Here is a 449,052-nt window from a genome sequence, read left to right on the forward strand (position 1 = left end):
CAGACAGCATAGAAGTCCCTCGTGGCTGCTTACCATTCTCTAAGTCTTACCTGGACTTCTGTCTTTCAGAGTTTAGAAAATGAAGCATCTAGAAGTTCTCAAACTTGTTGATAGGTACCACCTTTCTCAGCTTGAGTCTGAGATGTTGTGTTAAAAGACTCCATCTTGGCTGGGTGTGATGGCTCATGCCTGTAATCCCATTACTTTGGGAGGCCAAGGTGGGCAGATCACCTGACATCATGAGTTTGAAACCAGCCTGGCCAACATGGAGAAACCCCGTCTCTACTAAAAATAGAAAACTTAGCCAGGTGTGGAGGTGCATGCCTGTAATCCCAGCAGCTACTTGGGAGGCTGAGGCAGAATTGCTTGAACCTGGGAGGTGGAGGTTGCAGTGAGCCGAGATTGCACCATTGCACTCCAGCCTGGGAACAGAGCAAGACTCTGTCTCAAAAAAAAAAAAAAAAAAAAAAAAAAAAAAAAAAAAAAAAAAAAAGATTCCATCTCCATCCTGTTCATAATCCTGCTTCTCTCTTATTGGTTCCAACAGCAACAAAATATTATCTGATGGCAGCAAAATGATAAACTACTTCTAATCATTCAACAACAAATATACATTAAGCAGCTACTATATACCAGCTACTTGGTTAGGCAGCAGGTGTCTAAAGATAAGTGAGACATAGATCTTGCCTTTGGGGAGTTCAGCTTTGGGACATAGAGGGTGGAAGGCAGACGTGTGTTTTTAAAAAAAAAAGTCCCTGGAAAGCAGCTTGTTGTTACTTAGTAAAGCACAGGCCTGCAATCCAGCAATTCCGCTCATAGGCATTTGCCCCTGTGGTTTTAAATGTGACTCCACATTAGACTCACCTAAGGCTTCACTTTTTAAAATCTGCATGCGCCCCTCCAGATGAATTAAGTGAGAACCTCTGGGTACCTGGCTCAAGCATCAGTTTTTTTAAAGCTCTCAGGTCATTCCATAGCACTGTGCCTGTAGGGATTTTGATTTAATTGGTCTGGGATACAGTCTCAGCATTAACATTTTTATTTTTTCAATTAATTTTTTTGAGACGGTGTCTCACTTTGTTCCCAGGCTGGAGTGCAGTGGTGCCACCTCAACTCACTGCAACCTCTGCCTCCCAGGTTCAAGCGTTGCTTGTGCCTCAGCTTCCCAAGTAGCTAAGATTACAGGTGCAAGCCACCATGCCTGGCTAATTTTTATATTTTTAGTAGAGACAGGGTTTCACCACGTTGGCCAGGTCGGCCTCAAATGATCCTGGCTTCAAGTGATCCACCCACCTTGGCCTCCCAAAGTGCTGGGATTACAAGTGTGAGCCACCGTGCTGGGCCTAATTTTTTTTAATTTTCTTGAGACAGGGTCTCACTCTGTCACTCAGGCTGGAGTGCAGTGGCATAATCTCAGCTCACTGCAGCCTCAGCCTCCCTGGACTCAAGTGATCCTCCCACCTCAGCCTCCCTAGGCATGCACCACTGCACCTGGCTAATGTTTGTATTTTTTGTAGCGATGGGGTTTTGCTGTGTTGCCCAGGCTAGTGAATTTTTTTTTAAACTCCTCATGTGATTCTAAAGTGTAGCAAGGTTTGACAACCATTAGTCCAGAGCAGTGATTCTCAATAGCAGGAGTGGCATTAGTCCAGAGCGGTGATTCTCAATAGCAGGAGGGGTATTAGTCCAGAGCAGTGATTCTCAATAGCAGGAGGGGCATTAGTCCAGAGCAGCGATTCTCAATAGCAGGAAGACATGTTCAGTATATGTCTTCTTACCAGAAACTCCTCCTGGCTTCTAGAGAGTCAAGGTCAGAGGTGCTGCTGAGCATCCACAATGCACAGACAGCCCCCATAACAAAGAAGGATCTAACCCCAAATATCTGTCATGTCAAGGTTGAGAAACTGGTCTAGAAAGACCCTTACACATGTGCCCCAGGACCAGGAGTCATGTCTATGGATGTTCATAGTAGCATGGTAACAGCACAGGCAAACCAACCCAGATACCACGCCAATGAAAATATAAATCTACAGCAGCACATTCATAGTGCAGACAATGTCAGTGCACTGTCGGTGAGGGAAAGAGGCAGAAACAGCAGGGGTGACAGAACAGGGCCTTCCCCAGTGGGAAGGGGGTCTCCTGGAATTGCGGCTGCATTCCCAACGATCCCCGGTGAGTTTCTGAGTCTCTCTTCTTTCTAGGCTGCTTGGTTAGCTTGACATTTCATGGGAAATTTTATCCTATTTGGTCTTTTTAAGTAATGTGGGCAATTCAAGTAAAGAAAAAAACATTAGTATGCATGAAAGTATTTCCTACAGTATGAGATGTGTATATATATATATAAAATAGCAAAAAATAATTAGAAATTATGTAAATATCCAGAAATGGCAAAGTGATTACAACAATTATGGTACATACACTCAATTGAATGTTATGCAGCCATTAAAAAGGATAATTATGAAGGTGATTTAGAAACGTGGGAGGTGTTTGTGATACGATGGCAAGTGGAAAAAACCAAAATCAACAGCACAAACACAGTGATTACAACTCTAAAAAATATGTTGGCCTGTGGACAAATACTGAAAGGATTTGCCGAAATAAAAGCTGTAGTGATTAAGATGCTAGGATCATGGGCGATTATTTATTTTTTCTTTTTTCCCAGATTTTCTTTAATTTTTTTTTTTTTTTTTTTTTTTTTGAGGCAGAGTTTCACTCTTGTTGCCCAGGCTGGCGTACAATGGTGTAATCTGGGCTTACTGCAGCCTCCGTCTCCCAGATTCAAGTGATTCTCCTGCCTCAGCCTCCAGAGTAGCTGGGATTACAGGCGCCCACCACCACGCCTGTGGTGTACAAAAAATACAAATTTGTTGTATTTTTTGTAGAGATGGAGTTTCACCATATTGGCCAGGCTGGTCTCGAACTCCTGACCTCAGGTGATCCACCTGTCTCAGTCTCCCAAAGTGCTGGGATTACAGACGTGAGCCACCACACCCAGCCTGATTTTTCTTAATACTTAAAGTAGACATCTTTTGGGACAACTGCCTAGCCCACACCCCTCTTGTCCGAACACTGTGTCCCCACCCAAAAGGCTAAATCCCTAACATCTCTGAGGGCTCCGTGTTATCCTGTATCCCAGTCTAGCCCTGATCCAAAGTGAACCAATCAGATTCTCTCTACTGAGTCTTTGAAACTGGTAGAGCAATGATAATGCCTCCGAGGTAGTTTTTTTTGTTTGTTTTTCATTTTCTTTTGAGATGGAGTCTTGCTCTGTCGCCCAGGCTGGAGTGCAGTGGCCCGATCTCAGCTCACTGCAACCTCCACCCACCGGGTTCAAGTAGTTCTCTGCCTCAGCCTCCTGAGTACCTGGGATTGCAGGCACCTGCCACTACACCTGGCTAATTTTTGTATTTTTAGTAGAGACGGGGTTTCACCATCTTGGCCAGGCTGGTCTTCAACTCCTGACCTCGTGATCTACCCGCTTCGGCCTCCCAAAGTGCTGGGATCATAGGCGTGAGCCACCGCGCCCAGCCAGTTTTGTTTTTTTTTTAAGACAAAATACCCATAACATAAAATTCACTATTTTAGCCATTTTAAAGTGTGCAAAGCAGTGGTTTTTAGTATATTCAAAATGTTATGCTATCATCACCACTACCTCACTTCACACCGTTTTCATCAGCCCAACAAGAAACTTGTGCTGATAAGCAGTCTTTCCCCTCTCCCCATCCCCGACCCCACACAGCCCCTGGCAACTACAGATCAACTTTTTTTCTGTCGCTAGGGATTTGCCTGTTTTGTACATGTCATATAAATGGAATCATACAGCACATGGCCGTTTGTGACTGCCTTCTTTTTGCTCAGCACAGTGTTTTCAAGGTTCATCCATGTTGTAGCAGGGGCCAGGGGTTCATTTGTGTTTATAGCTAAATAATACTCCGTGGTATGGTGAGACCGCCTTTGGTTTACCCCATCCATCCACTGATGAACACGTGGGTTCTTTCTACTTTTTGCTATTTTAAGTTACATATTAGGAAAATGTGTGCACACGTTTTTGTGTGAATGTATGTTCACAATTCTCTTGGGTACCTAGGAGTGGAATTACTGGGCTCTATGGCAATTCTCTTTGACTTTTTGAGGCACTGCCAAACTGATTTCCACAGTGGCTGTATCATTTAGCATTCTCATCAGCGGAGTATGAGGGTTCTAATTTCTGTACATTCTCACCAGTTATTCTGTTGTTATTATTATTGCCATCCTAGTGGATGTGAAGTGGTAACTCGTGGCTTTGATTACATTTCCCTAACGACTAATGACGTTGAGCATCTTTTTATGCACTTACTGGCCATATATATTTACACATACACATACATACATATACACACACACACATATATATATACATACACATATATATATATACACACACATATATATATTTTTTGGAGAGATGTCTATTCTAATCTTCTGTCCATTTTTAATTAGGTTGTTTGTCTTTTTATTGTTTAGTGGTAGGAATTCTTTTTTTTTTTTTTTTTTTAAACAGAGTCTCGCTCTGTTGCCCAGGCTGGAGTGCAGTGGCGCGATCTGGCTCACTGCAAGCTCACCCTCCCGGGTTCACGCAATTCTCCTTCCTCAGCCTCCTGAGTAGCTGGGACTACAGGCGCCGGCCACCACCCCCGGCTAATTTTTTGTATTTTTAGTGGAGACGGGGTTTCACCGTGTTAGCCAGGATGGTCGCGATCTCCTGACTTTGTGATCCGCCTGCCTTGGCCTCCCAAAGTGCTGGGATTACAGGCGTGAGCCACCATGCCCGGCCACAATTCTTTATATAATCCACATAAAGACCCTTATCAGATATATGATTTTCAAATATTTCTCCCACTCTGTGGCTCATCTTTTTACTTTATTGATGGTGTCCTTCAATATATAAAAGTTTCTCATTTTGATGAGGTCCAAGTTATCTATTATTCTTTTGTTGTTTGCACTTGTGACGTCATATTTAAGAAATAATTGCTATTCCAAAGTCCTGAAGATTTACACCTATTTTCCCTTCTAAGGATTTTATAGTCTTAGCTCTTACATTTAGGTCTTGGATCCATTTTGGGTTAATTCTTCTATTGGCTGTGAGGTAGGTAGGGGTCCATGTTTGTTGTTTTGCTTGTAGATGTCTAGTTGTCCCCGTCCCATTTGTTGAAAAGACTCACTTTTACCCACTGAATGGTCTTAGAACCCTTGTCAAAAATGAATTGACCAGGCTGGTCACGGTGGCTCACGCCTGTAATCCCAGCACTTTGGGAGGCCAAGGTGGGCGGATCACGAGGTCAGGAGTTCGAGACCAGCCTCGCCAACTTAGTGAAACCCTGTCTCTACTAAAAATACAAAAATTAGCTGGGTGTGGTGGCACACACCTGTAGTCCCAGCTACTCAGGAGGCTGAGGCAGGAGAATTACTTGAACCTGGGAGGCAGAGGTTGCAGTGAGCCGAGACCATGCCACTGCACTCCAGCCTGAGTGACAGAGTGAGACTCTGTCTCAAAAAAAAAAAAAAAAATCAATTGACCATAGATGGGTTTATTTCTGAATGTTCAATTTTATTCTATTGATTTTTGTGTTTTATCTTTCTGCCAATACCACATTATTTTGATTACTGTGGCTTTGTAGTAAGTTTGTTCTTTTTAAAGATTGTTTTGGCCACTCAGGGCCCCTAGCATTTCTATATAAATATTAGAATATGTTTTTCTATTTCTGCAAAAAAAAAAAGGGCAGTGAAATTTTAATAGGGATTGTATTAGATCTGTAGGTTAATTTTGGGAGTATTGCCATTGTATTAGTCTATTCTCACGCTGCTATAAAGAAATACACGAGACTGGGTAATTCATAAAGAAAAGAGGTTTAATCGGATTATGGTTCCACAAGCTGTACAGAAGACGTAGTGGCTTCTGCTTCTGGAGAGGCCTCAGGAGGCTTCCATTCATGGCGGAAGGCAAAGGGGGAGTGAGGAGCTTCACATAGCCAGAGCAGGAGAGAGGGGGTGGTGATGCACACTTCTAAACAACCGGATCTCCTGAGAACTCACTGTAGGGTACCAAGCGGGGATGGTGCTAACCCATTTATGAGAACTCTGCCCCTATGATCCAATCATTTCTTACCAGGCGCCACCTCCAACACTGAGGATTACAACTAGACATGAGATTTGGTTGGACACAGATCCAAACCATATGAGCTATATTAACAATATTACATCTTCCAATCCATGAACCATGCATGGACCATTCCATTTGTTTAGGTCTTCTTTAATTTCCTTCAATACTGTTCTGTGGTTTTCCATCTACCAGTCTCACACTTCCTTGGTTAAACATGTTTCTTTTATCCCTTCAGATGTTGTTGTAAATAGAATTGTTTCTTTAATTTCATTTTTGGATTGGGGCAGTCTTTTGAAATAAGGACATGAGTGGGAAAAAGCAGAGGATGGCTGTTGACGCCTAGAGAAAAAAGTATAAACACAGAGAAAAAAAAAACAGAAGCCAGAAATTACATAAAAAGGAAGGCACCGGGAAAGATGAGAAAGAACAGGGTTGTGGGAGTACTACACTTAGCAAATGCTTAAGCAAAGTCAAGCTTTCAAGACAAGATTCCTAAAGCAAGGCAGGAGTATCCTAGGACAGACAAAAGCTCACTCGACAAGGCAAAGAGACAAACACCAGAGTTTGGACCCCACCAACTCCCTTAGCCAGCTGGCAATATGGTTTCACCACTTCTTAGAAAAGAGGAATGGAGAGGTGTCCTCAAAAGCCACCACTAGGCTTTCAGAATGTTTTGTGTGTCTGTGTCTTGGCAGAATGAGCCAAACGTACTTTCTTCGTGCCCCATAAGATGAGACACACCCAGCAAAGGCTGTCCTCATACAGAACTACCTCCAGGTGTCTTTTATACTGCAAGACCTGCACCAAAGGGTTCTACCTATAGAAATCCTAGCACCTAGACATAGTCAACCAAGTACATGGCTCCCTCACCCTCCAACCAAAGATGCCATATTTCCATCAGAGTGGAACAAAATCCCACTGTGTTCCTAATGCCTCCTGCAATTTTGCATGTGGGAGACATGGCTGGTATGTGACATTCTCTTCTACAGATTGTAATGGATTGGGGAAGGAGGGGGAACTAGAGTTCAGGCCTATCTTTCTAGAGGACAAAATAAATATGCCTTGATAACTGCAATTATCTGAAAACTATTTCAAAGAAAACTCTTTGTCTCATTCTGGCATTTGCTCAAGGGTATGGCTTTCCATCAGTCTCTCTGTCTCCATGTCTCTTTTACATACATATGTATGTGTATATGCGTGCGTATGTGTACATACATCCATACATATAGACATATTCTCTCTCTCTCCACACACACTCACACACCCCTCCAACCTCTGTGGCTCTGAGCGTCATGTGTGTAAGACACTGACGCGAATGGTGAGTGCCTAGGCAGGGGTCAAACAAAGGCTACCTACCATGCCAGAGGATTGCCACAAACACCTCTTAAGCAAGCATATTCCTTGGCTCCTCCCAGACACACTGAATCTGAATCTCTAGGATTCTGATTTCGGAGCCCAGGAATCCTCCGGTGCAGGAGTTCCCAGGTGACTCTGATGCACCGGGAGGCTGGAGGCGCTCGGATCTAGAGAGGAGGCGGCACTTGTGCAGTGCAGTCGGGAAAGAGAGGAGGGGCTGGGCCGGTGCCTTTAGGCGGTCAGGTGTTAGGACCGGAGTACAAGCCGCCAGCCGCGCGGGAGCAGGCCCCGAGGCAGCCCAGCCGCGGGGCAGTAACCTTTAGCCACACTTGGCCTCCGGCCGCCGCCAGAGCCGCTCCGCCCCCGCCGCCTCGCCCCCACCGCCCCGCCCTCCTATTGGCCGCGTCCCCAGCCGGGCTCGCGGCCTCGGCCAATGGGGCCGGCGCGCGCCGGAAGCCGGAAGCGCGGCAGCGGCGGCGGCGCTCCCCCTCGGCAGCTGTTGTGGGGCACCATGCGAGGCTTCGGGCCAGGCTTGACGGCCAGGCGTCTCCTCCCGCTGCGGTTGCCCCCGCGGCCGCCCGGGCCCCGGCTGGCGAGCGGGCAGGCGGCCGGCGCCCTGGAGCGGGCCATGGACGAGCTGCTGCGCCGCGCGGTGCCGCCGACGCCGGCCTACGAGCTGCGCGAGAAGACACCGGCGCCCGCCGAGGGTCAGTGCGCGGACTTCGTGAGCTTCTACGGTGGGCTGGCCGAGACGGCCCAGCGGGCCGAACTGCTGGGCCGCCTGGCGCGGGGCTTCGGCGTGGACCACGGCCAGGTGGCGGAGCAGAGCGCCGGCGTGCTCCATCTGCGCCAGCAGCAGCGGGAGGCGGCGGTGCTGCTGCAGGCCGAGGACCGGCTGCGCTACGCGCTGGTGCCGCGCTATCGCGGCCTCTTCCACCACATCAGCAAGCTGGACGGCGGCGTGCGCTTCCTGGTGCAGCTGCGGGCCGACCTGCTGGAGGCGCAGGCCCTCAAGCTGGTGGAGGGGCCGGACGTCCGGGTAAGGGGCCGCCGTCGATCCCCCGGCAGCGCGGACTGGCCGCCCTCCTCGAGTAGTCCTCACTTGCCCCCTCCAAGTCCCACACACCCCGCCTTCCCTGCCCGATAGCACGCTCACTTCGCCCGCAGTTACCGCCTGCCAACTGTGTCCCCTTCCCACGCTGTCTGAGTCCTGGCCTCGTCAGAGCACACCCCCGCCTTCCTCCAGTCTGTCCTTGAAGTCCTCACTTGTATAGTGTTTACTAAATACTCAGCACTTGGTGGTCTTTAAGGTAGCTGTCACCTCTCGTACCTGATTAGTGTGTGCTCTACAGTCTTTTGAAATTATTGTAGCTGAGAAGTGTTTCATCTATATGGTATACCTGAACTAGAGCATCAGGCAGCCTTCTGAGACCCTGGATGGTGTTTCAGAAGTTCACTGGGCACCCGCTATGTGTGAGACATTGTCCTGAGAAGTCCTGTGAAATGCACAAAGGTAAATAGGACTCAAGGTCACCACCACCACCCAGGAGTCTCCATGGCTTCTGGCCTTGTCTGTGCTCCATGACTTTTGGGAGGGCATTTAACTCCCTGCGTTCAGTACTTAATGTGATGATTCTGAGTTGACTTGAGGTAATCAGGCATTAGCACAGTTCATTCATGTTAAATGCAGACACATACTTTGAGATTTAAATGATTATGACCCGAAAGAAGGCCTAGAGCAACATATACTCTTCTTTTATACTGTTAGTATTAAATACGGCGAAAAACTAACCTGCCCTTTTTTTATTTTTATTTTTGTTGCCCAGACTGGAGTACAGTGGTGTTATCACGGCTCACTGCAGCCTCGACTTCCCCAGGCTCAAGCAATCTTCCCACCTCAGCCTCCTGAGTAGCTGGGACTACAGGTGCAGGCCACCATGCCCGGCTAATTTTTTTTTTTTTTTTTTTTTTTTGTAGAGAGGGCGTTTCACCATGTGGCCCAGGCTTAACCTGCCCTTTTAATGAACGAAAAATGACGTAAATGTTTCAGGAAGTTTTGGACATTCAGAAGTTTGTTATGTGCAGTTGGTGTTAAAAAAAAATTGAACACTTGAATGATTATGACTTGACCCATTTAAGAACTCTAATACTGGTTTAATAGTTTACATTCCTTCAGTCTTACGTGGGTGATAACACGTATCCCTTTTACAGTAAAGGAGAACATGCTGAGGTTGTGTTACTTGTCCTGAAATTCAGAGCGAAAAGCTCTTGCTGATCACCCACCCTAATCCAGGGTTATTTGCACTACGCTTTATATCACTGTCTTACCGTTAATCAGATGTTTATTAGAAACTTTCTTTTTTGGCTACTTAGATGCATAAAATTGGGCATAATTAAGTATGGGATTAATGTCAAGAGTGACAACAGTGGCCATGATTTGATTCCCCGTGATAGCTGGTTAATTTACAGCGCTAAGTGTTACTGAGGGCCAGGCATCTTTGGCCGTAAGATTCTCAGACAGAAAGCCCACAGTTGCTAATTGCATGACACAGAATCAGTCATGAATTCTTACTGTGTTGAATTATCATGTTCTGGGCTCAAGCCTAGTCTGAATAGCTGAGTTTTTCTGATCCACACTTGGACATAGTACTTGCAGTATATCATCCCCCCATGTAAATGATCAGCTCCTCGAAAACTGGGAAACTTGTCTTTAAATTTCTTGCATAGCAGAATGATGAATGAATCATTGCAATAGATTCCTGGGTGTCCTGGCATAAGACACACTTGACACACTAATCATTCAGCATTTGTGTGGAGGTGAGTCTGCCCCACACTCAGTCATAGATTTTTGAGCCTGAGAGAAAGCCATGAAGGACTTGAAAGGTTTCTGCCCAGCTGAGAGGGTCCTCATATCAGACATTTGGACAGCTTTGTCCCTCATTGATTTCTCACATCCGGTCCAATTCTGAATTCTCTGGTTCTGTGAGATGCTGTGGAATACATCCTTTTGTTCTTCCCCACTCAAGAAAACTCTTGGTTATCGCGTCATTGGGAAGGAACACGTTGCATGGCAACTGAAGACACTCACATCCAGACTTGACTGTTGAGAGAAAGGAGCTGGCCCCTGGGAAATACAGAGGCTGCTGAGTCCTTAGACATTCACAAGTTTCCTTGCTTTTTGACCAAGGCTATTTACAGAAGGGAAAAAAACATTGCATACTGTAATGCTAGGCCAAAAGTCCTGTGGACCAGAGGTGTTTATCAAACAGAATGAATAACGACAGTCTGATCTTTGCCTCTGCATATGGTTTGGACATAATGGCTTCAGGAGCCTTTCTGTGATTGCTTTATTGTGCCCCTTCCATTTCTTTACCTAGAAACCCCAGCCTTATATTCAGTGCATGTAACTGTTAGTAGCTGAACCTATTAATTCCCTTCCCCTTCCCTTGTTCTACGTAGTTGTTTTCTCATATATACACATATATATGTATGTGTATATGTGTGTGTGTGTGTGTGCGTGCGTATATATATATATATATATATATATATATATATATGGTTTTTTGTTTTGTTGTTTACGGTTTTTTGTTTGTGTTTATTTTTTTGTTCATGTTTATGTTTTTTCTTGTTACGTTTCCCAGGCTGGTCTTGAACTCCTGGCCTCAAGCAAGCAATCCTCCAATCCCAAGTGCTGGGATTATAGATAGGTGTGAGCCCAGATGTAATTTTTTTAAAATCCCTGTCGCTTAAATCAGTCTTAGAATAGAATTAGATTGTTCTGTACCTATAAACTATCAACTGGGATCTGATATTGTAACCTCTCACCAGAATCACTTAATGTGGTATGATCTGATCTATTTTTTTAATCTGATTTTTTTTTTTTTTTTTTTGAGACAGAGTCTTGCTCTGTTGCCCAGGCTGGAGTGCAGCAGCACAATCTCTGCTCATTGCAACCTTCGCCTCCCAGGTTCAAGCCATTCTCCCACCTCAGCCTCCTGAGTAGCTGGGAATACAGGTGCTTGCCAACACATCTGGCTAATTTTTGTATTTTTAGGAGAGATGGGGTTTTGCTATGTTGGCCAGGCTGGTCTGGAACTCCTGACCTCAGATGATCCGCCCGCCTTGGCCTTCCAAAGTGCTGGAATTACAGGTGTGAACCACTGTGCCTGGCTGTGTTCTTACTTTTTAAAATGTTCTTTTCCTCTGATCTGAGTGAGTTTGGAGGCTTGTTACTGCCTGGATTTGTGGCCTCCTGAATGTAGAGGAGTTTGGAGGTATGTGTGTCCCTGTGGTTGCATGGTAGGTGTGGGTATGAGGATGTGATGTGTCTGGGGGATGGTGGTTTATAGGCTTTTTGTTTTTCTCCAGAGGCCCAGTTGGTTGATGACTTCAGTTTCTTAGAGGTGAAATCCCAGTGAAACCGAGTCGAATCCCCAGTAGAGGGGAAGGTCTGAGCGAGGTTCAGTGATTTGTGGGCACTCGAGGAAGGTTGGCCTTTAATTCATGGAAAGGGTTCCTCATGGGCAGTTTGGACCTTGCTGTTAGGGTGGAATGAGAGGTGCTCCAACCTTAACAGAGGCACAGAAACTAGAGAAGGGACCTGGTTCCCACTGCCACAGCCACCCGGCCATGCTAGACACCTGCGTACCCTCTGCCTTTTAGTTAATTGAGTACTCCTTGTTGGTTCTAGTAAATTCTGTGCTTACCTATGCTAAATAATACTTATTTTTAGATAGGACAGTATACCCATAGCATCAAGTGTACACCTGCGGAGTGTCAGCTTACGTGAGTGGGAATTTTCCCCAAATTTCTCAGCCTCTGCAGTGCTACCCTCATCCATGACTTTATCCTCCCTTCCCCAGAGCAGGGCTTCTGGACAAGGGAAGGTAACTTTTCTTCACATACCAAAATAAGCAGATCTTGATAGAGCTTCAAAAGAGAGGGAACCAGTTTCTCTTTTAAAAGGAAAAGTGGGCTGGTCTAAACGGTGTCATACAAGTCAATGGAATTAACAATACACAATACACAGAGCCGGGTGCAGTGGCACGCACCTGTAGTCCCTGCTACTTGGGAGGTTCAGCTGAGCCCGGAAGTTCAAGTGCAGCCTAGGCAACAGAGCAAGACCTGCCTCTGAAAAAAAAAATAAGAAACACTCCAGCAGAATCCACTGAGAACTGTCGCTGCCCTTAGCATCACCAGGATATTCCCCGCAGTTGTGTTTCTCAGTCTTGTATTGGTGATAAATGGTGCCTGAATTAACGCACGTACAGTTGCAGAGGCCTCTTTCCCTGGTGGTGTTTGTATCCTGGCAACGTTGCCGCGTGCTGTGGCTCATCCCAGCCTGAACAGCTGCTGCCGGTGTTAGAACTGAGCAACGGAGACTTCTAACCTTTAGCCTGGATTCCCAGTTCTCGTGTACCAGTGTCACATTTTGTAGCTGTCAGGAGCCCAAAATAGAATGAAGAGATCTGTAGGGGAGGAGCTTTCATCAGCCAAACCATTTCTTTCATAATTAATATTAAATTGATAGTAAAACTAGGTATTTCCAGCTTTTTTCATATCACGAATGTAAGACAGATACCAGTACCTCTTACGCAGAGCTCAGCTCATCCGTTCCTAAACTGGGGTACAGAAGCCCTCCTGGCCCCTGGGATGGTCCATAGATAAGTATCAGAGGAGTCCATGTACCCCAGGAAAACGTATGCACAATTTTACTAATGTATTTGCAGTGTTTTGGGGGCAGGGCCTATGGTTTTTAGCACGTAAGAGTGTGAGAGGATCCCAGGAAGATTAAGAATTGCTATAGTCAAATGCAGAAAGTACAGTTTTACAAAGGGCCATTCTGTGTCACCTAGCAAATGATCTCTTTCATCCTGCCCTCTTGCTACTTCCTAATCACGATTCATTCCATTTTTCCATCTTTTTCATTTGATATCAATCTATTAGTGAATGCTTTGCGAACTATAAAAATGAATCAGAAGTGGATCCTGCTTTTATGGCGTTTACAACCAAGTAAAGGAGATTGAGTCATGGAATGTAGAGTTAAAAGGAATTGCAAAGATCTTCTGGTCCAGCTGTCTATCTAATGCTTAAATCCGTTTTCAAACAGCTCCGTTGAGTTCTGTCCACCTGTGCTTGATGGCTTCCAGTGCTGAGGGTCACCGTCTCCCAGGATGACCTCTGTGGACAGCTCCAGCTATTCAAAAGTTCCTCTTTACACTAAATTGAGTCCACATCTGACTGCCCATGACTTCCACCAGTCAGTCCTAGATTTCCTTCCCCGGCCCCCATGGGGTCACACAGAACAAATTTGTGGCCTCTTTCGTGCCCTAGTGCTTAAACATGTAAAAGGAGACCTCATCTCCTTCCGAAAACTTCTCTGAGCCATCACCCCAAAACCTGCAACTCTTTCTCAGGCGTCAAAGTTCTGAGTCCTTTCACCCTTTAACAGGGATTAAAATGTAAAATTGTTTTATAAAATTTGGAAGCTGAGACAGGAGAATCGCTTGAACCTAGGGAGCAGAGGTTGCAGTGAGCCAGGGTTGCACCACTGCACTCCAGCCTGGGTGACAGAGGAAGACTCCATCTCTCAAAAAAAAAAAAAAATTCTAGCTGTTGTAAAGCCATTCTTATAGGTGTTGCCCATTGTGTTCTTTATGACCCTTGTAGAGAGATTCAGAAGGTCATTCTTGTATCAGATGTCCTGAGATGTTTACTGTTATTTAATAATAATGTTCAGTGGATCTGTTACTATGTAGTTTATGAGTAACAAAGACCCAAAATAACAGTGATTTGAATATGACAGAAGTTTGTCTGTCATGTGAAAGTCTAGAGGTGGGCAGCCCAGAGCTGATTCTGCTCTTTGGTGCTCTTGGTGGATTCAGACTTGAATCTTGTTGCTCTGCCGAGAAAAACCTTCATCTCCAAAGCCACGTCGTGGCCCAGGATGGCTGCTCCAATGCCAGCCATCACACCGCCTTCCAGTCTGCAGTGGAAAGGACAAAGAAAAAGATGGGCCAAGGGCCTGCTCCTGCTGTCTTTTCAAGTTCCCCAAAGTGGCTGCAGGAGACCTCTGCTTACCCCTCATTGACCAGAACTCTGTCACATGGCTGCCCCCAGCCGCAGTGCAATCTTTGTTCTGGACAGCTGTGTCCCTAGCTGAAAAGTGAGGCTTCTGTTAATTTGAAAGAAAAGGGGTACAGCCATCGGGGAACAACAAGCTGTGGCTGTGCAGGCAGCACCGAGGCGACGCTGCTCCTGCTCAGGGCCTTGTGTTCTGCTCTTGCTGGAAAAGCTTCAGTGCAGATGTATCTTGGGTGGTCAAGTCAATTCACATCATTTTTGGAAGTAGATACAATATAAATAAGTGAGGCAAAATTAGGATAATTTCATCAACTCTGAAATGCATTGGTTGCCAGATACGCTATTATTTTATGTCCCTCTAAGGTAGGTTAAAAATGCTGCCAGTTACGGCGGGGCACAGTGGCTGACGCCTGTAATCCCAGCACTTTGAGAGGCCGAGGCAGGCAGATTGCCTGTGCTCAGGAGCTCGAGACTAGCCTGGGCAACGTGGCAAAACCCCATTTCTACAAAAAAGACAAAAAAAAATTATCCAGGCTTGGTGGCGCTCACCTGCAGTCCCAGCTACTTGGGGGGCTGAGACAGGAGGACCACATGAGCCCAGGAGGTCAAGGCTGCAGCGAGCCGTGTTCATGCTGTTGCACTCCAGCCTGGGTGACCGAGTGAGACCCCGTCTCTTAAAACAAAAATGCTGCCAATTAGTCTGTGACCCGCCATCATTCGAAAGATGCATCCTGACTTGAGAGATGTTAAAATATGAAAATGTACATCTCTGAGTTGATGAAATAGGGTTCCTGAACCAAGTACTTGTCTTTCTTAGGAAATGTAGGCGTAATGTTTTGACGTATCAAAGAAGGTTCCCGAGAGGATGAGGACAGTGCTGTTGACACCCTTGCTGTCTTAGTGTTTCCCTTACAGTGCATCTTTCATTGTTATGTTGATTTTATATGATTAGTATGCTCACTATGGTGAACGAATTGGAAGATATTATTTGATTTGGGCAACTTAGTTCAAATTGAATTGTTTCCTTCAGAGGTCTTAACAGACTGAAGTAGTTAAGTCTAAATAGAGCGTTGAACGAAAGAAAGCCTGACTTGGTTTGAGATAAGATGTCTGACAGAGGAATCTTGGGAAAAGCTGTTTGGAGAGTTGTCTTGCACAATTGTCTTATGTATCGTGCTTGAGTGTTTTCATTCCTTGTGCTGACCACAACACAGAGATGGGCTTGATCTGTCGCACATTGGAGGCCTGGGATTTATCTTCTCCTTTTCAGGAAATGAATGGGGTGCTGAAAGGAATGCTCTCAGAATGGTTTTCCTCCGGGTTCCTGAACCTAGAACGGGTTACCTGGCATTCACCGTGTGAAGTGCTTCAGAAAATCAGTGAGTAAGTATTACGGTTTTCATTTTCTTTGTACATACATTTTTCATATATATTTGTGTATGTTTTATATTGGCTAAAAGCTAATCTATCTCCATTCATATGTACAGTTTATTTCAAGTCTAATAAAATCCAAACACAGTATTTGCAAATGCTGCGGCTGTCACCACACATGATACTAAGATTATGGAGGAAGACGAAAGGGCACCAAGAGAAACTGATATGTCTGTCAGTGACCTGCGTGTGAGGTCTTATTTGTGTCCTCTTATTTAAAGCAAACACACCCATTTTCGCTCGTCCCAAGACCCCGTGATCAGAGTTGTAGAAACTCACTGGACCAAGCGTTTGCATTCGTAATCAAAACAGTATTTAGCCCACCTGGTGGTTAAGATTTCTCCCTGAGTTAAAATCTCTAAACAAACTATATCATGTGTTAGTTACATCCAGGACCCGTATGACACAGGCTAGCATGTCACGGTGCCTTCACTACCTTTGCACGTAGGCATCTTCACATTACATGTTGTCCCATGGAATCCATGGTTTGAAAAGTGTCCTATTTGAAATGTAACCAATTCAATTCAAAGGGCTGACAGTGCCTGCTGCCATTTCACATGCTGAAAACAAAATAGCGGTGGGGCGAGATTGCTGGAAGACACCAGATGAGCCCCCTGATTGCAGCACTGACGGCTTCACAGAGATCCCAAGGAAAGAAAAGACAGTGTTCAACACCAAGCGTTTGATTAGGTTTCACGTTAAAATCTGCATGAATCCTTCCCCGGAGCCTCACAAACTCCTTTTAAAACTGGGGTTAAAACTGGAGCACAATTTTGTGTGTAAAATGGTCATTCACTGTAGTTCCTCTCAGTGGGTGCTGTTTCTCATGAAAATGACTTTCTTTGAATTTTCCAGAAGAGTCCATTAAAGCTCTATTTAAAGAACTTGTTTGACTTAGACGAATAGTATGAATAGGAGTCAGCAGCCGTTGCTTGTGAATTATGCATTTGTCTTGTCTCTTTATAAATTCCGCCCCAGGGCTGAGGCTGTGCATCCTGTAAAAAACTGGATGGACATGAAGCGCCGCGTTGGGCCCTACAGAAGGTGTTACTTCTTTTCTCACTGTTCGACCCCTGGGGAGCCCCTGGTCGTTTTGCACGTGGCACTGACTGGTGACATCTCCAGCAACATCCAGGTACCTGCGATGGTCAATTCGGGACAAGATGGGCACCCCATAGAGCCCCTTGTGTTTTTTGTTTTGTTTTGTTTTTACTTGATTTTATCCTCCTTTTTTTTTTTTTTAAATAAATGGTTTTGGGCTTTTTTAAATTGGTTAAATAAAATCTCCAGATTTGTAGGTGTAGAGCGTAGAAGTGTAACAGGCAGACAGTTATGGAGCAAGGCGAGCATTCATCTGGCTGTGTTGATCTTAGGTTGAGATACAGTTAAAGTCTATCACAGAACATGTTTGTGAGGCAGAAAATAATTGTGAAGGAAGAAGGGACAGATACCTGATTCATACATAGTTTACCTTTACAGCTTTTGTTAAATGCCTGTGGGGAGTTTTGAAAGATACTTGATTAGAAAATTGAAAGAGGCACTCCATCCCTTATGCTTGATGTGGGCCGAGGACACTCCTTGGCGAGTGGAGGTTATGGGACTTGTGGTTGATAGCCCCGTCTGTGGCAAGCTGCTCTGCTCCTGGATGAGTTTGGCAAGAATGTCTGAAACACTCCTGCAGGCCCGTGGGGGCAGAAGAACCAGGGAGCACATTGCAGGGTCTGGAAATAGGAGTGCTAAAGATAGGTGGCAGGGAGCATGAGACCCCTGGGGCATTGCAGGTTTGCTCAGACCAAGAGGACATGAGTGGCTGTTAGGAAGCTAAGTGGATGATGGCCCATCACAAGATGAGTGCCCTAAGCAGGTGTCCTGCTGAGAAGTTAGAGAAGCTGAGTAGGGCAAATGAGCAGACATTCCTGATCACCAAGGAGAAACACATTCCCTTACAATGTTTGTGTGTGAAAGAGTCACACTCCGATGCCCTCTTGGTGGGACTAGGGGCCATTCTGACTTCTCTGAGGGCAATTTGGCAACATGGATGAAAATTCAGAATGTGCATTCCTTCTGGCCTAACAATTCCACTCCTAGGAACTTCTCCTGGGGAGATGCTCAGCCCTGAGAGTCAGATGGCTATTCCTGCAGCATTGCTGACAGTTCAAAAGGGTGGGGATGATAACCTAGGGCCCATCAGGAGAGAATGGGCTCCAGGAGGGCGCTGTAGACACATGGCGCGGCCTCGTGTACATCAGATATCTGTGCATGTATTTAAATATTGTTGTAGGTTTATATGGAAAACCAGCCTTGACTTACTCTTGAGTAGAAGTTCAGGTTTATAGAGTAGCATGGGTATGGTGTGGTCTTATGAATAATATTAATAATATCTGTTGAGTAGTGCTCTGTGCCTGTCAGTCTGTGAAGCACATTTTGTGTGTTATTGCCCTGAGCACCCTGTGATTTAGGTGGTGGTGTTGTGTTTTTTTTTTTTTTTTTTGAAGCGGAGTTTCGCTCTTCTTGCGCAGGCTAGAGTGCAATGGTGCTGTCTCGGCTCACTGCAACCTCCAACTCCCGGGTACAAGCAATTCTCCTGCCTCAGCCTCCCGAGTAGCTGGGGATTACAGGCATGTGCCACCATGCCCAGCTAATTTTTTTTTTTTTTTGTATTTTTAGCAGAGATGGGATTTCACCATGTTGGCCAGGCTGGTCTCGAACTCCCGACCTCAGGTGATCTGCCCGCCGCGGCTTCCCAAAGTGCTGGGACTATAAAGGCGTGAGCCACCGTGCCCGGCTGATATAGGTATTATTATGAGAAAACCGAGGCTTGAGGGAACGTCCGCAACTTACCCATGATCATCGAGCAAGTAAGGGCGGAACTGGAATTCAGACCCAGCTCGCATCCTGACTCTAAGGGCACGTGAGAATGTGCGTGGGTACGCAGTCCTGTGTGCATTTGTGTGCGTACCGAGAGCCTCTGAGACAGGCCTGGAAAGGTGTTCATCAAAAGGGCAGCAGCAACAGTCATGGAGATTAGATTTTGGAGTAATTGGTTATTTTTTTTTATGCATGGTTTTTTTTTTTTGCCTCTTTTTGTTTTATTCACTTAGTTTTATCAATTTTTTGTCTCTTTGACATTATACATACCTCACTTGTATAACCGAAGAAAGTTTTGTTTTTATTTTGAAAACTTAAAAAAAAGATTGCTGGGATTTTTGCATAAGGAATCACAAGATAATTTGCAGACTTCTTAAAAAACAAAGGAGAGCCCGACGCAGTGACTCGCGCCCAGAATCCCAACACCCCGGGAGGCTGAGGAGGCAGCCGGATCACCTGAGGTCAGGAGTTCCAGACCAGCCTGGCCAACATGGTGAAACCCCGTCTCTACTAAAAATACAAAAATTAGCCGGGTGTGGTGGTGTGCACCTGTAGCCCCAGCTACTTGGGAGGCTGAGGCACAAATGAGAATCGCTTGCCACTAGGCAGAGGTTGCAGTGAGCCGAGGTCGTGCCACTGCACTCCAGCCTGGGCGACAGAGCAAGACTCCATCTCAAAAAAAAAAAAAAAAAGAAAGGAGATAAGCCTGGGAGTGATGTGAAGTGAGCTCCGTCCTATGAACGACAGAGCTCTTCCATAGAGCACGGTGCAGGACAGCGGGCCCCTCTCGGGCCTCGGAGGATATGTCCTTCATGTCATGAGCTCTCCCCCTTTCCTCACAGCAGCATTTCTTCACTTTGTTGGAGTCACAGACCCTGTTAAGAATCTGGAGGGAAAAATGCTGAGGATGTTTTCCTCAGGGCAGATATGCATAGACTCACACATTCCATACACAATTTCTTTCTTTTTTTCTTTTTTTTGAGACGGAGTCTCGCTCTGTGCCCAGGCTGGAGTGCAGTGGCATGATCTCGGCTCCCTGCAACCTCCGCCTCCCGGGTTCACACCATTCTCCTGCCTCAGCCTCCGTAGTAGCTGGGACTACAGGCACCTGCCACCATGCCCGGCTCATTTTTTTTGTATTTTTAGTAGAGACGGGGTTTCACCGTGTTAGCCAGGGTGGTCTCGATCTCCTGACCTCGTGATCTGCCCGCCTCGGCCTCCCAAAGTGCTGGGATTACAGGCGTGAGCCACCGCGCCCGGCCTCCATACAATTTCAGAACAATTTCAGAAAGTTCATGGACTGACTACGAGACCTCATCTATGCAGTCTGAGCTAAACGCTCCTACTTCCAGAATCGAAGGTCGCTGGTAGAAGTTAAAATAGTTTAAATGGGTTCTTCAAAAGTAAGCTGGTTTCCCTGCTTCAAAGCAAATGAAAAGGTAGCCCCCTGCTGTTCCACTGTTATCCAGTGAGCTTTGGAGTGTTAAGGATTATGCTTCGGAGTATAAGGGATTAGAAAACGCTGCCGTGAGAATGAGAGGCAATAAACTCAGACTTCAGCTAAGCGACTTCCCAGTCTAGCTCGTTTCTTAGAATGCCTCGCAGGGATGTCTGCAAATGTGTTACCATTTAGGAAAAACAGAAATGGCACAAAACCCAAAAGGTACATGAAAAAGTCAAACAAAGGTATATTTCCTAAAAGAAAATTATATAGGACTGCTTATAGCCTCTTGAGAAATTTGAAAAACCTAGGGTTCAGAGAAAAGGAGGAAAAACAATTCAGTGGTGGGAAACGTCAGTCCTTTAGGAGAAGCTGAAGGAACTGGAGCTGTTTGGTCTCAAGGATCCGTGTGTTATCGCTGAGTGTTGGCCGGAGAGTTTATGGAGCAAGTTTTTGTTTGCACAAAGGCCTAAAAGAGACAGAAAGGGGCATACATTGCTCTTCAACAAAGTTTGCATGAAAATTTCAAGAAACGATGCAGTGCTGAGGACCCCCAGGCACGCGGTGGAGTCGCCTCCTCCAGAGAGTTTTCAAAACAGAGCAGCTTTTAGGCTCTGTAGCCTGAACCCCAGCTGGGGAGCCGAGGTCTCTTCCAGCTCCTTCAGTGCTCTGAGAATTGTCTTCTCGTCCCAGCAACAGGCTTGCCTCGTGGGCTGCAGAGCGGCCAGGCCACCCTTAGAACCATCGTTGGTGTTTTCCAGGCAATCGTGAAGGAACATCCTCCATCAGAAACAGAAGAGAAGAACAAAATCACTGCTGCGATCTTTTATTCCATCAGCTTGACCCAGCAGGGACTCCAAGGGGTGGAGCTGGGAACATTCCTCATAAAGCGAGTCGTCAAGGAGTTGCAGGTAAGCGACACGCAGGGAGCCCCGGTCACGCTTGGCTTCCGTGTGGTCAGGTCAGCGAACCTCGTGGGGTGTCAGGTGCCATGAGGGACACAGATGAAGACAGGAGCTAAAGGGAGGGGCAGGGGGTAGAAAAGGTGCCAGAGACCCCTTGGCAACTCCTAGGAGCCATGAGTCTCCCAGAGAGATGAGAATGATGCTGAGAGAGGCCTCCAACCCAGCTGCCCAGTTGACTGCAAGACGCAGTTGTATTCTGAGGTCATCAACTCTCTCTAGGGTGACCTCGTTCTGACCTGGTCAGGACACTCTGGATTTCACGTGTCATCCTGGTGTAAGTGTCACTCTGAAATGTCCCAGCCAGATGGCACAGCTGGTAGTCATCCTGCCACGCCTGTCCTCCCCCTGCCCCTGCCCACACTCTCAGGGCCTCTGACACCTGATGTGCTGTTAGCTTGGGCCTTCTCATGGCCTGTGAGGGAGTGCTGAGGTGAGACCAGACAGCTCGAAGGTAAATGCATCGGCTTTTAATCTAACTCTCCTCTCTTTGCTGCCCTGTGAAAAACATATTAACCATCCTACATCAGAAATGTTGATGTTCACTCCAGGCCTAGGCTTTCAAAAACCACCAGCCTCATCAGGGACTTGGATAAATTCCAATGAGTAGAATCTAATAATTAGGTGCGGTAGCTAGATGTTTGCTAATGACTGGCTCTGAGCAGGGTGTTCACTGTGTTGGGGGCTGCACATGGCTGCAGCAGAGGCCTTCCTTTGAGGACGACAGTGTGGAGTGGGGACGTTTACATGCTCCTAGTAAATTCATAATCAATTTCTAATTGAAGCCCTCAGGATTCAGCTGGGCGTGGGCTTCATTACCACGCCGCCATGTTTCCCCCGGGTAACAATGAGCCGTAGCTCATTCCCACAGTTTCCTCATTCCTCTGTCTTCACTGAGGGTGGTGATTAGCAGGGCGGGGTGGGGAAATGTATCAGGGTAAGGAAGGCAGGAAGAGGAGGAGCAGATCCCGGGATTCGGGGGAGTTGGGCCTTAGCCCAGCAGCTGTCCTGAGGGTGTCGCTTAACTGCCCCTGGGCGGCCAGCCTAGAAGTCCTCAAAGGGAGTCTGGAAGGGAACAAATGGCCCCTCTGCGTGGAGGCGCTCGTCAGGGTTTACAAAAGCAAAACACAGCTGGGCGCAGTGGCTCACGCCTGTAATCCCAGCCGAGGCAGGCAGATCACCTGGGGTCAGGAGTTCGAGACTAGCCTGGCGAACGTGGTGAAACCCCGTCTCTACTAAAAATATAAAAATTAGGCATGGTGGTGCATGCCTGTAGTCCCAGCTACTCGGGAGGCCGAGGCAGGAGAATCACTTGAACCTAGGAGGCGGAGATTGCAGTGAGCCAAGACTGCACCATTGCGCTCCAGCCTGGGAGAGACAGTCTCAAAAAAAAAAAAAAAAAAACAGTGGTTCGGGGTGGGGGAAAAACCCCGGGAGCTACCACGAATGCCCAACGAGAGGAACATGGTGAGGAAAATCATAATAGGCTGCTTTTTTTATATTACTCTGTGGTTAAAATCTTCTGTTTTTGAATTTTAAATGATAATGAGAAAATGCTCACGATATAAATTCATATTGCAAAATATAAAGTAAGTGTCTCACCCATGCAAAAATCGCATCAAGAAACACCAGGAGTTTATCTGAGCAGACTGTCGAGAGTGGTTTTCTCAATGTAGTGGAGTGTGATGGTTTTATTTTCTTCTGTCATTAATTTTTTCAAAAAATATCTATAGTGAGCATGTGTTACATTTATAATCAGAAAGTAGCAGATTGTTTGAAATGATCATGAGATCTCTATCTAGTTGGGACAATAACGATTGAACCGTGTCATGTGATATGGAGAGATACCCGCAGCGTCCCCCTCCTCGCCCTCTACCCCGTTCTGCACCCGCCGTGGTGTGGCCGGGCAGCTAGTCGCTCACTCACCAGTCCCTGGCCACTCGTGTGCCGAGCAGCAGAGCAGCTTCCGGGGCCTCACAGGTGGCCATGGGAGGAGCATGGTGTACGGGAAAGACAAGGCCTGCAGTGAGTAGCTGCAGTGCACCGAGCCCCACTCCCCACTGGCCAGCTGTCTGGTTTTAGGCAAGTCCCCCAACACTCTAGTCTCGGTTTTGCCGACATGAGAAGGGATGGTGGGGACAGAGACGCCCTGCCTTGGGGAGTCAGGATGCCTCCAGGGTCTGGCACACATCAGGTTCCTGATAAATATTTCCTGCTGGGTGTGGCGGCGCGAGCCTGTGGTCCCAGCTACTCAGCAGGCTGAGGCAGGAGGATGGCTTGGACCCAGGAGATGGAGGCTGCAGTGAGCCATGATGACACCACTGCACTCCAGCTAGGGCAATAGAGCAAGACCCTGACTCTAAGAGGAAAAAAAGAAAAGCTGCTTGAAAGAAGATAAACAACATGTATCAGATGTCACTCTGACCGCTACACAGCAGCATGTGAGCCGTAGGTTAAGAGGTGCTCCTCTGTTGGTAACGTACCTGCTGAATTTGTGTTTTCTCCGCCTTCCTTTCCACCCCAACCATGCTTTACAGAGAGAGTTTCCTCACCTTGGGGTGTTTTCAAGTCTGTCACCTATACCTGGTTTCACCAAATGGCTTCTGGGGCTTCTGAACTCGCAAACGAAGGAGCATGGGAGGAATGAACTCTTTACAGATTCGGAATGTAAGGAAATCTCGGAGATCACAGGTGGCCCCATTAACGAGACCCTCAAGCTCCTCCTCAGCAGCAGCGAGTGGGTGCAGTCGGAGAAGCTGGTGCGGGCGCTGCAGACTCCGCTGATGAGGCTGTGCGCCTGGTACCTGTATGGAGAGAAGCACCGCGGCTACGCGCTGAACCCCGTGGCCAACTTCCACCTGCAGAACGGGGCGGTGCTGTGGCGCATCAACTGGATGGCGGATGTGAGCCTCAGAGGCATCACCGGCTCCTGCGGCCTGATGGCCAACTACCGCTACTTCCTGGAGGAGACGGGCCCCAACAGCACCTCCTACCTCGGCTCCAAGATCATCAAAGCCTCTGAGCAGGTCCTCAGCCTAGTGGCCCAGTTTCAAAAGAACAGCAAGCTCTGACAGTAAACCTCTCCTAAAGCACAGGGCCCCGGCTAAGAAAACGATCATTTTCAGGAGGGGCCGGGAGTTATGTATCTGAAGCAGCTTTCCAAGCAAAGCCAAAGTTGACTGTGTTCTTGTCCCGCAGCCGGTCCACACTGTGAGGCCAGGCCTCAACTTCCCTCACCCTGGGCGTGACATGCACCCAGTGCAAGACGGTTGTGGGTGCGGGTGCACACAAATGAGTGGGTTGCTGTGCTGTCTCCGGAAGATTCTGTCGTTGCCCTTGGCCTGGCTCCCTGCCCGGGGCTGGTGCTGTGGTACCTACATCTTCAGGAAGCTGTGCAGCCTCTGCCATTGCCATCCCAGGGGGATCTGGCATCCTCCTAAGGACCGGGGCGCGTGGCCCAGATAAGAATAGGTGTTCCTTTGTGCTCATAAAACAGAATGCGGCGATGGTTGCTTTAGCCGTTTCTCACCATGCAATGCAGAGGGACAAAGGGCTGTGCTACACTTCCCAGTTACATTCTGAAGCTCATAAATGTATGAGAAGGTTTGTGATTTTGCACAAGGTGTGTGTAGTAAGTTAAATTGTTGAACACAAAAATGTTGCTGCTTGAGGCATAAGTTGGATAATAGGCTTTAAATGATCAGGGATTCAGGTTCATAATGAACTTCACAGTAAAGAACACGTTTGTTCTGTAAAGCATTGAACATCTGATTGTGTAGTGGTGGTCGTCTTTAAGATTAGAGACCTGGGAAGGCTGGAATCAGCCAGCCAGCCTACGGGGAGTTTGGGATGAAGGAGCCTGGGGTGTGTTGGATGAGAACAAAGGTGAAGGAAGGGGCAGTCATTGTGCTTGTGGGAGGAAGGCAGTTGTGTTTGTGTGTGTATGTGTGTATCAGTGCACATCTGTGTGCATGTGCACGAGCGTCTCTGTGTGGATCAGTGCACGTCTGTGCGTGTGCACGAGCGTCTGTGGATCAGTGCACGTCTGTGTGCGTGTGCACGAGCGTCTCTGTGTGTATCAGTGCATGTCTGTGTACGTGTGCACGAGCATCTCTGGATCAGTGCACGTCTGTGTGCATGTGCCCGAGCGTCTCTGTGTGGATCAGTGCACGTCTGTGTGCGTGTGCACGAGCGTCTCTGTGTGGATCAGTGCACGTCTGTGTGCGTGTGCACGAGCATCTCTGTGTGTGTCAGTGCACGTCTGTGTGCGTGTGCACGAGCGTCTCTGTGTGTATCAGTGCACGTCTGTGTGCGTGTGCCCGAGCGTCTCTGTGTGGATCAGTGCACGTCTGTGTGCATGTGCACGAGCGTTCTATGTGGATCAGTGCACGCCTGTGTGCGTGTGCACGAGCGTCTCTGTGTGTCAGTGCACGTCTGTGTGCGTGTGCCCGAGCGTCTCTGTGTGGATCAGTGCACGTCTGTGTGCGTGTGCACGAGCGTCTCTGTGTGGATCAGTGCACGTCTGTGTGCGTGTGCACGAGCGTTCTATGTGGATCAGTGCACGCCTGTGTGCGTGTGCACGAGCGTCTCTGTGTGTCAGTGCACGTCTGTGTGCGTGTGCACAAGCGTCTCTGTGTGGATCAGTGCACGTCTGTGTGCGTGTGCACGAGCGTCTCTGTGGATCAGTGCACGTCTGTGTGCGTGTGCACGAGCGTTCTATGTGGATCAGTGCACGCCTGTGTGCGTGTGCACGAGCGTCTCTGTGTGTGTCAGTGCACGTCTGTGTGTGCACGAGCGTCTCTGTGTGGATCAGTGCACGTCTGTGTGCGTGTGCCCGAGCGTCTCTGTGTGGATCAGTGCACGTCTGTGTGCGTGTGCACAAGCATCTGTGTGTGTCAGTGCACGTCTGTGTGCGTGTGCACGAGCGTCTCTGGATCAGTGCACGTCTGTGCATGTGCACACGTGCATGTGCATGTGCTTACACGTCTTTGTGTGTCTGTGTGCGTGTGTCCGCAGTTGCCCTGTCCTCGCTGTCCTCGGTTTGGCAGACAGGTCCCTCACCTTCCTTGCCTTTCATCTCCTGTGACCCTCGCCAGGCCCCTTCTCTGTCTTCTGCGTACGGCGTGTTGCTTCGTGACAGACGGTGTGATCGCGGGAGCTGTCTCATGCCTCTTGTTCTCCGGGCTGATTCTGAAAGAGTGGCTTGCAGGCCAATCAATGCAATCCTGGCAACCTGCCCGCCCTTCTTGCGGGCAGAGTTCTTTACCGTAAGCGTCCCCAGACCCTCAGGCCTGCGGAAACCTGCTGGGCCTTACCGTCTTTGCTTAGCTTTTGGCCTAGACCTTAAAGACCAGCAGTCTTCTGTGCTTTATCCTGCTGCCTCCAGAGTGCCATGGACAGATCACCCATTCTCGATCACTCCGGCAGCCTTTCGGATCCGGTGGCGCCCTTCCTGGCTGTGTCCTTCACCTGTGCTGTCTGGTTCTCTCCTGTGTGGACAGGGGATGATAGGAATTCCCGCTGCACAGGCCGCTGGGAGGACGGGCTCAGGTGACATCTGCCGAGGCTTTGGCTCACCAGAGGAGTTTGTAGATGTCAGTCATCCCCAAGTCACTAGGAACTAGCACGCCTGAGGTAGGTCTCGGAATAGTGTTCAAATCCATTTTACTATTGCGGCCAAGGAGCCCTCCCTCCAGCAAGGCGGCTCATCACATCACGTTACTCTTTAGGTCAAATGTAACCCTCCCGGTTTTATTTATCACTCAGGCAGAGTTTCTTAACCTTTTGTGAGTTACAGATCACTGAAATTCTGGTGAAAGCCAGGTAGGCCTCGCCGCAGGAGAACACATACATGGTGCACAGAACACACACAGTGCACAGAACACAGTGCACAGGAGAACACTCACAGTGCACAGGAGAACACGCACACGGTGCACAGGAGAACACGCACACATGTTGCACAGGAGAATTCACACACAGTGCACAGGAGAACACACAGTGCACAGGAGAACACATGGTGCACAGGAGAACACGCACACACGGTGCACAGGAGAACACACACAGTGCACAGGAGAACACGCACAGTGCACAGGAGAACACAGAGTGCACAGGAGAACACATGGTGCACAGGAGAACACGCACACACGGTGCACAGAACACACACAGTGCACAGGAGAACACGCACAGTGCACAGGAGAACACGGTGCACCGGAGAACATGCACACATGGTGCACAGGAGAACACAGTGCACAGGAGAATACAGACTGCACAGAACACACGCACAGTGCACAGGAGAAAACGCACACACAGTGCACAGAACACAGTGCACAGGAGAACACGCACACAGTGCACAGAGAACCACACAGTGCACAGGAGAATACGCACACACAGTGCACAGAACACAGACACAGTACACAGGAGAACACGCACACACAGTGCACAGAACACAGCCAGTGCACAGGAGAACACTGCACAGGAGAACCACACTGCACAGGAGAATATGCATAAACAGTTCACAGGAGAACACGCACACACAGTGCATAGAGCACAGACACAGTGCACAGGAGAACCACACAATGTACAGGAGAATACGCACACACAGTGCACAGGAGAACATACACGCAGTACACAGACACAGTGCACCGGAGAACACAGTGCACAGGAGAACACGCACACACAGTGCACAGAACACAGACACAGTGCACAGGAGAACACACAGTGCACAGGAGAACACAGTGCACAGGAGAATACACACGGTGCACAGGAGAATTCACACACAATGCACAGGAGAACACAGTGCACAGGAGAACACACACACACACTGCACAGGAGACCATGCACAGTGCACAGGAGAATACACATGGTGCACAGCAGAATTCACACAGTGCACAGGAGAACACACACAGTGCACAGAATTCATGCACACAGTGCACAGGAGAACACACACAGTGCACAGGAGAACACAGTGCACAGGAGAACACACACTGCACAGAACAAATGCACAGCACACAGGAGAACATGCACACACAGTGCACAGGAGAACACAGTGCACAGGAGAACACACAGTGCACAGGAGAGAACACACAGTGCACAGAACACACAGGGCACAGGAGAACACACAGTGCACAGGAGAACACTGCACAGAACACACGGTGATCAGAACACACAGTGCACAGGAGAACACACAGTGCACAGAACACACGGGGCACAGGAGAACACACGATGCACGGAACACGGTGATCAGAACACGGTTCACAGGAGAACACACAGTGCACAGAACACACGGGGCACAGGAGAACACACAGTGCACAGAACACACAGTGCACAGAACACACGGTGCACAGGAGAACACATGGTGCACAGGAGAACACACGGTGTACAGAACACACGGTGCACAGGAGAACACGCAGTGCACAGGAGAACATGCAATGCACGGGAGAACACAGTGCAGAGAACACACACGCACTGCACAGAACATGCAGTGGTGCACAGGAGAACAGTACACAACAACACATTCCATGCACAGGAGAACACACGCAATTCACAGGACACAACAGAACACACGCAGTGCACAGGACACAACAGAACACACGTGCACAGGAGAACACAGTACACACACAGCGCACTGGAGAACACGCACAGTGCACAGGAGAACAGAGTGCACAGAACACAGTCCACAGGACAGCACACGGTACACAGCAGAACACCCGCAGTGCACAGGAGAACCTAGTGCACAGAACACACACCCTGTGCACAGTTTTGTTTTGTTTTGCTTTTGCAATTCCAGGGAGCTCCCTGGCCTCCCACAGCCATTCATAGAGCCCATTCTGTTTGCGATAAAAACAGATCTCCTCCAGCTCACGTGAGGCTAGGCACGGGTTCCTCAAAACCTTTTTGGGCAGCTAGCAGCTTTGACTAGCAGCTCATCTCACCAGGCTGAGGTCGCTGCCTGTGAACAGTTGACAGACCTAAAGCCAGCCAGAATGTTCTGTGTCAGAGAGCCCTGTCCAATGGGCAGAGCTGGGAGACACGCAGGAAGACCCCCAGCCCATGCCCGTTCTCAGGCCTGAGGTTCATTCTCGTTCTCTCCCTCTTCCCTTTCCCCTTCCTCCCTCCTGCCCTCGAATCTGCAAGGTCTCTCCGGGTGGCTGTGTTCTGCCAGGGCCTCCCAGGCTCCAAGATCACTGCCTTCAGGGAGCCCAGGAAGAGCTGCACATCCGCTGCCTCTGTGTGGCAGGCGTGTCCGAGACTGCAACTCCTAGTTCCCACCTTTCACACCTCATCTCTCTAACCTCTTATGGAAAATTTCAAACATATGTAAAAGCAGGGAGAAATTGCATAACGAACCTACAGACCTATCACCCAGCTTCCACAGTCATCAGTGGTTTTCTGTTTTTATCAAACTTTATCTTTGTACTTCTTACAGTGCTTCACATTTAGCAGGTCCTCAATGAACATTAGATGGATGGATGGAAGGAAGGAAGATGGATGGATGGATGGATGGATGGATGGATGGATGGATGGATGACAGATGGATGGTGGAGGGTTAATGGAAGGAAGGAAGATGGATGGGTGGAAGGAAGATGGGTGGATGGATGGTGGAGGGTGGATAGAAGGAAGATGGGTATATGAATAGATGGCTGGGTGGGTGGAAGGAAGGAAGATGGTTGGATGGATGGAAGATGGATGGATGGATGGATGGAGGGTAGAGTTTTAATGGAAGGAAGATGGATGGACGAATAGATGGAAGGAAGATGGGTGGATGGAAGGAAGATGGATGGATGGAATGATGGATGGGTGGTAGAGGGTGGATGGAAGGAAGATGGATGAATAGATGGGTGGGTGGGTGGATGTTTGGATGGATGGTGGAGGGCAGAGTGTTAATGGAAGGAAGATGAATGGATAGATGGAGGGTAGAGTGTAGATGGAAGGAAAGGAAAGGAGGATGGATGGATGGATGGATGGATAGATGGATGGAGGAGGGTGGATGGAAGGAAGGAGGATGGATGGATGGATGGGTGGGTGGGTGGGTGGATGGATGGCGCAGGGTATATGGAAGGAAGATGGATGAATGATGGAAGATGGATGGATGGGGGACAGATGAATTGATGGCGGAGGATGTTAGGATGGGTGGATGGATGTATTAACATCCCTTCTCCATGCCTCAGTCCCCATCATAAGGAGAAAGAGCCTGTCGTCCCTCTATGATACTGCACTGAACCAATATTCCCCTCACTTCATGGGTGTTACAAACCTCTTATCATCTGTTTACGTCTCACTCTTACTGTAGAACCTCTAGAAAGGCAGGTGGCTTCCAGCTCCTCGCTTTTCCTGAGGGATGATCTGACCACCCATTCTTACACATGTCATCTTTCCCACAGTGGCAGTGCAGAGGAGACAAAAGCAGAACAAAAGCAGACAGCGGCCAGGTCTGAGGGTGATAGGCTACTCACTGGGTCCTAGTGTTCTGAACTACACCCTACAGGAAAGTGCTACTCAGTGCCCAGGTGACATCGTCACAAGGGGAACACAGTGGCTAAGAGGGCAGGGGCTCAGTCTCACAGACCTGGTTTCCATCCCACTTGCTCTCAGGAACCCTGGGCAACAACTGTGACCACAGTGTCTTCCTCTGGAAAGTGCCCAGCAGTGTTGGGCTCACCGTAGCTGCACAATAAATTGTCATGAGTGCTTTCCACTGTGTCCCAGGTTCAAGGCTGAAGTCACAACCCCACCCCTGCCACAGAGCCTGCCCCCCCGAGTGTTCCCCATCTCAGTCTGAGGCCCGACCTGTGCTTCCGGAGCCCGCGTCCCGTCCCATCTCAGGAGCTACTCTGCTCCATTCCCCCCGTATCCGAGACCTAAGTTCCGGCTCTCCTTATCTCTTGGAGCCCTGTCATCTGTGGATCAGATGCTCCCCAGCTCCCTCCATCCCACCCACAGGGTTTCACAAGAGGCCCAGCCATGCACCCTGCTGGGGTTCAGACTTGAGGGGTGCCACTGGAGTTGGGGTGCACCTGCTCTCACCTGTTCATGGGCTCCTTTTTCTTCTGAAATGCAGCGTGAGGCACCATGGAGGGAGCTGTAGACTTTGGCTCCGGCCAGTGCCCAGTTCAAATGCTGGCCCCACCACTTCCAGCTGGGTGGCCCAGGGCAAGCCACCTACCCTTGCTTTGCCTCAGTTTCCTCATCTTTAAGTGGCAGTAACCATAGTACCGACCCCACAGCCTGCTGAGAGGCTCAAAGGAGACGATGTATATAAAGCAGTTAACTGATGCCTGCCCTGGGAAGCAGAGCAGTCCCTGTCATGATGGGCGTTTCTACATCTGGACCTGGGCGCCACCATCCTGCTCACCTGAATGCGGGTTCTGGGATCTTTCAGTCCTTATTTGGATATTTGAATATTTGTTGGTTTTCTGGCTTCTCACAATTTCTAAGAGGTGACTAAGTGGATCATTCGTTCCCGGGAGAGGTGGGAATGGCTCCTGTGGACACGGCATTGCACAGGGGCTTGAGGGGACCTCCTGACCCCTGATGGCTGAGCACCCTTGTCATACTCCTCAGGGAGAGCCCAGGCCACCGGCTAGCTCCAGACTGGCTCTGCAGGGCCTCAGAATCTGAACTCCCTGTGGTCACTCTGAGGCCTCTCTGTCTCTCTGTGTCTTTCTCTTTCTACCCTCTCCATCCCTCCTTCCCTCTGAGGGCTTGACCTTCACTGACCTCCAGGGCAAGAACAACCAAGAGTTGCTCCCAAGAGGGCTTCCCTCCTCCTCGTTCTGTGTGGCCTCAGAAGTGAGGGAATCTCAGTGCTCTGTGCAGGCATGTGCTTATTCTGAGCTCTGTTTGAAATTAAACATGAGGTGTACTAAAGATTTAAATCGAGCAAACACCTCTGTGATTTCCAATTGGATTCTGAGGCGCTTACAGAAATATGAAGTCCATTTTGATCTACTCTTAGAAACAAAAGCTGCCCATGATTTCACCACAGAAAGTCTGCCTCATTTGCAGTTTAGCGGACTCACAGAGGTGACCCTAGATCTCTGTCTCGCCTTTGTTTGGTTTATTTCCACATTGCATTTGCGTTTCCCGCCTGGCTAGTTCTTGATCATTGAGGAAGGCAGAGAGAAACGAGATTCTCTGCTCTGGGCCAGGCATTCTCTGTACACGTTCCTGGTTCCAGCCTGCCTCCTTCCCTAGAGGATCACCGTGTCCAGCCCTGAAGCTGGAGCGAGTGTTCCTCACTTAGAGATGAGGCGATGAGGCGGCGAGCTGGGAGAGGGCTGAGCAGCTGGTGAGGGCAGAGTTGGGACTCAAACCCAGGCCCGACCACCACCCAGCTCTCCTTCCACCGCACTGGTCCACCTCCTGACCGTACGTGGGGAGACCCACGCAAAGGCCCAGAGAGGAGAAGGCCAGCAGTGGGCAGAACAGAGTGGGCCGCAGGTTTTGGCAAGCCTGGAGGGGAATAGGTCAGAAAGGTAGCCCGGCTGGGCTGAGAGACTGAGGACAGGGGGTGTTAGGGTGCTGACATTCTGGCAAGGGGGCGGGGGTCTGTGGAAGACAACCCCAGGCTGGGGTGGCTTCTCTCAAACCCGGGCATGCACAGTGCTGGCCGTATCGGTCCGAGCCCTCGGCTGCCAGGGAGAGAAGCTGAGCTCCCACCAAAGCATAAAATCCAGGCCAGCGAGGGGCAGCCAGACCACGGGAAGACAGGAGGAACCCGGACCTGGCTCTCGTGCAGGAAGCAGGCAGTGCACAGCTCCGCCGCCACAGAGACAGCCTCCTCTCATGACCCCAGACTCAGCCCGGGCCGTGGTGGGAACGATGGTTGGCCCGGTTTGGAGATGGGGGATCTGGCCCTGTGGTGAGTGCACCCAGAGCAGGTGTCTCTCCGGAGCAGTTGAGTAGAACAGCTGGCGTCACCTCTTCATGTTGACGAGGGGAGATGAGTGGCCCAGGCAGTTCCTAGAGCGGGGGAGATGGAGTGGGCCGTATCCCACCCAGCAGGAGCGCTTGCTTCTGAAGCTCCCGTGCGTCTGTGACAGAGGCTTGAACCCCCGGCTTGTTCTCTCACGTCTGTTGCCGTAAATCTGTCTCCATCGCCTGGCACATAGGAGAGGCTTGGCAAATATTTTTGGTTCACTGAAGAAAGGCAGCCCTCACTCCTGCTGCTCAGACAGCACCCCCTGAACGTGAGTTACTGCCTCCTTGAGCACTTTCGCAGGAGAGAAGACCAGAGAGCTGCCTTCAAAGATGCCAGAGCCATGTTTATTTAAGCGGCGCTGCTCCAGAGAGAACTGGCCATTTGCAGTCTCCACCCCAGTGTGGCTCACGATGCCACCTCTCCTTGCCAGCTCTCACCGAGGCCCCCGGTGACCTCCTAGGGGGTACATCCAGCCAGGTTCCCCCTCAGCAATGGCCAGGGGCCACCGTGGGCCACACTGCACTTCCCAAATGCTCCCGGCACTGGCACAGATGCACACCCTCTTGGCCATCCCCACCTGTGCTCCGCCACTCTTAGTCAGCCATTCCTCTCGGCTTCCGGGAGTCCCCTCCTTCTCTAAGGATCTCACCCCCATCCGTGTCTCTGCTGTCTCCTAACTACCGATAGCAAGGGCACTAGTGCCCCTGTTTGCCGGGGACAGGCCCTGTCTGGGGCCCTGGTGTGGCATCATTGTTAACAGAGCTTCTTTTCACTCTGAAGTGTTCAGTTAGGACAGTCACTTGCACAGTCCCCTCACTGGTGACACAGACACCCCATACCTGTGTGTTTCCCCTGCATAGCTCAGCAGCAGCTCAGGCTCAGCACGGCCAAGGCTGAATGCAGATGCCCTCCCTCCAAAACCTGGCCTCCTCCAGCTGTTCCTTCCTGGCGAGGCCACCTCCAACTGTGTAACACAGAAGCCTGGGTGCCATCCCTGGGGCTCCCCTCACCCCCACCTCCCACCCGTCCCCGGGCCCCTGGACAGACCACTGGCCTTGTTCTCTTCATTTCCCTGGCCCAGGTTACAAAGTCTCCTTCCTGATTATGTGCATTAACTAACCTCGCAGGTGCTCTGCCCACCTGCCTACGCCAGACTCTTCCAGATCCTTCTCCACCCCAGCAGGCAGAGTTGTCATTGTGAAATGCAAATCAGGTTCCATCTCTCCTCTCCTTTCCTACCTCCCACCATCCCCGTCACCCTCCCTGTCACACACAGCCCCCTCCGTGGCCTCTCAAGCCTGCTGTGGCCTGACCCTCCCCTCTGCTTTTCCAGGCCCTCCTGGCACTGTCCTCCCTCAGTCTGGGACTCCCTGTCCTCCCTCCTTCCTGCGTGGCACATGCTCCTCCCTCTTCTTGAAACGCTCTCCCCTCCCTGCCTCCCAGGCAATGCCCACTCTGCCTCCAAAGTTCATCCATCGTCCTCTCCTCAGGAAGATTTCCCTGGTGGCTTGACTAGGTCACAGTCCCCCTTTATTTGCCGTCTTCTCACTGGGGCCTCTCCTTCCTGGTAGCTTCTAAACAAGGCAGTTTCATGTGTGTATCTCCACTAGACTAGACGCTCTCTGAGGGCAGGGACCCTGCTTCGCTTCTGGCCCGAGGTGGCTGCAGGGTCTGCAAGATCATCAGGGCCCCCTCCAATGTGACACTTGCAGAGGGGACCCCTGGCCTGGGGCCACGCTGGTTACTTGGGTACACTCCTTGCCCAGGGTTCCACAGCCCCTTAAAGGCAGGGTCTTTCTGGCCACGCCTGGCCCTGGTCTGGCCTCCCCAAGGAGCCCTGCCGCTGGGGGTGCTGTGTGGGAACAGAGCACAGGCCCTCCCTCCCAGAGCCCACGAGATCTCACTTTCTCCAAGCCCAGCTCCCCAAGGACTCAGACCCCAGTTGCCCTGCACTGAACGCTGGCTTGCCCTAGCTCACTCGGACCCCACCCTGCACTGGGAAGGAGGGTCCCTGTCCCCGTTTGACGGGTGACGACACTGAGGCCCAGAGAGCTGAAGGGGCTGGCCGAGGGGACGGGCTTGGGCGCTTCCATTCTCACACTGCTGCCGTGACACCTAATCCATCCGGGGAAGTTCCCTTTAAACCCAAAAGGGGACGGTGAAGCCACACGCGGCCGCCCTTCTCAGGAGCCCACTTCCACCTCTCGCAGGCTAGACAGCGTTCCCCAAGTCCCCCCTTGAGCTGGGTGGGCTGCCCAGCTGTGAACACAAGGACACCTCCGATTTCGTCCTGTGAATGTTGATATTAGTGGTCCCTTCCTTCAGGGGCTGTGGGGATCTCAAAAGATAAGGCAGGTCTGGAGTCCTGCGCGGTACCTGCCGCATGGCAGGCTCTTTACGGACAGCGCAGGGACGCACTTTGATGCTGAAAATGAGTCTCTGGGACAGATGGATCCCAGTCTGGGTCCTCGCAAGCGCTGTGCACCCCGTCGCCGCGAGATGGCGGTGTTGCGCCCCTCCAGCCTCCTCTGCTCTGCGCTTGGGCGCTGAATGTTAAAATTCCTAACAGGTGAATCGCTTGAATCCGGGAGGCGGAGGTTGCAGTTGGCCGAGATGGCGCCACTCACTCCAGCCTGGCGACAGAGCGAGACTACGTCTCAAAAAAAAATAAAAATAAAAAAATAAAATCCTAACAGGTAGCATACCTGCACTCGGAACTTGCACAGCCGCTCCCCACTCTCTCACAGGGATTAGGTAACGATACTCAGAGCTAGAGCAGGCATTTGGGACTGCCCAAACCAGCTGCTCTTCCTGCTTTCTGAAGCTTCCCCGGGGGAATCTTCTGGCTCCCAGTCCGAGCCTCCTGTGGTCAGCTCCTCCTTGCCCAGTCGTCGTTTGCAGTACAGCAGGGGCGTGGTCATTTGCAAATGTCCCAGAGGGCCCCCTCCAGTCGCTTCACATCGGTCTCAAGTCGGGCTGACTGAGGGCATGACTTTCTGTCTCAGGCATGGAGCCCAGATCACAGATCGAAACTCCGCTAAATCTAGAGGCCACGGGTCCCAAACACCAGTCATTTGCTGAGCACTGTCGCAATTTTTTTATATCCCTCCCATCAATACAAGCTGGATTTTTTTATTAAGTAGAAGCTAAAAGTAAAAAGTAATATAAAAACAAAACAGCATTAAACTTCAGTTAGATACATTTGCTTTCTCTCTTCAAAAAAATCGGGGTTGGCGGGGGAGGATTAATAAATGTTAAGGTTTTTTAAACGTATATTACCAAACAGACTTTCTCTTTGAGGACTCAGAAAGTCCTCAAAAGACTCATAAAGGAGCAAGAATTGGAAAAGGATTAAATGAGATTATTGCTTCGTCCAGGAGCCACCAGATTATCACACATCTCACACCCTGGGCAATCCTTTGAAGAATTTTGCCTCTAGACATGCAAAGTGCACTTTGCCCTGGGTTTATCTAAGTCCTGCGCTGTCGCCCAGGCTGGAGTGCAATGGGGCCATCTTGGCTCACTTCAACCTCTGCCTCCCAGGTTCAAGCAATTCTCCTGCCTCCGCCTCCTGAGTAGCTGGGACTACAAGCACACACCACCATGCCTGGCTAATTTTTTGTGTGTTTGTAATAGAGCCAGGGTTTCATCATGTTGGCCAGGCTGGTCTCGAACTCCTGACCTCAAGTGATCCACCCGCCTTGGCCTCCCAAAATGCTGGGATTACAGGTGTGAGCCACCACGCCCGACTCTTAGAGATGTGTTCTGGAAACCCCAGTGATAAGCACTGGGACCAGAAGGAGAAGCTACATGCAGGTAGAAGCCAGACCTTGGCGTCCTGGGAGGAGGAACTTCCCTATGTGACCAGGAGTTGGGGCACCCCAGCAGAACCTGGCCTCTGCTTGGCACAGTGGCATTGGGGACCAGCCAAATCCTGCAGGCCTTCCAGAGCTCCAAAATACTTATTAAGCTTTCACTTAAAATCTCATTTGTAACTGCACTGGAAGTGGCCAATTCACAAGTGTGATGCATCAGAGATTAGCACGTTGGAACCACCAACATGTCACCTTGTGGTGTGAGGTCATCTCGACTTCGTAAGCCCTCAGCATACCCAGGCTTCTCCCAAAATCTGTGAGTTGCAGCAGCCACAGAGAGAACAGTCTGAAACTCTTATAATTTGCAGCTTTTTATCTGTATGAATCAGAGCTCCTGCCCATTCCTGTGCAAGCACAGACACAGGCTGGCTTAGAAACCAGCAGTGGACATAAACCTCTGCTGCCCAAGTGTTGCAATCCTCAAAGCAGCCTTGTGGTTGAAAGTGGAGATTTTTACCCACGACCTCAGGATCATGAAGGCAGCACCTATGGTAAAGCAGTCGATTGCCAAACCTCTTCTGAAAGGAATGTGGGGCTTTCACAACAATAATCGGCACTGGCCTTAGACCCAGGCAGGAGGGCACCTGCCACAGACCCCACGCTTGAGAGGCCCTTACGTGTCGCAGACCCACACGCAGGACTCCTATGTCCCTGGGATACAGCACTCAGTGTTGGCCCGGACTTAGCGTCCACTCTCGCACAACCACCCCCCAAGCCTCGAAGAAACACTGTCTGCGTCTCCCGCTTGACAACTTGGAAACAAAAGGCCACTTCATCTAAATGCTGTAAAGGCAGGTAGGTTGTGCATCACCAACAGAGACAGACATTGCACTGGAGTAGAGGCAGGGTCTGAGAGGTGGAAGAGCTGAGGTGAGACAAGAGGTGCAGTCATTGAATTGTCTGGTCCTTCCTCTCTGATAGCAGGAGTCCAAGAGCCTCTTGCCTGACAAAGTCCAGCTTGCCATGGTGCAGGTGTAATTTATGAATCTCACTCGACTGCATTCAGTTACTCATCCAGACGGTGCCAGCCCATCCATACGATGCACAGTCATCTCTGACATCTTGCTGACCCTTAGGCACATAAAAACATAGCTGTACCCAGTTTTTTTCCAACTGTATTGTTAGACAGGACAGAGGCTAGAAAATATTTTATTAGGACCCAGAGATGGGTCCTGAGCCTGGCATCGTCACTTATGAGCTGTGTGGCCATTACTAAATTTACAATAAGTAAATGTGTCCATTTTGGCTGGGCGTGGTGGCTCATGCCTTAATCCCAGCACTTTGGGAGGCCAAAGCAGGAGGATCACTTGAGCCCAGGAGCTGGAGACCAGCCTGGGCAACATAACGAGACCCCCATCTCTACGAAAAATAAAAATAATATTAGCTAGATGTGGCAGTGAGCACCTGTAGTCCCAGCTACTTGGGAGGCTGAAGTGGGAGGATTGCTTGGGTCCAGGTGGTCGAGTCGACAGTGAGCTATGATCGTGCCACTGCACTCCAGCCTGGGTGACAGAATGAGACCCTGTCTCAAAAAAATAAGTAAATGTATTCATTTTAATGTATAAAAACAATGTAAACCAGTAAAATTAATTTTTTATGTAAAATTTTTCATCTTGGCCTTCAAATGAGGTGTTTGTTGTTAAAACGCTTCTGTGGTCATTTGGTAAACAGAGTTTGAAACTTGAGCAAGACGATTAGCAGGCTCTGCCGAACTGCGCTGCTGACGCTGCAGGCTGAGCTGCCTCCTCCCTGGCCCTCATGTTCATTCTCAGGTCGGCTGTCAGTGGCTGCTTGCAGTGGTGACAATGCTGCTGGGTGCTGCTGGCTGCAGGCACCTCTTGGAATGAGCTGTGATTTTTGTGTCTCCTTTTGCAGCTCCGACTGGAAAGCCTGCATCAACACAGAAGGACACTTGCTCCTTCTGATCTGCAAAGGCCCAGGTGCCCACAGGCCTGGCCCCGGGGCTGTTCCCACAGCTGGCATGGACGACCCTCTGAACATTTCTGATGTCATCTGCCTTATCTTCCTAGGGTCTGTGCTGTCCTTAAGCAGCAGCGCTATTCACCCTGGGATCTGGGGCAAAGTGCCGGTGTCCACATGAGGAGGGGTAGGAGGTGTCCCTGGGGGTGGGGAAGCAGTGCTGGGTGGACATCGCTGCCCAGAGGAAGCGGTGGACAGACGGGTGTGCATTTCTCCTCCCTCGCAGCGGCTGCCCATGCAAGGGCAGCTCTTAGGAGAATAACCACGGGCAGACAATGAATTATGGGCAGAAATATGGTGGTGAGGGGGTCTCACCCCTCAAGGAGGGTCCCACCCAGAGCTCCCCACAAGGCCAGCAGCCTCCTGAGCCTCATTCTCCTGGTGGAAGGCTCCGAGCTGACCAAGCCCTGACCTGATTCTGAATGTGTCGAGCGGTGGAGGAGTGTCAGTCCAGCAGGGGAGTTCCACGGAGAATTTCCTCCCTTACGGGAAATGGGATGGAGGCAGGACAAGTAGAAACCTCTGTCCCCACAGCCAGCAGGGCCGCCTGGGAGGAGGCACAGGGAGGGTACCGAGGTTGGTAGAAACCTCCATCCCCAGGGCTCCCACATCCTCACAGCCAGCAGGGCCACCTGGGAGGAGGCACAGGGAGGGCACCGAGGTTGGTAGAAACCTCCATCCCCAGGGCTCCCACATCCTCACAGCCAGCAGGGCTGCCTGGGAGGAGGCACCGGGTGGGCACCGAGGTTGGTCTGGGTTTGAGCCCTGCGCCAGCACCTGCTTGCGTGTGACCGTGGGAAAGGCACATCCTTCAGCAGTTGTTTACTGAGCACCTACCGTGTGCAGGGCCCTGTGTACCCATCATCACAGCAACCCAACCTGCCCCTTGGGCACACCTTGGCAAGATGTGCCCCTTTTCCAGGTGCTATCACCGAGGCTGCAGTTGCTCCGGAGGAGCTGCAGCAGAGGACGGGAGCGGGGCCGGCTGGGCCCTCAGGCAGAGCCACCCTGAGGCTGCCCACCACTGACCGGGCACCCCAGCAAGCCCAGGGCAGGACTTTGTGATGCGACAAACGGCCCAGCCTGGCCTCTTGTCCCCCAGCTCCCCTGTTACCACGTCGGGGGGGTGTCCCCTGGGGGAGGGCCAACCCCAGTGTGTCCACTCCTCCCCGGCCAAACTGGTCACCTCTGTCACCTCTGCTGCACCCGGCCCCTTCGTTGTCAGGTAAGGAGGGCCTGGAGCAGGGAGGGGCAGGGGCTGCTCCAGGAAGGGGTGAGGTGTGCTGGGGGGCCTGGTAGGGCCAGGCAGGAGGAGGGGCTCCTGGGCGGTGGCCCTGGAGGCAGGAGGCTCAGCTTGTGGACTCTGGGGTGCAGGTGGCCTGGGTGGGAACCTGGTGCTGTTGCTTGCCCGTCGTGTGATCTTGGGACAGTGCCATAACCTGTGAGCTGCCATCTCCCTGGCAGTAAAATGGCTCCTCGGGTCTCTTCCTCGCAGGGGTCCTGGGAGGTGAAGTGAGCCCCTCCACGGGAGGCCCTGGCACTCGCCCCACGTGCAGACCGCGCTCGATACACATCGCCCATAGTCATCAGGCCCCGGAACCGACCGCCACTCATGCCTATCTCAGCCAGGCTTGGGCGCTGTCCTCTGGTCACCAGCCCCTCGTTGATTCCCCACCCACTGCCATGCTGGGGCCTGGCCCCTTCATCCTGGTGGATGGGGGAGAGCGGACAGCAGGAGCAGGTCTCCCCAGCATGCCTCTTTGCGTCTACATCCTGTCATTCTCAGCTGGCTGTGGGTGGCACTCACCTGGGGGAGGCTTGGGTCCCCGGCAGAGGCCTAGCATTAGGTTTTCTGACCCTGAGTCTCATCTGTGAACGAGCTTGCCCAGGGGACTCTGTGTGCCCCACAGTGTGTGACTCAGAGAATAAACTACAGGCCCTCCAAGGACGCCCATGGCCACCCCCAGCCTGTCCCACCACAGAACGGCAGATGCTGCAGCCTCACCGGGCTTTTGGTTCCCGTGTTCAAGACCATCCCCTTCTCTGTCCAGCGAGCTCCATTCAGGGCTGAGCAAGAATGGCCTCCAGGATCCCACAAGGAAAGGCGGGGCTGCGGTTTGAACCCAGATCTCTCCAGACTGTTCCACTACAACCCATGGCTGCCCATGAGAACCACCTGGAAAGCTTTGGACAACACCGAAACCCAGTTCCCAACCCCAGACCGCAAGTAGAGTCCCTGGTCAGGGGCCCCACCCAGCCCTGTGATCCCAGCTCCACCAGCAGAGGCAGCAGATCGGGGGTCCAGGGCCTCAGTGCACTCCCATCCCCGTCGGGGTGCTCCGGCCCTGCTCCTCCACCCCTCAGCCCTGGCTCCCAGCACTCCAGACTCACACTTGGTTTTGGAGTCTTTGCCCAGGAGTAACCCCCAAACGTGTCCTGGTCCTTCCTACGGTGGCAGGCACTGGGGAACCCTCAGCTCTGAGTGTGGGAACACGTGCTGGGACTTATCGGCGTGGTAGGTCCAGCCAGGTTTGAAGTTGGACAGGCCCACTCCCTGGAGAGACACCTGGTCCCATGCACACACAAAGGCCACGGAGCCTGTTAGGTGGAGGCTCCTGGGGCCTCAGCTGCTCCGACCTCACCTCAGGAGGCTCAGCCGCTCTGACCCCACCCCCGCCACTTCCTGGCAGGATGACCTTGGGAAGGCTGTTTTGCCTCAGTTTCCTCATCTGTAAAATGCCTAGAACGGCAGCTCCCTCATGAGGAGGCTGAGACACCCCACGGTGTAACACAGGAAAGATGCTGAGCTCTGCCGGTGTGGTGGGGAGCGATGAGTGCTCCAGAAACGGTCCCCACGCTCCACTGTGTGCCGGAGCCTCTGCACTTGGGCCACCGTTTCCTGCGCCTTCTGTAGGAGCAGCATGGCCTTGGCGCACGCTCGCCCTGCGTGAGCATGGTGTCACTCTCCTCCCGTGCCGTCTCTTTCCCATTTTAAACATCTCCAAGGTTGACAGCAAAGGCTTCTGGGGCTCCAGGGTCACAGCCAAGGGCAGATGAGATCAAGTACAGCCACACTGCCACCCTTGTTCCCTTCATTTTGTGAGACTTCGCCTCCGGCAAACACGAGGCCCAGAATGTTCCACCAGGGTAGCAGCAGGTGCCCAGCTTGGGGAGGGAAGAGGCGCCGAGCGACCCCCCCAGCCCCTGCCCTGCGCATGCCCCTTGTCTCCTCGATGCGCCTCCCCCACCTCTACAGGGCCGGCAGCTGTGCTGGAGCCCAGACCTGAAACTGGAAGGAAAGATGATCCTCCACAGACTTCTCATCAATCCTTTTGCCGGGGTTTAATCCCCCTGCAATTCCTCCTGAATGAGTTTCCTGTACCTGACATCACCAGTGACCACAAACTAAGTGGCTTAAAGCAACAGAAATGTACCCTCTCATCATCTGGAGCAGAAGTCAAAATTCAAGGCATCAGCAGGACCCCCGCCCTCTGGAGCTTCCAGGGAAGGATCTTCGTTGACTCCTCCGGCTTCAGGGGGCTCCAGGCGTCCCTTGGTTCTAACCGCTGCCTCTGTGGTCTTGTGGCCGCCTTCCCTGGGTCCTCAGATCCCCCCCTTGCATATAAGGACACTTGTCGTGGGATATGGGGCCCACCCTAAATCCAGGATGGTCTCATTCGAAGATCCCTAACTGAATGAATTCTGTAAAGACCCCTTTTCCAATCAAGGCCGCATTTACAGATTCCCGACACGTCACTGGGAAGCCACCATTTGGTCCTCAACATCCCGTCTCCTCCGCCCCCAGATGCGACGGCGTCTCAGCAGCGACTTGGAGCCATGCAGGGTTTCTGTTGTGGTTGTTCACTTGGGTAAGCTTCCTGCTCTTACCGACAGTGGATGACACACTCCCCACTCCCACGCCACTTCATGTTCCTTCGGGAGCGGAGGGGGTTGGAAGAATAAACACCCAGATCTTCAAGACGTAAAGTCCCTTGCAGAGAACCCAGACCGGCCCCCTTATTTATGGATGAGAATCCTGAAGCCCAGATTGTGGCTTTTGAACTAAGCTCACAAATCCATCTGATTGTCTGCACCCTCGCCACCACCCTAGCCTCTGGCCCAACCTTTGCAGCAACAGGCCCTTCTCCCAGCAGCCGATGGTGGCCTTTCTGCAAACCCCACGAGAGCCTGCTCCTGCCCTGCTCTTCCTCCCAGCCCCAGCCCCCCTCGGGGCGACAGCAGCCTCCATCTCTGCCCCACACACCTCAAAGCTCAGCTTTGGCGCTGAACCCCACAGAGCCCCGTCCCCTCCTGTCTCGGCCTCGGCTTCCATCCCCGCTGCGGGGCTTCTCTGGGCCCAGCTTTCCTGGCTAAGGTCTTTGGTCCTTAATCTTACTTCTGCAGAAGGTCTCTAAGCCCCCTAGACTGGCTTGGGGGGTGGCATCTCAGCCTGCCCAGCAGCGTGCGCCATGGGTGTGGCATTTGCCTCCCGCTTGCTCCCCTCCTCTGCCTGTGAACGCCGTCTGACGGGTCTTGGCATTTGCCCCCCCAGAGTTAGCCCCGTGCCGGATGAACAAGTAACAGGTGTCCCGCGCCAATTCTCTGGCCAGAAAGAAGCCAGCTCTGGCCTGCTGGCCCTCAGTCCAGGGCTCGTTGTGGCTTCTGCAAAGGGAAAGCCAGCGGCCACTCCTGGGGAGTCGGGCTTAAAGCATCCTGCAAGGGGTGACCCTTCTGATGTTGTGTCTCCAGGGACAGAAAGGCCAGTCCCAGAGGGAGGAGACCGTGGCCCTGTTCATCTCTTGCTTAAAGAATGCATGTCGGCCCAATTCAGGCAAGGGTATGTAGGGAGCACTTACTATGTGCCAGGCAGTTGAGATACACCAGGGAAGAGAGCAGAGGACACCCTGCCCTCTGGGAACCTGCATCCCAAGGTGGGGACTCAGACAAACAAATGAACAAGGAAGTGTGTAGCACCTAAAGCGCCAATGAGACTGTGTAGAAAAATGTAGCTGCGTGAGCGGGAGGGAGTTCCGGTTTCATGCAGGGAGCGCTGGCCTGGCTGAGAAGACGCTGGAGCACAGACCTGAATTCACTGAGGCAGCGTCGTGTGGGCGTCTGAGGGAACAGTGTTCCAGGCACAGGGAACAGCCAGTACAAAGGCCCTGGGGTAAGAGTCAATCAGGAGCAGGGAGGAGCCCAGGGAGATGGAGACGGGGACAAGGGACCCAGCTCAGCGGTGACTTGTCGATATCCGGCGTGGTCAGCAGAGGGCTTTGTTCTGGTGTGGGTGTCCCGGCCGCTGTGTGGAGGGTGTGTTGGGGGCACCGTTCAGCTGGGAGGCTTTGCAGCAACCCAGGGTCACAGGGAGGGGCCCAGGGGTCAGAATCCAAATCTATTTGCAGGTGGAGCTGGTGGGTTCGCGAAGGGACTGGGGTGTGAACGAAAGAGGGGGCAAGGTTGACTCAGGGTTCAGCCTGAGCCACTGAAGCAAGAGAGCGGGGCTGGAGTGGGAAGGAAGGAGGCGTGGGCAGCGCCAGCTTTGGCGCCCGGGCAGGGAGCAGTGCGAGTTCCCAGGGAGAGGAGGCGGCTGGGCACGTCCTGCCCCGGGTTCACCCTTCACCCAGAAGCCCCTTTCTTCTGCTGAGCCTGCAGGCAGGGCCTCACCCACCCACCCAGGTGGGACCCAGCCCACCCGGCCCTCCCAGAGCTGAGTGGCTCACACAGAGGGACACCGTGTCCCTAAGCGCCTGGGACACAGCCCCATTGCCCTCGCAGCCCAGCAAGACTCCCAGCCCCATCATCACTCCGCCCGCTTGCCTGCTGCTTGCCACCCAGAGCAGGAGGCAGCATGCCTGCCAGGGCACCCAGCCTGCAGGGACGGGCAGGCCCGCTGAGCCCTCCTTCCAGGACGTGGAAGTGTCAGAGACACAGCTCCCAATTAAGGGCCTGGGCAGCACCCAGAAACCCTGGACCTCTGCCAGCTGCAGACTCTTCCTAATCAGGGGAAAAGACCCCGAACCCAGGCAGGCTGACCCAGCATCCAGACCCAGCTCTGTCTCCCCAGCTCCTCCGCTGCTAATAACAGTAATAATAACAATGGCAGCGACCATTGCTGCAGAGGTTACTGTGTGCCAGGCACCATTCCCAGCGCCACCCGTCATTCTCAGTCACGGGAGATGGCTGCTGTTTTCCTCTCCATTTTGCCCTGAGGAAACTGAGACCCAGAGTGGTTAAGTCACTGGCCCAAGCCACACAGCCGGGAAGCAGCCCCTGAGGCTGGTTCCTGACTCCACTGCCTCTCGGCCCTGTGGGGTCAACCCTCTGTCCCCCTCTCCGCTATTGCCATCTTCACCCCCAGAGCTCCACACCCTCGGGTCCTACTGCTGACCTCAGACCCACAGGGCCCTGCCAGCCCCCAGGCCTCTGCCTGTGCTCTTCTTTCTGCCTGGAGTGCTCTTCCCGTGGCCGGCTCCCCACCCACTCCTCGGGCCTCAGTGGAAAAGCCCCCTCTTCACAAAGGCCAGCCCTGGTGGCCCATCTTCCCCCCGCATCAGGACCCCGTCTCGCCTTCCTGCTCACTCATTCATTGAATGCAACTGTACTGAGCATGCGCTGAGTGCCGTCTGGGCCAGGGATGAAACAGAGAATGAGGACAGCGCGGTCCCAGCTTTGGCAGACCTGACCTCCGGCACAGGGTGTGCGTTCTTGGGCACAGCTACCAGCATGGCCGGTGCTGTCATCTGACCTTCTCCTTTCCATCCTCCTTCTTAAATATTCATGAGCTCATGGGATCGTGCCTGAGATTAGCTGGTCTTCCCGTATGACCCTGGAGAATCACTGATCGTCGTCGTCACCCAAGTGAATCCTTGTTGCGCTGCCCCTAGGTCCCCCTCATCTTGGGCTCTCCCCACCCAGCATCTGCCATTTCCACCCTCAGGAAATCCCTCCTGCTCCTCAGTGGGAAGACAGAAGCACCAGAGTGGCTTCAAAGGTGAGTCCTCAACTGACAGAGCTTAGGGCCGGTGTGGCAGATGGCATGCCCTGAACTGGCTCCCATGCTTCCCAGAATGGCCGCTATCTGTGGAGTTCTGTGGAGCACAGGCCTAGTTTGAGCCCCTCAAGACCAAGTTTTGAGTCTCCTCATTTTACTGGTTTCTCTTTTCTGAACATTTTCCAACTTGGTGTTTCCATTAAGCTGTGGGGCTCAGAACGTGGTTTCATTGATCAATGACAAATCAAGCAGGACCATCACCTCCCACATTCTGTAGACTATGCCCTTATTAATGTGACCCAAGATTGCAATATAGAAAGATCATCATCCTCTTGCCTCTCCCACTGATCCTAGCTCTAAGGCAGTGGTTCTCCCCAGCCTACACAATGCAATCATTTGAGAATTTAAAAAATCCAGGATTATCATCTCTGGAGATGGTCTCAGGTGATTACGATGGGTAGCCAGAACCAAAAGATGGAGATGCTGCTGTCCCATGGCCTCCTAGTCCTCTGAGCCCCAGCCACTATCCCTAACTCCTTAAGTCCCTGGTCTCCAGGAGTTTAAGGGTGACAGTCGGCATTTATGCCAGCTGCTAACCATGGTTCCCAAAGTGTGTTCCAGGGAGCAGTAGTGCTGCAGAGTGCAAAGCTGCACATCTCTTTCCAACTCCACTGTTCAGAAGTATTACACTGGTAACGTGACATTGATCATGGTGGGAGTGTTCACGCCACAGATATTGGTGGACTGCAAAACAGGGCTTTCCACAGTGCCCCCCAAGGCTGGTGGTTGGTGGTGGTTGTTTTTTCTTGACATGGAGTCTCGCTCTGTCACCCAGGCTGGAGTGCAATGGCATGATCTCGGCTCACTGCAACCTCCACCTCTCACATTCAAGTGATTCTCCTGCCTCAGCCTCCTGAGTAGCTGGGATTACAGGTGCCTGCCACCACACCTGGCTAATTTTTGTATTTTTAGCAGAGGCAGGGTTTCACCGTGTTGACCAGGCTGGTCTCAAACTCCTGACCTCGTGATCCGCCCACCTCAGCCTCCCAGAGTGCTGGGATTACAGGCGTGAGCCACCACGCCCGGCCCCAAGACTGGTTGTTAAACATTTGTCAACACAGCACTGTCCTGACCACCCACTCCTCTCACCCTCTGGACTCTGTCACAGCCACCCATTGATCAAAAGCAACCAGAAGCCAGCTGGCCAAAGCGCGTAAGGGTGCAGAGCCTGGGGCTCAGCCTCCTGGAGCTCAGAGCAGGACAGAGGAGGTGGAAAATGGATGGGGGAAGCCAGTAGAAAATGATCAGCCTGCCCACACCTGCTCTCAGGGAGACATGACACGTGCAGTCAACATGTTCCTCTGCGTGAGGCAGACCTGCATGCCAGCACTGAGCCAGGCGACCACCTGGTAGCTGGATGATCCATCAAGGAGGCTCTGGTGCCCTGCTTATGTAATAGACCACGTCAGCCCCATGTACTAGAACCTCTTTTTAATTTTTTGGAATAGTGATAACATCTACTCAAAGAAAACGATGCTCCATTTTGATTGATTCATCTCTGACACATTCCTAGGCCAGGAGTCAGAAGCTCTCACACTTGAGCATACATCAGAACCCCTGGGTAGGGGGGAGGTTAAGAACATGATTGCAGCCGGGCACGGTGGCTCAGGCCTGTAATCCCAGCACTTTGGGAGGCCGAGGCGGGTGGATCACCTGAGGTCGGGAGTTCGAGACCAGCTTGATCAACAGGGAGAAACCCCATCTCTACTAAAAGTACAAAATTAGCTGGGCGTGGTCGTCCATGCCTGTAATCCCAGCTACTTGGGAGGCTGAGGCAGGAGAATCACTTGAACCCAGGAGGTGGAGGTTGTGGTGAGCCGAGATTGTGCCATTGCACTCCAGCCTGGGCAACAAGAGCAAAACTCCGTCTCGAAGAAAAGAAAAACGATTGCTGCGCCCCAGAGTCAGACCAGTGTTTCTGATTCTGTGAGTCGGGAGGATGAAGGGTGCCCACGAACTTGGATTTCAAAATCCCCAGGTGCTGCTGTCCTGGCACGCCACTTTCAGAATTCACTGCTGCATGTAGACTAAACTGTAATACTCCCCTCCTCTGACAAAGCCAAAGTGGCTGGCTGTGTTATCACCCCAGCAGGCATGGAGGAAGGGCCGGGCCTCCTCCTCGTGGATCTAGGTGGCGTGCGTGGACCAGGGTTTGCAGTGAATGAAAGGCCAGGTGTTTGCAAAGAGGGCACCAGATATGGGGAGCCCTGGGCGACCTGCCCAGGAATCCTCCATGAGGTGCCGGGGCAGTACTGCAGCCCATGTATTTCAAGGATATTCAAACCGAAATGTCCTGAATGTCAAGGATAACTTGCCGAGAACAAGAGGAAGAGGCCTTGTCTACTCAGAAACCAGGAACTTACAGACCAAGCCCCACCCCGGCAGAGGAAGGAAACAGGAAGTCGGAAGAGAAGTCTAGGGAGAGAAACAGTCACGTCCAGGCTAAGGAAGATGCCACATGTCAAGGCAGAGGAATTTGCCTCTCAAAGCAGGAGTGTGGCTGAATCTCAGAGACACAACATCAAAACAAACCAGACGCAAGAGAGGACACTCTGTGTGATTCCATTTATGTCAAGCTCAGAACAGGCAAAACTACTCTGTGGGGACAAAAAGCAGAAAGGGGTCAAAAAACTGAGGGTCCCAGGCCGGGCGCGGTGGCTCACACCTGTAATCCCAGCACTTTGGGAGGCTGAGGAGGGCGGATCACGAGGTCAGGAAATTGAGACCATCCTGGCTAACATGGTAAAACCCCATCTCTACTAAAAATACAAAAAATTAGCCGGGCGCTGTGGCGGGCGCCTGTAGTCCCAGCTACTTGGGAGGTGGAGGCAGGAGAATGGTGTGAACCTGGGAGGCGGAGCTTGCAGTGAGCCGAGATCGCGCCACTGCACTCCAGCCTGGGCACAGAGCCAGACTCCGTCTCAAAAAAAAAAAAAAACAAAACTGAGGGGCCCCAAGGAAGGCTTCCAGGAGGCTGGGCGTACTCCCCGTCTTGTCCTGGGTGATGTTCACAGGAACAGGCATCTGCAGAGATTCACGCTGCTGCCCCCTTCAGCGTGGAACTCATCGCTCAGCCTGTGCCTACCCACACTCAGTTCCACGGATTGACTGCATGTTTGCTGAGGCCTCCTTGTCCTGCTGGGCTCTGGGGACACAGCTGGGGAGGAAAAAGTCACCATCCCTGCCCTGACTGTACAGCATCCTCAGCGACAACACGAACCCAGTGTGCTCAGACAGCCCAAACCAAGGTGGCTTCGAGGAGGCAGGTGGAGGTGGCCAGAGGATGCCGGTCAGGAACTCGGAGGAGTTAGCAGGGTGAGAAGATGCTTTAGAGATCTTAGAAGACAAGGAGGCTCTCCCCAGGAGGGCGAGGGAGGGACTTGTGCTCCAGGCAGAAAAGACAGTTTGTGCAGAAGGACAGAAATGGCGTGTCCTCAGAGGACAGTGGGCTTTCAGTACGGCTGGAACATGAGGTCCAAGGTGGGAACGAGTCAGAGGTCCAGCTGAGGAGACCCGCAGGGCTGGGGGATAGGAGGTCTGTGGCTCAGCTGAGTCTAAACTTTTCCTCTGAAGGCCGGGCAGTCATCAAAGCGCTGTAAGCAAGGGAGGGGCGTGGCCTGCTTTGCAGGTAGAAAGCCCGCTTGGTAGCAGGGAGCAGGGGGCAGGATGCTGAAAGGCTGCTGTGGAAACCCCGGTGCAGTGGGGGCAGCCCTCTGGAAAAGTGGGTGCAGTTTCTAATACACATCACCCTCACCTTCCCTGTGGCCTAGAAGTGCCGCTTCTCAGTCTTCACCCAAATGCCCAAATGAAAACAGATGGCACACAAAGACTCCCATGGGAACGGCCCGGCAGCAAGCTGGTGACAGCGAGCCTCCATCGCCGGGAAACAGAGCTGCAGGTGTTCAGGCAGGGGACGGGTTCAGCAGTGAGAAGGGGGAACCGCTGGTCTGCACATCGGTGTGGTGACCAGCAGAGACGCAATGTCGAGCCACAGAAGCCAGGCACAAGAGAGAACGTCCTGCGCGGTTCCATCTATGCCAACATCGAGAACAGGCACAACTGATGTATGGGACGGAAGTCAGAAAAGGGGTTGACTGCTGAGCCGGGCCCGGTGGCTCACGCTTGTAATCCCAGCACGGGAGGCCAAAGCGGGATGATCACTTGAGCCCAGGAGTTTGAGACCAGCCTGGGCAACGTGACACGGGGCACACCGGCAGGAATGCCTTCTTTTTTTTTTTTTTTTTTTTTTTTTTTGAGAGGCAGTCTCACTCTGTTGCCCAGGCTGGAGTGCAATGGCACGATGTCGGCTCACTGCAGCCTCCACCTCCCAGGATCAAGCGATTCTTCTGCCCTCAGCCTCCCGAGTAGCTGGGATTACAGGCACACGCCACCATGCCCAGCTAATTTTGTATGTTTAGTAGAGATGGGTTTCACCATGTTGGTCAGGCTGGTCTCTCGAACTCCTGACGTCATGATCCATCTGCCTCAGCCTCCCAAAATGCTGGGATTACAGGCGTGAGCCACCGCACTCAGCTGGAATGCCTTTTTTTTTTTTTTTTTTCCAAGACTGGGTCTAACCCAGCCTGGAGTGCAGTGGTGTGATCTCCGCCTCCTGAGTTCAAACTATTCTCCTGCCTTAGCCTCCCAAGCAGTTGGGACCACAGCCACACACCACCATACTGGGCTAATTTTTTGTATTTTTAGTAGAGATGGGGTTTCACCATGTTGGCCAGGCTGGTCTCCCAACTCCTGATCTCAAGTGATCCACCTGCCTTAGCCTCTCAAGGTGCTGGGACTACAGGTGTGACCCACCGCGCCCGGCCTGGAATCACTTTTTGGCTCGTCTGGTCTGGTTTTCAGAGCAGGAGCCTCAGAACCTCCTAGCCAGGAGTGCACTTACAAAGTTCCTGGTACAAGCCCCACCCACAGCAAGGCCGCGGAGATGCAAGCTCCATTCCCGCCGCTTCTCTGGACAGTGGAAAACTAGAGACAAATCTAGAGAGGGTTGCCCAGACCAAGGTAAAGCAAAGAAGGGCCTCCAGGCAGAGCCGCGCAGTGCAGTTGCGGGGAGGCGGCCACGGGCGAGCCCACGCCCTGGAAGGACAGAGCAGAGAAACCGGGTGGGGAGGTCCTCCCAGGTCAGTCCATGCAGGGGCCTGTCAGTGCTGGGCCATCAGTCTGGGGTGGGCCTGGGGACAGCAGGAACTCCTGCCGGATGTTCAGTAGAGCAGGGCAGGGTCTAATTTGTAGTATATCAGATTCTGGAGGTATCAGAGCCTTGGTAGAAAAGGACAGGACTCTGGAATCCTGCTTTGCCTAGTGACAGGAGCCCAAAGGCCAGGAAACTCCCCAGAATGCCAGGAGGCCCGGCACTATGGCTTCTCTGTAGAGAAAGGTGCAGAGTGGACCAGGCATGGCAGCTAATGCCTATAATCCCAGCACTTTGGGAGGCCGAGGTGGGTGGATCACAAGGTCAGGAGTTCGAGACCAGCCTGGCCAACATGGTGAAACCCCGTGTCTACTAAAAATAAAAAAAAAATCAGCCGGGCGTGGCGCCTGCAATCCCAGCTACTTGGGAGGCTGAGGCAGGAGAATCACTTGAACCCGGGATGCAGAGGTTGCAGTGAGCCAAGATTGTGCCATTGTACTGCAGCCTGGGTGACAGAGCAAGACTCCATCTCAACAACAACAACAAAAAAGAAAGGTGCAGAGTGCTCGCAGGCTGGGCTGGCCCTGCGTCTGGAGAGGGGCATGGCTCACATGACTGTCAGTTATGTCACTGACCCTACCTATGCCAGAAGTCAAGGCCTAGAATGTTTGTGGAGTCTGATAAGAGCAGTACACAGGGTTTGTTTGGTTTGGTTTGTTTTGTTTTAAAGCAGCTGTGGGAAAAAGAAAAAAAGGAAAGTGATGGTCCTTCCCCCTCCAGAGGGACAACGACCTCTCTGTCGAGGGCAAGGGACTCGTGCTGGAATGGTCACACGCTTGTTAGGAAGGAATGGAAGCCTGGGCAAGGGACTGGAGTCTGCAGACCTCCTCATGCTGCAAAGTGACCTCCTGGTATGCAGGGGACCTGGGCACTCGCCCTTAGGGCCACTGTCACTGCTGGGTCACAGGAAACCGGCAGGGCCCTTGGGGGCAGGGACACGCAGGTGGGGCTCCAGTTTTCTGCAGAATGAGGGAGGCATGTGCAAGAACCCAGCCGTGGGGACTGACAGCCCTTCCAGGCAGAATTCTAGCACATGCTTATGGGTTAGGATCCTGTATGGAGAAGCTGTCACCCAGAGGGTCTACCCTGGATTCCCCAGGAGGGCCAGGCCACATGCCTGTCATTCTTGCTGTGCCTATGGACTGGTCCCAAGGAGGGTGTAGGCAGAGAGGCCCCTGGTGGAGTTTCTCATCCTAGCCTAGAGTAGCGGCTCTCAAACCCAAGCAAGCATCAGGACCACCCAGAAGGCGCGTGAAAGCGCAGATGGCCGGGCCCACACCCAGAACTTCTGATCTACTGGGTCTCGGGTGAGCCTGAGAATCTGCATTTCTGATGCGTTTCCAGGTGCTGCTGGTGCTCCTGCTGCTGCTGCTGCTCCAGGGACCCACACTTGGAGAATGACTGCCCTGGAGGGCAGTTGTTGGGAAATGCAGGCTGCATGGCAGGAAAGTGACTGGCTGCAGAGAGCTGGATGATTAACACCCACAGGGAAAGGCCCAGGATTTGGTGGACAGAGGTGGGGGGAACCCACCGTTTACGGAGGAGCTAGGACGTGTCAGGCAGCAAGCCACCTTGGGGAACAGGTATTACTATTCCTGTTATATAGATGAGGAGATTGAGGCTCAGAGAAGAGAAGCAACTTGCCCAAGAACACCCAGCTAGGAAGTTCCAGAGCTTAGACGCAACCCAGAGTTCCTGAGTGCATGGACAGGACCCTTTCCACCTAGCCGTCTTCCAGGAACAGAGCTGTTCCCACTGGAGACAGCATCTCTAATGGTGAACCACAGGGCTCTGTCTTCACCTTTGGCCAATTCAAAATTATTATCAAACACGTAAACATATTGACAGGCTCACTCCTGTAATCCCAGCACTTTGGGAGGCTGAGGCAAGCGAATCACTGGAGTCCAGGAGTTTGAGACCACCAGCGTGAAGAACATGGTGAAACCCCAACTCTACTAAAAATACAAAACTGAGCCGGGCATGGTGACACAAGCCTGTAATCCCAGCTCCTCAAGAGGCTAAGGCACAAGAATAGCTGGAACTCAGGAGGCAGAGGTTTCTGTGCACCACTGCACTCCAGCCTGGGTGACACAGCAAGACTGTCTCAAAAAAATAAAAAGTAAGTGTATGAAAGGCGTGTCAATCCATATGCATACAGTATAAAGCCAAGAGGAGCCACGCCTGCTGAAAAATGTTTTAAGAGTTGGCCAGGCGCAGTGGCTCACGCCTGTAATCCCAGCACTTTGGGAGGCCGAGGCGGGCAGATCACCTGAGGTCAGGAGTTCGAGACCAGCTGGCCAACATTGTGAAACCCCATCTGTACTAAAAATACAAAAATTAGCCAGGCATGGTGGGGCATGCCTGTAATCCCAGCTACTTGGGAGGTTGAGGCAGGAGAATCGCTTGAACCTGGGAGGCAGAGGTTGCAGTGAGCAGAGATTGCACCACTGCATTCCAGCCTGGGTGGCAGAGCGAGACTCCATCTCAAAAAACAAAAAAGAGTCTATCAGCAAAGTCTGAAAGCAACGGGATTCATTCCTTCCTTCAATTAATGTTTATGGAGCTACCGTTATGCCCTGGGCCCTGTGCTAGGCATCTGTGATACACCCAGTGAACTCAGCAAAACACAGAAGGTCCTTGTCCCACCGAATTGCCTTTCCTTAGGATTATTGTTCATTACACAAATATAATGGAAATTAGAATTTTAAAAACTCACATAAAATTCCTTGGCCCTAGCAATCAGTCTGGCTTCTTTCTTTCTCCCTGATCCCTTTCCAGCTCCTGACCAGCGGCCTACACATCGGACGCAGCATCAGCCCGGTCTCATCATCTGCTTGTCTTATTGCCGCTCTGCCGCCTGGTTCTCTAACTCCTTTTCTTAAGGCTGCATGATATTCCTCTCTGGGCATTTGCCTGTGTTTGCTGAATGGTTCTCATAGTTGGACACGGAAGTTGCTCCCAGTTTTTTCACTATTAATATTAGTATTAGTATTAATGCTGCAGTTGATGCCTCCTTGTCTATTGTAACCATTTCTCGATTGGGTGTTTTTCCCCTGGAACTTTTTCCTTTACGATTGTAATTTGGGTCCGGCGTGGTGGCTCACACCTGTAATCCCAAAACTTTGGGAGGCTGAGGTGGGTGGAGCACTTGAGGTCAGGAGTTCCAGACCAGCCTGGCCAACATGGTGAAACCTCGTCTCTACTAAAGAAAAAAAAAAAAAAAAAGACTGTAATTTGGGGCTCAGAGTATGGCCACGCTTAGGATGAAAGACATGAAACGGCCAAGGGGAAACGCCAAATTCAAAGTCCATTGAGTTCAAAGTCAGTGTTATGGGAACTGAGTCAGGGAAAGGGCTAATCCTGCACGCGGTGAATGAGCAAGGTGCCGACGGGGTTCTCTCTTCCAGGTGGCCGATTCAGAGGCCCTTTGGGCTTCCCGTGAGCCACCCCCACCCCAACCAGGGTCATCAGCAGGCCCCTGCCATCCTGCTGGCCTGGCTCCTCTGAAGATGAACTTTTCCTTTAGAACCTGTGGCTGTTCCGTCAACGGGGCAATGAATGTATTTTACAAAACAGATGGGCTGCCAGGTGGAGTGGGGGTGTGATGTATGTGGCACCTCCACAGGCCAGGCAATTTCTGGGTTGCATCTCGGCTCATCCTCCAACAGCCGCAGGGATAGAGGCTCTCAGCCCAGGCCATCGCCGGGGACAAAACTCCCCATGTCCAGCCACACCCCAGCCCAGGGATGTCAGACCCCTCTGGGCCGGGGCCTGGGTGTCAGTGTATTTTAAAATCTCCCCAGCGGATCACAATGTGCAGCGGAGACAGAGGCTCCGCCAGCAGACAAGTGCCGCTATCCCCGTCTCACACACAGAAATGGAAGCGCTGAGAGGTTCAGCCACAGGCCCGGAGTCACACAGCCGAAAATGACGGAGCCCAGTCCCAGCTTGTCTGACGCCAAAGTGGAGGGCTTTTACACAGCTGGGCCGGACCTCCTGACCACTCGAACTCTGCGGCAGGCACATTCCCTCTCCCGCCGAGATTCTCCCTTGGGTTTTAGAAAAAAGAGGGAGGAATCAGGGAACACAGGATGTGGCTGCCTGAAGACACGGGAGCCTCCGCAGCCTCACCCCTGTGCGGCCACCCTTTCCCACCCTCCTCCTATGGCTCCTCACCTTCCTCCCCGTTCCCTGGGCCCTGGCTCCCCAGCTGTGACACCATCTTCTCCAGGGGGCAATAGTGACCCTGCACCCCCACCCCCTGGAGCTGGGTGATGCTCTCTCCCCTGAGCAGGGCGCTGACAGCTCACACCCGTGCCCTCAGTGGCTTTGTCTCCAGACAGACTGAAGTCTGAATCCCTTTACCCCACTTCATTTCCTATGGCCTTGGGAAGGCTCCTCCGGCTTTCTTCGTCTGTAAACTAAAATCGGTATTGTAAATATCTGCTCACCTCTGTGTTCTGGGAGAATCGATGAAACAGTGTGGGTGAACAGGCTCTGTAAACCTTGTGGCACCAAACAAATATTAGTTGTTTCATGAGCTGGAATGGCCTGACCTCTTCATGCCACAGCTCCGGGCAGGACGGACTGACAGCCCCAGCTCTGCCATTGACCATGACTTGGGCCACACCTTACACTCAGGGCGTCCGTTTCCTCACCTGTAGTGTGGGGAAGATAATAGCACCGTGCCCTCCTCGCTGGACTGGTGTGCAGGTCTAAAGCACGGGCCCAAGAAATCCACCTACAGTGTGGGTGGCCGTGGACATGGGCGGGCCCTTCAGGACCTGCGGGCTGGGGCGTGGTGAACACGGCCGTGTTTCTGGACCTGTGCCTTTGCACCTGAGGCAAGAAGGAGGCTTCCTTCCTTGCTTTGCTGTATGTCTTTGCCTGGAGGTGCCCAACTCTGCAGCTGGGTTCGAGCCTCAGCTCTGTCACTCACACTGTGTGGCCTCAGGCTTGAGATCCGCCTCTCTGAGCGTCAGCTGTGCCTAAAGAGCCCTCTGTTCACAGTGCCCAATGCCTGCAGGTGCCCAGCAATGGCAGAGCTGTGGGAGCCACTGGCTGAGGAAGAGGGAGGCAAGAGACAGAGGCGGGAAGGGATGAGGAGGAGTCAAGAGAGGCCCCTTCGAATAGCTCTGGGATTTCTTAGGCAGAGAGTGATGGTGGTTTTCCAACAGGGGCCCAGGGATCCGTTTTGATACCAAGAACACCAGGGATGCAACCTGAGGCCACCCCTACCCGCTTTTCCCTGGCTTCTCAGCTCCCAGACAGCCTGCAGGGGGGCCGAGGGAGGCCGAGGGAGGCCTGGGGAGGGGGCCTGCCATCCAGCACCAGGGGCTGCTGTGTGGGAGCTCCTCCCCAGTGCCAGGCCCCTTCCTTCAGCCTGCATGGATCAGCTGCCACCACCCCAACACTCCACGTTGGCAGGAGCAGTACACAGATGGGGAAACCGAGGCTCAGAAGGAAAGCACCTCTACTGACCGCACTGCCTGCCTGGGCGCTTGCAGCACTGCAGGGTGACCAACTGTCTTGGCTTACCCAGGCCTGGGGGTTCCTGGGACAGAGTGAGGCTTTCAGTGAGAAACCCTGGAATGTCCCAGCTCCTGTTAGCAACAGTGCCGAAGTCCACACCAGCAGTGTCCAACAAAGACCCGACGAGAGCCACGTGTGTGTCCTCCAATGTCCCAGTAGCAAAGTTAAAATGAAAAGAGATGGGTGAAATTAATTTTAATAATATATTCTTTTTTTTTTTTTAAGATGGAGTCTCGCTCTGTCGCCCAGGCTGAAGTGCAGTGACTCAGTCTTAGCTCACTGCAACCTCCGCTTCCCGGGTTCAAGCAATTCTCCTCCCTCAGACTCCTGAGTAGCTGGGATTACAGGTGACCGCCACCATGCCCTGCCAATTTTTATATTTTTAGTAGAGACGGAGTTTCACCATATTGGCCAGGCCGGTCTCAAACTCCTGACCTCAGGTGATCTGCCCGCCTCAGCCTTCCACGGTGCTGGGATTACAGGCGTGAGCTACCATACCCGGCCTAATTTTAATAATATGTTCTATCTATCCCAGTATGTCAGATATTTTCCTTATTTTCATTGCAACATGTAATCCATATTAAAATTATGAATGAGATATTTTACCTTTTTGGTACTAATTCTTTGAATTCTGGCATGTATTTTACATTTACAACTGCAGTTGACAAAATACAGGCTGCCAGGGAAATTTGAATTTCAGATAAACAAGAAATAAACTTTTAGTGTAAGTATGTCCTGTGCAATATTGAAGATACACTAAAAGTTTGTTTCTTATTTATCTGAAATTCAAATTTCCCTGGAACCTCTGTTGTCTTTTGCTGCCTCTAGAAACCCTCTTGTGAGCACGCCTGAATTTGGAGGATCACGTCACAAGCTCTCAATAGCCACTTGAACTCATGGCCTTAAAGAGCACAAGGCAGGTCCAGGGGAACCAGGGCACCCACTGGCACCCAAGACAGCCAGCCCCCTCAAGTCAGCCTGCAAAGACCCATTTGGCTCCTCCCCTCTCTGCAGCCCCTCTAACCATCGCCCTTTTGCCTGCCCTTAACAGTATCGGCCTTTGTCTTAGTCAAGCTTTCGAGGAGCAACTCAGCAATTCTGTTACCGATAATCACCTAACAGGTAAACAAGATGGCAGGGAGGAAAGTCCACGTCTCGCCCCACAGTTCCCCATATCAGCAAATCTTCAAATTCTAGAACAAGGTCAGGGTCAGCAGGGGCAGGGCAGGTTTGGAGGAAGGCCAGGCCAAGCCCAGGAGAAGAGACAGGGTCCAGGGAAGCCCACCTCCTTCCTGGGTCTCCCCTCCAGACCCCCAAGACCCCCAGCCTCAGGCCTTCTCAAGCCCCAGCCTTAAGGAGTTGAGCACTCCAGGGTGGGGGGTCTCTGATCCTGGGTGCCTGTCTCTCTCTGCCTCAGTTTACACATTCAAAACCACTGGGAAGCCACAGACCAGGCACCGTGGGATGGGGAAGTGGAGACCGAGAGGCTGCTGCCGGGGAAATATGCAGTGCAGACAAGAGGTACGTCGGCGGCAGCTGCATCCCTCCCTGCCCTCATGTTCAAAAGCCCTGTCTAGGTCCTGGTGTGTTGGAGCTGCACATTCAGAGCGTCAGAGTGTTGGTCACAAGGCCACAGCTGGAACAGAAGCCCAGAGAGGGAGGCTTCCCCCCCCAGGTCACACAGCACACCTGAGGTGGGGCTAGACACTGGCCAGGAGCTGAGGCTCAGAGCAAGGGGCTTCCTGCTGCCCCTCCACCATGTGGGGCACTGCTCCTGAGGGCCCCGGGAGGAAAGGAATACGAGGGCCCATTTCCCCTGGGTAAAACTGAGACTGAGGGGCCATGCCTCGTCAAAGCCTACCCAGCCTGCCAGGGCTGAACCCACAGACAGCTCCCACCTACCCAGCCTCATGCAGGGTGCAGCCCCAGGCTGGACGCATCACGTGATTTTGGGGGCCTAGTACTAAATGGAAATTCAGGATATTCATGTCAAAATTAACAATTTTAAGGCAGTGGCAGCAGAGCATTAAACCAAACTCCGGGCTCTTCTGATCACAGGGCCCTGAGCACAGGTCACCCAGGGAAGCAGAGGAGGGGAAGGAGAGACGCAGCTCAGTCCCGGCTCCCTCCCCAGCCCTCCAGGCTCTCTGTGCACATGGCCCCAGCTGTGCCTAACCTCTTCCCTAAGCCTTTTTCACCCCAGCTTCTCATTGTGCTCCCTAAACCCTTACCCCCAGCTATCAGGCCCTCCCTTACTGCCAGCACTGGCAGATACGCACACACAGACATGCGCATACATACCAGCACACACGTACACACACATGCACACGTGAGCACATGTGCACACATGCACATACATACTGGCACACACGTACACACACATGCACACATGAGCACATGTGCACACATGCACATACACACTGGCACACACGTACACACACATGCACACATGAGCACATGTGCACACATGCACATACATACTGGCACACACGTACACACACATGCACACATGAGCACATGTGCACACATGCACATACACACTGGCACACACGTACACACACATGCACACATGAGCACATGTGCACACATGCACATACATACCGGCACACGTACACACACGCACACATGAGCACATGTGCACACATGCACACACATGCACACATGAGCACATGTGCACACATGCACATACATACTAGCACACACGTACACACACATGCACACGTGAGCACATGTGCACACATGCACATACATACTGGCACACGTACACACACATGCACACATGAGCACATGTGCACACATGCACATACATACTGGCACACGTACACACATGCACACATGAGCACATGTGCACACATGCACATACATACTGGCACACACGTACACACACATGCACACGTGAGCACATGTGCACACATGCACATACATACTGGCACACGTACACACACATGCACACGTGAGCACATGTGCACACATGCACATACATACTGGCACACACGTACACACACATGCACACGTGAGCACATGTGCACACATGCACATACATACTGGCACACGTACACACACATGCACACATGAGCACATGTGCACACATACACATGCACACACATCCTCATTCCCTCTCTCTCTCTCTCGCCCTCTGTAGGTTCCTGCTACTCTCACCTCATCAGAGTTGTTTTCTACCAGGAACCAGCCCCAGCCCCAGCCCCAGCCCCTGCTGGCAGATGCTCCGGTACCCTGGGCTGTGGCTTCCAGGATGTGCCTGACTCCAGGGCAGGGCTGTGGCCACCAGGGCCAGGACGAGGGTGAGGAGGGGGAGGCATCACCTCAGGCACAAAATTTTAGGGGCAGCAAAGCACTCCCATCACCAGAATACATACTGTGTCCATGCAGTGTTCTTACACATCAAAATTCATGAAAAAAAATCCAGAATGGAAAAAATATCAAACTTTTATTATAAACACAGACGGCATCGGAAGTCCTGGTTCTCCTCTTCCCATCAGCCCCAAGGCACTGCTCTGGAACCTGTCTGGGTTTATCCTGGCTTTTTTGCATTCATTTAGATTTTTTTTAATTGCCTCAAAATATTATTTTGTTTACTGGTTTTGGTTCCCTCTTAAAGTTTGCACTCAAAGGTGCACCCCCATCCCCCGCCCCTCGAGGGTGGCAGACAGGAGGACGAGGGCGGGCGACAACAACATCAACACTGAAAACAACAGCGAATGGACACTGAGGTCATGTGTGCACCGCGGCAGCTCCCTCCCTCCCTCCCTGCCTTCCACCCTCCTTCCCTCCCTCCCTCCTTCCCTTCCTGCCTTCCTCCCTCCTTCCATCCCTCCTTCCCTCCCTCCCTGCCTTCCTCCCTCTTTCCCTTCCTCCCTCTTTCCCTCCCTCTTCCCTTCCTCCTTCCTCCTTCTCTCCCTGCTTTCCTCCCTCCTTCCCTCCCTACTTCCCTCCCTCCCTGCCTTCCTCCCTCCTTCCCCCCCTGCTTCCCTCCCTACCTCCTTCCTTCCCTCCCTCCTTCCCTCCCTGCTTTCCTCCCTCCTTCCCTCCCTACTTCCCTCCCTCCCTGCCTTCCTCCCTCCTTCCCCCCCTGCTTCCCTCCCTCCCTGCCTCCCTTCTGTTTAACCGATGTTGAGTGCCTATGTGTCCTAAGCGCTGTTCTAGACACTGTGTAGAGCAGTCACGAATATACTTCCCTGCCCACACAGAGCTCACATTCTGGTTTGGGAAGAGAGACAATAAAATAATTCAGAAATAGGCCAGGTGTGGCATCTCACGCCTGTAATCCCAGCACTTTGGAAGGCTGAGGCGGGCGGATCATCTGAGGTCGGGAGTTCGAGACCAGCCTTGCCAACATGGTGAAACCCTATCTCTACCAAAAATACAAAATTAGCCGGGCGTGGTGGCACATGCCTGTAATCTCAGCTACTCAGGAGGCTGAGGCAGGGGAATCACTTGAGCCCGGGAGGCGTAGGTTGCAGTGAACCGAGATCGCGCCATTGCACCCCAGCCTGGGAAACAAGAGCGAAACTCCTTCTCAAAATAATAATAATTAAGAAACAGCAAGGTGTGGGGTGTGCAGTGCTACCCACATAAAACAGGAGAGAAGAGCCTGGGAGCAGGCTTCAAGTTCTAAGCATGGCAGACAAGAAGGATGTCATGTAAACCCTCACGGCCACTCTGGTAGAGACAATCTGTGACTTGGCCCCAGTTTTCAGATGAGGAAACTGAGGTGCGGGCCCTAAGGCAGCTTGCCAGAGCCCTGCAGCTGGGAAATGGCAAAGCTGGATTCGCAGCCCAGGCAGGCTGGTGCCAGAGGGCTTTTGGGGATTGGAGGGTGCAGTGAAATCCAGGTGGAATGCGGGAACTGGACGGGGTTTCGCCACTTAAAGGTACTGTTATTTTAACTGTGTGCGGGACAAAGCCATCTCCTCTTCGCTTATGGCAAAGGCCAGGCTGGCTCATTCAGAGGTCACTGGTTCCTCCTCCAGAGACTGAGCCCCAGGGATGGGGGTCTGGCTAGGGGGAGGTGGCTGGGAGGGAGCGCCACCCTAGGCCCCCTGGCAGGCCGCCCAGCAGGGGCCCTTTAAGGCTGGCCATGAGGCAGGCAGCGTGACACCCGCCCAGTGTGCAAGTTCATTCATCACGGGCCCCTGCTGACTCACGCTTATGAAAGTGATTTTCCTGGCCCCGCCCACTGCCTGCGCCGCCTCCTCCCTCCCCGTGAAATACCCTCACTTCCCTCTGGCCTCTCAGAGCCTCTTGGATCCCCACAGGGTAATGGGTGTCCCGATCTCGCGGGGGACTCTGTGATCCGTGTTCCCCTGACCCTCCTAGTGCACAACTTGGCCGGGCTCACTGGGCTCCTGCACCACTGCCTGTCAGGTGAGTGTCCGGGGCCAGGTTCCGGGGCAGGGAATCAGGCACATCCCAGGCACCCGTGGCAAGCCCAGCTGGACCGGAGGGTCTGCAGAGCCCTGGCGCCAGGCGGGGGTCCCGGGTGGTCCTGAGTGGAGGCCCTCGCCTGGGTTCTCTGGAGCCCGGCAGGATTCTCCCCTACACCAGGTTCCTCCCAGATCCTCAGCTGTGTCCCTGTCCAGGTGCCTGGTACCCTCAGCCAAGCAGCTGAAGCGGCCACAGTCCCAGCGTACCCTGGGCCATGTGACCGCCGCTCCTAGCAGGAAAGAGGGGTGTGGCCAGCCCGGGCTTACTGCCCAGCTGTTCCAAGGCCACTGGGTCGGCAGCCAGGCTGGGTGCCTTCTGGGTTTCTGCTTCTCCTGCTCAGGAGGGACAGAGCCCTTGGGTGCCCATGAACAGCCCCCATCCCTGGAGGTCCCAGCGACTTAGCTTCTCTCAGGAGGCTCAAGAGTGCGGCGGGTTGGGAGGGCGGCCCCTGGGAGGCTGGGGAGCTGCAGGAGACCCTGGGCTCCAGGTGTGCGGCACTGGGGCGAGGGCTCGTCTGTGATAAATGGCAAGTGCCGCTTGCGTGGACAGACCACCCCCTCACACTTTAGCGCCCCCAGGGCTTCGTGTCACTTTCTTGGTCTCCCTGTAATCAGCTGTTTTACTGGAGGGGACTTGGCAGAACTAAGATTTGTCACATGGCCGTGGTCTTGGACCCTCCTAGGTGACCTGGGGCAAGACGCCCACTCCTCCTGACCAGCTTTTCTTCCTCTGCACAATGGGGATAAGAACACCCACCTCCTGGGGTGTCTTCAAAGGCAAAGGAGTAAATGGCCACTAGAGGTGCCAAAGAAACGCAGACATACAGGTGTCCCAGAGTCTCAGAGCAGTTTGCAGCTTTAACAACCTCAGAAGTACAAATGCCGCACACTTGAAAGAAACGTCAGTCGAAGGTGCAACTGTTTTCATTTCTTTTATCCTGTTTGCCTTTGTGAAATTTGAAACATCAATTTTTAATGTTAACTTCTTTCCATCAACATCTGCCATCTTCAATTAAAGGGACTTAAAAAGATAACATTAAAAATTGATTCTTCCAACTCCGTAAAACTAAAAAGCACAAAAGGAATTGAAATGAAACTTTTGAACTCTCTTTTGTAAGTTGGCAGCATATTTGTCCGAGGTTATGAGTGACAGCGTCAAGCTGCTTCGGACTTTGGGGCGTCCTGTGTCACTCTGAACGGGAAGTGACTTCTCAGGTCCAGCCCCTGGGTGGTGACCTCATGTATGTGGCATCCAGAAGCTTCTGTTCAAGAGCCTGAGGACAGTCCCAGGAGGGAGCCCTGGACTTGGAGCCCCAAAGCCCTGGTGGTAAACCAGTGTCCTCTGCTGCCTGCAAAGGGTGGGAAGGGGCAGCCAGTTCTGATTCCTCATTGGCCAGCAGGGGCTCCTGCAAATGCCCTTCTTGGGGTGGTGGGAAAATCTGAAAGAACAAAGGAGGGGCAGGGCATGGCCCAGGGTGGGCGCACTGGGGCAGATGGAGCAGGTTGGCTCACTCGTTTGGTGAAGGGGCTGGGGTGCCTGGGGGTGTCAGCCCACGGGGATCAAATATCAGTTCCATCGCCCACCGGCTCTGTAGCCTCAGGGCACGGCTTCACCTCTCCTAGCCTTAGTCTCCTCATCTGCAAAGTGGGTTGCTAGGAGGATCAAAGGAGGTGATGCGGGGAAGCCCTTTACCAGGAGGTCCCATGCTCCCCAGTGGCTGCTGTTCCCGGGGACCATGATGAGGACTGAGGGGCCCAGAGCCATTCGAGGGTATCAGGAGCAAGCCAGAGAAAGCACTCTGAGACCCGTAGTCCTGTTCTCCAAGGCCTCTGGGTATACTCAGCACCCAGAGTCAATGAGAAATGATCCCTTCCCAGCCAGAACACCAGGTCCTCAGCTGTCCCTCTGCCTCCCCGCCTGCCACTAGCGCTGCGACAGAGAAGTGGGGGACCCTGGAACGGACACTGCACGTTCCACCCGGCAGAGGGGTCTCAGCAGGACCTCTCACAGCACTTGGGGCACAGAGAAGGCTCTGGAGCAGGGCGGCCTGGGCTCTGATCCAGCCCAGCCTGCAAGAGCTGGTTCAACCACCTTGCAAACTATAAAGGGCGGTGAGAAACGCTCTGGCCCTCAGAGTACTTACAACAACCCGATTAAATAAGGATTCAATTTGTTAACGTGTATTAAGTGTTGAGATCATGCCTGGCACCCAGCCCACTCCACAGAAGTATGGAAATGTCAGCCACATGCTGTCTTTGTTGTTCTTGTAACTACTACTACTATTATAATTGGTGGCAGCGTCCCCCTGAAATCTCCCCCTCAAGGCAGGCAGCCTGGGGTCTTGTAGGGAGCTGAGCATGAAGAGGCCATGTGGTCCCTGGTGACTGCAGCGTGTCACCTTCCTTCTCTCTGGAAAGGGAGGAGGAGGTCTTCGGTGCTGGGCACACGAGCTTGCCTAGACAGGACACGGAGGCTGTCCCTGGCCCCCACGCCAGTGGAGGCAAGAAAGGCTATGCTCAAGGGAGCAGAGAGCACCGACACAGGGGTCCCTGACAGACCCCTTCCCCGCTAGGCACATCCTCACCCTCGGAGCCTCCTTCTCCTCACCTGCAAGACAGAGGTGACAGGGCTCACCTCTCAAGGCTGCTGAGCGGGCTGGACGCTACTGCTTAGATGCAACCTCCTTGCAAACTGTAGAGTGCTCTGAGAAGGTCAGTTGTTGTCACTGTGGGGGCGACACATAGGTCCTCTCAGTGGCCCATCTGTGTGGCAGTTTCTCATCCCTCTCCTCGGGACCTGCCTGGAGGTGGACGAAGGTGTTTCTGTCACCCTGCACACATCAGAGGCCACACACTGGTCTCAGCTGTGTTTGGTTGGCCTTTTAAGCATCTTCCAAAACTCTGCGTTCATTCATTGCCCACTTCTTCAACTCAGATCATTCACATAGAAATCCAGATTCCCACTTTCTCTGGAAGAATTCTGGAGGCAGGTGGCCCTGGGCCCCCACCCCTGGCCACTCTGGGTGGTCCAAGCCCTGTGCCCGCCCACTTGAGTGTGACACCTGGATGGGCCCTGGATCTCGAGGGACAGGCCGAGTGGTGTGGGTGGTGGCACTGGCAGGGTCTTGGCACCAGTGAGCCCTGGGTTTCAAAGCCAGCTGTGTGACACTGAGAAGTTTGTGCGACCTCTCTGAGCCCCGTTTACACATCTGTGAAATGGGACATTAATATGGCCAGGGCTGCACAGGGTCAGCGTGAGGCGGATATGAGAAAAAGCATGTCAAATACCCGGTACACAGTAAGTGCCAAATGCTCATCATCCCTGTGCCCACAAGGGTGTTGCCTTGTGGTCCTCAGGATGGCAGCATGTGGCCCTCGGGTGAGGCTGGTGTCCGCTGCTAGCTGGTGTGGGGAAGAAGGTAGGTCTGATGCTCCTCTGGGAACCGGCAGCTCTAGGACCAGCACTTGGGTCCCTTTGAGCGATTTGGGCCTGCGGCCAGCAGAGGGCGCGGCTGCCCCAGAGATGGCAGGTTCACCAGCACGTCCCCAAACCTGGCCACTGCTTCCATTTCCCCAAGTCCATCCCAGCTCCTGGGGCAGGCCACAGCGCTGGCCCATTCCCTGTGGCAGATTCACTCCAGGCAGGTGCTTCCCGTCTGTGATCCTACTGTGTCCCTCAACCACCCTAGGAGGTAGGGACTCATTGCTTCCATTTTACAGATGAGGAAACTGAGACCCAGAGAGGCCCGGGAATGGGATAGGAAGCAACGTGCCAGGGCTGGATGACGAGTCCACCAGGCCACACTGGGACTCGAGGACTGTGGCCCACAGAAGGGTCTGGCAGGGCTGGTTCCTGGGTTGGGCAGGAATGGCCTCTCGGGAAGACAGATAATGAGTTTCGGGGACTGTTACTGCCCCAGTGAGATGGGAGAGTAGAGTGAGGCTCGGAGGGACAGTGGCTGCCTGGGGCAACCAGGCCCGAGGAGGGGAGGGCACATTCTGCATGACTGGGGAGGGGTGGGGCAAACAGCCTGTTTGGAGCAGAGGCTGTGTGAGAGCAAGAAGGGAGTCCCGTCAGATATGTCTCATGGGGACCCCGGACCAGACCCTGAGGGCCACAGGAGGCCACCCTAGCTGGGAGGTGAAGTGGCTGTGTGGACACCCAGGCCTCACCCGAATGGACTCTTCCTTCCCCTCTCCCCCACTCCAGGTCCGCTGCCAGCCCCAAGCCCCCCACCAGCCATGAGCTCCTCCAGAAAGGACCACCTCGGCGCCAGCAGCTCAGAGCCCCTCCCGGTCATCATTGTGGGTGAGTGTCAGGCCCCAGCCAGGGAGGGGCTCCGCTGAGCCTTCCGGGTACCCCCCAGGTCTGAGGGCAGGAGCTGGGCAAGTCCAGGCCTGGTGTCTTTTTTCGTTTTTGGGGTTTATTTTTTATTTATTTATTTATTTATTTATTTATTTATTTGAGACAAAGTCTCACTCTGTCGCCCAGGCTGGAGTGCAGTAGTGCAATCTTGGTTCACTGCAACCTCTCCCTCCCGGGCTCAAGCGATTCTCCTGCTTCAGCCTACCAAGTAGCTGGGATTACAGGTGCATGCCACCATGCCCAGCTAACTTTTGTATTTTTAGTAGAGATGGGGTTTCGCCATGTCGGCCAGGCTGGTCTCGAACTCCTGACCTCAAGTGATCTGCCTGCCTCAGCCTCCCAAAGTGCTGGGATTATAGGTGTGAACCACCATGCCTGGCCCAGGCCTGGCCTCTTTACAGTGGTCTTTAAATTAAGCCATTGAGCGTTTACTATGTGGCCAGTGCTAGGCTTAGCAGTTTATAAGCTATCATTCCCTTTCACACTTCCGAGAACCCAGGGGTCTAGAACACACCCATCAGCTGGAGGCGACCCGGCGTGGCGCAGGGAGGCCTGGTCCTGAGCCCACACTGATCCCATGACTACCCTGTGCCCAGCACTGTGCTAGGTGCCCACATGAGAGGACACACAGTAGCGGCTTATGATTCCTGTCCTCTGTCTGCACAAATGGGGACAGATGACCCCCCAGTATGCAGGCGTCCGATTAAGCCACGTGAGATGGTCATTTCTGTAAGGCAAAAGCAGATGGGTGCCTGTGATTTCATATGGTTCTTCCTGGTATCCTGCATATGAGTAATATTCCGAATCAGACGAGATAAGAAGAGGGGAAAGGACAGATAAAAAGAGAAGCGCTATCACAGGGCTGTGCCTGGTGAATCGCCCAGGAAGCGCCACAGATGGCAGCGCAGTTCTTCAGACGTGCAAGCAGCAGACCCAACAGGCGGCTCAGCACCCCTGAGCGCCCACAAGCACCCACCACTCAAGTTCGCCCCCAGGCCACGTAGCAATCTGTGCTACATTCACTCATCCATCTGACCTAGTTCTTAGCAATCTCAGAATCTCAGTCGCGTCGTCAGATATTCCCTCTGTCTGGGTTTTAATCCCGGCTCGTCTACCTTCCGGCCGTGTGACCACAGGCAAGTAACTTAACCTCTCTGTGCCCATTTCCTCAAGTATAAAAGGAGGAAAAGAGTGGCACTTACCTCGCTAAAGCTGTTGTGAGGCTGTTGTGAAAGCTCTCAGTACAATTCCTGGCACAGAGTAAGCTCTCAGCAGTTGTTCATTCCTTCTTTTTAAAAGTATTATTAGGCACAGTGTCTGGCACAGGCTAAGGGCTTAATAAATATTTATTTTTATGAATGAAGGATAAATGAATGAATGCGCCGCATCTAGATCAAAGCCCTCCACAGTAGTGTCCCCCACCTGAAAAGGCCACCCCCTTTAACCTCCACCCTCTCTCCCCAGGTAACGGCCCCTCTGGTATCTGCCTGTCCTACCTGCTCTCCGGCTACACACCCTACACGAAGCCAGATGCCATCCACCCACACCCCCTGCTGCAGAGGAAGCTCACCGAGGCCCCGGGGGTCTCCATCCTGGACCAGGTGGGTCAGCCTGGGGCCAGAGCTCTGGGTAGTACATACCCGCCCTTGGAAAACTACCGCCGCTTTCCCAGGGAAAAACAAAAGTGTGTGTTTGCTGGAAACAAGACTAAACAAAGAATTCGAGAGTCCACAAAGTCAGCCACGGAGATCGTGAAAGAGAAATCAGAGACCCACAAATGCCACACGATCTAGGGCTCACTATGCCCTAGGCCGGTTGTTCTCAAGGAGGGGATGATTTTTCTCCTCGGGGGGCACCTGGCAATGTCTGGAGACAATTTGGGTTGTCATGGCAGGGTGACGGTACTACCAAATCTAGCAGGGTGGAGGCCAGGGATGCTGGCAAACATCCAGCACTGCACAGGACAACGAGGGTGGTGAGACTGAAATATGTGTGGTGGAGCTTCTCAACCTTGGCCCCACTGACATTTGGATGACTTTGTTCTGGCTACAAAGAATGATCTGGCTCAAATGTCAGTGCGGCCAAGGTTGAGAAACTCCACCACAGATATTTCAGTCCCACTACCTCCTGCCCACAAGGGTTTGCAAATCCTCCCTCCGTACCCCTTGTCTTCCACTGTGCTCCTCCACGACCTCCCCTTGTCGACCTCCCTCGTCAGGCAGTGTACATCCTCCTGTTCCCTTCCCGCCCCTGAGTTGGAGATGAGGAAATAGGTCTTGACCATTTGATCTAGATCAGCATTTTTCAAAGTGCTCTCTATAGAATACTAGTTCCTCAGTATAATATAGAGAGAAAAATGTCCCCACTCCAGTAAAACAGGGACACACTGGGTTTGGCAAAATTAAACAGGTAAATGATGGCTGCAGGACTTGTCAGAGCCTTTAATATGCCCGTCTGTGTTATCTGCTGTTAAGAGGCAGCACCTCCCAAGCTGATCTGACCACACTGATATTAGGGTAGGGATGTAGGACCAGGCAATCGCTCCAGTCTCACCCAAGCTTGCGCATTTGGTCTGTACTCTGGGGCCCTTGGCCTCCTAGAAAGACCTCAAAACGAGAGCTTCAAACTACCCCCAGGGTGCGCATCTCTCTGAGACCCTCCAGTGCCAGGGAAATGGCCCGGCCCCAGTCCCCACGTTCCTGCCCAGCCTCAGGCTCTGGGAAGACGACCCCGCCCTCCTCCAGCAGCCCCTCTGACCTATGCCCCCCTCCAGGACCTGGACTACCTGTCCGAAGGCCTCGAAGGCCGATCCCAAAGCCCCGTGGCCCTGCTCTTTGATGCCCTTCTACGCCCAGACACAGACTTTGGGGGAAACATGAAGTCGGTCCTCACCTGGAAGCACCGGAAGGAGCACGCCATCCCCCACGTGGTTCTGGGCCGGAACCTCCCCGGGGGAGCCTGGCACGTGAGTGGGGCAGCGAGGGCATGGCTTGTGGGGGGCTCTCTCCCTCGTTCTCCCCACTTGGGGCTGGGACTCTGGCATCTCCCTTTCCTCATTCTCCACCCCGCAACCCTGCCTCTCCCTCCTCCCTCTACCCAGCCCCAGCAAAGGCCTCCCATGCCCTCTAGCCCCAAATGGGTTCAGGCGAGCAGAGGCCTGGACCAAAGGGTTCCTTTCCCTGCAGTCCATCGAAGGCTCCATGGTGATCCTGAGCCAAGGCCAGTGGATGGGGCTCCCGGACCTGGAGGTCAAGGACTGGATGCAGAAGAAGCGAAGGTGAGGCCGCCCCGGAACGCCTTGGGGGACACGGAAGGTTGGGCCTGTGAACCCAGAAAATCTGAGACAGGTCTCAGTTAATTTAGAAAGTTTATTTTTCCAAGGTTGAGGACGCGCCCGTGACAGCCTCAGGAAGTCCTAATGACATGTGCCCAAGGTGATCCGGCACAGCTTGGTTTTATACATTTTAGGGAGACATGAGACATCAATCAATATTTGTAAGAAGTACATTGGTTCGGTCTGGAAAGCTGGGCCAGCTTGAAGCAAAGGCAGGAAGTGGGGAGGGGGCTTCCAGGTCGCAGGTAGGTGAGAGATAAACAGTTGCATTCTTTTGAGGTTCTGATGAGCCTCTCCAAATGAGGCGATCAGATACGCATCTATCTCAGGGAGCAGAGGGGTGACTTGGAATGGAATGGGAGGCAGGGTGGCCCTCAGCAGTTCTCAGCTTGACTTTTCCCTTTAGCTTAGTGATTTGGGGGATTTCACAGGCCCCCCACAGTGAGCCCGTGAGCCAGAGGTACAGGGGCTTCAGAGTGCATCTGGTCTGTCTTCCTCTTCTTCCAGAGGGGGAAACTGAGGCTCAGATAGGGAAAGGACTTGTCCACCCCACATGAGTGGGGGTGAGCAGCAGAGCTGGGCTCACCCGAGGACCCCCTGTCCCGTGCAAGCAGCAGACCGCCCTGTCACATGGCCCCCAACTGGGCCTCCCCATAGTGCCCCAGCCTCTAAGGAGGGGGTAACACCTGGCCCCTGAGCCCCACGCCCTGCCCCGTGCCTCTGGCACAGGTCCCCCAGTCCTTGTGGTCTCCCTTCAGCCCTTTCCTCTATTCTGAGCCTGGCCTAGAACAATCTTTCTGGGTCAGCTAATAGGGTGACTTTCTTTTTTCTTTTCTTTTTTTTTTTTTTAATGCTTTTGCTACAGGTGAGTTTCATCCTTAACCATGAGCCCCCAAGTTGGGTAAATTAACTCACCTAAGGTCATGCAGGTTATTGGAAATGCAGAAGGAAAACAGCTCACCCCAAACCCACACTTCTCCACGCCCTTTCACTCCTGGGGTATTTTTTCCCCATCTGGCTTCCTGCCCCATCATGGCCACCCTAGAGAAAAGGTTTGTGAACCCTGAATATTTGAGATGGGTCTCAGTTAATTTAGGAAGTTTTGTTTGTTTATTTGTTGTTTGTTTTTAATGAAGTCTCCCTCTGTCGCCCAGGCTGGAGTGCAGTGGCGCGATCTCAGCTCACTGCAAGCTCCGCCTCCCAGGTTCAAGCCATTCTCCTGCCCCAGCCTCCCGAGTAGCTGGGACTACAGGTGCCCACCACCACACCCGGCTAATTATTTTTTGTATTTTTAGTAGAGACGGGGTTTCACCGTGTTAGCCAGGATGGTCTCGATCTCCTGATCTCGTGATCCGCCCACCTCGGCCTCCCAAAGTGCTGGGATTACAGGCGTGAGCCACCACGCCAGGCTAATTTAGGAAGTTTAATTGCCAAGGTTGAAGACGCACAACCATGACACAGCCTCAGGAGGTCCTGATAACATGTACACATGGTGGTCGGGGCACAGCCTGGCTGTATACGTTAGGGAGACTTGAGACATCAATCACTATATGTAAGATGGACATTGGTTCCGTCCAGAGGCGGGACAACTCCAGCAGGGAGGGGTGTTTCCAGGTCTCAGACAGGTGAGAGACAAACGGTTGCATTCTTTCGAGTTTCTTATAAGCCTTTCCAAAGGAGGCAATCAGGTGTGCATTTATCTCAGTGGGCAGAGGGAAGACTTTGAGTAGGACGGGAGGCAGCTTTGCCCTAGGCAGTTCCCTGCTTGACTTTTCCTTTAACTTAGTGATTTGGGGGCCCCAAGATTGATTTGCCTCTCACAGTTTCAATCACTGAATAAAGGAGTTCTAGTCCCTGCTCCTCCTGGGGTGCATCCACTCAATGAGAAGCTGCCCCAGCGCAGATACCTGGGTGCAGTCTGCCTCTCGGGAAGCCCTGCTTCCTCCGCCCCCAGGGCTGTGACCAGGCCTGTGTCCCCAACGGCAGGCACTCCAGGCGTCCCCCTCCAGGCCTCACTATCTCTTTGATGCGAAGACTCTTCTGCATGTTTGGCAGGAAGACTTCCAGGTTTGTGTAGCTACATGTTAGTAGGCAGCCAGAAACTTACATTTCGCTTGTAAGCACAGCCTTTTATAGGCTCATTTTGCATTTTCACATTGTATCCCAAGCGTTTCATGTGGTGAAGTCACAGCGTTCAAAACCATCCTTTTACATGGCCTCACAATATTCCCAAAGGCGAGTGAGCATCCCCAGTCCAGCAAATCTTCACCGAATGCTTATTATGTGCCAGGCCTTGGGCTTAGACGTCAGAGCACAAAACCACCGCAGACACACCCCCTGCCTCATGGCACTGCCAAGGTTACCCAGCCCCTGCCAGCCCTGGAGCATTCATTCTTTCCATTGTGTCATTATTATAAATAACTCTGCACAGAACATGCTCTTGGGACCGTTCTGTGTCACAATCTTTACAAAAACTGAGAAAAGAATGACTGCCCACAGAGATAAATTCCAGGGTCGCAGACGGGCTGCGCTGGGTTGACTGGCACGGCCTTGGGGGTCCATTGTCAGCTCCTGCTACATGTAGCCGGACGGCAGGTGGCACAGGATTCTCCCGTATGGGAGTTCATCTTGAACCATGAGCCCACAAGCTGGGTAGATTAACTCATCTAAGGTCACACAGTGAGATACAGGAAGGTGCTAGAATGATGCAAAGCCTGTCATTCAACCGCCACAAGAATGGGCCTGCAGTCACTGCCCCTGGAAAGAGTGACAATCCAAACAACAACAACAATAATAGAATACCTCCTGCTGCTGCGTGGGCTGGGAACGATGGTGAGTGCGTCACATGGGAGTCTTTAAATCAACTTTAAATCAACTTTTTGACTACATATAGGCTGGGTGCGGTGGCGCAAGCCTGTAATCCCAGCACTTTGGGAGGCCGAGGCTGGTGGATCACTTGAGGTCAAGAGTTCGAAACCATCCTGGCCAACATGGCAAAACCCCATCTCTAATAAAAATACAAAAATTAGCCAGGTATGGCGCTGCATGCCTGTAGTTCCAGCTGCTCAGGAGGCCGAGGTATGAGAATCACCTGAGCCCGGGAGGCAGGGGCTGCAGCGAGCTGAGATCACACCACGGCACTCCAGCCTGGGCAGCAGAGTGAGACTCTGTCTCAAAAAATTAAAATAAAATAAAATAAAATAAAATAAAATAATAAATTGGCTACATATAGAAAAGTACGTAACTCCTGTGAGTACAGGTTGATGAAATTTCTCAAGGTAAGCACAGAGAATGAAGAAGCAGGCCCCCTCCCAGAAGCCCCCATGCCCTTTCTGATCAGGATCCCATTCCCCATCCCCGGAGGTAACCCCTCTCTTGACATCCAGCTCCATAGATGAGTTCTGCCTGTTTCTGAACTCTGTAAAAATGGAATCATACCATATTTAATCATTTGAGGTGACAATCATGGTGGCCTATCCTTACATGGCACTTACTTCCAGTCAGGTTCCATCCTAAGCACTTTGTGTTTGTCAGCTCACCAAATCCTCCCCACGACCTCACGAAATAGGTCCTGCCACCAACATCTTCCTCATTTTGCAAACTGGGGAAACAGACACAGCTCCCTGATGGCAGAGTCAGGATTCGAGCCCAGGCAGCGGGGCTCTGGAGGCTGCCCTCTGAACCCCACCCTACACCACCCTAGAGCATCCTACACCACCCTACACCACCTCTCCTGAGGGAGGCACCCTTGTTAGCTCCATTTTACAGAAGAGGAGACTGAGGCTTAGAGAGGTTGAATTACCTGGCCTAGTCCTACAGCTACAGCCTAGTCCAGCTCCAGGGCCTGACACTGCCCTGGACATCTCCCGTCCCACCCAGCCCCCCAACCCCTAACAGTGTCTGACTCTGGCGTCCTGCATCCTCCCCAACAGAGGTCTTCGCAACAGCCGGGCCACTGCCGGGGACATCGCCCACTACTACAGGGACTACGTGGTCAAGAAGGGTCTGGGGCATAACTTTGTGTCCGGTGCTGTAGTCACAGCCGTGGAGTGGGGGACCCCCGATCCCAGCAGCTGTGGGGCCCAGGACTCCAGCCCCCTCTTCCAGGTGAGCGGCTTCCTGACCAGGAACCAGGCCCAGCAGCCCTTCTCGCTGTGGGCCCGCAACGTGGTCCTCGCCACAGGCACGTTCGACAGCCCGGCCCGGCTGGGCATCCCCGGGGAGGCCCTGCCCTTCATCCACCATGAGCTGTCTGCCCTGGAGGCCGCCACAAGGGTGGGTGCGGTGACCCCGGCCTCAGACCCTGTCCTCATCATTGGCGCGGGGCTGTCAGCGGCCGACGCGGTCCTCTACGCCCGCCACTACAACATCCCGGTGATCCATGCCTTCCGCCGGGCCGTGGACGACCCTGGCCTGGTGTTCAACCAGCTGCCCAAGATGCTGTACCCCGAGTACCACAAGGTGCACCAGATGATGCGGGAGCAGTCCATCCTGTCGCCCAGCCCCTATGAGGGTTACCGCAGCCTCCCCAGGCACCAGCTGCTGTGCTTCAAGGAAGACTGCCAGGCCGTGTTCCAGGACCTCGAGGGTGTCGAGAAGGTGTTTGGGGTCTCCCTGGTGCTGGTCCTCATCGGCTCCCACCCCGACCTCTCCTTCCTGCCTGGGGCAGGGGCTGACTTTGCAGTGGATCCTGACCAGCCGCTGAGCGCCAAGAGGAACCCCATTGACGTGGACCCCTTCACCTACCAGAGCACCCGCCAGGAGGGCCTGTACGCCATGGGGCCGCTGGCCGGGGACAACTTCGTGAGGTTTGTGCAGGGGGGCGCCTTGGCTGTGGCCAGCTCCCTGCTAAGGAAGGAGACCAGGAAGCCACCCTAACACTCGGCCAGACCCGCTGGCTCCCAGGCCCTGAGAGGACAGAGATGACCACATCCCTGCTGGATGCAGGACCCGTCCAAAGATGCCCCGGGGAGGGGTGTCAGCCCACGTTGCTGGCCTTTGGGGTCAAGAGGAGTAGGGATCCCAGGCTGCCCTGGACTTAGACCAGTGTCTGAGGTGGTAACAGCGGCCGCAGGCCAGGGTTGGCCTAGACCTGGGATTTGTGGGGAAAGCTGCTGGTGTGACCAGCTGAGCACCCAGCCAGGAGACCTGCAGCCCTGCGCCTTCCAGAAGCAGGTCCCAAATAAAGCCAGTGCCCACCTGCTCTCATGCGTCTGAGGACTCTGTGCTCGGAGGGAGCTGCGTTCCCGGAACCCTGCACTGGGCTGGGGGGAAGGGAGGAAAGGGGATTGTGGGAGGAGTCCTGGGGCATGTGGTCCTGGATGAGGTCCATGGCTGGGGCCTTGGGGTACAAAGGATGGTGCCCCAAGTGTGGGGGCAGTTGAGCGGGCAGCTGTACTAGAGTCTGGGGGTGGGAGTGGCGGGTGTGTGCAGGCAGTGATGTCCAGGAGGGCGCTGCAGCCCCGCCCCCTCCGCAGCCTGTCCCAGGCCTCCCTCCTCTCTGTTCTGCCATGCGGCCTCCTTTCAGTCCCTCCTGCTGGCCAGGTCTCTGCCTGCCCCAAGGCCTTTGCACAGAGAGTCCCCAGCCCAGGACAGTTTCCCGCCTTTCTTTAACTCCTTTTCCTTGGGATGTCTCAGCATAAGAATCACTTCCTCTAGGAAGCCTCTTCTGACACAAACCCCTCCACTGCCGTCACAGCAAATACTCCTTTCATGGTCTAAGGTGCTACCTTTTCATAGCAGTGCAGTTTTTTTTTCTTTTTTTTGAGACAGAGTCTCATTTTGTCACCCAGGCTGGAGTGCTGTGGCGCTTGGTTCACTACAACCTCTGCTTCTGGGTTGAAATGATTCTCCTGTCTCAGCCTCCCAAGTAGCTGGGATTACAGGTGACTGCCACCTCGCCCAGCTAGTTATTGTATTTTTAATAGAGACGGGGTTTCACCATGTTGGCCAGGCTGGTCTTGAACTCCTGACCTCAAGTGATCCGCCCTCTTTGGCTCCCCAAAGTGTTGGTATCACAGGCATGAGCCACCACACCCTTCCAGCAGTTCAGTTTTAATTGTTCATTTGTTTGTGGAATCATTTCAGTGTTTGGCTCTGCCCACTTGGATGTAAGCTCCAGGAGCTCTGGGAGACCAAGTACACCATCTGTTTTGCCCATTGCTGGAACTCCGTGGTTGGGCACCTGCCTGGCACCTAGTGGGTTCTCCTTAATTCATCTTTTAAATGGATGGGTGGATGGATGGATGGGAGGATGGGTGGGTGGGTGGACAGATGGATAGATGAGAGGATGGTTGGATGGATGGGAGGATGGTGGGTGGGTGGATGGATGGATGGATGGATGGGAGGGAGGGGGGTGGGTGGGTGGGTGGATGGATGGGAGGGAGGATGGATGGATGGATGGGAGGGAGGGAGGATAGATGGATGGATGGAAGGATGGTGGGTGGATGGATGGGAGGGTGTGTAGGTGGGTGGATGGATGGATGGATGAGAGGGTAGGGGGGTGGATAGATGGATAGATGGGAGGGTGGGTGGGTGGATGGACAGACAGATGGGCGGGCGGGCAGATGGATGGACGGATGGATGGATGGATGGATGGATGGATGGATGGATGGATGGGAGGGTGGATGGATGGATGGATGGAGGGTGGATGGATGGATGCCAGGGAGGGAGGATGAGTGGGTGGGTGAATGGATGGATGGATGGGAGGATGCTGGGTGGGTGGATGGATGGATGGATGAATGGTTGGGAGGGTGGGTGGATGGATGGACGGACAGTCGGCCGGCCGGATGGATGGATGGGAGGATGGGTGGATGGATGTATAGATGGATTGATGGACGGGTAGGCAGGTGGATGGATGGATGGATGGATGGACGGACAGGTGGGTGGGTGGATAGATGGATGGGTGGATGGAGTATGAAGGAAAGATGTTCTGGGGTGAAGACTGGTTCTGGGCGTTTTGTAACCAAGGGGGCGGCCTGAGGGGGCGTGCACGCCCGCGGGAGTTAAGGATGGGCGCCCGCGGGCGTGACGGGGCCGCGGGGCGTGGGCGCCGCTCCCCGGGGCTGGAGCCGGCAGAGGGCGCTCCGGGCTCGCTGGACACCCGCGCTTCGGCCTCTGCTGCGCGCCGCGAGTGGGAGGGGGGACTTTAGAAGCGGGGAGAGCAGGAGACTTTTGGGGAGCAGGCCCCAGGGGCGCCGCCCCGCCCCCAGGCCCCACATACCCCTCCCCTCCGGGTAGCCCCCTCTGTGGCTGCGCCCGCGCCCCTCGCCCCGGCGGGCAGTCCTCAGGCCCCGCGCCCGGCCGGCGGGGGTGGGGGCGGCGGGGAGCGGGCACGTGGCTCGGGGTCCGGCCGGCCCGCCCCCCGGCGCCGGCCAGTCCCCGCGGTGTCCGCGGCCGCGGGGGCAGCGGGAGAGAGGGCGGGGCGGCGCGGGCAGCGCGGGGAGGGGGTCGCGCGGGGGCGGGCCGCAGCTGGGCGGGGGTCGGCGGGCTTCCGGGCGGCGGCGGCGGGCGCGGCGCGATGTGCGAGCGGGCGGCGCGCCTGTGCAGGGCCGGCGCGCACAGGCTGCTCCGGGAGCCGCCGCAGCAGGGCCGGGCGCTGGGCGGGCTGCTGCGCTGGGTGGGCGCCAGGATGGGCGAGCCCCGGGAGTCGCTGGCCCCCGCCGCCCCCGCGGACCCCGGCCCAGCCTCGCCGCGCGGGGGCACCGCCGTCATCCTGGACGTGAGTACGCGCCGGCCGGGACCCCCGCCGTGGCCTCCGCTGGGACCCGGAGCCCCCTCCGCCCCTCGGGCGGACCCCGACGCCGCGACCCGCGAGGCCCTCCCTACCCGGGCAGGAGACCCCCGGCCCCTCCGCGTGCCGGAGCGGGAGCCCCCAGCCCCGCCACGTCCAGGCCGGTCTCCAGCCCAGTCCTCTCCCTGGACCGGGAGACCCCCCTCCTCCGCCCCTCCACCGGCGCTTCTCGGAGTCCCTGCCTGCCCACAGTGGGGAGCCGTGAGCCCCCGGACCCGGCCACTGTCCCCCTAGTTTTGTCCAAGCCAAACCCCCACCCTTTACCCCGCGGGACCGGAGCCCCTCGCCGCGTCCAGCCGCCTCCTCCTCTCCATCCCGGATCCTGTCCGGAGCGATACTTTTCTGAGACCCCTAACAACCCCTACCTCTAGCCCACCTCTCTTCGCCCTAGACCCTGAGCCCCCGTTCATCTCACGCTCAAAGACCCTTTGCCCCAGCTACTGCCACTTTAAAAGTGAAGCCCCCTCCCCACCTTCTGTCTTCTCGTCTCCTTTCCATTGAGCCAGAGCCATCGCCCATCAGCCCTGAGCTGGTACCCCTCTGGTCTTCCCCACCCCGCCCCCTTCCATTCCAAGTCCTCTGTTCCCTTCCCCACACCCCTCTACCCTACAGAGAGCTGGGTCCTCTTCATGGACCAGACTCACCCCTCACCCCTCCTAACTCCCCTGGGACCCAAATCACCCATCTCTGGGAAGCCCACCTCACCCTCCCACCCGCCCCACCCGGGAGGGAGGAATCTTCAGGGGGCGGCTCGGAGGAGGAGGACTTCTCCCAGCAGAGAGTGCTAGGAGGAGGTGGAGGAGGCTTCTGGGGATGTTGACTGCGTGTTTCAGCGAGGGTCCTGCTGGGGTGGGGCTGGGGGCTGCCTCTGCCTGTGTGGTGGATTTCTGGGAGAGTGGTGGGTGTGTGTGAATGTGCACACGCGTGTATCGCGGATCCCTGTGAGTCGGGGGATTCCCTCCCTTCCTCTCTCCTCTTCCCTGCTCCTGGAACCCTTGGCCGGGGTCTGGGCTGGGAGGGCCGGCCAGAGCAGGGGGAGCTCTAGAGTGCCACACTCGCAGGCACACATTCACACACTCACGCACTCGCTTACGCACGCACACACAGCCAGAGACACACCCATGCAGCCAAACCATCCCCTCCTCAGGACCCCCGCAGAGCTCCCACTGAAAGTCCTGGGCAGAGCCCTGCAGCCCCAAGCTGCCCTGCATGGAAGCCCTGCCCAGTCAGGGTGGGGGCTCTGAGGTTCCATCTCCTCACCTGCCAAAAGGAGTGATGAGCGGGGGGTGGGGCGGGAGGTGCTCATGCAGACTCCTGGAGCTGGCTGACATTACCAGGTGTCAGCCCTGCCATGTCACTCATGTGTTCAGCATTCCTGCCCAGAGCCGGCACCTACCTGGTGCCTGGCCTCAAGGGGGATCTGGGACACCCAGATAGGGACCCCAGTTTTGAGGAGCCTTGCCCAGTCAGGAACGGGGCTGCGGGGTGCCCAGGCTGGATCTTTGAGGAGGGCTTGGGGATCTGAGGTTCAGCCAGGAGGAGGGGTGATGTTTGAGAGGCCCTCCCATAGCTGTGCTTCAGTCTCACCGCCCAGGTGCCTAGAAATGACCAAGGGTGCCCCCTTTCTCGTTGCCTGGAGGGATGGGGGGCGAGGGCATCTGTCCTTTACCCCAAGGCGAGGACAGAGGGTGGAAGGGTCAGAGTGAGTATTACCTCCTCCTCCTCCATGGCTGACCTGGCCCCAGCAGCCCTCCCTGGTGTCGGGAAATGTGTACATGTTGCTGCCTCTCCCTGGGTCTCAGTACCCTCCTTGTTAAAACAAGCCACTGAGATTGGGGTGGGGGCCACCGCAGAAGCTGGGATCCTTCTCAGGCTTTAAAGTGCTGGTGGGCAGGGCGCCGTGGCTCACGCCTGTAATCCCAGCACTTTGGGAGGCCGAGGCGGGTGGATCACCTGAGGTCAGGGGTTCGAGACCAGCTTGACCAACAAGGTGAAACCTCGTCTCTACTAAAAAATACAAAAATTAGCCAGTTGTGATGGCGGGCGTCTGTAGTCCCAGCTACTCGGAAGGCTGATACAGGAGAATTGCTTGAACCCGGGAGGCAGAAGTTGCAGTGAGCCAAGATCGCGCCACTGCACTCCAGCCTGGGTGACAGAGCGAGACCCCATCTCAAAAAAAAAAAAAATAGTGCTGGTGAATCAGTCCCCGTGGGAACTGGTTACAGTGAAAGGTCTGACTCCACTACAGTGCAGAGTAGGTGGGACATCCTGCATTGCAAACAAGCTCCTGCAGGACCCAAACAGCTCCTGTGAATAGCAAGGTCTTAGCGCACAGGTGTCAACATTGGGCCTGGGAGGCTTTAAAAATGCTGAAATCAGAGTGGGCCTCACAGCAGCTGATTCAGTCACCCTGGGGTGTGGCCCGGGCTGAGGAGGTTTTGAAAGCTCTCCAGGCGATGGTGTTGGAAGGGGCGGAAAGCTGCCTTCGAGCCTCAGCCTGGCAAGCAGCACCTGCCAGCCAGACCTTGAGGAAAGGGGAGCAGCTCTGTCCCACGGATTCAGATGTCACTGGAAAGGCAGAACGAGGAGGCACCTGGTCTTGTAGGTTCAGGCCAGCCTTGGAGCTGCCCTCCACCCATCCCTGCCTAATGCAGCCGGAACTTCGTCTGCGGCTGCTTTTCTGAACTCTTGGCGTCCTGTTTCTCCTCCTGCACCCCAAAATTAACGCAGTCCTGCCCGTGGCTGGCATTGTCACCAGGCCTTGCAAACACCTCTGTCGGACTTTGCCCAACCTCCCTGGAAACACACCAGGGGTTTTGGAAGGACTGCAGTGGTAAAGGTTGTGGCGCTCCCTGGGACACTGATTCGGAGTGTGGTTGTGTGCAGCTGAGCGTTTGGCGGTGGGTGAAGCCACGTGGACTGATGACTGTGGACCTACACCTGCAGGGATGGCCGTGGGCCTGCGTGTGTGTGTCAGCGTGGCTGGGAGCAGGCTGGTGGTACTGGCAGCCGCTTCCACGTGGGTGAGGGGAGGGCCTCTGTCTGCAACATCCCTCATCAGTTCCCCCTGGATCCCAGCCCGGGGAGGGGGAGAGGGAAGGGGGGCTCAGCTTCCCAGGACCCTAAGCTGCTCCTGGGAGAAGAGAAGGATCCCAGTATCCGGTCAGAGGCTGCAGGAAGCGCTTGCCTCTCCCTGGCCCAGGGCTGACTCCGCCTCTCTTTTCTGCAGATTTTCCGCCGTGCGGACAAAAATGGTGAGTTTCCCTTCCAGGCCGACGGCCGCCCCACTCCTTCTGTCCTCGTGCTTCATGGGGAAGGGATCAGGGATAGGAGACAAGCGCAACCTTGAACCTAAAGGTTTGGAGTGCAGGGGTCTGAAGTTAGAAGGCCAAATCCTGCTGCTGCTCTGTGCCTTGACCTCCCTGTCTGTAAAACGGGAATCCTAGTAGGGCCTACTTAGTAGGGACAGCTCCACTCAAGGGCTCAGTGAGTCTTGTCTGTGATGCCAAGAACAATGACTGGCCGTGGTAAGGGCTGGGTGTACTTTAGGCCTTTTCCTAGCTGGGCTGGACCAGAGGAGCCCGGGCTGGGGCCCAGAAACCCTCCTTGAAAGGAAGCCGCCAGCCTCACGCTAGGCCCTTCACAAGCCTTGGTGCAGTTCTTCATCGTAGCAACCTGAGCAGTCAGTGCTCTTGCCTCTGTTGACACCATAGCAGCCCAGAGAGGTTAAGCAATTTGCCCCAGGGTTGCCCAGCTGCATGAAGGAAACGGAGGCTCTCCTGAAGACCGGGGCCCTTTTCCCTTTCTCTCTCAGCCTCTTTAAAAATGTGAGCAGCGCCTTGTTGTGGCCACGGAATTCATAGCGCTCCACTTCTCCCGACTCCTTGGAGGGGCTTCACTTGCAGAAGGAGCCCAGGCCTTGAGAGAATAAGCACGTTTAGGCGGCCCAGCTGAGCCTCGGCTGACAAAAAGCACCTTCTTAAAAATACCAGAATCATTATTACAGTTGCAACGCAACTCACCGTGGACTTGAACCAAGACAGATTCCCTCTCTGGGCCTTGGTTTTCCCGTGGGTAAAGTGGGGCAATAACACTTGCCCTGCCTCCTTCCCTGGGTTTTGGGGAAAAGCCAGAGAGGCGGTGTGGGTGACAAATGTTTTTAAAGAGAATCGCGTGCTCCCGGTATGTTCATTCATTGAGAAAATGCACATCAAGTACCAAGCCTGTGGCAGGGGAAGAGCACGCAACAGAGACCCTGTGACCTGCCCCAGGGCCCTTGGTCCCCAACGCCTCTGGCCCCGGTTCCTCTCCTGCACAAGCTGCAGTTGAGGGTGGCAGCTCTGGCCTGGGTCTCCAGCACCCGCCTCATCCCTGGGAGTTCCTGTTGACGGCTCCCACCCAGGGCGGTTGCAGGGTGGAGTTGGAGGCCTTGGGCATGGTGGGAGGGCAGGTGCACAGGCCTGGGCTGGAATCAGTTCCAACGAGTCTCCCACCCTGGCCTCCTGCATCCCTGGGGGGTGACAGTGACCACTCCCAGGCCTCTGGGGAAGAAGGACCATCAGCAGTGATTCCATACGGAGCAGAGGAGGAATAAGAGGGACGTAGGGAGATGAAGTGGCTCTGGAAAAACAGCCGTAGCATCATGGCCTGAAAAGCCTTGGAGATGAGGAGGGGAAATCAGGGGGCTGTCCCTGAGATGGGGTCGCCGGAGCCCTCAGCGTCATTGCCTGTGTGCTGGCCTGGCTCCTCCAGCAGGTTGAGAGGTAGGGATTTGGGTTTGTCCCTTGTCCCGGGCCTGATACCCAGCACACAGTAGGTCCTCGGTAAATGTCTGTAGACTTGGTGGACGTGTTTGTTGGTGAGAGCGTGGCTGTGCGTATCTCGGTGACTCAGCAGCGTGAGGCTGTTGGGAATGCGTGTGTCCAGCGTGGGCCTCTAGCCATGGCTGTGCATCCCGAGTGTGTGTGCAGTTAGTGTGCGTGTGTGGCTTCCTGAGTGTGCAGCTCTGCAGGAGCCACTGCAGTGTATACACTTGGGCAGGTGGTGCCTGGCCCCCTCGGGCACAGATGGGGTTCTGTCCTTGCTGCAGGCTCCCCCCATCAGAGGCCATGTGTCCACCCCCTGAGCACAGCTGTGGGACTCTCAGTTTCCTTACTGCAGCCTCCTCAAAGGCCGAGCCTGTTCCTTCTCCTTGGGGCTTACATCTTACCAGCCACCACTATGTGACCGTTAGGGGCTGTCACCAGGGTGAATGTGGGTGTGAGATGCGGGTTCCAGCAAGAGCTTCCCAGGTCCCCCAGCCTGACTGCCTAGGCTCAAGTCCTGGCTCAGCCGCGTACCGGCTCTGGCCTCAGGCAAGTCACCAAATTCTGCAGTCTCAGTTTCCTTATCTGTAAATGGGAATAATTACAGCACCCACCTCAGAGGGCTGTCTGAGGATAGATAGTTGCTCTCCTGGCTTCGCTCATTGAAGATATCAATAAGTCCCCGCTGCTCTGCCTCAAATGCCTCGGAAATGGGAGTCCGCAGGTGTGGCTTGTCCAGAGGGGTTTGATTCCTCTGTGCTCAGCAGGGAATTCGGTCTGGGGGAGGCTGCCAGCAGTCACTGAACGTCTGTTATGCACCAGGACTTGAATGTGCTTTTTCCTTTAATCTTCATTGTGATCCTCCTGAGACAAGAAGTATCAACCCCCACCCTCCTTCCAGATGACGAAAACAAGGCTCGGAGATGGCACGTGATATTCTTCACATGGTCGGGGGGCAGCGGTGCAGGCAGGTTCTGATTCAACACAGCAGCTTAAAAGCTTGTAGGAGTGGGGATGGGACTTGGTGTGGGTATAGATAGGGGAGTGGTGTGGGAATAGAATGGCTGGGGAAAGAGGAATGAGTGTAGGGGTGAGAATAGGTGTCAAGGAGGTGTGGATCCAAGAATGAGAGCAGGTGTGCAGGGAGGTGTGGGTGCAGGGATGAGAGCAGGTGTGCAGGGAGGCGTGGGTGCGGGGATGGGAACAGGTGTGCAGGGAGGTGTGGGTGCAGGGATGGGAACAGGTGTGCAGGGAGGTGTGGGTGCGGGAATGTGAACCGGTGTGCAGGGATGAGAGCAGGTGTGCAGGGAGGTGTGCAGGGATGAGAGCAGGTGTGCAGGGAGGTGTGGGTGCAGGGATGAGAACAGGTGTGCAGGGATGAGAGCAGGTGTGCAGGGAGGTGTGCAGGGATGAGAGCAGGTGTGCAGGGAGGTGTGGGTGCAGGGATGGGAACAGGTGTGCAGGGAGGTGTTGGTGCGGGGATGGGAACAGGTGTGCAGGGAGGTGTTGGTGCGGGAATGTGAACCGGTGTGCAGGGAGGCGTGGGTGCGGGGATGGGAACAGGTGTGCAGGGATGAGAGCAGGTGTGCAGGGAGGTGTGGGTGCGGGGATGGGAACAGGTGTGCAGGGATGAGAACAGGTGTGCAGGGGGTGCAGATGTGGAGGCCGATAGGCCCACAAGCACACACAGGACTGCTCAACACTGACGCTAGCCCTGCCTCACGTGTCCACAGGAAGGATGGATGGGATGCCTCAGGGGAGCGGGAGATGGGGTGCAAACTCAAAGGACCCCCCAGGCTGCCCTTAGGACTTAGAGATTACAGGAACAAAGGCTCAGGGCTGCCCTGTCAGGGTGGCTCCTGTGACAGAGACTTGTTTGGCTGAGCTGGATACCGGATGCCCAGTCCCTATGGGAAGGTTAGCATGAGGGGCCTGACTGGCAGCCTGGGACATAAACTCAGGGGGTGGCAGAGGGCTGAGTGGCAGACAGCATTTCCCTTCAGGGACATGGACGCTGACAGGCTGACAGGCTCTTGGCATTTGAAAGGTCATGGAGACAGAGAGTGAGTTTGTGCTAATTAGCAAAGACACCTGCAAACGGCCCGCTTGGGGTCTCTGGCAAAAGTGCCAGCGCGGGCCCGCTTGGCCTGTCTAATTGGACTGGGGGCCTACGTAGGGCATGTTTTTTCCTCATTAGTGAATTCATTAGGGCCGTGATCAGGCGTTCAGGATAAATGTCAGCCGAAAGCTTAGTGAGGGGGCACCTTGCTGGCCTCTGTCTGCCTGCTCTCCCTGTGTGCCGAGGGGGCACCTTGCTGGTCTCTGGCTGCCTGCTCTCCCTGTGTGCAGAGGGGGCCCAAGGTACCTGGACAGGCACGTGGGGAGATGAGCCAGCCAGAGGGAGGCTGGGATTGGGGCTCACAACCCCTGTCATGCCCATGGTGACTGCCCCTCACCCAAAGTGGGGGTGCCTGAGCCAGCACCCACCCCCTGCTGGGTAGGTGGCGATGTCGCCACAAGATCCTACCCCTGGATTAGGTTGAGAGCCTGGACTTGGGAGCCAGATGGCCTGGGTTCAAGCTTCAGCTGTAGGACCTAGGCAAGTACCCTAAGGGCTCTGTGCCTCAGTTTACCCCTCTCTAACATGGAAGTGGTAGTACTACCTGTGTCGTGAGTGTTAAGAAGACTAAAGGAGTGAGTCCGTGGAAGGTACTCCACGTGTGGTGTGACTCCACACTGGGATTCCTGGGTTTTATCTTCAGGCTTGCCGAAGACACTCGGAAGGCATCCTCTGTCACAGAACACAGAAAGCAACAACTTCGATTTCACTTATCTCGTGGCTGACTTTGCGGACTTTTAGTTGTTAGGTTTTGGGTCTTTGGTTTGTGCATGTGTGGTTGGATTGGGGTTTTTTTGGCCTTTCCTTTGAAAGACAGAAATTCTTCCCACTGTAACCTTGAAATCTGAGCTGCGATGGGGGCATCTTGGGATATTGGCCCTAGCCCCCCGTGCCCACACGTTCATATTCTTTACCGGTCTCTGATACTTTATGCTCTATGGGGTTAAAGAGAAAAGTGGTGGCATGAAACCTTGGCAAGATCTGAGGACCCCCCCTCTCCTGAGCTTATGCTCTCACCCTGTGTTGAGCTCCAGCAGAGCTGCTGGGAGCACAGACAGAAGCACTGGAGCCTTTAAAGTTTAAGAATGACTCATTCTCAACCCAAGTACGTCTGCCATGTCGGGTTAGGCAGGTTGTGCGCTGCACAAGGGCACCCACCCGAGGAAATGGAGGGTTTCAAATCCAGGCTGCAATCCGCTTTCAACACATGTGCACTGACACTGGTCTCATCCTCTCGGCAGAGAAAGGAGAGTCTTTTTCTAATCCATAGGAAGGTGCCATGTGGACTCTCAGGGCCCTTGTCCCAAGCACCCAGCTTTGAATGCAGATCCTCTGGAAGTAATGCCAGGGGTTTATGCAGAGAGGCTGGGGGCCAGGAACTGTCATGGGCTCCCTCTTGTCTCTGACCTCCATGCCACTCACATAGTTTCTCTTAAGGAGGAACAGATCCTTGAGGAGGGGGGAGGTGGCTGCAGGGCAGGTGGGGGATGAGCTTGCTGGCATTTGCTCAGCAGGTCTGTTCAGGTGGAAGGAGCTGAGGGTGGAAGCTTAGGGACCGCCTCCCAGAGTCCCTGATGTTCTTAAGCCACCTCCCCTGGTGGCCCAATCTGATCCAAACCCACAAGACCTTCCTGGTAGGGCCAAAAGTGTCCCCAGAGCAACTGCAAGTGAAGGGAAAAGGTGAGGCGATGGGTGGGACTGGTGGCATGTGTCCCACCCATCCCTCCACAGAGCCCCTCCACAGAGGAGCTGTGGAGGCCCCTCTGTGGAGCTCCACCTCAGAAGCACAGCCTCTGGCCAGAGCGTTGGCACCTCCAGGCCTGGCACCTCCTTCCTGCATGGCTTGGCATCTAGATGGCTGCATCTGTGGCCTGGGAGAGGAGGTAACTGAGAACCTCATGCCGGCCATTGGCAGCCATCTCATGCTGCCTCAGGGAAGGACCTGAAGTTTGCCACATAGATGGGGCGGAGAAGAAAGGGTTCTTCTGTACTCTAAGAACAGTGCTGAGAGAGTCAGGGCTTAGGGGCTGGGATTGGGGTTGGGAGCATGCAGAGACCACTTGGCGTTTGGAAGCTATGGAGTGGTGGCTCATCCAGCTGCTGGTTTTTGGATCCACTTCATACCGATGGTGTGACATGGGACAAGTTGCTCACAGTGGGTTATCTTAAATAGCACCTGCCTCCAGGTGGCCATGTAAATTGAGAGAAAATTCACTGGCAGGGGGCAGATACTCTATATTTGTTGAACGCATGGAAAATGTTGAGTGCATGGTGAGCCCAAGAAAGCTAGCTATTGCATTATTGTTAGTTTGAGGATTATCTGTAAACAGGCATTGGTCTGGGAATTAGCTGGATGAGGCATGATTCTCTGTGTACTGGAGTTTACTGGTTAGTGTGGGAATTAGCTGGGTGGGTAGGGATTATCTAAAATGGAATTTGTCTTTTAGTTTGGGGATTAGCTGGGAGGGTAGGGATTATCTGAGCTGCAGTTGTTCTGTCAGTCAGGCCATTGACTGGATTTGGGGGCCGTGCATGCACTAGCCCCACCAGCCTTATCTCTGCAGACACCAGCTCCTTTCTCTGCTTCCTTCCTTGCAGATGATGGGAAGCTGTCCTTGGAGGAATTCCAGCTCTTCTTTGCAGATGGCGTCCTTAATGAGAAAGAACTGGAGGATCTCTTTCACACGATTGACTCTGACAACACCAAGTGAGCTTCAGTCCTGGCTGGCAGAGTGGGGGTGTGTGTGGGCTGTGGTGGAGGCATCTTTTCATCTAGTGTCCGTTCCTAGTCCCCTGTAAGGGGCAGGAGAACTGAAAATCCCCAAATTTGCTAATCCAGAAGTCAGCTCTTCACTGCCTGGGGTGAATGGGGCGTGTGCAGATTCATATTGCATTGGCTACTATCGCAAGTGTGTCTTCTGAGTGCACATGGCCAACTAAGGAGAGACTCCTGGTTTTGCACAGTGGACATGGGATTATGAAAATGGGAAGGTGGCAATGACTTCATCCTTCTGCCATCTTCAGCCAGCAGCCAGTTCTCACCCCAACCCCAATGCCTGTGTGTCCTCCCAGTCCCAACATTAACTGTGAGGTTGAACGTCATCCTAACACTGACTCCTGTGTTAAACCAAACACGAATCCTAACTCAACACTACGTCTATCATTATAGCTTATTAAACCTTTTCTCCAACCCAGTCATAACCCTGACCTGCATCTCAGAATCAGCCAAAAACTCTGTCTCCACCCATCTCTAAATCAAGTGGAAAATGCAGATTCTACTCAGACTTACCCTTGACCCTTCCCAGCCTCACCTCCAATCTTGCCCTTTTCTTGGGATTCCCCAGACAGGATGAGGTCTGAGCCCTCTCCTCAACCCCACCTTCAGGAGGGATCAGAGCCCCACCTGGTCTCCTTTCTCAGGCCTACTCGCGTGATGAGGACCCAAGCTTCTGGAGGGCTGCTTAGGGCACATTTGGTAAGCGGAGGTTCTCTGAGACTGACTAGAGATGGTCTGGACAAGGAGCTACCACCAAACCAGTGTGCAAGGGGTAGAGTACAGTGGTGGTTTGGACCAGAGGCTGCGGCTGAGAGAGTCCTGGGGGGCACTGGCTGGGGACCGGGATATGGTAAGTGGAGCAGATACCATCCTCTGGGAAAGGCCACTTTAAAGAAATGGCTTCAGGCTCCAGACTGCAGAATGGAGAACTGTCTGGGGCCAGATGGAGATTTCTGAGCTGTTACTGCAGCTTCCTGGGGTGCTTTGAAGGGGCCAGGCAGGTGCCCATTGATTTAGACCTTCTCTTTCAGGGCCTTTTGTGTTAGGACCAGCGGGGTAGAGGAGGGGGTGGAGGCGGAGGGAGGAGGAGGCACTGGTTTGAGAGTCGAACTGTGAGAGTACGTGTGGGTGGGTGGGGGTGCAGGGAGGACTCGCGGTTATGGAAGGTCAAAGCTCTATAAAGACTTTTAGGATTAATCTCCCCAACATTACCTAAGGTGTGAGCCACGAACATTAGCCCCTTGGGATGCTAAATAGACTTTGTGCCCAAAACAGTGTACAAACCATCAAAAAGTTTTGTGAAACATGAATTAAAGCAGAATGACAGGGTCGCTTTCTGCAGGACTTGCCAGAACTCTGAATATGAGATGGAGGTTGGAGGCACCTCCTGACAGAGCATGCAGAGCCCCCGAGTGCAGATTCACTGGGCCACAGAAGCCTTCTGTCCAGATGTGCTTTGCTGAGCCTGGGCTCCACTGAGCACGATGAGGGACCTAGGCCCAGAAAGGGCCACCACCGTATTGGGTCCCTTGCACATTGACTTGGCAGTAGCTCCTTATCCAGACCATCTCTAGCCAGTCCCAGAGGGCCTCAGCTTATCAAATCTGCTCCTAAGCTGCAGAACCACCATAGTTCCCAGCACTGCACCCCTTATCTTGGGGCCGGTCTGTGCTCCTTCACTGCCATGGGGGATAGGCTCATGCTCAGCCTGCTCCCCCAAGAAAGGACAGGACCCTTCTCCAGGCTGTAGGAATGGGGATATGGGACCCAGGGGCTGCGACCAGAACAGGAAGGGCTCTGCCACAACCCCAGGAACTCCAGGACCCAGCAGGCAGGGTCGACTGGGGGTGGGTCAGTGGGTCAGATGAGAGCTTTGCTGACAGCCCGTCACAGTAATGGGTCCCCACTCTCTGTCCCTTTACCCCTTTCCTGGCCCCCAGCTTGGCCCTCCCCTTGGTGTCATTTATTCATGATGGGGTCAGCAGACTCCGAGAAAACAGAACAAGGGTGGGTGGTGTGGGGGATCAGACAGACGTGGGCCTTCAGGGGCGGGGGTGTCACCTACCTGCTGCACCCTCTTCTGTAAGGCGGAGCTTGTGGGGCCAGCACACAGGCTGCAAAGAGCAGGCAGGATGTGTGTTTCGCAGGCTGTGCAGGGTCAGGCCTGCTAACCCCCTCTCTGTCTCTGTCTGTCTCTGCCTCTGTCTGTCTCTGCAGCCATGTGGACACCAAGGAGCTGTGTGGTAGGTGCCTGGCTATGCTGGGACCAAGATGGGGATGCTGGGATGGGGCTGGATGAGAAGGGCCTGAGGCAGGGGAGGCTGGAGGTAGCGCAGGTGGGAGGTGCAGGAGTGCTGAGTGGGAGGGGCAGGACCTGTGACCCCTGACCTTTGCCTTTCCTTCCCCAGATTACTTTGTGGACCACATGGGTGACTATGAGGATGTCCTGGCCTCCCTGGAGACCTTGAATCACTCTGTCCTGAAGGCCATGGGTTATACCAAGAAGGTCAGTGGGTGTAGGTGGCCCCCGGGGTCCAGGGCTCCAGTGCTGCTTCAGTTCCACCCTTGCCTAAGGATGCCTGGATTTTTGAAGACAGGCCGCCAGGGAGGCCTATCTCAGGGGTGGGCTTTGCCTGGGCCTCTTTGAAGCAGCTGAGATGAACTGGGAAGGGAATAGAATGGTTTGGTGAATGGCTCTGGTTGGGAGCAGGAGGCATTTTCCCGGAATCAGGCCTGATCCTGGGCTGGGGCCTTAGAAAGGGTGGCCGCAATCACCCTGTGCCCTTAAGGGGTCCCCAGACAGGTGTCGTACCCTTCAGGGTGGGCTTACAAGACTGGAAGAGGGGGCGGGGTGGGGCGTGGTGGGGGGTGGTGGTTCATGCATCTGAACCCTGTCCCATATCAGGTTCTCGATGCTCAGCACCTGGTTTAATCCTCACAGCAACCCTATGGGTGGTTGCTGTCACCTCCACTATCTCACAGCTATGGAAACAGAGGCTCACAAAGGTGAACTCAACAGAGTCACAGCCAGACAGCCATAGCTGCTGGCTGGGATGAGTGGGGAAACTGAGTCAGGGACCTGGCAATAGGCATGGGAGTGTAGCATGAGACTCCAGGCACACCCAGGAGGCAACTGGAGAGTCAGTCATCCAGGAGCAGAGAGCAGCCATAGGGCACACTGGTCCAGGCCCACGGTGAGGGAACTGGGAGCATGCAAGGGTGAGGGACCCACAGGTGCTCGAGGCAGCAGCCACCAGCACCCTGAGCTTTGGGAGTCCAGAAAAGCCCAGCCTTGTCTGCCGGTTGAGGCCGGGGAACTTAGCTGATAAAGCCAGCCAGACCTGGCTGAGGGATCTGAGCTGGTTATTTCCCTTTCTGAGCCTCAGTTTTTCCATCTGTGAAATGGAGACATCCACCTTATGAATTACGAAGTCCTTCAGAGATTGAGCCAAGTAAGGCCTCTGAGCTATTGAGCATGCAGGACCAAGCTCGGAGCAAAGGCACCTGCTGGTTTGTATCAATACGCTCCTACTGTACGCTCAGCCAGATATTAAAACCCATTCTGTGCAATTTTCCCATGCTTCTCAGTTAGTGACCGCCATGTATTAGACAGTCTCTGTTTTGCCATATATCTAACAATAGTTGGGCCTCATTCTGGGCCTCCACGATTCCACATTTCCATTTCTGTCCCAGTATCATGCTGTTTTGAGTCTTGCTGTTTTAGAGTATATTTTAATACCATGTAAGACCTGCTCCCTTCAAGTATTAATCTTTGTAGAATATCGTTTGATATCCCCAAGTATCAAGGTATAGGCGGTGGATTAGAAGGTAGCATGGGAAGATCCCAGGCTTCCGAGTCACCCAGACAAGGGTGGCAATGCCAGCTCTGCTCCAAACAGGCTGTGTGAGGTCACCATGTGCTCACAGATGACCCTGGGAAATGGAAACCACCTCCTTGAGCCTCGGTTTTCTCACCTTAGAAGGGGCCCACGTCCTAGCCATGCTGTGAGGCATTCGTAACATCCATGGTTGCGTCTTGGTCTTCAGTCAGACTTTTCAGGAACATAAGAGAGTTCTCCATCAGTGTCTACTGATACAAGTTAGACCGGTTTTAGAGATCTTGCTCTTGGAAGTCATGTGCGTATGATGTCAGGGGTGGTCTTTGGTGGTTTTTTTGTGGCAGTCGTGGTGATGATAGGTTGTTGCATCCGTGATTGGCATTTCCTTTTTTTTTGTTTTCTTTTTCTTTTTCTTTTTCTTTTTTTTTGAGACAGAGTCTCACTCTTGTCCAGGCTGGAGTGCAGTGATACAATGTCGCCTCACTGCAACCTCTGCCTCCTGGGTTTGAGTGATTCTCCTGCCTCAGCCTCCCGAGTAGCTGGGACTACAGGCGCCCACCACCACTCCTGGGTAATTTTTGTAGTTTTAGTAGAGACGGGGTTTCACCATGTTGGCCAGGCTGGTCTCAAAGTCCTGACTTGAGGTGATCCGCCCACCTCGGCCTCCCAAAGTGCTGGGATTACAGGTGTGATGTGATTGGCATTTCTTTTGCTTGCGTATTTCCTAAGTGGTTTTTGTTTGTAGAAATGCAGCTTGTCGGTTGTTGTTTTGAATGCTTTTCTTGTATGTGCTGTTTGCTTTCGTCAAGCCGCAGCATCAGTTATTAAGAGTGCCGTTGTCTCTGCATTCTAACACGTGCCCCTCTTGCTTCCCTGTCTATCCTGTGGCATTTCTCTCATGTTCTAAAACGTCGTGGTGGGGCACGGCCAGGCATGCTTGTTTGGCTCCTGATTTTCGAGTGCATCTCTAGTACTTCTCTGCTGATTATCATATTAATACCAGCTCTTATTTTAGAATCCTTGTCAGCATGTTGGAGAAATATTTTTGCATTCCCTTTTTTCCATTTTGTCTTAGGAGGGTGGTGGTGAATTTTTTCAAATGCCTTTTGGTATTTTTAAATGATCATATGATTTTTTTCCCCTAAGCTATTGATGGGGTGGATGCTATTTTTAGATTGTCTCAAATTGAACAATCCTTCGCTCCCTGTGATAAACCCTAATTGGTATATTATTCTTTTATCACATTACTGAGTCCTTGTCATGAGCCAAGAATTTTATCTCTGTCTCCATTGGGAGTGGAGATCGGATGATAGCTTGGGAATGATTTTGTGAAGTGGTTTTGAATGTGTTCTGTGTATGAATCAGCTTCTCTAACATAGCATCATTTTTCTACGTAAAAATAGAATTTATCCATAACGCTTGGGTCTCAGTGTTAAACAGGGGAGGGGATGATTTTCATAGTTATTTTAAGGTCATCTCTACTTTTAGTCAACTTTTTCACTTGTCCATTGTAAAATACATATATATATATGGTGGTTTTTTTTTTTTTTTTTTTGACGGAGTCTCGCTCTGTCATCCAGGCTGGAGTGCAGTGGCACAGTCCCAGCTCACTGCCAGCTCCGCCTCCCGGGTTCACGCCATTCTCCTGCTTCAGCCTCCCGAGTAGCTGGGACTACAGGCGCCCGCTACTACGCCTGGCTAATTTTTTGTATTTTTAGTAGAGACGGGGTTTCATCGTGTTAGCCAGGATGGTCTCCATCTCCTGACCTCGTGATCTGTCCTCCTCGGCCTCCCAAAGTGCTGGGATTACAGGCGTGAGCCACCGCGCCCGGCGGAATATTTTTAAACAAAACTGCCCTGGGCATAGTCGTTTTTACAATCAGTCATGCATGGAATGTTTTATGATTATTTTTAAAAATCTAAAACATTGTTTGACACACGCAGGCACTTAATGCACATTAAGTTCAATAAAAGATCTGCTGCCGCTCACGGTGGCTCACGCCTGTAATTCCAGCACTTTGGGAGGCCGAGGCGGGAGGATCGCTTGAGCCCAGAAGTTCAAGACCACCCTGGGCAACATAGTGGGACCCCGTTTCTACCAAAAACAAAACAAAACAAAATTAGCCGAGCATGGTGGGATGTGTCTGTAGTTCCCACCTTCTTGGGAGGCTGAGGTGAGAGGATCTCTGGAGCCTGGGAAGTCGAGGCTGCAGTGAGGCACAGCATGCCGCTGCAACCCAACCTGGGTGACAAGAGAAACCCTGTCTCTCAAAAATAAAAAAATAAAATGTGCTGCTGTAGCTCACATCTTAAGTTTCTCCCATTTTTCTACATTTTAAAACCTTGTATTTGACAGTTTTGCCTGTTTTAATTAGCTGTTTCAAATAACAAGCTCCTGGCACATTTATTTAAATTTCATGACATGTTTTCTTATTTATTTATAGCTCCTATCATTATTATTTCCTCCCTCTTATAACTTTAGGTTTGTTGTTTTTGCTGTTCTTTTTCATATGTGAAATGGAATGGTTTTTTTGATAATGTTGACATTTTTAAAATTTACTTTTGATGGGGGCTGGGTGCAGTGGCTCACGCCTGTTATCCCAGTACTTTGGGAGGCCGGGGCGGGCAGATCACCTGAGGTCAGGAGTTTGAGACCAGCGTGGCCAACATGGTGAAACCCTGTCTGTACTAAAAATACAAAAATTAGCCGAGCGTGGTGGCAGGCGCCTGTAATCCCAGCTACTTGGGAGGCTGAGGCAGGAGAATCACTTGAACCCGGGAGGTGGAGGTTGCAGTGAGTAGAGACTGCGCCATTGCACTCCAGCCTGGACAACAAGAGCAAATCTCTGTCTCAAAAAAAAAAAAAAAAAAAAAAAAAAAAAAAAAGGTTACTGCTGGGTGCGGTGGCTCACACCTGTAATCCCAGCACTTTGGGAGGCCGAGGCAGATAGATCACAAGGTCAGGAATTCAAGACAAGCCTGGCCAACATGGTGAAACCCCGTCTCTACTAAAAATACAAAAATTAGCTGGGCGTGGTGGCAGTTGTGTGTAATCCCAGCTACTTGGGAGAGTGAGGCAGGAGAATGACTTGAACCCGGGAGGTGGAGGTTGCAGTGAGCCGAGACTGCCCCACTGCACTCCAGCCTGGGCAACAAGAGTGAGTCTCCATCTCAGAAAAAAAAAAAAAAATTACTGTTGGCGTTCCCATAGCAATCACAGATGTTAATGTGTAGTATTTTCAACCTATTATTTGAGCAGCCTGTTATGTTCTCATTTATTTTTCAGTTCATTGTATTAAGATAAAATTGAATGACCAGAAAGGTTTCTACTCTATTTTTTTAATGTACTGAGATTTTTCCATTACATTTGTGTTTGTTTTTGTAACTACCTCATGAATGCTTAAGACGATGTGGATTGTGCTTGCAGAATTAGCAGATCTGAAAACAGCTATCCTTTCTTCGTTATGAAATACGTGCTGCTAAGAGGTACTTTTTTAAAGGTAAAATTATGTCTCTTCTGCAGGTATTAAAATACACATCAAATATTTTTTCTTGTTTCTTTTTTTCTTTTTTGATACGGAGTTTCTCTTTCGTTGCCCAGGCCAGAGTACAATGGAGTGATCTCAGCTCAGTGCAACCTCTGCTTCCTGGGTTAAAGCGATTCTTCCACCTCAGCCTCCCGAGTAGCTGGGATTACAGGCGTGCACCACCACGCCCGGCTAATTTTTGTGTTTCTAGTAGAGACGGGTTTTCACCCTGTTGGCCAGGCTGGTCTTGAACTCCTGACGTCAGGTGTTCCACCCGCCTCAGTCTCCCAAAGTGCTGGGAGTACAGGCATGAGCCACTGCGCCCAGCCCAAAGATTTTCTCTAACTCAATATGAGAATCAGTAAGATACTGGAACTGGCTCAAAGGAGAATTGAAAGAACTTGTGCACTAATACATAGGTAAATAGCAATTCCGAAATCAGTTGGTGAATAAATGCATGAATGGTCACTATCCCAGGGCAACAACCAATTGCCCTGTGGAGAGTGCCAGACAAACTTCCTGTGCATTTCTGTATAAGAGATAAAGACGGGGTCTTGTTGTGTTGCCCAGGCTGGAGTACAGTGGCACAGTCATTACTCATTGCAGCCTCAACCTCCCAGACCCAAGTGATCTTCCCACTTTAGCCTTCCAAGTAGCTGGGAACACAGGTGGGTGCCACCACTCACGGCAAATTTTTTTTTTTTTTTTTTTTGGTAGAGACAGGGTTTCCCTATTTTGCTTAGACTAGTCTCAAACTCCTGGGCTGAAGCAATCATCTCCCCACCTTGGCTTGTCCAAGTGCTGGGATTACAGGCATAAGCCACCATGGCCAGCCAGAAGAGAACTCTTTGAATTATTATAAATGGTCTATATCCACAGAGTTTTAAAAGTTGCTCCAGGGAGGGTAGGAGTGGGGTTAGGGTTGAAACATTACCTCGTAGGTACAATGTTCAATATGTGGGTGACGGGTACACTAGAAACGCAACCCCCACCATGACATACCCATGTAACAAACAGGCATAAGTACCCTCTGAATCTGAAATAAAAATAATAAAACATAAAACCCAACTTTCTGTCCTTGGCTTCCCTCCTGTAACAAGTTCTCAAATCCATCTTTCAAATAAATAAATGTTGGAAAACAAAACAAAGTAGCTCCTGAATAAGGAAAGACTTAGATAAACTAGAAAAAATAGTAAACTTAGAAAAACAAGAAACCCAAGAGTCATTTTTGCCCATTTCAGAGACTTTGACTATTCTTTCTAACAGTGCCCTTTGCGTCCTTATTTATTATTATCTAATGTATCTGTTCTGTGAGACAGTGGTTAGCTAATTTCTCATACTAAATTGCGTTTTGTCATTAAATCTTTGTGTTTCTAATGGTTTTCCTTTCTAATTTTTAGCCATGTTGTTTGACGCATATAGACTTTTGTTACAGTACTTCTGTTATATAATGGTACGTAGTTGATATGCAAAATTTAGGGAGTAAAGTATAAAGAAAATTCAAATCGCTTCTAATTCCCACTATCCCTAACCACTGGTAACATTTTAGCCTTTTTTTATGTGTATTTCTTAAATTTATAATCTGTGTTCAAAAATCTATTTCCTGCTCTTTTACCTAATTTTTTAACATTTTCCCTATGTTACTAAAACTTTTCAAAAGCATCATTTAAAATATTTTAGTGTACTTATTTTTCCTCTTTTGTTAGGTATATTAGATTATTTCCAAGTTTTTGCTATTATGAGTATTACATAGTTAATACCTTGTGGCAAACATAGTTGTCCATATTTTGCACTATTTCTTGAGGATAATTTATCAGAGTTGGGGAATTACTGGGTTAAAGAATCTGAGCAGTTTATGGCACTTGACATAGAGCAAAATGGCTACATAAGATGGCTGTAAGCATCGAAGTCCCCATAGCTATATTCTGTGTCAGTACATGAAGATTTAATAATGGCACGTCTTTGTTATAACTTTATGCCTTTTATCATTATATTCCTACCTTTCTTGGGCAGTACTTTCTCATTTAAATTCTAACTTGATAGTGATATTGTACCTTATGCTGTTCAATCACAGTTGGTTACTGAATCTTTACACAGGCTTTTCTTCATAAGTCCTTTGTGCTGCTTTGGTTTAGGTGCGCTTCTGATGGACCTTGTTTAATCAGATCTGGGACTTTGTCTTTATACAAGGGAATTCGGGCCACCTTTTTTATTATGATTGCTTTATTCGGTCTGACTGTTGTGTTTTATTCTTCCCTTTTTTTATGCTTTCTTCATCTCTTTTACATTTTACCTTTTGGTGGTCTGCCCTGTTTATATCATGGATTATGATTTGGAATGTACAATTCCTAGTTTTCACTTCATCAGTTACTTTAAAAAATACATTATTATTAAGATTCTTAATCCTATTTTTATACTTAGCTAATTAACACTTTCTCTTCCCTTTGGGAATAAAAATAATTTTTAAGATTTTAGGCTTTTTTCCCCTATGCTTTATTGACTAAATCCAATATAGTTGAAATTAAACCATTAGTGGTTAATGTTTTTATTTCCTAACCTCTGTAACCTGAATGTTTAATTTGAGTGATCGCTGTTAGTTCTTGTCATAACTTCCCCATATGAAGAACTCTCTCTAATTCAAGCCCAAGTGACTTAGGACAAACTCTTAAGCATTGTTTGCAGAAAAGGTGCTCATCTGGTAAAATTTCAGAAATTTGCAGGTTTCTGGAGATCTCCCAGTTGTTCTACAAATGAGTAACTTGTCCACTGGATGCAAAATTTCTCCACCTGAGCCTTTCCCTGTGGAGTCTGTGGAGCTGGTCTCTTGTCTGAGGCAAGCTCAGTCCCCCCCCATTATGTAATATACCCATGTAACAAATAGGCACGTGTACCCCTGTGTCAAATCTGGGGTTGTATCTTTACATGGGGGAATGTAGGCTGCTTTTCAGTTGTGGAGGAGAAATCAGGAAAAGCTTCATTTTTTACTCCCCGGAAAATAACTTGTCTTCTTTGGAATTCAGCTAACCAGTAACACTTATTGATCGCTGACCACATCTTCAGTCACTGGTCCGGGTGCTTTTAACACACTTCAGCCCATTTTTCTGCTGATCACTTCTAGCAGCCTTTTGCTTTGTGTTTAAATATTTTACCAAGTTATGTCTTCATGTCCGTTTTTGGCCATTCGCGTGTCTGGAGTCTGTTGATCACTGGATCATGTGTGGTTTTGGTCATTGCCATTTATTCAGCTGCGGGAACCTGCCAAGCTGTAAGAACCTGACATAGTTTTGGCCATGTACTCTGTCAGGGTCTGTCCCCAGCAGACCCTGGTCTGGCTGTCGGCTTGGTGGCTTGGGTCGCCCACCTTCACCACGCCTTAGCTGTCTTCTCATGTGCCCCTCCTCCTCCTCTGTTTCTCAGTCTGTCTGTCAGCCGTGTTTCCCATTGTGCAATTATTGCTAATTAATTCCCAGTCAGAGTGATGGATGGTTTAATTTGCTTTCCTTGAGAGCCCTGTTTTTCCTTGCCTTGCCAGGGACTGGGCAGAAATCCAAGGTGCCTGGGGCAGGTGGCTTGGGAAGGCGGGGTCTTGGCAGAGGAGGCCAGGAGAGCAGGGCAGGGTTTGGGAGACCCAAGATCCCCCAACACAGCATCATTTTCATCATCCCGTCCTTGAGCGACGTGGGTAAGCAGAGCTTTCTCCCTTCTGCTGTAAAGTCTTTGCAGCCCAAAGCATCTCCACTGGATCCAAAAGCCTTGAGAAATGTCCTTGCAGAATCTCAGGACAGAGGTGGAAATTCTGTTCCACACCACAGAGCAAAACTTGGAAAAAACTTTCTTTTTCGTCTTTTCCCCAGAGTTCCGCTAAGACTCCCTCTCTGATTTCCCCCCAGGCTCCTCTCTGGCCACCTCCTTTTGATTACTAAGCCCCGGGCACTTTCCTCCCTTCAGCTGCTTTTGATTCCGTTTTGTCATTTTCCTTAGTAGCAGCCTGGAGATCCAGGAGCCCTAGGAATCCTCCTTGCAGGAGGAAGGAGGGAGGGAAGGTCGTGGATTCTTCTTGCCTGATCATTATCCTTGTCACAGCAACAACAAAACTACCAGTCACTATCACTGCCACCATCACCGTCATCTATATTGTAGCACCTACTGTTGATTGAGTCTTTGCTGTGTGGCAGGCCCTGTGCAGAGCATTGTACACGCATGTTGCTGTTTAATCTTCGCTACAACCTTGTAAGATAGATGCTTCAGTGACCCCATTATACTCTGGGAGGTCACAGAGCTAGTAAGTGGTGAAGCCAGGGTTCAAATTTGGTCTCTAAACCTCTAGCCTCTGCGTTGGAAATGCTACAGCCTCTAAGACTGGACCCCAGGAGGCCGTGGGGTCCTCCCTTCCCTTTGCAAAGCAAATTCACCAGCACCAGCTTTCCCCCAACTCCTGTGCTAGACCCCACCTCCAATTTCCCTCCCACCCCTTTCCCCTCAGTGCCTCTTCTCTTCCTTCCACAGGTATATGAGGGTGGGAGCAACGTGGACCAGTTTGTGACCCGCTTCCTCCTGAAGGAGACGGCCAATCAGATCCAGTCGCTGCTGAGCTCAGTGGAGAGTGCGGTGGAGGCCATCGAGGAACAGACCAGCCAGCTCCGGTGAGTCTCTGAGACCCTGCAGGGTCCCATGGGGGTATGCCGTGCACGCGCACGTGCCCACCTGCTGCTTGGTGGGGATGTCTGTGTACCTAAGAGCTGGGTGACCTTGGGCAAGTTGCCACAGCTCTTTGTGCCTTTGGTGCTCCATTATGTAATATAGGCACAATTATATACCTAAAATCTCAGCCATTGCAAGGATTGAATGAGATAGTAAATGCTCAGGAGAATGCCTGGTGTACATATTTATTAATACAGTGAAGACACCATTTCCCAGACTCTAATTTGTTTTGCTGCATCCACATGCTAATTGTTTATGCAGAACTATTCTGTTGTTTGGCCCACGTTTTATTTATTTATTTATTTTTTTGTTTTAGACAAAAAGTGTCGCTCTGTCGCCCAGGAGTGCAGTGGCGTGATTTTGGCTCACTACAACCTCTCCCTCCCTGGGTTCAAGCAATTCTCATGCCTCAGCCTCCTGAGTGGCTGGGACTGCAGGTGTGTAACACCATGCCTGGCTGATTTTTGTATTTTTAGTAGAGACGGGGTTTTGTCATGTTGGCCAGGCTGGTCTTGAACTCCTGGCCTCACGTGATCCACCTGCCTTAGCCTCCCAAAGTGCTGGGATGAAAGGTGTGAGCCACCACAGCTAGCCTATTTTCTCTTTCTCTCTCTCTCTTTCTTTCTCTCTTTCTCTCATTCGTTCTTTTTTCTTTTTCTATTTCCTTTTCTTTTCTTTTCTTTTTTTTTTTTTTTTGAGATCGAGTCTTGCTCTGTCACCCAGGCTGGAGTGCAGTGGCGAGATCTCAGCTCACTGCAACGTCCGCCTCCCAGGTTCAAGCGATTCTCCTGCCTCAGCCTCCCTAGTAGCTGGGATTACAGATGCCCACCAGCACACCCAGCTAATTTTTGTATTTTTAGTAGAGATGGGGTTTCACCATGTTGGCCAGGCTGGTCTTTAGGGTGATCCACCCGCCTCAGCCTCCAGGTGCTGGGATTGCAGGCTTGAGCCATGGAGCCCGGCCTTATTTTATTTATTGACACAGAATCTTGCTGTGTCCCCCAGGCTGGAGTACAGTGGCACCATTGTGGCTCACTGCAATCTCCAACTCAGGTTCAAGCAATTCTCCCACCTCAGCCTCCCAAGGAGCTGGGACTACAGGCATGTAGTCCCACCCACACCCAGCTATTTTTTTTTTTTTTTTTTTTGTAGAGACGGGGTCTCGCCATGTTGGCCAGGCTGTTCTCAAACTCCTGGTCTCAGCAATCCTGCTGTCTCAGTCTTCCAAAGGGCTGGGATTACAGGCAGGAGCCACCACACCCCAGCCCACTTTTGAAAATTAGAAAGCAGTTTAGGAAATGGCATATGGTTATAACTGCACTCTCGGCATCACATGCCGTAAGTGAAGTAACTGTAAAAATAAGCACCTGTCATTGTTTACGATCCAGCTTGAATCCTGAGGCTTGCCACCTCTCTGTTAAAAAGAGAGACTGGGGGGAAATCAGAGAGGTGTTGAAGACAGTAGTAGCAAGTTGAGAGTTTCTCAGGAGGACTGAAAGAGACGTGAAAGAGGAGTGTTTCTTTCTGGTCTTGTGTTAGGCCTTGTTTGTGTGCTTGGAACCATGGGAATGCATCTGGGGTCCCATCCTAGGTGGTGGCTGCTGTGTTAGGGGTGTGACCTGGTATTTAGAGAGGAGCGACATTCTCGTGGCTCAGCAGTCCCATCTCCCGGGGAACACGAGCACCCGTCCCCCCGCCCACCTCCATTTGCTGTTTCAAATTGAGAAAAACCCTTCTTTGCTCAGTTCTTCCCAGAACAGCTGATGTGCTTGACACAGAAGAAAAAGAGAAAATGCAAACAGATGAGGGAAACAGCCAGGTGTCGGCACCCAAGCTCGATTGAGCCCTTAATTTTCCAGGCAGAGAGGTACCTCAGGACCAGGATATTGGTTTGCTGGGGGACTGGGGTTTGATCGTGTGTTTCTTCGTAGTTGAAGAGCTGGTCCTGATCAGACATGATTGTGAAGGTAACTCTGAGACACTGTTTCCCAAATGAGTTTGATCTGAGCATTTGCGCTGAATCACCTGGGAAAATTAAAATACACATTCCTGGGCTCCTGGCCATACTCACTGGCTAGAATCCCTGGACTGGAGCCCAGAACTCTGCACATGTGGTCAGTCTTGTGATTCTTGGGTGCCCCAGAATTAGCAGCCATCGCTGTGAAAAAAGCTGACACTTAGATTTCCTGGGTTTTCCTGTTACTATCTTGATGAAAAACTTGCTGTTTTTCTCCTGCCGCAGAACAGATAGTATGGCTGCGCAGTTTTCAGGGCAGACTTCCCACACTGGGTCAGCTCCATCACGCGTCAGCAGTTACACCCACCTGCCCCCATGGTGGGGACCTTACTTGGGGATGTTGTCAGACGGGGCAGCTTGTCGTGATACCTCTGTTCCACACATGCCCCTCCCTCGAACTTCCCCAAATCTCAGCTAGTTTGGCTCTAGGCTGTGGGTCCCTGAGGACTATCCTGTTTCCCAGCCCCAGGACAGTCTCCCAGGATGTCACCTCTAGCACAGGCTACTGGCTCAGACCCCACCACCCGGGAGCCCTGAGCAACCCGTCATGGTCTGAGGGATACATTTAATTTCCTGCTGGTTTATAGAGAAGCCATGATTGACACCATAAAGACTCTGCCAGCCTCTCCCCTCCCAAGGCGGGAGTCGAGTTTGCTCCCTCCGCAAGGGGGAGAGCCTGGCGGAGTGTTCAAGGTTCACAAGAGACAAATTCCAGAATGCACCAAGACCGCGATGCACAGAGACCAAGCGGGTGTTGGGGCCGTGCACAGGGCACTCTGTGTGTCTTCTGGGGGAGTGTCTGTGTTTCTGTATGTCTGCCAGGAGCTTTTCAGCATCCTTTTGCATGGGAGGATTTGGTCATTCATTGAGCATTTTTGAGTCCCTACTATGTGCTGGACACAGTGCAAGGTGAGCTGTGTGTGTGTGTGTGTGTGTGTGTGTGTGTGTGTGTGTGTGTGTGTGTCTGCCTCTGCCTGTGGCTAGCTGTGCCTGTCAGGGCACGCAGGGGTGTGTATGCACATGAGTATGCACAGGAGAGGGGTGTCCAGGGCCGGGAGATGGGGCCAGGCCCAGGTCAGGATCACAGTTTCTGTCCTGTTACATCCCGACTGTCAGTGTCTCTTTAGGTCTCGCTTTTATGTGTATGTGTTGGAGGGGGGTCTTGAAACCAGGTCCCCCACCCCAGAGGGCACCAAACATTAAATGGGCCTATCATGAGGGAGGGAGGGGGACTTGGTCACTCCACAGCTTGGGCTCTACACGTGCCCGAAAGCTTCGAGCTGTTAGAGTGGGGGTGGGTCCCTGGCTCAGCCTCACTCTGGAACTGAATCTCTTGGGGAAAAGGCCTAGGCCGTGGGGTCCTAGAATGGAGCTGAATTCGAATCCCAGCTCTGCCCAGCTAGCTGCGTGGCCCTGGCTGAGTCACCTGCTTTAAGAACCTCATTTCCTCCTCTGTCAAAACAAAGGCCATGATGCAAGTTCTGTGCATGTGTGAGTCCACTGTCTTGCGTAATAAATGCCTGTGGAAGATGCTGGAAGTGGTAAGGGCCCTGAAGCCACCGCCATGGTCTGTGTGTGTTCCCATCCAAACTGCAGACAGAACCACATCAAACCCAGCCACAGCGCGGCACAGACCTGGTGTGGAAGCCCCACTCCCGCCTCTGCCCCCAACCACAAGCTCATGGCTATGGAACAAGGCAAGACCCTTCCATCTGGTGAGAGAAAGCGGGGGCCCTGGTGGGGGTACCAGCTGGGGGTCCCGAGGAGTTCTGAGAGTCCTCTGACAGGGACTGGGGAGATGAGCAAGTTTGATGCCCCTGGAGGGGCTGGATGTTTCCAGCTTCCCCCCGAAGCCCTCGTCCTGCCCACCACTGAAGTCTGTGTGTCTCTTTCTCTACCGCAGCCACGGAGGATGCAAAGGAAGAGGGTCTGGAAGCCCAGATCAGCCGCTTGGCAGAGCTGATTGGGAGGCTGGAGAGCAAAGTAAGCCCTGGCCTGACCACGGCGTCTACTCCTTCCAACCCCTGAGGGAGTGCAGAGTTAAGCCTGGAGTTCAGGACAAAAGTCTGGGCTGCAGAGGGGCCAGGGAACCATGAAAAAGACATCCCCCAGGTGGGGCGTGGAGCTGCCGAGGACGAAGCTAAGGATCAAACCCCGGGGGATGCTCGTGTTGTTCAGGCCCAAGGAGGGGCGCCTGGGAAGAGAGAGTGTTGGGGGGTCAGGCGGGCCTGCAGGCAGCAGGAGCAGCTCCAGGAGCAGAGGGTGGTCAGCAGGGTCCCGTGTTGCAAGGCCCTAGCTTCAAGGAGACTTTGCTCTGAAGTGGCTGGAGCAGATATTGGCCGAAAGGCAGCACCAGGATGAAAGAGAGACGTGATGATTCGAGAGAGTTTCAAAACAAGGAAGGAAGTGACCAGCAGTAGCAAATGTATTAAGTGTGATATGGGACGTCCACAGGTGATAGAAAATGGCACAGCCCTTACAGAAAACATTTTCAGATAATGTTTCGTGACTCGGGATAGAGTGCTCACAATATGACCATTTGGTGGAAAGAAAAGTTTGTCTTAGGGCCTACAGACAGATGGGCTCAGGTATCAGTCAGAATTCTGGTTGTGCCACTTCATAGCTGTGTGACCCTGGGCCAGGGACTTGTCCTCTCTGAGGCTTAGATTCCTCCTCTGATAATCAAGAAAATAACCTGGAGCATGGGACCCCTCCCTCATAGGGGTGTCGTTAGGATGAACCAAAATGATGTCTCCGGTTTAGCACAGGGCCCGGTGCTGTAGCTTGCATTTAATATTAGCAATGTTAGCAATTATTATGAGGCATTCTGTTACCCAAACCTATCCACATGCACACAGCACACCCGTATACCCACATAAGCCAAGGTAACTGAGCTCTCAGAACCCTGGGATTGAGGTGGTTTTATGTTTCTCCTACTTTTGTGTATTTTTTTTACACCCTTTGTAAAGGGTATTGCTACTTTTAGTTTGGGGGTTCTCAGGCATTCATGGGGGCAGGAACAAGGGGCTCCCCGCATGGAGGGAGACAGAGGCTGACGTGGAATGAAGTCCGAGGGAGGAAGCTCAAACTTCCCCTCCTGCAGGGATGAGGCTGAGGTGGAGTTACCCCCTTCCTGAAGCCAGCTGCGGGAGCGGCTCGGAGGGGACCCCGTGGCCCGGTTGTCATAACAACTCAGCGGGCGCCTCGGGAGGGAGACTCTGAAGCTTATTTTTAGAGCACCGTCGCCCTAACAACCAGGCTGGCTGGTAACCACGGAGTACCTGGGCGTCCTGGAGACGGGGTGGGACCAGGTCCTCCTCCCCAGCCTCTAACTGGCCCGGGCGGTCAGCAGGGGCCAATCCGGGCCTGGCTTCAGGCCCCGCCCTTCACCGGCCAACCGGAGCTGCCTCTGGGCTGGAAGGATGGAGGCTCTAGGGGCCCCTGGCTGGGAGAAGAATGGGGCAGATACAGGGGCCACAGTGCCTCTCCTCATCCTCCTATGGCTTTTCCAGCCCCAGGACCCCTCACGTATGCTTGTAAAACCATGGAAACAGACTTGTTCCTGCCAGGCACACCTTCACCACTTACCAAGGCGTGTTCATGCTGTGTGCCCCCAGAAGGCAGTACCCTTGCCAGGATCAGCTACTACAGAGCCCAGTGCAAAATGAGCGTGCAAGGTCCCTTGCTCAAACATTTAGAACGTCACGGTGGTGACTACACAGACTCATCCACCTGCTGCTGTTTTCCTTATTAGCTGGCGTGCTTTACCTGTGGCTGCCCTGTGTGACTCCCGTAGATGGTCTGTCCTCATGGAGGATGGACAGAGATAGCCACAGAGGTGGTTAGTGGGGTGCCCAAGCTGAAGGAAGCAGCAGCATGAGCCTGTGCGTCAGGTAGACACACTGGGTTCAGACCCACGCTCTGACACTTACATGGCTTTCGTGCCTTCAGAGCCGGGGTTCTCTGCCGTGACATAGTGACTGTTGATCTTCTGTGGGGGCTCAGCCCTGTGTGGGCACCAGTCGTGGGCGAACAGAGCAGATGTGGTTCCTGGAGACCGAAACTTACAGTGGGGCAGCACCTTCCCTGGGGAGTCTGGAAGATTGTGTATTTGTAAACCATCTAGCTTAGAGTCTGGGGAAGACCAGAGAGAACAGTTCACCCCATTAGATCCCTGAGGTGCTGGGGGTTATGATTTGGGGTGAATTATAAGTTACAGGGAATCTAAGGGCTGTTGCTCATCATAGTGGCAAACCCCAGCATCTTGGACTCAGGCCTCTGGAGTCCCCCTTGCTGCCTCTCCCAAGCCATCCTCACCCCAGCAACATGTTCTAGGCCCCCTGTAGGCCAGAGGGAGTCTCTGCCACTTCCTAGCGTTGGTCTCCCAGCCCTGTGCAACAGGGCCGGGTCCTTGGGAGCTCCCAACAGCCCCAGGGATCCCAGAGCTCCTGGCTCCCCGGGGCGGAGTGGGGCTCTGGGTCTAGCATCACTGTGTGCTGGATTGTTTCAGGCACTGTGGTTCGACCTGCAGCAGCGCCTGTCAGATGAAGATGGCACCAACATGGTGAGGCCCCTTCCCACCTCTCTTCTGGGACCACATCCCTACCCATGCCAGGACTGCCAAGATCCAAGTGGCTCAATGCCCCTGACCCCGCTCTCCCTGCTTGGGACCACCAGGAGGGGAGATGTCGCCCAGCGCTTGGCACCCAGACCCTGCCCTGGCACAGGAGCCACCCCACCAACTCCGGGGGTATTTCTTGAGGCTCCCTGGACCTTTTTTTTTTTTTTTTTTTTTTTTTTGAGATGGAGTCTTGCTGTATCTCCCAGGCTGGAGTGCAGTGGTGGGATGTCGGCTTACTGCAACCTCTGCCTCCTGGGTTCAAGCAATTCTCCTGCCTCAGCCTCCTGAGTAGCTGGGATTACAGGTGTGTGCCACCACGCCTGGCTAATTTTTTTGGTATTTTTAGTAGAGACGGACAGGGTTTCACCATGTTGGTCAGGCTGGTCTCAAACTCCTATCCTCATGATCTGCCCACCTTGGCCTCCTAAAGTGCTGAGATTACAGGCGTGAGCCACCACACCTGGCCCAGAGGCTCCTGGACTTTGATCCAAAAAAGGTTTGGCATAGAGCAAAGTGATCAGCCAGACAGTGATGTGAAAATGCTGAGTCCATCAACTATGAGTTTTTCTTGTCAGTGGATGTGCTGTGTCTCCAGGCCCTGGAGGCTGTGCAGGTGGTTGTGGACATGGATGGGGCCTCTGTAAACAACCTCGTCTGTTTTCCCCATTTTTGGGGGCTACTTCTGCACTGGGCTCTTGAGGTTCTAGTCCTTTCTTAGCCCATTTTTAGTCCATTCTTATCCATTCATGGGTAAGAATGAAAAGTGGGGGAGGGTTATTTTATTTTGACCGAGGAAGGGAGGTCATGGGGGCCTGATGGGGTGTTTAGGGAGAAGGCCTGACGTGGAGCCCCACACTGACTCCTGCTGTGCCCGGCAGCACCTGCAGCTGGTCCGGCAGGAGATGGCCGTGTGCCCCGAGCAACTGAGCGAGTTTCTGGACTCTCTGCGCCAGTATCTGCGGGGGACCACTGGCGTGAGGAACTGCTTCCAGTGAGTGAGCTGCCGAGGCGTGGGTGGGATGGTGGCAGGGAGCTCTGCCTGGCAGTGGAGGAACAGGGCAGGACTAGGCTTTGCCCTAAGTAGTACAAGTTGCACCCCAGGGACACACACAGCTGGATGCGTAAGAAGTGGGTTCAGGTCTCTACTGAGGTTCCTCCCAGCCAAGCAAATGTGGCAGGTGTCTTCATCTCCCTGGCATCAGCTTACTCATCTGTAAAGGGGGGACCACCCCCAGGACTCCTTGCTGGGGTGATCATGAGTGCATATACAATCAAGTGTGTGAATCTCAAGTGTGAAGGGCTCCAGCTGGGCCTGGTGTGCCCCGTGCGCTCAGTCAGCCTCAGCTGCTGCTGTCACAGGGGTTCCTGCACACTTAAGTCCAGGCCCAGAATGTAGTATTTGCTCAGTTAACCACTGAGGAAGGAGAGGAGAGTCGGTAGCTGAAGGGAAATGCCCAAGTCATGTAGTTGCCCTTCTCCCCCTGATGTGCTGAGATGTCCAGGGCGGGGCAAGCGGCCTTACCTTCAAATTCCTGTTCATCCCACCAGGCTGATGTAGCTCCTTGGTAAAGCTAAGGCATGTGGCCAGGGCCAGAGTGGAGGGGGTTGCAGAAGACAACAGCCCTTTGTTCTTGCTGGTAGTGGTCCCCCGCCCCCCGTTTCTGCAGCAAGGCTCTGCCCAACTCCCTTCCCAGGGCTTTCTTCCATCCCCAGAGCACACACTCATTCACCCCATTGCCTGGGGACATGGCTGTGAACCAGGCAGGCCAGGTCCTAGCACAGGGTCTTTGAGAGGGGTCTTCTTGGGCCCCCTGTGCACTGAGGCTTGAGTGACAACAGCCTGACCTGTAGCACGAGGGGAGGAGTAGCCTGGGCAGGAGTGCGGCCGTTCCCGAGACTCGGCGTGGCCACGAGGGGCCATTCTTGAGTAAGTAGCCAGGATGGGGGGGCAGGACCCACTCCACTCCAGGAGGACAGACTGCACAGGAGCAGGGGCCAGACTTGATCTTTTTCCATTACGTGAATAAGTGGGAGGCTCCAGGGTGAAGTAGGGCCACCCCGATGCGCTGTGGAGAGGAGGCACGGTGGACGTAGAGGCTCTGGTTTGTCGAGTTGGAGACGGCAAGCCTGGAGAGCCAGGTGAGATTCTACTTCCCAGGCATGGTGCACCTAAAGCTGCACGGAGGTGTGTCCACCCCAAGATGGAATCCAGCCCGGCCCCTTCCTCTAGGCTGAGCACTGTAGCCCCTCCTCCCCAGCTTTTGGCCCCCGCTTTATGGTCACTTGGGGCTTCCTCATTGTAGTGCACTTGCAGAGAGGATTCTGGGGCGGCATAGACTATCAGCACCTTTAAAATGACGTGAGTGCGGGCCCCTGGGTCCCATAGAGCAATGGGGGACTTGCCTGCAGCCCCTTCCTCTGTGGCCCAGCACCCCCTCCCCTCAGCCTCCTTTGGTCAGGTCAGGTACAGTGCAGTGGGGGTGTTGCAAGGATTAAATGAGAGGACAAGTAGAAGGAAGAAGAGGGAAGATGCTTTGATTTTTAAAGGTTTTTTGATTTTTAAAGGTTTTTTGAGACCAAATCTTGCTTTATTGTCCAGGCAGGAGTGAGTGTGTAGTAGTGGAAGCTCAGCTCACTGCAACCTCTCACCAGAGGGTTTAAATGAGTCTCATGCCTCAGTGTCCTGCATCGCTGGGATTACAGGGATGTGCCACCAGGCCCAGCAAGTTTTATTTTTTTTTTTTTTAAAGAGACAGTGTTTTGCCATGTTGGCTAGGCTGGTCTTGAACTCCTGACCTCACGTAATCCACCTGCCTCGACCCCTCAAGACTTCCCAAAGTTCTGCGATTACAGGCGTGAACCATCACATCCAGCCACCTGGTTTTGTTTAAATAAATGTTCACACTTTAACATGACATTTCAGCTGGGCACAGTGGCTGAAGTTTGCAATCCTGGCACTTTGGGAAGCCAAGGTGAGAAGACAGCCTGAGCCCAGGAGTTAAAGACCAGCATGGGGAACATAGCAAGACCCCATCTCTATTGGGACAGTTTTTGAATTAGGCCGAGTGGTGCACTCCTCTAGTCCCCGCTACTTGGAAGGCTGAAGTGATTGTGCCACTGCACTCCAGCCTGGGCAACAGAGTGAGACCCTATCTCAAAAGAAAAACTACACTGCATTGATTCTATTTAATAAATAGCTGTTGGCCACTATAAGAAGCCAGGCCTTATTCCCTGTGCTGGGGTCACCCTGTCGAGTCTCGATGGAGGTCAAGACAGGAAGAAACATTGAAGGCAGCCGTTGTGTATAGTGGTGGGTCTCAGGCCACCCCAGGGGAACAGCACTGAGGTGGCCTTGGTTGAGCTCCAGCCTCCTCCCCCCGACCATCTCCTGTTGCAGCATCACTGCCGTGAGGCTCTCAGATGGCTTCACCTTTGTCATCTATGAGTTCTGGGAGACAGAGGAGGCGTGGAAGAGGTGAGATGCTGGGTCCCCACAGCAGGTGAGGGAGACAGAGGGAAGTGGGGGGGCTGTCTTCCTGGAGCCAGGCATCCTTGGAGGGGAGGGTAAGGCCGAGTCCAGTCAGCAGATTCCCGAGGCATCTACCCGCTGGCATGCTTGCGTCAGTAAACCCTGGTGGAGGCAGGAGCTCTTGGTGGGTAGTGAGAGCCCCCACCACACTCAGCTGGGCTTTCCTGCTTTCCCCAGGGTTGCTTCTGTGCCCCTAGAGCACCTTGTCCTCCTGGAACAGCCCTGGGGGCCGAGGCACTGCCTTCTTTACCACCCTGTAGAGTTGAGGGCCTAACCTAGAAGGTGACTCAGTCCCCATGTGATCAATTGTTCCAGCGACTAACCTCCCCTCCAGCTGAGTGCCCGGTACGAGGGACGGAGATGGGGTAGGGTGTCAGCAGCTCTGATGGGCCTTAGGCCTTTGTCCTCTGCTCAGCACACATCTGGGAGAGGGTGGAGACTATTGCTGATGCGCCAGACCCCACAGGCAGGAAGCGGGGCCTAGGGGTAGCCCATGCCCCCATCTCCTGCTTCCCTGGTAAACACTCACGGTTTGCTGACAAACTCAGGACCCCAGTGGGAACAGGGGCGGTCATGAGAAGTGAGAGTGTCCCCTCCCTGTCCGTACTTCAGTGACTCATAAAACGAGGGACTAAAAGCCTTCGCAGCTTCTGTGTTGTCATGGGTCCCAGGCAGAGGATGGCCCCACTCCTCCTGCTAGGGTAAAGGGGGAGGTAGAGGCTCTGTGCAATGAGTGGGGGGATCCCGCTGCCCATTTATAGCTCACAGGGAAAAAGAGAAGCTCACTGCCCACCCCAGAGTCAGCCTCCCTGGGCACCCCCTCACCTTCCCACAAAGGCTCTGAGTCCAAAGACCCCCCGTGCTTATTGATAAGCTCCCCATTTTGGGCTAGAGCTAGGATTAACAGGGGAGCCACACGCGGAGCTCCACTCCTGCCACCCCTGACTCACACATGTCCCTGCGTCACAGGCACCTGCAGAGCCCCCTGTGTAAGGCGTTCCGGCACGTCAAGGTGGACACACTGAGCCAGCCTGAGGCCCTCTCCAGGATCTTGGTGCCAGGTAGGGGGCAAAGGCCTGGAACTGCAGTGGCCACCTGACTGGAGAGAAGGGCAAGAGCCTAGAGGCTGCCCCATATCTCCCGGGGACTTGCCTGCTTGCTGTGGGCCCACTGTCAGCTCCTGCCACCAATGCCAGGCTCAGAGCCAGCCCTGAGGTGGCCCCACATACAGGTATGCCTGCCAGAGCTTGCACCAGAGCACCCCCTCCACGGCCCCCTACTTCCAGCCAGACTGAATTTCCCTTCCCAGGTGTGTGGTTTGCACCTGGGTGACCAGCAAGGACCTGTGTGTCACACAAGGACTCAAAGCCATCCCCCGACCTGTCATTCAAGACGACCACCACCAGCTACGAGGCTGCCCACATTCGCACTCCTTCCCTCTAACGTGTCTCTCTCCTTTTAGCTGCTTGGTGCACGGTGGGACGGGACTGACAGCCTCCCAGAGGCCCGTGGAGGAGCCCACCAGCCCCTTCTTCTTGTGAAGGAAATCCCGTTTTTTTCTAGACAGACACTTTGGTGCAGAAGCTTCTTTTCAATCCATCCTCCACAAGAAGGTGTTTCCCTGTTGTTAAGTGAAGGAGGCCGCCCCTGCCCCCACCTGAGAAGGCAGAGCAGTGTCTGTGCTGCCAGGTCCTGGTGAAGCCCAAGGTTGAAGGGGGCGGCTTCCTGGAGCCAGCACCCCTGCCTCCTGGTCCTGGCCTCTCCCCTACCCCTCACATGGCCACGCATGACCCACACTGACCACACCCTGCCCTCTTCGGTGACATTCTTCTACCTAGTAGGAGTCATGCCCCTGTAGTGCCCAACCTAGCCAGGTAGCCACCACTGTGCCCAGGCGCCAAATAAACCCTGGTTGGGAAGAGCTGTGTGCTCTGTGTCTGTTTCCTGGTTGACAACAGCAGGGGGCCAGGGACCCTTCAAGTGCTCCCAGCCTCAGTTTTCTGAACCATGAAATGGTGGTGGTCACTCTATGCGGTATTTGGGAACTAGGCTCATGCCTATTCAGGAGCTCAGCACCACACCTACCCTCAGGTCAGTAATTCAAAGGACTGGGCACAACTGTCAAAGTCACGGTCAAGGTAGGTAGATGACAGACAGACAGACAAAATCCAGCAAAGAAAGAGGCTCCCGGAGTGGGGGGCCAGGCACGGGGCTACCAGTAAAGGCCCATAGCACTGAACCCTCCCAGCTTCAATGCTGATAGAGCATCACCAATCAGGGATGCAGTCCTGAGTCTTACTGGGGTTCGGTGACGCATACACGCTGACACCTCATGGCTCAACACCCCACCATAAATCACATGGTTGGCCCAGACCACGCAGTGTGGCTCAACACAGACACTGTCACCAGGCAGGACGCTCCAGGGACGGGTGAATGCCTCCCGGCACGTCTGTGCATTAGCCATTCAACACAGCAGGAGACCCCGCCTATCAACTGGAAATCATGTCTTAAGTCTTATTCTGGAAGCTTTGTAACTTCTTCCTATTTCTCAGTCCGGGTTAGCAGGAAAGAAGTCACTCACAGCCCAGTGCAGTGGCTCAAGCTGTCATCCCAGCACTTTGGGAGGCCGAGGCTGGTGGAACACCTGAGGTCAAGAGTTTGAATCCATCCTGGCCAACATGGTGAAACCTCGTCTCTACTAAAAATATAAAAATTAGCTGGGTATGATGGTACACGCCTGTAATCCCAGCCACTTGGGAGGCTGAGGCAGGAGAATCGCTTCAACCCAGGAGGTGGAGATTGCAGTGAGCAGAGATCACACAACTGCACCCTGGGCAACAGAGTGAGACTGTCTCAAAAAAAAAATCACAAAAGTTCAAAGGACAAAGAGAATGGTGGGTCCCTCTCCTAAAACAGGGCAGAGCCAAGACCACAGGCCAGGGCACAGGTGGGAGCCCTGAGGGGAAGGGGCAGGACCCAGAATGGGCACCTTTCTACCTCAGGCACAGAGCCTGGAGGGCTGGCCAGTGCCACATGTGGTTATTAACACTCACCACCCAGCAAGGTCCCTGCCCACACTGTCCAGCCCCCTGTGCTTGCCGGGAGCTTTGAAACCCTGCTCCCAGGGCAGGTCCCTGCCCCTTGGGTACTGCCACCTCCTTGCGGGGTGTGATGCCTGCCGCTGCAAAACCAGCAAAACACGACATGAGTTTGTAGGAAAAGAAAAGGGGTTCAAGAACCATCTGTATGTCTCCAAGCTGAATGTCCCTATACCAGCCTCTCAGGGCCTGTTTTCTCACCTGTAATGTGGGGAAAAGACCCCTCCCTTGAAGGATCAGGGGCTTCACTGCCTGGCGCACGAGAATGCCACTTACAGGCTCCTGCTGCCCCACCCACAAGACTGGTACATTCCAACCACCTCAGCTATTCTAAGAACAACATTCTCAGGGGCTAAGGCTTTCTGGGGTACAACTGAGGAACCTCCTTTAGCCGGGCCTGTTCCCCTCCCACATGTCACATCTGCCCAGGCCTCCATGGGGGGTGATATCTCTGCTGATTGCAGCCCACGTGCACTGAAAGCCTTCAGGGGCCCCCTCAGAACCTGAGTGGCCGGGGATGGGCTCTGACAAGAACATGTTTCAACCCTAAAAGCTCTAAGAGCTCCCGCTTAATTCACACTTCAGAGCCTGGCACAGTCAAGCACTTGACAGGCCCATCTCCCTCCATGCTCCCCTATGCTGTCCTGCTCTTGGCAGGTGGGGAGATGGAGACAGAGAGGGCAAGCAACTCACCAGAGGTCACACAGCAAGTAAGTGGCTCAAGTCAGATCCAAACCCAGAGTTCTGTGCCTAACCCCTGCGCCACACAGCATCAACCCGTGAGGAAGAACGGCTTCAGATTAACCCATTAAGATCAGAATCAGGTTCCTCCAAATGCTAATGGCGAAGTACCGTATCCCATAGAAGTACTGTATCCCAGCAATTCCACTTCTAGGGATATACTCTGCCTGAAATGGAAAAGGCATCCATCCACTCACTCACTCGGTGCATGTACTCATGACGGCACTATTCACAACAGCCACAAGGTAGAAACTATCCAAATACTCATCAGCCGATGAAGGCGTAAACAAATGCAGTCTCTCCAAACAGTTTATCATTCAGTCATCAACAGGAGTGAAGGACTGGGCCGTCGGTGACTCGAAAACCCCACACTGAGTGAAGGCAGGCAGACACAACAGACGGCATCTAATATTCCACTTACATGAAACGTCCAGAATAAGCAAATCCACATAGACAGAAAGCACAGAGTGGCTGCCTCGAGGATGGGGAAGAGGAAAAGGGGAGGGACAGCTCATGGGCAGGGGGCTTTCCTCGGGATGGAATGTTCTAGAACTAGAGGGAAGTGATGGTGACGTAGCATTGCAAATGTACTAAAGGCCACTGAATCCTATGCTTTAAGATGGTTAGTTTTACACTATGTGAGTTGCATTTCAATGTTTAAGAATCTCAAATCACTCTCAAAAACAGTTCACCATCTGTACTTAGCCGGTAGAGCTGCATACTCACCAGGCCCGGTTCAAAACCTGCCACTTGTCCCCGGGAGGCATCTGTGGGTGGGCAACTCCTCCTGAGGTGCTTAGGGCCAGCAGTGCCCTGGGCTGGGCCCCTGAGCCAAGGGAAAGAGGTCTCCCCTGCAGCCTACCATGCTCAGAGCAGGAGCACAAGGCATTTGCACTATGAAGCATCACCGGGCCATGCTCAAAGCTGTTACTTCTGACTCTCCACTGACACACAGCTGTCATCCTTGGCCAGGTGCTGCAACAGGACACACTCTGTGTCGAGGGCTTTGGAGGGACCTCAGCTCAGACTCTCAGCCATCCTGGGAGGGAGGGGCTGTCCACAGCTTCATTTTGGAAAAGGACAAAAAGGTCTGAACTGGGAGGCTGGAAAACATCCAGAGGAAGGGTGCTGAGGCAGAGGAGAGCACTGGCAGGGATTTCCTGCAGTCACCACCCTAGGAACAGGCTTTGCTGAGGCCACACAGCTGGTAAGTGGCAGGCAGAGTCAAGTCATCTGCCAGCCCCAGAGCCCATGTGCTGGAAGCCCTACACATTGTCACCTGGCCCCTGAGGACATCTGGCTGGAAGGTGACATCCCAGCTTCTACCACTGTGATTGCATGAGCTGCGTCCTTGCATTATGATAATTTGCAGACAGTCATAGGAGGATCACATCGACCTGTCATAGAATCGAGACAGAAGCCTTTGTCCTGATGAGTGATATTCAGTCACCCCTTAAAGAGCCCCGCTATCACCTCTTAGCATTGAGTGCCAGTGCACTTGCCTCCTGAGGTGCTTTCTTGCTTTGGGATGAGTCCTCACCTCCTCATACTTCCCATTTCCCCTTGGCTCCCAGGAAACTCAGGTACCCCTTGCCAATCACGACCTTGGTCTTCTGGGAATAAAGCTACATTGCTTGGGTCTCCACTGTGCGTGACGTATCCCATCAGCTACTCTGGATCCATCATCGTCTTTAATCCTCACAAGAGACCTGCTTTGTACAGAGTAACCCTGCTCCATTTTGCCGCTAGGGAAACTGATTCTGCAAGAAGGTTCACACACTTCCCAAGGCTTTGAGATAGCAAATGGCAGACCCAGTGTTCAAAACCAACGGTCCAACTCCAAAGCTACTTCACACACAGCCTTCTTTGATGGCATGACCCTCACCCCACCACACTTTGATATCTCAGGACTCTCCATAAATAGTACTAGCACAGCCCCAGCCTTCCTGGCCAGGGTCACAGAGCCCTTTAGGAAGCAGGCAGGTATAAATAAGAAATGAATGACTATTCAGCCTCACCTCTCACTCCAGGGTGATAAATTCTCCATTACAGCAATCTGGGCTCAGTGCAGTGGCTCATGCCTGTAATTACAACACTTTGGGAGGCCGAGGTGGGAGGACTGCTTGAGGCCAGGAGTTCGTGACCAGCCTGGGCAAACAAAGTAAGACCCTGACTCTATAAAAAAAAAAAAAATACACAAAAATTAGCTGGGCATGGTGGTGTATGCCTGTGGTCCCAGCTACTCAGGAGGCTGAGGAAGGAGGATTACTTGAGCCTGGGAGTTGGAGGCTGCAGTGAGCAGTGATAGTGCCACTGCACTGTAGCCTCAGTAACACAGTGAGACCCTCTCCCAAAAAAAAAAAAAAAAAAGAGGCCTGGCATGGTGGCTAACACCTGTAATCCCAGTAATTTGGGAGGCTGAGGCAGGTGGATCACCTGAGGTCAGGAGTTCGAGACCAGCCTGACCAACATGGCAAAACCCCGTCTCTACTAAAAATACAAAAATTAGCCAGGCGTGGTGGCAGGTGTCTGTAATCCCAGGCTGAGTCAGGAGAATTGCTTGAATCCAGGACGGGGAGGTTGCAGTGAGCTGAGATCGCGCCACTGCACTCCAGCCTGGCGACAGAGTGAGACTCCATCAAAAACAAACAACAACAAAAAAAAATAGAGCAATCTGCCCGCACGTGTCCCAATTCCCAAGGCCCTTGCCTGGGAAGATGCTGTGGCCCTTGAACATAGGGTGTGACAGGTCATGGTGGGGTTGGTCAGACATTGAAGAAGGGTCCTGGGTACCCTCCCAATACCCCCACAGGGTCAGAGTCCACACCTGCAGCCACACTTCTCCCATCCCCCAGCAGCCAGGCTACAGGAGCCCCAGGGCCAGGTACCTATTCCCACCCCTGCCCCCCAACTCTGATGTCTCCTCAGCATGGCATGTACAGTGGGAAGGAAAAGAATCTAACCCCAAATGAGTTCTGATCTGATCTCTGTACCTTGCAGGACGCTCAGCCTGGATTTTTCTAAGCCTCAGTTGCCTAACCTGTAAAATGGGCACATCTAGAAACATTATGCTAGGTCCAAGGAGGCAGAGACAAAGGCCCACGTACATGTGAGGCTGTTCAGAGGGCATGCCCGTAGCAGGCAAACCCAGAGACTGAGCGCAGCTGCATGGTTGCTGGGAGCTGAGGGAGGGAGAAATGGGGGGTAACTGCTAATGGGCACTAAGTTTCTTCTGAGCGTGACAAAAACGGACTAGAATTACTGGGGCAGCTGCACAGCTCTGTGAGCACACTAAAAACCACTGGATTGTACACTGTAAAGAAGTGAATCATTACGGTATACACCTTTTATCTCAATTTTGAAAATTCATGCATGTGGACAAGCTGAAATAAATATGGACCTGTCACCGCCAGCCTTGCACGGTCACGTGCATTGTACCATGTGACAGCAGGAAAGGCCTGGCCTACTGCCTGCCCTGAAGAAGGCATCCTCAAATGTCAGTCCCACCCTCCCCTGACTCTGGCACTGCTGGCTTCTAGGAGGATGTCCCAAGGCAGAGAAGCGTGGCCTGAACTGAATCTAGCAACCGGGGCCTCTGCAGGGTCAATGCCAGGGAGGACGCAAAGGAGCAGCTGGGTCCGTGTCTGCCTCTCCACATCCTACCCTCCTTCTTTTTTTTTTTTTTTTTTTTTTTGTTATTGTTGTTGAGATGGAATACTGCTCTGTCACCCAGGCTGGAGGGCAGTGGCACAATCTTGGCTTGCTGCAACCTCCACTTCTCAGGTTCAAACGATTCTCCTGCCTCAACCTCCCGAGTAGCTGGGATTACAAGCGCCCCCAACTATGCCCGGCTAATTTTTTTGTACTTTCAGTAGAGACGGGGTTTCACCACGTTGGCCAGGCTGGTTCTCAAGCTCCTGACCTCAAGTGATCTGCCCGCGTCAGCCTCCCAAAGTGCTGGGATTACAGGCGTGAGCCACTGTGCCCAGCTACCTCCTTTTCTTTACCCAGGCCCTAGAAGCAAACCTCGTCTCCTCTTGCTCTCTGCTGCCAGTGTGACCCCTTGTCCCAGAATTGGGGAGGCCACCAGGGAGAACTGCAGAGCCAACAGTCCACTTGGCTTCCAGGCTCTTTGAGTCCAGCTGGTGGGAGGGAAAGCACAGTTTCCTTGGAGTCATCCACCCTCCACGGGGCATGGGCCAAGTGCATGGCGGTGTGGCGTGTTCCGGGCATACACCTCCTTGGGCCTGTCACAGCCAAGGGCAGGATTCGGGCATTTCCTGCGCCCTGGCCAAAGGACCATTTGAGTCCATCACCATCGCCAGCCATGCCTCCTCCCACTCCCTTCTGGGCTTCCCATTGCTGTGCAGTATCCTTACCTGACACCCTTGATCCTGACACTCCAAAGCCAATTATCTGGGCCTCAGCCCCTAGCTCCCTTTTATGGATTGAATCTTGTCTCCCAGAAACATCAGTTGAGGTTGAACCCCCGGAACCTGTGAACATAACCTTATTTGGAAATTGCATCTTTGTGGGTCCTAATTAATACAAGATGCAGGCAACTTATGATGAGATCACACTACTTACGGAGGTGGGAGGAGCTCACTTAGTGATGGGTATCTTTTTAAGAGAGAGATTTGGACACAGAGGATACACAGGGGAGAGTCACATGAAGACAAGAGCAGACACTGGAGTGAGGCAGCCACAAGCCAAGGAGTGCCGGCCACCCCTAGAACTGGGAAGACAGGAGGGAGCCTCCCCTAGAGCCCACAGAGGGAGCATGGCCCTAATGACACGTGATTTCAGACTCCTGGCCTCCAGAACTGTGATGCAACAAGCATCTGTTGTTTTAAGCCACCAGAGTGCGGTTATGGTCATTTATCACAGCGGCCATAAGAACTTTCCTCACCTTTGTACCAGAAACCCTTCGAACCCGCATAGCCCCATGAGCAGCCCAAGGAGGCAGAAGGCATCAGTCTCTCCAGCATCTTTATGAGGAAAAGAAATGGCATCGGTCTCCTGGCTGCATACAGCAGCCACGTAGGGTCAGCCCCCGGAGGGCCCCTTCCTGCCCGGCACTAGCTGCCCATCAGAACATCTCCCAGACCGCTGCCGCCGTGCTCTGCCCAAAGATGAAGGTGCCGACCAGCACAGAGACCACTCCCCAGACCTCCAGGCAGCACCTGCCAAGTGAATAAACCCATGTCAGAGCTTTTCTGGATTTTTGCACAAATAAGCCACACACACATAAAAAATTCACTATGTAGAGCCCAGTATGGAGTCATCAATTTGGAAAAAAGAAAAATTCAGAATATTTCCAGTTACCTGTAGGGATGGGTTTCCAAGACAATGGGAAGCAAAGTACCCAGGCAATTTTTTTTTTTTTTTTTTTTTGAGGTGGAGTCTCATTCTGTTGCCTAGGCTGGAGTGCAGTGGCACGATCTCGGCTCACTGCAGCCTCCACCTCCCGGGTTCAAGCAATTCTCCTGCCTCAGCCTCCCAAGTAACTGGGACTACAGACACACACGATGACACGAGGCCAATTTTTGTATTTTTAGTAGAGATGGAGTTTCATCATGTTTGCTAGGCTGGTCTTGAACTCCTGACCTCAAGTGATTCGCCCTCCTCAGCTTCCTAAAGTACTGGGATTACAAGCGCAAGCCACCGTTGCTGGCCGCAAGCAGTTTTTAAAAGCCCTCCGATCCCACCTGTTATGTCATAAGCTCATTCCTCCCCAGTATTTTATCAAATAAAAAGACATGGGGGCCAGGCATGGTGGCACAAGCCTATAATCCCAGCACTTTGGGAGGCTGAGGCAGGCGGATTCACCTGAGGTCATGAATTCAAGACCAGCCTGGCCAACATGGTGAAACCCCATCTCTACTAAAAATAAAAATAAAAAATTAGCCAGGCACGGTGGCAGGCACCTGTATTCCCAGCTATGTGGGAGGCTGAGGCAGAATTGCTTGAACCCGGGAGGCAGAGGTCGCAGTGAGCCAAGATTGCACCACTGCACTCCAGCCTGGAGGACAGAGCAAGACTCCATCTCAAAAAGAGAAAAAGACATGGAGAGAAGGGAGACACTACTTTGAAAAGTCCCCCCACCCTCCCTTTCTGTTCCTCAGCCTCTGATGAAATCCCATGAAAATGAAGGAGAAGACGCAAGCTCTAAGTCACACACGATCTCAGAGGGGTAGGGGACGAGGACGCAGGAGGCAGAGGTGGCTGGGACTGGCAGCCACCGAGGCCACATTTGTGAGCTTCGTCATGTAACCAGAGATGGGGTAGACAAGGAGGTCAGAGCGATAACAAGATTCCCACAAAATGGCAGGGCCACCAGAGATATTTGTGGCCCCATTAACAAAGACCAGAAGGCCGGGTTGTCATGGAAGGAACATTTCTAACCGAGCAGCATCTCAGCACGGCTGTTCAGCGCCATAAACATCCATTCATCTGTGCGGGGACTGTGAGGCTAATGTGCCTGTGGGCTGTGGCACTCCTGGAGCAGCGCTGATGTATTAGAAGGACCCAAAGCAGTTTTAACGATAAAAATATCTTGAAAGCTCATCAGTAAAAACTGTTGTGAGCTCAGATCAAGGAACAAAACAAAAAGCATGAAGACTCCGAAAAGCATCCCAGGGAATGAGCGGCTTAGGGGGTTACCAGACATTGGGAGGCTGGTTCAATACCCAAGGCAGGTTTAGAAACATCCAGAAACACTGCTCTCAAATCCAGAAGAAACCGGGCCAGGCCTGCTCCTTTGCAAAAACCAAGCTTGGGCTCAATGGGGCTAGAGGGCCGGGGGTATAGGGGAACAGACCTACAGCTGGCACCCAAATTCACGATTGCTGCCATTTAACATTATCTGGGATGGGGTGAAGGGTGGCCCCCAAAATTCATGTCTACCTGGAACCTGTGCTTGCCAGCTTATCTGGAAACTGGGTTTTGCAGATGTAATTAAGGAAAAGATCTTGAGAGAAGATACAACCTAGATTTAGGGTGGACCCTAATCTGATGGTAGGTATCCTTATAAAAGAAAGGCAGCCAGGTGTGATGGTGGGCGTCTGTGGTCCCAGCTACTCAGGAGGCTGAGGCAGGAGGATTGCTTGAGCCCAGGGGGTTGAGGCTGTAGTGAGCCACAATTACGCCACTGCACTCCAGCCGGAGCAACAGAGCAAGACTCTGTCTCAAAAACTAAAATAAATAAAAGCAGAGGGATTTCTGAGACGCAGAGACACAGGGAGAAAGCTAAATAATGATAAAGGCAGAGACTGGAGTGATGTAGCCACAGGCCAAGGAGCACCTGGGGCCACCAGAAGCTGAGGCGCCTTCAGAGAGTCCAGCCCTGCCAACACCTTGATTTCACACTCCTGGCTCCAGAACTGGGGAAAAAATTCATTTCTGTTGCTTTAAGCCTCCCCACCATGCCCCAATTTATGGTAATTTGTTACAATAACCCCATAAAACTAATACATCATCTCTTTACCTGCCTCAGCCTCAGTTTCCCCATCTATGGGATGGGAGGGAGTCACCCAGAACCCCAGACTACCCAGGGGCGGCTGAGGAAGCGCACATCATTCACGTGTACATCGTCCTCTTCCGTGGGTCAGACTCAGCTGCTCAGTGGCAAAGTACAGAGGCTCAGTCGTGTCTGATCCACAGGTCCGCTCGGGGATAAATATTTGTCAAATGAAGGAAAGATCCAAATTATCTGGTCTCAACAGCATTGTATGCCAGGCAGGTGGGTTAGCATGGGGCCTGGGAGCCAGGGGCCTGGGTTGCATCCTAGCTCTGTCCTCACTAGCATCCGGGCCCGCCTCCTCAGCTGTAGGATGAAGACATGTGGGTATGGTGGGGAGGTGAACATGTAAAAGGACCTAGCTCAGTGCCTAGCAGAGGAGCCTGGGAACAGCGACCCACTGCTGTGATGATGGTGTCTGGCCGGCCATGGGGCCTTTCTAACCCAGCCTGCACCCTGATCCTGCCCTGGGTCCGAGCCAGGTAACAAAGGAGGGTACAGATGCACCACTGGGTGCTTCCAGAGGCTGGAATCTACATGAAATCCCAACCACAGACCCTCAGAGTGGAAGGGAAGGCCCTTGGAGGACCCGGTGTTACTGGCCCGGGCTCCTATCCTGGCTCAGATGCCCTCATACTGGGTAGACAGAGACTCTCTTCCTGTGGCTCGCAGGTTTCTCACCTGCAGGATGCAGAGGATGAGAAATAGGATCTGCAGGGTCCCCTGAAACATTCTTACTCTGATCCGGGGCACACCCAGGGTGCCACCTCATCTTAGGGACACTTACTTGACTCTTGGTCCTATAGGCTCGACACCCATTGCACAGATGAGGCACAAACCTGCAAAAAAGACAGGGTCACCCACAGTTCTTCGTTATCAAACCCAAAGCAACAAAAAGGTCCCGGGAGAGGTCCTCAGGGACCCAGGAGGCCAGCAAGGCCTCCGCCCATGGGTGCCCCTGGCTCAGGCCCCCTGGAGAGGCAACACAGTGGAGCTGGAAGGACGGGGCTGGAGTCCCAGCTCAACATGCCCTAATGACTTAGGCAGAGGTCTGGCAGCAACCGACTTCCCAGAGCCCCATCTTTCAGGCAACCTTGACAACATGCCCCCCCACAGCAGAGTCTATGAGGAGATGGTGAGAGTCCATGCCTGACACCCGGGAAGTGCTCGGCAACTGGCAGCTACCATTACTTTCTTTTGTTGTGTGTGTGTTTTTTTTTTTTTTTTTTTTTTTTTGAGACGGAGTCTCACTCTGCTGCCAGGCTGGAGTGCAGTGGCACCATCTCGGCTCACTGCAACCTCCACCTCCCGGGTTCAAGTCATTCTCGTGCCTCAGCCTCCCGAGTAGCTGGGACTACAGGTGCGTGCCACCACACCCCGCTCATTTTTGTATTTTTAGTAGAGACGGGATTTCACCATGTTGGTCAGGATGGTCTGGACCTCTTGACCTCGTGATCCGCCCGCCTTGGCCTCCCAAAGTGCTGGGATTACAGGCATGAGCCACTGCACCCAGCCCTTTTTTTTTTTTTTTTTAAATAGTTCTGCTAGGATTCAGGGCCATGTAGCTTGGCCTAAAGCTCCCAAAGGATCCTCTCTCAACTCAAACCTGTCCTGGGCAGTCCTTCCCACCACAGGAAATAGCCAGCGCTACAACTGGCCACCTGGTCACAGCATCAGAATTTAATCTAACAGCCCAGACCAGGGAGTGTGAGGGAGGAGCCACGTGGCCACAGCCTCACCTCTGAGAAGCTCCACCCAGAGCCTGAGTGAGGAGCCGTGTGGCCACACCCTCAGCCCTGAAAGCCCCGCCCAGAGCCTGAGGGAAGGGCTGTGTGACCACACTCTCATCTCTGAAAGGCCCGCCCAGAGCTGAGGGAGGAGATGCATGGCCACACCCCTCACCTCTAAAACCTCCTCTCAGAGCCTGAGGGAGGAGCTATGTGGCCACACCCCTCACCTCTGAAAGCCCCGCCCAGAGCCAAGGGAGGAGCTGTGTAGCCACACCCTCACCTCTGAAAGCTCCACCCTAAGCCCGAGGGAGAAGCCACAAGGCCACACCCCTCACCTCTGAAAGCCTCGCCCACAGCCTGAATAAGGAGCTGCGTGGCCACACCCTCACCTCTGAAAGCCCGGCCCAGAACTGAGGGAGGAGTCGTGTGGCCACATCCCCATCAATGAAAGCTCCGCTCAGAGCATGCAGGAGCAGCTGTGTGGCCACACCCCTCACCTCTGAAAGCCCTGCCCAGAGTCGAGGGAGGAGCTGTATAGCCACACCCTCACCTGTGAAAGCGCCACCCTAAGCCCAAGGGAGAAGCCACATGGCCACACCCCTCTCCTCTCTAAAAGTTCCACCCAGAACCTGAGGGAGGAGCCACATGGCCACTCCCCTCACCTCTGAGAGCTCTGGGCAGAGCCAGGAGCAGAGTGGGTGGCTGTTCTCCTCCCCTCCCTTCACTTCACTTCCCCAGTCTTTATCTCTTAATCCCAGTAGACCCCAATTTACGGGAGCTGGGGCAGGTACGGTTAGATTCTCAAGGGACTACATCAAAGACAACCCCTGAATCTTAATTCACCTGCTAAGAACCCACTTTTCATATTCCACACATCAGTTGGCCTCTTTGATAACCAACATTTCTCTGTGGCCCTCAATTCTTCCATCGCCCCCCCACCTCCGGGGTATTGACAAAGTTGTCACCACCCACTTACCTGGGACCCTGAACAATGTTTCGTTTCATGCCCCCATTCGAGTTTTGGAAGACCTGTAAGAGCCTCTACCTGTGCTTTCTGTTAAGTTTCACCAATGGGCATCTACTTCTTGTCTGTTTGACATAACGGCTGCATCAGGGTGTTGGGGATACCTGGCTAAGGGTCCCCAAGCTCGATGTCTGTTTGGCATGGTTCCAGTCGCGGCTGAATCACAGGGTCCACTCACGGAACACGCACTGAGGGAGTCTCGACTGTGTACTCAACACTTGCTGTGTGTGGGGCCCTGGAACACACCCCCCACTGCGGATCTGGAGTCTCTGTTCTGGGCTCCAGTGGGCCACTACAGTGTACCCTTTTCCACTGGAAGAAGCATCCCTCCAGCCCCCACCTTGCTGGCTTCCCCTTCTCAGATAATGCTTGGGCTGTTTGGGAAGGTTTCCTAAGAAACCATCCTTCGCAGAAACGGTGTTTGCCTCCAGGGCCTGGAGGCAGGAGGGAAGGGAGACATTTGCAGGGTGCCTTGAGCCACGTGACTTTCACATATACGATTTTCTTTTTTTAATAAAACAAAATCTTTTAGCAGGAGGCACCAGCGGTAGCATGGACAGAGCTGTATGATTGACCCTCAGCCCTGCTGCATACTAGCTGTGCCCCCGGCGGGGGTTCAGGGCCTCGGTCTTCGCATCTATGGAATGGGATCATAAACGTTCCTACGTCAAGAATGTCCATCAGGAGCTGTATTAGTCTGCTCTCATGCTGCTAATAAAGACCTACCAGGGACTAGGTAATGGTTTGTTTTGTTTGAGATGGAGTTTCACTCTTGTCGCCCAGGCTAGAGTGCAGTGGCGCAATCTTGGCTCCCTGCAACCTCCGCCTCCCGGGTTCAAGTGATTCTCCTGCCTAAGCCTCCTGAGTAGCTGTGATTACAGGCATACACCACCATGGATGGCTAATTTTGTATTTTTAGTAGGCTGGTCTCGACCTCCTGACCTCAGGTGATCCGCCTGCCTCGGCCTCCCAAAGTGCTGGGATTACAGGCGTGAGCCACTGTGCCCAGCCAGAGGCTAGGTAATTTATAAAGAAAAGAGGTTTAATGGACTCACAGTTCCACATGGCTGAGGAGGCCTCACAATCATGGCAAAAGGCAAATAAGGAGCAAAGTCACGTCTTACATGGTGGCAGGCAGGCAAGAGAGCTTGTGCTGGGGGGCGGGGGGGGACCCCCACTTATAAAACCATCAGATCTCATGAGACTTATTCACTACCACAAGAACAGAATGGGTGGAACCATCCCCATGATTCAACTATCTCCACCTTGCCCTGCCCTTCACAGATGGTAATTATTACAGTTCAAGGTGAGATTTGGGTGTGAACACAACCAAACCTCATCAGGAGCTAATGAGATGTTTAATGAGTGAGGGAAGGTATGTAAAGCCCAAGCCTGTGCCTGGCTCAATAAAAAGGGCACCTACATGGGGTCTTAATCCTACCCATATGTGGCTCCCACCTTCCAGAACCTTGACCTCCAACACTGGGAGTCCCCACAGAGATGAGCAGGGAAGAACAAGTGGGCAGAAAGCCTGGAAAGCAGGGGCCTCACCTGGGAAGATGAAGATGAAGAAGGAACTGATGCCTCCGATGATGCTGACGATCTCGCTGAGGTCAGGCATAAACAGCGCCATGGCGAGCGTCACGGTGACCCACAGGATGGTCAGCGGCATCCGGACCCACAGCCCTGAGGGGTCGGCCAGGGCGCTGGGCCCCCATCCCCCCAAGCAGCTCCTCCTCCAGAAGTCCTGCATCACTGACCTGGAGGCCACAGCCAACACAGACACATGGGCATCTCAGGGGCACCAGCCTCCACCCGACAGCTGCTCCCCAGTCCTCCAGGAGTCCCCTCACACCTGTCAGTGCTCCTGTTCCACACTCAGGTGTTTATTCCCCAGGAGACCTTGCCAACCCTCAGGGGTTCTGCCACCATCGGGCAGCCCATGGGGCAGGGGATGAAGCACGTGGTTCGCATTCCAGTCCTGGCTGTGGACACACACTCACGGAGTGACTTTGGGCAATCTACCTAAATCCTCTGTGCCTGTTTCCTCCTGTCTACAATTGGAGAGGATGGTAGTCCCACAGCCGCGTAGCCCACACCTGGTACATGCTCAATCACAGCACACATCAGCAGACCATGCTTCACGGTGCCCCCCACTGAGCCAGGCCTCACCTCCCCAGGAAGAGCACGATGGGGTAGACAGTTACGATGGAGACAGCAAAAAGGACCCGGGCCACAATGATGACCATATCATTGCCTGGGTAGGACATCAAGACGTCAGCAGAAACTTCTGTCCCAAAAGTCAGGAAGCCATAAACCCCTGAAGGTGGGAAAGGATGGAAGCCACAGAGTGGATTAGGAAAATGCTGCCCCCTCCCCCACCAACAGACAGACAGCGCCTGGCTTTACCACCTAAGATTTTCCTTAGGAGCTGAAAGAAGGTTCTGGAAGGGATAGCCCAAAGCTTTCCTGTCCTAAGCCTACACATGACTGTGCTCCAGGGATTCAAGACCCCTGCAGACAAATCCGCCACTTATCCTCCTTTCAAATCGCTCACAGAGCTGGTGCACGGAGCTCACCCACAGTGCGTGTGTTGACTAGAAGCACAGAGCACTTTGAAAAATACAAACACACCTCCCATGCCCTGTCCATCTCACTCCTACGACATCTAAAGAAAGCAGCTAGCTGTGCACACATTTCCAAATGGGGAAAACCAAGAGCCAGGGCATCAACCAATACCTAGAATCACACAGCTAGTTTTCGTGGACTGAGGACAAGAGCGCCATTCCCTTTGCGCCAACAGGGTGACACTGCTTCTGTCACCCCGGGTTGCCTGCCCTGTCCTGAGAGATAGGTCTCTAAGAGCCATGTTCCTTTCAGCTTCTCTGCAAGCCCTTTCTGAGAGGTCCCATGACCCTGGCAGTGGGAACATGTGGAGGTGATACTGAATCACTGAGTCACACCCTCTGACCCAGGGGCTACAGACTGATGGGACCTCCTCTGCTGGGGAAGGAGTCACCCAGCAAGTTTCCTGGATAACCACAGTATCTTAGTCCATTTTTTGTTGCTTACAACAGAATACCTGAAACTGGGCATCTCATAAAGAAAAGAAACTTACTTCCTACAGTTATGAAGGCTGAGAAGTCCAAGATTGAGTGCCCACACTGGTGAGGGCCTTCTTGCCAATGGGGACTGTCTTCAGAGGTGGCATAGGGCATTGTATAGCAAGGATGAGCTCTGACTCAGCCCTCATTCCTTTTTTTTTTTTTTTTTTTTTTTTTTTGAGACAGAGTCTCTCTCTGTCGCCCAGGCTGGAGTGCAGTGGCACGATCTCGGCTCACTGCAAGCTCCGCCTCCTGGGTTCACGCCATTCTCCTGCCCTAGCCTCCTGAGTAGCTGGGACTACAGACGCCCGCCACATTTTTGAATTTTTAGTAAAGACAGGGTTTCACCGTGTTAGCCAGGATGGTCTCGATCTCCTGACCTCGTGATCCACCCGCCCTGGCCTCCCAAAGTGCTGGGATTACAGGCATGAGCCACCGTGCCTGGCCTGGCCCATTCCCTCTTCTTATAAAGCCACTAGTGCCATGCCCATAACCCATCAGTCCATTAACCCATTAATCCATTAAGCCCCTGCCCCATGCCTGCCTCTTATGTGGGCTGTTCAGCTGGACCTAGAAACTAAAATCAACACCAGACAATCACATCAGCAGGAGAAAAGCCTACGGATCTTATTAATTTTCCTTGTCATTGGGATCTTAACACAGTGATGTCTGATGAAGCGGCCGAAATGAGATGCTTTTATACTTTTTAGACAAAGAATAAATCTGACAAGGAATGACAAGACAAAGGGGATCTGGTCGGGGCAGTGAATTTCTAGGGGAGTCACTAGGAGATATATGGGGTGGGTATAAAACTAGCAGAAGCTAAGGCTAGTTCAATAAGTGGATTTATTCAGGTCCATTGCAGCCAGAAGTCCCGCTTCCAGTGATGAGGACTATTTTCTCACCCTGGTATGGGGAGGTGGCCTCTCCCAGAGGAATTTTTATGGCTTGATGCCTGCAGAAAGAGTCAAGTCAGCTAGCTCTTACTGAAACTACAATTTCTCCAAAAAAAATTTTTTTTTTTTTTGAGATGGAGTCTGTCACCCAGGCTGGATTGCAGTGGCACAATCTCGACTCACTGCAACCTGTGCCTTCCAGGTTCAAGCGATTATCTTGCCTCAGCCTCCTGAGTAGCCTGGATTACAGGCACATGTCACCATGCTCGGCTATATTTTTCTGTTTTTAGTAGAAACGGGGTTTCACTGTGTTAGCCAGGATGCTCTCGATCTCCTGACCTCGTAATCCACCTGCCTCAGCCTACCATAATGCTGGGATTACAAGCATGAGCCACCGCACCCAGCCTCCAATATTTTTAACCCGAAATAATTAATGTACCAATTTGGCATACTGGCAGATGGTGCATCCTTCAACCCTTCACCACAAATGGATTAATCTGTTTATGAGAGCGCTGCTCTCGACAGCTTCTTAAAGGCCCCACCTCTCGATACTGCCATACTGGCAATTTAATTTCAACAAGAGTTTTGGAGGGGACAATCAATCAAACCACAGCATTCTGTCCCTGAGTCCCCAAAACTCATATCCTCCTCGCAGATAAATACCCCATGGTTATTCCAACCCCATGACCCCAAAGTCTTCATTCGCTCCAGCACCAACTCAGAGGTCCAAAGTCCAGAGTGTGGTCTGTGAGCCTGTGAAATCAAAAGCAATCTACTTCCAGGACACAATGGCAGTGCAGGCAAAAGAAACATTCTCATCCCAGAAGAGAGACTAAGGCCAAAGGAAAGGAGTAAAGGCTCTAAGCAAGCCTGAAACCCAGCAGAGCAGACACTCAAGCGTCAAGCTGGAGGATCATCTGTTTTGACACCATGTGCCACCCCCTGGACACACTGAGGCAACCCCACTCCTACGGCTTTGCCGGGTACAGCCCACGTGTCTGTTCACAGGGGTTGGCACCTGATGCCTGAAGTTCTCGCAGGCAGGTGTTGCACGTTGCTGGTAACTTCGCAGTTTGTAGTCCCAGTGGCAGTCCCACTCTCATGACTCCACTAGGCATTGCCCTGGCAGAGACTCTCTGCAGTTGGACCCCTACGCTTTCCACAACATCCGTTGTTTTTTTTTTTTTTTTTGAGACAGGGTCTTGCCCTGTCACCCAGGCTGGAGGGCGGTGGCACAATCACAGCTCATTCCAGCCTTGACCTCCAGGGCTCAAGTGATCCTCCCTCCTCCTCAGCCTCCTGAGTAGCTGGAACTACAGGCTCACACCACTATGTTCTGCTCATTTAAAAAATGTTTTTGTAGAGACAGGGTCTCACTACGTTGGCCAGGCTGGCCTCGAACTCCTGGCCTCAAGCAGTCCTTTCACCTCAGCCTCCCAAAAAATGCTGGGATTACAGGCATGAGCCACCACACCTGGCCTGAAGAACATCTTTTGAAATCTGGGTGGAGGCTGCCAAGCTTCTGTAGCTCTCGCTATCTGCCAGCCTGCAGAATTAGCAACGCACGCATCCTGCCAAGGTTTACCACTTATACCTTCTGGGGCTGCAGCACGAGCCAGATCAGGGGCCACCTGACCCAAAGCTGGTGCAGCGAGGATCTCTGTGCCAGGGTCCCGGGAGCAGAGACGTGAGGGCACGTAGGATAGCCTGTGGAGGCACCCTGGGTCTGTCCCCAAAACCATCCTGCCCTTGAGGCCTCTGAGCCTGTGATGGGAGGGGCAGCCTCTAAGATATCTGAAATGCCTTCAGGGTCTTTCTTCCATTCTCTAGATAATCCTTTCTCTCCATATTAATCTCCTTAGCAAAAGGCCACAGGGCCACAACCTTGGTTTCCTATACGCGCTGCACTCTATACGGCCAGGCTGAAAGAGTTCCAGATCTTGCTGCTTTGGTTCTCTTTTGATGATCAATTTCATCTTCAAGTCATTTTTTGCCTGTTCCAGCATAACGTGAGCAGCTAAGAGTAGCCATGCAGCATCCTGAATGCTCTGCTCCTTGGATATCTCTTCCGCCAGATACCCTAGTTCATCCTTTTTTGCCGGCAGGGGAGGGATGACAGAGTCTCATTCTTGTTGCCCAGGCTGGAGTGCAATGGTGCGATCTCAGCTCACTGCAACCTCCAGCTCCCAGGTTCAATTGATACTCCTGCCTCAACCTCCCAAGCAGCTGGGATTACAGGTGCCCCGCCACCATGCTCGGCTAATTTTTTGTATTTTTAATAGAAATGCGGTTTTACCATGTTTCACAGGCTGGTCTCAAAATCCTGACCTCAAGTGATCCACCTGCCTCGGCCTCCCAAAGTGCTGCGATGACAGGAGTGAGCCACGGCACCCGGCCAGTTCATCCCTTTCAAGTTCAGCCTTCCACAAAACCCTCAGGCATGGACACAGTTCAGCCAAATTATTTGCCAGCTTCTAACAGGTTTGTCCTTTACTCCAGCTTCCAAAACCTTGTTCCTCAGTTCCGTCTGAAACCTCCTCAGAACAGACTTTACTATCCATATTTCCATGACTAACTAGAGTATCTAAGAAGTTCCAAATGTTCCCTAGTCTTGTCTCTAAGCCCTCACCAGAATCTAGGCTTATTCTAGCCTGCTCCTCCGAATTCTTCCAGCCTGCACTCATTGCCCAGCTCCAAAGCCGCTTCCACGTTCCAGGTAGTCAATCATCAACACCCCACTCTTGATACCAATTTTCTGTCTTAGTCCATTTTTTGTTGGTTACAACAGAATGCCTGAAATTGAGTAATTTATACAGAAAGGAAATTTTTTTACAGTTATGGAGATTGAGAAGTCCAGGATCAAGAGGCTACATCTGGGGAGAGCCTTCTTGCCGGAGGGGACTTTGCAGAGCCCTGAAGTGGCGCGCAGAGTGTCACATGGCAAGGGGGCTGAGTGTGTGAGCCCAGGTCTCTCTTCTTCTTCTTATAAAGCCACCAGCCCCACTCCCATGATAACCTATTAATCCACTAATCCATGAATAGATTAATCCATTCTTGAGGGCAGAGGCCTCATGCCCCAATCCCCTCTTGAAGGCCCCACGTCTCAATGCTACCACATCAGGGATTAAATTTCAACCTGAGTTTTTAAGAGGATAAATATTCAAACCATAACACACAGGAGTCCAAGGCTGCCTGAGAGATTCACTGCAGCCCAAGAGCTTCCTAGACTGGAGGATACGTTGGTGAATGAAAAAAGACTGGCGTCAAGTGGCCAACCAGAAGCCAGCCGTGCCAGGGACCTGGGACTGTCCTTCCAATGCACTGTACGATCCTGCGTGTCACAGCCCCTCTCTGAGCCACACTTTCATCACCTTTAAAGACCCTCTGCCTCCCACACACAGTTTGTGAGCACCTGAGTCCACTGCACCCACAAACGTTTTGTAAACCCTACCCAGATGTTACAGTGTAATGACGGACAGCAGTCAATGTCCTTTGAACAGCAGGCAGCAGGGCTGGGGTGTGGTGTGTCAGAGCACGGGCTTTGGAGACGGCTAGGCTGGAGTTCAGGTCTCAGCTTTGCAGATCTAGCTGTGAAACCTCGAACAAGTTCTGGAGGGCACCTGAGCCTCAGCTTCCTCATCTATGAAATGAGGCCTTTTCCTATGCACACTAAGGATTAAATAAGATGCTCAAAACATTGAGTATTGAGCCCAGCACGTGGTAAACTCTCTAGAGAGATACTCGCTGTTACTCTTGTTTCTACTGTCACTCCCCACCCTCTGCAGGGGTGCCTGGGAAGGGCCTTACCCGTCAGTGAATAGATGAGGCAGCAGGCCAGCAAGGACAGCACAGACACCAGGGCCCAGTGGGAGAGGCTCCGTTTGCGCATGCTGCAGTAGATGGAGACGGCAGCTTCGTGACACTGTAAGACAGAGGGCGGCTCAGCAGGATGCTGGCTTCCCCTGGAACAGGCGATGCGAAAAAAAACTCATATCCAAAAGGCGGGAAATGTGGGATATGATGAGGTTTCTCTTGAAATAGCCTGATCAATCCTTTATTCTTTAATTCACAGTACACCCCCAACCCCTCTTTCCTTTTCTCCTTCCTTTCTGCCTTTGTTACATGCCCAAACACGCCACAGTACCAGGCATTATCAATACAAGCTCGCATTCCTTTCCTTATTTTTTAAAAAACTAGCTCTCTAGCTCATTACAAACACCCACTGCCCCTTTCCCCTCTCTCCCTTACCTGCCCACCTTATCTAAAAAAAAGTTCAAATGTTCAACTGAGGCTAGTTTAGATTGTGCGGCCCAACCCCAGCCAATGGGAAAAGGGTACAGGAGCAGGACTTGCATCAGGAATAAAGGCTCTTGTACTCCTTTGCTCGGGTGTGCTCTGACCAAGAAAAAGCACCCCTCTGCACAAAAGTAAAATTACTTTGCTAAGAATCCTTTCAGTGTTCCGTTTTCTTAAGATTTTGAGCGTTATTCCCAACAGAACCCACATGCCCACCAAGAGCAGAGGGCGTAAGTAAATGGCAGGATACTAACACACAGAGCATGATGTGGCTCTGACAAAGAACCATGCACCTCAACACAGACGAATCTCAGTCAGAACAATGAACACCACAGGAAGCCACATAGGTGCCGGGCACGCTGGCTCGCACCTGTCACCCCAGCACTTTGGGAGGCCGAAGGGGGCAGATCACTTGAGGTCAGGAGTTTGAGACCAGCCTGGCCAACATGGCAAAATTCCATCTCTACTTAAAATACAAAAATTAGCCGGGCATGGTAATGAGCACCTGTAATCCCAGCTACTCAGGAAGCTGAGGCAGGTGAATCACTGGAATTCGGGAGGCGGAGGTTGCAGTGAGCCAAGATCGTGCCACTGCACTCCAGCCTGAAAGACACAGTGACACTGTGTCTCAAAAGAAAAACAAGCCGGGCAGCAGAGAATGTTTCCGTTAATGGATGCGAAGTCCAAGTTACAAGATAAACACTTCTACACCAGGGTTTCTCAGCCTTGACACGATTGATGTCTGGTGTGGGTTAACTCTTGGCAGCCGCCCTGTGTGTTTGGGGTGGGGGTGTTGTGCAGTGTCCCTGGCCGGGACCTACTACATGCCAGTAACAGCCCCCCTCCCCCAAGTTGTGACAACCCAAAATGTCTGCAGACATGGTCAAATGTTCCCTGGGGGTATAACCAACCCACGCAAACCCCACTCTGTGGTGCTAGAAGGCAGGATGGTGGTTTGGGTAGGGTGGGTGCTACTGACCAGAAAAGGTCATGAAGGGGTTCCCGGGGGCTTGACCATGTCACATGGGTGCACACATACTTAGAATCTACATACTGTATATGTGACATGCCATATTGGGGTAAGCATTTTTTTTTGGTAGAGATGACTTCTTACTACATTGCCCAGGCTGGTCTCAAACTCCTGAGTTCAAGCGACCCTCCTGCTTTGGCCTCCCTAAGTGCTGAGATTACAAGTACGAGCCACCATGCCCAAGGGGGATAAGAATTTTAAACGCAGGAGGGAGCGGTGGCTCACGCCTGTAATCCCAGCACTTTGGGAGGCCAAGGCGTGTGGATCACCTGAGGTCTGGAGTTCGAGACCAGCCTGGCCAACATGGTGAAACCCCGTCTCTACTAAAAGTATAAAAATTAGTCAGGTGTGGTGGCAAGCACCTGTAATCCTAGTTACTTGGGAGGCTAAGGCAGGAGAGTCGCTCAAGCCTGGGAGGCAGAGTCTCGCTCTGTCACCCAGAATGGACTGAAGTGGCGCGAACTTGGCTCGCCGCAACCTCCGCCTCCCGGGCTTAAGCGACTCTCCTGCCTCAGCCTTCCGAGTAGCTGGGATTACAGGCACGCCCAGCTAATTTTTTATATTTTTGGTAGAGACAGGGTTTCACCATGTTGTCCAGGCTGGTCTCATACTCCTGACCTCAAGTGATCCTCCCACCTCGGCCTCGCAAAGTGCTGGGATTACAGGCGTGAGCCACCAAGCCCAGTGCAAGAATTTTTTTAACGCAAAACATACACAGTCAATGCCAAGAGCCCATGAGTCATGTGAATTCATTTCCCTGGGTGGGTCGTGGACATTGGTGATTCACGAACAGCCAAGAGAATACTGATGTACAGCCAGGGCTGGGCAGGGAGGCTCTGCTCTGTCCAGACACACCGGGCGGGGATGCTTTTTCCGGACACACTGGTGGGTTCAGGGTTCTTCCCAGGCTCCTGGGGCTGGTTCCCACCATCACACCCACTCTCTCACTCCTGGCCAAAACCAAACGTGCCAAGGCCTCATTCCTGCCCGCCCTGTAGGGACCCTACGCAGGAAGCTCAGATCAGCTAGGTCTTCCCTCCGCGCCTCAGGGCCTTTGCTACTGCTGGTCCCTCTGGCCGGATTTTCTCCGAGTCCAGCCAACTCCTCTGCACCCTCCTGGGGAGCCCTCCCGAGTGGGCTGGTTTCCTCTCTCACACAGCCCGTGTCCTCAACACGAGCGGGCTTTTCGGTTTGTCTACTCAGCGTCTCTCAACCACACGACAACAACGACCAAGTCTGCGTTGCTCAGGGCTCTGAGCTTGGGCCAGGATCGGAGCCTGCACCGAGCTGAATAAACACTACAGGGCTTACCCACCTACCCATCCCGTGAACCCACCCAGCAGCCACCAGGCCTCCCTCCACCCAGCCTCGCTCTGTCACTCATGAGTCCTCCTCGGTGCAAGTGAGCCAAGCCAAGGAAACAAGCCCAGCACAGCTGTCCTCTCACCCCCAGGACACATTCTGGAAATATAGGAGGGCACAGTGGCCTCCTCCCTCCGGCTTCCAGCCCTAGTTGAGCACAGCCCTTCCGCTGGCGCGTTGACCTCAGGCACCGCGCACCCCTGCTCTCTGGCCCCAGGTTTCCTGTCCTACAGGAGGGCTCTGCCAGCAGGGGGGACGCAACCCCTCTGCCTCCTGCACCCCCGCAGCACTTGTGGGGCTCACCCCACACTCTCAGGTCAGCCCTGTGGTCCTAGAGCCCCAGTGCCCACAATGGGGACCTCCGTGCACCAGCACCTCAGCCCCATGGCAGGCTCTGCCTTCAGGGCACGGCAGATGCCCCGAGGTGGGGAGTCCCCGAACGGCAGCTCTGCGTATAGGGGCACAGCTGAGTCCAATATAAGGGAAAAGACAGTTAGTAGTGCCAGACAGGTTGGTGGGCAGGAGGGTGCCTCCTTTTCTCCCTGTTTGACTCCGCAGTTGGGTTTCTACTGGTGTTTTGTTTTGTTTTTTTGAGACAGAGTCTCGCTCCATCGCCCAGGCTGGAGTACAGTTGCATGATCTTGGCTCACTGCAACCTCCACATCCTGGGTTCAAGGGATTCTGATTCAGCCTCCCAAGTAGCTGGGATTACAGGCCCGCACCGCCATGCCCGGCTAATTTTTGTATTTTTAGTGAAGATGGGGTTTCACCATGTTGGCCAGGCTGGTCTTGAACTCCTGACCTCAGGTGATCCACCCGCCTCGGCCTCTTAAATTCCTGGGGTTACAGGCATGAGCCACCGTGCCCAGCCTCTACTGGTTTTATAAGGGGAAGCAGAGCAGGCCTGCTGAGGGCAGGCAGTACCCAGGAGGTGGTGGCAGTGGGCAGTTGCTCGGTGATGGAAGGAGACAGGAAGACGACACAGTGGCCAAAAAGTGGACCCCACCCAGATGCCCATCAAAGGACAGGGGATAAAGCGCAGCTTATCCACACAATGGAATATTATTTGACCACAGATAGGGTGGCTACAACATGGATGAATCCCACCAACACGGCGGGGGAGGGAAGCCTGTCTTAAAAGGCCACAATAGGATTCCATTCCTAGGAGGTGGCCATCGTAGGCAAATCCAGACAGACAAGAAGTGCAAGAGCTGCGGGCAGAGGTGGAGAATGGAGAGTGACTGACGGCGATGGGTTTCTTCGAGGGGCAACAGAAAGGTTCTCAATTGACTGTGGTGATGGTTGCACAGCTCTGACTGTACTAAAATCCATTGCACTGCACACTTCAGAAGGGTGAATGGCACGGTATATGCATCCTATCTCAATAAAGATATTTTTTAAAACCACAAAAACCAGCCAGGCACAGTGGCTCACGCCTGTAATCCCAGCACTTTGGGAGGCTGAGGTGGGCAGATCAAAAGGTTAAGAGATCGAGACCAGCCTGGCCAACGTGTTGAAACCTCGTCTCTACTAAAAATACAAAAATTAGCTGGACGTGGTGACAGGCGCCTGTAATCCCAGCTACTCAAGAGGCTGAGGCAGGAGAATCGCTTGAACCCAGGAGGCGGAGGCTGCAGTGAGCCAAGATCACACCACTGCACTCCAGCCTGGGCGACAGAGCAAGTCTGCCACAAAAGCAAAATTAAAACAAACAAACAAACAAACAAACAAACACACACTAGAAGTCCTGGTGTAGCCGCATTGGCTGGGAGTGGACACAACCCCTCTGCTCCTGAGGCCCCTCTCACTGACTGGACAGGCCTGGGGCGGGGGTGCCCCATTGCCAAATGTGTTTGGGCGGGGACGCTGTGTTTGAGTCAGGTCAGAGTTCCTGATGACAGTATGTGACCGTCCCTTTCCTGCAGCCCTCTCCAGCCTTACCCCCTTTTCCCAGCACCTTCAGTTACATTTATTCTCCCCCGCTTCAGATCCTGGCAGCCCCCACCTCTAGCCTGAGCCCCTACTCCCACTCCTTCAGTTCCTATCCTTCCCAGCTCTTCATCTCGGCATCCCGTGTCCCTGGAAACGCAGCCCAGGCCTCGTTGCTAGGAGAATCCGGTGAGGGCTGGAGGCAAAGGTGAGGGGCACCCCTTGCAAGCATCGGGGAGGCGGCCCCGGCGTAGGTCTGCTGCACCATATGGCGCTTGGGCACAGAGAGAGGTTCTTAAACTCAGTCCAGACAAACAGTTGACAGCAAAATCAGCTCTTCAGATCTTTCAAAATATTGGGCGTGCAGGAAGCAATGTGAGAAATCCACAGAAGTGGCTTGCTGAGGCCCTGAAGCAGCACGCCGACTGATTACGAGGAAGAGAAATGGAAATGTTTCAAGATTTTTTTTTTTTTTTTCCTAAAAAGGGTTCTCAAAGAAAAGGCAAGATGAAGAACAGAAGCAGAGCTCACTGATGGTCAAGGGAAGAGACGAGCTCAATGGCTACAAAGCTGAGATCCGGTGGTAAACCCTGGACACATCTCCCTGTGGACTTGATTTTACTTTGGAATGGTTTTGTTGGTGCTGGTGGTAGGCAGTGGATAGGTGGTTGTTTTTAGGACATCGAGGCAAATCTTCCCGAAAATAAGCAGCGTGGCCAGGCACGGTGGCTCACGCCTATAATCCTAGCACTGTGGGAGGCCGAGGAGGGCAGATCGCTTGACGTCAGGAGTTCAAGACCAGCCTGGCCAACATAGTGAAACTCCCTCTGTACTAAAAATACCAAAAAAAATTAGCCAGGCATGGTGGTGCACGCCTGTAGTCCCAGCTACTCAGGAGGCTTGAACCCAGGAGGTGCAGTGCAGTGAGCTGAGATCCACTACACTCCAGCCTGGGCAATAAGAATGAGACTCCAACTCAAAAAAAGAAAAAAAAAAAAAGAAAGAAATGGAAGAGCAGTGTCTGCTTCCACCTGCTAGGAGGGCTGCGGGAACCCATGACAGCCCAGAAGCAGAGGACTGAGCCCAGGCCCGCCACCTCCCCTGCCCCCCCTGCCCCGCCACCTTCCCCCCAGCGCTGTGCCACAGAGCCCTCTGCAGGTCTCTCTCCAGCTGTGCCTGGGGCCCGCTCACATCGGTGACCCACCTATGCTATCCCACCTGTGCTGTCCTCTCTACCTGGGGTGCGCTTCCAGTCACCTGGCTGCTGCCCATACATCCTTCAAGATCCCTTTCAAACCCCACCACCTTGAGCGGACACCTCTGACTCTGCCCCTCTGCCAGGATTCTACACATATAGCCCCGTCCTCCCTCCCATGACATTCTATTAAAAATTCTGTATTTCTGCCCCTTTCCCCTCTCCAATCAGCTCCCTGTACACCTTCCAGCTCCTCTACCCTGTACCCCTCAGGAGGCAGGATCTTTCCTGCCCAAGGCCCTGGGCAGAGTCCACCTGGGTAAAACTGTCCTGCCAGAGTTAGGTGGGCAGCTTAGGCCTCCAGGCCTCAGGTCTGACTGCAGTCCTGTGGGGGTTCTGCAGAGGAAGGGACAGGTCCCGGGTCCCCACACTCTACGCGAAACCTAAAAAACATGGTGCTGCTTTTGGCCATCAGTGGGGGCTGGATTCCCAAGTTCAAGGCAATTCCCACTTCCCTGAGCCCAGACACCAACCCATCCTCATGGTCTGGAATGACAGCCTGGGAACCACAGGTGGGCGGCACAGAGCCCACTGTATCCTAGGAGAAGTCCTCAGACGCCTCCCTGACAGAGAAACCAAGGTTTCCCAAGGGAGCAGAGAGTCACCCACAGCCTCTGCAAACGCCACAGGCTGCAACACAGATGCTAAAATTACCTGAAACCCGAAGCAGATGGTGGGGAAGACACTGAACACAGAGGTCCAGGAGGCAGGGCTGTAAACAGACAAGAACAGGAGTTTATTAAAGAAGGGTCACACCCGGAACAACCTGCGGCTGCAATGGTGAATTTTAAAGGATGCTGGGAAAATGTAACAGAGCATGGCTGCAAGATGTATTTTTAATGACTGTGTCCGTGACCGGGCTTTTGGAAATGGAAAAGGATGCTGGCTAAATGCTGCACTTTCTAAATACGTCTTTGCTGACATTTGGTAACATGACATTTTACATGTGGGCAGAATTTGGGCAGGAAAACCGCAGTAGGAACTCCCAACTTCCCTCTTGAAGGCTGCTGGCTCCCAGTGCGGTTTGGTAATTGGCAGGGGCGGGGGCACCCAGAGCATCCACCCAGTGATCCCAAATAGCACAAGGATGGTTTGAGCTCTGTCCAAGCCACCTAAGAGGACAGAGGTCTGCGTGGGGAGAACCTCCAGGTCCAGCCTCTTGGGATCCCCGCCTGGTTCACAGCTTCCTTTGACAGGCTTTGCAGGTGTAATTACTGAAAGTAAGATGAAGTCATGGTGGATTAGGGTGAGCCTGAATCCAATGCCTGCTGCCCTTATTGGAAGGGAAAACAGACAGAGAGAACATGGTGTGAGGATGAAGGCCAAGACCCAGTGATCCGTCTATCAGCCAAGGAACACAGATCGCCGCGGCCCCCAGAAGCAGGAAGAGACAGGAAAGATCTGCCCCTGGAGTCTTCGGAGGGAGCATGGCCTGACCACACTTTGATCACTTGTCACAACAGCCCTCGGACACTCACATATCCTAACTCATCACCTCCTGTTTTTACCAGGGCCTCCTCATCCCCTCGACCTGCCTGTGCTAGAGTACCACCGGCTCAGTGTACAGATCTCAGCACTCACAGCCTTCAATGCCATGTCTGGGCCAACGTCAGCCACGTTTCTCCTGCCAGCCCGGACCTCTCTCTCTGAACTTCAGACACACAGACCTGCCCAGCTGCTTGACTTCCCTCTTAGATGTCTCCAGGTCGGCTCTACCTTGACTGTTCCAGCCTGAGCTGCTCCCAGGGACCCGCCCTGCTCAGTCCTCTCTAATCCAGGAAACAGCATCTCCATCCTTCCCACTGTTCAAGCTGAGAGCTCCAAGTTACCTTGACTTTCTTCTCTCTCTTACTCACCTTCCAACCCACCAGCAGCACTGACCACAGAATTCACAGGGCCAGGTGCAGGAGGAATATGCGGGGACCCTTGTTGGACAAGGATTAAGGATTTTAAGACAGTGACATCAGAAGGGTACACTGAGCATGGGGCCTGGGTGACTGTAGGGGTCGCACACCCACGAGCCAGCCCTGCCACTGGGAAATCCGATCTCAAGCATATCCAGTCTGACTATTCCTCATTGCCTCCTCTGAAGCCACCAGGTCTGGGACCCGGGATCTAGGCAGAGGCCTCCCACTTGGTCTCTGTTGCTGCCCCTGGCTCCCAAGGACCACAGAACAGAATAAAAAGGGTGAGCCTTTTTATTAATTTTTTTCTTTTTTGAGACAGAGTCTTGCTCTGTTGCCCAGGCTGGAGTGCAGTGGTATCATCTCGGCTCACTGCAACCTCTGCCACCCGGTTCAAGCAATTCTCCTGCCTCAGCCTCCTGAATAGCTGGGATTACAGATGCCCACCATCACACCTGGCTGAATTTTATATTTTTATGTAGAGACAGGGTTTCACCATGTTGGCAAGGTTGGTTTTGAACTCCTGACCTCAAGTGATCCACCTGCCTCAGCCTCCCAAAGTGCTGGGATCACAACTATGAGCCACCACACCCTACCTAGAGTGACCCTTTCTAAAAACAAATCCTGTCACATCCCTGCTGTACTCAAAACACTGCCAAGTCTCCCAACTCATCCAGAGCAAAACCAAACTCCTCGCCGTGGCTCTGAATCCCTGTACGACATCCCCGCCCATGCTCTCTGCCCTTGTTCCGGCTGGCTTGGCCACACCGGCCTCCTCACTGTTCCCCTGCCCCGGTACATGCAGCTGGATGGCTGCCAGATTCTGTACCTCCACACTGTGGGGACAAGTCTGCAATAACCTATGACCCCTAGGCCGCCGCAGCCTTTGGCGGTTCTGCGTCCCTTGGCCTGTCCCGGTCATCGCTAGCCACGGCCAGGTCCCTGCAGCAGAAGGAGAGTGGCCCTCCCTTGCCTTCACCGCATCAGAGACGGAAAGAACTGGAAGGAAGGAGCCCAGGCTCTGCAGTGAGCCACGAGAGGCTCCTCCTCCAAGACTCCCCTCACAGACTCCCCTGCCGTGCCTCCCCGCCGAGGCTGCCGGAAGCTGTTCCCTCAGACTTACCTCAGTGAAGGATGGGACTCACGCACGAGGCCCTGGGGCCAGAGGTAGTACTGCACGGTGATGACCAGGGCCAGGTAACAGGCAGCCAGAGTGCCTAGGATGCTAACACAGTGACCGTGTGAGGGGCTGCGCAGTGGGTGACATGTGCGGTTGATGCACGGGGACAGTAGTGGGATCTGAATCCCAGCTCCGCCCTTGACAATGAGGTGCTGGCCAAGCTGTCCACCTCTGCCTCACCATCCTCATCTGTACAGGGGGCATGTGGGGCAGGGCTGCTTTGGGGTCAAGGGGTCAGATGTAGAGTTTTGTTGTTGTTGTTTTGTTGTTGTTGTTGTTTTTTGAGACGGAGTCTCGCTCTGTTGCCCAGGCTGGAGTGCAGTGGCGCAATCTTGGCTCACTGCAAACTCTGCCTCCCGGGTTCAAGCAATTCTCCTGCCTCAGCCTCCCGAATAGCTGGGATTACAGGTGTCCGCCCCCACGCCTCGCTAATTTTTGTACTTTTAGTAGAGACAGGGTTTCACCGTGTTGGTCAGGCTGGTTTTGAACTGCTGACCTCGTGATCTGCCTGCCTTGGCCTCCCAAAGTGCTGGAATTACAGGTGTGACGCCCAGCCCAAATGTGTAGAATTCTTAATGGCACCCGGCGCCCTTCGGGATGGCAGCTGTAATAGTGTTTCCTTCCCACCAGCAAAAGCTAATCAGCCACTCAGCCTGATGCCTAAGGCAGGACGCCAGCAGGCTCGCTCACACTTGAGAGGGGACAAGCCGCCCCCTGGCTTGGTCTGAGTGGCACGAGAGCCTTGCAGGGCAGAGACCTGAGGGAGGCTCGGGTTTGCTGCCTGCTGTTTCTATACAATGTCTATTGTTCATACACAACAGGGAAAAGGCAGGCAGCAGAGGGAGATGGATACTGTTTCCAAGCTTTATTTCTTCCTAAGTATACAGACCCTTAGCCACAAAAAAACAACCTCTGTGTGTGTGCACACATGTGCGTGCATGGGCACGGGGACATGCGGGGATGGGGGTGCATGTGTGGGTGGGTGAGCATGGGTGGGTGTGGGTACGTGGGTGTGCATGGGTGGGTGTGGGTAGGTGGGTGTGCATGGGGGGGTGTGGGTAGGTGGGTGTGCATGGGGGGGTGTGGGTAGGTGGGTGTGTATGTGTGGGTGTGGGTAGGTGTGTGTTGTGGGGAGGCGTCTCTCTCTCTCTGCAGCCATGTGCAAAAAATCCAACAATGAAATAAACTGAGTAGCACTGACGTTGTTACAGGTCATTTTCTTCTTTAGGCTCATCTATGTTTTGCATCATGCATACATTTTACTTGTATAATTTTTTTTTCGTTTTCCCCTTCTCCAAATGTGAAGGCCAATTCCCCAGCTCCTCTGACCCCAGATGGACAGAAACCCTGACACAAACACTCAGCAAGGTGGGGGCCCCCACCAGGCAGCATCCCAGCCCTTACCTTGTGTATTTCTGGAAGGCGATCTCCCGCGGGGCAGACAGGGGCAGGATGACCAGCACGGAGAGCAGGGGCAGGGTGAAGCGCTGGTCTGCGTACCACGGCTGCGGGGCGGGCGGGGTGCCAGACAGGAGGGAGTCACACACTGCCAGAGACACGGGGAGAGCTGAGCCACAGAGTACAAATGCCGTGGGTTCTCGGCTCCCACCTGGCCCTTCAACCCTGGCTGGGGTTGGACATCCACCCTCAGCCAGCCCCAGGAGCCCAGGGATCAGACGACAAGTGAGATGGAGACAGGTCACGTGCCCCACGCAGGAACAAACCCTGACACATGAATTCATTCAACAAACATTCGCTGGGCTCCTTCCCCAAGCCCAGCACTGCTCTAAGGCCCAAGATGAGGCGATGACCAGACAAGCCATCTGCCCTCGTGCCCCTTACATTCTGGTGAAAGACTCTTTTGGTTTCGTTCGGGAACTCAATAGTATCTGGAGTCAAATGGGGGCCTGAAGTCGATTTTTGGCCACCGTGCCGTCAGCAACAGGCTGCTGTGCATGAGCATTGTAGGTCCTCATGGTTGCAGCAGAACACATGACCCCAAATGCAGTGGCTCAAAACCACTTTATTACAAGTCATGGATCGTAGGTAGAGAGTTAGTACAGGGCCAGGCTGGCCAATCCTCCTCCATATAGAATTGGCTGAGGTTGCTTGGGGGGTCTCTGGCTGGCAGTGGGGCTGGTCTGGAGGAACCCTGATGGCTCCCCACAACACCTACTGCCTGATGGGTACACCTGGGCCTTCCCTGCAGTCTGGGAGTCTCTCCACATGGGCCACCTAGCAGGCACCTCCAACTTCTTCCATGGCAGCTGGGGGACCCCAGAGACTGAGGCAGAAGCTGCCTGTCCTCTTAAAGGCCAGACCCAGAATGGGCAGTGTCTCATTTGCCACACATTGCTGGACAAAGCCATCCAGGCACACCTAATTCAAAGGCAAGGGACACAAGCTCCACTAACCTCTCCGTGGAAAGAACACCAAAGAATGTGGGGCCATTTTTATTCTGCCACAGTGGGATGAATGATTTGGAACCCATCTAAGAGGTAAGACAGATGGGGGAGGGGAAAGCACAGGCGAGTGGGAGGGTGGTTGGAGGTGGGAGCCACTGGGAACCACCTGGGTGGGTGAGGTGGCCCCTGCAACCACTGGAGATGGGAGGCCGAGGAGCTTGAGATGTCTTCGCTCCTTCGGTGGGTTGTTGGCCCTGAGGTGTCTTAAGTGCTTCTTTGTTCTCACTCAACAAGGGGAGCCATGTGAAAAAATGAATGCATGTGAGAATAGCTCAAGCGTACGAAATGATGAAGGGGAAAGTTCCAAAAGCAGGTGGTCACAGCAGCATCCACGTGGGAGAGCCGAGATGCCAAGGGACTGCACATGCCCCAGGACTGCACCGAGATCGTGGGTGAGTTTTAGACCTCCAGGTGGCGTGGGATGGGGCAGGCCCTTTGTCTGCATCTGGACCTCCCATAGCCAGGATCCTCAGGGCCAACAGCAGGACTGTACCAGCTCCTTCCTAAACCCAGCGTTCCCGGATGCTTGAGATCTTTGGCACCAAAGACATGGTCAATTGTACCTCGTGCCATGACTCCCCCAAGCACTCCAACCTCTATCTAGCACTCCGTCTCAGAAGCTTGGCCTTCCCTACAGAGAGGCATCCCCAAATATCTAACCAGATATACACAAGAACGCTCTCTCCACCACAGTCAATCAACCCAGACCTGGGGTGGCCCGTATCCTCATCCGTCCTCTGACTAGTCAGGGGGCTCCGCTCCCAGTGAGGCTCAGAATCCTTCTTAACACAGCAACGCTACCAGTTCAGTGGAGTTGAAACTGCAGACGAACTCTACTTGCCACTGTGGGGGAGCAGGACGTTTTTGTGCCCACTTACCCATTAAGAGGTTCAGATACGCCAATCTCACTTCTTCTTGGTATAAGGTCGTGTTTACCAAGACACAGCAGCCTTCAATCTCAATACCCCCCAGTCAGGGGCCTTTTGCTTCATGGGTCAAGAGACACACAGAACACACACATGGCAAAATGGTACACTAAATTTCACCCTATCAACAATCACATGCCAATTAAAAGTCTAAACATTCCAATCGGAAGTCTGAGACTGTCAAGTTGGATAAAAAAGCAAGACCCGACCATATGCTGCCTACAAGAAATGCATTTTAAAATCCCAAGCCATTCTCAGGCTGGTGTTGCAAAAAGGACATATAAACACATTTAACAAAAAAATAATCCAAGTCATAGTTAGATTCTAAGTCAAAGAATGAGAAGAGAACTTCTATACAAACACTAGTCTTAAGGATGCTAGAGTGCCTCTATTAATGGTAGAGAAGACAGATTTAATGCCAGAGATAAAGAATACTTCATAATAAAAGGATATACCTAGAGTTTCAAAGACCACGAACCATGAAGCTTGACAGAATAGGCTAATCTGCAATCGCAGCTGGCGATTTTAACATCCTTTAACATCCTTCTCTTAGGAATAGAATAACTAGACCTAAAGATTAATATGGTTGCAATGACGATCTGAACACAGCTGTTGACTGCCTTGACCTAATGGACATTGCCAGCACACTGTACCCAGCAACTGCAGAGTACACATTCTCTGAAGAGCACACAAAGTGTTCTCCAAGACAGACCATGTGCTGGACTACAGAGCCAGTCTCACTGGATCTCAAAAGACAGCAATGATACAGACTCCCTGACCATGATGCAAATTAAGGTCGAAACCGTGAAGGAATCTAAAAAACTCCTCAATAATTGTCAATTAAACACTACAATTCTAAACATCTCACAAGTCAAAGAAACCACAGTGAAAAGGAGCAAATATTTTAAATTTTCCATTCATGAGGAATGAGTCCAGTGAAAATGAAAATAGGACATATGAAAATTGGCAAGATGCAGCTAAAGCAGTGCTTAGAGGGAAAGTCTTAGTCGGGAACTCGAGGCCAAGGTTGGTGAGGGCTCAGAGCCACAGCCATTCCAAAGCTAAAGGTGTTACTGGTTCTTTCTCAGAAGGAGCTGCTTGCTGTTGGCTCCATTTACTCATCTGTGAAACGACTTATCTCCACTGGATATCCTAATTGCAGCCACAACCTCTCTCATGCACTTGTGTGCCCATGACTGTCACCCAACTGGTGACTATCCATTCGGAGCCTCCCTTCCCTACCATGTTAGGAACAAGAGTGTGGTTTCAGCCTCTGCTGTCCCTCAGGGCCCAGGCCAGGGCCCCACGTCCTGCTCAACTGGAAACTCCAAGAGGTCATTAGAGGTCCGGCACCCTGGGCCACCCCGAGTCCCATGAAGGTACTTACGCTTCTCCAGCTGGTCCCCGATCACCCTGAGGAAGGCCACGGAGATCATGAGCAGGTTGAGGAGGAAGCAGGCCTCACACAGCTTCCCAATGGCAGGGCCACACAGCCCCCTGACCACACCCTGGTAGGTGGCCTGGCCACTGACAGCAGCAGCATAGCCCAGGATGACCAGCCCGCTGATCAGGAAGACCAACGAGACCTGCGGAGAAGGAGCAGGACCTGGAACTGGGGTGTGCCCACAGCCCACCCACCCCCAGCCAGCCACCCCTCGGGCACACTCTCCACATGGCTTCTCATCCACAGAGGCCAGGGCTGCTGCCAACATGGGGTTGGCAGTCTACCAGCTATGTCACTGCACACACCCCCACCCCACCCCACCTATCCTGAAATCAGAGCTGCAGTGCAGGCTGATTCTGGCAGGCTCACTGGCTCTAGGCTGTGAACCTGGGAATCTGACACCATCCTGCCCCAGTGGGATAAATGAGACATCAGAAACCCAGTGTTTAAGTTACTCTCCTAAAATCGCCTGGGCTGTGGGTGGAGAGGCAGTAGGCGTGGTGGCTTGGAACCCGAGGTGGAGCGGGCACAGCCGGGCTCAGGTTCTAACCACTGCTCACCTGCTGTGTGGCATGAAGCAGGATGGCAACCTCTGCTTTTCCATCTGTGAAATGGGGGCGGCACCGCCCCCTTGCAGGGGTGCTGCTATGACACGTCAGGACTGAACAAGGTCTGTGACATACTCGGCTCAGCGTGTCAGTGCTCAAGAAATGGTGTTCCGGCTGGGCACAGTGGCTCATGCCTGCAATCCCAGCACTTCTGGAGACCGAGGTAGGCGGATCACCTGAGGTCAGGAGTTTGAGACCAGCCTGGCCAACATGGAGAAACCCTGTCCCTACTAAAAATACAAAAATTAGCCAAGCATGGTGGCAGATGCCTGTAGTCCCAGCTACTCATGAGGCTGAGGCAGCAAAATCTCTTGAACCTGGGAGGCGGACGTTGCAGTGAGCCAAAATTGTACCTCTGTACTCCAGCCTGGGGGATACAGAGAGACTGCCTCCGAAAAAAAAAAAAGAGAAAAGAAAACATCCCTCTATTTCAGCTTCAATTTTTTTTTTTTTTTTTTTGGAGACGGAGTCTAGCTCTGTCACCCAGGCTGGAGTGCCATGGCACGACCTCGGCTCATTGCAACCTCCAGCTGCTAGGTCCAAAGAATTCTCCTGCCTCAACCTCCCGAGTATCTGGGACTACAGGCACACACCACCACACCCAGCTAATTGTTTTTTGTATTTTTAAATCTTTTTCCAAAATGTATTATAAAAAATTTTCAGGCCAGGTGCTATGGCTCACGCCTGTAATCCCAGCACTTCGGGAGGCCAAGGCGGGAGGATCACCTGAGGTCGGGAGTTTGAGACCAGCCTGGCCAACATGATGAAACCCCATCTCTACTAAAAACACAAAAATTAGCCAGGCATGGTGGCACATGCCTGTAATTCCAGCTACTTGGGAGGCTGACGCAGGAGAATCACTTGAACCCAAGAGGCGGAAGTTGCAGTAAGCTGAGATCGTGCCACTGTACTCCAGCCTGGGCCCCAAAGCGAGACTCCCTCTCAAAAAAAAAAAAATTCAGATGTACAGGAAAGTTGCAAGAACGTTACAGTGAACACCCCTGTGGGCAGCCACCCGACTCCCCCATGACAGGTTGCTATACTTGCTTTGACTCCTCTACCCTTCCACCCATGCCTCTGTGAGGCCATCCATCCATCTTAATGGATCAGCATTTTGAAGCAAGCTGCAGATCCCAGTGTACATCCCCTGGAATACTCTGGCGTGCCTACCATGCATTAGAGCTTGATGTTTGTTCATTCACCGGCCTTTTCTCTTGTAGGGTGAATATTTACATATAAAATGCTCAAAGTCTTAAGTGTATTGCTGGAAGATGTACAATGCACATGTGCCAGCCAAACTGCTACCCACAGGCGGAACATCGCCACACCCCGGACGGTGCCACGAGTCCCACTTCTGTCTCCCTCCCATCCCCAGAAGAAACCACCGGTCTAGTATTTTCCACCTTTACGTAATTCCTGGCTACTCCCACTCCATCAAGCATGTGTGATTGATCCGTATCGGGCGCACAGGCAGCTTGCTTCTGTTTTTGCTAAAAGGCCATTGTCTGAATAGATCACAATTAGCTGAGCATGGTGGTCGAGCATTCCACATCTAATCCCTAGAGCCTGTGAACGTGACTTACTGGAAACAGTTTTTGCAGATGTCCACAAGGAAAATGTTAATTAAGTGAAAAAGGGGTTTGCCTCTATCATTAAGGATCTTGAGGTGAGGTCATCTTGGATCTGGTGGGCCCTCAACCCATTGAGGTATGTCCTTGTAGAGACAGAAGGGAAGGAGGCAGAGATTGGAGTCCTGAGGCCATAAACCCAAGAAGCACCTGGAGCCACCAGGAGCTCGAAGAGCCTTTGGAGGGAGCGAAGCCCTGCTGACACCTTCATGTCAGATTCCTGACCTCCAGAACTGTGAGAGAATACATTTCCAGTGTTTTAAGCCCTACGTTTTGTGGTAATATGTTATAGCAGCCCTAGGAAACAGACACATGCAATTGTAAAATATTGAGGGATTTCTCCAATGTCCTCTCACCCACGCTCTAAGCTCCCTGAAGACTGGGTGGTATCCTTTTTTCTATTTTGCCCCAGAGAAGGGCCTGACAAATGCAGACACTCATAAAACATCTGTGGTTGAAAGGCAGGGGGGCCGGGTACGGTGGCTCATGGCTGTAATCCCAGCACTTTGGGAGGCCAAGGCGGGTGGATCACCTGAGGTCAGGAGATCGAGACCATCCTGGCCAACACAGTGAAACCCCATCTCTACTAAAATCACAAAAAACTAGCAGGGTGTGGCAGCACATGCCTGTAGTCCCAGCTACTTGGGAGGAGGCTGGGCAGGAGAATCGCTTGAACCAGGGAGGCGGAGGTTGCAGTGAGCTGAGATCACGCCATTGCACTCCAGCCTGGGCAAGAGAGTGAGACCTTCAAAAAAAAAAAAAAAAAAAAAAAAAGGCAGGGGAAGGTGTGGGGGGCAAGGAAGCCTCACTGGTGAGCCAGCCATCCCTGGAGGACAGGGTCACAAGAGGGACTGAGCCTCCAGGCAGCAGAACCGCAAGGAGCCCCGGTCGCCATGCCAGACCCAGCCCCTCCACAGCTCCCAAGAGGGGATTTGCCCGTTTTCATCAAATGTCTCCCATCCAAGTACTAATCGCGCCCGACCCTGCTTAGCTCCTGAGATCAGATGAGATCAGGTGCGTTCAAGGTGGTATGGCCCTAGACTGTTTTCATCAAATGGCACTAAACCGCCAACCCTAACGCGTCAGGCTTCCAACCTCTGCCCACTGACTTCACATTTAAACGCTCCCCATGCAGAAGCCTCACCAGCTAAGTGGAGGATAGCAGCCTCCCCCAAATCTTCCATCATTCACAGTGACATCACTCCAGCCCCAACTCCATCTCCCCGGTAGCCCTGGAGGCTAAAAGGAACAACTTGGGGTGGCGGGAGCGTGTCAAGAGCCAGGCTGGCTCCTCTGCTCTGCCATGAGTTTCCATTTATTCACCTCAGGGTTCCCTTCTCCTCAAGTCTGCTGAGTGAAGGGATCTGGAGCTCATCCTAAGCAAAACAAAACAGCTGTTTCCCCAGAAGCAAGTCACAAATGTGGTCTCAGGCCCACCCAGCCCTGCAGGGCCAGCATCTGCATTTCAGCAAGATCTGTGTGAAATGCCTGCACGGTGCTTGTGGAACAGGGTTCCCACTCTCTGGCTCATGGCCATTCCTGCTGCCCGGGGATTGGCCACAACCCTACCCCCAAGCCCCACCTGCCCTCTGTGGCTTGAGATGGGGCTTCTCCCTCACTGCTGTAATGGCAGGCTTCCTGACACACTAGTCCAAACGCAGGCGTGCTGCCCCGTCACGTGCACCTCAGGAAGCTCTTACCATTTCCAGTGGGGCTCAGCGCAAAGGTCACCTCCTCCGAGAGGCTTCCGACCACGCCATGTCATATCATCCCCCGATCCCCAGAGACACATGACCCTCCCGGCATGATCCACCATCTGAAGCTGATGACATGCATCTTGTCTGACTTCCCATTAAAACAAAGCTCCATGAGGACAGGGACCACACTGCGTCATCCATCCTAGGCCAGGCACGGGGCAGGAGCTCGGCCAACGCCAGGGGTGTCATGGGTTACACCCGACACTAGTTTCCAAACAGACCCGAAGAGCCTCAGGGCACACAAACGGTTGGAACTCAGCCATTATCCACCAGCTGCCGTAAGACGTGTGAGAAAAAGCCGGCCAAAGAGCTTACCACAAAATGCAGCAATTCATTCCATCAGCCAGCGGCAAAGGATCTTAGAAAATAAAGCTGTGCTCATCAGTGGCTCTCCCGCAGCAAAGAGAAGAGCGCGGCGTCCGCGCTTCCCCAAAAGGGAATTCTGGCTTTGCACCCGGCAGGCAGGAGAGCGGAACATCCGACACCAGGCAAGGCCGGCCCGGCTCTGTGTGGGGAGTGTGGGAGTGTCACACCAGTTTTAGGCTCAATCTGCACACAGGAGTCGAGCTTTGTTTTTGTGTGTTTAAGACAGAGTCTCACTCCGTCGCCCAGGCTGGAGCGCACAGTCTCAGCTCACTGCAACCTCCGCCTCCCAGGTTCAAGCGATTCTCCTGACTCCACCTCCTGAGTAACTTGGATTACAGGCGCCCGCCACCACGCCCCGCTAATTTTTGTATTTCCAGTAGAGACAGGGTTTCACCATATGGGCCAGGCTGGTCTCAAACTCCTGACCTCAGGTGATCCGTCCACCTTGGCCTCCCAAAGGGCTGCGATTATAGGCACGAGCCACCGTGCCCGGCCCAGCTTTAGTTTTTGAGCTAAGACCAGCAGGCAAGAAAGAGCAGCTGGCCAGGCAGGGCGCCCAGAGAGGTTCCTTCCCAGGTGAAATGCCCACTTCACAGACAGAGCTGCGATGCCTGTAGCTCCATCCCGGAAGCTGTGTATCAGATGCCACCAGCGCCCACGGGGGATATTCTCATCCCAGGGCTACAGTGGGATTATCTTCTCCCCTCATTAGCTGAGCGGGATAGAAAATAAAACCCCGAAGCTATAGCTTACAGGACACGCAACTCCGCAGAAGCAATGCGAGGAACCCCACCCAGAAAAGCCAAAGCCACCTCGTACCCGTCCCCAGGACTCACTTCCCGGGGACTTACCAGCTCCACCAGGAAGGCAGGGACCACTCCGCCCGCTTTGGAGAAGGCCCAGGGGAAGTTGAGCAGGCCAGCTCCCAGCGCGGACTTCATGAGGATGAAGACAGCGCCCATCGAGGACAGAGTGGCAGCAGCCGTGGCAGGGTGAGGCTTTTCTGGAAGGCCCCTGCTTCCTGGGGTCTGTCCCTCCATGGCTAGAGGCGGCAGAGGGGTGGAGAGAAAGCACAGTCTTCACGCTTTCCTCCCTAAGTTCTCGATATCCTTATTTGTCTCCCCAACTCAGTGAGAGCTCCCTGAGCCGCTCCTGCCCGCTTCCTTGGCGTCAGCTCCCCCTTTCCAAAGGGTGCTGCATGCATCTGCCCACGACTTCTAGTCCCCCTTCGTCTCCCATTCCCTACCCACATTATTCTCACTCCTGCCCTCCCACTAGACCCCAAGGCAACCTCACCCCTTCCCCCTCCCTCTCTTCTCCCAAACCCCCAACCTTCCTCATCCCCATCAATCCTCTCTCCCCCCATTCCCATCCACTCCCTTTGCTTCCAGCCAAACTTCTGTACAAACAGACCCCCAGTTCCTGGTCCTTACCACCAAATCCAACTTTTAAGGTGCCGGACAGTCTTTGGCTGTTGGGGATGGGACTCGGGCTTACTCCAGGTGGCTCAGTTGCATTTCTTGGGGCCAGAGGGGTGGGAGAAGCAAGATTCGAGCTTGGCCAGGGGTGAGTGAGTCATTAACTAAAGGAGCCCTAGCGAGTATGTGTCAGGGTCAGGCCCCTCCACACCTAAGAGGACAGCAACAAGTGGTCAGGGCCATGGGTCCCAAGAATTTGCAGCTTTTGAGACTTCTGACCTGAGCAAGGAAGGCTTAAGACTCCCGCCTCTCCCCAGCCCCCTGCAGGCCCGGCCCCGGGGGTGGAGCTTTCTCAGCTGCCCTGGAGGGTGACAGGGAGCTCAGCTGGGAGCCACACGGGGCAGGGGAGCAGGCACCATGATCTCATGGCAGCTTCTGCAGCGCCTCCATCCTCACATACCTCTCCAAGGTCCCCAGCCCAACGGAGGGGGCGTGAAAAGTGCCCTGAGCCCAGCCTCCTCCTCTGCAGAACAGGCTCCACCGTCCGCAGGTGCTGCCTCCTAGGTGGTTTCCTTTACCTCCTCCACCCAACTCCAGCAGGTGCGTCTCAGAGCTAATCCCATGCACACGAGTCACCTGAGACGGGGCTTGTTGAACGCTTGGGGGAGGCGGCGGCTGCTGGTCCCTAGGCCACGCTTGAGTGATGACACATCTCTCCAAACTGATACGGGGTCAGCTAAGGGGACAGAATATCGGAGACGGCCCCATTCCGGAAAATGCTGGCACATGCAGCTCAGATCCGGAATTTGACTGTTTATTCCTGGAACCCAGGCTCCCTCTCACCCGCATTCTCGAACTCCAGTTTGCATCAGAATCCACTGGAAGGCTTGTTCAAACACAGAACACCAGGCCCCAGCCCCTGTTTCTGACTGAGTGTCTCCGGGGCGGGGTCTGGGCACCTGCCTTTCTAACGGGTTCCCAGGTGACTCCAATGCCGCTGGTTCGGCCCCTCGCTGAGAAGCACTGCTTTCAGTTAAATATCCTCAATGCCCAGAACCCCTCCCCCCGCTGCATCTAATCAGTCCTTATCTGTCCGACACCAGATCAGCCCCAAAGGCTTCTTTTTGATGTGGTTTCTAATGGTCTCAACCCCCGACTCCTGTTACCTCCTGATGAGCAGGCAGGTTCCAAACTCTGTGGCTCACACAATGGCTGCTCCATAAATGCCCAACCAGCAGAGTCAGTGGCTGGCTTCTCAGCAGGGGCAAGTGAAAGGGAGCCGGGATTGCAGTCCCGGAGCTCAAGGCTGGACAATGACCCGGATGACATTCACGCCACTGCTGCATAAATGTGCTGCTGAGAACCTAGCCTGGATGAGTTCACGCGGATTCCTGAGCGGGTGTCCCCACTGTTCCCCCCAACTCCCACCCCGCACCAAGCAGGAACTCGGCTCAGGCAGGTGGAGCACGTGGCTCAGAGCATCACAGCTGGCAAGCAACAAGGCTGGGATTCACCCTGAGTCAGGCTCCTTTCAGAGGCTGTAATGTCACACGGCCTCCTGCCCCACAAGGACTCTGACAGTGCCTGAATGAGTGTGTGAGAGAATGAATGAATGAATGAATGAATACACAAATGCCAGAAAAGAGAGGAAAGGAAACGTCGTTTGATTGTTCCCCTGTATTACGCTCCTGAGGCTGCCAACACAGACTCAGGGGCTTAGAACAATAGAAAGTTATTCTGTCATGGTCTTGAAGGTCAGAAGTTGGTCAAGGTATCAATGGGGACATGCTCCCTCTGGAGGCCATGGAGGGCGGATCCTTCCTGCCTCTTCCAGCTCCTGGGGGCCTAGGCACTCCCTGGCTTGTGACTGCATTGCTGCCGTCTCTGCCAGCATCATCTTCCCAAGCTTTCTCCTCTGTGTCTTCTCTTTTCAGAAAGGCCCACCCAGATAATCCAAGATGATCCCATCTCAAGATCGTTACTTATATCTGCAAAGACCCTTTTTCCAAATAACGTTAACAGTCACAGGTTCCAGGGCGTGGCATAAATCTCTCTACTGGGGGCCACCATTCAGCCCACTACACCCCTCACATCTGAGATCTGTTTGAGTTCTCATCAGTCATTCAACAAACACTGAGTGCCTACTGTATGCAGGCACTGGAGCTCAAAGGTGAAAGAGAAGGCTCCTCCAGAGAAGGGGACGGTCCCGTGGGGAGCTCAAGAAGAGACAAGCCACCCAAGCCCAATGGGAGGACCGGACTACGAGACCCAAGAATGGAGGTGAATCTGGAGGGGCTTCCTGGAGAAAGTGTGGGGGCTGAGGGGATATCTGTGCACCATTGGTGAAGGGCTGGGAGGATGTTCTGGGAAGTGGAGACTCCCAGTGGCAGGTGCATGAGCCAGTGCTCCCGGGAAGGGCCCCGGGGACTGGGGTTCCCTAGGATAGAGACCTAGGTCAGCGCTGAGCTGGGAAAAGGCTTAAACTCTTGTGTCCCACTCGCTGGAGGGTCACTAAACCATGTGGAGATGGCACTGGACACAGCAGGGAAGGAGGGGGCTGCGGGTGACACCGCAGGCAGGGCCCGTGCAGTACCCAGGCTGGGAGAGGGCGGGGACCACACGCAGTATTCACACAGCTCTCCGAGGCCTGCCAAAGAGGCCAAGTCATTCCCGCTTCCCCCCAAATCCAGCCTCCTGAGAAAGGAGATAAAGGGCCCTTCAGCAGCGGCTGGGGGCTTTGCAGTCCTTAATCTCCGCTCGGGGGCTGGGGGGACACTTCCCTGTCCCTGCCGGTGGGTCCCTCATTAGCGGCCCATTAACGTGCATGACTTAGAAATTGGCCATTGGGCTGTGAAATTCCAGGCAATGGGGAAAACCTCTTAATTCGGAGGGGCTTTGATATCCACTCTCTGCCGGCATCACAGGGCTGCGTGACCTTTCCCGAGCTGTGGAGGGGCGCCCTACTGGGCTGCATCTGCAGCCGGTGGGCGGGCGGGCAGGCGGGTGGGCGGCCACCCTCTGCTTAGTCGGCCCAGCCCACCCAGACCTGACACTGGCTCCAGTGCAGCAGGAGCACGAGGAGGCCACACGGAGGTGCCCGTGTGGATGCTGTCGGCCGTGGCCCACGCTGCACACGGCACCCTGCACAAGAGCGCCCAGCCTGGGGTGGCCTCTCCCCCGCTGTGCTGCGGGGACCCACCTCACCAAGGGAGCTCTTGAGGACCCCAGAGTCCGTGTCAGGTGACAGGCCTAGGAACTTTCACAACAAAGTGGCCTCTGATCGTTTCCCAGACCTTTCTGCTCATGTCCGTTAGAAAATTCTGGAGAGGCCCGGTGGCTCACACAGAGGCAGGTGGATCACCTGAGATCAGGAGTTGGAGGTCAGCCTGGCCAACATGGCAAAACTCCTGTCTCTACTAAAACTACAAATATTAGCTGGGCGTGGTGGCAGGCATCTGTGATCCCAGCTACTCAGGAGGCTGAAGCAGGAGAATCACCTGAACCCGGGAGGTGGAGGTTGCAGTGAGCCGAGATCGTGCCATTGAACTCTAGCCTGGGTGACAAGAGCGAAACTCCATCTCAAACAACAACAACCACCACCCCAGAAAACTCCAGAGAACAAATGACGGCAGGCCTCAGGAGCTAGCCGGCTGCAGCACACAGTATCGTCACCCTGGCTCTGGGGTCTCAGGCCTGAGCCTCACTCGAGTCACCTGTGAAATGGGAGGACACAGGCGCCTGCTCTCTGGGGCTGTCAGGAGGGGCCCGTGGATGGTGTGCACAGCACAGGAGTGGCACGTGGCAGCTGCTGAGGTTGGAACAGAAGTGTGTGCCATATTCCATTATCCAAATTTCCGTTTTCACTTGGGTCCAAATCGGAGCTTCTAGAACAGTATCCTGAACCTTAGCTACACGAGAACCGCCTCGGGCCTTCCTACACTACCGATGCCAGGCCCACCCGCAAAACTGCACATTCAACTGGCCTGGGACGGCACTAGGCGTCAGAATTTTTTTTTTTTTTTTTTTTTTTTTTTTTTTTTCCGAGACAAGAGTCTCACTCTGTTGCCCAGGCTGGAGTGCAGTGGCACGATCTCGGCTCACCGCAGCCTCTGCCTCCCGGCTTCAAGCCATTCTCCTGCCTCAGCCTCCCAAGTAGCTGGGATTACAGACGTGCACCACCACGCCCAGCTAATTTCTGTATTTTTAGTAGAGATGTGGTTTCACCATGTTGGCCAGGCTGGTCTCCAACTCCAGACCTCAGGTGATCTGCCCGCCTCGGCCTCCCAAAGTGCTGGGATTATGGGCAGTCAGAATTTCTACGAAGCTCCCCCAGGAGGGTCTACCGTGCTGTGAGAGTAGAGCACCCAGTTCTTAGGGCCTCCCGCTGACCCTGCTGTCCCCGAGACTGAAGCCCCTCCTTTCTCCGAAGCTCTCAGCCCTAGGCCTGGCCCACGAAGGCTGCTTAGTAAGCAGCGCAGCAAGCCCAGTGTGTCGGAGCAGAGCCGGCCTCCAGCTTCTCAGATGGTGGGAGGGGCCCCACCTGCAGAAATTACCAGGGACCAAAAGTCCTCGGATGGGAGACGGATGTCATAGGGATAGAGAAACTGCTTGTGGTCGGTGAAATGATGGCCTCAAAGATGTCCTCATCGGAACCTCCAGGCCTTGTATGTTACCCCACATGGCAAAAGGGGCTTCACAGATGAGATCGGGGACCTTGTGGGGAGGGGACCCTGAGCTATCCAGGTGTGCTCTATATGTAATCAGTGTCCTTCTAACACGGATGCAGGAGGGGCCAGAGGTCAGAGAGGAGACAGTGGTGTGGAGACAGCAGCAGAGGCTAGAAGGGTGTGCGTGGAACACGGAGGAGGGGCCACCGGATGCTGGGAAAGGCAGGGAAATGGGTTCTCACCCAGGGCTTCAGGAAGGAACCAGCCCTGCCAACACCTTGATTTTAGGCCAGTGAGCCTGAACTTGCACTTCCAACCTCTGGAACCGCAATATATGTTTTAAGCCACTAAATTTGTGGTAGTTTGTCCAGGTGGCAATAGGACCCACATACACCAGCATCCTGAATTCCGATCCTTGGGCAGTTCTGAGAGGACAGGCTGGTGGGCTCCCCCTGGGCTCAGCAGCAGAGGCTGGATCCCTCAGGAACACAGCCACAGGGCACAGGCCTTGTCACATCCCGCGGTCCCCGCCTGGGGGCTGCTTCTCCAGAGCTGTAGTCAGAAGACCTGCTCTGGGTAAAGCAGTAAAGGGGTGAACTGTGGGAGGGAAAGGAAGCATCCTTTAGGCTCACTCTCCTCCTGCCACTGTGTCCAATGGAGGAAACACTGGGGGTGCTGCGGGGGGTGGTCAGCAGCCAACACAGGGCTGGGGGCAGAGGGCAGGGAGGAGGACGTGGTGCCAGGGCTGAGCCCACAGGGTCTTCATCCAGGGGGTTCTGACCACTTGGGTTCACACTGACACTGGGAGTCGGAAGGGCACAAGAACCTCTCCCAGGTTCTAAGCCAGGGCTCCCAAGGGGGCCGCCTGTTGACAAGAATCTCCTGTGGAGGGAGCGTGTTAAGAGTTAACATGACATAAAATTCACTTTTTTTAAACTCCATTCTGGGGCTTACCATTTTAAAGTGTGCAATCCAGTGGCTTTAAGTACTCACAATGTTGTGCCAGTATCACCACTATCTAATTCCAGAACATTTTCAACAGCCCCAAAGGAAGATCCCTTCCCCTAGCTCCTGGCAACCACGAATCGACTCCCTGTTTTTGTGAACTTTGTTTACTGTGGAGACTTCATCACACATGACATGGCCTTTTGTGTCTGGCTTCTTTTACTCAGCATGTTCCTGGGGTTCCCCAACTTGGGAGCATGTGTGAGAACTTCGTTTCTTTTTGTGGCCGTGTTCAATGGCATGGAGAGGCCACCTTTGTCCATGTGGCCATCACTGCTAGACCTGTGGGCCGGCCCCGCCTTCTGGCTACTGTGAATAGTGCAGGTGTGAACTTCACAGAGGTTTTTGTTTGAACACCTTGTTTTCAGTTCTCTTGCGTATAGGCTTAGGGACTGCTGGGTCACAGTTCCAGCAGTTGTTTGCTCTTGGGAGCTTTTAAAAGAGATTCCTAGTCCCTTCCCAAGGAACAGATGATCTAGTCAAGCTGGGGTGAGGCCAGGGATCTGTATTTCTAGGACACTCACCTGCAATGCCTTCTTGTTACCAGCAAATGAAACCATTATTCCGTGAGTTAATATCCAATTAAGGCGGTGGTGCCAGCCACTTTTTTAATGAAGAATTTCAATATTTCTCTAGAAATGTCTATCTAACCTGTATATAAAATGGGAGACAACCCTTTTGCATATCCTTGACTCTATATTTTGTGTCCTGTGAAATCAAAATCTATGTCAACCCTCCCATTATTTCCAGTAGGCAGCACCCTCCGCCCGCCGTGGGAGGCAGGCAGCCTGGCGGTGAGGGCTTCAGAGCTCAGGCCCAGGCCAGACCTGGGTTTTCGCCTGAGAAATGGCTCCGAGAGCCCTGGGCGGGATCATGCCCATGAACCATTGGCCTGAGGCACAGAGACGACCGCTCAGCAGGTCCCAGGACCATCGCTGTGGGCCAGGCTCACCTACTGTGCGTGGCTTTCCTGGGAGGTCTCCTTGGAGCCATCATATGTGGGGCACGCTCTGCACGGAACAGACAAGTGTGTGTGCAAAGAAAGATCTAGACTTGAGTGTCCTATACAGGGGAGGGGGCCAAAGGGGGAGTCACTATTTGTATCTCATCTCAAAGGCTCCTGCAATCGGGGCCACTGCCTGAGTCTCTAGAGAGAGCCAGGGCAAAGGATGACATCTGGCCCCTCTCACGGTCCCCAGGCCCCCTGTGAACCCCAGGTGTTATCTGTGGTTGTGGCTGGTTGGTCTTTTTTTTGTTTTTTGTTATTTTTTTGTAGAGACAGAGTCTTGCTTACTTTGGCCAGGCTGGCCTCAAGTGATCCTCCTGCTTCGGCCAGCCAGTCTTGGGATTTCAGGCAGAGCCACTGCCAGCTGGCCTTTTCTGGCTTGTTAAAAAGATGTAGCTGTTCACTAGGACAATGAGAGCCTATGCCAGGGGCAAAAAGGAATCCTTTCGAAGGGGGGTTTGGCCCAGCCCAGGACCACGAGTGGGCCTAGGTGACAGAACGTGGCCTCAACCTCCAGGCACGTGTGTCCCTGTAATGGCTGACACCGGCGCTGGCTGTCAGGCACATGGCTAAGCACATGGCCTGGGTGACACCATGTACCAAACACACAGCAGTCGGTGGAGTGAAGGCCCCTGGCTAGGGCCCACAGCAGGAGTGGCCGGGCTGAACTGGACCCAGGCAGCTTGAGTCTAGGGCCAGGGCCACGACATCCTCTCCAGGACCTCCAAGGCAGACCCCGGAATCCCACGGCTGCCACCCAGCAAAGGGGGCGTCCCTCCAGGGCCTCTTCTGTTGGGTGGCACATCTGAATGCCAGACTCAGCCATCTCAGCAGACCACATGGATCCGGTTCCTCCCGGAGACCTAATCCCCTTTCTACATAAACTCTCCACCAGGGCGTTCTCTCTCCAGGCTCACCCTCACCTGCTCCTTCACTCAATCCTCCCAGACTCTGTCCCAAGGCCCCCCAGCATCTGGGTATCCTCCTGGTGTGTCACTGTCCCTTTAGAGAGAGACAGACAGACATGGGACATCACACAGACACCAGCAGGAGAGAACAAGGGTTAAGTACACAGGTTTTGGGACTGAGGGCAACATGAGTTCAAATTCTGCCTTGGCTACTAGTTGTATGACTGGGCAAGGGGACGAGTGATTCCCGGGCTTCTGTTTCACCTGTGTGATGGGCCCAGTGATGCCCACCTTACAGTGTGTGGGGAATGAAACAAAAACACATGTTGTAACTAGCACAGCGTGCCTGGGCACACAGTTCCTCATGACATCATTCCGGCAACTGGACAGAAAGGGTCCTCGCCTTCTGGTTTGAGGCAAAACCTTTAACATAACCCTGTCCTTTATGGTCCTGACCACCAGACGGTGAGTGGCCTGCACCTGTAGAGACCTGTGAGACGAGAGGCTCCAGAGCCAACAGCATGCAAGGCCCGCATGTGGGTAAGGAGAGCTGCAAGGCCGCATGTGGGTAAGGAGAGCTGCAAGGCCCCATGTGGGTAAGGAGAGCTGCAAGGCCCGCATGTGCGTAAGGACAGCTGCAAGACCCCCATGTGGGTAAGGAGAGCGGCAAGGCCCCATGTGGGTAAGGAGAGCAGCAAGGCCCGCATGTGGGTAAGGAGAGCTGCAAGGCCGCATGTGGGTAAGGAGAGCTGCAAGGCCGCATGTGGGTAAGGAGAGCTGCAAGGCCGCATGTGGGTAAGGAGAGCTGCAAGGCCGCATGTGGGTAAGGAGAGCTGCAAGGCCGGCATGTGGGTAAGGAGAGCTGCAAGGCCGCATGTGGGTAAGGAGAGCTGCAAGGCCCGCATGTGGGTAAGGAGAGCGGCAAGGCCCGCATGTGGGTAAGGAGAGCTGCAAGGCCGCATGTGGGTAAGGAGAGCTACAAGGCCGCATGTGGGTAAGGAGAGCTACAAGGCCCGCATGTGCTTAAGGAGAGCTGCAAGGCCGCATGTGGGTAAGGAGAGCTACAAGGCCGCATATAGGTAAGGAGAGCTGCAAGGCCGCATGTGGGTAAGGAGAGCTGCAAGGCCCACATGTGGGTAAGGAGAGCTGCAAGGCCGCATGTGGGTAAGGAGAGCTGCAAGGCCGCATGTGGGTAAGGAGAGCTGCAAGGCCCGCATGTGGGTAAGGAGAGCTGCAAGGCCGCATGTGGGTAAGGAGAGCTGCAAGGCCCGCATGTGGGTAAGGAGAGCGGCAAGGCCCGCATGTGGGTAAGGAGAGCTACAAGGCCCGCATGTGCGTAAGGAGAGCTGCAAGGCCGCATGTGGGTAAGGAGAGCTGCAAGGCCGCATGTGGGTAAGGAGAGCTGCAAGGCCCGCATGTGGGTAAGGAGAGCTGCAAGGCCGCATGTGAGTAAGGAGAGCTGCAAGGCCGCATGTGGGTAAGGAGAGCTGCAAGGCCCACATGTGGGTAAGGAGAGTGGCAAGGCCCGCATGTGGGTAAGGAGAGCTACAAGGCCCGCATGTGCGTAAGGAGAGCTGCAAGGCCGCATGTGGGTAAGGAGAGCTGCAAGGCCCCATGTGGGTAAGGAGAGCTGCAAGGCCGTATGTGGGTAAGGAGAGCTGCAAGGCCGCATGTGGGTAAGGAGAGCTGCAAGGCCCGCATGTGGGTAAGGAGAGCGGCAAGGCCCGCATGTGCGTAAGGAGAGCTGCAAGGCCGCATGTGGGTAAGGAGAGCTGCAAGGCCGCATGTGGGTAAGGAGAGCTGCAAGGCCCGCATGTGCGTAAGGAGAGCGGCAAGGCCCGCATGTGCGTAAGGAGAGCTGCAAGGCCGCATGTGGGTAAGGAGAGCGGCAAGGCCCCCATGTGCGTAAGGAGAGCTGCAAGGCCGCATGTGGGTAAGGAGAGCTGCAAGGCCCCATGTGGGTAAGGACAGCTGCAAGGCCGTATGTGGGTAAGGAGAGCTGCAAGGCCGCATGTGGGTAAGGAGAGCTGCAAGGCCGCATGTGGGTAAGGAGAGCTGCAAGGCCCCATGTGGGTAAGGAGAGCGGCTCAGAGCCGCAGCCACCTGCTAGGGACAGCAGGGCTCCTGAGTGGCAGATGCTCGCGCCCCCGGGCTGCGTGTGACGCCCTACACCCTTGGGACAGCAACGAATGCCTCAGGGGACCTCAGCAACACATTCGGATTCTCGAAGCAATGTGGGCAGAGTGCAGTGAGAGCTGCAAGATGAGCACGTGACCTGCCGCGGACGAAAAGAACTGCAAGGGACAGTCGGCCCAGTGGCTCCTCCCCTGCGTGGGCCGAGATGTTTTCTGCCCGTGACCTCAGCAGCACCCTTGTCAGTCCCCGCACGGCCTCTGCCCTCCTTCCCAGTCACCCTCGCCTTTGCTGTGTGGGCTGGTGCTCGGCCAGTCAGCATACAACACCCTGTTCAGGTGGGGATCGACGATGAACAGGCTGCCTGGGATCAGGCAATGCTTTTTCCAATATGACCCCTAATGCACAAGCAACCGAAGAAAAAAAAAAAAACAGAAAAAATGGACTTCAAGATGAAAACCTTTTCTATTTCAAAGGATGGCATCAAGAGAGTGAAAGGACAGCCCAAAGAACAAGAGACAATATCTGCAAGTTCCATCGCTGATAAGGGACTCGCCTAAGAACTCCTACAATTCAATAAAAAGACAACCCAATTAAAATATGGACAAAGGCTCTGAACAGACATTTCTCCAAAGAAGACAAACGGGCAACAGACACATGGAAAGACACTCAATGTCGTGAGTCTTCAGGGAGGTGCAAGTGAAAGCTGCAGTGAGACAGTGCTGCACACCCACCAGGATGGCTAGCATTTGTAAGACGGGGAACTGCAGGTACTGACGAGGATGTGGAGAAAGGGGGGCTCTTGCACGCTGCTGGCAGGAATGCAAGATGGTGCAGCGGCTTTAGAAAAAAAGTCTGGCAACTCCTCAAAAACTTAAACACAAAGCGGTATTTCACACATAGGTACACTCCCAACAGAAAAAAAAAAAAAAAACGAAAAAAAAAACTACGTCGCACAAACCCCATACCCAAATACTCAGAGCAGTGCTGTTCACAACAGCCAAAAAGTGGGACCACCACAAACGCCCACCAGCTGAGGAAGACAGAAACACAACTGGTCTAGCCACACCACAGGACACTGCTCAGCCACAAGCAGGAATGAGTCTTGATACCTGCTACAGCGCTGGTCAATGAACCCTGAAAAGACGACACTGAGTGAAAAGAGTTGGACGCCAAGGACCCACTCGTACTGTGCGATCCCATTGAAAGGACATGTCCAGAACAGGCCGATCCACAGAGCAGCCCGGCCGCCAGCAGCCTAGGGGCAGGTGATGAACGCGGGTGACTGCTGGTGGGAGTGGGGTTTTGCTCTAGGGTGATGGAAATGTTCCGGAACCTGCACAGCCTTGTGAATACACCAAAAACCACTGCGCTCTACACTATAAAGTGGAGAATGTTATGTGAATTACGTCTCAGTGAACACAAAATTAGCAGGTTGATTCAGAACCCATTCCAGACCGTCATCAAAGAGAAATGGGACAAGTGGAAAGAGTCCGTTACACAGTATCTTTAAGCTTCAGACGGGTAATACATATTTATTGAAAATTTTCTTCACCGACAATGGTGAAATCAAGACCTCAAATTACAAAACATGGTGGCAGGTGATACTTACAAAAATAAAGCGAAGGTCTATGTTTTACAGATTTGTGCATGTTTCCTTCAAATCTCAGTCTGTACTGTCATTAAAAAGATCATGGAATCTATGTTGTTCCTCATGATGGAATAGTAAAAAAACTGCATTCCACTGACAAAAAAAATAGCTTTGCTTCCAAATAGCACAAGTCTTTAAAGTGACTTTTCCCAACAATAAATATAGAAAATAGCCTTTAACAAGCGTCTTTTAGCTTGGTCAGGGTTGTATCATTTGTTTGGAAAGTACATCCTTCCCCTGCAGTCAGAAGACCCCAGACAGCCTTTCCAGTTCTCCCGAGTCTTTGGTGCGCACAGCTGCCGGCGGGAAGTCTCACTGGCGGCAGAGCCACTAAGTCCCTCCTGACGGGATCCACAGGAATCTTCTCGATGTACCAGGAGCCTCTGCCCATCACAGGAGGGCAGGCCCATGTAGAACAGACTCTAACAAACCTGCAGCTGGAAACTGGATCCCTTTTAAACCAGCCGCCACCACAGCTCGGCTCACCCACCAGCGCCGTCCGTGAAGGCTCTCTCTGGCCCTCACGGTCAGCCAGGCTGCCGGTCACACCGAAGGGGTCTTTGGCGGGTGAACCTGCTGCATGAGCTGCGGGCGCTTCACCCTGGGCTTCCTCCGCTTCGGCCTGCTCTTGGCCTTGTTGATTTGTACCACAAAGAAGGCCAGGACCACCATGGCTCCCAGGAAGGCAAAGACAGGAATGGTCTGGCCCACCTCCTGGTTGTAGCGGCCAGGCATGATCCCTGTAAGAGGACAGCCGGTTGAACAGGCAGGAACGCCACAGAGCTACCATGACGGCCTTTTTCTATGACGGCTGGATTCATCAGAAACTAAATGCGAGCTAATTTCACTAGCTGGGCTTGCAGGGCATACATCATTTTTAAGCCTTAGCTAAAGTAACCCAGGCTATTAATAAAGAGTGGATGAGAGCAAAGAGCAGCCACTTCCTGTGGGGTGGAGGCTCGGTGGATCTCTGCTGCCCTTCCTCCCTGGGATCCCCGCAGACGGATGATCAGGCCCAGCTATGCTTCTGTCACAACCTACCGAAGGGAGGCCCAGAGGCGCTCTGTGTTTCTCTAAACACAAGGGAAGATGGGCACGTCTCTATCCAGGGGAGAAGGAGGGGCCTGTGGTTCCAGCTGAGTGGGAGGAGGAGAAAGGGGGCGTGGCGGAAGAAGCACCGCTGGCAGTGCCCCGCCTCTGGGAAAGCCCTTCATGGAGGGGACGTGTGGCTGAAAGCCAGGAGAGGCCATCAGAGGACCCTGGTTCAGAATGTCAATACGACTGGGCAAGGCCAAGGGCTCTGGAATTTACCTTCAGCGCACCCCGTGACCTATGCGCAAGGCCCTCAGGACCCTGGCACCACCACGTGGTGTCCAGGGCTGGACTGCACAGACAGGGGTGCCCCTTCCTGATCCCATTTCTGGACAATTCCTGGAACCCAGAGAAACTCCTCTTGGTAGCTATAAACTCTTTGGAAGAGTACAGGGGACTCTAGAGCAAAAGAACTGCCCAGGCTCGGCTGGAAAGGCCTGGTACCAATTGCCTTGGGTAGTGGAGAAGAACCTGCCCTAGGCAGTCTATGTAGCCAGTCAGGATCCCTGGAGAGACAGACAGGATGAGACCACCTAAGGGACACACCCCAGCTCAGTCAAGTCCCTCCCAGGGGGGCAGGGCAGAGAACTGAAGGGGCCTTCTGGGCTGAGGGCTGGGAGCCAGGGCGGCTGCTGCCATTGGCTGGGACCCAAACCAGCAGACAGGCATCCTGTAAGGGACGTTAATAGGTGGCTGGCAGAACTTTCATAAAGAGCGTGCAAGTTACTTTGAACATGTTTAAGTAGATCACCCAGCCGTTGTAAAATAAATTCAAATGTGAAAATCTAGGTAGCATTTTCTAAGGGAAACAACAATCTCTTAATCTGTCAGGCCTGCCCTTGCTCATGCTGGTTTGTGCCACAAAAGAAGCCAAGAGCCAAGGCCACCACAGCTCCCAGGAAGGCAGAGACAGGGAGAGTCTGGCCCGCCTCCTGGGGAGGGAGGGAGACTCCTTTGAACAAAATACAGGATGACTGAGCACAATCACAAAGCAGCCGAGAACTCACCTCCAGGAATGTCCCAGGCGCCGCTCTCTCCAGGGGACAAGGGCCTCACTTGAGGGCGATTCGATCGAAAGTTGGGTAACACCACCTTGTCCAGGTCAATGGAGAGTAGCTTCTGATGTTTCCAAAGGTTACTTCAGGAAAATGGATTAAAACAAAACAAAAATAAGCCATTGTACTAGTCTAGGTACTAGTCTAGGAAGTTCAACTGAAACTCAAGACAGAGCAAGTGATCTACGGGGAGATGTGAAATGCCATTTGCGTCCACGGCCACCTAAATGCCACTGACAGCAACTATGGTGGCCGTTTCCACGTCCCGAGGGAGAAAGATCAAAATCAAGTCCCTGTTCATGAGATTCTACTGAGTTTACAATATGACCAGCAGGAGCCTGTTTTTGCATAAAGCTAAACATGACCAAGCGCCTCGGGAGGACACTCCAAGCGAGGCCCTGGAAGGAGCCTGTCAGGGGGAGGAGCTGAAGCCTGCTGAGTGGACCTGAGCCTGGGGCTATCGAGGTCCTCTCCCTAAGGCCTGGAGCAGTCGGAGGCAATGGTGATTCCAGAACCACTGCATATAAGGAAGTGGGCAAACTGGTGCCGGGAACCAGACAGCATCTTTGTCTCTGAAGAAACCACTGTCTCCAGGGAGAATACGAAACATACAAGGAACCAACAGTGGGAGAGAGTCTGAGCAGCAAAACGTGGGGTCCCCATCTGCCTTGCCTGCAGGCGGGGGACGATCAAATGAACGTGTGCGATTCCTGCACTCTGTGGTGCACAGTATCATTATTAACTCTGGGATCTGAAAAACTCGTTCAGGCCAATACAACTTAGACCCGAAGAAGACAGAGAGGTTGATACGCTGGCAACAGCAGCACAGAGCTTGGGAGGACACCGGAGCTAGAGCGAAGAGCGCGATGGGAAAAACACTACTCTGGCTTAAGTGAGGGGGAAGAATACAGTAAGTTTGCAAATTAAAATTTCTCTATTTTTCTGTTATTTATTCATTTGGAAACTGTCAGCCTGTCTCTTTCACTTTGGGCAAGTGAAAGCAAAGACGTCCAGTCCTATCAGCAATTAGGCTGAAAGTCAACGCCAAGCTGGCGGGCAAGGGCTGGTCTGAGTAGAGGTTCCCTAGGCAGGCAAGAGAGAGACTCCCACTCGATACTCCCAGCTCGGCAACTGCCTGAATGCCAATGAGCACTCATTATAACCCGCCCTATTTTATAGGATTTAATTTTACACTTCAGGCTTAATCAGTCTGAAAGTTAAACTGACAGTGTTAAGTTACGGAATCAATGACATTTAGGCTTTATGACTTTGTAGCTGAATATCTATGGGCTATATTTCCATTCTAACAGTGATATCCTGTTCCAGAATCTCATTCTTTGGTGATGGCACTTTCTAGTGGAGCAGTCATGGTAACAGTCCACACCCATTACCATGTGGGTGCTTTACAGCATACTGACGGAAGGACTGAGGAGCCACCGGAGCAGGAGTTCCTCTCAGGGAGGACGCTGACACTTCCACAGCTGCCCTAGGTATGGGCACCTGATGCCAACGAAGAAGCCCAAAGCGCCTCTCCACTTCACAGATGGAAGCCTGCCCCCAGCACTGGGCTGACAGCATCTGGAGCTGTCTCCTGGTCTCAAATCTCTTTTGGAGACTCAGAATATGCGTCGATCTAGGTCTCTGGGGACCGAGAATAATTTTCAACAAGATATGAAAAGCAAGATAAATGTAAAACCCAGCAGCGTACTGAGAAGAAGGAATTACTGAGTGATTGTGAAAATCAAATTCCAGGAGCTGTCCATTATCAACATGCTGGATGGGCCGGTTCAGTATGTGATGGATTATTTGATGTGAACAGGTAGATAGCCAAGGATAGAAAGGATATTGTTATCTGCTTCAAGTCCTGAACAACACTGTGGAGAATAATTGGGTTTCTGGAAATTCAGCTAACACTGTTCACTGAGTATGAATTGCTGACCATGGCTGGAATATAAATGCTGGTTTGAATGCTAGGCTAATAGAAGGTTATAAATAAATAAGATGCAAAAATGGAAACTTATCAGAAATGTTTAAATGATGAGATGTGAACTGGAATGGAAAAGTACCCAGTGATTAAGGTTCAGGAAGAAAGCTACTGATGAGACAATGTGATGATTCTACCATTTTCCTGTGTTCTATTAAGCATATTCGAAATGAAGACATACGGTCAGTGCGTGGTGTGTTCAGCACTTTCGGTTTATGATGAGGAGTAAAGGCGGAAGGCAGCCTCGCCACCTTCACACGGGCACTCTCCTCTTCGCCTTACAGGACGGAAGGTGGCCTCCGTCCCTGGCCCCATACCATCACTGGAGGAAAAGAAGGCAGGCAGGGGGCCTGTCAAGAGGGTAGCCTCCTGCCTGAGGGGCTGGGGAGAGGGGCCGGGTACCAGGCGGCCAGGGGGCCTCGGAGGGCAAGACTCCTGCTTGATGGGGTGGGAGGTGTGCCTGCCCGGCCACGGACACAGCTCTGACAGCTGTCCCTGGCTTCATCCCCTTTCTCAGGAGAAGCTCCCCCTTTCTTCTTATATTGTCCTGTTTGGGCCAGGGACGTCACAGAAAAAGTAAGGGGGTGGCATCTGGAGAAAAAGGGGACCAGCCATGCCGAGCTGGTCCTAGCCACAGAGGGAAACAGCAGGTCCACCTCAAACACTGGGTACGGAAAGGAAACGATGCAAATGAAGAAGCCGAGTTAGTGAGCTGGAGAAGGGATCCAGGCGGCACTGCAAACAGGAGTGTGGAGACAGCAGCAGAGGTCACAGCCTGCCATCGGAGGCGGGTGCTTTCACCCCCAGTCACAGTCAGCACAGGACGTAATGACACAGAAGCATGCTCTTCTTGGACAGGCTGCAACCGCGGCCCCCGGGGATGACAGAAGAAGGGAACTATCTGTATCTTATCATCAATGTCTGAAACAGGGAACACACTGCAGCCGGCAGCTCTTAACTCCCCAACCACAGGACTTAGAGCTCCAGCTCCCATGAAATCACTCTGTTGGATCCCAGCTTTTTAAAAAAGAATTAACCAAATGTAACAAAATGCTAATTATCCAAAGCACTTTTTATGCAGGATACCACCAAAGAGCCTATTTCCAAAGGCCAATACGAGGTTCACTAAATAACTGTCGCAAATGACAAGCTTGAAGATCTGACAATTCGATAGTGATGTCAGTAAAATTCCATTCTCTCCTATAAGAAAAGCAATGACTCACAAGCCCCGTGGAAAGAGTGGAAGGGCACAGGCGGACACTAACCTGGGCGCCGTCTCGTTTAAAGGCTGTGGCTTGGCCCAAGACAAGCGTGGACAGGCTGGTAGAGGCCGAGGTTTTGGGTCTCCCAAATGGGCCTCCAGAACCTTGGAGTACCGATGAAGATGGTTTCCTGTGGTTAGCAGCAACATCAACAAAAAGGAAAATCATCTCTATTACTAAAATGCAAAGGAAAAAGGAGGGCCTTATTATGAGTCTGTCTGCTTTCCCACAACACAGCACAGAGCCCCTGTGCTCTATTAAGCTATCCTCCATGAGCCGCAGGAGCCACGCCTGATTGGTTCCTCCCGGACAATGTGTGTTTCCATTGCTGAAGGTGGGTGAGAAAATCAGAACCGTTCCCTTGAAGATGGGCAGATGTGTGCACAGCACTGGCTGGTCAAACTTTGCTGACCACCACTGACACACGCAAGGCTACACCTGCGAAATCTAAGCTACAGACCGGTTTCATGGAAAAAATACTTCTCTTCTAAAATATTTAATTCTCTGGCCAAATAAAAAACCACTCTGCATTTTCAAAATTCTTTCTATTTCTTAGATCTGCACCATTGTGCCAACCACACGTAGCTACTGAGCAAGTGAAATAAGGTATCACGTGTTTAAATTCTAATATTCTTCATGTCTTGGGCTCAAGTATATTATTAAAATAGTTTCATCTGTGTTTCTTTTTACTTTTTAAACGCAGCTCCTGGAAAATTTTAAATGATGCCTGTGGTTCCCATGAGCCTTCTACGGGCAGCGCTGTAAGGACCAGCACACCAGGGACTTAGACGCACTGATACCCACCCCACTAAGTGCCAAGCAGCTGGCGGCCCCACGGCACCAGCACAGGCCCCAGAGGCGGGTTGAGGCTCCACCACCACATACCGCCCAGGCGATCTCAGGCAGTTATCTAATTTCTCTCAGCTCTCATTTCCTCATCTGGAAACTGGGAATAATAACATCTATTTTCACAGGATTACTGAGAGGGGACAGTGAGGTAATCCATGGGAGCATCCCAGCCTGCTGCATGGGACCTGGCAAGTGCTCTAGAATGTTGGTGATTCTTCCTGAAGATCTGTAGGAGCCACTGTCCTCACCTGTGAGAGCGGGACGGTAAACACACTCAGAGTGGCGTGAGGGTCGGGGTGCACGTGGGAAAGCAGCTGCACACTGGGTCCTCGATCATGGCCCTCTGGGGACTAAGGATGGCCTCTCGGCAGGTTAGAGCCGCTGAGTGCTGCTCTACCCGCAGCCATTACGAAAACCACTCAGCGGCGCACACAAACTGGCCCCACTTGCTGGCAGGCACAGCCACTGGCTGAAGTAGCATCATGTTCAGCTGGATCCAATTCCCTCCCCAAGGCATCCTGCCCATCCACTCACCTTCCATCCTCTCTGGAGTGACTGAGCCTGCTCCACTGGGAGGGCGCTGGCGGTTCCCAGAGTGACTGAGGCTAGGCGGTGTCACCCCATACGATGTGTACTGGAGGAGGGCATCCAGAAGCCAAAAGCAGTCTGCGAAGTCAACAAGCCTGTTTAGGAATTCCTTTTTTTTTTTCCAGACAGAGTCACGCTCTTGTCACCCAGTGCAGTGGCGCAATCATAGCTCACTGCAGCCTTGAGCTCCTGGGCTCAAGTGATCCTCCTGCCTCAGCCTCCCAAGTAGCTGAGACTGAAGGCACATGACAGCATGCCCGGCTAATTTTTTATTTTTTGCAGAAATGGGTCTGGCTGGTCTCAAACTCCTGGGCTCAAGTGATCTTCTTGCCTCAGCCTCCCAAAGTGCTGGGATTATAGGTGTGAGCCACCACACGTGGCCCGGAATTTAGCTTTTAAGAAGAAATCTCTAAAGGAATTTTTTTTAAGTTAGTCCCCAAAAGTGGGGGAAATGGGAGTTCAGAAGTCACGAGTTTAGGTCAAAGTAAATCCAACATGTTCCAGATTCCCCTATTCTCATAAGACATGCATTCTCAGTGGCCCAGCCCAGCCAGATAAGCACACACAGCCATGACCTGACCAGGGCTCCACTCCCAGTGCCCCAGGGTTCCAGGTGGTCAGCACCACTGTCCACCAGGTTGCACCAACTGCCTGAGTGCCACACTCAGCTCCTCATGGATGGGGGCAGAATGGAGCTCATTCAGAGACAGTGAGACCATGTGACACCCACTGAGAAAAGAAGGGCCTGAGAGCGGGGTCTCAGGGGCAACAGGGAGAGGAGAACGGAGGGCCATGGCTCCTGCTGCATCCCAGAGGCTCTCCTGGGGAGAAGGAACTGTACTGACACCCCAGGGGGTGGAGGCAAGGCTCAACACCCATGCAGCATCTGTTCACTTGAGCTGGGCTTCGAGTCGGCAGGGCCCTGACCACTGGAAGTGTGACAGCAGAGAAAGGGCAATTTGTTTTCAGGGACACCTCAGAGTCGAGGCACTGGGCTAGCAACAGCTCCCGTTCACAAAGGATCCTTTCTGAGAGGGAAGGCGCAACCTGGTATTGAAACCTGGAGCTTCTGTTTCCATCTTGTTTCTCCTGTGTCTGCCCCTTCAAGTTCCATTAACATCAACCTGGACTAGACAAGATCCGTGTGAGAAAAATGCCATTAAGTACTTTCCTCTCATTAAAGGGCACTTCTGGTCAAGTGCTTAATGCCCCTGAAAGATGAAAAAAGCTGCCATTTTAAATGTAAGGCCTAGGACCACCCTCTCAGGCATTTACAATTTAATAAAGACTCTTACCAGGAGATCTCAGGTCTTAAAATCTCTGTGGAAATAAAACATTAACCTCCTTTAACTGTGACTTTAACCCTCACTTTTAATTTTAATTTTATTTTATTATTATTTTTTAAAACAGTGTCTTGCTCTGTCACCCAGGCTGGAGTGCAGTGGCACGATCTCGGCTCACTGCAACCTCTGCCTCCCGGGTTCAAGCAACTCTCCCACCTCAGCCTCCCAAGCAGCTGGGACTACAGGCACACGCCACCACGCCTGGCTAATTTTTGTATTTTTAGTAGAGACGCGGTTTCACTGTGTTGGCCAGGCTGGTCATGAACTCCTGACCTTGTGACCCACTCACCTCGGCCTACCAAAGTGCTGGGATCACAGGCGTGAGCCACCGCGCCCGGCCCATTTTTGATTTTTAAAAAGACCCATCCCAGTCTAGGGATTTACATAAATGCCAGGAATGTAGTCAACTTCAGCCTGAAACGGAGGGGCACACACACACCTCTCAGCGCACGCTGTTAGTGCCTCATTCTTGTCACTCACCACCCGCCCTGTGCCTCGAGTTCCCCAGTGGTCACAGCGCATTAGAAGGTTGCCTTTCAGTCCTGGTGTCATTATCATCTCACCAGGTAAAAACATGGAGCACTTTTACCATTCTTTCTCCCCTTTACAAAATGAGAAAAATAGTCTGTGCCCAACCTCAAGCCCCCAAATCCAACGGATGCATCGAGAGACTGACATAAAGACGCGGAGGGAAGAGGACTGGCATGCCTATTTGCCTCCCCTTCACGCCTCGAGATAACAAACGCTCTTCACTGATAAAGGCTAAGAAAAGCCCGAATTCCAGGTCTGGAAGGACAGCCAAGAGCCAGCCCTCCAGTAAAAGAGTGAGTCAGACCAGAGAAGGGCGCCCCCTCGTGGCAGTGCCCACAAAGTCCAGGCAGCACGGCGTAGGAAGCCTGGGAGGGGCAGGCCCCAAGGAAGTCAGGGAAGGGACTCTCCACCACAACGCGGGAGTCCCGCCTCCGCTGGCCTCAGGAAGGTGAAGATGGAGAAGAGGCATCATGGCCCCAACAAGTAGCTTTGTTTTGCTTATTAAATGTGTGCACACTCAGACACCTATCAAAATATTCCAAGCAATCAAAGTGACTGCAACATCTCCAGCTGAGCCTGGCTCAAGTGAACAGATGTCGGCTGATCTGCCAGCATCTCACGGGCGCCTTTCCAGAGACAAAGGGAAGAAAGGATCTGAGTGCCGAAGTCACAAAGTCCATCTGCGTTTTTCCTACCCTTCTGTCGGTGACTGTCATCCAAGCAATTGGAGTCCCCATACAGTACAATCCGGCCTCCACCCTCAGCTGGAATCTGATAAAGTCCCAAAATGGGGACGTTTTCAACAACTGCTGTTTCCTGCTTTAAAACCTCCAATCCTGAAACAACACAACAAAAAACAACAGCCATGAGAGTTTCCACTGAGCAGTGAGTTATTTCCTGATATTTCATCCACGTGACAAATAAACCACATTTACAAAATCTAATATTCAATTAAAACATTGCAAATTTTTAGAATAGAAAAGCCTTAAGAATAAGCCTTTTAGAATAGAAATGTCTTAAGTGCCATTGATTTGTTTTAGCAAAATTCACTTTGTGTGTATTTCCGTATCTATCCACTTTCATTTTTACTTGCCATGGCAGTACATAATATTTACAATTGCAAAGGTGCTGCCTCTATCTTAAAAAAAAAACCTAAATTGTGTCCCCTCTTATTATCCTGAAAGGCCTATGTTTTCAGACACCTACACAAAGGGCAGCCAGCAGATCTTGCTAAACACACAGGTTTCTCTATGAATACAGTCATATATACTAATACCCAGGTTTCACGTTTTATTATGAAAAGCTAGGACAAATGTAACTAATTTTTAAAAGTATGTCCACATATTTATATTTAGGTTTAAGACATCGGTTACATTAATTTCACAAAGACACATGTTCCAATAGCACAGCCTCCTATCTTTGCCCAGATGACATAATTTAAAATTTGTAATGAATCAAGAAGTCAAAAATGTATAAATGCCACAGGCAGCATCATCAGTGGCACCACCAGATAATCTAGGAGTCTCTGCCCCTAATTCAATTGCTTTCCTCAGCACTAGAACATGATGTACGTCTTCAGCAGAATCTAGTATTGTCCGTGTTGATAACATCTGAAATGTCTGTAGCTCTATAAACGTGACATTCCCTGCTCTCTGTGCAGGAATCCTACTAGGAGCTGAGTAGAAGAAAAAATAGGCCATTCTTTGGAAGAGGGAAGCAGTCAGGAAAAACTGGAACACATTCACCGCCATTTGCCTTGTGGTATTTGATGGGAGTTTTATTTCTGCCATCAGGGTCTTTTCTGATCAGGCATAACCCAAATTCCTATTTTCAAATTCTTATTTTGTACCCAAAAGATTATTCAACTTAAAGTCTTTATGGGAATAAAATGCCCCTTTAAAAAATTTCGTTTTCACACTGTAGTAGAACACCTAAAGAAAGCACATATCCTTAAATCTACTTCTGATTCTCCCCACCCACCTACCAAAAACAAGGATCTCCCAGAGGGTACAAGCCAATGAGACCACCGCTTTGATCCCTTGTTTACAGCTAGAACCTGAAGTGATACTGTCTATGAGAAATGCTTTTAGAAAGAATCACTAACCCATGGCCAAGTGACTGTGAAAACAATCATTATGTGCCTAAAGGTGAAATATAACCTATTAAACACAGATCCAGTTACTGATCAAACTTGCTTTTGATAAAAGGAAAAAATCCCTTCCAGGTAATATAAAAATAAGTTCTATATTCCAGTTGCAAGTAGATAAGGTGAGAAATCCTCTCTTTTCATCGTTTTCAACTAATAAAACTATCCTTAACGTCCACGTACAGAAAATGGCAACTTTAGAAGGGAGGGGGCCTCTCATTCTGAAATACACAGTATCAAACTTGCATGACAGAAACGAATCTTGTACATTTTCATTTTTCTAAAACCTTGGTAATCTGGCAATCACAGAAGCAGAACAATTTATAAAGGGTAACAAAAAAATTCATCAAGTAACCTTGAAGGTAGTTTTTTTTTTTTTTTTGAGATGGTCTCCCTCTGTTGCCCAGGCTGGAGTGCAGTGGCATGATCTTGGGTAACTGCAACCTCTGCCTCCCAGGTTCAAGCGATTCTCCTGCCTCAGCCTCCTGAGTAGCTGGGACTACAGGCGCGTGCCATCATGCCCGGCTAAATTTTTGTATTTTTAGTAGAGACAGGGTTTCACTGTGTTAGCCAGGATGGTCTCGATCTCCTGACCTCATGATCTGCCTGCCTCAGCCTCTCAAAGTGGTGGGTACCATTCAAGTAATATTGCAATAAATTTTAAAAGAAACCAAAATGTCGAATGGGCATGGGATTTCTTATTGCGGTGATAAAATTGTTCTGGAAGTAGACAATGGTGATGGTTCCACAATTTTGTAAATACACTAAAAACCACCGAATTGTACACTTTAAAAGGGCAACTGTTATGGTATGTAAATTATATGCAATAAAGCTTTTATTAAAAAAGAGACAGAGATGAGAGACAGAGAGAGAAGCGGGGGAAAAGGGAGCGAGAGAAAGAAGAAGCAAAAGGCCCATGAATGGCATCCTTTACCTTGGTCCTTGAAAGTCTGTGTTATCACGACGCCATCTTCTGGAAACTTCGCGATGCTGCACCCTGACGCATAATACACTAGGAAAGAGTGTTCAAAGTCAAGGGAACACAGGAACGCCGAACACTTTAATAAATAATAGCTACTCGTTTACCCAAAATACATTCTTCAGATGCTATGTATTTTTTTAATTGTTTTTAATCTTGAGGGAGGAGCTGCTATTGCCTTGTCACACATAAAGTACAAGTAATCTCCTCAAAATTCAAGTAAAAAACACTACTAACATCAGGTTTCTGAATACATTTTATAATCAAAGAAAAATACTATTAACATTAGGTTTCTGAATAGATGTTATAACTCAGAGCAGTGAAAGGCTCAAAACAAGCTGTCCAGACCTGCAGAATGGGTAGTAAGAATGCTTACGACGTTGTTCTCAAAACCAGCTACCAAAACCTTACCTGTGGGGGAACTTCCTACACGGGAAACACAAAGTTATTTCATGAATAGCACTTTGTAAATAATTAAGAAGCTGTGAGGTAGTTCCTATTTGGGACTACTACATAAAGACTCTAATAGGTGGCACTAAAATTAGGAATGGCTACATAAAATATTTTCATTTAAAAAAAATCTGGACAAAACTAGAGCCTCACAGATGTACTTTTGAAAATACTGGTGAGTTCTTTCCACAGACTCCAGCTAACTGAGGGATCACCATTCTCTTTCTCAAGAAATCTAGACTTCAGAGGTGTAGAGCTTCTGCTCTCACACCTAAGACCACGCCCTCAGGAAACAGAGCCTTACTGTCATGGTTGGCCAGGGTGAACTCCCCTTCATACAGGCCATCGCTGAACCCCATGTTCCACACAGACAGCAGCTCATTCAGAGCTGGGATGTTAGCTCCTCCGGTATCCGGCATCCACCACTGCCTGGGAAAGTGGTAACAGACACACAGGGAACAGGGAATGAAGACACTCCATACACAGTTATTTAGTCTCTGTGACAAAACTCAATTTCTCCTGCCACAATCCAGTCCTTCCACACTAAGGCTTCAACTGAAACCAACTGTCTGGGTTTGGGTAAAACTGCAAATTTAAGTGCTTCGGCTGATGTGTAGAATTAATTAAAGCAAAATTTATTTTATGAAATGAAAATCAGTACTTTACCGAAATGCACCAGAGATAACTGCTTAGCCTAGACCCAGCAAGGTTCAGTGAAGGAGAAGGAGATGAGAAAGAAGCATAGAAATGTTCAGTCACAGATTCTAAAGAAACCGATTCAAAACATAAAGGTGATTATGTTTATAATACATTGGGAGTCCTTGATCCCAATAAAGGGAAGGACATTATTCCCTTTGAGTAAATTAATTACTATAAATATAAGTAAATTAATTATTGTAAATATACAATATTTAAATATACAATAATTTACTCGAAATATTCTTTAAGAAACAGTTCCTTTGGTGCATTTAAATTTATATATACTCAGTAACAGAGAGTGGAAAAGAATTAAACAGAAGTTTAAACCTGAAGTATCTCATATCTAAGATTAACAAGGAAAGACAATGAACCCTCTATATTATTAACAGTACTCATACTCAATAAACATCTTACTCTATGAGCAACTTTCAAGAACCTCTCTACTGTATAAAGGACTATTTTCTTTTTTGTGTTTTATTTTTTCTCTTTGAGATAGGGTCTCTCTGACACCCAGGCTGGAGTACAGTGGCTTGATCTCAGCTCACTGCAGCCTTGGCCTCCCAGGTTCAACCGATCTGCCCAACTCAGCCTTCCAAAGTGCTGGGATTACAGGCGTGAGCAACCGCACTCAGTCGAAAGGGCTTTTTTTCTAATCAAGCTCTCTGAATGTGTCTGTGCCAACTGGAAAGACCACCAACAGGTCAAATCATCACTTAAGTATTTGCTGGGTAGAATTTGATTCCCCAAAAGTCTTATCCAAATACCAATGCGTATCAACAGTACCTTGTGTTTTCATCATAAAACTTCACTTTTCTCATAACAGAAGTGTTGTACCAGTCACTGAAGATGACGAGCGAGAGGCCGTTGTCCACGTCCCTCCGGAGCTTGGCGATCTCTTCAGGGAAGTACTCCTCCTCACTGTCCACCATCAGCAAAGTGCCTGATGAACAAAGAACCAAAGCTGGGAACTGTCACTTCTGAATGACAGGACACCACCACGGCAGAAACAGTGTCACCAGGTACATGTCTCAGGTTACTGACACCTAACAGTCTGGTTTGTGCCACCCTGTACCACTTTAAAAGGGACTAAAAAGTAGAGGACCAGGATCCAGCAATACACAGCGACTAACTGTGATCTGATTTCACTTGTGGTGCTCAGGATAAAGATTTTCATTCACTTGAGAAGGAGCAAAATATATAGCAGAGCTGCTTTTAACTTAAAGAAAAAAGAGTACGAATGTCCCTGTCTCCAATCAGCCTGTCTTGTATTTCAGCTGAATGTCACACCGCCACCACCTGTTTCAGAGCCTCGCCCCAGGCTCACCCAGCTGTGGGGCCCACGGCGCATACTCCCTTGGTAGCTATCACTGAAAACTGGGATTCACTCCTCAGACATTTAACAAACATCCAAAGTGGGCGGAAAGACCATCTGGCTAGCACAGCAGTGCCACTTACCATACTGACTGGCATCAAAACACGTGAAGGGGGCCCCGAGGACCTCTACAAAGTAGCCCATGCTTCTCAGATGCTGGTACATATCCCTGAAATTGGTGTGGATGTGATCACCATTCCTGAAAAACAATAGGCCACAGCATTAAAATGATCGATCTTTACTGGCAATAAAGGCATATCTGGCCACAGGGCCGGCTCTGCAAGAGCACCATGCCATGGCCCACAGAGAAGGCCTGGATGGCTGGCCCACTGGCACAGGCATCAGCTTAGGAGACCTGTGTGCTCTGGTCTGGACACACGGAAATGGCTGATAAGAAGAAACCATGTGCCTGGCAGGTGCATGAAAGAGACAAAATGACCAGAAGAAATGGCCAAAGACATGTTTAATGTGTCCTGGACCATCACTGTAGCAGTCGCGTTCAAGTAAATTGCTGGCAACCATCTGTGTCTGACAGAAGAGCTTAGCAAATAGCCGCGGGAGTGCAGGGACGCTGGAACAAGCCACGCAGGGCCACGGTGCTAAGACAGCGGCACAGCTAACTGATATCACTGCCACTGGTCAACTTTCCATCCCCGTCCCTCCCAAATGAGCTCACTTTCCTATGGGACACTGTATACACCCTCTAGGGGTCACCTCATTCTCACCTCCCAGCAGCACAGACTCCAGGTCCTCTCCTGCAGGCCAACGGGCTTGCCTTGGTCTATGAACTTCCCACCACTTCCTGTCTACCCGTCTCTGGTCTGAGCCCCTCCAATCTGGCTGCCAGAGACATCTTATTTTAAAAGGCAAGTCTGACTCTGTAACTATCCTGGTCACATCTTTCAATGCTTCCCCTTCCCCTACTTTCAGCATGGAGTTCAAACGTAGTCCAAACATAAAAGCAGAAATGAGCTTGGCTAATGCACCAAGAGAAAGTCAGCCCAGCTGCCCTGCAGGGAACAGGCACAGGGAGAGCGGCTATGGGGACTGCGGGGGAAGCAGTGCCAGCTTCTGAAGGGCTGCATGGGTCACACCAGGGGGCTTGGCCGGGTGAGGAAGTCAGAATAGGCAGTCACTGGAGAGCTTGAGGCAAACTGTGTTAGAATTTGTTTTAAGATTACCAAGGTTGCCAGAAGAGGAGTGGAATTTAGGGCAACAACAGCAACAGCAGTGGCACTCAGGAGCTGCTGATGTGGTCCAGGCAAGAGATGACAATGGCATGGACTAGGGTGGGAGCAGGGAGAAGGCCAGAGATGGAAGGATCCAGGATGCAGTTTGAGGGTAAGACTGACAGCTTTGCTGACTGGCGCAATGGGAGAAGGAAGGAAAAGAGAACTTCAAGCTTTTTACTGCATAATCATACTTGTGAAAGTTTCAAAAGAGAAGTCAGGCTGCCCTAAGTGCATGGCAAAAGCCTGAACATCTCAGCGTCATCAGAGTCCAGGCTCCACGAGAAGCTGAGCAACATCTTTCCAAGAGTTGCGGGAACAGTGGTGCCTCCTCCCACCACGGAGGCTGGGGAGGTGAAGTGCATCCTGTGAGGTGCTTACCAGTCTAAAGGGTCATTCTTCATCCTTAAATTATCCCTGGGGAAATAGCCAGGTGGATAGCGGAGGTTGTGGTACTGATCCCAGAGAACTCTCTTGCTTCGCGGGGGAGTAGGAATTATCTTCACCTTAATGGGGAGCTTTACTGTTGAAGTCTGTTCTGCACCATTTTTTGACTAAAAAAAAAGAAAAGAAACTTGAAACGCCCTCATTGTGCAGAAAGAAACTTTCAGGTTTGAAAACATCATTTCTATTTATCAACTTAACCTAAATAATTTGAACACAAGAATTTCCAATAACAAATGTCTGATGAAAGATTCATGTATCATAACTAAGTCCATTCAAACACTTAAAGAGTTTAACAGTTAAAATTTAAGGCATATTCTATCAATAAAAACTACTAGAGCCTCATAGGATTAACCCTACATTTCCTTTTAGAGAATGTATATTTTTGGTGCACTCCTTTTGAGCTTGAAATCTGGTAGAAAACAGTCTTCTCTGCTGTTGTGTGGCCACAGAACGGCAAGCCCTAGCACTCACTGACTGAGCTACTTCTTCAAACTCCAGCTGCTCCGGAGGCCCTGGAACCATCAATTGTGGCCATCGAGGATAAGCCTATCTGTCAACTGTACTTCCAATGGAGACCCCAGGCATTTGGCCTGTCCCTCCCTGAAAGGTGATGTCAAACAGCTAAGAAAACAAGCCACTTTCCCGCATATCCCTACCTCTGTCTCTGCTGGGGAAGCCACAGTGATCATGACATGGCCCTGAGCAATGCCTTCCCAGGAAGCCGCTTTCTTGGTCACAGAAATGGAGATGGCCAGGTAGCCCGACCAAGGCCATAAGACCGAGGAGTAGGAGAAGGCAACTTCAATGTTGTCTCCGTTCTGTGGCAAATAGGGCTGCCAGTCAGGCTGCAGGAAAAAGAAATCAGACAAAGGCTAAAGTGAAAAGCTCCAGGAGAAAACACGTGGAAACCAGAAAAACTCAATTCTTACCAAAACTGGTTCCGAGAAATACTTCACTAAATAGGGAAAAATAAAATTTATACACAGATACTAAGTAACTACAACCAAAGTAGCCTATGGACTGCCTCGGACGTATCACTAGAAAAGTCTAGAAACCACTATTTCTGACAGCTTCCAATTTTATGGAGACATTTTTTTTCTATTATAAAACAGGAACTTTTGTCAAAAGTTCTTTGATGAAAAACTTCATCTGACTAAGAGAACTTATATAGATGAAAACTCTCAGATTTAAGGTTATTTCCCAATTAGTTGTATGCTTTAAAAAAATCCCATTAATTGAAAGCAGTAACATGACAGGGACACCAGCTGTCCCGAGTCACATTCTGAAGCTGGAAAGAGGTGGCCGGAGGGAGGACTGGCTCAGCTGCGAGATGACCACCCTTCTACCCTCCAGGTGGGAGAAAAGCAGAAAGGGAAGCGTGAGCAGAGGCCATCTGGAAGAGACGTCAATGAGAGCTTGCAACTAACCGGTATTTCAGACGAATCTAAATTACTCATTTCCCTCCACAATCCACACAGCCAGAACTTACTTCCCAAGTAAGCCAGTGGGTTAAGAAAAAAGTATGAAAAAGAAAAATATCTGTAGGATACGGTGTCCCAAATAATGAGGAAGAAAAGGGATTTTTAAAGAATGCTCTTGGAGCCACTGGTTCCCAAGTGAAAAACTTTCGCCCATCTCTTGTAACACATCAAATTAACACAGATGAAACAATTAAATATTTAACAATCATATACATAAAAATTAGTAGAAAAATAAAATGGAAATTTTATTATCTCTCTGGAATGATGTTTCCATCTGCAAAACAATAAAAGTCACAAAACATAAAAATTCAACTACATGAAATGTAAAACTTTTACAGAAGGAAAAAAATCCCCACCACAGTAAGTAATATTAAAGGGAAAAGAGCATCACCTGGAGGAACATTTTGCTGAACACACAGCAATGGTGAATTTCTCTATGACAGGGCGATCATGTTAGGATTGATAGAGAAAATCCCAATTCCAGGAGAAAAATGGGCCAACGAAATCAACGTGTAACTCATACAAGAGGAAACAGAATTCGTAAACACAACCAAAGATACCCACCCCACAAAGAACTGAAGTGCACATTACACAAGGCGCCCGTTTTACCCCCATCTAAGCTGAAAGCTGAAAGATGTACCACCTAGAATAGCCAAATGCCCAGCAAGAGATGAACGGAGAAACGCCATGTGGCCGACCCGCCCAGTGGAGCACTACTCCAACACAGGAAGCAGCGCGGCACTGACAGCACTACGGCGTGGACAAACTGTGAAAACCTGAGGCTGAGGGAAGGAAGCCGGGCACAAAAGGACAGATGCTATAGGATTCCATTGATGTGAGAAGTCCAGAACAGGCAAGCCCACAGAGACAGAAAGCAGGCTGGTTGCCAAGGGCTGGTGGAAGGAAGAAGGAGTGGCTGATAATGGGTATAAGGTTTCTTTTAGGGAATGTTCCTGAAGGAGATGTTGGCACAGCCTTCTGAATATACTAAAACCCACCAAACTGTGCGACCTAAAAGGGTGAATTTCACGATACGTGGATTTTATCTCAATTTTTTAAAACACTAATGGAATAAAAACACTTTAAAAGGCAAATCAGGTCAGGCGCGATGGCTCACACCTGTAATCCCAGCACTTTGGGAGGGCAAGGCGGGAGGGTCATGAGGTGAGGAGATCGAGACCATCCTGGCTAACATGGTGAAACCCGTCTCTACTAAAAATACAAAAAATTAGCCGGGCATGGTGGTGGGCGCCTGTAGTCCCAGCTACTCGGGAGGCTGAGGCAGGAAAATGGCGTGAACCCGGGAGACGGAGCTTGCAGTGAGCCGAGATCGTGCCACTGCACTCAAGCCTGGGAGAGAGCGAGACTCCGTCTCAGAAAAAAAAAGGCAAATCACCCAGTGAAGGTGTGGTGGAGCCATCTTCTCCTGAACCCCACTGGCAGCAGTCTAAGCTGACATAACTCCACTGGACAGAATTTGGTAGGATGTGCCAAGAGCCATCCTTGACTGTTCACACCCTCTGATTCAGGGAGCAAATCCAGGGAGTTTATGTTAAGGAAATAATTCAAAATAAAAGAAAACCATATATGCAATAATATTCAGTGAAATGTTTATAATTGAAAACTACCTAACAGTTCAAAGGAAAATAGCAAACAAATTATAATTTACTATTTCTATATAAACAACCATTAAGAAGTATACTGGTGCCATGCATATAGTTGAATTTTTCTTTTCTTTTTGAGATGGAGTGTTGCTCTGTCACCAGGTTGGAGTACAGTGGCATGATCTCGGCCCACTGCAACCTCCGCCTCCCAGGTTCAAGCGATTCTCCTGCTTCAGCCTCCCGAGTAGCTGGGATTACAAGCGTGTGTCACCACGCCCAGCTGATTTTTGTATTTTTAGTAGAGACGGGGTTTCACCATGTTTGCCAGGATGGTCTCGATCTCTTGACCTCGTGATCCTCCTGCCTCAGCCTCTCAAAGTGCTGGGATTACAGGCTTGAGCCAACACGCCTGGCAGCTGAATTTTTCAATATTTATGATATAATGAGAACCACCAAAAAAGTTGTGAATTTTTGCCAAGTGCACAATGATAACAAAAAAAATAAGTATTGCAGATAAGGGCTGGAAAAGAATATTTAAAAAACAGTGGCCAAGTTAGTATGCTGAGGCTGGAAGCGAGTTTTCTATGGTTTTTCCCTATTTTTTATTATTGTGATAGTGTCTACATAGTTAAGATTTTTAAAAATTTACAAAACAATATTAAAAAAAAAAGACCGTATCTTCCAAACACATTAAAGGATAGAATACTGGCTGGTGCGGTGGCTCACACCTGTAATCCCAGGACTCTGGGAGGCTGAGGTAGCTGGATCACCTGAAGTCAGGAATTCGAGACCAGCCTGGCCAACATGGTGAAACCCTGTCTCCACTAAAAATGCAAAAAATTAGCCAGACGTGGTGGCAGGCACCTGTAATCCCAGATACCTGGGAGGCTGAGCCAGTAGAATCGCTTGAACCTGGGAGGCGGAGGTTGCAGTGAGCCAAGATCATGCCATTGCCCTCCAGCCTGGGCAACAAGAGTGACACTCTGTCTCAAAAAAAAATAAAGAATGAAATACTACAACTGGGCCTTTAATTATAGGCGCAAAATTGTATAGATGAAAAATCAAATGTAATTAGCTGACTCAGGAGCCAAACTCAAGATGCCAAAGCAAAAAAGTAAAATTGGTTTCATTAATTTATACCCTGACTTATTCTGTAACAGACTTAGCATATAACAAATCACTACTTCCAATAGCCCTGGTACCCTAGACAGGGCTATTTCCTTTTTTTTTTTTTCCCAGACAAGGTCTTGCTCTGTCATCCAGGCTGGAGTGCAATGGCATGATCTTGGCTCACTGCAGCCTCAACCTCCTAGACTCAAGTGATCCTCCCACGTCAGCCTCCTGTGTATCTGGGACCACGGGCACACACCACCATCCCTGGCTAATTTCTTTATTATTTGTAGAGACAGGTCTCACTTTGTTGCTCAGGCTGGTCTTAAAGTCCTGGGCTCAAGTGATCCTCTCTCCTCGGCCTAGAACTTTTCCTTTTTTAACTTCAGCAGAAGTAACTATGGCCTAAAGGTCTGGGCTGTGTCTAAGTTCACCATCAAGTCAGAGACCAAGTCAGAGAGAAGTTTCACCTTATCTACAATTCTTCCTGTGACTCCCATGCCGTTGAGGATGGTGACATTAACAACTGTCGGCATTCCTCCATAGTAGATGGGCTGGGAGCAGTAGGGCCACATGTAGGGACACTCAGTCAGATCTATGTAGCTGGGGCTCAAACTGAAATAAAGAATACAGTGTTAGAGTAGATCATATGAGAAAACTACAATGAAGCAACACAACTGTACAAGACAGAGTTAACAAAGCAGACCTAGCTTCAGAAGGGCTTGCTTACAGCGCTGCCCTAGGCTGGCATCTGGGAACTTGGCTCTGGAATGCTCCTGCACAGATAAGGCCTCTGTGCCAGCCTGCTGTCTATACAGACAGTGTGATGTGCAGGGACACCTCTGCTTTTGCAAGTCTGGAGCTTTGGGAGTTGTCACTGGCAGAGAATGAGTACGTGACCAGCCCTAATGGAAACTTGGACTTGAGTCTCTAGAGGGCTTCCCTGGGCAAAAACACGTACACATGTCAATGCAGCTTGCTGCTAGGAAAGGGGCCAGCTCTGTGAGACCCTGCCTGGCAGGAGAGAGGGGAGAGCTTAGGAAGCTGCGCCTGGATTTCTCCAGGCTTTCTCCGTGTGAGGCATCTTTTTCCCTTACAGAGCCGCTGTGCATCCTTGCTGTGCCACTATAATGAATCTTAGCTGGGAGTATGACCACAGGCTGAGTCCCGTGAGCCCTAAAGCACCGAGCCTGGGAGAGGTGCTGGGGACCCTGACATAATTTGTGTCAGAAGTGCTGACACAAGTGCTCTGGCAATTATGTTGGTTTCATGGTTTCCCCTTATCTGAACTGAGTTTGTGTTGGGTTCACATCACTCCTAGTGCAGCAGCGGTGTCAGCTACGCCCGAACAGGTGAAAAGACAGGAACAGACAAATGTTTCAGACAAGACGTGACCCACGATGGCCTCCCTGAGAGCACCAGGCATACGTGGATCCTGCTTCTCAAGCTGCACCCACGTGCAGTGGGCGGGCGGCTCTGCGCAACTGCTTCACCTCATTACAGGAGATGCCAGCCTTTCTCAAACAGCAACTACGGTATAAGGAGTACTTTTTATTAGTTTGTAATAACAAAGATGTATCTGGGCCAACTGAATTGCTATTTAAGAAACCAAATGGAATATCTTTAGGGATACTGTGACTTTCACAGGCAGTTATAATCAACACATATCACAGTTAAGTTATCTCAACAGATACCACCTTCACAAGTCTGAAGTTCACCAAAAAAAGAAAAAGAAAAGGAAATAGGTACTACCTAGTTTTAAAAATCCTGAATGGATCGGCCATGTGACTACAATTGTATGCATCAGCAAAGGTATCTGTTCTACTTGAAATGTGTTTGTAAACTTTGCTGGTAATTGTGCTCTGTAATCAGTTTAATTCGACTACTAATTCAACATGATTTAACTAGGAAACCATTATTAGCAAACAGAATTCAACATCATATTAAGAAAACAAAATAGCAAGACCAGTGGCATTTATTACAGATTGGTTCAATATTGGGAAACTCATTAATATCATAAACCATATATATTAATAGGTCTAAAGTATTCATATGATTACCTTTCTAGATGCTGAAAAAACATACAAAATTCAATCCACAGTCCTCATGAAAACGCTCAGAAAAACAGCACTAGACAGATAATCTAACACAATAAAAAATATATACATATATATATAGATATACACACCTTAGGGATAAATCCAGCATCTTACTTAACGGAGAAATACAAGAGGCATTTCCATTAAGATTAGGAACAACGTAAGGATAGCCACTCTCTCCCCTGCTGTTCAACACTGTGCTAGATATACCAGCCCATGCAACTAGACAGAAAATAATCAATGAAGCCTTAAGAATTGGCAAGGAAGATGTAAAACTATCTTTATTTCCATATGGTAGGTTAGTACACCTGGAAAACCCTAGAGAAGCAATAATAAAACTAACTCAAACAATAATTCAGATAGGTAGCAGCATATAAAATTAACATATAGAAATAAAATCAACCAGTTAGAGAATATACAAGAAGAGAAAGCCCCATCTACAGCAGCAACAAAAAGATTAAATACTTAAACTTACCAAGAAATGTGTAAAACCTATATGAAGACAACTGTAAAACCTCCTGGAAGACACACAAGAGCAAATGGAAACATATCCTTTGCTCTTAGACAAAATAACAGCATTATAAAAATATTACTTCTAAGTTCATTTAAAATTTGATGCAATTGCAACAAAAATTCCAACAAGCTTCTTTCATAGAATTAAGTAAGATGATATGAAAATTCATATGAAGAAAACAAACATGCAAGAATAGCCAAGAAGGGCCGGGTGAAGTGACTCACGCGTGTCATCCCAGCACTTTGGGAGGCCGAGGCGGGAGGACGGCTTGAGCCCAGGAGTTGAAGACCAGCCTGGGCAACATGGCAAAACCCTGTCTCTACTAAAAATAGAAAAATTAGCGGGGCATGGGGGTATGTACCTGCAGTCCACCTACTTGGGAGGCTGAGACGGGACAGTCACCTGAGCCCAGATGGCAGAGGTTACAGTGAGCTGAGATCATGCAACTACACTCCAGCCTGAGCCACAGAGCAAGACCCTGCTGCATTAAAAAAGAAAAAAAAAAAAAAAAGAGAGAGAGAAAAGAAAAGAAAGAAAGAAAAGAATACCCAAGAAAACAACGAAAAAAAAAATTACAAGGGGAACTAGCACTAACAGATATTAAAACATGCTATAAAGTCTTTATAATCAAAACAGTGTGGTACCAGTACATGGACAGACAGACCAGTGGAACAGAATGGAAAGCTCAGGGATAGACATAATACATATGAAAACTTAGTACATAATAAAGACAGTATCTCAAATCACTGGGGCAAAGATGGACTTTTTAATCACAAGAGCTTTAACAAATGGGTGGCCATTTGGCAAAAGAAAAAATTACATCCCTACCTCCAAACAATACACAAAAATTAACTCCAAATGGATCAAGGAATTTCAAGTAAATAAAAGAAAGCAAACAAATATTAGAAGAAAACACAGGTGAATTTCTCTTTTACCTCCCTCAGTGCAGAAAAAGACTTTCTAAGGACTCAAAATACAGAGGCATCAGCTGAAGAGTAACAAATGTGACTATTAAAAAACAACTGCATGGCAAAAACACCTTACACTAAGTCAAAAGACAACTGACAAAGTGGCAGAAAAATCCGCAACATGCATCCCTGACGGAGGGTTACTAACACTCATATATCGAGAACTCTAAAGAGGGACCAAAAACCCCATTGAAAAAGAAATGAACAGACAATTCACAAGAAAGCTTAAAAAAAAAAAGCTCTTAAACATGGACTTAGGTGTTCAAACTCACTCATAAATAGAGAAACACAAATTAAACAATACTGAAATACCATTTCTTACCAATCAGATTTGTAAAAATAACAAGACAGAGCACTCTGTCAGTGAGGCTTTGGGGAAACCGGCACTCACGCACACTGCTCACGCAATACCAAAAGGCACAACCCTTTCACAGAGAAACAAAGCAATGCCTAACAGAGCTACCCGATGCTCTCAACGCTGACCAGCAGTGCTACCTTACCTAACAGAGCTACCGGGCGCTCTCGACCCGGACCAGCAGTGCCACCTTACCTAAGTTACCTGACGCTCTCAACCCGGACCAGCAGTGCCACCTTACCTAACAGAGCTACCCGATGCTCTCAACCCAGACCAGCAGTGCCACCTTACCTAACAGAGCTACCCGATGCTCTCAACCCAGACCAGCAGTGCCACCTTACCTAACAGAGCTACCCGATGCTCTCAACCCAGACCAGCAGTGCCACCTTACCTAACAGAGCTACCCGATGCTCTCAACCCAGACCAGCAGTGCCACCTTACCTAACAGAGCTACCAGACGCTCTCAATGCTGAGCAGGGTAAATTTTTAGCAATTTACCCTGAAGGAACACCTCCAACAAAACTAAGACACACAGGCCTGAGGTTATTCACTGCAAGTTTATAATTACAAAATACTGGAAACAACTTAAAAGCCCATATGTAGACAAGTAGTGGCTTAAACGATTGTACATTCACAGGATACGGCTGTGAAAAAGGAGAATCTCTACGCACTGACGTGGAGAGATTTCCAGGACGTTAAGTGAAAAAAGCAGAATCCAAAACAATATCCACAGCGATGCTATCCTTCTATGTATGTGCTCATTTGTGGGGTGGTGGGGGCAGGGGGAAGGATAAACCCAAACCTGATGTCATGGTTACCTAAGGCGTGTGCGGAAGCCTGGTAGAAAGAATGGGCGAGTGGGAACTGACATGGTTTGGATGCTCGCCCCCTCCCAATCTCACGCTGACGTGTAATCCCCCATGTTGGAGGTGGGCCTAGTGGGAGGGACTGGGTCCTGGGGGAGACCCCTCATGGGTGGTTTAGCACCATCCCTCTGGTGGTAACTGAGTTCTCACTCAGCTCAGGCAAGATCTGGGTGTTTAACAGTCTGGGACCTCCCCGCTCTCTTGCTCCCTCTCTTGCCATGTGATGTGCTGGCTCCCCTTCACCTTCTGCCATGATTGGAAGCTCCCTGAGGCCTCCCCAGAAGCAGGTGCTGGTGCTATGCTTCCTGTACAGCCTGCAGAACCAGGAGCCAACTGAACCTCTTTTCTTTATAAATTACCCAGTCTCAGGTATTTTTTTATAGCAGTGCAAGAACAAACGAACACATCCTTAGAACCACAGTCATGTTTCACACACCCAATAACAAGTTATAATCAACGAGGATGTGGGGGAAATCTAAAAAGGAATACAAACACGAATAAATGAGTCCAACTGTATTAAAAAGACACCAAGGAAAGAATTAACCTAAGTAACTGAAAAAAACACTATAACTGTATTCTGTAGGGCCAAAGATAATGACGCACTGTCACAAATACTATATTCAAAAAACTCACAAGGACATGGGCTAGCAGTTCCAAAGCTGCTCAGTACGTATACACTACAACTAAGCAAATAAGCCAACATATTGTGGATAATGAGAGCCAGGCTTCTCACTGTTGGAGAATGGAGTTAGAAACAGAGGTAACATGACCATCTCTGTAAATAAGAAATAAATAAATAAATAGAAACAAGGATAGGGAAAGGCTGGAATGAACACTGAGATACTGGCTGGAACCTGGAGGTGGCATGAACTCATGTTTCCAGTACATACACAGATAGGCAGATACAGAAGCAGTCGTATGTGTCTGTGCACGTGTCCACACGTTGCCTAGCTCTGTCCGAAGAGCGCAGTAACCACTGTGAGCACAGCAGCTTGGAGCACCCCGAGTGCCCAGGTCTTGATTTCTTTAGAAGAGGCCATCAGCAAAGAGCTGCTTGGAGACAGAACTGATACCAAGGCTAGAGCACAGAGGTGCATGACAGGACATCCTGTGCTGCCAGGAAGACAGAAAGTGCTCAGAAAAGGCTGGACACATGCTGAAAACACACATAAGCCAACTAGATGGAGCTCCCAACAGCCAACTCGGGGACAATTTGAACGACCCACTAAATGATATTAATTATAATCCACAGAGTAAAATAAATATCTATGTGTCCACACTGATGTAAAGAACTGAATAAATAAATGGGACAGAAAGGACAGCTCTTCCTTCCAGGAGAGTTCCAATTAATCAATGTAAATGGAATGAAGGAAAAAGAAAATCATCACGTGTCAAAGTTGTCAGGAGTAATCACCAAAGGCAAGAACCATCAAGGCATGCTAACATGAGTGAGTGGAAGTATGTGACGAAACAAGGCCATCTCGAAACATGCCCCCACAAGACACTGAGAAGTCACAAAGGAAACACGGGCTGCACAGTGGAGACACCTGGCAGGAGCCACCTCTGGCCCCACAGGGCCAGCAGCTCAGGTCTCCTCTGCAGGACACTGCTGGCTGACACCCGCAGCTGCCACCCTCAGGTCCTCACACGTCTGTGCCAAGGCCACGCTTCCCCTGGGGCTGCTCCCAGCCAATGACTAAGCACACAGGAGGCACCAGGGCAGGCCCATTCTGGGGGGACACAGGACTCCTCCAACAGGCAATCTGGTTCAAGGATTTCCCATCAGCCAAAACTTTTTCAGGCCTGTGCGAGCCTCTTCCTCCCCAGTCCTCCTAACTTTTCGGTGTCAGATCAGCACTGCAGTTCCTGCCTATTCCCACACCCTTCCCTTTATCCTTCAGAGGCCCTCACTCCCCACATATCTTTTGAACATGTAATCCTAGCTTGACGTCTGCTTCTTGGAGGACCCAGACTGACAGACCACATTAATCAAATGATGAAAATGAATACCCCCAATAACAAGATGAAGGAAAACGGAGGAACCGTCTGTGATTAGAGGAAACCAAGAAGACAGGACAATGAAATCCAATGTGGGATCCTGGACTGGATCCCAGAGAATGGACCTGTGGGACAATGGGCGGAATCTGCGTGAAGCCTGCAGGTCAGTCAGCAGTGCTACATCAAGGTTCATTTCCAGACTCTGACGCTCATACTGAGGTTATGGAAGATACTAAGGTGAGGGAAAGCTGGGTGAAGGACTCAGGGGTTCTCATGAACTATTTGTGAAACTTTGCTGTAAATCTAAAATCATTTCAAAATAAGGGTGAAAACAAAGCAGGGCCCAGGCCGGACGGGAGTACCACAGGAGCTGGCGAGATGTATGTGGTCTGCAGGTGAATTACAGCACAGTGTCAGTGTTTGTATGACAGTTTTAACAGCTGTACTCCACTCATCTGAAATGGTGGCATCAGGGGAAACTGGGCAACCTTGTAGGACAACTCTCTCCTATTTCTGCAAAATTTCTGTAAACCTAAGATTATTTCAAGAGTCTAAGAAAGTAAACAACAAAAGCAAAAAAACCACTCAGAAATCATTACTTTTAACCATTTATATTAAAGATCACATCAGTAAGCGAAAGCAGCTACCAGTTCTGCCAGCAGCACCCTGTAGAAGCAGCAGCAAAACCTCTCCAAGCACCCCGAGAATTCTGTGCTTAGTCATCATTTTCTGTTTTGAGGCTTGTATTTTGTGCAGAGGGAAAATTCGCCCAGAGCCCAGTGAAGGAGAGAAAGACCCATCGGCAGGGCGGTGCACTGACCTTGCCTGTGGCTTGTAGCTGTTGAGGATCTGATAGGCTCTGAGCAGATCGAGCTTGCCGTGGCCTTGCTCAAACATGTTGACCCCGGGGAGCCTCCGGGCTGACGCGATCAGGGCCTGCTTCATACTGGCGGGATTCACCAGCTCACGCTTCTGGACTGTGCTGGAGGAAAAATCAAGAATTGCCTATTTTCTCTCAGTAAAAGAATGGAAATTGGACCACTAAAACCTAACCTACAAACGTGCACACAAGAGGCCTGCAGTCTTGTTTAGTATCCAACAGGTGCTTGTCTGGCACAGCCTGCATGAGAGAATGAGTGCACACTCATCTCTGTACCCAATCCAGGACTGACCACTCCGCAACCTTCTACGGGACCCACTTATGCTAAATGCATCAGTAACACATATTTTTGTGATAATTCAACTAAACAACCACATAGGCTGCAGAAGGCATGAATGTATAGGAGGTACTGACTCCTCTGGGGAGAGGAAGCCTGCTGGTCACAGGAAGAAGATGCCATGGGACACCGCCTGGCTGGGAGAAGGAGGAGCACATTCAGATCCTGGGGAGGGGCCACGACACAGGACTAGCAGGAGGCACAGGTCTGAGTGAGGACCGCCGCCTCCAAAGCCAATCCTTGCCTTTTTGTTTCCAGATTGGGAGGCTTGTCTGGGATGAGCCACCCTGATGGATGATGCCTTTCAGAACGACATAGACCTAAGGCCACCTTCAGTTTCACCATGAGAATGCATCTGAACAAGCTTTAACACACAGTGTGACCTGGCTAGGAACTTAGCCTGGTGATACTAGCGTTACAACATCCATTTTTGTGTATTTATGTATTATAAATACAAGTGAATTTTAATTCCTAAAATTGAGGTGGGAATATCAGTACACAAAAAAGGAAAACTTAACTCTCCTAAGTTCCTAAATATTCGTATGTGATGATGTTTGGTGTTGGAGTCTAGGCAGGTTTTCTAAATGGGAAATCTGACATAAGTAGAGGAGATAAAGTAGATTCTTAATGACAGAAGAAAAGAAGTGCTCAAAGCTATGGGTCAACAATCTTCCTCCTCTTCCTGCCTATAAAGTGAACTCAAGGGTTGCGTTCCACTGCCTTTCACAGCATCATCAGGCTGGAGCTCGGGAGGCCCGCCACTGCTGCTCGGCTTCCATTATGAGCGACTGTCACACACAGAGATCACAACGGCAGTTTCATCTGCTGCAGGGAGATGAGGAGACTGAAAGGCTTCCTTGTTGCTGAAAATATCTGTACTTAAAGAAGCTGCTGGGAAAAGGAACAACCCCTCGGCTGCCCGCTTACTCAACAGCAGAGAGCTGACGGGCTCAACAGTGAAGGCAGAGCCCTCACTTCCTGCTAACAATCATGGCGTTTAGGAGAAATGAACCAGTATTTTCTGTTTCCAGAATCAACAACATTAGAAGCTGCAGCCCTAACTGAATTCTCTCCACCTGGCAAATACAAGTGTGCAAACAGGCCAGGTAGCCCACTATCCACCTTCCCTCCACTCTGTTCCTCACTTGATATAACACTGGAGAGAGGAAAACAACGGCAAGAGAAGACAGTGTTTCCAGCAAGCACATGGTTATTCTCCAAAGGCCAGTCTGGCCAATGTCAACATTCTCAAGAATTTGGCTGCAAACTGTAAGGGAAGAACAGAGAAAGGAGGAAAGAGATGGATATCTACCCCTTTTTTTTTTTTGGTAGAGATGAGGTCTCACTATGTTGCCCCAGCTGCTCTCAAACTACTAGCCTCAAACAATCCTCCTGCCTTGGCCTCCCAAAGTGCTGGGATTACAGGTGTGAGCTACCACAACCAGCCAAGTATCTAGCTTTATTAAGGATTACTAACAAAATAATATCTGGCATCAGAAGCTGAAATCAATATTCAATTTACTTAAAGAGAACTTAAAATATAAAGACATTTAATACTATTTGCCTATATTAATTAATTTTTAAATTAGCATAGAATAACTTCCAAATACGCAGAGTTTTGTGTGTTATCACAACACTCAACTAAAACTTCATCTAGATAGAAGAAGTACAATTTATTTTTGGGGAAAATACAGTAACAAGATAAATGCCAGCCCCAAAGACATCCTTTTACAACTGAGAGTAAAGAAACACGGGCCACCGATGAAAGTGAGAACATGTGAACATCAACTCTGGTCTACTCGCTTGGAGAACTTTATTGATTGATTGGCTGATTGAGACAGAGTGTTGCTCTGTCACCCAGGCTGGAGTGCAGTGGCACGATCTCAGTTCACTGCAGCCTCCTCCTCCCGGGTTCAAGCAATTTTCCTGCCTCAATCTCCTGAGTAGCTGGGATTACAGCCGCCCACCACCACACCTGGCTAACTTGTAATTTTTAGTAGAGACAGGGTTTCACCATGTTGATCAGGCTGGTCTTGAACTCCTGACCTCAGGTGACCTGCTGCCTCAGCCTCCCAAAATGCTGGGATTACAGGTGTGAGCCACCGCACCCGGCCTCCTTGAGAACTTTCTTCCAGTTTCATTATCTGCAAGATTAAGGGCCAGTCACTAAGCTCCATTCCAACTGCATGAGATTCAGTGAGACAAAGCAGAGTGGTGACTGTCAGTCCCTGGTGGCTCTGACATCCTTTGCTATAGAGAACATTAAAAGGTGAGTCCCCTTCACAAAAACAACAAATGGGTAACACTGTGAGAAGATGGATGTGTTCATTCGTTTCACTAGAGTAACCTCCTTTTTACTATCTATATGTATTCCATAACATCATGTTGTATATCTTACATATACGCAGTAGGATTTGTTTTTTGTTTTTCTTTTTTAAAGTGAATCCCCAAGGAAATGGAGGATATATGGCAGGGAAATATCTTACTATTTGTTCCCTGCCTGATATTTATGCTTGCTTGGATATAAAAATCACAGTTCTAGCACATAAATGGGATATTAGAAAACAGAACACAAACATAAAGAAACAGGTTATTTTGCCTATCAGCACTTTGTTTACTTAGGCTTATAAAGTGTGTTCACATTCACTTCATCTAACTATAAAAGAAGTGACTCCTACCTCTTTGCAGAGATGAAGAAGGAGAGACAGAGCAAGGCTGTGAAGGGCCTAAGCTCTCAAACCCAAGACAGGGCAGAAGCAAGACACGACTCCTGCTCTGCTGGCACCGAGTGCTCCTGTCCTGACGTGGGAGCTACTGGTCTCTAGGGGGCAGCACTCACCTCACTAACAAGGTGACAGCACCTGCAACCACTGGAGAAGCAACACTGGTCCCTGAGAGGGCCCGGCACCCCCCTTTCACGCCAGAACCCCGCACGCCAGCACCATAGGTGACAATGTCAGGTTTCATGCGACCGTAGCCTCCTGGTAGCTCCTATGAATAAAAGCAGCTTGGTTGCTACATCTCGCACATTGGCATACAGCCGCATGCAATCATGAGTGAATCAAATCAGAACAGAGATATGGGTTAGTTAAAAACTGTATAACCTTAGGAAGGTACTGGTTTTAGTCTGAAATTCACTCCAGGCCAGGCGCAAGGCTCACACCTGTAATCCCAACACTCTGGGAGGCCGAGGCAGGTGGACTGCTTGAGCCCAGGAGTTCCAGACTAGCCTGGGCTACACAGTAAGACCCCCATCTCCACAAAAAATACAAAAATTAGCCAGATGTAGTGGCACAAGCCTGTAGTCCCGGCTACTCAGGAGGATCACCTGAGCCCGGGAGGTCAAGGCTGCAGGGAGCCGTGATTGTGCCACTGCACTCCAGCCTGGGCAACACAGTGAGATCCTGTCCCCCTCAGCCCCGCACCCGCCCCCCCCCCAAAAAAAAAGAGAAAAAAACAAAGAAATTCACTACAATACAGAAAATAAGCTTAAACGATAATGTAGAAAGTAAATTTTTAAAAATATATTTTATAACAACCAGAACAATGGCAAAGGCATAAAGCAATTAAAAGATAAGTATTTTAATTTTGCTGACATGCCAGACTGGAAAGTGGACACTGGCTTATCACCAAGACCAGAAACTGGAAACTGCTTTATCTCTAGATAAGTTAAAATTAGAAATATGTTAGAAAAATTAGAAAATTAAAATGTAAAAAAACCCAAACATGTTTCTTTACAAGGAAAAAAGTACACGGTATGAGTGGATGTTTCAAACGGTTGTAAAAGAGGAAATAAGAAACCACTGAGAAGGAACAAGATAACCACACGACTAACTTGGGATAACGTTTTAATAAGTACTTGCTTAAGCTTCTTAAGAATTGGGGCAAAACGAAAATTAGAATAGGATCTCATATTCTGTCAGAAAACAGGAGCCCAATTTGAAGGGAAGCCCTTTTCTGACCATCAAACCCAAGGACCATGGATGCACATACTGGGATACCGAGTAAAGGCATCCTCCACTGCAGCTGTGATGATGGAAGGACATTTCTCAAATGCCATTAAAAAGCTGGCTGGTGATGAAGGCCATGGACGTGACATCTCATCACGGTTTGGTGAAAGCGTTTACACGGGGAGCTGGGGACAAAGTGGATGACATCTCACCACAGTTCGGTGAGAGCATTTACACAGGGAGCTGGGGACAAAGTGGTGGATGCAGTTTCCCATTATCCGGCAGCACAAGGAACATGCTGAGGGAGCGTGGATGGGAGGACACGCAGCCTGCCCTGCACAGACTGTCACATGAGAGAATGGTCCCCAGCCAACAGGTCAGCTCCAGGAAGAGGCACGTGAGTGTGGGAGGCGGGGACCCCTGGTGGGGCTGAGTGGCGGGGACGCTGGGGGCTGACGCTGTCACAGGACAAAGGCTCAGGCAGAAGGCTATCCTGTAAAGTGGCTACAGTGTGGACGAGGCCCACAGTGTTCCCAGGCAGTTGGGAATCTTTCCAGGGACTTATCTGAGGCCTCCGAGTGTGGCATGTGACGTTAAACACCAAGAGATGCTCTGACCCTGAAGAATGAGAAGGGCAGATGCTCCCCTCGGCCACAGCGAGGGCAAAGGTGCCCAACTGCTGTTCTGCACGAGCGTCTAATTTTTCATCAAACTTTGACAGGTAAAGGTGGGTGAATGTGCTGCATAATTAAACCCCAAACAGCTGAATTATTAACTGTAGCAGTTATTTTGAATTTGTCCAGCTAAATACAATTGTTTCTGTGTTAGCAGAGTTGATATTAAGCTGTTCTCAATGGTTTCTCCAACTTCTTAAGGCTCCCCTCCCCCAAAAAATATCATCTCACCTACCACTGAGGAGGACTGCTTACCACTACTAGATAGGGTAAACGGGCAGGAACCCAATTCACCTAAAGGTGAGTTCCTCAGAAATCAATTAATAAGTTAAACTGGGAAACACCGCTTAGAATCAGCCGGTGCTCATCACAGCAGCTGTGGACTTGCCAGAGTGAAGTGGCAGATGCTGACGGGGCCCAGATCTCTCGTCCTCACGGCTGGGCAGGCACTCACAGCCCCGGCTATTCCCATGTGAATGTGAGGGTGTCTGTGCACTTACAAATACACCCCAAGGCTCGTCAACAACCGGTGCCACTAGCCACAGTAGTTTGTCCAGCTAAATACAATTATTTAGCAAAGAAGAGCGTACCCAGGTAGTCATTCCCCTTGAAGAAAAGCGGGCGATGTTATCTTCAAAGTCAATGCCGCCTACTCCAATCACATCCATTTGATCAGCAGGGTTATTCAGAGTGCTATATTGAGACCAAAAAAAAAAAAAAAGAAAAGAAAAAGAAAAAAACAAGAGAAATAATTTAAAATGGATGATTCAAACCAGGGCGAATACTCCCAGAACAATCTAACACTGTATGAGCTGCTTCTGTGGGAAGACGTGTGCAGCTCCTCACGGCTGTCCTGTGAAACGCATGATCCTGCCACGTTCATGCTGTGCTCACATTACGCCCTCTCACCTGCAACGCCCCTCCTTTCTTCTCCTCCCTGTCAACTTGGCACACTGGGGCTCAAGGCTCACGTTTTCCCTCCAGCAATCCAAGCCTTAAGCATCTGTACTTGCCTTGAACCTCACAACACTTAACACAATCACAATTTATCACCTAACGACACATTCTCACATCACTTTCAAATTGTTCCCAGCACATTCATCTTAACTCCCCAGCTAAATCACACACTTCTCCTGGAAGAAACCATAACCACACATTTACATCTGCCAAGGTCAGGAAGTGGTAAGTTTTCGATTGACCTGTGGTGGTGTTCTACCCTCCTCATAGGGAACTGTAGAAGGACTATCATTACTCTGTAATCTTGAGCTCCTTAGAGTCTCTCCAATACCTTAAGTGCACTAGATCTGCAAAGAAATTATAGTGAAATAAATAATGGCAAAAATGTGTAAACCGTAAAGTCAAGATAAAGATGAACCATTTGAAAATATGAGACACTCAGTTATAAAACTGCATTGCTAAGCTTTATTATGGCTCCACTACCAAAAAAAATGAACTCTTTGACAAATCAACAACTACATACAACTGATTCCAAGTGGCTTAAGAGATAATAGCAGCATGAAGTTCTCCTTCTAGAGTGTGTTTTTAACTGACAATTCCCAACACACCGAGAAAAAGTGGTACTGCCTCCTCAGCCCACTGGCCACCAATATCCTACCAGCTGGTCATTCAGAGGAACGAATAATGATTTTCTGATGACTGATGCTAGATGTTTACACATTCCCAGGAACTCAAGGAGCAGAGGCTGGTACAGAAGTCACTGACAGAAACTCCCACTGAAGTTGACCAAAAAAATACCACCTTCCCACCCTCCTCTACCTGCTAAGCCCTATAATGCTTAGTGTACTTTAAACCCTTAAAAAATAAGGGAACGCATCAAGAAATCATTGCTGGTATTGAAAAGGAGGGACGTGAGGCTGCAGGCTTGCTGGCACCACAGAGTCTAGGAGCACCAAGGGCACAGGACCCAGACAAAGAGACCACAGCAAAGGGGACCGGAGGATGTGTGCCTCATTCCCAGAGGGGCTGACGTATGCATGTTACTGTCCTCAGACCAGCCCTGGAAGCAGTCCCACCAGATGCCCAAGCAGAAAAAACCACACCCACCACAAGCTGGGCTGCCGTGATCACATGCCACGTTCTGTCACTTCAACAGCCAGCAGGTGGCCAGGTCTGTGTGAGGCAGCATGAGCGTACACACAAGGTGGAGATGGGGCCTTCCTGGCAAGGCTCTGCTCCTTCAACACACCATAAACTCACAACTCTGGTAAGAAGCTACGGAGTGCAACCACCCACAAAAGCCACAGGGTTTCAGAACGGCAGCCAGCGTGTGACAAAACAGTCCGAACAGCATGCGAAAGAGCTGGGAATCCAGACAGGTATGGCCAGGAGGATGGGCAGAGGGATGGGGTGCGGAAGACCTGAGAGAAACAGAAGGAGGACACTCATTCCAGGAAGGTGTACATGGGGAAGTGGAAGATCAAGGTGAACTGAGATTGTGGCTGGAGTTGGCCAACTACGGCCCATGGGCCAAACCAGGCCCACACCTGTTTTTGCAAATACAGCGTTCCTGGAACACAGTCATGTTCATTTACACATATATCACCCGCAGCTGCTTTCACACAATAACGCCTAAAATATTTATTATCTGACCCTTTACAGAAAAAGTTTGCAATTCAGCCTAGAATACTGAAGACCTTGAAAAACAAAAGAAAAATGTGGATTTCATCTATTAGGCAATAATAAACTGCTGCAGATTCTTGATTAGAAAACTGCTACAATATATGTTTGAACAGTAGAAATACGCACAAAAAAGAAAAAGAGCAGCTTCCATTCAAAGAGCATCATCAGCATTCATGGTGCTCTCCCCCTGCTGTCTGATTTCAGTCTCATAGGTACTCTGCAGGCTGCTCTCTACTCCCATCACAGGTGAGGGAGCTGAGGCTCAGAGAAGTGACGGTGCCTCAGCCGTAAGTGGCAGGTCGGACCTGTCTGCTTCCACACCTAGTTTCACCCATGTCCATGCTGGAAGAGCTGGGGTGGGAAAAGACTCAAGATTGGAAAACAGGCTAGGAAACACTGACACCTGGTGACTCTGAACCGATGAGTGCCAGCCTTGAGTGGGGACATCAGAAATGGGAGGAACATTTAAAAGGGAGACAAGAACACCTGACGAGATGACTTAATAACTGGTGTTTGTCATGGCAGAGCTATAGCGAGGGTATGTTCATGCCACTTACATCTATGGCTCATGATACGTATCACTGATGCGACAGCAAAATCCAGAACCCTGGACCTCTAACAAGGTTCACGATCATTTACTCAACTATTAGGCTAGAGTCCTATGAATGCCAATATTCACGTTTTCTGATATGCAAACATGAACTTCACATAGCTTCACCTTGTCTTATGCCCTGGATTTGTGTAAAGCATCCTACAGAAACTTCGAGCACAAGAAATGACTTATAAACATTATCTAGAGAATAAAATGAAGCTGCTGGTGGAAAGAAAACTGAGACCTCTAACCAGACAGGAGCGTACTGGCTGGGATTCAGTGGCAAATGTTTCGCATCTCACGCTGCTTAAGTTTAGCACAAAGGCCCCCCTGTGACACTGTCCTCCCTGCCTCCCTCCTAAATGATCCCTCTCATCAACTCCCAAAGCACCGGCCATGTTGCCGTTAGGCCCGCCAGCACTTCCCCTGTGAATGAGTGTCACTGTGCTCGCACCTGCTCTTTCAGAGAGAGGCAGAAACCTCTTCCGTTTGCCTCTTTACCCGGATGCTTTGCACACAGATCTCATCAACACTGCAGAATCCCTAATAGATTCACTTTTCTGATTGATTTTTGGGGAAAAAAAGTAGTTAGAATAAAAACTTTAGGCCTCTAAATTACTATTTGTAACAAAATTTTAAAAATATATAAATAGAAGGAAGACCGGCCTTGAGGTGACAACTGCTGAGGTGAGTGGTGAGTACCTGGGTGTTCATCTACATCCTATAGTATTTTTTTACATGAGGAAAACATCCTTAAGACAAGTTTTAGACAGACATAAACAAGTAACCATAGGTAGATACACAAACAGATAACAATTTTTCAGTTATTTAAGGGGGAAAAAATCCCCGAGGTCATCCCTGCTGGGGCTACTTACCCATAAAGAGGTCCGTCATTGCCAATAGCAGAAACCATGATTACATTGTTAGCTGTTAATTCCCACACCTACAAAAGGAGCATTTATTTAATGAAAGTATCCCTTTCATTAAACATATAACTGTCAAAAAAAAAAAAAAAACCATACACAACGTCTAAAAACAGTTCTAAAAAAGCAGCACTGGCCCATTATAAAGGCGGATGTGCTGGCAACTTGCATTTTTAGAGGATACCACCCGGGACGGAGAAGCACGCAGTGCACAGAGCAGATGCTGACTTTCTAGTCACTTTGAGGAAAACACGAATTGCATGTTTAGGTAAGAAAGAATTGGCAGGGCATGGTGGCTCACGCCTGTAATCCCAGCACTTTGAAAGGCTGAGGTGGGTGGATCACCTGAGGTCAGGAGTTGGAGACCAGCCTGGCCAATTCGGTGAAACCCCGTCTCTACTAAAAATAGCAAAATTAGCCGGGCATGGTGGTGTGCACCTGTAATCCCGGCTACTTGGGAGGCTGAGGCAGGAGAACCGCTTGAACCTGGGAGGCGGAGGTTGCAGTGAGCCAAGACTGTGCCATTGTACTCCAGCCTGGCCAACAAGAATAAAACTCCATCTCAAAAAAAAAAAAAAAAAAAAAATCAGCAAGGCACCATGTGCTCCTTATCAACACCTACTCTGAGGCCTCTAACCCACTCAATTTATGACATGCAAATCACTGAAGCTCACGTCATTAGCCATCTGTTCTCACAAAGCTGTCACCACCTGGATGAAAAGCCACCAACACACTAGATATGATGCAAAGTTGGGCTGCGAAAGAGCAGGAGCTGTCACCCAAACCCCGTGTGCAGTGACTCCACAAACCTTGTCAACAAACGGATGATCCATGAAGTCCGGGCCGCCGATGCTGAGGTTTAACACGTCGATCTTCTTTAAAATGGCATAGTTGAAGGCGTCCAAAAACCAAGATGTGTAAGATACCTAGTTAAATATTATAACAGTCTGCTTAGTGTTTCAATCAAGTTTTAAAGTGCTAGGACAGTTTTTATTTCTAAGGCTCTTTTAAAATTACAAGTAGTTCTCTTAATTTTTTTTTACTTAAAACCAGAAATGAATCCTGAGCATGCATAATGCTCTGGAGAGTAAAATACAACACGTAGAAGTTCTAAGTCCTTGGAGCTGAACCTAAGGAAGAGGCAGCTGTGTTCTGCAGGTGGCCTATCTCTCTAGGTGAAATGCACAGCTCTCTACACAAAGAATGCCTTCCTAGATAACACCCAAGCTCCCAACCGCCCCTCTCCTACAAAAGGACTTATCCCAAGGCACTTCTATTAAGTTAAGCATTTTGGAATAGTTCAACTTATCTATCTAACCTTCTTCATTCCTAAACAGACTGAAGGACAAATGGCAGCAGTAACAGTTATTTCACAGTATTAGTCTTCTGATGTTCAAGTGCTCCTATGTTCCTTACAAAAGCTTCATTACTTTGTGGATCACCTTTAGCTGTTGCTTTTTTAAAAAATATAAAATTAAGTTTATGGTAGGAAGAGAAGCAATGTAATGATTAAGATTATGTTTTTAAAGGTTTTTAAAAGACCAGGTACTTATATTTTCTCATATACACCAAAGAAATTCTACGAGGAGGTATAAGAAAGGAACATCATCACACAGGACACACGGGCCAGTGAGGAAAGAACCTGCTGGACGGGGACAGGGGTGGGGGTCTCACTGTGTTACCTTCTGACATTTCTGAGCTATGCATTACCTATTCAAAAATTAACCTTAAAAAATAAATAACGAAAAAAGAAACAAATACTAGGACCCTCTCCCTTTTCTATAGTTTCCAAATGAAGAGTGAAGGAACAAGGCTTGTAAACTCCCATTACCCAACACAATGCCAGGTGTCGGGACACAGAGGTAAATAAAACAGCTCAAGGTGGTAGGAACCCAATCAGGGAGGCAAGCACACTTATTCTATCTGCAATTGTTCTGTTCTATCATGCAGACAACCGACCCAGGGTACAGAGGCCTGGGGAAGCCTGGAGGTAGAGAAGAAACAAGGGAAATCAAAGAATCGTCGTAAGTAGTAGCCTCGGCAGGGTCTTCAGGGTTCAACTTAGGTCGACACAGTGGTTGGTGGGAGAAGGGCGGAGCCACCCAGGAGGCAGAGGAACAGTAAACTGAGCATGCGTGCTGCAGTATGAATGGCTCAGCGTCACTGACGTGCACTCCTTTTACACAAGTGTGTACAGTCCAGTGATTCTGCTTTTTACATTTCAGTATGAATTCCTCAAGTTTCAGGAGTCCTCAAAACACCTACCTGATTATTGGTAAAGACCCTGAAAATGTGAAGTTCTGCATCTGGAGCAAATCCTTGGCACTCCCTCATGCTGGCTATCACACCTGCCACGAATGTGCCATGGCCCAACCCTGCAGTCCATAAAGAAAACAATCCCATAAAACACACTGAATAGCAAGTGCCAGGACGCAACATTCCAGGCCATGAGTTCCACGGCCTTCCATTTCCAAGTGCTGGATAGAGGAGGGCCTCTGCTGCTGCTCTACGATCCCCTTAGACGTCACTGGCACAAGCACCCCTTCCAGGTCTAGCCACTCCACGCTCTCCGGGACAGGGAGCTGCCCCCACACCAGGCATGCCCACTCTCTCCTGAAGTGCTACCTCCCGACATCCTATGAGGTATTCAGAGCAGTTTCTGCCACAACAAAAAGCACAATAACACCTTGGGCTTGTCTGAATAATTGCTGGACAGACTGTGGAATCATGCACTAAACACACTCTCAGTCGATCACATGACCACGTTCTCACTGCTGCTGAGACCCACCATCGTCCAGCGTTCGCTCGTTGGTCCAGTTGGTTCTCTCCTTCACATTTTTGAAGTGGGGATGCTTCTCGCTCAGCCCAGTGTCAAAAACAGCAACTCTTACATTAGCACCTTATTCGGAAAAGAAAGCAAACACAATTATGTTTGAAGAAATCATCATTTTGGATTTTGCCTATAAAATACATTCCTTCCTGGGACCCACAGAAAATGACATATTGTGGAAGGCCAAAGCTGCTCAGAGCAAATAAGTTAGGTCAGCTGCTCCCAGGGTCAGCTGGCTGAGCCAAGGCTAAGAAAAGAGGACAGCAGGAGCAATGCCATCATCTGCCGCCAAATAAGATTTAAGGATAAGCAGAAAATCCTTCTAGACCCTCCTCAATTGCCACCAGCACTCAGGATAGAACCACCCCTTCCACTCCTAGCGGGCTTCTCAAGGCTCCAGGCTGGCACCTACTGATACTCCCCTTCTGGCAATTTATCACAGGTCTCCACCCCCCACCTTCTCGGAGGCCCTGCAAAACACTCACAAACCACACACCCAAGGAGCGGGACACAAAAATGGGAAAAGGGGGAACCATTCCTATTCCCAATAAGGACAGCAATTTATTCAATGCTGCTCATTTATAATACAGCAAACTCTGCCGCAAGGAACAATTAACACCACATGCGGCTAATCACACCTAAGAAAAATCACTGCAGTGTGCACTTTTCTATAATAGTAAGTCTATTCCAGATACTGGCCAAAGCCATCAACACCAATGTGAAATACAACTGGCCTGTCTGACCAAAAATTCTAGAAAGCATCTAGAAAAAAAATACAGAATACCTATATGACTTAACAGCTAACCAATGTAAAGAGGGTAATGTCTTTCTGGCAAAAGGGCTGTGTACATATCAATACTATGTTAAATAATCTATTAAACTGAGATAAATATAAAAATCAATGCTACTTTTAAAAAATGCACACACAAAATCAGAAATCATTTGGTTTGGGGGGAATAAAAAATTATTTCTCATGACTAGAAAATTTGTTTTGTCAAGGAGTTCTCATAAAAAGGTAAAACCATGGGGAGACACACATTTTAATGAAATGCCAGTCCACCGGGTATTAAAAGTTGAAGTATCTCAGATATTTTGGAGGGCAGGGCGCCAAGGAGATCAAAGGAGAGGTAAGGGTCCCTAAGTCAAGGATATACGAAAGACACCGAGGCAAACTGCGCTGTCCTGGGAGCAGGTGAAACTGGCTTACATTTAGAAGTCAAGGTAAAAATCTTCACATTAGATAAAACATGAAGGTTTGGTCATGATGAATCAGCAAGGGAAAAATCCTTATTGTTCTGAATTTTATTTCACAGGACATGATCATTAACACTGCTTCCTGTTCTGAAACAAATCATCAGCAGGTGTGATAGTCAATTACTTAGTCACTCTGCATTCAGGACACCAAACTCAAGTGATAAACTAATTTCCGTGGAATTGCCCAGATCAGGGACCATCTTTCCCCAAGAAGTGACAGACTTCTGCAGGCCTGTCGGTCAGCGCCAGTGGCCGGCAGCGCTGTGCTCGTTTGTGTATGTGTCAATAGGAGAGAAGTGCTCCACAGCCTTCCCTTCTAACCTCAGAAATGGTAACAAAAATAAGACACAAATGGTGACAATTAGGAAAGCCACAGAAACAGATGCCTGGCATCACAGGAGTCAAAGATGAGGAGTACTTGGCTACCTCCAGCTAAACAAATAGTAAGAAGGTTAGATGTGGAAGGCTGCAGGGCTTTAGCACTAGGCAGTCCCGAACATGGAATTCCTGCATGTCTGGACTTTCCGCGCCTTCCCTGGGTAATAGCACACACCTGTATATCCCATAAGCACCTTCCCTGGGTAATAGCACACACCTGTATATCCCATCTGCCAGAGCACATCTGCCTGCAGTGTCTGGGCAACCTGGCGCGGGATGGCTCTCAGCAGCCGTCTGCTCGAATGCCTTCCCGTAGCATGCCAGAAGCCAGAGCCCAGGGAGAGGCTGGCTCTTCGCAGGGGACGTGATGATTGCCACTTCTGGCTCCACCGGGTTTCATTGCAGGGTACTGTGGGGTCAGCTACAGGCAAGGGAGAGAAAGATCAGAACAGAAGAGCAAAACGAACTACACGATACCCGCCAGGCAAAACTATCCTAAACACAGGGAGGATTACCATTTGCCACTCTGTTTGAAGGAAAGTGGGATTATCTTCTTTTTCTGGAAGGACAGTCTCAATGCAATTATAATTATAGGACGTTATTTAGCTGTCATATTACTCCCAAATAGTTCTCTACTTGAAATTTTCTAACCAAGGTAAGGCAAAGAAAGACTGATTAAATTAAATAATAATAATTTTAAAAAGCTAATTGTGATAATAAAAATAAAGAAAAACCTGATTTTCATCAGCAACTTGTTCTCACTGAACCAGAAGGGGGAAAAGTTAAAGAAAATGACCCTAAGCATTCATTGAGTTTTATTTTTACTATAAGTTTCACTAGATTTCTTGGGCAGGCAAAAGCCATCAAATATCAACAGGACTTAAAACAACTGTATATTGCTCAATATTCTCAATATTCTTATCTGCTAGAATTTCACCTTTCAAAAACAAAAGGACTACACAGGAGTGAGAGACAGGGAATTTCTGAGGGTGATGGAATTATTCCATATCTTGATTTTGTTGGTGGATATTTGATGGTATACTTTTGCCAAAACTTGCCAAACTATACTCTAAAAAGGACGAATTTTACTATCTGTAAGTCTCTTTATTTTTAAAAAGCGGAGGAAAAAGGCAGTACCACAGAAATGGCCTAAGGGTTTTCCCTTAACCTTTCAAAGACCATGTTATAATGAACAAGTCATATTTCAAATCAGTTTTAAGAAGAGAAAATCTGTAATACCAATACAGTTCTCTTTCTAAAGCAAATCACTGTCATTTTTATTCTAGCCTTACCAACCTACACCCATGTTAAGTACAGGGACCTGGAAACACATACAGTCACGTCAATTCTGGTAAGTAAATATTTGCACAGTCCAACTGAAACGGTTCTTAATTGAAATTCCTCTGCTGAGTCTGATCTTTAAGTCAACAGCATGGGACAATGCTGCAGGTGCTGACTGAAGAGCAACACTGAGACCAGGAATGGGCCTGCTCTGCTTGACCCTGCACAGGCCAGACTCCACCTCCAGTATTATACTCAGTTCAGGGCTTCACAGCTTTCAAACAATTTAGAAAAATTAGTACATTCAAAGGAAAACACTTAAAATGATGAGGGGACTTGAAATCAAGTCACCTGAGTAACTATGGCAAGAACTGAGGATTAGCCTGGAGAGAAAAAATTGCCAAAAGGGACACACCATGGGTATCTTCAAATATCAAAAAGACAGCTATCTTCACCACATCTTTAACTACTGTCACGCAGAAAACAGATAGGCTTTGTCTTATGGCCCATGGGATAGAACCAAATGGGTGGGATGCAGAGTGAGAATGGTGTCAGCCCAAAATAAAGCAAAACCTTCTACGAGTAACAGCCAGAGAAACTGTTAACATTTGGTTACTTACAACATCTTGAACACTCTACTAAGCTTTCTTCATATGCATTATTTCATGTTATCTTCATGACAGCCCCACGAGGTAGGGAGTATCATCTCCATTTTATGAATGAGAAAAACTGAGGCTTCAAGATGGAAAAGACGCTTACTGCTGAAGGTCACAGCTAACTTCAAGGGGCATGGGAACGCAGTGGGCAAGTCTCCCCTCACAGGGGTGTCAGGCACCCGGAACACACGCAGTGGAGATGGTGTCCATGGGAATCCCATCTCCAGAGAGTCTAGGATTCTTGTGCTAAAATTAGGCAACTCCGTGTCTCCTAAAGCATTCTAGAGCTCTTTAAGATAACTGAAGTAAAAAATAAAGTCAACTAAAATACCGCAATGTATACATTTGGCTAACTGTATCAGGTTTGATTGGCTTTTATCTTCCTGGATTATTTTGAAGTGTTACTGCTTTTTAAGGAGAATAATACATAACATCTGGAGTAGCAGAAAAGGCTCTGAAAAAGTCAGACGCCTTAAGTTTACACCTGGTTTTACTATGAAAATTAAACTTCTCTTCGTGTGTGTGTGTGTGTGTGTGTGTGTGTGTGTGTTTGTGTGTGTGTTTAATGCAGCAAAACCTCAGAGGCTCTTAGGCCTAAAATATGATAGACAAAGAAGAGTAAAATTTTAATTTCTTCTTCCTTCTGATGAAAGAAATGATCGTAAATAATAACAGAACTAGAAATTTGTTAACCTGATTTAAGATAAACAGGGAAAAAAAACCCTTTTCCTTTGGTAACACATATCTTTGGAAAATATCATTTAATAAATATGCAATTTACTATTTGAGACTAAACTCTATTTTGACAAGCCCAATTGTAATGAAGTAGGAAAGACTAAGCCCTGGAGAAGAAAAGGAAAAGCCAAGTTGCTTCCATGCTCACACCTGCACAGCTGATGACTTCAACGAACCCAGCTGATGCATGACCATTCCTGGTCAGGAGGCTTTGACAAAAACAAAACGAAACCCCAGGAAAACATGTTTTGCAAGAGTGCCTTTAAAAATCGGGCTGGGTGCAGTGACTCACGCCTGTAATCCCAGCACTTTGGGAGGCTGAGGCAGGCAGATCACCTGAGGTCAGGAGTTCAAGACCAGCCTGACCAATATGGAGAAACCCTGTCTCTACTAAAAATACAAAATTAGCCAGGCATGGTGGCGCATGCCTGTAATCCCAGCTACTTGGGAGGCTAAGGCAGGAGAATCACTTGAACCTGGGTGGAGGTTGAGGTGAGCCAAGATCGCGCCACTGCACTCCAGCCTGGGCAACAAGAGCGAAACTCCGTCTCAAAAAAATAAATAAATAAAAAGGAAAAGAAAAAATAAAACACACACTGAGAGAAGCGAAATGCAAGGAAGAAGCAGACACAAGGACGCGTCTTTCAGCACGAGAAGGCGGCCGCAGCCTTGAAGTCTGAAGGCTTTGAGATGAAGCTGGCGAAAATCGCTTCCAACAGAAACAAAGATCACTACCATCTACTACTGCAAACCCTCAGATTTTCTTCTACCAGAACAGTACGAAGTCTCTTTTTAAAAAATAATTCTGCCCCCCCAACACCGACCCTGCGCACTAAACAAAACTAAACTAAAAAATTCCTACCAGGAAAATGTTCACAATTAGCAAACTAGATGGAAGGATGCGGATACTCACTGTACTATTTTTCAACTACTCTGCAGTTTGAGATTTTCAAAGTAAACAGCAGAGAGAAATTTGCCTACAGTCACAATACTCACATTCAGCATACTTGAGGGAACGAAAGACTTTTCGTTGGGGCGTGACCCGTTTGATGTTTGGATGATCTTCAAGTGTTAGCAGCCCCGCTTTCTGTTTTTCTTTTATCTGAATCACCTCAAAATCACTAGGGTAGTCACTGGATGGATTGTTTCGAGGTATAATTCTCCAATTGTCTACTTCACTGCTCTTCAGGGCACTTGAAATAAATGAATTTCTAGCTTTGGCTGTAAAGTATCCATTGAAAGCCACAATATATTCTGAAACCAATCACCACAAACAAAAATAAGATTTACGCACATACATTATAACATATACTATATTGTATCTAATCTAAAATCTGGCAAAAGAAAAATTATCTTAAAGCCCACAGCAGACGAGAGAAAACACAAAGACTAGTTTAAGTACCTAGACAGCTGTCTGCAGAGCTTTGAGGAAAAATGATCTATATGGGGCTGGGCGCGGTGGCTCACGCCTGTAATCCCAGCACTTTGGGAGGCTGACGTGGGCAGATTACGAGGTGAGGAGTTTGAGACCAGCCTGGCCAACATAGTGAAACCCCATCTCTACTAAAAATACAAAAAATTAGCTGGGTGTGGTGGTGGGCGCCTATAATCCTGGGAGGCTAAGGCAGGAGAATCACTTGAACCTGGGAGGCGGAGATTGCAGTAAGCAGAGATTGCACCACTGCACTCCTGCCTGGTGACAGAGCAAGCCTCCGTCTCAAAAAAAAAAAAAAAAAGATCTCTATGAATCACCTAACCACAAAGAATACATCATTCGAAACCAGATACCCGTGATATTTTTTTAAAAAGCAAATACCTACAGAAGTTTGAATACACAACAAAGAAATGTATATAATTTTTATCAAGTAGGAAAAAGAAATTCAGAGAACTGAATGCTCAGTTAGTGTTTCTTAAAACGAAAACAGTAACAAAATTCCAGAGTGGATTATGTGAGACTATTTGCTCAGTTCTTCACATCTGGTCACTCAAACTTTAGAACATAAACATTCTGCACCTCCCAGCTCCCCACCTTCACCAATTACAATGGCACCTGTTCCAAAGAATCAAGGTGTAGGCTGGGCACAGTGGCTCATGCCTATAATCCCAGCATTCTGGGAGGTCGAAGTGGATGGATTGCTTGAGCTCAGGAGTTTAAGACCAGCCTGGGCAACATGGTGAAACAAAAAATAAAAAAATTAGCTGGGCAGGCCGGGCACAGTGGCTCATGCCTGTAATCCCAACACTTTGGGAGGCCAATGCAGGAGGATCACCTGAGGTCAAGAGTGCAAGACCAGCCTGACCAACATGGAGAAACGCAGTCTCTACTAAAAAGACAAAATTAGCCGGGCATGGTGGCACATGCCTGTAATCCCAGCTACTCGGGAGGCTGAGGCAGGAGAATCGCTTGAACCTGGGAGGTGGAGGTTGCGGTGAGCTGAGATGGTGCCATTGCACTCCAGCCTGGGCAACAAGAGTGAATCTCCATCTCAAAAAAGAAAAAAGAAAAAACAAAAATAAAAAAATTAGCTGGGCACGGTGGCAGGTGCCTGTAGTCCCAGCTACTCAGGAGGCTGAAGTGGGAGACCACTTGTGCCTGGGAGGCCAAGGCTGCAATGAGCTGAGATGGCACCACTGCACTCCAGCCTGGGCGACAAGAGCAAAACTCTGTCTCCAAAAGAAAAAGAAAAGAAGGTGTAGGTAAATAATTCATGTCAATTTCCTTTTATCATATAAGCTTACTCTACTGGGAAAACAAACTTAAGCAAAGTTAACATTCATGTGCTGTGCACTCAACCCATTGGAAATTTACTACAGAAGGCCAGGCACGGTGGCTCATGCCTGTAATCCCAGCACTTTGGGAGGCCAAGGAGGGTGATCACTTGAGGTCAGGAGTTCAAGACCAGCCTGGCTAACATGCTGAAACCCCGTCTCTACTAAAAATACAAAAAAAAAAAAAAAAAAAGGCCTGGCACGATAGTTCATGCCTGTAGTCCCAACACTCTGGGAGGCCAAGGCAGGCGGATCACGAGGTCAGGAGCTCGAGACCAGCCTGGCCAATGTGGTGAAACCCCATCTCTACTAAAAATAGAAAAAATTAACTGGGAGTTGTGGCGGGTGCCTGTAGTCCCAGCTGCTCAGGAGGCTGAGGCAGGAGAACTGCTTGAACCTGGGAGGTGGAAGTTGCAGTGAACCGAGATCGTGCCATTGCACTCCAGCCTCAGCAACAGAGTGAGACTCCATCTCAAAAACAAAACAAAACAAAACAGAACAAATCAAAACAAAAAATTAGCCAGGGACGGTGGCAGTCACCTATAATCCCAGCTACTTGGGAGGCTGAGGCATGAGAATTGCTTGAATCCAGGAGGTGGAGGTTACAGTGAGCCGAGATCATGCCACTGCACTCCAGCCTGGGTGACAGAGTGAGACTCTGTCTCAAAAAAAAAAAAAAGAAAGAAATTTACTGTAGAAAAGAGGAACATGTTATTCAGCAATAGCTAATTTTATATTAAGTAAGCTTTAAAAAAATAGGATGGGAGTTCCTAATACTTAAGACAACATCATTACCATATTCCACAACTGTTGATGAGAATTCCACCTTCAAAGTCAGGTGGGAACAGCCAGGGCATGGGGCCTTTTCAAAAGATTTCTTTTCCAGTCTGTCGCCCAGATGTTTCTTCCCACAGAGCAAAACCACGAGCAGAAGCAGCCAGATGTTGACAAGCTTCATGGTCACAAGCGAATATGATCATAAAATTGCATATATTCAAATCACACTTTTTTCTTCTTGATTAAAAGTGAATTTTTGTTTCAGCTAAAAGCTGCAACATTACTAATCAGCCATCTTACAGTCTTGCCCAACATAAATAAAAGTTAAATCCCATGGCCTTTTGTGGTTCAGCCTGAAGAGAGGCTTTCATTTCTTTCTCCGCTTCTTCTCCATCTTGGAAATAAGGCTTCTCTCACTCAGGCCGTGACGACTGAGTCCTGTACTCCATTTGTACCACAGAACCAACGTCCAATGGGGTTGATCAATCAACCACTGTGAGCCAATCTATGAAACAAAAAACAGTGCACACAGACATTAGTAGCAAACTGACATAGCCAGGTATGATTTAGTTGTATTTATAATTTAAGCAAGTGGGTCAGCCAGGCAAGGTGGCAGGTGCCTGTAGATCAGCTGCTTGGGAGGCTGAGGTGGGAAGATCACTTGAGCCCAGGAGTCTGAGTCCAGCCTGAGCAACAAAGTGAGACCCTATGTCTAAAATAATAAAATAATAAAATAAATAAGAGGGTAAAAGAGATATCCTGGTTTTAAGACAAATTAATGTGCCATACAACCATGAAACATATTATTTCATTTTTATTTACTTATTACTCACTGCTTTCACGGGAAAATTTTTTTTAGGCATCTTCAAAAATAAAACAATAAAATCAATGAGAAAAATGGAAAAAAGTAAGGACAACAAAATAACACCAAAAATATTAAGCACACTGGACCTGAGCATTCTAGCAGCCAAAGAGAAGAAGGCATCAGGATGATCCTTTGTTCTGTTTCAGATTCTGTATTTCCTATCATTTGCAACTCAATCCCCAGAGCATTTCCCCAGTTGGCACTTTTACTTCCCACAAATTTCATCAATTTTTCAGGCAAAAGCTTGGTATAAAGCCTTACTTTCTGCTGTAACATTAATACCTAACAGCAAAGTAATTTCCCTATCAGTGATATTTAACACCTTCTTTAAGAAACACTATGCTTTAATATTACATAGTTTGAAATATTTTCTACCAATTCTATGAAAAGAGCATAAAAGGGTTTACTGTCCTGAAATTTATTTTACCTGAAACCTCACACTTAAAGAAATGTAACCTGCTAAATGTGTTATAAAACCAGATTATCTCTTTACTGGAGTGACATGAGAAGACAGTTTGTGAGGGAAACTACTGCTAAAGAAAAATGTCACCTGAATATTAAATTAAGCATGCGCACAGATATCTTCCAAAACATCTGAATTGTAAGAAAAACTGCCATTCTTCACAATGAAAACAGAGCGATAGTAAAGAACAATGCTGGCTGTAGCATAACCAGAAAAACAGTTGCACAGACCATACCCGGGGCGTAAATAATCCAGCAGGGTAGGGGATGGGTAAATGAAGCAAGAGAGGCCTTCCAGTGCTACTTAGGATTTTATTATTATTATTATTTTTTTTTTTTTTTTGAGGAAGGGTCTCACTCTGACACCCAGGCTGGAGTGGGTGGCGCAATCTCTGCACAGTTCACTGCAGCCTCAACTTCCTGGGCTCAAGCAATCCTCCAGCCTCAGCCTCCCGAGTAGCTGGGACTATAGGCATGCATCACCACACCCAGCTAATTTTTGGATTTTAATATAGAGAAGCAGTCTCGGCATTTTGTCCAGGCTGGTCTCAAACTCAGGTGATCCAGCCACCTTGGCCTCCCAAAGTGTTGAGATTACAGACAAGAGCCGCCATGTCCGCCCACTACTTGTTTTTAAAAAGAAAACATTAAGGACAAGGAGTTAAGTCATCTATTACAAAAGGTACTTCAAGCTGTAAAACTCATTCTTCTGGCAGAAACTGGTGCTTCTGAGTTTTTGGTTTCTGGAAATATCAATATGTGCTTCTACGAGTAGAAAAACATTGATAAAGTACCGTGAGGGGTTAAAATATCCAAAAAACGTTTTTACTTTTACTAAAGAGGGACTTTCACTGCTGTACTAACAACTGATCCTGAAAAACAAGCCCATCTCTGGCACTGGCACTGGCAACTAAGGGGCGTGGAACTCATCAGAAATGAGTCAAAGTTTAAAGCAGTTACATCCACCTCGACAAGAACAACAATAACAATGCCAACTGCAAGAGCAAAAACAAAGAGCCAAACAGAAAGATCAGAAAAGCAGAGGGCACCTAAAGCCACCCTAACAGGTTTGACAGAAGTTTGCTCAGGAGTAAGCCCCTACTTCTTAGTTTCTTTATGCTTGATACATCCAGCAATGGAGTACCAAAGAAAATAATGACATGAAGCATGTATCTAGCTTAATTAAAGACTACTGGCCGAAGAAGATAAAAGCCAGTAATAACAGTTCTCATATCACAGTAAATGAATATATATTTAAAAGATATTTATTAAATGCGTTTCTCACTCAAGGCAGGCTTTTTGTTGTTGTTGTTAAAAAGGAAGGAACAATCATTTGAGCCCAGAGGTTTGAGACCAGCCTGGGCAACGTGGAGAAACCTCATCTCTACAAAAAAAACATTAAAAATTAGCTAGGCATGGTGGCGCGCCTATAGTCCCAGCTACTCAGGAAGATTGCTTTAGCCTGGAGGGTTGCAGTGGGCCAAGAGTGCACCACTACATTCCAGCCTGGGTGACACAGTGAGACTCTCTCTCCACTTAAAAAACAAACAAACAAACAAAAAAGCCTCTTAAAACTTTTCTGCCTCAAGCTAAAGAATCTATGACACATGTGGGCTCCATATAACACAAATATAATTAAGTAATAGTACTGAGAAAATCTTAGACCTAACTGGGTTAAATCAACTTTAATTCAACCTGTTCTAAAATAATTCACTCAAAGGTAAAGACTCTTAGGTAAGAAATTTTAACACAGCCCATGCAGAAGAGATGGCTGATGTTCTCTTACAACTTAGGCAGGTACTTGCCTTTAAAAGAAATGAAAAGAAAGGATTTGGCGGTTTTCAAATGAAAAAAAGGCCAGGCGCGGTGGCTCACACCTGTAATCCTGGGTGTGATTCCACTTTAGGAGGCTGAGGCCGGCGGATCACTTGAGGCCAGGAGTTAGAGACCAGCCTGGCCAACATGGTGAAACCCCATATCTACTAAAAACCAACCAACCGACCCAAAAAAAAAAATACAAAAATTAGTTGGGCATTGTGGTGCATGCCTGTAATCCCAACTACTCCGGAGGGTGAGGCAGGATAATCGTTTGAACCCAGGAGGCAGAGGTTGCAGTGAGCTGAGATTGGGACACTGCAGCAGTCCCGCCTGGGTGACAGCGAGACTCTGTCTCAAAAAAAAAAAATAAATAAATGAAAAAAACTCTCTAAGGTAATCAGTTCTTCCCCAAATTAAAAATAATAATAAATGTGGGGTATGTGGAAAACAGAGAAGGCAATTATTATCATAAGACATTTTACCTTAACTCATTCATTAGATCAGGCAATTTTAGAATACTTACCAAGTTAAGATACTATCAGGTACTACAGAACAAACACGGACTATTAGCTAGTCAGGGCACAACCTTCCAAGTGTGATGTAGTTAAATTTAAGGACAACTAAACAAAATGCAGGAAATGAAAATGTGAAAGGAGAGGCAGGCATCCAGGCCACAGATGCTGAACTGACACACAGTTCTCTCCGGGCTGTGAAGAGGCGGCTTCTGCTGGGGAGGGGGCACTGCAGCAGCTCTGGAAGAATCTGAGCTCAGTAGCACTGAAAGATGGGCGTGAGGGAGGGAGGAGCAGAGCATCCCAAGCGTGGCAACACTGGAACCACAGGAAGACACAGATGTGCACAAGGATCAGCACTGCCCAGCCTGAGGAGGGAGGCAAGGAGGTGTCCGTCTAGCGAGGCTGAAAGACGAGGGGGGAAGAGAGGACCTCAAGCAGGTACACCCCAGCCAACAGCCGGAAATACGGACCTCTTCCATCCAATGGCAGTGAAGAGCACAGAGATAAAACACAGCCCAACGACGAGACTGCTGAGCTCCTGTGTTCACCCATCCAACTCATCTAGTGAGAAACTACTAAAAGCCAGGCACTGTTCTAGGAGTAGGGATAGAGTAATGAACAAAATACCATAGAAATCTCTGACCTCACGGAGCTTACCTTCCAGTGCAGGGAGACAGACCGTAACTAAGACAAGTAAAACATACAGTATTTAGCTGGTGATAAAAACTACATTTGGGAAGGAGAGAAAACAGCTAGGCACGATGGGTCACACCTGTAATCTCAGCACTTTGGGAGGCCAAGGCGGGTGGATCACCTGAGGCCAGGAATTCGAGACCATCCTGGCCAAAATGGTGAAACCCCACCTCTACTAAAAACAAAAAAATTAGTCGTGCGTGGCGACAGGCGCCTGTAGCTCCAGCTACTCAGTAGGCTCAGGCAGAAGAATCACTTGAACCCAGGAGGCAGAGGTTGCAGTGAGTTGAGATCGTGCCACTACACTCCAGCCTGGGCAACAAGAGCAAAACTCCATCTCAAAATAATAATAATAATAAATAAATAAGAAAACACAAAGAAAAGGAATATGACAAGTCAGGAGAGGGCTGGGTTTCTGCTACAGCACTACCTACAGCAGCTGCTGAGAAGGGGTCTTTTCAGTGAAGGCCTGAAGGATGCAGGAAGCTGGCCAAGGGTCTGGGGAAACAGGATCCAGGCAGTGGGAAAGCAAGTGAAAAGGCCCTGGGGCAAGGACCATTCCTGGTGTGTGTGTGAGGAAAGAAAGGCAAAGAGGCCAGCGGGAAGCAAGGGAAAGCCAAAGATGAAATCTGAGGAAACCGGGAGACAGCCCAGGGAAGGCCTGCAGGTCACAGAAAGGACTTCAGCTTTGATTCTGACTGGGAAGAGAAAGCATGAGGCAGTCCTGAGCACGTGTGGCTTGTGTTTTAGCCAGATCGCTCTGGCTTCGGTGTGGAAGGGGGCACAGGCTGAGGCAGGGAGCATCTGGAGGACTTCCGTACAAGAGCCAAGGGAGAGAAGATGCTGGCTTGGACCAGGGCGGGCAGGGGAGGTGATAAGAGGCGATGACATTACAGATACGAAGGCAGAAGTGACAGATGGGCTGTCCACCAGATGTGGGGGCACACAAGTGAGGATTCAAGGCAACACCAAGGCTGGTTGCCCGACTGGACCAGTGGTGCTTGCCCCTAATTGAGATGGGGAAGACAGCAGGAAAGCTGACTTGGGAGACACCAGCAGGAGCTGAGCTCTGAGCATGTTCAATTTCGGATGAGCCTCAGGGTCAAGGGCACGGCTTAGGGCAGAATCCCGGGCAATCCAGTACCTTTTCTTTCAGAGATGGCAAAAGACAGAGGGCACAGGAAAGTCAGAAGGAAACCAAAATCAGTGGGAAATAATTTGCAAAAGGAAGGTGGGCAAGCTGAAGAGACAGAGACCACTAGCTTAGTAACTGGCCCCTTCCAGAAAAGGGCCACACTAGTGAGCGGGTGAGCCTGGCCGCCAGACTGTACCTTACCAAGCCTGTCAACTCCAGCCCACCTGCTCTAGTCACCAAGCCACCAGTGGCTGGAAGGAAGGTGCCTTCAAGTGTAAAAATCCCATGGGGATGAATGATAAGGCTGGAAATGACAGGGACAAGGACACACCCCCTTGCTGTGTTTGGATCTCGTGGACTTGCTTGCGTTCCTAAAAGGTGAGCTAAAATCCAGGCTCTATCAAGACTATTTCAAAGGATTTATGGCTCAAAAAATATGGCAACAGATCCTGAGGTTTCTATAGTTTCCCAATCCTAGAATAAGGTGGTTTCAAAATATAAATTTCCTTTAAGGAAAACAAAAATGCCATAACGGGGGCAAGAGACCAGTAAATGATGGCAGAGGGACTGGGGTCCCCAAGGCTGAGCTTATTACCAACCCCCGAACTCCTGGGCCTATTTTTTTTTTTTTTGAGACAGGGTCCCGCTTGGTCACCCAGGGTGGAGGACAGTGGCACAATCATGGTTCACTGCAGCCTCAACCTCTGAGGCTCAAGTGATCCTCCTACCTCAGCCTACCAAGTTGCACGGACTACAATACGGCACTATGTCCAGCTAATTTTTTTTTTTTTTTTTGTAGAGATGGGGGTCTCACCTTGTTGCCCAGGCTGGTCTCAAACTCCCAGGCTCAAGATATCCTCCTGCCTCAGCCTCTCAGAGTGTTGGGATTATAGGCATGAGCCACTGTGTCTGGCCTGGGCCTAAAGAGATCTTGTCCCCACAGACTCACTAGACAAGTCAGTGAGGCTTTGCAAGCACAGACTGCACTTTCCAGGGTCTAATACATCTATTCAGCTGTGACGAATGGTCCCTCCTGGTTCTCACTATACAATGCAAACCCGATGGGCACACTTCCCAAGATGGGCTCACCACTGAGAGGTAAGCAGACAAGCAGCAGCAGGACAGGCAGACAGAGCATGCACACACAGATACAGACACACAAACCTAAGGAAAAGCACTGTTTTCTTCTTTTTAGATGGAGTCTCACTTTGCTGCCCAGGCTGGAGTGCAATGGCACGACCTCTGCTCACTGCAACCTCCAACTCCCAGCTGAAGCGATTCTCCTGCCTCAGCCTCCTGAGTAGCTGGAATTACAGGCACACGCCACCACACCCAGCTAATTTTTGTATTTTTAGTAGAGACAGGATTTTGCCATGCTGGCCAGGCTGGTCTCGAACTCCTGACCTCAGGTGATCCAGCACCTGCCTCAGCCTCCCAAAGTGCTGGGATTACAGGTGTGAGCCACTGCGCCCAGCCCAAGAAAAGCACTTTCTAAAGAGTGCTAACTCTGCCTTTTCTTCTTCCCTTCCTGAAGAATTCTGCTGAAGACAAGAAGGCAGGCGTTCATGGGAGAATGGCAGAAGCCCACTACAGGGTCTTAAGAGTCTGAGCGGAGTGAGGAAGGTATGTGAAGGGAGAGGCACCAGGTGAGGGGGTCAGAGCCTGGCAAGTGAAGAAGGCACCAGGCAGGCAGTGGGGTGATAGCAGTGAAGGTAAAACTGTTTGATCAAATAAATATTTTACATATAATGGGATGCGGCTTTCTTACTGTCAGAGAAGAAAGTTAGAAATATGAAAGAGAAAAAATAAATGAACCATTCAGTATCAGAACAAAATGATAAATGCTGGTCTGAATTTAAGGTTTTCAATACATAGACTAACAGATGTAGAAAGAAAGAAATCTAAGTGCACGTGTACGTGCTACACACATTTCCTAGCTATCTCCAAAAGGGTGTGGCAGCAGTGAAATCCCAACAGCAAGGAGCCCACCTACTGCCCACAATTGGTTCTAAATATCACTCTCCACTAAAAGAACCTAGGCTCTTTGGACAAAGAACTAGTTCCAGTCTGGGTACGGTAAGAACAAGATGGGTTTGGAACAGTGTCACTCAATGAGGAAAGGCTCACAGAATGATGGGGAAGTGTCCAAGGAACATGGAAGCCAGTTTGGTGGGGCCCCCACTAACAAAATCCGGGACAATCTGAGCATCACGATAAATAATAACAGATCCCAACCCGTGGAATAAAACAGGAAAACAGGAGTCCACAATGACATGAAGTTTGAAAAAGAATGAGATATTTACATCATGTCAAAATGCCCAACTGCCAACAAAATATCTCTTTTCAAAGGGAAAAGTCATTTTACAGTGGAGAAGCTCCACCAAGTTGTCCAAGGGAAGCAGTAATGGGACACACGGAGCCAGGTCTACGAGAGCAGATGCACTGAGAAGAGCCGGCATCACTTCTGGGAGGTTCCTGACAAAGATGCACAACCTGAAATCAAATCATGAGAAACATCAGACCAACCCAAATTGAGGGACATTCTACAGAATCAACTGGCCTAGAATTTTCCTAAGCACCAAGGTAATGAAAGGCAAGAATGACTGAGCTACTGCCCCAGATTGAAGGAGACTCCAGAGTCAGTGCAACTCATGAATCCAAACTGGATCCATCTGCTGTAACAGGCACTCAGGGACAACTGGCAAAACCCAAGTAAGCCTGCCCGTGGATCAGATGGTAGTGATGTATCAAGACTAATTTCCTGATTTTGACAACTGTGCTGTGATTATGTAAGAAGGTCCTTGCTTGGAAAATACACCCACTAAAACACCGGGGGATAATGGAGTATCAGGTCTGCAATTTACTCTCAAATGCTTTAGAGAAAAAATGGTTTCATACTGTTCGTGCAACCTTCCTGTTAGGTTCAGCCTGTTTCCAAAACAGGCAGAAAAAATAAGTTCTTTATTTACCCTCACCTGCCAAGGACGCATGAGGCTGGGCTATTTTAAATGTGGTGACAGGCACATTCTAAGCCTCTTATTCAGATTCAGTCAGTGCTGATCACTGCATACATAACCAGACCACACACGTCAGACAGATTTACACTCATCAATTGTTACGTAGAAGGACATCCAAAGATGGGACTGAGCTAGTTAAAGGGAAACTAAAAGCATATCTCATTCTAGGAAATTGACAGAATTCCTGAAAGGATTCATGGTAAATTTCTGCTAACATTAACCTGTGTTTCTATGATTTACATTAAACAAATCAAGTAACATTTTGACAGAAAAACCTGAGGCACCCCCTCTAGAATAAAAATTATGTTTATTAAGTTAACAAATCCAATAAAATAAGTACTCTCATATGTTGCTGGTGAATATTAAAAAAAAACAACCTTTTAGAATGGCAATTTTCACATATGTATTAAAACGCTTAAAAATGAACATTAAAAACTTTTCGTCTAACAAATCCAAAATAAGAAAAACACTCACTGAGCATTTATGATGTAGCAGGTGCCATTCTAAGTAGTCTGCAAATATTAACTAATTTAATCCTCCCAACAACCCGTTACTACCCCCACTTTCAGATGAGAACTGAGACCCAGAGTAGCTAAGCAACTTGCCTGGGGCCACAACACCAGCAAGTAGAACAGCTGGGCTGAGAACTCAGGTGGTCAGCCTGGCTCCAGAGGCCACACTCTTCAGAGGCAGGTCGCCTGCTTTCCTAAAATCTCCCCTAGGGATTCAATCCAAGAAGTATGAATCTGGAAGCACATAAGGCTTTATGTCCAAAGATACACACTGCAAGATTATGAGCAGGAAAAGCTGGAGACCATCTGAATGTGCATAAACAAGGAGACTGGCTCAATAATTATGGTCGGTGCACACCACAGAACGCCACGCAGCAATTTCAAATGCTCCTCCTGCAGTAGGCTGAAAAATGGTCCCCACAAAGATGCTCACATCCTCATTCCTAGAACCTGGGAATGTTACTTTACACACAAAAGCATACAGGCCAAAGGGACTTTGCAGCTGTGACTAAATGAAGGCACTGAGACAGTATCCTCGGTGATCCAGGTGGGCCAGGTGTCATCACAAGGGTGTCTATAAGAGAGAGGCAGGAGATGACAACAGGTAGTAATAGATGTGATGATGAAAGCAACAGGCTGGCTGGGCACAGTGGCTCACGCCTGTAATCCCAGCACTGTGGGAGGCCAAGTCGGGCAGATCACCTGAGGTCAGGCGTTCGAGACCAGCCTGGCCAACATGGTGAAACCCCGTCTCTACAAAAAATACAAAAATTAGCTAGGTAATGGTGGTGGGTGCCTGTAATCCTAGCTACCCGGAAGGCTGAGGCAGGAGAATCACTTGAACCCGGGAGGCAGAGGTTGCAGTGAGCCAAGACTGTGCCACTGCACTCCAGCCTGGGCAACAGAGAGAGACTCCATCTCAAAAAAAAAAAAGAAAAAAGAAAGCAATCAAGAGGTTGAGATAATTTGAGGAAGAAGTCAGGAGCCAAGGAACGCAGGTGGCCTGTAGAAACTGAAAAACAAAAGGAAACTGATTCTCTCCACAGAGCCTCCAGACGGAGACAACCCTGCTGAAACTTTGACTTGAGCTCAGTGAGGCGGATTCTGGACTTCTGATATCCAGAACTGTGAGACAGTAAATTCATGTTGTTCTAGGCCACTGTTTGTGGTCATTTGTTACAATAGAAATATGGGGAAATGCTAATGAAATGTTAAGTAAAACAGTTCATGCACCACATAATCCAAATTTTTACATTTCAATTTTAAAATGTGTCTATGAGCAAAAAAAAAAAAAAATGCAGCTGGGTGCGGTGGCTCATTCCTGTAATCCCAGCACTTTGGGAAGCCAAGGCAGGCGGATCACTTGAGGCCAGGAGTTCAAGACCAGCCTGGCCAACATAGCAAAACCCTGTCTCTACTAAAAATACAAAAAATTAGCTGTGCATGGTGACACATGCCTGTAATCCCAGCTACTCAGGAGGCTGAGGCAGGAGAATCGCTTGAACCAAGGAGGTGGAGGTTGCAGTGGGCGGAGATAAAGCCACTGCATTCCAGCCTGGGCAATGGAGAGACTGTCTCAAATGGAAACAATGACAACAAAAAAAACCACTGAAAGACACATACCAAAATGGTTACAGTGGTTCTACCTTTCAATTGTATGATTACAGATAGTTAATTTCTGCTTTAATTTATTTGTTTATAGGGAGCATATGTTACTTTTATACTTAGATAAAACATATTTTAGTATTTTTAAAAACTTTTCAAATAAATTGGTTCACTCCTGTAATCCCGGCACTTTGGGAGGCCGAGGCAGGCGGATCATGAGGTCAGGAGATCGAGACCATCCTGGCTAACACACTGAAACCCCGTTTCCACTAAAAAATACAAAAAAAATTAGCTGGGCGTGGTGGTGGGCTCCTGTAGTCCCAGATACTCAGGAGGCTGAGACATGAGAATGGCGTGAATCTGGGAGGCGGAGCTTCCAGGGAGCTGAGATCACGCCACTGCACTCCAGCCCGGGCAACAGAGCGAGACTCGGTCTCAAAAAAAACAAAAAAAAACAAAAAAAGAATACGCCGGGCTCGGTGGCTCACAGCTATAACCCCAGCACTGTGGGAGGCCGAGACGGGCAGATCACCCGAGGTCAGGAGTTCAAGACCAGCCTGGCCAACATGGTGAAACCCCATCTCTACTAAAAATACAAAAATTAGCTGGGTGTGGTGGCACACACCTGTAATCCCAGCTACTCAGGAGGTTGAGGTGGGAGAATCGCTTGAACCTGGGAGACAGAGGTTGCAGTGAGCTGAGATCAAGCCACTGCACTCCAGCCTGGGAGACAGAGCGAGATGCCATCTCAAAAAAAAAAAAAAAAAAAAGAATAAATCATACTTTCTGGTAAGAGAGTGGCACAAAAATTCAAATATATATGCTAGATTTAATTTTATTTGTATATATACTAGAGCTTAAAAGGGATCTATCTCCTACAAATTGTTCTCAAAGATCTGTCTACAGCTACTTGCCAGCCTAAGGAAAAGATAGCCTTTGAAAATATTAAACTTTTGGCTAGTTCATTCTGAAAGGCTTATTATCATTTGTAATATCACTTAACTTAGAGAGCCTACTTAGGGCTGTTACTGTATCCACTAAATGTTAACTGGATTTAATTTCTATAAATTCTTTATGCAGAAGACCTGGTTATCTTTCCATATAAAGGCATAACGTTCAAAGATGGTATTCCCGTACCTATGGGTTTTTCATGAGAATGATTACACCTCTAATACACGTATAATTAAAAATTTTTGACATCAAGTACTAACTGAAAAAGACACCGTTCAAATTATAGAAATAGAAAATAGTATTTAATGGGATTTGAGTAGAAGGGAGACTCAGTAGAAGAAATGTATTACTTGCGCAAGCAACTGGCCTAGCTGGTGGCTAGCATTCTTTGCAGCTCTTGGAGTCTCCCACTTACAATTTTCACAATAAAAGAATATCACAAAGATTATAATTCTGGGCATAACTAAAATACATCTGAAATTATCTCTTTAAAAATAATTAGAACATAATTTAGGTGAGTGAAAATGACTTGTATCACCCGACAATCATCTAATTATGCAGCTATGCCTTGCTTTGTAATAAACTAGTTTACTAAAATAGCTCCAAAGGAGACTGAATTGTGTTTAGACCACGAAAGGTTACTATCCAGTCCAATTAAAAGTCGGCTGAAAAACTACCACCTTCAGAACTAATTGCATACTTGGCTATATTACCATTGTTTAACAGGCTAACAATTAAGTCATGCCAGACCAAACTATGGTAAAACAAAGGTGTCTTCCCTTTTTTTTTTTTTTTTTTTTCTTTTTTTGAGACGGAGTCTCGCTCTGCCGCCAGGGTGGAGTGCAATGGCGCGATCTCAGCTCACTGCAACCTCTGCCTCCGGGGTTCAAGCGATTCTCCTGCCTCAGCCTCCCAAGTAGCTGGGACTACAGGCGCATGCCACCACGCCCGGCTAATTTTTTTGTATTTTAGAGACGGGGTTTCACTGTGTTAGCCAGGATGGTCTCAATCTCCTGACCTCGTGATCTGCCCGCCTCGGCCTCCCAAAGTGCTGGGATTACAGGCGTGAGCCATCACGCCCGGTCGACAAAGGTGTATTCGGGTGTATTCTTACATCCGATGCAACCATTTATTCTGGCACACTCCATCCATCAGGTGGTCTTGTATTAAAAAGAAAAAAAATTCATCCCAATGTATCACTACAGTCAAGAGTGAGAAACCTTGGTCTGTGGTGTCTTCACTGCCTACTGTTTCACACACATCACTCTTGTCTCCTTTTATTCTTACCCCTTAGTCATGCAGTATTAGCTGGCCACACATAGGGCACCTCCAAACTTCTAACTTCCTTATTTTACTTTAAAATGCCTTTCCTCAGCTGGGCGCGGTAGCTCACGCCTGTAATCCCAGCACTTTGGGAGGCCGACGCGGGCGGATCATGAGGTCAAGGAGTCTGAAACCAGCCTGACCAACATGGTAAAAACCCGTCTCTACTAAAAATACAAAAATTAGCCGGGTGTGGTGGCGGGCACCTGCAGTCCCGGCTACTCGGGAGGCTGAGGCAGGAGAATCGCTTGAACCCGGGAGGCAGAAGTTGCAGTGAGCCGAGATCCACCACTGCACTCCAGCCTGGGCGACAGAGCGAGACTCTGTCTCAAAAAAATAAAAATAAATAAAGCGTTTCCTCAAGCAGAATTCCGCAGCACTGATGGCAGCAATGTACAGTTCACCTTAGCCTTCAGTCTTCCAAGTTTTTTTTTGTTTTTTGTTTTTTGAGACATAGTCTCACTCTGTCGCCCAGGCTGGAATGCAGCGGCGTGATCTTGGCTCACTACAACCTCTGCCGCCTGGGTTCAAGGGATTCTCCTGCCTCAGCCTCCCGAGTAGCTGGGATTACAGGCGCCTGCCATTGCGCCCAGCTAATTTTTGTATTTTCAGTAGAGACGGGATTTCACCACGTTGGCCAGGCTGGTCTTGAACACCTGACCTTGTGATCCGCCCGCCTCGGCCTCCCAAATTGTGGGATTACAGGCGTGAGCCACCGCGCCCGGCCCAGCCTTCCTAGTTCTTGTTAACCTCCTGACTAGAAGAGCTCCCACTTCTTCCCTAGGTGCTTCAAAGGTTCCGCAAGCTCTGCATTGGAATTTTCCCTTTTTATATAGAAAGGACCAACTCTTGATTATACGGGGTGCCTGGGGAGTGCAGTCGTTTGACACGTGTCTGGGTCAGGTCCCAGCTCCCATTCTCAATCAACAGTTTTGCTGTCATCCGCATCACACATTAGAGCATAAAATAAACTTTTATTTGTCAAAAGTGTTCTGCATAAATGCTTAAACAAAATGTGGTATAGCCATACAACTGAATATTATTTGGTCATAAAAGGAATGAAATCCTGATTCATGCTACAACATGGATGAACTGTGAAAACATGCTAAGTGAAAGAAGCCTGACACAAAAGGCCGCATATCATATGTTTCCATCTGAATATACGAAATAGTCATTAAAGGCAAATCTAGAAAGACAAAGTAGATGAAAGGTTGCCTGTGGCGGGGCCTGGAAATGGGCATTGACTACAACTGGGCATCAGAGGTCTTGGGGTAACGGAAATGTTCTAAAAGTGGATTTGGTAGTGGCTGTGCTGCTGTAAATTTACTAAAAACCACTGAATAGTACACTTAAAACAGGTGGATTTTATGGTATGTAAATTCTACTTCAATGAAGCTCTTACATTAAAAAATAAGTATAAATAATAAAAGCGGATTCTCCAGATTGAAAAAAAAAAAAATGAGAGGAATTACTTCTCTTCTGCAAGCCCTCCTTTTCGTAGACATACAATTGGAGACCTTGACGTTAGGAGGGCTTACCTACACAGTTCAGACTAAAGGATGAGTCTCCAGAATTCAACGCAGGTCGTATTCCACTCCACGTAATTTCGAAGTGTCAATCAGAATCTAATAACTTAATTTGTGTAGACAAATAGGCCAAGATTCTCAGGGGCTCAACCCAATATGAAAGGTAAACATCTTAATAAAAATACTGACGATCCACAACGGTCTTAGGTAGCGCAACCATGCCAAGGCGAGGCAAGATTTTTAAGAAGCTACAGGTTTAAAAGGCAATCTGGTTCTGAGAGTTCGCCGAACAGAATCCCCGCATTTCCAAAAACCAGCAGCGCAATATGCACAGACCGAGATAAGGCAAAGAATCGACGTCTTTTAAACCTGACGCCAGCACTGCCCCGGAAGCGCACCTAGAATTGAGTCTGTCTGGAGGCTCCGGGCCAGAGCAGGGCGTATTGTTTCACTCGGTGAATGCTCATTTCACGTAAAGAAAACCAGGCAACGGAACAAGCTGCCGGAGCGCGCAGACCCCCGCAGGGCCGCGGTACAGGCACGCTGTGTCCAAACAAGCGCCGGAGGCCCCGCGCCCACCTCCCCCGACCCGGCCCGGCCCCCGCAGCCCTCGCCTCGGGGCCTCGGACGCAACCGGCACACCTGAGCGAGCGGGCCGCCGCCGCTAGGCGGAGCGGGTCGGGGAGGCCGCGCGCGGGCGGCTGACGTACCTGCGCCGCCGGGAGCTCAGGGCCGGCGGGCCCGGGATAACGGCGCCTCCGCGGCGAACACGCCTGGGCACTCCATTCGGGGCTGTTTACTCCCAACTCTCGCGAGACTGGGCGACCGGGCCAGCGAGGCCCACAGCTGGGAGCCTCAGCTCCGCCGACCCAGCGTGCCCTGTCTGTCCCGCGCTCCCGGGGCTTGCGTGCGCGCTCTGGACGCCGTGGGCAGCGGGACCACGCCGGGAGGATGGACGAAGGTCTCGCGACATTTGCGGCGGCGGGGGCCGGTGGCAGGGTGGAAGCGGAGGGGCGTGGCCAGCGAGCTGCCAGGCGGCGAGAACGCGCTGGGGGAACCCTTGGTCCGCTCTGCGCGTCGCTCTAGGATCCCCGAAAAGGAGCACGGGCGCGAAAGCGGCCAGGCTGGGCCAGGATCTAGAAAGACTGCCTGGCGCAGGCTCCCTGCCCCCGCGGGCCTGCTGTCATGGACTCGTGGAGAGCTCGCTTCCCGCGCGGACCCTTCCTGCAGGGGTCCACGTCCAGGCACCGGCGGCTCGGACACCCCACCCCCGGCCGGGCACCTGCCCTGGGTGCCCCTTAACCCGGGCGGTAGCTCGTTAAGATGGCGAAGTGTCCGGTCCGGAACACGCGAAACCCCAAATCCCGCCTGCCCGACCTCCTGACCCCCGGCCCCACGGGACGACAGACTGGGCCTCCCGACGCGCAGCGCGCTGCCGGGACACCGGTGCGTGCGAAACGGAGGACCTTTGTAACGCCACGTGTTTGCTCTTTTTGAAAAAACAAGAATAAATGTGTTAAACTGTCTGAAAAGCTTGCCGCCTAAAAGATGTCTGGGTGACTTAGATGCTAGGATCAGTTTGTTTTCAATGTAAATGGACCAGCCCGGACTCCGTACGGCACTAGCAGGGGACTGAAAGCGTCTTCAGGTACTGCTGGTGGGCGGTGATGCGCTACAGGCCGATCAGACAGTTTTGTGTCTTTTGGAACTTGACACTGCACCACGGTAATGCTGAACTGCACCAATATTACAGATCACAGCGCATCATCTTCCTTCAACATGATTTAACACAGTTGACTTAATATGGTGGATAAATGTAGAATCACAAATTACCATACCCCACCTCAGGCTTCTACTTCGTAATTTTGAGCAGGTTGTTTAACCTCTTTGTACCTCAGCTTCTTCATTACAAAAATAGGGGTACTAGCCAGGCGGGGTGGCTCGCGCCTGTAATCCCAGCACTTGGGGAGGCCGAGGCAGCCGGATCACTTGAGGTCAGAAGTTTCAGACCAGCCTGGTCAACATGGGTGAAACGCCGGCTCTACCAAAAATATAAAAACTTAGCTGAGTGTGGTAGCGCATGACTGTAATCCCAGCAACTCAGGAGGCTGAGGCAGAGAATCGCTTGAACCTGGGAGGCGGAGGTTGCAGTGAGCTGAGATCGTACCACTGCACTCCAGCTTGGGCGACAGAGCGAGACTCTGCCTTAAAAATAAATAAATAATTTTTTTAAAAAATAGGGGTACTAATATCTACCTTAAAGGATGAGGGTTAAATTAAGTACACACATAAGCCCTAGCGCAGTGGCTTATGCCTGTAATCTCAACACTTTGGGAGTCTGTGGCGGGAGGATCACTTGAGCCCAGGAGTTTGAGACTAGTCTGGGCAACAGAGACATGTCTCTATAGTTGTGTTTGGTTTTGTTTTTACCAGGTGTGGTGGTGTGCACCTGCAGTCCCAGCTACTAGGGAGGCTGAGGTGGGAGGACTGCCTGAGCCCAGGAGGTCGAGGCTGCAGTGAGCCATGATTGTGCCACTGCACTCCAGCCTGGGCAACACAGCAAGACCTTGTCTCAAAAACAAACAAAAAGCATACTCATAAAGTGCTCGGCTCCTATATGATTCAATATGTGGTGGTGGATTCTTGAATCCTTTCCTGACTCAGATCTCATACGATTTTCTGAACTTTTGGAGAATCCTTGCCTCTCTGCATTTGCAAACCGTCAAAGGCACTCCCTTCTGCCACCACACAAAGCATTTGATTTTAAACTTGACTATGTCCTTCTGTTCCAACTTTAGGTAAATTAATCTTGGTCAGGGTTCTCTGAACAGCCCTTTAGTCACTATGCCATTGAATACATGGCCCTACAGCTGGAAACTGGGGTAGAACAGTGATTGCAGGCATCCATCATGTGACAGCGAGGCCCCAAAGAAGGGGAGAGAATGCCACCACCACCAGTTTCAGAGAATGCCTATACACTGAGGGGACTGGTGTGTGGGAGAGAAGTTACTTGGAGAGCTACCAAGACAGCCTGAGCTACAGGATCCTGGTCTACCACTGGTGGATTCCCACCACTCTGGTTCTAAAATAACTTCCTAAACTTGTGCTTCACATACAGAATAAAGCATCTGTAATTCCATGGGAAGGTAAATCTTTATTCAAATGAAATGTTATTTTAAAGAGTAATAGCTGATGGCACAGGCACTAGCCAACCCTGGGAAAGCCTCCCTGGAGTTGTGGCTCCTGGAGTCCCAGCAGCCACTCTGCAGAGATCTTGGAGGTCCTAGTAAACCTGCCGGTGGCACTACAGGCAGGCTGCTTTTTTGGCAAGGGTGGCTTTGCTGAGAGCATCAAAATCTTGGAGGCAAACACCAAGGAGGTGTTCTCGGGCAAGATCGCACCTGAGTCACTGCTGCTCAATCCGCACCCAGAGGAGACGTCCCTGGAGACGTCTCCAGCCTCTCGCTATACTCACTGCAGCCTCGCCCACCAGCACATCTCAGGTGTCAGTGGCTTTTTCAAGGACAACTTCATGCTCCTGGTGCTGGAGCTCTGCCACCTGAGACCTCTCATGGAGTTGCACACGGGGAGAGCGCTAAGCCTGAGGGCACTACTGCCCGCAGTAGATCATCCTTGGCTGCCGGCACCTGCCTGAAACTGGATTAGTCACCGGGACCTCAAGCTGTACCCCCTCTTCCTGAATGATGACCTGGAGGTGAAAACGGGAAGATCTGGACTGGCAACCAAAGTCGAACATGATGGAAGGCAGAGGAAGACCCTGGGTGGGACTCCTGATTATGTAACTCCCAGGGTGCTGGGAAAGAAAGGGCACCGTTTCAAGGTGGATGTGTGGTCCCTTGGGTACATCACATATACCTTGTTAGTGGGCAAACCACCTTCTGAAACCTCTTGTCTAAGAGACCTACCTCTGGTCAAGAACACACACACTGTTCCCAAGCACAGCTACCCAATGGCCACCTCCCTCATCCAGAAGATACTTCAAATCCGACAGCACTCCCAAACCCCTGAGAAGCTGCTGAATAACGGGTTTTTCACATCTGGCTCCAGCCCCTCCCATCTCCCCATCATCTGCCTCCCATCGCACTGAGGTTCTCAATCCCTGCCAACAGCCTGGACCCTGGCAACTGCAAGCTTCTTGTGATCCTCAAGGCATGGAGAACCCCTGCCTGAGCAGCCCCAGGAAAAAGAGGAACCAGTGGCTTAGGGAATGGGACAGACGGTCAATGCCACTGTGGTGACATGCTGCAGCAGCTACACAGCACGGGCTGGTGAGGCAAGAGGAGGCTGAGGATGCCACCTGCATCCCCAGCTTCTGGGTCAGTGAGCAGGTAAACTGTTCCAACAAGCACAGCCTAGGGTATCAGCTGTGTGACAACAGTGTCACACATGCCTTATCCTCGACAACACCGTGACAGCCTGCAGTGCCTACGGTAGTGCTCCCTTATCCGAGGGGACATGTTCCAAGACCTCCGGTGGATGGTCTTGGGACTCACCGTGGCTGGAACTTTGGCAGTTTGAGGTGTGACAGCAAAACTAGCATGAATTTCTTTTTCCTTCTTTCCAATGTCATGGAGAGATTTGTTTTACTGCAGATCTCAGCAACTTCAGCATACAATGTTTTTCTTTCCTTATTAAGTGGAGAAGTTTTACCTTTTCACTTAAAAGAGCACTTTACAGCTTCTTGGTATATCCATAGTGCCAGCATCACTACTCTTGGGCTTTGGGGACATTACGAAGTAAAATAAGGGTTACCTGAACAGAAGCTGTGGACATGGGGAGAATTCCAATCCCAGGCAGGAGGGAGTGGGATGGTGCGAGATGTCATCACACTCCTCAGAACTGTGTGCAATTTAAAACTTATTAACTGTTTATTTATGGAATTTTCCATTGAATATTTTCGGACCTCGATTGATCATAGGTAACTGAAACCTCAGAAAACAAAACTGTGGATAAGCGGAAACTACTGTCCACAAAGCATGATGACACAAGTCCTGCCCCACTGTGTGTTCCCATCCAACTCACTGATGGAGGTCACCCCCCTAAGTATTTCCACAACCACCTGAGCAAACACTTACTGAAGAAGGGTGTCAACGTCACGCCACGGGAAGGCCATGAGCCTGCCCACCCCCTCCCCCGGGAGCACCTGTCTCCATGCCTGCAGCACCATCATCCCGCCCTCAACAGTGGCGCTGTGCGGGGCTGGCCAGAGCACATCGCCCTCGCAGGGGGGCTTGCTGTGGAAGTGGAAGTTCTATTTGTGCACGTTCCAGAGTGGGTTCTAGAGCTGCCTCCCTTCCCTTTCAGTCTCACCATAGGAATTACACAGAATATTTTTTTTTTTTTCTTTTGTGACAAAGTTTTGCTCTGTCTCCCAGGCTGGAGTGTCGTGGTGCGATCTCAGCTCACTGCAACTTCCGCCTCCCGGGTTCAAGTGATTTTCCTGCCTCAGCCTCCTGAGCAACGGGCATTACAGGGGCGCGCCACCACGCCCGGCTAATTTTAGTATTTTTAGTAGAGACGGGGTTTCACTACGTTGGTCAGGCTGGTCTCAAACTCCTGACCTCATGATCCGCCCGCCTCGGCTTCACAAAGTGCTGGTATTACAGGCGTGAGCCACTGCACGCGGCCAGGAATAACAGAGAATATTTCTACTGAATTCACGACTGTCCTGTGCTTGGCTTTATACTCATTAAACATATATGAATTTTTAAAAAGATAAATAACACATAAGCCAATACTGAGACTGAGACATAAATTGACTGGAATAGGTTTTGAGGACATAACCATCTAACCCTCTGGTTCCCAAATGTGATTAGATTTTAAGTAATTGAGGATAGGAAAACACAGGAAAGTCTCCTAGGAGCTGTCTCTATCTGCTCTCTTCCCTTTTTTTCTTCTTCCCACTCTTTCTTGAATCCATTACAATTCTAGCCTGAAGACTGAAATGGCTCATGGAAAAAAATCACCAATGATCTCCATCCACACAGCCAAATTCCATGCTCAAATCAATCCTCACCTTACTCAACCTACCAAGAGAAAGAGATCCAGAAGTCAACCCAGTAGCTTCCAAAGACTAGGCACATAGTTATAAACAATTTTGTTACTGACGTGTCAGCTTTTAATCAGTTATGACCACTGTTGTTCATGTTAATTTCTTGCAATCACTCCTAAGAAAAAAAAATTCTCTCATTCCAAATTACAAACAACCAAATTACAAACATCTGGAACAAAACTCTTCCAAAGGAAACAAACAACTACTTTTATTGTTAAACTTTCAATTCACAGATTAACTTTCAAAGGTTCATATTTCCCACGTTCTTTTTTTTTTTTTGAGACAGGGTCTCGCTCTGTCTCAAGGCTGGAGTGCAGTGGCACGATCTTGGCTCACTTCAACCTCTGCATCCTGGGCTCAAAAAATTCTCCTGCCTCAGCCTCCCAAGTAGCTGGGACTACAGGCATGCACCACCCTGCCTGGCTAATTTTTGTATTTTTTGTAGAGACAGGATGTGTTCCCCAGGCTGGTCTCGACCTCCTGGGATCAAGCGATCCACCTGCCCTGGCCTTCCAAACTGCTGGGATTACAGGTGTGAGCCACCGCACTCGGCCCCTATTTCCCACATTCTTAATGACACCCCATCCACAGTGGTCCAATCAACTTTCAAATTAGCTCTGGGGAAAAAAATACATTTAATGAAAGCTAGAAAACCTAGAGAAGGTCTTGCTCTTCATCTTTCACTGCAGCTATGGACAGCTCGGCACCACATTTGCACCAATCAGCATGTTTGCCCATGTCCTGCCAAGGAGAGAAGTTTACATCATCACTGACAAGGTGTGTTCACCTATTCTCATCACGTAACACTGATGGATTCCATACCTAATTTATCAATCTAAGACATTACTGGACCACGTAACCTTACATATAACTACCTGACCATATTTTCACATGAAGTTGCTGCTGCTTATTATACATCAAAGTTCACGTCAATGTGGCATGAAGTCAAGAGGATTCCAAGCAAACTCCATCAAAACCTTGGGGCTCACAGCATCTCCCAGTGTGTAGATTTTCACATCTAAGTTCTGAAGACATGATCTAAGCGTGGAAGAGCTTCTGAAGTTGACCACTGATCTTCTGAGTGCAAGTCACATCTGGAAATCCTGTAGGCAATGTCATGGGCAAAATTGTGTTCATAAAACTGTGCTTAGGTCTGCTTATGATAGATTATCACGTCACGAAAAAAATGCCACAGAAGTCCAGACTTTTAACCAATCTACTAGCTTCTGCATCAGTATCACAATGCCGAGCTCTGAATTTTAAATGTGCACATATTGTCATATTCATATAGTGACTTAGAGTTTTCAAAGCACTAGGTACATGGTCCTCAAAAATGGTTGGCTTTATATGACCCAAACTAAGGACATTTCACAGGTTTCAATGTTAACGCGTATTGTGAGGGTTTGTGCATAATTATCTTCACACCAGTAAAGGTATTCACTACAATACATAAATTCATTACACAAACCAAGAATAAGCTTCTAACTTATATTGACAGATATGTCACACACGTAATTTGTCCATATTTTACTATTCCATAAATACTTACTATTTCTATCAATAATGCTACTGGAATGGAATAATATTACATAGAAAAACGTAGGAAAACCAGATATAACAAGCTCTAAAGGGCTAAATTTCAGTTATAAAATGGGTCAGAGGCTGAGAAATCACTATTTATCCACAAGAATTGCCTTATAAATCAAAAGATGACTGCAGGTTTCTCTTACATATCCAAATCTAGGAATAAGTTCATTCCATAGCAGATTTGAAAAAACACAAATATAATGTAGGAAGTAATATCATTCATGGCAAACCAACAGCATGAAATTTGGTAGGCTTATTTAGGATGAAAAGGAATAATCTAGATTGTTTTAATACCCTATAAGAGTCCATGTTAAGTCACCCTGACAAAAAATCTTTTTAAAAATATGGTAACCATAAATAAAGTTGCTCAAAGGCACCACACACACGCACACACACGGTTCTCTAATGAAATACCAGTTGAAGTGCAGCATTTTCATTACAGATAGTCAAACAGCTAGAGCTATACAATACACACAGATTTTTCCTAATAGTACCAGCAATCTTAGTTACAAAATAATACTTTTCAGTAGTCTTTCTTGATGCACATTTAAAAACCAGCACAACTCCTCTAGTGAAATGGTCAATTTCCCTTAAAAAACAACATCTGAAATTATAAGACCTGACAAATCATATTATATTTCAATATTAGACTGCTGTGGCTCTAGAACAACAGAAAAGCGTAACTTTCAAACAGCTTAGGGAAAAAGCACTGAAATGTAGATGTCGTCAATCAGCCTCAGGCATTATTGATCCTGTGCCATCCACACACCCTTAAGGTTTTTCACAGCACTCTGACGGTATTATGTGTGTTTTGCAAATGACGAATCAACAGTATGCTGAATAATCAGCAATGAAACACAGGAGATAAATTAAATGTGTTTTTCCAAATGTCAGAATATCGAGGTTCCCAGGAGTTGGCAAAACTTCTCAAGTGGCCATCCAGACTCAGGCTGTGCAGGATAAGGCTTCCTTACGTAGTGAACGGTTGAGAATATTTGCTCCCCACACCCAGAGCCATTCAGGCATATACTGTGCAAAAAGAAACTAAAAATGAAAGAGAAAAAGGTTGTAAGGTTAGAACCCAAAATCAACACTGAAGGAACAAGTACACAGACCAGCACATGAAACCCACCAATCACAACAAATACCCACCAATCAATCACAACAAATACCCACCAATCACAACAAATACCCACCAATCAATCACAACAAATACCCACCAATCACAACAAATACCCACCAATCACAACAAATACCCACCAATCAATCATAACAAATACCCACCAATCACAATACACACCAATCAAACAAATACCCACCAATCACAATACCCACCAATCAAACAAATACCCACCAATCACAACAAATACCCACCAAGCAATCACAACAAATACCCACCAATCAATCACAACAAATACCCACCAATCACAACAAATACCCACCAATCACAACAAATACCCACCAAGCAATCACAACAAATACCCACCAATCAATCACAACAAATACCCACCAATCACAACAAATACCCACCAATCACAACAAATACCCACCAATCACAACAAATACCCACCAATCAATCACAACAAATACCCACCAGTCACAACAAATACCCACCAATCACAACAAATACCCACCAATCAATCACAACAAATACCTACCAATCACAAACACCCACCAATCAATCACAATACCCACCAATCAATCACAACAAATACCCACCAATCACATTACCCACCAATCAATCACAATAAATACCCACCAATCACAATACCCACCAATCAATCACAATAAATACCCACCAATCGATCCCAACAAATACCCACCAATCACAATAAATACCCACCGATCAATCACAACAAATACCCACCAATCAATCACAACAAATACCCACCAGTCACAACAAATACCCACCAATCACATTAAATACAACAAAGGAAAAAGCCTCCAGGTACTACTGTACTGAATACCTACTTTTGCCTAAGATCTTACCCTAGATTCTACATGGAACAGAAACATGACCACCACCCACCTACCCGACTTTCTGTAATGAGGCTGGACTGTCCTGCATGTAAATACAATTCTGTCTTTACTTAACGTGATATGAACAAAATGTTCACTGGTTAAGAACCACAAAATCGGCTGGGCACGCTGGCTCATGCCTGTAATCCCAACACTTTGGGAGGCCGAGGCGGGTGGATCATGAGGTCAGGAGATCGAGACCATCCTGGCTAACAGGGTGAAACCCCATCTCTACTAAAAATACAAAAAATTAGCCAGGCGTGGTGGCGGGAGCCTGTAGTCCCAGCTACTCAGGAGGCAGAGGCAGGAAAATGGTGTGAACCGGGGAGGCGGAGCTTGCAGTGAGCCGAGATCGCGGCACTGCACTCCAGCCTGGGCAACAGAGCAAAACTCTGTCTCAAAAAAAAAAAAAAAAACACCACAAAATCATTATAGGAATAAATCAGTTGGAACAGACAGACGCATACGTGGTTAGTACTCTATGAGAAAACTGGGGCTTGAGGGGTAGTATGGAACAAAGTTCAACAAGAAAACAGGTCAGAAACACCAGTACCTTGGGATGGTATCTTGACCTATGATGGGGGTGCTCAGGGGACCAGGGAAGGGAGTCCTGCTGATGCTGCTCTGCTTCAGGGTCTCACTCAGGGCCTTTGTGCTAGCAGCAGACATAGGGCAATGTCTGAAAACAAATTTGGTCGTCACACTGGGAGTGGATGCTACTGGTATCTAGTGGGTGGAGGCCCAGGATGGTGTTCAACATCCTACAATACACAGGACGCTCCCCATGTCAAGGAATTACCTGCTCTCAATGCCAACAGTGCTGAGGTGGAGAAAGCCTACACTCCTCTAACAGATTTGTTCAGAACCGAATGAAAGTTCTAACACCGTGTATACGAAAGAGAAGAGAGACAGGCCCTTGGCAAGTACTGACATTCTAGTCTTGAACTGAACTGATGAATGATAATAGAGGTCATTCAATCCTCTTGTCAATAAATGGACACAGGTTACTCTCCAGGGAGGACACACCCACACCCACACACACACACACTCACGCACTTTGTGAACAAAATCACAGCAGCAAAAGCTATCAGAGAAATATGCCATGGACAAAACAGCAAAGGATGAATCAAATCTTTGATGTAAAATTGGAAATAAAAAATGATAGTGTTGAAAATAATTTGAGTAACATAAAATGAAAACAGAAAGTTTTAACAACTTTATACAGAAAACTACTCCAGGAATTAAATCAGCTTAACAGAATTTCTTGGCAGAAAAATACATTCTCAAGGAAAGTTTATCAATGTGAACAAAATTTAATTTTGAGTAAACTGTTCGTGTTTTATAAACACAGTCAAAACATCTACTGCACCTAAACCTGATCCTCATATCTTTATTTCTAAAAAAATTTTATGGTCAGTGACTTCTAAGACTACTTTTTAGGTTTCTCTGCTTTTCTCAAGTAATTAAAGGACCTGGAAACAACTACTTAAATAAAACTGTTTCTTCTTTTTTTTTTTTTTTTTTTTTTTTTGAGATAAGAGTCTAGCTCTGTCACCCAGGCTGGAGTACAGTGACGTGATCAGCTCACTGCCACCTCCGCATCCTGGGTTCAAGCGATTCTCATGCCTCAGACTCCCAGGTAGCTGGGACTACAGGCGTGCACCACCATGACCAGTTAATTTTTATATTTTTAGTAGAGATGGGGTTTCACCATGTTGGCAAGGCTGGTCTCGAACTCCTGACCTCAGGTGATCCACCAGCCTCAGCCTCCCAAACTGCTGGGATTAGAGATGTGAGCCACCACCACGCCCGACCAAAACTGCTTCTTATTAATCTCTCACTTTTCATAAAAGTCATAATTAACTGTTGATATACTTACATGTTTATTTGGTAGTGGCAAATCTAATACTCTTCATGCAAACAGTCCCAAAAATATCTGTTTGATAATTAAGAAAACTCCGAATATTAAAAAAAAAAAAAAATTCGGACCAGGTACAGTGACTCACACTGGTATTTTTTTTTTTTTTTTTTGTGAGACGGAGTCTTGCTCTGTCGTCCAGGCTGGAGTGCAGTGGTGTGATCTCGGCTCACTGCAAGCTCTGCCTCCCGGGTTCACGCCATTCTCCTGCCTCAGCCTCCTGAGTAGCTGGGACTACAGGCGCCCACCACCACGCCTAGCTAATTTTTTTGTATTTTTAATAGAGACGGGGTTTCACGGTGTTAGCCAGGATGGTCTCGATCTCCTGACCTCGTGATCCGCCCGCCTTGGCCTCCCAAAGTGCTGGGATTACAGGCTTGAGCCACCACGCCCTGCCAGCTCACGCTTGTAAATCCCAGCACTTTGGGAGGCCAAGGCGGGTGGATCACCTGAGATCAGGAGTTCGAGACCAGCCTGACCAACATGGTGAAACTCCATCTCTACTAAAAACACAAAAATTTGCTGGGCGTGGTGGCAGGCACCTGTAGTCCCAGCTACTCCGGAGGCTGAGGCAGGAGCATCACTTGAACCCGAGAGGTGGAGGTTGCAGTGAGCCAAGATCGCACCATTACACTCCAGCCTGGGCAACAAGAGCGGAATTCCATCTCAAAAAAAAAAAAATTCTAAACTAGGGCACATCTCTTTACTACACCAGATAAAGGAACTGAAATATATTGTAATAGATAATTATGCATTCTCAAATTAATACTTACGATCACAATTTCAAATATCTAAGAAAGTTACTTTCTACAGTACTAAAAGGTACCAATCCTTTGTCATGCCTAAACAATAAGCTTAAAATAAAAATTCTATGCTTCTTGAAAAAATTAGTCTAAGACTATACAGAGATATTATTTGATAAAATGGTTGCATGAAATATAGCCCTATCTTGTGGTTTTGTGGTTTTTTTGGATTATATTTTTCACTGAGAGGTAACCCTCAAGCAGTACTAGAATCTTTTACTTTGAAATTCCCATGTAAATACTTAGTATTTTTATAGTCCTAACATCCACTTACAGCAGCATATTTCTTTTTTTTTTTTTGGAAACAGAGCCTTGCTCTGTCGCCTAGGCTGGAGTGCAGTAGCGTGATCTTGGCTCACTGCAACCTCCGCCTCCAGGGTTCAAGCGATTCTCCTGCCTCAGCCTCCCAAGTAGCTGGGACTACAGGCACACACCACTAAGCCTAGCTAATTTTTGTATTTTTAGTACAGACAGGGTTTCACCATATTGGCCAGGTTGGTCTCGAACTCCTGACCTTAGGTGATCCACCCACCTCAGCTTCCCAAAGTGCTGGGATTACAGATGTGAGCCACCACACCCCAGCCAAAGTAGTATATTTCACTTTAAGGTGCCACATAGATTGAACTTTTGAAAATTCTTAAGGTAATAATTTCACAAAAGAAAATTTAGTGTCTTTGGTCAGGCACGGTGGCTCACGCCTGTAATCTCAGCACTTTGGGAGGCTGAGGCAGGCAGATCATGAGGCCGGAGATCAAGACCATCCTGGCTAACACGGTGAAACCCCGTCTCTACTAAAAATACAAAAATTAGCCAGGCGTGGTGGCAGGTGCCTGTAGTCCCAGCTACTCGGGAAGCTGAGGCAGGAGAATGGCATGAACCCGGGAGGCGGAGCTTGCAGTGAGCTGAGATCGCACCACTGCACTCCAGCCTGGGTGACAGAGCCAGACTCCATCTCAAAAAAAAAAAGAAAGAAAATTTAGTGTCTTAACCAAAATTATTAAGTGTCAGGCTTAAGAGTCAGAATTTACAATTCTCATCTTAGGCTTTAATCAGATTTCTCTGTATCACTGAGATAGGTTCATGATGCATTAATCTAATTATGAGACCTGAAGCACACTCCTACCTGAATAGAATGGGACCAATATCCTGTGGTCCTTTTGGAAATCCCAAGAGTAGAAACAGCATGATGTGCATAGACTTTTGGCGAAGGCACCAACCACGAGCACCTGTGCAGAAAGTTGCTGGGTGCTGTCATGCTGGTGGCTACATAGAAAGGGATTAGACTCTGTACAAAGATTCCTTTAGAGGCATATTCATATTGCAAGGCTCTGCTGAAGTGGTCTAAATAAGCCTGTTGAGACAGAGGGGAGGAAAAGACTTTTAATTCTGGGTGAACTTGAAAATTCAGGAGAAAAAAAGACTTGCTTATTATCAATTCAGGAAAAAATACAGGATAAGCATATGTGAGTTGCTGACAAAGAGTTCAACAAATCAGACCAAACAACTGTTAATAAATGTTCTGTGGCATTAGGATTTCATCTTCCAGTAAGTAACATCTGACCTTAGAAGCAGAAAATGCAGCCAGCTGAGGAGTGGGTTTGCAGCAGGAGCCAGAAGAGATCGTGACGATGGCACCTTTCTTTCTCTCCACCATTCCCGGTAACACAACATGGACCATCAAACTAGCGGCGGCAATGTTCACATTTATGATGTCCCAGAGCTTGTCCTCGGACAGCTGAGTGAAATACTGCGGGTAGGGATAAAACACACCCACGTTATTTACCAAGATGCCAACGTCTTTGTCCTTCAGGGCTTCTCGAATTGGAAGGTAGATCTCACGACCGCTGCTGAAGTCCGCAACTATAATATCAGTTTCCACTTTGTACGTGTCGGCTATGTCTTTAGCAACAACCTGCAACTTCTCCTCGTTCCGACTAATCAGGATTATATTGAGACCTCGGCTTGCTAACTCTTCAGCGTAGGCTTTTCCAATCCCATCTGTTGCACCTAGGATGCAAGTCAGGAAAAGTGAGCATGTGTATTTCACGGTGTGACCCTTAAAATGGACCCAAAGTACCCCCTGTCAGGTTTAGTCAGAGAAAAATTCACACTAGAAATCAAGTCGGTTCTAGTATCTACAAGTCAAGGACACTGTTGCTGAATGAGGAATGTGAAGGGCGCATGCTATACACTCTCCCAGACATCCTGACACACGGACAGGGAGTTATTTTACATTCACCATATTGGTTAGGAGACACAGTAGGAATTTGTTTTCAAACTACTATCTGGCTTGAATGAGTGGCAGGAGGTGCTTTTCTGGGAAATCTTCATAAATTAAAATGAAATTCAAAATAGGTGAAGCATTTCTGAAAGTGGCAACACTTTCAAGACAATTTTAAAACAGAGAACAAAAAGGAAAAGCACATAGTAGGAAGTGGGTCTGGAGGAGGACTGGGAACAGGAGAGAGCAGAATAGGAAGGATACCAATCATGAGGCCAGTTCTTCCTAAGATGAGAGCAGTAAGAAAATGAAATGTGAACATAATCACGGCAGGAGCCATAAGTTTTATTTTTTTATCAGCATGTTCCCATAAAAACACCACATTAAATTCAATAGCTCCTTGAATAATGCATCCGACTTCACAGAAAAGATTATTTTGATTATAAAGTAGGTTACCGCTGACAACGGCCCATCTTCCATACTGCTTGATCAAGTCTGCTCTGCTCCCCAGGCGGGGGATAAAATGCAGCCTGATCAGGCTGTAAAAGTCACAGATGACAGTGATGCTTTTTCTGGCCGTATACCAGGCTCCAACCAAAGCTAGAGCTTCCATATAGCAATTGCAAGACCTGGCGATTTCCCTGTACAAGAGGTAGAAACTGTCAACAGCAGCCATGGCAACCTGCAGGGAGAGGGAAAGAGAGAGAGCCTCTTTGATTAATAAATTAAAGGAACATACACAGTCTGAGTGAAGACATCCAGCTGAGGGCATCAGATCTTGTCAATTGTACGTTCAAATAACACTAACTTTTCAAATGTACGTGGCTCACAGTTTCAGTCTATCTATCTATCTATCTATCTATCTATCTATCTATCTATCTATCTATCAGACAGAGTCTCACCCTGTCGCCCAGGCTGGAGTGCAGTGGTGCGATTTTGGCTCACTGCAACCTCCACCTCCCGGGTTCAAGCGATTCTCCTGCCTCAGCCTCCCAAGTAGCTGGGACTACAGGCACATGCCACCACGCCCGGCTAATTTTTTTTTTTTTTTTTGAGACGGAGTCTCGCTGTCGCCCAGGCTGGAGTGCAGTGGCGCAATCTCGGCTCACTGCAGGCTCCGCCCCCTGGGGTTCACGCCATTCTCCTGCCTCAGCCTCCGGAGTAGCTGGGACTACAGGCGCCCGCCACCTCGCCCGGCTAATTTTTTGTATTTTTAGTAGAGACAGGGTTTCACCGCGTTAGCCAGGATGGTCTCAAACTCCTGACCTCAGGTGATCCGCCACCCTTGGCCTCCCAAAGTGCTGGGATTACAGGTGTGAGCCACCATGCCTGGAGATTCAGCCAATTTATGATCTCACCATTTAACATCCGTAGCTTATAAAGTTACTTTCTTCCAAGGAGACTAATCAACATAACTACCAGAAGTTACCAAATTCCCACTAAAATTCAGGTACTACACTACATGCTGTGGCTACAGAGATAAACACAATATGCTCTGTGCCTGTAACATGCTCCTAGTCTAATAATAACAAACACAAAGCTTCTAATTCATACAGCAGAGGTACATGTATTTCTTTGCTTTATTCATAATCAGCAAGAATGGAGGACCTACTACCTGTGTAGGGACAAAGGAGATGAAACAGAGGTGGCACTAAGACATGGCCTTGGCCTCAAAAGCTTACAATCCACTGGAGACAAAACTCAGCTTTCAAAAACCTTTACATCAATTAAAAAAAAAATTTTTTTTAAAGAGATACCCTCCAAGCTTGGAAAAATGGCTTCTCAAATGACAATAGAGGGAGCACTCCTCCATCTTCTAACTTAATTTGTAACCATTATGTTGCCTGGTCTCTTACATTTGAGGAAAGAAAAGTCCAACACAACTCTGTTGAGTGTCCACATAGCAAGTATATACTAAGCACCTACTATGTTCTATGTACTGTGATTCAAAGGATTCACAGATGAACTAAATGACCGTCCCTAGGTGAAGACGCAGACATTTAACAAAATAATGTAAAATGCCACATGATGTGGTAGGTGTGTGCCTGCAATCAGAGATAACCCTGCAGAAGTAGACAAAGGCCAGGCATGGGGGGTCTGGCCACAGACCGAGTGAGTGGACTTCATATCAGGCTAAACCAACCGTGTGCATCCTGCGAAAGACAAAATATCAAAACAACTGCAATAGACTACACTTATATTACAGGGAACTCAGATACACACAAACCCAAGGACACAGCTTATATTCTAAAAAGAACATGATTTTAAGCCAAAAGAAAAAGAAATATAAAACTTCTGGGGGTGGCAACTTTTGAAGAAATCCCTTTAAAATAGAAAAAAAAAAAAAAGTCTGGATACTAAGAAAATACCCAACAATAGCAGCACAAATTAGCCTAAGTTTGAGAAAGAATGGGGAATTCCCTCCTACTCCACTGCAGTGTAATCTGAGCTCAACAAAGTTTTGCAAAGTAAAAAAGGAACCAAGCAGAAGAAAACAAATGAACCACTGAAACGGAACACATACAAGAATGGCACCATATTGTGATAAAAGGCATATAAAATAATTTTAAAACTATTGAATAAATATATATAAATGTGTAGTGTGAATTACAAATCAACAAAACGTACACAAGAAATATGACTGAAAACTGAAGAAATGGAGAAGCAGTAGGATTCCTAAATGCCCTACGATAAGGAAACAATCTCTCTAAAAAAGAAAGTTTCATACTGGTACCGTATTAAGTTGATATTGCTGCTATATTAAGTTACCAAATTAAGCCAATGTGGCATTAAGTTTAAAAAATGTTTTCCTCAGCCGGGCGCGGTGGCTCATGCCTATAATCCCAGCACTTTGGGAGGCCAAGGCAGGTGGTCAGGAGTTCAAGACCAGTCTGGCCAAGATGGTGAAACCTCGTCTCTATTAAAAATACAAAAATTAGCTGGGCATGGTGGTGGGCACATGTAATCCCAGCTACTTGGGAGGCTGAGGCACAGAACTGCTTGAACCCGGGAGGAGGAAGTTACAGTGAGCCGAGATCATGCCACTGCGCTCCAGCCTGGGCGACAGAGTGAGACTCCATCTCGAAACAAACAAACAAAAAAGTTTTCCTCAAATGAAAAGTTGGGCCCCTTTATTCCCTACAGGTAAAATGCTGTCCACTGGGGCTCTGTGCACAGAAACTCACCTCCCACAATGAGAATGCCAAAGTTCATCATGAAAAGGAAACATTTTAAATTTGACTAAGTACATAAACCAAATACTTAAGCTAAAAACAACTAAAATAAATGCTCCTTTGGGGTAATTTTTCTTTATGAACCAGATTGGCTGAGATGACCTAAAATATGAGCTGTCTAGTTCAACAAAGTCTTTCTTTTTTCTGAGCAATCTTCCGTACAGCAGTCACCAATACCCCTTACTGCTCCCAAATCCTTTGATTGACAATCCTTTGAAATATATTCAAAGTTAGGGCCCCCCCTTCAGTGTAGCGAACGAGCATACCTGTTTCCAGATCTGCATGAGAGGAAGCCGCGCCACCACCCCTCCCACAACCCTCCTGCTGCTGGATATGCTGATGACGGGCACGGTATCAGAGTTTTCACACTGGCTGTAGCCCTTGAACAGTCATAAGTACTGGACTCCCAAAGACAGGCCCAAAACATTAATATCCTATAAGAACATTAAAAACTGACATTCCAGCCAGGGACGGTGGCTCACACCTGTAATCCCAGCACTTTGGGAGGCCGAGGTGGGCAGATCACTTGAGGTCAGGAGTTCAAGACCAGCCTGGCCAACATGGTGAAACCTGATCTCTACTAAAAACACAAAAATTAGCCGGGTATGGTGGTGACTGCCCAGCTTGGGTGGCTGAGGAAGGAGAATCACTTGAATCAAGCAGGCGGAAGTAACAGTGAGCCAAGATTGCACCACTGCACTCCAGCCTGGGCGACAGAGTTAGACTCCATCTCAAGAAAAACCCCAAAAAACAAACAAAAAAAACAACCGAGATTCTATGTTAGACCATCCTAAATTGTGAGTTCCGGAAATAACTCATAAAAAGTGTGGGTGCCTTTTGTCATAACTAATCAAACACAAGGCCATGAGGAAAGTAAATGCAAAAACAATTACCTGTATGTAATTACCTGTATGTACCAGGACCTCTCAAGCAAAATGTAATAAAATTGGGAATAACAAGCTATGACTAAAGAAACCTAGACACTTGGAATATTAAGCTTATTCTTCTAATAACAGGTAGGCATACATCTAGGCTGTTAAAACAGTGTTTTCAATGAAAAAATAGATACTACAGGCCAGCCACGGTGGCTCGCGCCTGTAGTCCCAGCACTTTGGGAGGCCGAGACGGGCGGATCACGAGGTCAGGAGATCAAAACCATCCTGGCCAACAGGGTGAAACCCTGTCTCTACTAAAAATACAAAAAATTAGCAGGGCGTGGTGGCGGGCACCTGTAGTCCCAGCTACTCAGGAGGCTGAGGCAGGAGAATGGCATGAACCGGGGAGGCAGAGCTTGCAGTGAGCCAAGATCGCGCCACTGCACTCCAGCCTGGACGACAGAGGGAGACTCCGTCTCAAAAAAGAAAAAAGAAAAAAAAAAAAAGAAAGAAAAAACAGATACTACATATCAAGATCAATGGGTTGTAGCCAAAGCAGTATTTGTGGGGAAATGAGTTGCTCCAAGCCTATAGAGTAAGGCTCTCGCTACAAAAAGGAGGTCAGGCATGCCTCATGGAGGAACCCACACAGATGGAAGCTTCCTCCTTAAGCCCGATTTTTTTCAAGAATCTGAACCTTTTTGAAGTAAATGTCTAGCAAAAGGCGCCTGACCACAAAGGGGGCCCCAGTTTTTCTGCTGTGGTCGTTCCCTGCCCTGGGGTCTCTTACCTTCTCTCTGCCAGTTCTGGGCCGTCAGCAGTATGTGGCTCCGTCCTTCTCTTAAGGCCAATCTGTGAATAAAACCAACAAGAAACAAATGCCTTTCCTCTTCCTCATAGTTCAGCTGGGAAAACTTTACATTAAAGTAACATCCAAGTGCTCAAAAATTAAGAAAACACAACAATTCTTACGCCATGAATCTCTGTAGAGGCAGCAAACCATGTACTAGGCACCAAGTACCCTCCTCTCAGAATAAGAAAAGCGCCTGGCGTCTGCTGGGGGCACAGTCCATGCGTCCTCAGGCACAGCTGGAGGGTGCCCCCTTTTCCTATGCCTTTTTTCCTAGGGAACATTTCATCAAATGGGACAAAAGCCCATTCCAATCCCAGGAGCCCTTGGGGAAACACCGCCCAGGCACCAGGCCGGCATCGGGGAAGAGAGCAGCCACAGCTGTCCTCGGTGCCTTTTTCTGCCTGGTGCCTGTCTGGGTTTCACCTGGGCCTCCCACTGCCTCACTCTGCACACCCCTTCTTCAGCTCCACCTGCAGCGTTCCCTGGAACATCCACATTGCCACGGGCTGCCCTGGCTTCTCTTTCCAAATTCCTGGCAGGGATTCTGGCTCGCCCACCTTAGTTCAGGTGCCCACCACCTGTCTAATCTCCTGGCAGGGTGGCAGGGAGGAAGGCGTCCTACAGTGTTTGGGGGCAGCCCCCCTAGGCTGTGAGTGGGTCAGATGCTTTAAGGAGGAAATGAAAGGAAACCCCTGGTCCACATTTTCCCTCTCCTCCACCACACACACTGCATTGCAACTGTTCTGTCTCTGACCACCCCAGCAGGCTATAGTCCTCCAGGGCAGAGGCCAGATTCTACTCCTCTCTGTTTCTCCAGCACCTTCCACAATTCCTGGCACAAAGAAGCTCAACACTACCAAGTCTCTGGCTGCAGCTCACAGGCAGTCTTCCTGTCCAGCGCTCAGCCCTCAGCTCAGGAGCGGACCACCCACAAATTCCTTTGATCCTTTACAGAAAGAAAAGCTTGTGTGCTAAACCCACCAGGGACCTCCCACTCAGGCCAGCAGAGGAGATGCACCCACTGCAGAGGTGAGTACAGGAACCTGGGGCTGAGGGGCTTCAAGCCCATCATGGCCCAGCTTCTCAACGCCCCCACTAGACACCCCTCACCTCTTGTCAGGGGAGCGCCATCGTGTGCAAGTACCTTAAACGTGTGTTAATATTATTGTTGCTATGTATATTTTAAAAATCACAGAGCATCAGGGGGGCTGATGGCATTCAAGGTCTGGTCCTCAGCCTTGATGGATAGAAACCCAAGTTCTTCATTCCTTAGAGGCAGCTCAAGACAAAGAAATCTGACTCACATCCACAAAACCCACAGAAGACTGATACATTCAAATGCCAAGTTAGGAATGGATAGTGAACAACACAGCGAAGAGGCCTAAACACACACGGTCACTGGTCCTACAGTCTCTCGAGATCTACATGGAAAACCAAACTTCTAGAACAGCAATGAAAAATACAAAGTGTCAGAGACTGAGGACACCATCATGAATAAACCAGGACTCCGTGCCACCCGGTATACACAGAAGTCAGAGAAAGATAAACGGAGCAACTGCAACATGAGGTGGCAAGGGCGCCACTGGGGTGAAATGGGTCTTGAAGTGTGAGCAGAATTTCTGGGCAGAGAGGAGGGAAGGGACCTCCCTGGCCCGGGCCCATGGAGAAAGGCTCGGCACCGTCAAGGGTCTGGCCTACTCGGGAAACATTAGGAAGTCCCCCGCATGCACAGCACAGGCTGTGCTGTCCTGTGTGACGCCCCATGTGTGCAGGCGCACAGGCGTGAAGGAGACTGGGAGAGGCAGACTGGAGATGCCTTCACGCCAGACTGGAGTGCATGGACCTCCTCCTTGAGCACCAAGGGAGGGAGCTGGTGGGGCTTGTTTAGGAAGGTAACGCAGCAGGGGAGGAGGGGGGCTCCTGAGCCCTGGTTACTCAGCTGGGGATGAAGGAGGGCCACACGGAGAGCCAAGGCTCTGTGGCCTCTGCTGCTCCTCAGCCTTGCCAGACACTTCACACATTCACTCACACCCTGATGGGCCAAAGATGTTAGAGAACTGGAAATTAAAACTCATTCCCTGCTCTCAATCTTCTTCCCCACCCTTCTGTACATGATGGAAAATAACATTTTTCTCATGACAAAAGAAATCAGTACTTTCCCCAGAGCCACCAAATTTCAAAAGCTCATAGCCTCTCACTGAAACTTTCAAAGGAATTTATCACACATTTAAGCCTAGAAGTCCACTTAGGCATATGTAGATAACAAGCCTCGTCAAAGTTACTTTAGGTATCTGACTAGTTACTGTTTTGTGGCTTGATTAGCGAAAGCTATTAACCTGTGCTACGGTCTGAGCGTTCCGCCCCACTCCCTGATTCTTGTCTTGAATCTTAACCCCCCAGGTGATGGTTTAGAAGGGAGGGCCTTTGGGAGGCGATCAGATAATGAGGGCTCCACCACCTTGATCTTGGACCATTCAGCCTCCCAAACTGCGAAAAGTAAGTGTTTGCTGTTTCCAAGCCACCCAGTTCATGGTATTTTGTTATAGCAGCTCAAAACCAACTAAGGCAGCCTGCAACCTAGAGAAACCCATGATGTGGAAAGCAATACTAAAACACAGTAAAATTCTGATTCATGTACAATCTACCTGCAAGAACTTATTCTAAAGCTTTATTTTCTTAAACAGAGAGTAGAATGGTGGTTGCTAGAGGTGGGGTCATGGGTGGGAAGTTTTGGTCAAAGGGGTATAAACTTTCAAATATAAAATGCATACGTCTGGAGAGCTAATGTACAGTACAGTGACCATAGTGAGCAATACCAAATTGTAGGCTTAAAATCTGCTTAGAGGGTAGATCTCAAGTGTTCTCACCATAAAGAAATAAAAAAGTAACTGAGGTGATGAATGTGTTAACTAATTTGGTTGTGGTGATCATTTCACAAAGTATACATATATCAAATCATGTTGTACACCTTAAATTTATATAATTTTATTTGTCAATTATACTTCGATGAAGTTGGAAAAATATAAAATAATTTAAAAAAATTTTTAAGCTTTGTTTTCTCATCTCTGCAGAAAACTAAAACATCTGTGAACAAAACAAAACCACAACTGTCCCCAAACTAGGAAAAGAAGAGCAAGTCCCTATTATCTTTTAAGCATTTTCTACTTCTACAGGGCAGGAGTCATCAAAAACCTACAGGAAACGTTACAACTACAAAAGCGTCACGGGACAATTATGGTCAAAACTGCAAGTAGCAAAGTCACCTCTTCAAAGCACCACTGCTGTGGCCTGTAACATGATCCCACTCCACAGTGAAGGGGACTCCACCTAGCAGTGTAAAGGGCAATCAACTCAAATAGAAAAACCTTCATGTACCAAGAGTTCTGGGAGGAAAGTCTTGGCTGAAACATGGACATTACCAAGCTATCCAAATGCGTGTGACGTGGGGCGGGTGGTGAAAGAACACAAGGCAGACTGGCCAGGGTTTTAAAGAAGACAAAGCAAGCAGGATGGAAAAAAAGACAATCAAAGCATTAGCGAACGACAGTGTGGTGGGCACAGTAATGGCCTCCAGGGATATCTACAGCCTAATCCCCAGACCCTGTAAATACGTCACCTTATGTGGCCAAAGGGACTCCGTAGATGTGACTGAGTTAAAGACTCCGAGCTGGGGAGGGTGGGTCCAATGTCATCATGTGTCCTTGTAAGGGGGGCAGGAAGATCAAAGAGAGAGAGCCATGTGACTACAAAGGGAGAGGTCAGAGAGAGCTCGAGTTGAGGGTGCTCTGTGCTGCTGGTTTCGATAATAGAGAGAGGGGTGGGTCACCAGTGAAGGACGGGGGGTGGCCTCTAGAAGCTGGCAGAGGCAAGGAAAAGGATTCTCCCCTGGAGCCTCCAGAGGAACACAGCCCTGCTGACACCTTGACTTTAGCGCAGTCACAATGACTTCAGATTCCCATCTCCAGAAGGAAGAGACATCTGTGTCATTTTAAGCCACTACCTTTGTGGCAATTTGTTACATCAGCCACAGGGGATAAGGATAAACAGTGGGAGGAAGGGATGGATGAACAGTCAGTTCAGCTTTCAGGACAGCGAAGAGACAAGCTGAAAACTCTGCAACCTCCCTTAAGCCAAAACCACTATGTGTATTCAGGAGCCAGAAAGTCTCAGAGGTTCCTGCCATCTTTGACTGACCAGGGTAGACCTGAGGTCCTCCTCCTCACCAGCTGGGATTATCCAGCTTTTCAGTAAGGCTCCAGGGCGATGGCTGTTTTCATTGATGAAAACATTTTTCCAAATAAATCTTAATTTTTTCAGAGTGTGAATCTGTCTTGTGCTCAGTACTCCAAATCCTCTGTTCTTCCTGACGTTTCAAGTCCCATGTCTTCTCCTCCGTTCAATCACTTCCTAACAAGCACCAACAACATGTCAGCCCTGGGGAGAAACTTCCCTTCCTGTCCCTTCCCTTCCCAGGCCGTGGCACTGCCCCCACCTCTGAATTCCTCTCCACCTCTCTTACCCATGTGGCACTTAGCACACACTGCTTTGGATTCTATTTAAACACTCAACTTGCTTATATCTTGGTTTCTTGGTTGTCCAAGGAGAGCACAGGCCTCTGGAGGGCAGGAGATGTATAGAAAACGAATTTTTCTGTAACTAAAAGAAATTTTTGTTTTTAGGCCGAGTCTTGTTCTGTCTTCCAGGCTGGAGTGCAATGGTGCAATTTCTGCTCACTGCAACCTCCGCCTCCTGGGTTCAAGCGTTTCTCCTGCCTCAGCCTCCCGAGTAGCTGGGACTACAGGTGCCCTCCACCATGCCCAGCTAATTTTTGTATTTTTAGTAGAGATGGGGTTTCATCATGGTGGTCAGGCTGGTCTTGAACTCCTGACCTCAAGTGATCCACCCACCTCGGCCTCCCAAAGTGCTGGGATTACAGGCGTGAGCCACTGCACCTGGCAAAAATGTTTAAATATATACAAAAGTATGTAAAACCTATTATGCACAGTTCAAAGAATAATAAAACAGCCACTTAGCCACCAGCCTACTTAACAAAACCAGTGTCGTGGAAGTCCTGTATGCTGTTCCTCTGATTACAGCCCCTCCTCTATCCTGGAGGCAGCCTCTCTCCTAAATTCTGGGGTAGTCACTCCCTGACTCTTTTAACAAAACAGCTGTATACCCCAAGCATGTATTCTGAAACAGTAACAGTATTGCTGGCCGGGCGCGGTGGCTCACGCCTGTAATCCCAGCACTTTGGGAGGCCGAGGCGGGCGGATCACGAGGTCAGGAGATCGAGACCACGGTGAAACCCCGTCTCTACTAAAAATACAAAAAATTAGCCGGGCGCAGTGGTGGGCGCCTGTAGTCCCAGCTACTCGGGAGGCTGAGGCAGGAGAATGGCGTGAACCCGGAAGGCGGAGCTTGCAGTGAGCGGAGATCGCGCCACAGCACTCCCGCCTGGGCGACAGAACGAGACTCCGTCTCAAACAAAAAAAAAAACAGTATTGCTAAGTTTCGCCTGGTTTTGAACCTCACATAAAGGAACCACACCACATGGACCCTTTGGTGACTTGTTTCTTTCACTCAACATCATTCCCGAGACTCATCCATGCCCCTGCAGCTATATAGTCCATCCTCCTCGGCAGCTGCACAGTATCTCACGGTTCAGATGCACTGCAGTTCACAGGTCCCCCTGCTGCTGGTTCAGATACACCACGATTCACAGGTCCCCCTGCTGCTGGTTCAGATACACCACGATTCACAGGTCCCCCTGCTGCTGGTTCAGATACACCACGATTCACAGGTCCCCCTGCTGCTGGTGCTAGGCACGTGCACTGTTTCTGCTGGTTTTGATTTACAGTTAGGAACAGTGCTGCAGGGAGCGCTTGTCCCCATCTCCTGCACACCTGTGCAAGAGTTCGCAAAGGGATTTGCCCATGGTTTAACTGCTGGTCCACATGCATTCCACTGCCAAATGCTTTTGCAAAGCGGCAGAACCCATTCACACTCCCGCCAGCAGCAGGTTCGTGCCACTCCTCAATGTCACTGGCTGGTAGCGTCCAAAGCTTCACCTTCTGCCAACAGGGTGGCTGTGAAATGGTATCTCATTATGGTTTTAATTTACATTTCCCTGGTTACTAGTAAGGCTGCAGTCCTTTTTATATGTATGTGCTTTCTGTGTTTTGTAATCTATGAAATGCCCGTTCCTATCTTTTGTCCTTTCCTTTTTTTTCTCTCAGAATTGTAAGAATTCTTTAAATATTCTAGATACTAGCTCTCTGTATGTTTTGTGTCTCATTATAGTGTCTTTCATGAACTAAATGTGTTGTTATTATTATTGAGACAAGGTCTGGCTCTATTGCCCAGCCTGATGTGCAGTGGCATGATCACAGCTCACTGCAACCTCCGCCTTCCGGGCTCAAGCCATCCTCCCACCTCAGCATCTCAAGTAGCTGGGACACAGGCATGTACCACCAAGCCCAGTTAAATTTTTTTTGTGTGTGTAGAGATGAGGTTTCACCATGTTGCCCAGGCTGGTCTCAAACTCGTAAGCTCAAACCATTCACCTGCCTTGGCCTCCCAAAGTGCTGGGATTACAGGTGGGAGCCACTGCACCTGGCTGAATGTCTTAATTTTGAAAGAGACAAATATATCAATCTTTCTGCTTTAGGGTTTGTTTTATTTCAGAAATCCCTCCTTAGCCTCAGGTCATGAAGAAATTTTTTCGAATTATTTTCTAGAAATTTTACATTTTTGCTTTTTCAGTTTAAGTCTTTAATCCTCCTGGCGTTTTGTGATGGTGTGAGGCTGGGATCTCACACATCTTTTTTTTTTTTTTTTTTTTTTTGAGACAGAGTCTCACTCTGTCACCCAGGCTGGAGTGCAATGGCGCGATCTTAGCTCACTGCAACCTCCTCCTTCCAAGTTCAAGCAATTCTTCTGCCTCAGCCTCCCAAGTAACTGGGACTACAGGCGTGTGCCACCATGCCTGGCTAATTTTTGTATTTTTTTCTTTTTTAGTAGAGACGGGGGTTTCACCATATTGGCCAGGCTGGTCTTGAACTCCTGACCTTGTGATCCGCCCACTTTGGCCTCCCAAAGCACTGGGATGTGACCGGCCGGATCTCACACATCTTTAATATTCCTCCTCAGCACCTGACATGCTGCTGTAGACAACTTTATTTAATAAACAGAATCAAATACTGCTTTGTGTTCAAAGCTCAAATTTCACTCTTGAGAAAAAAACTTAAGCTTTTCATACTCTGCGTCAGCACTATGACAAAGTTAGCATTGGTGTATCAAGACTTTTTGGGATGTCTTTACCTTCACTGCCAATTTTTGGTATAGGACTAAACGCACAATGAAGCTGAGCCTAAAGAGCAGCAACATGGAATTAGAAACCTGGATTCTCATCCAAGATCCAACACTCTTCACCATCATGTCTGTATTTATGCAGTAAGAATTAAAATATTCAGAGTACCCCACTCCTAGGCAGATACCCAAGATAATTAGAAACTTTTGCTCACATAAAAACTCCTGCTTGCATGTTCACAGTGGCCTACTCACAACTGCCAGAAGGCAGAAACAAACAAAATGTCCATCAACAAATGAATGAATAAGCAAAATGTGGTGTTATCCACACAAAGGAGTATTATTCAGCCATAAAAAAGCATGAAGTACTGATACATACTACAACATGGATAAACTTTGAAAACATTATGCTAAAGGACAGAAACCAAATACAAAAGGCCGTATGTTGTATGTTTCCACTTGTATGAAATGTCCAGCATAAGCAAATCCATAGAGACAGAAGATAACTTAGGGCTGCTGAGGGACAGGGGGAGAAAAGAGGTATGACTGTTAATGGGGTTGGGGTTTCTTTTGTAGGTGATTAAATGTTCTGGAATTAGTTACTGGTGATGGTTGCATAGCATTGTGACTATAGCAAGAACTACTGAGTTATACACTGTAAAATGGCTAAAATGATAAATTTTATGTCATGCGTAAGTCATTTCGATTTTTGAAAACCTACTTTAAAAAAAAGTAGCACCAATATGTTCAACTCTGTTGCCCTAGAATATTCCAGCAGTGATTAAAACCACAAACTTGGCCGGGTACAGTGGCTCATGTCTGTAACCCCAGAACTTTGGGAGGCCAAGGCGGGCAGATCACTTGAGGCCAGGAGTTCAAGGCTACCCTGACCAACACAGCGAAACCCCGTCTCTACTAAAAAAAAAAAAAAAAAAATTAGCTGGGTGTGGTAGAACGTGCCTGTAATCCCAGCTACTCGGAAGGCTGAGGCAGGAGAATCACTTGGGCCCGGGGTGCGGGATGGCGGGCAGAGGTAGCAGGAGCTGAGATCGCAGGCACCATTGCACTACAGCCCGGGCGACAGAGCGAGATTGTCTGAATCAATCAATCAATCAACACCCTCCCCCTCCCCCTCCCTCTCCCTCTCCCTCCCTCCCTCTCTCTCTCTCTCTCTCTCCTGTGGCGGTCAGAGTAAAATTGAGAGCTCACTTTATGCAAAAGACTCTGCTAAGTGCTTTATTCCTATTGTCTCACTTTATTCTCTCATTAATCTTATAAAGCGCAGTCAGACTCTCCCGTTTATAGATGGGGAAATTGAGTCTTATAGATGTAAAGTCGCACACCCAAGACCCCACAACTCAGAAAGGGGCTACCTGCAATTCAGATGGAGGTATAGCAAGGCGCAGAGTCCTGTCCAGGGAGCCCACTGTGAGACCCCCCGACTGCCTCGCAGTCACCTGTACACATCATGTTGGGATCGCCGAGGGGCGCTGCAGCGATCCGGTTTCTGGGGCTGCGTCTGGGTGGCACGTTCAGAACGGGGACCTGCCTGGTTCTTCTTCCCAGCCCTTCCCCTCCAGCACCCGGCAAGGCCCAGTCAACACGAGCAAACTCGGAAATCCTGGCTGAACCCACGACCGCTGCATATTTCCATTTTAGAAAAACACGGCAACAACAACTCAAACCAAATCGTTCAGAAATGAGAATAAAGAAGCACCGACAAAGGAGGCGATTGCTGGGGCCGCTCGGGGGAGGAGCCGGGTGAGAGGCTGCAGGGAGGGCAGGGCATGCGCCGGCGACAACGGGGTTCGCGGTTTGGGGGGCAAGGCCCGGGGGAAGAGAGAGAACAGGGGTGCAGCGCCGCGGCGGGGGGCGTGAGGATGGAGCCGGGGGAAGGGGGGCTCTGAGATGTGAAGGGGCGGGGCTGGGGCTTTTTGGTCTGAAGGAAGGAGTCTCACGGGACGGAGGGACGAAGATTTCCTGGGGTCAGGGGCGCCAAGGGGCTTCGGGGCCGGATGCAGCGGAGGGGGCCCGGGGCCTGGGGGGCGTGGTGAGAGCTCAGAGGGGTCTCGCCAAGCAGCCGGCTGGCGCTGAGGGGACCGAGGAGGGGTCTGGGGCGAAAGGACCGCGAGAGGGCGCCCAGGGCGCGGGGGGCGCGGTACCTGCAGGCCGGCAAAGTCTTCCAAACCGGTCCCGCCAGACCCGCGCGGCCGCCGCCCCCGTCTCGGCCGCCGGAGCTGCTGCCGCGCCGCGCCCTCACGTGACCCGCGTACGCGCCGGGGGCGGAGCCGTCTCAGACCCGCCCCCACCCCCCGGCGTCCCCAGCGCGCCGGTCCGTCCCGAGTGCGCGTGCGCAGCGGTTGCCTGGGCGACCGGGGAAGCGTTGGGCTGTAAAGACTAGGGCGCCAGCGGCTGGCGAAGAAGGAAAGAGGGTACTCTCTGGCTGGGCTGGGGCCGTAGCGACGTCCGCCGCGAACCTGGGCCCCCCAAAGCTGCGGGGCGTTCGGTGTCGCCGAAGTAAACATGCACCCTGAGCCCTCGGAGCCTGCGACAGGTGGTGCAGCAGAGCTGGATTGCGCGCAGGAGCCCGGCGTGGAGGAGTCTGCGGGTGACCACGGGAGCGCAGGCCGAGGGGGCTGCAAGGAAGGTGCCGACTGCCCCCCAGGGAGGGCGGTGGGCGAGGGGCAGACACGGCTAGGCGCTCCAGCCCCCTTCCCACACCACATACCCGATCTTCACAGCCAAATAATAACAATAATAATAATGGTAGCAAGCAACGCTCTGCAGTAGGGGCTTCTCTCGCCATTTCGTACTGAGGAGGAAACATACTTAAGAGGTTACAAAACTTGCACCAAACAGATAACCCTCGGCTAGTCAGTGACAGAAGAGACTTGGCCGGGTGCGGTGGCTCAACGCCTGTAATTCCAGCACTTTGGGAGGCCGAGGCGGGCGGATCATCAGGTCAGTCAGGAGTTCGAGACCAGCCTGGCCAACATAGTGAAACCCTGTCTCTACTAAAAATACAAAAAATGAGCTGGGCGTGGTGGCGGGCGCCTGTAGTCTCAGCTACTTGGGAGGCTGAGGCAGGAGAATCGCTTGAACCCGGGAGGCGGAGGTTGCAGTGAGCCAAGATCTCGCCATTGCATTCCAGCCCGGACGACAGTGGGAGACTCCGTCTCAAACAAACAAACAAACAAACAAGCAAACAAAACCCACCAGACTCAGGCCCAGACAGTCTGGGTCTCCAGAGCCCCAGCCCTAACCCACCACGCTATTCTCCCTGGTCCCAACTTTGATGCTTTAAATGTGTCCCTTTATTGCTATCACTATGTAAGATCAAAGGCTTTCTCTCCCTCCAGACTGCATGTTGTGTCAGGGCAAGACATCTTGATTGAATTTGGAGTCTAGTCCAGTGCCTGACCTAGGGTAGAGAGTCCGAATGAAGACTTGGTTCTGGGGTCAGTGTGTGATCCCCTCACCAAAGTTTGCCAGAATGGACTTGAAAGATAACCTTCATGGCCAGGCACGGTGGCTCACGCCTGTAATCCCAGCAATTTGGGAGGCAGAGGCAGGTGGGTCACCTGAAGTCAGGAGTTCGAGACCAGTCTGGCCAACATATTGAAACCCTGTCTTTGCTAAAAACACAAAAATTAGCAGGGCGTGGTGACGTGCTCCTGTAATTCCACTTACTTGGGAGGCTAAGGCAGGAGAATTCCCTGAACCCCGGAGGCAGAGGTTGCAGTGAGCCAAGGGGGAGGCTGAGGCTGCAGTGAGCCAAGATCACACCACTGCACCCCAGCCTGGGCAATGGAGCAAGACTCCGTCTCAAAAAAAAAAAAGGAAAGAAGGAAGCCTGGCTTCAGCTTCTGCTCCCACTAGACTTGGTGCCCTAAAGGAAACCTTTTAGTGATTACATTAAAAAACCACTTGATTTGTGTTCCAGTTTCTGAACGCAGGCAACAAATAAACCAGCTGATTTGTGTTCCAGGCAACAAATATATCTTAAGCATCAACTGTCCAGATGAACCTTGTATGAGGAGCCATAGGGAACTGGCATTACTCAGTGGAAAGACACTGGTCTTGGAGCCATTGACACTGGGTTCAAGTTGAGGCTCAGCAGCTGGCCAGCTTTATGGCTGTTGGCCCAGAGCTTAACCTCTCGGAGCCTTAGTCTCCTCATCTGTAAGCTGGAATAATTATACAGGAGTATAAGGAGAGAATTATAATTAAATGTCCCAGCATATAGTGGGCCATTATTAAATGGTAGCTCTTGTTATTAATTACATATTAATATTTATATATTGAGCGCTTATTCTTTATTTTTTCCACAAACATTTATCTGTTGCTTCCTGTGGCTGGGCATTCTATGCAAAATTGATGAGTTTAAGAACCAGTCCCCACACGCACAGCCTTTAGTCTTGTTCAATAGACCACACAAACACAGAAAGCAGCAGACAACAGCTCTTAAAGTTAAGTGCGGTTGAATTGGCCAATTTTGAATGACCTTTAAAAAAATTATTCATTTGAATGTGCTCATGTTATTGTTATCATAGATATTCTCACTATTTTTGTTTCTTTTCATGTGATTTTCCTTTTTATGATTTTTTTTTTAAGAGATGGAATCTCACTATGTTACCCAGGCTAGATCTTCCTGCCTCAGCCTCCTGAGTAGCTGGGACTACAGGCATGCTCCACTACACCTGGCTTCAGAAATTTTTTAAAAGACAAAAGAACAAAGAACATTAAAACAAATACCCGTGTTTTGCCAGCAAGAATTGAAAATGAGTAACATTTTATCATATTTATTTGAAGTCTTTTTTAATTAAAGAAATAAGCCCCCCCCAAAAAAAAAATAAAAATAAATAAGGGTGGGCACGGTGGCTCACGCCTGTAATCCCAGCACTTTGGAAGGCCAAGGCGGGTGGGTCACCTGAGGTCAGGAGTTTGAGGACAGCCTGGCCAACATGGGGAAACCCCGTCTCTACTAAAAATACAAAAAAATTAGCTAGGCATGGTGACAGGCGCTGGTAATCCTAGCTACTTGGGAGGCTGAGGCATGAGAATCGCTTGAACCCGGGAGGCGGAGGTTGCAGTGAGCTGAGATCCCGCCACTGCACTCCAACCTGGGGGATAGACCAAGACGGTCTCCAAAAAAAAAAAGAAATAAAACATTTCACATAGAGTTGGTGTTCCTTTTCTCCCCTGTACCCCACCCCGTTTCTAATCCCATTCCTTTCCTCCCTTGTCCAGAATTTTATATGAATTCTTGCAAGCACTTCTCTATACATGTATGCCCTGAAACAGTGTATAGTATTGCTTTGCATATTTTTAATTTATATATGGTATCCTGTGCTTATTTTGAAACTTGCTTTTTTCACTCCATATACGTTTCTGAGAATTATCCCTATGGATAGATGTAGTTCTAGTGCATTCTTCTCAAAGGTAGAAAAGCAAGTCATTGTTTTATGTAACCAGCCCCTATGGATGGACATTTACGTTGTTAACAGTTTTTGGCTTTTATAAAAAAAAACGCAGAAACAAATCTCTTTGTCCATGTTTTCTTGTGCACCTGTACAAGAGTTTTTATAGAGGATCTACCTAGAAGTGAAATTTACATAGTCTTTGCCAATGCTTTAAAAATTGTTACACATTTAAAGATTACTGTTCTCTCTCTCTCTCTTTTTTTTTTTTTTTTTTGGTGAGACGGGGTCTCACTTTGTTGCCAGGCTGGAGTACAGTGGTGTGAACACAGCTCACTGCAGCCTTGACTTCCCAAGCTCGAGTGATCAACCTGCCTCAGCCCCACAAGTAGCTGGGAATACAGGCACGCACCACTACATCTGGCTAATTTTTGTAGAGATGGGGTTTTGTCATGTTGCTCAGGCTGGTCTCAAACACCTGGGCTCGAGCAATCTACCTGCCTCAGCCTCCCAAAGAGCTGGGATTACAGGCCTGAGCCACCATACCCAGCCACTAAAGAATACTGGTGTTCTATACTAAAAGTGGATGGTCATTAACCAAGCTGAAGTTGGGGGTATTTTTTGGCATATATCTTGATCTCTACAGACCTGATCTCTTTTATTTTACAGAAATTAATGATCCTAAGGAAATATGTGTGGGTTCTTCTGACACATCCTACCACAGCCAGCAGAAACAGAGTGGTGATAATGGGTCAGGTGGTCACTTCGCACACCCAAGAGAAGACAGGGAAGATCGGGGCCCCAGGTATGTGGGCATACTCCTAATTAGTGCACATTTATGGAGTAAGGTAGATGGCGTAATCACCCCCTTGTACGGATAATGAAATAGAGGCTGGTAGAGATTGAATTGCCTGCCCAATGTCTGAGAATGGAGTGAGGATGGCACTGCCTCTGCCGCACAGCTGAGCGCACATTCTATTAAACTTTAATGCCAGACTGCAGAGAGGAACAGCAGTAGTTCCTCATGACACCATTTAAAGTATTTTTATTAGAACATACAATGCAATTTTTAGGCCGGGCGCAGTGGCTCATGCCTGTAATCCCAGCACTTTGGGAGGCTGAGGTGGGCGAATCACAAGGTCAGGAGTTCGAGACCAGCCTGCACAATATGGTGAAACCCCATCTCTACTAAAAATACAAAAAATTAGCTGGGCGTAGTGGCGGGCACCTGTAATCCCAGCTACTTGGGAGGCTGAGGCAGGAGGATCGCTTGAACCCGGGAGGCGAAGGTTGCAGTGAGCCGAGATCATACCACTGCACTCCAGCCCGGGCGGCAGAGTGAGACTCCATCTCAAAAAAAAAAAAAAAAAAACATACATTGCAATTTTTAAGAATGCTGAAAATAAGCCAAGCGTGGTGGCCCTTGCCTGTAATCCCAGTACTTTGGGAGGCCAAGGTGGGTGGATCACCTGACGTCAGGAGTTCAAGACCAGCCTGACCAACATGGTGAAACCCCCCCTCTACTAAAAATACAAAAATTAGCCAGGTGTGGTGGCGCATGCCTGTAATCCCAGCTACTCGGGAGGCTGAGGCAGGAGAATCGCTTGAACCTGGGAGGCAGAGTTTGCAGTGAGCTGAGATTGTGCCATTGCACTCCAGCCTGGGCAATAGAGTGAGACTCTGTCTCAAAAAAAAAAATGCTGAAAATAATATTCGATGAGGCCCTAAAATCTGTACAAAAAAGAAGAAGAAAAAGGAAAGGAGAAAGAGAAAAAGACGAACTTAAAATAGGTATCAGGGATATAGGATGTTATAGAATTTTGGGCAGGAATGGATGTGGTAAAGAACTGTGAGAATATGTTTTACAGCTGACAATTTGCAATAAGCTTATTCATATTTTTCCATTTTAACAGAATGACTAAAAGTTCCCTGCAAAAACTCTGCAAGCAGCACAAGCTTTATATTACCCCAGCATTGAATGATACGCTGTATTTACACTTTAAAGGTAAGGACCTAAGAGAGGAAGTGCTTCACGTCAGGTGGAAAGATTCTGTCTAGCGGTATAAAAAATTACTTGCAGGGATCACCTTTAGTTCTCAGAATGTATCTAAGCAGGAAATTTCAAAGTTTAGTGGAGATTTATGGAAAAGGAATAACATTTATTTCAAGAAAAAGTCTTGCCTGACCAGTTTACAAAGGAGCCACTGGCTATAGGAATACCAAGGAAACACATTATCTTTCATTTTTGTTTCCTAAGGAATTTTTTTTTCTTTTCTTTCTTTTTTTTTTTTTTTTTGAGATGGTGTCTTGCTCTGTTGCCCAAGCTGAAGTGCAGTGGTGCAATCTCTGCTCACTGCAACCTCTGTCTCCAGGTTCAAGCAATTCTCCTACCTCAGCCTCCTGAGTAGCTGGGTTACAGGTGCCCACCACCACGCCTTGCTAATTTTTGTATTTTTAGTAAAGGCGGGGTTTCGCCATGTTGGCCATTCTGGTCTCAAACTCCTGAACCCAGTCGATCCAGCTGCCTCAGCCTCCCAAAGTACTGGGCTTACAAGTGTGAGCCACTGCACCCAGCCAGGACTTTAATTTTTCATACCAGAAAGTTAGTTTGTAAGTACTTTGGGGTTGGGAGGTATATGTTGGGAAGGATTGCAGCTTGATGTTGGAAACAAATGATGAGGATCTTTGGATGCCTCTTAGAATGGAGAGGCGTGAGCAGGAGCCAGGGTTGGAGGCCAGTATCACATATCAATGGAAGCTCAGGTTCACAGACAGGGCTTTTCCCAGCCTGAGGGCTTCCAGTCTGTGCTGATGGGGTGACCAGCTTGCTCATCAGTCCTCTCATTGTTCATTTGTCTCTTCAGTAGCTGCTTGCTGAGAGTCTACTGTGTGCCCAGCACTGCTCAGTGCTGAAAATGCACAGAGGGAACCGGCAAAGGTGCCTTTGGTGTCCTGGGGGATGGGAGCAGCTATTATGAGGACGGTGCCACGCCAGGGAGACGCCCAAAGGGATCCAGGAGCACAAATGCCTTAAGGGGTTGGAACGACTCCTATGGGTCTCCTCACCTCCACTTTTGCCCACTCCAAAATTCTCTACCCAGCATCTAAGCATAGCAGTGAGTAAGATGATGTAGGAGGACAGACTGCCGGGGGACTGATACTTAAGAGGTGGGAAGAAGAAAGGAACCAGTAAGTTTGACTGAGTAGAGACAGTCAGAGAGGTAGAAGAGCTGGGAGAGAGAGGTGCCCATATTAGTTATCTATTGCTACATAATTAACTGCCCTGAAACTTAGCAACTTCAACTCATGATCTCACCCAGTTTCTGAGGGCCGGGAACTCGGGAGTCATCAGCTGGGCGGTTCTGGCTCAGGGTCTCTCATGAGGCAGTAGCCAGACTGTCAGCGCAGTCTCACTCATTCGATGGCTTGACGAGGGCTAGAGAATCCACTTCCAGGCTCTAGGCCTCAGACCCTCATAGCTGTCAGCCAGAGGCCTTAATTTCTCACCACATGAGCCTCCCCATGGCAGCTGGCTTCCCTCAGAGCAAGTTACCCAAGAAAGGAAGCAAGGCCAAGACAAAAGTGGAGGTGACACTTCATCACTCCATTGTATGCTGTTGGTGTCTGGATCCACTCCTGTCTTACTGCATCGCTAACATGAAGGCATTGACTAGGAGGGTGATCCAGAGAGCCTGAGGAGGAAGCTGGGAAAGGGGCGCAGGGCCTGTGGGCCAGATGCCTTGGAATGGTCAAGGGCTAAGAGGACTGACCGTAGCGTGTAGCAGTTAGGATCTTAGGGAGACTTTAGCCAGGTGGTTGCAGTGATGGTGGGATCCAGGGGAGAGCAACAAGTTGGAGATGGCTTGAACAGCAAAGGGGGAGGAGATGGGGTAAGAGCTAGAGCAAAGACCAGGGAGAAAAACCAGAATGTCAGAAACCCAAGGGGACAAATAATCCAGTTTCTTCAACAAAAAATTACAATGTAAGAAAGAGAGAGAGACATACACACACTCTTAGGTTAAAAGTGACTTAAGGCCAGGCGTGGTGGCTCACGCCTGTGATCCCAGCAATGTGGGAGGCCAAGGCAGGCAGATCAGGAGTTTGAGACCAGTCTGGCCAACATGGTGAAACCCCATCTCTACTAAAAATAACACACACAAAAATTGGCCAGGTGTGATGGTGCATGCCTGTAATCCTAGTTACTTGTGAGGCTGAGGCAGGAGAATCGCTTGAACCCAGGAGGCTGTTTGCAGTGAGCCAAGATTGTGCTACCGCGCTCCAGCCTAGGCGACAGAGCAAGATTCTGTCTCAAAAAAAAAAAAAAAAAAAAAGTTGGCTGGGCGCGGTGGCTCACACCTGTAATCCCAGCACTTTGGGAGGCCAAGGCAGGTGGATCACCTGAGGTAAGGAGTTCGAGACCAACCTGGCCAACATGGTAAAACCCCATCTCTACTAAAAATACAAAAATTAGCCAGGTGTGGTGATGGCGGGTACCTGTAATCTCAGCTACTCAGGAGGCTGAGACAGGAGAATCACTTGAACTCAGGAGGTGTAGGTTACAGTGAGCCGAGATTGTGCAATTGCACTCCAGCCTGGGCAACAGAGCCAGACTCCATCTGAAAAAAAAAAAAAAGTGACTTAAGAGACATCCACTAATTACAAGGTTTGGACCTTATTTGTATGTTGATTCAGACAGTAAACAGTTTGGAAACAAAGACAACAAAGAAATGTGACCAGTTACTGGCTGTTTGATGATGACGTTGAGGAACTGTTGTTTAGACGTCACAGTGGTGTTGTGGCTATCTTAAAGAAAAAAAAAATCCTATCTTTTATAGATACTGACTTCAGCATGAAGACCTTGGAGCAATATGGCAAATACTTCCACTATAAAAATTTTTGTGGAGAGGGTTTGCAAGGAGGGAGAGCATCAGGAGGAACAGCTAATGATGCTAGGCTTAATACCTAGGTGATGGGATGACCTATGCAGCAAACCACATGGCACACATTTACCTATGCCACAAACCAGCACATCCAGCACAGGAACCCATCAACTTAAAATAAAACTTGAAGAAATAAAATAACCAAAATTTTTGTGGAAAAAATATAGGATTTTAAAAAGTCTATCTATACAATGCCTGTGTTTAAGTGTATTCTATAACTATGTTAAATATTACTTGTGCTTATAGCAAGCTTGGAAGGCGAGAGAGAAAAATGAAAACGGATTATCTGTTGGCAGGAACATGGGTGCATTTCTTTTTATTTTGCTCACCATTGATATTAGAATTTTTTAATAAAAACTTTTTCAGGCAACAAAATAAAGAACTTTAAAAAGTGTTGGTAATAGTAGGTCAAGGCATGAATTACACATTGATGACGAGTTACTAAAGGAAACTAAAAGATTTGTTTTCCTAACCGTAAATTTGGCTCATAAAACTGAAAAAGAGAACAAAACAAGGCCCACAGTTTGCACTAGGGTCAGGCCTGGTGGGAACATTTTCAAGGCAGGGTTACCCCCACTGCACCCCCACCTCCACCCACTCCCCACCATGAAGGCAGCAGTAGGCTCCACCCTCCCAGGTGGGTAATTCCAGCAGAAAGACTACCAGTCTTTTCAGCAAGACCCCCTAGGATTCATCAAAGTTCGCCTTGCTTGGCTAAGTGTGGCCACCCCCGAATGAGTCACCGTGACTCTGATAGGCTGCCAGAGAGCCGTTGGGTGATATTAGGAAAAGGATGGTTCCTCCAAGAAAAGTTGCTACTGGAGGAAGGAGGTGTGGATGCCAGGTAGGCAGGTGTCTTAGTCCGTTTTGAGCTGCTGTAACAAGAAACCGTAGCCTGGGTGGCTTGTAGACAACAAAAATGTATTTCTCACAGTTCTGGAGGCTAGGAAGTCCAAGGTCAAGCTACTGGCAGATTTGGTGACTGGTGAGAGCTTGCTTTTTTATTCGCAGATGGCACTTTCTTGCTGTATCCTCATGGGGTGAAGATGGCAAAGAAGCTCTCTGGGGCCTCATTTATGAGACCACTAATCCCATTCCTGAGGGTTCTTCTCTCATGACCTTATCACCTCCCAAAAGTCCCACCTCCTAATACCATCACATTAGGGGTTAGGATTTCAATGTATGAATTTTGAAGGGACACAGACATTCAGTTCCTAATAGTAGGCAAAAACAAGGGTGACCGTGACCCCTCTGCCCTGGGAGTAGGAGCTTAATTCCCACGTGCTTCCTTTTTGTTAGGTTTTGATCGCATTGAGAACCTGGAAGAGTACACAGGGCTGCGCTGTCTCTGGCTGCAGAGCAATGGAATACAGAAAATCGAAAACCTGGAGGCCCAAACTGAGTTGCGTTGCCTCTTCTTGCAAATGAACTTGCTCCGTAAAATTGAGAACCTGGAACCTCTGCAGAAACTGGATGCTCTTAACCTCAGCAACAATTACATCAAGACCATTGAAAACCTCTGTAAGGGTACCCAGCAAGCAGTGTGTCTGTTTGCCATATGTCCATCACCTTCCCCTGAGGGATGTTCTAAGCTTTTATATTATGGGCAAGAAGTGGTGTTTTTTTTTGTCTTTTTTTTGTTTTTTTTTGAGACAGAGTCTTGCTCTGTCGCCCAGGCTGGAGTGCAGTGGCGCGATCTCAGCTCACTGCAAGCTCTGCCTCCCGGGTTCATGCCATTCTCCTGCCTTAGCCTCCAAAATAGCTGGGACTACAGGCACCCACCACCACACCTGGCTAATTTTTTGTATTTTTAGTAGAGACGGGGTTTCACCGTGTTAGCCAGGATGGTCTCGATCTCCTGACCTCGTGATCCGCCCGCCTTGGCCTCCCAAAGTGCTGGGATTACAGGCGTGAGCCACCATGCCCAGCCAAGAAGTGTTTTTGGTTTTGTTTTGCTTTGCTTCTTTTTGAGATGGGGTCTTGCTCTGTCACCCAGGCTGAAATGCAGTGGTGCAGTTAGAGCTCACTGCAGCCTTGACCTCCTGGTCTCAAGCGATCCTCCCACGTCAGCCTCCCAGGTGGCTGAGACCACAGGCATGTGCCACCAGACCTGGCAAGTTTTTCTACTTTTTGTGGATATGGGGTCTCACTGTGTTGCCCAGGCTGGTCTCAAACCTCCTGGGCTCGAAAGATTCTCCCGCTTTAGCCTTCCAAAGTGCTGGGATTACAGGTATGAACCACTGTGCCTGGCCCAAGAAGCATTTTTATGCCTTTGTTTTTGACTTCTGCTGACCTTACCTTCCAGCCTGCCTCCCAGTCCTGAACACATTGCAGATGGCCCACAATCACCTGGAGACCGTGGAGGACATTCAGCATCTACAAGAGTGTTTGAGGCTTTGTGTCCTTGACCTTTCGCACAACAAGCTGAGTGACCCGGAGATCCTGAGCATTCTGGAAAGCATGCCCGATTTGGTAAAAAACAAAAACAAAAACAACGAAAAAGCACCACAGGAAACCGCTTCTATTATTTTCATCAAATATCAAGTCCTTTTGTCTTTTCTCTCCTTCCTGCCTTCCTTCCCTTTTTCACACTTTTTTCCTCTTTGTGTTTTTAGCTGGAGTATCTGAAATGCCAGTTATCGTATTATTTTACCCACAAATAGTTCAGTGTGTGCCTCTAACAGATAAGGACTTTTTTTTTTTGATATAGAGTTTCGCTCTTCTTGATCAGGCTAGAGTGCTGTGGCATGAACTCCGCCCACTGCAACCTCTGCCTCTGGGTTCAAGGAATTCTCCTGCCTCAGCATCCCGAGTAGCTGGGATTTCAGGTGCCTGCCATCACACCCAGCTAATTTTTGTATTCTTAGTAGATTCAGGGTTTCATCATGTTGTCCAGGCTGGTCTTGAACTCCTGACCTTGAGTGATCCACCCGCCTCAACCTCCCAAAGTGCTGGGATTACAGGCAAGAGCCATTGTGCCCAACCACCACTCAATTAATTTTTCAAGGAAACCAGGTCCTCTGTCTGGTGTTACCCACATTCTGGATTTAGCTGATTGCATCCTTGTGGTGCCACTTAACATGTTCTGCTGGCCCTGGTATTTCCTGTAAAATGATATCGGAGCCAGAGGCTGGATGGTATCCAGGCTCCATATTTCACCTTGAGGTGTGTCAGGTCCTTCCACTGCCAGCTCCTCACATCCGGGAGCGTGTGATGCCTGCTTGCTTCTCCTTTTGTTGTTTTAAGATTCACTAGTGGGTTCAGATATTGTCAGCCTGGTCTAGCCATTATGAAGTTCCCCGTCAGTCCTTCTCCCAGTTATTTTAGCAGTCACTGATGAACATTGCCTAGATTAATTATTTAATGATGAGTCACACAATGACAACTTTCCAGTTTTCTCACTCTCTCAGCATCTGTTAGCTAGAATGCTTCTACACTTCTACAAAGAGCTTTCATTCGCCAACTAGTGGTTCATGCAGTTCATGCAGAAAAGGCCAGGATCAATGTTTGACCCTTTTATTTATCATTTTTCTTTTCTTTTCTTTTCTTTCCTTTCCTTTTCTTTCTTTCTTTCTTTTTTTTTTTTTTTTTTTGAGACAGGGTCTTGCTCTGTCACCCAGGCTGGAGTGCAGTGGTATAATCATGGCTCACTGCAGCCTCAACCTCCTGGGCTCAAGCGATCCTCCCACCTTAGCCTCACAAGTAGCTGGGAGCACAGGTGTGCACCACCACGTCCAGCTAATTTTTATATTTTTTGTAGAGATGGGTTTTGCCATATTGCTCAGGCTGGTTATTTATCAATTTTCAGTAAAATGAATTGAAACCTGGCAACCTCTCATGGTGACAGTGAAACCTTTCTTTTTTTCAGTATCATTATGAACGCATACATTTATATATACAGTATTTGACATGATTTAACTCTCGCTATCACTTTAATTTTTCATGTTCAAATTTTCCCATCCAGGTGAGGTATGGTGGCCCACACCTGTAATCCCAGCACTTTGGGAGGCCCAGGTGGGCAGGTCACTTGAGGCCAGGAGTTTGAGACCAGCCTGGTCAACATGGCAAAACCCCATCTCTACTAACAATACAAAAATTAGCTGGGCATGGTGGTGCACGTCTGTGATCTCAGCTACTTGGGAGGCTGAGGCATGAGAATTGCTTGAACCCAGGAGGCATTGCAGTGAGCCGAGATCTCACCACTGCACTCCAGACAGAATGAGACACTGTGTCAAAAAAAAAAAAAAAAAAAAATTCCCGTCCTTTGGGCTTGAGAACCCGTCAGGTTGCTTCCTATGTCCTTTTGAGTCCTCGCTAGTAGCCTTTGACAGCCTCCTTGCTTCTTAGTGTCTATGTGTTGTCGTGTGTACTAGGAAAAAAATACTAAAACTAGCACACAAAAACCTTGAGTTTATTGTATACCGCTTAGGCTATTGATAAACATGGAGAAAAGTGAGTCAACTGAAAGCAAATCATAGTTCAGGAACAATCTGTAGTGTGTACTATCAAAAGACTAGTTTAGAACTGCAGCACACGGTGAGAATAGAAAGCTCTATTATATTATAATCCCCCCGTTTGTTCGTTTTTGTTTTGGCTGGGGTTGCCATAAGTACCGGGTGGCTTAACCAATACAAATTTATTTTCTCGTGGCCAGGCACAGTGGCTCACGCCTGTAATCCCAGCGCTCTGGGAGGCCAAGGTGGGCAGATCACGAGGTCGGGAGATCGAGACCTTCCTGGCTAACATGGTGAAACCGTCTCTACTAAAAATACAAAAAATTAGCCGGGCGTGGTGGCATGCACCTGTAGTCCCAGCTACTCTGGTGGCTGAGGCAGGAGAATGGCGCGAACCTGGGAGGCAGAGCTTGCAGCGACCCGAGATCGCGCCACTACACTCCAGCCTGGGAGACAGGCAGAGTCTGGCTCTGTCTCCAAAAAAAAACAAAAACAAAAAAGAAACTTATTTTCTCATGATTCTGGAGACTGAAAGTCAAGAGCAAGGTGTGGGCAGGGCTGGGTTCTCCTGAGGCATCTCCTTGGCTGGTAGATGGCCGTCTTCTCCCTGGGTCCTCACATGGTCCCTCCCTCTGTGCCGTGTGTTCTCTGTGTCCTACTTTTTTCTTCTAAGGACACCAGTCAGATTGGATTACGGCCCACCCTAATGGGCTCATTTCAACTTCATCGTGGTTTTAAAAGTCTTATCTCCAAATACAGTCACATTCTGAGGTGCTGAGGGTTTGGACTTTAACATGTGAATTTTGATTAGGACACAATTCAGCCCAGAACGAAAGCAGGTTGCTTTATGTTAATAGTTGTTTCGTGACTGCTTTTAAATCCTCCCAACACCGTTTACCCCTTTATTGCTGCCTGGGTGTATTGCTCCCACCACCCCACCCTGTGCAGGGTAACCACATTTTGAAATGGTTCACCCTCATGTTGCCTTAAGCATTCAACTTCTTTTTTTATTTTCTGAGATGGAGTCTCGCTTAGTCACCCAGGCTGGAGTGCAGTGGCATAATCTCAGCTCACTACAGCCTCCCCCTCCTGGGTTCAAGTGATTTTTCTGCCTCAGGCCCCATGAATAGCTGGGATTACAGGTGCTCACCATGACGCCCAGCTAATTTTTGTATTTTTAGTAGAGATGGGGTTTCACCATGTTGGCCAGGCTGGTCTCGAACTCCTGACCTCAAGTGATCCACCCACCTCAGCCTCCCAAAGTGCTGAGATTACAGGAGTGAGCCACCATGCCCAGCCCCACTAAGCATTAAACTTCTTTGAGTTTCTTAAGGCAGTAGAGGAAGAGACAGTATTTAAAGATGGGGGAGGATGGCAGGTCGGATTGCCGAGCCCCTTCCTCCTCCCTGGTCCTAAGTGACAGCGGGGAGAGCTGTAAGCCGAGGAAGAAGGGCCGTCCATCCTGCGGCACTCAGCAGAGGTAAGCGGGCACTCCCCATCCTTTCCCTTAGTCACTGCTGCTTCTCTGTCTAGCGGCTGTGTGCGTTTTGGTAAAATGGATCCTGGCTGGGAAGAAAAGAAAACAATCAATTAGGCAGAGATTCATTTCAGTAAAAGAGGTTGGGTAGCAAAACTAATATAATCAACTGCACTCAGAAAAAGCCTCAGGAAATGTTTTCCAGTATTGTTCTGGAGGGACGATGAGATCTAAGATCTGAAGTTCATGTGGAAGAAAGGGCTGCTGAATGATCTAGACAGCTCTGATAGCGTGAGAGCAATGGAAACCTTCCGATTTCTCCCATCAAGTCACCAGGACAGGATATTGGCACTTCTATTTTGCTCAAAAAATAGATTTTGTTCATTTATTCTTAGTGCACAGCACATATAAAATAATTCAATCGCATCTTTCAGTAATCATTTTGGTTCTGCTTGTCTTCTTGCAGCGTGTACTGAATTTGATGGGAAACCCGGTTATCAGACAGATTCCTAATTACAGAAGGACAGTCACTGTACGACTAAAGCACTTAACATACCTGGATGATAGACCAGTGTTTCCAAAGGACAGGTAAGAAGAGAAAAGCCTTCTGATCACATTTTAATATTTAGTAGTTGACCATGCTTAATATTAAACTTTTTAAATTTCTGATTCTTGAGAAATTTCACATATCAAAAATGTTCTTTGGAAATAGGCTTGATGGCTACATAATTGACTATAATGGGAATTTGAGCACTTATTCATAGATTTTTTTATATTCCTTTGATAAATATCTTTGTATCAGTCGTTTACCTCTTTGCTGATGAGTTCCTTGGAATGGAATTTTTGGAGTAGTATCACTGCATTGAAGAAAGTGGTTTCAGACTTTGTAAAAACCCTTACAAATATTTTCTAGTTGTTTTCTAGAGAGTTTGTACCAATTTACAACCTCACATAACATAACCATGAAAGGAAATCTTTGCCAAGTTTGTTGATGGGTGAAGATCGTACCCCATTGTTTTAAATTGCCATTTTTGGATAATTGATGAAGTTGGGCATTTTCTTCATTGTTATTGGACACTTATAGTTCCTCCTTTATGAATATTCTGTCAGTGACTTTTTCCAAGTTTCTTTTTGAAGTGCTTCTCTTACCGATTTGTAAGGGCTTCTTTAATATCAGGAACATCGTACCCTGGACTGCCATGTTTATCATCACTGCTTTTATATGTGTTTTTAACTTACTTTTAAATTTAGATCAATTTAGTAATTCTAATTAGAATAAAATATCAGTCATATAGGCTACTTGACGAGATGTATAATCCGAATTTTGCATTATACAACATTTAAAATAAATGTAGCTTGTAATGTGTTTTTAAACTCACAAATTTAAATCAAACTAACAAATATTTCAAATAGAGCTTCCACTTTAGCCAGGTAAGAAAACCAGGGCCGGGCGTGGTGGCTCATGTCTGTAATCCCAGCACTTTGGGAGGCCAAGGCGGGCGGATCACGAGGTCAGGAGATCGAGACCACCCTGGCTAACACGGTGAAACCGCGTCGCTACTAAAAGTACACAAAAATTAGCCGGGCGTGGTGGTGGGCGCCTGTAGTCCCAGCTACTCGAGTGGAGGCTGAGGAGGAGAATGGCATAAACCCGGGAGGCAGAGCTTGCAGTGAGCTGAGATCGCGCCACTGCACTCCAGCCTGGGCAACAGAGCGAGACTCCGTCTCAAAAAAAAAAAAAAAAAGAAAACCAGAAGGCCTGCTCCTGGGAGGTTCAACAGAAATTGACGCAGCTCCCTGGGCCCCAGGTCTGGGGGTGGTAAGGACGGGGAGAGCAGCCAGTGTGCAGGGGTCTGACTCCCAAGCCAGCTCTGCAGCCACGAGCTACGTTACACCCTTGGGGGAGCTCCCTCACCTCCCTGGGCGCACGTTCCTCATCTGCAGCGTGGGGATGAGAATACTGTTGCCACAGGGTCCCTGTGAGCGCCTGTGAGCAACATGCAGGACTCCGAGCAGGTGCTGGGCTCCTAGGAGTGAACCAGTAGGAGCAGCTGCCACTGAAGATCCTGCTCCCGCCCCAGGGGCCATGCTGAGGAAAGTAACATGGATGTTAGCAATAGGAGCCACCGCCCTTTAGAGCATAGCCCAAGACTCCAGCTCAGGAGTCAGATTAACCTGGCTTGAGTCTCTTTTTAGAGACGGGGTTGCACTCTGTCACCCAGGCAGGAGTGCAGTGGTGCAATCACTGCAGCTTCAAACTCTGGGTTCACACAAGCCTCCCAAGTAACTGAGATTACAGGCGTGCACCACCAAACCCAGCTAATTTTTAAGTTTTTTGTAGAGATGGGGGTCTCACTATGTTGTCAAGGCCAGTCTCAAATTTCTGGCCTCAAGTGATCCTCCTGCGTTGGCCTCCCAAAGCTCTGAGGCTCCGAAAGCCTCACAGGCATGAGCCACCACACCCCTGGCATTGAATCTTAATCCAGCCACTGACTAATTGTTTGACACTGGGCACTTGCTGTCATCTAGGATGCAGCAGGTATCTGCTCATCTGTCGTTTTATTAGAGCACTCTCCATGACCTATCTAAATAGTACCTTCTCCACTTGATGTCTCTTCGGCCTGATTTGATTTCCTTTTAGGACACATGAGTCTCTGACATATACTCATTTCTTTGTTTAGGGTCTGTCTTCCCCGACTAAAAGGGCTCCTCTAACAGAGATCAGCTCTTACATTCACTGCTGGGTCCCCAGCCTCTAGAATGGTGACTGGCATGTAGCAGGCAACAGATAGGCCTTTGCTGGCTGTCTGCTCTGAGATCAAAGGGTCTGAGGATTTCTTACTGTGTGGTAAATGGACTGGAACATGGTTTATTCTCCTTGGCATATTCTGTCTCAGTGACTCGTGGTCTTTCTCTGCTATAGTATACTTTGCAACACCCTGTCTGACTATTTCCAAACACCTGTACCTTTGATTTTACAGCAGGGATCTGCTTCTTCTCTCTTAAGGTAAGCCTCCTGTTTTTAAACCACCAGACTTTGTTTTTCAAATAACAACTTTGTTGAGGCATAATTCACATACCATACAGTTTACGTATTTAAAGTGTACAATGTGGCTGGATGTGGTGGCTCACGGCTGTAATCCCAGCACTTTGGGAGGCTGAGGTGGGTGGATCACTTGAGGTCAGGAGACTCCCTCTCAAAAAAAAATAAATAAATAAAAATAAAAAACAAAGTGTACAATGCAATGGCTTTGAGTATATTCACAGAGTTGTGCAACCATCACCACAATCAATTTTAGAACATTCTCATCACCCTAAAAAGGAAATACTGGATGGGCATGGTGGCTCACACCTATAATCCCAGCACTTTGGGAGGCGGGGGCGGGCAGATCACCAGGTCAAGAGATTGAGACCATCCTGGCCAACACGGTGAAACCTCATCTCTACTAAAAATACAAAAATTAGCTGGGTGTGGTGGCGGGCGCCTGTAGTCCCAGCTACTTGGGAGGCTGAGGCAAGAGAATCGCTTGAACCCGGGAGGCGGAGGTTGTAGTGAGCCAAGATCACGCCACTGCACTCCAGCCTGGGTGACAGTGGGAGACTGTCTCAAAAAAACAAAAAAAAAAGAAATACCATCCCCATTAGCAGCCAACCCCCTATTTCTCGCTCCCTGAAGGCCCTGGCAGCCACTCCTCTGCTTTCCCTCTCTGTTGATTTGCTCGTTCTGGACATTTCATATAAATGGAGTCACTCACCATGTGGCCCTGTGTTTCTTTCACTCAGCATCCTGTTGTCAAGGTTCATCTGCGATGCAGCGTGTTCCATCCAGTACTTCATTCCTTTTTATTGCCAAATGATACTGCATTTTGATACACTACATTGTATTTGTCCATCAACTTTCAGAAATTAGGGTTGTTTTCACTTTTTGCCTGTTGTGAATAATGAAGTTTTTGTGTGGACAGCTGTTGTCTTCTCCTGGGTATGTATCTAGGAGTGAAATTTCTGGGTCATACAGGGACTTTACATTTAATTTTTGAGGAGACACCACATGGTTTTCCAAAGCAGCTGCACCATTTTACATCCCCATCAGCAGTGTAGGAAGGTTCCAATTTTCCCGTATCCTCACCAACACTTCGGGTTGCCTGTCTTTTTTTTCCTCTCTCTCTCTCTTTTTCTTTTTTTTTTTTTTTAAGATGGAGTCTTGCCCTGTCGCCCAGGCAGGAGTGCAGTGGTGAGATCTGAGCTCACTGCAACCTCTGTCTCCCAGGTTCAAGCAATTCTCCTGCCTCAGCCTCCCTAGTAGCTGGGATTACAGGCATCTGCCACCACACCCAGCTAATTTTTCTATTTTTAGTAGAGACAGGGTTTCACCATGTTGGCCAGGATGGTCTCAATCTCTTGACCTCATGATCCACCCACCTCGGCCTCCCAAAGTGCTAGGATTACAGGTGTGAGCCACCGCACCCAGCCCTGTCTTTTTATTTCTAGTCCTCTGGATGGTATGCAGTGGTGTCTCATTGTGGTTTCCATCTGCTTTTCCCTGGTAGATAATGATGTTGAGCACGTTTCATGTACTTATTGGCAGTTTTTATATCTTCTTTGGATAAATGCCTGTTCAGTTTCTTTGCTGATTTTTAAAAAATTAATAGACTTTTTTTTTTTTTTGTGGGGGACAGCGTTTTGCTCTGTCACCAAGCAACCCTCCCACCTCTCAGCCTCCTGAGTAGCTGGGACTGCAGGTGTGCACCACCATGCCTGGCTAGTTTTTGTGCTTTTTGTAGAGACGGGGTCTTGCCATGTTGCCCAGGCTGGTCTGGAACTCCTGGGCTCAAGCCATCTGCCCATCTTGGCCTCCCAGAGTGCTGAGATTACAGGCATGAGCCACTGCATCTGGCCTAGACTTTATTTTCAGAGCAGTTTTAGATTTACTGAAAAATTGAGCAGAAAGTAGAGAGAGTTTCCATATACCACCCGCCCTCACTGTTTCCCCTATTTGTAACGTCTTACATTCGTGTGGTACGTTTGTGACAAGCGATCAAGCAATGCTGGTACCTTATTATTGACTGAAGTCCATCATTTCTTTAGGGCTCACACTTGGTGTTGCACACTGTATGGGTTCGGACAAAGGTATCATGTCCTGTATCCCCCATCACAGTATCTCACAGAATAGTTTTACTGCCCTAAAACCCTCTGTGCTCTGCTTCTTCATCCCTCCTACCTCCTCAGCCCCAACTTCTGGCAACACTGATCTTTTTGCTGTCTCCATGGTTTTGCCTTATCTAGAAAGTCATATAGCTGGAATCCTACAGCATATAGCCTTTATGGACTGGCTTCTTTCACTTAGCAAGGAAGTTAGGCTTCTTCCATGACTTTGTGTGGCTTGACAGCTTGTTTCTTTTCATTGCTGAGTGATATTCCTCCGTCTGGGTGTGCCAGAGTTTGTTTATCCATTCACCTACTAAAAGACATCTTGGTCACTTCTAGTTTTTGCCAATTAGAATAAAACTGCTGTAAACGTCCATGTGCAGGTTTGCGTGTGGACATAAGTCTTCAACTCATTTGAGTAAATACTCAGGAGCACAATTGCTGGATCATATGGTGAGAGTATTTTTAGTCCCGTAAGAATCCGCCACACCATTTTCCAAAGTGGCTGTACCATTTCGCATTCCCACCTAGAACAAGTGAGCGTTGCCGGGACTCCACATCCTCATTAGCGCAGCGTTGCCGTGTTTTGGATTTTAGCCATCTTGTAGCCATATCATGTTATCTTATTGTTCTAATTTGCATTTCCCTGAGGACACGTGATGTGGAGCATCTTTTCACAGGCTTATTTGCCATCTCTATATCTTTTTTGGTGAGGTACCCTGATCATTTGCCCAGTTTTTTATTGCGTTGTTTCCTTATCTTTGAATTTCAAAAGTTCTTTGTATGTTTTGGATCCAAGCCCTTTCCCAGTTATCTTTTTTTGCAAATATTTTCTCCCAGTCTGTAGCCTGCCTTTTCATTTTTTTAAAACTTTGCTCATTTTGAAATTGTGTCATCTTTTTATTAATGAGTTGTGAGGCTTATTTATATTTTCCAGGTACAAGACCCTTATCAAATATATGATTTGCAAGTATCTTCTCACATTCTTTGAGTTGTCTTTTTACTTTTTTTCAGTAGAGACAGGGTTTTGCTATGTTGCCCAGGCTGATCTCGAACTCCTGGGCTCAAGTGGTCCTCCCACTTTGGCCTCCAAAGTGCTAGGATTACAGGCATGAGCCACTGTGCCCTGCTGGTTTTTTAAAATAATACTTTATTTATGGTATACTTTGCATGACAAAAATTTTTAATTTTGATGGAGTCCGATTTCTCTATTTTTTCTCTTGTCACTTGTGCTTTTGGTGCCACATCTAAGAAGGCTTTGCAGACTGTTCCACCTTAAATAATAAAATTTACATGTGGAACTTTTATCCTTGCAGTCACATGTCTGATGCTCACTTTGCTTTGATTTTGAAGAAAATGAGCAAGTTGATCAGACAGTGTATGTTTGGAGTTCACCTCCCCTATTTATGTTTCTTTGTTTTTTAAACAGAGCTTGTGCGGAGGCCTGGGCTAGGGGAGGGTACGCAGCTGAAAAGGAGGAGAGACAGCAGTGGGAGAGCAGGGAGCGGAAGAAGATCACAGACAGCATTGAAGCCTTGGCCATGATCAAGCAGCGGGCAGAGGAGAGGAAAAGACAGAGAGAGAGTCAAGAGAGAGGTATGCGCTCGGCCGAAGACAACAGCCCCAGAGTTCCTTTGAGATTAGGCAAGTCTAAGCTCTCAAACCCAGTCTTTAATCTTGGGAATTTTTTTTTTTTTTTTTTTTTTTTTTTAGACAGAGTCTTGCTCTGTCACTGAGGTTGCAAAGTTGGAGTGCAGCAGTGTGATCTTGGCTCACTGCAACTTCTGTCTCCCGGGTTCAAGCAATTCTCGTGCCTCAGCCTCCCCAGAGCTGGGATTATGGGCACGTACCACCATGCCTGGCTAGTTTTTGTATTTTTAGTAGAGATGGGATTTCGCCATGTTGTCCAGGCTCGTCTCGAACTCCTGGCTTCAAGTGATCTGCCTGCCTTGGCTTCCCAAAGTGCTGGGATTACAGGCGTGAGCCACTGTGCCCAGCCTTGGATTTTCTTTTTTTCTTTTTTTTTTTTTTTTTTTTGGTTGGGACAGGATCTTACTCTGTTGCCCAGGCTAGAGTGCAGTGGCACAATCTTGGCTCACTGCAACCTCTGCCTCAAGTGATCCTCTCACCTCAGCTTCCTAAGTGGCTGGGACTACAGGTGTGCACCACCATGCTTAGCTAATTAAAAAAAAGAATTTCTGTAGAGATGGGGTCTTACTATGTTGCCCACGCTGGTCTCAAACTCCTGGGCTCAAGTGCTCCACCCACCTTGGCTTCCCAAAGTGCTGGGATTATAGGCATGAGCTGCTGCACCTGGCCAGGGATTTTTTTAAAACCATTTCCTCACAACCTGCAGATCCATCTGCAGTTGGCCTCACCTACCTGCCAGCACCAGTGAGAACCTCAAACAGTGATGAGCTGTTTCAAACCACTTTTACTGATTGGAACAGTTTTTCAAAATAAATGATGTATTAGTTTTCTGCGGCTGCTGAAAGTAGGAAAACTCAAATAGGTTGTTTTCTTCTCCCACACTCTCAACACTCAGCACACTTGTGGTCACGCAATGTGCAGGGTGTCCCCACACCCACCAATTCTCTGACACCAGCCGGCTGTCCTGCAATTCATTTCCATCCTGACACTAACCGCACAAGTGATGGGCAATGGTCTCGCAAGATGACTCTCCACTTCCAATGCCAACCGCGAGTCTCAGGGTGTCGCCTGTACTTCTAACAGAATGGCTATAAAATTAGGGTTCCCATGACCCTCTCTTTGGGTTTGATAATTTGCTATGATGGCTCACAGAACTCCAGAGAACACTTATATTTTCTGGGTTATTATATTAATAAAGGATAAAATAAGGGATGCAGATGAACAGCAAGATGAAGTGGAGCTTAGGGAAGGGTCTGTGGGAAGGGGCGGAGCTTCATACCCTCTCTGGCCACACCCCGCTCCAGGTAACTCCAGTGTTCAGCAACTTGGAAGCTCTCTGAACCCCACAGTTTAGGGGGTTTTCCAGAAGCTCCAGCACGTGGGCATGATGGATGATTAGCTCCATTTCCAGCCCCTCTGCCCTCTCTGAAGCCCCAGCTGAAAGCTCCAAGCCTCTTATCATGGCTTGGTCTCTGTGCTCCAGAAGCCACCCCACCCCCAAGAGCCGCCCCATTCGAACAAAAGATGTGCCTGTCACTCTGGATGCAGGTCTTAGGAGCTCTGTGTCAGGAAACTGGGGTTGAAGACCAAATATTAGAACAAAAGAGCCTCCTAGCACCCCTATGTACAGGGGTTTTAGGAGCTCTGTTTCAGAGATCTATGTATCTTGTAATTTCACAGCTGCCACAACAAATTACCACAAAATTAGTGGCTTAAAAGAATACAAATCTGGCCGGGTGTGGTGGCTCATGCCTGTAATCCCAGCACTTTGGGAGGCTGAGGCGGGTGGATCACCTGAGGTAAGGAGTTGGAGACCAGCCTGAACAACATGGAGAAACCCCGTCTCTACTAAAAATAGAAAAAATTAGCTGGGCGTGGTGGCACAAGCCTATAATCCCAGCTACTTGGGAGGCTGAGGCAGGAGAATTGCTTGAACCTGGGAGGCAGAGGTTGCAGCGAGCCGAGATCGCACCATCGCACTCCAGCCTGGGCGACAAGAGCGAAACTCCATCTCAAAAAAAAAAAAACCCCACAAATCTGTTTTACCCTATTGCAGTTCTGTGGGTCAGAAGCCCAAAATGGGTTTCACTGAGCTAAAATCGAGGTGTCTCAGGGTTGTGTACCTTCTGGGGGCCCCAGGGGAGAACCCGCTTCCTTGCCTTTCTCACCTCCTAGAGGCCGCCTGCGTTCCCTGGCTCGTGGCCCCTTCTTCCAACTTCCATGCCAGCAGTGTGGCATCTTCCAGCCTCATTCTGACTCTGACGCTCCTGCCTCCCTATTCTGAGGGCTCTTGTGATTCTTTTGAACCTGCCTGGATAACCCAGGACAATTTCCTGATCTCAGGGTTCTAGATCCTAATCACATCTGCACAGTTCCTTTGTCCGTGTAAGGTAACGTATTCATATTCTGACATTAAGGTGTGAACACCTTTGACTAATATTTTTATTTTTATTTTTTAGAGACAGGGCCTTGCTATGTTGGCCAAGCTGGTCTCGAACTCCTGGCCTCAAGCAGTCCTCCCGCCTCGGCCTCCCAAAGTGCTGGGATTACAGACGTGAGCCACTGCACCTGGCCACACATACATTTTTATATAAAAATGGCAGAAATATGTTGCTTCCTGTCTAGTCTTTTGAATTAGCATACTATAACTATTTTCCATACAATAGACATTTTCTTACTGCATATATTGTCTTTTCCTAACTTTTTGTTTTGAAATGTTAAAAATTTTCAGAAAAGCTGAAAGAATAGTAAAACGGATAGCTGTATGTCTGCATTTATTAATAGATTCTGTGGTTTTTCATAATTTGCTACACATTTGCCACATACACACACACACACACACACACACACACACTTTGCTTTTCCCCTGAACCATTTGAAGATAAAGGCAAACGTCACAGCCCTTAAACCCCCAGTGCTTCAGCGTGCATCTCCTAAGAACTGCCTGCATTCTATTTTCTTGATAGCTGTGACCTGTTCCATTAAAGGGCTGTGCTTGGCAGTGCCTTCCGTAGGCATTTGGCTCCCATTATTATCCATTATAAACAACACTAATGAACATCCCTCAAGGATACTTTTTTTTTTTTTTTTTTTTTTTTTTTTAGAGAGTCTCACTTCATCACCCAGACTACAATGCGGTGACTCACTGCAACCTCTGTCTCCTGGGTTCAAGCGCTTCTCCTGCCTCAGTCTCTCTAGTAGCTGGGATTATAGGCATGTGCCACCCCGCCCAGCTATTATTATTTTTTTGTATTTTTTTTTCACTAGAGATGAGGTTTCACCATGTTTGTCAGGCTGGTTTTGAACTCCTGATGTCAAATGATCCACCTGCCTGGGCCTCCCAAAATGCTGGGATTACAAGCATGAGCTACCATGCCCAGCGCCTCGAGGACACTTTTTAAACTATGTTCCTTATTTATTTATAATTTTTTTTGGAGACAGAGTCTCGCTCTGTCTCCCAGGCTGGAGTGCAGTGGCGCGATCTTGGCTCACTGCAGCCTCCACCTCCCAGGTTCAAGCGATTCTCCTGCCTCAGCCTCTTGAGTAGCTGGGGCTACAGGCACGTGCCACCACATCCGAGTAATTTTTTGTATTTTTAGTGGAGATGGGGTTTCGTCATGTTGGCCAGCCTGGTTTTGAACTCCTGGCCTCAAGTGATCCACCCTCCTCGGCCTCCCAAAGTGCTGGGATTACAGGCACGAGCCACCGCGCCCAGCCCCTTGAGGACACTTTTTTAACTGTGTTCCTGACCTTTTCCCTGGTCTCAGAAGTTTGCTGTGAGCCCTTGATGTACCCACAAACACCCTTGTCCTCCCAGGACACTCCCACATTCACCTTTGCATTTTCTGCCATTAGGGGAGATGACATCTTCAGATGATGGTGAGAATGTGCCCGCCAGTGCGGAAGGCAAGGAGGAGCCTCCCGGGGACAGAGAAACAAGGCAGAAGATGGAGCTATTTGTTAAGGAAAGCTTTGAGGCCAAGGACGAGCTCTGCCCGGAAAAGCCAAGTGGAGAGGAGCCGCCTGTGGAGGCTAAAAGAGAGGATGGAGGTCCAGAGCCAGAGGGGACCCTCCCAGCTGAGACCCTGCTACTGTCGTCACCTGTGGAGGTTAAAGGAGAGGACGGAGATGGAGAGCCAGAGGGGACCCTCCCAGCTGAGGCCCCACCACCCCCGCCACCTGTGGAGGTTAAAGGAGAGGATGGAGATCAAGAGCCAGAGGGGACCCTCCCAGCTGAGACCCTGCTACTGTCACCGCCTGTGAAGGTTAAAGGAGAGGATGGAGATCGAGAGCCAGAGGGGACCCTCCCAGCTGAGGCCCCACCACCACCGCCCCTGGGAGCTGCCAGGGAAGGTAATGTGAGCGGAGAAACACACACAGACACACACACCTCTCAGGGAGCCCCAGCCTTCGACTCACGTCTCTGTGGGACCTGGGGCCTGAGTTTCACTTCTTCTGTATTGCTGTTTCTAGAAGATAATGGACACTAGTTATCTTGTTTTCTAGAACAGGGCTGCCCAACAGAAATGGAACAGGAGCCACTACTAGATTCTCTAATAGCTCTATTTAAAAAAGCAAAAGGAACTTTGGGAGGCCAAGGCAGAAGGACTGATTGAGGCCAGGAGTTTCAGACCAGCCTCAGAAATACAGAGACCTCATCCCTACCAAAACTACAAAAATTAGCTGGGAATTGTGGTGTGCCCCTGTAGTCCCAGCTACTCAGGAGGCTGAGGCAAGAGGATTGCTTGAGCCCCAGAGGTTGAGGCTGCAGTGAGCCAAGATTGTGCCACTGCACTCCAGCCTGGGTGACAGAGTGAGACCCTCCCTCAAAAAATAAATTGATTAATAAATTAATTAAAAAGTAAAAAGTAAAAAAACAGTAAAACTATTAATGACATGTTTAATTTAACGCAATATATAAAAAATATAATCATGTTAACATGGAATCAATATAAAAATTATCAGTGAGCTATTTTACTTTTTTCAAAAATTAAGTCATCAAAATCCAGTATGTATTTGACATGGCTGAACGGTAACTTTTTACTGGTGAAAGGTAGGCCATTCATCTCTGACATAAACGAAGCCCCGAGAGCAATGGAGGGATCAGAGCACAGGACCCAAGGATACAGCCCGGGGGAAAAGTAGGGGCAGGCCTTGCGAGGTGGCTCACACATGTAATCCCAGCACTGTGGGAGGCCGAGGCAGGCAGATTGCTTGAGGCCGGGAGTTCGAGACCAGCCTGGCCAACATAGTGAGAAGCCCCCTTCCCCGCAACCCCCAAGCCTCTACAAAAAACAATAAATTAGCTGGGCATAGTGGTGACCACTTGTAGTCCCAGCTACTTGGGAGGCTGAGGTGGGAGGGGAAGGGGATGGGAGGTCGAGGCTGCAGTGAGCTGAGATTGCACCACTGCACTCCAGCCGGGGTGACAGAGTGAGACCCTGTATCAACAAAATAAAAATAAGTAAATAAAAAGGAAAAGTAGGGGCCTGGATGAGGAAGGGGCTCCTCGCGATTCCACATTCCTCAGGCGATCTCACAGTTATGAAACTGCACAAGCTCTGACCCTGGTGCAGCAGGAGGGGCGTGTGCCTGGCTGAGGGACAGGCTGGCGGTGGGCTGTGAAGCCTGCCCCTCCGTCTCTGAGCGAGTCGCCCCTGCTGGCATCCCTTGTCACCCTGCAGTCGGCTGCCATTTCCAAGATTCCTGCGGCTGCTGCTTTGACTCCTGGCCGGTGCTCTTCATCTCATGGGATTCGCCTCCAGATTACAGAAAAGGGCAGCCGTTCCGTTCTTTTTCCAGCAGACAGAAGCCTGTGGTGAGCTGCCGTGTTTGTCATGGAGGCTGGCCTTTGGGCCCTGAGGAGGGTTTTTGTCTTTTTTTTTTTTTTTTGAGATGAAGTCTCGCTCTATCACCCAGGCTGGAGTGCAGTGGCACAATCTCGGCTCATTGCAACCTCCCTCTCCCAGGTTCAAGCTATTCTCCTGCCTCAGCCTCCCAAGTAGCTGAGACTACAGGTGCCCGCCACCACACCTGGCTAATTTTTGCATTTTTAATAGACACGGGGGTTTCACTGTGTTGGCCAGGCTGGACTCAAACTTCTGACCTTGTGATCCGCCCACCTTGGCCCCCCAAAGTGTTGGGATTACAGGCATGAGCCACCGAGCCCGGCCCTTGGGAGCCCATCTTCACCGTAGGCTCGTCCATCTGCCTGCCGTGTGTTAAACTAACTCCAAGACTTGTTGTTGCTCTTTAGAACCGACTCCCCAGGCTGTGGCCACTGAGGGTGTATTCGTTACAGAACTTGATGGAACGAGAACGGAAGATTTAGAAACCATTAGACTGGAGACAAAGGAGACATTCTGCATTGATGTACATGAAGTATTTAATCTTGGAGATAAGTATCAGTTTTACTGTTAGTAAAATAGGTAATCAGATGCAGACTTTGGAGACCCTCGATACCCCAAGTGTGGTCCTTGGGCCGGCAGGCCTGGCATTTCTGGGGCGCTGGTTAGAAATGCAGACTCCCAGGCCTCACCCCAGGCCCACTGATTAGAATCCAACTTTCATGCACTGCCCTAGGTGATTCGTGCACATGCATGCTCAAGTTTGGGGAGCCCTGACCCAAATCGCTACCCTTGAACCATGTCTACCAAACTCTTGATTCCTTTTTGCCAAAGAAGCTATCTTGCTAAGTGGTTCTGACTAGTTGCCTTATCCAAATTCGTGGTGAGAGTTACATTGTATCATCAGTTACATTGTATCTTTATACATTGTATCTTTTCCCCCCTCCGTGGACACCGCCCAGCAGGTAGCTTAGGCTCTCACTGGCCTTCTGGCTCATGGAGGTGTGACGGTTCAGTGTCCCATCCCCTTGAGTGAATGTTTGATCGCAGCCTTGCCTGTCACTCTTCCCTGAAGCTCTTCCCATTTTGTTGACAGTCTCAAATGCTTAGGCCCACAAGAATGGTACCATGGGAATTCACACATTGTCTCACAACCCCCCAAGAACTGTCCTTTGATGGGGCACGAATAGGAGAGGCATTTCTGGGTACCTCTGACCTTATACCTTGGAGAGGTGGTCCCCTGCCCACTTCCTTGTTAAACTTCTTCTAAACTGGTGTTTCTAATGTTCAAACTTCAGAATTTCACATGGCCCAGTAGGAGTTAAAGTGATCGGCCAGGCATGGTGGCTTACGCCTGTAATCCCAGCACTTTGGGAGGCCGAGGTGGCTGGATCACGAGGTCAGGAGATCGAGACCATCCTGGCTAACATGGTGAAAACCCATCTCTACTAAAAATAGAAAAAAATTAGCCAGGTGTGGTGATGGGCACCTGTAGTCCCAGCTACTTGGGAGGCTGAGGCAGGAGAATGGCAGGAACCTGGGAGGTGGAGCTTGCAGTGAGCCGAGATCACGCCACTGCACTCCAACCTGGGCGACAGAGCGAGACTCCATCTCAAAAAAGAAAAAAAGAGTTAAAGTGATCACGGTCAGAATTCACAGTGGGTTTCTAGTTTTCTGGAGCTATGTAAAAAAAAGAAACAAAGGCCAGGTGTGGAGGCTTACACCTGTAATCCCAGCACTTTGGGAGGCCAAGGTGGGTGGATCACATGAAGTCAGGAGTTTGAGACCAGCCTGGCCAACATGGTGAAACCCCATCTCTACTAAAAATACAAAAACATAAAAAATAAAAAAAATAAAATTAGCTGGGCGTGGTGGCAGGTGCCTATAATCCCAGCTACTCGGGAGGCTGAGGCAGGAGAACTGCTTGAACCTGGGAGGCGGAGGTTGCAGTGAGCCAAGATCTCACCACTGCACTCCAGCCTGGGCAACACAGCGAGACTCTGTCTCAAAAAAAAGAAAAAGAAAGGGACATAATTGGGCAATTTATCTCTCACATTTGAGAACTGACCATATAGATAACTACAACACTAATAGCTAATGTTAATTGGTTTCTTATTATATGGGTGACACCATTCTAAGCATGACTTGTATTGATTGATGTAACCCTTCCTACAACTCTAAGCAGTACATACTATTATCATCCCAATTTCCCAGATGAGGAAAATGAGAAACAGAGAGGTTAGGCAACTTGCCCAAAGCCAGACAGCTAGAAAATGGTGGTGGGGGAGTAACAACCTAGGCACCGTGGCTCCAGTTCATGCATCCAACCACACACTATGCTGCCTCCCCAACCACGCACTGGTTGTTATGGACAAAGATACCGAACAAACACCCACAATACAAAACAAAAAAGTCCTACAAGTTTTGGGGAGGTACAAAATATATTACTTTTATACCACATAGAGTTTTCGGACTAGTTTGTACAGAGGTGCATTTGGTTTGGGTCCCATTATTTCCCCCAAGATGAACTGGCTGTGTCTCTTAATAAAAAAGCAGAAAAAAGATGTGGAAATTCTTTAAACACGTCACACCTTGCAAGTTCCCTTTCATTTATTAGATCCAGACACCTGAGGTGGCAACGCTTGCTTTGTGTGTATCTAGAGTTCCTTTTGGTGGGGAACAGGCAGGCGAGTCACCTGAGTGATTTGAGTAACTGTAACTAAGGCTGGGTTGACTGCGTGTTTGCCTTTATCGTGCCTATCAGAACGTTGACAGTGCGTGTACCTCCCTGGTGATGTGCGGCTCACTTGCTCTTTCAGGACCTACCTGACTTGGAAGATGATGATGAAACAGGCAAATCTCTGGAAGACCAGGTTAAGGTCATTAGAAACCATTTTCCCACAGGCAGCTTAATTCCACCTTCGTTCTTGTCGTTTACCGTTTCTCTCCTAAACTTGAAAGTAAAATGTTCCCTGTGCATAAAGCATTGAATTCCCCCATATTCTTTTTCTTTTCTTTTCTTTTCAGGCAGAGTCTGGCTCTGTCACCCAGGCTGCAGTGCAATAGTGTGTTCTTGGCTCACTGCAACCTCCACCTCCTGGGTTCAAGCAATTCTCCTGTCTCAGCCTCCCAAGTAGCTGGGATTACAGGCATGAGCCACCACGCCCAGCTAATTTTTGTATTTTTAGTAGAGATGGGGTTTCTCCATGTTGGCCAGGCTGGTCTCGAACTCCTGACCTCAAGTGATCCACCCGCCTCAGCCTCCCAAAGTGCTGGGATTACAGGCGTGAGCCACCGCACCCAGCCCACATCCCCCATATTTTCACCTTGCTGAAGGAAATGCCATTTGTTCTTGTTCAATTTCTTTAAGATTTTATGATGAACCACTTGAAAATCTATTGCTGGTTTGTAACAGCTGAGTACAGTGCATAGTTAGCTGAAAGTACTTTCTGTCATTAAGATGTATTTCTATGTCCATCCTATGAATGTCTGTCTGAATATAGGGGAAGGAAATGAAAACAGGAGAGGGGAAAGAAAGGGGTGAGTCTGTGAGGCACAATGGGGAATTCTCTCAGAGTGACGTGACCCTACTCCACCCAGAGGCCATTACTGGCATTACCAGGAGCCCACACGTGCCAGACCCGTACCCTGAGGGAGAAGGAGGCATCAGCCATCATCTCTGAGCACGAGCTCAGCAGCAAAGAAAACAGACACAGTTACTGTGGGGGGCCTGCTGTCCAAGGAGCTAAGTCCCAGAGAGTCTGTGAAGGAAACGGGGTTCAGGGGCATGCCAAGCAGAGCCCAGGGCTCAGGGGTGCGCCCTCTCAGGTACCAGGAGGGTGAGGAATAGCCAGTGGCTGGGGGAGCAGAGGGCAGAGAGAAGGGCATAGACATGAGCTGTGCCCAGGGAGTGGCCACCCCCAGGCCTAACTTTCAGAGTCCTGTGTTCCCTTGGGCCTTTCTTGGATGTGGCAACAGAATACTTTGTGACATTGGGTGAAAAAGCAGAACTGGCATGGTGCATTGTAGAGCGATTCTGTTGTGAAAACAGAAACTTTCAGACACCTTTTCTTCTGTAAATAGAATATGTGCTTTCCGAAGATTGAGGTCATCTCGAGCTTGAGTGATGACAGTGACCCTGAACTGGACTACACGTCACTCCCTGTGCTGGAAAACCTCCCCACAGACACTCTGTCAAATATATTTGCAGTCTCTAAAGACACCTCAAAGGCGGCTCGGGTGCCCTTCACAGACATCTTTAAAAAAGAAGCTAAGAGGGACTTGGAAATCCGAAAACAAGACACCAAGTCCCCAAGACCCCTGATCCAGGAGCTCAGCGACGAGGACCCCTCTGGCCAGCTACTGATGCCCCCCACCTGCCAAAGAGATGCTGCACCACTCACTTCCAGTGGAGACAGGGACAGCGACTTCCTTGCAGCCTCTTCTCCGGGTAAGAGCGTGGGGCCGAGAGCACAGTGGAGACAATGTTGGCTCCCCGGCCTGGGATGGGTGGGGCAGGGCAGTCACTCAGCCTTACCCTGAGCTTTCATGTTGCTGGAGGGGTCACCCAGGACAGACCACACAGATCCTCTGAAGGTCCCATTCCTGAGTTCACGGGTCTGAAGCTGCCACTTGCTGGTAGCCAGCCTGGGCCAGGAAGCCACCGAGCCAGCCTCCTCTTGGGCAGCCGAGTCTGACTGTGTGTGGGGGTCACAATCCCCCTGTGGTCATGCAGATCTCCTGGGGCGGGGGCCTAATGACCGTGCATTTCCACCCCCTCCTCACCATCCCTGGCCTCAGCCTTTCTAGACCAGGGCTTTTGGAGGGGACCACCAACACCACTGCTGGGGAGTGTGGGGCAAGCGAGGTGACAGCCACACAAGGGCGTGGCTGCTTCACAGTGACCCAGGCCCGGGTGAATCACAGGCCAGTCCTAGTGGCCTTCAAGGCAGGGAAGGCAAAGGGGCAAAGGGGCACCAGGCAGGGACGGCAGCCAGAGGCCTGGCTGCAGAAGACCCAGAAAAACATGCTGAATGTACCGGGGCCTCCCCTCATACTGCAGGCTGGTACATGTGCCTGGCAGATGCGGTTTTGGGGAGCAGCCGGTTAGTGCTGAGAACAAGCAAGCTGGGACTGTTTTTTCATTCAGCATCTGCCTTCAGGTGCACTCCCAAATTGGGGGCTGTGTGGAGCCCAGACCGTGCTACTCTCATCCAGCACGCATCGGTGGCCAGGCTTTTTCCTGAAGACAGCTGCCTGGCTGACTCCAGACTTGCAGGCAGGAAGCAGGGAGTGGCCTGAGTGCATTTCCCGGGAACACTGAGTGGCCTTCTCTTCCACTCTAGGAACCAGCACAGAAAAGTGCAGTCTGAGCTGGAGCCCGTGCAGCCTCGGGCGGGGGCAGGCCTGGAGGACGTTGAATAATTTGTTTTTGTTTGTTTTGTTTGAGACAGTCTCGCACTGTGGCCTAGGCTGGAATGCAGTCATGTGATCTTGGCTCACTGCAACCTCTGCCTCCTAGGTTCAAGCAATTCTCCTGCCTCCGCCTCTGAAGTAGCTGGGATTACAGGCACCCGTCAAGGGATTTTCCTGCCTCAGCCTCCCCAGTAGCTGGTATTATAGGGGCCTGCCACCACGCCCAGCTAATCTTTGTATTTTTAGTAGAGATGGGGTTTCACCATGTTGACCAGGCTGGTCTCGAACTCCTGACCTCAGGTGATCTGTTTGCCTCGGCCTCCCAAAGTGCTGGGATTACAGGTATGAGCCACCACGCCCAGTTGAGGACACTGAATTTGGCCTGGACTGAACCCCAAGGCTGCCCCCCTGTCCTTGCAGTCACAGTGACAGGGAGAAAGCACAGGTCACCCTTCCTTCCACAGTGCCGACTGAGAGCGCCGCCACACCCCCAGAGACGTGTGTCGGAGTTGCCCAGCCCAGCCAAGCTCTGCCCACGTGGGACCTCACTGCATTCCCAGCACCGAAAGCATCATAGTTTTCCCCAGTTATATGTAGCATAAATGGTTTAATCATAAATGTCTCCCTTAGGCATGATAAACATTTTAACACCCACGCGAGTCAGTGTATGATTGGGCTAGCTCCTGTTTGTGTGAGTCACATGCAATTCCTTTCACCAGCCAACCTGAAAAAAGACCTTTCTCTTACTATGTCATCAGAAACCAGACAGACCCGGGTCCCTGCAAAATCTCAAGTGAGCATTTTCCCCACAGGAAAACAGAATCTTCCACTGCAGCTAGAGAAACTCCGAGGAAGAGGGACTTGATGCTTTAGACATCAAAATGAGAAGGGGAGGGAGGAAAGAAAGGGGGGAGTCTGTGAGGCACAACAGAGAATTCCCCCAAACTGACATGACCGTGACCCTCTGCTCAGAGGGCACTATCGACAGCCCACAGGTGCCAGACCCATGTCCCAAGGGAGAAGGAACATCAGCCATCATCTCTCTGCATGAGCTCAGTGTCAGGTAGTAGCTGTGGCGGGACGCTGTCCAGCCTAAAAAACGTGACCATTCCAATTCATCTTCAGCTGCCAAGTGTATTTAGTCCCTGAACCTGGATCCAAGGCATCTCCCTGTAGGAAACATCAGACCGGGGCAGAGATTGACAAAGCAACCCACAACAGCAGCTGCCAACGGCCGCTGTGCCCACCTCATCAGCAGCTCTGCAGGGGCCTCACTCCACCCTCACCAAACACGAGGAGCCAGCACTCCTGGCCCCCATTCCACTGGACAGGAAGGCGTGAGAACTGAGGGACCTGCCTGAGGCCCCCACAGCTGAGGCGCAGCGGAGCCCTGCCTCCCAGCACAGACTAAAATCCCAGCAACACAGGCCCACCGGCACCTCCAGCCTGCCTTGCGGGATGATCTTCAGGCGAATATACAAAATACAAAAGAAACTACTACTGTATTTTGTTGCCCTGTCCCTTCAACTTGGCTCCAAATTGCTTGGCTCATCATCACAGTGGCCTCCAGAAGGTGGCGAGCTCTGCTTCTCAAGTTTCAACTGTGGAAGGCACATCTGGTCCCAGAGGAAGGATGAGGGGCTCTCTGGGGCTTGAGGGCAGCCCACCTTGTGTCCTCAGAAGCCCATTCGAGGCTTCTTCCGGAGGGGCTGAGAGCTAGAGAGGACGGGTGTGTGCTGCTGGGAGCGAGTGGCCCGGACGCTGGAGGCCTGGGAGTGGGGAGGTGTGGTGGCACAGCCTGGGGTGTCCCTCTGGGGTGGTAGCTTGGCCATGTAGTCACGGAGCATCTGCCGCTGCTCTGATGGGACGCCCTGGGCGCATGCATCCGGAGTCAACTCCTGGGAGGGCGGGGTCGTGGGGGGCAGGGGCAGAGCATCAGCAGGTGGCCACTCAGGGCTATGAGGGGAGCTGGTGTCCTCTGAGGGATCCACATGGCCACTGAGCGAAAAGCTGCTGGACAGCTGGGTCCGGCGCTTGGGCCGCCTGGTCTGTCTCCCGGGCTCCGAGGTCCTGCCCTGCTGCCTCTCCCACCAGGCAGCCCCTCGGCCTGCCCAGGCTTCCCCCAGGCGCTCACTGAGCTTGTCCTCTAGGCCTGACTCGGGTGCAGGGGGTGGCTCTGCCGCAGGGAGGGAGCCCAGGTCTCTCTGCAGCAGGAGCTGCCCTCGGGCCATGGCCTTGCGGAGCACACCCAGCCGCTGCCCTTCCTCTTCCTCCCTCCGCAGCTCTGTGCTGCCCAGCATCTGGCGGTGGGTGAAGGTGGGTGCTGTCCACACAGGAGGAGCCAGGGGCACTTTTAGCAGGGCCTTCAGCCACTGGCTGCAGCCGGCAGTGTCCTGGGAGGTCCAGGAAGCTGTGGGGGCATGGCAGTCAGGTTGGGTGTCGCCAGGAGGCCCAGCATCTCTGCGGAGGCTGGAGTCCACCTGGGGGCGGAGCTGCTGGTAGAAGACATCTCCCGCCGCCGAGAGCTGGAAGAGCACCAGGCCTGGTGTGGGCGCTGAGGGCAAGGGCGGGACGACGGCAGCCAGACCTGGTGACGGGAATGACAATGACCTCCAGGGCCTAGCGGGGGGAGGGGATGTTTTCCACTGCGCCCCCCAAGCTCACTCCCCCACCCAGCACACCTATGGTCGGTGCTTTCAGGCGCTCCTGCAGCCGCCACTGGATCTTAGGCTCCAGCAGAGGAAATGCAGGGAGGGAGTCGATCCTGGAAGGAAGAGACTGGGGGGGGCCTGCCAGGCGGGGCACCGACGCCCCTTCTCCTGAGGAAGGACAGACAGCTGAGGCCCTGTCCAGGCCCCGACCGCCCCATCTCCCACACGCCGCCCACCCTGGCCTGGACCCTCACCTGCCAGGTGCAGCAGCTGCAGCTGCCCACCCTGGCCTCCGAGGAGCAGGGGCTGCACGCAGCTGGGCCGGGGCGGAGGCAGCAGTCGGGCCAGCAGGAGCGGGGAGGGGAGGCCATGGTTCCACTTCAGCATCGGCACCAGGGGAAGGCGCTCGTCCACTAGGTAGAGAGAGAACTGGGGCCCGAGAAGGAAGGGGGATGTGGCCGAACTTGGGAGCTGAGCTGTGTAGTGGCCCTCCAGGCCCCATGTGGCTCTCCAGGTGAGTGCAGAGCCCTGAGGGGCAGCAGCATCTCCCATCAGCCTCCACGTGCCTCTCAGACTTCACCTGCCAGCCCTGAACAGGTGCCGCTTCCTTCACCAATTCTGACCGACAGTCCGGTGGACAGACAGAACAAGTGGGAAAGGGGTGCTCAGAAGAGGTGTGGGGGAGCCTTGCCAGCAGAAACCTGCCTGGCCTTCTCGCAGCCACCCCCACTCTCCTGACCCGGGAGCCTGTGCTCGAGGCACGCCTACGAATGTCCCCGGGAGGGCGGGTGGAGGACAGACCTGCTTCCTCAGAGCCCCCGCCTCCTGCACAGCAGAAACTCTCCAGCTCTGCACGGAAGCCCCACCCCGAGGCCCCTCCTCCCCTGCTCCACCCCTGGCTGCACCTCGAAGCTCTACTAAGGGGAGGCCCTGGGAGAGCTTCCCCACCTGCCTGTTAGCACCGACTGTGGGATCCACTGCGTGTTTGGGCCACAGATTCATCCAGGGTTGAGTTTGGTTTGCTGGGTGGTTGTCTGGGCCCAGCAGAGCCGCTGGTAAGCAGCAGCCTCTAGTGACCATCTGAGACAGAGCAGAGGTGGGGCGGGGCGGTGTTGTGTGCCACTCACCTGGGTACAGACGAGATGAAGAGTAGGGGGGAGGCATTTGGGGCTGGAGTGCCCCAGGTACTGGGTAAGCAGGACACGTTCCCCTTTCTGGCACGAAGCCTCTGCCCCCAAACGAAAAAGCAACAGACCACAGCCCGGCGGGCCCTGGAAGATAAACACAGGGTCAGCCCTCCCCACAGTCCCAGGCCGGTGACGCTGTCCTCGCCCAGGCCGCAGCCAGCCTGGGACTCACCGCTCTGCGGCCGCTCCCGCAGTCGGGGTGGGTCCTCTGCCGCCAGCCCGTACCTGAGTGTCCAGCATCTTCACTCCGGTGCGGTCACCCACGGTCAGCACCCGAGGGTGCGCAGTGAAGTCTGCCCAACGCCACGAAGAGGAGTCCCGGAACACGAGGGTCTCAGGGTCCCTGTAGATTTGCCGCAGCCTTGGGGAGACAGGCAAGCCGTGGGCAGGGGGACAGGCTGATGGGGAAGGGGCTCAAGGGTCGCGACATGCTCAACAGGGCGGAGTTCAGTTCGTTAGGGTGGGGGGTTTCACAGGAAGCGGCGATACCCATCCTCAGGGCTCCACAGGCAGACGGCTCCCGAGCGGCTGCAGATGGCCAGCTCCCCGGGCAGGTGAGGGCTACAGGGCAGGAATGCATTCACATCGGGCTGCTCAGCCCTGCCTCCAGCCCCTCCTCACCGACCAACCTGACCCCCCTCACCTGAGGCTGATCCCCGTGGCCCCTTTCTCCACCTGCATTGCCTGCAGAAGGGTTGGCTGCCACTGTTTACCAAACTTCCACACGGCACAGTGGTAGTCAGAGCGGACGGCCAGCAGAGCTGAGGAGGGATGGAAAGGGCCAGGGGTCAGGTAGCAGGTCAGCCAGTGAGGGAGGAAAGTGTATATAAGGGCCTTACTTTCTCCCTGGACGGTGCATGTCACCACTTGCCGGACAGGTCCCTGGAGCTGGATGCGTCCAGGTTTCCCAAGGAATTGGGGATTGTCACCTGGGGTCAGAACGACCTCTTGGAAATCTGGGCCTCTCACTAAGGATCAGTGCACGAGCTATGATCACTGCAAGCCCCCCAAATTCCTGCCCTTCTCTGGACCATGCCAAGAGCACCTCCTCTACCAGAGGCGAGCCCGCTGGAATCTCCTGTCTCGCAAGAAAGGATACGCAGCCTGTCCTGGGCGCCTCCAGCAGGGTAGACCAGCTGCCCGAACTGGGGTGTCCTTCCAGGAACCCAGGCCAGCGCGCCCCCAGTGCAGGCCTCATCCAGAAGCAGCTGCTCCCACCGCAGCACCAGCTCCTCGTGCAGCAGCTCTGCCAAGTGGCTCGCCACCGACGTGCCCAGGATGGGGCCCCCGAGGATAGAGAAGCGGCGCTGTCGGTTGCTGAGGTAAGCCCAGGGACACCTGGGGACCAGAGAACAGCAGGAGGATCACTCGGTGGCACTCAGGGGAGGACAGGTCCCATCCCAAGGAGGCCAAGTGCAGTGGACACATTTCTTATTTACCTAGAATTTCTTCCTTTGGGAGACCACCCCATCCTGTTCCCATGCCCCGGAAGCAATCATGTGACCCAGACCTGGCCACCAACAATATTCCATTGCCCTTGCCACAGTGACTGGTTCACAGATGGGTGTGAGACCCAAGCCAAGCCAACCAAAGTCCTTTCTGGGACTTCTGGTGCCGCAGGAAGGACACTGGCTCTTTCCTTAGATCATAAGCCATCTTGCTGCTACCTAGAGACAGCCTGTCTAGGGAACTGTGCAGGGAGAGGCAAGTGGACGAGACAGGAAAGAGAGACACAGCTCTATGAACATTATTTGAACACCTGGATGCAGCTGTGCCTGAACTCCACAAATGTAAATCTGCTTTCCCCTGAGATGATTTGGAGTTGGAAGTCTGGTATAAGAAAGTACAGCTCAGACTGCATGGAGCAGGGGGGAAGTGGGTATGACGGAAAGCTGTACGTGCGTCCTAGCACCTCCTACATCCCCACCACCAGCTATGCCTATCCATCTCCTCCTTTCTCATCAGCCACTTGCCCCCAGGGCTGGTGTCCACCGAGGTCCTGGAGCAGCTTCTTCACACTGACCACTGTCTTCTTCTTAGTGCGGCTCTGCATGGAAAGGCCTTGTCAGGCTCACACACCCTCGAGTTCACCCCTGAAGGACAGCAGGGAGTCCCCACCCCTGGAGTCACGGGCCACTCACCCCCGCTCCCTCCAGCTTGAAATTCTCCAGCATCAGCTTCCCCAGGGGCGCAAAGGCTACGTCTCCATGATCCAAGAGGAACCGGCTGATCTGGGGAGAAGAGGAGGCCAGGTCACTAAGCACAGTCTCCAGGCTACGCAGCACTGTCCCCCGTGGGCCCACTCACCTGCTCAGTCACATCCAGCACGACTCGGGGCCGCTTCCGATACCGGCACCCTCCGCGGAAAAGCAGGTCCCGGGCAGTCAGGCCAGGGTCCCAGGGATCTGAGAAGGAGGTTACGGAAAGGGCTGGGGAGGGCACAGGAGTGCGGCCAGATGCCCTGGGCGACTGGAGGTATCCAAGGGTCCTGAGCAGGCACAGGCTTAGCAGGGAGAGGAAGGTCTCAGGAGCGGGAGCAGTGGGAAGAATAGGTGGAGCAGTGTGGAGTGAGCCCGGGGGAATGAGACCCTTACCGATGAGGGGAGGCAGCATGGGGAGAGGCCCAGGGGTTGCCGGCTCCCACAGCAGGTCCTTGGTCACATGCAGTGCCCCATTCTGAAGGGAGGACAATCGCAAGGACAGTATCATGATGAATGCCCTCCCTGGGCCAGGCTGTGCACAGGCATTCATCTCTTATCAACTCATCCAATCCTCACAACAATCCTGCGAAGCTGGGATGACTGGCATTGTCATTTTACTGCTGAAGAAACTGAGGCACACTGCCATTTGCCCCAGAAGACAGAGCCGGTAAAGAGAAGAGCTGGGATGTGAACCCAGGCAGCCTGACCCCAGAGCTCCTGTTTCCGACCTCCACCTGTGCTGGCTCTCAAAGAAGGAAGCCCCTCATGCCACCAGTGGCTGGTCCACATCTCACGTAACCTCACTTCCATTCAGGAGACCTTGCAGTCACTCTGGGAGCCCGGCAGGCGGCTCCACCTCCCTTTGCTGGGCTGGCCTGGGATGTTTCGGCCCAGACATTCAGGGGACAAAAGAGCTAGGAAACCAGACTCCCAGAGGAGCCCCAATTTGACGCCAGACCCTCCCTCGTAAGGATGCCATCCCTGACCCCCGTTCCCCAAGCCTCTGCTCCACTGTCTCTCTTTTTATTTGCTCACCCACTTGCCTCTGCCAGGCTTCATTCCCAGACAGGGTGTTTCCAAGGGGAACTAGGCGGCTGAGGATTCCAAGCAAAGGGCCAGTGTCCCTCCAGAGGCAGCAGAAACCCTGCAGGTCTATCCTCCCCTCTCCCAACCCTACTATGCTGTTTCAGCATCCTTCTGCTTTCATTCCAAGCTCTGATCACATTTTGTAAACACCTTATCCATTGGATAAAGTTCACTTGTTTATTCTCGCTCAACTCAGCTCTCCGTTCCAGGAAGGGAGGGGTCAACCGACTGATTCAGGCAGCATTCTCACGGTCTCATAAGGGACCCGGCATAGTGGGGGCATCCGTCTAGGGATGGCAGGGTAGCCCATGTACCCCAGAGGAGGTGGCAGAGCCTGTGTCTCAGCAGACTCGTGTGAATGCCACCACTCTGTGGCCTTGTCAACTGATGTGAATGTGAGACGGGGGACCCAGGGAAGGGATGTCCCTGGAGCTGCCAGGGCCCCCTGCCTGCATCCTCACCTCTGAGTTCTGGGGCTGGGCCTCTGGCAGAGTCAGTGCGTCTCGCCAGCTGCACATGAAAGAGAGGTCAGGGACGTCGCTCAGACCAAGGGGGCCGGTCAGAAACAATGCAGGGCGGAGGGAGCTGGGGAAGTCCATCCTGGAAACAAGGACCAAGCACCACACTGGCCACCTCGAGAGACTGGAAGCTGGTAAGGGGCGCCAGAGTTCCTGAGGAGTGAAAAGTGCACTACGGGAAGCATATGTTCTTTGAGGAAGCAGATAACAAAAAACAAATATGTAGCCCAAGGCCAAGCAGTAGTGAGAACTGTATTAAAGCCAACCACCCGTCCAGGAGAAGGGGATCTGGTAGTGGGCTGAGGGCGTGGTTTCAGCAAAGCCAGCCAGGAAAAGCCTCGTTGAGAAGGTGGCGTTTGAGCACAGCCTGAACCTAGTGAAGGAGAGAACCATGTACGCAACTGGGAAGAGGGTTCCAGGCCGAACGGTCAACAACTGTGAAAATCCTAGAGCAGTGAAGTGTGTGAGAAAATGAGGCAGCCAGAGTGAGCGAGGTGGAGAGCGGTGGAGATGGAGTCAGAAAGACGGCAAGGGGCAGCCTCTCTCCCGGCTCGTAAGTACCGTCATCATACATTTACAGACTACACCCCCAAGACGCTCAAGTTACTCCACAGCCAGGGACTGCATCTGAGCATCGTCTTCCTACTGTCAAGCACAGTGCCTCCCAGAAAATGCACTAGGGGTTGAAAAAAATAAATTTCTATCACAAGGGGCCGGGCGCGGTGGCTCACGCCGGTAATCCTAGTACTTTGGGAGGCCGAGGCAGGCGGATCACCTGAGGTCGGGAGTTCGAGACTGGCCTGACCAATGTGGAGAAACCCGGTCTCTACTAAAAATACAAAATTAGCCGGGCGTGGTGACGCATGCCTGTAATCCCAGCTACTCGGGAGGCTGAGGCAGGAGAATTCCTTGAAGCCGGGAGGCGGAGGTTGCGGTGAGCTGAGATCGCGCCATTGCACTGTAGCCTGGGCAACAAGAGCGAAACTCCATCTCAAGAAAAAAAAAAATTACATCACAAGGCTTTGGTAAATACAGTCCTCTAGAAGTATGAGCAGCCATAGCATCCCTCCTTTTTAATTAACAAAAATAACAGGGGCAAAAATAACAGCAGCGCTCGCTGACCAAGCGCCAGCATCTATCTGCCAGGCACATGCTAAATGCTGCACTCTTCTATCGCCGTCCCTGTTAACAGAGTTCAGGAAACGAAGGCTCAGCAAGAACTTTAGTCCAACAGCTCTTAGCTGCCACAGCCAAGACTTGATTCCCATCCGATTCAGAGGCAGAGCTCCGAACCAGTGCTCTCGCATGCACCGAAATGCAAACGCTAGCATTAGAGTCTCGCTATACAAAAATCTTTTCCCTTTGGCCGGGTGCGGTGGCTCCCGCCTGCAATCCCAGCACTTTGGGAGGCCAAGGCGGGCGGATCACCTGAGGCCAGAAGTTTGAGACCAGTCCGGCCAATACAGTGAAACCCTGTCAATACTAAAAATACAAAAATTAGCCGGGCGTGGTGGTGTACACCTGTAATCGCAACTACCGAGGAGGCTGGGCACGAAAATCGCTTGAATCTGGGAGGCAGAGGTTGCAGTGAGCCAAGATCATGCCACAGCACTCCAGCCTGGGTGACAGAGCAAGGTTCTATCTCAAAAATAAAATAGAAACAAAAATATTTTCTCTTGGAACCGCATAGCCTGAAACGATCCTAGACAGGCGGAGGGCGCTGGTGGAGAGCACGACCCCACAAAAGCCCTCAGACAAGGCAGCCTCGACTTCCCCGGCCGGCTTCCCGCCCTCGCTGCGGGCTCTCCAGGACCCTTTAGACCTCCAAGGCTACAGAACTCAGTCGGATCCGCAATAACGACAGGCCGGGGACTGCGAAACGTGAGCCTGCCGCGGGGACTGGGGATTGGGGGCGTCCCTCCCCTCCTACATCTGCGGGTCCGCTCCTCGAACACGCGCAGTCCGCGCGGAGGGGGCGCATGCGTGCACTTACGTGACCCCGGCCTCGTCGTGGTCGTCTGGAAAATGGGCCTCGGCGTGATGCTCGCCGGACCCTGGCACCACGAGGGAAATCTCAAGTAGAACCCCAGCTTTGGCACTCGGGACGGGTCAGCCCCGCCGCAGCTACCCACGGTCTTCCGGTTTGGACCGGAAGTGCCTCCTGCGGAGGCAGGAAGTCCCGCCTCCCAGCCAGGCCTCTTAGGGTCCTGGCGCGCCCCCTCCCGGGAGGAGAGGGAACGGGCGTGCAGGCGGCGCGTGGGCAGCGGAAATAAAGCTCCCTTGAGTCCCAATAGTGGAGGCCGGGTGGACTTAGGTTCGAATCCCACATCTACTTCACCAATTTCCTCAGAGTTGTATTAAATTAATCATTTAACGAACTCCCACAGAACACCTACTATAAGCCAGACCTGTATTGGTCAGTAGGTATCCTACTGATTGTCCTTAAATCCCAAGAAGCGGGCTTTACAAATAAGGGTACAAATACCTACTAAGAGTGAAGCTTTTCCAGGGGTGGTCAGGCAGGGAGAGCTTTAGGCAGTGGTCTTCAAACTCTAGCTAGCGTGCGTCAGCAGTAGCACCTGGGGGGCTAGTTAAAACACAGTCTCCAATTCGGTGAGTCTGGGGTGGGACCTGATGATTTGCCTAAGTTCCCAGGTGATGCTGAAACTGCTTATCTGGGGGCCATGCTTTAAGAACCACTGTCCAGTCATGAACCTTACCGTTATCCTAACATAGTACTTCTCAAACTTCAGTGAGCCTTAGAACCACCTGGGGGGCTTGTTACAAGTTTGCTAGGCTCCACCCTACCTCTGCCCCCCGAGTTGCTGATTCAGTAGATCTGGGATGTGGCCCAAGAGTCTGCATTTCTAGCAAGTTCCCAGATGATGCTGGTCCAGGGGCCATACTTTGAGAACCGTTGCTTTAAAGAATCAATTTCCAAATTCTCAGCTGTCATCTATGTCTTTATTTATTTTTTTGAGATGGAGGCTAGAGTGCAGTGGCACGATCTTGGCACACTGCAACCTCCGCCTCTTGGGTTCAAGCAATTCTTCTGCCTCAGCCTCCCGAGTAGCTGGGATTACAGGCCTGCGCCACCATGCCCGGCTAATTTTTGTATTTTTAGTAGAGACGGGGTTTCACCATGTTGGTCAGGCTGAGTCTTGAACTCCTGACCTCAAGTGATCCGCCTGCCTAGGCCTCCCAAATTGCTGGGATTACAGGATGAGCCACCACGCCTGGCCTATATTGTTTTTATCTGGAAGTTTTTACCTGGACTAAAAGTGCCAGCAGGGCTGTGTTCCTTTTGAGAGGCTCTAAGGAAGAGTCCACTATCTTGTCTTTTCTGGCTTCTGGAAGCTGCCTGCATTCCTTGGCTCATGACCCCTTTCCATCTTCAAAGCCAGCAATGCCAGTCGGATTCTTCTCATGAGGCCATCTCTCTGGTTTTTACTCTTCTGTCTCCCTCTTTCCCATGTAAGGACCCATGTGATTATAGTAGGCCCGCCCAGGTAATCCAGGATAATCTCCCTATTTTATTTGTTTTATTTATTTTTTTGAGACAGGGTCTCACTCTGTCGCCCAGGCTAGGGTGCAGTGGTACCATCATGGCTCATTGCAGCCTCAACTTCCCAGGCTGAGATGATTCTCCCACCTCAGTCTCTCGAGTAGCTGGGATTACATGCAAGCACCACCATGCCTGGCTAATTTTCTTTTTTTTTTTTTATTTTGAGACAGAGTTTCACTCTGTCACCCAGGCTGGAGTGCAGTGGCGTGATCTTGGCTCACTACAACCTCCACCTTCCAGGTTCAAACGATTTTCCTGCCTCAGCCTCCCGAGTAGCTGAGACTACAGGTGCCTGCCACCACACCCAGCTAATTTTTGTATTTGTAGTAGGGACGGGGTTTCACCATATTGGCCAGGCTGGTCTTGAACTCCTGACCATGTGATCCACCCGCCTTGGCCTCCCAAAGTGCTGGGATTACAGGCATGAGCCACCACGCCCGGCCTAATTTTTGTAGTTTTTGTAGAGATGGGATTTCATCATGTTGCCCAAGTTGGTCTCTAACTCCTGGGCTCAAGCTACCTTCCCACCTGGGCCTCCCAAAGTGCTGGGGTTACAGGTGAGAGCCCTATTTTAAAGGCAGCTGATTAGCAACCTTACTTCCACCTGCAACCTTAATGCCCCCTTGCCAAATAATATACTCATAGGTTCTGGGGATTAGGCTGTAGACATCTTTGGGGGAACCATTATTTTGCCTACCACACTAATATTCTACATTACCCTTGTAAAACGCCTATCCAGCTTTGGCACTGCGAGGCCAGTTCCATTTCTTCCTTTCCTCCTTTCTCTGAATAAGCCATTATCAATTTGCTTTTGTAACTGACATATACTCAACATGCAGTAAAGCACACGAGTCTTAAATGTACAGCTCATTGAATTTTTATTCATACATAGAAACCCACATGAACACCACCCAGATCAAGACAGAGAACATTTCTATCACTCAAGAAAGTTCCAGCCAGGCACAGTGGCTCATGCCTATAATTCCAGCACTTTGGGAGGCCGAGGTGGGAGGGTTGCTTGAGTCCAGGAGTTCAAGACCAGACTGGTCAACAGAGCAAAACCCCCATCTCTACAAAATTTTTTTCTAAAAAGAAAATTCCCTGGTGCCACTTCCCAGTCAATACTTCCTTCAAGAAGGAACCACTATTTGGACTCTTATCACCACAGATTAGTTTTGCCAGTTCAAGAACTTTACATAAGTGGAATCATGGAGAGGATGTGTCTGGCTTCTTCCACGCCATGTGCCTAATAGATTCACCTGTGTTGTGTACGCAGCTGTTGTTTCCTTTTTAAATTAGTGAGTCGTGTTCCATTGTATGAATATACCATTGATTTGTTCACGCAACCTCCTGTTGGTGAGCGTTTGGGGCGTTACTGGGTTTGATGACTTTGTGGAAGTCTCTCTGTGGATATGTGCAGCCCTCAGTCCATTTCTGGACATCTGCTGTGCTGTCCCTTCACTCTCCTGGGCCTCATCCCACTCTCTGGGCTGCACACACACACAAAATGGAATTGTTCTTCCTGATGTCAATTCTTGACATGTTGGGGAGGCTGACTACCCAGCCCACCACACCTGCTTCTTCCAAGTCAAAGGTTCTGGGAGGACTCCACCACCTGGTCCTCATATGCCCCAGCATCCTCACTGTCACAATCCTGGAGAGAGCTGCCAGGCCCAGCTTCAGCAGCAGCAGCAGCAAGCACTGTGACAAATCTTACAGACACTGGTCATGCTTTCCCAAGTTAGTGGCTACTGTAAGACTCCGTTAAACTTGCAGCCTCCTTCAAGCAAATACGCGTTGCATCACAGTAAGCCTTGTGTAAATTGTCTTCATCCCTGTCTTTATCTTATTTTTCCTATGTCTCTTGATCTCTAGCTCTTCACTTTAAACAATTGTTATCTTGTCTTATTTGTATGAATTAACTCAAAATCCCTTCTTAGGGGGGAAAAAGGCAGAGTATCAAATGGCTATTTTCTTAAAAAAAATTATTTATTTATTTTTTGAGGCAGAGTCTCGCTCTGTTGCCCAGGCTGGAGTGCAGTGGCGCAATCTCAGTTCACTGCAGCCTCTTCCTCCCAGGTTCAAGCGATTCTCCTGCCTCAGCCTCCTGAGTAGCTGGGACTACAGGTGTGCGCCACCACGCCCACCTACATTTTGCATCAAATGGCTAATTCTTGGCTGGGGAACACTTATGTTTGGCTTCAGAAAGGCCTGCAGTGAAATTTTATATCCAATGATCCTGCTGACAGTGTGAACCCCTAATTCCTGTGTTGAAGTCTCCAGGCTCAGCCAGTGAAGCAGCTGAGCAGCCTGTGATGTGGAGGTGCCTAGGGGCCTAGGGCAGGAGCTAGAGTGTGAAACTGGACCTGACGCCCCCAGATGCTCCTCCCCCGCCTTGCAGGCTCCGCGACCACCCACGGTTAAAGAAGCAGCTGCTAGAGCAACCCCTCACCCACCCACCGGAACTTCCCTCCAGGCCATGGGACGTTGGTCTCAGCCGGAACTTCCGTCCAGGCAGTGGGACCTTGGCCTCAGCCATAAGCATCCAAGCCGCCGTCGTTGGGAGACTGGCCTTCCCATTGGCAGGGTGCACTGTCCATCACAGATCTCAGGGCTCTCATTGGCCATCGTATGGCAGGGGTGGAGCTCACCACGCTTCGTCCGCGTGCTCCCCACGTGAAGGCACCCGCCCTGCGCGTGTGAAAGGGCGAGAGCAGCGCGAGATAGGGCCTAGCGCCTCAGATCTTCGTTGGCGGCCATGGCTTCGGCTTCTCAGGGCGCTGACGACGACGGCAGTCGTAGGAAGCCCCGCCTGGCTGCATCGTTGCAGATCAGCCCCCAGCCCCGCCCCTGGCGACCGCTACCCGCCCAGGCCCAAAGTGCCTGGGGGCCCGCGCCCGCGCCCGCGACGTATCGCGCGGAGGGCGGGTGGCCCCAGGTCTCGGTGTTGAGGGACAGTGGGCCTGGGGCAGGGGCCGGAGTCGGGGAACTGGGGGCAGCCCGGGCGTGGGAAAACTTGGGGGAACAGATGGGGAAGGCCCCGAGGGTCCCTGTGCCCCCAGCAGGGCTCAGCCTGCCGCTCAAAGACCCACCTGCCAGCCAGGCCGTGTCCTTGCTCACGGAGTACGCGGCCAGCCTGGGCATCTTCCTGCTCTTCCGGGAGGACCAGCCACCAGGTGAGGCCGGGCCGGGGCATGGCTGTGCCAGAGGGCAGAGCCACGGAGGGCTGGGTCCCAGGACGTGGGGAGCAGGGGGTCTGGGGAAGGTGGACCTTGGTCCCTATGCTCAGAGACACCGCCGGAGCAGGACCTGGCCTGAGCTTGGGACCTTGGGGTGGACCCTGCTGTGAGCAGCGATCTCCAAGGATCACCAGCCACACCAGATGCTCAACTGTGAAAGAGTCATGGCAGGTGAACATTCTTCCCACCTGACTTCCAGGGAGGTTAAGGCCCCCTGGTATTTCTGTATACGTTTTTAGAGCCACTTACATGCAATTTAAGTTGCCGTGCTAGCATTGGAGATACCGAAATGGGAGCCACTCCCCTGACTTAAAAGACATTATTAAGCACAGTTTGGTAAGGGTAATACCGTGTACATGATACAGAGGTAAACCGTTATTTCCTCTTCTTCAATACATACCCCTTAAATCCCTTAACTCAGAGTGGTTGTTTTGTGTTTTGGATTTTTTTTGAGACAGGGTCTTACTCTGTTGCCCAGACTGGAATGCGGTGGAACAAGCTTGCCTCACTGCAGCGTCCGCCTCCTGGGCTCAAGTGATACTCCCGCCTCAGCCTCCCGAGGAGCTGGGACTACAGGTGGACTCCACTACACCTGGCTAATTTTTGTATTTTTTTTGTAGAGATTATGTGGTTTTACCATGTTGCCAAGATTGTTCTTGAAGTCCTGGGCTCCAGCTATCTGACCTCCTGGGCCTCCAAAGTGCTGAGATTACAGGTGTGAGCCACCACACTTGGCCCAGAGTTTTAATTTAAAAGTTAATTGCAGACATTATGCTCCTTACCTGTAAATACATTCACGTGTTTTTTGTTTGTTTGTTTGTTTGTTTTTCTTTTTTCTTTCTTTTTGAGATGGAGTTTCACTCTTGTGGCCCAGGCTGGAGTTCAGTGGCACTATCTCAGCCCACTGCAACCTCTGCCTCCCAAGTTCAAGTGATTCTCCTACCTCAGCCTCCTGAGTAGCTGGGATTACAGGTGTCCACACCAAGCCCGGCTAATTTATTTTTGTATTTTTAGTACAGATGGGGTTTCACCATGTTGGCCAGGCTGGTCTCAAACTCCTGACCTCTAGTGATCCGCCCGCCTTGGCCTCCCAAAGTGCTGGGATTATAGGTTAGAGCCACCTTGCCCAGCCCTCTTTTTTTTTTTCCTTTGAGACAGAGTCTCGCTCTGTGGCCCAGGCTGGAGTGCAGTGGTGAGATCTCAACTCACTGCAACCTTTGCCTTTCGAATTCAAACGATTCTTGCGCCTCAGCCTCCCGAGTAGCTGGAATGACAGACTTGTGCCCCCGTGCCCAGCTAATTTTTTTGTGTTTTAATAGAGATGGGGTTTCACCGTGTTGGCCATGCTGGTCTTGAGTTCCTGTCCTCAGCCCCACAAAGTGCTGGGATTACAGGAGTGAGCCACTGTGCCCGGCCTCATCTATATTTCTTAAAAACAAGGGCATCTCTTATGTAACTACAATACAATTATCAAATCCTGGAAATTTAACATTGATATAATACCATCTTCTAATTTCTATTCACATTCAAATTTTGCCAGTTGTCCCAGTAATGACCTCATGGCCATTGTTTCCCATCCCAGTATGACATTACAGTTAGCTGTCATGCCTCTTTAATCTCTTACCTGAAACAGTTCCTGTCTTTGTCTTTCACAACATTGATGTCTTTGAAGAGTAAGGGCCAGTAGTTTTGCGAATGTCCTTCAGCTTGGGTTTGTCTGTTTCCTCAGAACTGAGTTCAGGTGATGTGTTATTGAAGTGATGTCGAGTCTTTGGCACGCATCTCACCAGGAAGTGTGCGATCTTGCTTTGTCCCCTGGCGATGCGAGCTGTGGGGATTTGACTAGGGTGGCATCTACCAGGTGTCTTCACTTTCTCCTTTGTGCTGAATAAGTCATCCAGGGGAGGCATTTGGAGATCATGTAGATATCCTGTCCCTATAACATTGTCACTTGTGGTTTTAGAAAATCATGCTTTGATGGTTCTCCCCAGATTCAGTCGCTGTTAGGATGGCAGCCACATGCTGGCTTTCTAAGGCCAACATCCCTTCCACGTCTGTCTGTGGTTGCTGGTTTTGATGCCTGTTTAGAGCAGACAGATCTCAGCGCAGTGGGGAGTGCTGAAATGGGTTCCCTTCCAAAAGGGAAACCCCCAGAGGGGCAGTCCTTGGGAGAAACAATTTAGCAGCAAGTACTGTGAAATTAACCCTGCACCTTTGACCATGTGATCCCAGTTCCAGATTTTTCATCTCTCTTTTGTGTTATAAGTAACACCCAAAATGATACTGTTTCATAGGAAAAGTGTTCAAATATAGAGCCCCTGGAGGAGAGGAATTGAAAGCAATGTGTCTGTGGCAGGTGGAAGTGCTCAGAGCCTTCCTCCTGAGAACAGGGTGGCGTGGGCTCTGGAGAGGGGACCTGGATTTGGGTCCTGACTCAAGTTGGGCAAACCGCCTGCCGTTTCTGCTCATCTGTGAAATGGAGTCACGCATCCCTGCTGTGGAGGAGTTGGGTGAGGACTTGGTTGAATCAGCGATGGGTCACAGCCTGCAGAGGCACTCAAGGGTGTGCGCGGCATGGGGTGGCGATGGAGCCTGCTGGAGGAAGGGAAGGGTGGTGAGGGTCTCATTATTCTGACCGTCCTCGATATCAGGTGTCAGGAGGAGGCAGAGGTGGTACCTGTCACAGGGCGAAGGCCAGGGGGCTGCTTCCTCACCTGGCTCCTTCCCCAGGTCCCTGCTTCCCCTTCTCGGTGAGCGCGGAACTGGATGGGGTGGTCTGCCCTGCGGGCACTGCGAATAGCAAGACGGAGGCCAAACAGCAGGCAGCGCTCTCTGCCCTCTGCTACATCCGGAGTCAGCTGGAGAACCCAGGTAATGGAGGGAGGGCCAGGCAGCTGAGCCGCAGCTGGGGACAAGAGGACTGAGGCTGGCAGTCCCGTGGGGAGGCGGAAGTGGCTGTGCGTGTGAGCAGGAGGTGGGTTGCTGTACAAACCATCTGAGCATCAGGACGTCACCTGCAGGGAGCTGGGGCGGGGTACATGTGCCGGTCCCTGCTTTCACGTCCTCTGGGGACACCGGGGGTAGGGACCGCTAGAAGAGCAGCTCGTGTAATGTCCTGTGTCTGGAAGATGAAAACTTCCTCTCCCCGCCTCCTTGGCTTCCTGAGGGACGGAGGGTGGGCCTTGGCACCCACACCAGCCCGCCCTCCTTGCCTCTTTCAGAGTCCCCCCAGACCTCCAGCCGGCCTCCACTGGCCCCCCTGAGCGTAGGTAGGTGAGCATTCCCGGACCCAGGCTTGTAGTGTCGAGGGGAGAGGCGTGGGCCCCCTTCTACCTGCAGTCTCTCGCCCTGGCGCAGAGAACATCCTGACCCATGAGCAGCGCTGCGCAGCGTTGGTGAGCGCCGGCTTTGACCTCCTGTTGGACGAGCGCTCGCCATACTGGGCCTGTAAGGGGACTGTGGCTGGAGTCATCCTGGAGAGGGGTAGGGATCGCCCCAGCCCTGGCCCTGGCCCCGGCCCCCTGGGAAGGGCCCCCTCAAGCTCCTTGCCTTAGGCTGGGCCGTCTCTGCCCCCTCCTGCACAGAGATCCCGCGTGCCAGGGGCCACGTGAAGGAGATCTACAAGCTGGTGGCTCTGGGCACCGGCAGCAGCTGCTGTGCTGGCTGGCTGGAGTTCTCGGGCCAGCAGCTCCACGACTGCCATGGCCTGGTCATCGCCCGCAGGGCCCTGCTGAGGTGAGGGGCAGTGGGGTGGGCGCCTGATAGCAGCCTTCGCCAGGACAAGGTCTTCCCAACCACCCTGTGCCTGTCGCTCCTAGGTTCTTGTTCCGGCAGCTCCTGCTGGCCACACAGGGGGGCCCCAAGGGCAAGGAGCAGTCCGTGCTGGCCCCCCAGCCAGGGCCCGGACCCCCATTCACCCTCAAGCCCCGCGTCTTCCTGCACCTCTACATCAGCAACACCCCCAAGGGCGCGGCCCGTGACATCTAGTATGCAGGGCCCCCGGGGCAGGCGGGGGATGGGGCTCCCTCGGTTGGGCTGCTGGGTGGGGGCCAGGGTCAGAAGAGCAGCCCTGAAGCTGATGTCTGTCCCCACCCGGCCCGCAGCCTGCCCCCCACCTCGGAAGGTGGCCTCCCGCACAGCCCACCCATGCGCCTGCAGGCCCATGTGCTCGGGCAGCTGAAGCCTGTGTGCTACGTGGCGCCCTCGCTCTGTGACACCCACGTGGGCTGCCTGTCAGCCAGTGACAAGCTGGCACGCTGGGCCGTGCTGGGGCTGGGTGGTGCCCTGCTGGCCCACCTGGTGTCCCCACTCTACAGCACCAGCCTCATCCTGGGTGAGCACGTGGTGAGGGCTGGGGGGGTGAGAAGGGAGGGCAGGGAGGTCACTCACCTTGTCCTGTCCCTTCTGCCCTGCAGCTGACTCATGCCACGACCCTCCGACTCTGAGCAGGGCCATCCACACCCGGCCCTGCCTGGACAGTGTCCTGGGGCCATGCCTGCCACCTCCCTACGTCCGGACCGCCCTGCACCTGTTTGCAGGGCCCCCGGTGGCCCCTTCCGAACCCACCCCTGACACCTGCCGTGGCCTGAGCCTCAACTGGAGCCTGGGGGACCCTGGCATCGAGGTTGTGGATGTGGCCACCGGGCGTGTGAAGGCCAAGTGAGAAGGGCCCCCTGGGGCCGGGCTGTGGAGCAGTGCTGGTGATGGAGGGCTCATGCATGAGCTTCCTCACCTCAGTCTAATCCCAGCGCAACCCCTTCGCTCAACCCCTTCGCTCAACCCCTTCCTAGCTCCGTAGTGGTGGCCACACCTCTGTCTGCCCTGTGAGTCCTGTGACATTGTCACAGTGTGAGAGGAGGTAGTGTGAGGTGTGTAGCAGGCCTGCTGGTCCAGCTTGTATCTCTCTGATCTCAGTGGTATCCTCTCTTCATCCAGTGCCGCCCTGGGGCCTCCCTCCCGTCTCTGCAAGGCCTCCTTTCTCCGGGCCTTTCACCAGGCGGCCAGGGCTGTGGGGAAGCCCTACCTCCTGGCCTTGAAGACCTACGAGGCTGCCAAGGTTGGTTCCCCACCCTCCCCCCGTCCCGGTCCCTCTCCAGCCCTGCAGTCCCTGCCCCCTGCAGGTACCTCCTCTCACCCCACCTCTCATCTCCCGCCCTAGGCTGGGCCCTACCAGGAGGCTCGCAGGCAGCTGTCTCTCCTCCTGGACCAGCAGGGCCTGGGGGCTTGGCCCTCGAAGCCACTGGTGGGCAAATTCAGAAACTGAAGCCAGCCTCGGCGGGACCGAGGTCCCGGAGCCAAGCTGTACCCCTGCTGGGGGAGTGCCCTATCTGAGGAGCGTTGTGGGGAGAACATGGGTTGTGCGGGGTGAAACTGGGGCTGGAGGGAAGGAGGAGCCTGCTGTGGTTGGGAGGCGGCTGCTGCACGTTTGGGCTTGAATAAAGAAGTATTTCTGGTTCCTGTGTGTGTAGTTGGCTGTGTGTGTGTGTGTGTGTGTGTTTATGTGTTGGGGTGGCCAGGGGCCCTTTGTTTGCGGAGAGAGCCCCTCACTCCTCCTTTGGGAGGCCCTGTGTTCACTGGGTTCCCACCTGGATCCTCTCACTGAGCCACTGAATTGTCACCCCCGCCCCTGTTCACAGGGCTGGAGGCAGGTTTAGGAGGGGAGGTGACCTCCCCTGGTTCCTCCTGTTTTCCAGCCTGTGTGCTGGAGGAGACCACGGAGGCCACGGGTTGCGGGTGTTGTAAAGGGTGGGAGGGCAGGCTGCTTGGATGTGTGAGCATTTTGTCCTCTGGCCGCTATTGGGGCTCCAAATCCTTGCCTTTCTGGGCCCCCAGGATGTGTGGGAGGGCAGAGAACACCCTTCCCTGGTCAGAGCTTTAGCTGCCCTGGCCCTCGAGGGTGCTGTGGGGTCTGGGCAGCCCCATGTTGAAGGGCGTGGGGAGGGCATGAGCAGCATCAGTGCTTTCCCTGGGCCGCCCGGCTGTTGGACCTGGGCGAGGCATTGGACCGCTAGAGCCTGCGTCTTCCACCATGGAGAGGGACAGTGCTCCTGCCCTGTGTGGGCTCGGCAGTTCTCTCTCCGTTTCCCCCAGGGTAGCATAGTAAGGCCACATGGCACTCAGGCACTCTGTTGACTCTGGATGGGGAGAGAAGATGGTAACACTAAAAGCATGTGTGCGTGCACACTCGCACACACACCTGGAACCTCACCAGCATGGGCACTATAGCCGTTGAGCCAGGAGCACAACAGCTTTGAAGTCCAGGGACCTGGGGCCAGGGACAGTAGAGGACCGTGGCCAGCCCTGTGACCCCCACCCTGTGACTCCCTCCCTGCATCCCTAGCAGTTGCAGGGTTCAGAACCACAGGCTACTCTCCCATGTGGGGTGTCTCTGGGAGGGATTAGCATCTAATTATGGGGCTGAGTAAGAAGATGGCGCTCCCCAGTGCAGGCAGGCACCATCCAATCCACTGAGGGCCTGCAAACAACAAGCAAGCAGAGGAAGGTGAATTCGCTCTCTCCCCTTGAGCTGGGACATCACAACTCCTGGGTCTCTGGCCTTCAGACTTGGACCAGGACTCATAACATTGGTTCTCCCAGTTCTCAGGCCTTCGAGTTTGGACTAGAACGCCACCACGTGGGCCCCCAGCACTCACACAGCAAATGGTGGGACTGCTTCGACTCCGTATCGTGTGGGTCAATGCCTCGCAATACATCTCTATATATCCTGTTGGTTCTGTTTCTCTGGAGAACCCTGACCGATGCAGACAGCTCACTCCAGAGCTGTCACTCAGGGCCAGGCCTAATGTTGAAGTCGTGCGATTGGGTCCTCTCCCTCCAACCCCCTTTTGTCTCTGCCACTGGGTGTGTGTGGCCGTGGCCACGGGCAGCCACTTAACCTCCGTGCTTGTAGGTTGACTCATCTAGAGAAATAATCAGAGGGCTGGTCCCAGGGGTGTGTTCTTGGCCAGCCTGCCCATCTGCAGGCCTGGGCTTTCCGTCTGCTTTCGCTGGGCTCATCCTGTCTCCTTTCCCCACAGTGACGATGAAATGGGAGAATCTGAGGGAGGTGGGGTAGAGGAAACAGCACCAGTGGACAGACTAGACAACTCCAGCACGCCTGAAGCATGGTGTGTCTGTTCTGTTTTAACCTCCCACAGCTTGCCATGATAGATGCGATCATTGCCTCAGTGTACAGGTGAGGAAACTGGCAAGGTGCAGTTAGGTAACTTCTAGAACACCCAGCACCTGAGGTGGGCTGGAGCTGTGGTGATGTGCAGGCCGCCAGGCTTCCAAGCCCTTCGATTGCAGCCACCACCCAGGGCTGCAGCTGGATTTCCTTACGTGACCTTGGATGAAACTCTGAACCTCTCTGAGCCCCAGTTTGCTCATTTATAAAACAAGGACTAGGTGATATCCTTCCTAAGGTTCCCTCGCGTTCTCTGCTCTGCTCTTTCCCGACTGCTGCAGGAGGTCAGGAGGATGCCCAGTGCTATTACAGGGAAGAGCTGCAGGCTGGCAGCCTGCGGGGAGGCGAGTCTGGAGCTGGGGGCATCAGGCTGGGAAAACGGCAGGCGGGAGGGCCGGAGAGGGGAGCTGAGAGGCAGGAGGAGCTGCAATTCACATGTGCAAAGGACAGGAGGTGAGCCCTTGCTGAGGGAGGAGGACTACAGAGAGAGGCGTTTGCACCAGCAGGAAGGGTCCGCGGGGCCGGGAAAGCCAGGAAAGCACCGATTTCTTGTTTGAGAAGACAAGGATTTTTACCTTTAGTTTTTGGTTTTTTAAAAAAACAAAAAAACAGAAAACACTTCTCAGGCCAACCTTGAAATAATGATTTCTCGTGGCTCTTTTTTTTCAGGGATTAAGAGAGGGGGGTTTAAGAACACCCAAGCCTATTAGCCTGTGTATTACACATTGTTTTCCCCAGGAAATAGTTTACATTGATTTACTTTTTGTACTGTAGTAGTAACTACAACCAAATCTGGAAATATACCAGCCATTTCCAATTTCAGTTTGATGCAATGAGCCTTTTGGTGTTCATTAATCACATAATCACTGGATAAACAAGTTTTTCAAATCGACATTAACTCTGTTGTGTTCCGCCAAATCAGTAATATTTGTCCCCACGTTGCATACATCTGCTTGTCCAGTGCTTTCCTCCCAAGACAGTCTTTTCGTGACATCAGAGTCGCTCAGTTCTTTTGACTCAGCTTGTTCATTACTGCGGGGTGATGATGAAAGCTACTTCTGAAATGCGGATCTGTTAATGTCTAGTTGGCCGCATCTCCTCTGGGTGTAAGTTTTACCAACAGTAGCATATTTGAATTGGGAAGTGATGTAATCTCACTTGGCACAAGTGCTGCCTCCTCCGAGTGCCATCCCGTCACTTCCTCCTGCAGCTCAGGGCACCCTCTGTTCCGTGCTGACCCATGTGTTGTCTTCACTCTGGGACAGAGTGTGCCGAGTGGAAGTGTGGACCTGGGAAGTCTCTGGGAAGCCAAGGCGCCACTCTGCCTCCCCAGTCCTCAGCTTCCCCACTTGCCAACTGAGACAGGATCACAGACATGCAGCCTGCAGGGCCATGGTGAGATGAGGGGGGAAGCGTGCCTGGCACTGTTCTTGGCTCTCTCGGCAGCCCTCAGCAGTGACTGTCATCAGGCCTATCTGCCATCAGCTCCCAGCATGGGGCCTTGTGCATTTATCTCCATCTCCTCCTGGGGGGGTCTCCCACATAGAAGGTGCCCAACAAACAAGCACTGAATGGAAAATTAGTTAGAGGATCACTTGCAGGAGTGTAACCTACCCCTATATAGAGAGAGACCAGAAACCCCGTCCTCAAAACCCTGTAGAAGACACTTTGAAAATTTCCACTGTGCTCTGAGCCCTTTTCCTATGCCCTGGAGCAGTCAGTGAGAATCTAGAGAAAAGTTAGTGAGAGTCTAGAGGAAAGTAAATTGTTACCTTGCCTCATGGTTTAGTGGTGAAATTACCTTTTTAAAAATTATAGTTTTAAAAGATACATATATATTTGAGATTTATCTATCTATCTGTCGCCCAGGCTGGGGTACAATGGAACGATCTCGTCTCATTGCAATCTCAGCCTCCCGGGTTCAAGTGATTCTCCTACTTCAGCCTCCTGAGTAGCTGGGACTACAGGTGCCCGCCACCATATCTGACTAATTTTTGTATTTTTAGTAGAGATGGGTTTTCACCATGTAGGCCAGGCTGTTCTCAAGCTCCTGGCCTCAAGTGATCCACCCGCCTCGGCCTCCCAAAGTGCTGGGAATACAGGCATACGCCACCGCGCCCGACCTAAAAGATATTTTTAAAATCGATTTTCCTGGGTATCCAGAGGCAGCAGGATGAAGTACCCTTCCCTCTGTGCCATGCACAAACATTAACTCAAATTGGATCACACACCTAACACAAGAGCCAAAACTGCGAAACTCTCAGAAGAAAACATAATAGTAAAATTTTATGACCTTGAGTTAGGCAAAACTTTCTTAGATATGTCATCAAAAGCATCATGATAAATGAAAAAATAGAGAAATTGGGACTCCATCGAAATAAAACCCTTTGTGTTTCAAAGGGTACCATCAACAAAGTGAAAAGAAAACTCACAGAATGGGAGGATATACTTGCAAATCATATATCTGATAAGGGGCATATACCAACAATATATAAATAACTCTTACAGCTCAGTAATAAATTCAGCCCAATGAATGGGCAAAGGATATGAATGGACATTTCTCTAAAGAAGATACTGAGGCCAGGCATGGTGGCTCGGGTTTGTAACCCCAGCACTTTGGGAGGCCAAGGCAGGTGGATCACCTGAGGCCAGGAGTTCGAGACCAGCCTGGCCAACTTGGTGAAACCCCATCTCTACTAAAGATACAAGAAAAAATTAGCCTGGCATGGTGGCAGGTGCCTGTAATCCCAGCTACTTGGGAGGCTGAGGCAGGAGAATCGCTTGAACCTGGGAGGCAGAGGTTGCAGAGACCCGAGATCGTGCCACTGCACTCTAGCCTGGGTGACAAGAGCAACATTCCATCTCAAAAACAAATAATATTAACAAAGACGATACTCAAATGGCAATAAAACACATGCAAAGACGCTCAGCACCATTAGCCATCAGGGAAATGCACATCACCATGCTAATGACAGCCGGGGGTGTTGGTGTGCACATGTGGTCCCAGCTACATGAGAGGCTGAGACAGGAGGATCACTTGAGCCCCGGGGGTCAAGGCTGCGGTGAGCTATGATTCTGTCACCCTGTACTCCAGCCTGGGTGACAAAGTGACCTCCTGTCTTAAATAAAATGTGGTATCACTTTACCCCCACTAGGATGGCTATAATAAAAAAGGCAGATAATAGCAAGTGTTGGTAAAGATATGGAGAAATTACAATCTTCGTGCACTGCTAGTGGGAATGGAAAATGCGGCAGCCTCTGCAGAACACTTAGGCAGGTTTTTTTTTTTTTTTTTTTTGAGACGGAGTCTCGCTGTTGCCCAGGTTGGAGTGCAGTGGCGTGATCTCGGCTCATTGCAGGCTCCGCCCCCTGGGGTTTACGCCATTCTCCTGCCTCAGCCTCCCGAGTAGCTGGGACTACAGGCGCCTGCCACCTCACCCGGCTAATTTTTTGTATTTTTAGTAGAGACGCGGTTTCACCGTGTTAGCCAGGATGGTCTCGATCTCCTGACCTCGTGATCCGCCCGCCTCGGCCTCCCAGAGTGCTGGGATTACAGGCGTGAGCCACCGTGCCCGGCCGACTTAGGCAGTTTTTCAAATGATCAAACGTAGTTAATATGTGACCCAGCCATTCCGCTCTTAGGTGTAAACCCAAGAGAATAAAATATATGTCCACTCACAGATCTATACACCAGAGTTCACAGAAGCACTATTCATAATAGCCCTCAAATGGAAACAATTCAAGTGCCATCAACTGATGAACGGATAAAAGGAGATGCGGTTCATCCATATCATGGAAACTATCCAGTCATAAAAGGAATGAAATAGCGACACATGCTACAACATGGGTCAACCTTGGAAACTTCATGCTGAGTGAAGAAAGCCAGACACAAAAGGCGACGTATTAGATGATTTCATTTACATACAATATTCAGAGTAGACAGATTTGTGGTGGCCTAGGTCTGGGGGGAATGGAAGAATGGTGTGTGTGTGTCTGCTAATGGATCTGGGATTTCTTTTTAGAGTAATGAAAAATGTTCTAAAATTGAACATGGTGATGGCTGCACAGCTCTCTGAATATGCAAAAACCATTGACCTGGAGTTCAAGACCAGCCAGACCAACATGGAGAAACTCCGTCTTTACTACAAAATACAAAAATTGGCCTGGCATGGTGGCTCACACCTGTAACCCCCAGAACTTTGGGAGGCCAAGGCGGGCGCACCACAAGGTCAGGAGTTGGAGACCAGCCTGGCCAATATGGTGAAACCCCATCTCTACTAAAAATACAAAAAAACTAGCCAGGTGTGGTGGCACACGCCTGTAGTCCCAGCTACTCAGGAGGCTGAGGCACAAGATTAGCTTGAACCTGAGAGGCAGAGGTTGCAGTGAGCCAAGATTGCACCACTGCACTCCAGCCTGGGTGACAGAGCAAGACTCTGTCTCGAAAAACAAACAGGCCGGGCGCGGTGGCTCGCACCTGTAATCCTAGCACTTTGGGAGGCCAAGGCGGGTGGACCAGGAAGTCAAGAGATCGAGACCATCCTAGCCAACACGGTAAAACCCCATCTCTACTAAAAATACAAAAATTAGCTGGGTATGGTGGCACGAACCTGTAATCCCAGCTACCTGGGAGGCTGAGGCAGGAGAATTGCTTGAACCCAGGAGGTGGAGGTTGCGGTGAACCGAGATTGTGCCATTGCACTCCAAACTGCTGAGAGAGCGAGACTCCATCTCAAAACAAAACAAACAAAAACAAAAATTAGCTGGGCATGGTTGTGTGTCCGGAATTGGTGGGTTCTTGGTCTTACTGACTTCAAGAATGAGGCCGCGGACCTTCGCGGTGAGTGTTACAGCTTTTAAGGTGGCGCGTCTGGAGTTTGTTCCTTCTGATGTTCGGATGTGTTCGGAGTTTCTTCCTTCTGGTGGGTTCGTGGTCTCGCTGGCTTAGGAGTGAAGCTGCAGACCTTCGCAGTGAGTGTTACAGCTCTTAAGGTGGCGCGTCTGGAGTTGTTCGTTCCTCCTGGTGGGCTCCTGGGCTCCCTGGCTTCAGGAGTGAAGCTGCAGACCTTCGTGGTGAGTGTTACAGCTCATAAAAGCAGTGTGGACCTAAAGAGTGAGCAGTAGCAAGATTTATTGCAAAGAGCGAAAGAACAGAGCTTCCACAGTGCACAAAAGGACCTGAGTGGGCTGCCACTGCTGGCTGGGGCAGCCTGCTTTTATTATCTTATCTGGCCCCCACCTACATCCTGCTGATTGGTAGAGCCCAGTGGTCTGTTTTGACAGGGCGCTGATTGGTGCGTTTACAATCCCTGAGCTAGACCCAAAGGTTCTCCACCTCCTTACCAGATTAGCTAGATACAGAGTGTGGACACAAAGGTTCTCCAAGGCCCTACCAGAGTAGCTAGATAGAGGGTTGATTGGTGCATTCACAAACCTTGAGCGAAACACAGGGTGCTGATTGGTGTGTTTACAAACCTTGAGCTAGATACAGAGTGCCGATTGGTGTATTTGCAATCCCTGAGCTAGACATAAAGGTTCTCCAAGGCCCCACCAGAGTAGCTAGATACAGAGCTTCGATTGGTGTATTTACAATCCTTGAGCTAGACATAAATGTTCTCCACGTCCTCACCAGACTCAGGAGCCTAGCTGGCTTCACCTGGTGGATCCCGCACCGGGGCTGCAGGTGGAGCTGCCTGCCAGTCCCGTGCCATGCGCCCTCACTCCTCAGCCCTTGGGTGGTCCATGGGACTGGGCGCCATGGAGCAGGGGGCGGTGCTCATCGGGGAGGCTCCGGCAGCACAGGATCCCATGGAGGGGGTGGGAGGCTCAGGCATGGCGGGCTGCAGGTCCTGAGCCCTGCCCCGCGGGAAGGCATCTAAGGCCGGGTGAGAAATCGAGTGCAGCGCCGGTGGGCTGGCACTGCTGGGGGACCTAGTACACCCTCCGCAGCCGCTGGCCCGGGTGCTAAGCCCCTCATTGTCTGGGGCCCGCCAAGCCCACGCCTACCCGGAACTCCAGCTGGTCCGCAAGTGCCGGGCGCAGCCCGGGTTCCGGCTCGCGCCTCTCCCTCCACACCTCCCTGCAAGCTGAGGGAGCTGGCTCTGGCCTTGGCCAGCCCAGAAAGGGGCTCCCACAGTGTAGCGGTGGGCTGAAGGCCTCCTTAGGTGCCGCCAAAGTGGGAGCGCAGGCAGAGGAGGAGCCGAGAGCGAGCGAGGGCTGTGAGGACTGCCAGCACGCTGTCACCTCTCAGTTGCAGGTGCCTATAATCCCAGCTACTCGGAAGCCTAAGGCAGGAGAATCACTTGAACCTGGGAGGTGGAGGTTGCAGTGAACTGAGATCATGCCACTGCACTCCAGCCTGGGTGACATAGCGAGACTCCATCTCAAACAACAACAAACCATTGATTTGTACACTTGGGTGACTGGTATATGAATCATATCTCAGTAAAGTGGTTATGTAAAACATCTTAAAATTCCATTTTCTTGAAAGCCAGGGTTCCTACTACCACCCATTGCTGTCTTGAAAGACCTGATCTTGGCCAGGTGCAGTGGCTCACGCATGTAATCCTAGCACTTTTGGGAGGCCGAGGTGGGCAGATCACCTGAGATCAGCCTGGCCAACGTGGCGAAACCCCATCTCTACTAAAAGTACAAAAATTAGCCAGGTGTGGTGGCACGTCCCTTTAGTCCCAGCTACTTGGGGGCTGAGGAAGGAGAATCACCTGAACTTGAGAGACGGAGGTTGCAGTGAATCAGGATCACACCACTGCACTCCAGCCTGGGCAAAAGAGTGAGTGAGACTCTGTCTCAAATTGAAAAAAGACCTGATCTTCCTGATGTCCTTGTGCCTGCCTTGGGTGCATGCTCGGATGCTATAGCAACAAAAGCCAGGTGCTGAGGCTCTCATAGGAGTTTATTCCCCACAAGGCAGTCCAGAGTAGACGGCCTGGGACTGGACGGGTGTCTGCCGCCATCACCTTGAGAGGAGGTGGCCTCCTCTTATAGCTGACCCACAGGTTCCTCATCCCCCCTTGTTCACTTTCCCGTTGGTCCAGACTTAGTCACAGGCCATACCTCACCGCAGAGGTGGCTGGGAAATGAGTCTAACTGCAGCTCGGTATGTTTCATTACTAACAGGACGGTGCGGGGTGTTGGGGAATGGTGTTGGCAGGGTCAGTGGTCTTTCTCACAGGGTGCTGGGAAGGACTGCCAGGCCCTACCCTGCTGGACCCCAGAGAAAGGCCTGGCCATGGCAAGGGAACCCTCTGGCTGCACGGACCCCGGCCGCATGCCCAGCGTCACCCTGGGGAGTGCCACCCTCTATCCCCTCCTGCCCTGACCTCATCTCCTTACTTTGCTCTGTCACTTTCTCTACTCCAGACACAATGGCCGCCATGATCAAGTACGTTCCTGCCTCTGAACCTTTGCATGTGCTGTTCCTCCTTCCCCAAAGTGTGTCCTCCAGAGGTCCCCACACCTCACTGCCCTCCCTCCTCCAGGAATTCTTGAATGTCATGGCTTAGTGAGGCTTTCCAGGGTCACCCTCTGCAAAATTGCAACCTCTCCTTAGCAACCCCCACGTGTCCCTGCTTTCTTCCTCATGGTTACTTGTCTCTTCTGTTCCTGGCCGGACCACCCAGGGCCTGGAACCGTGTCTGGCACAGTGAAGACTCGGAGTGAACGAATGCAGAATATGTTTGGGAGCAACGCCAGCCGGCAGTTCCGGGAATGCTGCAGCCCAGTGGCCACAGCCTGGCACCCCAGCCACTTTCTGCAGCCTCACCCATGCCCAGTATCCTCTTCCCAATCTGGAGTCCTCTTGCCAGCTAGTCCTGACACTCTCCCAGGGACCCTGGAGCTGGCTCATTCATTTTCCAAAGATCCCAGGGTCTCCAACACAAACACAGGTATCCAGCACGCAAGAGTGTGTGTGAGGCTTCCTAGGCAGGTGGGTAGGAAGGCAGGGGCCATACACTACTTGTGAGCGAGACTGTGTCCATTCCCCTGTTCACTGTCTTGTCCCTGCTGCTGGCCACGGGGCTGGTGCACAGTGGCACTTGGCAAGATGAGGGAAGCGGGTGCCGCTCCAGGGAAGGGATGGGCGCTCACATTCACAGCACACCTCATGCGCGTCGGGTCCTGAAGGGAGAAGGCTTTAGGACACACGCATAGGGCTGAACAATGATTCCCAAGGTCACTACGAAAAGGAGACGTTTCACTGCATAACAGAGGAGGTGTTGGCTGAGAAGACATCAAATGTGGATGTCAGGGTGAGGTGGTGACTGGGTCTGAGTGCGTGTTTCTCCCTCTGAATATTTGCTAATGCGCTTTGGATGCAGATTCTCCCTCCCAGAAGGGCAGACCAGCAGGGCCGGCCAAGGCAGGTGGAAAGCCCAAGCTCCTCACCCCTACCAGGGCCAGTAGCCTGTGCTGGTCTGGATGCCTCTGTGTGGCAGGCCAGGTCTCACTAACGCAGGCCTCCATAACAACGGTTTCAGCACTGACCAAGTGGTTCAGTGAAATATTAAAAGCCGAGAGAGCCAGTGCCCTTCTGCAAAGGCTGGAATGCCTGGGCCTTTCCTGGGCCTTGAAGCATGACAGGATCATGAAGGAATTCTTAACGGGACCCATTTAGATTCAAGCAAGTTTTACTGCGGGTCTGAAGAAGCTCCCCAGGCCTCCACAAACAAGGCTTCCTGGGGACTAAATGAACTACCCAAACCTCCATGATCTAGCAGGAAAGATAAGGGTAATCACCCCAGCACCTGGACCCATTTAGATTAAGTAAACTTACTGAGGCTCCAGAGGAAGAGCTTCAGGACTCAGATCTTAGTTATAATGAAAAGAAGTTCATCACTTATGTCTTTAGATGAATGCACATACACAAAGACATATAGCTTCGAAGGTATATAAGCTCTGGAAACTGTAATTTTGAGTTGGTATGGCGATAATTTCCAGGCCTTCTCCCTGTGACCAGTGACAGAAATAAAAATTCCCTTCTCTTCCAGTTTATCTGCATCTCGTTATTGGGCCACGAGAAGTAATCAGCCCAACCCTTGCTTTGGTTTGGGAGCACCTGGAGCCTCTGTGGGACGTGAGCTCTTTATCCATGACGTGCAGGGTCATGCTAGTCAGGGTGGACCAGCTGCTGGAGCAGACAGCCCACAGTTTCAGGGACTTACAACAGGTGTCGTCTTGCTCAGGCCACCTACCAGTGCAGGGGATCAGCAGCGGGGCTGCTGCCTCCCTCCTGCAGCCCTCCTCCCTTAGGGCAGGCCCACAGATGTTTCTGTAAAGGACCAGAGAGTAAAGATTTTCAGCTTGCAGCGCAGGCTGCAAGACTCTAAGTTGTGACTGCTCAGCTCAGCCAATGGAGCGCAAACACAGCCAGAGACAATACCCAAATGAAGAGCCTGGCTGTGTTTCAAGAAAGATGTATTTATAAAAACAGGTTGCAGATGGGAGGTAGTTTGCTGACCTCTGCCTTAGGGCTTTGGAGCATTTGGGGGGATCTTCTACATTGAGCTAAGGGGTGTGGAGGGGAGGAAGAGGGCAGAGGGTCATGCAAGAGATGTTTGCGGCCAGACCTGGCAGTGCCCTGTGCCCTTTCCACACACCCCACTGACCAGAACCCCTACCTGCAGGGAGGCTGGAACCGTGGCCCAGTGGTTGGGACAGAGGAAGAAGAACCAGGTATTGGCAAACCCATTGCAGTCTCTGCCACCAGGAAGGGAAGAGAACAGCCTCACAGTGTATAGCAGTTGATACAGTTTGGCTGTGTCCCCACCCAATTCTCATCTTGAATTATAGCTCCCATAATTCCCATGGGTTGTGGGAGGCACCTGGTGGGAGATAACTGAATCATGGGGGCAGTTTCCCTCATACTGTTCTCATGGTAGTGAGTAAGTCTCATGAGATCTGATGGTTTTATAAGGGGTTTCCCCTTGCGCTTGGTTCTCATTCTCTCTCTTGCCTGCTGCCACGTAAGACGTGCCTTTTGCTTTCCGCCATGATAGTGAGGCCTCCCCAGCCACGTGAAACTGTGAGTCCATTAAGCCTCTTTTTCTTTATAAATTACCCAGTCTCGGGTATGTCTTTATTGGCAATGTGAAAACGGGCTAATACAGCAGTGCAGTTTGATAACAAGAGGACAGGCCCTGGAACCAGCAAACATGGTTCGAAACCTGACTTTTCTCTTACTATCAGTGAAACATTTTGTGCCTCGATTTTCTCATTTGTAAAATGAGGGCCTCCCTTGAAGAGTTGCTTTGTGGATGAAATGAAATAACATGTGAAAGGTCTTGTGTTGGGGCTTTATGCATGGGAGACTCTCAGAGATTGGTCATTTTTTAAAAAGACTTTATAGGAGCAGTGTTAGGACCACAGCAAAACTGACAGGCAGGTATAGCGATTTCCCATATACCCCCATACCATGGTGGTACATTTGTCACAATCCATGAACCTACATTGATATATCATTGTTACCCAGAGATTGGGTTCACTCCTGGTGTTGTACCTTCTATGGGTTTGGATAAATACCTACAGACATGGACCCACCATTATAGTGTCCTCCAGAGCAGTTCCACTGCCTAAAACCCTCTGTGCTCTGCCTATGCATCCTTCCTCCTACCAACCCCTGGCAACGCTGACCTTTTGTTTTTTTGAGACAGAGTCTCGCTCACTGCATCCTCCGCCTCCCAGGTTCAAGAGATCCTCCTGCCTCAGCCTCCTTAGTAGCTGGGGTTACAGGCGCACACCACGCCCAGCTAATTTTTTGTATTTTTAGTAGAGACGGGGTTTCACCACGTTGGCCAGGCTGGTGTTAAACTCCTGACCTCAGGTGATCCACCTGCCTTGGCCTCCCAAAGCTGGGATTATAGGCATGAGCCACTGTGCCCGGCCCAACACTGACCTTTTTACTGTTGCCATAGTTTTGCCTTTTCCAGAATGCCCTGTAGTTGGAATCGTATAGTAGGTAGCCTTTTCAGAATGGCTTCTTTCACTTGGTAAAACACATTTGTCAAAATAATTAATTGTGAGGCCACTAGGCCGAGTCAGCTCCAGCGCTTGGGGTTCCTACATAAACAAACCAAACCCTGACTCAATGGAAACAGTAAAGTGAAACTTAGGCCTAACTAATCAGAAACCACCAATTAGGCTCTAACTGGAGATTTTACCAATCAGATGCCTCCAAGTAACCTCTAACTAAGGACTTTCCACTTTAGCCAATCAAATATTTTCTTTGTTTTGCTTCTGTGAACATCTCTAAAAAAGTTTCCTACCCACAGCGCCCCCTGGGCAGAGCCCTGAGCCACCTGGGGTCTGAAACTGCCTGATTCCTGAATCATTGTCTCCTCAAATACACACATGAAAATTTTAACGTGCCCAAGTTTATCTTTTAACACATTTTTGTTTCCTCCATATCTTCTCAGGCTTGATAGCTTATTTCTTTTTATTGCTGAGTAATATTCCACTGTCTGGATGTGCCACAGTTTTTAAATCCATCACTGACCGAAGGACATCCTTCCGACCGAAGGGATCCTTGTTCCCAAGTCTGGCAATTACGAAGAAAGCTGCTATAAACATCTGAACATCTGCGTGCAACCTTTAGTGTGGATAGAAGTTTTCAATGCCTTTGGGCTGGTGGCTTTTTTTTTTTTTTTTTTTTTTTTTTGAGACAGTCTCAGTCTCTCACCCAGGCTGGGGTGCAGTGGCGGGATCTCGGCTCACTGCAACCTCTGTCTCCCAGATTCAAGCGATTCTTCTGCCTCAGCCTCCTGAGCTGGGATTACAGGTGTGCACTACCATGCCTGGCTAATTTTTCTATTTGTAGTGGAGATGGGTTTCACCATGTTAGCCAGGCTGGTCTTGAACTCCTGACCTCAGGTGATCCACCTGCCTGCTGGGATTAGGCATGAGCCACCACGACTGGCCAATCTTAACATCATTTTTGTAGCGAGAGACAGAACCCCAAAGAGCCTGCTGGGGAGTACAGGTGGATGAGGTGGGGGGTTCCGAAAGGGAGTAGGAAGTAGAGGTTAAGAGTGGGGAGTGTGGAGCCAGACAGGCTGGGTTTGAATCCTGAATCCATCACTGACAGCCAGGTGACCTTGGGATAGTTACCTAAACTGCCTGTGTCTGTTTCTTCATCTGTAAAGTGGGGATAATAGTACCTTCCTCAGACGGGTGCTGGTAGGATTAAGTGATGCTTGTGAAGCCATGAGACAGGGCCCAACATGCCGCCAGCGCTCCACAGATTCTGTGATCATCACCCCGGGTTGCTGCCCTGCTCGTTTTCCTCTCTTTTGGGACAATGTCTTGATTTTCCACTGGGAAACTTCACCTTCTCCATTTCTCTCCTTTTTTTTTTTTTTTTTTTTTTTTTTTGAGACAGAGTCTCGCTCTGTCACCTGGACTGGAGTGCAGTGGTGCAATCTCAGCTCACTGCAACCTCTGCCTCCCAGATTCAAGTGATTCTCCCACCTCAGCCTCCCAAGTAGCTGGGATTACAGGCGTGAACCACCAAGCCTGGCTAATTTTTGTATTTTTAGTACAATCGGAGTTTTACCATGTTGGCCAGGCTGGTCTCGAACTCCTGACCTCAGGGGATCCGCCCACCGCAGCCTCCCAAAGTGATGGGATTACAGGTGTGAGCCACCGCCCCCAGCCTCACCCTCTCCATCCTTAACCACAGGGTTTAGGTGGGATTCAACCTGTTTCCTGCTCCAGGGTGAACGCTGACTCCCAGAAATCAATCAGTGTAGCAACAGTGGTTGGTTCAAGGATGTATTCGTAACCCACTGCAGAACCAATAAGGCCGAAATCACATGCTTGGAATTCTTGGAAAGAGAGACTTTCTCTTCCCAGAAGTCTTTGTGGAGTGAGATTGTGAGACTTGGAGCTTGTGCAGTCATCTTGTGGCCATGAGGAGAAACTGGGGGTGAAGCTGACACACCCAGGGAGGCAGGGGAAAGATGCAAATCTAAGCTCGCTTGTTTGACATTGATGACATTGGCTGAACTCCTGGATTAAACCACACCTGAACTCCCATGTGGATGTTCAGTTACAAGAGCCAATAATTCTTTTGTTGTTTGTTCATTTGTTTGTTTAATGAAGTCTGAATAGAGTTTCTTCAACTTGGAAACGAATCATTCCTAAGTGATATTTACAGGTGTATTTTAGAAAGAAAGTTCTTAGAGCTATTACCCTTGGACGTCGGAATGGGAGTCTTGTATGAGAGTGAAATTTACTTTTGTGCCACAAGCCCTTGGCATTTCTCCTGTGTATTCTGTCTCCCAGAGTCCCCACAGGAGCTTGAACTGTAGTTGCGCATGTGGTCTACAGGGTTGATCACACCCCTTGTGTCCTGACTGCCTTCCTCGCCCTGTTGACACAGTTTGGCTATGTTCCCACCCAAATCGTATCTTGAATTATAGTCCCCATAATCCCTATGTGTTGTGGGAGGGACCTGGTGGGAGGTAATTGAATCATGGGGGTAGTTACCCTCATGCTATTCTCATGATAGTGAGTGAGTTCTCACCAGATCTGATGGTTTTATAAGAGGCTTTTCCCCCTGTTGCTTGGCACTTCTCCTTGCTGCCTCCATGTGAAGAACGATGTGTTTGCTTCCCCTTCTGCTATGATTGTAAGTTTCCTGAGGCTTCCCCAGCCATGCTGAACTGTGAGTCAATTAAACCTCTTTCCTTTATAAATTACCCAGTCTCAGGTATGTCTTCATTAGCAGGTATGTCTCATGTGAGAACAGACTACTGCACCTGGCTCAGTTCCCTCTCCCCTACTAGTGTTTCCCGGGATCATCTTCAGGTGAAATGCCTGCACTCAAATCCTTGCCCCAGGGTCTGCCTCTTGGGGAACCCCAAGATCTGGGAGAACCAAGAAGCACCTCCTCAGGAGCCTGTGCGAATGTGGCAATCCTGTGCCCCCACAAATGATGACTCTGCCTAATCACTTGGCCTCCTTTCTTCCTAGGACTTGTCACTAGTCATGCTTGTCTTTTTTTTTTTTTTTTTTGAGACAGAGTCTCGCCCTGTCACCCAGGCTAGAGTGCAATGGTGTGATCTCAGCTTACTGCAACCTCCACCTCCTGGGCTCAAGAAGCGATTCTCCTGCCTCAGCCTCCCAAGTAGCTGGGATTACAGGTGCATGCCACTATGCCCAGCTAATTTTTGCATCTTTAGTAGAGACGGGGTTTCACCATGTTGGCCAGGCTGGTCTCGAACTCCTGACCTCATGATCCGTCCTCGACCTTCCAAAGTGCTGGGATTACAGGCGTGAACCACTGTGCCTGGCTGCTTGTCTTGTTTATTGCCTTTTTTAAAATAAAAAAAATGATTTTTAAAAATAGAGATGAGTCTTGCTATGTTGCCCAGGTGGGTCTCCAACTCCTGGGCTAAAGTGATCCTCCTGCCTCGGCCTCCTAAAGTGCTTACAGGTATGAGTCACTGCATCCAGCCATTGCCTTCTTTATGTATTTGTGCCCTGCCTTCCTACCTCCCTTCCATCTGCCACCCGAGGTCCACACAGGCATCTGTCTTGCTCACTATGGTCTCCAAAGTGTGAGAATATCTGGCGCATGGTGGGTACTTAAGAGATACTACCCCAGAAACCAACCATTGCCCCACCAACCTTTTTTTTTTGTTTGAGACAAGGTCTCTTTCTGTCGTCCAGATTGGAGTGCAGTGGCATGATCACAGCTCACTACAGCTTCAAACTCCTGGGCTCAAGTGATCCTCCCACCTCAGTCTCTTGAGTAGCTAGGACTATGACAAGGAGGCCACAGGGCCTGCAGGTACAGCTGGGCACCACTATGCCCAGCTAATTAGAAATAACTTTTTTTTTTTGTAGAGGGGGGTCTCGCTGTGTTGCCCAGGCTGGTCTCAAACTCCTGGGCCCAGGTGATCCTCCTGCCTTGGCCTCCTGAAGTGCTGGGATTATAGGGATTATAGGCCCAACTTTTTTATTTTTATTTTTATTTTTTTGAGACAGGGTCTTGCTCTGTCACCAGGCTGGAGTGCAGTGGCGTGATCTCGGCTCACTGCAACTTCCACCTCCCGGGTTCAAGTAATTCTCCTGCCTCCGCCTCCTGAGTAGCTGGGACTACAGGCATGCACCACTATGCTCAGTTAATTTTTTTTTGTATTTTTAGTAGAGACAGAGTTTTACCACGTTGGCCCGGATGGTCTTGATCTCCTTACCTCGTGATCCGCCCGCCTCGGCCTCCCAAAGTGCTGGGATTACAGGCGTGAGCCACTGTGCTCGGCCTATAGGCCCAACTTTTGACTCAAGTCTTGGTGGTGGGTTGAGGTGAGTGATACCTGGCCCCTGCCACCCCCTTTCTAGGAAGAATCTCTCACATCCTCAAGGTCAACCCCAGCAGGCCTCATGAGTGGCCCCACCTCAGTACACCAGAGATGCCACAGCATCACTTCTTAATATCGTTTAATGTTTCTCTGAGATTTGCAGGGAGGTGGGGGCCCTGAATGCTTAGTTAGGAAGGTGCAAGGTGAAGCTCTGAACTTCCCAAAGGGGATCTTATTTCAGGCTGGTCATTGGCCAAGTACAATGGAAGCCTTTGGAAGCGGCAAGATTGGCTAATTTTAGCTCAGGGCACCTGAATTCATTCCAATTCACGTCACATGGACCCCAGTGTTCCCCTCGGCTTTGTTCCCCTTATGGCAAAGGTGAGTTACGAAAGTCGTGCAGCAGCTGAGTCACTGACTCCATGGCTCTCCACGTGTCATCTAGAAGTAGGCTGCCGTGGAGGCAGGGCTGTGCTCTGCTCAACTCAGCAAAGTCCGCCTCAGAACGGACAGCTGTGGATGACAAGGAGGCCATAGGGCCCGTGGGGACAGCGGCTTCCCTTTGCTTTATTTTTAACCAACATTAGATTCCTGGAGGTACCCCTTGCTTAGACGTCAAGTACAGCCCTCAGCACTGGATAGAGGCTGGCGCTGGGCGGGGGTTGGGTGGCACAGAGCTGAGAACACCAGGCTAGGTGTTCAGAGACTGGGTTTTGAGTCTTGGCATGGCCACCCCTGGCAGTGTGGCTTGCCAAATTATGAGTCCTCCCTGGGCCTCCACACCCACACCTGTAAAACGGGCAGGATGGAGCCAGTGACCATTAAGGTCCTTTTAGCTCTAAGAATGTGTGAGGCAGGTCGTGCCTAAGCTGGCCAGGGTCCGGAGGGACAACGGAGGGTCCCCTCCTTGTCACAGCTGGAGAGAGATGATGTATGCTCTGAGCCTTGGGGACTTGTTCATCTGCAAGGGGGACATGCTGTCATGCTGTCCTCCTCAGAGATGGTCTGGATGGCTGGCACATACCTGGCCTGCTGTCACATTCTATCTGCCTGCTGGAGTGGGGGCAGGCACATTAATTTCATTTTTTATTTGAATGTCGTTAGGCCAGGCTGGCACTCCCCCAGTCCCCCTTTCCTCCCCTCTCTCAATCTCCACTACCCCGCGAGCATGTCCTGGGGTCACTTCCCCAATACTCCTGGGCTCACCTCCTAAATAAACGACTCGTAGGACATGGCACTCCCAGACACAATGCCCTGAGAGGGACACAGCCTCACTTATGTAATGTCCTGGCCAGGAATGCATGGCCTCAAAGCACCAGGAGACAGCGGACAAACCCAAAATGAGCGTCCTTGTGTGCATGATATATTTGACTCATAATTTCAATGCCATCTAAGTCAAAAGCTGGGGAAATGGTCCAGATTACAGGAGACTACAGAGATAGGATCCGTACATATATCTGGTGTATCCCATCCTAGGCTGGACCCTGTACTGGAGGAAAAAATGCTACAAAGGATATTGTTAGGTCAGCCGACAAAATTGGAACTGACAGTAGATTAGATTAAAGTAGTGCATGGAAGTTAATTGTGCTGAAGCTGAGAACTGAACTGTGGTTCTGTAAGAATCTCCTTCTTCTAAGTATCTATACACCGATGTGTTTAGGGTCTCCTTGGGCTTTCCATCCTAAAATGAGGCAACTGGTTTACTTTAGAGCTTCCTACCCTTTTGCAGGGGCAGGGAGAGGAGTCAAGGATTCCTTTGAGAAGCTGATGAAATTGTTGGACACTTAACACTTCAAAGTGCACCTAAGCCCCAGAGGCTCATAGACCTCTGGAACCTCATGGAAACTCCCAGCTAAGCCTCCTTGGGCTGAGAGTCTTCTGCTAAGCCTTCTGGTCACCACATTCTAAAGTGACATCTAGGCTGGTCATGGTGGGCTCATACCTGTAATCTCAACACTTTGGGAGGTTGAGGCAGGAGGATTGTTTGAGCCCAGAAGTTTGAGGTCAGCCTGGGCAACATAGTGAGACCACATTTCTACAAAAAATAAAAAAATTAGCCAGGCACGGTGGTGCATACCTGTGGTCCCAGCTACTCAGGAGGCTGAGGCGGGAGGATTGCTTCAGCCCAGGAGGTCAAGTCTGCAGTGAGTTACGATTGCACCACTGCACTCCAGCCTGGGCAACAGAGCAAGATCCTGTCTCAAAAAAAAAAAAATCAATTAATCAAAAATAAAGGTGCACCTAGAAAGCTGAGGGCCATGATGTGGGGAACTTACTTTCAAATGGTTCAATAAACATATTATTAACAATACCATGTAGATATGACAAAAATATAGATGGAGCAGGCCAGGCGCGGTGGCTCATGCCTGTAATCCCAGTACTCTGGGAGGCCGAGGAGGGCAGATCACGAGGTCAGGAGATCGAGACCATCCTGGCTAACACGGTGAAACCCTGTCTCTACTAAAAATACAAAAAGTTAGCCGGGCGTGGTTGTGGGCACCTGTAGTCCCAGCTACTCGGGAGGCTGAGGCACGAGAATCACTTGAACCCGGGAGGCGGAGCTTGCAGTGAGCCGAGATGGCACCACTGCACTCTAGCCTGGGCAACAGAGCGAGACTCCCATCTCAAAAAAAAAAAAAAAGATGGAGCAAAGAAGAAAGCAGATGGACAAAATGCAAAAGCAAGCAAACAAAAAAAAGTGGTGTTGAGGTGTTTTATGCGCTATTTTTGTTCTTGCAACTTTTCTGTGGGTTTGACATATTATCCAAGTAAAATGTTAAAAAATCAATTGCTTGGTGACTAGTAATCTTTCATTAGGTGATCCCCAGGATTAGCATGTCACTGTGAGGAAGAGCAGGCAGGGAGTTTAATATGCTGCTGGGGAAAGGCAGGCCACTGAGTGTGTGTAGCCAGCTAGCCAGGTGCTTCCAGAATGAGGCCTCATGGTGGGTGAGGTGCCCTGATGTGGTGGGCGGGAAGTGGAAAGAGATCTCAGTGAACTTACATTCAAACTTGGACTACTTGCCAATTTTTGCCAAGGGAGCAATTTTGTGGATAGTCAAGGGACAGAGTCTGTTTTTCTTTCTCACCTCTCTCCGTGTTCTTGTCTGCCCCTCTCCGTAGTATCAACTGTGGCAATGAGCCCTACTTCCCAGAGTCATAGATTGTCCAAACTGGGAAGGGCTTTAATCCTCTCATCTAAACTTTCCCTGGGATAAATGAGAAAATGAAAGTCTGGTAAAACTGATTTGTGTAACTTTTGTGTAACACAAAGTACGTGGGACACCCGAAGACATCTGCTCAGGACAGCGTGGCAAAGTGTTGTTACCATCTCATCTTCAATCTTTTCTTTGAGGACTTGGACGCTGTTTTACATGAGCCTAAGAGCAGCAGCATGACAGAGTGTTCTGCTGGAAATTGAGATACTTGGATCTAACTAGATGAACTGGCTGTGTGGCCTTTGGGTTGGTGGCCCTCCCTCTCTGAGCCTTAATCTCTCCATCTTTTTTTTTTTTTTTTTTTGAGACTGGGTCTAACTCCATCGCCCAGGCTGGAGTGCAGTGCTGCCATCATAACTCACTGCAGCCTCGACCTCCCAGGCTCAGGTGATCCTCCCACCTCAGCCTCCTGAGTAGCTGGGACTACAGGCACGTGCCACCACAGCCTGCTAATGTTTGTATTTTTTGTGGAGACTTGCTTTTGCCATATTGCCCAGGCTGGTCTTGCGCTCCTTGGCTCAAGTGATCTGTCCACCTTGGCCTCCCACAGTGTTGCGATTACAGGCATGAGCCACTGTGCGGGGCTTCATCTCTCCATTTTAAAATGAGGGAGTTGATTTACTTAAGAATTTGTTGTCCTTCTGGAGGGGTCATTGATTCCCTTGAGAATCCGATGGAATCACTGGACACTTTGCACTGTGACATGCACGTCATCTACAGAGGTGCACAGGTCCCTCGTGGAAACTCCCTGCTCGGATTGACTGTCTTCCAATGAGACTTCCAGTTACCATATTCTAAAGTCCTAAAACCATCGAAACAGAGTCAACGGGTCCCCAGTACAGTCTTGCATACCTTTCATGCTATTGAAGAATTAACTCACCCTTCTCCGTCTCACTTCTTGGGCTCAACTCTGTCTGGCTAGGACACGCTGAGTCAAAGTTTCCCAGTTACCTCTGGCAACCACGTCGACAATACAACACGAAAATGGCTCGCCGTAAAGGGCCGTTTTCTCTTTGCCTTCAGCTGGAAGATGTCCACCTTTGGCTATAGTCATGCCCACTGGCCTCAGAGAAAACAAGAGCTTCTGGGTAACATAAGGGACCTTTCAGCCAACAGGGGTGAAGAAACTGCCTGGTAACTTGCTTGTCACTTCCACCCCATTCAATCAGCACGAAGGAAAGGCAGTTCGGCAACGCTAGACTAAAACAATTTAGACCCGTCTCCTGGGACATTACCAGGGAGAAAAAATAGAGCGTTTAATTAAGCCCCACATGCGAGCAATCAATTCCAATTTTCCATGTCTAATTTAGCAGAGAATCTCAACTGGGTGAACATTAAGACACTATAGAATCTCATAATGGTGGTGGTGCTTCACCTAATTTTGATTTTAAATGTTTCTTTTAGTGCTGGCACACTTTGGTGAAGAGGTCTGGTAGGTGAAGCAGAGGAGAAGGGATATGCCTGGGTAGAAGCCAGTTACAGGGATGGGCAGAGCTGTCATTAAGAAGTTTTCACCAGGCATGCGCACAAAATATGTCTTCGATGAGAAGGCAGGGCAGATGTGGGGGCTGATGTGGGTCCCAGACCTTCCAGTGGCTGTTTAGGCTTTGTCTCTGGTTCCAGAATGAGCTTACCACTCAGTTCAAAGGGCTGGGCTGGACACTGACGGGAAGGAGAGGAGACTGGGGATTTGCACATTCTTTTCAGTGTCATTAATTGCAAATGTTTTGCCCCAGGAGGCAGAGCTCTGCCTGCTTTGCTGCTGGTCTTCTTCATCCGCAGGACAGTCCCTGAGCTTGCTTTGTGGAACCCAGGTCAGAAAACCACAGATCTAGTCCAACACCTGCCTGCAGCTAACTGAGGGGGAAGGGGCCTGCCCGAGGTCACACAGGGAGTGAAGACACTGGGTTTCAGCCAGCGCCCAAGCCAGTCAGTCCCCAGAAAGAGAGTAAGTGGGAGACTTTGTCCTTTTACTATTTTGCCTAAGCGTAGTTATTAAAATGTTAGTCAGGCTTGGGCACGGTGGCTCACGCCTGTAATCCCAGCACTTTGGGAGGCCGAGGCGGGCGGATCACGAGGTCAGGAGATGGAGACCATCCTGGCTAACATGGTGAAACCCCGTCTCTCCTAAAAATACAAAAAATTATCCAGGCGTGGTGGTGGCACCTGTAGTCACAGCTACTCAGGAGGCTGAGGCAGGAGAATGGCGTGAACCTGGGAGGCGGAGCTTGCAGTGAGCCGAGATTGAGCCACTGCACTCCAGCCTGGGTGACAGAGGGAGACTCTGTCTCAAAAAAAAAAAAAAAAAAAATGTTAGTCTGGGCCGGGTGCGGTGGCTCGTGCCTGTAATTCCAGCACTTTGGGAGGCCGAGGCAGGCGGATCACCTGACATCAGGAGTTCAAGACCAGCCTGTCCACATGGTGAAACCTTGTCTCTACTAAAAATATCAAATTAGCTGAGCATTTGATCTCCAAATAGCTGGGATTACAGGTGGTGGGTGCCTGTAATCCCCGCTATTTGGGAGGCTGAGGCAGGAGAATTGCTTGAACCCAGGAGGCGGAGGTTGCAGTGAGCTGGGATCAAGCCACTGCACTCCAGCCTGGCGGACAGAGAGAGACTCTGTCAATAAATAAATAAATAAATAAGTAATAAATAAAATGTTACTCTGGAACAGAAACACTTCTATGGCTACTGTCCAAGGTGCCTGTGACATGGAATTTCTACGCAACGCTTATGGGAATCTGCCTGTCACTTTGTGGAGTGGAGTGGCCATCCAGGCTGGGGATTTTATAGGGTGAAGGGGCTTTCCTTGTGTCATGGCCACTGAACCACTATGTCACCTGGTGACATGTCAGCTTGGGAAAGATTGGGGTCTAAAAGAATGGGGACATGTGCCTGTATAGTTGGGGGGACACCTGGAGGACTCCAAGGAAAGGCAGGCTCGCCAGGAGGCCAAGGCTCCCTGGACGCTAGGTGCTGGTGCAGGGTGCTTCCTGGGCCAGAGCCCTCTGCCACGCTGCTGTCTGGCATTGCCATCAGTGGAGGACTATGCCTGGCACACAGCGGGAAATCGCAAAAAACTAGCAGAATGAATGAACAGCAAGGAACTTGTTACCAGTGGTAAAATGCTGACCACTCTCATACGTACACGATATCAGATTGGCAGGGCCGAAACCACTTCACTGTCACCTGTTTTGATCTTGTGCACTTTCTTCAAGAGTCCTAGAGCCAACAGCAAACTCCTATGTGGGCCATGCCACTCTGGGGAAGTGCCATCAGGATGTCTCCAAGGTGTGTCCTGCTGGGAGAAGCCAGGATTTGACAGAATCTTGCAGGATTAAGCCCGTGAAGGAGGGAGGGCTGTCTTGCCTGAATGGCTCAATGGCTCCTCATCCCAAACTGGGCTTCTCATGCCCAATCCAGCCTCATCATCTCCCTAACCCACAGCCTGTGCACATCACTCTGCCCTCCATAAAGCATTCAAGGCCCACGCCTTCTCAACCCAACCCAGCTGTTCAGCTTCATCTCCTAAAATACACCTCTACTCTCCAGCCCTGCCCATGTCTCTGTGAGGCCTTTGGGAGCCCACTGCTTGGAAGTCATTGCTCCTTCCTGCCTGCTCTCAGAATATGCTGGTTTATCTCCAGTGACTCAGACCTCCATCTGCCTCCTCCCCTGGATGCAAAGGACAGACTCTGTTCACAGATGAATGCAGAAATGAATACATTGAAATGTGAGCTAAGAATGTCTATCCTCCAGCATGGAGATGACTAGTCTGGGAAGCCAGCAAGGGACAGCACCTACAATTCCCCTTGTTTCTGTGCCAAAGCTACATTGAGTCCATGGGGGCTCAGCTGTGGATGAAAAGCTAAGGCCCCTGCAGTGTGGGAGCAACCAGCAGCAGGAACGATCCTCTCAAGGGACAACATGGACCCTGAAAGAGTTTGTCTCTGTCAAGGCTAAGGACTGGATAACTGGAGAACACCACACCAAGAGTCCAGGCGGCCAGGGAGGGCCTGGCTGTGCTGGAAAGTGGAGTTTCTGCCCAGGTCCCAGGTCCCAGGTCCCAGGTCACAGATCCCAGGCATGCCTGGGGATGCCTGCTCCTTCTTGAGCTCCAGGTAAAGGATGGCAGGCTTGGGGGCATCAGCCTCAACATGAGATTTACTGCAAAAAGGCTGATTCTGCCTTCTTAGCTACAAGTGTTCAGAGCTGGCGGGAGGTAGCAGCATTAGGGAAATATCACTGGTGGTGGTGAGCAGAAGGAGAACATATTGATCCCTCTGGAACCCGTGGAAAGGTTGGGTGGGGAGATCTGATTAGAGGGGTTTGCAGTGACTGGACCTTTGATTTCCAGTGGTGGCATGGCCCAGGAAGGAGGGTCTTAGGGAAATCATGAAATTACATAGGCTCAGTATGCAAATACCAATGGTTACCAGTTCTATGGGCATCCAGAACCCAGCCTGGGATGTTAAAGCCTCTGCTGGGAAGGAAAAGAGAATGAAAGGAGACTGAGCTACTCCAGCAAGATTGGACATGCTCAGTAGATGGGCAGAGAGAGGAAAAGGCAAGCAGGCTGGACACAGTCAGCCTGGGACATCGGGGCCCCGAGGGACAAGGATCACAGACACACAGCCTCTGTGGCCTTATGCCCCTCCAGCTTTGAAAGTCTTCCCTGGGCTCTAGAAACACCACCAGGTGGTCTATGCGGGGTACCCTTGAGTGTGTTTCAGGCAGGGTGATGGGTTGAGGTTACCATGTAGTCATGGGGGGTGCTGAGTTACATGTGCATGATAGGCAAGGCTGGGCCCTCCAGGATTAGGTCATTGACATCGTTCATGAGCTCATGTTCACTGGCCACATGGGGGTCCAGGAGTTCACATTCACTGGCTGGACCGGTGTTTTGGAGGTGGCGGAGGCGGGCCTGAAGCTGCTCCTGCTCCTTCTTGAGCTCCAGGTAGGAGTGGGAGAAGGTGTGGAAGATAGACGTGGCCGGGAAGGCCATGATGAGGATCCCGCTCAGGATGCTGCTGAGGGCCACCATCTGGCCTGGCACACTGCGGGGCACCATGTCCCCGTAGCCCACCGTTGTCATGGAGATGATGGCCCACCAATAGGAGGCGGGGATGCTGGTGAACTCCAGCACCCGCCCGGACTCCTTCTCGGCCACGTAGACCAAAGGGGAGAAGAGGGTGATGGCCACGGCCAGGAAGAGAAGGAGCAGGCCGAACTCACGTGTGCAACGGCGCACGGTGAGCCCCAGCGTCTGCAGCCCCAGCGAGTGGCGAGCCAGGCGCATCACGTAGAGGATGCGCAGCGCTCGCAGCACACGCAGGACCAGCCCCACCTTCTCCAGGTAGGAGCTCCCGCTCGGCCTCTCGCCGTCCTCCGGGGGCTCCTCAGACACCGCCAGCGACACGTAGTATGGGGAGATGGCCAGGATGTCGATGATGTTCAGGGGCCCCTGGAAGAACTGACACTTGTCTTGGGCCTGGACAAACCGCAGGCAGAACTCCAGGGAGAACCAGGCCACGCAGATGGTCTCCACGATGAAAATATAGTAGCACTTCCGAGAGCATTCGCCCTGCGGGGAGAAGAGGCAACAACGCGGGGTAGAGAGTGGACTTGCAACTGTGCTGGAAATCGGGGGACGACTTCATGCCCATGAGCTTTGTGCTGTAAACTTAGTCGTCCACCAGAACCTCCTTTTACACAGTTTTCCAGTTGTGGCTGGGTACACAGCAGATCGGCTAGGTCAGAGACTGTTCTTTCTGGCTTCCCTTGCCGCTAGGTGTGGCCAAATATGACTAAGTCCTCACCTCCGGACTGGAAACAGAAGTGATGCAAACCACCTCTGGATCTAACTCTTGCACACTCTTTCCATCCTTCCTGTGAGCCGGGACAGCACAAATGGGCCTGCAACCCAGCTAAGAAGAGAGGACTGGACCAGCGCCCCAGGGGAGGAGGGAACATCAAGGCGGGAGAATCTGGAATAAGAGTTGTCGATACTCACCTACATCCCTCACCTTGGGACTATTGCACAAGAGAAAAATTTGGCTTAAAACTATTCTAGTTTGGGGTCTCTTTGTTATAGCTGCCAGCCTGTACCTTAATGATGTTAAGTACCTTGGGGGACCACGCACTGCTCTCCTGCTGTCACTCAAGCCACATAGCAATGTTATGAGCAGGCAGTGTGACCCCATTTGATGGCCCAGGAAGTTGGTCACAGCAGTGAAGTGACTCGCCTGAGCTCACATACATAGGAGGCGGTACCAGGGTCTCTTAGATACTGTTGGCTATTTTGTAACTTTGTTGTTTACCACCCCTCATTCATTTAGCTAACAGAAATGTATGGAGGGCCCACTTTGTGCCAGGCATGGTTCTAACCCCGGGCATTCTGTGACTAGACAAACAGATATCGTTTCTGATGGCTTGAAGGCTGGTGGGGCAGAGAGGGTTCCTGAATCCCCAAGACAGCCCTTGGGATGTGTGATTGCTGCCATCGACATGCGGGATTCTAGCTCAGCAGTTCCAGCTGGGCGGGGGCCGTTCTGAGTTCTGTATTTTGTTCTTCCTCCCCAGTAGTTCAGGGTAGTTCCACCAGTCCTTCTGCCACTCAAAGTGTGGACCTTGAGCCAAAAGCATCAGCCTCCCCGAGGAGCTTGTTAGAAACACAGCATCTCAGGCCCCACCCCATCCCACGGAATCATATTCTGCAGTTAACAAGGTCTCCAGGTGACTCATGCAAACTGAAGTTTGACAGGCACTGTTCTAGTGTGTGGTTCTCAAGCTTGGCTGCATGTTGGAATCACCTGGGGGTTCCTTGAAACATTCTGTTGCTTGGGCAGGGTCCTCCCAAGATTCTAATTTAATTAATGTAGGTTTGAGCTGCACAGTAGAATTTTCCAGAACCCCCATGGATAATTCAAATGTGGAGCCAGGGTAGAAAACTTTGCTATACATATTTACACACACACACACACACACACACACACACACACACAGATATGTATATTTGATGGATGAATGGATGAATGGCCAAAGCAACTTCTCTGTGTAAAAGGCAAGGTGTTGACAACCACAGTTTTCTCTGGATTAAAATGCTCTGAAATGGAAAAAGAAATTATTTCCAGTGTCCACAGAAATCATAAATTGAAATGTTCTTTATGCCTGGCTGCTGGAGAAAGAGAAAGAGACTGAACCACGACAGTCTCTATTTGCCTGTCCAGGGCAGGGCACCTTTCTGGCTGGACTTCTGTGTGGACTATTGCAGGGGTGGGAGTCAGAGGCAGCACTGCCAAGGGGTGGAGTCCAGAGTGTTCCAGCCTCTTCTTTGGAAACTGAAGCACAGAGAGGGTCAGTGGCCAGTGCGAAGCCACACAGCAAGTTTTTAGCAAGATTGGAGAATCAGGAACTTTCTGTGCCCTACCAGCCTTCAAGCCCCCCAGAAACCATGTCTGCTTGTCTAGTTACAATACTCTCAGAGCCTAGCGCAGTTTCAAATCCCATCTCTTCCACTTACTTGGGCAAATCACTTGTCTCCTCTGGACTTTCAGTTGTCTAACCTCTGGAGGGCTGTCATGATGAATGGAAATTATGCACATAAAGCCATTAACAGGACCGTGCACCTAGCAGGCACAGGATGCGCTGTAGCCATTTTAACCGAACTATACATTGGTCATGGACCACAGTCTCCTGGTCAGTGTAAGGGTAGCAATACCTTCTTCCTGTTGCTGGATATTACAGGAAGATGAGGGGATTCTCCAGCCCACCGAGAGGTCTTTGCCATGACTGCCCAGGGTTTGCTTCAGGATCCTGAAGGGCTCAGAAGTTTTGGGTTCTGATTCCCCAGCCCTGCTACAAACTTGCTGTGTGACTTTGCAGCGGCCACTGGCCCTCTCTGTGCTTCAGTTTCCAATGCAGAGTTTGGAACAGAATTGGTATTTCTGAAAGCTGATTTGGAAACCCTGGCACCAGAAGCCCCCAGGGTGCTTGTTGTAAATGCAGATTCTTGGGCCCCCATCACAAAATCCAAACCTTAGGGTGGGGCCCGGGAATCTACATTTTGGTAACTCCCCCCATTCACTCTGAGGCACCTGGAAGGTTTTCAGACTCTGAGCTAGATTCTGCCTACAAGGCCTCTCTCTTTGCAGACATCCTGGGAGTTTCTCCCTAGGCTTAAAATACTTATAGCCTGGGAATAACTTTTCCATACTGATGACCCGATAGCTCAGGAAGGTGACTCCTGAGAGGCCGAGAAGGCGCTGCCAGGTCCTCCTCCTGCCTGTGGGGCTGGCATTTGGACACTCAAGCCATGCACACCGGCTCCTGCCCTCCCACGGCCTGGCCCTCTGGCCACCTCTCTGGACTGCAGCAAGGGCTCTGCTCTGCCGCGTCACTGCACCTGCATCAGGCTCTGCTGTGCATCCTAAATCCAGCCTCCCAGCACTGGTTCCTCAGAAATGCTGGCATTGGGGCAGGGGGTGTTTATGGAGTGTGGGCAGAGGAAATAACTCCCAGCTTAGCAAACATTCGAAGAAAAGAAAAAAAGGGGAAAGAAGGAAAGAAAAAAGTTTTCCTTTCTCCCTTTGTGGAAGTTCTGTGCTTAAACCCAGAAAGTTCCGGGTCCTAGGAACCCCCTGGGCCCTGGGCACACCGGGATGGTTGGTCACCCTATTCCTAGCCCTTGCCACAGGCAGAGCGAGGTGTGTTCTGGCTCCTTCCTGCAATGAAGAAGAGCAAGCGTCAGCCTGGAGAAGGCCCAGGGTGTGAATGGTGAAACAACACCGATGAATCCCACAGGCATGATGTGGAGCAAAGCAAGCCGGGTGTGTGTTTCCACTTGTGGGAAGCTCGAGAACAGGCAGCCTCATCTAGGGTGCACAAAGTGATCAGAACAGTGGCTGCCTCTGGGTAGTGTAGGGATGGCCTGTGAAGGGCCACGAGGGAGCTTTCTGGGGTCACAGAAATATTCTATACTCACAGGGGAGAGGCTGACACGGGTGCATCCGTTTATTAAATTCTACACCTAGGATTTGTGCATTTCAGTGTATGTACATTTCACCTGTAAAACTGTAGAAGAAAAATAGTAACAAATGATTATAAGTGATCTGAGGTGGAGAGGGGATGGAAAGAGAGGAAACAAGAATGGCAGAATATTGGCTGGGCACAATGGCTCACGCCTGTAATCCCAGCACTTTGGGAGGGCAAGGTGGGTGGATCACCTGAGGTCAGGAGTTCGAGACCAGCCTGACCAATATGGTGAAACCTTGTCGCTACTAAAAATACAAAAATTAGCCAGGCATGGTGACACATGCCTGTAATCCCAGCTACTTGGCGGGCTGAGGCAGGAGAATGGCTTGGACCTGGTAGGCGGAGGTTGCAGTGAGCCGAGATTGCACCACTGCACTGCAGCCTGGGCGATAGAGCGAGACTCCGTCTCAAAGACAAACATACACAAAAGCGGCAGAATATTGACCATTGTGTGTAGCTAAGTCATGGAGTCATGGTTTCCCAGAAGTTCCTTATATTATTCTATTTACCTTGTAAATGTCTGAAGTTCTCCATGATGAAAAGTTAAAAAAAAAAAGGATAATCAAAAGCACAATAAGACACAAATTGACATCCACTAGGATGGCTAAAATCATAAAGACAGACAATAGCCAAGTGTCGGTGAGATTGTGGAGAAACTGGAACCCATCACTACTGGTGGGGATGTAAAATGGGGCAGCGGCAGTGGAAACAGTTTGGCAGGTCCTCAAAAGGTTAAACAGAATTACCATGCAACCCAGCTGTTCCACTCCTAGGTGTATAGCTCAGACAAATGAAAACACATGTCCACACAAAAACTTGTACACAGGCCGGGTGTGGTGGCTCACGCCTGTAATCCTGGCACTTTGGGAAGCCGAGGCGGGTGGATCACCTGGGGTCAGGAGTTTAAAACCAGCCTGGCCAACATGGTAAAACCCCATCTCTACTAAAAATACAAAAATTAGCCAGGCATGGTGGCAGGTGCCTGTGATCCTAGCTACTCGGGAGGCTGAGGCAGGAGAATCACTTGAACTCAGGAGGTGGAGGTTGCAGGGAGCCAAGCTTGTGCCACTGCACTGCAGCCTGGGCGACAGAGCTAGAATCTGTCTCAGAAAAAAACAAAACAAAACAAAACCCAAAAAAACTTGTACACAAAAGTCCATGGTAGTATTATTCATAATAGCCCCAAAGTAGAGACAACTTAAACATCCATAAACTGATGAGTGAATACATAAAATGCGGCCTATTCATACAATGGAATAGTAGTCAGCCATGAAAAGGAATGAAGGGCTAAATCGTGCTACAACATGGATGCACCCTGAAAACACGATGCTGAGTGAAAAGAAGCCAGACACAGACACGACATGTTGGATGATTCCACTTATGTGAGATGTCCAGAGCAGGCAAATCCACAGAGACAGAAAGCAGAGGGGTGGGTGTCCGGGGCTGGATGGAGGAGGAGGGTAGCAGTGATGGCTGCACAGCTCCACGATGATACTAAAGACCACCGAATTGTGCACTTTAAAAGGGCCAATATTGTGGTATGGGAGTTATCGTCGGAGTCTGAGCTGGCTGAACACTCCTGGGGGAGGCAGGAAGTGGAAGTAGTGGGGGTCCCACAGCCTGGCCCTCACCTGTTTCACGCAGCAGCAGAGCGGGGCTTCCTGAGGGCAAAGCTGCTGCCCTGGGGGCCCTGCAGATGCAATGCAGGCCAGTTCTGGAAGCTCCATCTGGGAGGGGCTCAGGGCCCACAGTCTTGACCTTGGAGACTTCCTCGCCCCCTCTGTCCCTCCCAGCAAAATGCTGCCAGCCCCACTTCAGAACGTGGCCACCTCTCACTTCTGCAGCTCCTTAGTCAGGGCTGGTCCATTCTGCAGCTCGGCATCCCTCCCTCCCCTCCCTCCTGCTGTGAGTTCACCATTTGTGCCTTTGGCCCTGGCCCGAGGCCCTGAGCTGTTTCCTCTGAGGCTCTCCTGGGGCCTGGATGTGCTGACTCACTCCTCTGCCCACTCCTTTAGCCACTTTTCTCTCGGCCAGCCGTGCCCTCCGCTACCCTCCCCTCCTTTACTCCGCTCCCATGGGCCTCCCCCCAGGCACTACTCACCCCGAGCCGCAATCCCTCCTCCCCAGGTCTCCCCGCCACCCCCCCGCCCACTCCTTCTAGCAGCTGTCCCCACTTCCCAACCCTGGGACACAAGGGCTCTGAGAGTGCTGGAACCAACCGGACGGGGTCAGCCCCACCATGGGACCTGGCCGATGAGTCATCTCTCTGAAGGCGTCTTCCCTTCTGTGAAGTGGGGAAGGTAACTGTCATCCCACAGGGCGATTGTGGGCACCCGGGAGACCCGCTGAGGGATGCTGCAGTGTAGAAGCTTCCCAAATCTACGCTGCTTCTCTTCCTCCTCAGTCCTCTCCCGCTGCTGCCCTCCGGTTCATGCCCTGTGGCTGATCCATCACCGGCTCTCCACGGCCTTCACCTTGGGCGGGTTGGATGGCTGACTTCTCTTCTAGAGGTTCCAGCAAATTCTTACTAGAAAGCAGCTGCCACTGGGCTGGGCATGGTGGCTCACGCCTGTAATCCCAGCACTTCGGGAGGCTGAAGTGGGCAGATCACTTGAGGCAAGGGAGTTTGAGACCAGCCTGGCCAGTGTGTGGAAACCCTGTCTCTACTAAAAACACAAAAATTAGCCTGGCGTGGTGGTGCACACCTGTAATCCGTTACTCGGGAGGCTGAGGCATGAGAATCACTTGAACCCAGGAGGTTGGAGGAGAGCCGAGATTGTACCATTGCACTCCAGCCTGGGCAACAGAGCAAGACCCTGTCTCAAAAAAAAAAGAAAAAAAAAAAGCAGCTGCCACTGAGGGAGCATTACTAGCTTAGCTGCTGTCAGGCAAGTTGCATAACTTCTTGAGACCCAGTTTTCTGATCTGTAGAATGGGATTGTGGTGAGGATTAAATTAGGAAACAGGGAAATGACTAGCACAGGGCCAGGAGCCCAGCAGGGGTCTAAGAAGTATCCACTGACTCTGAATCTCACAGCGGTTCTCCCCGTGTGGGGAAGGCGGGCCGCCATCCCATCGCCTCTGTGCTGGTGTCCCGTCAGCAGTCACCGAAGGAGAGACCTAGGGACTCTCCCAGTGTCCAGCACAGGCCCGGCCTGCAGGGGCCCTTCCTGAACGACTCATGAATGAGTGTGGGTGGTGGCGTCTGCATGGGGCATTTGCGGGGGGCTGGAGTTGGACCTGCAGAGGTGGGGGGACTGTGAGGAGGCAGAGGAAACAGTGTCACCTGCAGAGCATCAAGGAGGCCCCAGGCCAGGAAACAGGGAATATTGCTTCTTGGCTGGGACATAGGGAGAGACACAGCTGCAGGAAAAAAACAAAAGCAACAAAACTAGGATAAGAAGCATTCGCTAGAGCAATTACCAAATGCCACCAAGCACAGAGAAGCTCCAGAGAGCAGGCCAGTTTTTTAGGAAGCTGATTCATGGTCCGAGAAAGGGACAGATGAGGAGGCAGGAGCTGGCTCTTGTACAGGGCCTCTTACTAAAGGGTGAGGAGGCAGGGAGGTGGAAATGGCACCCCAAAAGGTGAGCTGCATCCCGGGGAGGAGGCCCCAAGAGTCCCGCCTGGTCTTTGAAAAATCTCTCTCTGTGGGCCAGGCATAGTGGCTCAGGCCTATAATCCCAGCACTTTGGGAGGCGAAGGCTAGTGGATCACCTGAGGTCAGGAGTTCGAAACCAGCCTGGCCAACATGGCGAAACCCCGTCTCTACTAAAAATACAAAAATTAGCTGGGCATGGTGGTGGGCGCCTGTAGTTCCAGCTACTCGGGAGGCTGAGGCAGGAGAATCGCTTGAACTCAGGAGGCAGACGTTGCAGTAAGTTGATATCGCGCCACTGCACTCCAGCCTGGGTGACAGTGAGACTTCATCTCAAAAAAAAAAAAAAAAAAAAAAAGCCAGGCATGGTGGTGGGCGCCTGTAGTCGCAGCTACTCAGGAGGCTGAGGCAGGAGAATGGCGTGAACCCGGGGGGCAGAGCTTACAGTGAGCCAAGATCGCACCACTGCACTCCAGCCTGGGTGACAGAGCAAGACTCCGTCTCAAAATAAACAAACAAAGAAAACTCTCTCTGTGCCTTCCTTCCCCTGCCCTCCACCTTAGTAAGACACTGAAATGTCTACAGTCCAGGATGAGAGGGAAGGCGAGGACCAAAGAGCCCGTGCAGTTCTGCTCCCTAAGCCCACCATGGTTCTGCAGAGACATCACCAAGGGCACCTTACTTGGTTGCCATAGGGTGTGCATGTCCCTCTGACAATATCCCTGAAAGCCCCAGGCAATGCTGTGGGGCAGGCGTAGCACCCAAGATGGGAGGAGAACAGTGGGAAGGCCGGCAGGGCTGGTCCTGCGCGTGGCGAGTTCGCCTGCTTCTCCCACCGGGTCTCCAGCCAGAGCAGGCTCTCAGAAAAGACGCGCTGACAGCCGGAGCAGAGGAGGAATGAGGGCAGACACTGGAAGGGGATGGAGAGGACATTTGAGCCACCGGCCCCTGACTTGGCCATTGCTATTAGGTTGGAGGGAGCCAGGGATGGAGGCTGGTGAGCAGAGCAGCAGAGCAGGTCCAGGGGTGTGAGCCCAGCCCCAAGGGGGAGCAGAACAACAAGCGTCCACTCTGTGCTGGCCCCTGATATACAGGTTCTCGTTCAGTCCTCAGCACCGCCCTCTGAATAGTGTTATGATTGTCCTCTTTGCTGGGTGAGGAAATAGAGGCACAGAGAAAGAAAAGGACTTGTCCAAGGGCAGAGCCAGGGAGTGGGAGAGCTGGGACTCAACCCAGGACGAGCAAACTAAAGATGCTGGCCCTTACCCTGACCTGATACTATCTGCAGTGGTTGGGATGTCTTAGTAGCAGGAAAGAGGAAGAAAGACAGTCCACTGCAGGTGGCCAGTGGTGTTCAGGCTGCCAGGAGGGAGGGAAAGGCAGAGCTGCCCGGCCAGGGCTGAGGCCACATGGAGAGGGTGCGAGGGATGCATGGCAGGGAGGACAATGAAGGCAGAGGGAAAGGAAGAACCTGGGAAACTGCAGCAAACAGACCAGGACATGAGGCTGCAGGTGCCCAGGGCTGGAAGGGCACTAGGGACCAGTCAGCCTGTAAAATGACAAGTCCAGACCATCATTTTACCAGCAGAAGGTTGAGGTCCAGGGGTAGACGTGACCTGCCCTGGATCTCCCAGTGCATTCAAGTGAGAGTCGGGGTCGGGCGTGGTGGCTCAAGCTTGTAATCTCAGCACTTTGGGAGGCAGAGGAGGGCGGATCACCTGAGGTCAGGAGTTCGAGACCAGACTGGGCAAAATGGTGAAACCTCATCTCTACTAAAAATACAAAAATGTGCTGGGGATGGTGTTGGGTGCCTATAATCCCAGCTACGTGGGAGGCTGAGGCAGGAGAATTGTTTGAACCCGGGAGGAGGAGGTTGCAGTGAGCTGAGATCACACCACTGCACTCCAACCTGGGTAACAAAAGCAAAACTCCATCTCAAAAAAAAAAAAAAAAAAAGAGTCAGGACTAGATCTCGAATCCTGCCTATTGAAAGGGGTCTGTATGGCAGCCATGGGAACAGAATCTTGGCTTCATGTCTCAAATCCATCTTGTTCCTTGGAGGTGGGGGTCGGTCTTTGGAACGTGTCTTTCTATCTTCAGCTATCAACATGGAGCAGGCCATCAGTGCTAGATGGATAAACCAATAGTGGCATATACATACAGTGGAATAGTATTCGGCCATGAAGAGGAATGAAGGTCTGACGCATGGCACAGTGCATGGACCTTGAAGACATGATGCTGGAGCAGGAAGCCAGTCACAGAAGACCACACCTGGCACGATTCTGTTTCTATGAAATGTCCAGAATAGGCTAATTCATGGAGATAGAAAGCAGATGGGTGATTGCCAGGGGCTGGTGGGAGAGGAAGGAGGAGAGACTGCCTAGTTGGGACAGGGTTTTCTTTTGGAATGCTGAGAAAAAGCTTTGGAACTAGACAGAGGTGATGGTGGCTGCAGAAGATTGTGATTGTACTAAATGCCACTAAATTGTTCCCTTTAAGTTGCTCAATTTCATGTTATGTAAATGTCAACTCAGAAAAATGAAGCAGGGGGCTGGGGTGCAGTGACTCACGCCTATAATCCCAACGCTTTGGGAGGCCGAGGTGGGAGACTCACTTGAGCTCAGGAGTTCGAGACCAGCCTGGCCCACATGGTGAAACCCATCTCTACAAAATGTACAAAAATTAGCCAGGCGTGATGATGCCTGCCTGTGGTCCCAGCTGCTCAGGAGGCTGAGGCGGGAGGATTGCTTGAACCTGTGAGTCAGAGGCTGCAGTGAGCTGAGATTGTGCCACTGTACTCCAGCCTGGGGGACAGAGTGAAACCCTATCAAAAAAAAAAAAAAAAAAAATAGAGCAGGGCTGCTCAGAATCTAAGCTCCAAGGAAATCAGAAATTTGTCTTCTCTCCAGCACCCAGAAGAATGGACTTTAGTAGGCAGTCAATGACTGTTGTTGAAGGATGGTAAAGGATGAATGTTTGGTTTCCTGTTAACTACTACTGAATGAATGAATGAATGAATGAATGATGATCAGTATGACGGACTTTCGCTGAGCACCTCCGTGTTTCGGCCTGTCCCAGCTGCTTTATGCACCACATGACCCCTTGAGGGAAGTGCTTAGAGCACCCCCATTTCATAGAGGAGGAAACTGAGGCTCAAGGAGGTTAAGTGACTTTCCCAAGATCACTGGGTTAGTCATGGGTGAGGCCAAGATTGAAACCCAGGACATCTGGCCTTCGCACCATCATGCTGGCCTGAGAGCTGTTTTACAAAGTCTGGCTGCCTTAGAAGCACAAAATGGCCCTGAGGCTGAGGTTCTAGACTAGAGGCGAAGTGGCCCAGAATTGAAAGTTAGGGCTGGGCACGGTGGTTCATGCTTGTAATCCTGGCAGTTTGAGAGGCCAAGGCAGGCAGATCGCTTGAACTCAGGAGTTTGAGACCAGCCTGGGCAACATGGGGAAACCCTGTCTTTACAAAAAATACAAAAAATTAGCTGGGTGTGGTGACACCCACCTGTAGTCCCAGCTACCTGGGGGGTTGAGGTGGGAGGATCACTTGAGCCCAGGAGATGCAGGCTGTAGTGAGCTGCCAAGATCATGCCACTGCACACTAGCTTGGTGATAAAGTGAGATCCTGTCTCAAATTTAAAAAAAGAAAGAGAGAGAGAAAGAAAGAGAAGGAAAGAAGGGAAGAAAAATAAAACGAGGGTAGGAAGAAAGAAAACAAAAGAAAAGGAAAGGAAAGAAAGATGGTATCAGTGTTGTGTAGTCATAGGGGGTCGGATTTTAGAGCCAATCAGAGGTGAGTTCAAATCTTAGCTCTGCCTTACTGTGAGCTTAAGAAAGTGATAAAACCTCTCTGAGCCTCGGTTTCCTCATCTGTAAAATGGGGGTAGAAGTGGTATTCACTTCCCTATGCTGCCACAGGGATGAAATCAGTCCACGGTGTGAAATGCCAGCCTCACGAGCGGCACTTAGGAGGCATCGGTTCTTTCATCCTTTTGGGGAAGAGTCCCCCCTGGGAAATCCGGAACTTTAAAATCCGGTGCCCCTTAGAAGAGCTCAGGTGCTGGCTTGGTCCTTCCTGTCTACACTGCCTCTTCCCTTCTCCACTGTAATTTTTTTTGAGATGGAGTTTTGCTCTTGTTGCCCAGGCTGGAGTGCAGTGGCACAATCTTGGCTCACTGCAACCTCCACCTCCGGGTTCAAGCGATTCTCCTGCCTCAGCCTCCCAAGTAGCTGGGATTACAGGCACAAGCCACCACACCTGGCTAATTTTTTTTTGTTTTTTTTTAGTAGAGATGGAGTTTTACCGTGTTGGCCAGGCTGATCTCAAACTCCTGACCTCAGGAGATCCACCCACCTCGGCTTCCCAGAGTGCTGAGCTTACAGGCGTGAGCCACTGCACCCAGCCTCCATTGTAATTTGCAATCTCTGGCACAGACCTTTTACCCCACTATCAGGTTTATGCCAACGGACGTTGCTATGAGAAGGTAGAAAAACAGAAACTGCTTACAGCAAATGTCCATCCATTGTTTCTGTTTCTGATGGAAGAGTTCTGTGGGTTATAGCCCTGGGATCTGTTCCCCCACCCATCGTGACATTAATTCTTCAGCGTGGATGGTATCAGGGTCAATTTACAGGACACTGGCCCCAAACTCAATGGGCACTGCCTGTCCCCAGAAGCAGCTGGTCCCTCTCAGATTGACATTCCCTGAGGGCAAATAAGGAATACAAAGCACGTGTGTCCAGGAAGAGGACATCATCCTTTTACGTAAATGTAAGGTCACCGTCTTGGGAGAACAAAGACTGCCCCGTCCTCAGCCTCCCTGCTCTCTGAATTATTATCTAAACGGAAACACAGACACTCTCTGGGCAGCACCTCAGCCTGTCTCTGGGCACACACACAAAGATGCTTTCACTAAGGAGAAAGCATAAAGATATTGTGGCTGGGCCCGGGCATAAATCTCTCTTGTCCCAGGAGGAGACGTGGCTGCCTGATCCTCGGCTGAAACTTTGGCTGCGCAGGTCTGCGGGCCCACCTCTCCCCTCTAATTTGATTTCCTGAGTCACTGTTAAGCCAGGCCTGGGTTCATACCCTGCGTAATTTTCAAAGCATTAGGTTTTGAAAAGATCTTGGCCGTCTGCGCAACCGAAATCCTGGCTCCTACACAATTTCTCCCTTCTCTGGAAATCTGTAAGAGGAACAGGCTTGTGAGCATCCAGGGGCCTTTCTTTATTAACTGGGATCAGGGCACCCTTAAGAAATGGGGTAGGGAGGTCACTTGTTTTGTCTTAATCTTTGTACTGCAGAGTCCACACATAAATATTTCTGTGAACAAGCAGGCTCTTAAATCTCATGTTTTTATGCTGTAGAATGAAAAAATGCCTATGATTGGCATTGTCATCTTCTCCATGGGAAAACAAGCTGTTTAAAGGTCCAAATATTTTGTGGGTTTTTTTAGGGCCAAACTTTTGTAGGTTGGACAAGACACATTTTATTCAACCCATATTTACTGGGATCCTACTGTCTGTGAGGCATGGGCTGGTTCTCCATTTAAGTCTTTTCTATCTGGCAAGTTCTCTGATCCTGTTGTCTTGCCCTGGGACATATCTTTAAGCGAAGAGAACTTAGGTGGGCTGGCAACTGTTAGGAGCCAAATAGAGCAAGCACCATCTTACGTATGTGTTTAGTTTCTCTCTCTGTTGATTACAAGGCAAGCTCCAAACATTAAGATGATGGGCAGCCCTGGGGGAGCTCGGTGCTGGAGAGGAGTGATTTTTTAAATCAGGAAACAATCTAATTCTCTGTTTGAAGCTTTCCAATAACCCTCTCAACCAAATGCTAGGTTCTTATTTCACTTCTCAGACCATCTGGCTCCCGAGTGGAGGGAGGGTGTCTCGGGGTCTCCTGTAACTCCCTGCAAAGGGGACGAAGGTGTGGGCAAGCAGCACTTTTTACTCTGGCCTCCTGGGGCAGAGTGACTTACAGATCAGCTCATCTGTGAGTTTCCCATCCAGTGAGACTGGCCCAGACACTGAGCACTGCAGGGAAACTGAGGCCGGGGACCTTTGCATCATTGGCATCCTTACTGTGGAGCTCCGAGGAAAATAAATGGCCCATGCCTCAGTTTCCTCATCTGAAAATGGAGTGGGGATGCCCAGGAGAATGTTAGCTCAAGAAGGCAGGGATTTTATGTTTTTGACCTGCTCTAGGGCTTAGCACAGAGTGGTGTTCAGTAAACACATGTTGAGTTCACTGGGTGAGTAAACCTTCGAGGTGATGTTACCCATTTCACGGAGTGGGAGACAGGCTCAGAGAGGAGGTGGCGTGATTTGCCTGTAGTCACAGACTCGGGAGAGCTGGGAGAGGTGACACTGTGTCTGTGTGGCCCACTGAGTCCACGCATGGCTGAGGGCCACGTAATGATTTTCACGGTGAGCCTTAGGCACTTTTGCCTTTGCAGGACTCCAATAAAAAAAAAAAAGATGGAAAATTATCTTTTATGACTGATGGCCTAATAATGAATATAACCCATGTTGGATAATATTCATTTTTTTCTTCTTATTTTAAGATCTGAAGACATTTTCTTGGGCCCCTAAAAGACATCTCCGCCCAGGCACCCTGCGGGATGGAGCCGTGAATGCCATCAGAGGCCGCTCACCTGGTCCTCCTCTGCCCTGAGGTCGGGCATGGTGCTGACACACAGGCTGACGGCTGTGGTGGCCACGAAGAGGATGGAGAGGCAAGCGAAGACCTTCCCGGGCAGCCCGGACTGCGGGTTTTCCACCATCTCGCGCAGCCGGTTCATGCACAGGCCCCAGCGCGAGGAGTGCGAGGCGGGGCGGCGGGTCTCCCTCTGCTGCCTCAGTACGTCCTCCCTGTGCAGCTTGGCCAGCTCCTCCAGCTCCTCCAGCTTCCTCAGCAGCTTCCGCAGGCAGCACCTCTCCAGGTGGGCCTCCTCGATGCCCCAGTAGGCCAGCTCCTCCTGGAAGGACAGCGCGCACATCTCCTGCAGAAGCACCAGCTTCCCGGCCGCCAGGAAGCTCACGATCACCCCGAAGGCGCTGGGGCTCCTGTCGAAGAAGAACTCCTGGCTGTCCTCGTCGTAATCATCGCAGAGCTGCACGATCTCCTCGTAGCTCCGACAGAGCCTGAGTTTGCTCAGGCGGCTCAGCGGGAACCGGTCCAGTGTGCTCCAGGGGAGGAGATACCTCCTGCCCCCCACGTTGATCAGGATCTCCTTCTTCAGGTCCACTGGGGAGGCGTCCAGGGCACCCACCTTCCGCACCCTCCGGTAGTAAAGGCCCTTGATGGACGGCGTCTCCATGGGGCTGGACAGGAGCTGACTCCAAGGGCTGTGGGAACCATAGTGGTGGTGTCTGGGATGCAGGCCCCCGTCTCTGGAAGGCATGGGCATTGCTGAAGACCACCAGGTAGGAAGCGCTGGGTTTACCAGTCTGACACCCAAGGGACAAAGAGCAAGCAAAAGGAAGGGAAATCAGTCTTGGGGCAAAGAGTCCTGGATGTCACGACTGCAGATGTTCTTACGTGTGCTTTCCTGTGACTGCATCTGCATGGCTTGTTCTTTTAACCTTTAGTTCAACACATATTTATTGAGCACCTACTATGTGCTTGGGATACATCAGTGAAAAAAACCCTTCCCTGGTGGAACCTCTACCGACATCTCAGAAGGATGTCTCCAGAATAGACGTTGCACGGATGGGGGCTTGAGTAATTCAGTCCTGAGCTGGACAAGTCGGAGCGGTGCCACTTCTGGGCTCTGTGGTCTCAGGTATGTGGCTTAACCTCTCTGATCTCAGCATCATTCATTCAAATGACAAGACTCATACTAATCTTGCAAGGTACAGGTAGTAAAAATAGAGCTTAAGAATGTAGGCTCTCAGGTTCACTGGCAGGGACCGATCCCTTACAGACTGCCAGCACAGGTGGGTTACTCAGTGTCTCTGAGTCCTTTGCTTTATCTGTATGACTGGGGCAGTCTGAGTGCCCACATCGTAGGGCATGGCAAGGGTTATATGCAGTAATATACAAGAAAGTGTGTATTAATAATACTTCTAGATGCTTCTGACATGCCTGGCTTCCCCTAACTCACCTCAACAACCTCATGAAGTAGACATAAGAGCTCCACTTTATAGATAAGGAGGCTGACGCACGGAAGGTTTGCGTGTCTTGCCTACTGTTTAGCAAGCACCTGACATCAGGAAGGTTCAGCGAGGGTCTGTTATTAAAGGTTCGAGTAGCCCAGGAATGTGACTATGCTTAGCGAGCATCCAAGCATCTAGGTCTCAGGAGGAACTCCACCAGTCTCGCTTAATCCCTCTTGGTCGCTTCCCCATTTGGGGAGGCCTTTGCTAAGGGGACGGAGGAGCATTGCGTACTTGCAATCACAGTACTCCTCCATGTTCGTTGCGTGCTTGCCTCAGCCATCCTTGCTGTGTGACCTCCAGCCAGTTACTCCCCCTCTCTGGGCCCGCAGGCTTTTATGTGCAGAATGAAGGGGCCTCCAGCCGCAGTGGTTCATGCCTGTAATCCCAGCACTTTGCGAGGCAGAGGCAGGCAGATCATCTGAGGTCAGGAGTTCGAGACCAGCCTGGCCAATGAAACCCTGTATCTACTAAAAATACAAAAATTAGCTAGGCAAGGTGGCATGTACCTGTAGTCCCAGCTACTCGGGAGGCTGAGGCAGGAGAATCGCTTGAACCCGGGAGGCGGAGGCTGCAGTAAGCCGAGATTGCGCCATTGCACTCCAGCCTGGACAACAGAGCGAGACTCCATCTCAAAAAGAAAAAAACAAAAAAAAATGACGGGGCCTCTAATGCTGTCTCCATTTCAGACCTATATGAGGTGCTTGACTTAGTGTGAGTGTTTTAGATTTAGCCACTTCACATATTTAAAAAGTCCTTTTCATAATATTTCTCACCTTCAGATCCTGCAACCATTTCTTATGCTATTCATTCTAGCCAAAGCCATTTCCAAAGCATCTATAAGCTTACATTTTCAGATGCACTCCACTCCAATCAAGAGAAAAACTCGGCAGTGGAACGGAAATCAAAGTTCCTCTCAATTTCAGAGCCGGTTGGATTCCGGTGGATAGTGGAGAGTGAATCGTAACCTATTTCACACTCTTGCTCCCTACACAACATTCTGTTGCTCTGAATGCATTACTTTGCTCACAGGGAATGGCCAGAGGAGGATGAGGAGCCTGCAGAGAGAAGAGTATTTTGAAATCTGGGGAGCCCTTTGCAAGCTTCCTCATTTTCCCAGTGCAAAAACCAAGACCCAGCGAGCGGAAGTAACTTGTCCAAGGTCACACAGCAAATCCGAATCCAACCCAGCACTCTGTCCCCCAGCCTGGGGCTCCTTCCAGAACCTGAAAACTGCCCTTTCTGCATTCACTGAATAAACCCAATTTTGCCATCTACGGCTCTCCAAACAGCTGGCAAACAGCTCCTTCTGGAGCACGGGAAAGGAATTCACTCAAACCAGCACTTTTGCCAAGGATGTCTAACAGCGTCAACTTCCCCCTGGCCCCCGCCCACCCTACAGCAAGCAGTAACTCTTCCCCTCCAGTTTAACTCACCTTCTTGTCTCAGGGAGCCAGTTTCCAGCTGTTTCTCTGCCAGGCAAGGGGAGCCCATCTCTTGGTGCCCAGGGAAGGGACAGGTTTCTGGTGGAGATGAAGGGGAAGAAAAAAATCCCCAAAACAGCAGTTTCTAGCAGAGTCAGTTTCCAATCTTTCTTCCCGTGCCTCCTCCAGAAACCAGAAGTTCATTCATTCTGCATCTCTCTCTCCAGCAGCTGCAGGAGAGCCCTGGGGGATTGAGGTGGGATTTTTTTTTTTTTTTAAAGGACCCAGAAGTCCCTTTCCTTATGAGAGATGAGGGTCTGGGGGTTCTTGCTGGGAGGGAGCCAGGGCAGCTGTCCTGGTTGAGCAGCGGACTCTGCACTTCAAGTCCCACGGGGACAGCCAGTGTGGGGGGGTGTGGAATGGGAAGGGCTTAGAAATAATCTCTCCATCAGCCAGCAGCAGGAAGAAGCAGCAGCCGCTGCCACTCTGCCAACCGCCTAGGAGGCAAGGGGAGCTGTCCTCCCTCCTCTGGCATGGAGGAGCACAACTCGGGAGGAGCAGAGGGCAACTTGGGGCCGGAGGCATCTGCAGCTACCTGTCCCAGGCACCCCAGAGTCTCTCGGGGTATGCTGATGATGGTGACAGGCTCAAGTTGAAGCTGCAGGAGGAACTTTTTGCTGCTTTTAAGCAGCCCAGGCCTGGGACAGGTTCAGACAGAAGCCCAGGCTCTGAGCGCTGGGTGGGAGTCAGGGGGGCTGTGTTACAGAACAGCAATAGGAAGAGCTCCGAGCTTGGAATTCACACACATGCCTGGATCCTGGCTCCTATGTGAAAGGCTGGGTGACCTTGGCCAGGTGAGTTAGTGCTTCTGAGCCTCAATTGTCTTGTCTCTAAAACATGGGAATGAGAGAGGGTTCAGGGAAGGTCAGAACCATAAGTGCAAGCTCCTGTGCTGGTTGGATGGTTGGGTGGGTGAAAAGGAAGAGGCATCAGTCCAGGGCCTGGGTGTGAACTTGGACTCTGCACTGCCTGGCTGTGTGTTCTTGGTCAGTCACTTCCCCTCTCTGGGCCTTGGGTTTCTCAGTCAAATGAGGACAGTGAAACCAGCGATGGCTGCAATTGTAAAACCAGCATCTTGTAGTTGCTCACTACACGTTGACTGTTCTTCACTTTCTTAAGAGGTTTTGCAGCCCAGGCTCTTGGCTTCTGAATGTGTTATCTTCACTGCATTTGATAGTTGAGGCCCTGAGAAGAGGCTTGCTCAAGGTCATCTTGCTGGTTAGAACCATCACTTAGGCCGGGTGTGGTGGCTCACAGCTGTCATCCCAGAACTTTGGAGGCGGAGGCGGGCAGATCACAAGGTCAGGAGTTTGAGACCAGCCTGGCCAACGTACTGAAACCCTGTCTCTACTAAAAATACAAAAATTAGCTGGGCATGGTGGCGGGTGCCTGTAATCCCAGCTACTCGGGAGGCTGAGGCAGGAGAATTGCTTGAATCCGGGAGGCGGAGGTTGCAGTGAGCTGAGGTCGCGCCACTACACTCCAGCCTGGGTGACAAAGTGAGACTCTGTCTCAAAAAAAAAAAAAAAAAAAAAGAACCATCACTTAACAGACGCTTGAGTTTTGATGGGAGGATCCAGGAGTGAGGGAGATTAGAGGGTGAGCCTTCCACAGCTGCCTGCAAGGGGATGACAGGTGCTGCTGACCTAGGTGGGCTCTCTGTGGCCTTGGCAATGGGAACGAATCCAAGCAGAGAAGAGAACTGACTGAATGGAGGTCCATCTGGTATTGCGGTTTTCAAATGGTATTGCTTGAAGCCTTAGGGCTCTGCAGAAATGATTGAGGGGCCTGGCCTGGGGCAGTGACAACGGGGAGGATGAACCCCTGGACCTGCTACCTCAGCCATGGCAGCTGCACTCTGATCTGTCTCCATAAGACTGTAAGTGTAACCCCAATAAAGGCTGTGGCCCAGCATGGTCCAGTGTCCACACAGAGCCACTCAAAGAGATCCCAGAGCACCTGCCAGTAATGGAGAAGTTTCCTTCCCTCCTTCCACTGACTCCCGTGTTCCTCAGACCCCACAGCTGCTCCAATGGTGCTCTTAGAAGAGTCTTCAGAATTGTCTTTCCAGCTCATGATTCCTCCTCCTACCCCAGCTGTCTCCCCACCTCTCTCAGCTGTTTCTTATTTGTCTGGATTTAGCCTTTCTGGTTAAATCTCCCCTAACTTATCCCCATTCCTCTCAGTTCTCTCTGGATCCTGAGTATATGGGTTCAAATCAAGAATTTACCAATTCCCTGCTGGGTGACCTTGAGCAAATTTCTTAACCTCTCTGTGCCTTAAATTTTTTTGTCTGTGACCTGAAGATGACAGCATCTATCGATTTGTTGTGAGTTTTGAACAAATCAATTTACATTGATAAGGCTCTTAGAAGACTGCCTGTCACAAAAGTGAGTCCTATCTATTCAAATGCTTGCTATTATTATGATTATCTTTTTTTTTTTTTTTTTTTTTTTTGAGATGGAGTCTCGCTCTGTTGCCCAGGCTGGAGTGAAGTGGCAAGATCTTGGTTCACTGGAGCCTCCGTCTCCGGGTTCGAGCAATTCTTGATCCTCAGCCTCCTGAGTAGCTGGGATTACAGGCACCTGCCACCATACCCAGCTAATTTTTGTTTTTTTAGTAAAGACAGGGTTTCCCCATGTTGGCCAGGCTGGTCTTGATCTCCTGGCTTCAAGTGATCCACCTGCCTCTGCCTCCCAAAGTGCTGGGATTACAGGTGTGAGCTACCGTGCCCGGCTATGATTACCATCTTAGCAATTTTTTTTCCCCAAATTACCCAAGAAAGATTTAGGTAAATACAGGAGTCTGCTGTTCAAAAACTTTTCTAAAAGAAGGCTTGATTTACTGACCTAGTGCAGGTCCCTCATTTTACCTATAGAGGAACTCAGACCCAGTGAAGGGGAGAGCCCTGCCTGAGCCCTCCCAGCCAGTGGATGGCACTGCCAGGCTCAGTGTGGACTCACAGTCCAGTGCTCTTTCCACAGCTCAGTGCCTTCTGTCAATACACTTTGCCCAGGTTGTAGGACTTTTCCCTCAGCCTGGTGTTCAGTCCCGTCAGCCCTTTCCCCAGGGCATCCACTAAGCCCTTCTTCAGGTCTTTGTGAAGTCCCAGCCACCTTTTGGCTTAGTGCTACTGTCTTCTTGTACCCAGTGTCCCTCCCGGGTATGGACACTTGACCTCAGCTAATCAGGGCCAGTAACCCATCTCCCATCCTCCTGGCGTCCTGGAAGCCTGGAACTCGAGGCATACGTAGAAATGCCCCACCCAGATGTCTTCTGCCACATTTTTCTGATCAAGGGATGAGCCATAGTGACTACGTGTGAGCTTCTTATGGCTGCAGTAATAAATAACACCAATGTAGAAGCTTTAAATAATGCAAATTTGGTTGGGTGCGGTGGTTTCTGCCTGTAATCTCAGCACTTTGGGAGGCCAAGGTGGGTGGATCACGAGGTCAGGAGATCGAGACTATCCTGGACAACATGGTGAAACCTCGTCTCTACTAAAAATACAAAAATTAGCTGGGTGTGGCGGTGCGTGCCTGTAATCCCAGCTACTTGGGAGGCTGAGGCAGGAGAATCACTTGAACCCAGGAGGCGGAGGTTGCAGTGAGCCGAGATCACGCCACTGCACTCCAGCCTGGTGACAGAGCTAGACTCCTTCTCAGAAAAAAAAAAAAAAAAAAAAAAGCAAATGTATTCTCTTACAGTTCTGGAGGCCAGAAGTCTAAAAGGGGTCTTACAGGGATAAAGTCAAGGTGTTGGCAGGACTGGGATTTTTCCGGAGGCTCTAGGGCAGACTCCGTTTCCGTACCCTCTCCAGCTCCTAGAGGCCTCCTGCATCCCCTGACTTGTGGCCCCTTCTCCATCTTCAAAGCCTGCAGTTACATCGCTCCGACCTCTGCTTCTGTGCTCTTATCTCCATCTCTGATTCTCCTCCTCCTCTTTCCCTTGTAAGGACACTTGTGATTACATTGAGCCCCCTGGATAATTTGGGATTGTCTTCCAGTCTTAAGATTCTTAATCACAACTGCAAAGTCCCTTTTGCCATGCAAAGGAACTTATTTCCATATTTACAGGTTGCATGGGCATTTTGCAGGGTTGGGGGGGCATTATTCTGCCTATCACAGATGTATTTATAGCCAGTACACCGCCTCCTGGCCCCAGCCAATCAGATAGAACCAAGATTTTTTTGTCCAATCAGACAAAGGAAGGACACCTACCCTAAGAGGGCTTCACCCATAGGCTGAGATGAACCAATCAAATTTGCTCTCTCTCTCTCCTGAGAATTTGGACCCAAAGACATGGAGACTTTGGCATGGTAGTGGGTGCTGGCCTTGTAACATCATGTAGAAGTGGGGCTGGTGGCTGCATTGGGCTATGGGTGAGGAGGAGTAGCAGAGGAAGCCACAGGAAGAAGAAGAGTTCCCATTGACCCAGAGTTAACTTCTGTAAAGCCCATAGAACTCGCCCTGCTGTACCTAATACCTCAACCATCATCATCATCAAAATTAGACTGAGCATATCTCTCTGTACTGTTTTGGTAGGAGGACCCCAAGTCCCCAAATTGGTGGATGTGATCACATCTAGCTCTTACCTTCTTAGTCAGATGTCACCAAGGCCTGGCTCTTTCTTGAAGTGTCCTTCAGAAGAGGGAGTTGTCTTTGTCCCACAAAATGGAGCAAGAAAAGGGGGAGCCCTGTGAGAGGCAGAATATCAGCCTCAGAAGATGTCTATGTCCCAGTTCCTGAAGCTGCACGTGTGTTACTTGACATGGCAAAGGGGAATTAAGGTTGCAGATGGAATTAAGGGTGCTCATCAGCTGATCTTAAGTAGTGAGAGTATCCTGAATTCAGCAGGTGGGCCCAATGTCGTCATGGGTCCTTAAATGTGGAAGAGGGAGGCAGAAAAGAGAGTGTGAGAGAGTGATGTGAGGAAGCACTCAATCAGACACTGCTGGCTTTGAAGATGGAGAAAGGGGCAATGAGCCAGGGAATGCAGGTGACCTCTAAAAGCTGGAAAAGACAATGAATAAATTCTCCCCTGGAGCCTCCAGGAGGGAACATGGCCCTGCAGATACCTGGATTTTAGCGCCGTAAGACTCATTTTAGACTTCTGGCCTCCAGAACTGTAAGATATTAAATTTGCATTATTTTAAGCCACTAAGTTGATGGCTTTTGTTATAGCAGCCATAGCTAACTAATACATTCCTGCCTGAAGGAGGGGATAGGCCAGTCACAAACCATCAAGGATATTTGCAATTTGCTGAGGATAAGGCCCTGCCTTGTCTATCTAGCCAGGCCACCCAGCACCTGCTTGCAGAAGTTAGGATCCCTCCCTCCACAGGACATACATTGACCATCAACTGTCATGGCTATGTTGCTCACTGGCTGTGTGACCTCAGGCAAGTCACCTTTCCTCTCTGTGCCTTGGGACAGCAGAGGTCAGGATAGTCCTCGCCTCTCAGGGTTGTCGTAAGGAGCAAATGAACACATGCACGTAAGGCCTTCATTTCAGTGTCCGGCACACACATATACTCAGTAAGTGCTAGCCATTATTATTTTCACCATCTTCAGTGCTATCTATTATTACAGGGTCTGAAAGTCTCCTGATAACAGCATGAGAGGAGCTGCAGTCGATGAAATCCCAGGCTGCCATGAGCGTGCAGAGGAGCTTTGTAACACCTGCGTGATATTAATTGATAATAGCTGGCTTTCTGGGGGAAAGAAAAAAGCTCCTGACGCGTGGTGGTTGCCAGTTGCTGTGGCGTAAGTACCCCTGTCATGGCCAGTGTCGAGCCAACAACAGCATCGTTGAACAGGGAGTTGGGAAGAGATGCTAAGGATCGGCTCTCGCAAGCCTGTGCCTGTGGCCCCTAGTACATCACTGTGACTGTTGCTCCCCAGGAAGGTCAGCGGATGCTCCTAAAGATAGAATCCCTGGTTAATCAAACCTTGGGGGGTGAGCAGCAGCTAGCAAGGTGGAGAAGCGGGTACTGGCAGAAGGGGCAGGTTGAGTCAAGGCAGATGAGCTGGAGAACACGGTGCTTCTGGGAAGCTGAAACGGATTCGGCAGGACCAGAGAGTTGGACATGAAGTGGCAAGTACGAAGAAGAAGGGCAGAGAGGCAGGTGGGCATCAGAAAATGAAAGGCCTTCTCTATTTTGCTGAGGAGCGTGGACTTTATGTGGTGGGAATAGGCATGGGGAACCCCTAGTGAATTTATAGCTGTGGTTCGCTACCCTGGAACATTCTAGAATCACCTGGGGAGCTTAAAAAAATCTCCAATGACTGGGCCACATCTTAACTCAGTCAGAACCTCAGGGGTTGGGGCCTTACTTATAGGGTTGCTTTGATGTCTCTTCGGAATTCTGCCGTGCAGTCAGAGATGGGGACGGGTGGCTTTCAATTAGGAGGATCGTGATCAGATAGGCATTTTCAAGAGCTCATTTGAGCTGCTTAGATATTGCTGGAGGCAGTGTAAATGGGTGCAGTCCTTTTAAAGGGCAATTTGGCGCGATTGATCAAAGTAAGAGATGCAGACCTCCTCTGACCTGCAGTCACAGGTCTAGGGATTTATTTTGCAGCTATACTTGCTCATGTGTACAAAGACGTATATAACATTACAGTGTTGTTTGTGATAGTGGTGGGTTGGAAATGACCAAAATATCCCTCATTAAGGGACTGGCTAAATAAATGATGGTCATAAAGGCAAGAGAAAACTGCAGCTGTTCAAAAGAATCAGGAGAATCTATACACACCGCCGTCAAGGCCCAGCAAGACACACAGAGCAAGCTGCAGAACAGACCTCATTGTATGCACCAGCCTGCGTCAAAATAGACAAGGGTAGTGTGTGAGTTCATTTGATTTCTGAAAAATGGTTAAGAAATTAGAAATGGTGGTTGCCTCTGGGGAGGGAAACTGAGGGGCTTGGGAGAGGAGGTGAGAGGGAAATTTCCTTTTCTCTCTCTGTATCATTTTATGTTGCTTAAGTGAAATTAAAAGGCATCCTGAGAAGGAGACAGCCTGGAAGAAAGAGATTATGTATCAGGCCAGGTTGGAGGTGATGAGAGTGTAAATAGGGGCCATCTGTGTGGCTAGAGGTTGAGAGAGGAACTGGAATAAACAGGAGGAAGGTGGAGGAGGTACTGAGTAGATAGCATCAGATGGCGGGGTGGGGCGGTGGGGGGGCGGGGTGGCCCTGACCTGCCCTCAGCTGTTTCAGCTTCTGTTACACCACATCAGGGGAAATTAGGCTGGAGTGCAGTGGAGAAATCTCGGCTCACTGCACCCTCTGCCTCCCAGGTTCAAGTGATTCTCCTGTCTCAGCCTCCTAAGTAGCTGGGATTATAAGCGTGTGCCACCATGTCTGGCTAATTTTTGTATTTTTGGTAGAGATGGGGTCTTGCCATGTTGGCCATGCTGGTCTCAAACTCCTGACCTCAGGTGATCCACCTGCCTCAGCCTCCCAAAGTGCTGGGATGACAGGCGTGAGCCACTGTGCCCGGCATACATCAGGGGCAATTGATTCCTGCTCAAGGCCTCAGACTGCCCTGGAGTAACATGAGCACAGTCCTGAGGCCCCCAGGATCATTCAGAATGGACTCACTGGGGAAACTAAGTAATTTTCATTATAGACTTGAAGTAAAAGCACACTCAGATCATTTACCACGGAGAGTCCCAAAGTCATGATGCCTCCAGGAGCTGGGGAAGTGACACAAGGCAGGCTGGGTTGGGGCTTGGCAAAATGGGGAGCCCAAACCCCCAACTCATGAAGGTGGAATGTGGATCTAGTGTTGCAATGTTTTTCCATTTGGAAAGAAGAGATATTATCTTGATCTTTGTGCTAAATCTCTCAAATTCTTTTTTTTTTTTTTTCTGGTAATCGAGACGGGCTTGCTCTGTCACCCAGGCTGGAGCGCAGTGGTATGATCTTGGCTCACTGCAAACTCCACCCCCCAGGCTCAAGCAATCCTCCCACCTCAGCTACCCAAGTAGCTGGGACTAAAGGTTCGCGCCACCATGCCAGGCTAATTTTTTTTGTACTTTTAGTAGAGATGGGGTTTCACCATGTTGGCCAGGCTGGTCTCAAACTCCTGGGTTCAAGTGATCCGCCTGCCTTGACCTCCCAAAATGCTGGGATTGCAGGCATGAGCTGCCACACCCTGCCTAAATGTCTCAAATTCTAAACGTTACCAACCAACTCCGACATTTACAAGGCACCATGGAGCTGAACCTGTGTGTTTCTGATGACTCAACAATTCTGCTCCTAGGTGGATGCCCATGAGAGACGTGCACATATGCTCACCAGTTAGGAGATTTGTCACAGTGCTGCTTCATGACAGCCACAGATTGGAATGCCCACTAACAGGAGAATGGACAAATTAATCATAGCAGAGCCACACCATGGAATATCACACGGCAATGAGAATGTGTGCACCACAGCCATTTGCAGCAATGCAGAAGCATCTCCCAGTCAGCATGCTGAGGGAAGACGCCAGACCCAAAAAGAGCACAGCCAGCCTGATTCCATGTATGGGAAGTTCAGAACCAGGCAAAACTACTCCTCAGTGATACAAGTCAGGAAGATGATTCCCTTGGGAATAATGACTGGGAGGGACACAGGAGCGGGGGTTGGGGGCTGGGCATGTTGTTTTTGGGGGCTGATGACAGTGTTCAGTTTGTACAACTGATCCGTGCACTTTAGTATGTATGTCATATTTCAACTCAAAAGGTTTTGTGTGTGTGTGTGTGTGTGTGTGTGTGTGTGTGTGTGTGTGTAGGGTCGAATAAGAAATATCAGTGGGCTGATTCAGCCTTGGCTGCAGGTTATGATCAGGTATTACAGTGAGTGGCTGCCAAGCGGCTGGGCCTTCAAAGCTTCTTGAGCCCCAGAAGCCCCATTTTTTTAATCAGTCACCACTGAAGCCTGCAACTATACCCAGCTCTGTGTCCAACTGTTTACCTGTGACTGCCCTTCGTCCTCCTCTGCCTCCCTTCCTGGTGGAATGCTGAGGTCCTGAAGATGGAGGAAAGGCAGAGATCAAGGTTGGCCCTGATACCTTCTGCCCATGTTCTGTCTTCCTTTTCTGGGAAGCAAGAGGGATCTGGTTGGACCATTTACAGCCGCTTAAGCTTCCTGTTTAAAAATATTGCTCAGGATGTAATTGTCCCCATTGAAAGGTGCAAGCTCTTTCTGAGAGCGAGTCTGTGCTCGGGCAGTTGTGGGTTGTCAGGGACAGCCACTGCTACAAAGCAACATGTAGTTGAGTTAAAACTGTAAATGCCAGGCAGCTGAAGCTCTGGCAGTGGCAGAGTCCTTTCTTTTGGAGCAAGGCGACTCTCTGAGGAGACTTGACATTCTTAGATTCTGATTGGAGGGTTACCAAGCGGACCAAGGGCTGGGGTCTCGGCCCCCCAGATCCTAATATCTATTTATTATGAAATGTTTTCAAGCTAGTGGAAAAATTATAAGATGAGTGCAGTGAATATCTCTATTCAGTACCCAGACTCATCATTACTAGCACTTGGCCATATTGACTTTATACATGCATATAGATATACATATAATTTTTTCCCTCCTCAAGGCGCTTCAGAGTAAGTTGTAGACACTAATATTTTACCCTTGAATTCTTCCCATGGAAATTCAGAAAAATAATGATGACTTTCTACATAACTACAAAATCCTCATCAAGTTGAACACAATTAACAATAATTCCCTAATACCATCTCATACCCACCCCGTATTCAAATTTCCTTGTCTCCAAAAGGTCTCTTACGTTTTTTTTATTTAAAAACCAACAAACAAACAAACAAAGATCCAATTAAGGATTAATTGAGGGTTATGTTTCTTTGCTCATTTAATCTCAAACGCTCCTCTGTTCTTTCCAGCACCTTCCTTTCTCTCCCCTATGACACTGACTTTTTAAAGAGATCAGGTCAGTTGTCTGGTAGACTGTTCTTCCTTCTGGATTTATCCAATTACTGTCAGCTGCCCCGCTCTCCCCTCTGTGTCTGGAAATGAGGTCTAAAGTGTTGCCTGCACTTCATTTGAGCAGTTTTGGCAAGAACGCTTCCTAGGTGGAGACGCTGGGAGCTCAGTGTGCCTGGCTGTCTGCCCTGGGTGAGGCTGGGTCCCTGGCTGGGTTAAGGTGGTCATAGCAGATGCCACCACTGCAAGGGAATGCTTTCTCTTTGCCCTGAGCAAGCATGCTGGGGGTGATATTTGGCCCTAAATCTCGTGATTCTTTGGTCCTGTGGAGGAGAAGGTACAGGAGCTCAGGGGTTTTGTACGTGGATTAGGAGTGCTAATGTGCCCTCCACAGGATGCTGGCTCCCAGCGCTCATAGTCAAGAGACAACATATCTCTGTTTCTCCTTTGCTAGGTTGGGGTGTCAAGAATGTCCAGTGCAGCATAACTATCACTTCTTATGGCCCCATTCTTTCTGCGTACTCATTTTATTTTTTTTTGAGATGGGGTCTCGCTCCGTTGCCCAGGCTAGAGTGCAGTGGCGCGATCTTGGCTCATTGCAAGCTCCACCTCCCGCGTTCAAGTGATTCTCTTGCCTCAGCCTCCGAATAAATGGAATTACAGGTGTTTACCACGACGCCAGGTTAATTGTTGTATCTTTAGTAGAGATGGGTTTTTGCCATGTTGGCCAGACTGGCCTCAAACTCCTGACCTCAAGCCATCTGCCCACCTCAGCCTCCCAAAGTGCTGGGGTTACAGGCGTGAGCCACCATGCCTGGCTTCTTCATACTCATCTTAATTAGCCCTTCCAGCTGCCTTTCAGGTCAATCCGATTATTCTCCCAGTTTAGAGATGGCGACACTGAGGCTTGGAGAAGTTAGGGAACTTGCCCACGACAGCCAGGATTCAAAACCAGGTGGTCTGCTCCCAACCATTCTTCTGTATGTCGCCAATATTTTAACTTCCACTAAGACTACATTTCTGGGGCTGTGTTCCTGCCTCAGGAGGCAGCAGAGGCCAGGAAAAGGGTTCATGGTTGAGTAAGAAGCACGAGACAAGATGGGGTATAGACTGAGCTGCGACTGGTGACCTTAAGGTTACTAAGATCCTGAATTTTACTTTTAATTTAACCTGTTTTTAATCTATTTGTGTCATTTTGAAACCCGCTTATGATCATAATGATTTAATAGGACATATTGGCAACTATAATAAAGTTATAGCCTTTTAAATATTTTTTGATGGCTGGGACAGTTGGCTAGTTTATTGGGCCTGTACAATCACGTTGGAGGTACTGTCTCTTGCGGGATGTCTACTTCCTGCTGAGTTCTGCCATGGACAGAGCATGATTGTGGAGCCCAAGGGGTGTTCAGGGTGAAAAAGACACAGTCCTGTTTGATGCAGTGGCTCATGCCTGTAATCCTAACACTTTGGGAGGCTAAGGTGGGCGGATCGCTTGAGGCCAGGAGTTCAATACTAGCCTGGGCAACATAGTGAAACCCTGTTTCTTCAAAAAATACAAAAATTAACCAAGCTTGGTGGTGCACATCTGTGGTCCCAGCTACTCAGGACGCTGAGGTGGGAGGATCACTTGAGCCCAGAAGGTTGAGGCTGCAGTGAGCCATGATTGCACCACTGTACTCCAGCCTGGGTGACAGAGTGAGACCCTATCTCAAAAAAGAAAAAAGGAAGAAGACAAGACACATCCCTGGCCTTAGGCCTTCACATGGGGAGACAGATTCATAACCAAGTCCGTCATAACAAAGATGGATTTAGAGTAATGAGGATGGAGTGTAACCATTGAGTCTGGGGAGGACAGGGAAAAACTGAGATTGGTTAGCATTGGGAGAATCCAAGGAAGGTTTTTGGAGGAAGGGGCATTGAGCTGGGCATGGACCTATGGGCAGGCATTTGGGCTGAGGGGAATCCAGGAGTGAGGGTTGAGGTGTATAGGGTGGGGCAGGTCTGTGTGGCTGGCACAGGACGGCCAGGGATTAGGTTAGAAAGGAAAATGGGGTTAGAGCAAAGATGGCGCTGAATCCTGGGTTGGATTCTTGGATCTTATTCCAAAGGCATCGCAGAATCATGGAAAGAATTCAAGAAGTACTTGGCCAGATCTGACGTACCTTGGGGAGGATACATCCAGGGTGGGATTTGAAGACCAGATGAAGGCAGAGACAAGACAGCGACCCCAGTTAAGAGACCACAAAAAGAGTGTGTGAGTGAGATAAGAACCTGAACAAAGGAGGCGGTGGAAGGAATGCAGGGGTGTTTCAGGAAGAATAAATGTTGACAGGGCTTGGGACTGGGTGGCTGCAGGGAATGAAGGGCCAGAGGAGGCTGCTGTGGCCCCAAGATTTCCAGTCTGTGTGGCAGAGTGGATGAAGGGGGCAGCCACTCACATAGAAAGCCGTGGGGGAGGAGAAGTTGGGGCAGAGGATGTTGGCCTTGCGCATGCTGGGTTCAGGGCATCACTGGAGACGTGGGGATTTGGAGTCCGGAGCACACAGAATTGCACAGCGCTGGAGTTCAAAGGCGCGTTTCCCCAGCACCTTTGTCCCCGGATCAGAACTCACCTTCAGAGAGGTGCAGTGAGAAGGGGGGTCTGTGCAGAATGGGGGTCATCTAAGAATGGACGGGGAGGCACAGCCGGCACAGGCCTCTGGGTAATTGGAAGGTCAGTTGTCACCTTTCAGGGCGGTTTCTATGGCAACAGAGGGAAGTTGCAGTGTGGAGGGGAGGGGAGCCCAGGAAGCTGGAAGTTTGGGAGTGAATGAATGAAAAGGAAGGTAGGGTGAGAGGTGGGGGGACAGGGTGGAGGCCAGGAGGTGAGGGGAGTCAGGATCCAGTGGAGAGGGAAGAGGGAGATGCAGGCAATTGAGGGGCAATCCAGAAGGCAAAACTGTGGGGAAAGCAATGAATTTCCTCTCAGTCCTGTGAGATGGGAGGCCTGGAGGGAAACCCGGGAAGAGGACTTCCCACAGAAGGCCGGGTCCTGGCTGACAGGCAGGGAAGGAACCAGGATCTGGGTCTTGTTGGATATGGAAATGGGCTGGTCCCAGGCGTGTCCTGGACTGTGATGGGTAGGGACCCTTTTAAAGTTTCCCAGGGTTTCCAAAGAACAGCCTGGGTGAGTCTGTGTAGCCCAGCACACGAAGACCCCACTGGGGCAGCGTTGAGAGCGGTAGACTGCCTTCAACTATTCCTTGTCAGTTGCTAATTATTTCCTGCAGAACAGTGTGTGTGTGTGTGTGTGTGTGTGTGTGTGTGTGTGTGTGTCGGGGGCGGGGGGGGGTGTTAGTTTCTTCCTCCGCACCCACTTCATCTTTCTACTCTCCCCCACTCCCTGGTGCCCTCCTGCGAAACTTTTGTGCTGTGCGTCTGTTCTCAATGACTTGCCATCTGCTGAGCCATTTCTGAGTATGAGTGACACCAGCGGTCCAAGGAAAAGAGTGTTGTTCCAGTAAGTTTGGGGGAAGGAGGGCCAAGCAGGTTCCCTTCTTGCAGAACTGCTCAGCACCTTTGAGAAGTTGATGGAAAAGGCACTTTGTCCATCATGCGCAACACTGGGGTTGTAGTGGAGTCTTTGGCATGGTGCAGGGTGTTTTGCACCGGCCTTGTTCACAGGAGTGGAGTCTACTCAGGGGTGACAATGATGGGACAAGAAGGCCAAATGGCAGGAGATGAGAATAGGAGTCTTGGGAGTAGGGCACAGTGATGGGGAGCAGCTGGCCCATTTCAGGCGGTCTTACTCCTGAAGGCCTCATCTCACAGCCTATCAACCTTCTTATGTGCACCCGCTTTTCACATCCAGAAACTGGTTTGCTCTGCAAAGATGTGGGTACATATTTATTGTTTTGCTTTGCAAATCTTTTGGCTATGAGGACCTTGTTTAATGGATGATTGGCACTGACTCCTCAGCAGACGTTGTACCTGCTTTAGAGAGGTCACTTCCAATGTGACAAGGAAGCTGACATGTGGCTTTTCAATGTAATGAAATATTTTGGGTACAAAATTGACTAATGAACAAATGGATATATTAAATATCAAAATCTATATTAATAACAGGTTATTTTTCCTCATGATTTGGAAACTTTGCATGTTTTCAGAATCATCCATCTTTTGGTAGGTCTTTGGGAAGCTTGACGGTCCTGGATCTTGGGGGCTAGGGGTGCCTAGTGGGGTCAAGGGAGGTCTGGGGGTCTTGGAAAGCCAGGAGGGGTGGGAGCCTGAGGTCTCCAGGAAGACAGGGGCGAGGTGGAGAGACAGGAGATCATAGGCAGAGATTGGCATCTACGTTCAGGATGTTGGAATTGGAGGAGTGTTGGCGGAGGGGTGTTGGGGTCCCTTGTGTCTGATGTGCCTGGGCAAGGAAGAGTTTCTGCTACCAGGACTCTCCTGAGGAAAAAGGATCTAAAACTTGGGAGCAAAGCAGACGGCTGTGTGTGCATCCTTTCAATGTCACACTGTAGCTTCTGTGAACAGGCCAGCTCGGGAGTTATTTATATTTAATTCTCTGGGGGAACTGTGGCTTTGTTTGACTCTTTTTGTACTGTTGAGTAGGGCCCCCGGAGTCTGACGTTAACATGTTAACTTGCAAATTTTTGTCTGGTAGAAATGAGTCTGATTGCTGTCTGTTAGTGAAGAAACCTCCAAGGTCATGGTTTTATTGCCCTGAAGAATGTTCTCCAGTTTTGTGTCTCACCCAGAATCCCTGTCCCAGCATTCTTCTCCCATGCCTGTGAATACTCAGGATGGTCACCAGCTTTAGTGTTCTTGGTCCTTTCACTTATGAGAATGAGGGATTTTTGACACATACTCATTCATTCTATATTCATGGGACAAGTTTGTTGTTTTTTTTTGGTTTGTTTGTTTGTTTGTTTGTTTGTTTTAGTAGAGACAGGGTTTCACCATGTTGCCCAGGCCAGTCTCAAACTCCTGGACTGAAGCAATCCACTTGCCTCGGCCTCCCAAAGTGCTGGGATTACAGGTGTGAGTGATCATGCTGGGCCCCATTTAAAAAAATGTTTTGAAAATTATATTTTGATGCCCTTTCCTAGTAGAACACATCTCCTGGAGGCCCAGGAAGGGAAGGTGGAGACTGGGATCATTGGGATCTTTGAGAGATTTTTGGTCTCATGGCACATGGTGGTGCCTCAGATGCAAGCACAGCAACCTCTGAGCCCTGCTCCAAGTTTGTATAGGTCAGTCCCCACTTCCAGGTGCCAAATTCTGTCACAGTGATCTTTTGCTGTGCAATAAGCCATCTTGAAAACACTGGCATAAAATAATGATTATTTATTACCAATTTTTAAAAAAGAGAGAATCCTGGCTTCTGTGGGTCAGGACTTTGGGCAAGGCACAACAAGAAAGGCTTTTCTACTTCATGATGTCTAGGGTCTCAGCCAGAAGCCCCAGAGCTGAGGGTGACTCTAGTATATGAGGCGGTGGCTGGAGGATCCCCTTCTAAGGTGTTCTTTTTAGTCCTGTGTCTGACACATTGGCAGGGATGGCTGGAAGGCTGGGCTCAGCTGGGACGGTTGCTCAGAGCACCTCTCTGCGGCCACTTCAGCATGGCAGCCTCCATGGGTAGTGAGACTTCTGAAATGACAGGTCAGTGCCTTGTGAGTAAGGTAGGAGCTGCATGGCTTTTTGTGACCCAGCCTGAAAAGTCACATAGTGTCATGTCTGCTGTGTCTAAGCAGTCAGAAGCCTGCCCACTCTCAAAGGGAGGGGACCCAGGCTCCACTTCTCAGTGGGAGGAATGTCAAAGAACCTGTGGTCATGTTAAAGTTGCTGCTGCTGCTTCTACAATTTCCATCCTCTTTGGTCCTTTCTGATGGCTCCTAATAACCCACATCTCATCATAAACCACAAGACTTTGCCAGAAGCCAAGGAAAGAGCAGCCCTCCAAATTGCACCTTTGTTCCCAGTTCCCACCAGAGTCCCTGGAGATTTTATCCATTCGTGATATCTTCTTTCTCTTGGTTCTTCCAGTCTTAGGGGTGGAGCTTCCAGTAATGTATTTGTGTTTCCAGAGAGCTCAAAACACAGCAGAAAATATGCCTGTTGGCATAGGGAATGTTCATGCTACATTTGGTAAGTGAAGAAAGCAAAGGAAAAATCAAGTGGAAGAATATAGATCAAGGTGCTAAGTGGTTATCTCTGAATGGAAGATTTAGAGGTAATTTCTATTTTGCTTTTGCATATATGTATTTTTCTTTTTTATATGAAGCCCAACTATCACATGGAAATTAAGCGTGTAGGCTCTGAAGTCAGACTCCTTGGGTTTAAATCTCCATTCCTTCAATTTCCAGCTTTCTAACCTTGGGCAAGTTACTTAGATTTTGTAAAACTCAGTTTCCTCATCTCTAAAATGGGGATAATGATAGATCACTAGTTTTTACCTCAAAGGGCTGTTTTAAGGATTAAATAAAATTATGTATGTAAATACTTTGCATAATTTTTGGCATAAAATAAGCAGTCAGGGTTAGGGATTATTTTTAGTGGTTTCATTAATAAGTTTTAAAAGAGATAAATGAGTCTTGTTTCTAATATCTTGATAATGGCACTTCGTGTGAATGAATCTGTGTGTTTTACCAGAAACACCAACTCGGTTTTATTGCTGGAAATATCTCATAATTTGCTTTCACACCTTTTAAGAGCTATTTTCTCGAGACATACTCGGCTTTTATGAAGATTTTGAAAATCTAGGGCAGTGATTTTCCTTAGAGGGGAGCAAGAAGGTCACCAGGAAAGTCTGCTGTCCTCCCGTGGATCCTCATTTTTCTAGAGTAAGTATTTAATCAGGCAAGATTGAGAAGCTAAAAGCAATAGAATAATTGACCTAATTTTTTTTAAGTGCAGAAGTTTTGTTCTTTGCCTGAACACAAACATATTTCTTATTCTAAAAGGATTTTTAAAAATTTGTTTTGCTGTCAGCAAAAATTTAGGCTTTTGCACATAACACTTTTGCTAGCTAAGTAAATAGGAAGGACAGACAAGACTATCCACTGTATATTTAGTCTGAATGAGCAAAAAGTGGTGGAGAGGTCGGGGTTACGGTCTCCTTATCCCAGTAAAACTAGGAGACTGAGACCCTCCAGCAGTGTTATGCTGTGGGAACAGGGCTGGCCTGGATCTAAGGAGTTAGGGTTAAGCCAGAGCTGGAAGTTTGTCAGTTATACACCTGGTGTAAGAGCTAGCATGGAAGGAACATACAATAAGTGATGAAGGGATGGATGGATGATGAACAGATAGATGGACGGATGGTTAATGGATTGATGGATGAATAGACAGACGATGAACGGATGGATGGATGATGGATGGATGGATGGACGGATAGATGGATGAATGAACAGACGTTCGAATGGGTAGATCTCTTTCCACTGTCCTAGGCTGCCTGAAGGTCTTGAGTCTTGGATCTTCTTGTGAGCTATCAATTGCCTGCTCGATAATGAAATACCAGTTGAGACAAATTGGCCATGAGAGACATTTTTGGGTAAATTGAGATCATTTGAATTTGGTCTGGGTATTAGATGAGGTGAAATCTTACTGGAATGAGAAGATGAAATTTATTGACCAAAAAAAGCAAGCACAGAATGTTGTGTAATCTTGTTTGGGTTGAAAAACTACGTATACGTATAAATCCAAATGCTGGCTCTCACAAAACACTATCAAAATGAGCTCCCGAGAAGACAAAGTGGAGTGTTCTGCTAGACTGCATCACCTTTTTCCCCCCGTGGATCTCTGCTCATGCTGTTCCCACTGCTTGGAACGTCATTTCCTTCCCACCCTCCACCTTCCCCAGTTCCTACTCATCCTCCCGTGTGCAGCTTCACTGTCTCTCCCTCAGGGAGTCTCCCCCGCTCTCTAGGTTAGAAAACCATATGCACGCTCTTGGCTCTCATTAGATCGTAATTTTTTAAATGTTTGAAAATGTTTGTAGCTAGCACAACACAACACATTCCCTGAATGTGTGCAGTAGGCATTCAAAAATGTATTTCTAGGTTAATTATGTAAAAAGAAATGTTATGGAATGTGTTGTTTTTTCCTCCTCCCTTCCACAGGATCCTGGCGTGTTCCAAAAAGAGAATATTTGCTAATTTGACAAAATGCTGGAAGATATAGAAATTTTTTTTTTTTTTTTTTTTTTAGACAGTGTCTCACTCTGTCGCCCAGGCTGGAGTGCAGTGATGCGATCTTGGCTCACTGTACCCTCTGCCTCCCGAGTTCAAGAGATTCTCGTGCCTCAGCCTCCTAGTAGCTGGGACTACAGGTGCCCACCATCACGCCTGGCTAATTTTTGTATTTTTTGGTAGAGATGGGGTTTCAGCATGTTGGCCAGGCTGGTGTCAGATTCCTGGCCCCAAGTGATCTACCCACCTCAGCCTTCCAAAGTTCTGGGATTATAGTCATGAGCCACTGTGCTTGGCCTGGAAGAGATAGAAATTCTTTTAGCAATGTAATACCAAGAGCTGGGTTAAGAGGAGCCCCATCTAGCAGTAATGCGGTTGGAAGGTGGTGTTGGTGAACTCCCTGTGAGAGGGGAAGCCAGCTGGACTTCCTGGGTCGATTGGAGACTTGGAGAACTTTTCTGTCTTACAAGAGTTTGTAAAATGCACCAATCAGTGCTCTGTAAAAACACACCAATCTGCGCTCTGTAGCTAGCTAGAGGTTTGTAAAATGGACCAATCAGCACCCTGTAAAATGGACCAATCAACACCCTGTAAAATGGACCAATCAGCACTCTGTAAAATGGACCAATCAGTGGGACATGGGTGGGGACAAATAAGGGAATAAGAGCTGGCCTCCCCCAGCCAGGAACGGCAACCCGCTTGGGTCGTCTTGCTTTGTTCTTTCCCTCTTAACAATAAATCCTGCTGCTGTTCACTCTGGGTCCGTGCCACCTTTAAGAGCTATAATACTCACCGCGAAGGTCCGCGATTTCATTCTTGACGTCAGTGAGACCACGAACCCACCAGAAGGAACCAACTCGGACACACCTACAGATGGGAAGCCCCTCCCTTTGGTCCACACAGACCCAGAAGGACTGAGAAATGGAGAACCCTTGGGGTAGGGAAGGAGGTCAAGGGTCCTTGAAGAGGAGAAGAGAGAGGGGGTCTGAAAGGGAGAAGTCATGGTGGCTTGTGACACAGAACTGAGAGCTTTCAGGGGAAGGACCTTGACAGTTTCAGAAGAGTTGAATGACGGAACTTTCTAGACCCCCACACCCTCCAAACCCCTGGGCACTAGATTGGAGACTATGACTAAAATCCAAAAGAAAGGACTCTTTTTGTTTATTTTTTTTACATTCCAGGTAGGGCTTGCCTAGCTAAAAATGAGAGCATTTATTACTGACCCACCATCTCTTTCTTGGGAATAGGGTGGTAGGTTATAGAAAACAAGATTTATTTTTCTTCCAGATAACTTCCATATTTTCTCAATGTTCTTATATGTGTATGTGTAGATCCAAATGCCGGCTCTCCAAAAATACTACGACAATGAAAACGGAGTGGAGTGTTTCGCTCTGTCGCCCCATCTTCCCTCCTCCGGTCTGTGCACCCACTGCATGAGCACGTGGTGTTGTCTTAGATAATTTGAGCTGCTGTAACAGAGTACCACAGACTGGGTAGCTTATAAACAACAGAAACGTATTTCTCATGGTTTTAGAGAGGCTGGAAGTCTGAGATCAGGGAACCCGCCACCGTGGTTGGGTTCCGGTGAAGGCCAGCTTTCAGGCAACAGACTGCCAACTTCGTGTTTCAACCTCACCTGAGGGAAGAGGGCAAGAGGGCTCTCTGGGGTCCCTTTTATGAGGGCACTAATCCCTTTCATGAGTGTTCCATCCCTCTGACCTCATTACCTCCCCAAAACCCTTCATCCTACTACCACCCAACTGGGGGTTAGGGTTAGAACATATAAATGAAGATGGGGAGAAATACAAGCATTCAGTCCATAACCAATGGTTTGAATATTTGTACAAAATTTATGTCTACAGAAGATACTCGAATACACACGCTTATCTCAAACAATCCCTGTTTCCATCTTGTCATGCATATTTCCAGACCCATAGAGTAGTAAATGGTTGAGAGCTGATGGCATCCTTTCCATCTTAACCTCAGGGAGCCCTCCCAGCAACTTTGAGATAGAGACGCTTTATAGTATCTTTTTACAGATGAGAAAACAGAAGCTCAGAGAGGTCAAGCAACTTGTCCAAGGTCACACAGCAGTGAGGAGAATGTGAGTGAGATTTGAGCACCGGCATTCTAAGTCCACACTCTTAAATACTCTACTGGACTGCTCCCTCTTTATAAACCTAGCAAAATTAAAATGCAAGTATATTTTTGTGATTTAAAGGTGAATTTATTATTTGTTTTTTTCATTTTTTTGTATGTGAATTTTTCTCTCTCTTTTTTTTTTTTTTTTGAGACGCAGTCTCACTCTGTCACACAGGCTGGAGTGCAGTGGTGTGATCTCGGCTCACCGCAACCTCTGCCTCACCAGTTCAAGCGATTCTCCTGCCTTAGCCTCTTGAGTAGCTGGGACTACAGGAACCTGCCACCCCACCCAGCTAATTTTTGTATTTTTAGTAGAGAGACACGGTTTCACCATGTTGCCCCGGATGGTCTTGAACTCCTGACCTCAGGTGATCTGCCCGCCTCGGCCTCCCAAAGTGCTGGTATTACAGGCGTGAGCCACTGCACCTGGCCAAATTTATTTTTTTTAATAAGGAAAGGAGAGGATGGTGGCCTGCTGACAGGTGCAGAGGTGCCTGATGATTTGTGTTTCCTAACTGGCTTATACCATGTGACTAAGAAGGTGGCAGAAGTGATGCCACCTGTCCACGGGAGTTTTCTGGTACATCCTGGGAACTGGTCTTTTATGATCATGGCAGAAAACACAGCTCTGGTAGATTCAAAAGACCCCTATGTCCAGTGTATGCTCAAAGTATGGAACTAAGCATACCTGTGGTCCTGGGAAGTCCAGATGGCCATCTCTTCCAGGGATCCTGCTCTCTCTGGCATACCAGGCAGTCTTTTATCAGCTTTGTGTCCATGTCAGAGTACACCTCACCAGGCACTCCTTTGCTCCTGGTTGCCATCTCAGCCCTGGTGCATCTTGTGGCCCTTGCAACGATGAAGCATGACGATGTTGCAGGGTGCCCTTGGGCAGGACCCTCTCTGGTGGCCAGGAATGCGAGTGGTGAAGACGGGAGCTTTGTGGTAAGGTGTGCATGTGCTGTGGCTCTGCTGCAGGAGAGGAAGAGAAGCCGTTCAGCCCCACGCCCAGCCCCTTGCAGACCGCGTCCAAGCAAGTTCTGAGCTCTGGCTCCGGCAGCTCGTAATGCAAAGGGGCCACACTCGCATCCCTCGACTCCGGGACCCCCAGCGTCTAGCCTGTCCTCCCTGTGTCATGTGGAACTCCTTTTCAGAGAGGCAGCAGCCCATTCGACACCTTCCAATTCTATTTTCCAAGCTGTGAGCGCATAACCACCAGCCACTGTTTGTCTCTCATAGGAATTTAATTGCTTTTGGTTGCACCGCCTCACTAAGATTGTAGGCATTCAGGCTTTCAAGATTAGAATATGAAGAGAAATTAATTATTTAAGGACATGCATTTGAACTTGAGATAGACTAAACCTAGATGAAAAACCTGGAGGTCCGAATTGTCAAATCTTGGCAGTGGACTCTTCATGCTTGACGAAAGATGAATAGCGGCTGACATCTGCATAATGCATTATAATCGACAAACTTGCGGCCTGTGGTTGAGTCTTACTTGATTTGGTAGCTCTCTGACATGAATGCATCGCTGCAGTATCACACACAAGGATGCCAAGCTGCAGAGAGGTTGAGTGCCTGGCACAAGGTCACATGATTTCAAAGGACTAGAGCAGAAATTTGAACCCAAGTCTCTATGCCTTTTTTAAAAAAATGTTTTAATTTTAATTTTATTTTTTTTGAGACGGAGTTTTGCTTTTGTTGCCCAGGCTAGAGTGCAATGCTGTAATCTCGGCTCACTGCCACCTCCGCCTCCCGGGTTCAGGTGATTCTCTTGCCTCAGCCTCCCAAGTAGCTGGGATTACAGGCATGCACCACCACACCCAGCTAATTTTTGTATTTTTAGTAGAGATAGGGTTTCACCATGTTGACCAGGATGGTCTCGATCTCCTGACCTCATGATCCGTCCACCTTGGCCTCCCAGAGTGCTTGGATTACAGGTGTGAGCCACTGTGCCTGGCTTTTTTTTTTTTTTTTTTTTTTTTAATAGAGATGAGTTTCACCATGTTGGCCAGACTCATCTCAAACTCCTGACCTCAAGTGATCCGCCCGCCTCGGCCTCCCAGAGCGCTGGGATTCCAGGCGTGAGCCACCCTGCCCGGGCTCTCTGTGACTTTTAAGTCCAGGTTTCCTCTGGGCCTGCTCAGTAGAATGATGTTTGTTCCTGTGGAAAGTGCTCAGTGAGGCTGTCTGCGACTCTGGTTTATTCTATTCATGATGTATTGATTTGAGGCTGAGAAACAACCATTTGCAAATGTATTTAGAAAGAAAAATAAGTCCCATGATGTCAGTGGGGACATTTAAGCTCTCAGAAATTACATGGAAGACTCACTATTGCTTCAGGCAGGACATGGGCTATTAGGGAATCAAGTGATGCCAATAGCAGTCTAATGAGGAAATGTAATGGGCTCCCACAGGCTCATTCTCATGCTTATGTACGTAGAGAATCCATATTTCCATTTCAGCTCAATATCATCAAATCCAATAATTTTCCTGGCTTGATGTTATTGTATGCCTGGGGTTGAGGTAATTTTTAGAGGGTGAGATGGTACCTGTCACTTAATGGGGTAGAATTTGCAACTGTGGTTAAGCCGTGGGTGATTGCACTGACCGTTGCAGCGGCCCAGGTCTGCATCTTCCTAGCGGCAAGACCTCAGTGGGAAGCTTCATTCTCTAGCTAAGCCTGCATCTTCTCATCATCCAAATGGGCAACAGTAGCGCCTCCTCCATTGCACTGTTGTGAGGGGTTCCACAGGGAGCCTACTGGGTCTGTAGCAAGCGGATCAGTAAATGTTGACCTCCATTATTGTTGCCAAGGGTAGAGCGTCAAAGGGTGACCCTCAAAAGATGTGTCCACCTAGAATGCCAGAATGTGAGATTTTCCATCCAAGTACTAACCAGGCCTGACCCTGCTTCGCTTCCGGGATCAGATGAGATTGGGCACGTTCAGGGTGGTATGGCCATAGGCCAGAATGTGAGGTTTCTCTTGGGGAGCCAGGAGAGCTGATATAGTTTTGAGTCCAAAGGTAGGAAATAAAAGGCAGTGTTCCAGCTTGAGCAGTCAGACAGAAGGGATTCCCTCTTTCTCAGCCTTATTGTTCTAGTTGGGCCTTCAACTGATGGGTCAAAGCCCACCCACATGAGGGAGGATGATCAGCTTTGCTCGGTGTACTGATGGAATGTTCATCTCACCCAGAAGCACTCTCACAGACATGCCTGGAATCATGTTTGGCCAAATGTCTGGGTACCTTGTGGCCCAGTCAAGTTAACACATAAAATTAATCATCACACTGTGGAATACTACACAGCTATGAAAAATAACACGATAACCTTCTATATAACAGACGTGGAGGGATCTCAAGCATGTTGTTAAGGGGAGGAAGCAGGATGCAGATCCATGTCTCTGGTGCAGTCCCATTTATATTAAAATGTAAAGCAAAATAGACCAGGTGCCGTGGCTCACACCAGGAATCCCAGCACTTTGGGAGGCTGAGGTAGGAGAATCCCCTGAGCTCAGGAGTTGGACACCTGCCTGGGCAACACGGTGAAACCCCATCGCTACAAAAAATACAAAAATTAGCCAGGCATGGTGGTGCATGCCTGTAGTCCCAGCTACTCAGCAGGCTGAGGTGGGAGGATTGCTTGAGTGTGGGGAGGTCGAGGCTGCAGTGAGCCATGATCATGCCACTGCACAGGTGACAGAGTGAGATTCTGTCTCAAAAAGACTAAACCAAACTAGCTATATGTAGATGGTGAGTGCCCAGTGATCTGCAGATGCTGCAGAAGGGGTTTGGGGGTGAGTGTGCATCTGGTTGCTAAGGGCCGTCTGAGGGTCCTCATCCCTGAGACACACCTGAGGAGCCCTTTGTGTTTCTGCTTTTACACTCTGGGCTCTTGCCGTGGTCTGAGCTTGCAATGCCACAAGACACACAGAGAGAAGCTGGGCCTCCAGGCCCCTGAATGAGCCATGCAGGAGCAGAGCGCTGAGTCTTGGCTCCCTGTAATGTCACCATAACATGACCACAATGCAGGAGACTGACAGTGACAGGGAGACCCCAGAAGAAGTTGAGCTTCCGTCTGGGAAATCAGAAGAGAGTGTCAAGACAAGGCCGGGATCCTGGAGGTCAGTGGGTTTGATTCTAAGCTCTGTTGGCACAGAAGTTGCTGTGTGGCCTTGTGTGTCTTTTTAACCTCTTGAGCCTCAGCTTTCCTCTCTGTGGAATGGGCTTGTGAGGATTTCATGCGCTGGTGAGCCCTGAGTGTGGTGCCTGTGGGTCGTGGGAGCCTTGGAGGAAGCTTGTTCCATGAAAAGGCTGTGTATGCAATGTGGCCTCCAAAAACCAAAGGAGGCCAGGCGTGGTGGGTCATGCCTGTAATCCCAGCACTTTGGGAGGCTGAGGCGGGCAGATCACCTGAGGTCAGGAGTTCGAGACCAGTCTGGTCAACATGGTGAAACCCTGTCTTTACTAAAAATATATAAATTAGCCAGGCATAGTGGCGGGCGCCTATAATCCCAGCTACTTGGGAGGCTGTGGCAGGAGAATCACTTGAATCCAAGAGGTGGAGGTTACAGTGAATGGAGATCCCGCCACTGCACTCCAGCCTGGGCAACAGCAGAGTGAGACTCCATCTCAAAAAAAAAAAAAAAAAAAAAAAAAGGCAAAGGAGCCGAGACACCAAAGAGCAAGGCAGACAGATTGAGTTTGTGGATAAAGCCTGTCTTACGGGGGGAGCTTGCAGACAGAAGCATGGTCTTGGAGGCAGCAGGACGGGTAGATCTCTGTCCCTGTTACCCCCAGACCCAAGGCTTATCGACTGTGTTAGTCTGTTCTCATGCTGATAATAAACACATACCCAAGACTGGGTAATTTATAAAGGAAAGAGGTTTCATGGACTCACTGTTCCACATGGCTGGGGAGGCCTCACAATCATGGCGGAAGGCAAATGAGAAGCAAAGTACATCTTACATGGCAGCAGGCAAGAGAGACTGTGCAGAGGAACTCCCATTTATAAAACCATCAGATCTTGTGAGACTTACTCACTACCATGAACACAGTAGGGGGGAAACAGCCCCATGATTCAATTATCCCCACCTGACCGTGCCCTTGACATGTGGGGATTATTACAATTCAAGGTGGGATTTGGATGGGGACACAGAGCAAAACCATATCATCTACCACAGGGGAAGGGGGTACATGCTCCAGTAAGACAAAGGCAACCCTCCTAACAGGCAAGAATGTCGTGTGTGCCATAGCTTAGAATTTGTCCAATGATATCAAGGTTGTCATGTTCTTACACTAGGGATAGTAAATAAAATAGGCAGCAAGAGGCATTCCTAGGACTGGAGACAATCAGAAATCAACATGGCAGATTAGCATCCAAGATGGAGTCACCGCTGTCTCTGCAAGCTCAAGGGTCCTCCCCTCTGCTCCCTCCTCAAAGGCAGATGCCGATTTGGGGGTCAAGTCCCCAAACATAATCAGCCCTGTTTCTACACCATAGCCTGTTAATAGAAGGGCACTTGGGATGTAGTGGGAAGCTAAACTTGGCAAGAGCACTGTCCCTTGTTTTCTTGGCAGGCTTTTTCTCAGGCTGTCTTTAGAGAAGTAAGGTTGGGGTGCAGTGAGGCAATCTTGGCTCACTGCAACCTCTGCCTCCCAGGTTCAAGTGATTCTCCTGCCTCAGCCTCCCCAGTAGCTGAGACTACAGGCGCCTGTCATCACACCTGGCTAATTTTTGTATTTTTAGTGGAGACGGGGTTTCACTGTGTTGGCCAGGCTGGAGTGCACTGGCACGATCATGGCTCACTGCAGCCTTGAACTCCCCAGCTCAAGCCATCCTCCCACATCAACCTCCTGAGTAGCTGGGACTATGGGCAGGTAGACCTGGCTAGGTTTTTTTATTTTTTATTTTTTGTAGAGTACAAGGTCTCCCTATGTTGCCCAAGCTGATCTCAGACTCCTGGCCTCAGGTGATCCTCCTACTTTGACCTCCCAAAGTGTTGTGATTACGCGTGTGAGCCACTGTGGCCAGGCTCGTTTTGCTGTTTGAGACTCCAATACTGGCCCTGTGTACAACTGAGAAAGCTGAGGCCTGGAGGGCATGGGGACTTCATCTCAGTCATGCAGCCTCCAGGTGATAGAATCAAGAGGAAAGTAGAGTCCCCTGGATTCCTGGTCCAGTTCCAATGTTTCTGTCCTCCTGCCACAAATTCACACAGAACATGGAGGGCACATGGTCCTGGCATGGAGGAGGGAGTTGATTATAATGGGTGTCAGTTCTGCAGGATTTCTGTTTAGAGGCGAGTTTCCTATGTGTTTATTTCTTATGTGCTCTGCTAATATTTCTTGTCCAGTGGTTTATTAAGCAAAGTGTACCAGATGCTCCCAGGATTATCTCGCCCTCTGTCCTCATGGCTCTGACAGCCTCTGGCTTTAATCAGCTTCCTGACTGCAGCAGGCCCAAGAGATTCCATGACCCCATTGAGCCAATTCTCTCTTCTTCCACAGTAATATAACATTAGCTGTCCACCTCCCAACCCCCAGAATAAAGACTACATTTCCCAGCCTCCCTTGCAACTAGGTGTGACCATGTGACCACATTGTGGCCAATGGGATGTTAGTGGAAGGTCATGGTGGTGGCATCTGGGGATCTTACTGGCTGGCAGGCAAGTGCCCTCTGCCCCTCCCCTCTCCACAGTGTCTGTAGCTGTCCCCTTGGACCCAGAGGACGAGTTCAAACGTTAGAGAAGTGGAGCCGAACTGCCATCTAGCCCCAAACTGCTAATGTTTGTCCATTTGTGTCCAAGTAAACCAAACGACTGTCCAGTTTAGGTCACTTATTTTAGGGTCACCATTCCTTGCAGGCAACCCCAATCCTAACTGAGGAACCAGGCAGTGACAGTGACTAACTGTACGTCAGGTTCTCTCTCTAAACTTGTTAACCCTCGAAACAATCCTATAAAGCAGGGCTCTCCTGCTCAGATGGATTTGCCGCCCAGGGGACAGCAGGCAATGCCTCGAGATGTGTGGATCATCCTGACTGGGGAGGAGGTTCCACTGATAGCCAGAGGGTAGAAGCTGGGATGCTGCTATACATTCTATGATGTTTGAACAGCACCCACAACAAAGAATAATCTGTTTTCTCAGGTCCACAGTAGTGAGGTTGAAAAGCTCTGTTGTATTGTTTTGTTTAAAACTAAGAAAATTAGTTTGATCTTACAAAAGGCTGAAGTCACTTGCCTGTGATGACAAGACTTGTAGGTGGCAGATTGGGATTGAGACCCAGGCAGTCTTTGTCTAGAGGTGAGGGTTGATGTGCACCAGGAGGCAAGGCATGGGTTGCCTTCAGTATCTCCCCAACATTCTGCATGCTCTCACCTCATCCAGAGGAGTCTGACAGCTTCGGGAGGTCCTGACTCTGCCATTCCCTGGATGATTGACCTTGAGCTGGTCACATTCCCTCTTGGAGCCACAGTTTCTTCTGCTCTACAAATGGAGGGGGTGAGGAAGCCACATCCCTGTTGAGAGTATTGGTGGGCCCAGTGCAGCGCCTCTACAGTATGACATTCACTGGGCCATAGGTCTCAGAGCCCCCTGCTGTCCAGGGTTAACCCTTTGGTTGTCAGACCATAGGCAGTCAGGGGCGAGGGCGCAGGGAAGCTGGGCACTTGGGATGCAGTGGGAGAGGCTGTTTGCTAATTGGTATGGAAGGGTGCTTTCACCTGTTTGGGCTACATGGCCATTCTGGTACACATCAGCCACGTGTCAGCATGGGCAGAGAGAAGTAGAAATTGCTGAGGTCAGGGAGGGAACCTGGCCTCATTTGGAAGAAGGAATCTGAAGAGCCAGTCTCTCCTTCAGCGTTCAATGTGTCCAGCTCACTTTGGGTTTAAATAAGTTAAAACACATCCACAATTAAGATGAACTGTCTACAGAGATGAAGGGTGAGAGGTGACGCCTGCTGGGCATGACCCACCTTAGACCTGGAGATTTGCTAGAAGACTCTCCTCCCATGGCTCTGTGGAAGGTGCATTGTCATTTGCCCCTATTCTCCAGATGAGGAAACTGAGGCCCAGAGAGACTTAATATCACTGTCAGGATTCTGCAGCTGGTAGGTGAACTCAGGAGTTAATTTACAACCACCCATTAGAAGGCACGTGGGTGGGGTTTAGGGGCCTGAGGCCATCCCAGATTTGTGCCGTTAGGCAACTCCTAACACCCAGAAAACAACAACAACAACAACAAAACCTGGACAAGGACCTAGCCTCAGTGTGCATTTGGCTCGCCAAGGTCACTCATCTGGCCTCGGCACACAAATTGCTCCAGGGCAGAGGCAGACACCTGGCATTTCTATTTCCTGCCACCTTCTTCACCTTGACCCCAGGAGACCCGCCTGCCTTATCTGTACTCCCTGGCTGGCGCCCTGTGTCAGCACCATCCCTGGGGTCTTTGTGCCCCCAGCCCCGTCCCTCGCCACTCCAACGTGTCAGGCAGGGTTAAGCCACCCCCGGATTATGGAGGTGCTAATGATTTGATATCTCAGCCAGGGATTTAACTGATCTCCTAGCTCAGCTGGAAAAATTCCCTCCCTCAAATAGCTGTTTTATCTTTTAGCTCCTGCCGCCACTTTAATCACACTAAGTCCTCATCAGATGCCACAAATGAGAGATTTAAAAAAAAAAAAAAAGGTAAGAAATTGGGACCAGGCTGGGTTTTCTCTCTGGACTCTTTGGAACACGGTTGCATATTATCACCCTCCGAATCGTCAGCTTTCACCTGGAGATTAAAGGGAGTCCCTCAAGACCACTTGAAATGAACAGTGTGGCACACAGCAGCTTAATCTCCTCAGTGTCATGAAATCTGGGTTTTATGGGGCATCGCGCCCTCCAGCCTCCCATTTTCCTTCTCGGGCCATCAGTCCCCTTCGCTAAAATGGTGCTCTGGGAAAATTCATGCCTCCACAAAGTGGCTAATGGACCGTGAAGCCATTTCAAAACGTAACTAGAATGCCACGTGTGCAAACATTAACCTTCTGCATTAGGACACCACTGACTCGATTCAGGGCTTTACAGGTTCCAGGAGCTTGTAAAGTGAATGCTTCTGTTTTTACTTCTAATATAAGCTTCACTTTAGTAAAACTGGAAACTTTTTAACTTTTAATATAAATTATAAATATGTATATATATTTTTACCTTTATCACAAACTTGACCTTAATAAAATTGAAAAACCAGAAGATAACACAATATAACTAATATGTGATTCAAAGAGTTTCTAGAGGCTGGGTGCGATGGCTCATGCCTGTAATCCCAGCATTTTGGGAGGCTGAGGCGGGTGGATCTCCTGAGGTCAGGAGTTTGAGACTAGCCTGGCCAACATGGCTACTACTAAAGATATAAAAATTAGCCAGGCGTGGTGGCACATGCCTGTAATCCCAGCTACTTAGGAGGCTGAGGCACGAGAATCACTTGAACCCGGGAGGCAGGGGCTGCAGTGAGCCAAGATCATACCACTGCACTCCAGCCTGGGTGACAGAGCAATACTCTGTCTCAAAAAAAAAAAAAAAAGTTTCTAAAGGCCGGGAGTAGTGGCTCACGCGTGTAATCCCAGCACTTTGAGAGGCCAAGGTGGGTAGATCCCTTGAGGTCAGGAGTTTGAGAGCAGCCCTGTCAATAATGTGAAACCCTGTCCCTACTAAAAATGCAAAAATTAGCTGGTATGCTACCATGCCTGGCTAATTTTTGTATTTTTTGTAGAGATGAGGGTTTCACCATGTTGCCCAGGCTGGTCTCGAACTCCTGACTCAAGCAATCCACCGGCCTTGAAGTTATACACCCTCTACATGTATATGTATGTTATACTTTCATTTAAAAAAATTCTTGAAGTCACCACACTGCACCTGGTCAGTGTTAGACTGCGCCCTGTTGTGTTATACTCACCTGTCTTGTACATTTCTGTCTGGCCTCACCCCACAGGCACGCACATCTGTGACTTCTGGAATAGATGATCTTGAGAGCATTCCCTAACTGGAATATCCTTTGTTTCTTGTTTCTGCTGCCTGAGAACAGGTCCGGGTCAAATCATTCACGACTGTAGCCCACATAGTGGAGATGCATTTTACAGCCATTTGTTTAAGTGGGTCAGGTCCCTTCTGTGCCCAAGCCATAGTCCACGCAGGATGGTGTACACACATCTGGACGGAGTCACTTCTCTGGTCTCCTTCACCTGTCCCCAGGACTCCAGGGCCAGCTGCTCCGGGTGAGTGGAAGACATCAGCCTGCCCCACCCCCATGTTCCCCAGCCAGCAGGACCAGGGAGCAACACCAGATGGGCTGCAGACACAGAAGGATGAGACTGGGAGGCGCAGACAGTTGTGTCTCTGGACAGTGTGGGGATGCAAGCGTGGTGTGGACTTGGGGCGCAGTTGATGACGTGGGGAAAGTCAAAAGGAACGATTGTCCTCTTGGCTGGTCCAGAGTTAAAAAACTGGCAGCCAACGATTGACCATCTTCTTTTGTGAGGTACTTTTATTTAATCCTCACGAGAAATCTGGTACCTAGGAATCACCTTCCCTACTTTTCAGATGGGGAAACTAAGGCTGAAAGATGAACCAAGCATAACAATGATTTGTGATAGTCTCACGATCCTGTGGGTTGGCTGGGGCTCAGCTGGGTCGTCTGCTGGTGTCACCTGGGCCCAGCCACACAGCTGGGAGTTTGTCAGCAACTCCACTGGGTCTGGAACGTCCAGGGTGGCCTCGCCCATGAGGCGTCTCCACAGAGCATCTCATGGTTTAGTAGTCCTGGACTTCCTCACAGCATGGCGGCCGGGGTCTGAGAGAGGAGATGAGAGCTGCTGTCTTCTAAGGCCTGGGCTCCCTGAATTCTATTGCTCAAGGCAAGTCACAAGGCCAGACCAAGGAGAGGAGAGAAGAGCACCGATTCTTGGTGTCCGGACTGGCAGGCGCATACAGGATTAGGAGGAATTTTCGGTGGCCCTATTTGGAGACAATCTTCGAGGCAGGCGATTATGATGCAGAAGTTAGATGCTATGATCAGAGCACCAGCCGTGTGAGAGCTCAGAGGGGGAGGCAGCAAACCTTGCCTGGTAGTGGAGAGCTTTCTTGAGGAAGTGTGGACTCATCTGGGGTGTCTCTAGAGTGTAGTGGTAAGAGGAGGACTCTGGAGTCAGACTGCCTGGGTTCAAATCTCTATTTCAATTGCCAAGCACTTGGGCCAGTTACTGGAGCTCTCTGCCTCAGTTTCCTCATCTGTACAATGGGCATAACAATAAATCCTACTTCGCAGATCATAAGGATCCAATGGCATTTGCCTGTGAAACATTTAGCACTGTGTCTAGCACATGGTAAGTTCTCAGATGTTCACTGTTGTTGCCATTATTACTGTTAATGATGGTGATGATGATGTTGATGAGGAAGATGAGGATTGTCCAGGCTGAGAGGGATAGGGAAGAGTGTTCTGAGCACAGGGAACAGTCTCTGCTCAAGCCAGGAGCTGAGAGAACCTGTTGCTTGGAAGGAATGGAAAGGAAGCCCATCTAGTAGAAGGGCAGAGTTTGGAGAATGGTTGTCACAGTCTCGAAAGGTAGGTTAGGGACCGGGTTAATGCCCCATTGCTAGCCACAGTGGAAGGGCTTGGAGAGAGCAAGGGTGGGGATGGGGCAGCCAGCATGGAAGTGAGAGAGAAGAGGGCTGGGACTTGTTGGTGGCAGAGAGAGTGGGGTAGCTTGGGAGAGCATGAGAGCTACAGGAGAAGCTCAGCATTTGATGGGGGTGGGGGTGAAGGCAGGATCCTGGATTCCTCCTGGGTTTCAGGTCTAGGGGATGGAGTAGATCCTTCAGGAACATGGACAATACAGAAGGACCAGCTTTGGGCTGGAGATTGGGAAGATGTTGTGTTTGAGGGACCAGCGGGTCTTCCATGAGGGGACAATTGAGACAAGAATGAAGGCCATTCCTTAGATGGAACAAAGAAGAGCAGTGTTCTGGGTCAACAGAACAGCATACGTGTATGCCTGGAGGCTAGGGGGGTAGGATCTGTTCTTACAATAGAGACGGATGTCATGTGGTGGCAGCACATGGGATTTGTGTGAGGAGCTGGAGAGGGATGAAGGATGAAGCTGGTGAGTCAGGCTGGTGCCAGGGTATAAAGGACCTTGAGCGCCCTGGAATCTGTACCAGTCCTGTGAGCCAGAGATTGCCCCCTGAGACTTTTAAGAGTTTTAAAAAGGGAAGTGATGTGAGTGAGTCTTTTTTTCTTTTATTTATTTATTTTTTTGGAAGGGGACCAGAGCACAGAGGGGCCCCACTGGTGATGGGAGAATTTAGTGCTAATGCTTTGAACCGGGATTACCAAGCCCTCGTGATCAAGCAGCTAAGTCAATAGCTGTGTGTGGGGCCAGACATCAGGTGGGGAGTTTATTAAATATAGATATTTGCTGATAAGATAAGATGATTACAGAATCTGGTTCTGAGGATTAGAGGTGCAAACAGCCTGTTGACTTCTGTCACTTGGTAACAAAAGTCTGTCAGGAAGGCATAGAGCAACCTCTTTAAAAACAGATGGAAAATATTGATCCAGCTCAGTCTGGTAGCCACATTTTGAGGAATTTTACATCTATCCTTCCTTCCATCCATTTACTTCCATTTCTTTCCATATATCCTCCATTCTGTCACCTTCTATTCTATCCCCTCATCATCTATCTTTCCTTCCATCCATGTATTTCCACCCACCTATCCTTTGATCTACCCATTTTCTCTTTCATTCATTCAACCTTCCATCCTTCCATCTAACCATCCTCCCATCATTCATCCATCCACTCATTCTTCCATTTGTCCATTATTCTATTGATTCATCTTCCATCTTTTTTAATCAACCTATACATTCATTCACCATCCATTTATTCTTCCATTATTCTATCCTTCTATCATTCCATCAATCCAACTTTCTATCCTTCACCACCCATCCTTTAATCCATCCAAACATCCTTCTATCTGCCTATTCTTTATCTACCCACCAATCCATCCATCCATCCATCCATCCATCCATCCGTCCACCCATCTTCTCATTTTACTCATCCTGCTGACAACCTGTTTTGCCATCCATTAACCCTTTAATCCATTAATCAATTTTCCTTCCATCCACCAGTTTTCCATCTATCCATCCTTCCATCCAACCATCTACCCATGGTTCCATATTTCTTTCCATAGCTCCATCCTTCCATCCATTTTTCTATCCACACATCCTTTTATCTTCCCATCCATTCACCAGTCTTCCATCCATCCATCATCCATCTGATATTTGAATACCTACTCTATTGCATGTTCAGCTCTAGGCACTGAGGAATCACTAGTGTACAAGGTAGGCGGGGTCTCTACTCTCTTGAAGCTGACCTTGAGCAGGAGACAGGCAATAAACAAATCAGACAGGAAGATACAAGAGTGACAAGTGGCTGCGGAGAAAATCATAATAGGGCAATGAGAGTGACAGGGTCACCCTACCATTAACTAGGACAATGGGGAAGGCCTCTCTCTCTCTCCAAAGAGGTGACATTTAAGCTGAAACTTCAATGATAGGAGGACAGGTATGCACACATTTTTTTAAAATAGGGGAAGACAGCGTTCTAGATGGAGCATTTACTTCATACAGCAAGTGAAAGGACTTGGTCCAGGCATGAGTTTGGTGTGTTTGAGGGACACAAAGAAGGTGATTGGGGCTGGGAAGGGGGATTGTGGGGAAGAGTGGCGAGGAGTGAATTAGAGGATGGAGTCAGATTTTGAGCCTTGTACATCAAGGTGAGACAAGCAAACTCAGACCCTCTTGCCCTCCTCCTTTTTTTTTTTTTTTTTTTTTTTTGAGACAGAGTCTTGCTCTGTTGCCCAGGCTGGAGTGCAGTGGTGCGATCTTGGCTAGCTGCAAGCTCCGCCTCCCGGGTTCACGCTATTCTCCTGCCTCAGCCTCACGAGTAGCTAGGATTACAGGCACCCACCACCATGCCCAGCTAATTTTTGTACTTTTAGTAGAGACAGGGTTTTGCCATGTTGCCCAGGCTGTTGTTGAACTCCTGACCTCAGGTGATCCACCCGCCTCGGCCTCCCAAAGTGCTGGGATTACAGGCATGAGCCGCCATGCCTGGCCATTGCCCTCCTTCTTATAAGGACCTTGGTCATGACATTGGGCCCACCTGGATCACGCGGGATCATCTTCTCGCCTCAAGATCTTTGACTTAATCACATCTGCAAAGTCCACACTTGCGCATCTGCCATGTAAGCTAACCACAGTAGCAAGATGGACCCAGCCTCTGGAAATAAGGATGGGGACATCTTTGGGGGTCATTCCTCTGCCCATCGCAGCCTGGGTACTATCCCATGAGACTGGATTCCTGCAGCAGCCCCTGACCCCTGCCAGCCCTCCTGGCTTCCACTGCTGAGCCCACCTTCCCATTCGTCACCCAGTTTTCAGAGTTGCCTTTCTGGAAAATAAATGTGATCAATTTCTGGCTTAAATTCCTTCGACGGCTTCCCCTTGGCCACAGAATCAAGTTCTAGCTCTTTAGCACGTGCCTGAGCACAGGGTTCAAGCCCTTGCTTGATTTTTTGCTACGTCTGTGACCCTGAAGAAGTGATTTAAACCCCTCAAGTCTCAGTTTCTCTAGTAGGCGCTCTGAGGCCAGAGGCCCCTTCAGGACTGAAGGCCTCAGCCCCTCAGCTACTGGGAGTGCTGCTGGCAGCCGCGGGCGCTCGGCCACCAGCCTGCTTCAGAAAATCCCTTGACTGGCATTGTGGATTGACATGTGTCCCCCAAGAAAAATATGCTGATTTCTGACCCCCAGAACCAAAGAATGTGACCCTGTTGGGACATAGATTTGTTGCAGATGTAATTTGTTAAATTAAGATGTGGTCGTACTGGAGCGGGGTGGTGTCCTCATAAGAAGCTAGTGTGTGAAGCCAGACACTTGGGGGAAATGCTGCGTGTAGGCGGATGTGGAGATCTGAGGGATGTGTCCACGAGCCCAGGAACACCAAGGGTGGCTGGCTGTCCCCAGAGCCAGAAGAAGGTCCTTCCTCAGAGCCCACAGAGGGAACCAACCCTGCAGATGCCTTGATTTCCTATGTCTGGACTCCAGAGTGATGAAAGAATACATTTCTGTTGTTTAAAGCCATTTGTTCTGTGATACCTGGTTATGACAGTCCCAGGAAGGAAACGTGGGAAGAGGCTCATAAATTTCATGCCACCCTCTCCAAAAGTGGCCTGTATCCCATGACTGGCCAGTGTGGGGAGGTAGGTGGCTGGGTGTAAGGCCCAGCCCCCTCGCCCAACCCCAGGGCACCCCAGAAGGCTCTTCCAGCTTCAGAACCCACCAGGAGGTTGGCTGAGGCTCTCCTTGAGACTATGTCCCAGCCAACTTCTTCCCTGGGCTCCTACTCCCTTTCCACGGATGTGGCCCCAAGAGCATAACCTGATAAACCTCCTGCCTGCAGATCTCGAACCCAATCTGGAAATACTCTTTCCAGGGAATAGACGAAAGCTGCCCCGTCTCCATTTCTTCATTTGCAAAAAGGAACTAATGAAGGAGGCTGCATTACAGAGCTGTCCGTCCACTGTGAGGGTCAACAGGACCATGTATAAGACACCACAAGATCAATTGCTCTGTGTTCCACAGCTGGTCTGTTAGCACAGGGCGTGGGGCAAAGCTCCGGTAATTCTTGGCTTACTGGTCTCCTTCCCCCTACAGCATGAACCCCTTAAGGTCAGCAACTATGTCTTCTTTTATTCATTCAATTCACTCATTCATTCCATTTCACCTCCTCCCATTCATTCATCCCATTCATTCACTATATCTCGTGATTCATGCAGTTCTGTGGTATTTATTCACTCTAGGCCATGCCTCTGATTTTATCATTCTATTCATTTATGACAGTCCGTTTCACTCCATTTTATCCACCTCATTCCTTTTCATTTCCTTCATTCTCTGTATTCTGCTTATTCAGGTATTTATTCCACTCTACTTTGTTATTGAATGAAAGCCACATATTCCATTCTATGTGCCCACGGTGTGCCAGGCACCGGGGCTTAGTTCTAGACTGTTGTGAGGTTGCATCCACTGGCTTTTAGGGCAGAAGGTAGCACCTGGTTTACCTGCTCAAGTGTGTGTGTATGTGTGTGTGTGTGCATGGGTGTGTTGGGCACATGCATGTTGCTTTCCCAGGACAGGGAGGGGCTGTGCAGGCCCATGCTCACTGTTTCTTGGTTTCTTCTGCTTTAGGGAAAGCTGTGTGTTGCTGAGGCCGCAACTTGGGTATGAACCTAGGTCAAGATACCTAGTACCCACAGGGGTCAGATTCTAGTCCTTGGCCTCTCTGAAGCTAAATAAATGTGATTAATTGAACTGACTCAAAACAAATGGTTTTGCAAAATCTTGGAAAACAGTTCCATTCCTTTTGGTAGGTCAAATACTTCTCCTGTAATCCCATTTCAATGCTAGAGAGTTACTTTATCATGTTATATATGTGAGCTGTCATTTATAGAAAAATGGGAGAGCAGACGCAAGTAAAAAAGGGAGGATTCCTGATGTCACCCCCTAGAAATAACCAAATGCTAATGTATTAATGTGTATTTCTTCACATTTTCCAATGGACGTATATACATTAAAATATGTGTTTTTTGCTGGTGGCTCATGCCTGTAATCCCAACACTTTGGGAGGCTGAGGCGGGGGGATCACCTGAGGTCAGAAGTTAGAGACCAGCCTGGCTAACATGGTGAAACCCCGTCTCTGCTAAAAATACAAAAAATTAGCCGGGCGTGGTGGTGTGCGCCTGTAATCCCAGCTACTCGGGAGGCTGAGGCAGGAGAATCCCTTGAACCCGGGAGGCGGAGGTTGCTGTGAGCCGAGATTGCGCCATTGCACTCCAGCTTGGGCAACAAGAGCGAAACTCCATCCCCCCCAAAACAAAACAAACAAACAAACAAAAACATGTTTTTTGCAAAAACTGAAATATATAATACATTATGTTGTATAATTCATTTTTATCACTTAGCAATACATTACGAGCATTTTTCCAAGTCAATAATTATGTACCATTTCAATAGGGGCATAGAATTCCATTGCCTAAATCTATATAATTCCATAACCAATTCCTTAAGATTGAACATTTGCCCCCCCCCACCCCCACCCCCATGTTTTATGATCATAAGCTACATCCCCGATGGGCATCTGTGAATGTCATCTTCTTCTGTAGTTGTCTTTATTGTTATTTCGCTTAGCCAGTTAGGTGGAGATGACAGATTAAACTCAAACCAGCTCTGTTCAAATCATGACAAATTTCATTTTATAAAGGGAGGAGATTAACCAGGCCAGTTAGCTTGGAACTAGGCAATGTTATATACTCTGTAGTTTAAATAACTCACTTCTTCCCTTAGTAGCATCTGGATGCTTCCAGCAGGGGGCGCTGTGAGCCAGAGCCTCGTCAGGCGCGGACGCTCTCAGATGCCTAATTCCGTGGTGGGTTGCAGTCCCCTACCTGGGGCCCTAGCTGTCTCACTGTCTGTTGGCAACTCCAGTTCTTTCTTTATTTCCTTATTATTATTATTTTTGAGACAGAGTCTGGCTCTGTCGCCCAGGCTAAAGTGCCATGGTGTAATCTCACCTCACTGCAGCCTCAACCTCCTGGGCTCAAGCAATCCTCCCACCTCAGCCTCCTGAGTAGCCGCAATTACAGGCATGTGCCACCATGCCCCGCTAATTTTTTAAATTTACAGTAGAGATGGGGTTTCCCTATGTTGCCAGGCTGGTCTTGAACTCCTGGGCTCAAGCGATCTGCCTGCCTTGGCCTCCCAAAGTGCTGGGATTATAGGCATGAACCACCGCGCCTGGCTTCTTTCTTTCTTTTCGCTTTCTCTCTCTCTCTTCTCTTTTTCTTTCTATTAATTCAATTATGCTCACTTACATCTACCCTGGACCAGTTCTCTCAGATTCTGCTAAATACACTTATCAAGGTAGCAAAAGCTAGAGTACTATTGTGGCAATTATCCTAATACCTTTTAAAAGTTTCACCATTTTAAAGTTTTTAGCATTTAAGATTTTCCTTTGAAACCTCCTTTCATTTAGGGAGTACAGTGTTAGCCAAACTAATGATATACAGGTGGCTGTCCTGTGGCCATGAGAGGTGTGGATATACCAAACAGAAACATGTCCACTGTTCGGGAAAGATGTTGGTTCTGGTAATGCCTCTTAGTATTGGGCTCTGTTAATTTTATAGATCTTAATTCTTTTCTGCTCCCCTGACTTAGAGACATGATTTGCTTAAAATGCAGGTAACAAACATCAGAGTCGATAGGAGCTTGCCTTGTGGGAAGGACTGATGTGATTTGTGGATGGAGATGATAGTGATGAATTTCCTAGTTTTCACTGGGCTGTTTTTCTTTTCACGGGTAGTCATTTTTGATTTGCGCAGCGCTCCTGTGCGGCAGGCGTGGTTATTATCCCATTTGATGGGGAGGGAACTGAGGCTCCGAGAACTCACACACTTGCCTCAAGGTTCATTTCTGGGAAGCAGCAGGGCTGTGGCTTGAACACAGGGCCGTGCACCTCAGGGTCTTTGCACCTGCCATGCCCCCTGCCTGGATATGCCTTTACTTCTCTCTGCAAGAGAATTCCTTTCCATCCTTCCAGTCTTGACTAGGACGTCAGCTGCTCTGGGAGGGCCTCTCTGGCCTCCACCCTACGCAAGCCGTTCTCATCGCTCGCCACTCTGTTTCATTTTCTTCATAGCACTCACCACTGTGCGGGATTATCTTGTTCATTCATTTCTTTCTTGTTTACCGTGTGACATCCCCACCCCCCAGCAGAATGCAAACTAGTGCATTCTAGTGCATCCCTAGTGCAAGGGAGCAGCGACCTTGTCTCTGACCTCTCTGAGTCTCAGTACCCAGCACATGGCAGATGCCCAGTAACTATTTACTTAATAAATGAATGGAAAATTTCCGCCATCACTTTTGAATCTATCAGCTTTTGATCCAGTTGGGATGGAAAGGAAGAAGAAAGGCAGAGAGGAAATAAAGATGGTAACCTTTTTGATGCGGGAGGGCATGTATTTTGCAGTGAATACACGTGCTGGTCCTGAGTCTGCTGTCGCTTCTTCCCTTCCCCCACTCCTGCTCTGCAGGACATCACAAGGGACTGCCTCTTGCAAGCAGCGTGTCCCTGGCTCTCCTTCTGTCACTAGGCTCAGCCAATAGGCAGCATTGTGGGGAGTCTGAAGGGGAGGAAGAGGGAAGCCAGGGCATTTCTCCCCATCTCTCTGGACAGGTCTCTCCTTGGACGGGGTTTCTACCAGTGGCCATGCACCCTCCGTGGCCCCAGCTTTACTGGGCAGGCTACTGTGATTCCAGCTTCCTCCTGCAGCCCTAGATCCTGGGTGGTAGAAATGCCCCCTCCTCTGTTTGTTGCTCGCCCTGCAGATGGGGCAGTGCTTCTTGCCATTCATCTCTGGGTTGCCTGGTCATCTCTTATGTGGTTTCTTGGCCCTTCTGTTCCTTGTATAGCCAATTCTCTGCATTAATCTCCTCTGTTTTCAATATCCAAGATTGTTTCCATTTTCCCACTGATTAATAAAAAACCTGTGCCTTTGTTATTAGAAAAATGAAAATATAGGCCAGATGCAGTGGCTCATACCCATAATCCCAGCACTTTGGGAGGCCAAGGGGGGCAGATCACCTGAGGTCAGGAGTTCAAGGCCAGCCTGGCCAACACAGTGAAACCCTGTCTCTCCTAAAAGTACAAAAATTAGCCAGGCATGGTGGTGGGAGCCTGTAGTCCCAGCTACTCAGAAGGCTGAGGCAGGAGAATCGCTTGAACGTGGGAGGCGGAGGTTGCAGTGGGCTGAGATTGTGCCACTGCACTCTAAGCTGGGTGACAGAGCAAGACTCCATCTCAAAAATAAATAGATAAAATAAAAAATAAGCGTTAGAGAAACCATGGGAGGCCTGTTCTTGAGGAAAGGGAAAGGCTGAGCAGGCGCGTGGGCCTGAGCGGGGGCTGTTGCCTTTCCCACAGGCCTGCTGTGTGTGAGCCCCACATGCCCGGCCAGGCAGCGGCTGGGAGCTTGAGTTCTGGATTTATGCGCCCATCACGCTGTGATTTATTATAGGACAGCTTGTTTTTGCAAGCGATAGATTTATTTGCACCAGGCGCTGCATAATAAGGATCAAGGACTCTTTCTTTCTCTCTTTTTAAACTCCTGCCATGCTAACGTGTTCCCCAAGGTCCCTGCCAGGATGGTCATCGGAGAGCTCAGTGTGCTCTACTGTCCCATGGATCACTCCAAGCTGTCACTGACCTCCAGGAAGGAAGAACGAAGGGTTCCATGCGGCGTCTCCATGCAGGTCGTGACAGTGGGGCCCGTGGTTGAATGGCATCCAGTTGAGTTCCTGATCTCTCTTGGGTGGGCTCCTGGCTCTGGATGGCTGCGGATCATCAGGCAGGTCAGTGTCCTGAGCTCTTAGGTAACAAGGGATATTCCCAGGAAAAGGTGGCTCAGCTCAAGCTGAGGCTTCCCTTCCCTGCCAGGGCAGCTCTGTCACTGTTCTCCGGAAAGCAGGTTGGCCAGGTGCATAAGTGGAACTGGGTTCACATCCCAGTCCCACCAGGTGGAATCGGGCAGTGTCTTCACCTCTCAGCCTTGGTTTCCTCTTCTGTTAAGTGGGGTCACAATAGTAATCGGCACCTCAAAGGGCTGGTAAGAGGACTAAGGAGAGACCTACACACAGGGTAGGGCACACAGTAGTTGCTCATGAAATATGAGTCACTCCACTCCCTTTTCCCTTCTGCTTTCACAGCTGCTCATCAGTCTGGCTGGATGAGAACGTGATGTGTATCAGTCAGGATGTAGTTGGTGGTCAGCAAAAGCTCAACTCAACTAGCTTAACCCTAAAGAAGATTAGTTTGTCCCATGTAACAAGAAGTCCAGAGGTAGGCTGGCTCCGAGATTGACTAAATTCAACAGCTCAGCGATATCACCAGGGACTCAGGATCGTCCCCCACCCCGCCCGTCCCCCCACTGCCAAACGCCATCATGTCAGTGTTGGCCTCACCCTCTGATTGGCCTTCCTCACAGTCACAGAGTGGCTGTTGCAGATCTGGGCATCGTATCCCTGCTGGGTAAAGTCCAGACGTGCACCTGAACCATCACTTTCCTGCATCTCTGAGGTATGAGGACCACTTTCCCAGAAGCCCCTAACCTGACTTCCCTCCCACCTCATTGGTCCAAATCAGATGACAGACTGATGCCTGAACCAATCACCAATAAAAGGGGGAAGGAATACCTGGTTGGCTCTTGGGCAATCAGCCACCATCACCACTAAGGAGGGGCTTGCTTTGAAACTCTGCTGTCACTGCCCTTCAATTTCTCCTCTCATCTCTGGATCCAGCAAGAGCCGTTCTGCCCCTCAAGACCCTCATGAGTTTAGAGTCCAGCAGGGATTAGAGCCAGGGGCAGGTGTCATGGAAATTCCTTCCACCATGGCCTCCACTTACTTGACTGGCCGGCTTCCTCTCTTCTGTGGGTTTAGAAGTCACCCGCTGGACACCGCTCCTTCCCGCCCAGTCTTAAGGGGGTTGTCCAATTCCCTAACGTGCCTAAAGTCACTTTCCCAGGCTTTCTTAGGCTTTTGTGTCCTTACAGCATCGGTCTTCATGATCTTTGCCTTCTGACTGATGGCCCCCTTCATGACGGAGGGAACCCGCTGACATTTTGCCCAGGTCCCCTCGCCTACCAGGACCCCTACCCGTCATCACCAGGGCCCGCCATGGGGCATCCCCAGAAACACAGGTGGAGCTGGTGTGTAGGAAGGTGGGAAGCAGTTACTTTCCTGGAAAGTTGGTGTACTCTGGGAAGAGCTTGTGAAATTGCAAGCTCACCTCCTGGGAGACGCATCAGCAGAGGGGGATGGCCTGACGTCCAGCTTTTCTAGACTTACAGTTGGTTATTTGTTAATGACATTCCTGGCAAGTGACAGCTTTGAATGGTTCTGCCTGGATCAGCTTTTATGAAGCCAACACCAACATCTTCCTGGATCGTCTGACTTTGACCTGCCGCAGAGGACCCTGAGCCCCCACCCAGCCCACCACAGCGGGGTGGGGGGATGAGCGATGGACTGACAAAGCAATGACATTGGGGGGCTGGAGCTCACTTTTCTTGCCCTGACCTGGGGTGTGGGGTGTGGGGCGTGGAGTCCTCAAATCGGTTTCTTCTAGCAGGTCCTTTTTTTTTTCTACCTTATTTTTTCATGGAAGTAAAACTCAAAAAGTTAATCAGTGTAGGTTGGGCGCCGTGGCTCCCACCTGTAATCCCAGCACTTTGGTAAGCCAAGGCGGGCGGATCACTTGAGGCCAGGAGTTTGAGACCAGCCTGGCCAACATGACAAAACCCCATCTCTACTAAAAATACAAAAAATAGCCGGGTGTGGTGCATGTGCCTGTAATCCCAGCTACTATACTCGGGAGGCTGAGGCAGGAGAATCGCTTGCAACCGGGAGGCAGAGGCTGCAGTAAGCCAAGATCACAGGTCTGCACTCCAGCCTTGGTGAGACAGAGCGAGACTCCATCTCCAAAAAAAAAAAAAAAAAAAAGTTCACAGTTGGAAAGTGTAAAATTCAATGGCATTTAGTACATTTGCAACGTTGTGCTGCTGCAGATGTGGGGGCCAGGCCAGCCAGGTCTGGGAAGTGTGACGTCAGGAAGTGGATGACCCTCAGGTTGCTGACTGTCTGAGGAAGGCCCTGCAGAGTCAGGGCAGAAGCACTGGGTTGGGAGGGCAGGAGCACCCATGGATGCCTTCGGTGAACATTCTCTGAGCTCCTACTGTGTGTGCGAGGTGCACAGTAGATGAGAAAGAAAACAAAAAAGACTCAGTCCCTGTACTTAGGGTGCCCACCATCCCGTGGGAGAGTCAGGCATTGACAGAAATGTCGCTTCCACCGGGCACGGTGGCTCACGCCTGTAATCCCAGCACTTTGGGAGGCCGAGGCGGGCGGATCACGAGGTCAGGAGATCGAGACCATCCTGGGTAACATGGTGAAACCCCATCTCTACTAAAAATACAAAAAAAAATTAGCCAGGCGCAGTGGCGGGTGCCTGTAGTCCCAGCTACTCGGGAGGCTGAGGCAGGAGAATGGCGTGAACCTGGGAGGCGGAGCTTGCAACGAGCCTAGATAGCGCCATTGCACTCCAGCCTGGGCGACAGAGCGAGACTCTGCCTCAAAAAAAAAAAGGAAAGAAATGTCACTTCCAACTTCAGGGTTGCATAGGTGCTGTCAAGCAGAGGGACAAGGGCTATGAAAGTCTTCTCTAGGGGAACTGAGCTGGCCTGGAGATCAGGGAACATTTCCAGGAGAAAGGGACCGACTGTCTTGCTAAGGGTTGAGATATGAGGAAGTTTTAACAATTTTTTCAGCAAAGAAAACAGGGAAGAATGCCCTGGGGAGCGAGAACAGCGTATGCAAAGGCTCTGGGGTGAAGAGTGCGTGGTGAACAGGCACATGGAGAGGGTCAGTGTGCTGGGCCGAGGAGGAGCGAGAGGGAGCGCCGAGCGGGTGAGGGCAGGTGGGGGAGAGGCCAGATTTGTTGGGCCTCCTGGCCCTGGCTGCTGAGTAGTATCATGGGGGAGCTTTGGAACTAACTGGTTAGGATGTAATTGAGTCGGGTTCTGATTTACTTGGTCTGGGGTGAACCCGGATGTGGGTGGTGTTGAACCGCACCTGGTGCAGGTGATGTCAGCATGCAGCCAGGCTGAGAAAGGCTGGGTCTTTCAAGTCCTTTGTCCTGAAAGGGCAGGGGCAAGGTTTTCAGCTTGGGAGGTGGGAGAGCGGGAGCGGGTCTCACAATCGTATTTGCTTTTGGAGGAAAAATGAAAACAAATGAGCCACAAGCCCTATTTTGGGGGTCGTCCAGGTCCTGAGCTTACAATCGAGAGAAGAGCAGCAGAGGCCCAGCCCCTGCAGCTGGAGTGGGGCTGCGTCTGCTGAGGGTCTGGGCTCGGTTTGGTGCGGGGAAGGGCGGCAAGGCCAGCCTAGCTTTTGGACTCACGCACTCCTGGTTTCCCGACTTCCTGCTGCTTGAAAGACGGCCTTTTTTTCCTGCAGCAATCCCACATGGCAGAATGAAGCATGGGAGGCCACGCTGACCAGAGCCCAGGGGTCAGTTTCTGGGTGGTCTGGCCCTGGATGGGTTGCCCTGTGGGGGCGGGAGAAGGAGAAGAGCAGGCTTTTTGGAGTGCGAGAAAGCGGCCGGGAGTCCCCTGACTGGGAGAACAGTCCACTGTGTGGGAAGGGGGAGAGGACCATAAGTGAAGGTCGGTAACAGGGCAGCAGGGATGAAGTGGGGTCAAGGTCTGACTCTCTAAGAGGGCAGCCCCAGGGAGCATCTGTTTCCATTCACAGCCGGGAACAGGGCTGGGCGGGGCCAGCCTAAAGGCCGATTGTGCAATGGGAGGGGCCTTTCCCATATCCCTGCTCCCTGCTCTTTGCGAAGGCTACAGTGAGGAGGGAACCACCGTGAACTAGGCACCTCCCAAGTGCTGAGGGCCTTTAGGCTGATCTATACTGTCTCATTTAATTGTCCTGACTTCCTGGCTCAGAGAGTGGGAAGGCTGGCCTCAGGTCACACAGCGCAGTGTTTGGGCCCAGGGCTGATTCCTCCCATAGACATAGCAGGCACAGTGTCCAGGGTCCGTGAGACTTGGAGGGGCCCAGGAAGGTGTTTTAATTTTTCTTAAAATAGGGGAAGAAAAAGAATATAATCCAGCTTGTATTATTCATCTTTTAAGTCAATGCACCTGTAAAAGATGATTGTGAATGTATTTTTTTCCGTAGAGAAAGGGGCCTGCAAAGGCAGAAGTGCTAGGACTGGTCACGTCATGTGGCTCTGTTTGGATGGTGCCACCCTGCCACTCAGGGCCCAAACCTAGGGTCTGCCTGCCTCATCCTTCCTATCCTCCCCATGGCCATTGGGCTCTAGCCCTTCTCTCGCCTTTGGCTGCATGATCCCTCCAGCTGGGTCAAATCCCTCACTCTGTGCCCGTGCTGCACCTGACCTTCCTGTAAACACATCGTATAAGGGTTTCAAGCACAGGTTCTGAACACCAGTGTCTGGGTTCGAATCCAGCTCTGCCACTGATCAGTTGTGCGCAGATGATGAATTCTTAATCTCTCCGACCCTAATCCCTTGTCTCTAAAGTGGGGATTGCAGGAGAACCTACTTATCAGAGTTTTGATGGATGAATGGTGACTGTTTTAAAACCACTCAATTGTTAATCTAAGACTCAGTTTCCTTATCTGTGAAATGGGGGTGATGATAGCGCTTACCTAGAAGAGTTGTAGTAGGTTAAATGAGTGAATATTCTTATTTTTGTTTTATTTATTTAGTTTTTGAGACAGAGTCTTGCTCTGTTGCCCAGGCTGGAGTGCAGTGGCGCAATCTTGGCTCACTGCAACCCCTGCCTCCTGGGTTTGAGTGATTGTCTTGCCTCAGCCTCCTGAGTAGCTGAGACTACAGGCACATGCCACCACGCCTGGCTAATTTTTGTATTTTTAGTAGATGGGGGGTTTCACCATGTTGGCCAGGCTGATCTCGAACTCCTGGCCACATGTGATCTGCTCCCCTCAGCCTCCTAAAGTGCTGGGATTACAGGCATGAGCCACCATGCCCGGCTACAGTGATTATTTTTAAAGCCCTCAAAACCATGTATGGCACCAAATGGTGCCATCTGAGTGATTATTAAAAATACTGATTAATATCTGGCCCTTCTGTGTGGCAGTAAGCCTTAGAGGGGCTGCGGCTGGGCCTGGTTTTACTCTCCTTGGTGTCCTCAGGCATGACACATAGTAGGTACTCACGTATTTGAATGAATGAATGAGTGTACTCTGCTCCTCCTCCTCATGCCAGTATGTTTCTCTCTGCTGGAAGTCGTTCACACTTTAGTATGAAGTACAAATGAATGCTACCTGTCCCCTTTGCCTGATCTGATCACTATGGAAGAAAGGTTCTATCTCCCTGGGAAAGGAATGTGAGGCCTCAGTGCCCAGGTCGGGGCGTTTTATCGGCGGTAGAGAAGAAGGATGTTTTCCTGGACTCTACACCTATGAGCGTGTCCTCTGCCTCCTTAGAGCAAGGCATTGAAGCACTTGTGCCCTTTATATTTTTAAAGATAACGACCAGGCACGGTGGCTCACACCTGTAATCCCAGCACTTTGAGAGGCCAAGGTGGGCGGATCACCTGAGGTCAGGAGTTCGAGACCAGCCTGACCAACATGGAGAAATCCCGTCTCTAGTAAAAATACAAAATTAGCCAGGCTTGGTGGTACATGCCTGTAATCCCTGTTACTTGGGAGGCTGAGGCAAGAGAATTGCTTGAACCCAGTAGGCGGAGGTTGTGGTGAGCCGAGAGATCATGCCATTGTACTCCAGCCTGGGCAACAGAGCGAGACTCTGTCTCAAAAAAATAAAAATAATAAAATAAAATAAATAACGAAATAAAGATAACATTTTTCCTCTTTTTTCTGAGGGACAGAAGCCTTTGGCGGGCAGCAGAGGTCAAACCCCAGAGCAGAGGAGATGAGAGGCCCGGCCAGTTCCGAGGCCTTCCCAGAGGAAACCTCGCCCACAGATCTGCAGGAAGTTGAACTAATGAGTTGGTGAGTCCCCAAGAGGACTGCCCGCTAAGTTGGGATCAAGTTCAGGCTGCCAGAGCTCAGATAAACTAGAAGGGCCTCTGCCACTTGGGACATACAGTTCTGAGCCTGGCAGGAAGCCGGGAAGGGGTGGTGGCCCTGAAATCATGATGGCACGCAAGCCCTGGGTAGCAACATCAGGCCCCAGCTGGGAGCATCCAGCCCGGCTGTCAGGCTGCGATCCTGACTTGTCACTGATCAAAGGAACGCAGCTGGTTTCCCAGGCGGATTTGTTCTGTGTTTATTTCTCCTCTTGGAACTTTTCTCCTCGCACACAAGACCTGCAGTGCTGCTGTGTTCTCCGAGTAGTTACCTTTCGTGTCTCAAAAACTTCAGAAGGTGGTTTTATAAGTTAATGATTGTGAGAAATTAACTGAGGGGTCACTGCTCGGCATCCTGGGTCCCTGTGGTCTGAATACTGCTGCGGAGTGGATGGCTCAATAGAAGAACATTTATTGAGTGTCTCATGTACCACGCCCTGTGTATATTGAGGAAAGCACTTTGGAGTTCAGTCACTAGCTGGGACTTTGGAAAGAGCCCCTAAATTCTGTGGCCTTCCATCTCTTTATAGAACAGGGATCATTCCTGATGGGGCCATGATGATGACATTGATTCTGTCCATCGGTCCAGGACTTACTGAGGGCTGATGCTGCCCAGTCCCTGTGCGAGGCGCTGGGTTGCAGGCAGTAAGAGACATGGATACTTGACCTTGCAGAGCCTATATCCCACTTGTGGGTATAGGACCTTCCTCTTTTTTTTTTTAATTTTTAATTTTTTTTTAACAGGGTCTGGCTTTGTCGCCCAGGCTGGAGTGCAGTGGGGCAATCTTGGCTCACTGCAACCTCTGCCTCCCAGGTTCAAGCAATTCTCCTGCCTCAGCCTCCCGAGTAACTGGGACTATGGGCTCCCACCACCATGCCCAGCTAATTTTTGTATTTTTCATAGAGATGGGGTTTCCCCATGTTGGCCAGGCCGGTCTTGAATTGCTGACTTCAAGTGATCTGCCCGCCTCAGCCTCCCAAAGTACGACCTTCCTCTTGATGCTGTAACAAATGACCATAAACTTAGCCACATGGATGGAGCTGGAGGCTATTATCTTAAGTGACCTAACAAAGGAACAGAAAACCAAAGACCACATGTTCTCACTTCTAAGTGGGAGCTAAACGTTGACTACAAGTGATCGTAAAGATGAGAATGATAGACACTGGGGACCACTAGATGGGGAAGGGAGGAAAGGGGGCGTGGGCTGAAGAACCAGCCATTGGGTGCTATGCTTAGGGCCTGGGTGACGGGATCATTGGGATCTGAAGCCTCAGCATCATGTAGTTTAGCAGTTGCGAACTCAACAAGTTCACAAGTCTATGATTTTACAGTTCTGTTGATTAGAAGTCCCACCTGAGTCCCACTGGGGAAAACTCTAGGGGTTTGCAGGACTGTGCTCCCTCTGAGGCTCTAGGGGAGAACTTCCTTTGACTTTTCCAGCCTCCAGGGGCTGCCTGCATTCCTTGGCTCATGGTCCCTTCCTCCATCTCCAAAGCCACAGCGTAGCGTGTCAAATCAACTTTCCCTTGACTTCCACCCCCACCCGACTTCCACCATTCATCTCCTCTGACTCTCACTCTCTACCTCCCTCTTACAAGGACCCTTGTGATTATGTTGGTCCCACCCAGATAATCCAGGATACTCTCCCCATCTCAAGATCTTTGCTTTAATCCCTTCTGCAAAGTCCCTTTTGTCAGGTAAGACCACATGCTCGCAGGTCCTGGGGATTAGGATGTGGACATCTTTTAAGGGCCCATGATTCTGTGTACCACAGGGAAAGAGACCATCAGTGGTAAACATAATAAGTACATTTCATAATTTATTAGAAGGTGATGAAACTATGGAAAAAGAAAGCAGGACAAAGGGGGTTGGGAATTTAGGGTGGTGTAAAAGAGGCAGATGGTGATTTTAAAAGCTCAGTTGGGGTAAGCCTCATTGAGAAAGCAAAATTGGAGCACAGACTGGAAGGAATTGAGGGATCAGCTAAGCAGGTATCTGGGGAGAGAGCAACTGGGGGGCTGTGCAAAGGCCCTGGGGTGGGAGCTGTCAAGGAAGAAGCTAGAGCAGAGTGAGCACAACGAAGAAGTGGAGATGGTGATCTCAAGAGCCCAGCACTGTGCCAGGCATATAGTAAATGCTCACTAAAAGAGGTTCCTGTCCATGTCCCAGAGAAAGCTTCGGAGATGGACAACGCTCAGCCCTGTCCTCAAAAATTTATGGTCAAGTGAGGACAGAGGAACATGTACAACCGTCTTCTACATACTACTCATTCAACACTCACGACAACCCTGTGAGACAGGTATGTTACTCCCATTTTACAGATGAGTCAACCAAAGAACAGAGAGGGCAGGTGACTTGCCCATGGTCGCACAGCTGGGAGGTCTCAGAGCAGGTGTCTGTGCCCGAGCAAGCTGGCTGCAGAGTCCGTGTTCTTCTTTTATTAAATTTCAACTTTTATTGTAGATTAAAGGGTATATGTGCAGATTTGTGACACGGGTAAATTACATGCTGCTGAGCCTTGGGGTCCCAGTGATCCCATCACCCATGTGATAAGCATAGCACCCAACGGGTGGTTCTTCAGCCCACGTCCACTTTCCCCCCTCTCCCATCTACTGGTCCCCAGTTTCTGTTGTTCCCATCTTTATGTTCACATGTATTCAATGTTTAGCTCCCGCTTATAAGTGAAAACATGTGGTGTTTGGTTTTCTGTTCCTGCATTGGGCCACGTAGGATAATGGCCTCCGGCTCCATCCATTGGAGCCCTGGCTGCAAAGGGCATGATTTTGCTGTTTTTTATGGCTGCACAGTATTCCATGGTGAACAAGTACCACGTTTTCTTTATCCAGTCCACTGTTGACGAGCACTTAGGTTGATTCCACGTCCTTGCCGTTGTGAACAGCAGTGTGTAGCAAACATTTGAGTGCATGTGTCTTTATGATAGAATGAATTACTGTTCTTTGGGTATATTCCCAGTCGTGGGATTGCTGGGTTGAATGGTAATTCTACTTTAAGTTTTTTGAGAAATCTCCAAACTGCATTCCACAGTGACTGAACTAGTTTGCCTTCTCACTGAGCGTGTAAGTGTTCCCTTTTCCCCACAGCCTCGCCAACATCCACTGTTTTATGACTTTTTGTTTTTTGAGACGGAGTTTTGCTCTTGTTGCCCAGGCTGGAGTGCAATGGTGTGGTTTCGGCTCACTGCAACCTCCGCCTCCCAGATTCAAGCGATTCTACTGCCTCCCAAGTAGCTGGGATTGCAGACACCTGCCATCACACTCAGCTAATTTTTGTATTTTTAGTAGAGACGGGGTTTCATCATTTTGGCCAGGCTAGTCTCGAACTCCTGATCCCATGTGATCTGCCCATCTTGTCCTCTCAAAGTGCTGGGATTACAGGTGTGAGCCACTGCGCCTGGCCTGTTTTATGACTTCTTAATAGCTGTTCTGACTGGTGTGAGATGGTATCTCAGTGTGGTTTTGATCTGCATTTCTCTGATGCAGAGTCTGTGTTCTTAATGTTACTTGACGTTGCCATGTTGACCTCACCCACAGCCATGACTTTGGCCTTGGCCTTGACTTCTATCATGACTAATATATATACATAGAAAAAAAGAAAGGCTACGTTGGTTATCTCTGGATACTGATACTAGATGTATGTATTTTAAAGATTTTGTTTATTCTTTCCTCTGTTTTCCCAGTTCTCTGCTAATAAACATGAATTATGCTATTAGGGGAAAAAAACCATAATATAATAACTTTTAAAAATTCTGAATTAGGCTGGGTGCGGTGGTTCACACCTGTAATCCCAGCACTTTGGGAGGCTGAGGCAGCTGGATCACCTGAGGTCAGGAGTTTGAGACCAGCCTGGCCAACATGGTGAAACGCCATCTCTACTAAAAAAAAAAAAAAAAAAAAAAAAAATTAGCTGGGTGGTGGCTGGTGCCTGCAGTCCCAGCTACTCGGGAGTCTGAGGCAGGAGAATCTCTGGGACCCAGGAGGAGGAGGTTGCAGTGAGCCAAGACCACACCATTGCACTCCAGCCTGGGCAACAAGAGCGAAACTCCATCTCAAAAAAAAAAAAAATTATGAATTAGAGACCAGATAAAGAGAGGAGTAAGGTAGGTATTAGCAGTGAAGTGAAGGTTTGAGCTTGGGTGTCTGGTTAGACAGTGATGGCCTTGGCTGAACCTTAGAGAAGGAGTTTGATATCTCAGACAAGCAAAACTTAATAGAAACATAAGGCAAGCCACATGTGTAATTGTAAATTTTCTAGTAGCCATGTGAAACAGATACGGAGCCGGGTGCAGTGGCTCATACCTGTAATGTCAGCACTTTGGGAGGCCGAGGCAGGTGTATGGCTTGAGCCCAAGAGTTCAAGATCAGCCTGGGCAACATAGTGGGACCTCGTCTCCAAAAAGAAACAGGTACAGTTAATGTAATACCATATTATATTTAACCCAATATAGCATAAACATTAGTAGTTGAATTAGCAGTTGAATGCACGACCAACGTAAAAACTCCTAATGAAACGTTGACATTTTTTTTTTCCTGTCTCCAGCCAACAACAGATGCTGGTGAGGCTGTGGAGAAAAGGGAACGCTTATACACTGTCGGTGGGAGGGCAAACTAGTTCAGCCACTGTGGAATGCAGTTTGGAGGTTTCTCAAAGAACTTAAAGTAGAATTACCATTCAACCCAGCAATCCCACGACTGGGAATATATGCAAAGGACAGTAATTCATTACTGTCATAAAGACACATGCACTCACAGGTTTTCCAAATCGGGTCTGCATTTTATCCTTATGACAGATCTCATTTCAGACCAGCCATGTTTCACAGGGAAGCATGGGTAGAGAGCGACAGCCACGTCGAGCCATCGAGCTGGTAGATGAAATGTGTTAAGCACAACTCATTCATTACACCGTCTTTACTGAGTGTCTACTTTGCACCAGGCACTGCTTAGGGATCGGCGATTCCAAAGTGAACAAACAGATCCCCAGAAGCTGCCCCCGTGGAGCTGACATCCTAGTGTGGAGACATAGACGATAAACGAAGAAAGCAAAGTTAGTAAAATACAGAATATGTCAGGTGGAGATGAGTACGAAGAAGCATAAAACCAAGAGGGGCACCGTGAGTCCCAGTGGTATGCAAATGGTGGTTTTCAATCCTGGGGTCAGAGAGGACCACAGCAAGAAACTGACACGTGAACAAAAGTCTGGAGGAGGTGATGGGTGAGGAGTGCCGCAGCTGGGTGGAAAAGCATTCCAGGTGGAGGGCGCTGCAGGGGCACAGGGCTGGCGCCTTGCCCAGCAAGGAGGCTGAGAGAGGGCATTTGGAACCTCGTCTACCCAGAGGGAGGGGAGTCATACTGTTGGCAGAAGTGAGGCCACCCAGGGAGAGAGAGAGAGAGGCAGGAAATGGGCCAAGACTGTAACATCAATGGGAAACGCCTACATTTTAAGGGGAAGGTGGAGATGGAGGATGAGCAAGAACCACATGGGAGGCGTTAGCTGCCTTAGGAGAGCGCAGGGCCCCAGGTTCCAAGCAGCAGGAAGTTTCTCAAATGGAACCTGGGCCAAGGTTCCGCTCTGCCTGGAGAACAGGGTGCGGGTGGAGGAGGCCCAGGAGGCGGTGCCTCAGAACGCTCATCTCCTAACAGCAAGCATGTGCTGAGCCTAGATCCTCGCCTAAGTGCAGCTGGGCCTCATGGCAAACCTGCGAGTAAGTTCTGACTCCATACCCCTGTTTTACAGATGAGAAAACAGAGGCAGAGAGATGGGGCAGGACCTGTTCCAGGTCGTCCTGGTAAGTAGGGGTAGCAGCTCCATCATGTCCGTGGGTGGCTCCTGGCTTCTAAATAAGCAGCCTTGCCCTGCAGGGAGGGGCATTGAGACTGCGTCCCATAAAGCTGAAAGAAGAGGGAGTGGAGCACGCTGGACCATGCCCCCATAAGGGCTCAGCCAGTAGTTTCTGGATGAAGAAATGAAGGAATATTCTAGAATCTAGGGCAAGGTAATGATCAGGGCTGGGCCTAGCGGGAGGCAAAGGAGGCATCTAGGGTCTAAAATGTAAAAAGACTCTCACGCTTGGGCTCCTGGGTTTACAGGACTCTGATGGTGAACTTAAATTTTGCATTGCTCACTGGGCAAGTGTCTTAACCTCTCTGTGCATGGGATCCTAGACAGCACCTGCTTATAAGGCTAATATGAGACCTAAAAGCATTAAAATGCAGGAAGTGCTTCAAACATTGCCGAACACACAGACTGTATGGCTTTTAAGGTTTTTTTTTTTTGATACAGGGTCTTGCTCTGTGACCCAGGCTGGAGTACAGTGGCGCCATCACAGCTCACTGCAGCCTCAACCTCCCACGCTTAGGTGATCCTCCCATCTCAGTCTCCCAATTAGCTGGGACTACAGGTGTGCATCAGCACGCCGGGCTACTTTTTTTATTTTGTATTTTTTGTAGAGATGAGGTCTCACTATGTTGCCCAGACTGGTCTTGAACTCCTGGGCTCAAGGCATCCTCTGCCTCCCTAAGTGCTAGGATTACAAGTGTGAGCCACCGTACCCGACCTACACAGACTATATGTGTTTGCCACTATTGTCATTCACTAAAAGGCCAAGAGGGGTTGATGATACCTGCCCAGGGCATTCTGAAGGCTGTGCTGGCCAGGAGGTGGGGGGTGAGGGTCCCCAGGGAGGGAGGAACCAATCTTTCTGGAGCACTCACTCTGTGCAAGTGCTGGGCACAGCTGGCACCCTCTCCTGTAGCCCCACATCGATCTCAAGAGGCAGAGACTTTCACATGCCCATTTCACAGATGAGAGAACTGAGGACCATGAGCAAGAGGCTTTCCAGCATCTCGCAGAGGCTGAACTGGGATCAGGCAGGTGCGTCAAGCCTAGTGCTTGGGTCCCTTCTGCTTCGCCTAGGGGGGTGCCACAGGGTCTGACCTACCTGGGTTCCAGCCTCCTCTCTGCTGCTGTTGCATGACCTCAGGCAGCCCCCTCTGTTTCCTCATCTGTAAAGCGGGCATCAAAACAGTGTCTGTTTTGGGGCCGGGTGTGGTGGCTCACACACCTGTAATACCAGCACTTTGGGAGGCTGAGGCGGGCAGATCACTTAAGGTCAGGAGTTTGAGACCAGCCTGGCCAGCATGGTGAAACCCAGTCTCCACTAAAAATACAAAAATTAGCCAGGCATGGTGGCACATGCCTGTTATCCCAGCTACTTGGAAGGCCGAGACAGGAGAATCGCTTGAACCCGGGAGGCAGAGGTTGTAGTGATCTGTGATCACACCACTGCACTCCAGCGTGGGTGACAGAGCAAGACCCGTCTCGAAAAACAAAACAAAACAAAAAACCAGTATCTGTCTTGGAAGTGCTGAGAACAGACAAGGGAATATGAAGTTTGTGAAATGTTGAGCCCGCTGTGCTACATTCCTGTAAAACACACACGTGCACATGCACACCCACGTGCACACACGCATACACATAAATGCACATGTGCAGATACACCGGCTGACAGTGACAGCACACTTATGTGTGTGAAATGCTTTATGTGCTCAATTTCTTTTAAATCTCACAGGAAACACACGCTATGAGGAACTACCCACATGCCCACATCAGGCAGGAGGACCCCGGCGGGTGCAAGGGTGGAAGTCGTCTCTTCATGGCTGCACCCTTGGCCAGTGCCAGTCCAGCAGCCTCTTTCAAAGAAGCTTTTATAGGCAGATAGTTTGTCAGCCCAGCTCGAAATGTGAACAAGGTAGCAGCCGAGCCCCCACCCATCCGGCTGCACTCCCCTGCATGTCCAGCCCCGAGCCCTGTGTCAAGCACACCTCCTTGGGAGGAGACCGCCCCAGCCTGCAAGGAAGTGCTCATTATGGAGAGTGGAGAGTGACAGGCCACTCCCGGCCACGTCTCCAAGCAAGCCGGTGCCCCCTCCTCCTGCTGCCACCGCCCACTGAGCTGCCTGGGCTGCAGACGCCCTGGTTGGAGCGTCTGGGGCCAGATGTTATAGGGCAAGCTAAAAATAACCGGGCAGGCCAGCCACCATCGAGGAAGGGGCATGTGCTGGACGCGGACACATGATCCGAGGGACCCTGCTGGGTGGAACTAAGAAAGTCCAGCAGACTGTGCACGCTCCTGTCCCCACTCACAGGCCCACGCAGCGAGGGGGGCCCCTCTTCTGTGTGCGTCTGGAAGGTCGCTGCCCAGGGAGGAAATGCCTTTAACCGGCGTGGGGCCGGGCAGCTGCAGGAGGCAGATCATCCGGGCTCTGTGCCTCTTGCTACTTCTCCTCCACGCCGGCTCTGCCAAGAATATCTGGAAACGGGCATTGCCTGCGAGGCTGGCCGAGAAATCCCGTGTAAGTGCCTGGGATGGGGAGGCTGGGGCAGCCTGTGTGGGTGGGAGTCAGCCTTGAGGAGAGGCGATCCCTAGACACTGCCTTCTCCTGTAAGTGCTCCCCCAAAACGTGGCAAGGCAGGCGTCTTCCTATCCGTGTGTGTCTGAGTTGTGTGGTGGGCAGATGGGGCTCACCCCCAAAAAAGGACCCTTATCTGTGAATCAAGAGGCAAAAGACACATCACAAATGTGCCAAAGAATCGTGCCTTACTTTTGCCTTGTTACAAAAGTATGCTTGCTCCTGAAAGACAGCATCTCATTTCGGAACCCCAGGATTTAAACGGAGCATTCCGTCTCCCTGATCAGTACCAAATGTTTGTGAAATACACTTATGCATTCATGTGGTTGTTTATTCATTCAGCAAACAGAATGAATACACTCTGTTAAACAGAATTTAGCAGAAACCGCTCTGGGGAAGGCACTCTGTGGGGTCCTGTGGATACAAGATAAAGGAGGTACCAGCCCCCATCCTCAAGGGTGGCGTGGCCGAGGTGCAGAGGCAGTTGGGTGACAAACGATGGCAGTACAAAGAGAAGGCATGAGGCAGTGAGTGGCAAGAAACACATGCCCTGGGGCCAGATGTCTGGGTGTGAATCGGGCTCTGCTGCTCATTAGCTGCGTGGCTTCTCTCAGGCAAGCTGCTTGACGTCTCTGAACCCCAGCAATCTCATCTGCAAAAGACAGAGGGATGCATTTCTTCACACAACTATGTCTGGGTCGCCACTGTTTACCAGGTACTGTCCTAGGCTGTGGGGATACAGGCCTCACATCTCTGCCTGGGGAACTCAATGGGGGGCTGGGGGCAGCAAAGAATAAATGAGAGAGATCTCATTTATTAGTATGTGCAGATTGCAAGTGCTGAGGAAGCAATAAAGCAGGAAGGGAACTAGGAGAGAGAATGGGGTGGAGGAGGCTATCATTTTTGGTTCCTCCCACCCCCCAGAGATCACAGATCCGCAGGGACGGAGTGAGCCAGGACGATATCAGCACACAGAGGGCTCAAGAAGGTAATGCTGGCACCCACAGCACCTGTGTGAGGATTGAATGTCTCAGTATGTAGAACGTCTTTGCAACATAGCAAGCTGGCAGTGCATCTTGGCAGCTTTCAATCAAATAATTGTGACTTTGTTTGGTGTTGCCTAACAGGGTAGCATGTAGGTTCCTTGGGGTAGGGCAGGGTTCTGTTTCACTAATGTGTGCCCCTGGTGCCTGCCATTAAGTTGACGCCTGGTACATTCTTGTGGGTGAATTATGAGCGGCTGCAGTGGTAGCACGGGATGCGTGTGCAGCTCTTCCCCAGGAGAGTCAGACAGGGTTTTTAGGGTTGGGGACAGTGGACCTGTGGCTTTAAAGGATAAATAGGAGTTTGCCAGCTGGAGAAGAGGGAAGGGAGAATGATTAATGACCCCAGGCATAGTGGGGTGCCTGAAACTGTATTGAGACAAATCTGGGCCTCCAGGGCTCATATTCTCCATGTTCGGCACATGCTCGTGGCGGGAGACAGGAGGACTTCGAGAAGTGGAAAGAGTAGTAGAGTGACATGATGAGGCGCTTGGAGAAGGGAAAGCTCATGTGAGATGGTGTAGTCACCTAAGGCTTCCTGGAGGAGGTGGAGACCTTGACTGGATCTTGGGGAAGGATTAGGAATTAGGAGGAGGAAGGAAATTCCTGGAAGAAGGCTCAGCATGAGCCGAGGCTCACAGGCAGAAGTGGTGCATCTAAGAGCTGCTTGGGAGACCAGACCTGGCCAGAGGGGAGGCATTGAGGAGGGGTGAGAGACTCTTCTCAGATTTTATTGACTCCTCCATGCTCTTCTCTGGTGCAACAGGATGATTTAACCCTCAACTGTAGTTAGTAGCACTTTGGTTCTACAACCATAGAGAGATTGCCAATATGTCATCTGATTTTATCTCCACCATGTCCCAAGATGTCATAGGAGCCAGCACTGTGACATCCACATAGGAGGGTCAGGGTTGATATGCGCGGGGGATTTGGGGGAGTCTCTAAAACACAGGCCTGGGTGGGCTGCAGGAGCTGATTCACTTGTAGCCACCACTGGTCAGGATGCAAGTGCTTTGAATTGGCTCCTCGCTGAATTGAAACTTTCCCTGGTTATCAACAGATATTGGCCTCCTTCCTCAGCGCCTAGACATAGGTGAGGTTTATGCAGAACAACTGTGCCAGCCAGGCACGGTGGCTCATGCCTGTAATCCCAGCACTTTGGGAGGCCGAGGCGGGTGGATCACCTGAGGTCAGGAGTTCAAGACCAGCCTGACCAACATGGTGAAACCCCATCTCTACTAAAAATACAAAATTAGCTGGGTGTGGCGGCAAATGCCTGTAATCCCAGCTACTCAGAAGGCTGAGGTGGAAGAATTGCTTGAACCCGGGAGGTGGAGGTTATAGTGAGCCGAGATTGTGCCATTGCACTCCAGCCTGGGCAACAAGAGTGAAACTCTGTCTCAAAAAAAAAAAAAAAAAAAAAAAAAAAAAACTGTGCCTCAGAGAAAGCCCTGGGCGAAGACAGGCTGTTCGCCTGTGGCTCAGAGGACAGGGAGGGCTGGGAAGAGCACCTGGCCTGGAACTTATCACAGTGAAATCTCTAATGTGCTGTGCAATCTTGGACCACTCGCTGCCCTTCTCTGGTCCTCAGTCCTCACCTGGGAAATGAAGATGGAGAACCTATGACTTTCATGGCCCTTTCGTTCGACAGGGACTTACGGATGATAGGAAGCAGCCCCCACATGCACAAAGTCGAGACTTCCCCGTGAGGCACCACTCCCTCACCCTACGCTGAGTGAGACCTTCAGCCTTGGCCCTGACCCTCAAGGGCTATGGGCTCGTCAGAGTGAGGAGATGCTGGCTGTGTGCTGAACTGGCTTGCACCCCCTCTGGAGAGCCAGTTTTGTTCCACACAGCCATGATCACAAACTAAGTTATATAAACTTACAGTTAAATCATTTGTATTAAAAAGAAAGGAAAGAATTTTTTTTTTTTAAGACAGAGTCCCGTGGTGTGATCTTGGTTCACTACAACCTCCACCTCCCCGGCTCAAGTGATTCTTGTGCCTAGGCCTCCTGAGTAGTTGGGATTACAGGCATGTACCACCACGCCTGGCTAATTTTTTGTATTTTTAGTAGAGATGGGGTTTTGCTGGTCTCAAACTCCTGAGCTCAGGTGATCCGCCCGCCTCGGCCTCCCAAAGTGCTGGGATTATAGGTGTGAGCCACCGCACCCAGCCAGGAAATACTTCTTGTTAGAAATGCATCACTTTCCAATTGTATTGCTCCGTTTTGCTATTCTCTTGGCTCCTGGGGTTTTATGTCTTTTGCATCCGTGTGGTATGACCAGGAGAGAAGCTACTCCACATCTCTTCCCACTCCCATTCAGTGGCCTCACGTGGGTTGCCTGAAATCAACCATGCTGGGAGTATTTACACCTTGGAAATTGGCCAGGGCTACATGAGGAGAGCTGGTGGTTCAGTCCTGACCAAGCGCAGGGCTGCCTGTAGCCTGCTCTAGTCTCTCAAAGCCTCGTCCCCCGGCAGAGTGAGTTTTGTGTAGCGGACTGGTCTCTTAGAGTGGGGCCGGTTAATGTCCTGAGTGCTGTTTATGCTTCTTGGTCTAAGCATGCAGAGACAGTGCCAGAGATGAGCACGCTTGCCTTCCATTCCCGTGGGAGGCCCTTAGGAGAAGCTTCTAATGAGAAGTGCCGGGTCTCCCGCCTTCTATCTCTAAGACCTTCAGGAGTTTCCTTCTCCTATCTGAGCCTCGGTTTCCTCATCTGCAGCACGGGACACAGTAGTGCCTGCTTTGCAGGGCTCAGTAAAAAGACCATAGAGCCCACAGTTCCCTGACTGGCACAGAACTGCATTCCCTACATGTGCACTACGGACAGATTTAAAAACCCATTCCAGGCCGGGCACAGTGGCTCACAGTGGCTCATGCCTGTAATCCCAGCACTTTGGGAGGCCAAGGCAGGCAGATCTCCTGAGGTCGGGAGTTCAAAACCAGCCTGACCAACATGGAGAAACCCCGTCTGTACTAAAAATACAAAAAAAATTAGCCGGGCATGGTGGCGCATGCCTGTAATCCCAGCTACTCGGGAGGCTGAGGTAGGAGAATTGCTTGAACCCTGGGAGGCGGAGGTTGCGGTGAGCCGAGATCGTGCCATTGGATTCCAGCCTGGGCAAGAAGAGCGCAACTCCATCTCAAAAAACAAAAAACAAAAAGCAAAAAAAAAAAACCAAAAACCCCATTCCAGAACCAAATATTTATGAGAATGAATAAAACAGAAGCAGAACGTTTGTAAATAGTCCAATAACCTTTCCATGGAGCTCAGTCGGTTCTGTGGACTTGGTGTTTTTGGTTTTTCTTTCCTGGCATTAGATGAAACTCCTGAGAACAATGATTTACTGAGCGCTTACACTGTGTCAGGGCAAGAGTTTGCCACGTATTCGCTCTTGGGAGCCTCTCGACAAATCCACCGGGTGGGGCCCATGGCAGCCACCATGCGGGCCTCGGTGCTATGCAGCCCCTGGCCTGGGCAGGCTGGCCCCTACTGTCAGTGTGACTGTGGGTCTGTTTTCCCCTCTAAGCACCCCTCCAGGGCAGCTGGAAATGGTGGTTCAGTTTGCACCCTGCCCAGAGATGCCTGTCCTGCTGAGGGGGGCTGGGAGGGGCTAGAGCAGCCAGGAGCTGGTGCCACTTTCTCTTTCAAATGCATCCTGCCAGACGGGGGGAGGGAGGGGAGCATTGCATTGTCTATCTGGAGGCACCCCCTGTGCTAATAGCAGTAGGGGACTGTAGGAGCCAGCAGTGGCCCACAACTTGCATTCCTCAGTTCCCCATCTCCTTTCCCCCATTATTTCTGTGAGCTCTTGAGAGCCTTCCAAACATCCTTTTATTTTTTGCTGAGATAGCAAGAGTGGGAGAAGCAGATGGCCTGGAGCTGTGCTTTCACCATTCCATGAGTTCTGACCTTCACCTTCATCTTTGTACCGTAAGCATCTGTGTCTGCTGGCCTGAAGGCTTTCTCTGGCTGCAGGAGCCTGCTCAGCCCACACACAGTCAGGCCAAGGTGCCGGGGAGGTAACACCTGTAGGAGCAAATGGAGCTGGAGCCCGATGGCCCAGCTGGCTTCTCAACTTTGGTGGGACACGAGTGAGGAGTGTTCCACACGGTTTCTCCAAGGTCCACTGGGTTTGAGCTCTAGTGCCCAGGCAGCCACCTGCTCATTAACACTCCCTGAAGGGCGCCTTCCCTTTCCTGCCCAGCTTCCCACTCCCCAGCTGGGGCTTCCTGGGATCCCCTCCCAAATGTACTCCCTGCACTCGAATCCTGTCGGATCCATGCTGTGGGTTGAACTGTGTCCCCCCAAAGATATATCCAACCCCTAACTTCTGATCCTTGTGAATGTGACCTTTTTTGGAAACAGGTTCATTACAGGTGTAATTAGTCAAAATAAGATGAAGTCATGCTGGAGGTGGGTGGTTCCTTAATATGAACCCCGTTCCTTATAAGAAAAGGAGAAGGGGCCAGGCATGGTGGCCCACGCCTGTAATTCCAGCACTTTGGGAGGCCGAGGTGGGCGGATCACCCGAGGTCAGGAGTTCGAGACCAGCCTGGCCAACATGCTGAAACCCTGTCTCTACTAAAAATACAAACATTAGTTGGGCATGGTGGTGCATGCCTGTAATCACAGCTACTCAGGAGGCTGAGGCAGTAGAATCACTTGAACCTGGGAGGCGAGGTGGACGTTGCAGTGAGCCAAGATCATGCCATTGCACTCCAGCCTGGGCGACAGAGTGAGACTTCATCTCAAAAAAAAAAAGGAAAAGGAGAAGAGACATAGAATCAGAGACACATGGAGAGAAGGCCATGCAAAGACAGAGGGTTGCAGAGGTCAGAGTGATGTATCTACAAGAGACACATGAGGGACCAGAGAACATGAGGGACTGCCAGCCACCACTGGAAGCTGGGAGAGACATTGAAAGGTTTTCTCCTTAGAGCCTCCACAAAGGAACCAACCCTGCCAGACACCTGGATCTCAGCCTTCTGGCTTCCAGAACTGTGAAAGAATCCACTTGTGTTGTTTTAAGCCCCCAGCGTGTGGCATTTTGTTGCAGCACCCTCGGACACGAATACAGTCTGCTCTGGGCATCAAGGGAGTCAGCTTCTGTTGGTTGCAACCGGCAACGAGACATTTCACAGATAAGGAAACTGAGGCCATTGCAGAGAATGACTTATCTGTGCTGTTTTGGCTGGGGACAAGTGGGGCTATCACTATATCCCCAGAGTCTGGGAGCTTTGTCTGCTCCTTGAACCAGGTGAGCTCACACCCTGCGGGACTTCATCATCAAGACTATGAAGATGCCTACGTCTTGGGGGTCAGCGGGTGCTCAGTAGGCTCCGGAAACCCCCAGCAGCACCCAGGAGGGGGTCTTCAAGGCTCATGGTTGAGAACCCCAGAAAAGCCCCGGAGCTGCCTGGGTGCTGGAGAGAGGGGATATGTCGTACTGATGTGAAGCAAACTTACTGTAGGCTTGGCCACACCCTGGTGTCTAGCCCAGAACCTGGCATGGAGGGGGGACTGGAAGGAATGAAAAGTCCATGAATAGCTGACTTTTGAGGGGGACCTTAGGCAAATCACTTTCTCCTCGCTGGGACTGAGATTCCTCATCTGAGGTCCCAGCCCTGAAATTCCAGGTGGAAATCAACGAGTAAAGAAGCATCCCAGGTCCCTGTGTGGTTATCACTCGGGAGAGGGAGACAGGAAAGCAGGACACCTCTGTGCCAGCACTCACCGCAGCCACAGGGCAGAGGCAGATGGATGCCCATGGGGTGAGCACATCGCACCTGTCCACTCAGGGGACTAGAACTCAGCCATAGAAAGGTACGGAGCCTGGACACACGCCATTGCACAGATGAACCTCGAAGACATGATGCTGAGTGCACAAAGGCCACGGGTGTGTGACACTGTTTGGATGCAACGTCCAGAAGAGGCAAATCCAGCGGGACGGGAAGGAGATTCTTGGTTGCCAGGGGCTGGGGGAGGGAGGAATAGGGGGCAGCTGTCTGATGAGAACAGAGGTTCTGCCTGGGGTGATGGAAAAGCCGCAGAAATAGATCATGGAGGTGGTTGCACACATCGTAAGTCTAATTAATGCCGCCAACTCGCACACTTAAGATGGCTGAAATGGAAAATTGCATGTTATATATATTTTACCACAATAATTTTTCTAAAAAGCAGCGAGAACCTGAGGCACCTCTCGGGAATTCTGCGATGGCACATAGAGTCCTTGTGAGTCCTCTGTGTCCCCAGCACCGAGAGGCAGCCTCTCAGCAAGTGTCCGCTCACGGTGCCCACTCCGGCTCGTGGGTCATCGTAGCTTCACGCCCATCTCCTCCGAGGCCTCTCCCTGAATGCCCCATTATGATTTCCCTTAAATGTTTACATAAGAGCCCAGCTCTTCCTTCTTAGCATTTAGCTCTGTTGTTGTTATTGGCATGATTTGTTTAGGTTTCTCTCTAACTGCTTTTGCAGATGACCACAAAAAGCAATTCGTTCGCCTTATCTGTGTGCTGTTGTGTGTGGTGTCTCTGACTTGTCCTGAAACAGCCACGTGAAGTCAGGGCCAACGTCTTCTGGTTCAACTCGGAACTCCCCATTTCCAGCCCAGCGCCCGAAACCCAGTGGGCCTGGGAATTATGAATTTACTGTTGAATGAATGAATCAATTATGTTAAAACCTTCCGGAACAGAATAGAAGGGATGGAAAGTTCTAGAGGACTCTCGGGTGCACTGACTGACAATGACATTGTTGGGAAGACTTGGTCGACTTTGCCGTCTCGTGAATTTCTTTCTTTCTTTTTTTTTTTTTTTTGGCCTCCCTCTGAGGAAGTCCCATTAACCTTGTGCCAAATTCTGTCCCCAGAGCCCAGTGTTAAGGGCCCCGGGCACCAGGAAATGGCATTCATCTACGCACGCTGAACTCTAAGCCCACTGTTCCGGGGAGCGACATATTTTTAGATGTTTGACGTCCAAATTCCAGAGGAAGAGCAAGTAATGCTTAGAGGAAAACTGGCTTTCTTCCTCCACCACGCAAACCAGTGCTGGGGTGCATTTTTATTGGTCTGGCCGCTAAGCTGCTGGAACTTTCCAAAGAAGGGTAAAAGCTCCTGCATGTGGAAGGAAGGGGGTGGTGAGCACTGAGGGAGGCATGTGGGTAGCTTTGGTGGCAGCTCTGGAGATTGGATTCTTTTTCCCTAAATGGAAGTGGTTTATAAATTCTTCTACTGATTATTAAAAGAATGATGTTTACTGTAAAAAAAAAAAAAAGTCAGGCAACACAGAAAGTTATAAATTAGTAGAAATGATCTGAATTCTTCCTCCAAGATGTAAACTCTGGTGACATTCTGGGGTGTCTGTCTAGATTGTTTCATGAAGCAGTTACACACAGCACACGTGTTTTCTCTTAGTGGTATTTTATTCGTACTGATTCAGATTTCTTTTATTGAAATGAAATTCACATGACAGACAATTCACCCTTTCAAAGGTACAATTCAGTGGTGTTTAGTATACTCAGAGTCATGCAACCGTCCTAACTGCCTAGTTTTGGAACGTTCCCATCAACCCTACAGGAAACCCTGCAGCCATTAGCCGTCAGTCCTCCTTCCCTCTTCCCGCAGCCTCTGGCAACTACCAATCCACTTTCTGTCTTTATGGATCTGCCTGTTGTAGACGTTTCATGGAAATGGAATCATCCAGTATGTGCTATTTGGTGTCTGGCTTATTCACACTGTTTTATATGTTGCATTTTCACTTAATAATCTGTGGGAAGTATGTTAACATGGTGGATCGACATCTTCCTTTCTAAGGCCTGCCTGGTGTTCTCTGTGCCTTCACTTATGTATCCAGCCTCTTTTGGTTGCACATCCAGCTTGTTTGCTTTAATTGAATCTGGACTTGGACTTGCTGAATTGGGGTTCCCACTGCTGCAGCCCAAAATGGGCATTTCCCCACCTGCTTCCTAGGGATATCAGTGGCAGAATGGCTTTGCAAATCTATTTTTGTTCATCTATATGAACAAAAGGTCATATAGTTTCACTCTTGTCACCCAGGCTGGATTGCAGTGGTGCCGTCTGGCTCACTGCAACTTCTGCCTGCGTGGTTCAAATGATTCTCCTGCCTCAGCCTCCTGAATAGCTGGGATTATAGGCACCCGCCACCACGCCTGGCTAGTTTTTGTATTTTTAGTAGAGACGGGTTTCACCATATTGGCCAGGCTGGTCTCGAACTCCTGACCTCAGGTGATCCACCTGCCTTGGCCTCCCAAAGTGCTGGGATTATAGGTGTGAGCCACCGCGCCCGGCCAGGAATCATTTTTATCCAGGTAAGGCATACAGAACCGGAGGGTTCTTGTCTAAGTTGTACCATGAATGTGTGCTCAGTGGCTACTTTGAAATAGACTTACTGTACAATCCCTGAGCAGGAATGAAAATAAAAGCTGGAAATCACGGGTTGCTCTGGGGTTTTCAGGAAGGTGTCGTCCGTCTGGGGTGAGTGTCCTCCTTTCTCAGGGATTTCATGTGGCATTATTTTGTTTTCATCTGAGAGGCAACATAAGCTGGGAGGGAAGGGCTGCAAAGAGGGGGCCAGGACAAATGTGTACCTGGGGGCCCCCATTTTGACTCCACCCTGAGCTGGGGCTGGGCCACAGGAGGGCAGAGGGAACACTTTGGGAGGGGGAGAGAGCCCCTGGACTGAAAGAATGGGAAGAAATTGACAGGCACCATTGGGAAGCAACTCCCAGTTCCAGGCTCCTGGGTCAGGAACGCCCATGGAGTAGGACAGACCCAGGTTCGAGTCCTGCCTCTGACTCTTCTCAGCTGCTTGCTCTTGGGCAAATGCTTTTAGTTTTTTTGTGCCTCAGTTTCCTCATCAGTAAAGTGGGTTTAGAATAGCAGCAGCCCCAGAGGGTGATACTGAAGATTCAGTATGTGAGGACCCAGCACAGCATTGGCACACAGTAAGAGCTTACTAAATGCTGCCTCCCTTGCCATAAGCATGAATCACACAGCCCAGGCTCTAAGCCTGGTGTCTGTGTATGGTGACTGTGTGCCTCCGTTTCCTCACCTATGCAATGGGGACAGCAGTGGTACCTACTGGGGAGGGCTGGAGGCGACTTCAGGTGGTCCTCCGAGGGCAGTGCTCTTGCACATGCTGGGTGGCTGTTTCCGCATGGCCCCTTCTCTTAGGAACTCTGCGAGTTGTTTGCCCTGGTCTTATCCAGAAATGATGAGGTTATATCCAATCCCACTTTTCACTGTTGCTGGTGGGTTTCTCGTACGTGTATCTGCAGCCTCAGCTGGACTGGAGCTCCTTAGGTTTCTTCTGCATCTGCTGAGCATCTAACCTAACGCTATGGAGATGGTGGGCGTTCACTAAATCATCTGGGAGTGAATTGAGGGAGGATACAGCGGAAATGAAGAAAGACTGGAAGATATGAAGAATGAAGTTACTATGGGACGAGAGGCTTCTGAGTCCATTGATTAAAAATAAAAGGAGCCAGGCGTGGTGGCTGACGCTTGTAATCCCAGCACTTTGGGAGGCTGAAGCAGGCAGATCACCTGAGCTCAGGAGTTCAAGACCATCCTGGGCAACAAGGCAAAACCCCATCTCTACTAAAAATACAAAATATTAGCCAGGCGTGGTGGCGGGCACCTGTAGTCCCAGCTACTTGGGAGGCTGAAGCATGAGAACTGGTTGAGTCTGGGAGGCGGAGGTTGCAGTGAGCTGAGATCGTGCCCTTGCACTCCAGCCTGGGTGACAGAGTGAGACCTTTTCTCAAAATAATAATAATAATAATAATAATAATAATAATAATAATAATAAAAGGAATAAAAATCAGGTGAACTATGGATTAGCATTGCCCGTGCTGAGCCGAGCACACGCAGGTGTGGTCTCTTTTGATCTTCACCACAGACATCGGCAGCAGGTATTACTTTTGTGTCCATTTTGCAGATGACGCTCAGATACGTTAGTGATTTTCCTGTATGATCGCACAGCCATGGGGTTCAAACCCAGACGCGTCAGACTCCTACACCTGAGCCCTTAATCCCTGTGCAAAGCAGCCTTTGATGTATAAGAGATCATGAGCTTCGGTCCCTTCCATCTTGGGATATGGCTCCTAAGTTCTTGCCCCAAAGGATGTGGAGGTTCAGCTGTGAAAAAGAGTTAGGAAGCGTTCCGAGTAGAAGGAACAGTGTGCGGAAGCCTCCAAGGCCAGGAGGAGCAGCGAATCCTCAGAAACTGAGGATGGCCGAGTCCAGCTTTACATTTTGAAAGCATCCTTCCTCATCTCTGGAGTGTGGGATATCAAGACCCACTCCCCTAATTCACATCCGCATTAAGTGAGCATAGGAGTGTGATGATGCTTGCCCATAGCACAGCCTTACACAAACAAAAGGGCTGCCCCCACACCTGTGCAGGACCCCTGCTCTGCAGAACCCACTGCACAGGGCCCATGTGCAGATCAGCGAGTTAATGCATGTTAAGCACTTAGAAGGGTGCCCAGCAAACTGCCAGGGTGTGTTGACCACCATCATCCTCATCTTCATCATCATCATCATCATCACAGCTTTTGTTCCACCCGAAGAATATTTACTGAGTACTTGCTATGTGCCAGGCACTGTTCTACGAGCCAGGGACACAGGTAAGAACAAAACCAAGTTCCTGTCCCTAGGAGGGAGAAAAACAGCAAACAAATGAGTTCATAATACACAGTCCACCCAAGGGTGATGAGGTGTGTGAAGCTCCACAAAGCAGGGAGAGGGGGAAGGGAAGGCTGTATGAGCAGATCCCAGGTAGGTGAGAGCCGGGCAGATATGGTGGGTGGGCGGGGAAAGAGCCAGTGCAAAGGCCCAGAGGTGGGACTGGGTGGCTGGAGAGAATGAGTAAGGAGGGGAGTGCTGGAAGAGAGGTCAGAGACGTGGAGGGGGTCAGGGGAGTCAATTCCAGTCCGACCTCTAGGCCAAGAACCTTGGCTGTTAACTCCTTTAACCCATGGGGCCAGGGATAAATTGGAGGGTAAGCTGTTCATGTCTCTGAGTAAAAGCTATTTCCCAGAACTCCAGAAAACGCCCTGTGTTTAGAACCCTCTTTGAGTGTCACCTTGCGTGACATGAAATATTTTTCAAAACATGTAATCCTTTAATCTGGGCCTCTCAGTGAAATCAGTGCTTTATCACTCACGACCATCTGTTGTTTCAGTCACGCAGTAAATAACTCGGGAGATGTGGCTTCTAAGGCGCTTATCTCTTTGTTCTCTCCAAATTCTGAGAAATGACATTTGAATTTTCCTCTGAGACGGCGGCACAGCTCAAATTGATCTCTGCGTACCCTCCCATCTGGGACTGCCATTAAGGAAGTCCCAGGACTGGGAGGCATTTGTGGTGGGTGAAAAGTGTTTTGCTTCTGATCACCAGGTTCCATTAAATTTCATAAATGAGGCTTCATCGAAAAATAAGCTGGGCGGAAAAATAAGCCGCCCCCTCCCGACGACGTACGGTGTATTCTTAACCACCCTCCGAAGGAGGCTGGGGCGCCTGTCATGTTAGATTAGGATTAAAAATTGCGGACCCCAACATGGGTCCAATGTAGTTAATTCTGCAGCAAGTGAACTGAGAGCTAATGGCGTGGGATTATGCACCTGCTGCGGCTGGAAAGTTATTGGTGGTGGTTACAGGGGTGAGGGAGATTGGGCGGAGAAAGGGGTGATAAAAGGTGATAAAAGGTCCACGCTCTGGTCTCCCCTCTGTCTTTGGGGAAAACCATTCACCTCCTTAAGGCCTCGTCTCCATATCCACCAAATGCCAGCTTAGTGGTCATTTTCACTTTTCGTGAATTTAACAGCCAATGTTTACAAGAGTAAAAAGAAGGGTTCTCTGGGTGAAGCAGGGATGGGGGCCAGGGGCCCCCCTCCCAGGCTTTCCTGCCGCACCACCCCCCGCTCCTGCTTGGCCATTCCTGCTCTCTGCCCCTCATGCCCTCAGTCTCAGGCCCTGAGGCTCCCTGGGGGCAGCTGAAAACCTCTGGCCTTGGTGATTCCACCAATTCCCAGGGGCACCCGGCCCGGACCTGTTCCCAGGGACCTGGTGCCCCCTGCAGGGCACTGGTGACACCGTGTGCAATTTGCAGCTACCCAGATAGGCACGCAGGAAGGACTGCGCTCGGTCCCAGCCAGGCAGGGACAGACACAGCCTCTGCTCTCAGTGTGGGGTGGCGAGGGCCTAAAAATGAAGAATCATACTAGAAACATCCCGACGAGTCTGGGGAAAGCTGCCCTCAGAAGGCTGTTTAAGCTGAGGACTAAAGGGTGATTTGGCCAATTGAAGCTGATGGGAGGCCTTCCAGGCAGAGGACCAGCACGTGCCAATGATGATCGGTGGCACTGTGCTAGATGCCAGCCTGAGTGTAGATGCCCGCCTGGGTGTACACTCCATCCTGAGTGTAGACACCAGCCTGGGTGTAGACGCCATCCTTGGTGTAGATGCCATCCTGAGTGTAGATGCCAGCCTGGGTGTAGACGCCATCCTGAGTGTAGATGCCAGCCTGGGTGTAGACGCCATGCTGAGTGTAGACGCCAGCCTGGGTGTAGATGCCATCCTCAGTGTAGATGCCAGCCTGGGTGTAGATGCCAGCCTGGGTGTAGACGCCAGCCTGGGCATAGATGCCATCCTGGGTGTAGACACCAGCCTGGGCATAGATGCCATCCTGGGTGTAGACACCATCCTGGGTGCAGACTCAGGATACCCCAGGAGGGAAGTTCTGTAGGGAGAAACTGATGCTTGCCCAAGGTCACACAGCAAGTGAGTGGCAGAGAGGATTTAAGCCCTAGAGCCGGGATTTGAACCAAGGCCGTTAGCTGTGGAGCCCGCTCTGGTTGCCCGTCTGCTCTGCCGGATGAGACAAGCTCAGCTGGAGGAAACGGTTTGAAGAGATGAATGTGCTTGGAGGGCGAGGGGAGGAGGGAGGGCAGTTTGCTGGCATGTAAGGACAAGGAGGGTCGGGGCGATGAGATGAGGCCAATGTATCCTATATCTAAGTTATTAAATCGAAAAAGTAACATGTACCTGGTTGGCGCAGGGCTCGGAGGTCGAGTGGGGAGCTGGGACTTTGTCCCGAGGGTGCTGGGAAGCCTCTGGGGCCTTGGAGCACAGAGGTGACCAAATCCACAGGTGCCTTTCATAAAGCCTCTTTGGGCTGCAGTTTGGAGAATGGATGGATTTGGAGGCATCGAGGCCAGGGACGAGGCCACTGTGGAGGCACTGATGGGGACTTGGGCCTGGGGTGGGGTTCATTTATAGAATGTGCCTGGCAGAGGGACAGATATCAAGTTTCCAGGGGCCGCCGTAACAAATGACCACAAACTGGGGTGGGAGGGGTGGTTAAGCCAACAGAAATGAATTGTCTCATGGTTCTGGGGCCAGAAGTTCAGCATCAGCTTCACTGGACTGAGATCAAGGGGTCAGCAGAGCCGCGCCCCCCCAACTCCAGAGGTTCCTTCCTTGCCAATCCCTGTTCCGGTGGCTGCTGGCAATCATGGTCACTCCTTGGTCTGTAGACGCCATCTCTGCCTCCCTCTTCACATGACTTTCTTGTGTGCATGTGTGTGTGCGTGCGTGTGTACATGTGTGTGTGGGGGGGGCGTGCTTGTGTGTGTGTGTGTGTGTGATCTCCCTCTGCTCCCCTCTTCTCAGACACTTGTGACTGGATTTAGGGCCCACTGGAAAATGCAGAATCATCTCCCCATGTCAAGATCCTTAACCTAATTGCGTCTGCAAAGACCCTTTTTCCTTTGCATTTAGGATTCCAGGGAGTAGGGCCTGGTGTCTTTGGGGACCTTTATTCAGCCAACTGTATGTGCAGGAGGAGACACAGGAGGCTCGAGGCCCTCCCTTGAAGGGGTCGCTCACTGGTTAAATGCGATGGCGGATTTCTATTAAGACACCGAGAAAGAGTGACAAGGGAGGGTGGGTGTGGGACATAGAAGCGGGGGTGGTGTGGCCCTAACCCTGGCCTGGGAGGGCTGGTGTCACCGAAGCACATCCCAGCCTTGAGCGCTGATTTGAGTCTCGGGGAATGGTCCCTCTGGAAGACCTGAAGGAACGGGCATTCGGCAGAGGATCAGCACGGGCAAAGGCCTGGAGGTGACGGCGCCCACACTGTCATCAAAGCAGCTTCAGTAGCTTTGTGAGGTTCTGTGAGTCAAGTCTAGATTAAGCCAGGACTTGGATGATGTGCCCTCGCTCTGCATGGAGACTGCCTTTAAATTGAAGAAGAATGTGTACATGGTAAAAAGACATTGAACCACTGCAGAAGGGTGTACAATAGAAAGAAATCTCTCTCAGCTTTACACCCTATTCTTCTCTCCAAAGGCACCTTTCCTAATGGTTTCTTGTGTGATCTTGTGTATCCTTCCAAAAACGTTCTCAGCCTATGCAAATAGATATATATATGTTACATCTGTGTGCATTTTTTTAAAAACACAGATGGGGCAGAGCCTACACGCTGTTCCGAACCGTGGTTTTCTTCATGAGCCGCCATATCCTGGCGATCTTTCATATGTGGCACATTGAGTCTTATTTCATTTTTTGCCAACACCTTAAAGGCAGGTTTTCATGGCTGTCTACTATTCCAATTTGCAGATATGCCCTATGTACTGGGCCAGCACAAGGGGGCCAGATTTTGAATATGTTGGGGGAGGACTTGTGGGGAGGTAAGTAGGTGAAGCATTTTAGATTAAAGGAACAGTTTAGGCAGAGGCCAGGAGGCAGCGCAAGCCAGGGTGGTTTTTTTCCAATTAATCTATCCTGTATCTAACTCTGTGTGTGTGTGCAAATGAGCACAAACTGCTCACCACGCACCCCATTTTCATAGAAGCAGAAGAGTGTTACTGGGCCTGGATGGAGTCTGGTGTCAGGGGACCCAGGGCAGTTTGCCTGGTGGCTTAAACTTTCTCGGTCTTACCTTTAAAATATTGATCTTATTGGTCACTCACCCATATTCCTATATGTTAAGTACAGTACTATATCTTTTTTTTTTTTGGAGATGGAGTCTCACTCTGTCACCCAGCCTGGAGTGCAATGGCTCGATCTTGGCTCACTGCAAGCTCCGACTCCCAGGTCCACACCATTCTCCTACAGGTGCTCGCCACCACGCCCGGCTAATTTTTTTTCTTTTTTTTGTATTTTTAGTAGAGACGGGGTTTCACCGTGTTAGCCAGGATGGTCTCGATCTCCTGACCTCATGATCCACCTACCTTGGCCTCCCAAAGTGCTGGGATTACAGGTGTGAGCCACTGCGCCTGGACTTTTTTTTTTTTTTTTTTTTTAACAGGGTCTCACTCTATTGCCCAGGCTGGAGGGGAGTAGTGCGATCACAGCTCACTGCAGCCTTGACCTCCTGGGATCAAACCATCCTCCCGCCTCAGCCTCCCAAGTACCTGGGACTACAGGAGAGAATGAGCATGCCTGACTGCTTTTTTTTTTTTTTTTTTTTTAGTGGAGAAGGGGTTTCGCTATGTTGGCCAGCCTGGTCTCAAAACTTCTGAGCTCAAGTGATTCACCCACCTTGACTTCTGGAAATGCTGGGATTATACGCTTGTGTGCCACAGCACCTGGCCCCTATATCTTATTTTTGAACTTTTTATTAAAACATAATACTTCGGGCCAGGCGCGGTGGCTCACACCTGTAATCCCAGCACTTTGGGAGGCTGAGGCAGGCGGATCACCTGAGGTAGGGAGGTCCAGACCAGCCTGGCCAACATGTAGAAACCCTGTCTCTACTAAAAATACAAAATTAGCCGGGTGTGGTGGCACATGCCTCTAATCCCAGCTACTCGGGAGGCTGAGGCAGGAGAATCGCTTGAACCCAGGAGGTGGAGGTTGTGGTGAGCTGAGATCGCGCCACTGCATTCCAGCCTGGGCAACAAGAGCGAAACTCCGTCTCAAAAACAAAACAAAACAAACAAACAAAAAATACTTCAAAGCGTATAAATCCTACGTGTTCAGCTCCATGAATTCCCACAAAATAAACACACCATGTAACCAGCCCCCAGACCAAGAAACAGAACAGAGCCAGTCCCAAGACCACGTGTTCCCAGCCAGTCACTGCCCACCAGATTCCTGACTTCTCATGCCAGACATCAGCTTGGCCTGTTTTTGAGCTGCAAATATAAGTGGAATCCCACTGTGGTGTTCTCTTTTGATCTGGCTTTTTTCCTTTCTTTATTTTCTGAGATGTAGCGATGTTGTTGCATGGATTTAATGATTCTGTGTATAATTTGTAAATTCTCAAAGCTCTATATAAACATGGATTCTAAGAAATCCACACATATGTACATATACATATGTACATATAGACATATGTGTGTACGTATATGTATACATGCAGACATATATGTATATACACATATATACCACATATATTATGTATTATGTATCATCTCTCTCTCACACCGGGTAGATACTTAAGTAATTGTCCTTCAGCAAACACACCAAGATTTGCTTATCCTTTTGCTCTGGGCTTTCAGTTATTTCGTGCCGACTGTTATAAAAAGATACATGGTATCTTCTGACCTTCTGAGCCGCCCTCCGAGGCTGGCTCTGCCTGCTTGCTGTTTCTCACAAGAGGAAACGCAGGCTCAGAGAGGCCCGGCGCACTGCCCACCCCCTTGCAAGCTCCGGGTGGCGCCGGGACTCGAACGCGCGCCCCAGAGCTGCTGACACCGCCCTCTCCCCGCAGGCCGAGGAGGCGGGCGCGCCCGGCGGCCCCCGGCAGCCCCGAGCAGACCGCTGCCCGCCGCCTCCGCGGACGCTGCCCCCCGGCGCCTGCCAGGCCGCGCGCTGTCAGGCGGACTCCGAGTGCCCGCGGCACCGGCGCTGCTGCTACAACGGATGCGCCTACGCCTGCCTAGAAGCTGTGCCGCCCCCGCCAGGTAGGTCCTGGGCCCGAGGGAGGGGGCTGAGGGAGGAGGACAGGTGAACAGAGCTGTCCCGGGGGAGGGGAAGAAAGGAGCTGGGCTTAAAGCTGGGCCACCTGGGCGGGTCTCGGGCGCCTCCACTGCGCACCTGTGAACTGGGACGGGCGCTCCTTGAGCAGGCGTGGCGCTGCTGTGCAGCTGCTGTGTGTCCCACTGCCCCTGGGGACTTGCGTTGTAGGAGATGCCCTTCCAGAGAAAATGCCACTTCCTATGAAAATGGGATGGGGGCAGGGACCCTAGATGCCTCCAGGGAGCCACAGTCCAGCAGACACCCATTCCCGGGAAAATGCCCGCTGATAGGATGCGGGTGCAGTGGGATTTCTCATTTAAAAGATCAAGATTCGAGGCTTTTCTTTAAAATACCGGACCATGTTCCCTGGGCTGCCACCAGCTGGAACCTCAGGTGCCCCTGGATGAGGAGGTGTCCTCTAGCTTCCCACTCACCCCATCAACCCACCAGGCCCGCCACACTTCTCATGCCTGGCCCTGGGGTATTTGAGGTGGAGACCAGGAGCTTAGCAATCCAGATGGGGCGTGCCCCAGAGAGGAGCGGGTGCGTGGCTTCAGATCCACCGGCCAGCTGTCACTTTCTTGAGTCTCCTCTCCTGTGAAATGGGTGGATCACCTGAGGTCAGGAGTTCAAGACCAGTCTGGGCAACATGCTGAAACCCCGTCTCTACTAAAAATACAAAAATTAGCCAGGCGTGGTGGCAGGAGCCTCAAATCCCAGCTACTTGGGAGACTGAGGCAGGAGAATCACTTGAACCCAGGAGGTGGAGCTTGCAGTGAGCCAAGGTTGTGCCATTGCACTCCAGCGTGGGTGACAAAGTGAGACTCTGTCTCAAAAAAAAAAAGAAAGAAAAAGAAAAGAAAAGACAACGTGCAGCTCACGGTGGACCTGCCACTCCAAAGTGCTCAGCACTGCGCGGGGCTGGGAGCAGATAATGAGATGTGTGTTGAATCACGATGCCAACCTCTCGGGGAGAAACAATGTTCAGGGATTCATCATTGGCAGGACGGAGTTTCAGATCCCTTTTGAAGAGAAGGTTTGGGAAGGGAAGGAGGTGACCCCGTCGGGGACAGTAAGTGGGGAGTAGGGTAGACAAGTAGCTATTTCCTGGGGAAAATGTGCCCTTGGGTGGGGAAAATGTGCCCCTAAGCGGGTAGGATTTGCGGCAAGGAAGTCTTCTCCACCCTCGGCTCTGCTCAGGGTGATAACAACAGCTGTTTGGACTGTACCTTCCACGAGAGGCTGTGGGTTCCCATGGGCCTTAATTAGGGAAGGCGGCTCGAGAAGGTGGCCCAGCCCCTCCTCCCAAGGCTGAGAGGAGAGTCAGAGATGGCAAGGATGACCTCACTTTGTTTTCTTTGGGGTGAGGTCACAGCGATGACAGGGGACTCAGCACACTTAATCATGCTCATAATTACAGTCTTATAATGCTCATCAAGACAGACAGGGACTATTTCAGTACTGCCTCTGGGCAGGAACTGGCCGCTGCTCCAGGCCAGGCAGCCTCCTACTCAGCCTTCATAAGAAAACCTAAATGTTGCCCCTCATGGTGGACAAGCACATAAAGGCACTCCCCTCTGGGTGGACTTATCAAAAATGGTGCCCCTTCCTCTGGAATGTGACCTGACATAGGGATTCTAGCCTTGCCTCCTGCCTATAGCAGGTGCTTTTGAGCAGTGCACAGATGATACAACTGTACATGGCATTCCCAATAGCCTTTTCATACATCATCTCGTTTCACGCTCACACAGCTTGATGAGATGACTGTTATCAGCCCTGTGTCACAACTGAAGCTCAGAGAAGCTGAATCATTTGCCCAAGGTCACACAGCAGGCAGACCTGCAGTTTCCATCCAGTTGTCTGACTGTAGAGAAGTGTTCATTGCCTTAGGCCGTGAGTGTGGGAATGTGGAGCCCCTGCCCTGGCACCTGTACCCACGTGTGGGGTCCTTCATTGCCAGGAATATCCTCCCCCAGACATCCCATGGCTCACTTCCTTGCCTCCTTTAGACCTATTTCCAAAGGCCACTTTTCAGGAAAGATTTCCCTCTCTCAATGACAGCCCCTCCTTGGCCATTTTTAAACCCTCCATCCCTGTTTAATTTTTCTCTGTAGCGTAATCTGGAAGACTGTGTTTTACTTGTTTGTTCATTGACTGTTCTCTCCCCACTTGAAGGTCAGCCCCACAGGGCAGGGAGTTTGTCTTTCATTCACTGCTGTAACCCCAGCATCTAAAACGGTCTCTGGGCATATAATACTCAATAAATATTCACTCATTCATTCATTCACTAGCCAGCAGGAAGAGCAATCATACTACTAGTGAGTAATAACAACAATGCTGTCTAACACCAGATTTCACAATCTTGGCATATTGACATTTGGGATTGGTTGATTCTACTTGCTGGGCAGGGGGGCGCTCTCCCGTGCACTGTAGGATGGTCAGCGGCTTCCTTGGCCCTTCCCCACCAGATGCCAGTAGCAACCTCTACCCCAAGTTGTGACAACCAAAAATGTCTCTAATCTTTCCTAAATGCTCTCTGGGGAACAAAATCGCTCTGCATTGAGAAACACTGGTCTAACTCAGGCCCTGTTCCAGGCACCTTACTTCTTCATTGCCATCTGGATTTGGGTCTGTCCAAAGCAGACCCAGAGACAAGGACTTGGGCCCAGGTTGTTTATTTGGGAGGTGATCCCAGGTAGTTCCAGTGAGGTCATGAAGAGCTGAGACCCCAGGGCCACCAGGCCTTTAAGGGTCTTCAACTAGAGTAATGGGGAGCCCGGACCAAGTTTCACTACTCCAAACATTTGCTTATTTCCCTGCTGCTCAGAAGCCTTTGATCAAGGCAAAAGAGAATACAAACAGCACATATTACTACGTTTCCCACCTGAAAATGTTTCCTAACACGTGGTCTGATGTGGTGGTGGAAAGGAGGGAAGAACCGAAAGGTTGCGTATAGAGGCTGAAGAACCATCGCGTCATTCCTGTTTTGGAGGTCACAGACTGCTGGCTCCTTTCTCTGCTGTTCCAACTTCCATGTCATTATAATCAGTATAATCAGCGAGTGCTCCTTTACAGAAAAAGCTAACCAGCATTTTTACCAGTACCCATCAATATACTTTAAAAGATGCTAATTATTTTTCTATTCTCTTTATAAAGATAAATATTAGTAATTTTTATTTTTGTCTTACTTTGGAGTCAAACGAATGCAGAGGTCACAAGCAAATGTGATCCCAGAACAGTTTTGATCTCCAACATGCTTAAAGTTTTCTGCCCAGGCACGGTGGCTCACACCTGTAATCCCAGCACTTTGGGAGGCCAAAGCAGGAGGATCACGCGAGGCCAGGAGTTTGGGACCAGCCTGGGCAACATAGGGAGACCGCCTATCTCTGTAGAATAATCATCATCATCATCATTAGTAAAAAAAGTTTTAAAATTACTTGTCAACACTTAAAAACCAGAAGATTTCTATTTTTAAAAATACAGACTTGGCCGGGTGTGGTGGCTCATGCCTGTGATACCAGCACTTTGGGAGGGCAAGGCGGGTAGATCACCTGAGGTCAGGAGTTCTAGACCACCCTGGCCAACATGGCAAAAACCCGTCTCTACTAAAAATACAAAAATTAGCCAGGCATGGTGATGCGTGCCTGTAATCCCAGCTACTTGGGAGACTGAGGCAGGAGACTCGCTTGAACCCGGAAGGCAGAGGTTGCAATGAGCCAAGATTGCGCCATTGCACTCCAGCCTGGGCGACAAGAGTGAAACTTTGTCTCAAAAAAAAAAAAGAAAAAAATACAGACTTACAGTCCGGGTGCAGTGGCTCACTCCTGTAATCCCAGCACTTTGGGAGGCCGAAGGGGGTGGATCACTTGAGGCCAGGAGTTCAAGACCAGCCTGGGCAACATGGCAAAACCCCATCTCTACTAAAAATACAAAAATTAGCCAGGCGTGGTGGCACATGCCTGTAATCCCAGCTACTCGGGAGACTGAGAGAGGAGAACTGCCTGAACCTGGGAGGCAGAGGTTGCAATGAGCTGAGATCGTGCCACTACCCTTCAGCCTGGGTGACAGAACAAGACTCTGTCTCAAAATAAATAAATAAATAAATAAATAAATAAATAAATAAATAAATAAGAAGTAAATAAATAAATAGAATAAGAACTTACAGTAAGAAAAAAAATAAAACAGTCTGGGAGCATTGGAAATGACTGGTCAGGGCTAACCAGCAGCTGATTCATCCAGGCAGGAGGCACTCTCTGCTTTGCTGTGGCCCTGCCTGGTCTGTTTTCCTGTCCCCTAGAGGCATTTGAGTTTTCGACCCCTGCCTTTTGAAGGCCTTCCCATAAACTGTGTGGGTGACTCTTTCTGTTAAAACCAGGTATATTGGTTATACCTGGGTGATGGGATCACCTGTACACCAAACTTCACCCATACACCAAACTTCAGTGACATACAATTTACCTGTGCAACAAACCTGCATGTGTACCCCCGAACCTAAAAATTAAAAAAATAAAGTATTAGTTAGAGAACAGGCTATGCTGCTGCAACAAAAAGACCCATAAATACAGGGACCCAACCTGTGAGGCATTTTCTTCTCTCTCAGCTATTAGTGCAGAGACAGACATTTGTGGTAGGCAGGTAGCTCTGCTCGCAAAGCCATCTAGGGACCCAGCTTCCTTCCTTCTTGCCACTCTGCAGTCTGACTGATGTCCTTGTCCACATGGTCAGAATGGCCCCCAGCCTGCAGGAAGGAAAAGAGGGAGGGAGAGGAGCAGAGAGCCCCGATTGGAGGGTGAGACAGGAAGTTGCATGGTCACTGCTGCTCACATCTTTGTAGCTGCAAGGGAGGCAGGGAAGGCTAGTCCCCAGCTTTGTGGCCCAGTGCCCAGCCCACAGTGAAAGGTTCTATCACTAAAAGCAAAGGGTGAAGGTGTGCCAGGAACCATAGTTATTTCTCCCATGGGGAGCCTCTGTGCTGTCATGAAGTTGGGGTGCCCCCAGCCCCCAAGCCTGGGCGTTTCTCAGCTGCTTGAGGAGGGCCCTGATCTGACCCCGTATTGTGTTAGTCTTAGACTGGCTGGTGCAGCCGAAACCTCGATGGCTTGGTGGCAATGGCTGGCTCCTGGATGGCCCTGAGGAGGTGTTACAAGGTACCTGCCGGGTAAAGCCCAGACCCTACATCCAAGCCTCGATCCCTCCTTCTCAGCTGCTTCCAGAAAGCTGGCAGCACCAGGCCGGCTGTCCCCCATGCACGGGCCCTTCAGCCAAACACTCAGCCCTCTTTGATCCTCCCCACCCCAGCGAAGAAGGGCTGATGGCTGGGGGCTTGGCCAGAATCAAAGCCCAGTACAGAATAAGGGCTTCGACTCTCCCCAAGAATGGAGCCTCCTCCTGGATGGAGAATTGAAGGGGAGGGGGCTTAGGGTTGGTTTTCAAATTCCTAGAATTCTAGGGGGTTCACCGCTCTCTAATGATGAAGCCTCCCTGGGGGTGGGGGAGGTACCAGGAGGCAGAGGGCAATTTCTGGAAGGAACAGCATGCAGGTCGGGGGCCTGGAGGCCTAGGAGGTGCGAGCGGGCACCCTTGCACACCTGCGGCTGTGCTTCTGACTCCACGTCCATCTGTGTGTTGTGTGACTGTGTCCGCTAGAGTGTGCGGCCGTATATGCAACTGTGTGGCTGTCCTTGTGCCTGTGGCTGAATATTTGTGTGTGTGTGTGTGTGTGTGTGTGTGTGTGCATGCAAAAGTGTGTGACTGTATTGTGAGTGTACATGTGTGGGTAAGCGTGTGTGTATGTGGGTGTGGATATGTGTGTGCAGGATTTGTGTGTGGGGATGCGTGCGTATATGTCTGTGTGTATTTGTGCGTCTGACTTGCTTGTGTAAATGTCTGTGTCCCCATGCGACTGTAGGGCTGAGTGTGTGTTTCAGGGTGTATCCGTGAACATGTCTATATGGATGTTGCTGAGCCTGTGAGAGTATGTTTGGGATCAGGTGAGCTTGGACTGCCTGTGTTTGTGTGCGTGTTTGTGGGTGTGCACGTGTGCCACATGCCGCTGAGTGAGACCCAGGGCCTAGCCTGGAACCTGGGGTACAGAGGCGAGGCCGCCTCTCTGGGTGAGGTGCGTTCCCTGCACCCGTCCCGGGAGTCTGCCTTCTAGACCCTAGCATGTGCACCTGTCCTGGGAGTCGGCCTTCTAGACCCCAGCGTGTGTCCCTCCTGCAGCAGAGGCGTGCAGCACCACGGAGGATGGGGCCGAACCCCTGCTCTGTCCCTCGGGCTATGAGTGCCACATCCTGAGCCCAGGTGACGTGGCCGAAGGTATCCCCAACCGTGGGCAGTGCGTCAAGCAGCGCCGGCAAGCAGGTGAGTGTGGCACCCCAGCCCTGATCCTGGCTCCTGCCCCAGTCCCCTTCTCCCTGTAAGCGCCTCTCACCCGCATGGACGACCTGCCCCAGGAAGCAGCCCCAGCACCTGGGCCTGACTGAGAGCTCCTCACATCTTCCCCCTGCCCGGCTCCTTCTTTCATGGCCCCTACCCTTTCCCTGTCACACTAGCATGTGACCGAAGCTCTTGAGCCAGCAGACTGGCTGCAAACCCCAGCTCTGCACCTCCCAGCTGGGCGACACTGGGGTTAATTTCTTCCTATCTCTGAGCCTCAGTTTCCTCATCTGTAAAATGGGGCTACTACATGCTGTTGTGGGGCGTGACTGAAATCATAAGTGCAGAGCAGTCGGAGCAGCCCTAAGGAATAGTAGGTGGTCAGTAAGCACTGGATGTTTTATATCCACGTATGTGTAGATGGACCCCGACTTACGATGGTCAACTTAAGATTGTTAGACTTTACGCTGGTGCAGAAGCAACATGCATTCTGTAGAAACTGTACTTCAAGTTCCCATCCAACCATTCTGTTTTTCACTTTCAGTATGGTAATCAAATTACACGACACATTCAATATTTTATTATAAAATAGGCTTTGTGTTAGATGACTTTGCCCAACTCTAGGCTAATGTAAGTGTTCTGAGCACAGTTAAGGTAGGCTCGGCTAAGGTATGGTGTTCAGTAGGTTAACTGTGTTCAGTGCATTTTGACTTAAGATATTCTCAGCTTGTAGGGGGTATATCAGTACATAACTCCATTGTAAGTCAAGAAGCATCTGTATCTGTTTTCAAACTGCATTGAATTAGAATTGTCTGAGAATCCTTAACTTCCAGAACTTCTGCCAGGACTGTTCAGTTTGACTTAATTTGTGTTCGTCTTTGGACACAAAGGCAATAAATAGATGAGTGAATTGTGTTGCTCTCATTGGCATAATTTTCCCAAGAAAAGAAAGAACAATGGCACAGCGATTCCTGGTGGTATCTAAAACCATCTCGAACCCCACTCAAGGCAATCAAGTTGAAAGACTTCAATGTGCTTTTTGGCATGGAGTTTGGATGAACTGTGTGGTGAGCCAGGAATCTGGGACTTCAGGGTGGCCAGGTTCACCTTGTCAAAGTCAGTGTCAGTCAGACTGAGACCACACCCAGGGGCCCCTGTCCCCGCTTCGGCATCTCATAGCCCTAATAGCTAAGGACAGGACCCTCAGACAAGATTGGTGATAATTACAGTGACCCTATTTGCCGAAAGTATACTGGGGAGTGCATGATCTGCCAAAACCTCTTTTTTTTTCTGATTTGAGAATGTTTTTCTCTGAAGTGTTTCAAGAAAGGCATAGACGTAAAATCAGTCATGCATTTAATGTCATTATCATTGCAGATAAAGTGATGCAAATCCCGGAATCCTGAACTTTGAAGAAATTATCTACAAAAGGCTTTGAAACAAAGAGATGCCTTTTTGGTTTCCTCTACATTCCACTTGCTATTTGCAGGGCTTTGTTTGGGGTTATAGGGTGGCTTCTCCAGCCAGATAGCCTGGGCTGCCACAGCTACTCAGCCCCTTACTGCTGTGGGCAGCAAATAACATAACCTTTTCAGGCCTCATTTGCCTTTTCTGTAAAATGGGTTCATAATACTTGAGGTACTTCACAGGGCTCTTTGAGGAGTGAGTTAATCTGTGTAGAGTGTCCATCAATTCACAAGCACAGTAAACAACCTTCACTGTTTTATCACTGCTTGTCTCTAGACACTCAATCCTGCCGTGGGTGGGTGGGGTGTATGGTCCTTTGGAGGTAAAACCGCAAGGGCCTGCCAGCCACTGTGAGGCTGCTGGAGTGTGGAAGGGATAGCCTTTTCCAAAAGAGAGCTGTGGGGCGAGTTGTGAGTTCGTTGGGCTATGCCACCATTTATAATAATGACGGCATAATAGGAATGCCTTGGGCACTTGTCTTTTTCATCCCCTGATCTTTTCATTCAGCCCTATGATGTCTAAGACCAAGGTCAAACCAAGTCAAACTAGTTCTTAAGGGTTCAAACCAGTTAAAAAAATTCCCATTTCAAGACAGAGCTAAGCAAAGAGGGTCAGTCATTCAGTGGTGACCACACCAGTGATGCCTACTGTTAACATGCACCTTTGGAGTGCTCTCTTTAAATTAAGCTTTGCTGCAAGCCTGCAAAAGGAGAAGTAGAACCAGGAGGCAGTGCTGCATAGGTTTCAGAGTGCAGGCTCAGAACCACAGAAAGAAGTCCAAAGCCTGTAACTTTCTTCCTCCGTGGCCTTGAGCAGGTCACCCAACCTCTCTTAGCCTCAGTTCCTTGATCTGTAAAATAGAGATGGCGATGGTAACCATAGTGACTACTTCATGGGGTAGTTATGGGGCTTGAGTGAGAGAAACACGTATGAAGTGCTTAGAATAGCACCTGGCCCACTGTAGGTCCTCAGTGAATGTGTGCCACCATCATCCCTGTCTTCGTAAAGGGAGGATATGAGTTCAGGAATTTACCCAAAAGATGCAGAGCTGGAAGAGCTGGAATTCCAAGACTGTCCACCAGCCTCAGAGCCTGTGTGTGTGTGTGCGTGTGTGTGTGTGTGTGTGTGTGTGTGTGTGAGCTTCCCCTCCCAAATGAACGATTTGAGGCTTCCAAATGGAACTGTAAGTGGAATTCCCCCTAGCCTTGTTCTCAGGGGGCTGACACTTAGCAATAATTACTGGTAATTTACTGGTAATTATATATAGGTTTGAAAACATTTTGAATTCCAGCAACTTCCCTTGGAGCAAAAATCTCAGGGGAAGGGTGGCCCCCTTGTCCCAGCCTTACCAAGGAAGAAGCTTTTTATTTAAGTTTTTAAAAACTGCATATTTGAAATAATTTCAGACTTATAAAAATGTTGCAAAAGTAGTACCTTGAATCCCCCACCCAGATTCACCAGTTGTTAAAAAACTACCGTTACATTTTCCTTTATGCTCTCTCCCCACTTATAAATCTACGTGTGTATTTTTCTGGACCATTTGAGAGTAAGCGACAGGCCCTGTGCCGACACCTAAGATGCCATCCTCCCGTAAGAGAGGCTTCTAGCGGGTACCAATAGTCCTTCAAGTTTGACCATCCAGCACCTGGAACCAGGCATTTGAGGGGTTCACATTTTATGCAAGAGGAAAATGAACACTGACATGTATAGTAAATCTGGTTTTTCAGAGAGTGGGTTCAGGGAAAATCGGTGCATTTTTCTGAGTAGGTTTGAGGTCACACAGAAGCTGAGCTGCGGGGGCTGGCCCCTCCTTGTCCTGCCCAAGACACTGCTTGAGAAGAATGAAGTGGGGCTTGTCTAGCCTTGAGTGGGAGGCAATTTGAGAAAAGTGACGAGTAATCATTTTTGGTAATAAATTATAAGTGATTATATTTGGCCTGAGGAGGGGGTCCGGGGTCCACATTTACCTCTGTCTCCTTGTGGTGTTATGGGCCAGAATTCACCCCCAGGTAAAGGGGGAGCAGGAAAGTTTTGGGGAGCTCCCCCAGCCTACAAAAACCTTAGCCATTTGCTTTGGAAAATAGTTATTGCTGCAGTTGCTGATCAGCAGGCGCTGACCCACCGGAGGGCCTGGAGCGGTTCCATGGAGCGTTAGCACCTTGACCGATAAATGTCCGTGCTGGTCCCAAACAGCCTGATGATTTTTAGTATGGCCACAAAACAAAAGAAAAAGAAAATGTCTGGCTACCGCGCATATGTGCTTGATTAACCTTATAGCAGAAAAGGCAGCGCTGATCACCAGGATGGAGAAGTGAGCTAAATTTGAGAGAGATTGCCACATTCAAGCATCCACATGTCCTGGTCACATTCCTGTCAGCAAATGCTTTCCTGCTACCATGGGGTGGGTAGCACGGCTAGTCATGGGACATGCATGAAATTGCCAGCAGTTGACCACTTTTTACACACAAAGATAGAATTTTCATACGGCTCATCCTAATACTGCATAGATATGTTTTAAATGAAATTGTTTCTTTTAATCCTCACAATAACTTTAAGAGGTACTAATTTTATGCCTATTTTTAGGAGAGGAAACTGAGGCTCAAAGAGGACGAGTGAGGATTCATACTCAAGTTACTTTGTCATTTGCAGTAATGACATCAGAGTGTCTCTTGGGCAGACTCAAAAGAGTGTCATCTCTTCCCCCTGTGAACATATTTTGTAATGACATTTACTCAACAGTGTGTTGAAATTTGGCTTCCAGTTCATCTGTTAAGACAATGGTTTTGGCCGGGCATGGCGGCTCACGCCTGTAATCCCAGCACTTTGGCAGGCTGAGGTGGGTGAATCACCTGAGGTCAGGAGTTCGAGGCCAGCCTGACCAACATGGCGATACCCCATCTCTACTCAAAATACAAAATTGACTGGGTGTGGTGGCGCATGCCTGTAATCCCAGCTACTCGGGAGGCTGAGGCAGGAGAATCACTTGAACCCAGGAGGCAGAGGTTACAGTGAGCTGAGATCATGCCACTGCACTCCAGCCTGGGCAACAGAGTGAGACTTCGTCTAAAAGAAAAAAAAAAAAGACAGTGGTTCTGAAACTTTTTGCTCTCAAGACCGCTGTACCCTGAAAGATGTTAAGGAGATCTCACAGGGCTTTCCTTTATGGGTTGATGGCTCTGGATATTATCATATTAGAAACTAGAGCTGAGACATTACAAATGCTCATGTAGCCTCTGAACAATTCCATTGTACACTAGTGAGATGGGGAGACTGAAAAACACAAGTAATTCCTCAGTGTTATTATGACAACAGTTTTGGCCTTCTAAACTCCTAAAAGAAGTTTTTTCCTCTCACTTGTTTTCCAGATGGGCGAATCCTACGACACAAACTTTACAAAGAATATCCAGGTAAAAGAAGAAACTGTTCTTTCTTTCCAGAGGGCACAAAAAAAAGGCAGTGAAAGTTTCTTATGTGAAGAAAAAAATAAAAGCCCAGGGCTGAGATATAGGGAACAAAATGGGACCTGGGATTAAGAAACAAAATAGAAGACCTGTGGTCTGATGGTGGGCAGGGAGTTGTGAGTCACAGAGGAGCTCATGGCAAACATGACCTCATGCTGAAGAGCAGAGCCTGGAACTGCTCATATTTAAGCCTCTGCTACTTTCATTCAGAGAATTGGAAAACACGCCTGATACCACTCTTCCATTCATCCATCTAATCATCCATTGATCCATCCATCTCTCCATCTATTATTTCATCCATCCATTCATCCCTCCATCCATCTACCCACCCATCCATCTACCCACCATCCATCCATCCATCCACCGATTCATCCATCCATCCTCTCATTCATCCATTCATATATCCATCTATTCTTTCATTCATCTTCCTGTTTTTTCATCCATTCATTCCTCTATCAATCTATTCATCCATCTATTCATTCTTCCATCCATCCACCCATTCATCCATCCATCCACATATTCATCTATCTTTTCACCCACCCATCTATCCTTTTATCCACCCCTTTATTCCTTCATCCCTCCATCCATCCATCCTTTCATTTACTTACCTATTCACCAATCATCCATTCATCTATCCATCCATCCATTCATACATACATCCTTTCACTTATCCATCTATCCACCCATCTACCTTTTTTTTTTTTTTGAGATGGAGTCTCACTCTGTTGCCTAGGCTGGGGTGCACTGGAGTAATCTTGGCTCACTGCAAACTCTGCCTCCTGGGTTCAAGCAGTTCTCCTGCGTCAGCCTCCCAAATAGCTGGGATTACAGGTGTCCGCCACCATACCTGGATAATTTTTGTATTTTTAGTAGAGACGAGGTTTCACCTTGTTGGCCAGGCTGGTCTTAAACTCCTGACCTCAGGTGATCTGCCCGCCTCGGCCTCCCAAAGTGCTAGATTTACAGGCATGAGCCACTGTGCCTGGCCCCATCCACCCATCTGTCTATCCATTTATCCATCCATCCACTCATCCATCCACCCACCCATCTATGCATCCACCCACCATCCATCCACCCACCCATTCATCTATCCATTCACTCATTCATCCATTCATATATTCATCTAATCTTTCATCCATCCATTTTTTCAAGCATGCATCCATCCATCCATTCCTCCATCGATCTATTCATCCATCTGTTCATTCTTCCATCTATCCATCTATATATTCATCTATCTTTTCATCTACCCATCTATTATTTTATCCACCCTTCTATTCCTTTATCCCTCCATCCAACCATCCTTATATCCACTCATCTATTTGCCCGTACATCCATTCACCCAACCATCCATCCATCTGCCCATTCATCCATTCATGCACATATCCTTGCATTCATTCATCTATCTCTTCTTTCATCCATTCATACATCCATCCATCCACCCATCCACCCATCTACCCATCCATCCATTCACCTATGTATCCATTCATCCATCCACCCATATATCCATCTATCTATTCAGCCATCCAGCCAGCCACTATCCATCCATCTATCCATCCATCCATATATCCATCCGTCCATCCACCCACCCATCTATCCATCCATCCATCCATCCATCCATTCATCTACCCATCTATCCATCTATCCACCCACCCATATATCCATGCATCCATCCATCCATCATTTATCCATTCACCCATTCACCCATCCATCCATCCATCATTTATCCATTCACCCATCCATCCATCCATTCTCCCATCCATCTGATATGTCTTTATCAATAATTTACAGCACATATTTTCTAAGTATTACTCATCAGTCTGTGCTGGGGGTTGGAGCTACATTTGTGAACATGACAGACCCAGTCGCTGCTGTCATGCAGCTAATATCAAGCAGAAAATTCAGACATGAATATAGCCCAAGTGGTTATTTTATGAGAATAGTGACAAGCCTTCCTGACATCACATGCTGGATACTATGAGGACACCTTAGTCCAGGTTGTGAGAAAAGGCTTCCTAAGGAGGAGACATGAAAGCTCAGCCTAAAGAATAAGAAATAGTGGGCAGCAGAATGGCATGTGTGAAGCTCTTGAGGTCGGAAGCAATTTGGCCATCCCCAAAGCTGGAGTGTGTGGTGAGCTGTGGAGGTGGTGGGAGGTAAGACCAGAAACATAGACAGAGCTGGTGACACCAGCTGGGGGGCCTGGGGAGGGAGAGGAGGCACTGCAGGTGGGGACTGAGTGACCTCAGCTGGGGGAGGGAGGAGAGGGCCAGGTCACCAGGCTTCATTTGGCAGTTCCTGGTGAGCCACGGGGGGCATTAGAGCAGGAATAGATACATCTACCCCAACAGAGCTGTGTTCTTTTCACAGAAGGTGACTCAAAGAATGTGGCAGAACCTGGAAGGGGACAACAGAAGCACTTTCAGTAAAGCAACGGCAAGCAGGTGAGTGGGCAGAGAGCAAGAGTCATGGCCAGGGTAAATGTGGGCAGCCAGTGTCCTGGCAGCTTTCACCACCAGGTTGAGGAGCAGGAGGGTGAGAGTAGCGCTTTCCCTACTGGTAGAATTTGAAATTCCCTTCTGCAGTAAGTCCTCACCTAACGTCATCAATAGGTTCTTGGAAACTGACTTTAAATGCAACGACATACTATATGCACTGTATGCCATAGAAGCTTAACTCATTTGTTTGTTTTTTTAAGAGATGGGGTCTCACTCTGTCACCCAGGCTGGAGTGCACTGGCACAATCATTGTTCACTGCAGCCTCAGACTCCTAGGCTCAAGCCATCCTCCTGCCTCAGCTTTAGTCTCAGTAGCTGGGACTACAGACATACACCACCTCACCTGGCTAATTTTTTTTTTGTATTTTTTGTAGAGATGAGTTCTCACTATGTTACTCAGGCTGGTCTTGAACTCCTGGCCTCAAGCAGTCCTCCCACTTTGGCCTCCCAAAGTGCTGGGATTGCAGGCATGAGTCACTGTGCCTGGCCTTAACTCTTGTTTATATCCATTAGCCTATGGTAAAATTGTTTTTGTTATATAGTAGGTCATTTTGCTTAAAGTTGCAGTTTCCAATAAGCTATCCATGATGTTAAATGAGGACCTACTGCAATTTCAAGGCAGGAACGTAGGAGAACTTTGTGTGTGATCAGAAGCAGAAGCAATTCTGTATCCCTCTGAATCAAAAATCCAAGACCAGACTAGGTCGCAACTTTCCTTTTCATTCCTTTGCCTTGATGTCTCCAGGAAGTCTTGTCTATCTCTTCTCATTTCTGTCAAACAATTCTGTTGGGTGCCAACTATCTGATAGTCATGGTTCCAGCCTCTTGGTTGCTCAGCGGTAGTTCATGCCAGGGTGGTATAGTGAACAAATCCCACAGAGCCGCTGCCCTCAGGGAGGCCACATCCTGGTAGGGGACGGCTACACAAGCCAACAGATCAATCAATACAAAGACAGGTGTGGTGAAGAAGTGAACAGGCAATGTGGGGCAGAGTCCCTGGGCAGGAGCAGAGCCTGGGGCAGGGGCTGCTTCGTTTGGGGTCAGGGAAGGCCCTGTGGGGGTTGAAGTCTGAGCCAAGATCCAAGGTGAGAAGGTGCTGCTTGGGGAGGGTCTGGAGGATAGGCGCCCAGGTGGAGGGAGTTGGAAGAGTGAAAGTACTGAGGCAGGAGGGACGCTGGCTTTGGGGAGCCAAAGAAGGCCCCTGGGGTAGACGCAGGAAGGTGGCAGGGAGGCTGACTCCAGAGGAGGCCGCAGGTGAGGCACAGGCTTGCCCTCACGTGCCCTCAAAGGTGAGGCGTAGGTGCATGCAAAGGGCTGTGGAGTTGCAGCCCTAAACCTGAAAATCTACCCAGCCCCTGTGAATGCTGGATAGCCACAGAGGGCAAAAAGGAGCCCCTAAAAGCAGGTGACAGCCTCCCAGGACGTCGCTGAAACGCAAATGTCAGATTGCAGGTTCCAGAATCCTCCCGGAAAATCTGGAGCCCGTAGGGACTGATGCCAGCACGTCTGTTACCTGCTGATGACAGGAGCCGTCCCTGGAGTAGGTCAGATGCAGCTGAGGACTGAGCTTCTAACAGGGAAGAAGGAGGCCAGTGGATGAGGACGAGACCTTGGGAGGCAGTTGAGGATGGCAGTTTGGAAGTTGAGGCTTTTGGGTGGGCGCAGCAGCTCCCGCCTGTAATCTCAACATTTTGGGAGACCGAAGCAGGCATATGGTATAATCCCAGGAGTTCAAGCCCAGCCTGGCCTGGCCAACATGGTGAAACCCTATCTCTACAAAAAAAAATACAAAACTACCCAGGCATGGTGGTGTGCACCTGTGGTCCCAGCTACTTGGGAGGCTGTGGTGGGAGGATCACCTGAGCCTAGGGAGGTTAAGGCTGCAGTGAGCCATGTTTGCACCATTGCACTCCAGCCTGGGTGACAGAGTGAGACCCTGTTTCAAGAAAAAAAAAAAGTACAGCCTTTGGAGCAAGCTAGGTCTGGGTTTAAATTCTTGTTCCAGCACTGTGGATTTAGTAAATAATTTCGGCTCTCCAAGCCTCAGCCTCCTCATCTATAAAATGGAACTGATGGTAGGGGAGGAGTTAGGAACTAAATAAGATGATGCCGTGAAGACGTCACAGTGAGTTCAGAATTGGGTCTTCTCAGAAAGGGGCATCTTCCTGGTGTTTCTGATGGTGGCGGTGGCGGCGGGGAGACGAAAGATTTGTGACTCTGTGGTCTGCCCTGCAGTGGTTCACCCTGACCCTTCTTTGTCTCTGGTCTGCCCTGCAGCGGTTCACCCTGATCCTTCTTTGCTTGCTTTCCAGCTAGGTTGCAAGAACATTCCTCTACTTTCTGCTAAGCCTTGGAAACAGTTGGGAAAAGTAGTTTGACCCTCACAGTTCACATTCAGCTCAGCAGAGCAAGACCCCAGAGATGCTTAGAGACAGGACACCTGGCCATCAAACCCAGTTTGGCCCAGCCTGGTTGGGTGACTTTGTGGGAGCCACTTAACAGCTCTGGGTCCCTGTTTTACCATCCTGGGAGCAAGGCCCTGCAGCTCCACGAGACCTTTACCCCGGGAAGAAGCCGCCACCCATGAAAGCATTTCTGAAGCCCCTTTCTAAGACAAGGCTCAGCATCTTGATATTTTTGACAGATTCCTCCCAAGTCTGGCTCTGGGAGGTATGTACCCATCTCAAATGTTCCCAAGATAAATTCATCCTTCAGGAAATGGAAATGAACTTGCTTACTAATGTGTGATTCCTAGTTGTAGCCACCGGATGTGCTGAGGCCTAAATGTTAGCAGGTGGGAGGAGGCCACAGAACAATAAAAACAACCAAATAAGATGCCGAGTCTCTGGTGTTTTGTGATACTTTGTCACTGTTTAATTCAGGGGTGGGAAGCAGCGTGGGTATTGCTGGGATGAGGTGTCAGCTAGGCTCTGCTCCTGGAACCCTGTGTTAGCATAGAGCCCCTGAAGCAGACCTTGGGAGGGGGATTTGTTGAAAGTGATTCATTAGGGCGGTTCCTGGGAAAAACTGGCATGAGAGTGGGGAAGCGGAACAGGAGGAGACAGTCAGACGAGGGAGAGGTGACGAGGGCCCATGGAGGGCACCTTTGCTGCAATCCCTCTGGGGGTCTTGGAGGAAGCCTGAGTCCCACCAGGGCTGGCTCCAGGGCTGTGCATCCAGAAGGACCCTATGCTTGGTTTAATGATCTGCTGTCACCATTTAAAAACTCTTAGTCATTGTTGAACAAGGGGCCTGCTTGTTCATTTTGCAAATGATGTCGGTAGCCCTGAGCCACACTGTGGAGTCGGTCCCACTGGGGCTGGACAGCGGAACCCGAGTATGCGTAACGCTTCCAGCACCCATCAGTGGGTGGCGAGGCTGCCCCTCCCCCTAAGAGAGGAGGCAGCCCACCTGCTGCCAGGGAGGGAGAGGCACAAAGGCACCCAAGGGGACATCGGCAGAGCCCCTGGGGCACCCCGGGGCTCTCCCATTAAATCATGGGTGCCCCACCTGTGCTAGACGGCTTGCTCGCACTGTCCTGGGGTTGGCTGAAGTCCCCAGGGCTCATCAGAGCTGAGGACAGAGGCCCTAAGGGACTGTGCACCCCCAGCTAGCCACATACAGTGGAAGCAAATAATTACAAGCAGCAGAGACTCCAGGGGGCCTGGCAACGTCTGTGCATCTCTCAGATGAGGAAACTGTGGATCTTGGAGATCTGAAAGGACCCACCCAAAGCTGTGAAGTCAGTAAGAGCCAAAACCAGGATTCCGAGCAGGCAGTCCCACCCCACACTCAGGCTCCAGACAGCCTGCTCTTCTGCTAGCCTGGCCTGTCGGAGCTGACTCCCTCCCGCCACTGAGGTGTAGAAGGGACGCCTGACAGTGTGCCATCCTGCGGAGGACTCTGGAGTGGAAGGGACTGGGCTGAGCTCATCCCTACTCCCTGGAGGGCTGCTCACTAGATGGGGTGGAGACACTAGAGCCTGTTCAGCCTGAGTTCCAATCCTGGGCAAGGCACTTGCCCTCTCAGAGCCTCAGTCTCCTCTTCTCTGAACTGGGTGTAATAAAAGTAGCTGGCTTTCAGAGTTCCTGTAGGTATTGCGTGAGATGCTACATAGTAAGTGCTGAGCACACAGGGATGGTTATAATTATTATCATTAGCCGGGCACAATGCACACTAATTCTCTTAATACAAAACCTCGTGAAAAGAGTATGAACATCCGCATTTTCCAGCTGTAGAAATTCAGCCTCAGAGAAGTTAAGCAAGTTGCCTAGGCTCAAAAAGAAAGCAAATGACAGAGATGGGCTTTGAGCCCAGAGCTTCTGATGCCCAAGACTAGACAGGCTGGTCCTACCTTGTGTTGAGTCCCAACCACCAGCTGGGCGGCCCTCACAGGTTACTGAACATGCCCCAGCCTCAGGGTCCACATTTCTAAAGTGTCAACGAGAACTCCAACCTCATTATGATTATTACTGTGAACTCAGTCACGATCATATGAATGGGACTGGACTGTCAAGATGCAAATACCAAGGCAGGAAGGTGGTCGTATACTGCCAAGTGGTCAAAAATAAGACCTGCTTTCTGCTTTCAAGGAGCCCAAGTCCTTGAGGGAGTGAGAGAAATGAGAGAGTTATGATCCAGGGTGGGGAAGGCACAGATGGGAGCAGGGGCCGGAGGTGCCAAGAGAGCCCAGTGAGGGATGCTAAGCCAAGGCAGAAGGCAGGGAAGGCAGTAATCAGGGAAGACATCCTGGAGGTGGTGATGTGCTAGTTGGTCATAATATCTGAACACTTCTGGGAACGTGTGCATTTCAAGGGGAACTGCTGTCCCTGTTTGGCTTAAGGCAGAGGTTCTCAACCTTGGCACTATTGGTGTTTTGCGCAGGATCATTCTTTGTGGTGGGGGCTGTCCTGTGCAGTGTAGGATGTTGAGCAGCACCCCAGCGTCTACCCACTAGATGCCAGAAGCACCCTCCCCCAAGCTGGGACCACCAAAAATGTGACTTTGCCAAAGTCCCGTGGGGTACAGTTACCCGGTGAGAACTTCTGGTTTAAGCCCAAAATAAGGAAGCTCGACTTTGTATCATTTCACCCGTCAGCAAGTTCTCCCGGGGCACTTTCCCTTAGGCTCACGGTAATTAACTTTTCCACTCACTCATCACTTGTTCATGCACTGACTCATGCACTCATTCTCTCAAGTAATATTCCCAGGCACTAACCACCTTTTCTTTAATCAAATCTGAGGCACCATTTTTTTTTTCACCTTTTGACATTCCTGAAGTTAGGGCTTGTCTTATGGCCAGTGTCCTCCAGGCCCAGACACGAGGGAGGCATCATTGCCTGTACATGTGAATATCAAAACATGTAGGTTGGGTGTCAGCAGCTTGGTGGAAACTTCCAGAAACAACAGAGGAACCAAAAATTCTGCATCACCAATGCTCTCAGAAAGAAGTCCTATGAAATACCTTATCTCATTTATTGCACTTATATTTTTATGTGATACACACATAAGAATGACGCATCATGAGGCCGGGCGCGGTGGCGCAAACCTGTAATCCCAGCACTGTGGGAGGCCGAGATGGGCAGATCATTTGAGGCCAAGAGTTCGAGACCAGCTTGGCCAACATGGCGAAACCTTATCTCTGTTAAAAATACAACAATTAGCCAGCTGTGCTGGCGCACGCCTATAATCCCAGCTACTGGGGAGGCTGAGGCACAACCAGGGAGACAGAGGTTGCAGTGAGCTGAGATTGTGCCACTGCACTCCAGCCTGGAGGACAGAGCAAGACTCTGCCTCAAAAAAAAAAAAAAAAAAAAAAAAAAAAAAAAACGCATGATGAAAACTTATGTCTATGTAAGTCTAAGAAAGGCCTTTAATGACCTTGAAATCAAAAGGGAAAGAGCAAGATGGCCAAATAAAAGCCCACTCCATTCATCTCCCCTGCAGGAACACCAAATTTTAGCAACTAACTACACACAGAAAGCCTCATGACAAGAACAAAAAATCAGGTAAGCAATCACAGTTCCTGGTTTTCACTTCGTGTTGCAGAAAGGGGCATGGAAGAGGCTAGGAAAGACAGTCTTGAATCGCCGGTGCCACCCCTCCTTCATCCCGCAGCAGCAGCCACGAGGCATGGGGAAATCTATGCACTTGGGAGAGGAAGACTGCAGCCACTGGGGGGCTTCACATTGAACTCAGTGTTGCCCTGTCACAGCAGAGAGCAAAGCCGTGGTGGCTTCAGCCAGCGCCCATGCACAGAGGGAGCATTTGGACCAACCCTAGCCAGAGGGGAATTGCCCATCCCAGTGGTCGGAACTTGAGTCTCAGCAAGCCCTGCCACCGTGGACTAAAGTGCTCTGAGGTACTAGGTAAACTTGAAAAGCTGTCTAGGACACAAGGACTGTAATTCCTATGCAACTCCTGGTACTGGGCTGGGCTTAGAGCCAGAGGACCTGTGGGGCACATGACCTAGAGGGACACCAGGCTTCAAGGCTAAGGAAGTGCTTGAACCACCCCTCCTCCAACTCCAGGCAGCACAGTTGGCAGCAATGAAAGTGACTCCTTCCTTCTGCTCAGGGAGAGGAGAGTTAAGAAAAGAGGCCTTTTTACGTTGCATCTTGGAGTCCAGCTCAGCCACAGTTGGAGAGGGCACTGGGCAGAGTCATGAGGCCCCCATTTCAGGCCCTAGCTCGTGGGTGACATTTCTAGGTATACCCTGGGCTAGAAGGGAACCCACTGCCTTGAAGAGAAGGACCTAGTCCTGGCAGGATTCATCACCTGCTCACTAAAGAGCTCTCAGATCCTGAATAACCAACAGTGATCCCCAGGTAATATGCTGTGGGCCTTGGGCCCTGAGAGGTGCTGGTGTCAGGTGTGACCAGTACATTCCCAGCTGTGGTGGCTATAGGGAGAGACCCCTTCTGTTTGAGAAAAGTGGAAGGAAAAGTAACGGGGACTTTGTCTTGCACATTAGGTACCAGTTTGGCCACGGTGGGATAGAGCACCAAGCAGGCCCTTAGGGTCTCTGAGTCCAGGCCTAGGCTCTTGGACAGCATTTCTGGACCTGCCCTGGGCCAGAGGGGAGCCCAGTGCCCTGAAGGGTGAGTCCCAGGCCTGGCAGCATTCATTACAAGCTGACGGAAGAGCCCTTGGGCTTTAAGTGAACACCAGCAATGGCCTGGCAGAACCCCCGACCATGGGCCAGTGGTGACAGTGGCCACAGGGAGAGGCTCCTTTGCCTGTGGAAAGGGGAGGAAAGAGCAGGAAGGACTTTGTCCTGTGGTTTGAGTGCCAGCTTAGCCAGAGCAGAATAGAACACCAGGTAAACGTTTAAGACTGTAATTCCTGGCTCTGAGGCAGCATCTCTGGGCCTATCCAGGGCCTGAGGGAACTCATTGCCCTGAAGGGAGAGACACAAACCTTGCTGGCTTCACCACCTGCTGATCATAGAGCCCTAGGGCCTTGAGTGAACATAGGTGGTAGCCAGGTAGTGGTTACAGTGGGCCTTGGGCAAGACCCAGTGCTGTACTGCCTTCAGGTCTGAACCAGTGCAGTCCCAGTGGTGGTGGCTGCAGGGATGCTTATGTCCCCCAGTCCCAGTTCCAGGTGGCTCAGCACAGATACAGAGACTCCATTTGTTTGGGAGAAAGAAAGATAAAAGAATAAGAATTGCTGCTGGTAATCCAGATAATTCTTCCAGTTCTTATCTAAGACCACCAAGGCTGTACTTCTATGAGTCTGCAAGAACCACAGTGTTACTGAGTTTGTGGCCCTAAGTCCCTTCAAACACCTGGAAAGTCTTCCCGAGAAGGACAGGCAGCCCAGGCCCAGTGGCTCACACTTGTAATCCTAGCACTTTGGGAGGCCAAGGCAGGCAGATTGCTTGAGCCCAGGAGTTCGAGCCTTGGCAACATGGCAAAACCCTGCCTCTACAAAACATACAAAAAGTAGTAGGGTGTGGTGGCATGCACCTGTAGTCCCACCTACTTGGGAGGCTGAGGCAGGAGGATGGCTTGATCCCCGAGGTCAAGCCTGCAGTGAGCTGTGATCACACCGCTGTACTCCAGACTGGGCAACAGAGTGAGACCCTGTCTGGAAAAAAAAAAAAATATGAAGAGGAAGAAGGACAGGTACAAACAAGCCCAGACTGTGAAGACTGTAATAAATACCTAATTCTCCAATGCCCAGACACCAACAAACATCTACAAGAATCAACACCAACAAGGAAAATATGACCTCACCAAATGAACCATAATAAGGCATGAGGGACTAATTCTGACACCTCACCATAAATAAGGCACGAGGGATCAATTCTGGATAAACAGAGGTACGTGATCTCTTTCAGACGGAGAATTCAAGATAGCTGTGTTGAGGAAGCTCAAAGAAATTCAAGATAACGCAGATAAGGAATTCAGAATTCTATCAGATAAATTTAACAAAGGGATTGAAATTATTAAAAAGAATCAAGCAAAAATTCTAGAGTTGAAAAATGCAATTGACATAGTGAAGAATGCATCAGAGTCTCTTAATAACAGAATTGATCGAGCAGAAGAAAGAATTAGTGAGCTTAAAGACAGACTATTTGAAAATACACAGTCAGAGGACAGAAGAAGAAATAATAAAAAAGAATGAAGCATGGCCTACAGGATCTAGATAATAGTCGCAAAAGGGCAAATCTAAGAGTTATTGGCCTTAAAGAGGAGGTAAGTGCCTACATCAAAAAAGAATAAAAACTTCAAATAAATAACATAACAATGCATCTTAAAGAACTAGAAAAGCAAGAGCAAACCAAACCCAAAGTTAGGAGAAGAAAAGAAATCATAAAAGCCAGAGCAGAAATAAATGAATTTGAAATGAAGAAAACAATACAAAAGATCAACAAAGCAAAAAGTTCATTTTTTGAAAAGACAGATAAAATTGACAAGCCTTTACCCAGACTAAGAAAAAAAAAAAATAGAAGACCAAAATAAACAAAATGAGAGATTTAAAAGGAGGCATTCAACTGATACTGCAGAAATTCAAAGAATCATCAGTGGCTACTATGAGCAACTGTATGCCAACCAATTGGAAAATCTAGAGGAAATGGATAAATTCCTACACATATAGAACCTAGCAAGATTGAACCGTGAGTTGGGTGCAGTGGCTGATGCCTGTAATCCCAGCACTTTGGGAAGCCAAGACAGGTGGATAACCTGAGGTCAAGAGTTCAAGACCAGCCTGGGCAACATCTTGAAACCCTAGCTCTACTAAAAATACCAAAATTAGCCAGGCATGGAAGCATGTGACTGTAATCCCAGCTACTCTGGAGGCTGAGGCACAATAATCGCTTGAACCGGGAGGTGGAGGTTGTAGTGAGCCGGGATCACGCCATTGCACTCCAGCCTGGGCAACAGAACAAGACTCTGTTTAAAAAAAAAAAACAAAGATTGAGCCATGAAAAAAATCCAAAACCTGGCTGGGTGCGGTGGCTAATGCCTGTAATCCCAGCACTTTGGGAGGCCAAGGCTGACAGATCACTTGAGGTCAGGAGTTTGAGACCAGCCTGGCTGACATGGTAAAACCCTGTCTTTACTAAAAATACAAAAATTAGGCTGGGCACGGTGGCTCACACCTATAATTCCAGCACTCTGGGAGGCCGAGGCAGGCAGATCATCTGAGGTCAGGAGTTCAAAACCAGCCTGGCCAATATGGTGAAACCCTGTCTCTACAAAAATACAAAAATTAGCTGGGCATGAGGGCAGGTGCCTATAATCCCAGCTACTCGGGAGGCTGAGACATGAGAATTGCTTGAACTGGGAGGTGGAGGTTGCAATGAGCTGAGATCACGCCATTGCACTCCAGCCTGGGCTACAGAGCAAGACTCTGTCTCAAATAATAACAATAATAATACAAAAATTAGCTGGGCACAGTGGTGCACATCTGTAATTCCAGCTACTCAGTAGACTGAGGCATGAGAATTGCTTGAACCCGGGAGGTGGAGGTTGCAGTGAGTCAAGATTGTACCACTTTACTCCAGCCTGGGTGATGGAGTGAGACTCTGTCCCAAAGAAAAAAAAAAGAAAGAAATCCAAAACCTGAACAGACCAATAACAAGTAACAGGATTGAAGTCATAACAAAACGTCTCCCAGTTAGGAAAAGTGCAGGACCTGATGGCTTCACTGCTGAATTCTACCAAACTTTTAAAGAAGAACTAATTCCAATCCTGCTCAAACCATTGTGAAAAATAGAGAAGGGACTACTTCCAAACTCATTCTACAAGGCTAGTATTACCTTGATATCAAAACCAGACAAAGACACATTAAAAAAAACTATAGGCCAATATCTCTGATAAATATTGATGCAAAAATCCTCAACAAAATACTAGGAAATTGAACAGCATATTAAAAAGATCATTCATCATGACCAAGTGGGTTTTATCCCAGGGATGCAAGGATGGTTCAACATCCTCAAATCAATTAATGTGATACATCATATCAACAGAATGAAGGACAAAAACCATATGATCATTTCCATTGATGCTGAAAAAACATTTGATAAAACACAACATCTTTTCATAATAAAAACCCTCAAAAAACTGGATATAGAAGAAACATATCTCAACATAATAAAAGCCATGCATGACAGACCCATAGCTAGTGTCACTAAATGGGGAAAAACTGAAAGCCGTTCCTCAAAGATATGGAACATGATGAAGAGGCCCACTTTCACCACTGCTATTCAACACAGTTCTGAAAGTTCCGGCTACAGCAGTCAGACGAGAGAGAAAAAGGGCATCCAAACTAGAAAGAAAGAAGTCAAATTATACGTTTTTGCAGACGATATGATCTTATATTTGGAAAAACCTAAAGACTCCACCAAAAAACTATTGGAACTGATAAATAAATTCAGTAAAGTTTCAGGATACAAAATCAACATTCAAAAATCAGTAGTTTTTTTCTTTTTTTTGAGACGGAGTCTCGCTGTGTCGCCAGGCTGGAGTGCGGTGGCATGATCTGGGCTCACTGCAACCTCCGCCTCCAGGTTCAAGCAATTCTCCTGCCTCAGCCTCCTGAGTAACTGGGACTACAAGCACACGCTGCCACACCCGGCTAATATATATATATATTTTTTGTATTTTAGTAGAGACAGTGTTTCACCATGTTGCCCAGACTGGTCGCGAACTCCTGAACTCAGGCAATCCGCCTGCCTCGGCCTCCCAAAGTGCTAGGAGTAGAGGCGTGAGCCACGGTGCCTGGCCTAAAATCCATAGTATTTCTATACACCAAAATGAACAATCTGAAAAAGAAATCAGGAAAGTAATCCCGCTTACAATAGCTAAAATTAAATACCTAGGAATAGGCCAGGCGCAGTGGCTCACACCTCTAATCCCAGCACTTTGGGAGGCCGGGGTGGGTGGATCATGAGGTCAGGAGTTCAAGACCAGCCTAGCCAACATGGTGAAACGCTGTCTCTACTAAAAATACAAAAATTAGCCGGACGTGGTGGTGCATGCCTGTAATCCCAGCTACTCAGGAGGCTGAGGCAGAAGAATTGCTTGAACCTGGGAGGCAGAGGTTGCAGTAAGCTGAGATCGCGCCACTGCACTCCAGCCTGGGGGACAGAGCGAGACTCCATCTCAAAAACAAACAAACAAACAAACAAAAAAAACCTAGGAATTAACCAAAGAAGTGAAAGAGCTCGGCAATGAAAACTTTAAATCACTGATGCAAGAAATGGAAATGGACCCACCAAAAAGAGAAAGATATTCCACGTTCGTGGATTGGAAGAGTCAATGTTAAAATGTCCAAAGTATCCAAAGCAATCTACAGATTTATGCAATCCCTATCAAAATACCGATGACATTCTTCATAGAAATAAAAAAAAATCCTAAAATTATATGGAACCACAAAAGACCTAGAATAGCCAAAGCTATCCTGAGCAAAAAGAAAAAAACTGGAAGAATCACTTTACCTGACTTCATATCATACTACAGAGCCATAGTAACCAAAACAACGTGGTACTAGCATAAAAATAGACACATAGACCAATGGAACAGAATAGAGAACCCGGAAACAAATCCATACCCCTACAGTGAACTCATTTTGTTTCCACATGTACCCACAAAAAGTTTAAATTAAAAAAATTAACTCTAATATTTTTTAAGGTGAAAGCATTATAATATCAGACTGGTTAGTTGTGCTTTTTCTTTTAATTGTGTATAAAGTTGCACATGAGTTGTGGTGTCTGCTGCCTGTCGCTGTTCCAGCCTGGAACAGCCTAGAAACCGCCCCTGCTGCCTATAGTCTAGTGGGACACAGTACATGGAGAAGCAGGGATTTGAACCATGGCCTGCTGATTCCCAGGGGCTCTCCCCTTCATCATGCTGCCCCTGGGATGGCTAAAGAGCCTCCCTTCCCTCCTCCCTGGCCTTTCCTGCTTCCTCCCTGCACGGGAGGAGAGACACAGATGGATCAGTGATCGCAGGCAGATGGTGTGTGCCTGGCCCGTCTGGTCTGGGAAGCAGCTGTATGTTTTTGGCTTTGAACCTAGTACAGTTTCCCCTTGAGATCCTCCCTTGGACCTGACTGTTTTGGAGACAGATGACAGTGTCTCTCTCCTGAGCTGAAATCTGAGCAGACACCCGGCTGCCTCAGGTTGTTGGAGTGCTCTGGACTGGAGCTGAGTTCCATGGTGGCCCTACTGGTCCTTAGCTGCGTATCCCTGGACAAAGAGCTTAGCCACCCTGATCCTCAGTTTCCACTGCTTTGAAACGGGGGGTAACATCTGCCGTGCCTTCCATAGGACCAGATGAGATGAGGGTGTGAAAACGGTCAGGAAACTTACAAGGCTGGGAGGCAAAGAAACACAGAAGGGTCACTGAAGACCCCAGCCAGGGACTCAAAGGCGCTGAGAGGCTGGATGACCACTGCACTTTGGTGACGATGACAGAAACCCAGCGGGAACCAGTCGGGGCAGATGGGGCCACGTGATGAGCCGTGTGAAGGAGTGGCGAGGGGCTGTGGCCCTGGGCTGATGGGGTTCAAGACTTGGCTCTGAAAGAAGAACAAATTTGTTCCCTTTTATTGCCATTAATTGTCAAAGTCAAATTGTATTTTATACTAAGGTCATTTGGCTGGATTTTTTTCTTTAAAGAATTTTTTTAAAAAAACTTCTTGCTTTGAAATTCTGATAAATTTACAAG

General features: G+C 50.1%; 12 protein-coding genes, 3 long non-coding RNA genes and 3 pseudogenes across 51 annotated transcripts, besides 45 other annotated features; 9 read left to right on the top strand and 9 right to left on the bottom strand.

Moving 5' to 3' along the window:
- Positions 7,747–8,176: a silencer, noted in NCBI's record as "silent region_7769". NCBI's record gives its function as "represses an Ori minimal core promoter by ATAC-STARR-seq in GM12878 lymphoblastoid cells {active_cell/tissue: GM12878}" and the evidence as "EXISTENCE:reporter gene assay evidence [ECO:0000049][PMID:35858748]".
- On the top strand, positions 7,977–35,893 carry MLYCD (malonyl-CoA decarboxylase). The gene is made up of 5 exons (NM_012213.3): positions 7,977–8,534; positions 15,849–15,961; positions 16,988–17,144; positions 21,080–21,229; positions 23,818–35,893. The coding sequence occupies exons 1-5, from the start codon at positions 8,007–8,009 to the stop codon at positions 24,349–24,351; spliced, it is 1,482 nt and encodes a 493-aa protein (NP_036345.2). The 5' UTR covers positions 7,977–8,006; the 3' UTR covers positions 24,352–35,893.
- Positions 8,477–8,646: a silencer, noted in NCBI's record as "silent region_7770". NCBI's record gives its function as "represses an Ori minimal core promoter by ATAC-STARR-seq in GM12878 lymphoblastoid cells {active_cell/tissue: GM12878}" and the evidence as "EXISTENCE:reporter gene assay evidence [ECO:0000049][PMID:35858748]".
- Positions 17,609–18,130: an enhancer, noted in NCBI's record as "NANOG hESC enhancer chr16:83942352-83942873 (GRCh37/hg19 assembly coordinates)". NCBI's record gives its function as "activates a minimal SCP1, AML or CMV promoter by ChIP-STARR-seq in primed H9 embryonic stem cells {active_cell/tissue: H9 hESC(primed)}" and the evidence as "EXISTENCE:reporter gene assay evidence [ECO:0000049][PMID:30033119]".
- Positions 19,764–20,589: an enhancer, noted in NCBI's record as "NANOG-H3K4me1 hESC enhancer chr16:83944507-83945332 (GRCh37/hg19 assembly coordinates)". NCBI's record gives its function as "activates a minimal SCP1, AML or CMV promoter by ChIP-STARR-seq in naive H9 embryonic stem cells {active_cell/tissue: H9 hESC(naive)}" and the evidence as "EXISTENCE:reporter gene assay evidence [ECO:0000049][PMID:30033119]".
- Positions 19,764–21,690: a biological region, named in NCBI's record as "CDK7 strongly-dependent group 2 enhancer GRCh37_chr16:83945234-83946433".
- Positions 20,491–21,690: an enhancer, noted in NCBI's record as "CDK7 strongly-dependent group 2 enhancer chr16:83945234-83946433 (GRCh37/hg19 assembly coordinates)". NCBI's record gives its function as "activates an origin of replication core promoter dependent on BRD2, BRD4, P300/CBP, MED14 and CDK7 cofactors, with strong dependence on CDK7, by STARR-seq in HCT116 cells {active_cell/tissue: HCT116}" and the evidence as "EXISTENCE:reporter gene assay evidence [ECO:0000049][PMID:35650434]".
- Positions 22,422–22,929: an enhancer, noted in NCBI's record as "H3K4me1 hESC enhancer chr16:83947165-83947672 (GRCh37/hg19 assembly coordinates)". NCBI's record gives its function as "activates a minimal SCP1, AML or CMV promoter by ChIP-STARR-seq in primed H9 embryonic stem cells {active_cell/tissue: H9 hESC(primed)}" and the evidence as "EXISTENCE:reporter gene assay evidence [ECO:0000049][PMID:30033119]".
- Positions 32,322–40,071, bottom strand: LOC105371372 (uncharacterized). Its single transcript, XR_007065147.1, has 2 exons — positions 39,468–40,071; positions 32,322–38,965 (listed from the first exon to the last, which is right to left on the bottom strand). It is a non-coding gene; the product is annotated as an uncharacterized LOC105371372 (long non-coding RNA).
- OSGIN1 (oxidative stress induced growth inhibitor 1) lies at positions 62,102–75,194 on the top strand. Its single transcript, NM_182981.3, has 6 exons — positions 62,102–62,232; positions 66,502–66,600; positions 68,122–68,258; positions 69,431–69,622; positions 69,843–69,934; positions 73,924–75,194. The coding sequence occupies exons 2-6, from the start codon at positions 66,534–66,536 to the stop codon at positions 74,867–74,869; spliced, it is 1,434 nt and encodes a 477-aa protein (NP_892026.1). The 5' UTR covers positions 62,102–62,232; positions 66,502–66,533; the 3' UTR covers positions 74,870–75,194.
- Positions 62,377–62,426: a silencer, noted in NCBI's record as "silent region_7771". NCBI's record gives its function as "represses an Ori minimal core promoter by ATAC-STARR-seq in GM12878 lymphoblastoid cells {active_cell/tissue: GM12878}" and the evidence as "EXISTENCE:reporter gene assay evidence [ECO:0000049][PMID:35858748]".
- Positions 62,915–63,684: an enhancer, noted in NCBI's record as "H3K4me1 hESC enhancer chr16:83987658-83988427 (GRCh37/hg19 assembly coordinates)". NCBI's record gives its function as "activates a minimal SCP1, AML or CMV promoter by ChIP-STARR-seq in naive H9 embryonic stem cells {active_cell/tissue: H9 hESC(naive)}" and the evidence as "EXISTENCE:reporter gene assay evidence [ECO:0000049][PMID:30033119]".
- Positions 74,039–111,638, top strand: NECAB2 (N-terminal EF-hand calcium binding protein 2). 4 transcript variants are annotated; one of them, NM_019065.3, is made up of 13 exons: positions 77,106–77,711; positions 81,013–81,037; positions 87,306–87,414; positions 89,701–89,726; positions 89,892–89,989; positions 99,356–99,492; positions 103,164–103,282; positions 103,471–103,550; positions 106,078–106,131; positions 107,067–107,179; positions 109,586–109,663; positions 110,687–110,778; positions 111,180–111,638. In NM_019065.3, the coding sequence occupies exons 1-13, from the start codon at positions 77,511–77,513 to the stop codon at positions 111,206–111,208; spliced, it is 1,161 nt and encodes a 386-aa protein (NP_061938.2). In that variant the 5' UTR covers positions 77,106–77,510; the 3' UTR covers positions 111,209–111,638. The 4 variants fall into 4 exon arrangements, with proteins under 4 accessions (XP_047290196.1, NP_061938.2, NP_001316677.1 ...); XM_047434240.1 differs by lacking the exons at positions 77,106–77,711; positions 89,701–89,726 and adding an exon at positions 74,039–74,098; NM_001329748.1 differs by lacking the exon at positions 106,078–106,131 and having other exon boundaries at positions 77,494–77,711; positions 111,180–111,636.
- Positions 76,982–77,171: a silencer, noted in NCBI's record as "silent region_7772". NCBI's record gives its function as "represses an Ori minimal core promoter by ATAC-STARR-seq in GM12878 lymphoblastoid cells {active_cell/tissue: GM12878}" and the evidence as "EXISTENCE:reporter gene assay evidence [ECO:0000049][PMID:35858748]".
- Positions 82,320–82,821: an enhancer, noted in NCBI's record as "H3K4me1 hESC enhancer chr16:84007063-84007564 (GRCh37/hg19 assembly coordinates)". NCBI's record gives its function as "activates a minimal SCP1, AML or CMV promoter by ChIP-STARR-seq in naive and primed H9 embryonic stem cells {active_cell/tissue: H9 hESC(naive and primed)}" and the evidence as "EXISTENCE:reporter gene assay evidence [ECO:0000049][PMID:30033119]".
- Positions 83,026–83,320: a silencer, noted in NCBI's record as "tiled region #13657; K562 Repressive DNase matched - State 20:ReprD". NCBI's record gives its function as "represses a minimal TATA promoter and a strong SV40 promoter by Sharpr-MPRA in K562 cells {active_cell/tissue: K562}" and the evidence as "EXISTENCE:reporter gene assay evidence [ECO:0000049][PMID:27701403]".
- Positions 104,848–104,907: a silencer, noted in NCBI's record as "silent region_7773". NCBI's record gives its function as "represses an Ori minimal core promoter by ATAC-STARR-seq in GM12878 lymphoblastoid cells {active_cell/tissue: GM12878}" and the evidence as "EXISTENCE:reporter gene assay evidence [ECO:0000049][PMID:35858748]".
- Positions 111,186–111,968: an enhancer, noted in NCBI's record as "H3K27ac-H3K4me1 hESC enhancer chr16:84035929-84036711 (GRCh37/hg19 assembly coordinates)". NCBI's record gives its function as "activates a minimal SCP1, AML or CMV promoter by ChIP-STARR-seq in primed H9 embryonic stem cells {active_cell/tissue: H9 hESC(primed)}" and the evidence as "EXISTENCE:reporter gene assay evidence [ECO:0000049][PMID:30033119]".
- SLC38A8 (solute carrier family 38 member 8) lies at positions 118,529–152,234 on the bottom strand. Of its 2 annotated transcripts, XM_017022946.1 has the most exons (12): positions 151,858–152,234; positions 151,413–151,498; positions 150,831–151,021; positions 145,564–145,762; positions 142,190–142,331; positions 140,729–140,830; positions 138,356–138,413; positions 131,637–131,751; positions 126,002–126,149; positions 125,381–125,589; positions 121,863–121,914; positions 118,529–118,739 (listed from the first exon to the last, which is right to left on the bottom strand). In XM_017022946.1, exons 3-12 carry the CDS (start codon positions 151,017–151,019, stop codon positions 118,646–118,648), a joined length of 1,308 nt encoding a protein of 435 aa, XP_016878435.1. In that variant the 5' UTR covers positions 151,020–151,021; positions 151,413–151,498; positions 151,858–152,234; the 3' UTR covers positions 118,529–118,645. The 2 variants fall into 2 exon arrangements, with proteins under 2 accessions (XP_016878435.1, NP_001073911.1); NM_001080442.3 differs by lacking the exon at positions 151,858–152,234 and having other exon boundaries at positions 151,413–151,657.
- Positions 122,841–122,990: a silencer, noted in NCBI's record as "silent region_7774". NCBI's record gives its function as "represses an Ori minimal core promoter by ATAC-STARR-seq in GM12878 lymphoblastoid cells {active_cell/tissue: GM12878}" and the evidence as "EXISTENCE:reporter gene assay evidence [ECO:0000049][PMID:35858748]".
- Positions 125,260–125,761: an enhancer, noted in NCBI's record as "H3K4me1 hESC enhancer chr16:84050003-84050504 (GRCh37/hg19 assembly coordinates)". NCBI's record gives its function as "activates a minimal SCP1, AML or CMV promoter by ChIP-STARR-seq in naive H9 embryonic stem cells {active_cell/tissue: H9 hESC(naive)}" and the evidence as "EXISTENCE:reporter gene assay evidence [ECO:0000049][PMID:30033119]".
- Positions 135,986–136,487: an enhancer, noted in NCBI's record as "H3K4me1 hESC enhancer chr16:84060729-84061230 (GRCh37/hg19 assembly coordinates)". NCBI's record gives its function as "activates a minimal SCP1, AML or CMV promoter by ChIP-STARR-seq in primed H9 embryonic stem cells {active_cell/tissue: H9 hESC(primed)}" and the evidence as "EXISTENCE:reporter gene assay evidence [ECO:0000049][PMID:30033119]".
- Positions 141,837–142,337: an enhancer, noted in NCBI's record as "H3K4me1 hESC enhancer chr16:84066580-84067080 (GRCh37/hg19 assembly coordinates)". NCBI's record gives its function as "activates a minimal SCP1, AML or CMV promoter by ChIP-STARR-seq in primed H9 embryonic stem cells {active_cell/tissue: H9 hESC(primed)}" and the evidence as "EXISTENCE:reporter gene assay evidence [ECO:0000049][PMID:30033119]".
- On the bottom strand, positions 148,780–148,895 carry RNA5SP432 (RNA, 5S ribosomal pseudogene 432; annotated as a pseudogene).
- Positions 150,411–151,115: an enhancer, noted in NCBI's record as "H3K4me1 hESC enhancer chr16:84075154-84075858 (GRCh37/hg19 assembly coordinates)". NCBI's record gives its function as "activates a minimal SCP1, AML or CMV promoter by ChIP-STARR-seq in naive H9 embryonic stem cells {active_cell/tissue: H9 hESC(naive)}" and the evidence as "EXISTENCE:reporter gene assay evidence [ECO:0000049][PMID:30033119]".
- Positions 151,116–151,819: an enhancer, noted in NCBI's record as "H3K4me1 hESC enhancer chr16:84075859-84076562 (GRCh37/hg19 assembly coordinates)". NCBI's record gives its function as "activates a minimal SCP1, AML or CMV promoter by ChIP-STARR-seq in primed H9 embryonic stem cells {active_cell/tissue: H9 hESC(primed)}" and the evidence as "EXISTENCE:reporter gene assay evidence [ECO:0000049][PMID:30033119]".
- Positions 151,820–152,524: an enhancer, noted in NCBI's record as "NANOG-H3K4me1 hESC enhancer chr16:84076563-84077267 (GRCh37/hg19 assembly coordinates)". NCBI's record gives its function as "activates a minimal SCP1, AML or CMV promoter by ChIP-STARR-seq in primed H9 embryonic stem cells {active_cell/tissue: H9 hESC(primed)}" and the evidence as "EXISTENCE:reporter gene assay evidence [ECO:0000049][PMID:30033119]".
- Positions 152,525–153,228: an enhancer, noted in NCBI's record as "NANOG-H3K4me1 hESC enhancer chr16:84077268-84077971 (GRCh37/hg19 assembly coordinates)". NCBI's record gives its function as "activates a minimal SCP1, AML or CMV promoter by ChIP-STARR-seq in naive H9 embryonic stem cells {active_cell/tissue: H9 hESC(naive)}" and the evidence as "EXISTENCE:reporter gene assay evidence [ECO:0000049][PMID:30033119]".
- Positions 154,216–154,988: an enhancer, noted in NCBI's record as "H3K4me1 hESC enhancer chr16:84078959-84079731 (GRCh37/hg19 assembly coordinates)". NCBI's record gives its function as "activates a minimal SCP1, AML or CMV promoter by ChIP-STARR-seq in naive H9 embryonic stem cells {active_cell/tissue: H9 hESC(naive)}" and the evidence as "EXISTENCE:reporter gene assay evidence [ECO:0000049][PMID:30033119]".
- Positions 157,405–158,289: an enhancer, noted in NCBI's record as "H3K4me1 hESC enhancer chr16:84082148-84083032 (GRCh37/hg19 assembly coordinates)". NCBI's record gives its function as "activates a minimal SCP1, AML or CMV promoter by ChIP-STARR-seq in primed H9 embryonic stem cells {active_cell/tissue: H9 hESC(primed)}" and the evidence as "EXISTENCE:reporter gene assay evidence [ECO:0000049][PMID:30033119]".
- MBTPS1 (membrane bound transcription factor peptidase, site 1) lies at positions 162,625–225,804 on the bottom strand. 3 transcript variants are annotated; one of them, NM_003791.4, is made up of 23 exons: positions 225,597–225,804; positions 210,483–210,969; positions 207,915–208,172; positions 204,464–204,667; positions 202,573–202,683; positions 202,050–202,159; positions 200,594–200,710; positions 199,737–199,804; positions 196,220–196,322; positions 193,845–193,996; positions 190,609–190,770; positions 183,459–183,603; positions 179,450–179,638; positions 178,728–178,900; positions 177,201–177,316; positions 176,529–176,685; positions 175,351–175,475; positions 174,552–174,629; positions 172,167–172,307; positions 169,544–169,675; positions 168,164–168,290; positions 164,867–164,997; positions 162,625–163,507 (listed from the first exon to the last, which is right to left on the bottom strand). In NM_003791.4, exons 2-23 carry the CDS (start codon positions 210,643–210,645, stop codon positions 163,311–163,313), a joined length of 3,159 nt encoding a protein of 1,052 aa, NP_003782.1. In that variant the 5' UTR covers positions 210,646–210,969; positions 225,597–225,804; the 3' UTR covers positions 162,625–163,310. The 3 variants fall into 3 exon arrangements, with proteins under 3 accessions (NP_003782.1, XP_047290787.1, XP_047290786.1); XM_047434831.1 differs by having other exon boundaries at positions 224,899–225,804; XM_047434830.1 differs by lacking the exon at positions 225,597–225,804 and adding an exon at positions 218,256–218,440.
- Positions 164,102–164,695: an enhancer, noted in NCBI's record as "H3K27ac-H3K4me1 hESC enhancer chr16:84088845-84089438 (GRCh37/hg19 assembly coordinates)". NCBI's record gives its function as "activates a minimal SCP1, AML or CMV promoter by ChIP-STARR-seq in naive and primed H9 embryonic stem cells {active_cell/tissue: H9 hESC(naive and primed)}" and the evidence as "EXISTENCE:reporter gene assay evidence [ECO:0000049][PMID:30033119]".
- Positions 164,696–165,288: an enhancer, noted in NCBI's record as "H3K27ac-H3K4me1 hESC enhancer chr16:84089439-84090031 (GRCh37/hg19 assembly coordinates)". NCBI's record gives its function as "activates a minimal SCP1, AML or CMV promoter by ChIP-STARR-seq in primed H9 embryonic stem cells {active_cell/tissue: H9 hESC(primed)}" and the evidence as "EXISTENCE:reporter gene assay evidence [ECO:0000049][PMID:30033119]".
- Positions 193,793–193,842: a silencer, noted in NCBI's record as "silent region_7775". NCBI's record gives its function as "represses an Ori minimal core promoter by ATAC-STARR-seq in GM12878 lymphoblastoid cells {active_cell/tissue: GM12878}" and the evidence as "EXISTENCE:reporter gene assay evidence [ECO:0000049][PMID:35858748]".
- Positions 200,411–201,610: an enhancer, noted in NCBI's record as "CDK7 strongly-dependent group 2 enhancer chr16:84125154-84126353 (GRCh37/hg19 assembly coordinates)". NCBI's record gives its function as "activates an origin of replication core promoter dependent on BRD2, BRD4, P300/CBP, MED14 and CDK7 cofactors, with strong dependence on CDK7, by STARR-seq in HCT116 cells {active_cell/tissue: HCT116}" and the evidence as "EXISTENCE:reporter gene assay evidence [ECO:0000049][PMID:35650434]".
- Positions 225,295–225,724: a silencer, noted in NCBI's record as "silent region_7776". NCBI's record gives its function as "represses an Ori minimal core promoter by ATAC-STARR-seq in GM12878 lymphoblastoid cells {active_cell/tissue: GM12878}" and the evidence as "EXISTENCE:reporter gene assay evidence [ECO:0000049][PMID:35858748]".
- Positions 225,905–228,025, top strand: MBTPS1-DT (MBTPS1 divergent transcript). The gene has a single exon (NR_186375.1). It is a non-coding gene; the product is annotated as an MBTPS1 divergent transcript (long non-coding RNA).
- Positions 226,125–226,224: a silencer, noted in NCBI's record as "silent region_7777". NCBI's record gives its function as "represses an Ori minimal core promoter by ATAC-STARR-seq in GM12878 lymphoblastoid cells {active_cell/tissue: GM12878}" and the evidence as "EXISTENCE:reporter gene assay evidence [ECO:0000049][PMID:35858748]".
- Positions 226,375–226,534: an enhancer, noted in NCBI's record as "active region_11232". NCBI's record gives its function as "activates an Ori minimal core promoter by ATAC-STARR-seq in GM12878 lymphoblastoid cells {active_cell/tissue: GM12878}" and the evidence as "EXISTENCE:reporter gene assay evidence [ECO:0000049][PMID:35858748]".
- LOC648774 (polo like kinase 1 pseudogene) lies at positions 228,079–229,298 on the top strand (annotated as a pseudogene).
- HSDL1 (hydroxysteroid dehydrogenase like 1) lies at positions 231,003–254,039 on the bottom strand. 3 transcript variants are annotated; one of them, NM_001146051.2, is made up of 7 exons: positions 253,942–254,039; positions 244,406–244,467; positions 239,964–240,189; positions 239,199–239,293; positions 238,848–239,033; positions 238,410–238,637; positions 231,003–233,590 (listed from the first exon to the last, which is right to left on the bottom strand). In NM_001146051.2, exons 3-7 carry the CDS (start codon positions 240,181–240,183, stop codon positions 233,492–233,494), a joined length of 828 nt encoding a protein of 275 aa, NP_001139523.1. In that variant the 5' UTR covers positions 240,184–240,189; positions 244,406–244,467; positions 253,942–254,039; the 3' UTR covers positions 231,003–233,491. The 3 variants fall into 3 exon arrangements, with proteins under 3 accessions (NP_001139523.1, NP_113651.4, XP_005256246.1); NM_031463.5 differs by having other exon boundaries at positions 238,848–239,293; XM_005256189.4 differs by lacking the exon at positions 253,942–254,039 and adding an exon at positions 248,085–249,119 and having other exon boundaries at positions 238,848–239,293.
- Positions 244,408–245,005: an enhancer, noted in NCBI's record as "H3K27ac-H3K4me1 hESC enhancer chr16:84169151-84169748 (GRCh37/hg19 assembly coordinates)". NCBI's record gives its function as "activates a minimal SCP1, AML or CMV promoter by ChIP-STARR-seq in naive H9 embryonic stem cells {active_cell/tissue: H9 hESC(naive)}" and the evidence as "EXISTENCE:reporter gene assay evidence [ECO:0000049][PMID:30033119]".
- Positions 246,200–246,795: an enhancer, noted in NCBI's record as "H3K27ac-H3K4me1 hESC enhancer chr16:84170943-84171538 (GRCh37/hg19 assembly coordinates)". NCBI's record gives its function as "activates a minimal SCP1, AML or CMV promoter by ChIP-STARR-seq in primed H9 embryonic stem cells {active_cell/tissue: H9 hESC(primed)}" and the evidence as "EXISTENCE:reporter gene assay evidence [ECO:0000049][PMID:30033119]".
- Positions 253,464–253,513: a silencer, noted in NCBI's record as "silent region_7778". NCBI's record gives its function as "represses an Ori minimal core promoter by ATAC-STARR-seq in GM12878 lymphoblastoid cells {active_cell/tissue: GM12878}" and the evidence as "EXISTENCE:reporter gene assay evidence [ECO:0000049][PMID:35858748]".
- Positions 253,564–253,613: a silencer, noted in NCBI's record as "silent region_7779". NCBI's record gives its function as "represses an Ori minimal core promoter by ATAC-STARR-seq in GM12878 lymphoblastoid cells {active_cell/tissue: GM12878}" and the evidence as "EXISTENCE:reporter gene assay evidence [ECO:0000049][PMID:35858748]".
- Positions 253,774–254,223: a silencer, noted in NCBI's record as "silent region_7780". NCBI's record gives its function as "represses an Ori minimal core promoter by ATAC-STARR-seq in GM12878 lymphoblastoid cells {active_cell/tissue: GM12878}" and the evidence as "EXISTENCE:reporter gene assay evidence [ECO:0000049][PMID:35858748]".
- On the top strand, positions 254,170–286,782 carry DNAAF1 (dynein axonemal assembly factor 1). Of its 13 annotated transcripts, none has more exons than XM_011522853.4 (13): positions 254,170–254,426; positions 257,869–258,004; positions 259,113–259,204; positions 263,439–263,660; positions 264,445–264,611; positions 268,537–268,658; positions 274,645–274,859; positions 278,721–279,218; positions 281,122–281,237; positions 283,531–283,584; positions 284,795–285,161; positions 286,376–286,468; positions 286,591–286,782. In XM_011522853.4, the coding sequence occupies exons 1-13, from the start codon at positions 254,303–254,305 to the stop codon at positions 286,701–286,703; spliced, it is 2,319 nt and encodes a 772-aa protein (XP_011521155.1). In that variant the 5' UTR covers positions 254,170–254,302; the 3' UTR covers positions 286,704–286,782. The 13 variants fall into 13 exon arrangements, with proteins under 13 accessions (XP_011521155.1, XP_016878407.1, XP_011521156.1 ...); XM_017022918.3 differs by having other exon boundaries at positions 274,645–274,811; XM_017022919.2 differs by lacking the exon at positions 254,170–254,426 and adding an exon at positions 254,630–254,740.
- Positions 286,717–295,919, bottom strand: TAF1C (TATA-box binding protein associated factor, RNA polymerase I subunit C). 13 transcript variants are annotated; one of them, XM_006721326.4, is made up of 16 exons: positions 295,763–295,919; positions 294,342–294,445; positions 293,713–293,851; positions 292,559–292,640; positions 292,272–292,369; positions 292,106–292,195; positions 291,938–292,011; positions 291,064–291,302; positions 290,804–290,920; positions 290,608–290,725; positions 290,454–290,525; positions 290,190–290,325; positions 289,905–290,048; positions 289,032–289,206; positions 288,808–288,945; positions 286,717–288,713 (listed from the first exon to the last, which is right to left on the bottom strand). In XM_006721326.4, coding segments are annotated over exons 2-16 (2,535 nt in total). In that variant the 5' UTR covers positions 294,344–294,445; positions 295,763–295,919; the 3' UTR covers positions 286,717–287,802. The 13 variants fall into 13 exon arrangements, with proteins under 13 accessions (XP_006721389.1, NP_647610.3, XP_016879336.1 ...); NM_139353.3 differs by lacking the exon at positions 294,342–294,445 and having other exon boundaries at positions 288,808–288,942; positions 293,713–293,761; XM_017023847.2 differs by lacking the exon at positions 294,342–294,445 and having other exon boundaries at positions 293,713–293,761.
- Positions 295,759–296,259: an enhancer, noted in NCBI's record as "H3K27ac hESC enhancer chr16:84220503-84221003 (GRCh37/hg19 assembly coordinates)". NCBI's record gives its function as "activates a minimal SCP1, AML or CMV promoter by ChIP-STARR-seq in primed H9 embryonic stem cells {active_cell/tissue: H9 hESC(primed)}" and the evidence as "EXISTENCE:reporter gene assay evidence [ECO:0000049][PMID:30033119]".
- Positions 295,905–296,114: a silencer, noted in NCBI's record as "silent region_7781". NCBI's record gives its function as "represses an Ori minimal core promoter by ATAC-STARR-seq in GM12878 lymphoblastoid cells {active_cell/tissue: GM12878}" and the evidence as "EXISTENCE:reporter gene assay evidence [ECO:0000049][PMID:35858748]".
- Positions 299,765–300,059: an enhancer, noted in NCBI's record as "tiled region #3417; HepG2 Activating DNase matched - State 10:DNaseD, and K562 Activating non-DNase unmatched - State 10:DNaseD". NCBI's record gives its function as "activates a minimal TATA promoter and a strong SV40 promoter by Sharpr-MPRA in HepG2 and K562 cells {active_cell/tissue: HepG2 | K562}" and the evidence as "EXISTENCE:reporter gene assay evidence [ECO:0000049][PMID:27701403]".
- ADAD2 (adenosine deaminase domain containing 2) lies at positions 300,019–306,028 on the top strand. Of its 2 annotated transcripts, NM_139174.4 has the most exons (11): positions 300,019–300,510; positions 302,868–303,083; positions 303,304–303,444; positions 303,795–303,842; positions 303,931–304,056; positions 304,128–304,308; positions 304,392–304,559; positions 304,677–304,906; positions 304,989–305,232; positions 305,509–305,629; positions 305,732–306,028. In NM_139174.4, the coding sequence occupies exons 1-11, from the start codon at positions 300,093–300,095 to the stop codon at positions 305,834–305,836; spliced, it is 1,998 nt and encodes a 665-aa protein (NP_631913.3). In that variant the 5' UTR covers positions 300,019–300,092; the 3' UTR covers positions 305,837–306,028. The 2 variants fall into 2 exon arrangements, with proteins under 2 accessions (NP_631913.3, NP_001138872.1); NM_001145400.2 differs by lacking the exon at positions 302,868–303,083 and having other exon boundaries at positions 304,158–304,308.
- ADAD2-AS1 (ADAD2 antisense RNA 1) lies at positions 301,420–305,915 on the bottom strand. The gene is made up of 5 exons (NR_147175.1): positions 305,744–305,915; positions 304,123–304,303; positions 303,907–304,018; positions 303,251–303,587; positions 301,420–303,168 (listed from the first exon to the last, which is right to left on the bottom strand). It is a non-coding gene; the product is annotated as an ADAD2 antisense RNA 1 (long non-coding RNA).
- Positions 303,168–304,367: an enhancer, noted in NCBI's record as "CDK7 strongly-dependent group 2 enhancer chr16:84227912-84229111 (GRCh37/hg19 assembly coordinates)". NCBI's record gives its function as "activates an origin of replication core promoter dependent on BRD2, BRD4, P300/CBP, MED14 and CDK7 cofactors, with strong dependence on CDK7, by STARR-seq in HCT116 cells {active_cell/tissue: HCT116}" and the evidence as "EXISTENCE:reporter gene assay evidence [ECO:0000049][PMID:35650434]".
- Positions 304,523–305,145: an enhancer, noted in NCBI's record as "H3K27ac-H3K4me1 hESC enhancer chr16:84229267-84229889 (GRCh37/hg19 assembly coordinates)". NCBI's record gives its function as "activates a minimal SCP1, AML or CMV promoter by ChIP-STARR-seq in naive H9 embryonic stem cells {active_cell/tissue: H9 hESC(naive)}" and the evidence as "EXISTENCE:reporter gene assay evidence [ECO:0000049][PMID:30033119]".
- Positions 323,193–323,694: an enhancer, noted in NCBI's record as "H3K4me1 hESC enhancer chr16:84247937-84248438 (GRCh37/hg19 assembly coordinates)". NCBI's record gives its function as "activates a minimal SCP1, AML or CMV promoter by ChIP-STARR-seq in primed H9 embryonic stem cells {active_cell/tissue: H9 hESC(primed)}" and the evidence as "EXISTENCE:reporter gene assay evidence [ECO:0000049][PMID:30033119]".
- Positions 327,519–348,874, bottom strand: KCNG4 (potassium voltage-gated channel modifier subfamily G member 4). The gene is made up of 3 exons (NM_172347.3): positions 348,532–348,874; positions 345,592–346,387; positions 327,519–331,882 (listed from the first exon to the last, which is right to left on the bottom strand). Exons 2-3 carry the CDS (start codon positions 346,345–346,347, stop codon positions 331,079–331,081), a joined length of 1,560 nt encoding a protein of 519 aa, NP_758857.1. The 5' UTR covers positions 346,348–346,387; positions 348,532–348,874; the 3' UTR covers positions 327,519–331,078.
- RNA5SP433 (RNA, 5S ribosomal pseudogene 433) lies at positions 371,677–371,790 on the bottom strand (annotated as a pseudogene).
- LOC124903734 (uncharacterized) lies at positions 395,413–403,700 on the top strand. Its single transcript, XM_047435022.1, has 6 exons — positions 395,413–395,531; positions 397,779–397,908; positions 400,560–400,838; positions 401,361–401,412; positions 402,379–402,497; positions 403,195–403,700. Exons 3-6 carry the CDS (start codon positions 400,835–400,837, stop codon positions 403,698–403,700), a joined length of 681 nt encoding a protein of 226 aa, XP_047290978.1. The 5' UTR covers positions 395,413–395,531; positions 397,779–397,908; positions 400,560–400,834.
- Positions 403,701–403,739: 39 nt separating this feature from the next.
- On the top strand, positions 403,740–438,706 carry WFDC1 (WAP four-disulfide core domain 1). 4 transcript variants are annotated; one of them, NM_021197.4, is made up of 7 exons: positions 403,740–403,977; positions 421,823–422,015; positions 427,134–427,217; positions 428,293–428,433; positions 433,281–433,322; positions 435,744–435,817; positions 438,184–438,706. In NM_021197.4, the coding sequence occupies exons 1-6, from the start codon at positions 403,834–403,836 to the stop codon at positions 435,800–435,802; spliced, it is 663 nt and encodes a 220-aa protein (NP_067020.2). In that variant the 5' UTR covers positions 403,740–403,833; the 3' UTR covers positions 435,803–435,817; positions 438,184–438,706. The 4 variants fall into 4 exon arrangements, with proteins under 4 accessions (NP_067020.2, NP_001269395.1, NP_001269396.1 ...); NM_001282466.2 differs by having other exon boundaries at positions 438,188–438,706; NM_001282467.2 differs by having other exon boundaries at positions 428,296–428,433; positions 438,188–438,706.
- Positions 415,414–416,613: an enhancer, noted in NCBI's record as "BRD4-independent group 4 enhancer chr16:84340158-84341357 (GRCh37/hg19 assembly coordinates)". NCBI's record gives its function as "activates an origin of replication core promoter dependent on BRD2, P300/CBP, MED14 and CDK7 cofactors, and independent of BRD4, by STARR-seq in HCT116 cells {active_cell/tissue: HCT116}" and the evidence as "EXISTENCE:reporter gene assay evidence [ECO:0000049][PMID:35650434]".
- Positions 423,313–423,471: a silencer, noted in NCBI's record as "fragment chr16:84348057-84348215 (GRCh37/hg19 assembly coordinates)". NCBI's record gives its function as "represses an EF-1alpha promoter that drives an FKBP-Casp9 reporter gene in an ReSE screen in HepG2 liver carcinoma cells {active_cell/tissue: HepG2}" and the evidence as "EXISTENCE:reporter gene assay evidence [ECO:0000049][PMID:32094911]".
- Positions 428,327–428,848: an enhancer, noted in NCBI's record as "H3K4me1 hESC enhancer chr16:84353071-84353592 (GRCh37/hg19 assembly coordinates)". NCBI's record gives its function as "activates a minimal SCP1, AML or CMV promoter by ChIP-STARR-seq in naive H9 embryonic stem cells {active_cell/tissue: H9 hESC(naive)}" and the evidence as "EXISTENCE:reporter gene assay evidence [ECO:0000049][PMID:30033119]".
- Positions 438,707–449,052: the final 10,346 nt, after the last annotated feature.

Source organism: Homo sapiens, chromosome 16, assembly GCF_000001405.40.
Source record: "Homo sapiens chromosome 16, GRCh38.p14 Primary Assembly".
In the NCBI taxonomy this organism is placed as follows: Eukaryota; Metazoa; Chordata; class Mammalia; order Primates; family Hominidae; genus Homo; species Homo sapiens.

Bases quoted from the DNA above. Each gene is read 5' to 3' on its own strand.
- SLC38A8 (XM_017022946.1), bottom strand. From the start codon at position 151,019: ATGGAGGGACAGACCCCAGGAAGCAGGGGCCTTCCAGAAAAGCCTCAC. The intron at 140,831-142,189 runs GTAAGGGCTGGG...TCACTGTGTTAG, and splicing joins GCCTTCCAGAAATACACAAG to CATCCTAGGCACTCTGGCTG. The intron at 125,590-126,001 runs GTGAGGCCTGGC...TGTGGCCTCCAG, and splicing joins ATCGTGCTCTTCCTGGGGAG to GTCAGTGATGCAGGACTTCT.
- WFDC1 (NM_021197.4), top strand. From the start codon at position 403,834: ATGCCTTTAACCGGCGTGGGGCCGGGCAGCTGCAGGAGGCAGATCATC. The intron at 427,218-428,292 runs GTACCTGCCGGG...TCCCTCCTGCAG, and splicing joins CCCTGAGGAGGTGTTACAAG to CAGAGGCGTGCAGCACCACG. The intron at 428,434-433,280 runs GTGAGTGTGGCA...CTTGTTTTCCAG, and splicing joins CAAGCAGCGCCGGCAAGCAG to ATGGGCGAATCCTACGACAC.
- HSDL1 (NM_031463.5), bottom strand. From the start codon at position 240,183: ATGGCTGCTGTTGACAGTTTCTACCTCTTGTACAGGGAAATCGCCAGG. The intron at 238,638-238,847 runs GTCAGATGTTAC...CTGTCTCAACAG, and splicing joins CTGCATTTTCTGCTTCTAAG to GCTTATTTAGACCACTTCAG. The intron at 233,591-238,409 runs GTAGGAGTGTGC...TTTCATTTTTAG, and splicing joins ATTGGTCCCATTCTATTCAG to TTTCTTTTTGCACAGTATAT.
- MLYCD (NM_012213.3), top strand. From the start codon at position 8,007: ATGCGAGGCTTCGGGCCAGGCTTGACGGCCAGGCGTCTCCTCCCGCTG. The intron at 17,145-21,079 runs GTACCTGCGATG...GGTGTTTTCCAG, and splicing joins ACATCTCCAGCAACATCCAG to GCAATCGTGAAGGAACATCC. The intron at 21,230-23,817 runs GTAAGCGACACG...CATGCTTTACAG, and splicing joins GAGTCGTCAAGGAGTTGCAG to AGAGAGTTTCCTCACCTTGG.
- LOC124903734 (XM_047435022.1), top strand. The intron at 401,413-402,378 runs GTAAGTAGGGGT...CCTCTCCTGTAG, and splicing joins ACCTGTTCCAGGTCGTCCTG to CCCCACATCGATCTCAAGAG. The intron at 402,498-403,194 runs GTGCGTCAAGCC...TAAATCTCACAG, and splicing joins GCTGAACTGGGATCAGGCAG to GAAACACACGCTATGAGGAA.
- ADAD2 (NM_139174.4), top strand. From the start codon at position 300,093: ATGGCTTCGGCTTCTCAGGGCGCTGACGACGACGGCAGTCGTAGGAAG. The intron at 303,084-303,303 runs GTGAGGACTTGG...CTCCTTCCCCAG, and splicing joins CCCTGCTGTGGAGGAGTTGG to GTCCCTGCTTCCCCTTCTCG. The intron at 305,233-305,508 runs GTGAGAAGGGCC...CTCTTCATCCAG, and splicing joins ACCGGGCGTGTGAAGGCCAA to TGCCGCCCTGGGGCCTCCCT.
- KCNG4 (NM_172347.3), bottom strand. From the start codon at position 346,347: ATGCCCATGCCTTCCAGAGACGGGGGCCTGCATCCCAGACACCACCAC. The intron at 331,883-345,591 runs GTGAGCGGCCTC...TTCTCCCCGCAG, and splicing joins TCAGGGCAGAGGAGGACCAG to GGCGAATGCTCTCGGAAGTG.
- OSGIN1 (NM_182981.3), top strand. From the start codon at position 66,534: ATGAGCTCCTCCAGAAAGGACCACCTCGGCGCCAGCAGCTCAGAGCCC. The intron at 69,623-69,842 runs GTGAGTGGGGCA...CTTTCCCTGCAG, and splicing joins TCCCCGGGGGAGCCTGGCAC to TCCATCGAAGGCTCCATGGT. The intron at 69,935-73,923 runs GTGAGGCCGCCC...CCTCCCCAACAG, and splicing joins TGGATGCAGAAGAAGCGAAG to AGGTCTTCGCAACAGCCGGG.
- MBTPS1 (NM_003791.4), bottom strand. From the start codon at position 210,645: ATGAAGCTTGTCAACATCTGGCTGCTTCTGCTCGTGGTTTTGCTCTGT. The intron at 190,771-193,844 runs GTGAGTGCTGCC...TTTTTCCTCCAG, and splicing joins GCTGTCACCTTGTTAGTGAG to CACAGTCCAGAAGCGTGAGC. The intron at 174,630-175,350 runs GTAAGGCTCTGT...ACTCTTTCCTAG, and splicing joins CACCCTGGCCAACCATGACA to TGTATTATGCGTCAGGGTGC.
- TAF1C (XM_006721325.4), bottom strand. The intron at 292,196-292,271 runs GTGAGTGGGCCC...TCTTCTCCCCAG, and splicing joins TGCTGGATGTGACTGAGCAG to ATCAGCCGGTTCCTCTTGGA. The intron at 292,012-292,105 runs GTGAGTGGCCCG...CTTTCCATGCAG, and splicing joins TCAAGCTGGAGGGAGCGGGG to AGCCGCACTAAGAAGAAGAC.
- NECAB2 (NM_019065.3), top strand. From the start codon at position 77,511: ATGTGCGAGCGGGCGGCGCGCCTGTGCAGGGCCGGCGCGCACAGGCTG. The intron at 107,180-109,585 runs GTGAGTGAGCTG...CTCCTGTTGCAG, and splicing joins GGCGTGAGGAACTGCTTCCA to CATCACTGCCGTGAGGCTCT. The intron at 109,664-110,686 runs GTGAGATGCTGG...CCTGCGTCACAG, and splicing joins ACAGAGGAGGCGTGGAAGAG to GCACCTGCAGAGCCCCCTGT.
- DNAAF1 (XM_011522853.4), top strand. From the start codon at position 254,303: ATGCACCCTGAGCCCTCGGAGCCTGCGACAGGTGGTGCAGCAGAGCTG. The intron at 259,205-263,438 runs GTAAGGACCTAA...CCTTTTTGTTAG, and splicing joins GCTGTATTTACACTTTAAAG to GTTTTGATCGCATTGAGAAC. The intron at 285,162-286,375 runs GTAAGAGCGTGG...TATTTTTAGTAG, and splicing joins CCTTGCAGCCTCTTCTCCGG to AGATGGGGTTTCACCATGTT.